Source organism: Triturus cristatus, chromosome 12 (genome assembly GCF_964204655.1).
Source record: "Triturus cristatus chromosome 12, aTriCri1.1, whole genome shotgun sequence".
Lineage (NCBI taxonomy): Eukaryota > Metazoa > Chordata > Amphibia > Caudata > Salamandridae > Triturus > Triturus cristatus.
Genome location: NC_140595.1, coordinates 849,295,909 through 849,872,624, shown reverse-complemented (window position 1 = coordinate 849,872,624; position 576,716 = coordinate 849,295,909). Strand labels below are relative to the sequence as shown.

The window sequence follows — 576,716 nt, the reverse complement described above, 5'->3', positions numbered from 1 at the left end:
CCAGAAGAAACAAACGAATATATTGCTCTAATTCTTGGTTTACTCTTTCAGTCTGTCCATCTGTTTCAGGGTGGTAACTGGTCGAGAGTCGAATTTCTACTCCCAATCCCTGCAGAAATGCATTCCAAAAGCGGGACACAAATTGGGGTCCTCGGTCCGAGATCAAAATCTTAGGAATCCCATGAATCTTTACTATATTCTCACTAAAGAGTCTAGCTACTTCCTGGGCTGAGGGAACCCCTTTTACCGGGACAAAATGGCTCATCTTGGTGAAGGCATCTACTACCACCAGTATAGTATCAAACCCTCGGCTCAGGGGCAGGTCAACAATTAAATCCAATGTGACTGTGTGCCATGGATGTGTAGGAGTGGGCAAGGGTTGCAACAGTCCCCGGGGACCCTGTCTACTGGATTTCCCCCGTGCACAAAGCTCACAAGATTCTACATAGCGTTTAATTTGGGAATTCATACTGGGCCACCAGAAATAGCGTTGAATCAGGTCTTGGGTCTTAAATATGCCTTTATGTCCTGCTAGGGGTAGATCATGGCAGTCTCTCAATGCTCGTTCTTGGATTTCTTTGGTGGGTAAATATAGAACTCCGTTATGATAAGGCAAGGAGTTGATAATGTCCCTACCACTTTCCAATTGTGCCCATTCCTTCATCTCCTCCTCAGACATCAATTTTCTGACTTCTTCTTGATAATTGAGCACAGTCAAGGAACATACAAACTTAGAAGTTGGAATAATAGGTTGGGGGTCCACCGAATGTTCTGTGGTCTCGGTTTGTATCCGTGACAGAGCATCCGCTTTTCCATTCTTGCTCCCTGGGCGGTACTGTGGAAATGTGGATTTTCCTGATCAGTTATGTCCCCTATCTTGGACCCCAACGGTTCTATATGCATGTTACAAGTACATGTATGTTCCCTCCAGTTCCAGTTTCTAAGACGCAAACATATGTGTGTCTACCGTCGACATGTTCTCTGTCAGATCCGCCATCAATGGGCTGGATATTCGATTCCTAAGTATGAAAGGCCACCGACTTTATATGGCTAAGTTACTTCATTTTTACAGTTCAGGCAAGTAGGCCCGATTCTGTCCTCAAAGCCTTTCCCTGCTTTCTGTCTCTGACAGCTTCAGCTTGAGCTCGCATCTGTATCCATGAACTTTGTCCTACTCCCTGTGCAGCTAACGGTGCCTGCCTCGGCCAGTTTTCGCCTGTCTGCCAAGAAGTTGTATTTCACCTTCGAATTATCTATTTTGCTCTTCAGCCGATGCATTCCTGTCCAGTGATTTAGGTAAACATTTCCTTTAGCTCACAAGCAAAGGACTCAGCTTTCCGTCCTCCTGCAAGTGATTCATAGCCCTGTTGCCATGGAAAGTTTTCTGCCCCTCGCATCTCATATAGACACTTAGACGCTTGTACACGTACACAGTCAGTATAGAATAGATTCTGTCCGAGAGTCTCTTCCTTGTGGATAACATAGTTCTTTAAACATAGGATGTTAGATATGATTTGGGATTAGGTTGACTTGACCCCAGACTTCTCGTCTCCACATGTAGAGCTAAATGTCAAGTCCCCTTCACCCCCTAGTTGCACGTCAATTACACGTCATGCTGCCGCGCGCGCATCTATGCCAAGTATTATCTTATAGATCCACCTATGTCTGATAATTCTAACCAATCATGTTTCTTTTATTCCTTATTACGCCTAGTTTCGATTATGTCACTGTTTTGTCACTTTTCTTATCAAATGTTACGCCTTCTACATTCGTTTCATTGTAATGCACTTATTATAAAAATACATGTCTGTTAATAAATTATTGTACTTCACTTCCTGAACCCTCGTGGTGACGGAACCTGAAGGCCGCGACTCGAGTCGGCCATTTTGAATGGAATAAAGCCCACTTAGAAAACCTCTTATACCACGGATTCTGCCTCTTGTTATTTTGAGCTATTTTACTTTATTTTAAGATTCCGTATGAAATTCAGTCCGGTAATATTTATTTTATTTACCACATAATGGCGCCCGAATAGGGACACTTTCTCATCTCACGCGCCGGCGGTGCGTTGCAGGCCCGGTCTCCTGCCACAGCTGGACGGACCATAAACGCGTACCAGCAGGATTTCCTGTAAGCTCCCTCCGGTCAAGCGGGGGCGACTGAGGCTGCGATCAACCCAGACGAGGCGGTGAGAAGTGCGAAGTATCCCGACCAGAGCCTAGCTGAGAGAGCAAGATCCGAGGTATACAGAGGCCCACCAGGTTTTCCGAAATCCCGACGTCCAGAGGGTCCGATGTCCGCAGTTATCGAGTCCTGTCCATTCTCTGAGGCCTTCCGTTTCAAGGAGCTACTCGGTGAGTACCATCGCCGGGGAGGCGTGTTGACGCACACATAGGTTGTGCCGGTCAAGACGGATTTGGGTACACAAATCCGGTCTGCACTGTTTAGCAGTGTATATGTACTGTTTAGCGGTATATCAAGTATTCCGAAGTATTCAGTTATTGTCAAGAATTCATATCAAGTATTCCGAAGTATTCAGTTATTGTCAAGAATTCAGCGTGGTGATTAGTTAGGCAGACTGTCATCATTGTCGATCATTGTTATAATGTTTAATGTTTAATGTTTAAAGTATTCAGAAATGTCTTGCATATTGTGGTATGAATGACTGTTCATTGTTCACTGTTCATTTATGGTGTTTTTCGTATTAAGAAAATTCAAGAGTAAGTATCAGATCAGTTGTCAATATGCCGCTCTTCTCGAAGTTAAGACAGATTACTACCAGAAAAGGGGTGCTTGAAGAAGCAGTTCCTATTCCTCCTAGAGACACTCCAGGGCATTTCATGTACCATAAGCATGGCTTAGATGCCATATTGTTTCTTGATCTATGGGTAGATTATACCAAAGGATTACCGGAAAGTCAAAGGTGGCCCATAGCGGGAACCTGGGATGCAGAGTGCATCATGAAAGTGGAGGAAGAGTTATGGAAAAGAAAGGTCAGACAGTCACAGAAAGACGCTGTTGAGTTATGGCGTAAAGAATCTCATAGACGAACAGAAAAAGCACGTAGACAAGAAGAGAGGAGTAAAGAAAGTTCAAATAAAGTTCAAGAAAATCTATTAATTGAGGAAGGTATCCGAGTGAAATCAGAACAAGTGAATAGACAAAGAAATGCTCTTATGAATGGTATGTATCCCCTTCTAGCCGAAGGACTACCTAAGGCTGCTCCAGAGATACCAAAAGACTTGCCACCCCCATTATTTCCAATTAAGGTACATCCAAAGGGGCATCCCAGAACCGCAGAAGATGTTTTTCTTTCCTCATATCTAGACGATGCAGCTCCCGAGTATGCTAACGCCACACCACATAGACCGTCTGGCGGAGGGGTTCAACGTCAGGATCAGGTATCTGTCCCCGTGCAACAGCAAGTCCCGATACAAGCTTCGGCAAGCACATCTGTTTCCGCATCTGTCTCCGCAGTCGACTCTACAGGGGTATCAACACCCATAGTTGCTGTGTCACGTTCAACGAATCCATTCACACCCGACGCCCCAGATGGGGCCACGGGAAGTGCTAGCAGTACTTTTACACCACCTAGAATAAATAAACTTGTTTTTCAAGAGTCAGCGCATTCACGTACACCTAAATTCGTAAATGAACGTACGCTTAAGGAACTCCTTGTAAATTGTAGATATGACCCAGTGGTTGGTAAAGAGGACGAAATGGTCCTGGCATCATTACGTATCAGGCGAGCCGCAGAGTATTTAGCAAGGTTACCAGGGATGACTACGCATCTAGATAACATATATCATTTTGTTCAAACAGGACGAGATCCAGGATGTATTAACAGAGCTATGGAATTCCAGAAAGTAGAGATACAGGGGGAACTGTTACGTTTCCTCATAAACTGTGTAATCAGAAATCAAGATCGTCCGGGGGTAGACCCGAATGCAATGCTTATTCTTACAAGATGGAGTCAGAATATATCAGAAGGGAGACACGATAAGCAAAATTGTATAATAGCCATGTGCCGAAAAATACGTAAAGAAATAGAGCGTATTCATGAAGAGAGATTGGGAACAGACGAGTTTGAGCAAGATGAAGTGTCCGAATCAGGGAACTCTGCAAGACAGTCAGAGACCATAGCCTATGTAGGCAGAGGAAGATCTTGTGAAAATACTAGATGTTTTTCTGATCCCATACACTCTGTATGTCCAAATAATAGCAGAACGTATCCGACGCCTGTAATGAATCTGAAATCTCCTGAACATTCGTTTCAAGCCGCAGATAAAATACTACGAGAACGAAAAGGTTATCACCTCCTCGATTCCATGGATGAGCAAGAATTAGCCAGATCAGCCGTTCACTGGATTGTTAGTCCTGAAAAATACGGTGATGAGACCGTAGCACACACGTTTTTTAACCTCAGTACAGATGAACAACGTTTAGCTGGAATATATATGATTCAGCAACTCCTCATATTATATAAGAGCCAACATGCTGACCCTGGTCCTTTACCTGATATATTAACGGAACTACTCACGAACAGATGGAGAGGTTCTGGTAACAAGCTAATTAAAGAGATATTAGTGTCACGTAAGCAGTATGTCCTTTTTGTAAGTCCAGATTCTCTCTCCTTGCCCCCCAGAGAAAGAGCACCGTACTACATGGATAGACAAAATCCTCTACGAGAAGTGCACCCAATAAAAGGCGAAGACAATGAGTTTCACCGTGTATTTGTTTACACACCCATATCAAAAATGGAATTATTAGAAATGAAAAAAGTAGTACCTAGTCATGACAAAGACCCAGCGGGTTTCCACCGAGAAATTAAAGACATGTTACTGATGGGAGAGTACACCTTTCCTGATATTATGACGATATTAAAGGTGCTTTTGCCTGCTGGCATTTATGAGAAACTGAAAGAAAAAGAGTGGGAAGTGGGAGACCAAAAGATAGACTGGACAGCATTAGCAGAGGAAGAAAGGGGCCGAGCTGCAGGTTCAGGGCTCGGGGATAAAGTTAAACTATTACCAGGTTTACTAGTACAGGTACTACCACGTTTATTAACTACAAAAAAGGAAGATTGGGGTGCAATCACAGCCTGTAAACAAAAGCAAGATGAAGACACAAGCGATTATTATGCTCGATTTGAAAAATGTTTTGGTATAAATAGTGGTATAAAAGCAAGTAGTGACTCATATCCACATTTATTTGTGACAAAATTAGTGGAAAATGCATTGCCTCCAGTGAAGAATAGAATATTGAAATTCGAGAGTACCTGGCAAAGTAACACTCCGTCGCAAATGCTACAAATGTTACAGTATCATCACAATAGAATTAGGGATGAACAAGAACACGAGCATAGACGCATGAAGGATACAAAAATGAAAATGCTAGTTTCTCAGACAGTACCAGCAGATGGTCACAAAAAGGGTGTGACACATTCTGGTGATTCTGCAGTTCCTGTAAAAGGAACCTGCAATTACTGTAAACAACTAGGCCATTATGTACATGATTGTCAAGTCCTGAAACGTAATATAGCTACAGGTATTGCAAAAGAGAGACCACGATTAGTTAGACAAGATCAGAATGAACAAGGAGCTATGCAGCATGGACAGTCCATGCCAGTTCAGCAACAGTCTATGCCAGCCTCACAGCAACCCATACAGTTTGTGCCAGCTGCACCACCGTTGCCTGCTACTGCCACACAAACCACAACACGACAAATGTATCAGACTGCACAGTATGAATACCCTGAGTATCAGCGTTACGCATGAACCAGCCTAGAGAGGGAAGTTGACTTCCCGCTTATCGAGATTCCGGTAGATCAAGAAGGACCTTATGTACATAGTGAATTATTAGGTCAAGATAGAAAATTCTTACTCGATACAGGGGCAAGTCGAACAACCATAAAACGTAGTGAAGTTCCAGGGGCACCCCTCTCAGGCTCTCAAAATGTTTCCCTTGGTTTTTCAGGAAAACCTATTGTTAATGAAGTATCACAGCCTCTACCACTTACGATAGGACCTTTGACACGAACTACAGATTTATTGCTTACTAAATCATGCCCAGAAAATCTGTTAGGAATTAAGACTCTGAAAGCACTAGGAGCCATAATATGTTGTTCTCCGGAAGGAGTAAGGTTGTTTTTGCGTGATTTTAAAGGTCACTATGTGTCTAGAGACATGGATCCCCGACTACAGACTTTACCAGTACATCTATGGGCACAAGGCCCTACGGATGTTGGCTGCATGAACATTACACCCTATCGAGTTACATTGAAAGCAGGAGTGGTACTACCACGAATGCGACAATACAAGTTACCGCATGATGCTGTAGTGGCTTTGTTGAAAATCATTGATGAGCTAATTGCCCAGGGAGTAGTTGTAGAAACAGACTCCAATGTATGTAATTCACCGATAATTCCGATTCTTAAACGAACTGATCCTACTGCTCCACCAGTGTACCGATTGGTTATTGATTTGCGTGAACTAAACAAGTGTATTGTACCACAATTCCCTGTGGTCCCTGATATATCATCATTGTTGACAGCAATTGATTCCGAAGCAACATTTTTTACTGTAATTGATCTCAAGAATGCCTTTTTCAGCGTCCCAATAGATCCGGAAAGCCAATACTTGTTCGGATTCAGTTTAAATGGGCGCAGCTTTAAATTCTCACGCGCTCCTCAAGGATTTACAGAAAGCCCCAGCATCTACAGCCAAGCATTGAAACGAGAACTTGACAGTATCCACATGCCAGTCAATACTGCACTGCTTCAATATGTCGATGATCTGCTGATCACCGCGAGAAGCGAGCCAGAATGTGAAAAAGCTTCTCTGACAGTTTTACATTTCCTAGCCGACAAGGGGCACAAGGTGTCCCCTTCTAAGCTGCAATTCTGTGTTCAGCGAGTTATTTATCTTGGTCACTCGCTGTCCAAGGAGGGAAGGCAGCTTACACCAGATCGCATCCAGTTAATTGCTAACATGTCAATACCCCAGACACAAAAGGAGGTGCGGGCTTTCATAGGCCTCACTTCATATTGTAGGCAGTGGATCCCTCAGTACGCATTTCTAGCAAAACCACTCATTCAGTTAACCACACAGGAGGCAGCCACATCGACTGTTCTCCCTTGGACTCAGGAACATACACAAGCTTTTGAAAGCCTAAAGGAAGCTTTATGTCAAGCACCTGTTTTAGCAACACCATGTTATAGCAAACCTTTTACACTCTTTGTTACAGAACGCGAAGGTACTGCCTTGTCAGTACTCACTCAGGATCAAGCAGGATCATGCAAGCCATGTGCTTATTTTTCCAGTACATTAGATCCCGTAGCTCAGGCTTTGCCTGCATGTCTGAAATCAGTGGCAGCGACAGCTTTAGCAATCAGACAAAGCGATGCCATAGTATTAGGACACCCATTGACAGTTCAAGTACCACATGCAGTAGAGGTTCTTGTGAACCGAACACAAACACAACACTTGACCATAGCAAGACTTACCGGTTATGAACTGACATTGTTTCAACCACACATAGAGATCCGACGGTGTAATACATTGAATCCTGCTACACTATTACCTGTAATTGGAACAGACCCACTAGCTCATGATTGTGTTGAAATCATTGAAATAAAGACGAAACCTAGACAAGACTTGACAGACGTTCCATTGTTAGATCCAGACCTGACGTTGTATGTAGACGGATCATGCATGAGAGCAAGTACAGGAGATTTAGTGGCCGCGTATGCAGTCACAACAGACACTGAAGTTATTGAGACACATTGTATAGATACTCTGTCAGCCCAAGCAGCAGAACTTATTGCTCTAACGCAAGCCTGTATTCAAGCCACAAATAAGAAAGTTAATGTATACACTGACTCACGTTATGCATTCGGAGTTGTACACGACTTCGGCGTGCTGTGGCGAGAGAGAGGTTATCTAACGTCCCATGGTGCCCACATTCAGCACGGGCCCCTCATTCATGCTTTGTTAGACGCAATACATCTACCCACTGCTATATCGATTATGAAATGTAAAGCACACACGAAGGTTACTGATACCATTTCTCAAGGCAATGATTTAGCTGACAGAACAGCTAAACAGACTGTTCAGAATCGCACATTAGACATGACAAAGCCAATAGTTCAGACACCAACACAGTGTATGACAATTAAGGATCCCGCACTTGACGTAATTGACATACAGACACATGCCACAGCAGAAGAAATAAAGAAGTGGACTGAACTAGGAGGGATCCAGACAGATCAAGGATGGATGACGAAGGAGAAATCTGTATGGTTTCTCCCTGATTCCATGGTTCAAGCCATTATAGCTACAGTTCACAGTCCAGCACATTTAGGAGAGAAGGCTATGCTAGACAGCATTCAGCACATTTGGTTCAACAAACATTTACGAGCAGCAGCTAAACAAAAAGTTCGTACCTGTATGATATGTTGTCAGTTTAATCCAGGAAAGAGTGTTCCCGTAGAGCAGGGTGGATTTCAGCCTCCTGACCATCCTTTTGAAGTCCTCCAGATGGATTATATTCAGATGGAACGTTGTCGAGGATTCAAATATGTTCTTGTAGTTGTCTGCGCTCTCTCCCGTTGGACAGAGGCGTATCCCGTATCAGATTACACTGCCCCGACTACTGCCAAGCAGCTAGTTCGAGAATTCTTCCCACGGTACGGTTTACCACGTGTTGTATATTCAGATAACGGTCAGCCTTTCTCATCCGAATTAATGAAACATGTCTCACTCTTGTTGGGATATCAGTGGAAATTCCACTGTGTCCGACACCCCGAGGCAGCAGGTCTCGTAGAAAGACATAACCAGACACTGAAAATCAGACTGTCCAAAATATGTAGAGAGAAAGGTGTCGACTGGATAGTAGCATTACCAGTTGCACTCTTTTACATGAGAATGGTAGCACACTCTAGAACAGGGCTATCCCCGTATGAGGTGATCTTTGGTAGACCACCGAATATGTGGGGGACGCCTATACCACGTAAAATAACTGACATTGACTGTAACATGCTGACAGATTACTTGGCTTCCTTGATGTCTGCACTACAATCTTCTCGTTCACAGGTAGCTGCAGCCTTTCCCGACAACACTGAGGCGAAACCCCATGACGTTGTTCCGGGTAATCTTGTCTTTGTGAGAAATTTCGACAGGAAAAGTCAACTGGAGCCCAGGTGGAAAGCACCCAAGTTGGTCCTGTTGACCACAAGAACAGCCGTGAAGATCGAGGGACGAAAAGGGTGGATTCATTCAAGTCACGTCAAAAAATTTCATGGACTACCTTCAGATATAGACACTGTGCCCTGCACTCCCTCACAGACTGATTCAAAACTTCCTTTTGTTGAAAGGAATGACTCTCAGTGCTATAAATTAAAGCTTAGGCCCAAACAGTCGAGCAATTTGATTGTTTAAGTCCTCTCCAAGGTGAAGCGGTTGAATTGTCTCCGACATGTATCCCTTGGACCTGAGTAGAGAAAATACCCGAGAAATGTTGAAACGACAGGCGTATTGTAAATCACTGCGTAGCTATTGTATGAGGACATTATTAATTTTGTTTTTATCGAGTATTTTAGTAATTATTACGAGTATGATTTTGCACATATATCATCCTATCTCTAGACATGTTTATAATGTTGCTGCAGAACATTCTTTTAGTGACCTACCGCCACATGAATTATCTTATAGACTTGCGCTGCGCAATAACACCTTCATTAGTATGTTACATCATTCCCATCAGACTAGTAATGCGACCAATTGTTGGGTGTGTGGCCGACTCCCTCCCTATCAGAATAACAAAGGAGTTCTGCCTTTCTTTCCACATCCATTCACACACAATGGCTCCTGTGGAGCATGGTTTAGTTTATTAAATTCCATAGACCCAGACACAGCAGTTTATCAACAACATTGGATATGGGGAAATCTGAATCTAGTTTTATTCAAAGTCTGTCACCCTAATAAGGAGGGTCACCCCAGTAGAACAGGAACTGATTTAGAAAATGAAGTGTATAAATTAGGTAATTTTACGCCTAATCTTATGATTCTGAATGTCAAATCCGAAGTTGAACTAATTCTGCCCACTATGTCAGTATTTCCAGTTAAGGGTGAATTATGTGTAAGAAAAGTTGGTTCCATACATATGGGCCATAGCCAATGCGTTACTACAGTAGAATATAGTGATCAAGGTAAATCTTCATTTAGAGCTTCTCGCCATTCTTACTTTATATGTGGTCAGACGGCATATATGCGTCTGCCTCTAGATTGGGATGGTACCTGTTACATAGCATTCCTTTTGCCACCTGTTTTCCTAGCTCCCCCTGATTATTATCGAAATGTTCATTTAGTACACAATAGAGAGCAAAGAGATCTCCCAGTTGTCGATTATACTGAGACAGCATGGGACAAGTATGTAGATTTCAATAAAGGTATCTTTCCCTATATAGGTACAATATCAAATAGTAAGCTGATACGCAGACTCACCAAGACTCTTGAAGCTGTAGTAAACGAGACTATAGCCGCCCTAGGCAATCTGACAGAGGAACAATCAGTGATGAGAATTGTTGTTCTCCAGAATCGTCTTGTCCTTGACGTCATCCTGGCCGATAGGGGCGGAGCTTGCAGGGTCATCGGATCCAGCTGCTGCATATTCATACCAGAAAATTCGCCATCTGTATATAAAGCTATAACACGCCTTCATAAGATTGTAAGCCAGATACACGAGAATCCAGGCACTTGGACGTGGTCCGGGTGGTTTTGGAGTGTGATATCAGCCTGGGGATGGAGAGTTTTATCCTTCCTAGGTATTGGCCTTCTTATGCTCTTCAGTTGTTGTTTATGCCTGCAAGGTGGACCAGCGATTTGTGGTCTGTGTGCCACATCATGCATTCCACATCACAGGTCCCGTTCAGAATGCCGGAAGAAGAAAGAAGAAGAAATGATGCTCCATGAGCAAATCAATGGAATGATGAAGATTGATGTCTCGTGAAGGGCAAGAAGGGGACAAGGAGGGAATGTGGAAATGTGGATTTTCCTGATCAGTTATGTCCCCTATCTTGGACCCCAACGGTTCTATATGCATGTTACAAGTACATGTATGTTCCCTCCAGTTCCAGTTTCTAAGACGCAAACATATGTGTGTCTACCGTCGACATGTTCTCTGTCAGATCCGCCATCAATGGGCTGGATATTCGATTCCTAAGTATGAAAGGCCACCGACTTTATATGGCTAAGTTACTTCATTTTTACAGTTCAGGCAAGTAGGCCCGATTCTGTCCTCAAAGCCTTTCCCTGCTTTCTGTCTCTGACAGCTTCAGCTTGAGCTCGCATCTGTATCCATGAACTTTGTCCTACTCCCTGTGCAGCTAACGGTGCCTGCCTCGGCCAGTTTTCGCCTGTCTGCCAAGAAGTTGTATTTCACCTTCGAATTATCTATTTTGCTCTTCAGCCGATGCATTCCTGTCCAGTGATTTAGGTAAACATTTCCTTTAGCTCACAAGCAAAGGACTCAGCTTTCCGTCCTCCTGCAAGTGATTCATAGCCCTGTTGCCATGGAAAGTTTTCTGCCCCTCGCATCTCATATAGACACTTAGACGCTTGTACACGTACACAGTCAGTATAGAATAGATTCTGTCCGAGAGTCTCTTCCTTGTGGATAACATAGTTCTTTAAACATAGGATGTTAGATATGATTTGGGATTAGGTTGACTTGACCCCAGACTTCTCGTCTCCACATGTAGAGCTAAATGTCAAGTCCCCTTCACCCCCTAGTTGCACGTCAATTACACGTCATGCTGCCGCGCGCGCATCTATGCCAAGTATTATCTTATAGATCCACCTATGTCTGATAATTCTAACCAATCATGTTTCTTTTATTCCTTATTACGCCTAGTTTCGATTATGTCACTGTTTTGTCACTTTTCTTATCAAATGTTACGCCTTCTACATTCGTTTCATTGTAATGCACTTATTATAAAAATACATGTCTGTTAATAAATTATTGTACTTCACTTCCTGAACCCTCGTGGTGACGGAACCTGAAGGCCGCGACTCGAGTCGGCCATTTTGAATGGAATAAAGCCCACTTAGAAAACCTCTTATACCACGGATTCTGCCTCTTGTTATTTTGAGCTATTTTACTTTATTTTAAGATTCCGTATGAAATTCAGTCCGGTAATATTTATTTTATTTACCACAGTACGTGATCACAAAATCGAAGTCTGCAAAATATAGGGACCAACGTAACTGGCGAGGTGTTAAAGTCTTGGCAGATCTCAAAAATTGAAGATTCTTGTGGTCTGTGAACACCGTTATCGTATGCCTGGCTCCAAGCAGATAGTGTCTCCATTCTTCAAAGGCATCCTTCACCACCAGTAACTCCTTCTCAGCAATCGTATAATTGACTTCTGCAGTATTTAACTTCCTAGACCGGAAGGCCACTGGATGTAATTGCCCCGTAGATTTGTGTCGCTGAGATAAAACTCCTCCAATTGCTTGATCAGATGCGTCAGCTTCCACAAAGAAGGGTTCAGCTGGGTCCGCGTGAAGCAGGATCGGAGCCGAAGTGAAGCTCTTCTTTAAAAAAGCAAAGGCTTGCTCCGCTTCTTCTCCCCACTGAAATTTTACTCCCTTTTTGAGGAGTCTCGTAATGGGGATGATTTTCTGTGAAAATCCCAAGATAAATCGCCTGTAGAAGTTGGCAAACCCAAGGAACCGCTGAATCTCATTAACATCTCTTGGAGAAGGCCAATCAATGACTGACTGAACTTTCTTCATATCCATAGTGATTCCCTCCGGAGACAGGATGAATCCCAAAAATTCCACAGACTGCACACTGAAAGCACATTTCTCCAATTTAACAAAGAGCTGATGCTGACGAAGTCTTTCAAGGACTGATTTGACATGTTCAGTGTGCTCTTGCGGATCTTTGGAAAAGATTAAGATGTCGTCTAAATAAACCACAGCTATTTTGTCAATCAAATCTCCCATGATGTCGTTGATGAAATGCTGAAAGGCGGCTGGGGCATTACACAGGCCAAATGGCATCACCTGGTATTCGAACAGCCCATATTTCGTTTGAAATGCCGTCTTCCACTCATGTCCTTCTTTCATTCGGATAAGGTGATAGGCACCTCGAAGATCAAGTTTGGTAAAAATCTGAGCCTCCTTAATCTGATCCAAAAGAACTGAAATCAAGGGGAGAGGATAGCGATTTTTGATTGTTACTCTGTTTATGGCTCGGTAGTCAATGCACGTTCTCAAGGATCCTTCTTTCTTAGGGATGAAAAATAATGGAGATGAGACCGGGGACTGAGATGGTCGAATAAATCCGTTGGCTAGATAGCGGTCTAAATATTCTTTAAGATAGGCATTTTCCGCTTCAGTCAAGGCATATATTCTACTGCAAGGCAGCACAGCACCTGGTTCCAAATCAATTGCGCAGTCATACGATCGATGCGGTGGCAGTCTTTCAGCTTCTTGCTCATTAAAGACTTCTTGAAATTCTCGGTACTCCCTCGGAATCTCTGTTGCTTCAACCAATCCAATAACTCCAGGACTGAATGACAACAAGGCGGCTTGAGAGGGTTCAATATTCTCTTCAATATTCTCAGGGGTCGCAGGGAAACAATGCTCCAAGCAGAATAAGGAATCCATCTCCACAGTCCGATTCTCCCAATCAATGGTAGGATTATGTATGGTTAACCAGGGGAGCCCCAAGATGATTTGGAATTGAGGGGCATCAATGAGATTGAATTGGATTAGTTCTCGATGTCCATTGGCTTGAATGAGTTCCACAACTTCAGTATGATGAGTGATGGGGCCGGAAGAGAGATTAGTCCCATCCACTGCCCGAACAGATTCTTTTTTGTCTTTTAATACTGCTTGTATTCCGATCCTCTTTGCGTACTTAATGTCACAAAAATTGCCTGTGGCACCTGAGTCAATCATTATCGCCACTCCAGTAATTTCTTGTTCCCCAAACTTCAGGGTCATTTGCAATATTAAATGGGGAGCTTGCGTTTGAAGGGTATTCATAACTTGATGGAAGGTCGGAGTCTCGTGTTCCCCTTTCGCCATCTGAATGACTCCTTCTACAGATGGTTTTGCCCGTTTCCCGAAACTGGAGTCTTAGGTCTCTTCGGGCATTCCTTCACAAAGTGCCCCGAACCACCACAATACATACATAATTTCTTCGCTCTCCTTTGTTCCTTCTCTTCCTTGCTCAGCGGACCACGCACCGAGCCAATCTGCATTGGTTCACTCTCAGCAGTTTTTTCTGAGTTCTTGCCACCCTCAGAACGAACTTTATCAAATCGAGGGTAGTTCCATCGAAAGTCTATAAATTTCTTTTCGCCTTTTCTTTCGGAGCTGCGAAAATCAATTTCCAAAACCAGATCCACTAAGTCTGAAAATTCAGTTGGTCGGTTCGGAATCTGGGCCAAAGTATCTTTAATCTCATCTTTCAAACCACGATAAAACAAGGCTGCTCTCTTCTCCTCCGGCCAATTAGTCTCTACTAACAATTTATTAAATTGTGTCAAATATGCAATTAAATCTTTATTGCCTTGTCGCAGCTCTAGCAGTTCGTTATCAGTTGCTTGAGAGATCTTGCGTCTGTCAAAAATCCGAAGGAATTCAGCCTTGAATTGATCAAAGTCATACAGCAGCGGATAATCTTGAGTAACTAAAGGCATCGCCCAATTAGCTGCATTTCCACTTAGATAAGAGAGAACGAATGCCACTCTAGACTGTGCATCTGGAAATAGGGTGGAGCGACACATGAAGTGTAGGGAGCATTGTGTGAAAAAGATTTGGGCTTTCTGGGGATCCCCACTAAACTTCTCTGGAGGGGCCAATGGGATAATGGGTGAAACAGAATGGAGAACCTGCGTGACAGTGCGTGTATTATGTTCAGGGACGGAACTCGTGGGAACTGTTTGAGAAGAACTAGATGCTCCCCCTGTAATCTCACTAACTCTTTGGGATAATATCAAGGTCTCCTGACGAGAAGCCTGAATTTCTTGCCTCAAATTTTTATTTTCCTCACTGAGGGTTCCTAACTCTCGTTGAATCCCTATCAACATTTCTCCTACAGCCTTTAAGTTAAATCCTTCCGTCATTCTGTCTGGGTGAAAATACTTCGTGGGCACTTCAATCTGTCAAGTTCCCAACTTCTTCACAGAGACAGAACGATGAATGTTCCCAACGCCCACTCCCCAGAACCCACTGCAACTCAGGCAGCTGTTCCAGAAAGGGGGAAAGGGGAATTGGACAGAGAAGAGACACTCCGACTACTCCTGGACTTCCTCCGCCTGCCTGCCAAGTCTTCGTTTGGTTATTCTATTGGCTGGAATTGGAGTTCACCTAATGCACACAGGAGATAACACCTTGGTAACACTTGAACATTAATATATATTTCCGTTCACTGTAGGACTTGTTCTAAACCTTTTCTTTACCCTACCAGGTTCTGATGGAGTCTTGCTTCTCTTCTTTCACTCAGTAGCCTCAGTTTGTATTGGGACTGAAGACTCCTAATACACACAAGGGAAGATTTCTGGGGTTAACACATTGCCTTTCCCTCCCCACGTCAATGACTAATTTTACCTCACAATTCCCACCTGCTATATGCCTGTAGGCTATTGTAGAATATGATTTGGTGAGCAGTTAGTCAGTTGAAGGCAAATTGACTTTATCCCTGCAGACAGCTCAGTTCCTCATAAAGAGTAAAGAAGGAGATGTTCACTGCTACAGGTTCTTTTGATGCGCGCAAAAGGGAACAAGGAAGGAAAAATAGGTAGGAGAGAACAGGAAAAGCGCTAGGACTCTGGGGTTTTACTTTTCATTATAGTCACAGTCAAATGATGAACGGCAATCCTGATACCGGAACAGTCTTACTTGTGAAGCTGGAAATGGTGTCCTCACCGAAGACTTTGCGATACCCTCTCAGTATACTTCTGAGCTGAAGGAACTCCGAAAGGGTCGAGGATGAAGAGCTGAAGTCCACCAACTGGATACAGCCGTATCTTACCACGAAGAAGGTAACTCCGACACCCTTCCTGAAGTGGTAACTATGGAAGCCAAAACGTCCGACTGACTGGACGTAACACTGCAGGATAACTCTAGAAGCCTGACATGGGAGAATTACTTCCCACGGCAGCGAACTTACAAGATTCACTCAGAACAACCACTCGTCTCCTCATACAAATTGAAGTGCGCAGATTCGTGCGCCGACTCGCGGCTCGGCACCTAAAGTCTCGCGATAACTTAGACTCCCATAGACTCAATGCCGCGTAAATGGAAAACCAAGCGGCCATCTTAAAACGTGTAACTCTTCTAGACATTCAACCACAGGTTGCACAAAGAAGGTTTTACAGAGATTCTAGGTCTCTTATAAAGTCTTCTGCATGTCGCAGTGACCTGATTCCTGACAGTACCCCCTCTCAATGACCGATTCATCGGTCTTGGCTTGAAAGGGTGCTGTAAATGAAATCGTTTAATTAACAAGGGAGCATGAACATTCTGTACTGGCTCCCAAGATCTGTCTTCAGGGCCATAGCCCTTCCAGTCAACCAAATAGAATAATTTCTGGTGTACTCTTTTTGAATCCAAAATTTCTTTTACCTCATACTCTGAGTGTCCCTCAATGTCTAAAGGAGGTGGTGGATCACCCAATCGAATGTGAGGGACCGTCTTCTTCAATAGGGATACATGGAAAACTGGATGAATACCTAAACTAGAGGGAAGTTTAAGTTTTACTGTTACTGGTCCTAGTACTTTCTCAACAGGATAGGGACCTACAAAACGGGGTTGAAATTTCCTATTTCCCTTTAGACAAAGGTTCCGGGATGATAGCCAAGCTAAATCCCCTATGTGAAATATCGGTGCCTCTTTTCGATGTTTGTCTGCTTGTTTCTTGTAATTGTCTTTTGCTTTTATCAAGTTAGCTTCTGCTGATTTACGGACTGAGGATAGGTTCTCTAAAAGGTCCCCTACAGCGGGTACCCCTAAATCCCCCTGAAAGCTAAAAGGATTTGGATGCAACCCAAAATTCAAAAAGAAGGGGTAGTACCCTGTAAAGACATTGTAGCATTGTTATGTGTGAATTCTGCCATCCACAAAACATCCGCCCATTCACCACCCCGATCCAGAAGAAACAAACGAATATATTGCTCTAATTCTTGGTTTACTCTTTCAGTCTGTCCATCTGTTTCAGGGTGGTAACTGGTCGAGAGTCGAATTTCTACTCCCAATCCCTGCAGAAATGCATTCCAAAAGCGGGACACAAATTGGGGTCCTTGGTCCGAGATCAAAATCTTAGGAATCCCATGAATCTTTACTATATTCTCACTAAAGAGTCTAGCTACTTCCTGGGCTGAGGGAACCCCTTTTACCGGGACAAAATGGCTCATCTTGGTGAAAGCATCTACTACCACCAGTATAGTATCAAACCCTCGGCTCAGGGGCAGGTCAACAATTAAATCCAATGTGACTGTGTGCCATGGATGTGTAGGAGTGGGCAAGGGTTGCAACAGTCCCCGGGGACCTTGTCTACTGGATTTCCCCCGTGCACAAAGCTCACAAGATTCTACATAGCGTTTAATTTGGGAATTCATACTGGGCCACCAGAAATAGCGTTGAATCAGGTCTTGGGTCTTAAATATGCCTTTATGTCCTGCTAGGGGTAGATCATGGCAGTCTCTCAATGCTCGTTCTTGGATTTCTTTGGTGGGTAAATATAGAACTCCGTTATGATAAGGCAAGGAGTTGATAATGTCCCTACCACTTTCCAATTGTGCCCATTCCTTCATCTCCTCCTCAGACATCAATTTTCTGACTTCTTCTTGATAATTGAGCACAGTCAAGGAACATACAAACTTAGAAGTTGGAATAATAGGTTGGGGGTCCACCGAATGTTCTGTGGTCTCGGTTTGTATCCGTGACAGAGCATCCGCTTTTCCATTCTTGCTCCCTGGGCGGTACGTGATCACAAAATCGAAGTCTGCAAAATATAGGGACCAACGTAACTGGCGAGGTGTTAAAGTCTTGGCAGATCTCAAAAATTGAAGATTCTTGTGGTCTGTGAACACCGTTATCGTATGCCTGGCTCCAAGCAGATAGTGTCTCCATTCTTCAAAGGCATCCTTCACCACCAGTAACTCCTTCTCAGCAATCGTATAATTGACTTCTGCAGTATTTAACTTCCTAGACCGGAAGGCCACTGGATGTAATTGCCCCGTAGATTTGTGTCGCTGAGATAAAACTCCTCCAATTGCTTGATCAGATGCGTCAGCTTCCACAAAGAAGGGTTCAGCTGGGTCCGCGTGAAGCAGGATCGGAGCCGAAGTGAAGCTCTTCTTTAAAAAAGCAAAGGCTTGCTCCGCTTCTTCTCCCCACTGAAATTTTACTCCCTTTTTGAGGAGTCTCGTAATGGGGATGATTTTCTGTGAAAATCCCAAGATAAATCGCCTGTAGAAGTTGGCAAACCCAAGGAACCGCTGAATCTCATTAACATCTCTTGGAGAAGGCCAATCAATGACTGACTGAACTTTCTTCATATCCATAGTGATTCCCTCCGGAGACAGGATGAATCCCAAAAATTCCACAGACTGCACACTGAAAGCACATTTCTCCAATTTAACAAAGAGCTGATGCTGACGAAGTCTTTCAAGGACTGATTTGACATGTTCAGTGTGCTCTTGCGGATCTTTGGAAAAGATTAAGATGTCGTCTAAATAAACCACAGCTATTTTGTCAATCAAATCTCCCATGATGTCGTTGATGAAATGCTGAAAGGCGGCTGGGGCATTACACAGGCCAAATGGCATCACCTGGTATTCGAACAGCCCATATTTCGTTCGAAATGCCGTCTTCCACTCATGTCCTTCTTTCATTCGGATAAGGTGATAGGCACCTCGAAGATCAAGTTTGGTAAAAATCTGAGCCTCCTTAATCTGATCCAAAAGAACTGAAATCAAGGGGAGAGGATAGCGATTTTTGATTGTTACTCTGTTTATGGCTCGGTAGTCAATGCACGTTCTCAAGGATCCTTCTTTCTTAGGGATGAAAAATAATGGAGATGAGACCGGGGACTGAGATGGTCGAATAAATCCGTTGGCTAGATAGCGGTCTAAATATTCTTTAAGATAGGCATTTTCCGCTTCAGTCAAGGCATATATTCTACTGCAAGGCAGCACAGCACCTGGTTCCAAATCAATTGCGCAGTCATACGATCGATGCGGTGGCAGTCTTTCAGCTTCTCGCTCATTAAAGACTTCTTGAAATTCTCGGTACTCACTCGGAATCTCTGTTGCTTCAACCAATCCAATAACTCCAGGACTGAATGACAACAAGGCGGCTTGAGAGGGTTCAATATTCTCTTCAATATTCTCAGGGGTCGCAGGGAAACAATGCTCCAAGCAGAATAAGGAATCCATCTCCACAGTCCGATTCTCCCAATCAATGGTAGGATTATGTATGGTTAACCAGGGGAGCCCCAAGATGATTTGGAATTGAGGGGCATCAATGAGATTGAATTGGATTAGTTCTCGATGTCCATTGGCTTGAATGAGTTCCACAACTTCAGTATGATGAGTGATGGGGCCGGAAGAGAGATTAGTCCCATCCACTGCCCGAACAGATTCTTTTTTGTCTTTTAATACTGCTTGTATTCCGATCCTCTTTGCGTACTTAATGTCACAAAAATTGCCTGTGGCACCTGAGTCAATCATTATCGCCACTCCAGTAATTTCTTGTTCCCCAAACTTCAGGGTCATTTGCAATATTAAATGGGGAGCTTGCGTTTGAAGGGTATTCATAACTTGATGGAAGGTTGGAGTCTCGTGTTCCCCTTTCGCTATCTGAATGACTCCTTCTACAGATGGTTTTGCCCGTTTCCCGAAACTGGAGTCTTAGGTCTCTTCGGGCATTCCTTCACAAAGTGCCCCGAACCACCACAATACATACATAATTTCTTCGCTCTCCTTTGTTCCTTCTCTTCCTTGCTCAGCGGACCACGCACCGAGCCAATCTGCATTGGTTCACTCTCAGCAGTTTTTTCTGAGTTCTTGCCACCCTCAGAACGAACTTTATCAAATCGAGGGTAGTTCCATCGAAAGTCTATAAATTTCTTTTCGCCTTTTCTTTCGGAGCTGCGAAAATCAATTTCCAAAACCAGATCCACTAAGTCTGAAAATTCAGTTGGTCGGTTCGGAATCTGGGCCAAAGTATCTTTAATCTCATCTTTCAAACCACGATAAAACAAGGCTGCTCTCTTCTCCTCCGGCCAATTAGTCTCTACTAACAATTTATTAAATTGTGTCAAATATGCAATTAAATCTTTATTGCCTTGTCGCAGCTCTAGCAGTTCGTTATCAGTTGCTTGAGAGATCTTGCGTCTGTCAAAAATCCGAAGGAATTCAGCCTTGAATTGATCAAAGTCATACAGCAGCGGATCATCTTGAGTAACTAAAGGCATCGCCCAATTAGCTGCATTTCCACTTAGATAAGAGAGAACGAATGCCACTCTAGACTGTGCATCTGGAAATAGGGTGGAGCGACACATGAAGTGTAGGGAGCATTGTGTGAAAAAGATTTGGGCTTTCTGGGGATCCCCACTAAACTTCTCTGGAGGGGCCAATGGGATAATGGGTGAAACAGAATGGAGAACCTGCGTGACAGTGCGTGTATTATGTTCAGGGACGGAACTCGTGGGAACTGTTTGAGAAGAACTAGATGCTCCCCCTGTAATCTCACTAACTCTTTGGGATAATATCAAGGTCTCCTGACGAGAAGCCTGAATTTCTTGCCTCAAATTTTTATTTTCCTCACTGAGGGTTCCTAACTCTCGTTGAATCCCTATCAACATTTCTCCTACAGCCTTTAAGTTAAATCCTTCCGTCATTCTGTCTGGGTGAAAATACTTCGTGGGCACTTCAATCTGTCAAGTTCCCAACTTCTTCACAGAGACAGAACGATGAATGTTCCCAACGCCCACTCCCCAGAACCCACTGCAACTCAGGCAGCTGTTCCAGAAAGGGGGAAAGGGGAATTGGACAGAGAAGAGACACTCCGACAACTCCTGGACTTCCTCCGCCTGCCTGCCAAGTCTTCGTTTGGTTATTCTATTGGCTGGAATTGGAGTTCACCTAATGCACACAGGAGATAACACCTTGGTAACACTTGAACATTAATATATATTTCCGTTCACTGTAGGACTTGTTCTAAACCTTTTCTTTACCCTACCAGGTTCTGATGGAGTCTTGCTTCTCTTCTTTCACTCAGTAGCCTCAGTTTGTATTGGGACTGAAGACTCCTAATACACACAAGGGAAGATTTCTGGGGTTAACACATTGCCTTTCCCTCCCCACGTCAATGACTAATTTTACCTCACAATTCCCACCTGCTATATGCCTGTAGGCTATTGTAGAATATGATTTGGTGAGCAGTTAGTCAGTTGAAGGCAAATTGACTTTATCCCTGCAGACAGCTCAGTTCCTCATAAAGAGTAAAGAAGGAGATGTTCACTGCTACAGGTTCTTTTGATGCGCGCAAAAGGGAACAAGGAAGGAAAAATAGGTAGAAGAGAACAGGAAAAGCGCTAGGACTCTGGGGTTTTACTTTTCATTATAGTCACAGTCAAATGATGAACGGCAATCCTGATACCGGAACAGTCTTACTTGTGAAGCTGGAAATGGTGTCCTCACCGAAGACTTTGCGATACCCTCTCAGTATACTTCTGAGCTGAAGGAACTCCGAAAGGGTCGAGGATGAAGAGCTGAAGTCCACCAACTGGATACAGCCGTATCTTACCACGAAGAAGGTAACTCCGACACCCTTCCTGAAGTGGTAACTATGGAAGCCAAAACGTCCGACTGACTGGACGTAACACTGCAGGATAACTCTAGAAGCCTGACATGGGAGAATTACTTCCCACGGCAGCGAACTTACAAGATTCACTCAGAACAACCACTCGTCTCCTCATACAAATTGAAGTGCGCAGATTCGTGCGCCGACTCGCGGCTCGGCACCTAAAGTCTCGCGATAACTTAGACTCCCATAGACTCAATGCCGCGTAAATGGAAAACCAAGCGGCCATCTTAAAACGTGTAACTCTTCTAGACATTCAACCACAGGTTGCACAAAGAAGGTTTTACAGAGATTCTAGGTCTCTTATAAAGTCTTCTGCATGTCGCAGTGACCTGATTCCTGACAGTACCCCCTCTCAATGACCGATTCATCGGTCTTGGCTTGAAAGGGTGCTGTAAATGAAATCGTTTAATTAACAAGGGAGCATGAACATTCTGTACTGGCTCCCAAGATCTGTCTTCAGGGCCATAGCCCTTCCAGTCAACCAAATAGAATAATTTCTGGTGTACTCTTTTTGAATCCAAAATTTCTTTTACCTCATACTCTGAGTGTCCCTCAATGTCTAAAGGAGGTGGTGGATCACCCAATCGAATGTGAGGGACCGTCTTCTTCAATAGGGATACATGGAAAACTGGATGAATACCTAAACTAGAGGGAAGTTTAAGTTTTACTGTTACTGGTCCTAGTACTTTCTCAACAGGATAGGGACCTACAAAACGGGGTTGAAATTTCCTATTTCCCTTTAGACAAAGGTTCCGGGATGATAGCCAAGCTAAATCCCCTATGTGAAATATCGGTGCCTCTTTTCGATGTTTGTCTGCTTGTTTCTTGTAATTGTCTTTTGCTTTTATCAAGTTAGCTTCTGCTGATTTACGGACTGAGGATAGGTTCTCTAAAAGGTCCCCTACAGCGGGTACCCCTAAATCCCCCTGAAAGCTAAAAGGATTTGGATGCAACCCAAAATTCAAAAAGAAGGGGTAGTACCCTGTAAAGACATTGTAGCATTGTTATGTGTGAATTCTGCCATCCACAAAACATCCGCCCATTCACCACCCCGATCCAGAAGAAACAAACGAATATATTGCTCTAATTCTTGGTTTACTCTTTCAGTCTGTCCATCTGTTTCAGGGTGGTAACTGGTCGAGAGTCGAATTTCTACTCCCAATCCCTGCAGAAATGCATTCCAAAAGCGGGACACAAATTGGGGTCCTCGGTCCGAGATCAAAATCTTAGGAATCCCATGAATCTTTACTATATTCTCACTAAAGAGTCTAGCTACTTCCTGGGCTGAGGGAACCCCTTTTACCGGGACAAAATGGCTCATCTTGGTGAAGGCATCTACTACCACCAGTATAGTATCAAACCCTCGGCTCAGGGGCAGGTCAACAATTAAATCCAATGTGACTGTGTGCCATGGATGTGTAGGAGTGGGCAAGGGTTGCAACAGTCCCCGGGGACCCTGTCTACTGGATTTCCCCCGTGCACAAAGCTCACAAGATTCTACATAGCGTTTAATTTGGGAATTCATACTGGGCCACCAGAAATAGCGTTGAATCAGGTCTTGGGTCTTAAATATGCCTTTATGTCCTGCTAGGGGTAGATCATGGCAGTCTCTCAATGCTCGTTCTTGGATTTCTTTGGTGGGTAAATATAGAACTCCGTTATGATAAGGCAAGGAGTTGATAATGTCCCTACCACTTTCCAATTGTGCCCATTCCTTCATCTCCTCCTCAGACATCAATTTTCTGACTTCTTCTTGATAATTGAGCACAGTCAAGGAACATACAAACTTAGAAGTTGGAATAATAGGTTGGGGGTCCACCGAATGTTCTGTGGTCTCGGTTTGTATCCGTGACAGAGCATCCGCTTTTCCATTCTTGCTCCCTGGGCGGTACGTGATCACAAAATCGAAGTCTGCAAAATATAGGGACCAACGTAACTGGCGAGGTGTTAAAGTCTTGGCAGATCTCAAAAATTGAAGATTCTTGTGGTCTGTGAACACCGTTATCGTATGCCTGGCTCCAAGCAGATAGTGTCTCCATTCTTCAAAGGCATCCTTCACCACCAGTAACTCCTTCTCAGCAATCGTATAATTGACTTCTGCAGTATTTAACTTCCTAGACCGGAAGGCCACTCGATGTAATTGCCCCGTAGATTTGTGTCGCTGAGATAAAACTCCTCCAATTGCTTGATCAGATGCGTCAGCTTCCACAAAGAAGGGTTCAGCTGGGTCCGCGTGAAGCAGGATCGGAGCCGAAGTGAAGCTCTTCTTTAAAAAAGCAAAGGCTTGCTCCGCTTCTTCTCCCCACTGAAATTTTACTCCCTTTTTGAGGAGTCTCGTAATGGGGATGATTTTCTGTGAAAATCCCAAGATAAATCGCCTGTAGAAGTTGGCAAACCCAAGGAACCGCTGAATCTCATTAACATCTCTTGGAGAAGGCCAATCAATGACTGACTGAACTTTCTTCATATCCATAGTGATTCCCTCCGGAGACAGGATGAATCCCAAAAATTCCACAGACTGCACACTGAAAGCACATTTCTCCAATTTAACAAAGAGCTGATGCTGACGAAGTCTTTCAAGGACTGATTTGACATGTTCAGTGTGCTCTTGCGGATCTTTGGAAAAGATTAAGATGTCGTCTAAATAAACCACAGCTATTTTGTCAATCAAATCTCCCATGATGTCGTTGATGAAATGCTGAAAGGCGGCTGGGGCATTACACAGGCCAAATGGCATCACCTGGTATTCGAACAGCCCATATTTCGTTCGAAATGCCGTCTTCCACTCATGTCCTTCTTTCATTCGGATAAGGTGATAGGCACCTCGAAGATCAAGTTTGGTAAAAATCTGAGCCTCCTTAATCTGATCCAAAAGACCTGAAATCAAGGGGAGAGGATAGCGATTTTTGATTGTTACTCTGTTTATGGCTCGGTAGTCAATGCACGTCCTCAAGGATCCTTCTTTCTTAGGGATGAAAAATAATGGAGATGAGACCGGGGACTGAGATGGTCGAATAAATCCGTTGGCTAGATAGCGGTCTAAATATTCTTTAAGATAGGCATTTTCCGCTTCAGTCAAGGCATATATTCTACTGCAAGGCAGCACAGCACCTGGTTCCAAATCAATTGCGCAGTCATACGATCGATGCGGTGGCAGTCTTTCAGCTTCTCGCTCATTAAAGACTTCTTGAAATTCTCGGTACTCCCTCGGAATCTCTGTTGCTTCAACCAATCCAATAACTCCAGGACTGAATGACAACAAGGCGGCTTGAGAGGGTTCAATATTCTCTTCAATATTCTCAGGGGTCGCAGGGAAACAATGCTCCAAGCAGAATAAGGAATCCATCTCCACAGTCCGATTCTCCCAATCAATGGTAGGATTATGTATGGTTAACCAGGGGAGCCCCAAGATGATTTGGAATTGAGGGGCATCAATGAGATTGAATTGGATTAGTTCTCGATGTCCATTGGCTTGAATGAGTTCCACAACTTCAGTATGATGAGTGATGGGGCCGGAAGAGAGATTAGTCCCATCCACTGCCCGAACAGATTCTTTTTTGTCTTTTAATACTGCTTGTATTCCGATCCTCTTTGCGTACTTAATGTCACAAAAATTGCCTGTGGCACCTGAGTCAATCATTATCGCCACTCCAGTAATTTCTTGTTCCCCAAACTTCAGGGTCATTTGCAATATTAAATGGGGAGCTTGCGTTTGAAGGGTATTCATAACTTGATGGAAGGTTGGAGTCTCGTGTTCCCCTTTCGCCATCTGAATGACTCCTTCTACAGATGGTTTTGCCCGTTTCCCGAAACTGGAGTCTTAGGTCTCTTCGGGCATTCCTTCACAAAGTGCCCCGAACCACCACAATACATACATAATTTCTTCGCTCTCCTTTGTTCCTTCTCTTCCTTGCTCAGCGGACCACGCACCGAGCCAATCTGCATTGGTTCACTCTCAGCAGTTTTTTCTGAGTTCTTGCCACCCTCAGAACGAACTTTATCAAATCGAGGGTAGTTCCATCGAAAGTCTATAAATTTCTTTTCGCCTTTTCTTTCGGAGCTGCGAAAATCAATTTCCAAAACCAGATCCACTAAGTCTGAAAATTCAGTTGGTCGGTTCGGAATCTGGGCCAAAGTATCTTTAATCTCATCTTTCAAACCACGATAAAACAAGGCTGCTCTCTTCTCCTCCGGCCAATTAGTCTCTACTAACAATTTATTAAATTGTGTCAAATATGCAATTAAATCTTTATTGCCTTGTCGCAGCTCTAGCAGTTCGTTATCAGTTGCTTGAGAGATCTTGCGTCTGTCAAAAATCCGAAGGAATTCAGCCTTGAATTGATCAAAGTCATACAGCAGCGGATCATCTTGAGTAACTAAAGGCATCGCCCAATTAGCTGCATTTCCACTTAGATAAGAGAGAACGAATGCCACTCTAGACTGTGCATCTGGAAATAGGGTGGAGCGACACATGAAGTGTAGGGAGCATTGTGTGAAAAAGATTTGGGCTTTCTGGGGATCCCCACTAAACTTCTCTGGAGGGGCCAATGGGATAATGGGTGAAACAGAATGGAGAACCTGCGTGACAGTGCGTGTATTATGTTCAGGGACGGAACTCGTGGGAACTGTTTGAGAAGAACTAGATGCTCCCCCTGTAATCTCACTAACTCTTTGGGATAATATCAAGGTCTCCTGACGAGAAGCCTGAATTTCTTGCCTCAAATTTTTATTTTCCTCACTGAGGGTTCCTAACTCTCGTTGAATCCCTATCAACATTTCTCCTACAGCCTTTAAGTTAAATCCTTCCGTCATTCTGTCTGGGTGAAAATACTTCGTGGGCACTTCAATCTGTCAAGTTCCCAACTTCTTCACAGAGACAGAACGATGAATGTTCCCAACGCCCACTCCCCAGAACCCACTGCAACTCAGGCAGCTGTTCCAGAAAGGGGGAAAGGGGAATTGGACAGAGAAGAGACACTCCGACTACTCCTGGACTTCCTCCGCCTGCCTGCCAAGTCTTCGTTTGGTTATTCTATTGGCTGGAATTGGAGTTCACCTAATGCACACAGGAGATAACACCTTGGTAACACTTGAACATTAATATATATTTCCGTTCACTGTAGGACTTGTTCTAAACCTTTTCTTTACCCTACCAGGTTCTGATGGAGTCTTGCTTCTCTTCTTTCACTCAGTAGCCTCAGTTTGTATTGGGACTGAAGACTCCTAATACACACAAGGGAAGATTTCTGGGGTTAACACATTGCCTTTCCCTCCCCACATCAATGACTAATTTTACCTCACAATTCCCACCTGCTATATGCCTGTAGGCTATTGTAGAATATGATTTGGTGACCAGTTAGTCAGTTGAAGGCAAATTGACTTTATCCCTGCAGACAGCTCAGTTCCTCATAAAGAGTAAAGAAGGAGATGTTCACTGCTACAGGTTCTTTTGATGCGCGCAAAAGGGAACAAGGAAGGAAAAATAGGTAGGAGAGAACAGGAAAAGCGCTAGGACTCTGGGGTTTTACTTTTCATTGTAGTCACAGTCAAATGATGAACGGCAATCCTGATACCGGAACAGTCTTACTTGTGAAGCTGGAAATGGTGTCCTCACCGAAGACTTTGCGATACCCTCTCAGTATACTTCTGAGCTGAAGGAACTCCGAAAGGGTCGAGGATGAAGAGCTGAAGTCCACCAACTGGATACAGCCGTATCTTACCACGAAGAAGGTAACTCCGACACCCTTCCTGAAGTGGTAACTATGGAAGCCAAAACGTCCGACTGACTGGACGTAACACTGCAGGATAACTCTAGAAGCCTGACATGGGAGAATTACTTCCCACGGCAGCGAACTTACAAGATTCACTCAGAACAACCACTCGTCTCCTCATACAAATTGAAGTGCGCAGATTCGCGCGCCGTCTCGCGGCTCGGCACCTAAAGTCTCGCGATAACTTAGACTCCCATAGACTCAATGCCGCGTAAATGGAAAACCAAGCGGCCATCTTAAAACGTGCAACTCTTCTAGACATTCAACCACAGGTTGCACAAAGAAGGTTTTACAGAGATTCTAGGTCTCTTATAAAGTCTTCTGCATGTCGCAGTGACCTGATTCCTGACATAGCACACATTTGAAAAAAACAAACTAGGCCACGGAACAATGCCACAGAGGCAGACCTATGCAGAACCCACAGTGAATGTGCACAGTGTTGGATGACACACATGATTAGTAGACCAGGGTGTCTCAGGGGACTGTAGTGGGCACACTGCTCCGTGGTCCTGGAATGAGCTGACTGTACCATGATCAACCGTCATGGCACTATGCATATCTCCCACTCATGCACATCATGTCTGAGGCCACAACATTGGTCATGCATGGTGCAAGGGTGTTCAGTAGAAACCTCACACGCCTATGTTGAGGATCATCATCAGTGCCAACAAATATGGACCCCCAACATAGTGAACAGGTCATGGCACAGGCAAGGTACCAACACAAGTCACAGACCACCCTCCCACATGATGCAGAAAGCAATGTGCACTTAGATTTACTGGCACCCTAGATGACCATGTGCAAATGTGATTACACACAGACCAGGGGACACATGTCAAGGAGGGGAAGGGATGAAAAAGAGCACCAGGTGACATTGGGGAACAGAGAATGCACTGCACATATAAACTCTGGGAGTGTATCCAGGCTACAGAGCACTTCCAAAAGCTGGTGACACATAACACAACAAACAGCCATGTACCTACCCCCTCCTTGCTGCAGTCTCTCCTGTAACTGCCTATCGAGCTCAGGGAATACCACCGCCAGGACACGGCTCATGTGGGGTGTCAGGCGTCGGCAGCTGCCGTAGGGGCGAGGACTGTCGAGCCCCAGCTGGACCAGGGCGATCCGCCGGGTCCAGCACCGGATGTTCTGCCACCTCGTGCGGACCTGTGACAGCTGCCTACGACACTCCCCCACAGATCTCACAGCCCTGACGATGTCCTGCCAGATCTCCCCCTTCTCGTAGGCAGTTACCTGTCAGGATGACAAAGTGACACAACATCAATACACCTGCTCCATGTCCCAGAGACACACATTTGAACATCTTTGAAATGTTGAACAGGGCATAGGATGCAGACAGGAATTGCATCATACACAATAAGAAATTGGCCTGTGTGCAAGCCCCAATGCACTACATGTCATTGAAAGTCAACAGGTGGCATGAGGGGTGCGACACACTCACTGATCATGCCACACACTGTGCAGCACATGCAACAGCAGGCTGATGGCCAGCACATGCCAAGCAGTCACATGTCCCACTCCACTGACGCACCCTCAGCAGACTAGACAGACACACCCAGGCACAGATCACTCACCTGTCATTGACAACAGCGGATACAACCCTCACTCTGCACATGTGCCACTTGCCAGTGGGGTGTCACAGGTGTTGTGCTAGCTCTGCAAGTCAGACACACAGCACGGCTTACTTGTCACATCAGATGGGTAGATCTGTTGCCTCCTCCATGCAGCTGTGGTGCAACACTTCACATAGACACTCACCCACATGACAAGGAACATTCACACACATCAATGTCCATAAGGTCGTACACGTCATTTGGACACTCTCACCACAGGTCCACTCAACTCATACACATGTGTAGGTACAGTCACCTGTCACACCGGGGGGACCACTGAATCACCTCAGGACAATAGTAAAAAAAGCCACCCAGGATTTGCCAGGCTGAATGTGTCATGCACTATGCAGTGAAAGTCACAGTAAGCACAATGCAAGTGAGGGGTGCACACAGGAACTACATTATGCTCTGCATGAGAGACATCAGCATGTCCCCCCTGGGACCCACTCCAAACAACATTGCATGACTGTCACACCTGAACACAATATTGACAGTCACACAACAGGTGCATAGGCAAAGGTAGTGGAGTCAGCACTCACCTGCTCCCCTGGTCTCCCATACAGCTTGGTGTACTGTGGGAGGAGGCAGTCCAGCAAGGCCTCGTTCTCCTCCTGGGTGAATGGCTGGGTCCTCTCCACAGTACGTGACATGGTCCAGAGGAAGCAGAGACAGCAGTAGTGTGGTTGACTCAAAAGTTGTGCAGGCAAGTGCCCTCTCATGGGTTCTGCCTGCCTTATATCTGTGTTGCTGAGGGGCATTCATTTTGAGGAGAACATAGTGATTGGTCAGACTCATTAGCATTGTACGTTTACTCCAATCCCTTTAAACATACACCAGTGACACCATTCTCATCGTTAAAATTTTGAGAATCATGTCAAGTCAACAACCACTTTGCAACATTGTATTTTGTGGCCAACTGACTGTTCCAGGACACCTGATGGCCACATTTCAACTGAAAACTCTGTATCCATGACAACCAGCATGCATCTAGGGCCTAATACTTGTCCCTTATGTGTCCCCTATGTAATTTTGAAATCCACACACAGGTAGGGTGCGTTTCACACGTATCCCTACGGCACCAGTACAATGGTGAAACGAAGCGTACACATGCAATGATTGCGGGTGTATGGTGCGTTTCACATGTACCCCTACGGCACCAGTACAATGGTGAAACGAAACGTACACACGCAATGATTGCGGGTGTATGGTGCGTTTCACACGTACCCCTACGGCACCAGTGCAATGGTGAAATGAAGCGTACACACGCAATGATTGTGGGTGTACGGTGCATTTCACACATACCCCTACGGCACTAGTTGTACGGTGCGTTGCACACGTACAGGTACGCACTAATTGTACAGTGCGTTGCACACGTACCCCTATGGCACTAGTTGTACAGTGCGTTTTACACGTACCCCTACGGCACTAGTTGTACGGTGTGTTGCACACGTACAGGTATGCACCAGTTGTACGGTGCGTTGCATACGTACCCCTACGGCACTCGTTGTACAGTGCGTTTCACACATACCACTATGGCACTAGTTGTACGGTGTGTTGCACACGTACAGGTACGCACTAGCTGTACGGTGCGTTACACACGCTTACAATGGTAATACAGGCGTACACATGCCAGGAATGGAGGGCTACGAGTCACACAAGGATGTCCATCAAGAACTTGTCATTGCATACTTTCATGTGCAGGCCCTAGGTGTGGCAGGCAGTGATATTGCACAGGTCATCTCATCTAGTTGCACAATTGATGTGTGATGACCTGTGGACACATGTCATGTGTGATGGTGCACTATGTGGCACACATCACCTTGACACTTGCCACATGTGTGTCTGTAGTCCAACTGTGTCATGCACAGCATCAGTGGGATGGCACAGTCATCAACACCCGCACCTGTCTCCTGATGCCAGGGACAGGGACACTCTACCAGCTGACATGTCACGATCAGCGTGCCCCTTTGTGACTATGTCAGGTGTGTGTCATGTGTTCCCATGAGCTTGCTGTCAGTGTTCCGTCAACTGCATCTGCTGTTGGTGCATCCAACATGGGTCTGTGTGGAGATGGCTATGGCACACATCTACGCACACCATGCCACATGTGGATTCCCACGGATGTAGGGTCTGTGTGCATCGGACATCATATTTTCCCAGGCATTCATGTCTGCGTTGTCTCAAAGGCTGTGTTTTTCTGTTGTCACGTGTACCCCTTCATCGCAATGTGTTTGATATGTACATTTGACATTCCATGTGACCTGTGCGTGTGCCTTGCCGTCAGCTGTCTGGATGAGACGACATCCTTCAAATGCAGCTATGTGGATGTGTGTCACTCCGGTAATATCGCTGGCTGTTCACTCAGACTGGTCCCCAGCTCATTTCAGGGCATGTCAGGTAGACTTGACAATCAACAGGTGCATCTGGCTTTTCGTAGGAGTGCGAGCAAGCTGGCATCTGTGTCCTGGATGTATTGCACACACCCGACTCCATAGTTACCTGATGTGTAGTAGCAGTTTAGCATGTGCTATGTTCATTGACATTGATGTTGGCCGACTCTCAATCTTCAATCTTCCAAACAATGTCTTGCAGGCACCGCCTCTCCCAAGAACAATGCCAGACTTGGCTGCCATGAGGGAACGTGCCTGCATCCGCCGTTACAGATTCACTCCCCAGTTGATTGAGGACTTGACAAACAAGCTGGCACCACACCTCCAACGGCGACACAGGTATCCTACTGCGCTGACACCCAAGATGAAGGTGATGGCAGCCCTACATTTTTTTGCCACAGGTACGTTTCAATTGACCATAGCTGATGTTGGTGGGATGTCACAGACAATGTTCAGCCGTGTCCTGCGTGATGTTTTGGCAGCCATGTTGGAGCACCTTGATGAATTCATCCAATTTCCTACTCCTGAGGAGTTGACAGATGTCAAGGGTGATTTCTATGCCCTGGGAGGGATGCCCCATGTCATTGGGTCCATTGATGGGACACATGTGGCTTTGGTACCACCACAGGCACAGGAGCAAGCCTATCGCAATAGAAAACATTACCACTCGATAAATGCCCTTGTGGTGTGTCTTGCTAACATGCTGATTTCCCATGTCTGTGCACGTTTTCCAGGATCAGCACACGATGCTTACATCATGAGGCGGTGCAGGGTGCCACAAATGATGCTGCGGCTGCACAACGAACAAGCATGTCTTGTTGGTGGGTATACTCTGTTTGTCCTGTGTGTTGCGGTATCTCATGACCCACTGATTTACATGATGTTTCCATGTAGGGGACTCTGGATATCCCAACATGCCATGGCTGCTGACACTTCTACGCAACCCAAGAACAGCTGCAGATCACCGGTACAACAATGCCCACGGGCAGACCAGGCGAGTGATTGAGAGGACGTTTGGACTCCTGAAGAGCCGATTCCGGTGCCTTGACAAGACAGGCGGGTCCCTCCCATATGCACCGGAGAAGGTCTGCCAAATCTTCCTCGTGTGCTGCACGCTGCACAACATGGCAGTTGAGAAGGCAGTGCCACTCATCGTGAATCCGGATGAGCAGGAACATCCACCCGTGGAGGATCAAGGGCTTGGTCACGAGGCAAGTGATGAGGAGGATGATATCCAGAGTCAGCTCATACGCAACGTCTTCTCATAATGGTGAGTCACTGGGTGTGAGTGTGCAAGCTTGTTGCATTGAGTGGCATGTGTTGCAATGTGTGTGTCCAGCTGACTGAATGCAAAGTGACTTTGATGTGTGTTCTGATGTGTCACTCGAATGATGATGTCATGCCACATAGTTTTGCGGAGAGACTTTTTAAAAAATTTGCATGTGTCCAACATTGTTCATGTTTCGTAAATGACCATGTGTGCGGGGAGAATTGTTTTAGGTGACTTCTTGTGTGTCTGTCATTCCCAGGTTTTTGAGCCTGTTGTCTGCTCGTGTCATTGCTGTCCTCCTGCTATTCCTCATGAGGATTGCAACGTGTGCAGAATCAGCATTCCATGCACGGACATGTGGAAATGTCAGTTTGGGTAAGGATTGCAGCAAGGCTTTTTGGTGGTGGTACGGGTTGGGAATGTGTGGGGACTGCTTCTGTGCATGTTGTGGTACCATACATACATGTCTCCTCACCATGGAGCATATCACATGTAGCATCACTCACATGACATGATAGTTACCCTTCTTGTCAGTCATCTGTAGTGGAGTGTGGAGTCTGATGAAGGCATCAATGTGTGTAAACCTTGCCTCTGGAACATTGCGGATGGTACGGGTGGAGTGGGACATCACAACAACAGGCTCTATGGGAAATTGCAGCCTCTCCGTGTGCAGCAGGATGTGTTTGGTTCATCCCCTTAACTTGTGTGGCAGTTAATTGGGATTTACATCATTTGTGTTGTGAAGGGGGGGTCCAGCGTATGTCCCACATGTTATGTCAACTGACCTGTGAGTCTGTTCATATGGATTTCCCTTTGTGTGAGTTTGTGGAATAAAGGTGTTCAGCACAATCCGAAGTGCCTCATCTCTGTCACTGCAGATCTCTTGCCAGTTTGCATGCGTCATCTATGGCATAATTGTCAAAGATTGAGTATATGGGTGTATGTGTACTTCGGCAGCATGCATGCAGTTCTTCATGGCTAATAATATCTATTCTGCATGAAGTACCTGGTTGTGTATGTATTAGTGCAGGTTGGTCCCCACAACAGGACGTGAAAGCCTGCTGATGGTGTGTCTACTGTGCGCAGCTCCGCATTTTGTTGCCTGATCCTGTGGCCGTCGTTTTTGGTGATTGTTCATACATTTTCTCAGCGTGACCCATGAGTAACCTGACACTCCTTCCTTTTTATACACCTGTTGCACTGTGCCTTTCTGACCTCCTTGTCTTTGTGTGCTACTTTTTGCCTAGTTTCTCACCCCTTCCGCCTGCTGCTGCCTCACCTGCGGCACCGCCCCACAGAGTGCCCTGATTCTGCAACCCACACGCCTCCTAAATGCTCTTCCCTTCCCCCTCCACCCATTCTAAATGCTGGCAGCAGCTTGTCTGTGCCACAGTTGCGCCAACGCCGTGCCAAAGGCAGGACCCTCTGTACCTGCAAAGTGCACAGTGCACGACCCTCAGGTCCTTGCATGACCCACATCACACAACAGGCTCATGCTGCAGACACCCTCCAAGCAATGTCCTCCAGACAATCAACCGCCTGCTATCAGGCAACCCCTGAGCGCACACACGACACCTTCGCATGCTGAGTGTGCAACTCCAACTGCATACACAGTGCTGTCCCGCCTACCAGACCCTGTCAGAACAACCAGGTCTTGTGCCTCCTACTCCACACCCGCTCCGTCCACCAGCACGCCATTGGACTCTGTTACCTCCTCAACACAACAGCTCCACACATCACCTTCATGACAGTAACCTGGACAAAAGCATCCTCAGCACACAACTTCTTCATTGCCATCTCAGACGGATACAAGATCACCCGGAGGGACGGCACCAACAATCACGGAGGATGAATTGCAATTTGTTTCCAAGTACACCCTCAGAGTCACAAATCCGATTTAGAACCAACCCCCTGGAAAACCTCAGAGTAACAGTCATCTACAGATCTCCAGGCCTACATCCACAATTCCGCTAAGCCATCAACACGTATATCTACACGCACGCCCTCACCTCCACAGGCTACATGTGGCTGGGGGCCAGTTACTTCTTGCTGGAGGAGTACCACACCACCATCCATCATTGGTCCATCAACATTTGCATTCACGTCTCCGACAAGCAACACACTGCCCCACACCCCGCTACTGATCCCCCAAAGATGCTTGATGTGAGTCACCACAGACAAGCTGTGTGGGACAGTCAAAACAACACCACCGCCACACACTGGATCAGCAACTGATCCAACAATCTTGCCACATTGACGGACTTTCCTGTGAAGCACAACAACAGTTAGGTCACCTGGGACAAGGCAGACCTACTGGACTCATACAGATCTAGCGGGACTCTTGTGCAAACCTTGCAACACAAAGAACCATCATTTACCTTACAGCCCTGGAAAACGCCACACACAGCTATCACCATATCATCAGCAAGGACAAAGGTGCTGGAAAGACATTTCAACTCTCAGTTAAATCAACTAGTGGAAAGTTTGGAATTTTTACATCCTTCCCAATCTGGCTTCCGAGCACACTATTCTACTGAGACCGCTCTCCTTGGGGTTACGGAGAGGTTGCGGCACGGTATTGATCGAGGGGAAACATCTGCACTCATCCTCTTGGATTTGAGTGCTGCCTTCGATACCGTGTCCCATTCTATCCTCCTAAACTCTCTCCGGTCCCTGGGAGTAGATGGCCCTGCGCTTGCCTGGATTGCCTCATTTCTGAGTGAGCGCACTTTCCAGGTCTTTTCGGCGAAGGCCGCTTCAGCCATCTGTTCATCGGCGCATGGCGTTCCCCAGGGGTCTATACTTAGCCCTTTGCTATTTAATATCTATGTTAGACCCCTGGCCACCATCGTAGAGGACGCAGGGTTGACAATTTTTTCATACGCCGATGACACTCAGATTGTCTTTTCTCTTTCCAGCAGTGAAGGCAACAGTGTATCTGTCTTGAAGAACGGATTATCGCGTGTTGCCGAGTGGATGCAAATGCATCTACTTAAGCTGAATGGCGACAAGACTGAGGTCGTCATTTTGGGAAAGAATAAAGAGTTGTGGGGCCCTCAGCACTGGCCAAGTGATATGGGACCCCTTCCACAACCGGTCTCTGTAGTTCGTAACCTTGGCTTTCTCATAGACGATAAGTTATCTATGAGGCAGCAAGCTATCAAGGTTGCCTCTATTTGTTTTGCCATCTTAAGATGGCTCCAGAAAATTTTGTGGATGCTCCCTCACTCTACTCAGAGAACCGTTGTACAGGCGTTAGTTATGTCCCGCCTTGACTACGGAAACGTTCTCTATCTTGGTGCCGACACCTTTACCTTGAATAAACTTCAGGTGGTGCAAAACTCGGCGGCACGACTTCTTTGTAAGCTACCACGGAGATCCTCAGCTGCACAGGCCCTTCGCGATTTGCATTGGTTGAGAATCCCAAGCCGCATAAAATTTAAAGCCCTTTGTTACCTTTTTAAGATTAAACAAGGCTCGGCCCCAAAATATCTAAAGAGTCTTGTCCAGACCTACAAACCCAATCGCATTTTGCGATCCTCTGCAAATGGCGATTTTGTTGTCCCAAGATTTAAACTTGTAAAAATGGGTGGTCGGTCTTTTTCCCATTTAGGCCCCAAATTTTGGAACACACTGCCTATTGCCCTTAAATTGGAGGCCAATTTATTCGGTTTCCGAAAAAAACTTAAGACTCTGCTTTTTCTATAGCCTTATTTGCTGCTTTAGTTGGTTTTTGACATAGTATTGTGTTCTCTTTTCTTCTTGAGTCTATCCCTGGCGCCGGGAAACCCACTGTGGGTAGCTGTTGCACATTATAAGTTCTAAGAAAATAAATAAATAAATAAGTGGAGATCCGTAGATAAGGCCCAGGCACCAAAACACACGACATCAAGGAGCTCATCAGCATGGTGAGTGAACTGACAGCAGATCTCCATCCAAAAGACACCCCACCCTTACAAGGCAGATCACATCCCTTGCAACTTTCTACCACTACAAGCTCATGGCCAAACATGACACCCTTGGCACACAGCGGCAGACAGCACTATTATCCGCGGGACACACACCCTCAGTTTCTGGACTCCTGTCAGCAGCAAATACACCACCTGGCTCATGTGCACCATCCACTCTAGCTCTCCATCAGGCCCCTTCCCACTCAACATCTCAACCACATCATTCCCCATCCTTGAAGCCCACGTCCAGCACGTCATGAATGTCTCCTTTGAGTCTGCCACATTCCATGGGAGCTTGAGGCATGCAGAGACCCAGGCCCTTCTTAAACAACGGACGACAGTACCGCAGGATCTCCTTGAACATCACCCTGCTTCCCTACCCAGCAAATGTCATCAGGAAGACACTCAACGAGCAACTGACAAACTTCCTCCACGCAAACAGCTCCAGGCAACCGGCACCAGACCATCTTCCACAGTAATCACACCACTGCAACCGTCATCATTGCCACCACCAACGACAACTTTGCCCTGCTCAACAATGTTGAGACCACCCCCCTTGACCTCTCAACGGCATTCTACACCATGTGCTACCACACTGTCAGCTCACACATCTCCAACACTGGTATCCAGAGGATGGCCCAGGATTAAATCAACAAGTAGCTCACCAGCAAGTCCCAGGGAGTCTGCCTCCACCCTGCAGCATGTAGTACACTGGGTCATCTGGCCCATGCCCCAGGGCTCATCTCTCAGCGTGACGATCTTCAATGTCTCCATGACCCCCCTCTCCACCATCGCATGCGCACACGACCTCATCATCATCTCTTATGTCATTGACACCAAGCTGCTCCTCAACCTCACCAAAGACCCAGACATTGCCAGATCCAAACTTCAAGAAGGCATGAGATCCGTTGACGAATAGCTGAATATCAGCCACCCGAGGCTGGACTTGGACAGGACTAAGGTCATCATCTGAGGACTGTCCCCTTACGGCTGGGTCAACTCCTTGTGTCCCACTGGCCTGGGCACCGCACCAGCACCCAGTGGCCACACACGCAAGCTGGTGTTCATCATGGACTCATCGCTCACAATTACCATGCAACTCACCACCATCTGTACCTCATGCTGCAACACCCTTTGCATGCTGCAAATGATCCACAGATAGATCCACTCCGAGGCAAGACAGACCGTCCCCCAGTTCCACGACACCAGCCGGCTCAACTACAGCACCGGCCTCTACGGACAACAACAGCAAAACTTCAGGAGAACTTGTCCACTTCCAGGGTGCATCCGCACACCTCATCTTCAACATCCCCCGCCCCAGCCACATCACCGTCCACCTGAGATAGCTACAATGGCTCACTGTCTGCTGCAGGATCACCTTCAGACTCCTCAACCACACTCAGGAAGCAGTCCACAACCCCAGACCCAAAACTGACCTTGGACGTCTGTCATCCAACACCCCGTTGGCCCAACTCCGTGCCGCCCACCTTGACCTGGCCACCATTCATCACATCCACAGAAAAACTGCATGCAGGATATAGTTCTCCCACCTCGCCAAACAGACCTGGGACTCCCTCCCCGGGAACCTCAACATGACCCATGACCTCTACACCTTCATGATACTCTTCCAAATTGGTCTGTCTGAGCAGTATTGCAAGCCCCCCCCTCAGCAGCTTGAGGCCATCACGGGTGAGTATTGGGCTCCATGTCTGTATTTGGTGATACATTGGACCCATGTGTGTCCTCGACCGGACTCAGATCCAAGTGTATGGATGGCTGGAGTTAGTTCCACACTCAGGCATACTTTGACATATCCCCACACGTATGTTGTGGACTCATGCTAACTGACTACAACATAAAATTTGAATTATATATTTTTTAATTATTGGTCTGGGGCGTGATTTGTGCACAGAAAAAGGTGCAATACAGGGAGCATAGAATCCAAAGTTCACAGAGGGAGATGGGATCCTTGGCATTTGAAGTCATCAGAGTCCAGAACACAGTGTTTGGCATCATTGGTAAGACTGTGACCAGCAAGTCCATGTGGCAGATGATGTCAGTCAATGAGGTGATGCTGTCGCACATAAAGGCCAGGTGCCAGGCCAGGTGACCTGGGAGATGTGGATGGGCCGCTGCCTCTCACGGTCTTTTCCGTGGACGACCCACCTTCCTCGGGGGACCCTCAGATGCAGGCCTTGACGATGCTTGGGACGCTCCGTCGGACGAATCCTCCTCCTCCTCCCTCCCTGTGGCTGGTGGTGGTCTTCGCCTGGTGGCACAGGGAGGGTTGCCCATGTTGTCGGCGATCCGACGGAGTGAATGGCTTATGTGCCTTTGCACCGCCAGGAGCTCAACCAGTCTTGCTCCATCCGTCCTTGCTGTTCTTGTTGACTGGCATGTTGCTCGGCCTGCTGGTTCTTCATCTCTGTGAGGGTCACCACTACCTGGCTGAACTCCCTGGTGTCACACCGGTATGCATCCATGATATGGTGTATGCGTGACATACCAGTCCCTTCAGCTGGCTGGTCAGGTTCTCGCCTCCGCCTGCCTCCACTCCCACCACCCCTGCCCACACGAGCCTGGCCTGCCGTTGTGGGCACATCGGGTCTACGGGACCCCTGAGGATGGCAGTGGCGGTGTTGTCTGCCTCCTCCTGGGTGCCCGCTGCACCTTGTCCCTCCTGGTCAGACTGGCTCAGTTGTTCACTGCAGGCAGGGCTCCTCTGTGTCGCCTGGGATGTGGCAGGAATGGGGGTGGTGGCTGGCACAGATGTTCCTGAGACTGTGTCTCCTTCTCACAATAGTAATTTCTATGATCCTCACAAGTCATTGACCTCTGGCAGGTTTTTGTTTTAAAGAGTTTAAGGGAGTGAAGTGCGATTGATATGTAATTTGGCAGGACTCTATACTTCGGATAGGGTTTTCTTTGGTTTTTGTGTTTTTGTGTTGGTTGAAGAGCCCTTCCCCTTTCTCTCCCCTCTTTCACTATAGAGCGGGGCCTCATCTATACCCGAGGAAGGTTCCAGGGAGGTGAGGTTTGGGCCTTGACCACTCAGGGTAAGCGAATATATTAGAGCCATCTGGGACATAACATTATGCCTGCTGGTCTCTATTTCTTTATAAGCACAAAGTATGATAATTGATTTATCTTCCTGTAGGTGATGATTGCATCCTGCAAACGAAGGCTTCGCACCAAGCGAGGTTGTATGGTTCTTCTTTTTACAGTGTTTAGAAGTTGCTTGGTTAATGTGCAGTAGCTGCGATTTGGTCCTGAAGAAAGCCTGGATCACTTCCGTTTAGGCTGAAACATGTTGACCATGTATAAGGAGTCACAGTGTTTTCTGCTATGAGTCAGTAGCAGGGGCTTGAGTTAACTCCTTTGGTTTTTACTAGGTGTGAGGAAAGAGATATTGTCAAAACATCTTTTCACATAACCTTTTTATATCTCACTGCACTGCATCACATAGTTTTTTTCACAGTTTTTTCTATGTTTTTTCAACACACTGTGGCATTAATTGTTTGCCTTGGTGGGGAATGGCATCCACGATGAGCGTATGAGCCCGCCACGGAGGGAATCCTTATGATCTAAAGGTCACCCTCATGGATGTGGCAGATTACCACGTGATAATAATGACCTACAGGGCTTGACAATTTAGCTCTATCACACGATACAATTTGATGGAAATCATGCTCAGCTCGGTTTGCCAGGGATAAAAGAAGACCTTCTATCAGCATACACATCACTTATTGTGCTTTCTCGTAGACCCCCAGTCCCCTTTTTTGTAGTTGCATTAGTTTGGAACAGGGGATTTGGACTTGGGTAGGTCTGTAAATTATTTTTCCCTTAGACCCTCCTCTCACCTGTTGTTTTGATGTTCTTGAGCAGCTGTTTAGCTGCGGGTCTGTGTTCATAACTACACTATTTGGTAGTTTCATTCCACATTAGGTTAGTGGGATTTTCTATTATTTCTCTCACCACCTTGTCTTCTCTTTAGACCTTCTCCTGTTCAGGTGTTTAAGGACTTGTTTAGATTGACTGACCAAGATGGCAGAATTCAGTGGCTTGGCATACGATGACACAGTATATCAGGCGATCTTGGACAACATGCCAAGTATTTTGGATATAGCTAGTACTTCCTTGCCGGATGCTAGTAATGACTGGGGCAAAGTTTTGTTTTTGAAAAAATCTCATTCACGGGCCTCTATACATGGCGCAATAATGGCCGAATATTTACGGGCCAATTGTGCCCCTCCAGGCTTGATAGTAAACAATGCACCAAGACTTTTTTTAGAAGATAAGACCTTTCGGAAAGATTGGTCTTTAATAGCTTGGCGATGTACCAGAGATTGGTTAATTTTGATAATCAGCACCGCCAAGCGAGTTGCAGACTCTATCCTTGTAGAGATACAAGTATTGGAGGCACAAATAAAAACCACTGTGACAGCAACCCTCTTCAAAAAAAACCTGGAGGAATCCAATAAGAGTAATAAAGAGTTCAAAGACTCAATATTACTGGCCAAAATTGAAAAGTTCAAAAAAGACTTAGCGAAATTCAAACATGAGAGAGTCTATCCTTATACTAGTGAAGATTACTCACCACCAGAATTCAAGAGCAATGGCAAAAGATATGGATCAACTTACTCTGGATCCAGTTCTGATGATATCTCAAGTGATACTGATGAACCCAACAATCAGCGTCCTAGATTTAGAGGTAGGGGGAGGGGGATGCGACCGTTTAACCAACGAGGTCCTTACAATCCACATTTCCAACAATGGTGGCAACCACCACCCCCTTGGGGTTTTCAAACACCTATGTTCCCTACCCCCATGACACCCTATCAAGCAACATACGATGACCAGTCTTTTTTAGGCTATGGCCCACCAAGACCAAGAGGCAGAAGAAGAAACCAACAGGCCCAAGTTCATTGGGACCCGAGTACCGGCCCACATACAGGGACCAGGAGCAACACAAAGAAGAACTCAGCTCAGACAGGCCCATAACAGAACCCAACCTAGTAGTGAATTTGAGTAGGCGGACCTTAGCCGAAGATGAGGAACGAGTGCTAAATAGGGGTCTGGGTTTCGTCATAACATCTGAGGGCGATCCTTTCCAAATACAGTGTGAGCTGGCAAAGTTTTTTAGAAAAATCAGGCTGCACTATTTCTTTAAGGACAAAGACATGACTACAACAGAGGATACTGAATGGAACACAGGTTTGAGAACAAAATCCACGTTCAACCCTCCAAGCCATGTGGTTCCACCACAGGTTTTAGCCTTTGAAAACACAGTCAGGAGTGAGATCAGTGATCTATGCACTCGACGTAACAACAGTTACAAAAACTTACCACGTTCTGAACAGTTGGCTCTTCAAACCTTAGCCAAACATGATGATATTTTCATAAAGCCGGCGGACAAGGGCGGGGCCATAGTCATCCTAAACGCTGATGACTATAGAACTGAATGCCTCCGCCAATTACACAATGTGAATTCCTATAGGCTTCTGCATGATGATCCTACTAACAGATTGAAGACCACTATTCTAGAATGTAGTGAAGAGGCACTTAATGAGGGATGGATCACAGCACAGGAAGCTCAGTTTCTAAGAACTCCATTTCCTGTCACTCCCTATTTTTACATCCTCCCGAAGGTACATAAAGAGCAAAGACCTCCGCCCGGAAGACCTATCATCTCGGGCCAGGGCTCTATTCTAGAGCCTCTGTCCACTTTTGTGGATTTCTTCTTAAGACCGATTGTACAACAGATGCCGACGTACCTTCAGGACACCAAAGATGTATTGAGACTATTACCGACAATTGAATTCGATGAGGAGAGGGACTACCTGGTCTCCTTTGACGTAGAGTCCCTCTATACTTCGATTCCCCAGGATAAAACCTTGGAGACCATCATGTCTATTTTAGAGGCCACTGACTTGCACTCTATAACCCCTGTCCATTTCATCATGACACTGGCACGCCTGGCCATGAAAGAAAACTTTTTCAGATATGAAGACTCCTTATACTTGCAGACTTCCGGTACAAGTATGGGAAGTGTCTTCGCGCCCAGCTTGGCGAATTTATATGTGCATGCATTCGAACAGGAACACGTCCTAGCTCCCACTAATCCGTTTTTGGCATCCATTCGCTTGTGGAAGCGATATATTGACGACGTCCTGGTCGTTTGGCGTGGAGACCTTGATTCCATCTTTGAGTTCCACCAGTGGTTAAATGCACAAAACGAATTCCTCAAATTTACAGTCGAAGCGAGTAAGACCAGGTTGGCATTTCTCGACTTGTCCATTTTTGTAACATCTCTTGGCCTAGAGAGCGAAATCTATAGAAAACCGATGGCGAGGAACTCGCTTCTCAGATATGACAGCCAGCACCCCAAGGCACTCAGAGACAACTTGCCTTACGGACAATTTCTCCGAGTGAGGAGAAACTGTTCCACTACGGAGGGTTTTAAAACACATACCCAGTTGCTGACTACCAATCTTTTGGAAAGACACTACCCTCAGAGTTTGATAAGACGCGCCCGCAGGAGAGCTGCTAACAATCACCGTGAGTCCCTTTTAGAGCCACCGATGCAGAAGCCTCCTGTAGATAGACTCACTTTTGTACATACTTTTAGTACACTCTCAAATCAGGTACAGAAGTGTATTAGACACCATTGGCGTTTACTGAATTCCAGCAAAGAAAAGATCCCTTTTCCCTTGTTTGCATTCAAAAGAGGCAGTAATATCAAGGACAAATTGGTTCATACACGCCCCAAGACACCATTACCGAGACAACTGGGTACGCTCTGGGGTTTACCGGCGGCCACAGGCCACCATCCCTGTGGCGAATGCTCTATTTGTCCACAGACCTCTCATTCAACAACAATTGATATAGGAACCAGCAAACCTTGGGTTCAATATCAATTTACTAACTGCAACAGCAGCAATCTGATCTATTTGATCACTTGCTCGTGCCGGACGAACTATGTCGGGATGACCACTCGAAAAGTTAAGGCACGTATGTTAGAGCACAAAAGTACATTTAGATGTAAGAAGCTCACTACAAAACTCATGAGACATTTCAATGAACATCATGGACCAGAAGATTTCAAATGGACTGTTCTTGAAAAACCCAGTATACCCTTCTCTGTCAGTGACATATCTAGATATCTATTTGTTAAAGAGCAGAAATGGGTGTACAGACTACATAGTGATACGCTGGGTCTGAATGATGACATTCCCTGGGTTAATCTTTAATTTGTTGGCAGGTCCTAATAAATCTCAGAACACTACATACCCGATGGTTTGGTCATTGGGGGTTACGGCTCTGACTGGTGTCACTATGTAACTTATGTAAACATCATGGCTACCATCAGTATATGATGGCCATTAGATGACCATCAAGAGTTCCTAACACGAGATGGAGCACGTAGATATAATGTAACAATATAAATCTCTGTACAACAGAGCCGACTAGTGGCACGCCTCCTATAAGATACATATGGTGACATCACTTGTTTGAGGGCACACACCATGTATGGGATGTTCATTCCATTTCTTTTGTAGCGTTGATTAATTTAATAGGATTAATAGGTATGTTTGAACTATCACCATTGCCCTTCGATTACTATAATTTTTTCTTTACATCTAGTGACACGTGCTGAGGAATACGGCATGTTATTCTGCCTGTTCCCAAAGACAATGTTTGGAGTTCGATTCTTTACATTTGGGGTGATCACTACTTAAAGGGCTATACATAATGTAGGGCATGTTTCCTCCACCACTAGGGATGTACTTTTTCTAGCCTTGCCTAACACAATAAGATTAATAGGGACGCTTGAACATTCATTACTGCCCTATGATTACTAAAAATAAAAAAATAAAAATTTTCCGACTTCTAGTAATACTTAGAAGTGAACACAGCGTGTTATTCTGCCCTTTCCAAAAATAACCTATTGAGATCACATTGGTCTTGACCCCTGAACTAAAATTACTTGCGCCTGACTTGTGTGTGAACGATGCACTGAACTACAGGACAGTGACGCGTGACGTCATTCTGTAGTCTAGCGGCGCCACGACGTTTTATACCAAGCGCGCGCATCTTGAAACTACAGAAGAGAAACGCGTGACGTCATTTTGTAGTCCGGCGTTGTTATGCCGCCGTTAGCAGAAGCGCGCGTTTTCCAAACCGGAATTAGACCAACCACTAGAAAGGGTATTTAAATCCAAGATAGTCACGACTCCGGTGCCTCCTTCCCAGAACTCGGCGGGAGTCCAGAGGTACCGACGGACAGGTTAGTGTGTGCCTGACTGGGAGCGGGTAACGTGATTATGTAGCGCTAAGGAAATCAATCCCCTGGTTAGGGTCCCTTTATATAGCGGTGCAGTAGCCCCAGTCAGGTGAGAACACACATTTGCTCACTGACGCCGGGCTTCTAATTTATAACTTTCTACGCTTGGGCTATTTGCTATTTTCTATTTCTTGATATGAAGACGTTCTTCTTATTTCTGTCCTGACAAAGGGAATTATTTAGACTAGGGCTTAACATATACCACGTTTATTTTGACTGATTGATTTTTTATGTGGGCTATTGAGAACATGGAGCCACTAGACACTAACAGGATAGCCATGAAGATTAGGAGACGTATAGTAAGCACACAGCTAGCTGTCCCTGCGACTGTGTCTCCTTCTCACAATAGTAATTTCTATGATCCTCACAAGTCATTGACCTCTGGCAGGTTTTTGTTTTAAAGAGTTTAAGGGAGTGAAGTGCGATTGATATGTAATTTGGCAGGACTCTATACTTCGGATAGGGTTTTCTTTGGTTTTTGTGTTTTTGTGTTGGTTGAAGAGCCCTTCCCCTTTCTCTCCCCTCTTTCACTATAGAGCGGGGCCTCATCTATACCCGAGGAAGGTTCCAGGGAGGTGAGGTTTGGGCCTTGACCACTCAGGGTAAGCGAATATATTAGAGCCATCTGGGACATAACATTATGCCTGCTGGTCTCTATTTCTTTATAAGCACAAAGTATGATAATTGATTTATCTTCCTGTAGGTGATGATTGCATCCTGCAAACGAAGGCTTCGCACCAAGCGAGGTTGTATGGTTCTTCTTTTTACAGTGTTTAGAAGTTGCTTGGTTAATGTGCAGTAGCTGCGATTTGGTCCTGAAGAAAGCCTGGATCACTTCCGTTTAGGCTGAAACATGTTGACCATGTATAAGGAGTCACAGTGTTTTCTGCTATGAGTCAGTAGCAGGGGCTTGAGTTAACTCCTTTGGTTTTTACTAGGTGTGAGGAAAGAGATATTGTCAAAACATCTTTTCACATAACCTTTTTTATATCTCACTGCACTGCATCACATAGTTTTTTTCACAGTTTTTTCTATGTTTTTTCAACACACTGTGGCATTAATTGTTTGCCTTGGTGGGGAATGGCATCCACGATGAGCGTATGAGCCCGCCACGGAGGGAATCCTTATGATCTAAAGGTCACCCTCATGGATGTGGCAGATTACCACGTGATAATAATGACCTACAGGGCTTGACAATTTAGCTCTATCACACAATACAATTTGATGGAAATCATGCTCAGCTCGGTTTGCCAGGGATAAAAGAAGACCTTCTATCAGCATACACATCACTTATTGTGCTTTCTCGTAGACCCCCAGTCCCCTTTTTTGTAGTTGCAACAGATGTTCCTGAACCAGGTGCTGCAGGGGCTTGGACACCAGAGGGTCCAGGTCGGTCGGGGTCATCCGCGGAGTGTTGAGAGGCGTCGCTGCCGGTGGGATCAGGTTCCTTCCAAGCCTGGGACTGTGATTCTTCCCCCCCATTGTTGGGGGGAGATTTATCACGTTGCCCTGTGTGTGAGAGACAGACAATGTTAATGCTGTTTCATGCAACATGCATGTTTCATACACATTCAAGTTGGCACTGTTCCTCCAGGTAGTTGTATGTGCCTAGCATTCTCCTCAATGTTCACTTGTGGATGGGTATGTTGCGGGGGACAGATTGATATGTTCTCCTGGGTCTTTGACATATAGATTTTTGGCTTGGATGCTTTTTCGGCTATGTATTGGTCTTGTTGTATTACATGTCCATTGTGACAGTGGGTAAATCCATTACCTGTCCCGGGGTGTCTGCTTGTGTAAGGGGTTTGTGTGGCAGGGCCTGCTGGTGTGTGTAGTGTGATTTGGCACTGGGGCTCCCAGGTGATATAGCTGTCCCCCCATGGAGCATGCTGCCATGACAGTGAGTGTGAGTTCCTGTCCTAGATATCTGACCTTGTTGTCTTGGTGTTTGTGTTTGCACTGGTCACAGGAGGGCCTTGTGCTGCCTACACCCGGGGCGAGTGTGAGCTATCTTGTCAGTACTTTCCCAATCTCTGCGCATTGCGCATGGTGCATGGGTATGTACCTGGGCCATATGGGATGAGAGCAATTGTGTCTGATTTGGAGTTCAACAATGCGTTTTGTGCCACCCACCCTCCCAGCATAACAGACATCCATTCTTGAGTTGGTGCTTCGTGTAGCATGGGACATAGCATGGCCTTGCTTTCTCAATGGGGCATACACATGTTATTGGCATTAGCGTTGTTTTTGACCGTGGTTCTGGCGGGTGAGGGCTTGGGGGTAGTTGCGTGCATTTTGTCTAGTTAGGGTGTGGATGCCATTACCCCCATGTTACATAAGTTCTTTGTGTACTCACCAGGCTCTGGAACTCCTTGAAGTCCATGTTCTCCCACCGGCGGAAGCAGGGCCATCACCTTCTCCTCCCAGGGAGGGAAATGTACTGGTCTGCGGGGCCCACCACCTCCTGTGATGTTGCTCTGGGCGTAGTCTTCATTCATTTTTCGCTTGACCACCCTCCGCAGATCGTACCACCTGGCTTGGCATTCAGTCCTGGTCCTTCTGATGGGTGCAACAGCATTCACCCTATCGACGATCCTCTGCCACAGGCGTGATTTTTCGGCTATGCTGCTCTGTCTGACCAATGTTCCAAACAGCTGTGGCTCGACTCTGATGACTTTATTGACAAGGATCTCCAGCTCCTCCCTTGTGAACTTTGGATTCTTGTCTGTGGGCATGGTGCGGGGTGAGGGTGTGGATGGTTGTGGGTGTGTGGGTCTGAATGTGAAGGTGCGGGTCTGAATGTGAAGAGGGGGTATGTGTGAAGGAGGTTGTGTGAAGGTGTATATGTTAAGGTGGATGGGTGCTGTTGTTGGGGTGTGCTCTCTAGCTGCAGTGAGTCTGTTGCAAAGGCTCATGGTTTGTGTGTGTGGGCCCTTTTTATTGGTCCATTTGTGGGTGGGCCTCAATTTGAATTTTTGGTGGGTGTGTTATATGGGGTGGTTGTGAGTTTGCCCCTCTGTTTGCCTGTTTGGATGTGTCCAGGTCTGTCATTTCCATTTATTGTGCACTGTAGACGTGTTTTGTGGTGTTGTGCGAGTCGAATAGACCCTCCTTGTGCTGTTTTACAGGGTCCGTGGTTCAGTAAGGTACAGGGGTACGAGTCGTACTGGCACACACCCCCATGCGTTGTGTATGTACGGTGCGTACACCGACATTGCTTTATGTAGGGTGCGTACACCGACATTGCGTATGTACGGTGCGTACAACAACATTGCGTATGTACAGTGCGTACAACACCATTGGTGCTTACAACAACATTGCGTATGTACGGTGCGTACACCGATTTTGCGTATGTATGGTGCGTACACCTCCATTGCGTATGTACAGTGCGTACACCGACATTGCTATGTACGGTGTGTACAATGTATGGTGCGTACACTGCCATTGCGTTTGTACGGTGCGTACAACTACATTGGTGCGTACAACATTGCGTATGTACGGTACGTACAACAACATTGGTGCGTACAGCAACATTGCGTATGTACGGTGCGTACACCGATTTTGCGTATGTACGGTGCGTTCTCCGCCATTGCGTATGTACAGTGCGTACACCGACATTGCTATGTACGGTGCGTAAACCAACATTGCTATGTACGGTACGTACACCGCCATTGCGTATGTACGGTGCGTACAATGACATTGGTGCGTACACCGACATTGCGTATGTACGGTGCGTACACCGACATTGCGTATGTACAAGTCATTCCCCGTGTACGGGACGTTTTCCGTACAATTCGTAAATCGGAAAGCCGGTCCGGATCGTACTTGTACGGTCGGACTGTCTTTTTAGGCTTCGTACGGAAAAGTCTCCGGGTCCGTCTCATACAACTTTTAAAGCTATTATTGGTACGGATAGGGCAGATCCGTATGTATTTTTCACATACGAATCGTACTTCATGGTTCGGACGGGACTTGTACGATTCGTAGGGAAAAATTTACTGATACAAGTCGTACGGACACAAAAAATACAGGATCGGAATCGGTCCCAAAATGTTTATTTTTCTATTTACTAAACCCATTTTGCAAGTTGGAAAAGCATTTCCAGTTCGCAAAATGAATATTGGAATCCATTTCAAATCACAATTACAGGGCGGTGTGGAAGGGATATCCCCTATAACTCCTAGTTATTATGGATTTATCAATGTTTTTCAACCCCAATTATGGTTGCAAACTATTGTTGGGGCTGACAGCAATGCAGCCGATAGGCTGAGCTTGCTGCTTGTCTTCCACTGACTCGTGCAGCGATGCGCGGTGTTTGATGGTGGATCTCGGTGCCCGGGAGAAACTGCAGCTCTGTGGGCACTCCAATGGATGAGGGAAAAATGAGGCTACATTCTCCAGCAGCGTGATAGAAAGTGACTATTTTTGCCACCCTTACTGCCTCACTGTACCTATTTCTATTGCACCTTCATTGCCTTTACGCCCTCGCTGGTGCTCACATTTGTGGAGAAGGCGAAAGGGGGCAAAAAAAATGAATTTTTATATTTATTTTTTTATTTTTACTTCCAACTTCAAGGACTCCCCACAGGAAAGATCAGGAGAGTCAGTGAGTTCACTAGACCTTTCCTGCAGCGCCCACTAGTGCCCACCAGGTTTCCCATCGGGGGTAAGTGCAGCCATTGGTTTGCAGTAAGGCGCTACCCAGTCAGGGGTCGCTAAGGAGGGACCAGACGTTTGTGCTAGAAGTTGCTTCCATCATCATTCTTGATGCTATTAGCCATCCTTGGAGGGAAAGATTTTCCCAGTTACACAACGCGCAGTACCAAAGGAGAAACCTAATAAATACAGAATCTAAAAAAAAAAGATGTGGGATTGGAGTGTGCAAAGAAGGGTGTAAGGGAGTGGAAGGAGAGAAGAAAGAAAAGAACAATTCAAAGTCACTCTAAACCATCAGGCACTGTAACACACCTGGATGCGTCAATTTTGACTCAGAGAGTGAAAAATCAAATGGGACAAGCAACAGCATATGCAAATTGCACAGCCTCCTATCGGAAAGAATGTATATGTCCAGTTACTGATGGAGACATCTCAACTACAAGGTGCAAGTGCAGGTGCTCAAGGACAGGATCATAGCGATTCTCAAGGGGAAGATTATGAGATGGTAGACACCCTTGTGGGTATCTGCACAGAAACAGTCTCAGCGGGCAAGATCAACAAGCAATTCTGAAAAAATCCTGCAGAGATCCCATAGAGTAGCAGAAGGCCAGCACTGCAAAGTTGTAGGGAATATTGGATTACTCTCTATTCATGATGGGTGAAAATCAGTTCGTAATCTGAAGGGAAATCTGCCACTGGGCTGCCGAGAAATCAGACAAAGGACAGCCAGGGGCATCGCAACCTCCACGGGCAGCTGTCTTGTTCTCTCCGGATCCTGCGCCCATCATCTCGGAACAACCATCGGGGTAGACACCTGAAGCCATATCCATGATAGGAGAAATCGAGTAGAATGTCCAAGGCAGCATGGTGCAGAATGAATCCGGTTAGAACTTTACAGAAGAGGATACACTCTTAGAGGTCCAGCTACTCACGATGCAGTGGGACGTTAAATCAATGCGTAATGTCATCTTGGAGGAAATAAGAGATCTCAAAACCTCACAAAAAGCCACGGAGATCGCGGCTCTACATCTTGGACTTCTCAGAGAGAGGATGAAGTGACCATTATGAATGAGAAAGTCGGGATATTTCAGAAGCAAAAGTCATCAATAGAGTCTAAGCTGGAGGAGTTAGAAAACCACTCATGCAGCTCAAATTTCCGTAGTGTAGGAGTTCCAGGAGGTTTGGAGGAACAGCAATGCTCGAATGGGATGATGCCTTTATTAAAATGCATGTTTTCCCGGAACATTGTGAGCATCTCACACTAACAAGAACTCATCGTGTCCCAGCTCAACATCCTCCAAATCAGAAATTCCCGCAAACGATCCTTGTTAACTTTAGAGATTTTGACGTAAAAGAACAAGTACTTTCTAAAGCAATTAGTCTGTGGCAGTTCCGCTTGCCAAAAGTGCCTCTCAGCCGCATATTTCCCCGATATGTCAGCATCAGCTACCAGACAGAGGAAGGGATTTGTAAAAATGTTCTATCTTTTTAAAGCGCAGCATGACCAGGCAATGATCGTGCAGCAGTCCAAACTGAAAGTGTTAGTTAAAGGGCAATTTCACTTATTCTTTGATGCACCTGAGGCACAGGAACGTTTTCAGCAGATTACTAATAAGTCATAGTTGAACGATATAGCCCTATAATCTGCATTTGCGCTATTTATCTCCTAACCGCTGGGATTAGGGTGAGGTTTTTTTAATGGTTTTGCGCAGTTAGGAGTTGGGTGTCTTTGCTCTCTCCCTCTCTTTTTTGTTATTTTTCCTTTGGTTTCCTCACTTTTTCTCTTTTCACAAGTCCTGACAGGGGCAGGCCTGGATGGCACAAGGTCACTTTGCAAGTTTCAATGGGGAGTAAACACATCAGGTGTGAGTGGGAAGGTGAAGCACTCACCACTGCTTTGGGGGAAGGGAACATGCAGGAAGGGCAGGGTAGGGGCATGTGGGGGAGTCGGTAGACTGTGGAGGCACAGGGGAAAAGGTTTGCTAAAAAGAGATTCAATTATGTAAATGCTTCAAGGGTCCGAAAGAATATTTGGTTTCTACATGTACCAAGGATAATCGCAGAGATGCAAGAATGCTAATTTTTGAATAATGCACATACAAATTTACTGTGCTGAATGCTTTATGACCCGGCAAAGTGTTGGCAACCTGCTCAGTATGTGCACTAGAGGTTTGGAGTCGCTATATGGCTTAATTAATTGGATTCTGTTCTATACTGGGGACCTTTTAATGGCCAAGCGATATACAGTGTTGGTTTTAAATGGAAAATAAATATGATAAGGTGATAATGAATAATATTTTGAAGGAAGTCTTGGTGAATGTTAATGGCCTCAATACCAATAAGAAATTGCGGGCTATTGAAACTTGGATTAAAACGGAAAATCCATCTGTGATCTTTAGTCAGGAGGCTCATATTCCAGCAGGGACGTTATAGTAATTCTCCATGTTTAGATCATGGGCAACATACAGGGGTTTCTCATCTTCCCAAGCAGCTCATTGGGGGACTGCAATTTGAAGGCATTTATAAACAAAATGCACAAGATTTGCTTGTGGGACCACTGCCTGCTCTTAAAAATATTTTCAAGGCCAGTCACAAAGGGAAAGGAGTCCACTGAAGACCCCTTCCTGTTTGCGAGTGGCTTACCACATTTGAAATGGGTGGTAAACTGTGAGTGTGCCCGCAAAACAATCTTACACTGAAGTGCGATTCGCTATTAGGAAGGGACACCAGTGGCACGCACATCCTATTTTGCGAGTCGGTAATAGGTTACCAACTCGCAAAATAGGGTTTGTAATTAGGGCAGGCCCAAGAGGTGTTTAAAAAACAGCAAAAGTTTCCAATTTGCAAATGCGAACATAGCAATAGTGGTTCACTGTTCTATCTGAGCCACATGCCTGCAAGTGTAGTCAAACGCAAAAAGAACAATTGATGGATAGAATGCAGACAATGCTCGAACTGCCAGGCCAGGTCCTCCCTGGACTGGAAACAAGTATCCTAGGACCGGTTTCTGGCTTTCAGCCCTCATCAGCCAGGATAGCTTGACTCCAGTGGCATGCAGAGCACATTCTGACCATTGTGTTCTCACTCACCATCTATCTCAAGCCATGATCCAATATAATATTCATTTAGTAAGAGATCAGGCTGCCCAGGTCCAAAGTGATCAAAGTCCCAAGCAGTTCCATCCGTCCATCTCCCCTTGTCCGGATTGTTGTTATTCTAAAAAGAAAAAGGTCAAACAAGTCACAGAGGCACCAACCTGTAAGCTCCTGTACTACTGTAAATAAGTCACAGAGGCACCGACCTGTTAGGTCCTGTACAACTGTAAACAAGTCACAGAGGCACCAACCCTTGAGCTCCTGTACTACTATAAACATGTCACAGAGGCACCACCCTGTGAGCTCCTGTACTACTGTAAACAAGTCGCAGAGGCACCACCCTGTGAGCTCCTGTACTAATGCAAACACGTCACAGAGGCGCCAGCCTGTGAGCTCCTGTACTACTGTCAACCTGTGAGCTCCCTTACTACTGTTAACCCGTGAGTGCCTGTACTACTGTAAGTCACAGAGTCAAAAATCGGTGAGCTCCTGTACTACTGTCAATCTGTGAGCTCCTGTACTACTCTATGTAAGGGCCAACAACAGGGAATCATGCGAACTATGTGCATCACATTTTGAGTGACAAGTTAGAACACATCAACATTTTCACAGAAATTATCAAGCACACCGTACAACTTGAACACAGAAAATTCTGTAACATCATCCTAAAGGTACTAGGATGTTACTAATGAAGGAAATTCTCACCAAGCCTGATAGAGATCAGCCCGCACCATGGTTAGTGCCACGAAAACCAGGTTTTCAATTCAGCATTGTTCTAGAGGGTCAATGTTCTTGCATAAACATGCCAGGGCCACATCAGCGGCAGTGGCCTCCACTGAACAGCAGGCCAAGGCCTTCCAGTTCTGATCTATCCTGCTTTTCCAAAACTACTCGCTTCAGGAACATCATACCTGGTTCAGAAAATAAATAGCGGATGGAGTACTGTCTCTGGCCTCTTCAACCTAGAGTAACCTACATCATCACCCTCCTCTGTACCCTAAGCCTCCTGTCAACACTCATGGGAAGGTGAGTAATGACTCTAACTCCTCTCCTAATTATCTCTCCTCAATCTTGAGGAAATATGCCCCAACTTGTAAGCTGCTCTCCGATGACCTTAATCTCCGGGTCGCACCTAAACCTTTGGGCGCAGCTTATGGATTCTGGTCCTTCAGCACCCTTGGCTCCCTGTCCAGGGATGCTCTTCCAGCTCAGGTATGTTCTATGGTCCTCCAACATCCTTCAAGAGTCCTACTTCCCAGGATCTCCTGTGTTAGAAGAATCCTTAAGGCTCACCTCACTTCCACACTTCATCTGCGACCTTGCATATATATATACATGAGATATTTGTGAGCTCCATCAGGTCTGTGTCAAGCTTCCGCCACACATTCATTCCAAAAGCGACTCTTTAGGCTCCAATAACTGCTTATCCACCAAGGAACTGTTGTGGTGCTCTGCACCTCTCGATTAAATGTTCTTGCTGCTACCTCAAAAATAAAAATAAAAAAGAAATCAAATTCAATACCTAGATGAGAGGACTTACCAGGATCGCCTTTTCACCCAAGCAGAGGCCCTAAGTTCCTTCTCTTTTACAAAGTTCAAGTGACCCTAGAAGAGGACTGGAAGCCCTATATATTCATTTTGGCTTTGAACCAGACATGGAAAGACTTTTCCTTCCAAGACATTTACTGACTGATCCAGCTCACTTATATCATGATGCCCAAAATTACCCCATGCATGGTTCCACAGCTCAGACAGACATTCACTTGCAGCTATTTACAGGTCATCATTACCTTGATTAGGAAGAAACATCAATGGGGAAATGTTTGTACTAAAGTTCTCCTAACATCAAATTCCAACCCAATGGCTTTGATAGACAACGGTTTTAGGGGTCTGAGGGCATCCCCTTACTGCACCCCTCTTCAATCTCAGCTAGGTTTTGAGTGAAGTGGAGAGATCACACTGTGGTACAGAAGACAAGACCCCTGGAATACCTTTACCTAATGAGCTGTTTTAGAGGAGCCAGTGACAATATAACTTTTTGAAGCTGTTCAGGTGTGCATGATTATTAAAGCACTATTTCCCAAAAATTCAAGTACAAATTCCCCTTGAGAGAGCTTAGTAAGTTACACTTAGGTAGGTCTAGTAGTCAACAATAGAGGTGTAAGACCAATTGTATCTGAACCAGATAGCCATATCATCAGTGAATACCATTAAAAACTAGATTCTGCTGCTGGGCTGGACAAAGGATTGAAAAAAGTATTGAAGAGACACTGAGCAACAGGAGACAAAAAGTTCTGATTTTCTGTTCTTGAAGTGAAGAGATAGATTTTAAAGGCTCAGCAGAACAAAGGATGCGTTTGCAGTTCACAAACCTGTAATGGCAGTGTGCTCCAGAGTTTAGATGCAACAAAATAAACATCAAAATAAAAGGAATGAGACACCAGTTCTCGCGCTTCTGGTGGGGAGAATAGAAGGACTCAAAGAAGAGCATTGGTTGACCTGGTGAAGCAAAGGCAGAAGATCTGTTGTCCATGATAATGAGGTGCCTTGTGGAACAGGCAAAGGTGCTCGCCAGTTATAACTTCGGTGCACTGTGGGTTGTGGAGTTTCTCTCTTGATGTTTAGAGATTGAAGGTGGCTCTTTCATGTCCTCCATGTCATCTTACTAACCTTTTCTGAGTGGACTGAAACTAGTAAGCTCTGGTCGCCCGCTAATAGTCTGATGTTGTTAAATTAGATGACCTATGTGATATACATCTAAATGTCTTTGGTGAAATTCCAACATATCTTTCTGGGAGTCACACAATTGATGCTGGTGAAAGAATATGCCTTTTAAAATTTGCCTAAAGTGACCATAATTATCCAAGAGTGGGCTGGAGGCAGAAACTAGGAGCACATTACTTAGTAGCGCACGTCCCGTCAGATTACAAATATGAAACCCAACCTTGGCTCTTCATATAACAAACAGGAGCTGTTTGAGGGTAAACTGAACCCTGTAACAAGTCCTTTAGGGCGACCACCATCCTGGAGTCCGTGCTCAGTGGTGAATCTTGAGGCGCCCTTTGGAGAGGAGTCACTGATGTGTTCAAAGTAGAGGTTTCAGTCAGTGTCTCTACTGTGGGATTCACAGCATTTATGACTCTTGATACTTCCTGACATTGATCTATCAAGGGCATACTCAGTGTGGCATCACAACTTGTCAACCTGTCAATGACCAGATGTCACACACATTTTGTTTTTTCTGAGGAAGAAAAGTGTGACTGATTCTTTCCACCAGTCTGACTCATAGAATAGACACCAAGGCACATAAAGTGATACAAAAGTGACTTCCTGAGAGTAAACATGGTAAGGAACCCCAAGGAAACTCGGTGCCACCAATCTGAAAGGAGTAGAGATGCAGTAATCCAGTGTCACTCAGACGTGAGGGCAGCCAAACAGAATCCAGGAACAGCATCTGGAGCCGAGAACATCAGAACTGGAAGAGGCACAGTTAAGGCAATCTGAAGCCTAAAAGCTTCATTGCACATGCCAGCTTCCTAAAATGACAGAACACAACGCGGTTTGTGATGTGAGGAGGTTTCCCTATGATGAAGCATGCCACCCTCGGGTGGGTGAGGGGAACCGTCCTGTAAACGGGATATCACAGATTCTTACATCTCTTAACTCTCCATATAGATCCAGATGGCCTTGTTGTGTTCTGTGATATTGTAATGCGGGGATTCGGCCCCTGCAGGTCTTTAAACCTCCTCAGGCTCTCGTTTGTGTGTTATGGCTTCCTAAAATGACCTGGAAGCGAAATAACGCCATATTCGATTGGGATTCAACATTTAGCATGTTTGGCTCACAAAAGTAGTGGAGCAGCACTCTGGGGTGTCGAAATGGATCAATGATAGCCTGCCAAAAATGATGAAACTACAGCCTTGTGATCCCATTCTGACCAAACACGCCAGCCCTTTTTAAAAAAAGGCTATTGTGATTTGTTTAAATTGACTAATTAATCTTCAAAAAAACTCCTTTTTCAGAAATAATGTGTTTTCCGCAATTTTTAACGGCAGGTTGTCTAGGCCACACCAATTTACCCATCCTTTTTTGAAGGCAGAAATACGCTCTAATTGTCATTGCCCTCCTTTCATTCCCTTTTTCATAAATGTATTTTTTGATGCATTGGTGAACTTTTAAATATATTTTATCCTTGCCTTGATACACTGTAAGTGTTGCATTGTCACTATGGATGGGTACTTTTGAAACATAGCATACTATGTCTTTAGAAATGTGAGAAATTGGGGTGCTGGTTGAAGGAGGGGTGACCCCTCCTCAGGCAGAGCCACAATCCCTGTCAGAGTGAGGCGCAAAACTTTCTAAATTAACCTGTGCTTAACCCTCTGGCAGCTTGGCACAAAAGCGATCGGGCTTAACTTAGAGGCAATGTATAACGTTTTTATGCTGCGTTTCAAACGGTAATAAAAGTGAAAAAATTAGAAAAATCCCACACCAACTTAAAGAAAAATAAAGTACAGTTTAATAAAGTATTTTATACCAAAACAACCCAAATCCAATTAGTGGAAAGGGAGTGATACATTTTAACGTTCAAGGTAAAAAAACTAGCATCTAAAAGATTAAAGCACCAATCCCAGACATTGTGTTGCACAAGATTGGCTCAAAGTCAAAAAATATGGCTGGCTGCGATGGAACGTTGTTTGGATACAAGAATGACTGGGCCCGGTTGTCGCTTATCTTTGGCCTTAGAAGAATTCTGAAGAAATTGTTCTGAGAAGGTAAAGTTGAGTGGAGCAAGGCTGCAGGCGGAGTCCCAGGAGGGAGTGTCATCATCAGGGGGATGCTTGGAGAGGTTGCATTGAAGATTTCTACATTTGATCAACAATCTCCAGCAGGCCAGATACCCCTTTGGTGAAGGGCCGCTGAACACGATTTGCTGCTGTAGGGGTAAGAACATAGTAGGAGTTGCCTCACAGTCAGGTTGACCGGCGATGCACCTTGGGTGGATAGAACAGCAGGTGTTACCTGGTCTTCTCTCGGTTCTCAGAGCAGTTTTTAACCAAACATTTTCCAAGTCCAAAGTTTTGGATTTTGGCTACCTGGGCACCTTTGACACCGCCACTTGAGGAGTTAAGACTCACTCTGGCAGGGTCCAGGTGAGGGTTCAAGATGATGGGAGCCTCATCTGCCACTGGAGTCACTCTAGTAGTCCTGAGTGCAGGCCTCTGAGAGTTTTAGGCAGACCTCAGGCAGCAAAGCAGTCTTTCCAGGTGTAGCAAGTTAGTGTTCTCAAGCACCTAGCAGGCCACAGCAGCAGGCAGTCCTCTGAGAGCCCTACTGCATAGGTTAAGGTCTAGGTGTTTTGTGTATTTGTAAAGCGCACTAGCGGCTGCACGGATATCCTGGTACTGAGCCTAGCCCTGCCTATGGCAGATTGGTTACTTTAAAAGCAAGGTCTTCAGCTTCTTGCAGAATTCAAGACGAGAGGAGGAGGCTCTGATGTGGAGCAAGGGGTCCTTCCACGCTCTAGGAGCGATGTAAGAGAACGCCCACCCCAGATGTGATATTTTCCCATTTCCTTAACTGACCCTTATCGAGTCTGCCTCAAGCCCCTATGTGTATATGTCAGGTTCCGCTGTCTTTGTAAGTATAACATGACAAGTATAACCACAGCAGTTCATTGGACTCTGGCCCTAAAATGTCATTCTCACTCCTGCAGAATCTCTCACACTCGCCACTTGGTCTTTCAGATGTGACTGCACAATATACCCAGAGTCGTACCTTATCATTTGCCAGTGCTCCAATCCAGTAGGCCTCATGATTTCTATAGTCATGTAATCTTCCCATCAGCAGATATATGAAGTGATTCTCTTCTTCGCTGTGGACGGATGCAAGATGAGCCCCAAAGGTTTTACAATTTTCCTTGAAGGGGAGAAATAGATCAGTTTGTGGGGCAGAGGATGAATCTACCATTCAGTTGCTATTTCACATCAAGTCTATACACGTATACATTACATGCGTCACTCTTGTGCCATTAGAGTAGTTGAACCCCTAAGCACCCTCTGCCATAGTTCCCTCAGCTCAGAGTGAGCTGCCTTCACCCCCACCTTACCTCTACAGTTCAGAGTAGGAGCTTAATGTTAGTACAACGTACAGCCACCGTGCGCTTCGGGGGCACCACTGCTTTTAGAAGTGTGTTTTGCAAGCTCAGAAGGATGTTTCAAAAGATAAACACTGCAATACGTTACTAAAAACTGAAATACTTGAATCTGTTTTTTTAAATAAGCTGAGCTATTTTAATCTGCATTTGCACTTTAAACCTTGCACTCTACAAAGAAGGAGGCAGTGTTTTGAGGGAAAAACCATGACATTGAGAGACACCTTCCTGGTCGGCGCCCCAGCCGGCAGCATAAAATGAAGCCTGTGGCGTGGCCACACAGCAGACACGCGCAGCGAGCACAATGCTGGCGAACCAAAGACGCGCCAAAGGAAGCCCATCTGCGCCCGTCCACGCCCGAATACGACCAGAGGCCAGGAGCCTTGGCCCAACCCATCTACATAAAATAACTTATTGCTCATCACAACTACTAGCCCTCCGGGATCCATCAAGGGTAACTGTCTCCATTCATTCAGTCAATTTGTTAAAGGGGGAATCTTATTGCAAAAACTGCTTTACGCCGCTCCATTGCACCCACAGTCCTGGGGTCCTCAATACTGCTGTGTCTAGTTGGCACATGTATTTGATCAATTGTAGGTGTCTTCCACACCACAAATTGGAACTCCTCTAATTTCTAGAGAAAGAAAAACCGGATGTAATCTTTCTAACAGAAACCTGTCTCCACGCCTGACCTTACCCAGGCCCTGCCCACTGACTACTATATTTGTCAGAAAGACAGAGAAAACAAGTAGGACGGGTGACTTCCCACAATACTTAAGAAAACCTTTAGATGTCTCCAGGAATGCCTTGCACTCCCAGACTGTGAACGCGTGATCTCCGCTATCTCATTGTACCCCACATATACCCTTTCAGGGGCATTTCTATACTGGCCCCCTGACCTGAGCGGACATTTCATCCAGGCCCTGCCCGATGCAAAATCCAATTTGGCAAACAAAGGCGAACTTCACCGTATTGGGAGATCTCCATAATCACATGGAAGAGTCGGCAGGCCCAAACGTTTCAAGGCTCGTGCAAGACCTCTCCGCCATCCAACTCACCCAAATGATATCTGGTCTCACTCATGAAAAATGCCACTTGCTTCACCCTATCTTTATGAACAACCCTCCCTTAAATGTGCTGGACCTGCTCCGGTGATTTGACCTGACCCTTTCACGACCCCTCTGGTCACAACACTCAAAGCACTCCCCCCACCCCCAATCCAAATAACTGGAGAGCCCGCAGCTATGCCAAATTGCATAATCAAACTTGGATACAGACTCTTGACACTTCGAGCCTCAACTTGGGCACTGACCCCTCAATTGCAAATGCCAGTCTCCCAGTGGATTACTTAAGCACTCGATCAAATCATTCCCATAAAAACCCAAACTTTGGGGCATATTATCAAGGACGGCGTTAAAATTATCGCCGGTTTACCGGCAGAAAACTGACGCTAAAGCGGCGATAATGGGCTTCATAATATGCCCTGGAGAATTCCAATAGAAGCCCATGTTCACATCAGAACATGGACTTCTATTGGAATTCTCTGTGGTATATTATCAAGCCCATTATCGCCACAATAGCAGCAGTTTTCTGCCGTTAAACCGGCGATAATTTTAACTCTGTCCTTGATAATATGTCCCCAAATGCGCCAAAGATAAACCTTCTCCTTTGCATTCTCCCCACTTACAGACACTAAAACAAGAATGCAAAAAAGCTGAGAGAAAATGGAAGAAAGACTATAGCAAAAGAAGCAAATCATATTATCGAGACTTGAAAAAGGAGCTCCCATTGTGGAATCTAAACTGCTCAAGTTGCCTATTATGATGCTACAATCAACCAAGCTTCCAGCTCACCAAGTGAAATATTTCAGGTCATCAAGGCAATACTGGGGCCCGCCTCTAACGGCTCCACCCATTAACAGTCAGTACCCAGGTGTAATCATCTTGCCAGATGTGTTTTCCCAAAAATCACTGACATCTACCTAACTTTCCAAGAAACTGCCAAGGACATAAACCCCACTCCCAAGAGAAACTTCCAAGAGAAACAAGCAGGAAGAAAGGGATACTGGCCTTTCATTAATCCCCAACATGACATTAGAATGTGTTGCAGCTCTTTTTGGCAAAGTGATATCGGGTTCCCCACTAGATCCTGCCCCACCACATATCCTTTCTAAAGCGGCAGAACACTTCTTCTCTAATAATGCCCAATCTCTCATTAGCAAAGGGAATTGTACCGTTGGCATGTAAACATACCATGGTAGAAGCTTTATTAGAACAGCCTCCACTGGCCCCCCTCCATTCACAAAATTACAGACCCATCTCGTTGCTACCTGGTCTGAGCAAAATACTTGAAAAAACATGTTAATCAGTCCCTTTCAGAATTCCTAGAACTTATTGATATTCTACATCCACCCTAAGCAGTCTTTTGACCTCAGCATAGCACGGAAACCACCCTCTCAGAGGCGGTGGAGGAATCAAAGAGGCTGCTGGATCATGGAGGCTCTGCAGCCCTCGCCCTCCTTGACCTAAGCACCCTCTCTGAGGCGGTGGAGGAATCAAAGAGGCTGCTGGATCAGGGAGGCTCTGCAGCCCTCGACCTCCTTGACCTAAGCACCCTCTCAGAGGCGGTGGAGGAATCAAAGAGGCTGCTGGATCAGGGAGGCTCTGCAGCCCTCGACCTCCTTGACCTAAGCACCCTCTCTGAGGCGGTGGAGGAATCAAAGAGGCTGCTGGATCAGGGAGGCTCTGCAGCCCTCGACCTCCTTGACCTAAGCACCCTCTCAGAGGCGGTGGAGGAATCAAAGAGGCTGCTGGATCAGGGAGGCTCTGCAGCCCTCGACCTCCTTGACCTAAGCACCCTCTCAGAGGCGGTGGAGGAATCAAAGAGGCTGCTGGATCAGGGAGGCTCTGCAGCCCTCGCCCTCCTTGACCTAAGCACCCTCTCAGAGGCGGTGGAGGAATCAAAGAGGCTGCTGGATCAGGGAGGCTCTGCAGCCCTCGCCCTCCTTGACCTAAGCACCCTCTCAGAGGCGGTGGAGGAATCAAAGAGGCTGCTGGATCAGGGACGCTCTGCAGCCCTCGCCCTCCTTGACCTAAGCACCCTCTCAGAGGCGGTGGAGGAATCAAAGAGGCTGCTGGATCAGGGAGGCTCTGCAGGCCTCGCCCTCCTTGACCTAAGCACCCTCTCAGAGGCGGTGGAGGAATCAAAGAGGCTGCTGGATCAGGGAGGCTCTGCAGCCCTCGTCCTCCTTGACCTAAGCACCCTCTCAGAGGCGGTGGAGGAATCAAAGAGCCTGCTGGATCAGGGAGGCTCTGCAGCCCTCGCCCTCCTTGACCTAAGCACCCTCTCAGAGGCGGTGGAGGAATCAAAGAGGCTGCTGGATCAGGGAGGCTCTGCAGCCCTCGCCCTCCTTGACCTAAGCACCCTCTCAGAGGCGGTGGAGAACTCAAAGAGGCTGCTGGATCAGGGAGGCTCTGCAGCCCTCGCCCTCCTTGACCTAAGCACCCTCTCAGAGGCGGTGGAGGAATCAAAGAGGCTGCTGGATCAGGGAGGCTCTGCAGCCCTCGCCCTCCTTGACCTAAGCACCCTCTCAGAGGCGGTGGAGGAATCAAAGAGGCTGCTGGATCAGGGAGGCTCTGCAGCCCTCGCCCTCCTTGACCTAAGCACCCTCTCAGAGGCGGTGGAAGAATCAAAGAGGCTGCTGGATCAGGGAGGCTCTGCAGCCCTCGCCCTCCTTGACCTAAGCACCCTCTCAGAGGCGGTGGAGGAATCAAAGAGGCTGCTGGATCAGGGAGGCTCTGCAGCCCTCGCCCTCCTTGACCTAAGCACCCTCTCAGAGGCGGTGGAGGAATCAAAGAGGCTGCTGGATTAGGGAGGCTCTGCAGCCCTCGCCCTCCTTGACCTAAGCACCCTCTCAGAGGCGGTGGAGGAATCAAAGAGGCTGCTGGATCAGGGAGGCTCTGCAGCCCTCGCCCTCCTTGACCTAAGCACAATCTCAGAGGCGGTGGAGGAATCAAAGAGGCTGCTGGATCAGGGAGGCTCTGCAGCCCTCGTCCTCCTTGACCTAAGCACCCTCTCAGAGGCGGTGAAGGAATCAAAGAGGCTGCTGGATCAGGGAGGCTCTGCAGCCCTCGCCCTCCTTGACCTAAGCACCCTCTCAGAGGCGGTGGAGGAATCAAAGAGGCTGCTGGATCAGGGAGGCTCTGCAGCCCTCGCCCTCCTTGACCTAAGCACCCTCTCAGAGGCGGTGGAGGAATCAAAGAGCCTGCTGGATCAGGGAGGCTCTGCAGCCCTCGCCCTCCTTGACCTAAGCACCCTCTCAGAGGCGGTGGAGAAATCAAAGAGGCTGCTGGATCAGGGAGGCTCTGCAGCCCTCGCCCTCCTTGACCTAAGCACCCTCTCTGAGGCGGTGGAGGAATCAAAGAGGCTGCTGGATAAGGGAGGCTCTGCAGCCTTCGCCCTCCTTGACCTAAGCACCCTCTCAGAGGCGGTGGAGGAATCAAAGAGGCTGCTGGATCAGGGAGGCTCTGCTGCCCTCGCCCTCCTTGACCGAAGCACCCTCTCAGAGGCGGTGGAGGAATCAAAGAGGCTGCTGGATCAGGGAGGCTCTGCAGCCTTCATCCTCCTTGACCTAAGCACCCTCTCAGAGGCGGTGGAGGAATCAAAGAGGCTGCTGGATCAGGGAGGCTCTGCAGCCCTTGCCCTTCTTGACCTAAGCCCCCTCTCAGAGGCGGTGGAGGAATCAAAGAGGCTGCTGGATCAGGGAGGCTCTGCAGCCCTCGCCCTCCTTGACCTAAGCACCCTCTCAGAGGCGGTGGAGGAATCAAAGAGGCTGCTGGATCAGGGACGCTCTGCAGCCCTCGCCCTCCTTGACCTAAGCACCCTCTCAGAGGCGGTGGAGGAATCAAAGAGGCTGCTGGATCAGGGAGGCTCTGCAGCCCTCGCCCTCCTTGACCTAAGCACCCTCTCAGAGGCGGTGGAGGAATCAAAGAGGCTGCTGGATCAGGGAGGCTCTGCAGCCCTCGCCCTCCTTGACCTAAGCACCCTCTCAGAGGCGGTGGAGGAATCAAAGAGGCTGCTGGATCAGGGAGGCTCTGCAGCCCTCGCCCTCCTTGACCTAAGCACCCTCTCAGAGGCGGTGGAGGAATCAAAGAGGCTGCTGGATCAGGGACGCTCTGCAGCCCTCGCCCTCCTTGACCTAAGCACCCTCTCAGAGGCGGTGGAGGAATCAAAGAGGCTGCTGGATCAGGGAGGCTCTGCAGCCTTCGCCCTCCTTGACCTAAGCACCCTCTCAGAGGCGGTGGAGGAATCAAAGAGGCTGCTGGATCAGGGAGGCTCTGCTGCCCTCGCCCTCCTTGACCGAAGCACCCTCTCAGAGGCGGTGGAGGAATCAAAGAGGCTGCTGGATCAGGGAGGCTCTGCAGCCTTCATCCTCCTTGACCTAAGCACCCACTCAGAGGCGGTGGAGGAATCAAAGAGGCTGCTGGATCAGGGAGGCTCTGCAGCCCTTGCCCTTCTTGACCTAAGCCCCCTCTTCAATACTGTAAACTACAACAATCTTATCAAAAGAATTTCCACTGCTGGAGTCTGAGGACCAGCCCTGAACTCTCTCAACTCTGTCCTGAGAGACAGAACCTTCCAGGTCTTTGATGGACCATGTACCTCCGACATACACCCTCTGAATTGTGGAGTACCACAGGGCTCCTCATTAAGCCCCACGCTATTCAATCTATATGTGCCCACTGGCATACTTTGTATCTCCATTTGAGATCTCCATAATCTCTTATGCCGATTATCCCCAACTGGTTTTCTCTCTTACTCCCAAACAGGATCCCCAATCTCACACTTTGGGCCCCTGTCTGGAGAGAGTTGCCAGGTGGATGAAAAAATCCTGTCTCACGCTAAACGGGGATAAGACTGAGCTGATGATACTAGGGAACAGTTTCAATCCCCACTTGAGACTGGGCTGGCCAGAATGCCTGGGTTCGCCTCCCGCCCCCAAGACGGCAAAAAAAAGTCTGGGAGTATGGCTAAACACATCTTGGTCCATGGAAGCCCAGGCCATAAAGCTCTCAGCCCGCTATCTTGGAATTAGAATGCTCTGTAAAATCCTGTACTTACCCCCCCTACACTGCAGAAAGCCCGTGGTCCAGGCATGGATTCTTTCCCATCTGGACTATGGAAATTCACTCAACCTAGGAGCTCCAAAACTTGTCACCAGAAAACCCCAAGTAGTACAGAATTCTGCAGCCCAGATTCTGTTTAATATCCCCAGGCACAACTCAGCCCGAAAGGCCTTAGCATCCCTCCGCTGACTCCCATTTGTTCAGAGGATGAAATTCAATGCCCTCCGCATATTCCACAGTGCCCTGTCAGACAACGCCCCCCCCCCACCCCTATTGTATGCCTCTGATCTGCTACTACACTCTTGGTAGAACCCTTCGATCTTCCAACGCCCGACAGGCAGTGGTGTCCCATCATAAAAAAGGCGAGAAGTTGGGGGCGGGTCCTTCAGCTATAAGGTGGCCAAGGTATGGAATGCCCTCCCTCACACTTTGCAAACAACTAACAACGAATTGTCTTTCTGGTAACCTTTAAAAACCTGCCAATTTGAAAACATACCTCTTTAGAGTACGTGGTTTAGCCTACATTGTACTGATACTGCTGGGATGCCCACGAGTAGCTGCAAGCTGAATAGAATAGAATAGAATAGAATAGAATAGAATAGAATGAAACAGAATAGAACGGAATAGAATAGAATAGAATAGAATACAACGGAATAGAATAGAATAGAATAGAATGGAATAGAATAGAATAGAATAGAATAGAACGGAATGGAATAGAATAGAATAGAATAGAATAGAATAGAATAGAATAGAACAGAATAGAACGGAATAGAATAGAATAGAATAGAATAGAATAGAATAGAATACAACGGAATAGAATAGAATAGAATAGAATGGAATAGAATAGAATAGAATAGAATAGAATAGAATAGAATAGAATAGAACGGAATGGAATGGAATAGAATAGAATAGAATAGAATAGAATAGAATAGAATACAATGGAATAGAATAGAATACAACGGAATAGAATAGAATAGAATAGAATAGAATAGAATAGAACAGAATAGAACGGAATAGAATAGAATAGAATAGAATACAACGGAATAGAATAGAATAGAATAGAATGGAATAGAATAGAATAGAATAGAATAGAATAGAATAGAACGGAATGGAATGGAATAGAATAGAATAGAATAGAATAGAATAGAATAGAATACAATGGAATAGAATAGAATACAATGGAATAGAATAGAATAGAATGGAATAGAATAGAATAGAATAGAATAGAATAGAATAGAATAGAATGGAATAGAATAGAATAGAATAGAATAGAACAGAATAGAACGGAATGGAATGGAATAGAATAGAATGGAATGGAAGAGAATAGAATGGAATAGAATAGAATAGAACAGAACAGAATAGAACGGAATGGAATAGAATAGAATAGAATAGAATGGAACAGAATAGAACGGATTAGAATGGAATAGAAAAGAATAGAATAGAACAGAATGGAACCGAATAGAACGGAATGGAATAGAATAGAATAGAATAGAATAACGCTTTGCTCATATGAAAAAAACACTAAGGATTTTTCAGTCAGCGATATACATAGATTGATCAATTGATGGATTCACTGATTGACTGAATAATTGATTGGTCGATTGATTGATTGACTGATTCATTACTTGCATTGACTGCTTGATTGATTTACTGACTGAATGACTGTTTGATTGACTGATTGAATTTATAAAGCACGTACTACATTTCTGTAACTGGCCACTGTGGTGGCAGGTGTCCCATTACCACGGAGGAAGAGTAGAAGTAATGCATGTAATCCCCTCAACTTAATTTGAAGAGGTTGCTCTAACTGTGGAACAAAGCCCTTTTCAGGCTTTCTTCCAGCAGTGCACTTCTGGACCTGTGCTTTTGCAATGTGACCAGTGTAAAACCCATCTTTTGTGTGTCTGCCTCAGGATTTATTTTTATTTTTAAGGATCTACTTTGCTAGTGTGTTTACCACAAGGGAGTGAGGGCTGCTTGTGCCATTCCCAAGCATGCCAATCAATTTCATTAAACTAATTGGGAAGTTTCACTTTTTTGAAAGCCAACCATAGGTGTCCACAAAATGCGATGGCAGCATAAACGCCAAGCACCATGTGTTGACAATTAGACTTTCATCACCCACACGTGCGACATACATCTATCAAAAGGACAGAGCAGAAGCCAAGTGGAACTCCAGGCATTAAGTATGCTAGCTGTCACGACAAGTTGTAAAAGTAAACTCCAGCATATAATGTTAAAAAAAATAGGGGCATATTATCAAGACAGGCGATAAAATTATCGCCGCTTTAGCAGCAGAAAACTGCAGCTAAAATGGCGATAATGGGCTTGATAATATGCTCTATGGAATTCCAATTGAAGCCCATGTTAGATGTGCAGGACATCTAACATGGGCTTCAATTGGAATTTCATAGAGCATATTATCAAGCCCATTATCGCCGTTTTAGCGAAAGTTTTCTGCCGCCAAAGCGGCGATAATTTTATCGTCTGTCTTGATAACATGCCCCATAGGGGCATATCAGCAAGGCGAGGCGATAAAATTATCGCCACTTTAGCGTCTGTTTTTGGACAAAAAGCGGCGATAATTGTATCGCCCTATGAGCATGGATACGCTAAAGCGTGAATCCATGCCTTAGCGCCTGTTTACTGAACGCCCAGCTTTGCATCTCTGATGAGATGCAAAGTGGGCGTTCCTTCCCGAAATAACTGGAAAAATGTCGCTAACCTACATTTCTCCAATTATGAAGGGAATCGCTAACAAGCATAGCGATAAGGAAAATAGCGCTAACCACTGTTATCGCTATATTCCTTACGCCTGCTTGAATTCTGACTTAGCCATGTAATCCAATGGGAGGTAGATTACATGGCTAAGACCACCCTGCCCTATCAGCACGGTATCACCCGTCATAGTGCGATTATCACTGGATTTCCAGCGATAATCACACTGTTTTCCAGATAACGCTTGCATGTCTATCACTTTGGAGATAAGCGTTGCTGATAGCACGCTATCTCCGCGATAGAAAGCAGCGATAGCCGACAATAATTATCCTAGCGCTAAGTGCGCTTAGCGATAATTATCCCCGGCCCTTGCCGATATGCCCCATAGGGGGATATTTCCAAGGAATGCCGATAACTATCACCAGCCTAGGTTAGCAGCAGTCTTCTTATCGCCTACTACCCCTGAAATATATCGCCATGTTACCGACATATTATCAGCACTTCGGCAACAGGCGATAGTTCCTGGGAACGGCGTTGAAAACTCCCATTTACTTGTGTGGGATGGCGATAGCTATTTAGGCGTAACCTAGCGATCGCCGCGTTAGCTTGATAATGTACCCCGTACAGTATTACAGAAGTGGTGTGCCTGCTTTGAATTAAACTTGGCAAACCCAGGACTTGTGGGACTGTCATAGGCAGTCCTGAAGCCTAAGTACACATTGCCATGGCATTAGAATAGCCTGCCTGCTCATGGAGAGCTCTGCTATGGATGGTGCACTGTAGGCAGTCCAGGTGTAGACATCTGTGGTAGTAATGTCCGTGGCATAAGCAGCTCAGCTGTAGATGGCTCAGTTCTGGGCATCCCTCGCATGGGAGGCACCGGTATATGGAGCTAAAGTTTAAAAGGCCACGCTATGGGCAGTCCTTGAATAATCAGCCCTCAAACAGACAGCCCTAGTGACTTGGATAGCTGCCATGGCATGGACAGCCATTCTGTACATGGCTCTGGTATGAGAATGCCCTGCATGGGTGGCATCGGCATAGACTGTGTAAGTACAAATGACAGTGGTATGGACAGCTCAGGAGTAAGTGCTCTCTCCATGAAGGGCCATGGTACATGCTTGAATAATCAGCCCTAGAATGGTGCAGCCCATTGTAGCTGGCTCTGGTGTGAGCATCCCTTGTACATGTGGCGCTGGTGTATAATTTAATAAAATCAGCACACATAGGGAAAGCCAGGTAAAGATGCCAGTGGTGTGGGCAGTCCAGGTGTAGCCAGCTCTGGTTTAGGCCCTGTAATCAACATCCTTCGTCCACGTGCCTCTGTGTGGGTAGCCCACATAAGGATAGCCCTTGATTGGACGCAGTGACACTCTATCATGGATCTCAAAATCAAGTAGGGAGTGCACAATAGTCCCAAAGCAATCCAAAAGGTGCTGTAGATGTCGTCCCTACTCATCTGGATACAGCGATCACTTATAGTCGAGGTCAGCCAAAGACTCCATCGCACCCGTTTGCTCCTAGAGTAGCAATGTTTGAGGACTTAAGACCAAAGTGCCGTCGCGTGCTTTGAAGGTTTGCATCAGATACACTACAACCGATCTCAGCATAAACAACAGATCATCATTTCCAGTCGGTGTTAAGTTAAAAGCAAGTTCACTTTTCACTGTGCAATAATCTTATGGTACTGCTTAAGGAGGTCGCTTAACATAAAACCATAGGGTTCTAAGCCTAACCGTAACAGCGGAAAACCTCGACCTCAATAGGCAGAAGAATGAGCATCTATTACCCTAGAGAGGACAGTCTTGGCGGCACTGTGGGATGCGGTGTCGTTTTAGTACAATGAATAGCAGAGTCCTTTGTCCTTGGGTTGTGGTCTTGTCATGATGGTGCTCTATGAGGGCGACTTGAGGTCGAGCTTCAGGCTGTAGGTATAGTAGTTCCCTTGATTTTTTCCAATAAGGAGAACTCATGATTGGCACAAGAAGGTGGAAAGCTGGTGCTGTGCAGGACTTCATCTTGCAGTGGTGGTGGTGGTCTCCTTTCATCAGGACCTGGGGGTGGTGGCTGTGGTGGTGGCTGGGATCTATGGGGTGATTGCTCTCGTTCCCAAATTGAGGGGCATATTTACAAGGCCTGGCGATAACTATTGCTAACGCCAGTTAGCGAGAGTTTTGTCATTGCGTCTATCCCTGAAAGTTATCGCCTTGGTATCGACGTATTACCAACACGTTGTGAACAGGCGATTGTATCAGGGATCAGCGGCAAAAACTGTTGCTTACATCAGCGGGATTGTGATAGGAAAACCAGCGATAGCGTGTGGAATCTAGCGATAAGTCCTTAGCGATATAAAAACGCACGCTAGGCAGCAAGTGTGGACTTCGAAAAAATAGCCTATCAGTCCACCTCCCATTGAAAAGATCTCCAAAAAATAGTTTACTGCATATTTGAGCAGCCAGGACCATGTATATCACACATCAATAACACCCTCAAGACACCCAACATCCAGGATGACCCGGATGAGAGCCTGGATGCCCAGCTGGACCTGCGTCTGTAGCCTGGATGCCTCGCTGCACCTGCGTCTGTACCCTGGATGCCTTGCTGGACCTGCGTCTGGAGCCTGGATGCCTCGATGGACCTGCGTCTGGAGCCTGGAGTGGGATGTGGAGGAGCTGTGGAGTCGATGAGCCGTGGGGGGAGACATTGATACTCGACGTTCGCCCGTACCTGGTGGTGAAGTCTAGCAGTTCGCATGCAGACACGTTGCAGACCTGTGTGAGAAGCCCGCCTTGCGCACCTTGGAGCAGTCAATGGTAGAAGTGCTCCTGCACACAAATGTAGTGAGGTCTGCATTGCATACTACAATCCACCACTACACCGGGGTGCACGGAGGGGATTACCAATGGTGGGTGCCGTCTCCCTGCATCACAGGCCGGATGATGTTGGGCTGGCCGTACGCTGTGGAGGGTGAGGCCCCTGTGCTACCCCGAACTTGTGTGGTCTGAGCCCAGCAACTACACGCCTAAGGGAGCCCTGCTGCATCAACTGCATCACGAGGTCCACCAGTGAACTATGCGGTGACTGCTGTACCCAGCCCAGTGAAATCAAGCCTGACTCTGGCTCCTGCTGGCTGAGTCACAGATTTGGAGAGAGTGCAGTGGATCGCACCATGGTGTCAATGTCCAGGTAAGGAGAAGGTGGGAAGCATAGCACAGGAGGGCCGGGGGTTGAGTCGCTCATGCCTATCACATGTAGATGACGCACCCCAGTGGCGTCTTTATCCGCTATGGTAGAAGAACGTTGCCCCACAGCCGCAAGCAGTGCAGAAGAGGAACAATCATCACATGATGACAACTCAATCAATCAATCAAGCAAGGGAATTGTAAGTGTGCTACACACCCATGAGGGTCTCAAGGCACTGAGGGGGTGGGGCGCAGATATGTTAGCCAAAGAGCCAGGTCTTGAGGGTCTTCCTTAAGGTGTTCAGGGAGGGGGCACCTCTGATGTCTGCCAGTACCTCGTTCCAGGTCTTGGATGCAATGTGGAAGAAGGAACTTCCGCCTACTCTGGCTCTGTGGATGTACGGGGTTTTGGCCAGTGTGAGTTTTGAAGACCAAATGTTTCTTTTGTGTACATGGAAGTTGATTCTGTTGTTGAGGTATATGGTTACATTGTTGTGTAGGCATTTGTAGGTGTGAGTGAGGATTTTGAATGTGGCTCTTTACTCCACGGGGAGCCAGGGGAGTCTACGTAGGTGTTGGCTGATGTGTTTGTGCCGGGGGATGCCGAGGACGAGTCTTGCCACAATGTTCTGTACTGTCTGGAGTTTGCGGATCAGGGACTTGTAAATGCCTCCTGGTGATGTGTGCATGGGTGACTGTCTTCCTTGACTCTGGGGGACCCATTTGAAGGTTTTGTGGAGGATGAGTAGGGTGTTGAACCAGCTGGAGGTGAGGGAGTAGACCTGTTGGTTCATGGTGAGGGATGAGTTGAGCATGATGTGGAGGTTATTGTCGTGGTCCGAGGGGGCAGGTGGGCTTCCTAGGGCAGCGGCCACCAGGTGTAGTCCCATGCTGAAGGGGTGGTTCCAAGGACATGGACTTCTGTCTTCTCGGCATTGAGCTACAGGTAGCTGTTGGTCATCCAGACTTCTACGTCATGCATTCCTTTCTGGAAGTTGAGTCTGGCGGTGGTGGGGTCTTTGGTGAGGGAGAGGATGAGCTGGATGTAATCAGCGTAGGATACGATGTTGAGGCCGTGTTGTCGGACAATGGTGGCTAGGGGGCCATGTAGATGTTAAAGAGGGTCGGGCTCAGAGATGACCCCTGTGTGACTCCGCAGGTGATTGACGTGGGATCGGAGAGGAAGGGTGGCATTCTGATCCTTTGGCTTCTTGCAGTGAGGAATGTTCGGATCCAGTCTAAGGCTGTTCCTTGGATGCCGGAGTCGTGCAGTTTGGCGATTAGTGTGCGGTGGGAGACGTGTCGAAGGCTGCTGAAAGGTTTCGTAGGATGAGGGCTGCAGAGTGGCCTTGGTCCAGGAGGGTGCGAATGTCATCTGTGGCGGCGAGTAGGGTGATCTCGGTGCTGTGGTAGATGTGAGGAGGGCAGGGGCACATACGTAGTTGAGACGCATGCCATAACATCGCATTCCATTCCAATGCATACTAATACTAGGCACATTGCAACAGTAGAGTAGGTGTTGCCTAGCAGAGACGTTAAGATCACTGTTCCCACTTCAGTGAGTGCAACCCAAAACTGACCTTTGCATCACAAACCCAACTGTGAAGGCTGGAATTCCTTTTTGAGCCACCACAACACACCCACAGATCTCATTTGAGACTAATGCACACCCCATTTTTCATATTTTACCCCAAAACACACCCCGTTTTTCATATCTTACCCCAAAACCCACCCCTTTTTTCATATTTTAACCCGAAACACACCCTATTTTTCATATTTTACTTCCAAAACCCATACCCACCCGAAAACTTTGAATTACCCCATTACTGACCTCACAATGCATTGTATTCCAATGCGATGTTAATGTACCTGCGTTGTCAGAGTTGCGTTGTTCAGGATGTACAGCCTGCATTGTAATGGTTGTCTCCCGTGCCAAAGGCAACCATGGCTACACCGTTTGCGTCCATATGCCCCTGGACCACGCTCAGACCCAAGGATCATTCCTCTTAAACACTCCACTGATACGACGCCAGGAGCCTCCTCGCCATCAACCCTGGACACCACCTCACATGCCAGGACCAACTTCTGCCCTGGACCAGACATCGCCATCGCCGTCACTGACAGCTGCAGTATTACCCGAAAGGAGCACCCCGACCGTCAGAGAGGAGGCATTGCCATCACCTATAGAAGCACACTCCAACTGACCACGCACTCTAATGACCCAAGGGTGGCAATGAACTACGGCAACTCCAAGATCCGGACCAGGCCCAAGAACATCCTCTGCGTTACCCTCATGTGCAGGCTCCCTGGGCCATGGCCCTCCATTCTCTAATACCATTGTAGACCTCATTGCACCCCAGGGTTTCCCATCCACCGACGACATCCTACTCGGGGTACTCAAGTTCCACCTGGACAATCCCAGTGAGCAGGACACCAATCCCTCATGGGGAAGGTCCCCTACATCAGACGCAAGCAGCAAGTCATTGCAACAAGCAACGTGGCTGGACACATGGTCGAGCACGTCACCTCCGCCAGCGTGCACTTCAACTGCAGCCACAACACCGGATTCTCCTGGACCGACCATCATTGGTAACATCACGTCTTCACCTTGCCCACCGGACTCCCCCGCCATCATCGCATCCCCTAGCAGCTGGATCAAGGCCACCGAAGAGCATCTCGGCAACTCCCTCTGCACCAACACTTCACCTATGCTTCCAGACGATGACACCACAGGGCGCAACCACCACCGATGGATCTCTAACAGCGCCAGCATTCCGGCACCCCTCATGAACAGTACTGCCTCAGTACCTTCCGCCTGCCTTATGGCAGGCGTGAGGGTGAGGCAGTGCCACAGGGATAGGTTGGCCCCATGCATTGCTGGAGTTGCGTCATGGTTATGACATGACTGCTGCAATGCATGACTATAGCGCTGGCAGATACGTCAGGATTCCTGACGTTTCTGTCATTACTTGCGTCATGGAGCGCTGTCCAGTGATTACAGCGCATCCATGCTTTTGCAAGCAGGGTGTAGCGAGAAGTGTTGCAACGCTGTCTTGTCGCAGTGCAGCAACACTTTTCCTGACTGGGTCACAGAATGCACATTATCTTATTGATTATGCGCATTCCGGCACTGTAGTTTTGTCGCAGGGCAGCACTGCAACATTGCTTGCAGCGCTATCCTGCACCAAAAGCTGTATTAATGAGGCCCCAAGTGTTATCACCATTTTTAAGACCTGCTTTTTTCTGGTCTTAAGTTCCTGCAGCTAACGGGCGTGAGTTTTTTATCGATTCACGGGTCCGGCCCATCCTTGACAATAGGGCGAAGTGGTGTTAGCGTGAGTTTTTGTGATATTTTGAGGGGGAACACCTACCTTGCATGTAATTTGCGAAAAACATCGCTTGCATGCAAGGCGATGGAAATTCTGGCCACGATCACCAGAAAGCTGTCGCTAACGCCTGTTAGCGACAGATTGCTAATAGGGCGATAAAAATATCGCCACTTTAGCAGCAAAAAAGTGCTGCTAAAGCGGCGATGAGCCCTTGAGAATATGCCCCATAATTGGGTCGCACGTGCATGTTTGAAGGGGAAACAGGAGCTAACTACCACCTTACAGTTTGAAACTTCAACAGCACGGTACAGTGGTAAAGTCTGCAGAATTTTTAATCATATAAATTTTTTTAATTTGGCTTAGAAATGGACAACTATTTAAAATAAAAAGCAATTGTCCACATAGTTTTTTTTGATTGATGCATCACAAAAATGATTATTTTTAATGTTATTAGAGAGTTGTCACCCAGGATCCAATGTACTCCCTGTTGTCTGGCAACTACTGCCCGGCTGACCTTCCACCAGAAAAGCCTCAAGGAGTTACCCTCACACCTTTCCTTCTGCTAGAAGAGATGTAAAACATCTGTGAATGGGTCACAGAGCTTCCCAGGACAATTGGCTTTCTTAGATTTGACAACCTCTGCCAGAAACAGAATGGCACAACATTGATAAAATGACTCTATAGACAAAGAAGTGACCTCTGAGGTGGAACACTCATGTCAGAGGAAGTTTGATTCTACACCCCCGCCAAATCCCACAGAGAGGATCCTGTCCGTTGTGTTTTTATCTAGATGAGGAAGAAAATCTTTTTAACATGGGAGTGCCACACAGACACCCAGGAGATCTGGTTAGCAGTGAAGATAGCAGATGGGAAGTAGGGCTGCACTCAACGTTGATATCGAAGGGGCTGGAAGGAAGGTTGTGGTTGGAGCTGGGAAGCAGTGAGAGAGCATATTGGGCAGGGATCCCATTGGTCATTCTGGAAGAGGTGAGGTGTGGCCTAGTGTGTAGGTTTCCAACCAGAAGTCATAGTAATAATATCACACTTTTGAAAGGCGGCTAAAGATGGTTTTGGAATTCTGCTATAATTTGCTTAGATAATTATTCTAAGCGTAAGTAGGAAACCTTATAAGACAAAAACAACAGTTGATGGACAGAATGCAGAACAATGTCATACATTCACCCCAGTACAGAGATCTGGGCCTAAATCCATCGTTTTTTTGCTCACCATGCCATTCCAGTTTGAACCCAGCCATATGCAAATCAGTCCTGACCCTGTGCCTCATGGGAACAGTCCAGTCCGAACTGCCAGGCCAGGTCCTCCCTGGACTGGAAACAAGCATCCTAGGTCCATCACCACCGCCTTCTGTACCGCTTTGTTCACCATAAGTTGGCAGGGTATGCTCAGACGTGAGTCCCTTGCTCACTTTGCCACTGGAGTCAAGCTATCCTGGCTGAAGACGGCTGATAGCCAGAAACCGGTGCTAAGAAGCTTGTTTCCGGTCCAGGGAAGGTATGGCTTGGCAGTTCGGGCTGGACTGTTCCCATGAGGCACAGGGTCAGACTGATTTGCATATGGCCATGTCTGAACTGGGGTGGCGGAGTGGGCTAAAGAACGGTGATAGATCAAACCCCAGATCTGTTGACTGGGGGTGAGTGTTTGATTGGTTCGGATGCTACGTCCATCACCACCCCCCTTTTGTACTGGAAACCTCAACCACCACTCACAAGTTAGAGAGCTATTTGACTCCAAGAGGACGGAAAAACTCCTGTCTGCCTGGGAGGGACTGAAGACTCTTCCTGATTCCCTGTGAATCTCTGACTCTAAAGGCTTCTGTCAGAGCCAGAGAGCCCACAGGAAGACGAGAGATCCAGGAGCATCTAAGGGGCATATTTACAAGCCCCTTTTGCCACTGGAGCGTTACTTTTTCTGAGGCTCCTGTGGAATAGCGCCATTTCCCCTATTTACCAGGTGGGGCTAAGCCCCTTAATGTTGCTTAACGCCACCTAGTAAATATGCCCTTTTCCACTGCAGTCCTCTGTGGCAAAAGAGCGTGCAATGGGCGCTGCAGGGTACGTTCCACAGCAAAACTAATTGCTTTTTGATGGTGCCTCAGAATTACAAGACTGAGACAGCGCCAAAAATGCCAGAAAATACCTGGTCTTAGTATGGCAATATGAGGACAAATTATTAATTGCTCCTCGTATTTTGCATTCTGCATTCTGCAGCACAAAATAGAAAGAGCAAATGGCCTTTAATGATTGTTTATGTGCAGGAAGATCTACCCTTCTGCACATAAACAATCGCCCCTGCAGCACATGCAGCGTTGCAGCATGGCGGCAGGGTGCCTGCAGCGACGCTAGGAAGATTTTTGAGCACTAGCGGGAATGCAGGGAAGCACTGCATTCTTGTAAATACGGTGCATTCCTGCGTTTTAAAAATGTCAGAGCGTGGCATTGCCAAATTTGGCGTAACACCGCGCTCTTACATTCTTTAGTAAATATGTCCCTAGGTGCGTCTTCGGCTTTTCTAACGTGGTAAGAGGAGATCTGCCAAGGAGCAGAGTCCGCTCCATTTGCCTGGAGAATAATCAGCAAGAATGTGGTCGTGACTGAGCTGGTGCTCAAGGAGAAGCTTCTTGAGATTTGGAGACATCTGAAGCAAATGAAATGCAGGTACTGACCTTTTGCTACAACTTCTGAAGTGCTGAGTATTTGTTTTTCCTCAAACATTTAATAAAAGGAGATTTGTTGCTGGTAGTTAGTGGAAGTGTGTATTTGAAATGAGACATTTCCCAAAAATATTTTTTATTTGTGATTGTTGCTTTGTTTCAGGGTCTAAAAACAAATGCACCGCTGGCCCTTGGTGGGACATCACTGCCAGGGCAGTGAAGAGGTTACTGTTTTAGATCCAAAAAGTGACTTTCGTAAAAAAAAATCCCAAGTTTCATTTTGATTATCACTCAACCCAACATCATATGATATTTTTCTAATTTTTGTGTCAAATTAATCAGTAGTTTTTTTTTAATAATGATGTTTTGAAAATGTTATTGTGTTTATTTCATACCTGTAATCTAGTTTTGATGTCGCTTTGCGTGTGCCATAAGTACTTTTCACTGAGGAAGGCCCCTTGCTGTTTGTGCCTAGATATGAAGAAAGAGTCCAGGGTTCCCCACTGAAACCTGCTTTTACTTTTAGGTACTCATTTATTTATTCTGTATGGCAGCTCAAGCATATCCCACAAGAACCCTACATCCTCCCTCCTGGATAGTATATTACTGTCGGAAAACCACTCCTCCGAATAGCTGTAGGTGACCGCACCCCCTTCAATGGCAATGGCGACGCAGCTAAACGCGGGGGTCTCGGCGGTCTCGGGCACGGCAAAGAAGTTTGCCGCAAAGTGATACTGTGTTGCAGCAATGGAGCTGGAAAGAAGATGCATGTTGACAAGGCGGAAAAGAGCCTTCAATAAACGCCGACTCGCTGCAAATCCAGCGGAATAAACGGCGAAACGGCAAGAAAGCGTTTTGGAGGTTTTCGAGGCTGAATTAAATTTTGGAGATATACACGGAGAAGTATCGTCCTGCTCCGGGTCGGGCGAGGAAAGTCCAATTCAATATTTCAGGCGTAAAATTACAAGGGTCAAATCAACTGCATGGGAGCTAAGTAAGACCCGGCCCGGACTTCTTGACTTTCCTAAGGAGGAGACTAGAGAAGAAGGTGGCTGACAAAAGAAAAGAGAGGTGAGGAGGCGGGGAGGTGAGGAGGCGAGTGGTCAGTGCTGGGAAGTGTTGTTGTAAGCTAAATCCAAGAGAATAAGCAGCCCCTGTAACGCATCCCAGGAAGGGAAGAAGCCCTGCAACAACCAGTGCTAGCATATTAGAATTGACAATGGGGAGACATAATAAACAAAACAACCAAGTCTCTAAAGTAGACTCAGCGACCGGACTTAAAGCAAAAACCCGCCTGGCGCAGGCACAGGCTAAGGCGCTGTCTTCTGGGGTTGAAAGAGCAGGACTTTTGGGAAACTGTAGTGACCATAATTCGAGCTTTGAAAGCTCAAATTGGTCGATGAGCTCACCGCAACAAGCCAGGGAGACCAAATCTCTCGTCCGGTGGAGACCGGCGAGATGTGCTTACAAAAGATGGATAACTTTCCAACTGCCGAAAGCAGTAAGGAGGAGGGAAGGAATGTCAAGGAGTTTCCCCTCTTCATGAAAAAGCTAGCACTACCAGCCCCTCTACAGTCTAACTCAATCCAGATGGTGGTAGTAAATCTTGCCAGCCCATGCCAGATTCCATTAGATCTTAGTGTGTCATCTTCGCCTCCTTCCTCCTCTGCCACTCCAGCCCCTTCACACGTTCAAAACACGCTAGCCTCAACTTCCATGATACAAGATTCGAATGCTAATTCCTGGAATCCTCCCACTTGCCTGCCAATACACCTGTGCTGATTCAGAAGCAGACGCTGAACGATAGCAACACGTCACTCATTCCAGGATCACAGGAACAACGAAAGGTTTCAACGCAGAGGATAAAGATTTCAAAAACTGTACAAGCGGCTCACAGTGAGAAGGTCCAGATTATACCAGACACATCACAGCCTTTAGTTTCAGCTTCCGCCCCAGTCTCAGAGTCAGTAGAAATTCTTTTAGACGATCTAACAGAAACAGCTTCCACCAAACAGTTAGATTTCAAAACGCTGCTCAATCTTATCCTTGATGAAATAAGATACATGAAGAGGTCTCAGGAAAATGAAACTGCTTCTCTTCATCTCCGCCTAGATAAGATTGAAGACGCAATGTCTTGCTTTCCAGTCACAATCCAGGAAGCAGAATCCAGAATCTCTCAACTGGAGGATCAGATGACCGGATTGCTCACCAAAGTACGCGAAGTGACTAAAGACAGGAGTTCCTTAGAAAATAAGCTTGAGGAGCTCGAAAATCATTCTAGTCGATCTAACCTGCTTATAGTGGGAGTTCCCGAGAGAATGGAGGCAGCCCAGACACCGCAATGGGTGGAATCCTTTATTAGGTAAAAGGTTCTCTCAGAATTTAGTGGGGATCTTACCATCGCCAGGGCTCACAGAGTTCCGTTCCATCCTTTGCCGAGGACGAGTGGCCCCCGCTCCATCTTAGTCAACTTCACGGACTATCGTATAAAGGAGAGGGTCCTGTCTAAAGCAATACAACAAAGGCAATTTCCGGTTAATGAAACCTCCAATTGCAGAATTTTCCCTGACATGTCTGCAGCGGCGGCTCGCAGACGCAAAGAATTCATCAAATTGCTGTTTTTACTTACAGCTCAAGGCACACAGGCATCAATTTCTCAACAGTCAAAATTGCGCGTTCTTGTCAAGGGTAAATTCCATATGTTTGCCAATTTAGAAGAAGCACAAGATTTCCTTAAGGAAATTACGAAGTCGCAATGAATTGGTAGACTAATGAATGATTTTTTCACTTATTGAGCGAATCTATGAATGCATCAAACTTGTATTTTTTTTTTTCACGCTGTAGTCAACATCCTTATGCCGGGGTCGGGGGCTGGTCACCGCGGGTGCAGATCCATGGCACCCTTAAAAATAGTAGGGGGAGCGAGAGGTGGGTAGTGTGCTGCTACACCTCTCCAGAGGGCTGGGTTGAGAATGAGAGGGGGGATTTGGGGGGGGGGTGTATAAATGCAGGAAAAAATGAACATGAAAAGAAAAATGTGTACTCGATTTTACAGATTTACTTAATTTTGATGCAGGCCATGGTAATAGAGATTATTCAGATTTATAGATAAAATGTTTAAATGCAGAATGTGGAAATTGTATCTTGTAATGTTAATGGATTACTCAATCCACGTAAAAGAGTTGCTTTTTTAAACTGGGTTACATCACTTTCCCCTGATATTGCGTTTCTACAGGAAACTCATTTTAGATCTGATAACCCAAAGATAGTATTTCCTAAAAGGTATTCACAGGCATTTTTTTCTTCTGACAATGTAGCCATTTGAGGGGTTGGGATTCTACTTACGAATACACTTGATTGGCAAGTCAAAGATGTCCAGCGAGATGAGAAAGGTAGATGGCTGTGGGTAAAGGTTAAACTGCAAGAAACATTGCTGAATTTGGTAAATTATTATGGTCCTATTGAGGATGATACCTCAGCACTTGTCCAAATTTACCAATTCGTAATAAGTATGGAAGGTCTTGCAGTTTTGGGCGGTGATTTTAACTTTATTCAGAATCTAACCTTGAATTCATCAAATAAAGCGAAGCGTCAACTGAAACCTAAAACCACAAAAATAATTAACAGCCTAACAAAAGACTTCTCGTTAGTGGATCCCTGGAGACTAGCTAATCCCACTCTCTCGCAATACACCTGCTATTCTGGCAGATTCAGATCAGCCTCACGTTTGGATTATTTCCTAGCCGATAAAACAGCTATTGGGGGACCAGTAGAAATAGTAACCAACTCATTTTCCGACCACTCTCTAGTCTCTTTTTCTTTATTATTAAATAAGAAAGTGAAAAACAGACCTAGATGGCAATTTGATAAAACTCTTTTACAAGATATGACCTGGCTAACAGAAACTAGACGGTTTATCAAGGAGTTTTTTCAAAACAATCTAAACACGGCTCCTTTATTTGTCGGTATGGGAGGCCTTTAAAGCCACTTTTAGAGGCCAGGTTATCTCTTATAAAGCAAGAATTAATAAGCTACGGAGACATAAGATCACCACACTTCAAACCCCTGAGGAGGAGGCTAGACGAAAGATAACCCTTACAGATTCCGCAGCGCCCATAATAAAAGCACAGCAACTAGGGTTAGCTATAGCAATAGAAAATCTGAAAGATTTTTTCTTAACAGAGAAAATTGCAGGAAGTAAGGCTTACCAACAAAAATTGTATGAGGAGAGTCAGCAGATTGGCAGATTTATGGCCTGGTCCATGAAATCACAAAAAGCTGCACAATTAATCTCTCAAATAAAAAATCAAGTAACTGTTCTCCTAGTAGAGGATAAGCAGGGTATCGGTGAGGTGTTTAGTTCACATTTTATGCATATCTATGGGGAAACGCAGGTGGTGGATGAGGCAGATCTTGAGAGATATTTTGATTCACTGGAGCTACCGTTGTTATCACAGCAATTCTCAGAAGCACTGAGCTCTAAAATTCAAATTTCTGAAGCACAGGAAGTATTAAAAAGTATGGTGAATGCCAAAACTAGTGGAGCAGACGGGATGCCCGTAGAAAGTTATAAGATATTTCAGACTGAATTGCTTCCTTTTTTGGTACATTTGTTTAATGAAATTAAGGATGGCATCGATACCCCTAAAAGTTTTGAGGAATCGGTAGTAATAGTTTTTCTTAAAAAGGATAAGGACCCTTCTGACCCAAGTTCCTACCGGCCTATCAGTCTGTTAAATACAGATTATAAATTTCTAATGAAAATGTGGGCAAAAAGGATAGACCCCTGTGCACAACAGCTGGTCCATAATGATCAAAACGGTTTTATCCCTGGACGTTTAATGGCATCAAATACTTATTTTTTAGTGGTGCAAGCCATCGATTACTTTTCGATCAATCAGACAGATGCAGTGATTATGATGATGGACGCTGAAAAAGCTTTTGATTTGGAAGATTGGAGTGCGTTACTTTTTATTTTATTAAAGTTTGGTTTTCCTCAACAACTTATACAGATGCTAATAAAAATATATAGTGGGGCAGAAGCTACAATAATGATTAATGGCATAGTAAATGGAAAGGTTACTATCCAATGAGGCACCCGTCAGGGATGCCCGTTGTCCCCTCTCCTATTTTCATTATTTATTGAACCCCTAGCCGAGAAGATCCGGAAGAACATAAGTATCGTACCTCCTATAGATGGAATGTCAAAAATTAAGCTAAATGCAGAAGATATTACTTTATATCTGAAGGCAGGGGCAGATAACCTACAGAATGCATTAGATGAAATTCAAAATTTTACACAAGTTGGAGGATATAAAGTCAACCATGCAAAAATTTAAAGTTTAGCATTTAATCCGACTCCTTTGGATTTTCCAGCTGCCATCTATCTAAAACCGATGCACCCAATTAGATATCTGGGAATTTATGTCACTAATGATTTTGGGCAATTATTTTCCGTGAATTATGCTAGATTGCTTTCGAAAGTCAAAAAGTGATTTGATAACTGGTCGTTGCTGCAACTGTCTTTAGTGGGAAGGGTTTCAATGGTTAAAATGACGGTGCTTCCATTATTTTTGTGTTTATTTATTAATCTGCCTATGAAAATCCTGAATTATTATTTCAAGGAACTAGATCAATTAACAAGGAAGTTTGTTTGGAATAATAAATAACCTAGGGTTAAGTTTTCTATATTGCAACTTGAAGTAAATTCAGGAGGAATGGCACTCCCACATTTTTTAACATACTATCAAGCTTCTTAACTTAATTTGTTTTCTCAATTGGGTAAAGAAAATTCTGTTTTCGATAGTTTTTTTTTATACATATGTTGAATGAAGGTGCCATCAGACTTCCAGCTTTCCTACGTCTGGCAAAACTTCCTAAAAAAACACGCTATAAGATTATTTTCACTCTGGTTGACAGAATGCAACATTTGTTAAATCACGGAATATCCCTTTATTTCACGCTTATACCCCAATACAGGATGGGGCAGTAGGAGGTCTTAAACTTTCTAGTAGGCTCTTTCAGGACTGGCAAGAACTAGGCTATCTCCAGCTTGGGGATTTTTAATTTTGATTCCTTAATTACTTGGGAAACGGTTTCTCTTCGGGCCACTACACCAAATACTGCACTGGCCTTGAGCTTTGCACAAATATCTAATTTCCTTAAAAACAATTATGCAATTCTAGATGAGACAACAAGGCCAATTGTAAGGCAGATGGTGAATAAAATGGTAGGGGTTGGCTGCTGGTATCAGCTACTTAATCAAAAAGCCAACTCAGAAGAGGTCCTGATAAAAGAGCTTCAAAAAATTCATTCAGAGACAGGCTGCGAGTTTAATACCAAAGAATGGACTCAGCTTAATGAACTAGCGAATAAAGCTCTTAGAGGTGCCAACTTTAAAAGATTGCTTTTTTTATCTAGATGGTTATTATATTTTACTCCTTTGGAACTGTCTAAAATGTTTTCAACTTGCCCAAATAAATGTTTTCGCTGTAACAGAGAGGGAGAAGGGGGTTTTTGAGGAAATATCAATGACTTTATCTTTGGAAATCTGTCCGTCAGCCATGTTGGTGTTTATATGGTTCTTCAGCAGAAGTGAAATGCTTCACAAAAAACAGCAATATTTTATATTAATTGCCATTGCAGTTACTAGATCACTTGTTCTGCAAAACTGGAGAATCAGCTCACAATCCAGCATTGAACATTGGTTTAATAAAATGATTAGGACGTATAAACTTGAAGAGACCTATGCCAAACGTATCGGAGCGGTAGTAAGATTTAAAGGTATATGGCGCTCTTTTTTTCCCTATGGGCTCATTGCCGAAGCCTGATAATTATGAATTAGTTAATATACAAGTTATATTTGCACATAGCACTTTGTAGAAATTAGGGTATCTCTTAAAAAAAAAAAAAATAGGCACATGGCACTTTCTATTTTGCACTTTGCACTTTATTTTTTTAATTCTATTTAATGTAATTTATTAAATTAAATAGTTTAGGTGGGATGTTTTTAACTTAGGACTGTGGGAGTCTGATCCTTTATCAGTTGCTTTTTGAAAATGTAATGTGAAATGCTCTGTATAAATTGTTTAACATGCTTGCTTAATTTATTGGTCATGCTATATGTTATGCAAATCGATATGTAAAATATTTGCTTTACTTATTTTTTTCCTGTTCTAATAAAAAAAACATTTTTTTTTTAAAGTGTTAGTTTCATACCTGTGATCTAGTTTTGACGTCGCTTTGCGTGCGCCATGAGTACTTTTCACTGAGGAAGGCCCATTGGTGGTTGTGCCTTGATATGAAGAAAGAGTCCAGGATTTCCCACTGAAACCTGCTTTTACCTTTAGGTACTCATTTATTTAATCTATGTGGCAGCTCAAGCATATCTCACAAGAACCCTACATCCTCCCTCCTGGATAGTATGTTACTGTGCGGTGCCCCACACTAGCTCAGTGGGGCAGAGTGGAGGGCCCTCAGGTCCAACGGCTGAAAATATACTTTCACAAGCCGTGAAGAGCATCCTCAGAGGTGATAGGAACAGTACTGTACTTCTCATTGCTGTAAACACTGTTGGGTCAAGTGTAGAAACAGTTCTGTACTTGTCGGTGCTGTAAACCCTTTCGAGTGAAGTGTAAACACAGCACTGCACTTGCCCGTTGGGTCATCATTGCAGTGGTGTAGCTAGACCTAGCGCCGCCTGTGGCGGTCCTTGTTTTTGCCGCGGGTGGGAGCTGTATCTATTAGGTGGGGTGCAGAGGGTGGAGGGGTGCTGGCGATTGCTGCAACGGATGCAGGTGAGAGCGGGGGAGGCCGCCGCCCCCAAAACATGTGCCGCCCGGGGAGGACCATCCACCCACTCCCCCTTGCAACGCCACCGCATCATTGTGAAAAGCTAGGACACAGATCATGGACTGAATTGCCCGCCGGTCCTAAATTTCCATTGGACCCTATATTCCTATAAAAATGCTTTGTTCATTCATGATCCCCTTTCCTTTTGCCTTTGTCGCTCTTCATTTATTACCCTGTTGCTCAGGTTTTCATTGCTTCAATGCCCTCCTTATCCTTCTCTTCTAACTAACATCCAGTGGTAAAAAGACACAGAGGAGTCTAGGAAGGGAAGCTTTGTCATCACATGATGTGCTCTGAAACTGGACTGCCATCCAAACGCATTCAATGCAGGCGGAACAACCAGGAGATGGAAGGTAACGCTGCACCTACATTCCGTCCACTGGTCGTTGTTGGTCATTATTGCTCATTAATGCACTCACCTCTCTTTTTCTAATTATAACTCTTCCAGTTTTCCACTAAATGATTGTGGACTGAATTACCTCGCCGTCTTTCCAGCTGACCGGGCCGATGAAAGGCCTGTAGCACGAGTCCCGATACTGAACCCAGCCGTCGTCGCAGCACCCCTGGTAGCACAAGCAGTGTTCCTGAGGCAGAGCTGAAAATAATGTGATGAAAGGAAGGCTTCAGGTTAAAAATGAACTTCATCACTGATTCATTTGAAGAAAGTAGCATCTATTTACCCGGCCGGGTAAATAGTGAATTTTTAGGTCTCGGCTAGCGATGGCTGCGCTTGCGCAGTCTCGCTCGCGAGAGATAATGACTTGGGAGAAGAGGGGCTTGAACCCGCCCCTCTTCTACCCTGTTCTCCATTGGCTGGCCTAGTAAATGCTGGCCAGCCACTGGAGAAGAGGTCCCGTCACTCCAATCATGCCCCGTCCTTTTCGGATCGGGGGGCGTGTTTTTTGCGAAAAGTCTCAGGGAGGAGACAACATCAAAACACGCAGCCGAATCCGAAAAGGACGCTCCCTTTCTCCGAGGCATTTCTACACTGCCTCGGAGAAAGGCGGTGGTGTGCTTGCCTCTCCCGCTTTCAACAGACGCCGTCACACTTGTTTCTCTTTAAGAGACATCCCTCGTAGAGATTTCCGAGAGACAGCCAACCATATTTTCTCTAACAGCAGCAGCACCTCTCGCTCCCCCCCCCCCCCCGTAGGGTCTGACGTCCCTCTTGTCTCCCAGAGAGACAGTGTCAGCTCCTCTCTCGCTCACGCCATAGGTGAATTCTAGACACCTCAAGTGCTCATAGAAGCCCACGCGACAAGGTTGCGAGTTTTCTCGCTATAAGCTTATCTGAATATTTGTGTGAGCGCAAAGGACATACTAGCTCTATTGTACAGCGCTCGCGGACCGCGCTTTATAAAAATGCACTAAATAAATAAAATAAATTTTAAAAAAACGCCGTGCGAATGGGGAAGAACCGCCCCGTGGCTCCCGCCAAACAATCACTGCCCGGGTCCAACTCCTGCCCACCAACAAGTCCGGCAGAGATTTGCGGGCAGGACAAGCCGTGCGTAGGGCAAGTACCGCCCCTTGGCTCCGGCCAACCAATCACTACCCGGACCGCGAGGTCCAACTTCAGAGTATAAACTAGAACATCATTCTATCCAGACAGTAACAGAAGGGAGGAGCCGCTGACACTGCGAGGCCGGCACCAACCGAGGAGCTCCCAGAGCTGCACTGATACCGCCCCGGCCCAGCTGACATGACCCTCCTGCGCTGCCTCCCGCTTCTCTGCTGCCTTGGGCTCCTGCAGGGAGCAGAGCCCCGGGGGCCCAAGGGTGAGTGTCAGGAGGCCACTGGAGGAGCCCTAAGGTGGGAGGGAGACCACAGGGGAGTGTAAGGGGCCCTGGTGGGGCCCCGGGTGAAGCTGCACAGATGCTGCTCCACCCCGCCGACATGACCCTGAAATAAAAGTGAATTTATTTTAACACAGTTTAATTAAGTAGGATAATTAAAGAGCGTCGTTGACTAATAGTGGAAGGCAAGTATAATCCAGGAATTAACCAATAGTGGAAAAAATCCAAACAGTATTTGCATGATAATTCACTTAACATATTGGTGAAATGTATTCACAATGCTGGGAGGACACGGGAAACAAGTTCAGGATGTGCGGGGTGGGGGGGAGGATGTGCGGGGGGGAGGGGGTTGTCAATACGCAGTTTTGCCACAAAGTCGATACCTCCCGCTTCAGATAGCCGAGACCATGACAGTTGAACCGAGAAGGCACCGACCTGATTTCCCGATACATTTTTATTGCAGCCCGCCTCGACAGAAGCGAGGGTGCGGGTAATAAGGTGAAACCGAAGAATCGAGCTTGCCAACCCTTTGAAGCAGGGCGGGCAGTGGAAATAAAGCCAAGGACAGTTCCTTGCCTCTCGTGCCCTGTTCAATATTTAATTAACTTAGAAGGCAGACAGACAACAACGCTTCTTGCCAGTGTTCCGACTACGCATCTCACAGAAAGTGTTCATAGTGTCACCTTAGCCCACACAATTACATCATCTAGAGTGGGAGACACACGTTCGGGGGTGGTCATTCCTTCGTAAGCGGTAATCGGCAACACATTTAAAATGCGTTTTTATTTTTTTATTTACACTTGTTGTTTGGAATATTTAAAGATGACGGATAAAAAAGCAGCTTCAGGGGATGTTGCTTATTTTGACAGAGAAAATCGGTCAGGTGGGAACCCTGACTGCGCATGCCTGGCAAGTGGCAAGAAAAAAAGAATGAATGCTACTGTAGTGATTACAGCACTATAGTATTTGTGCCTTTTTAATTGCAGCAGGCACTATTAGAACTGTGTTGCTTCTTATTTGAGTGCAAAGTTGAGACGGACTCCTCGAAAGACCGTTGCTTTTGTTAAATGCCAAAAAGAGAGGATGTGCATCTCTTGTCCTGCTTGGGTGTTGGTACCCTGGTCCTTTTGAGGCCAGGAAAATGGGAATTCCTAGACCGAAGCGGTTCATGCCCTGAGCCCCAGCCCTGTGTTTATATGGACATAAACCCACAGAACAACTGTGTTCTAACCTAATTAAAACTGCTGGTAGCTGCCACCCTCCCCCTCTTACGACAAACCCTTGTCGTGACATAATAAACGGGGGCCTCTAACAGAAGGAACGACACATTTAGTACAAACAGTGGGAAAGGAAAGCCTACCCGAGCCATGCCCTTGAGGCACACAAGTCCGCACCCCCCCCCCCCCCCCCCCTATTCCAGTTACTGGTCTCTGTCCCTCAAACTAGAATCCTTACATGAAAACACTTTCTTAAAGGGGCGATGGTATTTTTTGCCATTGTGCTGGTATCAGTGATCTATCTATCTATCTATCTATCTATCTATCTATCTATCTATCTATCTATCTATCTATCTATCTATCTATCTATCTATCTATCTATCTATCTATCTATCTATCTATCTATCTATCTATCTATCTATCTATCTATCTATCTATCTATCCATCCATCCATCCATCCATCCATCCATCCATCCATCCATCCATCCATCCATCCATCCATCCATCCGTCCGTCCATCCACCCATCCATCCATCCTGGGGGTGGGGGAACTCCCCTTACGACATATATGGTCGGTCGCTCGTCACCAGTGGCGCCTCCTTTCAGCAAGAAGACGTCATGGGGGGGAACGAAGAGCAAGACAGATGGCATCCGACGACCCCACCCGTGACATTCCGGCAGACCCCGGGCTCCAAGGGCATTCCCAGCATTCCGCGGCATCCGTTTTGCCTTCCTTCTTCAGTCTGGTGGGCGAGGCTTGTGCTAGGCTCAGCTGACAGGGAGGGGGCAGCCTGCTGCCTTACAGAGCTCCCGTTCAAGGGGAGCCTGACCTTGAGGTTTACAGCCCCAGCCCTCCTGACGCCTTGGGAGGGGAAGGCGGATCTCACAGGTGCAGCATCTCCCTGTGTCCCCAGGCCTGTGTTTCCATCCCTTCGCCCTTCTAGTTGCAGCACAGGGCCCCAGCATGGAAACAAGCTGCTGGCACCTGCAGTGAGGGGGCCCCAGGAGAGGGATGCCCAGCCTCCCTCGCTCTTGTCACCAGGAGGTGAGAGGACCCCAGGGGCCACGCCACCACGGGGCCATGCCCAGCCACAGCAAGGGCGCCGCCAAAGCAGTGCTGTGAGCTGCAGTTTCCAACACAAGGCCTCAGTCACAGGAGACTGAGCTATGATGGAGCAGGGCGGAAGCACCGCAGGCTGCTGCCTCTAGAAGGCAGGGAGGGCTGGCCAGAGTCAGTCAGCATGAGATGACCTGCCTTTACCCTGCAGCAACCTACTCTCTGCTTTGTGTTCATCAGAAGGCGTCCGTGTTTCAGGAAGTGCTTCATTTATGAACTCTTTTTCTGGGTTCAGATCTCCTCACTGAATTGTCATAATACAAAAGGGAGCATTATCGTGTCTTAGTTGTACCGTGTGTAGGAACCGTAAAGCGCCTAGACTTCTGTCTCATGAGGATAAGTAACCTGCAGAGCATTAGAAGGACATTATTTTTGTTTATGTTTTTGTTTTTAAAATATATAAAGAAACGGCATTGTCATGAGCAATGCCAATAGCTCTAACTTTAACAATGCCGAGACCGTTGCATTGTAAATGCTTTTTTCTGCTGTTTTCTCGGCCACTGGCTAAATAGTAGAAATGATTTACTATTTGACCATTGGCCTGGAAAATAGCAAAGAAACAACATCACTATTTATCCGGCCACTGGCTAAGTAGCAGAAATTCTGCATTGTCTAGCTGGCAGCAGTGCAGATAGCAGAAAAACTTAAATATTTAACAGATTACTGACTAAATACTAGATATTTTGTGCTATCTGGTTGGCAGCCTTGCAAATAGCAGAAAAACGTCACTATTTACTCGATTACTGTCTAATAGTAGAGATTATGCACTGTTTGGCCAACAGTTTTTGCAAACTCCCGCCCCCCCACCACCAAGGCTTCCAACATCCTGTCCTAAGGGGTCCCCCCTGCAAATTAGTTGCCATCCCAGCTTGGGGGTTGTTAGCTCTGCGATGGTTTGGGACAGCAATTTCACTCACAAACTATCAATAAACTCATTTCCGAATTGGAAAGGGGAGGGAAGAAACCCCTTTCATGAAACCTGCTATTTGCGTTTCAGAAACAAGTACAAAAGTCCTTTTACTAGTCTAAAGTTATTTCCAACTTATAAAAAGCACATAATCATAAGTACTTTTCTGGTCACAAACCTTGTGATTTTGCGACATGAGTCTCTTATTGCTAAAACTGGCCTCGGTGTCAGCACTAACTTATATGTTTAAAGGTCCCAAATGTTTGAATGTTTCCAAGTCTTTCTGACAGACATGGCACAGAAAGCCACTCGATTGCACCCTGGTCCAAGACCTAGTGTCTTGGGAGGCCCTTTACGAAGCTGTCTCGTGCTTTACAAATGCTCCTATTCCTTTGTATTTACCTGAGGATGTAACTAATGATAAAGATGATTAAGACCTTTGTAGGACTAGTTAAAGCTGTTTACTCTTCTAAAGCTATATACTCACTCTTATTCAAAAAGCCATGGGAGGGTACACCGGCCAGATAAGGGATTACCAAAAGGCTCTATGTTACGAGAACACCTCTTTTTCTGCAGCATTCTGGAATGAATAATTCTGGTTCAGTTCAATTAAAACAATCAGACTAAAATACCTGAAAACAACGATTTGTAAAGCAAAAAACAGAAATGAAAGTGCACCCGAGTAACATAGAGGCATATGATATATAGAATGATTTCATCAAAATGGAAACAATTGCATGGGGCTCCTTCTGAAGTGACCAACACAGTATAGATGAGCGGCTTCATTGCAATTTCATGACAGAAGTAAGAAAAGCTTGGGCCTGATTTTGAGTTTCGAGGACGGAGTTAACTCCATCAGGAAGGCGGGGGGCAATACCTCCGACATCTAGATAGACATCCACCCGCCAAACTAAGAGCCGTCCGCTCGCATTGTGGACATCTCTCTTCATTGGCAGGAACGGCTGTCATGGCGGTTCCTCTCTATGCACAAAACATTTGAATGTCAGAAGAGACATGACACCTGGCCATCAAATTTCTAAAGGAATTTGTGTTTTTCAAAAACAAACTCCAAAGGAGGTGCTTGTTTTTTGAAAAATAGAAAACCTAATGGTCCCACATGCCGGGAGTTTTCTCCCAGGGTGACGGGGCCATTATTGTTTTCCTCTCCCTTACAACCAGGTTTACTCTAAATAGCATAGATGGTAGAAAGTCTTTGTTGGAAAGCGGTCCCCGGGGAGGCTATGGAATGCGTTCCCGACCACCCGGAGGCCCACCTTTCCCTGAGTTGGGCCGAGCAAGAGCGGGGAGGCCCTTCCTGGAAGGGTCTCGTACCTAGGCATCGCACACGCTGCGCTTACTCTCTCTTCGGATAGAGGGACACCACACAGTAATTCGTTGTAAGACAATATGCTTTTATCGGGAGTTGTCAGGGATCTTTATGATCCCGCAGGCAGGTGCAGAATGAATGCCACAAGCGGCAGCGATCTCGTGATGAGGGAAAAGGGGTAGCGGAACAGTCTTTGAATCAGTGTCTCTGCGAGGTATCCGGCGCACAGCTCTCAATCCTCGAGCTGAGGGGATGTTGCTTCTCTCGGCAATCTCTGCCGATTCTCTTGGAGGAGAGATATAGTAACAATGGGGTAACCCAGTATCCCTCAGAACCTGGGCAACAACGTATAATATAAACAATTGGTTCTGTCGGGTACAAATTATCTCTTTAAATTGCTAGTCCAGTCATTTGTTTACTTATATGAGAATATCAAAAGAACAACACACATATAACGACCATCCAGGGTATTCAAAAGTTTTATAAATTACCTCATTTATAAATACCCACATTGATTTGTGTGGCTGTCAGAGACAAAACATACAGGGCATTTGTAATCTGTGACAAGGTGAATATAGTGCTCAGTGACGTAGTGAGGGTGCAATATATACAGAGTGAATTCTCCTAAACTATTATTAAAAGGCCAGAAAAAGAACAATGTTTGAATAGCTCTGTAGGTTGAATGAATAAGTCTTGAAACAGAGACTTTCAACTGGTCCAGGGATTTGTCGACGTTTCAACCCAGGGGGCATTACTAAGTCAGTCAATGCGGGTTTTCATCAGGACAAGTGGCGGACAGCCTATGGAAAATGAGGGTAATGGTCAAGTGTGTTGTGAAGGTGATTAATATAACTAATTTCGGCAGTAGGCGGGAAACTCACCTAGAAAGCCCAATTTCAAACAAAGGGCGTGTGTATCTTCAAGAATTCAAACAGTTTCCAAGTTGTACTGTACTTCCAGGATTAATCCAAAAAGGGGGGGGCCCTATTAATGAAATGAAGCATGTTTAGGGAACCCAAGCGCTAAAATTGATTAATAAAAGGCGCTTTAGTTGGGTGTAAGCAGGAGCAATAGAATTGTGTAATGTGGGCTTACCCTAGGATGGATCAGTCATCCACGGTTACCACTGGTAAACATTAACCGGCGAATGGAGAGGTAGCCTGTCCTTGCATCTCTAATGCAGTCGATTGCGTGTTTCTAAATTAAAGGTTAAAAACGGAAAATCAGTTCCTGCGCAAAAGGCATCTGTGCTCGTGGAGGATCTGCCTCACACGCATGCTTACCTTTTGGTCTAAATTCCTTTCATAGAACCGGGGGGCCAAGCGGAGCGGTACAGGCAAGCGTCCTGTTACGTCCGTAGAAGTCGCGGCAATGCCACTCGACTGTAGTTAAGAACATAGACGCGTGTACGTTGTGTGGCGTCTGTGAGACTGGTTGCTAGGCAACGCAAATTATCTTTAGCGTGCTCTGTCATGGAGAGTCCACGTGCGTTACGTGGCATCTTTGAGGGGGCGCGCGTTCTATATTCTATATATTCTATATATTTCCTGATTTCTATCTTGGAGATCGCCATGAAGAAGAATTATTTTGTCTTCAGGAAACAATTCTATTATCAATGCAAAGGTGTGGCGATGGGGGCTACCTATGCGCCGAGCCTGGCCAATATCTTCATGGATCATTATGAGGAAGAGCATCTGTACAATAATGATAATCCATATCTGAACCAGATTACAGTCTGGAAACGATACATCGATGATGTAATAATGGTTTGGACAGGCGATGTGCAGGAGTTGAATGCGTTCCATGCCTGGCTCAATACCAGATCTGATGACATCCAATTTACAATGACGAATAACAATGAATCGATAGACTTTTTGGATCTCACGTTTCGTGTTGAAGATGGTCTCCTGTATTGCGACCTTTTCCGGAAACCAATGGAACGAAACACATTGTTGATGTACAATTCACACCATCCCCGTAACCTGAGGGATAACCTGCCCTATGGGCAATTCCTCCGGCTCAGAAGGAATTGCACCAGGCGAACTGATTTTTTCAAGGAGGCGGATACCCTCGTGAGTCGCTTGAGAGAAAGAGGCTATCCGAAAGGACTTCTAAAACGTGCGAAGAAACGCGCCTGGTATTGCCCCCGCGACCAACTGTTGGAAGTCAAGACCAAAGATGCCAAATCAGACAACATTGTCTGTGTCACGACATTCAACACCCGGAGCAATGACATTAAAAGAATCATCAAGAAGTATTGGAATCTGGTGTCCAGTGAACTCATGACCAAACAAGACCCGATCTTTGCCTTCAAGAGAGGCAAAAACATCAAGAACACTGTTGTCAGAGCATTTCTTGAACCACCTAAACAACCTGATCTAAGGAACTACTTTGGATTACCGGCACTCAGTGGACATCACAAATGTGGACAGTGTAAAGCCTGTGAGCTATGCCAAGAAGGAATGACTTTCACGTACAACAGTAAAACATACAAGCAAACACACTTTACAAATTGCAATAGCTCCCATGTCATTTATGCTATTCTTTGCCCCTGTGACCTGATATATGTGGGTCAAACCACTCAGAAAGCCAAAGTCAGAATCCTCCAGCATATGAGTAGGATAAGGTGTAAAGTACAGGGCGCACCCATGGTTGATCACTTTCTGACACACGGTCACCCCCCAGACAGCATAAAATGGTGGATTATTGAAAAGATCTGTCCAAATCCAAGGGGAGGCGCAATCTCTGGGATCCTTAACTATAAGGAGTGCAGATGGATTCATTCCCTTAACTCAATACAGAATGGGTTGAACGAGATGGAAGAGACGACAAGACAGATGGGACAACTGTGAATTTCTCACGCCCCTGCACTAGCTAGGAATTTCACACATCTGGGACCCACATCTCTGTGTCCGATGGGGTCTAACCTAACCTAGCCAACTCTGGTCTCCCCACTAGCTTCAATAACCTAGGAGAGTTAGGACTAAATGTCTTGGATATTCTGATATTAGACTACGACCTCTCCGTGTTCTGAATATATGTATGTTATTTTTACCCACTGTAATCCACGAGAATTTGTATGACTCAACCCAATGTTTAGTGTAATCTGTACTTTGATCTCGCTTTTATTATACTGCAATCAATCAGTTTTCGGATGATGTAACATGTATTTCATTGTAATCCACCGCAATCCATCTTGGATATATACTACCAATACCCTATAGAATGTATGTCTCAACCCAATCTTTTGTTTATTCTGCACTTGGGTCTAGCGATAATTTTAAAGTTCAGACTATATGCAATTTGTTTTGATACACATCTGTGAATTTCGTGGGTTCATAAAGAAAACTAATTAACAACTAAGTATGTTTTGAATGGGTAGATCCATGCGAATGTGGTCTCAATTTTTAGAAATGATCCGATACTGTGTCACTCTTGACGTAGCCAGTCACATAGTCTCTTGGCAACCTAAACGCTACGTAACACACATGCGCCTTCTAATGTTACAGAGCGCACGCCCGTTACTTTACGCGTTGCTCTTCAAAGATGCCACGTAGCCCGCCACACAGTCTCTTAGCAACTGAAACGCTACGTAACACACATGCGCCTTCTAATGTTATAGAACGCGCGCCCCCTCAAAGATGCCACGTAACGCACGTGGACTCTCCATGACAGAGCACGCTAAAGATAATTTGCGTTGCCTAGCAACCAGTCTCACAGACGCCACGCAACGTACACGCGTCTATGTTCTTAACTACAGTCGAGTGGCATTGCCGCGACTTCTACGGACGTAACAGGACGCTTGCCTGTACCGCTCCGCTTGGCCCCCCGGTTCTATGAAAGGAATTTAGACCAAAAGGTAAGCATGCGTGTGAGGCAGATCCTCCACGAGCACAGATGCCTTTTGCGCAGGAACTGATTTTCCGTTTTTAACCTTTAATTTAGAAACACGCAATCGACTGCATTAGAGATGCAAGGACAGGCTACCTCTCCATTCGCCGGTTAATGTTTACCAGTGGTAACCGTGGATGACTGATCCATCCTAGGGTAAGCCCACATTACACAATTCTATTGCTCCTGCTTACACCCAACTAAAGCGCCTTTTATTAATCAATTTTAGCGCTTGGGTTCCCTAAACATGCTTCATTTCATTAATAGGGCCCCCCCCTTTTTGGATTAATCCTGGAAGTACAGTACAACTTGGAAACTGTTTGAATTCTTGAAGATACACACGCCCTTTGTTTGAAATTGGGCTTTCTAGGTGAGTTTCCCGCCTACTGCTGAAATTAGTTATATTAATCACCTTCACAACACACTTGACCATTACCCTCATTTTCCATAGGCTGTCCGCCACTTGTCCTGATGAAGACCTGCATTGACTGACTTAGTAATGCCCCCTGGGTTGAAACGTCGACAAATCCCTGGACCAGTTGAAAGTCTCTGTTTCAAGACTTATTCATTCAACCTACAGAGCTATTCAAACATTGTTGTTCTTTTTCCTGCCTTTTAATAATAGTTTAGGAGAATTCACTCTGTATATATTGCACCCTCACTACGTCACTGAGCACTATATTCACCTTGTCACAGATTACAAATGCCCTGTATGTTTTGTCTCTGACAGCCACACAAATCAATGTGGGTATTTATAAATGAGGTAATTTATAAAACTTTTGAATACCCTGGATGGTCGTTATATGTGTGTTGTTCTTTTGATATTCTCATATAAGTAAACAAATGACTGGACTAGCAATTTAAAGAGATAATTTGTACCCGACAGAACCAATTGTTTATATTATAGATTCTCTTGTAGGAGCGGGCCGCGAGTCACTCAGCAGGCACCGGAGGTTCGTAGTTCGGGGAGCCGCGACGGCGTCAGCAGGGCTCAGATGGTTCAGAGTTCGGGTAGCCGCGACAGCGTCAGCAGGGCTCAGATGGTTCGGAGTTCGGGGAGCCGCGACAGCGTCAGCAGGGCTCAGATGGTTCAGAGTTCGGGGAGCCGCGACAGCGTCAGCAGGGCTCAGATGGTTCAGAGTTCGGGTAGCCGCGACAGCGTCAGCAGGGCTCAGATGGTTCAGAGTTCGGGGAGCCGCAACAGCGTCAGCAGGGCTCAGATGGTTCAGAGTTCGGGGAGCCGCGACAGCGTCAGCAGGGCTCAGATGGTTCAGGGTTCGGGTAGCGTTCTTCGGTTCGGGGAGCGATCGAGCCGCGACCAGGTCAGCAGGCTCTCGTCAGTCCAGGTCTTCTCTGCTCTCGTCCCTTCAGCACCCCTTGTTATACTCCCCCTCCTCTTTGAAGTCCGGAGTCCTCGCGGAGAGGGGTCTGGTGCCTGGGGGCGGTGTGCCGGGGTTTCCTTTTGCTCGGCCCTTTGATCTGTTCAGGTGGGTCCGGGAGGGACTCCAGACACCCAGCAGGCGAGGCGCCCGCTCACCGGGGGCCTGGTGGTCGATCGAAACCTCCCTCGGGGGAGAGACCAGAGGTGTGACAGGATCGGCGCCTCTCGGTCTGGTTTGGGGGGGGTTTCGCTCTCCCTCGGCCGGGCATGCGTGTTGGGGATCTGGTTGGCCCTCGGGATGTTGGCCCACGGGAGCCGGAAGGCTGTATCAACGAGGTTCGGCGTGGTTGCAGGGTAACTTGCTTGTCGGGAGGGCCCACGCCACGAGGCCGGTCTCACAGTCTTCCTGTGACGGCCCATACATTGTCAGACAATCACAGGAAGTATTCTTTCGAGAAGCCACGAGCAAAGGAATGGGACTAAAATTAATTGAATGGAATGTCATTGGAATACAAATGAATTTTCCCAGTAAATCAGAGAGAGACATACAGGCATCGAATGGCAGAAGAAAAGAAAGCCACACAGATTTGTATTCATTGACTTTATTACAAATAGTGTAATAAAACAGACACTTAATAAACAGAGACATGTTGTTACCTCTATTTACTATCTACTGATCAATCATCTCACAGTTCCACTTTAATACTCATTTTCCAGACAGGGGATCTGGCTCTACTATGGAGGTTTCAGAACTGAGTTGAGGAGTTTCTCATTCAAATATTATTATCTGGCTGCCGCTCAGACACAGCCTTTGTGCGAGGTGAAGGCTCTCACAGCAGTAGCAATAGTGCTGGGTCCAAGTGTAAGTATCGAAAATAAGGACACAATGAAGCATGAGGTCTCAGCGCCTGGCTGTCATCAGCCTTTCCGAGTAGTCATCAGGCAAAGACAAAAGGGAAGCTCTACTTAGAAATGCTGATGCCTTTAAAACTAAAAACCTATGACAAATTCTTAACTTCTGCCAACTTTCATATGAAGTCACTCAGGAAAGAATTAATCAGCAGCCCTTTGCTAAAAAGGACCTCACAGAATTTTTCGGGGTAGCCTTTTCTCCACTCTCCCTCACTTCAGTTCTGAGCGTTCACCTTCTATCCACAGGGATGCCGTCAAAACACACCCAGTGTGTAGGAAAGCTGTATCTACCCTCATGTCACATCATACAAAATGCATTCCACTGGTCCACGCACTAAGGCTTCCATCACACAAGGAGTCTTACTACTATGCACATAAGGGCAGATTTAATAAGGGCCTGAGTTGCCCTTGCATCATGCAAGGCGGTGCAAGCCAATGCAAGCCCTTGAATGTGATTTACTAAGAGGAAGAGAAAAGAAATGCATCATATCTTAGTAGATATGAAACATTTCTACTCTCTCCCTGTCATGCAACATAGTGCAGCAATTTGTCTTGCCGCCTTGCATCACATAACTTCCTAGCAGAACTGCCCCTTGCAGTATACCCACTTAACATAGACACACACATGGAATGTCAGCAAAGATCTGGGGGTCACAATGAATCTCCTCTTGGGCCATGTGAGATGATCTTTCTGGAGTCTCCACCACCACTTCATCTGCTTCATCAGAGCCTGTGTATGCTCTTGAGCTTCCTTTGATGCTGATTGCAATATCCCTTTGACTCCTTTGTGAGCCAATAGCCATTTTTCCTGACTTCAGCCATCTGAGCTTCTCAAACCTTTTCTTCCATCCTTCTCAGACAACACTCGTTTTCAACCATCCACCTTTTAACTCCTCTGCCAAGTATCAGTCCCCATGCCCTCATATCCACCCTCCAACTACCGTGCCACCATCACACCACGCCTTCTACACTCAGAGGTCAGAGTGTAACAGTCCCAGCTTTGTATCCACTGCACATGCTCTGATTTTTCTGTAAATACTTACCAGTTCCATGTGTGGGCTGAAGAGGGGTGGTTTCTAATGGTCGGTTGTATAAGAAGCATGAATAAGAATAATCTATAAAAGGGATATCCTAATATATTTTCCCTAGACTGGTACTAGTTTCCTGAATCTGGGGGTCCTGGGGGTAACCCTTTCTGATCCTGGTCTTCCTAGCCCTGCTTTTGGCTCATCCTTGTATTAGTCCTTCTTGGGGTTCCTGATCCTGGTGCTACTGATCCCCACCCTGATCCTGCTGGGCCCTTATCCACCTAGTCCTGTTGTACTGGATCTCCTAGGACTGGTGCATCTAGTTTTCCTGGCTTGGGTTTTCTGATTCTTCTTGCTCTGGTCCTTGTGGTCCACCTAGTACTGCCTCCACTGGTCCAGTCCTCCTTAATCGGTCCTTTTTGACAGGGCCTGGTCATTTTGGTCCTGGTCTGGTCACATTGGTCTTCGTGGCTCTGGTTATCCTGGTTCCCCTGGTCCTCACCGACTGATCCAAGTATCCCAGTTCTGAGACCTCCTGCTCCACTTGGAACTTCAGGTCCTAGTCCCTTGGTTCTGACCTTCCTGGTACTCCTAGCCCTTTTCTTGGTCCTGCCTATTCTGATCCTTCTAGTACACCTCCCCTCCCCATCTGGTCCCTGGTCTTAATAGCCCTACTTCACTGACTTCTGACCAGACTAGTTCTCCAGGTCCTCCTCCAACATGTCATGATACCATTGGCCCTGGTTCTCCTACTTGATGTCATCTTGGACTAACTTGTCTTCTTTATCCGTATCCTCCTTCTGCAGATCATCTGCCACCCTGCTGGATCCTCATGCTTCCTGCATCTGTCTTCCTGACTTTCCTTGTCCTTGTCCTCCTTTTCTGCTTAAACCTGGTCCTGCCTGTCCTGGTATGCCAGGTCCTGATAATCTGGGCCTCTGGAATTGAGCTTCTTTTCCCCCTTGAATGTGTTGCCGCTGGTCCTTATTACCCTGGTCCTCTTAGCTCTTGTCCTGTTGGATCTAGTTGCCTAGCCATCTCCTCTTTATACTTCAGGTCTTGTTCTCGTGGTCGTCCTCACTCTTAAGTCTGGTTAGCCTAGCAATGGTCTTTCGATTCCTGTTCCTTACTGTTGGAGGGAGGACCACCGGGGGGGTCAGGGGGACCACTCCGGGGCACCTTCCTACCGCAAAGTTCTAGCCGAGCGCCGCTGAGAAGCCTCCTAGGGGAGGTCTTTCTCCTAAGATCGTACTAGGCCCAGTAACACCACCACACAGGACTCCGTGTCAGTTGCTTTATCTAGGTATTTTATCAACAGTAGCACATTCAAGATATTTACAGGGGGATCGAGGGATCCATAAAGAGTCTCAATGTCTTTGCAGGGACAGGGTAGCGGGAAAGTCTTAGTACCAGCCTGGTACGGGGAATGCTCTGCGCCAGACCTTGCGTTAGGCCGAAGGAGGCTCCGGGGACCGGAGCGGCAGGTGCTGGTCTCAAAGCAGCTCGGACGTGGAGAGCCGCGACGGTGTCTGTAGGGCTCGGGTGGTAGTTCCGCTTGGGTCGAGCCGCGACACAGTCAGCAGGGCTCCGGTGGTAGGTCCGCTTCGGTCGAGCCGCGACGAGGTCAGCTGGGCTCTGATGGCAAGTTCAACAAGGTCGGGCCGCGACAGCGTCAGCAGGGCCCCAAAGGTTCGTGAAGATCTTTAAGCACGGTGGAGCCGCAACGTAGTCAGCAGGGCTCAGAGTGTGGTTCCGGGATGAGTCTTTCTCCGTAGGGTCAGCCGCGATCTGATCAGCAGGGCTCTTGACTCTGGGATACAACTGCCGTCTTGTTGCCGGGTCGCCCCAGATATAGGTCTGGAGCCCTTTGATGTCCGGACCCTTGCGCCCGGGGGGGTCGGAGAGGCCGGGTCGGGAGCGGCCAGACGCCCAGCAGGAGAGGCGCCAGGCCCAAGAGAGCTGTGGGGCGATCGCACCTAGGTGTGGAAGGACGGTTGGGGGGTCCCATTGATACTGCCCTCCGCCGGGAGTGGGGAGGTGTTCACGTGGTATCCCCTGGGCCAGGGGTTGGCGCCCTGATGTCGGGCCTCGCTAGGCCGGGTGGAGCGGGGTCACGTAGGCGGTGACGTAGAGTCACGTACAATCCAAAATGGAGGAGCCCCGAGGTGCATGGGACCTCGTGCGGTTTAGTGAGGGGGAACAGGACCACGCCACGAGGCCGGCTCCAACACGCGCCCCCCCCAGCTGAAGGCAGGGAGAGTCACCCATCTACTTGGGGGTTCTCCTCGCCGAGGCGGAAGAATCTGGACAGGCCATCGGCATTGGCGTGGTCGTTGCCGGGCCGGTGTTCCACGGTGAAGTCCATCCCTTGCAGCGAGATGGACCATCGCAACAACTTGGGGTTCTCGCCCCGCATTTGCATTAGCCACCGCAAGGGCCGGTGGTCAGTTTGGACTCTGAAGTGGGTGCCGAAAAGGTAGGGCCGGAGCTTCTTGAGAGCCCATACCACGGCGAAGGCTTCCCCGTCGATGGTGCACCACCTCTGTTCTCGTGGCAGCAGTCGGCGGCTGATGAAGGCCACCGGTCGGTCGTGGCCCTCGGTGTCCATCTGGGAGAGGACTGCCCCGACCCCGTAATCCGAGGCATCGGTCTGGACCACAAATTCCTTACTGTAGTCAGGGGCCTGTAGCACAGGGGCAGCACACATAGCCGCCTTGAGGGCTTCAAAAGCGGTCTGACAGCGGGGCGTCCAGTGCACCGCCTTGGGCTGTTTCTTGGAAGTGAGCTCTGTGAGGGGCCCCACAATACTGCCATAATCCTTAATAAATCGCCGGTAGTAGCCTGTGAGGCCTAAGAAGGCCCGGACAGCGGTTTGGGTTGCGGGGGGCTCCCACGCCTGGATGGCATCGACCTTTAACTGGAGGGGCGCCACCTGGCCACTCCCCACCTGGTGGCCCGGATAGGTCACAGATCCTTGACCGATCTGGCACTTGCTGGCCTTAATCGTGAGCCCAGCCCTTTGGAGAGCGGCCAGGACTTCTCGGAGGTGGCCTAGGTGCGCGGCCCAGTGGTTGCTGAAGACGGCAATGTCGTCGAGGTAGGCCGCGCTGAAAGCTTCTAGCCCGGCCAGGACCTTGTTCACCAGCCTCTGGAAGGTTGCCGGGGCGTTCTTCATACCGAAGGGCATCACCCGAAAGTGGTAGTGCCCATCGGGGGTGAAAAAGCGGATCGTTCCTGGGCGCCGGGGGTGAGCTTGATCTGCCAGTACCCAGCGGTGAGATCAAAGGTGCTTAGGTAGCGTGCGGCCCCTAAGCGATCGATCAGCTCGTCTGCCCGTGGCAGGGGGTGGGCATCGGTCTTGGTGACTGCGTTCAGGCCCCGGTAGTCTACACAAAATCTGAGTTCCGGGGGGGTGCCGGGGGCGGCGGTCTTCGGAACCAAGACCACAGGGCTGGCCCACGGGCTGTCGGATGGCTCGATGACTCCGAGGGCGAGCATCTTGGAGACCTCGGTCTGTATGCAGGCTCGGACTCGGTCGGGTACTCGGTAGGCGCGGTGTCGCACAGGGGGGCTGTCCCCGGTGTCCACGTCGTGGACGCACCAGGGGGTCACCCCGGGCGTGGGAGAGAAGAGGGCAGCGAAGGGTTGCAGCAGTTTTCGGCAGTCATGGCGCTGTTCGGGTGTCAGGGTGGCGGAGAGGTGGACGCCCTCCAAGGAGCCGTCTTGGCCCGAGGACCCCAGGAGGTCTGGTAGGGGCTCGGAGTCGCTTTCGCCCCCATCGTCGGTAGCCAGCAGCAGGCTTAGTTCAGTTCGGGCAAAGTGGGGCTTGAGCCGGTTGGCGTGTAGGACCCGGAGGGGGTTCCTCGGGGACTCCATGTCGACCAGGTAGGTGACGGGGCTCTTCCTCTCGACCACCTTGAAGGGCCCGGTCCACTTGTCCTGCAGGGCGCAGGGGTCCACGGGCGACATGACCCAGACTTGCTGGCCCGGCTCGAACTCGATGGTCGCGGCATTTTCGTCATACCAGCGTTTCATGTCTTCTTGGCTGGCCTCGAGATTGGCTTCTGCCAGAGCCCGGAACTTCCGAGTCTGGTTCCGCAGGGTCAGGAGGTACCGGTAGACGTCGGGGGGGGCATCTTGGACGTTCGCCTCCCAGCCCTCCTTGACCAGGATGAGGGGCCCTCGGACGGGGTGCCCATACAATAGTTCGAAGGGGCTGAAGCCCAGGGATTTCTGTGGTACCTCTCGATAGGCGAACAGGAGGCAGGGCAGCAGGACGTCCCATCTCCTCCTCAGGGGCTCCTCCAGGCCCTTGATCATCCCTTTCAAGGTTCTGTTGAACCGCTCGACCAGTCCGTTCCCCTGGGGGTGGTAAGGGGTGGTGAATTTGTAGGTGACCCCACATTGTTGCCAGAGGGATCTCATGTACTTTGAAATAAAGTTCGTACCCCTGTCGCTCACCACTTCTCGGGGGAACCCCACCCTGGAGAAGGTGCCCATCAGGGCCCGGCCCACCACTGGAGCTGTCACAGTGCGGAGTGGGATGGCCTCGGGGTATCGGGTGGCGTGGTCGACCAGTACCAGGATGAAGCGGTGTCCCAGGGCGGTTCGGGGGTCGAGGGGCCCCACGATGTCGATCCCTACTCGTTCGAACGGGGTGTGGACGGCTGGAAACGGTTGGAGGGGGGCCTTGACTCGACCCCCAGTCTTTCCGCTAGCTTGGCAGGTCGGGCAGGACCGGCAGTGGTGGTCCACGTCTCTCCGCATTCGGGGCCAATAAAAATGGGTCACTAGGCGGCTGTAAGTTTTGTCTCGCCCGAGGTGTCAGGCGAGGGGCACGTCATGCGCCAGGTTCAGGAGGAACTCTCGGAATCGGAGGGGAACCACCAACACCTGGCCGGCTCCCAGTTCGGCGACTTTCTGCTCGCTATACAACAAGTCATTGTCCCAATAGATCCAGTGGGTTCCCGTGGGGTCCCCCGAGGCCTGGGCGGCCGCTTAGTGTAGGGCCCCCTCGAGGGACGGGCAGACCTTCTGCTCTTCCTGAAATTGTTCGCGGGTGGGGCCCCCGTCATGGCGCCACTGGGCCAGCTCGGGGATCTCGCTGAGGGAGGCGGCCTCGTCGGGGGAAAGTTCGGGGGGTCCTGCCTCATCGTCAGGTTTCTCCGTGCCGGATGAGGGTGGCAGTTCTTGACCCGTAGGCTCGTCGGGGGCCGCGGCAGCGGCTGGTTGGGCGGTCATGGACCGGGTGGTGGCGCAGGCCCACTCGGGCAGCCCTAGCATCCCCAGATGCTCTCGGCGCTCCACCTGGGCCCAGGGGGAGCTCTCTAGGTCGTTCCCCAGGAGGCAGTCCACCGGGGCGTCGTCGCGGACAGTTACTTTTAGAGTGCCTGACACTCCTCCCCACTCGAAGGGGATCCTGGCCATCCGGCACATGCTTTCGGTGTTGTCCGCGGTCCGGACAGGGCATAGGACATGCGGCAGGATTTGTTCGGGGGTCACCAGGTGGCAGCGAACAGCGGTCACACTGGCCCCAGTGTCCCGGAGGGCTTCGGCCCGTTGTCCATTAATGGTGACCCACTGCTGGTACTTCTGGGTGTTGCTTGGGATGGCAGCTCGGGGCACCATTTCTCGGGGTCCCAGGCATACGAGGGACATGGCAGCTGGTTCCCACTCGGGGGTCCCGTCCTCGCGGCTTTCCTCCTCTTCCTCTCCTTCCCCCAGGGCTGCGGCGGCTATTTGTCGGGGAGGGGGCCCAGTGGTCCCGTTCCGTCGGTTCACGGGGCAGGCTGGGTCGCTCGCATAGTGGCCTGTCTGTTGGCAGCCGAAGCAGGTCACTGTTGGTCGGGGTCCAGGCCTGGCGATGGGGGTCCCTCTCCGGACCTTGGTCGGGGACGTGTGGTTGGCGGCTTGGCCTCGTGGCGGGCTTCTGGGCGGCCCGGCCGGGAATTCTCGACTGCGGTGGGACCCCCCTCCCCCGCCCCGCTGGCGAGGAGGTCCCGTGGTACTCCGTTGGTAGTCCCCCACGGGGTTCCGGGGGACCCGGGTGTTGACTCATCGGTCGGCTTCGGCGGCGAGCTTCCGGGGCTCGGTCAGCTTACTGTCCAGGAGGTGTTGCCTTAGTTCCACAAAGCAGTTGTTGGCGAGGTGCTCCCAGACAATGAGGTCGAACAGTTCGTTGTACGAGGTGACCTTGCTCCCTTTTATCCACCCTTCAAAGGCCCGGCTGAAGAAGTCCACGTATTCGACCCATGTGGTACCGGGGAGCTTCTTGCAGTCCCGGAAGCGCTGCCGGTACATCTCGGCTGATAGTCCGTAGCGTGTGAGTAGGGCTTCTTTCATGTGGTCGTATGATGTCATCACCGCGTCGGGGAGTTGCAGCAGGGTATCCCGGCCCTCGCTGAGGAACCTCCCCCATAGGCCGGCACCCCAATCCTTCCGGGGTACCCGATGGGAGGTCATGGCTACCTCGTAGGCTCGGAACCACTGCTGGATGTCGTCGTTTTTGTAGTATTCCTTGACGACATCCTTGGGGATATGAACCTTTGGTTGGGTTGGTGGCAGCGCGTCCCGTGCCCCGGGGTTGCTGGTCTCCCATGTTTTGGATTTTAGTTCGAGTTCCTTGAGGCCCCTCTCGTGCTCGAGTGTTAGCCGTTTCTCTTCTCGTTCTCGATGCCGTTTCTTTTCTTCGATTTCCTCCTGCAGCCGTAGTTGTTCCAAGGCTAGTTTCTTCTCCGCTAGCAGGAGTTCACCGTCCAGCCGGAGTCGTGCGAGGTCCATTTCGTGTGTCCGGACCCTCTCCCGTTCTTGCATTTCTTCGGGGGATAGGCCGGCTTCCGGGATGCTTCGCCCTCCATCTGTCGGGGTCATGGTCGGTGGCAGGTTTCCGTCCCGGGCCGAGGTCCCTTCGGCTCGGGGTGGAGTGGTCTTGGATTCTGCCCAGGCTTTCAGGGCTTTCTGCATTTCTTCCTTGGTGCCCAATCCTGTGGTTGGGATCCCTTTGTCCTTGCAGAATTGTTTCAATTCTTTGTGGGTGTATTCTTCCAACCTTTCTTGCTGGAAGGTTGGGGCCACGGTTGTTTCTTGGCTGCTCATGGTTCTCTTTCTTTTTCCGTCTGGTTAGGCAGCGGGTGCGTTACTCGCCTGTACGATTGCGTCCGGCTCGAATCCCGTCGCTGGCCACCAAATGTTGGAGGGAGGACCACCGGGGGGGTCAGGGGGACCACTCCGGGGCACCTTCCTACCGCAAAGTTCTAGCCGAGCGCCGCTGAGAAGCCTCCTAGGGGAGGTCTTTCTCCTAAGATCGTACTAGGCCCAGTAACACCACCACACAGGACTCCGTGTCAGTTGCTTTATCTAGGTATTTTATCAACAGTAGCACATTCAAGATATTTACAGGGGGATCGAGGGATCCAGAAAGAGTCTCAATGTCTTTGCAGGGACAGGGTAGCGGGAAAGTCTTAGTACCAGCCTGGTACGGGGAATGCTCTGCGCCAGACCTTGCGTTAGGCCGAAGGAGGCTCCGGGGACCGGAGCGGCAGGTGCTGGTCTCAAAGCAGCTCGGACGTGGAGAGCCGCGATGGTGTCCGTAGGGCTCGGGTGGTAGTTCCGCTTGGGTCGAGCCGCGACACAGTCAGCAGGGCTCCGGTGGTAGGTCCGCTTCGGTCGAGCCGCGACGAGGTCAGCTGGGCTCTGATGGCAAGTTCAACAAGGTCGGGCCGCGACAGCGTCAGCAGGGCCCCAAAGGTTCGTGAAGGTCTTTAAGCACGGTGGAGCCGCGACGTAGTCAGCAGGGCTCAGAGCGTGGTTCCGGGATGAGTCTTTCTCCGTAGGGTCAGCCACGATCCGATCAGCAGGGCTCTTGACTCCGGGATACAACTGCCGTCTTGTTGCCGGGTCGCCCCAGATATAGGTCTGGAGCCCTTTGATGTCCGGACCCTTGCGCCCGGGGGGGGGCGGAGAGGCCGGGTCGGGAGCGGCCAGACGCCCAGCAGGAGAGGCGCCAGGCCCAAGAGAGCTGTGGGACGATCGCACCTAGGTGTGGAAGGACGGTTGGGGGGTCCCATTGATACTGCCCTCCGCCCGGAGTGGGGAGGTGTTCCCGTGGTATCCCCCGGGCCAGGGGTTGGCGCCCTGATGTCGGGCCTCGCTGGGACCGAGGCCGGGTGGAGCGGGGTCACGTAGGCGGTGACGTAGAGTCACGTACAATCCAAAATGGAGGAGCCCCGAGGTGCATGGGACCTCGTGCGGTTTAGCGAGGGGGAACAGGACCACGCCACGAGGCCAGCTCCAACACTTACAATCCCTGTTCCCTTCCTGGTTGTGTGTCCACTAGACTTGATCCTCTTATTTGGGTGTTTGTATGCCTAATCCGCTTGGTTCTTGTCCTTCTGGCCATCATGGCCCTTTCAGGCCCCCTTTCGCCTAGCTTTTCTTTTGTTTCCTGATCTTCTTGACCCTCGTCCATTTATCCTGGTTCTTCTGATCCTTTTTACCCTGCTCATCTGATGCCCAGTACGTCAGTTACTGGTCCTGCTAGTCCCCACACTCTAGCCACCACACCAACTCTTCTTTTGCTTCTGTATCTAACTTCACTTTGTCTCCATACCATAGACTTTTGTTCAGAGCTAACTTCTTCACTCTCTGCAAATCTCTGTAATGTATCAGTCAAGTCAAGTATATTTGTTGAGCGCACATATCACCCGGAGGTCTCATGGCGCTTGCGTACAACTCCACTTAGGCAGAAGAACAAAAAAAGGATGCTTATTGCTGATCAAATAACCAAGTTTTTAGATCCTTACGGAATCGATTATGATCTGTAACAGAGAGTAAGTAAGATTGAAGTTTATTCCAGAGAGTGGGTCTTGGATACACTGCTTGAATTGATGAAGACAAAATCCCAATCACTCTCGCTAACTATCGTAAAGTCACCAAATCTTTTTTCATTAAGGACTTCACCTCTCTCTTTATCAAAGAAATCTTTCTCTGCGGCAACTCTAACTTCTTTTCCATTGTGTCCACAACAAATCTTAAAAACTCCATTCTCTTCTCCCCTTTTAATTTCGACTTCTCCAGGTTCACCACAAATCCTAACCTCTCTAAAATGTATTGAACCATCTTCACATTCGCTTCCAACCTCATAATATCCTGATTCATCACCAAAATGTAATCCAAATAGATTATTAAATGAACTCCTCTTTTTCTTATATAACCTACAACTGGTCTCAAAACCTTTAAAAAACACCATGGTGCAGATGACAGACCAAAAGGAAGACATTTGAACAGTAACAATTGGCCTCCCCATCTGAATTGTAGATAATGTTGGCTCTTCTTTGCCATAGCTATTGAAAAATAAGCATCCTTTAAGTCTATCTTTGCCAACCAATTCCCTTCCATCAGAATGTCTTTTAATAGATGGATTCCCTCCATCTTGAAGTGTCTGTAAACCACAAAATAATTCAACTCCCTTAAATTTATTACGGGTCTCGAACCCTTGTCTTACTTTTCCACTTTTTTGTTCCTCGGTGTTGGACCCGGCCTCGTAACATGGCTCTACTGGTCCCCACACCACCTAACCTGGTACCGGCAGCCCCAATCCCCCGGCCTAACCGATCCTTTCCACCAGAACACACGCACCCGACCCGGACCTCCTCGTCCATGGCCTCTCTCCCTTCGGCCACCCCGGGCCCGCGTGCCCACTTCATGCACCAAGATGGCCGCCCGGCCCCAGCGCGACCCGGGCCTAGAGGCGCCACTCCGGCTGGAGGACATCACGCTTCCAGGGGATGAGAGAGGAAGGAGCAGTTTCTATCGCACCTCTGAACCCCCCTGGGGCGATGGGTTTCGATCGGCCCTCCGGCCTCCCCGAGGGCTGGCTCCACGCCTGCTGGGTGTCTGGGACTCCTCCCGACCCGGTCCTGAAAAGATCACAAGACACTGGCAGGAAACCCCGACAAGCGACCCCCAGGTGACAAGACCCCTGCCTGCACAGACTCCGGACATCAAAGAGGGGTCGACCTATAACAAGGGGTGATCTGGGACTGTCCGGAGATTCGACGCTGGAACAACGAGAGCCTGCTGACGCGGTCGCGGCTCCGGGAACTTGGAACCACCTGAGCACTGCTGAGTGACTCGCGGCTCCCTGAAGATCGTAACACCTCCGAACTGTACCTGAGCCCTGCTGAGTGACTCGCGGCTCCCTGAAGATCGTAAGACCTCCGAACTTGTACCTGAGCCCTGCTGAGTGACTCGCGGCTCCACGAAGATCGTAAGACCTCCGAACTGTATCTGAGCCCTGCTGAGTGACTCGCGGCTCCCTGAAGATCGTAAGACCTCCGAACTTGTACCTGAGCCTGCTGAGTGACTCGCGGCTCCCTGAAGATCGTAAGACCTCCGAACTTGTACCTGAGCCCGCTGAGTGACTCGCGGCTTCCACAGACTCCACCGGTCCCGCCGGACCCCACGACAACCAGCCTACCCCCCAGCTCGAGGATTGTGAGCTGTGCGCCGGGTACGCCCTTGCCTTGAACCTTTTACCAGAGACTGTCCCGCTACCCCCTACCCCTTCCGAGACTCATTGAGCCCGTGCTCTCCTTGTACATATTTGCAGTGCTAACCTGTTTGATAAAGATTGGTTCCTAAGAACACACGGTGTGGTGTTTCTGTGTCGTGTGGTGCCAGAAGTACGATCCTCGATACGAGATTTCTCCTCCTGAGGAGTCTCCCGCCAGTGCCCGGCTACGATACTTTGAGGGTGGGTCTCAGGGTAGTCAGGACCCCCTTTCCGGGCTCCTCTGAGGTCGCCGTCTAACATTGGTGGCAAGCGACGGGATTCGGGCCCATCACCGAGAGATCGTACCGTGAACAACGGACGCACTACCGACAAAGATGGCAGAAGGAAACGCCATGATCCCCGCATAAATCAACGCCAACAGGGTGTTCCAGGTGGAACAACTAGAAGAATACACACACAAAGAACTAAAGCAATTCTGCAAAGAACTTAGAATCGCTACCACCGGTCTCAACACCAAGGAAGATTTGCAGAAAGCACTGAAAGCCTGGGTGGATGCCGGGGCCTCCCGCCCGGAAGACACGGGGGAGCGCCCCGACGAGGCCGAACCCCCCCAAGGCGAAAGCAGCAGCAATCAGGTGCGAGGCATCGTACCAGATGGGGGTCTATCCCCGGAAGAACTCGCGGACAGAGAGAGAAGCCGCAATCACGAACTCGAGTTAGCTAAACTCAAAATTGAAGGCGAATTAAAGTTAGCGGAGAAAAAGCTAGCAGTAGAGCAAATGCGCGTGCAAGGCGAGCTAGAAGAGAAGAAGCTCCAACGGGAACACGAAGGAAGAAAGCTCCAACTAGAGCACGAACGCAGCTTGAAAGAAATCGAGCTCAAGGCCAGAAGTGAGGAAGGGAGGCCCCCGGGAAACCGAGAGGCGACCTCCCCAGCGGAGCAGAAGGTCCACATCCCCAAGGACGTGGTCAAGGAATATTATAAAAACGATGACATTCAACAATGGTTCAGGGCCTACGAGGTCGCCATGACCTCCCATCGGGTCCCGCAGAAGGACTGGGGGGCAGGGTTGTGGGGACGGTTTCTGAGCGAAGGAAGAGACACCCTGCTCGACCTACCCCTCCCTCTGCAGACCTCCTACAGCCACATGAAAGAGGCTCTACTCACGAGGTATGGTCTCACCCCCGAGATGTACCGTCAGCGATTCCGGGACAGCAGGAAAATCCCGGGCACCACCTGGGTGGAATATGTAAACTTTTTTAGTCGGGCCTTCGATGGGTGGGTCAAGGGCAGCAAAGTCACCACCCTTGAGGAACTCACCGACCTCCTGTTGTGGGAACACCTGGCTGCGAACTGCTTTGTGGAACTACGCCAGCATCTGCTTGACAGCAAACTCACCGATCCCAGGAAGCTGGCGGTGGAAGCAGACCGCTGGACCAACACCCGGGTCACCCGGGGCATGGTAGGAGAATACCCCCGAGCCAGTCAGGGACCACCCCGCCAGAGAGGAGGGGGGAACCAGGGAGGCCAGAGAGAGTCCCAGCCGAGTCCCCCAAAAACCCAACCTCCACCTTTCCCAGCGCCCCCCCCCACCAGTAACCGGACCCCCCGGGAGACGGGGACACAGGGTAACCGTCACTTGTTTCCGTTGCCAGAAGCCCGGCCACTACGCCAATGACCCAGAATGACCCATGGCCACCCAAAACACCCCTGCAAGACAGATAGCCAACATAGCTCTGGGGGAGGAGGTTGAGGAAACCGGGGAGTGGGAACCCGCAGCCATGGGCCCTAGTATCCTTGGGAGATAGGGAGCTGGTCCCTGGTAGCCTCCTGCCCTCCAACACGAAGAAATACGGGCAGCTCGTCAAGATCAATGGCCACCAAATAGAGGCCCTGCGGGACACCGGGGCCAGCATCACCGGTGTCCTCAGGCACTTAGTCCCCGAGGAGCAGATCCTCCCCAACGTCTTTTGCCCAGTAATTTCCGCCGATAATAGAGAGAGCATGTGTCAGGTAGCTCTGGTGCCGTTTGAGTGGGGTGGGGTGATAGGTAAGCTGAGGGTTGCCGTAAGAACCTCCCAGCCGGTCGACTGCCTCTTAGGGAACGACCTGGAGAGCTCTCCCTGGAAGCACGTCGAGCGCAAGGCCCACCTAGAGATGATGGGGCTCCCCGAGTGGGTGTGCGCCACCACCCGATCCATGTCAGCTCGACTTCCCCCCCTGGGAGAAGTCGAAGACGCCCCGACCGAAGAAGTCAGAGCAGTAACCCCCGAGGGTCCTCCCGTCCCCCCACCGGAAGGGCCCGTCGCCAGCGACGAGCCCTCCCTGTCCGACACCGTCCCGGTCCCCGAGTTAGGCGATCTACCCGAGTTGGCCCAATGGCGCCATGAGGGCGGGCCCACCCGGGAGGAGTTTTGCCGGGAGCAAGCCACTTGTCCTTCCCTGGTCGGACTACGGCGCCAGGGCGAGGGCCAAGCCGCAGGCGACCAAACTGGAACGTGTTGGAAGGCGGACCCCGAGGAGTCGGTGAGACCACCAAGGGGGGGGCCCTCTCACTGCACGAAGTAGCCGAGCGCTGCCGAGAAGTCTCCTGAGAGATCCTTCTCCTATCACGTACTAGCACAGTAACACCACCACACCGGACTCAAGGAGGTTGTCTCAAGACAAGCAATTCTTTATCATCAATAAAAGGTTACGAGTTCAATATTTACACGAAGGGATCGAGGGATCCACCAAAAGTCTCAATGTCTCTTTGGAAGGGTAGGGGTAGCGGGACAGTCTTTGGCAGGAATGTGGTACGAGGGTACCTGGGGCCCAGTTCTTATCCTCAAGCTGGAGGACCTCCGATCTCGGAGGGGTCGAGCCGCGACGGCGTCAGCAGGGCTCTGGTGTACAGTTCGTGGAGAGCCGCGATTCAATCAGCAGGGCTCTCAAGATGGTTTCTGCTCAGCTCGAGCCGCGACGTCGTCAGCAGGGCTCCGAGGAAGGTTTCAGCGGGGTTGGGCCGCGACAGCGTCTGCAGGGCTCCGATGTTCCAGGTGGTTCAGAAAGGGTTCACAAGAGGGAGCCGCGACGCAGTCAGCAGGGCTCGTGATGGTTCCGGCAAGAGTTCTTCTCCGTAGGGTCAGCCGCGATTCGATCAGCAGGGCTCTCGACTCCGGGATACAACTGCCGAGCTGTGGTGGGGTCGCCCCAGATATAGGTCTGGAGCCCTTTGATGTCCGGACCTATGCGCCCGAGGGGGCGGAGTGGCCGGGTGGAGGTGGCCAGACGCCCAGCAGGAGAGGCGCCAGGCCCATGGGAGTTGCAGGGTGATCACACCTCGAGAGGGGAGGACAGTTGGGGGTCCCATCGATACTGTCCTCCGCCGGGGGCGATGAATGGTTCCTGCGGCACCCCCTGGCCAGTTCGTGGTGCCTCGATGTCGGGGCTTCGCTGGGGTCGAGGCCGGGTTGAGCGGGGTCGCGCCGGCTGGGGCACGGTGTGACGTGGATGCCAACAAGATGGCGGAGCCACGAGGAGTATGCGACCACGTGCAGCTCCGGGTGAAGGGCCTTGGTGCAGTCCAGACGGGTGGCCCGTGACGGCCGGGGCGGGGAACGGCCACAATCCAGGGGGTTAAGGACCACGCCACGAGGCCGGGTCCAACAGAACGCATCAAATTTATTGGGAAAATAGCATTTTGTACAGTGAGCAGAAGTCGGTGGAGCTGGGATCCGGACGGGTACTGGTGGTACCCCTCCGCTTCCGAGACTTCCTCCTGGGCTTAGCCCACGACGTCCCCCTCGCCGGCCACCTGGGTCAAGACAAGACCTACAGCCGTCTCGTGACCCATTTTTACTGGCCTAGAATGAGAGCAGCTGTAGAAGCCCACTGCAAGTCCTGTCCCACGTGCCAAGCTAGTGGGAAGAGTGGGGGGAAGCGCAAGGCTCCCCTCCAACCCTTCCCGGTCGTCAGTACCCCCTTTGAACGAGTCGGGATCGACATTGTGGGGCCCCTGGACCCCCCCACCTCCCAAGGTCACCGTTTCATCCTGGTCCTGGTGGATCACGCCACCCGATACCCTGAGGCGATCCCCCTACGCACCGTCATGGCCCCCGTAGTGGGCCGGGCCCTGATGAGGATCTTTTCCCGGGTAGGTTTCCCCCGCGAGGTCGTAAGCGATCGCGGCACTAATTTTATCTCGAAGTACATGACGTCCCTGTGGCAACAATGTGGAGTGTCCTACAAATTCACCACCCCGTACCATCCCCAAGGGAACGGCATAGTAGAGAGGTTTAACAGGACTCTGAAAGGGATGATCACCGGCCTAGAAGAGCCCCTCCGGCGTAAGTGGGACGTCCTGCTCCCCTGCCTCTTATTCGCTTACCGAGAGGTCCCCCAGAAGTCCCTAGGGTTCAGCCCGTTTGAGTTGCTCTATGGACACCCCGTCCGAGGCCCCCTCAGCTTGGTTAAGGAAGGGTGGGAGGCGGCACCCCAGACCACCCCACGAGATGTGTTCCACTATGTTCTGACCCTCCGGAACCAGACCAGGAAGTTCCGAGCACTGGCCGAGGCCGACCTAGAGACAAGCCAAGAAGAGATGAAGCGCTGGTACGACCAGAATGCCACTCTGGTCGAGTTCCAGCCGGGCCAACAAGTATGGGTCATGGCCCCCGTAAAGCCAGGCGCCCTCCAGGACAGGTGGACCGGGCCCTACAAGGTGATTGAGCGGAAGAGTCAAGTCACATACTTGGTGGACGTCCAGTCGCCTCGGGATCCCCTCCGGGTCCTTCACGTGAACCGCCTCAAGCCTCACTTCGTGCGGACAGAACTGAGCCTCCTGCTGGCCACCGATGACGGGGCCGAAGATGAGTCCGATCCCCTCCCGGACCTCCTGTGTGTCAAGGAGCAGGATGGCTCCGTGGAGGGAGTAAACCTCTCCCCAGCTCTCACTGCCCAGCAACAAGAGGACTGCCGCCAGCTACTAGGACAATTTGCCGACCTCTTCTCCCTGATCCCCCGAGTCACCGACTGGTGTGTCCATGACGTGGACACCGGGGACAGCCCGCCGGTGAGACACCGAGCATACCGGGTCCCAGACCGGGTCCGGTCCTGCATTCAAGCTGAAGTCTCAAAGATGTTGACAATGGGGGTGATCGAGCCATCTGACAGCCCCTGGGCCAGCCCGGTGGTCCTGGTCCCGAAGGCAGCGGCCCCCGGTGTCGCCCCCGAGCTCCGGTTCTGTGTGGACTACCGGGGGCTCAATGACGTCACCCGAGCCGATGCCCACCCCATTCCACGAGCCGACGAACTCATTGACCGACTCGGGGCAGCCCGGTTCCTCAGCACCTTCGACCTCACCTGCGGATACTGGCAGATTGCGCTCACCGAGGGGGCCAAGGAGCGGTCCGCCTTCTCCACCCCAGATGGGCATTACCGCTTCCGCGTAATGCCCTTCGGAATGAGAAATGCCCTGGCCACCTTCCAGCGACTGGTGAATAGAGTCCTGGCCGGGCTGGAACAGTTCAGCGCGGCCTATCTAGACGACATCGCCGTGTTCAGTTCCGAATGGAGTGAGCACCTCCAGCACCTCCGGAGGGTGCTAACCGCCCTGCGCCAGGCAGGCCTCACAGTAAAAGCCAGCAAGTGCCAAATTGGGCAAGGATCAGTAGTCTACCTGGGGCACCAGGTCGGGAGTGGCCAGGTCGCCCCTCTACAGCCAAAGATCGACGCCATCGTGGCCTGGGAACCCCCCACCACCCAAACGGAGATCCGAGACTTTCTGGGCCTCACTGGCTACTACCGAAGATTCATAAAGGGGTATGGCAGTCTTGTCAGCCCCCTCACAGAACTCACCTCCAAAAAACAGCCAAAGAAGGTGCACTGGACGACTGCCTGCCAGGAGGCGTTCGAGGCTCTAAAGAAGGCCATGTGTACTGCCCCCGTCCTCCAGGCTCCCGACTACTCCAAGGAGTTTGTAGTCCAAACCGATGCCTCCGAGCATGGCATTGGGGCCGTCCTGTCCCAGGTGAATGACCAAGGCCTAGACCAGCCCATCGCCTTCCTCAGCAGGCGGCTGTTGCCCAGAGAACAGAGATGGAGCACCATTGAGCGCGAAGCCTTTGCCGTGGTCTGGGCGCTCAAGAAACTACGCCCTTACCTGTTCGGCACCCATTTCAAAGTCCAAACCGACCATCGGCCCTTGCGATGGCTTATGCAGATGCGAGGAGAAAACCCCAAGCTACTGCGGTGGTCAATCTCCCTCCAGGGGATGGATTTCACCGTAGAACATCGCCCTGGTACGGACCACGCCAACGCTGACGGCCTCTCCCGGTTCTTCCGCCTCAGCGAAGAGAACCCCCCAAGATGATGGGCAGTTCTCTCCGGCTTTCAGCTGGGGGGGACGCGTGTTGGACCCGGCCTCGTAACATGGCTCTACTGGTCCCCACACCACCTAACCTGGTACCGGCAGCCCGAATCCCCCGGCCTAACCGATCCTTTCCACCAGAACACACGCACCCGACCCGGACCTCCTCGTCCATGGCCTCTCTCCCTTCGGCCACCCCGGGCCCGCGTGCCCACTTCATGCACCAAGATGGCCGCCCGGCCCCAGCGCGACCCGGGCCTAGAGGCGCCACTCCGGCTGGAGGACATCACGCTTCCAGGGGATGAGAGAGGAAGGAGCAGTTTCTATCGCACCTCTGAACCCCCCTGGGGCGATGGGTTTCGATCGGCCCTCCGGCCTCCCCGAGGGCTGGCTCCACGCCTGCTGGGTGTCTGGGACTCCTCCCGACCCGGTCCTGAAAAGATCACAAGACACTGGCAGGAAACCCCGACAAGCGACCCCCAGGTGACAAGACCCCTGCCTGCACAGACTCCGGACATCAAAGAGGGGTCGACCTATAACAAGGGGTGATCTGGGACTGTCCGGAGATTCGACGCTGGAACAATGAGAGCCTGCTGACGCGGTCGCGGCTCCGGGAACTTGGAACCACCTGAGCCCTGCTGAGTGACTCGCGGCTCCCTGAAGATCGTAACACCTCCGAACTGTACCTGAGCCCTGCTGAGTGACTCGCGGCTCCCTGAAGATCGTAAGACCTCCGAACTTGTACCTGAGCCCTGCTGAGTGACTCGCGGCTCCACGAAGATCGTAAGACCTCCGAACTGTATCTGAGCCCTGCTGAGTGACTCGCGGCTCCCTGAAGATCGAAAAGACCTCCGAACTTGTACCTGAGCCTGCTGAGTGACTCGCGGCTCCCTGAAGATCGTAAGACCTCCGAACTTGTACCTGAGCCCGCTGAGTGACTCGCGGCTTCCACAGACTCCACCGGTCCCGCCGGACCCCGCGACAACCAGCCTACCCCCCAGCTCGAGGATTGTGAGCTGTGCGCCGGGTACGCCCTTGCCTTGAACCTTTTACCAGAGACTGTCCCGCTACCCCCTACCCCTTCCGAGACTCATTGAGCCCGTGCTCTCCTTGTACATATTTGCAGTGCTAACCTGTTTGATAAAGATTGGTTCCTAAGAACACACGGTGTGGTGTTTCTGTGTCGTGTGGTGCCAGAAGTACGATCCTCGATACGAGATTTCTCCTCCTGAGGAGTCTCCCGCCAGTGCCCGGCTACGATACTTTGAGGGTGGGTCTCAGGGTAGTCAGGACCCCCTTTCCGGGCTCCTCTGAGGTCGCCGTCTAACACTCGGATACTATAATTATAGCCTCCTTTTCTAACATCTCATTTATTTCCAGTTCTATAACCTTCTTTGTCTCTTCTTTGAATATTATCTCTCTTGGTTCTTTTCTCTGAAAAGGTTCTTTGCCAAACTCTATGACATCCCCTTTTATTGTTTCTAACACCAGCATATCTTCTGTTAAACTCTCCCACTCTTTTATAAACAACCTCAATCTTCCTCGTGTATTTTTCCAGATAGAACCAGTTACACTCTCCATACTCACCTTGATGTCCTGCTTGTGTCCCTGTATGAGACCCAGTCCTTTCTCAAGCACCTCTGCTCCTTGTTGCTCTACCCCGTTGTGGGTAGAAACTTCCAGAGCATGCTGATGTTGAGTGTGTGTGTGGTTGTGTGTGTGGTTGTGTGTGTGTGTGTGTGGTTGTGTGTGTGTGTGGTTGTGTGTGTGTATGTGGTTGTGTGTGTGTGGGTGTGTGTGTGGGTGGGTGTGTGGGTGCAGTTGTGGGTGTGGGTGCGGTTGTGGGTGTTTGTGTGGATGTGTGGTTGGATGTGGTTGTGTGTGTGGTTGTGTGTGTGTGGTTGAGTGTGTGGTTGTGGTTGTGTGTGTGTGGCTATGTGTGTGTGTGGTTATGTGTGTGTGTTAGAAATGAGGGGGCTCTGGTTGACGCAGGTGTGTACCCACAACAAGCAGGGACCCTTTACTTCTTGTCAGGGCGAAGGATGACTCCCCAGAATAACCCCTGCTCACCCTCTAGGTGCGTGGCGCGAGCAGTCTAGGCTAAGTCTCAGGCGTACACGGTTAAGCAAATGCAATTGCACATACAGTAAACCCCTTGCATGCACCACAAACGGACACCAATCAGGAAGTATATAAAAATAAGTTTTTATGTAGATTCAGCAGATTCAAATACAAGGCCCAGTAACGTTGAACTGATGGGGCCACAACTCTTGGAAATACGGTAAAGTCTCTTTGTTACGGAAAGTTCTTTAGGCGGGCACAAGGAAACTGTGGGCCTCAGCGCACTTCGTGCTGAGGCGGCGTCCGGGAAGCACACGGCAGATGACAGGGAAATCAGAACGTTGCGGACCCTGGATCAGATGCGAGCTCGCGGTCGAGTTCGTAAGTACAGTACCTTGTTTCTTGACGCGAAGGCGGGTGCGGGATTTCAGCGGCTCTTCGACAGAAGGGCGAGGCGGCGTCTGGGGCTCCCACACTTCACGATGGGGATCTGATCTTCAGGCTCACGGCAAGAGCGGGGGGTTTGCAGGTGGGGGGTGAACAAAGCGGGGCAGCCGGGCACGCAGGTTACGTCCGGGCCGTCCGAGGCTTGGAGATGCTCACAACGCCGATTCCGGCGGGAGGGTGAAGGTGCGCAGTGAGCCTCCAGCGAGCGAGGTGACAAGGGGCAGCCCAGCACAGCGTAGGGGGAGCGGCTCCGATCGAGCGAGGCTCTTCCCAAGGCGGGGGCGGCTAAGCAGTCCTGGTCACGGCTCAGGGAGGGACTGGGGCACGAGGGTCACAGCTCCGGCGAGGGAAAGGACACCACAGTCCAGCGGCAGGCGAGTGAAGATCAGGTAGAGCCCAATGGTCCTGGGGCTCAGTTCAGGGGGCAAGCTCAGTTCCAAGCTCTTGGAGATCGTTTTGGAAAAGCACAAGTCTTGAAAGTAAAAATAAAGCAAAGTCTTCAGCAACAGTTTCTCTTCTCCCCTTTGGCAGCAAGGTCACCACTGCAAGCCAATCCCCCAGGATAGGGACAGTCTTCCTCCTACAGCTTTCCCGGTGCCTCCTCCTCAGGCAGAGATTCTTCTTGGTCAAAAGCGGATCTAGTTTCTTAGGAGCAGGGCTCCTACATTTATACAGCAAATCTTTTGTTCTCCCAGGCCAGGGGGGCCCTTTGCCTAGTCCAGTCCAGCTTCTGAGCACTTTGTTTACGTGATGCAGGCTTCTTCTTTCAGAGTGCAGGGCAGAGTCCTCAGACGCTCCACAGGGGGCGGAGCCGGCATTGAGGTGGCAGAGCACTGTCGTATTCAGAGCCTAGGAGTACTCCCCTCCCCCATCTACCTGTCGATCATCCTATTCACCACCAGGCTACCTAGCCCTGCCCATCTGGGTTCCCCCAGCCCTGTCACTCACACCAGCCAGACATCAGATACACATCACGCAGAGGCGGGCTGAAATGTTTAGGCAAGCAAAGGCCAGCTTTCTAAAAGCGGCATTTGCAAACGCGGAATATTAAAATAAACCTTGGAACAAGATGTACCTTATTATTCCGAGTTCAGGCATACTAAACTCGATCTTCTACCATGTTCCCTGGGTCGGTTAGGATCATAGGATGTAACAATCCCAGCCGCCCATACTGGCCTATGAGAACAGGGTAGCCTTACAGTAGTGAACAACAAGATGGCGGTCATTCACTACTAGGACATGCCACGCATCCCGGCTTGTCCTACCTTATGCCTGCAACGCACCCTGCCCGTGGGCCTACCAGAGGGGTGACTAACATGAAGTTAAGGGAAGGTTTAGGGACCGGCAAGTGTGGGCACTTGCCAGTCAGCATGTCAGTACCAGACTGCACGCAGGTTCTGCGATGGCAGACCTTAGACATATTTTACCGGCCGCTTCTGTGGGTGGCACAACCAGTGCTGCAAGCCCACCAGCGGTGGTTGCATTCACATGCCCTGGCGCTCCTGGCGCACTTTACTGGGGTCTGACAGTAAACCAAACAATCCAATCATGGAATCCAACCAACATATATAATTTACATAGGGAGCACTCGCACCGCGACACTGGTTGGCAGTGGCACAGTGCGCTGAGCGGCCAACACCATAAAAACACCGGAGGCACAGTGACAAAAAGAGGAAGGGAGACTCACACCAAGGTGCCAGGTCTAACAGTGTGTTTTTGGTTGTGTGTGTGGTGTGTGTGGTTGTGTGGTTGTGTATGTGGTTGTGTGGGTGGTTGTGTGGGTGGTTGTGTGTGTGGTTGTGTGTGTGGTTGTGTGTGCATGTGTGGTTGTGTGTGTGTGGTTGTGTGCATGTGTGGTTGTGTGTGGGGTTGTGTGTGTGTGTGGCTGTGGTTGTGTGTGTGGTTGTGTGTGTGTGGTTGTGTGTGTGGTTGTGTGTGTGTGGTTGTGTGTGGTTGTATGTGTGGTTGTGTGTGTGATTGTGGTTGTGTGTGTGGTTGTGTGTGTGTGGTTGTGTGTGGTTGTGTGTGGTTGTATGTGTGATTGTGGTTGTGTGTGTGGCTGTGTGTGTGGTTGTGTGTGGTTGCGTGTGGTTGTGTGTGTGGTTGTGTGTGTGTGTGGTTGTGTGTGTGTGTGGTTGTGTGTGTGTGGTTGTGTGTGTGTGTGTGTGTGGTTGTGTGTGTGGTTGTGTGTGTGGTTGTGGTTGTGTGTGCGGTTGTGGTTGTGTGTGGGTACGGTTGTGGGTGCGGGTATAGTTGTGGGTGTGGATGTGTGGTTGGGTGTGGTTGGGTATGTTTGTGTGTGTGGTTGTGTGTGTGGTTGTGTGTGTGGTTGTGTGTGTGTATGGGGTTGTGTGTGTGTGTGGTTGTGTGTGTGTATGTGGTTGTGTGTGTGGTTGTGTGTGTGTGTGTGTTTGTGTGTGTGGTTGTGTGTGTGTGGCTGTGTGTGTGTATGTGGTTGTGTGTGTGCGTGGTTGTGTGTGTGTGGTTGTGTGTGTGGTTGTGTGTGTGTGTGTTTGTGTGTGTGGTTGTGTGTGTGTGGCTGTGTGTGTGGTTGTGTGTGTGTGGTTGTGTGTAGTTGTGTGTGGTTGTGGTTGTGTGTGTGGTTGTGTGTGTGGCTGTGTGTGTGTGGTTGTGTGTGTGGTTGTGGTTGTGTGTGTGTGTGTGTGTGGTTGTGCATGTGGTTGTGTAGGTGGTTGTGGGTGGATGTGTGTGTGGATGTGTGTGTGGTTGTGTGTGTGTGTGTGTGTGTGTGGTTGTGTGTGGTTGTGGTTGGGTGTGTGTGTGATTGTGTGTGGTTGTGTGTGTGGTTTTGTGTGTGGTTGTGTGTGTGGTTTTGTGTGTGGTTTTGTGTGTGTGGTTGTGTGTGTGGTTGAGGTTGTGTGTGCTTGTGTGTGTGTGGTTGTGTGTGTTGTGTGTGTGGCTGTGTGTGGTTGTGTGTGTGCTTGTGTGTGCACGGTAAGTGTGGTTGTGTGTGTGTGTGGTTGTGTGTATGGTTGTGGTTATGTGTGGGTGTGTGTGTGTGCTTGTGTGTGTGCTTGTGTGTGTGGTTGTGGTTGTGTGTGTGGTTGTGGTTGTGTGTGGGTGCGGTTGTGGGTGTGGTTGTGGGTGTGGGTGTGGATGTGTGGGTGGGTGTTGTTGGGTGTGGTTGTGTGTGTGGTTGTGTGTGTGGTTGTGTGGGTGTGTGTGTGTTTGTGTGTGTGGTTGTGTGTGGTTGTGTGTGTGGCTTGGTGTGTGTGTGGTTGTGTGTATGGTTGTGTGTGTGTGCTTGTGTGTGTGGTTGTATGTGTGGTTGTGTGTGTGGTTGTGTGTGTGTTTGTGTGTGGTTGTGTGTGTGCTTGTGTGTGTGTGTGTGGTTGTGTGTGGCTGTGGTTGTGTGTGTGGTCGTGGTTGTGTGTGTGTGGTTATGGTCGTGTGTGTGTGTGGTTGTGGTTGTGTGTGTGTGGTTGTGGCTGTGTGTGTGTGGTTGTGGTTGTGTGGTTCAGTGTGGTTGTGTGTGTGTGTGGTTGTGTGTGTGGTTGTGTGTGGTTGTGTGTGTGTGTGTGGTTGTGTGTGTGTGTGGTTGTGTGTGTGGTTGTGGTTGCGGGGGTGTGGTTGAATGTGTGTGTGGTTGTGGTTATGTGTGTGGTTGTGGTTGTGTGTGTGGTTGTGTGGTTGTGTGTGGTTTGGTTGTGTGTGGTTGCGTGTGGTTGTGTGTGTGGTTGTGTGTGTGTGGTTGTGTGTGAGGTTGTGTGTGTGGTTGTGTGTGTGGTTGTGTGTGGTTGTGTGTGTGTGTGGTTGTGTGTGTGGTTGTGTGTGTGTGGTTGTGTGTGGTTGGGTGTGTTGTGTGTGTGGTTGTGTGTGGTTGTGTGTGTGTGTGGTTGTGTGTGTGTGTGGTTGTGTGTGTGTGGTTGTTTGTGTGGTTGTACGTGTGTGGTTGTGTGTGTGGTTGTGGTTGTGTGTGTGTGGTTGTGTGTGCGGTTGTGTGTGTGGTTGTGTGTGTGGTTGTGTGTGGTTGTGTGTGTGTGTGGTTGTGTGTGTGGTTGTGTGTGTGTGGTTGTGTGTGTGGTTGGGTGTGTTGTGTGTGTGGTTGTGTGTGGTTGTGTGTGTGTGTGGTTGTGTGTGTGTGTGGTTGTGTGTGTGTGGTTGTTTGTGTGGTTGTACGTGTGAGGTTGTTTGTGTGGTTGTACACGTGTGGTTGTGGTTGTGTGTGTGGTTGCGTGTGTGGTTGTGTGTGGTTGTGTGTGTTTGTGTGTGTGGTTGGGTGTGGCTGTGTGTGGTTGTGTGTGTGGTTATTTGTGTGTGGTTGTGTTTGTGGTTGTGTGGTTGTGTGTGTGTGGTTGTGTGTGTGTGTGGTTGTGTGTGTGGTGGTGGGTGTGGTTGTGTGGTTGTGCATGTGGTTGTGTGTGTGTGTGTGGTTGTGTGTGGGGTTGTGTGTGGTTGTGTGTGTGGTTGTGTGTGTGTGTGGTTGTGTGTGTTGTTGTGTGGTTGTTATGTGTGTGTGGTTGTGGGTGTGGTTCTGTGTGTGTGTGGTTGTGTGTATGTGTGTGGTTGTGTGTGTGTGTGGTTGTGTGTGTGTGGTTGTATATATGTGTGTGGTTGTATGTGTGGTTGTGTGTGTGGTTGTTGGTGTGTGTGTGTGTGTGGTAGTGGTTGTGTGTGTGTGGTTGTGTGTGTGGTTGTGCGTGTGATTGTGGTTGTGCGTGTGGTTGTGTGTGTGGTTGTGGTTGTGTGTGTGGTTGTGGTTGTGTGTGTGACAGTAATACTAAAAGCATATCAAAATAAAGGAACACAAACATCGAATTTGTGGAAAGAGAAAGCACATTGTAAGTCAAACGGGCGCAGCAAAGCATTAACACAACAACATGTTCTTTGATGTTTGATGTTCTTTGAACGAGAACATCAAAGGAGCGCCGCGAAAGTGATCGCGGGCAAAAGTAAAAGTGATCGAGGGCGCTTAATGAGCATGATGAGGTTTACCATATGGTGCCTCTGCTCCTAAGCGCGCGCCCGCGCACATGCACTGTAGCTCTAGGCTGGCCATGGTAGCATTTTTGAGCCCTCACTTAACTAAAAACAATATAAGTCAATTAACTTACATTTATAATACCTTAAATCACAGTTTTCAACAATATAATACACATATCTCTCTAAACCTTTTCAAACCAACATAAGACAAGTATGTACTTATCTGCTAAGAAGCAGCACACAAAAGAGGATGAGCCTGGAATGTTGATGGGTCATATGGTGTTTGGAGTTCTGGTTATTGTGACTTCATGTTTGTCCTACGAAGATTTTAAGGTGTTGCTCAGAAGTGGTTAATAAAAGGTTATGCATAATGCTAGCCTCCTATCTTGCCATAAAATCATGGCTTACTTACATTCAATGTGAAGTCACGATTCAACCATGGTGATAACGGGACGCTTAGTGGAGAGTTGGTTGAAGAGCAAAGATCTGAGCAGGTTGTGCTACATGTTGGTGGAGTAAAGATGAAGATGTAAACTTCTTGTGGCCTCAGAAGTACTACTTAAGATTCAGTCACTTACCGTTCCATCTATCTGTAAAGTCACATAAGCATGTAATGAAGAAACGTTTCCACTTCTAAGCCAGACCTTTTAACCTTGCCAAAGCTTGTTTGATTTTGTGGTGTAAATTGGGACTGCATTTGCAGAGTCGGCTGCATGAACTCAATGCAAAGTCTTTTGTGCATCAGATCTCAAACCTGTTCATCTCACCGCTTCCTTTGATTGGTCAATCCCTCTGCCCATTCAGCAAATTGCTTCTTTTGATTTCTCAGTCCCTCTGTTTGTTCATCTCTCCATCTCCTTCCTTTGATTGGTCAGTCTCTCTACCTGTTTATCTCTCTGCTTCCTTTGATTGGTCAGTTTCTCTGCCTGTTCATTTCTGTGCGTCCTTTGATTGGTCAGTCCCTGCCATGTTCATCTTTTTTCTTTCTTTGATTGATCAGCCCCTGTGCTGTTCATCTCGCTCCTTCCTTTGGTCAGCCCCTGTGCTGTTCAATTCTTTACTTCCTGCCCAGTCCCTCTGTCTGTTCATCTCTCTGTTCGCTGCGATTGGTCAGCCCCTTACTTGTTCGTGTCTCAACTTCCTTTGATTGGCCAGCCCCTGTCGTATTTACCTCTCCGCTTACTTTGATTGGCCAGCCCCCGTCGTGTTAATGTCCCTGCTTCCTTTGATTGGTCAGCCCCTGTCCTGTTCATTTCTCTGCTTCCTTTGACTGCTCAGTCGCTGCGCCTGTTCATCTCTCTGCTTCCTTTGAATGATCAGTCTTCCTCCTTCTTTATGACCTTTCTCTTTGCGAGATTATCTAGCCCCAAGGAAAAGCTTCCAAGGTTTGGCATTTCCCCAGAAGAAGCCATTTTTTGGATGAAAAGAGCTACTAGTGCGCTGTAAAGAGGGCGAACTGCAGCCTTAACGCAAGTAACCATCAGATGCATGCTTCACACATGTGCACGCACACACACACACACCTATGCTCATACACTGTCACTCACATGTATGTGTCAAGCTTTCCGGGCCTCATTTACAATATTTTGACGCACAGCAGCGCAGCGAGCCTTCCTGCTGCCGTGCATCAAATGAAAAGGGCAGGAATGCGCTGTATCTACAAGAGTGCATGCTGCAAGGGTGTTTGCGTTGCATGCAGAATTGTTTTTGTGCAGGAAGTGACACCTTCCTGCACAAAAACAATCACAAGAGAAGTTTTTCTCTTTCCATGTGTGCTGCAGAATGCAGCACACATAGATAGTATCTGTCTCACAGATAGATGACTGGCAAGGGAGACCTTACCTTTTACGCTACGGGGAATCCCAGCAATTATATATTAATCAAGAACGATTTTTTTCTGATAAGATTCAACTGCATCTATTTATCAATAAAGAATGACTCCACTCTTGGAAATTCTTATCTCATCCGAAGAACCGAGGCTTTAATTTTGGTGATTGATAGCATGCTATGGACGATTCACAACACGAAATATAACGATCCTACATTGGTATTGATACCACATCATATTTTAACCCTGTAGGAATCTTTTTACGGATGACAAGCGTTGGCTGGGCCGATGCATGTATTTAATCTTCTAATTGTGAAAATAAAAGCAACATACCTGGAATCAAGAACTATCAAGACTGCCGTCTACATATGTTTAATTAATTCCATGATTGAAAAGATGATATTGTACTTGACATTTGAATTGCTTTACATATTACTGTGCTCCTTGATACTATCTGTTCTATTAGAAGAGAAATTAGTTTTGTCTGAAATTTGACGGCTCAGTAGTGGGGTCAAGTCGAGTGTGAGCACCATTGTGCTATATCAGATTTTGGGGACTTATTTACTGGTGCAGCACATATAGCCCACACTACTGTTCCGTTACCTTTTGCAGCACACATAGAAAAGGGAAAAAGAGGAGAAATAAAGGTATTTTTCCTCGTTGTCCCTCCCTTGGCTGGAGCTGTTAGAATGTGACCCATTCCCAGGTTTACGATACTGTAAACCTGGAAATGTGTCAGGTTCTAGGGATATTGCGTTAGAACACACACAGCAACACCCATGGAACGCTCCTTTCGCGCAGAGTAATGCAGGGAAGGGGCCATGCTTACAAGGCCATGAAAAGCCACTCAGTGCAGTCTCTGAAATGAAAGGTCCAGGGGCTGATGTGACGTTACCCTTTTACCGTATGTTTGGTGGGTGGAGGCCAGATATGATTGACAATCTAACAAACCAAAGAATGAAAATGGTGCACCAAAGCTCCTGTATGTATGTTATATCATGTGTTATTTTATTTGCAAAACTAATATAAGACAAAACAGCTAGACTGTGTCAGAGGAAAGACTTAAAAAATGAAATGAATGACACTGAAATTTGCAATTCCCTTCTCTCTCCTGCAGCTGCTCAGTGCACTGCTCACCCCAGGGACAATTCTCAGAAAAGACACAAATCTCACCTGGGGTGAAGGCTGTGATGCTCAGAGCCAGGAGGAGGATTCCAAACATGGCGGCTGCTAGGAAGCTGCTGAGAGTGAACGTGTCTGAAAAAGAAACATGGCTTTACCTTCAGCAATTAAAACACTTACAAAGCAACTTCAGTAGTGCAAATGGATGTTTGTGTTCATGCGCAACAGCAGGCAATGCCCTTGTTTGCCTAGGTGAACCCCCAAACTCTTCCCTGCAAAACGCGTGCAGAGATAGTGAGTGATGCACCCTAGGGCAGAGCTCAAAGCAGGGAAGAAATACCATGAAACGCCCATTGCGCCCCTGGGGCACTCTCTGTAATACAGCCCCAGGAATATTATTCTGTTAATGTCCGTGGGTCCATTGCGGTGACCTCAAATGTGACTCTCTTAAAGTAAATGCTGCTGTTCAGCTGCAACTGAACCTCAGTTTCAATCAATTCATCACCAACCAAAGCGATGCTTTGGTCATTCACACTGTGTACCTTTCCCTATGACATCACAAGAGCAGTAAAGCACAACGGGCCTCATTAAGATCGGAAAGCATTCCGACCGACTCGGTGTCGGAATGGTTTCCGACCAAATCGGATTCGGGGAGTCGACCAACCTATTATGATGATTCCAAACACCGTTAAGTCGGACTCCCATTGACTTCAATGGGAGCAAGTGTTCTGACCGACAACACAGGCTCCCATTGAAAAAAGGGATGGTCACGGACATCCTTGCTCCCTGTGGCGGGCACCCCTTGGTGCCTGCCACGCCATGCATGGTTGGAAAGAGGGGACCCATGGGTACCCCCACCGGCCCCAACCGGAGGTCCCCGGGTGAAGGGGACCTGCTAAAGGCCCCCAAAGTCAGATTCCAACAGCCAACGTGGCGCGGTGACAGAATGCCGTCTGTATTTGAAGAAGGGATTTACCCCATTGTAAGAGATGTGATTCTGATAGATTTTTTAAATGGGAAAATACTCCAAAGTTCTACTGTAGGGTCTGATTTCAAATCTGTCTTCTCCAACCAGAATCATTGACAGAAAGGCTGAGAGAGAACTCCAGACCTTTGTGGAGAGGCGAAACGTTCTCCACATCCGAGATCAGATTTAGAGCCTTCAAATAAGAGATGTCAGAGAAGAGATACTGACGTCACTCATCACTGACCTATCAGAAGCACTGACACTGCTCAATGTGCCAGCAATGCGCAGCAATGGAAGTACAAAATTGTCACCAATGTCATGATTGCTGAAGCCAAATGTGAAGCATGCAATCTGCGATGTCAATGGTGACTGCCTCAGTGATGTTGAGGATGACCTTTGGTGTTCACCTTTGTCACTAGGAAGGCTGAAAGTGCGCATGTTGGACCCGGCCTCGTGGCGTGGTCCTTACCCCCGTGGGTTGTGCCCGTTCCCCGCCCGGGCCTTCACGGGTCACCCTCCTGAACTGCACCGAGGCCCTTCATCCTGAGCTGCACGAGGTCGCATACCCCTCGTGGCTCCGCCATCTTGTTGGCATCCACGTGACTCTGTGCGCCAGCCAGCGCGACCCCGCTCAACCCGGCCTCGACCCCAGCGAAGCCCCGACATCAAGGCACCACGAACTGGCCAGGGGGCGCCGCAGGAACCATTCATCGCCCCCGGCGGAGGACAGTATCGATGGGACCCCCCAACTGTCCTCCCCTCTCTAGGTGTGATCGCCCTGCAACCCTCTTGGGCCTGGAGCCTCTCCTGCTGGGCGTCTGGCCACCTCCACCCGGCCTCTCCGCCCCCCCCGGGCGCCTGGGTCCGGACATCAAAGGGCTCCAGACCTATATCTGGGGCGACCCCGCCACAGATCGGCAGTTGTATCCCGGAGTCGAGAGCCCTGCTGATTGAATCGCGGCTGACCCTACGGAGAAGAACTCTTGTCGGAACCATCACGAGCCCTGCTGACTGCATCGCGGCTCCGTCTTGTGAACACTTTGAAGCCACCCGGAACATCGGAGCCCTGCTGACGCTGTCGCGGCCCAACCTCGCTGAAGCCTCCCTCGGAGCCCTGCTGACGACGTCGCGGCTCGGGCTGAGCAGAAACCATCTTGAGAGCCCTGCTGATTGGATCGCGGCTCTCCACGAACTGTACGCCAGAGCCCTGCTGACGCCGTCGCGGCTCGACCCCTCCGAGATCCGGAGGTCCTCCGGCTTGAGGATAAGAACTGGGCCCCAGGTACCTTCGTACCGCGCTCCTGCCAAAGACTGTCCCGCTACCCCTACCCTTCCAAAGAGACACTAAGACTTTTGGTGGATCCCTCGATCCCTTCGTGTAAATATTGACCTCGTAACCTTTTTTGCTGATAAAGAATTGCTTGTCTTGAGACAACCTCCTTGAGTCCTGTGTGGTGGTGTTACTGTGCTAGTACGTGATAGGGGAAGGATCTCTCAGGGGACTTCTCGGCAGCGCTCGGCTACTTCGTGCAGTGTGAGGGCCCCCCCCCCCTTGGTGGTCTCACCGACTCCTCGGGGTCCGCCTTCCAACAGCGCACATCTGCAGATATAATCTTGGGGAGAGGGGTTCTATGATAGGCAGCTATAGGAGCTCACAGGGAGGGGGCCTGTCATCAGTAGGCATGCGTTTCCCAACTGTACATTTAAGAATATCTTTTTTCACCTTTGACACAATGATATGATTTGTGCAAGCATTTCTTTTATACAATACAGCACAGGTAAAATTCTGGATCATGGGTGCGCTTCACAATAAAAAAAACATACACAAGAACTGACATTTGAAGTTTCTAAATCTCAGGCATGGATAGTGTGGAAGTAACATTGAGGTGAATGGTTTTCATGAAAAACCGTATTTAGAATTACAGTGACTGGTACCAGTTTAGGGGAGATGGTTCACATTTCTTGCAAAAATGATGGTTGTTTTTGTTAGACCTGTTAGCCTTAGAGTGGTGTTTGCCCGAATCTTTTGCCAGTTTCCCTCCATTTCTTTGCTGGCATTCGTGTTTGCTGTCTTTTGGACTTCGTGCATATAAGTCACCCCTAAGGTAAGCCATAGGTTGCCCATAGAGGAGGGTGCATTGTAATTAAAAGGTTGGAAATGTACTTTTAAGTTTTTCATGACCTGGTAGTGAAAGACTCTTAAATTCGATTTTCACTATTGTGAGGCCTAACTGTCCGATAGGTTAATATTGGATTACCTTATTACATTTAATAAGTGCTAAGGTTTGATTGGGGACAAATAAGCATTTCATGTTTGGTGTCTAGGAAATTGCAATAAAAAATCCTATTGAATGGTTTCTAAATTACAGTTTTGAAAATGCCAATTTTAGAAATTGGGCATCTTCCTAGAAATTCCAAGCACTTCAAAGAGTAACCTCTAGAAACTTCTCCCAACTTCAAAGAAGGGACCAGATATAAAAATAGGATCCTCAGACCCTGTCCTCAGACCCACTCCTCAGCTCAATTTTTGGACCTGCTGAAAGACTCTCAGTGGACTGTCTGCTTCTGTGACCTGCTGTGTACTCCACAAGACTGTTTTGCTCCGCCTGGGGCCTGCCTTGAACCCTTGAACCCTCACAGGCCTGCCCTGCTGTTTGAGTCCTGCTTCTCCACCTGATCCCAGGAGTCCAGAGTGACTCCAAGGGCTAGTTTGCTGGTCTCGAGTTCAGAGCCACAAAGACAAAACAGGCTCCCACCATGTTGAACCTGCATCTGTTCCCATCTTGACCCAGTCTGAGTGAGTCCTGAACCCTCAAGTGGAGTCCCTAAAATCCCTAAAAGATAATAAGGCAAGTGCCTGGCTTCGACACAAATGTTGTTGCTCATAAATTCCTGCCTGGGCAGCACCTTCTGCACGTCCTGAGGAGGCTAATGTGTGCCTTTGAAATGGTGGAAGCCTCAGCTGAGCTGGTACAAGAGCACCAGAGCAGCATCTCTTGTCTCAAGGACGCAGCAACATATGCATGCTGCTGTGGAAACGATGAGAGGAGGGGTGTGGCTGCAGGGCATTATCTTCATCTCACACTGTGGGCGTAGAAAGGTGACTGTCAAACCTAATGAGCATGGAGTGTGGGACTGTTGAGATTGATAAATGCGATAGCACTGTACACCCTGACATATGCACGCATAGCAGCGGCAGTACCAATAAATGCAACATCAATGTACGCTGTAATTTATGCATACATCAATAGCAGCGAATCCGATGTCGATGTACACTGTAACTTATGCCCGCATAATGACGTCAATATCAGTGAATGCAATGTTGATGTACGATGTAACAACTGTATATATGATAATGCGAATATCGGTACACATGATAAAAACGATCACCATGTTGCTCGTACACGCACTCACGAACTCATATCATTGCTGACGGATTTATCCTCATCAACCCTAAGTCAGAGATATGTGGTCAGCCTGGCCCTGCGACCCAAACCAAGACCTACCGATTGACAGGTCACAGGTGGGTTTCACTTAGCCCAAAGACAAACGCACAACCAGGGAAAATCCTGATCGATCCCACAGATAGGTAGTCACACGACAAACAGGACCAAGGAGATTGGCTCCAATAAAACACATTTGGCCAAAGTCATGCATTCCCCAAATACCACAAAGTCAGATGCCACATGTCGTTAGGAACACTCAACCAATCAGGGCACGAGATGCACACCGCACGAGGCGATCATGCGCGCACCACACCAGACATCTGCACACACAGGCCCACACTAGCTCTCCCCGAGGTCGAGAGTCCTCTGTGTCACCCTTATCAGATTTTTGTTTTGTTATTTATGACTATGTTGCTTTTCAAAGAATGTCGAAGAGTTTTATTGTACCCACAAAATGTATACATGTGCGGCCAAAACGTCTGCACTCTGCGGCTGTCCTCAGAAGCGCCTCTGTTGATACTCTCCCAGCCGCTGCATTTCATTAAACCAGCTTGTTCCTGTTTTGCCAAAGGCTTATGTATTTTCATTTTTTAAGGTAAACTCATATTTGAACAGCAGGACGCATTGTTCAGGACAGTGCAGCTTGCTTGGCATGCCCGCTGTTTTAAAAGCCTGCAAGTCTTCTACCATCAACAATTTCAATTAAAGGCGTTTGCGTGAAAGAGAATCCCTGCCCTCTCCACTAAATTCCTCGATTAACATTAAAGAAAAACAACATCAGATGGGGAACACGGCCTAAAGCAATGGTGACAGGTGGTTCCATGGAAGGTGTGACCCTTTAATGCGGTTTTGGATTTTAGCTGGCAAACCTTTGCATTCTGGGATTTGTAGTTTCTTTTTCTCATCCTATGAGAGAGCTAAAAATAATCACAGCATACAAAGCATGTATTGCAAAAATCAGGGATAGATTGAAAATGTCCCATAGCCTGGTGCCACGTGGGATTGCCAGTCCCCGCTCACAGGCATTGTGGGAGTCCACACACATCCTACAAATGCACAAACATCAACGACGGCCGTTCGTTTGTGTCTTTTTTATGGTGCAGAGTGAATCCTTCAGGGCGCTGCTTCTGGCGCAGGCTCTATGCCCTCATGTGGGCTGTCGGGGGATCCTGCTGTCTGCTGGAGTCTGTTTATAAAGGGGATTAGGAGTAAGACCTGTCCTGGCACAGCATGCCTCCCCCACACTGGGCGCCCTGCTGAGGCTCGAAGTGGAATGTAATGCAGGAATCTGCGCTTAAATCAATGCATCGATAATACAAACAGTCTGCTATTCATTGACTCCTTAGTTTGCCAGGTATTACTCAACGTTTCTTATGGGACTGTAAACTTCTTGGGTGATCTGGAGCAGCCAACCCGCCTCCTATATGACCCAGCTCCAATGACACATCCTGGAAGCCTCTTAAAGGTTTCTGGTGTGAATACGCACATACGAATGCAGCCCCAGATTAGCTGTTGTACCTGCAAACTCTGTGAGAGCCGCCGCTGTCAGCAGGGAGCGTGTAAGGCACAAGCAAAGAGTGTGCGAGCTTGCAAGCATGGGGATGCTGTCAGAATGAAATGTGAAACTGAATGTGTTCAGAGTATGAAGAGTGAGTGTGAAAGGGGGCAAATGTATCTCGACTTTTTGAATGTGTGTGTCAACAGTCCATCTCCAACTTCCCAGAGAAAATGTTGTGATGTTTAGTGATTTTGTGAAATATTGTGATTTTTTAAAGAAAAGGACAAGAGCCAGGAGTTCGCAGGAGGAGGTTGGTGGAGTCACAAAGTGCAAAGTCTGAACATATTTATTTTTAAAACTCTGACAACGAGACCAATGTGATAGTGACTCCATGTTGCTTTCCTGAACGGATCACAGCAGACTCCATTTCAAAAACTCACCGGCACAGAGATCTTTGTTTGTCCAGCACGTTCCTGGGTAGAGTGACACTTTAATAACTCTGGCAGTCAATGCACTTGCTGGAAAGATCTGGGTGCATTCTAATCCAAGGTTCGCTTTAGCATAACAATGCATGGAGGGTCAATGCGCCTGCGGTAAAGCACAGCATGAAACATGGAGATGACTGATCTTTTTATGTAGATAGCTCAGTTGGTAACTGTTTTGTTGCAGAGATTCGTGTGTTACCTGCAGATCACAAACTACAATCCTTGGCATTTGGCTGAGAGGTTCATGACACTGCTTCAAGGAACTCCATGCAGACTGCAGGCATACCTGTGAACCTGCTGTTTATTCCTCAATATGTTGCTGTGCCAAGACTCCAAAAGGGTTAGTAAGCACTTAAAGTAAGTACTATATACATGGGTATTGGTGTAGTAACTCATGGACAGATGCACCAGACACACTGACAGTGCATGCAGACTCCTGGCATTCAACGCTTAGAAAGGGCATAAACTTAGCCCCGCCCTTAGCGCCACCACTACGCCAGCGCAAACTCCACCCCAGTCCACCACCTCTTTTGGTGAGTACCTGCACGTACTCTTTCCATTTAAACCACTGAGCTAGAATGTGTAAAGTCAGACAGCAACGAGCCCTGGAGCGGGAGAGTAGGGCTGGAGTGTGTAGTGTCAGAGAGTAAAGAGCCCCCGGAGCAGGAGAGTAGGGCCGGAGTCTGTAGTGTCAGACAGTAAAGAGCCCCCGGAGCAGGAGAGTAGAGCTGGAGTGTGTACTGTCAGACAGTAAAGAGCCCCTGGAGCAGGATAGTAGGGCTGGAGTGTGTAGTGTCAGACAATAAAGACACCCTGTTACAGAAGAGTAGGGCTGGAGTGTGTAGTGTCAGACAGTAAAGAGCCCCTGCAGCAGGAAAGTAGAGCTGGAGTGTGTAGTGTCAGACAATAAAGACACCCTGTTACAGAAGAGTAGGGCTGGAGTGTGTAGTGTCAGACAGTAAAGAGCCCCTGCAGCAGGAGAGTAGAGCTGGAGTGTGTAGTGTCAGACAGTAAAAAACCCCTGGAGCAGGAGAGTAGCGCTGGAGTGTGTAGTGTCAGACAGTCAAGTACCCCTGGAGCAGGAGAGTGGTGCTGGAGTGTGTAGTGTCAGACAGTAAAGAGCCCCCGGAGCAGGAGAGTAGGGCTGGAGTGTGTAGTGTCAGACAGCACCGAGCCCCTGGAGCAGGAGAGTAGGGCTGGAGTGTGTAGTGTCAGACAGTAAAGAGCCCCTGGAGCAGGAGAGTAGGGCTGGAGTGTGTAGTGTCAGACAGTAAAGAGCCCTCGAGCGGGAGAGGGCTAGAGTGTGTAGTGACAGACAGTAAAGAGCCCCTGGAGCAGGAGAGTAGGGCTGGAGTGTGTAGTGTCAGACATTAAAGAGCCCCTGGGGCAGTAGAGTAGGGCTGGAGTGTGTAGTGTCAGACAGTAAAGAGCCCCTGGAGCAGGAGAGTAGGGCTGGAGTGTGTAGTGTCAGACAGTAAAGAGACCCTGGAGCAGGAGAGTAGGGTTGGAGTGTGTAGTGACAGACAGTAAAGAGCCCCTGGAGCAGGAGAGTAGAGCTGGAGTGTGTAGTGTCAGACAGTAAAGAGCCCCTGGAGCAGGAGAGTAGGGCGGGAGTGTGTAGTGTCAGACAGTAAAGAGCCCTCGAAGCAGGAGAGTAGGGTTGGAGTGTGTAGTGACAGACAGTAAAGAGCCCCTGGAGCAGGAGAGTTGGGATGGAGTGTGCAGTGTCAGACAGTAAAGAGCCCCTGGAGCAGGAGAGTAGAGCTGGAGTGTGTAGTGTCAGACAGTAAAGAGCCCTGGAGCAGGAGAGGGCTGGAGTGTGTAGTGTCAGACAGTAAAGAGCCCCTGGAGCAGGAGAGGGATGGAGTGTGTAGTGTCAGACAGTAAAGAGCCCCTGGAGCAGGAGAGGGATGGAGTGTGTAGTGTCAGACAGTAAAGAGCCCCCGGAGCAGGAGAGTAGGGCTGGAGTGTGTAGTGTCAGACAGTAAAAAACCCCTGGAGCAGGAGAGTAGGGCTGGAGTGTGTAGTGTCAGACAGTCAAGTACCCCTGGAGCAGGAGAGTGGTGCTGGAGTGTGTAGTGTCAGACAGTAAAGAGCCCCCGGAGCAGGAGAGTAGGGCTGGAGTGTGTAGTGTCAGACAGCACCGAGCCCCTGGAGCAGGAGAGTAGGACTGGAGTGTGTAGTGTCAGACAGTAAAGAGCCCCTGGAGCAGGAGAGTAGGGTTGGAGCGTGTAGTGGCAGACAGTAAAGAGCCCCTGGAGCAGGAGAGTAGAGCTGGAGTGTGTAGTGTCAGACAGTAAAGAGCCCCTGGAGCAGGAGAGTAGGGCTGGAGTGTGTAGTGTCAGACAGTAAAGAGCCCCCGGAGCAGGAGAGTAGGGCTGGAGTGTGTAGTGTCAGGCAGTAAAGAGCCCCTGGAGCAGGAGAGTAGGGCTGGAGTGTGTAGTGTCAGGCAGTAAAGAGCCCCTGGAGCAGGAGAGTAGGGCTGGAGTGTGTAGTGTGTAGTGTCAGACAGTAAAGAGCCCCTGGAGCAGGAGAGTAGGGCGGGAGTGTGTAGTGTCAGACAGTAAAGAGCCCCTGGAGCAGGAGAGTAGAACTGGAGTGTGTAGTGTCAGACAGTAAAGAGCCCCTGGAGCAGGAGAGTAGGGTTGGAGTGTGTAGTGTCAGACAGTAAAGAGCCCCTGGAGCAGGAGAGTAGGGATGGAGTGTGTAGTGTCAGACAGTAAAGAGCCCTGGAGCGGGAGAGGGCTGGAGTGTGTAGTGTCAGACAGTAAAGAGCCCCCGGAGCAGGAGAGTAGAGCTGGAGTGTGTAGTGACAGACAGTAAAGAGCCCCTGGAGCAGGAGAGTAGGGATGGAGTGTGTATTGTCAGACAGTAAAGAGCCCCTGGAGCAGGAGAGTTGGGATGGAGTGTGTAGTGTCAGACAGTAAAGAGCCCCTGAAGCAGGAGAGTAGGGCTGGAGTGTGTAGTGTCAGACAGTAAAGAGCCCCCGGAGCAGGAGAGTAGGGCTGCAGTGTGTAGTGTCAGACAGTAAAGAGCCCCTGGAGCAGGAGAGTAGAGCTGGAGTGTGTAGTGTCAGACAGTAAAGAGCCCCTGGAGCAGGAGAGTAGGGCTGGAGTGTGTAGTGTCAGACAGTAAAGAGCCCCTGGAGCAGGAGAGTAGGGCTGGAGTGTGTAGTGTCAGACAGCAACGAGCCCCTTGAGCAGGAGAGTAGGGCTGGAGTGTGTAGTGTCGGACAGTAAAGTACCCCTGGAGCAGGAGAGTAGAGCTGGAGTGTGTAGTGTCAGACAGTAAAGAGCCCCTGGAACAGGAGAGTAGGGCTGGAGTGTGTAGTGTCAGACAGTAAAGAGCCCCTGGAGCAGGAGAGTAGGGCTGGAGTGTGTAGTGTCAGACAGTAAAGAGCCCCTGGAGCAGGAGAGTAGGACTGGAGTGTGTAGTGTCAGACAGTAAAGAGCCCCTGCAGCAGGAGAGTAGAGCTGGAGTGTGTAGTGTCAGACAGTCACGGGCCCCTGGAGCAGGAGAGTAGGGCTGGAGTGTGTAGTGTCAGACAGTAAAGAGCCCTGGAGCGGGAGAGGGCTGGAGTGTGTAGTGTCAGACAGTAAAGAGCCCCTGGAGCAGGAGAGTAGGGCTGGAGTGTGTAGTGTCAGACAGTAAAGAGCCCCCGGAGCAGTAGAGTAGGGCTGCAGTGTGTAGTGTCAGACAGTAAAGAGCCCCTGGAGCAGGAGAGTAGGACTGGAGTGTGTAGTGTCAGACAGTAAAGAGACCCTGGAGCAGAAGAGTAGGGCTGGAGTGTGTAGTGTCAGACAGTCAAGTACCCCTGAAGCAGAAGAGTAGGGCAGGAGTGTGTAGTGTCAGACAGTAAAGAGCCCCTGGAGCAGGAGAGTAGAGCTGGAGTGTGTAGTGTCAGACAGTAAAGAGCCCCTGGAGCAGGAGAGTAGAGCTGGAGTGTGTAGTGTCAGACAGTAAAGAGCCCCTGGAGCGGGAGAGTAGGACTGGAGTGTGTAGTGTCAGACAGTAAAGAGCCCCTGGAGCAGGAGAGTAGAGCTGGAGTGTGTAGTGTCAGACAGTAAAGAGCCCCCGGAGCAGGAGAGTAGGGCTGGAGTGTGTAGTGTCAGGCAGTAAAGAGCCCCTGGAGCAGGAGAGTAGGGCTGGAGTGTGTAGTGTCAGGCAGTAAAGAGCCCCTGGAGCAGGAGAGTAGGGCTGGAGTGTGTAGTGTGTAGTGTCAGACAGTAAAGAGCCCCTGGAGCAGGAGAGTAGGGCGGGAGTGTGTAGTGTCAGACAGTAAAGAGCCCCTGGAGCAGGAGAGTAGAACTGGAGTGTGTAGTGTCAGACAGCAAGGAACCCCTGGAGCAGGAAAGAAGGGCTGGAGTGTGTAGTGTCAGACAGCAACGAGCCCCTGGAGCAGGAGAGTAGGGCTGAAGTGTGTAGTGTCAGGCAGTAAAGAGCCCCTGGAGCAGGAGAGTAGGGCTGGAGTGTGTAGTGTCAGACAGTAAAGAGCCCCTGGAGCAGGAGAGTAGGGCGGGAGTGTGTAGTGTCAGACAGTAAAGAGCCCCTGGAGCAGGAGAGTAGAACTGGAGTGTGTAGTGTCAGACAGTAAAGAGCCCCTGGAGCAGGAGAGTAGGGCTGGAGTGTGTAGTGTCAGGCAGTAAAGAGCCCCTGGAGCAGGAGAGTAGGGCTGGAGTGTGTAGTGTCAGGCAGTAAAGAGCCCCTGGAGCTGGAGAGTAGGGCTGGAGTGTGTAGTGTGTAGTGTCAGACAGTAAAGAGCCCCTGGAGCAGGATAGTAGGGCGGGAGTGTGTAGTGTCAGACAGTAAAGAGCCCCTGGAGCAGGAGAGTAGAACTGGAGTGTGTAGTGTCAGACAGTAAAGAGCCCCTGGAGCAGGAGAGTAGGGTTGGAGTGTGTAGTGTCAGACAGTAAAGAGCCCTGGAGCGGGAGAGGGCTGGAGTGTGTAGTGTCAGACAGTAAAGAGCCCCCGGAGCAGGAGAGTAGAGCTGGAGTGTGTAGTGACAGACAGTAAAGAGCCCCTGGAGCAGGAGAGTAGGGATGGAGTGTGTAGTGTCAGACAGTAAAGAGCCCCTGGAGCAGGAGAGTTGGGATGGAGTGTGTAGTGTCAGACAGTAAAGAGCCCCTGGAGCAGGAGAGTAGGGTTGGAGTGTGTAGTGTCACACAGTAAAGAGCCCCCGGAGCAGTAGAGTAGGGCTGCAGTGTGTAGTGTCAGACAGTAAAGAGCCCTGGAGCGGGAGAGTAGGACTGGAGTGTGTAGTGTCAGACAGTAAAGAGCCCCTGGAGCAGGAGAGTAGAGCTGGAGTGTGTAGTGTCAGACAGTAAAGAGCCCCCGGAGCAGGAGAGTAGGGCTGGAGTGTGTAGTGTCAGGCAGTAAAGAGCCCCTGGAGCAGGAGAGTAGGGCTGGAGTGTGTAGTGTGTAGTGTCAGACAGTAAAGAGCCCCTGGAGCAGGAGAGTAGGGCGGGAGTGTGTAGTGTCAGACAGTAAAGAGCCCCTGGAGCAGGAGAGTAGAACTGGAGTGTGTAGTGTCAGACAGCAAGGAACCCCTGGAGCAGGAAAGAAGGGCTGCAGTGTGTAGTGTCAGACAGCAACGAGCCCCTGGAGCAGGAGAGTAGGGCTGAAGTGTGTAGTGTCAGGCAGTAAAGAGCCCCTGGAGCAGGAGAGTAGGGCTGGAGTGTGTAGTGTCAGACAGTAAAGAGCCCCTGGAGCAGGAGAGTAGGGCGGGAGTGTGTAGTGTCAGACAGTAAAGAGCCCCTGGAGCAGGAGAGTAGAACTGGAGTGTGTAGTGTCAGACAGTAAAGAGCCCCTGGAGCAGGAGAGTAGGGCTGGAGTGTGTAGTGTGTAGTGTCAGACAGTAAAGAGCCCCTGGAGCAGGATAGTAGGGCGGGAGTGTGTAGTGTCAGACAGTAAAGAGCCCCTGGAGCAGGAGAGTAGAACTGGAGTGTGTAGTGTCAGACAGTAAAGAGCCCCTGGAGCAGGAGAGTAGGGTTGGAGTGTGTAGTGTCAGACAGTAAAGAGCCCTGGAACGGGAGAGGGCTGGAGTGTGTAGTGTCAGACAGTAAAGAGCCCCCGGAGCAGGAGAGTAGAGCTGGAGTGTGTAGTGACAGACAGTAAAGAGCCCCTGGAGCAGGAAAGTAGGGATGGAGTGTGTAGTGTCAGACAGTAAAGAGCCCCTGGAGCAGGAGAGTTGGGATGGAGTGTGTAGTGTCAGACAGTAAAGAGCCCCTGGAGCAGGAGAGTAGGGTTGGAGTGTGTAGTGTCACACAGTAAAGAGCCCCCGGAGCAGTAGAGTAGGGCTGCAGTGTGTAGTGTCAGACAGTAAAGAGCCCTGGAGCGGGAGAGTAGGACAGGAGTGTGTAGTGTCAGACAGTAAAGAGCCCCTGGAGCAGGAGAGTAGAGCTGGAGTGTGTAGTGTCAGACAGTAAAGAGCCCCCGGAGCAGGAGAGTAGGGCTGGAGTGTGTAGTGTCAGGCAGTAAAGAGCCCCTGGAGCAGGAGAGTAGGGCTGGAGTGTGTAGTGTCAGGCAGTAAAGAGCCCCTGGAGCAGGAGAGTAGGGCTGGAGTGTGTAGTGTGTAGTGTCAGACAGTAAAGAGCCCCTGGAGCAGGAGAGTAGGGCGGGAGTGTGTAGTGTCAGACAGTAAAGAGCCCCTGGAGCAGGAGAGTAGAACTGGAGTGTGTAGTGTCAGACAGCAAGGAACCCCTGGAGCAGGAAAGAAGGGCTGGAGTGTGTAGTGTCAGACAGCAACGAGCCCCTGGAGCAGGAGAGTAGGGCTGAAGTGTGTAGTGTCAGGCAGTAAAGAGCCCCTGGAGCAGGAGAGTTGGGCTGGAGTGTGTAGTGTCAGACAGTAAAGAGCCCCTGGAGCAGGAGAGTAGGGCGGGAGTGTGTAGTGTCAGACAGTAAAGAGCCCCTGGAGCAGGAGAGTAGAACTGGAGTGTGTAGTGTCAGACAGTAAAGAGCCCCTGGAGCAGGAGAGTAGGGCTGGAGTGTGTAGTGTCAGGCAGTAAAGAGCCCCTGGAGCAGGAGAGTAGGGCTGGAGTGTGTAGTGTCAGGCAGTAAAGAGCCCCTGGAGCAGGAGAGTAGGGCTGGAGTGTGTAGTGTGTAGTGTCAGACAGTAAAGAGCCCCTGGAGCAGGATAGTAGGGCGGGAGTGTGTAGTGTCAGACAGTAAAGAGCCCCTGGAGCAGGAGAGTAGAACTGGAGTGTGTAGTGTCAGACAGTAAAGAGCCCCTGGAGCAGGAGAGTAGGGTTGGAGTGTGTAGTGTCAGACAGTAAAGAGCCCTGGAGCGGGAGAGGGCTGGAGTGTGTAGTGTCAGACAGTAAAGAGCCCCCGGAGCAGGAGAGTAGAGCTGGAGTGTGTAGTGACAGACAGTAAAGAGCCCCTGGAGCAGGAGAGTAGGGATGGAGTGTGTAGTGTCAGACAGTAAAGAGCCCCTGGAGCAGGAGAGTTGGGATGGAGTGTGTAGTGTCAGACAGTAAAGAGCCCCTGAAGCAGGAGAGTAGGGCTGGAGTGTGTAGTGTCAGACAGTAAAGAGCCCCCGGAGCAGGAGAGTAGGGCTGCAGTGTGTAGTGTCAGACAGTAAAGAGCCCCTGGAGCAGGAGAGTAGAGCTGGAGTGTGTAGTGTCAGACAGTAAAGAGCCCCTGGAGCAGGAGAGTAGGGCTGGAGTGTGTAGTGTCAGACAGTAAAGAGCCCCTGGAGCAGGAGAGTAGGGCTGGAGTGTGTAGTGTCAGACAGCAACGAGCCCCTTGAGCAGGAGAGTAGGGCTGGAGTGTGTAGTGTCGGACAGTAAAGTACCCCTGGAGCAGGAGAGTAGAGCTGGAGTGTGTAGTGTCAGACAGTAAAGAGCCCCTGGAACAGGAGAGTAGGGCTGGAGTGTGTAGTGTCAGACAGTAAAGAGCCCCTGGAGCAGGAGAGTAGGGCTGGAGTGTGTAGTGTCAGACAGTAAAGAGCCCCTGGAGCAGGAGAGTAGGACTGGAGTGTGTAGTGTCAGACAGTAAAGAGCCCCTGCAGCAGGAGAGTAGAGCTGGAGTGTGTAGTGTCAGACAGTCACGGGCCCCTGGAGCAGGAGAGTAGGGCTGGAGTGTGTAGTGTCAGACAGTAAAGAGCCCTGGAGCGGGAGAGGGCTGGAGTGTGTAGTGTCAGACAGTAAAGAGCCCCTGGAGCAGGAGAGTAGGGCTGGAGTGTGTAGTGTCAGACAGTAAAGAGCCCCCGGAGCAGTAGAGTAGGGCTGCAGTGTGTAGTGTCAGACAGTAAAGAGCCCCTGCAGCAGGAGAGTAGGACTGGAGTGTGTAGTGTCAGACAGTAAAGAGACCCTGGAGCAGAAGAGTAGGGCTGGAGTGTGTAGTGTCAGACAGTCAAGTACCCCTGAAGCAGAAGAGTAGGGCAGGAGTGTGTAGTGTCAGACAGTAAAGAGCCCCTGGAGCAGGAGAGTAGAGCTGGAGTGTGTAGTGTCAGACAGTAAAGAGCCCCTGGAGCAGGAGAGTAGAGCTGGAGTGTGTAGTGTCAGACAGTAAAGAGCCCCTGGAGCAGGAGAGTAGGGTTGGAGTGTGTAGTGTCACACAGTAAAGAGCCCCCGGAGCAGTAGAGTAGGGCTGCAGTGTGTAGTGTCAGACAGTAAAGAGCCCTGGAGCGGGAGAGTAGGACTGGAGTGTGTAGTGTCAGACAGTAAAGAGCCCCTGGAGCAGGAGAGTAGAGCTGGAGTGTGTAGTGTCAGACAGTAAAGAGCCCCCGGAGCAGGAGAGTCGGGCTGGAGTGTGTAGTGTCAGACAGTAAAGAGACCCTGGAGCAGGAGAGTAGGGCTGGAGTGTGTAGTGTCAGACAGTCACGGGCCCCTGGAGCAGGAGAGTAGGGCTGGAGTGTGTAGTGTCAGACAGTCAAGTACCCCTGAAGCAGAAGAGTAGGGCAGGAGTGTGTAGTGTCAGACAGTAAAGAGCCCCTGGAGCAGGAGAGTAGGGTTGGAGTGTGTAGTGTCAGACAGCAACGAGCCCCTGGAGCAGGAGAGTAGGGCTGGAGTGTGTAGTGTCAGACAGCAACGAGCCCCTGGAGCAGGAGAGTAGGGCTGGAGTGTGTAGTGTCAGACAGTAAAGAGCCCCTGGAGCAGGAGAGTAGGGCGGGAGTGTGTAGTGTCAGACAGTAAAGAGCCCCTGGAGCAGGAGAGTAGAACTGGAGTGTGTAGTGTCAGACATTAAAGAGCCCCTGGAGATGGAGAGTAGAACTGGAGTGTGTAGTGTCAGACAGTAAAGAGCCCCTGGAGCAGGAGAGTAGGGTTGGAGTGTGTAGTGTCAGACAGTAAAGAGCCCCGGAGCAGGAGAGTAGAGCTGGAGTGTGTAGTGTCAGACAGTAAAGAGCCCCTGGAGCAGGAGAGTAGGGTTGGAGCGTGTAGTGTCAGACAGTAAAGAGCCCCCGGAGCAGGAGAGTAGGGCTGGAGTGTGTGTTTGATTATTTTGGGAAAGTGTGGCAGTGCAAGGGCTCCTTATCTTTGTCTTTCAGTGACCGGACACCATTGGTCTTTTATGAAAGCTCTATCGATGAAAGTGTCCCTCCCTTAGCAAGGAAACTTTACCTCCAATTTAGATATGGTGCCTTACCCGTAAAATCATTCACTGGTAAATGGCAGCAGGAAAATGGTCCAGACGATGATGGGTGTGCAGGCTGTGAAGGATGCTCTGAATCGCTCATCCATGTTCTGTTCTTCTGCCCCTTCTATAAGCACATACGTGCAAAATGGATTGTTCCCCTGTGCACAAATCTGGGCTGTAGGGAGCTTCAAGAAACGTCAGACTACTACGGTGTGATACTAGTGAACTTGTAGTTCTTTTGTCTGGCTATGTTTTTAAAGGCACTTTGGATTGAAAATGCAAAACTCCTACAGTTAGTTACTGATCTCTGTTGAGTATCACTTGAGGTTTGTGCGATACCGTGGTGGGACATGTATATTGCTATAATTCTATATGTGTTCTCTGATATTTTACACCTTTTAGACACTGTTTGTGTCATACATTTTTATGGTTTTTACACTGTGCTTTCAAATGGGAAACAACCTTTACAAAGCAGTCATTACATCGCACTACATTTACAACGCAGTCTTACATCACAACATCCTTTACAACGCATGTCACTACAACTCAGTCATTACATCGCATGTCACTACAACGCATGACACTACAACGGAGGCATTACATCGCATGTCATTACAGCGCATACCATTACAATGCATAGTACCCCTACACTATCCAACACTTACCCTACTGTTGCACCCCCTGGAGTTTGAATAGTAATTGTTACCCCTACACTATCCAACACTTACCTTAAATGTGATGTAATGGAATGCATTGTTAAATGTAGTTTAAAAATATTAGTTGTAGTGGCATGTGATGTAAATGTATGCATTGTAAAGGATGTTGCGATGTAAATGTATGCGTTGTAAAGGCATGCATTGTAAATGTATGTGTTGTAACCTCATACATTCCTTTCAAACATGTGGACCTTTTTTATATTTACAATTTTATTTATTGATATTTGTACCTGCATTTTTATGTATATGTCTATTTTTGGCTGTTCTGTCTGTCTCTACTTTTATGATCCATAGAGATTGAAATCAAGTATGTCGATGATGATGGCTATACTCATGTATTCAGCTCTTTTTTTTGTTTGTCCTTCGTGGAGTGCATCGTAGAAGTTTCTACGTATGAGACCTGCACAAGGCCATCTTTTGACATGAAAAGATTTCTCTTCATTGGTCTGATCTGTGTCCCTGCATTTCATGCACTGAGAGTTGTAAATGTATCCTAATTTATTTTGTATGGCAATAAAACATGATCAATATAAAACAAAATGCAATGCCCCTTGAAGGTCAGCCATCCATGATATCACAAGCTTCAAGAATGACAGAAAGAAAAACATATATTGATGGTACCTCACAAAACCATTTCTCTTGGAGTGTTAAATTCAGTTTTGTAATAAAAGATCATTCAAGTAACCTACTTTGTTGCGCTGTTGAATCCATAGATATTCCAGACCCAGAGATGCGAGGTTTTCCTAGTCATTGAATGAGAGTCTTAATGCGAGGGCCGGTGATCCCACTAATTATTCTAGAGATATTCTGATGTTACACAGAATAGTTTCATTGGGACACTTATGTAGACTCCCCAATGAGTCTCCGCTCTACTCACTACAACAACATCAAAAGCCACCAACACGCTGATGACACAATTGTAAGAGAAGGACTCCTCTGCTCCAGACACTGCTTGCTCCTCGCCCAGACATGGATGTCCAGCGCCAGCTGAGGGTTAGTCCCACCTAAAACAGGATTCCTGCTGTTTGTCAAGAACTACAAGCAACAGATAGTACAAAGCGGGCTCAGTGACATGAACTCGAAAGGGTCCGATGCCACATCCCTCACCACAACAAGACGACTACAATAGTCTGGCAACAGCTGTTCCTACATTTGTCTCAGAAACCATCTATTGTAGTGCATTCAAACCCTCAATCTCTCACATCTGAAAGGTGATAATGTCCTGCTTCATCCCAGACTCCACACTGGGCCCCAGGGCATCCTTCATGCAGCATCACACCTGACTGAGGAACCTTAAGAAGTATAACCACATCACCCCCACCTTGATGGAACTCCTATGGCTCCCCACGCCAGCCCGCACCCTCTTCAAAACCAGCTGCATCCTCTACAAAGCCATCATGACTGGCACCGCTGCCTACCTGGCGGACAGATGGAACCTCTCCAGTGGCTAGCTGCAGACCTGCAGGCAAGGTGCTGTCAGCCTGAGGACGAAGAGGCGCAAAAAAGGAATAATGAAGGCAACAAATGTTCTTCTATGCACACAGGGGCATATTTATGAGCCACTCGTGCCACCGTAGTGTCACTGTTTGTGACGGTCTGGTGCGGCAAGCCACAAAATCAAAATTATAAGACCACGCAAAGCCACTTTGCGTGTCTTTGAATGTAGATATGAAGCCAGGGAAAGCAGCAGAAATCACTGTGTTGTCCTTCACTGCACCTGGGAGACATTCCATGAGTGTTGCGGTGGGTGTTCCCATGCACCACCCATGGGTTTTGATGCTTCCCCAGATTTACGAGTCCGTGTTAACCTGGGATACACAAAACCTTATGCCTCCTTTCTGTGTATACTGCATTCTGCGGCACACACAGAAAGAGGGAAAAGCCTCCCAGGACTTTGTTTGCAAGAAGGTGCCCATTCCTGCACAAAAGCAATCCTGCAGGAAGGTGCCCCTTCCTGCACAAAAGCAATCCTGCAGGAAGGTGCCCCTTCCTGCACAAAAGCAATCCTGCAGGAAGGTGCCCCTTCCGGCACAAAAGCAATCCTGCAGGAAGGTGCCCCTTCTTGCACAAAAGCAATCCTGCAGGAAGGTGCCCCTTTCTGCACAAACGCAATCCTGCTTGCAACAGAGGAACCCATGCACCCTGGTGCAAGGGTGCCAGCTTTGGCCCTAAGCTGCTGAAAGGGTGCCAGTGCAAGGACAAAGAACAGTATTAGATAAATATAAATTCCTTCCTGTTTAACGTAGGGCAGCACAGTAAGGTGACTCGCTGTGCTGCCCTACATCAAATCCCCATAAATCTGCCCCCCCCGGAAACATATACTTGTAGCTATCAAGAGGCCTCAGCCCCGCTCCAATTTGGGAAAAAGCTGAAGAGACACATCCCTAAAGAACACTCCATCATGATCAAATAACAGTCCACTGTCACTCCTAGAAACCAGCTACTCCACCAACCACACACAGACTATGCCTTCACCTTGTACAGCAGTCTGCTGATTTTTGGCTAGGTTTGCAATATGTAAATGCAAACAACACACATCACAACTTTGGCCACTATCAACAGGACACAAGATTTCACAAGCATCAGCAGGCGAGCACAAACACTCAAGCCGCTTCCATGTCACTGAACATGAACATGTAACGCTACCGAAAGACACACCTGAAAAGAAATCACTCAGATATGAAACTCGTTTGATCAACTAAGAGAAGGTTCACTGAACCCACAAACACAAAACACGAAACAAGAGATACCTGTGAGCAGATCCCGAGGTGCTCGCACAGCGCTGCTCCTGAAGGAGGATGTCACTGCGTGGACTGTATATGTGTCTATAGCACCCTATGCTTGTTGACCATGTGTGTGTAACAGGAGAAGTGCCAGACGTGCATGAACACTATAGTTACTCCTTAAGTCAATAGTGTTTGTGGAAGGTTCGGATCTGCCAATGCAAAGCCTGTTCAAACAGAGCTGAGGTTAGAGCTTGCGAGCAGAGAAGGCGCTGGATGTGGGATGGACAAAGCCCCCTGGGCAGCTGTGTCCGCAGTAGAATTAATGCCACCTGCTGTGTTCTGAGGTTTCCATCCCTCCTTTGTGAGTGGCCACGCTCTGCACAACAGAAGCCGAGCTCACTGTGTGCGACACGAGAACAAATAACTGGCTGCCGGCTGCCTTCATCCCTGGGCAGAAACAAACATCCTGTGACTTGCTTCATGAAGTGGCGTCCATAATGTTAACTTGATTCCACTTAAGAAGTGAACGGCTTTTATGTTATTAGAACATTGGAATGTTGGTAGCTCCATTGAAGACCATGAAGCGGCTCAGGGCTTCTAATGGCTGGTAAAAGCCTCGTGCTTCAATGTCCCAAGGTTCGTCCTTCTGTTTCTCCCTTTTAAATTCAGAACATTCTACCCTCAGTGGGTGGAGTGCTCTAATAGCCTTACAGCCCTCCACCTCTACTGGTTGGTGAAGGCCTTCTTGCTTGTTATAGGCCTCACATGCGGCTCAGACCTATAGCTCAGAGCCTTTAACAACCCATGTAGCCCTTGGCAACCGTCTATAAGGCTATAGTACAGCACACCGAGACAAGGGTTAATACAAACGTGGCGCATCTTGACTTGAGGGGGCGGGCCTCCAGGATGTGTGGCTCACCCCTTAAGGATGAACTGCCACACTTGACTCCAATAAGCAAGAACACACGTGGGACAAATTTACAAGCCCCTATCACCACGGGAACGTCACTTTTTACGACGTTCCTGTGTCTTGTGTCTATAGGGTCTTCGCCTTATTTACAAGGCAGCCTTAAGCCACTTAACATGGCTTAACGCTGCCTTGTAAATAAGGCCCCCTTTCACGCTATGCTTATGCTATGCCACCGCAACACCCATTGATTCTGACGCTGCCCCCTATTTACAAGAGAGGCCTAAATACGAGGCAGCGCCAGCATTAAGACCAGGGAAAACCTGGTCTTACCCTGGTGCAATGAGGATAAATGTTCCATTTCTCCTCGTTTTTGATGTTTCCATGTGTGCTTTGCTGTGCAGCACACATGGAACCATCAAAAGGCCAATGATTGTTTATATACAGGAAGGTCCCCCTTCCGGCACATAAACTGGCGCATCCCTGCTGATATGCAGGGATGCGCCAGTCGTCATAAATCTGCCCCATAGTACTTAACCAACGTAATTGGCTTATGTATACTTTGAATGCCATATGTTGTATGATTCAATAAGAGAGTAACATAAGGACCAAGCCTGGACGATTGTTACTAGGTCTTCTTATTATCTAGTTAGGGTATTTGTGATTTAAAGCGCGACCTAGTAACAAGATCAACGGGGCGCCCTCCTAAATAACAAGCGAACGCACGTAAAAAGACAATTTGAGATTGAGCATACCACTGTGCAAGGAAAGTTCAAGCAAAAGAGGTGAATATGGCGCAATGAGTGTCGGGGTTGGAGCTGAAAACGTTGACAGCCGGTTTGTGTAGTATAGTAATTTAGAAGGCCGCGGACGATTCGCAACCGAATAGGCCGGTGAAGGTCATTAGTGGCAGATCAGAAGATAACGAGCCACGCACTACACATCACTTGCACCGCCCTGAAATGTCCGGCCCTTCACAAAATGGCAGCGCATAGCTCACCATAATCCGTAGGAAGCACGAGCCTCCAATATAAACAGGGCGGCGTATCAAGGCACTCACCACTTCAGGGAGGCGGCTGAGGTGGACGTTGGGCCTCTTTGGTCATCTATTCTCACATCCACGACCCCTTTAACATCTGGTAAGGTGCAACGAGGCTCGTAGTATGACGTTATAAGTACGAATATAATCATCGGCAGGTGAAAAGATGGGACGCGGGAGGGCGGCGTATCATGGATATTTGAATTGCTTTCAGTTTTGGATTCACTAACACCATTTTATACCTAAAAAAATGTTCCTGCGTCTTGTCAATACGTACGGTCGGAAGAAATGCCTCTCGACGAAACGTGCTACGCACGGCTCTTTAATTTATCACGGAAATGCATTAAGACACTATGGTGCGGCATCGTTAATATAACGCAACTAAAAACAAGACAAAGTGGTCTGGACGCGAGCGAGCGCCCGCCCCGCGAAAGTGAAAGCAAGCGCGCGCGCTTGGTGGGGGCGGGGGAGCGCATTTCAGGCGGGGGAGCGGACCCTTTGAAGTATGATGCCGAGGGCGCCAGTGGGCTGAAGCGCTTTCCCAAACGGATTGCATGGCGGCACGATGCACGTGATTGTGCGCGTGCTTGCCATGCAATCCACTTTTGGGAGCACTTTGAAATGCCCCTTTACAAGAGTCTGACATAGCAATTGCGTAAACGCAATAGCTAGGCGAGACCTAAAAAGGGCATATACAGACCGGGTGGACCTAGCCCTCCTTTACCTCACCGCAGTCTGCATGACTTTGGCCCCTGTATTCCATGATGGTTGGTCTTCCAGCGAGGACCGTGCACCACAATGGGTGGCCATCATTCTCCTCTTGAGGTGCACGGAGTACGTTGTGCTTAGATATGCTGCCGGTTTCAAGATGGTCTAAGATTGCAGCACCATCCAAGCATGCGTGCAGTTGGTTAGTATTTGCATTTCTGCCGCTTTGTTTATTGCTTGGTAAAGGTCTGGATATGGTAGGTCCAGATTCCACAGGTCTTTTGGGTTGGTGATTTCCATTGGTGAGTGCAAGAATTCACTGTGTATGGAGTGAGATCCTTTTCCAATGGCTGCTGTAGAGCACTGTTCAATAGACTCCTTGGGTCTGACCATCATTCATACCATGTTTTGATGGTGAAGTGTTTTCTCCCTAGGTTTTGTTGCATGAGGCCGATTCGAGGCGGAGCTGAGCAGGTGAGGCGTTCACTGGAAGGCCAAACGCGCTTCTACGTGTTGGTTTGTAGTCTGTCCAGAAGTGATGCGTCTGTGCCGTGCATGGTTGCGCTCGCATATGCCACAGAAGGGAGTAGCTAGCCATCAGAAACCAGAGAGCATAGATTGATGCATTTCCTTTCCTAGTGATGTATGGTTTGTGCTCTTGGAAGTTCAATCTCTTGTCTATATACAGACCCAGAACTGTTGACTTCCTCTAGAATCTGGTCTCCAAGCGCAGTTCTGAGTGGTGGGCCAGGTTGGTTCCTGAACCTGATGGACATTATTTTTGATTTTGTTGTGTTGACTTCTCATTTATTGACCTTGACGCACTCTGCTACTTCTGTGAACGGTCTTTGCTGTCCCACTCTTGTTGGCTGAGTAATACTATTGTCTGCATAAGAAAGATGCGTCAAGCTTAAGGTGTCGAGTCGTGGCGGATGAGAGTTCATCTGCTCAAGTCGTAGAGACGGGGCAGCCATAAATGAGTTGAACAAATGTGGCACTAAGACACATTCTTGTGTAAGGTCGACTTCCATGGGAATTCTTGATAGGCTTGTACCATTGGCCAGTTTAACTTAGATCCAAGTGTGTGTGTGTACAACTGCTCGAAGGCGCGTAGTATTTTGTCTGGAAGCCCCCACTGTCTTAATTTTCCCTGCAAGAGGCTCTGGTCCACTCGGTCAAATGCTGCTTTGAAGTCAGTTAAGAATATATGCGACATTTTTAGTGAGCGCTTGCATTTGTCTGCAATTGTTGTAATGGTTGGGATGTTTGTGGTCATTCTGTATCCTCCCAGTAACATTGTCTGGTTCTCGAGGACCAGGTTGTTGATATTTGACCATTCTTTCATCTCCTCCAGGATTAGTGTTTCATGGTATTTAGCCTCGGATTCTGTGAGCGCTATAAGCCTGTAGTTGGCGGAGTTGGACTGGTCTCCACCCTTGAAGACCAGGTTTAATATTGACCCACTCCAGCTACTGGGAATCTTGGCTGTTGTTTCCACCTCGTTTTAGAGTGCCATTAACAGATGTGCCCAGAAATTGAGGTTGAGTTTGAAGATGGCCTGCGGAATGCCGTTTGGCCCTGGTGTGCCACCTCTTCATCCTGCCATTGTCACTTTTGCCACCTTCTCTGTTGATTCACCCACTCAGCCAAACGGTCCGGGAGGCTACATAGGTTAGATGCCCCTGCTTCTTGAAGTGAATGATGTTAATGTTAATGTTGATGTTGAAAACTTGTAAAGCGCACAGCTGCCCCAGCAACGGGGCGTCCCGGCGCTGTAGACCGCTGGGGAACCCGTCCTGGCTATCCCTGTGAGATGGTCCCTTTCTGGGTATCTCCAAGGTGAAACCAGGCATCCCTGGCGTCTGTGGGGGGCCGTTGTAGAGATGAGGCAAGCTTAATGCCCAGAGTTGCCGAGTGTGTTCCTGGTTAGAGTAGGTACCGAGGCGAGAATTATCAAGTCCGTTTTGACCCTGGTCCACGACCCTGCCGCGTCGGGAAGTGAACCCTGGTCCCTGGCCGATTCTCTGCTTACGGGTCTGCCGCCTCTAACCAGTGAGCCACACCTCTCCATGTCTTTTAGTTTATCAATCCGAGCGTCACTCCTACAATCTTTCTCAAAGTTTCGCATTTGCTAAATGTCGTAGATGGATGACCCAGGCTTTTACCGCACACTTGAGGAGGTTTCACTCTTGCGTCTCTTTTAATGCCGTTTACAGTTTCCCAGAAACTTATTACTATACACATGTCTTAATAACATACTAAAATACACACAAATGCCATATGCAAAACACATATATGTGTATATTGTGCACAATCCCCTCATGCACATTGAAGGGAACGTACAACAGCAGTTCCAAATTGACAAGCAAGGCATTCAAGCCGAATTGCTACAAATCTGGGCCCGTAGTAATAACATTTTGCGTTGTGGTTTGTTAGAAATGGGATTTCTGGTTGGCTAAGGCTTGTGCCAAAGCCAGGCAGAGACCACCACTCTAAGTCAGGGCTGGGGAGTTACACGCCAAAGATAACCCCTGCTCACCCCCTTGGTAGCTTGGCACGAGCAGTCAGGCTTATCCCGGAGGCAATGTGTAAAGCGTTTGCGCGCGCACACAGCAACAACACCCTAGGCCCACCACAAAAGAAACTCCACCCAAGGTTATATATAAAAAATAGCCTTTGTATTATAATAAACACATTAGATGATAATCACATAATTTACACTGTGCCAACTGGCACTGGGCATAATTTTACAGGGGACTATTTACACAAGACCGGGCCACATGGACCCCTGTCAGAATTAGCACAAATCACCAATTGTAAATGTAGAACATATACCACTGGAACACAAATTATAACTGTAGAGCACAACCAGTAACTACTGGCGCAATAATGACCTCAGCATTATCACAATGGAATCAGGTATAAAACCTATCCTGTATACATCACAGGGGCATAAACACATTATGCAATCTCTCATTAGTCTAACGCATTAGACCTTACCTCCTAAGTAATAATTACACTAGGGGTGTATATCACACATGGAAGTATAATCTCCCTAACATCAACCTAAACAGGTAAAACAACCTCCTATGCAGAAATCCTATCTAGAGGTATAAAAAACAGAGTGCGCAAAACATACTAATAATAATAATAATATCGAGTTTGTAGAGCGCACAGTAACGCCATCACGGCGTGTCCCCGCGCTAACACTAACCAAGAACTCAGCATACAGACCGACCGGATTAAGATGAGTAAAGATGAGTTTTGAGCAGGGACCTAAACCGCGTTTCGTTGCTCTCCAGTCTCATTGCACAGGGGAGTTTATTCCACTGTTGGGCTGCTTGGAGTGCAAATGAGCGTCCGCCCATTCTAGCCTTCTTAGTTTTAGGTACTTTCAGCAGTCCGGCGCCCTCTGATCGAAGGGACCTGGTAGGTTCATATCTGCTGATTAAGTCTCTGAGATATGTCGGTGATCTGTCCCAGACGATGCGGTGACAGAAGAGGAGACACTTGTAGCGCACCCGTTTCTTTACAGGTAACCAATGAAGCGCATCCAGTGCTTTTTTTGAGTTGGCTCTCCTGGGTCTTCTTAGCACCAGTCTGGCAGCGGAGTTTTGTATGACTTGTAGGCGACCTATGCTGCCTTCGGTGGCCCCTAGGAACAAGACGTTACCATAGTCTAAACGCGAGGTTACTAGTGCCTGCGTTAGCGTTCTTCTGGCCGATAGAGGGAGGAGGTCTAACGTTTTGTTTAGAGTCTTTAGCACTCCAAAACATTTGCCTACAAGACGCCTAATGTGGCCATCATAAGAGAGAGCAGGGTTCATCCAGATCCCTAGATTCTTTGCCTCCTGACAAGGTATGGGGGTAGGACCCAGACAAGTAGGCCACCATTCATCCGACACACGGTACATTTCCTAACACCCTAAGCATTAAACCCAATAGTACTTCAATCACATTTAGGGTCCAGGTTGCGCCAGAACCTAAACGTAGCAGCTGCTCACTACTTGCTGGGCAGCTGGGGACAAGAACAGGGCCTAAACGCTGCAGTTGGCACTAAGTGCTGCGCAGCTGGGGGAAGTCAAACTGTGGCAGAGGGGCTCTCACTAGCCCTCCAGAACAAACTGCGCCAATCCTTGGAGCCCTCTGGGCCCTGTTGGGGGCTCTTTAAAATAACATTGCCCCCGCTGGAGCCATGCACGGGCTCTCAGACAACGTCTGTGGGGCGTGGGAGCCATCTGGCTCTGAGAACGCTGTGCCCCACCGGAGCGCACTGGCTCCTAAAATAAATATGACCCGAGCGTTGGAGCGGCCCACTGCCATATGGGGCCGCTCAGAAACTTCAGCACCGGCCGGGGGCCCATCATGAAGCTCCTCTCTGGGGCTCCTTAAAGGCATATGCATATGCCACACGTTGGGGCGGTCCGCTCTCTCGCAGGATCGCCCAGGACTACTCCGATGCCGCGTGAGCACCAACAACAAAGAAAAGAGGACGGCCTAGGCCCCATTCACCGGGCTCTGGTCGGGGGAGGCTCTCTCTCGGCGTGTGCTCCTCCTCGCCCGGTCCCCCTTCTTGGACCGGGACTTCCCAGCGGAGCCTGGAGGCTCCGTCACTTCCTTGTTCACCCGCGGTGGGGGCAGGCACCGGCACTGTGCCTCGAGCCCCCTCCGCCTTCCATCGGCACTTGGTGGCGCCTGCGGGGCTCCCCTAAACCATGAGAGCCCCGCACAGGCAGGCGCCATCTTCCTTCTTCCGGGCAGCTTCTGTTCGGCGGGCGGGGCTTCCGGACTCCAGTGAGGCCCCGCCCAGGTCACAGGCAATCTCTGCCTGACATCCGGAGCGGCCGCGGTGGTGATTTTCTCAATAATCGCGGGGTGGGCACCCGCAATAAATAAAGTATAAAATAAGCGGCAGCGGGGTGGGCAGCCGCCATTACGATCATACAATAAGCGGCAAAGTCGCGGGGTGGGCACCCGCGCATATAACAAATGCGGCGATGCCGGGTGGTCTCCAGCTTCGTCAAACAGCATCAATGCGGCGGCCACTGCGGGGTGGGCGCCCGCAAGCTCACAAGAATGCGGGGTGTGCACCCGCCATTGAAAATAGCGATATAAGCGGGGTGGGCACCCGCAAAAGCTCACAAGGAGGGGGGAATCTCTACAAGGGGGATTCCCTCAGCCAGGGCTGCAGCGCCGCACTGCTCAGCCCCCAGGCTCTCCCTCTCCTAGAAAAATGCTCCAGACAAAGCGCTCCCAGGGTGCTGGAAGGCTGTATCAAGCCTTGGCAAAGTCCAAGAACAAGCAAAAAGGTCCAAGAAGTCATGGAGGCATCAGGGGGGCAATGTAGGGCCCAGGGGCCAGCACACAGGGCCCCCCAGCAGAGAGGCAGCCCCCATGGCGGTCCCTCCTGGAAGCCACCAGCAGCAAGCCCCCCTCTGTCAGGATCCAAAACAGAACATTTCACATTGGGGCACAGCCCCTGCTTTTATACAGCATTTTCCTTTGTCTACAAAGGTGCAGGGAAGGGGCGAACCAGATGCAACTGGTTCCTGAGCACTTTGTTTTGCTCAGCCCCTCTCCCTATTCACAGGACAGGCCAGGGACATCAGACGCACCACAGGGGGTGGAGCCAGCATTGTGGAGGGAAAGCCCAGCCCTATTTAGGTCCCAGGTGTACTCCTCCCTGCCATCAACATGCAGATATCTCCATTCACCACCGGGGCAGACCCATCCTGACTCCTGGAGCCAGACACACCAGCCAATCACAAGCCAGACAGTCACTGCACATTTATTACACAGACATGCCAGCTTCTAGAAGTGGCACTTCTACACTAGACACCGTAACACCGCACACATCATTGCGCAGCATTCACTCTCACGAGTTCGCACATACCAAACTCGACCCTGCACTCCTCTCACATCAGGACTTAACACAGTCACTCTGATCCCCCATGCATTTCTATGGAAGGGCAGGTCAGTCTCACTAAAACATACACAGAGCGCACGCACTTTCCACTGGGACACAGTGTGAAAGCGCCTAGAGGCCTAAAACCACTAGTACAACATAGGAAAGAGGCTAGGATAAATGCAAAAAGTTCTAGGGGTGAACTTGCCAGAAGGGCCAAGTCCAACACTACCCCCTTCGAGCCAAAACACAGGGCAGACCAATCACCACCGTGATGGTCTTCCCTGCTTGAGGCGATAGAACATGGACGCAGGCGCGCCCTGCAGGGACACCCTCCGGTTCTACGCCATTCTGAATCAACGTGGCTCCATCTGAGAAAGAAAAAAACGAAAAAAAACTCAGGCCCAACTAGGCTACCCCACTGATACTACCTAGTTGTTCACGGCCAGGACCAGGCCCTAGGCCCCCCAGATACCACTGGTCCTTGCCAAACCCAGAGTGGGGGGTAGTAACCCCTGGCATACAAGCCATTCTCCACTCTCCCTCTCAGTGTAGTTCCAAACTACCACTGATCCTTCAACCTAGGGTCCGCACCCTCAGGCTGACCAGAGGTCACGGGCAAGAATGCCCCACCCTACCTCTACTTCTGGGGTTGCGCGCCCTCCCAGGAGAAGCACCCTCCAGAACACAACTCTCCCACCAGTTCAGGACCTCTCTCCATCAACTGGTCTACCACCTGGGATCCACATCCACCGGATGCACCGGGATCAGAGGCGAGGCCGTCCTCCCTCTGCACCCCCTTCCAGAGTTCCGCACCCTCCCAACTGGAGTGGTACCCCTAGAAGGCAAACCGGCCAGGACACTAATTACAGCCCCCTGACGTCCAGATCCGGAAACACCGACTACTGGCTCCCCAACCGAGGGACGTACCCTTTGGTCAGATGCCTGGCGAACCAGGACTTACCGAGGGTGACACATAACTAATGGGTCATGTTACAGTCTGCCTGGCGCTGATCTCACGACCTCCTGTCCATCTGACAGTGCGTGCAGATCCCCAGGACAGAAGTGGCGACACCACGGTCACTCAGTGGCGACTCAGCCCTCCTGGCTGGCCCCTGACCTACTGGTTCCCACTGGGGACTCCCTCCTCCTCTCACCCCTCCCTCTGGACTTCTGCACCCTCCCAACTGGAGCGGTAACGCCAGACACTGGGACTGCTGGAGCTCTGATTACAGGCACTCCACGTCCTTTAGTCACTGGGAGAGCCTACACAAGTTGAAAATTAAGTACACACACAGTTCCTTACTCCTTTCTTGGACAGTCAGGCAACCACTGCAGGCCACTTCCCCCAGTTTCAGGGATAGCCTCTCCTAAGTTTCATCTGGTTCCTCTACCCAACAAAAGCTTCTCCTTGTTTCCTAAAGTGATCACTCCCAAATGCCTTTTCCGATCCTAGAACACGGGAAGATCCTCCTCAAATGGCTTATTAGTACAGCCTAGGCCCCCGACCTGATGTTCCCTAAAGAAACCATCCAGGCCCTGAGACTGGGTTTCGGGCACCTGGAGACACGCAGTCCCACCCACTCCTTCTCCGCTGAGTCAGGACGTGAGCCCCTACACCGAGACCTAGCTGGGCTCCTCTGAACCTCTTCCACCACGCTGGGCTGGAAGACACCTCAGCCACTCCTTTTGGAATCACTCCTCAATGCAAGCTCCTTATTTCAGTTACACCCAAGTATCCAGCGGGCTCCTTATCTCAGAGAACTCACGCTCACCTGTCCAGTGCAACACACCATTTATCCACACACACACCCCCCAGACTGGTAAGACAGTTTCTACCGCCCCTGATTTCTCAACCTGACCCCCACGTGACACAGGTACCATTACTCCGGGAACTGGGAATGGGACGTTCACATTCATCCAGCGCATCACACATTCATACCCAAACCCCTCCCAAGACTGGTAAGACAGTTTCTATCGCCCCTGATTTCTCAACCTGACCACCACGTGACACAGGTACCATTACCCCGGGAAATGGGAATGGGATTGCATGCACTGGACACACATCTGCTGCCACCACTGGATCCCACCCTTACTGGTGAATCCAGAAAACACACTGCACTTAGGGGATGATCTACCCTCCCGAGCTAGTGACTCCAAACCAATGAAGTCCCCACTGTAGGCCAACCCAAGAAATAGCAAACAGCACAGGGGCAGTTACCTCCTCCAGCTTCTACTGCAAGCCAACCCAAGAAATAGCTGTCTGCACAAGGGCAGTTACCCCCTCCAGTTTCTGGTTTCTGTCCTTGGCAGGACACTCAACTCAAAATGCACAAGAAACAAATTTCCACAGAAATGACACTTAAAACAACCTTAGAACAATAATCCCTTTCCATGTGACTATCTAAATGCAGAGTTTTGTAGTGCAGCCAGCTGTCGCTGTGGTACTGCGCAAACGCAAGTCCTAATCCCACTGCTGATCACCAATGTTAGAAATGGGATTTATGGTTGGCTAAGGCTTGCGCCAAAGCCAGGCAGAAACCACCACTCCAAGTCAGGGCTGGGGAGTTACACGCCAAAGATAACCCCTGCTCATCCCCTTGGTAGCTTGGCATGAGCAGTCAGGCTTATCCCGGAGGCAATGTGTAAAGCGTTTGCGCGCACACACAGCAACAACACCCTAGGCCCACCACAAAAGAAACTCCACACAAGTTTTATATAAAAAAATAGCCTTTGTATTATAATAAACACATTAGATGATAATCACATAATTTACACTGTGCCAACTGGCACTGGGCAGAATTTTACAGGGGAATATTTACACAGGACACGGCCACATGGACCACTGTCAGAATTAGCACAAATCACCAATTGTGAATGTAGAACATATACCAACTGTAACACAAATTATCACTGTAGAGCACAACCAGTAACTACTGGCGCAATAATGACCTCAGCATTATCATAATAGAATCGGTTATAAAACCTATCCTGTATACATCACAGGGACATAAACACATTATGCAATTTCTCATAAGTCTAACGCATTAGACCTTACCTCCTAAGTATAATTACACTAGGGGCGTACATCACACAGGGAAGTATCATCTCCCTAACATAAACCTAAACAGGTAAAACAACCTCCTATACAGAAATCATATCTAGAGGTATAAAACACAGGGTGCGCAAAACATACTACACACAGTACATTTCCTAACACCCAACGCATTAGTATATAAATCACAATAACACCTAAATCACATTAGGGTCCAGGTTGCGCCAGAACCTAAACGTAGCAGCGGCCCACTACTTGCTGGGCCGCTGGGGACAAGAACAGGGCCTAAACGCTACAGCTGGCACTAAGTGCTGCGCAGCTCTGGAAGTCAAATGTGTGGCATGGGCTCTCACTGGCCCCTGAAACACTATGCCAAAAACGTTGGAGCCACCTAGGCTCTCAAAACAACATGTCCCCCAGTACTGTGGAGCCACACGGGGCTCGGAAAACAAATATGCCACGCGTTAGAGCCTCACGGGGCTCTGTAAACAACTATGCCCCCTTCGTGGGAGCCACATAGGCTCTCAGGATAATCATGCACCGTCGTTGGAGCAGCCCGCTGCCATCCGGGGCCGCTCTAAACATCACTGGTACTGTGCCTTTTACCAGGCACCACAGTAGTCTCTGCAGAGCCCCCCCCCCAGCCCTTTCACACTCACGGGCTCTTCCTTGCAGCCGGACTCTTCAACCGGTCCCCTCTTCCGGGACCGGGGCTTCTACTCGCGCTGCTTGTTCTTCCCCCGGGGCTCCCGAGGCTCCCAGCCGTTCAAGGGAGCCCCGCGGGGACGCGAGGCAACTTCTGTCGGCTGGCTTCGCCCGGTCCCCGTCTCGAAACCGGGCCTCTCGCTGCAGGGAGGGCTCCTGCCTGCAACACTCCTCTCTTCATCCGGGCCCCCTCCTGGGACCCGGGACTCCTCTCTGCTTTGGTGCTACAGCGGGGCTCCCTCGAGCATCGGAGCCCCGCGTCTCTCTCTCCCGCCGGTCTCTTCCGGCTCGGATGCAGGCCCCGCCCACGTCACGGCGGGCCTGCCTGACTTCCGGGCTTCTCCTCCTCCGGCGGCCATGAGGGGTGGGCTCCCTCGGATACCAATAACTGTAGAAGCGGGGTGGGAACCTGTTTTTAGATAAAGATGGCTGCGGGGTGGGCACCCGATTTAAAAAGGATAAAATTAGCGGACATGCGGAGAAGGCTCCCACTATTAGACACACCAGCGGGGTGGGCACCCGCTCGGTTTTGAGATGAGAACAATAAAAACGGAAAGGAGGGGTAGGCTCCCTCCCAAATAAAAGTATAAAGCGGGGTGGGCACCCGCTTCGGCTGACATCACGGGGGAATCCCTACGATGGGGATTCCCGCTACAGGACCGGGCAGCACCGCGCAGCCCACGCTCCTCTTCCCAGGTTAAAGTACAAGCAAAGCACAGTGTTCTCGAGGCGCCACAAGCAGCACACAGTCCCTCCAGCCCTGGAGTAAAAAGAACAGCAGCAAGTTCCTGTAGAGATTCAATGGCAAAGCAGGGCCCAGGGAGGCAAGCCCTCCAGGGCAAGGACAGTCTCCAACAGTCCAAAAGAAGTCCTCCAGCATCCAGGGCATCCAGGGGCTGGGCAGGGCCCAGGGAGGCAAGCCCTCCAGGGCAAGGACAGTCTTCAAAAGTCCAAAAGAAGTCCTCCAGCATCCAGGGCATCCAGGGGCTGGGCAGGGGCCAGGGAGGCAAGCCTTCCCCTGAGCCCCAGCAGCAGCACGCCCCTGGTAGTTTCTAGTCCAAGAACAAGAACATTTTCATGAGGTCACAGCCCCTCTTTTATACACAGAATCCTTTGTCTCCAAAGGTGCAGGGAAGGGGTGGACCAGATGCAACTGGTTCCTGAGCACTTTGTTTTGCTCAGCCCCTCTCCCTATTCACAGGACAGGCCAGGGACATCAGACGCACCACAGGGGGTGGAGCCAGCATTGTGTAGGGAAAGCCCAGCCCTATTCAGGTCTCAGGTGTACTCCTCCCTGCCATCACATGCAGATCTCTCCATTCACCACCGGGACAGACCCATCCTGACTCCTGGAGCCAGACACACCAGCCAATCACAAGCCAGACAGTCACTGCACATTTATTACACAGACAGGCCAGCTTCTAGAAGTGGCACTTCTACACGAGACACCGTAACGCCGCACACATCATTGCGCAGCATTCACTCTCACGAGTTCGCACATACCAAACTCGACCCTGCACTCCTCTCACATTAGGACTTAACACGGTCACTCAGATCCCCCATGCATTCCTATGGAAGGGCAGGTCAGTCTCACTAAAACATATACAGAGCGCACGCACTTTCCACTGGGACACAGTGTGAAAGCGCCTAGAGGCCTAAAACCACTAGAACAACATAGGCAAAAGGCTAGGATAATGCAAAAAGTTCTAGGGGTGAACTTGCCAGAAGGGCCAAGTCCAACACACAGAGTCAAGACTGATTTTCAAATGGACAGGTCTAAACTGGGGTGGCATGGTGAGCCAGGTATACCCAGACGTGAGTCCTGGGCTCACTGTGCCACAGGAATCAAGCTATCCTGGCTGAAGAGGGGTGAAACCCCGAAACCGGTCCTAGGATGCTTGTTTACGGTCCAGGGAGGACCTGGCTTGGCAGTTCGGGCTGGACTGTTCCCATGAAGCACAGGGTCAAGACTGATTTGCAAATGGCCAGGTCTAAACTGGGGTGGCATGGTGAGCAAAAGAATGATGGATTTAACCCGGATCTCTTGACTGGGGGTGAATTTTTTGATTTGTACTGCATTCCGTCCATCAATTGTGTGTCTTTTGCTTTCTCGCCCTAAGTGCGCCAGGTATGCCCAGACGTGGGTCCTGGGCTCACTGTGCCACTGGAATCAAGCTATCCTGGCTGAAGAGGGGTGAAACCCCGAAACCGGTCCTAGGATGCTTGTTTACGGTCCAGGGAGGACCTGGCTTGGCAGTTCGGGCTGGACTGTTCCCATGAGGCACAGGGTCAAGACTGATTTGCAAATGGTCAGGTCAAAACTGGGGTGGCATGGTGAGCAAAAGAATGATGGATTTAACCAAGATCTCTTGACTGGGGGTGAATGTGTCCATCCATCAATTGTGTGTCTTCTACCAACTTGAGAAGGCAGATTTGGCAATCAGCGCCATCTCAACTCAAATATAAAAAAGGTTTGTCAAACTTTGAATCCTTCTGAAGTGTAGGTAACTTGAGTTCACCTGAGTTGAGTTTACCTAGGACTAATTTTGGCACCTTTCACACTGTTTCCATATTTGATAAATACTCCAAAACATTTTTCTATTTTACCTGTTACAATTGGATAGTCCTGAATATTCTTGACAAAAGTTGCCTGAAACAAATATTGTGTCCTAACTATAGTTAACACAACTATCACTCCATTGGGTGTAGATCTTCTATTATCAACTCCAATGGGGCTGCTTAGGATATTCTGGCATCATACATAGATGGGACATCTAATCATTTGTACAGATTGCTTTTAGGAGCCTGTAATGCATTTCTTCTTTGAACCGACCACGCAGGCACCATTCCAGCAAGAGCAGGCCCAGCGGGGTCCACATAGTATCTACAGCTACAACAGCAGGATGTGCTACAGTAGAGGAACTGAAAAGGACCACATAGACTGCAGTGGCACCCTAGGAAGAAGGTCTCTGCATCTAATTAAATAATCCAGATCTTTTCTAATGGTTGCTCCTCTCTCCTCTGTTCCCTTGTGTAGCAGAACATCCAGTGCTGGATCAGATCTAGTACCACATCCTCGTGTTCATTCACCGCCTAGTGCATATCTTGGCAGTTCTTAGAGAGATATTCTGCCGCGTCCTTATGTTTATACATACAAGTGGGCCACAAATTAAGGGTGGGCGTAGTTCGCGAAGTAGCACTTCGCGAAGCTACGCAAAGTGAAGTTCGCACTACGCGAGCTACGCGTAGCACTTCGCGAACTGCGTAGTAACATGTTCGCACTGTGCAAGATGTTGTTTTCAATGATTGCACAGTGCGGACAAGCAACCGGCACTGTGCAATCATTGAAAGTGGCATCTTGCACAGTGCGAGCTGTAGTTTTCTGCTGCTCGAGTAGATTTTTACTCGAGCGGCAGCTTTCTCAACGCGAACTGGTAGTTTCTCATCGCGAGCGGTCGCGAGCATACGCGACCCCTCGCAATGAGAAACCTGACCTCCTCGCGTTGGGAATCTCGCCGGGAGGTTTATTTTCCATGCTCGCGATCGCGAACAAGGAAAAAGTCTCGCCGGGATGTCATTTTGCATGCTCGCGGTCGCCAACTTGACGTTGAGGACCGCGAGCAAGCAAACAATGACCGCAGCACTAAGCAACACTACGCTACACGTGTTCGCACTGTGCTACGTGCAGTTCGCGTAGTGCGAAGTAGCGCAAACTTCGCAAACTACGCGAGCGTAGCGTAGTGCTTCGCCCAGGCCTACCACAAATCAGGAGTTGTGACCAAATGTGGTCGCAACGTAACAGGATGCTACAGGTGCGGGGCCATCCCTGTATACTCCGGGCCATATTTATCAAAGGATTGCATCGCTTTTGCACCACCCTACAGGGTGCAAGCATGAGGCAGCCCTTAAGTGTGATTTATCAAGCCACACAAGGCCACCTTGCATGGCCTTGAGTGATTTGATCAGTCTGGAGTAACGTAGTGAAAATTGCTGCATTGCGTTACTCTGCCCTAGGGAGGCGTTCCATGGGTGGTTTGTGGGTTCCAACGCAACACCCATGAATTTTGACGGATTCCAAGATTTATCATTACTGGTAGACCTGGGAATGTGCCATTATGCTACGCCTCCCCATGGAAGATGTAACAAGGAGTAATATCTTAATTTCTCCTAGTTTTTTCCTCTTTCTCTGTGTTCTGTATTCTGCAGAACACATAGAAAGAGGAAAATGCAATGCATCATGTTGTTTTTTTATAACTATTTTTATTCCGCTTTTACACATTTTGGGGCAGATTTATGTTGCACTTGCGCCTCATTTACGCCGCCGTTGCGTCACTTTTGTGACGCAGCAGCGGCGCAAATCCTGCGCCATGGTGCGGGGTATTTACAAACGTGACGCATCTCCCAGATGCGTCACGTTGTAAAGCCCTGCGCCACATGTAGGCGTTCCTGCGCAGGGGGGGCGTTCCGGCGCAGGAACGCCTCCTAAAAGTGGCTGAGTGAAATCTACAAGATTTCACTCAGTCACTTTTAGGCCCATGCTGCGTCAAAACCCTGCGCCTGCTTGAAGCAGGCGTAAGGATTGACGCAGCATTGTATAGATAGGGCCCCCCAGATCATTGCTGGAGCTGCGTCGCGCTTGCGACGCAACTCCAGCAATGCGCCACTTTTCGGCACAGATGCGTCACGCATCTGTGCCGTTTTTGCCCCATGGTGTGCCGCATTATAAATGCGGCGCATCCATGGTGGCGCAGCTGTGGCGCATAATAACTGGCGCATCCCTGCTGATATGCAGGGATGCGCCAGTCGTCATAAATCTGCCCCTTTATTGTGGGGGGAAAATGGACTGATATTGCATGAACTGAACCAAGTATTGTTCAGGAGGGTGGGGGAGTTAAACTTCTTTTTTAATTTGCTTTTAAAATTGGTTATTGTGGGTGAAAATGGACTGAAATTATACAAATTGCTCCTAGAATTATGGAGGGGAAGTCAAATTGCACTGAGCACTTTACCTTAGATTTGTGTTGGGATACTAAACTATAGAGCTGCCAGGCAGGTCAGCGCTCTAGTGGTTCTATCAACAACAACGTAAATGACAACAGGGCAGTGGGCACGCTGAAGGTGCACCAAAGGCAAGCCCGCCTGCACCCTTCCGTGCCTGCATGGTCACTTACTCCACACAGCAACTGGTCGATTTAGGAGGGGTCGACAATGACAAATGTCTCCACTACATTGACCTGACCGGGGGAAACCTAAAGTGTAAGTACTGCGAATACACTCCTCCTACTTTACCTACATCCAAGAACACCAGTCCCCCCAACACGGCTGGAAAATGCTCCTGTTAAATTGTAGATCCCTTCCTCACTACAATCTGGAAATCTTCTCACTCCTAGAAGAAGAAAAGCCTGATGTGATCTTCCTGACTGAAACCAGGCTCCAAGAGGAGTCTGGACCAGATATTGTCCAGGATCTACCCCGACTATTATATCACACGTAGAGGTAGAGAAAACAGGAAGGGAGGAGGACTCATAGTCATGCTAAAGGCAACACTCTCATGTATAACCAAACCCCTGCCATCTTCCAATTGCGAAAGTCTGACATTCGCCATTTCCATGTCCCTCACATTCACGTTTTCCGGAGTCCATATTCATAGACCCCCTGCCCCAGCAAGTCAATTCACCCAGATCTTACCGGAAGCCCTTGCCAGCTTTACAATCAGGAATACCCATCTCACAGTTCTGGGAGATCTAAATTCACATCTTGATCAGCCCTCAAACACCCTAGCAGCCAGTCTCCTGCAACACCTCACCAACGTCCAACTCACTTAAAGAGTACAGGGTCCTATTCATGCAGAGGTTTACCTGTTAGACCCAATTTTTACCAACAACCTCCAGTTACAGGTATTGGACCCTTTATACACGATCTGGTCCAACCATTTCCTGATTCGTGTGGTCCCCACTAACCCCTGCCCACCTGCAGTCCACAAACCATTTGCCTGAAAAGACCAACACCGGTTCCAGCTAAACCACAAAGATTGGACACTTTTTCTCAGCAAAATCACCCCCCTCTTGGGTTCCGACCCACATGTCGCCAATGGTAGGATCAGAGAATGGAAAACCACTCTCTAGATCAAACCATTCCCAGGAGAACCTTTACTCTGAGAAACAAAAGTCAATCTACCCCCTGGATTACCCCCCACCTAAGAGCACTCATAAGAAAGTCCAAGACTGCAGAAAGGGAATGGGATGTGGACTAAGGAGAATACAACAAAACAAAATACTGTGAAACTGTAAGGACTTATCACACAGAGATAAAAACTGCCCAGGCTGACTACAATGAAACTAGATAATCAATTTGGCAGCAAACTCCCCTAGAGAGATATTTAAAATCCCCAAAGCATTGCTAGAACCCATGGCCAATGGCCCACCCACCAAAGCCCTCTAACGATAGGTGAAACAATCTGGCCACCGCTTTTCAAAATAAAATATTGGATATCTACCTCTCCTGCCAAGTGGTGGAGAAAGTCTTGGATGCTAATTTCTTTAACAAGAGTAAGAAAAGTAGCTCTACTGCCCTCTATTTTCCCACTAACATATAAAATTTCACTACCCTTTTTAGCAAATTTCAATCCGGATCCCCATTAGATCCCGCACCCCCATCCCCCTGCCTCCTGGATCTTTTTCCTCAGGGCAAAAATGATTTTTCCCATTCTGTTTGACAGGGTTAATCTGTCCCTGGAGAAGGGAATGGTACCCCTGGCGTGGAAACATGCCATGGTCAAAGCAATCCTCAAAAAGCCAAACCTAGACTCCTCATGTCTGGTGAACACCCAACCAATTTCACTCCTTCCGGGCATTAGCAAAGTGTTAGAAAAACAAGTCAATAGCCATCTGTCAGACTTCATTGAGGCCAACAACTTCCTACACCCTACTCAAACGTGTTTTCAGTCCAAACACAGCAGCGAAACTGCCCTCCTAGTGGTAGTGGAGGATGCAAATAGGGAACTAGACAATAAGGCGTGGTAGCCATAATACTTCTTGAACTTAGTGCATTCCTTTGACACCATGAACAACAATATCCTCCTAAAAAGGTTCCATGCGGCTGGAGGTTCAGGGAAAGCCCTGGACCGGCTCTGCTCTGCTCCTTCTTGAAGCACAGTTCCTTCCGGGTACTTGACAAGTCTTGCTTTCTGACATAATCGCTTTTATCTGTGGAGTCCCGCAGGGATCATCCATGAGTCCCACGCTTTTTTATCTCTACATGCAACCTCTAGCGGACCTCGTAATTCCCTTTGGCATTTCCATAGTCTCCTACGCAGATGACACCCAGCCGGTATTCCTGCTTGCCCCAGGCCTGGATCCTGCTGCCACTGCCACCTTGGGACCGTGTCAGGAACTGGTAGCCAGCTGGATGAACAAATCATGTTGTTGGACCTGATGTCCTTGGGGTAGCTTGGCTCAGGCAGAAAGGCTTTCCCTCCAACATTGCATGTCGTGTTTGCATCACACCCAACTCACACCTCAGCGCTACACCGCTCAAAAATGACGCTACACCGAAACAGTGTTCAGATTTAGAAAAGAAGTTTTATCTTTCCTTATTAGGTGCACTCAATTAATTGCTATCCATTACATTTCAGGATCAACATTACATGGTATTCAGAACAGCAGTATAATTCCTTTCTTTACTCCAGTATAGCACATTCCTAACCACTATCACATATGTCAATCCAGCGCCTAGATTCTAGTATACCAAATTAAATCCCCCACATGTAGCACTTCCTGTAACATTTTCTTAACACAATTCTCCAGTTGGTCAGCAGGCCACAGGTGGCCCTTCAGATAGTTGGTTACACTAGACACTTCACTTCCTGAATCCTGGTTTATCACCTTTGGTCAATCTTATACATTAGGCGCTATACTGGTGATTTATCTGGTTGCTAGGAATCACTGTTACATTTGAGCTTGCACCTGCAGCTTTTTCAGTGACTAGTAGTCACACTAATCCAGTTGAACATTTACACATAAACCATCCCTGTTCCGGGAACCAGACTAATACAGTTGCACCTTACTTCTACCTCTATTCGGGGAGTTCCCAGTATGTAACCCACAGTCTCGCAAGGGTATATCTCCTGGCACTGGTAATTTCTTTTAACCCAGTATCTGGTTTTCATTTCACAAGTCCCCGTGCATTTCCTCCCTTTTTGCTTATACCCAGCTTACTGTTAACCTCGTGGTCCTCCTCTCGTGAAGGTCGGCGAAGCTTGAGCCGAGTTCTCACTTCTTTCAGGGAAGACGGGTTCACTGTGCAGACACGGAGAGATCTCTTCAACCCAGGGGGCGGTAATGGGGCACTCCCACCTACCACCTCCCTCAAGGGCTTCCCTGCTCGTGAGTCTCGCTGCGGAAGGCCACCTTGCTCTCTCGTCCCAATATCACTGGCACAGAGTTATTCCCGGTCGGCTACTCGGCTCGGTCCTGGTCCCCCTCCGCAGCTACTGGGAGACGCGCGCCGCCTCCTGAAGCAACGCGGCCTGGAGGCGCGGCCTCCTCCTACTACCAGCGGCAGGGGGCGGCGCTTTGACGTTACTGGGGAGACGGCTTCCAGGCCTCACGACCCTCTCCTCCCAGCGGCGTCTTCGCCGGGCTGCTATGGTCTTTGTGCTCTATCATAGAGCCCTTAATTCACAAGGAACTCCTACCTCATACTAGCTCAACACCCCCTACGTCCCTAACAGAGCACTTAGATCAACCAATGCACACCTGGCCCCTGTCCACCCTACTAGAAGAACCAGAAGAGGAGGACGTCCTTTAGCCCAATGTTGCTAAACTTTGGAACTCTCTCCCTCAACCTTAAGGGCAACAGACAACGAGCTGTCCTTCCAAAAACTCATCAAGACATGGCTATTCAAGAACTAACTCATGCTGAGTAACTAGTGTGATTAGGTCACAGTATGTCTGAACCAGCATTGGGATGCCTAGTGGTTTCCATGCTTTCTACATGTCTCCCTAGAATAGTACAGTATGGTACAAGAGTGAATGCATGGCCACTAGGCAGCATATTGTGTGCCAACTCTGGGAAAAGGCTGGAATATGTCATATCATGTTAAATACAGAGCATTCCTCCCCTTTCCCTGTCATGCAGCAAGGTGTCTTACTGTGCTACCTTACATTTTGATGAATATACCCCTGAATTCCGGAGGACAATAATGTGGGGAAATGTGCAGAGCAGCGTTGCAAATGCCACAACCGATGGTTTCAGATTTTATCTCATTCATACGCAGTCTTACTGTCACTGTTACGGGTGGTAACTCGGTGAAGCCGTGCAGTATTACAGCATAATTCATAATCAATGTAACTGGTGGAAATATGCGGTAATCAGAACAGGACACATTTGTTCCATTTCCTCAGCGCTCTACTGGGAACGAGGAAGTGTTGTTTTCCATTGTAGCAACAGCCCCTGTAAGGCATGGAGAGTGGGATTGCTTGCTGTGAAACTTATGTATCTGTGCACAAGTTTGTACATGGCTTGGAATGACCTCTTGTGAGGTAATTATCACATCCTCACAGCTTTCCCTGATAAATTAAGACAGGTCAAGCTGCTGAAATGTATTGAGTAATAAAGCCCATTAAAAGGCAAAACACATGGAATTCAGTGTGTAAGTCCAGGCTCTGCATGGTAAACCTCATTTTGATGCTGGAAAGTCCGAAAGATGGTATTTACCACATAAGATTAATATCTAACCTTGGGGCAATGGTATTTACCACATGTGGTAAATACTCCGTCCTATTCCTCTGAGTTTATACTGAAGGTCAGAGCATTTAGATGGAAAGAATGAAAGCAGTCACAACTTATTTTTTATTGATTTTCTGCAATAACAATACATGACATTTTCTAGTTCACTATGATATAAAGTAAAAATATGACATATACAATATAAACCAAGTCACATATTGTACACGAAAGACCATTGAAGGAGTTGTGAAATGATAGAAAAGTATTTGTACATTTTGAAGAAACATCTATTACAGAATGAATGCTCCATATTCCATCTAGAAGTCTACATTTCATCAGGAAGTCTACACTCCATCAACAACTCTACATTCCATCAAGAAGTCTACATTCCACCAAGATTTCTAACTTCCACCAAGAAGTCTACATTTCATGAAGAATTCTACACTCCATCAACAACTCAACATTCCATCAAGAAGTCTACATTCCATCAAGAAGCCTACATTCCACCAAGAAGTCTACATTCCACCAAGAGGTCTGCATTCCATCAAGAAGTATACATTCCATCAAGAAGTCTTCATTCCATCAAGAAGTCTACATTCAACCAAGAAGTCTACATTCCATCAAGCAGTCTACATTCCATCAAGAAGTCTACATTCCATCAGGAATTCTACATTCCATCAAGAACTCTACATTCCACCAAGAAGTCTACATTCCACTAAGAAGTGCCTCTTAATTCTTACAGAAGAAACCAAACTTATCATGCACCTAGCTCTGAGTGGTCTTTCGTCCAATCACCGCCCACTAATGATACAAATTACATGGACGGACCTCTTCACAGCTTCCTAGAGAGTCAAGGAGTTCTCTCTGGATTAACTTGAAACACCGTGAAGATTTACTATCTTCTCAGTGGTCTGTGCTTCTTCACATACAATCAAGAGGGCTCTTTCCTGTAGAGTCTTGTGGCAAGTCCACTACACAGGCTTATAACTATTTCTAAGAGACATCACTTAATCTAGTAAGTTTAATGTTCTCATTTTTCTCAGAGTCCTGTGTCCACTGTGAAGAACGTTATATTGGTTGATGTGCAGTAAAGCTTCGGAATGGCGACAACGACTTCCCCCAACAACTGCTTGAACCCTCTGTTCCACTACCCAGCCAGTCTGACATATTGAGAAGACCAACAATATAGGGGTCTCCTAGATTTCCATAAAAAAAGGATGCTGAAGAAGCACCCCTGACCTATTCCCCTAAACCTTGGCCCCTCCGACCCCCCATGTGCCACATTTCAGCAAATGTAATGTATTCTAATCTTTGGGTTGTTCCACACTGAAGACACACCCCCTTTACCCACTAAGCTCCTCCCATGACACTTGCTAACAATGGTCTAGGAAAATCCACTCCACCTGGCCCAACTAGTTAACTTCACAATAAATTAAATTGATATCAGATTACACAATATTCATGAAATATTCCTGCATTGGTGCAGGACAAACAGTGAAAGAAAAACACAGCTGACATTCAACAAAAGAAGCCGTAAAACACAGAGAAACACAGTTAAAAGTGGCTGAGTTTAGCTTCCTTGTGCCTGTTGGTTCAAGACTCCTTCATAGTCCTTCCTTGCAAACATAGTGAAAAGTTGCTGTACTGGGGGAATACTTCCAGCTGCGGCCCCCTGTAAAGAAAGAGAGAGGTGAGAGCTGGTGTAGGGCACAGTCCACTGCACAGACATGCTGTTCCTTAGGGCATGCACATATTTTGTTCAGTACTGTGTATGTGACCGTTTGTGTTCCTAGCACCTGGTATAGGCAGGGGTTGTTTGCAGTGCCACAAAGCATAAACAATGATAGTGGGAGCTGTGTGCGATCTAGTACAATGCTGTCCTAATTTCTCTTTTTGAATGTAGATGAAAATGCATTCACACATGAATATATATATATATAGAGAGAGAGAGAGAGAGAGAGAGAGAGAGAGAGAGAGAAAGAGAGAGAGAGAGAGAGAGAGAGACGGAGAGGAAGAGAGAGCGAGGGAGAGAGAAAGAGAGAGAGTGGGGAGAGAGAGATAAAGGGAGAGAGAGAGAGAGAGAGAGGGAGAGAGAGGGAGAGCGAGAGAGAGAGAGAGAGGGAGAAAGAGAGAGTGGCGGAGAGAGAGATAAAGGGAGAGAGAGAGAGAGAGAAAGAGAGCGTAGGGAAGAGAGAGGGAGGGAGAGAGAGATAGAGGGCGAGAGAGAAAGTGAGAGAGTGGGGGAGAGAGAGATAGAGGGAAAGAGAGAGAGAGAGTGGGAGGGAGAGAGATAGAGGGTGATGGAGATAGAGAGAGAGAGAGAGAGAGAGAGAAACTGGGGGAGAGGGAGAGAGAGATAGAGGGCGAGAGAGAAAGCGAAAGAGTGAGGGAGAGAGAGATAGAGGGAGAGAGGGAAAGAGAGAGTGGGGAGAGAGAGGGAGGGAGAGAGAAAGAGAGAGTGGGGGAGAGAGATAGAGGGAGAGGGAGAGAGAGAGATGTCTAGATAAAAGCGCTCCCAAAAGCCACTGTGTTGCAGACTCCCCCTAACCCCTGAGTGCAAACCTGTCTACAGGACTTGCCCACAACACAGTACAAAGCTATGCCACAAGGGCTAACCCTCCCGCAGAAACTGTGCCACACAAAGTGCACATTCAGAATGTCACCCTGCACCACGGAGTTGAATCACCTGGAGTGCAAAGTTGTGCCACACAAGGTGCCTATGCAAACCCATTCAACAGGTGATTTCCTTGAATGCGAAGCTATGCCACAAAAGGTGCCCACCAGAGAATGTAAACATGTCTTACAAGAGGTGCCCACCAGAGAATGTAAACATGTGCCACAAAAGGTGCCCACTAGAGAATGTAAACACGTGCCACAAAAGGAGCCCACCACAAAATGTAAACATGTGCTATAAGAGGTGCCTACCAGAGAATGTAAACATGTGCTGCAAGAGGTGCCCACCAGAGAATGTAAACTTGTGTCATAAAAGGTGCCCACCAAAGAATGTAAACATGTGCCACAAAAGGTGCCTATGCAAACCCATTCAACAGGTGATTCCCTTGAATGCTAAGCTGTGCCACACAAGGTGCCTATGCAAACCCATTCAACAGGTGACTCCCTTGAATGCTAAGCTGTGCCACAAAAGGTGCCCACCAAAGAATAAAAACATGTCCTACAAGAGGTGCCAACCAGAGAATGTAAACATGTGCTACAAGAGGTGCCTACCAGAGAATGTAAACATGTACCACAAGAGGTGGCAACCAGAGAATGTAAACGTGTGCCACAAAAGGTGCCCACTACAGTATGTAAACATGTGCCACAAAAGGACCCTACCACAGAATGTAAACATGTGCTATAAGAGATGTCTACCAGAGAATGTAAACATGTGTCACAAGAGGTGCCCACCAGAGAATGTAAATTTGTGCCACAAGAAGTGCCCACCAGAGACAGTAAACATGTGCCACAAGAGGTGCCCACCAGAGAATGTAAACATGTGCCACAAGAGGTGCCCACCAGAGAATGTAAACATGTGCCACAAGAGGTGCCCACCAGAAAATGTAAACATGTGCCACAAGAGGCGCCCACCAGAGAATGTAAACATGTGCCACAAGAGGTGCCTATGCAAACCCGTTCAACAGATGACTCCCCTTGAATGCCAAGCTGTGCCACAAAATGCGCCCATCACAGATTGTAAACATGTGCCACAAAAGGTGCCCACCAGAAATGTAAACATGTGCCACAAGAGGTGCCACTTTTAGTGTTAGCATCATTGAAAGACGCAGAGATGGTATTGATATTTCCATTGTGTCTATGATTATTGGTTTGAAAACACATCTCCTCTGGGTGGGGCATGAGGAAATCATTGTTAGTATATTGTCTGAATTAAATATTGTGTCTGAAATATCGTCTACAAAAATATTGCCCCACTGAAGCTAAAAATAGAAAATCTGAACCCAATGAAACAATGCACATGTAATTAATATTTATAACACAATATTTATGACAGATGATATTTCTCTACGTGCTATTCGTACGTACAATCATTTATCAAGACCCTTATTATGAAGTGTCATGGACAGGACATGGAATTTTGGGTAAGGTCTACTGTAAATTGCCAGTTGTCCACCACCTGTGTTGCACCAGATCACTATCCACCTTCCGCCTTATGACCATCAATATGTACCTTCCCTGTGTCACTGTAAACTGCCTTTCACTAGGTCTCTGTCCACTATCTGCCTCCCGCCAGGCCACTGGCCACTGTCTGCCTTCCACCAGGCCACTGTCCACTGTCTTCCCTCCGCCAAGCCACTGGCCACTGTCTGCCTTCCACCAGGCCACTGTTCACTGTCTTCCCTCCACCAGGCCACTGTCCACTGTCTTCCCTCTGCCAGGTCACTGTCCACTGTCTGCCCTCCACCAGGCCACTGTCCACTATCTTGCCTCTGCCAGGTCACTGTCCACTGTCTGCCTTGCATAAGGTCACTGTCCACTGACTGCCTTCTCCAGCTCACTGTCCACTGTCTGCCTTGCACCAGGTCACTGTCCACAGTCTACCTTCCACTGGGTCACTGTCCACTGTCTGCCTTCTCCAGGTCACTGTTCACTCTCTGCCTTCTGCCAGGTCACTGTCGACTCTCTGCCTTCTGCCAGGTCACTGTCCACTCCCTGCCTTCCACCGGGTCACTGTCCACTGTCTGCCTTCCCCAGGTCACTGTCCACTGTCTGCCTTCCACCAGGTCACTGTCCACTGTCTGCCTTCCACCAGGTCACTGTCCAATGTCTGCCTTCCACCGGATCACTGTTCACTGTCTGCCTTCTGACATGTCACTATCCCCTCTCTGCCTTCCACCAGGTCACTGTCTGCCCTCCACCAGGCCACTGTCCACCAGCTGCCTTCCCCAGGTCACTGTCCACTTTCTGCCTTCTCCAGGTCACTGTTCACTCTCTGCCTTCTGCCAGGTCACTGTCGACTCTCTGCCTTCTGCCAGGTCACTGTCCACTCTCTGCCTTCCACCGGGTCACTCTCCACTGTCTGCCTTCCCCAGGTCACTGTCCACTGTCTGCCTTCCACCAGGTCACTGTCCACTGTCTGCCTTCCACCAGGTCACTGTCTACCAGCTGCCTTCTCCAGGTCACTGTCCAATGTCTGCCTTCCACCGGATCACTGTCCACTATATGCCTTCCACTGGGTCACCGGGTCACTGTCCACTGTCTGCCTTCCACCGAGTCACTGTCCACTGTCTGCCTTCTCCAGGTCACCATCCACTCTCTGCCTTCCACCAGGTCACCGACCACTGTCTGCCTCCACCAGGTCACTGTCTACTGTCTGCCTTCTCCAGGTCAATATCTGCCTTCCACCAGGTCACTGTCCACTGTCTGCCTTCCACTGGGTCACTGTCCACTGTCTGCCTTCTCCAGGTCACTGTCCACTCTCTGCCTTCCACCGGGTCACTGTCCACTGTCTGCCTTCCCCAGGTCAATGTTCACTGTCTGCCTTCCACCAGGTCACTGTTCACTGTCTGCCTTCCATCAGGTCACTGTCTACCAGCTGCCTTCTCCAGGTCACTGTCCACTGTCTGCCTTCTCCAGGTCACTGTCCACTGTCTGCCTTCCACCAGGTCACTGCACACTGTCTGCCTTCTCCAGGTCACTGTCAACTGTCTGCTCTCCACCAGGTCACTGTCCACTGTCTGCCTTCTCCAGGTCAATATCTGCCTTCCACCAGGTCACTGTCCACTGTCTGCCTTCCACTGGGTCACTGTCCACTGTCTGCCGTCTCCAGGTCACTGTCCACTCTCTGCCTTCCACCGGGTCACTGTCCACTGTCTGCCTTCCACTGGGTCACTGTCCACTGTCTGCCTTCTCCAGGTCACTGTCCACTCTCTGCCTTCCACCGTGTCACTGTCCACTGTCTGCCTTCCCCAGGTCACTGTTCACTGTCTGCCTTCCACCAGGTCACTGTCCACTGTCTGCCTTCCATCAGGTCACTGTCTACCAGCTGCCTTCTCCAGGTCACTGTCCACGGTCTTCTTTCTCCAGGTCACTGTCCACTGTCTGCCTTCCACCGGGTCACTGTCCACTGTCTGCCTTCCACCGGGTCACTGTCCACTGTCTGCCTTCTGCCACGTCACTGTCCACTGTCTGCCTTCCACCGGGTCACTGTCCACTGTCTGCCCTCCACCAGGTCACTGTCCATTGTCTGCCCTCCACCAGGTCACTGTCCAATGTCTGCCTTCTCCAGGTCAAAGTCCACTCTCTGCCTTCCACCAGGTCACTGTCCACTCTCTGCCTTCCACCAGGTCACTGTCCACTGTCTGCCCTCCACCAGGTAACTGTCCATTGTCTGCCCTCCACCAGGTCACTGCCCACTCTCTGCCTTCCACCAGGTCACTGTCCCCTGTCTGCCTTCTACCGGGTCACTGTCCACTGTCTGCCTTCTCCAGGTCACTGTCCACTCTCTGCCTTCCACCAGGTCACTGTCCACTGTCTGCCTTCTCCAGGTCACTGTCCACTGTCTGCCTTCTCCAGGTCACTGTCCACTGTTTGCCTTCCGCAAGGTCACTGTCCACTGTCTGCCTTCTGCCAGGTCACTGTCAATCAGCTGCCTCCTCCAGGTCACTGTCCACTGTCTGCCTTCTCCAGGTCACTGTCCACTGTCTGCCTTCTCCTTTTCACTGTCCGCTGTCTGCCTTCCACCAGATCACTGTCCACTATCTGCCTTCTGCCATGTGACTGTCCACTGTCTGCCTTCTGCCAGGTCACTGTCCACTGTCTGCCTCCTGCCAGGTCACTGTCCACTGTCTGCCTTCTCCAGGTCACTGTCCCCTCTCTGCCTTCCACCGGGTCACTGTCCACTGTCTGCCTTTTGACAGGCCACTGTCCGCCCTCCACCAGGTCACTGTCAACTTTCTGCCTTCTCCAGGTCACTGTCCACTCTCTTCCTTCCAGTGTGTCACTGTCCACTCTCTGCCTTCCAGCGGGTCATTATCTGCCTTCTGCCAGGTCACTGTCCACTGTCTGCCCTCTGCCAGGTCACTGTCCACTGTCTGCCTTCTCCAGGTCACTGTCCACTCTCTGCCTTCCAGTGGGTCATTGTCTGCCTTCTGCCAGGTCACTGTCCACTGTCTGCCCTCTGCCTGGTCACTGTCCACTCTCTTCCTTCCAGTGGGTCACTGTCCACTCTCTGCCTTCCAGCGGGTCATTGTCTGCCTTCTGCCAGGTCACTGTCCACTGTCTGCCCTCTGCTAGGTCACTGTCCACTGTCTGCCTTCTCCAGGTCACTGTCCACTGTCTGCCTTCTCCACGTCACTGTCCACTATTTGCATTCTACCAGGTCACTGTCCACTGTCTATCCAAACAAAGAAACGGGTCAGAGCTTTTAACTGTCCAGCTCCAAACGTCACCACTTGTGGGAGCCTGTAAAAACTACACTATGCCTCGGTGCATCTGGTCTACGATATGACCCACATGCATCCCCAAAGGTGGTTACAAACCACCACTATCCAAGACAAATGAAACTGACCCTGCACCCGAGATAAGCCAGTGCTCTCTAGTATTGATATCCTAATACACCATATTTAGGCAAAACGAAGCCGTCCACAACACAAAGGGTTAACCCTTCTCATCAGAACAACATATATGTTCTAGTGTAAATGTTCTAGTACATCATATTTAAAGAGGTTTGTTCTATAGCAGTATATTAAATAAGTAGCTTCCCAGATGAAAATGAGACAGATGGTCGTGTTACTTGATTGATGTCAGTTTCTTTTATTGAAAAGCAGTTAATTCTTTAAAAAGCACCACACAATTGCTTGCCTAGCCAAGCAATTGTGTGGTGCTTTTAAAAGAATGGTGTATTAGGATATCAATACTAGAAAGCACTGGCTTATCTCGGGTGCAGGGTCATTTTCGTTTGCACTGTCCACTGTCTGCCTTTCTCCAGGTCACTGTCCACTGCCTGCCTTCTCCAGGTCACTGTCCACTGTCTGCCTTCTCCAGGTCACTGTCCACTGCCTACCTTCTCCAGGTCACTGTCCACTGTCTGCCTTCTCCAGGTCACTGTCCACTGTCTGCCTTCTCCAGGTCACTGTCCACTGCATGCCTTCTCCAGGTCACTGTCCACTGCCTGCCTTCTCCAGGTCACTGTCCACTGTCTGCCTTCTCCAGGTCACTGTCCACTGCCTGCCTTCTCCAGGTCACTGTCCACTGCCTGCCTTCTCCAGGTCACTGTCCACTGTCTGCCTTCTCCAGGTCACTGTCCACTGCCTGCCTTCTCCAGGTCACTGTCCACTGCCTGCCTTCTCCAGGTCACTGTCCACTGTCTGCCTTCTCCAGGTCACTGTCCACTGTCTGCCTTTCACCAGGTCACTGTCCACTGCCTGCCTTTCACCAGGTCACTGTCCACTGCCTGCCTTCTCCAGGTCACTGTCCACTGTCTGCCTTTCACCAGGTCACTGTCCACTGCCTGCCTTTCACCAGGTCACTGTCCACTGCCTGCCTTCTCCAGGTCACTGTCCACTGCCTGCCTTCTCCAGCTCACTGTCCACTGCATGCCTTCTCCAGGTCACTGTCCACTGCATGCCTTCTCCAGGTCACTGTCCACTGTCTACCTTTCACCAGGTCACTGTCCACTGTCTGCCTTCTCCAGGTCACTGTCCACTGTCTGCCTTCTCCAGGTCACTGTCCACTGTCTGCCTTCTCCAGGTCACTGTCCACTGCCTGCCTTCTCCAGGTCACTGTCCACTGTCTACCCTTCTCCAGGTCACTGTCCACTGTCTGCCTTCTCCAGGTCACTGTCCACTGCCTGCCTTCTCCAGATCACTGTCCACTGCATGCCTTCTCCAGGTCACTGTCCACTGTCTGCCTTCTCCAGGTCACTGTCCACTGTCTGCCTTCTTCAGGTCACTGTCCACCAGCTGCCTTCTCCATCTCAACTGCGGCACAAGGAGGGAGGGGGCAGAAAAATGAGGAGAAGCCAAGAAAGCTTACTTTTGAAATTATTCATGTGCAGATTTAGAAACATGTAGGAAGTAATCCAGATAATTGAGTTTACACACCTGCATCTCCCAGCTTCCTACGGTTTGTTGTGTGCTCCTCGACACATTCAGGTGCTTGTGTGTTTTGCTTTGCCTGTGCAGACCATGAAGGCAAAGGAGGGCAGGCCCTGGTGGTGCTGCAGGGTTTATATCACAGTTTTAGGAATCTGTCAATCAATGAATGAGACATCCCCTGACTTCAGGAAATCTTGGACTGCTGTGACTGTCAGGAGACAGCCCTGTGTGAAGACATAGGGTAGCCCTGGCAGGGCACTGCTCAGAGACGCCCTACACTGCGGGAGCCCGACTGCACTATACAGAGCACTGCCCGGAGGAGACCCCAGTGAAGGACAGGAAACAGCCAGGGCACCTCCAGGTAAAGATAATGCTGCAGCCTTATACCCTGAGATGTCAAGGGCGATGGAGTCCACACTGCTGTGGGCACTGCCAGGGCACCTCCAGGTAAAGATAATGCTACTCCCTTATACCCTGAGATGCCACGGGTGAAGGAGACCGCACTGCTGCGGGCACTGCAGCGGGCACCTCCAGGTAAAGATAATGCTGCTCCCTTATACCCTGAGATGCCACGGGTGAAGGAGCCCACACTGCTGCGGGCACTGCCAGGGCACCTCCAGGTAAAGATAATGCTGCTCCCTTATACTCTGAAATGTCAAGGGCGAAGGAGACCACACTGCTGCGGGCACTGCCAGGGCACCTCCAGGTAAAGATAATGCTGCTCCCTTATACCCTGAGATGTCAAGGGCGAAGGAGACCACACTGCTGTGGGCACTGCCAGGGCACCTCCAGGTAAAGATAATGCTGCTCCCTTATACCCTGAGATGCCACGGGTGAAGGAGCCCAAACTGCTGTGGGCACTGCCAGGGCACCTCCAGGTAAAGGTAATGCTGCTCCCTTATACCCTGAGATGCCACGGGTGAAGGAGCCCACACTGCTGTGGGCACTGCCAGGGCACCTAAAATGAAATGAAATGAAAAGAAATGAAAAGGAGATTTGTATAGCGCGGTTGCTGCCCGAGGGCGTCCAAGCGCTGAGTAGAGAGCAGAGCACTCTGAGGAGGGGGTGAGGTGCTTAGTCTCTAAAAAGGAAGGTTTTTAGTTCTTTGCGAAATGAGGAGAGGGTCTGATTGGATCTTAAAGAGGGGGGAAGGGAGTTCCATAGCCTGGACGCATTGAGCTCGAAGGACCTGCCTTCAGGTAAAGGTAATGCTGCTCCCTTATACCCTGAGATGTCACTGGTGAAGGAGCCCTCCCTGCTGCGGCCACTGCCAGGGCACCTCCAGGTAAAGATAATGCTGATCCCTTATACCTTGAGATGCCACGGGTGAAGGAGCCCACACTGCTGCGGGCACTGCCAGGGCACCTCCAGGTAAAGGTAATGCTGCTCCCTTATACCCTGAAATGCCACGGGTGAAGGAGCCCACACTGCTGCGGGCACTGCCAGGGCACCTCCAGGTAAAGATAATGCTGCAGCCTTATACCCTGAGATGCCACGGGTGAAGGAGCCCACACTGCTGCGGGCACTGCCAGGGCACCTCCAGGTAAAGATTATGCTGCTCCCTTATACCCTGAGATGCCACGGGTGAAGGAGCCCACACTGCTGCAGGCACTGCCAGGGCACCTCCAGGTAAAGATAATGCTGCTCCCTTATACCCTGAAATGTCAAGGGCGAAGGAGACCACACTGCTGCGGGCACTGCCAGGGCACCTCCAGGTAAAGATAATGCTGCTCCCTTATACCCTGAGATGTCAAGGGCGAAGGAGACCACACTGCTGTGGGCACTGCCAGGGCACCTCCAGGTAAAGATAATGCTGCTCCCTTATACCCTGAGATGCCACGGGTGAAGGAGCCCACACTGCTGTGGGCACTGCCAGGGCACCTCCAGGTAAAGATAATGCTTCTCCCTTATACCCTGAGATGCCACGGGTGAAGGAGCCCACACTGCTGTGGGCACTGCCAGGGCACCTCCAGGTAAAGATAATGCTGCTCCCTTATACCCTGAGCTGAGATGCCACGGGTGAAGGAGCCCACACTGCTGCGGGCACTGCCATGGCAACTCCAGGTAAAGAGAATGCTGCAGCTTTATCTCCTGACATGTCCCTTGTGTGGGAGGTCACATTGCCAGGGCACTGTAGGGGAAAGATAATGCTACAGCTATATACCCTGACATGTCCCTGGCATGGGAAATCACAGTACCAGGGCACCACCCAGGTAGATAATGCTACAGTTTTATACCCTGACGTGACTCGAGTGCGGGAGCTCACACTGCTGGTGGCACTGCTAGGGCTCTGCTGAGGAAAGATAATGCTGCAACTTTAAAACCTGAGACGTCACTGGTGCTGGAGCTCACACTGCTGCTGGCACTGTCCGGGTAAGATAATGATGCAGCTTTATACTCTGACCTGTCACTGGTGAGAGCGCGCACACTGCTGCTAAGAATATTACCATGCTACAATAAAGCATCACTGCCAGGGCATGCCAGGCTACTTCCAGGGAAGAATAACAACTGCTGAAATAAATAACTCACTACATTTTGTATCTAATAAAGTGTATTGTCCTGTCCATGCCAGCCGCACCCTAAATCTGCAGTGTCTGACACAGACAGGTATAGTGCCATATGTTACATAATGCACTCCCCCTCAATAGATTCTCTCTTGGCGACAAGTATCGCCCTGGACACCCTCTTAGCTATGGTTGTCCCATGGGCTCCCTTTTAGCTACGAGTATCCCCTTACAGACCCTCTTGGCTATGAGTCACTGTGAGGTCACCTTCTTAGCTGTGGGTATCCCTTGGATACCCTTTTGGCTATACGTTTTCACTCCGGACACTCTTTTAGCCATGCGTATACTTCTGGACACTCTCTTAACTATGAGTATCCCCTTGGACACCTTCTTAAGGTATGACTATCCTGTTGACACCTTCTTAGTTATAACTATCCCACAGGGCCCCCGCTTGGCTACGAGTAAGCCCCTGGACACCCTCTTAGCTCAGACTATCCCCATGGGCACCTTCCTAACTATGAGTATGCCCCACTGCTCCTTGCTGCCAGTATCCCCCAGGACACCCTCTAAGCTGTGAGAAACTGTGAAGTTGTCTTAGCTTCCTAGGGATGGAATTTAGAACCATGTTGGTGGGTAGAATGTTGTTCTTTGAAGGTGAAGGGAGGTTGGAGCTCAGGAGCTGGGAGAGCAAGCCTTAGGTAGCTGTGAATGTATCTTGGACCCATAAAGATCATTTTCCTTGCTACACTGCATCAGAGTAGATCTTTACATTGGCAACGAGTTGAACCTGGTCTGCGCAGGGGGCAGACAATTACTACCTCCACCCCTGGATTTTTGATCTACAGGGTAAAGCGGCAAATAATGTCAAAAGGAATTTCTTTTGAGTGCTATCCTTCTGCACTGTGTTACCAAAGGACTGTGAGTACTTTGTGTTTGGGCACCGGAGTGTGAACTGTTTGCTCTCTCTGCATGCACTTTTACTACAATTAACTGTAGCTCCTGCTCGATGTTGATGTGCCGGGGTAGAGCAGTGTGCTACTGTTGACTGTGCGGCTGTGCTCTCCCCAGTTTTGCCATTTGGTCGTACGTGTGCGAAAGCAGGATTGCAGAGCACATTATTTCAATAAATTGCTTACATACAATAGATTATTTTTTAAAAACCTGTTGGCAGCTTACTTTCAAACTCTGTCTCGCATGGCTCCATCTACGCTCCACGCGACTCCACCCTCCTCCATCTTCTGGTATCCAATTCCTCTAGAAACAGCACGTACAACCACGTATGGCGGCGGCCATCTTAGGCGGTTGGGTAAAACTTCCTTGTGGTCTATTGGAGCTGTGACATTCACATAAACATCCCTCCGCTCCAAATAATCTGTTGCCACCTATTTTCTGCACAAAGTTACACGTTGAGCCTCGTACGGCAGCGGAATCTGCCTTATGGTCTATTGAGTGAATGAATGAATGAATGAATGAATGAATGAATGAATGATTGAAATTGGATTTGTATAGCGCTTAGCTACCCTGAGGCCTCCTAGCGCTTTGCAGAGCGGAGAGACTAAAGAGAGAATCCTGCTAGTGTGCTGTGATAAAAGGTGAGTTTTGAGCAGTTTCCGGAAAAGACCAGCAGAATAGGTTCTCCTCGGAGAGTGGGGGGGAGGGCATTCCAAAGGTTGGAGGCATTCAGAGAGAACGAGCGTCCACCCCACCTAGATCTTCAGACTTTCAGGGGAGTGGCAAGAAAAGCAGAACTGGAACGAGGATTCCTAGACAGTTGATAGGGGGTAATCAAAGACTGAATAAGTTTGGGTGTACTGTATTTTATCACCACCTTTCTAATACTGATACTTACCTACGTCTTCATCCTCGATTGACGGATTTGCTCGGATTGTTCTAGCAAGTGCATGCCATCTCCACCAAGCCTACCCATGAAGTATTGGTTTGTTGCTTTGATGTTCTTATTTTAATTTGTTGATTTAGTTTATTGTTTATTTTAACCAACTTCTTTTTCAGGTGTGACTTTTTAATAGACTGTGTTTTAACAATGTTATGTGATATTATATGTGCACTTCAAGAACTATATTGAAACTATTTGCATATATAGTAGGTATTCATTGTCATTATGGCTGACTAGGGTTTGTCTGCGCCACCCACCTTCCTTGACACTCCTGGTGAGCCTCGCATTCCTTGGAAGGAATGGAAAAAGTTATTTCTTACCTATGTCTTAGCGACCGGAGCTGACAGGTATGGTCCTGTATGGAGTCAAGCTATCTTACTCCATCAGTTAGGAGTTGATGGAAGGCGTTTATATGAAGATCTCCCTGACATTTCTTTTGGTATGGAAGCTGGTCAGCCAAATAATGTTTATGAGATGACAAGGAAAATGTTGGATACGCACTTTACTACAAAAGTTAATATTGTTTTGGAGAGACAGAAATATTTCTGTTGTGTGCAAAAGATGGATGAGGATATTGCGACGTATGTTGCTGCATTAAGGGGACTTTCCCTGACTTGCTGATTTGAGGGAGTTGGTAGATTACCTTACACTGGATCAGATTGTAAAGTGCACCAAAAATAATAGAGGGAGGGAAAAATTGCTTATAAAGGACCCTACATTGGAGCAGGTAATTCAGATCGCTAAGGGGTTAGAACACACGGACCTATGGATCAAGGAGATTGACAAATGTACTAGTGCCATATCCTCAAAGGAACTGGTCTTTCAAGTGCCGGAGGAGACAAAAAAGGTAAAGCTCCTTCTAACAAACCTAGTGATACCTGGCTAGCTGCTCCTGTCACCCCAGGATTCAACACAGGGGTAATCAAATGTTACCATTGTGGTGCTCCTGGCCACATCGCTTCCAGTACCAAGTGCATGGCCAGGAATGTAACGTGTCGAGCATGTGGTAGGAAGGGACATCTTGCCATGGTTTGTAGGGCTAAAACTCAATTCGGGTCAAGTACAAGAAATAGATGACACGCGTGAGAGTGTCCATGAATTGATGTTGAATGTGGAAGGTTGCAGTGTTGAGGGAGAATCTTGTGATAGCCCTTGTGTACTAGATACCGAAATTGAAAGAGAGAGTACACACAAATTGGAGAAATCCCACTGTACTGTAGATTTGAATGAGCATGATGTCAAGATGTTAGTCGACACTGGTAGTCTCTACACATTACTATCAAGGGAAATGTATTGCAAGACATGGAGTGATGAGGAGTTTTTGTCAGACAAGTCTGACATTAAGGCTGTTGGATACCGTGGGAACTCTATAGAGATTCTGGAGTTGAGGTGGATGGTGATCAGCTTTAATGGGAAGAAGGCATACGGTTGAGTGTACTTAATGAAACTAGGCTCAAACTTACTAGACTGGCGCCATCAAAAGGACCTTGGCATCATCTTGAATCCTAATGCCACTGAACCAGTCATGACCACTGTTGTGCACATTATTGATACTTACGAGACAACCATAATGCAGAGATATCCTGAAGTAGTCTATGAAAAATTAGGGAAGTTTAAGGGTTTATCGCACAAATTCAATTTGAAGAAAAATGCTGTGCCAGTTGTGCACAAAGTTAGGAACGTGCCACACACAATGAAATAACCCCTTCAAGAGGAGCTCAAGAAGTTATTGGCATAAGGAATAATAGAACCCATTGAGGCCTCAGAATGGCTGTCTCCCATCGTAGTCACACCCAAAGTTGATGGCAAAGTTTGTCTATGTGTGGCCTTGCGTGACCTAAACAGAGATATTTGGGTTGATAGACAACCTCTACCCAATATCTCTGAGATGCTAATGGCCATGGGTGTGGTGAGGTGTTTAGTGTGAATGACATGTCTGCAGTGTACCACCAGATTGATCTCCAAAAGGATTCTAGACACCTCACGTCATTTGTGACACTGCTGGGGGCATTCCGTTACTGTAGGATGCCATTTAGCTTGGCATCTGCCTCAGCGGTGTTCCAGAGGGTCATGCAGCAGATATTAGTGGGTTTGAGGGATGTTCTCTGTTTCCAAGATGACGTGTTGGTTGTTGGAAGAGACAGCGTGCATCATGATGAGGTGATGAATGAGGTGATGAGGCGAATGGAGAGTCATGGTCTAACAATAAAGAAGGAAAAGTGCCAATTGAAAAAGAGTTGTGTGACATATTTGGAGCACAAAATATCTAAGGCTGGAATCAAACCTAAGAAGAGCATTGTTTCTGCTGCGCAGGACGCCCCCACTCCCCTAAACAAGGATCAGTTAAAATCTTTTCTTGGTCTTTCAGAATATTGTTCCAAATGTGTGGGTGGCTTAGGGATTATTAATGAAGAAGGGCCCTGTGTTTGATTGGGATGAGGCCTGCAATGAGTTGTTCAATAATTTGAAGTCCTGTATCCTTCATGCTCCGACGGTAGGTCACTTTGATGTCAGAGCCAAAACTTTAAAACCACTGATGCTAGTGCAGTTGGGATTGGAGCTGTGCTGCACCAGGTATATGAAGGTCACGAGAGGATTATAGGGTTCGCATCCAGGAGACTTCGGGACACAGAAGTTTCCTATTTAGTGATTGAGAAGGAGGCCTTGCCATGTTGTTGGGCATAAAACATTTCAGGTACTTTATTTGGGGTCTATCTTTCAAGGTCCACACTCACCATAAGCCCCTTATTCTTTTGTTTAAGGGAGATGCTATCCGTTCTGGAATACAACTTTGAGATGGAATATGTGAAGGGTCTGAAAAATCCACTTGCTGATTATTTGTCTAGGATGCCAGTGGACTAAAATCATGAGACAACCCCCCCCCCCTCCCCCCTTGCCTGTGTGGTTCTTCCCAAGTGGCCTTGGGAGAAGGTGGCAATTGATTTCTTGGGTCCACTATCCAAACGTGGGTCATGTAGCAAATTTGTGATGGTTCTTGGTGGATTATCACTCCAAGTGGTTTGTCATTGAAACCACTGATTGCATTGACACTGAGAAGGTAGTAGGATTTTTGGAGAGGGTGTTTATGAACGAAGGCATTCCAAAGACCCTAGTATCCGACAATGGTGTACAACTGGTGTCGAGGAAGATGCAAGAAATCCTGTGCAAACTGGGGATCAAGCATGAAAAGGTGGCTTTGTTCAGGCCTCAAGCCAATGGATTGGTTGAGAGAATCAACCGTTTGAATATGGAAAACATACAACTTTCCCTCTCCAATGGGTTATCCTGATTTGAAGAGTTGAAGAAGTTGGTGTGGTCATTGTATTGCTCCACCTTTCAGATAATACAGAGTTCCACAAATACTCCCACACGGTGGCTCAAACACGGCAAAGCAAGAGACATAAAACACAACAACACCTAGAAAAGGGTTTCACTTTACAAAATGCAAAGACTCTCTTTTTAGAATAAGGCGTGGGGTTTCATTCATGCAATGCTCTCTAACAGAAAGGCTTTCCCGGATGTCAAATGAATAACATTCAAATGTATATAGAGATATATACATATTTATATGCAAGCAATAATAACACACTTGGCAAATGCAACAGTTAAATGCATGAATACTAATAATGAATAAACAAGCAGAAAATAATACTGGACGTCCTGCAGAAAGATATATACACTAAATACATCAAATGATTGCTTTGGATGTGCACCTTGACTCACTCACACATCACAAAGAAAACACCTCAAATGATCAAAGCCACTGGCCACACATCACAATGGCAATAATCAAAACTCAACACTTCACCTGGTGCAAACACTGGATCTTAGCCCACTCCAGACTGGGGGATTTAACAGCTGGGATAAGAGCCTCAGCAATGAGGGTTCCGCTGTACCGAAGTAGACACGTCCGTCCCCATTCTGCTCCAAAATCCCGGTTTCTAAGTCAACAATCCTCAGCTTTATAATCTCAAAACACAGTAGAAGGTTCTAGAGTCTCTCCTTCTGCGCCAAGGAAACTTACTGGAACTGGCCAGTTTCCAGGCAAGCATTCCAGGGCAAAAAGAGTTCCCACATTCCCTCTACAGTCTCACATTGTTAGACCGGGCACCATTGGCGTGAGTCTCCCTTCCATTTCTCGCTGTATCTCCTCTGTTTTTGCTGGTTATAGATGCTCTGGGCGCTGTGCCACTGCCTTTCAGTGCCACAGCGCGAATGCTCCCTTTGTAAAGATCTCTAAGCAAATAATGGGGTAACCCAGTATCCCTCAGAACCTGGGCAGTAAGTTTATAAGGTAACAGTGGTTCTGTCGGGTGAAAGTATTGCTTTTCGCATTAGGCCTAGTCACACATTGTTTAAACAATATAAAACAAATATCATTATACTGAAAAAAACACACAGGACAGTTCAAATTCAAAGTAAATTCTTTATATATGAATTGCGTCATTCATATATACATACATTAATATTACCCGAAAGGCCGTCAGGCAATAATGTGGTGACACGAGTGACAAAGTGAATACTAAGTGCTCGGTGACAGTGTGTGTGAAGGGGTGATATGTACAGTAGTTTAAAATCAAAGTTATTCGAAAGTGGCCAGGGAAATGCAAAAGTTCAAGCTGCGCAATGGAAGAGTTCTTTCTTTGGCGCAGATTCTATGCAAAGGTCCACGGAATAGTCGACGTTTCGACCCTAGTACTGCACTCTTGAAAGGTCAGTGCGGGTCTTCATCAGGACTTGAAAATAAGCGAGACGGCCTATGAGTAAAAAGGGGGGACTTAATTAGGTGTGTGTTAACACTGGAAATATGAAACATGGATTAAGGGTGGTAGATGACTCACCTTGAAAAGAGAAATGGATTCTCAGAATGGACTAAATCTAAGGAGTGGGTGAGTATCCGGCATATGTCTCAGGATTCACTCCAGTGGTATATCGTGTGGATGGGACGATCAATGTGTCTGGTGGCGGTATCTAGAAGATAATGAATAACCAGGGTTTCAACGGGAAAACTATTACAAATTATCCGTGTAGTTGGATAAACTAGCGCATAGATGACGCTCACCTATTGGCTTACGAAGCGCTGTCTAAGTTCAAGCCCTTCTGTCTCCTTAATGTGGGTTAAATAGCTTCATCAGACGAAGTTTGTTTCTGAAAGGAAGCAAGGTTCGAGGTTATGCTAGAATACCTTGGGTCCAAAGGGACAAGGTCTGTGAATGAACGAGATTGGATGGGGATTCACAATTACCTTATTTGGAAAAACGAACCGCTGGCCTCTGGGTCCTGGCTCGTATGATTGAATCGGTATCTGGAAGATAATGAAAACCCGGGGTTTCAACGGGAAAACTAATTTCAATTATCCATCAGGCTGGATAAACTAGCGCAAGTATGACGCTCACCTGTTGGCTTGCGAAGCGCTGTCTAAATTCTGTCTCCTTAGTGTAAGTAATCTTGTTTTCTTCAGACGAAATTTATCTGAAAGGAAGCAAGGTTCAGGTTTAGGCTTGATTGCCTTAAATCTGAAAGAACAAGCTCTATGAATGGACGCGATCGTATGGGGATCCCAATTACCTTATTCGGAAGAACGAACCGCCGGCCTCTGGGTCCTGGCTCGTATGATTTAATCAGCAAGGAGGTCTGACGTGCGTCTGCCTAAATGCTCAGTGTGGCGTGCGCGTGGACGCCGAGCGCTGTCGGTTGCTCGGCAACAGATTGTGCTAACGTCAAAAGACGTGAGTTGTCATGGAGACCAAATGCAAATACGTCATCCGGGGGATCCCATGTGTCGAAGAGTGAATCCTGAGTCATGCGCGGCGCGAACGCCCGCAAACGTCACTACGTATGCTACGTTGCCACCTGTGGCAAGGAGTGTCATACGTTACCATCGTAACAATGTTAAAACGGAGTGTTTTGGATTCACATACGTCAATGAATGCAACGCTGATGGTGCGTAGCACAAGCGTATGGAAACTTCAATTGTTGAGTGGCCAAATGAAACAGTGCAGTCACACCATTAGTCGTGCATCGTCTGGGCACAATCATTATGATAAATGAACATTAGATGGGCCAGCATGGGTTGAATGCACAGTGAAATTACTCTTAAAGGAAAGAGAAGGTAGTTTGATGATATTATGCTACATAGTGTGATTCATAGCATGCACATTACATGGGTAAGTTCAGGAACCGGAACACAGTACAACAGTAAGTATACAGACGGAAAGTTACACAAGGTGATTGCACAGCATCATGAAAGAATCAGGCAATGATAGTTATCAGAGTAGACCCATTTGTTTTGCGATCTCCTCCATCTCATTCAACCCATTCTGGACCGAGTTAAGTAAATGGATCCATCTACACTCCTTGTAATTCAATGATCTCGCAATTGACCCACCCCTGGTGCTAGGGATAATCTTTTCAAGTACCCACCATTTGATGTTATTGGGAGAATGATTGTGTGAGGTAAAATGTTCTACCATGGGGGCCCCCTGCACCTTACATCTCAGTCTGCTCATGTGCTGGAGAATTCGTACTTTCACTTTCTGAGTTGTTTGTCCCACATATGTAAGTCCGCAAGGGCATTGAATGGCATAAATAACATTCATGCTGTTACAGTTTGTGAACTGGGAAAGCTTGTATGTTCTACCAGTGTTTGTGAATGTAGATCCTTCTTGGCAAACGTCACACGCCTTGCAATGCCCACACTTGTGATGTCCAGATACTGGTGTTAACCCCAAGAGGTCCCTGAGGTCAGGTTGTTTCGGTGTGTCCAAGTAGGCATTTACCACTGAATCCTTAATGTTTTTTCCTCTCTTGAAGGCGAATGTGGGGTCTTGTGATATTTGTAGTTCACTTGCGACCAGGTTCCAATACTTCTTTACAACCTTCTTTATCTCATTGCTTTTGGAATTAAATGTAGTCACACAGACTATTTTGTCTGTCTCTGGTTGTTTACGGTTAGTCTCCAGCAATTGTTCACGAGGGCAGTACCATGCCCGTTTCTTTGCCCGTTTGAGAAGGCCTCTTGGATAACCTCTCTCTCTGAGTCTTGACACGAGTATTTCAGATTCCCTAAAGTAGTCTGCCCTTCTTGTGCAGTTCCTCCTCAGTCTGAGGAATTGGCCATAAGGGAGGTTGTCTCGCAGGCTGCGTGGGTGATGGGACTGGTATTTGAGTAATGAATTTCTTTCCATCGGTTTTCGGTACAAGTCACAATATAGCAGATTATCTTGTGAACGGAATGTTAAGTCCAGAAAGTCAATTGCTTCGTTGTTGCTTGCCATTGTGAACTGGATATCCGGAGATCTCATATTCAACCAGGTCAAGAAGTTATTCAGCTCGATGTTATCCCCATTCCAAATCATTATCACATCATCTATGTAACGCTTCCATACTACGATGGCATTCAGGTATGGGTTGTCCAGGCTATATAGATGTTCCTCTTCGTAGTGATCCATGTATACATTCGCTAGACTTGGGGCATATGTAGCCCCCATGGCTACGCCCTTGCATTGGTAATAAAATTGTTTTTTGAAGATGAAGTAGTTCTTCCTCATGGCAATATCCAGTAAGGAGATCAAGAAATCGGTGGGGATCCAGTGCGGTCTTGATCTGGAATCTAATGTATTTCTGATGATTTCCAACGCAGTGTCTTGTGGAATTGAAGTATATAAGGAGGACACGTCAAGTGTGACCAAGAGCTGCGTATGGGGATCAAATGACTGACCTTCCAGCATTTGGATGGCATGTGTCGTGTCCCTTATGAAAGATTTTGTTTCTGATACGAAGGGTTGTAAAAAATGGTCTATAAATTGATTGAGTGGCTCAAGGATTGAGCCGCATCCAGAGACAATGGGCCTTCCAGGTGGCTTCTCCAATCGTTTGTGTATTTTAGGTAAGGTGTATATGGTCGGTGTTCGAGGGTCTTTGTTGTTGAGGAAATCGTATTCATGCTGGCTTAGGAATCCATGTGCAAGACCTCCTTTTGTCACCTTCTCTATCATGGATTTTAAAAGAGGCATAGGGTCACGTGGGGTAGGTTGGTAACTATCCTCCATTCCTAGTTGTCGTTCAAGCTCCTCTACGTAATCGTCTGTGTTCTGTAGTACCACTGCACCGCCCTTATCAGCCGACTTGATAATGATGTTTTTATTGTCGCTCAGGGAACGTAAGGCATTCTTTTCCTCTTTGCTGATATTGTGTTTTATGTACTTCCTGGCTGACACAATTTGCATGGTTTCCTCGAGTACAATCTTCTCATATGCAAGTATTTTATCACTCACCATATGTGCCCCTGGGGTGAAAGTTGAGATGGGTCTAAATCCTGTGGCAGTCGGTACCGGGTTGTAGGTATTTTTGCTAAAATAGTACTTCAACCTGATTTTACGAAAGAAGCGTTGTAGCTCAATTTTGATCTGGAAAGAGTCTGGGATGGTTGTGGGGACAAAAGAAAGACCTTTGGCTAGTATATCTTTTTCAGCCTGAGACATGGTATGGTTTGATAGGTTGATGATTGGGTCAGATAGGTTAGTGCTATTCTGATTCATTGAGATCAAGGTGTTGGCTTCAATCGAGTGTGGTATAGGTTGTGAAATAGTCACAGATGGAATCACGGGTGTGTGAAACTCTACCATCTGTAAGTTTGCCTCCGTGTAGATATTTCCCCGTGTGTTTCCGGTTGGTAGAACCGGACTCGTGATGTACCTTGCTGGATGTTCCTCCCCCTGTTCCATCCTCTCGGTCTCTCCCAGTTCTGAGCCCTCCCTCCGCCCCTGTTGTTTTGGCGGTAGCCCTCTCCTAAAAAACGTGGACCCTGGTTGGTTTGTGGGTTTGAGGAAGGTCCGTCAGATTCTGTATCGGACCCACTCCCCGCAGAGGAATTTGAGAAGGTGTAAAATCTTCTGGGTCCCTGTCGACCTTTATTGCTGAAGAAACCCTGGCTATCTTGCTGGTAATAGTCGTCTGATAAATATGGATAAGTGATGTTTTTATCGTAGTTCCTTATATCTTTGGATAACTTATCTAGCTTCCTGTTTAGAGTGATGGTATTGAATTCAGAGAGTGTTTTTTCGGCTCTTTCTAATGCTTCCTTAGCGTTGGTTAGGGAGGTATCGTCTAACAATTCCTTTTTAAGGTTCTCTATTTCCTGTGTTAGACTTTTAACATATTCCAATGCTGTTTCTACCCCGAGAACCATCCAATGCCTAGAGCAATTATTTGCTACGTAACTGAATCCTTCTCTGAATTTCGGAATATCTATGAATATAGCAGGCTCATTACGTACTTGTAAGCCTTTGGGAATTATATTGGACGTGAGATATTTTGTCAATACATGCCCATGTAGGCGTGCTCTAATTAACTTTTTCTCTAATCTCTCAATTTTAGCCAATTTCTCATTCAGACTGGTGTCTGCTGAGGCTCTATCAGAACCTAGTAAAAATCCAGAGGCTCCCTGGTCATGTATCAATTTTGCAATATAGTCTTCACTATATGACAGTGTTTCTCTTTCAGACATACTAAATCAAGACACAAGATAATACACAGAAGAAAAAGTTCACAATACAGCAAATTAAGAAAATTGAAAATCAATCCAAAAACATTAAATGAGAGTAAAAACCCTCGCAGGTAGGAACCTGCACCATTTATCTCTAAGCAAATAATGGGGTAACCCAGTATCCCTCAGAACCTGGGCAGTAAGTTTATAAGGTAACAGTGGTTCTGTCGGGTGAAAGTATTGCTTTTCGCATTAGGCCTAGTCACACATTGTTTAAACAATATAAAACAAATATCATTATACTGAAAAAAACACACAGGACAGTTCAAATTCAAAGTAAATTCTTTATATATGAATTGCGTCATTCATATATACATACATTAATATTACCCGAAAGGCCGTCAGGCAATAATGTGGTGACACGAGTGACAAAGTGAATACTAAGTGCTCGGTGACAGTGTGTGTGAAGGTGTGATATGTACAGTAGTTTAAAATCAAAGTTATTCGAAAGTGGCCAGGGAAATGCAAAAGTTCAAGCTGCGCAATGGAAGAGTTCTTTCTTTGGCGCAGATTCTATGCAAAGGTCCACGGAATAGTCGACGTTTCGACCCTAGTACTGCACTCTTGAAAGGTCAGTGAGGGTCTTCATCAGGACTTGAAAATAAGCGAGACGGCCTATGAGTAAAAAGGGGGGACTTAATTAGGTGTGTGTTAACACTGGAAATATGAAACATGGATTAAGGGTGGTAGATGACTCACCTTGAAAAGAGAAATGGATTCTCAGAATGGACTAAATCTAAGGAGTGGGTGAGTATCCGGCATATGTCTCAGGATTCACTCCAGTGGTATATCGTGTGGATGGGACGATCAATGTGTCTGGTGGCGGTATCTAGAAGATAATGAATAACCAGGGTTTCAACGGGAAAACTATTACAAATTATCCGTGTAGTTGGATAAACTAGCGCATAGATGACGCTCACCTATTGGCTTACGAAGCGCTGTCTAAGTTCAAGCCCTTCTGTCTCCTTAATGTGGGTTAAATAGCTTCATCAGACGAAGTTTGTTTCTGAAAGGAAGCAAGGTTCGAGGTTATGCTAGAATACCTTGGGTCCAAAGGGACAAGGTCTGTGAATGAACGAGATTGGATGGGGATTCACAATTACCTTATTTGGAAAAACGAACCGCTGGCCTCTGGGTCCTGGCTCGTATGATTGAATCGGTATCTGGAAGATAATGAAAACCCGGGGTTTCAACGGGAAAACTAATTTCAATTATCCATCAGGCTGGATAAACTAGCGCAAGTATGACGCTCACCTGTTGGCTTGCGAAGCGCTGTCTAAATTCTGTCTCCTTAGTGTAAGTAATCTTGTTTTCTTCAGACGAAATTTATCTGAAAGGAAGCAAGGTTCAGGTTTAGGCTTGATTGCCTTAAATCTGAAAGAACAAGCTCTATGAATGGACGCGATCGTATGGGGATCCCAATTACCTTATTCGGAAGAACGAACCGCCGGCCTCTGGGTCCTGGCTCGTATGATTTAATCAGCAAGGAGGTCTGACGTGCGTCTGCCTAAATGCTCAGTGTGGCGTGCGCGTGGACGCCGAGCGCTGTCGGTTGCTCGGCAACAGATTGTGCTAACGTCAAAAGACGTGAGTTGTCATGGAGACCAAATGCAAATACGTCATCCGGGGGATCCCATGTGTCGAAGAGTGAATCCTGAGTCATGCGCGGCGCGAACGCCCGCAAACGTCACTACGTATGCTACGTTGCCACCTGTGGCAAGGAGTGTCATACGTTACCATCGAAACAATGTTAAAACGGAGTGTTTTGGATTCACATACGTCAATGAATGCAACGCTGATGGTGCGTAGCACAAGCGTATGGAAACTTCAATTGTTGAGTGGCCAAATGAAACAGTGCAGTCACACCATTAGTCGTGCATCGTCTGGGCACAATCATTATGATAAATGAACATTAGATGGGCCAGCATGGGTTGAATGCACAGTGAAATTACTCTTAAAGGAAAGAGAAGGTAGTTTGATGATATTATGCTACATAGTGTGATTCATAGCATGCACATTACATGGGTAAGTTCAGGAACCGGAACACAGTACAACAGTAAGTATACAGACGGAAAGTTACACAAGGTGATTGCACAGCATCATGAAAGAATCAGGCAATGATAGTTATCAGAGTAGACCCATTTGTTTTGCGATCTCCTCCATCTCATTCAACCCATTCTGGACCGAGTTAAGTAAATGGATCCATCTACACTCCTTGTAATTCAATGATCTCGCAATTGACCCACCCCTGGTGCTAGGGATAATCTTTTCAAGTACCCACCATTTGATGTTATTGGGAGAATGATTGTGTGAGGTAAAATGTTCTACCATGGGGGCCCCCTGCACCTTACATCTCAGTCTGCTCATGTGCTGGAGAATTCGTACTTTCACTTTCTGAGTTGTTTGTCCCACATATGTAAGTCCGCAAGGGCATTGAATGGCATAAATAACATTCATGCTGTTACAGTTTGTGAACTGGGAAAGCTTGTATGTTCTACCAGTGTTTGTGAATGTAGATCCTTCTTGGCAAACGTCACACGCCTTGCAATGCCCACACTTGTGATGTCCAGATACTGGTGTTAACCCCAAGAGGTCCCTGAGGTCAGGTTGTTTCGGTGTGTCCAAGTAGGCATTTACCACTGAATCCTTAATGTTTTTTCCTCTCTTGAAGGCGAATGTGGGGTCTTGTGATATTTGTAGTTCACTTGCGACCAGGTTCCAATACTTCTTTACAACCTTCTTTATCTCATTGCTTTTGGAATTAAATGTAGTCACACAGACTATTTTGTCTGTCTCTGGTTGTTTACGGTTAGTCTCCAGCAATTGTTCACGAGGGCAGTACCATGCCCGTTTCTTTGCCCGTTTGAGAAGGCCTCTTGGATAACCTCTCTCTCTGAGTCTTGACACGAGTATTTCAGATTCCCTAAAGTAGTCTGCCCTTCTTGTGCAGTTCCTCCTCAGTCTGAGGAATTGGCCATAAGGGAGGTTGTCTCGCAGGCTGCGTGGGTGATGGGACTGGTATTTGAGTAATGAATTTCTTTCCATCGGTTTTCGGTACAAGTCACAATATAGCAGATTATCTTGTGAACGGAATGTTAAGTCCAGAAAGTCAATTGCTTCGTTGTTGCTTGCCATTGTGAACTGGATATCCGGAGATCTCATATTCAACCAGGTCAAGAAGTTATTCAGCTCGATGTTATCCCCATTCCAAATCATTATCACATCATCTATGTAACGCTTCCATACTACGATGGCATTCAGGTATGGGTTGTCCAGGCTATATAGATGTTCCTCTTCGTAGTGATCCATGTATACATTCGCTAGACTTGGGGCATATGTAGCCCCCATGGCTACGCCCTTGCATTGGTAATAAAATTGTTTTTTGAAGATGAAGTAGTTCTTCCTCATGGCAATATCCAGTAAGGAGATCAAGAAATCGGTGGGGATCCAGTGCGGTCTTGATCTGGAATCTAATGTATTTCTGATGATTTCCAACGCAGTGTCTTGTGGAATTGAAGTATATAAGGAGGACACGTCAAGTGTGACCAAGAGCTGCGTATGGGGATCAAATGACTGACCTTCCAGCATTTGGATGGCATGTGTCGTGTCCCTTATGAAAGATTTTGTTTCTGATACGAAGGGTTTTAAGATTCAGATTCAGATTTAAGGCAATCAAGCCTAAACCTGAACCTTGCTTCCTTTCAGATAAATTTCGTCTGAAGAAAACAAGATTACTTACACTAAGGAGACAGAATTTAGACAGCGCTTCGCAAGCCAACAGGTGAGCGTCATACTTGCGCTAGTTTATCCAGCCTGATGGATAATTGAAATTAGTTTTCCCGTTGAAACCCCGGGTTTTCATTATCTTCCAGATACCGATTCAATCATACGAGCCAGGACCCAGAGGCCAGCGGTTCGTTTTTCCAAATAAGGTAATTGTGAATCCCCATCCAATCTCGTTCATTCACAGACCTTGTCCCTTTGGACCCAAGGTATTCTAGCATAACCTCGAACCTTGCTTCCTTTCAGAAACAAACTTCGTCTGATGAAGCTATTTAACCCACATTAAGGAGACAGAAGGGCTTGAACTTAGACAGCGCTTCGTAAGCCAATAGGTGAGCGTCATCTATGCGCTAGTTTATCCAACTACACGGATAATTTGTAATAGTTTTCCCGTTGAAACCCTGGTTATTCATTATCTTCTAGATACCGCCACCAGACACATTGATCGTCCCATCCACACGATATACCACTGGAGTGAATCCTGAGACATATGCCGGATACTCACCCACTCCTTAGATTTAGTCCATTCTGAGAATCCATTTCTCTTTTCAAGGTAAGTCATCTACCACCCTTAATCCATGTTTCATATTTCCAGTGTTAACACACACCTAATTAAGTCCCCCCTTTTTACTCATAGGCCGTCTCGCTTATTTTCAAGTCCTGATGAAGACCCGCACTGACCTTTCAAGAGTGCAGTACTAGGGTCGAAACGTCGACTATTCTGTGGACCTTTGCATAGAATCTGCGCCAAAGAAAGAACTCTTCCATTGCGCAGCTTGAACTTTTGCATTTCCCTGGCCACTTTCGAATAACTTTGATTTTAAACTACTGTACATATCACACCTTCACACACACTGTCACCGAGCACTTAGTATTCACTTTGTCACTCGTGTCACCACATTATTGCCTGACGGCCTTTCGGGTAATATTAATGTATGTATATATGAATGACGCAATTCATATATAAAGAATTTACTTTGAATTTGAACTGTCCTGTGTGTTTTTTTCAGTATAATGATATTTGTTTTATATTGTTTAAACAATGTGTGACTAGGCCTAATGCGAAAAGCAATACTTTCACCCGACAGAACCACTGTTACCTTATAAACCCTTTGTAAAGATGACATATGAATTGATGTATCCCTGATTGGCTTATTTGGTTTACCTGTTAGTCCCTAGTAGCGTGGCCTGTGTGTGCCCAGGGCTGGTAAACCGAATGCTGCTGGTGGGCCTGCAGCACTGGTTTGTGCCACCCACAGAAGCAGCTTGTAAAGTGTGTCTCAGACCTGCCACTGCAGCGTCTGTGTGCATTCCAGAACTGCCATCTTGGCTGTGAAGTGCACCCACTTCCCAGCCCCTGAACCTTCCCTTGGCAATCTGTAAGCCACCCTTATGATAGGGTGCATTGTATGTGTAAGGTAGGACATGCTCTGATGTGTGTAGCATGTCCTAGTAGTGAATTACACCCAATTTCGTTTTTCACTACTGTAAGGCTACCTGTTGTCCATTGGCCAGAATGGGAGGTCTGGGCTATTACATCCTATTGTCCTAACTGACCCACAGAACATGGTAGAAAAGCGAATTTAGTATGCCTGAGCTCAGAATATTAAAATACATCTTTTAGTGAAGGTTATTTTTATATTCTGTGTTTGAAACTACCACTTTTAGAGTATAGGTACTTTCTTGCCTAAGCCTTCCAGTGTGCTCTGCTATTATGTGTATTGGCTGTCTGGTTTTGGAGGGACAGGGCAGGCTGAGTCAGACCTGGGTTGAATAGAGAGTTCTGCCTGGGAGTGAGGGGAGGGGTAGCTCCTGCACTTGAATAGGGCTGTGCCTGGCAAGGTGAATGCTGGCTCCACCTCCCACTGTGCGTCTGAAGGCAGACCCCCTCTTTTTAAAGGAAGGATGCAGCCTGGTAAACAAAGTGCTCCAGGGCTGGGCAGAACTGGTTCTGGCTGGGTTCAGAGGCTTGTGACTCCTAAGAACAAAGACTTTGGGGGTATAAATATTTGTGCCCCAACCCTTACAATTTGTATTGCTCCTGGACAACAAGAAGAACCTCTGTCCGTGTTACTACAGGAATCTGCAGGTGAAGGACTGTCCTTGTGCTTGTGTGCTGTTTCTTGGACTGGCCTGCAGTGGTTACTACTGGACTTGGAAGAAGAGGAAAAGGACTTTGAAGGAACTTTTATTTTGTGGTTACAGCAATCATCCAAGGGCTAGAAGAGAGCTAGCCTCCTGCAGGAGTCTCAGGCACACCAGACTGCACCACCAGCCTCCTGTGTCCTCCCAGCGAGGTTTCCTATCTGCAGGTTATGCTCCCGTGAGTTCCAGGGCCTCTAGTTTTACTGCTGAGAAAAGAGTGCTGAAAATCGTTGCTAACCCCCGTTAGCGGGCCGCTGCGGCTGGTTAGCGTGAGAGAAATCGTCACTCTGCTGCGGCCGAGCGCTCGCTAACCCCGAAGATTATCGCATCACCCATCAGCGGGCCTGAAAACGCCCGCTATCCCAAAGATTATCGCATCACCCATCAGTGGGCCTGAAAACACCAGCTATCCTGAAGAATATCGCATCACCCGTCAGCGGGCCTGAAAACGCCTGCTATCCCGAAGATCGTCGCAGAGCCTGTCAGCGGGTCTGAAAACGCTTGCTAACCCAAGTTATTGAATCGCCTGTCAGCGGGTCTGAAAACGCTCGCTAACCCAAGGATTGTCGCATTGCCTGTTAGCGTGCCCCAAAGTGCTCGCTAACCCCAAATCATCGCATCAAGCTCATTGCAGCGCGGACGCCGAGAGCTCGCCATTTTTCCCGCATCGCATCAGGATCGTCGCTCCCTCGCGGAGCGCCATTTTCTTTCATCGCAGCAAGATGAAGTTGAAGTTGAAAGTGCTTATAAAGCGCGCTGTGACCAAGCGGTTTCCTGGCGCTGGAAGATTACATGAGTCGGATGGAGGGGTGAGGGGAATCAATGAGAGAGGAACGCTAGGGTGAACAAGTGAGTCTTGAGTGCCTTCCTAAAGTGTGGGTAGGAGGTAATGGATCTGATGGAGAATGGGAGGTCATTCCAAAAGCGGGGGGCAAGGACAGAGAACCTAGTGCCACCTGCTCTCGACTTGCGAAAACGGGGAATGATGAGGAGAGCCTGGCTGGAGGAGCGGAGAGTACGGCTGGGTATGTAAGGGGTGATCAGCGAGTTGATGAAGAGAGGGGCAGTGTGGGCCCGGGCCATGAAGACTATGCAACCCATTTTAAAAAGGGTACGGTGCATAATGGGGAGCCAGTGAAGGGATTTAAGAAGGGGGAAGGCGTGGTGAAATTTGGGGAGCTGGTGAATGAGGCGAGCCGCCTGATTCTGGATGGTTTGAAGGCGTCGCAGCTCGTAGGCGAGAACACCCGCATAAAGGCAGTTACCATAGTCTAAGCGGGAGAGGACCATGGCTAAAACAATTATTTTGAGAGCATCTATAGAAAAAAAACGGGAAATCTTACGGATAATTCGTAAAGAGAGGAAACATGAAGAGACAACGGAGCTGATCTGAGGGCGCATGGAGAGATCCTTGCTGATTTTGATACCAAGGGTTCTCACTAAGGCCGAGGGGGCCGGGGGGGAGCCAAGGCTGGGGGGCCAGAAGGCGGAGGACCAAGGGTTAGAGGTCCCACCAGTCAAGATCAGCTCCGTTTTGGCCAGGTTGAGTTTAAGATGGTTTAGACTCATCCAGTCAGAAATAAAGACGAGTGTACTTTGAAATTTGGGGAGAGGGTTAGAAGAGGAGGAGAGATCAAATATTAACTGGAGGTCATCCGCGTAGTTATAGACGGAGACCCCCAGTTTGAGCAAAGAGGCAATGAGGGGGTAGATGTAGAGGTTAAAGAGTAGAGGGGAAAGAGAGGAGCCCTGGGGGACCCCGCATGACACCGTACGCGGTGGGGCAAAGAAGCCAGAGAGCTGGACAGCCTGCGACCGGCCCTGGAGGAATGACGCAAGCCAAGAAAGGGCGGTGCCCTGGATGCCCGCCGCCCTGACACGATCAAGAAGGATGGAGTGGTCGACCGTGTCAAAGGCGGCGGAAAGATCGAGAAGCACCAAGGCCTGAGGGCTGTTGGAATCTGCCTTGTTCTTGAGCTCGTCCAGGACTGAGAGGACCACTGTCTCCGTCGAGTGAACTGGGCGGAAACCAGCTTGGTGGGAAGCCAAAAGATGGTTATCTTCAATGTAAGTGGACAGGAAAGAGGCACACGCAACAGGCTCGGTGCATCATCCTCCCTTAGCGGCAAGGATTTTATCGCATCACCGGCTTAGTGTGAAGAAGTTTGTCGCTTTATCCTGCCCGCAACCCAGTGCATCATCCTCCCTTGCAGTAAGGATTCAACGCATCGCTGGTTAGCGTGAGGAAATTTATCGCTACAACTCCTTAGCGACATTTTTGTTGCTTTGCTACAGAATCCAGATACCTTGTGAGTAAAAGGGTCGCAGAGACCACTGCATTAAACTGAACCTCATTATGTGCACCTTGAACTTTTTTTGCAGCATTTATAAAGTAACCCTATTTTTCTAGTATTGTGGATTTTTACTGTTATTGGTCTTGTGATTAAGTCTATATAAATATACCTATTTTTTATAACTACTTGAGTGGTGTCCATTTGTAGTGTTCCTCATTGTATTACTGTCTATGGTCATAAATGCTTCACACAATGCCTCTGAGATAAGCCTAGCTGCTCGTGCTACGTTACCACAGGGTTGAGCAGGGGTTATCAAAGGGTGTAGGTTGCTTACTCTGACTTAGGAAGAAGGGTCCCTACTTGGACAGTGGCCAGCCATTGCCAACTAGAGACCCCATTTCTAACACACATGTTCCAGCCTTTATCTTAACGAAGCTTATGAAAGCCTTCCAGGGTACATTAAACAATCTCCCACAAAACAAAACATGAACGTGATTAACCCAATCAACTTGCAAACACTCTGGGGGCCTGTCTGTGCGCGCAGAAAAGCTCAAGCAAGGAAGAGTCAGAATTCAGGATGACATGAGTCCATGTCAAAGCCAATAGTAAGAACTTCATAATGCTTCCCAATGTACAACACAATGCACATTTGTGCACCACTGCCTATAGAATCACATCCTTGATCTCTCAATGTTCAACATAATGCACATTTGTCCACCACTGCTTATAGCATCACATACTTCACCACTCAATATACAGCTGAGCGCACATTTGTGCACCACTGCACATGCTTCATCTCTCAATATACAACATAGTGCACATTTAAGCTCCATTGCTCATAACACTACACTTCGAGACCAAAAAGTACATTCCGCACCTCCCTCTCTATCATGCTTTCAAATGCACCTCCCACACGTTCTATTCTTGGCAAGGCTGTTGTACTGTGACAGCTACCACTTCAAAACTACGAGAAGAAACCTTCAAGAGAAACAAGGCATATGCAAGACGTCGTACATTCATGCTAGGGTAAAGTAAAACACTGTACTGCTCGATTATCCTGGCCTTTTTGTGTTAAAGGGTGACTAGTGTGACTTCAGTCTCTTACCATCCAAGTCTAAGGGTTAGAGTAGTGAATGGAGCCTATTTACTAGGCACTTCGACATGATCCTGTGTTCTTCCCCATAGATCAGGGCTTGCACACATATCCTAGGGGATAGATTCGTTAGTATTAGGGATAACCTGTCCTGTAGTGAGGGTATTTCATGGAGCCGTGCTGAATTCAGGCCTGGTAGGCCTCAAACGGGAGAGACTCCATCTTTCTTCCTGCTCCGGCAGCTTGAGATGATTCTAGGTTAAGGGTAATGTTTTAGTTATGAGGTGTTATTCGCTTGGAGAGAACCGGTTCAGGCCGGCCCTTATCGAAGGATTGTATTTTTCTTCATGCCGAAGACACTACTTCAGGCCGGCCGGCTGGGAACGTGTCCTTGGTACGGGGAGGTACAAGAATTTGGTGGGCGGCAGGTTACGGGCCGGAATTTTCCATGAGGAAATGCACCTCTATATTAGTGAAAGTCTGAGGCAGTTACATGTTCAGTCCGTAGGCGGCATCTAGCCGTTAGCAGTAGAGCTACTACTTATTCCAGGGAAGACAGGCGCCATCTTGAAGGCGGAGAAGAATCGAGAGACAGATGCTTTCCTAACAGAATAGCCAGAGAGGAGAGAGTAGCCGATAAGGAAGAGGTCCCAGTGACTCGGAGAAGGGTGATTCCAGGCGAGCCGAGGCACAGACGAGAAGGGAGCCTAGATGACCACTGAGTGCAGGCTACATACTACTAAGGTGATGTCGACCCTTTCTTATTAGAGTGTACAACTTAATCTTACACTTTTCCTTGCAGGTTATGTGTTATATCGTAATGTTATGTGATTGTATGTGTAATGAGTAATAAAGTATCCAGTTTGTACTGAATCAACATGTGCTGCGTGTTCTTGTATAAGAGGGTAGCCTATTCTTCTAGTCAGCTGTGACTTGACATGAACAGATGTTAACCCTGATCAGGTAAGTGGTAACTGAATAAGGGAGAGAGGAGCCCCTCGAACCAGAGAACAGGTTGTGCTCAAACTGGCAGTTCTTGTGTAATCTGATAAATAGTTGTATGTTATGGTAATCATAGGATGAACTTGTGCTGAGGCTGCCGTCTGGGTAGGAAGTCCTGGGTCCGTCTGGGACCGCGAGGCTGAGGCTGCCGTCTGGGTAGGAAGTCCTGGGTCCGTCTGGGACCGCGAGGCTGAGGCTGCCGTCTGGGTAGGAAGTCCTGGGTCCGTCTGGGACCGCGAGGCTGAGGCTGCCGTCTGGGTAGGAAGTCCTGGGTCCGTCTGGGACCACGAGGCTGAGGCTGCCGTCTGGGTAGGAAGTCCTGGGTCCGTCTGGGACCGCGAGGCTGAGGCTGCCGTCCGGGTAGGAAGTCCTGGGTCCGTCTGGGACCGCGAGGCTGAGGCTGTCGTCCGGGTAGGAAGTCCTGGGTCCGTCTGGGACCGCGAGGCTGAGGCTGCCGTCTGGGTAGGAAGTCCTGGGTCCGTCTGGGATCGCGAGGCCGCCACTTGTATTATAAGAGGTCTAGATATATGTATATATATATATATATATATATATATATGTGTGTATATATATATATATATATATATATATATATATATATATAGTAGGAATTCCCTGTCCTTAGGTGGTATATATATATATATATCTGTGGTTACTTGTTGTGAATAGGCCCTAGGGAGAGGGTAACGTTCTGGCTGGGTTAGAGGGGCTCTGATGAGCGGGTTCTATCTGATCCGAAAACCCAAGCAGAACATTTGGCGTCACGAACCGTTTTCGAAACCTGTGTGCGTCGTGTTGTATCGTGTTTGCTTTCGGCGTGTGCGTGGTTTTGTTTGTATATTCTTTGTGGTATACTTGTGTGTCTAGCTTTTCTTCTTCTTTCTTTTCTTTTTCTTTCTTTTCTTCTTTCTTTTTCACGATGTTTTCTAGAAAATCTAAATCTACTTTTAAGTTGCCCGTTGATATTCCCGGATGGGATTCAACGCCTTATGAAGCCTTAGCCCGTGAGTGGGCTGATTCTACTGGTTTGAGTGAGAATTGGAATTCTTTTTTGGAGCTGGCGGAGCCGGCTAATGTGATTACTTGCCTACAGAAGGCGCCGGTATCTAAGGGTGATGAGCTTCCCATTTTAGGGCGCAGAGGTTGGATTGTTCTGTCTGCGTACAGGCTTCTCCATGAGAGGTTGTTGAAGTTGCAGAACTTGCATAAGGATTTGGAAGCGAACTTTGTTGAGATTCAGAATGCTCATACTTTGTTACGGTGTCAAAATAAGTTGCTTGTTGACAAACTTGAGACGTACCAGACTATTGCCGAGAGAGCGGCTGTGCGAATTGCTCGTTATAAATACAAGAATCGGCGTGGTCGGGTTTCGACGCGAAAGGTGCGTCTGGTCGTGGCGAAAGCCGGACTGGATTGGAATCCTGATGAATGGGATGGTAATATCTGGAACTCGAGTGATTCTCCTTCCTCGGGTGAGGAGTCTGCCAAGCGCGAGTCCTCTCGCTCCGGCCGTGCTTGTAAATCTGCTTCTTGCGCCTCTGATGGTGCACCCCGTGATTGCGCTCGTCCTTCGAGCGGGGTCGATGCTTCTTCCACTGATTGTTCCTCTACGTGTACTGGTCGAGCTCCTTGTGATGCTCATCCCGCGGTCTCGGCGCATCCAGTTTTTCGTCGGAAGTTGCAGCAGTCTCCCGCTGCTCCGCAGGGTGTTTCTTTAGACTCTTTAGAGGACTTTACTCAACAAGAAATTAGTGATATTTTGCAGCGATTTCGGCAGCGAACTGGTGAGACCTTGCTCACATGGATGGTGCGCCTTTATGAACTGGGCGCTGCTGGCATTATGTTAGATAATGGCGATTGTTTGAAGTTTTGTTCCTTGAGTTCGGATTCTACTGTACAGGATCATTTTCGTAACTATAATGGTGGTGGTCAAATTTCTTTACTTCAATTGGCGACTGAGGGTTGTAATCAAAAGTATCCTACTGAGTCTGATTGGCCTGTGAATGACAAACCGTGGTATACTTTGCGCGACGCTGCACAACGTCTCAAAGAGGAGGTGATGAAAACGGCAATTTTTCTGGGTACTGCTGACAGGTTGCTTGATGGTTTGTTGACATCTTCTGTGCGGAATCGTATCATTCGTTCTTCCCCTGTTGCCTATAAGCAGGTCATGATGACTTTATTGATTAATCAAACTGGTAACGTGTTATCTACGGTACTGGAATCGGTACGCCAACTCGGTGAGTTGGGTGAGTGGTTTAAACCTGAACGTCAGTCCCGGCCTGACACTCGTACTCCTGGTGACAATAAACTTACTAGACGTGATATCTTTTCTGGTCTTCTGGCCGATGGTGTGCGGAGGGAGGACATTGACGGTGAGACTACTGCTCGTTTGTGGGAGTTGTTTCGCAAACGTGGCTTGGATCGGAAGGAGGGTGCCCGCCGTGTTCGGACGACTGAGTGTGATCGTGGTGGTTCTGACGGTAGCGGTGATGACGACCGCCGTGGGCGCTCTGTTCGTCGTGATGATCGACGTTATGTACGTGATATGTCCCCCCGTCGTGAGAGAGACGGAGAGAGAGAGGAGGTAAGAGAAAGGGTGAGAAATGATTATGTTTACAGCAGACGTAGAGATGATAGGGATCAATCCCCTGAGTTGAGGAGGAGAGAGGATCGTCATAGTTTGGCCGATCGAAACCCGCAGTACAATGCAGAAGACACAAATCCATTTCGTACTGGGAATGGATATGAACAGGAGGTACCGATACCTAAGAAACGTGAGAGTCTTTATCCTGATTTATCCTGGTACACAGAATGCAGTAAGCATGACTAGGAAATAGGTCAAGCTCCAGTACACAGATGGGCTCACAGAGATAATAGACCCTATGTAGATATTGAAATTTATTGGAGACATCGTAATATCCAAAGGGCCCGAGCATTGGTAGATACAGGAGCGGAGGCCACTCTTATTCATGGAAAATCAAAGAAGTTTACAGGTCAGCCTTTTACAATTACCGGATTAGGTGGAAAGGAAACTCCTGCAGTTCAAACTTTACTTGAAATGAGAATAGGTAGAATCCCTAGAAAAGAATACTCTGTACTAGTGGTGCCACTCTTAGAATTCATAATTGGAATTGATATTTTGAAAGGAATGACTTTGCATTTAGATGATGGATGTTACCAATTTGGAACTACGCATTATATATCGTCTAGGCCTATACGGGTTGGTCGTTTAAGAATGCCCCCCATAAAAGTTCCTCAGGCGACAAAAGTGGTCTGTCAGAAGCAGTATCGTATTCCAGGTGGTCATGAGGAGATTAGTACCACTATTCAGGAGTTGGTGGATGCAGGTGTTATAACCCCAGTTACTTCTGCTTGGAATAATCCTGTTTGGCCTGTACGTAAGAGTGATAATTCTTGGCGCACGACTGTTGATTATCGAGAATTGAACAAACACACACCCTCTTTGACTGTTGCAGTACCGGATGTCATTACTTTAATTGAAAGAATACAAAAACATCCAGGTACATGGTATGCGTCCATTGATATTGCTAATGCTTTCTTTTCGATTCCGATTGCCCCTGAGTGTCAGGAACAGTTCAGTTTTACGTGGAATGGGCGTCAGATGACGTTTAGAAGTCTTCCTCAGGGCTATGTGCATAGTCCTACGATATGTCACCGGCTGGTGGCAGAGCATTTGGCTGAGGTACCGGTTCATCCACAAATTCAGATGTGTCATTATATTGATGATGTTTTGATCCAAGGCGAAACACAAGAGGAAGTTCAGACCCAATTGGACAGAGTCATTGAGTGCCTGCGTGAGAAAGGTTGGGAAATCAACCCGGATAAATTACAAGGCCCGTCCCAGGCTGTAAAATTTTTGGGTATTAATTGGCATGAGGGACACCGTGAAGTGATCCCTCAGGTTAAACAGAAAATTCTTGATTTTGCAGTTCCGAGGAATAGGAAAGAAGCCCAAAGCTTCATTGGCTTGTTTGGTTTTTGGCGCCAGCATATTCCTCATTTGAGTCAAATATTAGCCCCCTTGTACCGTGTCACTCGTAAAAAGAATGCATTTGAATGGGATAAACCACGGCAAGATGCGTTCAACCTAGCAAAAGAGGCAATTCAGCATGCTTTGGATTTATGGCCCGTACGTGATGGTGATGTGGATTTAAATGTGTCTGTACAGGGCCTTTATGCGAATTGGAGTTTGTGGCAGAAGCAAGGCAGGAGTAGAGTACCGTTAGGTTTCTGGACCAAAAAGTTACCTGATGCTGGTGAGCGTTATACACCTTTTGAAAAACAGTTACTTGCATGTTATTGGGCTCTGGTGGATACCGAGCAATTGACTTTGGGACATGATATAGTTTTGCGACCTGAAATTCCTATCATGCAGTGGGTTATGAGTTCGCCGAAAACTCACCGAATTGGACATGCTCAAGAGGCAAGTGTGATTAAATGGAAATGGTATATACAAGACAGGGCGCGTGTGGGACAAAAAGGAGTTGCATCTTTACATGAGCAGGTGGCGCGAGTGCCATCGACTGAGACTGAGAGTGAATGTTCCGTACCTTTAGTACAGGAGTCTCCTGTCAAGTGGGGTAGACCTTTTAATGATTTGTCCGCAGAGGACAGAAACCATGTCTGGTTTACGGATGGTTCAGCAAGGTTCATAGGGACGAAACGGCACTGGAAGGCGGTGTCCTATAATCCGATTACACAAAAACTGCTGAGCACAACTGGTGAAGGGAAGAGCAGTCAATTTGCTGAACTTTATGCTGTTTATCAAGTTTTGAAACAAGAGTTACCTGGCACATGTCATATTTTTACCGATTCTTGGTCTACTGCCAATGGATTGGCAGTTTGGTTACCGACTTGGCATTCCCATAATTGGAAATTGCATTCAAAAGAATTGTGGGGAAAATAATTATGGCAGGAGATTTGGGAGATGCTCCCACAGAGTACTGTTACAATCTTCCATGTGGATGCTCACACCCCGATAGATTCTCTTGACAAATTTTTTCATAACATTGCAGATGAGAAATCTAAAATTGCTGAGGCAGTGGTGGACAGGCAAGATTCTGATATTGCGGGATTGGCGAAATGGGCCCACCAGAAGGCAGGACATTTTGGAGAGAAAGCCACTAGCAGGTGGGCTGCTGATCGAGGAATTTATATTCCCCTAGATTTAATCAAAAATGTTATTTTACATTGTCCCGTTTGTCAGCATATCAGACAGCGCAAAGTGCCCCAAATTGTTAAAGGTCATTTACATCGCGGGAAACTGCCCGCTCAAATTTGGCAGATTGATTACATCGGTCCACTTCCCATTAGTAGAAATTGTCAATATGTTTGCACTATTGTTGATACATACAGTGGCCTGTTGGTAGCCCTTCCCTGTAAGCAAGCTACCCAATTGAATACCATTAAAACATTGGAATTGATTATGATGTATTATGGTGTGCCATTCCAAATTCAATCTGATAATGCATCCCATTTTCGTGGAAGATTGGTACAGGAATTCTGTGTGGAAAACAATATTGACTGGGTATTTCATATCCCATATTATCCACAGGCCTCGGGTCTTGTGGAGAGATTGAATGGTCTGCTGAAGGAGCAACTGCGCAAATTGACAGATGACAAGTATAAGAATTGGCGAGACTTTTTGTCCCAAGCGCTATTAATTTTGAATAACCGTCCTTTTCTAAATGCTGAATCTCCACTTATGCGTTTGTTTCCTCCGAATGTTAATGCTCAGCCAAATGAAATCAGAGAGACTGTGATGTACTGGGAAATTACTCCTGGAGCTTTGGCTCCATGTAGAGCGACCCCAGGGTCGGCAGGTTTAGACTTGCATGCCATGGATGACACCGTTATAAAAGGTAAAGATCGGGTCATCATCGCGACCGGTGTTGGTGTTCATATACCACCCGGGAATTTCGGATTAATCGCCCCTAGATCGGGGCTGGCTGTAAAAGGCATTCAGGTGCTTGGAGGAATCATTGACAGTGATTATCAGGGAGAGATTAAGGTGCTCCTACTGAACAGCAGTGAGGTTGACTTACTGATACATCAAACTGACCGAGTGGCTCAATTACTCATAATGCCTGTTTTCAGTGGAGAGATCACAAAAGGCACTGCCCCAACTTTGCTAACTGTACGAGGCCAGAAAGGTTTTGGCTCCACAGATAACCCTGGGGCCAGGGTTTGGGTGCAGTCGCCTAAGAATCCCCCTGAACAAGCAGAGGTCATTGCCACCGGTCACGACAATACCATTTTAGTTATGAGACCAGGGAAAGATAGCTGGGAAGCGGTCCCGGCTGACAAATGTTACTTACGAGAATGAATAATGCCTGTATTTGATTCTCTTTCAGATCATTCTTTGGACTGTTGCTGCAGGATGTGTCGGCGTCGGACTATTTTCGGGTTGGTTCGACGAGAGAGGAGGGATCCCATCAACCCGGGATGATTTACGCACCCGAGTGTCGCGCTCCTTCGCTGCGTGGGATTCGTCATCGAACTTTTGGACCTTACTGGCAAAAAGGGTGACTGATGCCCCTCACTTCTGTTTGACACCGATGAGATCTGTACACGACATCTTGGCAACCTGTCTGGTTGCTGTCCCTGCTTCGCTAGAAACTTTGACTCATATTTTCAACATTTCAAAGGCTCGCCCCAATGTTCTTCTGGGCGATTTTGCCACCCATGCGTATTGCCCCTTATGTACTGAACTACCAGACCAGATACCCCCCATCCAGTCCCAAATAATTACCTATAATATAACACAAGGAGATTTGTGTTTTTTCCTTACGTGTAATCCTAGTGCAATTTCTGAATGTCTGCGTCTAAAATTGAAAGGTGCTACTTCCTTTACCCTTCATGAGCGAACTTTGTGCTTTCAAAGGACACCGAAAACATATGCTTCTGTCCAGAACAATATGACTTGCAAGAGCTTGGTAGTTACCCCTAGTCATTATCGCACGATGTTACTACCTGCCGGATGGCTTTTCTCATGTGGTAATACTTCCTGGCCATATGTCCCCGCAAATATTTCTGGAGGCCCTTGTGCCATTACGAGACTCAGTTTACTGATGTTCTCGTCACATCCGAATGCCAATTCTCGTGTGATTCGAGATGCAATGATGTTACAGGAGGATTGTGACTCGTCCTTGCATTTATATTCCAAGTCTGAATACCTTAGCCTGGCTATTTCAATTATTGGTGTTCCTGCTTTGGCGGTTTATAATGCCAAATCTATTGGGAAAATGGCCTGCTGGATGGTAAAATCCATTAATCATACTTCTACAGTCCTGTCTGACATGCTATTAGACGCCCAGGGTGAACGCAGAGCCATCTTGCAAAATCGAGCGGCCATTGATTATCTTTTGCTTAAACATGGACACGATTGTTCCGATTTTGAGGGTCTTTGTTGTTTTAACTTGTCTGATCGCGCTCATATTGACAAGTTACATGACTTGACGGAAGAAGTTAGAAAACACATTGACCAGGGCTGGTTTGACTGGCTCTTTAATTGGTTACCTGATTTATATCTGTTACGTCAAATTTTAGGAGGTATTCTGATTACTATCGCTGTTTTGATTTCTATCTGTTGCTTTATTCAGTGTATTCCTTCACTACTTCAATTCTGCACACTTGGTACTAGACATAGATCAGTTAGTTTTGTTTCATATTATTCTTCCACCGATGTTAGTTCTGTTTAATGAATGTATAATAGACTGAAGTCAAGGGTGAAATGTACTGCTCGATTTTCCCGGCCTTTTTGTGTTAAAGGGTGACTAGTGTGACTTCAGTCTCTTACCATCCAAGTCTAAGGGTTAGAGTAGTGAATGGAGCCTATTTACTAGGCACTTCGACATGATCCTGTGTTCTTCCCCATAGATCAGGGCTTGCACACATATCCTAGGGGATAGATTCGTTAGTATTAGGGATAACCTGTCCTGTAGTGAGGGTATTTCATGGAGCCGTGCTGAATTCAGGCCTGGTAGGCCTCAAACGGGAGAGACTCCATCTTTCTTCCTGCTCCGGCAGCTTGAGATGATTCTAGGTTAAGGGTAATGTTTTAGTTATGAGGTGTTATTCGCTTGGAGAGAACCGGTTCAGGCCGGCCCTTATCGAAGGATTGTATTTTTCTTCATGCCGAAGACACTACATCAGGCCGGCCGGCTGGGAACGTGTCCTTGGTACGGGGAGGTACAAGAATTTGGTGGGCGGCAGGTTACGGGCCGGAATTTTCCATGAGGAAATGCACCTCTATATTAGTGAAAGTCTGAGGCAGTTACATGTTCAGTCCGTAGGCGGCATCTAGCCGTTAGCAGTAGAGCTACTACTTATTCCAGGGAAGACAGACGCCATCTTGAAGGCGGAGAAGAATCGAGAGACAGATGCTTTCCTAACAGAATAGCCAGAGATGAGAGAGTAGCCGATAAGGAAGAGGTCCCAGTGACTCGGAGAAGGGTGATTCCAGGCGAGCCGAGGCACAGACGAGAAGGGAGCCTAGATGACCACTGAGTGCAGGCTACATACTACTAAGGTGATGTCGACCCTTTCTTATTAGAGTGTACAACTTAATCTTACACTTTTCCTTGCAGGTTATGTGTTATATCGTAATGTTATGTGATTGTATGTGTAATGAGTAATAAAGTATCCAGTTTGTAGTGAATCAACATGTGCTGCGTGTTCTTGTATAAGAGGGTAGCCTATTCTTCTAGTCAGCTGTGACTTGACATGAACAGATGTTAACCCTGATCAGGTAAGTGGTAACTGAATAAGGGAGAGAGGAGCCCCTCGAACCAGAGAACAGGTTGTGCTCAAACTGGCAGTTCTTGTGTAATCTGATAAATAGTTGTATGTTATGGTAATCATAGGATGAACTTGTGCTGAGGCTGCCGTCTGGGTAGGAAGTCCTGGGTCCGTCTGGGACCGCGAGGCTGAGGCTGCCGTCTGGGTAGGAAGTCCTGGGTCCGTCTGGGACCGCGAGGCTGAGGCTGCCGTCTGGGTAGGAAGTCCTGGGTCCGTCTGGGACCGCGAGGCTGAGGCTGCCGTCTGGGTAGGAAGTCCTGGGTCCGTCTGGGACCGCGAGGCTGAGGCTGCCGTCTGAGTAGGAAGTCCTGGGTCCGTCTGGGACCGCGAGGCTGAGGCTGCCGTCCGAGTAGGAAGTCCTGGGTCCATCTGGGACCGCGAGGCTGAGGCTGCCGTCTGAGTAGGAAGTCCTGGGTCCGTCTGGGACCGCGAGGCTGAGGCTGCCGTCCGGGTAGGAAGTCCTGGGTCCGTCTGGGACCGCGAGGCTGAGGCTGCCGTCTGGGTAGGAAGTCCTGGGTCCGTCTGGGACCGCGAGGCTGCCGTCTGGGTAGGAAGTCCTGGGTCCGTCTGGGATCGCGAGGCCGCCACTTGTATTATAAGAGGTCTAGATATATGTATATATATATGTATATATATATATATATATATATATATATATATATATATATATATGTGTATATATATATATATATATATATATATATATATATAGTAGGAATTCCCTGTCCTTAGGTGGTATATATATATATATATCTGTGGTTACTTGTTGTGAATAGGCCCTAGGGAGAGGGTAACGTTCTGGCTGGGTTAGAGGGGCTCTGATGAGCGGGTTCTATCTGATCCGAAAACCCAAGCAGAACAAACACCAAAGTCAATTAAAATTTGGTAGTCAAAAGTCATCACGTGGTGTCAGACCACAAGAGCCTCTAGCACTAGAGCTATATAGGGTGACGCCACACTCAGTGACTGGAGTGTCTCCCTTCATCTCTCTCAAAGGTTGAGAGCCTGGTGTGAAAGAGGTTCCAGGGTGGCTAAAGGCCAAAGACTGTGTGTGGGTTGATCTCGCTGATGTAGAGAGTGATGTGTCTCAGAAGCAATTTTTTGCAATGGAGTATTATAATGCCAGGAAAGGTGTCAAGGTGCCTGACATAAAGGATGCTGATTGGGTTGAAGTTAAAAGATGCGGTATTGTCACCAAGGGTGAGAGTAGGTTTTCCGAACCCGTACAAGTAAAAGCTGTGAAAAAGAATATTCTCATTTTAGCTGATGGTTCTGCTTGGTGTGTGGGGAATGTCTCCAAATGTCATGCTCCTCAGCCAATTCCTGATGACTAATGTTTTGTGTCCCAACCTAGTCCTCATTTACCACTTTTAACATGTCAGTCCATGTATTGTTTAGGGATTGACAATTTCGTTTTTTGTGTATGAGGGTGAAGATGTGTAGAGTTATCTTAGCTTCTTATGGATGGAATTTAGAACGATGTTGGTGGGTAGAATGTTGTTCTTTGAAGGTGAAGGGAGGTTGGAGCTCAGGAGCTAGGAGAGCGAGCTGGAAGTAGCTGTGAATGTTATTTGGACCAATAAATATTATTTCTTTTTCTACACTGCATCAGGGAGGATCTTTACAGTAACCCTCTGGACAGCCTCTTAGCTATGAGTATCCCAGTGGACACCTTCTCAGCTATGATTATAATGTGGACACTTTCTTAGCTATGAGTATCCAACAGAACACCCTCTTGGTTACGAGTATCCCTGTTGAAACCTTCTTAGCTATGAGTGTCTCCAAGACTCCCTCTTTGCTATGAGTAGCTCCCTGGACACCCTCTTGGCTATAAGTATCTTCTGTGGCTACCCTATTGGCTATTAGTAGTCTCTGAACACCCTGTATATATGTATCCTCAGTGGACATCCTCCTGCTAGGGGATCTGAAATCTCCTTTAAAAGTGCAGGCAGGTTGCCGCCTGCACAGTAAAACGCAGAGCAGCTGCTTCAAAGCCACTTCGTTTTCAGTCGAATGTGCTGCCCCCAGCATGAGTGAGCAGCTGCCCTGGAGACAGCACCTTCATCCTAATATGGCGCATGTTCCTTGTTTGCGCCGGGGGCACCTTTTAAGGAAACAGCACCGTGTGTATGATATGGCCCAAGGGGGTTTTCCCCACTCAGATGGGGGTAGAACATCTTTACTCCCACCACAGGGTCTGGGGTCTGGGGTCACAAAAGGCTAGTGTGAGGTCATTGGAAATGAAAGTGGGGTTCTATGTTTCCTCTAGGCTCTGCGACTGCTTCTTATAGCACCCAAACACTATGTGCGAGCACGCTGTACCCTTGAGGAACAAAAACCATAACAAAAGGCCCAGTAAATCAATTAAATGAATTAAATGACAGAGGGCTGCTTCTTTTAAGAATGCAGTTTTTCATGAGGCCCATAGCAGGCAGAGTGAAACATGTGAATCTGTTTCCCTCGGCAATGAGAGAGTTTGAAAGTGGCATTATCGGATGGCCAGTGCTGCCGACAGTGGATCTAGGGAAACAGGTCCCAGTCTTGATGCTCAAGTGAAGTGCTCCAATACTTTCCAGTCGAGGTTACTCAAAAAACTGTAAAGAACATGAAACTTTCACCTTAAAGGATAGGCAAAAACTTTTAAACCAATCCTCCTTTTTGTTCATCAGCACAAATTAGGCCCCTTCAATTATCCATGAATTCAGGCGTTGCACTGTACAAAACAACTCCTGTGTTTGATTCAATAGCTTATAAAGCTGCTCCATCTTTTAACGTAGGCCACATCTGGTTACACGTGACCCCTGACGTGTGTTTTAGTTCACTAGTAGCATTGTCTTTTGGGGAGAGGAGGTGGGGGATAGGGGGCAGGAACGATTCTCAGTTCATCTTTAATAAATACTTTGCTTATAATCTAATGAACCAAGATGAGGTGCTTCCGAAGACTTACTATAGTCTAACATAATCTGTGCAGCATGATTGACATGCCACATATTTTCAAATCTTCACTTCTGTACGGCCTCTTAAGAGCCATGGCAGACCCTTGGCTTAGCTGTCCCTGTTGATTTGTTGGCTCACCCACCTTTATCTTCTCCCATAGTGCAGGCCACTGGAATTATGCATTACGAGAGGACCAAATCATGCAGCATGGTTGAATTATGTGGCAAGTAAAGGCAAGTTATGCAGCATAATGCTGCACATTATGTGATAGTAATATTTTATTATTTTGACATTTCACACATGCTAACACGAACTGGGCAAATGTTTCACCTCATTAGTACCAATTTAATACCCAAATACAAAAATAAGCAACAGAAAGTTGACCAGTCAACCTTTGCGAAGGGTCTTCCACTTTGCAGCAATAGAGGTAGACCTGGTTTTAGTAACTTTGTATCCATTCAAGCTAGAAGCAATTTCTGAGGATTTAAATCTGCACATTACACAGCAGATGATGGAATATGTGGTACTTGTAGCAATTCCATACTCATGCAGAAAATGCCACGGCCACAAAACCTTATAATTCCAGTGCCTGACCTTAGTACAGGGATGTGAGTGTTCTGCCAAGCATAGGTTTTGCACTGGAATGAGATCCTCCCAGTACAAAAATATCCATGAAGACATCTCTCATGGTATGTGTGCTGTACACTGCATCACACTTGCAAACTTTGAAAATTATGGAGACTTTTAAATGATACTCCACTGATACACCTGCCTTGAGGGGACATCATATTTTGTCTCAATTCCCGATCTATAAATGTTATAAGATGATGATTTGCCTCAAAACCCATGGGTGGTTGCATGGGAATGCCTACGTACCACCTATGGTATGCCTCCCCAATGCAATATAGATCACATTATTGCATAGTGCTCCTTTGCGTTACTGCAGGCAACTTTCCTACACAAATCATGATTCTGCATTTCTCTTGCTTCTTTCTGTGCCTTTCTTCCCCTTTCTGCACATGTCCTACCTCTGTAGGCATAGTTAGAAATTAGCATTTAAAAAACCTTAGAAATTCAGTGAAAAAAACATAGGTTTAAGGGATGTTATAGTTTGAAATTAGCATTTGAAAAACCTTTGAAATTCACTGAAAAAACCATAGGTTTCAGGGACGTTATAGTTAGTAATTAGCATTTGAAAAACCTTGGAAATTCACTGGAAAAAACATAGGTTTCAGTGACATTATAGTTAGTTGGACACTTCACTCATACAAAACCAGAGAAATTCGGCCGTTATAGTTAGTTCAGATAACTATAACTCGCGCCACCACAATGCACTAGTGATGACGTCACATATTACATCATTCATGACATGGTCAGTGACATCACTGATGACATCACTGATGACATCTCAAATTACATCACTGATGACATCATCCATGTGATAATCAGATGCACCTCCTCAAAACCTAATATAACCTTAGATACACTCTAAACTACAGACTACCATTATTGAAACTATAAACACACCAATACCAGTTACTACATCCCCTTCACTGATTCCTAGGTCTACACACACATCCACTTATTCACCTATACAGTCACTCATACATGCAGTCACTCATCAATACTTATTCATAAATATACTAACACATACATAGGGGCAGATTTACAATAACTGGCGCATCCCTGCATATCAACAGGGATGCGCCAGTTATTTTGCATCACGGCAGACGCCTCTTGCGCCACCATGGATGCGCCACATTTACAATGCGGCGCACCATGGGGCAAGAATAGACGGATGTGTGACGCATCTGCTGCCGTAAAGGTGATGCATTGCTGGAGTCGTGTCGCAAGCGCGACGCAGCTCCAGCAAGGCTTGGGGGGCCCCTATGACTAACATGCTGCGTCAATCCTTACGCCTGCTTCAAACAGGCGCAGGGTTTTGACGCAGCATGGCCGTAAAAGTGACTGAGTGAAATCTTGTGGATTTCACTCAGCCACTTTTAGGAGGCGTTCTTGTGCCAGAACGCCCCCCCCTGCGCCGGAACGCCCACATGTGGCGCAGGGCTTTACAATGTGACATCTCCCTAGATGCGTCACGTTGTAAATACACCGCAGCATGGTGCTTGCTTTGCACCGCCGCTGCATCACAAAAGTGACGCAACGGCAGCGCAAATGTGGCATACAGGGCTTGTAAATCTGCCCCTTACTGTCTTATACAATCACTGATACAAGCACACATTCATCCATACAGCCACTCTCACAATCACTCACTATCACATATAGTCATTTATATACTCTAACACTCACATATACTGCCTTTCACATATGTATATACTCACAGATGTACCACTGAGACATCCATTCACTCACCAACACAGCCATACACACACTCACCCACCCATACAGCCCCTCACAGATGCACTTTTGAACCCATACACCCAGTGAATCACCCACTCACACATCCATGCAAGGAGTCATACAGCCCCCACCCACACACACAGATACTCAGGCACCCATACAGTTACTCAGACAACCAATCAATAACCCATATAGATACTCATGTAGCTACTCACCAACCCATGGAGCGGCTTACACACCAACTGACAGACTGATACAGACATTTACACAGTTTAGTCACTAACCCATGCATTCACTAAGACACGTTTAATCACTCACTTATATAGTCAGTCACACACCTACTAAATCATCCATTCAGACACTCATACACCCACTCATTCTTCAATACACCTTGGCATATATATATATATATATATATATATATATATATATATATATATATATATATATATATATATATATATATATATATAAAACATATTTAAACTTTACAGAAACACACAGTCACTGGATGATGTCATGAGTGATGTCATTTGAGATGTAATCAGTAATGTCATCAGTGATGTCACTGACCATGTCATGAATGATGTAATATGTGACGTCATCAGCAGTGCATTGCGGGGGCGCAAGTTATAGCTAGCTGAACTAACTATAACGGCTAAATTTCTCTGGTTTTGTATGAGTGATATGTCCAACTAACTATAATGTCCCTGAAATGTATGGCTACTTCAGTGAATTTCAAAGGTTTTTTAAATGCTAATTTCTAACTATAACGTGGCTGAAAACTATGGTTTTTATAGTGAATATATATATATATACATATATATATATATATATATGCATTGTAGGTTAAAGGTAGGACAAATACCTTAAGTGTGTGACATGCCCTGGTAGTGACAAACAGCCATTGTGGGTTTCTCACTGCTGTGAGGCTGCCCTCTCATAGGAATACATTGGGGATTCCCTGATAAGTGTTTCAGTGGTAAATCCTGATATGAGAGGAGCAGCGTGGTCAAGTTTGGTATGGTTGGAATAGTAATAATAAATGCTACAGAATGGTGCGTGCAGATTTATTATCACTATTTTAGAAATGCCACTTCTAGAAGTGGGCATTTCTGTGTGCTATGTGTCTGCCTGCGTGATGTGGATTGCATGTCTGGCTTTGGAGGGGCAGGGGCTGGTGAGATGTGTGTGGCTCCAGGAGGGGCAGGGTGAGTCAGCGCTAGGCTGAATGGGACATCGGCATGTGGAGTAGTGGGAGGAGTAGTCCCCTGACCCTGAATAGGTTTGTGCCTGCCTAGGTGATTGCTGGCTCTGCCCCCCTGTGGTGTGTCTGATGACGAGCCCCCACCTGACAAAGGGGAAGAGGAGCCTTGTCAACAAAGTGCTCCAAACCCCCAGAACCAGCTCAGGCTGGTTCCCCCAAGCCCTGTGCCAAGGGCACACAAAGGAGAAATGGAGTATAAGTACTTGGGCTGTGACCCCATGAAAATGTTGTGGTGTTCCTGTGACTTACGAGGACTTCCTGCTGATGGGCCCAAGGAGGCACCGCCGCAAGGGACTGCCTCCCTGCTGGAGGGCCCTGTGCGCTGGCCTGCTTGGGCCCAGCTTTTGCCCCCTGAAACTGTGGGTTTAGCACCTCGCGAGTGCTATGTTTTTATCTGCCAGCCCAAGAGGAGTGCTGGTACCTTGCAGCATGTTGCTGCGAAGATTGCTGGGGGGATCCTGGCATGGGGACTCCCCCATGCGGCTGGTGGCGGAGTGGGAGCCCACCCCGCTTGATTGTGGGCTTTTAATACAGGAGCCTACCCTGCACTGCCTCGGTCAAGCGGGAGTCCACCCCGCACTTTATGCTTCACCAAAGGAATCGCGTTGGATCACTGCTGCAACCCGGAAGTCAGGCTGCTTACCTTGTTGGGGCGTGGCCGGCCAGCATCAAAGAAGTCGCCAGTAGCGTGCCGAAGTAAGGATCAGGAGGCTAAAGTCTGGGGCGAGCCCACCCTGCCTTCATTGTCCTACCTGCAGGAGAAAGTGGGGCCCCTGGAAGGCGGGACCGGCCGAGGAAGCAGAGAGCATCCAGAGCAGCCTGGTGAGTGGGGCTGTAATACGTGCATCATTGGTGCCAATCAAGGGCGCTAGAAAGAGGCCCGGTGAGTGGGGCTTCCCTTTAGCATATTGTCGGTGCCTTCCTCCTGCCAGAGGGGGCACCAGAAGAGCCCCGGTGAGCAGGGCTCCCCGAGGCACATTGCCGGTGCCTGGATCCGTGTTGGTGCTCGCGAAGCACTAGTAGTGCCAGAGTCTGGTCTTTCTCCTCAGCTGCGCCGCCATAGCGGGCAGCTGCAACGTGGGGCAAGTTTTATTTTGCAGAGTTCCAGAGTAGGGCTCATGAGGCACAGTGAGTGCCAGTGCTTGAGAGCGCGGGCAGCTGCAACACGGGGACATGTTGTGTTCATGAGGCGAAGAGGGTGAGATGCACCCCACGCCCCAGGGCATTGCGCACTGTGGTTCTTACTGCATTGGCAGCCAGAGGGCTAATTGGAAAGCCCAGGAGTAAGCCCTGACATTCTGGACAGAGGGCAGTTTTGAGCCCCAGTGAATGGCCAGTTGGCCTGGGGGTCATTTTGATGGTGATACCTAATAGGATTGTGGCATACTGTGTTTTATGCTAATGTGATATAATGCTGAGGTCATTATTGTGCTAGTAGACACTGGTGGTGGTGTACATGTGCTACTGGTGCTGTTTTTGCGTAATGTGTTCAGGCCTAATGTGATGCAGACATAATGTGTTTATGTTGCAGGTCCTAACGCTGAGTACTGTATCTTACCAGTAGTCACTAGTTCTGTTTTATAGGTGCTACTAGTGCTTCCTAAAAGGTTCTGACAGTGGCCCGATTGGCCCTATCATGTGTATATAATCCTCTGTAAATATTGCCTAGTGTCAGTCGGCACAGAGTATATGTCTGATTATGATTCTAATGTGTTTTGGATAATACAAAGGCAATTTTTTTATACATAACCTCGTGTGGAGTTTCTCTTTTGCTGTGCTTAGTGTGTTGCTGCTGTGTGCGCGCGCTAACGCTTTACACATTGCCTCAGGGATAAGCCTGACTGCTCGTGCCAAGCTACCAAGGGGGTGAGCAGGTGTTATTTTCGGAGTATAACTCCCTTGGCCTGACTAGAGTGGTGGTTTCTACCTGGCTTAGGCGCATACCCTAGTCAACCAGAAATCCGATTTCTAACTATATATATATTTAGCTGACACGCTAAAAGACCATGAGGCAGCAGCCTCAGAGATGTTCGACAATGTGCCCCTAATCAGCAATGTGTCTCATCAATCGGGGGCCAATGTCACAAAAACAAATGATGATTTGAAAAGCAAAATGAAAGCGCTGGAAAAGTTGATGCGCGGAGAACATGGAAAATGGTGGGAACATAAATCACTTCAACTGTGGTAAATATTTCATTACCGGTACTATTTTTATGCGGTAACGTCTAGTAAGAATAACTCAGTAAATATAAGAGGCAGAATCCGTGGTATTAGAGGTTCTAAAAGGCTTTATTCCTCTACAAAGGAATTACAGTTCGAACTGCAGGCTTCAAATTCCATCACCATGGAGGTTCAGGAAGGAAGGCCATACATTATTGACAGGTAATCATTTTTATAAGAAATGCATTACAGTGAAACAGATGCAGGAGGCGTAACAGTTGATAAGATAGATAAAATATGCATACGTAACTAAAAAAGGCGGACATATAGGCGTAACTTAGAAAACGTCATTATACATGATGTCACAAGTGGGTGGATCCATAAGAGAATCCTGCAATGTCAGCAGAAATATTTGGCAGAGATGCGCGCGCAGCCGCATGACGTGTGATTGACGTGCAACTAGAGGGTGAAGGGGACTTGACATTTAGCTCTACATGTGGAGACAGAAGTCTGGGGGTCATGTCAACCTAATCCCAAATCATATCTAATATCTTATGTTTAAAGAACTGTATTATCCAAAAGGAAAGGTCTCTCGGACAGAATCTATTCTATATTGACTGTTGGTGCGTGTACAAGCGTCTAAGTGTCTACATGAGATGCGAGGGGGCAGGAATCTTCCATGGTAACAGGGGCTATGAATTACTTGCATGAGGACAGTGAGGCCTGGCCCTTTGCACGGTAGCTGGAAGAATGTTTACCTAAACTACTAGACAGGAATGCATCGGATGAGGAGCGGAGCAGATAATCTTGAAGGTGAAATACAGTTTTTGGCAGGCAACAGGCTAGATCAGGCACCGGTAGCCGCGCAGGGAGTAGGACAAAGTTCATGGATACAGATGCAGGCTCGGACTGGAGCTTTCAGAGGCAGAAAGCAGGAAAAGGCTTGATGGCAGAATTCAGGGCCTACTCGCCTGAATCTGTAAAATGTGGAAAGTGAACCACATAAAGTCGGTGGCCTTTCATACTTAGGAATGGAATATCTGACCCATTCATGGCGGATCTAAAAGAGGACATGTTGACGGTGGACGCATATGTATTTGCGTCTTCATAACTGGAACTGGAGGGAACATACATGTACTTATAGCATGCACATGGAGCCGTTGGGGTCTACGATAGGGGACATAACTGATCACAAAATTCATATTTCCTCACAACGATACTTGGACGTAGGGCGAATTCCGAGAGGGTTGAGCATTTTAACGGCGCCCAGCTATGAGCAGCCTAATCCAGAAATGATGAAGGAATGGGCCCAATGCAACTTAGACTCATCGAGGAGATTAGTTGAAATATTAGTCAAGTATGCGGAAATCGATAGAACTATGCTACAACTCCGCATTGATAAACCTTCTGATGAAATCACTGCCATGGGTCTCTCTGATGAAACTGCCAAATTAAAAAATTAAATGACTATCTGCTTGTGCAAAGAAGAAGATAAAATAAAAGAACGAAAAGCGTTCAAATTCCACCGGGACCGAGTGGATTATGAAAGTGCCCGTATCTTTACATTCTCACGCAAATACGAAGTTATGAAGTCATCTAAATATGCCGCCTCCAATGCCCAAGAATCTGGAATCTCCGTGAACAGACAGGCCACGGCGGATACGTCCAACTCAGATCCTAGCTCGGCACTTGAAAGTGAAGCCGAGGGAAACCCGAGTAGACCTCTGCCCAGCGTGATCCGTGTCACACCATCTCCCGCAAAAGAGCTGAATTTTTTAGTGGAAGAACGGAGAGCAATCCTCCGACCACGGCCTCAGAAACAACAAGCAGGCAGAGGAGAAACTACAGGCGGAGGCAGAGGCAAAAGGCAGGAAAACGAGAGAGCACCGCGCGGCAACAACAAAAAACACAGGAGGGGCTGGTGGAATCGCCGATAAACACACTTGAAGAAAAGAAAAGAACGGTGATTAATCTATCTGAAGCTGTGCTCAATCAAGCGGAAATTCAAATACTGGCCCTCGGCTTGTCTTTTTGCAATGAATCCAATTTCGATTATCCCAACACTCGTATGGATATTTACAAATTTGTGAGAAAATTAAAACTTTAAAAATTCCATGCAATGAAAAAAACAAGAGCAGGAGCTGCCATAACTCTTGAAAAATCTCCAGAAACAGAGGAATTCACACAGACCATGTTCTCACCTGACCAATCATTGCTACAAGTTCTAACTGATTTACATCAGGAAAATCAAAATGTGGAAGAGGAAGTGCTTTCTCCTACCCTGATAATGAACACTTTAGCCACACAAGCCATTTACAGCAGAAATACTCCCTTCAAAAAGAAGTCAAAGTTTACTCCAATATTATTAAGAGATGGTATTGACATTTTTAGTGAAAATGTAACAAGCCAAATCAAATCTTTCAACCATAAAATTTCCAACTCAAGGAAGAAAATCACTAATAAAAACAGACAGTACAATCAGCTTATCAACAAATTACAAACAGACAAAAATGTCATAGTGAGAAACTCTGACAAAGGGGGTAATGTCGTTCTGTGGGCAAGGAAGGACTACATGTTGGAAGCATTGTCTCAGCTTAATGACAGATCATGCTATCGGCTCAGTAACTCAGTGGCCTTAAGGGAAACTGCTAATGATTTTTATACGAAACTGGTGGCTTGGAAGAGCGCGGGATTGTTAACTATTGATGAATACCAGTTTATTAGAAACGATCATCCAACCATCCTTGACATCAACTTCATCCCCAAAATTCACAAAAATGCCTCCAAGCCACCAGGCAGGCCCATGATATCTACAAGATCAAGTTTATTAGAAAATGCTTCCAAATGCATAGACTTTTTCCTCCAAGAATGGGTGCAAAGTCTACCATCCTACATTAGGGATACCAGTGACTTTTTAGCCAAAATAAAGGACTTTCAATGGAACCAACAATTCTACCTTTTAACTTTGGATGTATCCTCCTTGTAGACTTGTATTAATCACAAAGATGGCCTTCGTGCAGTGGAATTTTACTTTAACCAAAACAAGGCAACTTGCCCCCAACACGATGCCATGCTGCTGAATATGATTAATTTTTGTTTACATAAAAATATTTTTTTATTTGACAAAATGTTTTATCAGCAAAAGCGGGGCATTGCCATGAGAGCCAGCTTCTCCCCCAGCTACGCCTGTCTATGCATGGGCTGGTGGGAGGAGCTGGTTCTCAGGGGCACGCACAGAAGGGATTTTGATGATCATGTGAAAATGTACTACAGATACATAGACGATCTATTTATTGGGTGGGATGGATCAAAAGAGCTAGCTATAAACTTTGTCACCAAAATTAACGACAATTATGTCAATCTAAACTTTACTTCCACCATAAGTAATCAAAAAATCAATTTCCTTGATGTTGAGGTCTATATTAACAAAGGGAAATTGGAAACCAGGCTTTATAGAAAGGAAACTGCGGGAAATGCGGTACTACACTTTTCCAGTTTCTATCCTCGACACCTTGTACATAGTATCCCCTATGGGGAAATGTTACGTTTAAAAAGAATCTGCAGTAACCAAAAAGACCTGGCACAAGCCCAGAAGCAAAGTAAAAATAGATTTTTGGCTAGAGGATATCCCCTCAAGACCATACAAGAAGCAATTGATAAAACTCACAATCTGGTCAGAAACAAACTTTTAATTCCCCAGAAATCCAGAAAAGAGATGCAGACTAAAGATCCTAGCCCCGATGACTTAAGACTGATCACTACCTATAGCACCCAAGAAAAATCTATTAAAAAAATTGTATATAAAAACTGGGCTCTAGTCAAAAGTGATCCTGTTATAGGTCATGAACTTCCTGTAAAACCCAGTATCACTTACAAACGGGCTCCCTCAATGCACAATACTTTAGTCTCTAGCAGTCCCGAATCATCCAATTGTACCAACTGGTTGACTGTCCCCAATGGATTCACCAAGTGCAAGGTGTGTAAAGCATGCCAATATGGTATCAAGTTATTGTACCGCTTTTAGTAAGCAAGAGGTAAAAATCAACAAACCTTTGCACTGCAAAACTGAATTTGCGATATATGTTCTTGAATGCACATGCCCACTCAAATATATAGGCAGCACCAAATTACCAGTGAACAAAAGAATCCTGCAACACATCGGGGCCATCAACAATAACGATCCCACTTATCCCGTCGTCAGGCATTTTTCAGAAGTCCACAATAACATTCTAAAGGACTTCTCATACTATGTGATAGATGCCATACCCAAGACCAAACGAGGCGGAGACAGGGAATACCAGCTGAGAAAACTCTAAACTCGCTATATCCTTAAAATGGACAGAAAGTCTCCGGGAGGGCTCAATAATACTGAGGATTTATATACCTGTTTATAAATTGACTGGATCTGTCCCTAGACTCTGCGCGTCCTTTTACCAATTTGAATAATCTGTATTATATTCAAGCCTTCATACATAATCTGTGTAGTTCCATGTACTATAGTTACGCAGTCCCATAACGAATCTATTTGTATTTCCAACTGAAAAGTTTGTTAGTAAAACCAATGGGACATATATTCTTGACGTAAATTGAGGCTTCTAAATCACCTGAACCAATTAACATAATGTTTTTTTTAATGTACTACACTAAGATGCACTTTATATTTTAACACACAAGGGTTTTTATTCATTTTTGTTTAAGATGAATAAGATGATAGGTGAATTTTATTTATTTTATAGGTAATACACAGCACATTATTAAGTATATTTAAAACTGAAGGTTGCATACTTTCAATTACTCTTTTTGAAGTACTGCATTTATGCTAGTATAATTCCGCTCAAGTCTCGGATTAATCCTGACATTGTATGCATTTTATTAATACCTTTATATGTGCCAACGAGAAAACAATGACATTTTTAGATTTGAATATTTATTAATGTTTTTATAACATTTAAAAACGTTTTGAGATGATCTAAAATGACATTTTAAGTATTTAATGTTCAAATATATTTAAGGTTATTTTATTTATTTTTTAACCGTTTACATCAAACTATGACGATTTCCTTTTTGATTTTGATATTTATGTTTGGCATTCAACATTCTAAACTAAGGGTATTTATATATGCTGCTTGGAACAAAACACGGAGTGCCATTTCAAACAAATGAAAGTATGTAAATGTGTCTTCTATGTTTATCACGCATCATCAATCACATGCAAATATGTAGCAATTTAAATGGTCTATCAACACTGATGGCGTTGTCATGTGATCAATGTCCTTTCAGGACCGAAACGCGTAATGGCCGGCATTAAAAAGCTATTTTAAGCACATACATCTGGGTCCGTGTCTGCTTTGCCGAACAAGAAACTGGACGGAAGGTCGAAAGGTAGAGCCAGAACAAAACCATAGAAATTCCTCTGTTATAGTTAGTTCTGCTAACTATAACTCACGCGCCCGCAATGCACTGCTGATGATGTCACATATTGCATCATTCATGACATGGTCAGTGACATCACTGATGACATCACTGATGACATCTCAAATGACATCACTGATGACATCACTGATGACATCATCCACTGAATGTGGTTTAGTTTGAAATTTAAATATCTATTATATAGATACCAATCTGTATTGAAGATTGAGTGGATATATAACTGTCTGGAGGGAGGATTTAGTAGCTGTCTGACTGTCTTTTTAAGTGAGTAATTAAAAGTGTCTCACTTAATACATGGATTAGTAACTAAACTATGTGAATGTGTGCAGCACTGTCTCTGTTGTTGTATAACATGCTGCCTCAGTTGGTCACTAACTACATGAGTGTGTATATTAGTTATTGATTAGTTGGGTGAGTATTTGTATGGGACACTGAGTTTGTGTGTGGTTGGATGGGGTGTGTGTAACTCTATGCATAGGTGTGTGAATGGTTGATTGACTAGGTGTATGGGTTTAAGAGTGCATGTGGAAACAGTTGTTTGGGTGACTGAGTGTATTTATTTGTGTGTTGGTGAGCGAATATATGTTTTAGTTGTACATCTTCAACAAAGTAAAAAAATAAAAGGCATTGTATGTGAGAGTTGGTGTATATAAATAAGTTTGTGTAAGAGTCAGTGATTGTGAGAGTAAATATATGAATGAGTGTATAATTGTAATGGTGCTTTTTTAACATATTAACGATGAGTTACTATGTGTTTGAATAAATGAGGTGTCGTTGGATAATTGTGTAAGTGAGTAAATTTAAGTGCAATACATTTTTTTCATGAGTGAGTAGGATGACTGCATAACCGACTAAGATGACTGCTGATGTGTCAATGTCTATATATGTTTATAAGTGCATTTGATAGTGTTCTATTAATTAATGACTGCATGTATAGATGATTCTGTTGTTGAATGGGTAGTTGTGTGTGTAGACTTAGGAATCAGTGAGTGGGTATGTAGTAACTGGTATTGGTGTGTCAATGGTTTCAAATATGGTACTCTGTATTTTACAGTGAGTGATGAAAGGTTATACTAGTGTATGATGTGGTGTATCGGATTGTCAAGTGGATGATGTCATCAGTGATGTCATTTGAGATGTCATCAGTGATGTCATCAGTGATGTCACTGACCATGTCATGAATGATGTAATATGTGACACCATCAACAGTGGATTGCGGGCACGCGAGTTATAGTTAGCAGAACTAACTATAACGGAGGAATTTCAATGGTTTTGTACGAGTGAAATGTCCAGCTACCTACAACAGCCCTGAAACCTATGGTTTTTTCTGTGAATTTCTAAGGTTTTTTAAATGCTAATTTCTAACTATAACGTCTCTGAAACCTATGTTTTTTTCAGTGAATTTCAAAGGTTTTTTAAATGCTAACTTTTAAGTGTGATAGTAGTTATATCTATTTTTTTGTACTGATTTTCTACAGTTTTTTAACTGTTTATTTATAAATATTTTAATCATTAAATAAAATTATATATTTTTCTGAAAATTGCAAAAACATTTTTTAATTAAAACTGATATATTGATTAATTTTCTTGTTTTCATTTTTTATTTTAATATATTTATATCATTTTCTTTAAAAAAGCAAAATTCCAATTTTTTGCGCAGTCGCGCACTCAAAGTGTACACATCACGGTGGGTGCGGGCATTCTAGCCGCCATTTTAGAAAAGTCATGAAGGATCCGCGTATGGTGTGCGACGGCTGCGTGTTTTTCAGTTACATCATATACATTTAATATCACGTGATATGCGCGATTGGTATGCGACCAGTCTGCGACTCCTGCTCCAGCGCATTCGCGACACATGCGCATTACGGTACGAGATGTTTGCGCGCTTGCGGGTCCCGCATGACATCATATACGTGCTGGGGCGCGCTGGGTGGGCGACTCCCGCAAAAAAAATGTATGTTCCAAAATGATATGTATGTGTCATTAATATACATATTAAGGCAAGAGATTATGTAAGATATTTATCAAAATAATATATTTGTACTTATAAGAAACTTATATTATTTTTAAATATATTTTCGCAAAGTCGGGTGCGTGCGTCGTGAGTGCAGAAAACCAGGTCAGCAGATCTGCTGTAGAGCCAGAGAACCAGGTCAGCAGAGCTGCTCTAGAGCCTAAGAACTAGGTCAGCAGAGCTGCTCTAGAGTCAGAGAACCAGGTCGGCAGAGCTGCTGTAGAGCCAGAGAAACCAGGTCAGCAGAGCTGCTTTAGAGGGAGAGAACCAGGTCAGCAGAGCGGCTTTAGAGCCAGAGAACCAGGCCAGCAGAGCTGCTTTAGAGCCAGAGAACCAGGTTAGCAGAGCTACTCTAGAGCCAGAGAACCAAATCAGCAGAGCTGCTTTAGAGCCATAGAACCAGGTCAGCAGAGCTGCTTTAGAGCCAGAGAACCAGGTCAGTAGAGCTGCTCTAGCGCCTAAGAACCAGGTCAACAGAGCTGCTCTAGAGCCAGAGAACCAGGTCAGCAGAGCTGCTGCAGAGCCAGAGAAACCAGGTCAGTAGAGCTGCTTTAGAGGGAGAGAACCAGGTCAGCAGAGCTTCTATAGAGCCAGAGAACCATGTCAGCAGAACTGCTTCAGAGCCATAGAACTGGGTCAACGGAGCTGCTTAAGAGCCAGAGAACCAGGTCTGCAGAGCTGTTGTAGAGCCAGAGAACTAGATCAGCAGAGCTGCTCTGTAGCATAAGAACTAGGTCAGCAGAGCTGCTCTAGAGCCAGAGAACCAGGCCAGCAGACCTGCTGTAGAGCCAGAGAAACCAGGTCAGCAGAGCTGCTTTAGAGAGAGAGAACCAGGTCAGCAGAGCTGCTTTAGAGCCAGAGAACCAGGTCAGCAGAGCTGCTCTAGCTGACACTGACTGACTGACACTGACTGACTGACACTGACTGACTGACACTGATTGACACTGATTGACTGACACTGACTGACTGACACTGATTGACTGACACTGACTGACTGACACTGATTGACTGACACTGACACTGACAGACTGACTGACACTGACTGACTGACATTGACTGACACTGACTGACTACACTCTACTACTCTACTACTGACTCTCTACTACTCTCTACTACTCTCTCTCTACTACTCCCTCTCTACTACTCACTCTCTACTACTCTCTACTACTCACTCTCTACTACTCTACTACTCACTCGCTACTACTCCCTACTACTCACTCTCTACTACTCACGCTCTACTACTCTCTACTACTCACTCTCTACTACTCTCTACTATTCACTCTCTACTACTCACTCTCTACTACTCACTTTACTACTTTCTACTACTCTCTATCACTCACTCTCTACTACTCTCTACTACTCCCTCGCTACTACTCTCTACTACTCACTCTCTACTACACTCTCTACTACACTCTCTACTACTCTCTCTCTACTACTCTCTACTACTACTCTCTACTATTCACTCTCTACTACTCACTCTCTACTACTCTCTACTACTCACTCTACTACTCTCTGCTGCTCTCTAGCACTCACTCTACTACTATCTCTCTACTACTCACTCTCTACTACTCTCTCTCTACTACTCACTCTCTACTACTCTCTCTCTACTACTCTCTCTCTACTACTCACTCTCTACTACTCACTCTACTACTCTCTACTATTCACTCTCTACTACACTCTCTCTACTACTCACTCTCTACTATTCACTCTCTACTACTCACTCTCTACTATTCGCTCTCTACTACTCGCTCCCTACTACTCACTCTCCACTACTCACTCTCTACTACTTGCTCTCTACTACTCTCTACTACTCACTCTCTAGTACTCACTCTCTACTACTCTCTACTACTCTCTCTGCTACTCACTCTCTACTACTCACTCTCTACTACTCGCTCTACTACTCACTCTCTACTATTCTCTACTACTCACTCTACTACTCTCTTCTACTCTCTACCACTCACTCTCTACTACTCTACTACTCACTCACTACTACTCTCTCTCTCTACTACTCACTCTCTACTACTCACTCTGTACTACTCTCTACTACTCACTCTGTACTACTCACTCTCTACTACTCACTCTCTACTACTCTCTACTGCTCACTCTCCACTACTGATTCTCTACTACTCGCTCTCAACTACTCTCTACTACTCACTCTACTACTCACTCTCTACTACTCTCCTACTCTCTCTACTTCTCACTCTCTACTACTCTCTCTACTACACACTCTCTACTACTCACTCTCTGCTACACACTCTCTACTACTTTCTCTCTGCTACTCGCTCTCTACTACTCTCTAGTACTCACTCTAATACTCACTCTCTACTACTCTCTACTACTCACTCTCTACTACTCCACTACTCTCTACTACTCACTCTCTACTACTCACGCTCTACTACTCTCTACTACTCTCTCTCTACTACTCACTCTCTACTACTCACTCTCTACTACTCTCTACTACTCACTCTCTACTAATCTCTACTACTCACTCTCTACTACTCTCTCTACCACTCTCTACTGCTCACTCTCTACTACTCTCTACTACTCACTCTCTACTACTCTCTCTCTACTACTCTCTACTACTCACTCTGCTACTCACTCTCTACTACTCTCTACTACTCACTCTCTACTACTCACTCTCTACTACTCTCTACTACTCACTCTCTACTACTCTCTACTACTTTCTACTACTCACTCTACTACTCACTCTCTACTACTCTCTACTACTCACTCTCTAATACTCACTCCCTACTACTCACTCTCTACTACTCACTCTACTACTCTCTACTACTCACTCTCTGATACTTTCTCTACTACTCTCTACTACTCTCTACTACTCACTCTCTACTCTCTATTACTCGCTCTCTACTCTCTACCTCTCTACCTCTCTCTCTACTACTCTCTACCTCTCTACCTCTACCTCTCTACCTCTACACCTCTACCTATACACCTCTACCTCTCTACCTCTCTGTACATGCACATATATATATATGCATATATATTCATATGCATTTATATATATGTGTGTGTATATATATATATCACTTAAAAAACCATAGGTTTCACACACGTTATAGTTAGGAATTAGCATTTAAAAAACCTTGCAAATTCACTTAAAAAACCATAGGTTTCACACATGTTATAGTTAGCTGGACATTTCCCTCGTAAAAAAACATTGAAATTCCCCTGTTATAGTTAGTGCAGGCAACTATAACTCACGCGACCGCAATCCTCTGCTGATGATGTCAGATATTACATCACTGTATTTAGACACCTATTTACCCATGTCTTCTTCCATTAATCTTTAGCTATACATATATTACAAATATTTATTTTTCAGAAAGACACATATGTAATCAGTGATGTAATATCTGACGTCATCAGCAGAGGATTGCGGTCGCGTGAGTTATAGTTGCCTGCACTAACTATAACGGGGGAATTTCAATGGTTTTTTACGAGGGAAATGTCCAGCTAACTATAACATGTGTGAAACCTATGGTTTTTTAAGTGAATTTGCAAGGTTTTTTAAATGCTAATTCCTAACTATAACGTGTGTGAAACCTATGGTTTTTTAAGTGAATTTGTACGTTTTTTTAAATGCTAAGTTATGTATTTATTAATATTTTTTTTTTCAGGTTTTTCAACGTGCGCGCACCGTGCTTGGTCTGTGGGCGCTTGGTGATATTGTTTTTTTTACCCTAGGGGGTCCTTCAGTGACCCCCTGACAAAGGCTAGGGGGTCAGGAACTGTCCATCCTGCCCCCTTTTCACGTTCTCCACCTTTGTTTTTCACTGCCTCAGACTGCGAGAGACAAAATGGCGGCCAACACTTCCTGATTTCGACCGATTCGAATGTTTACTAACATCTAACAACCAATCAGAATTACGCTCGCGCACGGTGCGCGCCTATAGATATGTATGTACTTTTAACTGCAATTTTCTCAAAATGTGCCCTAATTTTTCTTTCTGCAGCACTAATCATAATTTCTATGGCACAATGAACCCCCTAATTTTGTTCCTTTGCAAATTAAATGTTTTAAGTGTTACCACTTTATTCCAATCAAGATGGCTTCAGGTGTGCCATACTTTTGTCATAAGTAAGACTGTAAGCGCTCTAGTTGTTCTTTAAAACACTCTGGGATTTCTGTCATTGGGCTATACTTGGGCTACATCTCGGTGATATTTGTGCTACATTTGGGCTCTTTTGTCTCAGGTGGCCATCTTGGGAGACTTGTTATGAAGTTTCCTAATTTCCTCATTTACTACAGTCTCCTCAGTAGGCATACTGTCAGTTTTTTACTTTGATTCAATGAAGAAGGCATTCAGATGTGTCACACATTTGCCATAAATTCAGAATGTTAGCACTCTAGTTGCTCATTAGATCACTGTAGTAAAGCTACTACTCACCAGGGAAGTCTGCTGCTGGTATTGAAAGTGCATGTTTCAGTCTGCGTGTCAGAATTCGGGCTCTTTTGTCTCAGGTGGCCATCTTGGGAGACTTGTTATGAAGTTTCCTAATTTCCTCATTTACTACAGTCTCCTCAGTAGGCATACTGTCAGTTTTTTACTTTGATTCAATGAAGAAGGCATTCAGATGTGTCACACATTTGCCATAAATTCAGAATGTTAGCACTCTAGTTGCTCAGTAGATCACTGTAGTAAAGCTACTGCTCACCAGGGAAGTCTGCTGCTGGTATTGAAAGTGCATGTTTCAGTCTGCGTGTCAGAATTCTTTAATGAAATAGAAGAGGATTTGAGAAGTCACTCAAAATGTGCCCTAATTTTTCTTTGTGCAGCACTAATCATACATTCTATGGCAAAATGAACCCTCTCATTTTGTTCCTTTTTAAATTAAATGTTTTAAGAGTTACCACTTTATTCCAATCAAGATGGCTTCAGGTCTTGTGAACACTCTGGTAAGCTGCAGTAGAACACAAAGGAATCAACTGACAGTCTCTGCCCTTGTTGGATGTACATGTTTTACTGAGAATGTCAGACTTCATTCTCACATGACTGAGAAAGATAATGTGAATTTACAGAAAATATGCTCTCAGTTTAGCTTATAGATCACCTTCCAAACCTCTGTGGGAAAAGCATGTGAAAATAGTTTTCTCTCAAACATGATTCATGATATCCCAGCAGAAGGCTTTTTCACACGGTAAAATCACCTTAGCACATACCACAATTCCTAAAATGAGTATGGTACCATCAACAAATTATTTATAATCTAACTAAAGTCTTAAAACCTTCTATTAACTGCAATGCTTTTTAATGAGGTGCTATCATGTATATTGGTCCCAAGATGGCTGCCAACACTTCTTGGATGAAGTGCTGACAGCCAATCAGATCTCACAATGAGATGTGTGGTTAGGCTCTGCCCAGATATATATGTGATTTTACTTTTGATTTTCTCAGGAACTACTGAACGTATTTACACCATATATGCAAAAGGCACATGCCTGACCTGAGGACTACCCCTTTGCCAAATTTCAAGTAATTCTGTTCAGCCGTTCGGGCTGTACCTTCGACTAAAGGTTCTATGGGAAAATGCATGGGGAAACGTGTTTTGGGACCCCCCTTTTTCTCAGCCCCCACTTGACGAATCACCCCGAGACTTTGAGGGTAGGAGCTGAGCGGAGCGCCCCATTAGTTTTGAAAATTTCATGAAGATAAGTCAACCGGCGCCAAAGTTATTCAAAATAGAATTTTCAGATTTCCTATGGGAACTCAGTCCTAACTATAACTATCTATTGGCGACCACCAGTAGATGATATATATATATATATATATTACCTACTGGCGGTCGCCAGTAGGTAGTTATAGTTAGGACCTATTTTCCATAGGAAATCCACAACATTCTATTCCCAATAAGTCTGGCGCCGGTTGACGAATCTTCGCAAAATTTTCCAAACTTTTGGCCAGCTCCGGTCCGCTCCTATCCTGAAAGTTTCAGGGTGTTTCGACAAGCAGGGGCCAAGTAAAAAGGGGGTCCCAAAACGTGTTTTCCCCATGCATTTTTCCATAGGACCTTTAGCCGCAGCTACAGCCCGAACTGCTGAACGGAATTACACCAAATTTGGCAGAAAGGTAGTCCTCAATTCAGACTCATGCCTTTTGCTTAAATGGTGTAAATCCGTTCAGTAGTTCCAGAGAAAATTAGAGTTAAATGTACATATATATCTATGGCCTCGGAGGATCCGCGCACCCTATGCGCACCCTAAGCGCACCCTCTGCACACCGTGCACGCACCCTCCCGATCATGCGCTGAATGCTAATTGGCTGTCAAGTGTCTGTGAACATTTGAAACCAGGAACTGTTGGCAGCCATTTTGTGCCTCTGTAGAAGCAGTGCTGAAGGAGTAAGGGAAATAAGTGTTGGAAAGATATAAAGGGGGCAGGGTAGAAATACTCTGACCCTCTAGAGTTGCTTAGGGGGTCCCAGAAGGGCTCCCAGGGCCCCCTTTTTTTTTTTAAACGGCAATATGCGCGCAGGGGGCGCGGATCTGGCCATAAAAAAAAAACCGAAGCGCAGACTTCCGTGCTTCCTTAATAATTAGCCCCCGGGGGGGCCAAATACCGGGGCAAAATGTGTACAAAATTAATGGGGGGCCCTCCAGCCCCGGGGACTGCTACCCCCGGGGCTAGAAAATAATTAGGGTGGGGGGATGAACGGCCCCCCCAAGCCCAGGGGACCACCACCCCCTGGAGCTTTATTGATTGAGGGAGGGGGGCTGCGTGGCCCCCCTCCTGGAGCCCTCGAGGGCCCTGGGGACCGCCACCCCCCAGGGCCGGCTCCTACAGTGTCCTGGGGTGCCCACCCCCAAGACACTGTTGTTTGCTATGAGAGAGCGGGAGTCTCCCGCCCTCCCATAGCAAACTTCGTATGGATTTTGAATGAGAGAGCAGGGAAACCTGCTCTCTCTTTCAAAATCCAAACCATATTGCTTTTCCACACGGGGAGCTGCATGTCAGCAGCTCCCCATGTGGAAAAGCAATGCCGGCTCCCGAAGGATGCGGGGAGCCGGCTGGGACCGTGGGGGGGGTTGGGGCTCCCCCCACGGTCCCCAACGGTTTTTTATAAGCCCCAGGGGATGGGGTCCCAGGGGATAATAAAAATTAGTGATAGGGTCTTTTTTTTTTTACAGTAAAATTAGGAGTCGCACATCCTAACTTGTTGGGTGCACGATTTCTCTCGTGTAGGGTGCACGGTTCCTAACACGTTGGGTGCGCGACTCCCAAAAATGTAAGGTTTTTTTGCTTGGAGATAAACATCAAGCTTATGTGTTTCGTTCTTGAGTGGCTCTAAAAAGAGCTGTTGTGTTCATTGAGAGTTTTTGAGTCTAAAGTTGTTGAGGAAGACTCTGTTTTCTTCATCACTAAAGTGTACTCCATCTCTCCTATACATCTCTTGCATATGAAAATGCAGATTGTTATTGTAAATGGACCCCATTCTATAGTCTCGGAGAAAAGCAGAAACAGATTTATTCACATGTTTCCTAGCTTTCTCAATCTGTGGACAAAAATGATTGGACCAGTTTCATTTCTGCCTTTGGCATATGTTAGAATACACAAAGGCAGTTTTGGGAAAAAGTGAAATCAATTCTGCAAAGGTGTCCTTCATAAGCATTTCCAGACCTACCCCAGTCAAAGTGCCTAGGTCATTGCCACCACAGTGCACTATTATGAGGTCAGGGTGTTGGAGATGCATAAAGGATTTGACCAATGGCATCGATTGATGCCACTTTAACCCTCTCTGTCCAATCCATTTAATGTCTACATTTGGCAAACCTAGGTCTTTGTGAATGCCTTTGTTTTCTGCATACCTTTGGCACCATAAAATATAGCTGTGTCCCACAATCCACACTCTAAGCATCTTGAAGGGAGGTCTGGATGCACTCATGTGGTCTCTGTAAATGAAATGGCAGTTTGAAAAGTAAGAGTTTTCTAAAATGGTGGATAAGATGCAGTTTTGAAAAAAGAAAATAAATGATTGTTTGTTTGACAACCTTCTACACTGAAAACTAAGGTGCATGTATCTGTTTTTTAAACGCATGATTCTTATTGGTTAACAAAAACTGATTGAAAGGAACATTATATATGATAAGCTGATATGTTGAAAAGTCAAGCACACTTGCTGTTTTGATTAGCAACATTGTGTGCTGAACTTGTGACCTGTGTGCTCAGTTCAGCGTTCCATGAACTGTATCTATGGTAACAGGCAGAAGGCAGATTGGGGCTAGGGTTCAAATTTATGTCATTTGGAAAGGGTTGAATAGTTTAACCAATAGAAATGCGTGTTAGCTTTTGAATTAATGTGGGAAGGAATGTGATTTGATGTTTACATGTATATGTGTGCAAAATGAGAGGGAAACTTTACCATTCTTTGGTTTTGCTGACAGGTGCACAGTGCAGAGATTCTGTATAAGAAAATCTGGTGTGTGACTGACATACTTCGTAATCTCCAAACAAATTGAATGGTGAGTTATTTATTTGTGAGGGGATGTATGTGGTCTATTTTGATTTTAATCAGACTAATGTATTTCTCCTGCTAAAGTGCATGGAGTACTTTTTTTGTCTACAATCTTATTGTCAGTGTGTGTGCATGTAGAAACCATTCTTTGATAAGCATTTGTGTTTTTCCTGTGTTGGCATACAGATAACTGTGCTGTTTGTATGTTTTGGTAGAATTAGAAACCAGTCATTGTTTATGTATTTGCAAAATGAGTCACGTTTCTACACTAAAATGTAGTACTCCTTCTAGATTAAGAAATGTGTTTTGGTACAGTGTAAGGGATAGTGTTGTTTGTCTAGAATCACACAGTGAGTCTGTGTGCATTTAGGAATCATTTTGAGAGAAACATTTTGGTACTAATGTGTAGTAGAAGATTTTCTGCAATGTGTGCAGTCACCTTAGATCTTGTAGACTAGTAAATGTGTTTTGCACAAGGGATAGTTGGCTGTCTACAATCACACTGTGAGTCTGTGTGCATTTTGGCAATTATTGTGAGAAAAGCATTTGGTAACATCATGTATTTGCTGGCAGATAACTGCTTTAAAACCTGTTTTGTTGTCAAGTTTGAGTAGTATTAGAAGCCAGTCATTGCTTATGCAATTGCAAAATGAGTCAGACTTTCACAGTAGTGTGCAGTATTGAAATGGGTGGGGTCTTTCAATAGTTAGAATAGGAAGTCTAATGAACCAATCAAATCTCTTTTTTTCAGGTCACATGGGATCCGAGCACCGTGCGCATAGGCAGCACACACCGAGCGCGAATCCGCGAAATTGCATTTAAAAGCAATATAGGATTAGAAGTAAAAATATATTATTTTATGAGTAGCTTAGATTATGTCTTCCTTTAATATTTACATGAAATACATATATATATGTTTTTTGACATTTAAAATATTTCGCGGGATTCGCGCACCCACCGCATCAAACACGCACATGACGTTTCGTGGAAGCGCGCGAGCGTCGCGTGACGTACTTCGTAATTGTCGCGTATGGGCTTGGAGTCGCGTAACGGTCGCACGAAAATACGTACCCAACGCATACCGTACGCGGATCCTACACTAAAATCGTAAAATGGTGACTATGTTCCGCGCAGGGATCGAGAAAGGTGCGCATAGGGGGTGCGAATCCAAAAAAACGTGTAAAAAAAAAGTAATAGCAAAGTATTAAAAATATAGTTTAAAAAATATTTTAAAAAATTAAAAAATGTACAAATATTTTTTTTCCAAAATTCATTAAAAACAAATAATATTTTTTAATTTTTAAAAGAAATAAGTGGAAAAAAAACTTTCAAAAATGGTGAAAAACAATATAAAAAAAATAATTAAAGTAATTTATACATTGAAAAATAAAGATTTAGAAATCCTATGAAAATCATTAAAAATCATAGGTTTTATGATACGTTATAGATAGGAATTAACATTAAAAAAACCTTTGAAATTCACTTAAAAAACCATAGGTTCCAGGTATGTTATAGTTAGGAATTAGCATTTAAAAAACCTTTGAAATTCACTGAAAAAACCATAGGTTTCAGGCACGGTATAGTTAGGAATTCAAATTTAAAAAACCTTAGAAATTCACTGAAAAAACCATAGGTTTCAGGGGCGTTATTGTTAGCTGGACATTTCCCTCGTACAAAACGATTGAAATTCCCCCGTTATAGTTAGTTCAGCTAACTATAACTCGCGCCCCCGCATTGCACTGCTGATGACGTTACATATTACATCACTCATGACATGGTCAGTGACATCACTGATGACATCACTGATGACATCTCAAATGACATCACTGATGACATCACTGATGTCGTCATTCATGTGATCATTTGATGCATCTTCTCACAATCTAATATAACCTTTGATACACCCACTCTAAATTACATAGTGCCACTCTCAAGACCATAGACACTCCAACACCAATAAGTACATACCCCATCACAGAGTCTTAGGTCTAAACACCCATCCACTCACTCATCCGTACAGTCACTCATACTTATGGTCAGTCGGTACAGGACTATCATATGCACTCATACACCTATATAGACACTCACACACTGCTACTCATCCATAGAGGTACTCACACACATATTCAGTCATGCAAATAATGAATCACACTGCCATTTACTCACCTATACAGTTATACCCACACAAGCTCAATTACTCATACAAATACTAGCACATTCTTTTGGTCTTATACAATCAATGATACAAGTACACACTCATCCATACAGCCACTCACACTATCACACACTCTCAGTTATAGTCATTTCTGTACTCCAACATACATATATACTGCCGTTCACATATGTAGTAAATTACACATGTACTAATGAAATATATGTTCACACACTAACACAACCATACACATATTCACCCACCCATACAGTCCATTACAGACCTAGGTGCCGATCACGATCCTGTAAAAACCGGGTACGAACCGTCGGACGGAGCATATTCCCCGTCCGACGCGTACCCGGTCGTCAACATATACAAACATGGAATTACGATTCGCACGGAAACACCTTTCCCGTACGAATCGTACAAAACCCCGACCGACGAAAATAAACGTACAAATGCGATCCGGGAAAGCGCCGACGTGACGTCGGGACGCACGCAGCCTGCCATTCACGAACCAGGAATTACGATTCGCACCGACGTCATCCAGCACGGTGAATATTTTCCGGCTGCCAAAAACTGCCGGGAAATCAGGACGACGCGAACAAGGAGGACCCGTACGCGACGGACAGACAGGACGACGCGAACAAGGAGTACCTGTACGCGACGGACAGACATGGACCCGAACCTACGTGTCATCCCGGCCCTCTTAGCAGTCGACCTACTCTACAGGTACGGACGCAGACGCCGCAGAAGGTCAGAACAACAAAGGGAGGGGGGAAAGGGGGGGGTGGCAGGACCAGGGCAGGCCACAAAACCCCCACCAAAGTCACACAGCACACATGCCCTGGACATACCTGACCCTCAGGCCCTGGTCACTACGAGGGGGTGGGGGCGTGTCCAGCCAAGCCAGCGACCGCCACAACGGAAGTTCTTGACGACGCGAACCGGCAACACAACCATACAGGTACATCCCGTACCCACGCCTTAAGAGCGTGGGTACGAGTCGTACCACGCCCACACCTACGTCACCCCAACAATGGCGGGACGGCTCGTACCCACGTGGCAAAGGCCTGGGGACGGCCCGCACAAGCATTCCACAGCGTGGGTACGGCAATGTACGGACCGTACCCCCACCCGCGTATGCATGGAGCGTACCCCCCACCCCAACAGTGTAAGTAAGACACGTACCCCCACCCGCGTACGTATGGAGCGTACCACCCCACCCCAAGAGTGTAAGTACGACACGTACCCCCACCCGCGTACGTATGGAGCGTACCCCCCACCCCAACAGTGTAAGTACGACACGTACCTCCACCCGCGTACGTATGGAGCGTACCCCCCACCCCAACAGTGTAAGTACGACACGCACCCCCACCCGCGTACGCATGGAGCGAACCCCCCCACCCCGACAGTGTAAGTATGACCCGTACCCTCACCCGCGTATGCATGGAGCAAACCCCCCACCCCAACAGTGTAAGTATGACCCGTACCCTCACCCGCGTACGTATGGAGCGTACCCCCACCCCAACAGTGTAAGTACGACACGTACCCCCACCCGCGTACGCATGGAGCGAACCCCCCACCCCAACAGTGTAAGTACGACCCGTACCCTCACCCGCGTATGCATGGAGCGAACCCCCCACCCCAACAGTGTAAGTACGACCCGTACCCTCACCCGCGTATGCATGGAGCAAACCCCCACCCCAACCATGTATGTACGACCCGTACCCTCACCTGCGTATGCATGGAGCGAACCCACACCCGTGTATGTTCGAAGCGTACATATTGTGAATTAGGAGGGGTGTGTGCAGAGTCCTCCCAGCAGTCCCCAGACATGAGAGGTGGGTGCCTAACACTCCCAGCAGTGCCCAGACACAGGAGGGGTGGGTGCAGAGTCCTCCCAGCAGTGCCCAGACACAGGAGGGGTGGGTGCCTAACACTCCCAGCAGTGCCCAGACATGAGAGGGTTGTGTGCAGAGTCCTCCCAGCAGTGCCCAGACACAGGAGGGGTGGGTGCCTAACACTCCCAGCAGTGCCCAGAGACAGGAGGGGTGTGTGCAGAGTCCTCCCAGCAGTGCCCAGACACAGGAGGGGTGTGTGCAGATTCCTCCCAGCAGTGCCCAGACACAGGAGGGGTGGGTGCCTAACACTCCCAGCAGTGCCCAGACATGAGAGGGGTGTGTGCAGAGTCCTCCCAGCAGTGCCCAGACACAGGAGGGGTGGGTGCCTAACACTCCCAGCAGTGCCCAGACATGAGAGGGGTGTGTGCAGAGTCCTCCCAGCAGTGCCCAGAGACAGGAGGGGTGTGTGCAGAGTCCTCCCAGCAGTGCCCAGAATCAGGAGGGGTGTGTGCAGATTCCTCCCAGCAGTGCCCAGACACAGGAGGGGTGGGTGCCTAACACTCCCAGCAGTGCCCAGACATGAGAGGGGTGTGTGCAGAGTCCTCCCAGCAGTGCCCAGACATAGGAGGGGTGTGTGCAGAGTCCTCCCAGCAGTGCCCAGACACAGGAGGGGTGGGTGCCTAACACTCCCAGCAGTGCCCATGGAACGCAAAGGGTGGAGTAGCCACAGATACCATGCCCACAAATGTCAGTCAGGTGCACAAAGACCCTGCAGTACATGTACCACATGTGTGCGAGGCTGGGAGTATACGCATGCATAGCGCCAAAAAGAAAACATGTCCACATGAAGTCATGTCAATAGTCCACATACACAAGTACAATGAATACCAAGGATGCCACGAATGATGCAGGTGGAGACATCGCTCAGCATGCATGTGCAAAGTTGAAGGAGTCCGTCACACACCCAGCTGATGTAGACACAGCTCAGCACCACATATTGGGAACACCCTGCAGGGAGGATGGCAGGGTACACAGAGGAAGGAATACACCTTGGGACAATTTCACCATACAGTAACTGCTTACATGAACAGAGAAACCTAGCTAACACCGTGTGATGGCACACAGATACCAGGGTCCCCCCTATGACCAGCACACTACTACATTTCCCACACACCCCACACATGATTACCACCCAAAATCATGTAGCAGCCCCACCAACAGCAACATCAGAAAAGCAGTAGTGTTCAAAGGAAACAAAAATGGCTTTAATCAGCATGATCTTAAATAGTGTGTCAGTAGAAAGTTCAATACTTACAAAGCCCATCGGGCAGTTCATGAGTCACAGCTGGATGGGGGACACAGTGGGATGCGTGTCCCCTAGCTTGCCTGCACAGTTAGATTCCGTCGTCTTCCACAGGGGTGAGGGCATCATGTGGGGGGGAAGGAACAGGCACCGCAGGGACAGGAGGGTGAAGGGTAGGCGACGTGGGTGCAGGGATGGAGGACTCCACCACAGGGGGTGGGGCAGGGCCAAAGGTGGATTCTAGGAGCTCGCTGCACACCTTAGCAAGGTCCTCCAGGGACTCCCATGCACCCGAAGGAACCACAGGCCCCAAGTAGGAAGGGGTCAGAGGGATGGGTCGCAGCGCCACTGGGGGAGGGTGTGGACAGGGGGGGGACCCAACCACCCTGACCGGGGACTTCCTTGACCGCTTGCGGGGTGGTGTCACTGTGGGGCTCAGGGACAGAGCGGCCATGAAGGAGTCTTTGGGGGAGATGTGGCCAGGAGAGCTGAGGGGAGGGGATTTGGAGGGAGTGGATTTGGTGGAATGCGGACTCCCACTCTGGCTGCGTGTCACACGTTTGCCCCCCGACCCAGTGGGTGTGCCTACTTCACCCTGTGTGTGCGTGTCAGGAGGTGTGCGGGGGACCTTCCCTGCTGGTGTGGTGCCTGTGTCTGTTGTGGTGGGTGCATGCTGACATCTGGGTGTACGTGGGACAGGCATGGGAGTGGGAAGTGTGGAAGGGGCAGGGGTAGGGGGTGGGACGTAGCGCTGCAGGAGACCCACTGCTGCAGTCAGTGTAGAGTTTATGGACCTCAGCAAGTTGCGTTGGTCAGCCTGCGATGAATGAATGCCCTCCAAGTATGCCTCCATGTTGTTGAGGACCTGGCTGTGGCTATGGAGGACATTAAGGATCGCAGCCTGACCAATCTGCAACCGCCGCTGGATGTCCACAGACTCGGCATTGGCGGCAGCAGTGGAGACAGGGGCAGGGGGTGCAGTGCCTGGCAGGAAGGAGACATGCGGTGACTGGGCACGCTGGGAAGGGACACGAGCACGTGGGAGGCGGCTGATGCCAATGGAGGGGGCGGGGCGAGATGTAGTGCTGCTGTCAGATGGTGGTGCAGCTACCGCCCACTCGGAGAGATCATCCTCGGACCCGTCAGCTTCATACTCTGTTGTGCCAGTCGACAGGTCCCCGGGTTCACTCTCCTCCGCCTCAGTCCCACTCGATGTGCCAGCCACGATGTCACCGCTGGCACTGGTGCTCGGTCCCTCTGCTCCGTCTGTGCCCATGTCTCCCTCCGTGTCCCCCGACGATGCTGTGGGCAGGGTGAAGAGACAGAAATTAATCATACACCTGTATACATATGTCACATGAGTCCAACCTACTCAGGTTACAGTGCATAGCCTGAAACAAAAGAAGAGTCACAACTACAAAACAAGGTACATATGTAGGGCATGCAAGACACAGTTGTGTGACCCACCATGCCACTGAAAAACTATGGAGAGCATGACACAATAGCAAATGAGATGACATGGAATTTTGACTGAGGAGCAAGGCCCTGGGGACAATCCAGCACTGCACATACACCACACAGCGTGGCAGGAAATAGGGATGAGCAGGGACCATATCCAGGAACTAGAGGCACATGCAGCATAGGTAATACTGATAACATGCCCACCCTGACTGGCTCACTGCACCCTGAGTGTATGTCCAGACAAACATCACACACTGGCCAGTCCTAGCAAGGAGATCTCAGGTGTAGACATGTAGGCCATGCCCGCACCACCCACCCCCTACATGAGACAATTCTTTGGAGACACAGGAAGCACTTACATCTCTTAGTCTGGGTGAAATACACATGGGATGGACAAATTCAATATTGCACACAAAATACCCAAGGTGCGCCTGTCCAAATAATCATTTACAAATGGGCATCATCAGATGATCGTAACAAGACACACAGGCAATGGCCACCGTGAGTATGAACAAGGAAAATCAGGTCAGGCTGGACAGTGGACACTTGTACTACATTTCACGTCAATATACATGGTGCCAGGGGTCAATGGCACAGAGCACAACCTATGCTGTAGACACAGAGATTGTCGACATTTTCGGATTACACACATGATACCTAGGAAAAGATGCCCCTGGGGACAGTAGTGGCCACACAACTCCATGCTCCTGAATGGGAATGACTGCAACACACGCTACCATCCCTGCACCATGCGTACCGCACAGTCATGCACATCATGTCACAGGCCACCACATAGGACATGCGTGCTGGAAGGCCTTGCACTTGAGAGATTAACTCCCATGTCTGGACTCAGCATTAGTGCCAACTGACATGGAACCCACAAGTCCAGAACTGGACAGGGCACAGGCAAGGTCCCAAAACCTGTTACACACCACCCCCACACATGATGCTGCAGGCATAGTACACTTGGAGAAGGTGCCAGGCTACATAACCTTGTGACGGAGTGACTACACACAGACCAGGGAACACATTGCAAGGAGGGGAAGGGAGGCAGGAGAGCACTGCAATACTGTGGGTAACAGGATCTGCACAGCACCATTAAACCCTGGCAGTGTATCCATGGAACAGTGCACTTACAAATGCTGGTGAAACACAACAAACACACATGTACCTACCCCCTTCCTGCTGCTGCATCTCCTGTAAGCGCCTCTCCAAGTCTGGGAAAACCACCGGCAGCACACGCTTGTGGATGTGGCTCAGTCGGCGGCGCCCGCGGTTCTTATGGCTCTCAGGTGAGTCCCACAGCAGGACCCGTGCGATCCTCCGCGTCCAGCACCGGATATCCTGCATGCGTTTCCTCACCTGGGACAGGCGCCGCCTCCGACCATCCGCACTCCTCACGGCGCTGACGGCGGTCAGCCATATGTGCTCCTTGGAAGAGGCCTCTACCTGTGAGGATGAACAAGTGACACTACATCAATACACCTGGCACATGTCACAGAGACACAGATCAGAACACATTTGCTGTTTACAACAAGGCATAGTATGCATCCAACGCATTGCACCTTTGTCATAGGGACGGTGTTGGATTGGTTTCAATCCTTTCTTGCCGACCGCCGACAGGTGATCTGGGCCCCGCCGTTCTCGGCCGAAATGCTTCCGCTGGAGGTGGGGGTGCCTCAGGGTTCTATCCTGAGCCCCACCATCTTTAACATATATATGGCCCCTCTCGCGGAGGTAGCGGAGGCTTTCGGGGCCCGGGTCATCTCATACGCTGATGACACCCAGCTCTTGTTCACTTGCAGGAAGGGAGAGGCCTTTAGCGGCGGCAGAATCAAGGGCTGCCTGAGTGCAGTCTTTGCGTGGTTTCAGCGGCACAGCCTGAAATGCAACTCAGATAAATCTGAGCTGCTCTTTTTCGGCTGTGCCCCTGATCCAGGCTGGAAGACATGGTGGCCCCAGGACATGTCCCCCCCAGAGAAGCCATCATCCCAGGTAAAAAATCTCGGAGTGGTGTTTGACGATGATCTATCCTTTCGTCCACACATCCTGGGATTAGCGGGGAAATGTTTCAGCATTCTTAAGATGCTTAGGAAATGTATTCCCCTACTCTCACTGCAGTATCGTAGGAAGGTAGTCCAGGCGCTTGTGGGCTCCCGCCTGGACTATGCAAATGCTCTTTTTGCAGGCCTACCTAAGTATCTGGTATCTAGACTGCAGATTGTCCAGAATTCGGCGGCCAGAGCTATCTATGGGTTGCCCAGGAGAGCTAGTGCCTCTGCGCTTTTGGCTAGGCTGCACTGGCTCCCAATCTCGGGGAGAATTAGATTTAAGCTCCTCACTTTGGCATTTAAAGCCCTTCATGCGATTGGCCCTTACTATTTGAGGAAGCGTATTGTCTTCTATGTGCCGCGGAGGCTGCTGAGGTCGGCGGACCAGGCTAAAACGGTGGTGCCTGTGGTCAAACGTGTTCGGATGGGAGGTCGCTCCTTCCAGTACGTGACAGCCTGCTTGTGGAATGAGCTCCCACTCTCCCTTCGGAAAGCGAATAATCTTCTGGCTTTCAGGAAGGAGCTGAAAACTCTGCTTTTTACTAAGTAACCTAGTGTGACGGTAGTAGGTTTTTGTGCCTTTGGTTTCGTGTTTCTTTGGGTCACTTTGCCAAAGCGCCGGGACACCCTTTTGGGGTAGCCGTGCGCTCAAAAAGTGCGGTTTAACATAACATAACATAACATGATCCTCTGGGGAGGGGCAAAAGCAGTACGTGCCATTGAAAGGACACAGGTGGAATGAGGGCAACTACACAATCAATGATCCAGGCTCACACTGTGCATCACACCCACCCCTCCTGTCTCTGGGCACTGCTGGGAGGACTCTGCACCCACCCCTCTCATGTCTGGGCACTGCTGGGAGGACTCTGCACCCACCCCTCCTGTCTCTGGGCACTGCTGGGAGGACTCTGCACCCACCCCTCCTGTCTCTGGGCACTGCTGGGAGGACTCTGCACCCACCCCTCCTGTCTCTGGGCACTGCTGGGAGGACTCTGCACCCACCCCTCTCATGTCTGGGCACTGCTGGAAGTGTTAGGCACCCACCCCTCCTGTCTCTGGGCACTGCTGGGAGGACTCTGCACCCACCCCTCCTGTCTCTGGGCACTACTGGGAGGACTCTGCACCCACCCCTTCTGTCTCTGGGCACTGCTGGGAGGACTCTGCACCCACCCCTCTCATGTTTGGGCACTGCTGGGAGGACTCTGCACCCACCCCTCCTTTCTCTGGGCACTGCTGGGAGGACTCTGCACCCACCCCTCCTGTCTCTGGGCACTGCTGGGAGGACTCTGCACCCACCCCTCCTGTCTCTGGGCACTGCTGGGAGGACTCTGCACCCACCCCTCCTGTCTCTGGGCACTGCTGGGAGGACTCTGCACTCACCTGATAACCTGGTCGCCCATACAGCATGGGGTACTGTGGGAGGATCACATCCAGCAAAGCCATGTTCTCCTCCAGGGTGAATGGCTGTGACCTCTCCACAGCCCTTGACATGGTTCCAGGGAATCAGTAGCAGCAGCTGGGTCGTGGAATACAGAGATGTGCAGGCAAGTGCTCCCTCATGGGACCTGGCTGCCTTATATCTGCCTTGCTGGCCCATTTCATGCACAGGAGTGCAGAGTGATTGGTCACTCACATTTGCATCCTATGTTTCCTCCAATCCCTTCAAACCTAGCAGTCAGTGGGTTCTTATTCTGTTTTTTTCTTCAGCATGATGTCAACCCCACAAACACATTGCAACAAAGTAGATTCATTCCAACTGACTTCTGCTGTGCACCTTCCAGAACAAATTCAAACTTTAAACTTGGTCTCCATGACAACCAGCATGCATGTAGGCCTTAATACTTGTCCCTCATGTGTCCCCTATGTAATTTGGAGCTTCACACACAGGTACGGTGCGTTCCGGGGCCCTAGGGCACCCCAAATGCATAGCAACGGCCCGTACACGCGTGCGTACGTTCACTATCACTATTAGTGTCCTCGCGTATGCGTACTCGTAGTGGTACGGCCCGTACACACGCCTGTATGCTCCCTATCACTATGGGTGTCCTCGCGTATGCGTACTCGTAGTGGTACGGCCCGTACACACGCCTGTACGCTCACTATCACTACGTGTACGCATACGCGAGGACACCCATAGTGATAGGGAGCGTACAGGCGTGTGTACGGGCCGTACCACTACGTGTACGCATACGCGAGGACACCCATAGTGATAGGGAGCGTACAGGCGTGTGTACGGGCCGTACCACTACGTGTACGCATACGCGAGGACACCCATAGTGATAGGGAGCGTACAGGCGTGTGTACGGGCCGTACCACTACTTGTACGCATACGCGAGGACACCCATAGTGATAGGGAGCATACAGGCATGTGTACGGGCCGTACCACTACGAGTACGCATACACGAGGACACCCATGGTGAAAGTGAACGTAGGCACGCGTGTATGGGCCGTACCACTATGGGTGTTCTTGCGTATGCGTACTCGTAGTGGTACGGACCGTACACATGCCTGTACGCTCACCATCACGATGGGTGCACATACGGCAGCACTCCCATAGTGATACGGGAAGGTACACAGGCCCTCTTAGCAGAAGTACGGTGTTTTTCACAAATCACAGTGGTGACAGGCAGCACACAGGAAGGAATAGGGCTGACATACTTGTCCATGGATGGACATCAAGGCATTGTCTGGGCAGTACTACATGTGTGGGGCACAGGTGTGAAAGGCTGTGATGTGGCACAATACTCCTGAGTGGAGAAGGCACCAGATGTATGATGAGATGTGTACATATGTAATGTGTGACGGTGCAATGTGTGCCAGGCATGCCCTTGACTCCTTTGACATGTGTGCATGTCGTACTGCACACTTGGCATGAGCGTCACTGGCATGGCACGGACACCAACACACGGAAGTGTCCCCTGAGGCCCGGTACAGGGGTTACCACACCTGACATGTCACTACCCACGGTGCACAATGTGACTATGTCATGTATGTGTGGGGGATTCCCATTAGGTAGATGTTTGAGCTCCCTCAAAAGCTGCAGCCGTTGCGGCAACCAACATGTGTCTGTGTGTAGATGGCGATGGCACACTGTTCCGCACACCATGCCACATGTGGTATCGGATGTGAGGTGCGTATGTATGCATGGGACACGGAGTAGCGTAAAAAGGACATGTCTGCATCCTCTCTATGAATGTGTGGTGAGTCATGACATGTACACCTTCATGGCAAGGTGTGTGGGCTGTCCTAGTGTAATGTCATGTGACCTGTGTCTCTAGTATTCCGCTACCAGTCTCTGCAATCGACATCCTACTTCTGCTGATGTGTGGATGTATGTCACTCCTGTCTTGCGTCTGGCTGTTCACTAGCACTGGGACACAGCTAATCCCATGCCATGGCATGTGAAGGTTCACAATCTCCGTGTGTAGCTGGGTCTTGGTAGGAGTGTCACCTGGCAGCCATATGTGTCCAGGGCATGTAGCACATACCTGACTCTGTATGTGGCATATGTGTATTGACAGATTAACATGTGCACAGTACAAATCAATTGTTGTTGTGGTGCACTCACTCTTCCTTGTCACTTCCAAATTACTGCAGAGCGCCACCTCTTGCCCGACCAATTCCGGACTTGGCTGCCATGCGGGAGAATGACAGTATCCGGTGCTACCGCTTCCCCCAACCGTTGATTCTGTAGTTGACGGCGAGACTGGCACCACACCTGCAACCGCAGCACAGGTATCCTACGGCACTGACACCCAAGCTGAAGGTAATGGCAGCCCTACATTTTCTAGCCACGGGTACCTTTCAAAATACCATAGCTCATGTTAGTGGCATGTCCCAGAGCATGTTCTGCCGTGTGCTGCATGATTTCTTATAGGCCATGTTGATTCACCTTGATGACTTCATCCATTTTCCTACCCCTGCAATGTTGACTGGGGTCAAGCGTGGATTCTATGCCCTGGGAGGGATGCCCCATGTCATTGGGTCCATAGATGGGACACATGTGGCTTTGGTACCACCACACGCACAGGAGGTAGCGTACCGGAATCGCAAGCACTACCACTCCATCAATGCCCTTGTGGTGTGTCTGTCCAACATGGTGATTTCACATGTCTGTGCTCGTTTTCCAGGATCAGCACACGATGCCTACATCATGAGGCATAGCAGGATGCCTGAAATGATGACGCAGCTGCGCAACGAACGAGCATGTGTTGTTGGTGGGTACAGTCTGTCTGCCCTGTATTTTGCGTAGACTTCCAGCACGACCGTTACTCCTGTCCTACTTATGTCCATGTGCTTTCCATGTAGGGGACGCTGGCTATCCCAACATGCCATGGCTGATCACACCTCTCCGCAACCCCATCACGCCGGCCCAGCTCCGCTACAACACCGCCCATGGCCGGACAAGGCGAGTGATAGAGAGGACGTTTGGCCTCCTGAAGAGCCGATTCAGATGCCTCCACAAGACCGGCGGCGCCCTCCCATATGCCCCGGCGAAGGTCTGCAAAATCTTCATGGTCTGCTGCATGCTGTACAACATGGCAGATGAGAAAGCTGTGCCACTCATCCTGGATCAAGATGACCAGGACCATCCACCCGTGGAGGATGAAGGGCTTGGCAATGGGGCTAGTGATGTGGAGGATGTGGAGCCGCAAGAGGACATCCGGACTCGGCTCATACGTGACTTCTTTGCTTAGTGGTGAGTACCAGTGTCTGAGTGTGCACGCATTGGTCCCCGTGTGGCATGTGTTGTGATGTGTGTCTCCACCTGCATGCATGGCACGTGAGTCAGAGGTGTGTGTGGGTGTGTCACTGGAGTGATGGTGCCAGTGATGGGTGTATTTCCCCAGTCATAATTGTGACCTAGCATGTGGTCATCCTTACATGTGTCGAGTACATGCACATGCAAGTGGCTGTGCTTTTTGTGGCTGACTTCTTGTGTGTCTCTCTTCCCCAGGTACTTGCGCATGCCATCTGCTGGTTGCATTGTTGTGGCACTGCTATTCCTCATGGACACGTCATCGTGTGCTGACTCAGCGTTACAGGCACGGACACGTTTGGAAGTCTCCTTAGGGTAAGGGATGCATCAGGGGTGTATTGGGTGTGGCAGTTGTTCACGATGTATGCACACTGCCCCTGTGGATGTTTGGTTCCTCTGCAGACATGTTGCATCACCATGGTACACATTACATGCAGCTGGGTACACCTGAATAGATGGTCAGACTTGTTGACAGTCATCAGTGATGGGATTGTGGAATGTGATGATGGCATCAATGTGTGTAACACTGCCCTCGGACACATACGGTTTGCATTGGCTTGACATGCTGTGGGACTTCCACATCAGCGGATCAATGGTGTGTGGCAGGCTCTCCAAGAGCAGCAGGGGGTGTTTAGCTGTTAAACGACACTTGTGTGCCAGTTCCATGGCTATCACGCATTTGTGCTGCAGAAGGGGGGTGCCAGTGTTGGACCCACATGTTACTCCACATAAACTGTTCATGTGTGCTCCGAGTTGCTTCTGCAATCCCGAATACATGACTAATAAAGGTGTCCCTATGCCTCCAAAGTGCCTCTTCTCAGTCAATGCTGGTGTGTTGCCACGGTGCATCCGGCATGTCTGGCATGGTTTTCCGTGATAGTGGCTATGTGTCTATGTGTCGAGTAGCAAGATGCAAGCTGTTTGTGTGGGATTAGATTGTGTATTGTGCATGATGTCCATGAGTGTGTGGGTATTGTGACATGTGCCATCCCCATGCATCCAACGTTGGCCATGCCACCATTCTCAGCATCCACCGGACTCAAGCTTGCAGGACATGGTTCTGCCACCTGTCTACACATACCTGGGTGCCCCCTAGGACACTCCACATGATCCCTGCCCTCTGCGCATGACTGTTGCTGTACTCAATATGTCTTTCGGCACGGTTGTGCGGCCACCCCCGCAGCTGGTTGGGCCCATCACGGGTGTGTATGGTGCTCCATGTCTGTCTTGCCTAATACACTGTGACCCATGTGTGTCCTGTGCCAGACTCAGGCCCCAGGGTGTGGATGGTTGAAGTCAAAAGAGAACTCAGGCATGGTTAGACTTTACAAGACACATGTAAGGTAATAATGCAACCAGCAGGCATCTTCTCTTCATGGTGTGACTTTTTATTTTAGTGGGGGGGGGTTTGACATGAGGGGCTTTCCGGGTGTGTGGAATCCAAAGTTCACTGGGGGAGTTGGTGTCCTTGCCATTGTAAATCCTCAGAGTCCATGCCACAGTCTTTGTCAACATTGGTCAGACAGTGACCAGCAAGGCCATGTGGCCGAGAATGTCTTTTGATGCTGTGATGCTGTTGCTCCAGTGGGCCAGGTGCCAGGCCAGGTGTCCTAGGAGATGGTGCTGTTGCGCCGACCCTCACGGTCTTTTCCGTGGACGACCCGCCCTCCTGCGGGGACCCTCAGAAGCAGGCCGTGACGATGTTTGGGATGCTCCGTCGGATGTTTCCTCCTCCTCCTCCTGATCCCTCCCTGTGGGTGGTGATGTTCTAGGCCTTCTGGCACAGGGAGGGTTGCCCATGTTGTCGGCCATCCGACGGAGTGTACTGTGAATTCCCGTGAACACCGTCACGAGCTCAGCCTGTCTGTCCTCCATCCTCCGTTGGTGTTGCAGTAGACAGGCATGTTGCTGGGCCTGCTGGGTCTTGATCCCCTCGAGGACGGACACAACCTGGGCCATGCCCGTGGTGTCCTGCCGGTATGTGTCCAGGATGTTTCAGACATGGGCATATACCGGTTCCCCAGCCAACTGGTCAGGCTGGCGCCTCCGCCGTCCTCCACTCCCACCACCCCTGCCCACTTTCGCCTGGCCTGCCGTTGTGGGCACATCGGGTCTCCGGGACCCCTGAGGGATGGCATTTGCGGTGTTGCCTGCCTCCTCCTGGGTGCCCGGAGAACCTTGTCCCTCTTGGACAGACTGGCTGCTTTGTGGTGGTGGGGCAGGGATCCTGGGTGTCTCCTGGGATGTGGCAGGAGTGGGGGTGGTGGTTGGCCCCGTTGTACCTGACGCAGGTGCTGGAGGTCGTTGGACACCAGAGGGGCCAGGTTGGTCGGGGGCAGGTTCGTCCACAGAGTGGTGAGAGTCGCCGCTGGCGGTGGCTCCATCATCCCGCCGAGCCGGGTCCTGTGAGTCTTCCCCCCCAGTGTTGGGGGGTGATCCACGACGTTGACCTGTGTGTGAGAGAGACAATGTTAATTTTGTTCCATGCAACATCCATGTTTCATTGGTTTCTAAGTTGGCACATTTCCTCTGTGAATTTGGATATGTCTTGCATTCCACTCACAGTGCACTTGTACATGGGTAGGTCCCTTGGCCACAGCATTTGCGACTTTACCTATGTGTGGCAAAGTCTTAGTTGCTGTGTCAATTGTGACTGCAGTCAGCAGTGGAGTGGGCAGGTGTGGCGAGCAATGCATTGGCGCCTTCCGTGTTGCAGTGTACGTGGGCACATGGAGTGGTTCCACACACTTAGATAATGCAGGTAGCTGTCGTTGTGCTAGTGCACAGGTTGTGACATGGCCCTGTGTTTTGCCATGGAGGAGAGGGGGGTTCTGGCACTGGCCACCCTTGTCTACATGCACGCAGTCTACCTGCTGATTAGCAGACATTCCCACACCCCACAAGGCTGATTTGCTCTCCCTGTGTGTCCCTTTCTTGCTCCCTCTCTGTCCCCCTCTCCCTCCCTCTGTGTGTCGGCCTCCTCCCTGTGTCCGTCTCCCTGTGTCTCCCTCCCTCTCTGTCCCCCTCTCCCTCCCTCCCTGTGTCAGCCTCCTCCCTCTGTCCGTCTCCCTGTGTCTCCCTCCCTCTATGTCCCCCTCTCCCTCCCTCCCTGTGTCAGCCTCCTCCCTCTGTCCATCTCCCTTTCTCCCTCCCTCTGTCAGCCTCCTCCCTCTGTCCGTCTCCCTCTGTCAACCTCCTCCCTCTGTCCGTCTCCCTCTGTCTCCCTTTCTCCCTCCCTCTGTCACCCTCCTCCCTCCCTCTGTCTGTCTCCCTGTGTCCACCTCTGTCTCCCTCCCTCTCTGTCCCCCTCTCCCTCCCTCTGTGTGTCACCCTCTGTCACCTGAGCCCAGCTTCCTGGGCACACACTGTTAGCAGATCTTTGAATGGCCCTTGGATTGTTGATGTGAGTTTGTTTGTGATCTCCAGGCACCCATTGGGTGTAGTGTGTGTGACTGCACTGCTGCTGTGGTGGTGTGTGCTGCCACTCTTTCACAGTGTTGGCTGTTCATTGGCTGCTGTCATGTGCAAGAAGGTGCCGTCACCCCCATGTGTTGATGCAAGGCGTCCGCCATTTGCTGGCGAGTCTTTCCTGTGTGGGGACACACTGTTTGTCTGGCTGTGACCTAGGCCATATTGGCAGAGGGCATTGTTGTCTGCTTCTGATTTGCACTATGTGATTTTTTGGGCCCACCCTCCCGCCATGTGGCTTACCGTGTCATGTGTTGTTGTTTTCTGTGGCCTGTGACTTGACATTGTCCAGCTGGGTGCATGGGGCATGGTGGCGCCAGTGGCATGTGCGTGTTCATGGAGTGTGGTTGAGTCATGCGATAGCTTGGGGTGGTTGCGTGCCTGTTTGTGAGTTTGGTTGTGGATGACGTTCCCCCCAAGTGAGGTGAGTTGTTTGTGTACTCACCCGGGTCTCGGAGTCCTTCTAATCCGTCGACTGCCACCACCGGCAGTATGGTCATCACCCTCTCCTCCCAGGGATGGTAGTGTACGGGTCTGCGGGACGGCCCTCCTCCAGTGACGTTGGCCTGGTTGTGGTCGTCAGTCATTTTGGCTCTGACCCTCCTCCGCAGATCGTACCACCTGGCTTTGCATTCATGCCTGGTCCTTCTGGTGTCCGCAACAGCATTCACAGCATCGACGATGGTCTGCCACATGGCTGTTTTTTCTGAATTGCTGGTCTGTCTGACCAATGTTCCAAAGAGGTGTGGCTCAACTCTGAGGATTTCATCGACAAGGACCTCCAACTCTCGGCTAGTGAACTTTGGATTCTTGTTGGTGGGCATGGTGAGGGGTGTGGGTGTGGATGGTGGGGGGGTGGATGGTTGTGGGTGTGTGGGTGTGGTTGTTTGTGTGTGTGTGTGTGAATGTGATGTGGGGGTGTTTGTGAAGGTGTGTGTGTGAAGGTGTGCAAGTGTGAGGTGTGGTCAAGCTTCTAGTATGGTGCTGTAGGTTGTCTGTGGGGTCTGGCAGCAGTGAATCTGTTGCAAAGGCTCATGGTTTGTGTGTGTGGTCCCTTTTTATTGGTCCATTGGTGGGTGTGGCTGTGTTTGAACTTTGGGTGGGTGTGTTATAAGGAGTGGTGGTGTTTTGGGCCTCTGTTTGCTTTTGGCAGTTGCAGGTCAGTGAATGTGGTGTTTTGGTAGTTGTTGGACATGTTTTGTGGCTTTGTGCCATTCGAATGGTGTATTCTTGTGTCGTTTTGGTTTGTCCTGGTTGTGTACGTGCGTTTTTAGCGTGTGTACGGTGTGTACATGGCCCATTTTGTTGTACAGTGCTGTCCTTGTGTGTGGCTTGGTACGACTCGTACATGCGGTTGTGATGTTGGGGCCTGGGGTGCGCTCCGTCCTTAGGATGTTGTGGTGGGGGTACGCTCCATGCATACGCGGGTGGGGGTACGACTCTGACGTACACGGGTGTAGATACACGGGGGTACGACACGTACAGGGGTGTACATACACGGGGGGTACGACACGTACTCGGGTGTACATACACGGGGGGTATGACACGTACAGGGGTGTACATACACGGGTGGGGGTTCGACACGTACACGGGTGTACATACATGAGGGGGTACGACACGTACTGGGATGTAGATACACGGGGGGTACGACACGTACAGGGGTGTACATACACGGGTGGGGCTTCGACACGTACAGGGGTGTACATACACGAGGGGGTACGACACGTACACGGGTGTACATACACGGGGGTACGACATGTACAGGGGTGTACATACACGGGGGTGTACATACACGGGGAGTACGACTCGAACATACGGGGGCTGGGGGGAGTGTTGGGCGCGTATGCGGGCACATGTCTCTATGGTTGCTATGGGAGTTCGGTGCGGACGGTGTTTTTACCATACGGTTGTAACATCGGACGCACGGGATGGATCGTGATTCCTCGGTCGGACTTCACTTTTCACATTTGTACGGTAATTCGTCCGTGGCCGTGTCGGACACGTTTTCCGACCCGAGGACGTGTGGGGAGTTGTTCCCAATGCGATTCGTATGGTCTTTTTCCCATGCGAATCGTAATTGGCAGTTTGTACGGCACTTGTACTATTCGTACGGTAAAAAGACCGGATACGAGTCGGACGGGCCTTTTTTTGACCGGATCGTAATTGGCACCCTAGTGTTGAAACCATGCACCCAGTGAATCACCCACTGACACATCTATGCACAGAGTCAGATACATCCCACCCACACAAACACTCAGGCACCCATATAGATACTCAGACAACCAATCAATAACTTATATAGACATTCATGTACCTATTCACAAAACCATGTATCCGCTTACACACCAACAGACAGACGCATATAGATATTCACACAGTTTAGTCACTAACCCATGCATTCAGTAAGATACGTTTAATCACTCACTTATACAGTCAGTCATGCACCTACTAAATCCTCCATACAGACACTTATACACCCACTCATTCCCCAATACAGCTTGGCATATATATGAAACAAAATTAAACTTTACAGAAACAGACAGACACTGAATGACGTCATCAGTGATGTCATCAGTGATGTCATTTGAGATGTCATCAGTAATGTCATCATTAATGTCACTGACCATGTCATGAGTGATGTAATATGTGACTTCATCAGCAGAGTGCATTGCGGAGGCGCGAGTTATAGTTAGCCGAACTAACTATAACGGGGGAATTTCAAAAGTTTTGTATGAAGGAAATGTCCAGCTGACTATAACGCCCCTGAAACCTATGGTTTTTTCAGTGAATATATATATATATATATTACCTACTGGCGATAGCCAGTAGGTAGTTATAGTTAGGACCACGTTTCCATAGGAAAACCTCAACATTCTATTTTGAATAACTTTGGCGCCGGTCGACGAATCCTCGCAAATTTTTCAAAATAGGTGGGGCGCTACGCTCCGCTCCTACCCTGAAAGTCTCGGGGGGATCCGTCAAGCGGGGGCTGAGATAAAAGGGGGGTCCCAAAACGCGTTTTTCCCATGCATTTTTCCATAGGACCTTTAGAACGAGCTACAGCCCGAACGGCTGAACAGAATTACTCAAAATTTGGCAGAGAGGTAGTCCCTAGGTCAAGGAAGTGCCTTTTGTAGGTTTGGTGTAAATCTGTTCAGTAGATTCTGAGAAAATAGCCTTTAAATCAATATATATATCTGAGCCAGCTTACGGTACGCTTACCGTACGCTTACGGTAAGCGTACGGTGGCGTGCGCGAGCGCGATTCTGATTGGCTCTTAGATCTTAGTAAACATTCGAATCGGCCGAAACCAGGAAGCGGCGGCCGCCATTTTGTCTCTCGCACCGAGAGTGATTTTTAAAATATCAAGCCCAAAAACATGTAAAGGGGCTGTTTTGACAACTCCCTCCCACATAGTCATGTTGAGGGAGTCCCCAAACATCCCCCAAGTGCAAAAACGGTTTTATTTTTTTTTCGGCAATTTCGCGGGGTACGCTTACCGTACGCTTACCGTAAGCGTACGGTAAAAAAATAAAAATAAAAAAAACACTATCCACACTTACCCCACCCCCTGTGCTTTTGGTGGCCGAAGGCCACCAAATGTACAGGGCTTATTATAAGGGAAAAAAACTTAGCATTTAAAAAACCGTACTAATTCACTGAAAAAACCATAGGTTTCACACACGTTATAGTTAGGAATTAGCATTTAAAAAACCTTGCAAATTCACTGAAAAAACCATAGGTTTCACACATGTTATAGTTAGCGGAAATTTTACTGATAAAAAACCAGTGAAATTCCCCCGTTATAGTTAGCGCAGGCAACTATAACTCACGCGACTGCAATCTTCTGCTGATGACATATGTGTCTTTATGAAAAAAAAATATTTGTAATATATGTATAGCTAAAAATGTATGGAAGAAGACATGGGCAAATAAGTGTCTAAATACAGTATTAGCATCAGCAGAGGATTGCGGTCGCGTGAGTTATAGTTGCCTGCGCTAACTATAACGGGGGAATTTCACTGGTTTTTTATCAGTAAAATTTCCGCTAACTATAACATGTGTGAAACCTATGGTTTTTTCAGTGAATTTGCAAGGTTTTTTAAATGCTAATTCCTAACTATAACGTGTGTGAAACCTATGGTTTTTTCAGTGAATATATATATATATATATATATATATATATATATATATATATGGATGAAGATTCCACCGCAATAGGTCAAGGAACACTCGCACTCCAAGGTCCAGTAATTCAATAAAGTTTTATTGGCTACGCGTTTCGAGCAGACGCTCTTCTTCACTGGCCACAAAAAGTAAAACACTCGTCCTCCATTTAAAATAAACAAAGACATAGAAAACGGACAAACTGTTATTTGATGGGACCATGTGTTTAATGGTCACATGACCAATGTTTACAAGAGTGTCTATTTGTATAGAATTGCCTATGAAGAGTATTTTTGGTATTTCTCTCAGTTCAGAGCCACTTGGCTCTTTTTTGTTATTTATTACACTCTATTGTCTACGCACTTGCGTTTGAAAACTTTAATGATTTCGTTTTTCCTCATTTTTGAGGACTTGGAAGTCTTCTGTCTATTTCATTGCTCGGACAGCGAGCCACACTTGGTCCGTTTTCTATGTCTTTGTTTATTTTAAATGGAGGACGAGTGTTTTACTTTTTGTGGCCAGTGAAGAAGAGCGTCTGCTCGAAACGCGTAGCCAATAAAACTTTATTGAATTACTGGACCTTGGAGTGCGAGTGTTCCTTGACCTATTGCGGTGGAATCTTCATCCATTTTTACCGGGACCCGAACCCGGGAACTCGCACCGACCCCGACAGGAGTGGAGCTGACAGTTTCGGGATTCTTTCTTCCACATATATATATATATATATACATATATATATATATATATATGTATATATATATATATATATATATGTATATATATATATATATATATATATATATATATATTCAAGCTCTATTCCACCGTTTGATGCACCTTCAGCACTCTGGAACGGGTGTGGCTGACTGTGGCGGAGGGTCCACAAATTAATTTCAGCTCGTACTTCCTTTGTCAGAAAAGAAGGTGCCGCACTCCCGGGTGGTTTAATATTGATTTATTTAATCAAAAAGCAAAAAGCGGGACGCGTTTCGGCTTGCGCCTTTTTCGACCGCTATACTCATTATGGATTTAGCTCCGCCATTTTATTTTGCAGTCGCATTTGTATGATGACGCCTTTTTCGTAAACATAAAAAACGGACATCTTTTCACTGCCGATAATCAATTTTGGGTGCCATTTATAAATGGTCTACCATGATTCAAAAAGCAACTATATACAATTCTCAACTAATGTATCTTACACACAATTATGCCCTGAATGGGCAGTTGCATCAACTTCGATACAATCTTAAATCACGGAGAGTATTAATTCATCATACTATAATTACAAACATTCATAGTGTTCTCTATGAGTGATTAAGCCCTGGATGGGCATTGACATTTCATGGTTAAGTTGCATGGACATGTCAGAACATAGACGTTTATGTTCTGACATGTCCATGCAACTTAATGTACATAGGAAGTACAATTAACCCAACCAAAAAAAGAATCCTTAAACATGCCAGGGCTATTGAAAAGAAAGATCCAACGTATCCTGTGGCCAGGCACTTTGCCGAATTTCACTCAAGCAATAGAAATCTATTAAAATTCTTTTGTATTGACGATGTTGCACCTAATGAAAGAGGAGGGAATAGAGAGCTCCGTTTACAGAGATTGGAGTCGAGATACATAGTCGATCTCCAGACTAAGACCCCAGGAGGCTTACATGCTGAGGAAGAGCTAGCCGTTCATCTGGGTTGAACAGTTTAAGCAGTACAGAGCCAGTTGCCCACTAGTAACTTATACATAGAAATTATATGGGTTGGGTTATTTTGAAATTTAATTTAATATAACCCTGAAATGTCAATGCCCATCCAGGGCTTAATCACTCATAGAGATCACTATGAATATTTGTAATTATAGTATGATGAATTAATACTCACCTTGATTTAAGATTATATTGAAGTTGATGCAACTGCCCATTCAGGGCATAATTGTGTGTAAGATACATTAGTTGAGAATTGTATATAGTCGCTTTTTGAGTCATGGTAGACCATTTATAAATGGTGCCCAAAATTGATTATCGGCAGTGAATAGATGTCCGTTTTTTATGTTTATGAAAAAGGCGTCATCATACAAACGCGACTGCAAAATAAAATGGCGGAGCTAAATCCATAATGAGTATAGCGGTCGAAAAAGGCGCAAGCCGAAACGCGTCCCACTTTTTGCTTTTTGCTGAAATAAATCAATATTAAACCACCCGGGAGTGCGGCACCTTCTTTGCTGACAAAGGAAGTACGAGCTGAAATATATATATATATATATCACCTCAAATGTCTGTTTTGCTATCAAAGTATTAAAGCATAGGATTAGCAAATTGCCATCCACTCTGAGATAGAAAGGGACAAAGTCTTTTGGCATAGCTACAGAAAAGTCTTTAAGTGTAGGATTAGCACAGTGCCATCCACGCTGAGCTGTAAAATGACAAAATCCTTTTACCACTCCAGCCACAGTATTACAGCTTTGAATTGGTAAAATACCATCCAAGCCAACCTGAAATGAATAAAAGGAACCCCAGACATGTGTTTCACTATTGTTAAAGCTCTTCAGAGAGGTTTAGCTTTGCCCAGACACAAGGGAGAAACCAGTATAAGTCAAAACAATACCCTTTCAGGCATAGAGTACCACATACATTATGCAAAACAGATCAGAGAACTCTGGGTAGCTCCCAAGTTTAGGTGGAGAGCATCTCCTATATAGAGCACCCTGAAACACCAGCGACACTCTGAATTAGCTCAACTCAAATGTCTGCTTTTCTATCATCTATCTATCTATCTATCTATCTCTCTCTCTCTATATATATATATATATATATATATATTCACTGAAAAAACCATAGGTTTCCCACATGTTATAGTTAGCTGGACATTTCACTCGTACAAAACCATTGAAATTCCCCTGTTATAGTTAGTTCAGCTAACTATAACTCGCGCGACCGCAATCCACTGCTGATGACGATATATTAGGAAGCACGACCCACTCGCTGTGGCAAAACCTACGAAGGAGACGCTAATGCAGCAAAATTGCCGACAGCGCTGGAAGGGATTTGTTGGGGCTTCACATCCCTAACAATCGTTCGCAAGTGAAGTTCTCTTTCAAAGTGACGATATTAACATTATGTTATCTATGTTTCAGTGACTGTTCCCAACCGCATATCAAATTGAAAGCACCATGATTCCGAGTGAATTAACGAACTGTTGAACTAATTAAGCACTGTCTTCTTAACATCAGACTCAATTGTGCTTTATGGTGCATTGTGGGATTTGGAGGAACTGAACAGTCACGTGTCTGTGAACTATTTAATTGCCAGCACAGAAGCACTTTGCCTTCGCTTCCTGTCCGTGATCAAGGCTGACAACACGCCGAAACATGTAGGATACAAGGAAGCATGTGTGCAGCATCGATTTTGAATAAAGAACCTTGCTTTCGGAATGGGCCTCTACTTTCTGTTGCCTTCATTGTATGGATATAACGGGCTCCTCCGTGCCCGTCAAGAGGCCACCCTGAAGGGTCAGCGGCTTCCTGCACGGGGACTTTTCTGCTGGTTTAAATTAGGAAGCACGACCCACTCGCTGTGGCAAAACCTACGAAGGAGACGCTAATGCAGCAAAATTGCCGACAGCGCTGGAAGGGATTTGTTGGGGCTTCACATCCCTAACAATCGTTCGCAAGTGAAGTTCTCTTTCAAAGTGACGATATTAACATTATGTTATCTATGTTTCAGTGACTGTTCCCAACCGCATATCAAATTGAAAGCACCATGATTCCGAGTGAATTAACGAACTGTTGAACTAATTAAGCACTGTCTTCTTAACATCAGACTCAATTGTGCTTTATGGTGCATTGTGGGATTTGGAGGAACTGAACAGTCACGTGTCTGTGAACTATTTAATTGCCAGCACAGAAGCACTTTGCCTTCGCTTCCTGTCCGTGATCAAGGCTGACAACACGCCGAAACATGTAGGATACAAGGAAGCATGTGTGCAGCATCGATTTTGAATAAAGAACCTTGCTTTCGGAATGGGCCTCTACTTTCTGTTGCCTTCATTGTATGGATATAACGGGCTCCTCCGTGCCCGTCAAGAGGCCACCCTGAAGGGTCAGCGGCTTCCTGCACGGGGACTTTTCTGCTGATATATATATATATATATATATATATATATATATATATGTGTATATATATATATATATATATATATATATATATATATTCCCCCGTTATAGTTAGTGCAGGCAACTATAACTCACGCGACCGCAATCCTCTGCTGATGACGTCAGATATTACATCACTGTATTTAGACACTTATTTACCCATGTCTTCTTCCATTAATCTTTAGCTATACATATATTACAAATATTTATTTTTCAGATAGACACATATGTCATCAGTGATGTAATATCTGACGTCATCAGCAGAGGATTGCGGTCGCGTGAGTTATAGTTGCCTGCACTAACTATAACGGGGGAATTTCATTGGTTTTTTACGAGTGAAATGTCCAGCTAACTATAACATGTATGAAACCTATGGTTTTTTAAGTGAAATTGCAAGGTTTTTTAAATGCTAATTCGTAACTATAACGTGTGTGAAACCTATGGTTTTTTCAGTGAATATATATATATATATATATATATATATATTACCTACTGGCGGTTGCCAGTAGGTAGTTATAGTTAGGACCACGTTTCCATAGGAAATCCGCAACATTCTATTTGGAATAACTTTGGCGCCGGTCGACGAATCCTCGCGAATTTTTCAAAATAGGTGGTGCGCTACGCTCCGCTCCTACCCTGAAAGTCTCGGGGGGATTCGTCAAGCGGGGGCTGAGATAAAAGGGGGGTCCCAAAACGCGTTTTTCCCATGCATTTTTCCATAGGACCTTTAGACACAGCTACAGCCCGAACGGCTGAACAGAATTACTTGAAATTTGGCAGAGAGGTAGTCCTCAGGTCAAGGAAGTGCCTTTTGTAGGTTTGGTGTAAATCTGTTCAGTAGATTCAGAGAAAATAGCCTTTAAATCAATATATATATCTGAGCCAGCTTACGGTGCGCTTACGGTGCGCTTACGGTGCGCTTACCATACGCGTACGGTGGCGTGCGCGAGCGCGATTCTGATTGGCTGTTAGATCTTAGTAAACATTCGAATCGGTCAAAACCAGGAAGCGGCGGCCGCCATTTCGTGTGTTTCACTCAGAAAAAAAAGGGTGATATCTTGAAAAGGGGGCAAGGGAGAGAGTTACAGACCCCCTAACATTTGTAAAGGGGTCAAAGAAGGACAGAAAAGTACAAAGAAAACATTTATTGATTTAAAAAAAAATCGCGGGGTACGCGTACGGTAAGCTCAACGTACGCGTACGGTAGAAAAAAAAATGTAAAAAAAGAAATGAAATTCAGATTTAAGAGTTTAGATATTAGGGGGCTCTAAAAAGAGCCGTTGTGTTTATGAAGTGATTTGATTTTTTAGTGGTACCTACAAGTAAGTACCGATGCAGAGTCTAAGGTTCAAGAGGAAGACTCTGTTCCCTTCATCATTGAAGTGCACACCATCTCCTCTATAAATGTCTTGCATGTCGTAACGCAAGTTGTTGTGGTAAATGGAACCCATACCATAGTCTCTGAGGAAAGCAGAAACAGATTTGTTGACGTGCTTTCTTGCTTTGTCAATCTGCGGACAAAAATGATTGGACCAGTTCCATTTTTGCCTTTGGCATATGTTAGAAAAGACAAAGGCAGTTTTAGGGAAAAGTGAAAACAGTTGTGCAAAGGTGTCCTTCATAAGCATTTCCAGACCTACCCCAGTCAAAGTGCCTAGGTCATTGCCACCACAGTGCACTATTATGAGGTCAGGGTGTTGGATTTGCATGAAGGATTTCACCAATGGCATCAATTGGTGCCACTTTAACCCTCTCTGACCAATCCATTTAATGTCTACATTTGGCAAAGCAAGGTCTCTCACCATATCTGTTTTCTCTGCATACTTTTCACTCCAGAAGACATAGCTGTGCCCTACAATCCACACTGTGAACATCTTCAAAGGAGAAATGGATGCACTCAGGAGGTGAAATTCAGTAGAATGGTAAAAAGAAATGAAAGACAGTTTGGAAATGGAGGCATACATATTTTTTTTATAAAAAAAAGAACTGATTGGCTGTTTCATACCATTCTACAATAAAAACTAGGCTGTATGTGTAAATTAATAGAAGCATGTTTTGTATTGGTACAGAAAAATGTGTTACCAAAGAACAGTACTATGGATTTGCTGTTAGGTTTGAAAAGTCAAGCACTCTTGCTCTGTGGAATTGAAACATTGTGTGGCGAACTTCTGACCTAACTCCACACAGCAGTGTTCCATGAGCTGTTGCTATGGTAGCAGGCAGAAGTCAAGTTGGGGGAAGGGTACTAGGCAGAAGTCAAGTTGGGGGAAGGGTACTTTTGGAAAAGGGTTGGTTTTCAACCAATAGAAATGTGTGATTACATTTGAAAAAAAGGGGGAAGCACTGAGATTTGAAATTAACATGTATATGTGTGGAAAAAGAGAGGGAAAGTTTGCCATTATCTGGTTCTGCTGAGAGGAGAGAGGTGTAAAGAACAGAGATCCTGGCTCTGATAATCTGCTGTTTGACTGCCACATTTCTTTCACAACTAACTAATTTTGAAGGTGAGTTTAGAGTTTGAGAGGGGATGTATATGGTAAATTAAGAAATGAATAATAGAAATGGAATTCCTTTTGTTGAAGTTGTGTTTATCATTTTCTGTTTTGGGAGAAATTTAAATGTGAGGAACATGTAAAATAATATGGACTATGTTTTCACGATAAATTAAGGTGTGCTGGTAAAAATAAGGAATACTTTAAGGGTTTGAGGTTGCACTCAGTAATGCAAATACATACAGCATCAGTAAGGCTGGTTGCCCTTGCTGGAGTGTAGGCAGTCACCCAGGTTACAAATGGTGCTGGTTTGAAAAAGCAGTGTGGACATGTGCTGTTTTCAGAATCTGAAAAGTGGATTCAAGATGTGTCAGTCTGTAAAAGTGTTTATCACTTGTCAAAAAAAAGAAAAGTAAGTGTGCTTTCAAATTGGCAAAGAAATTTCGTTTTGTGACTAATGTGAAAACATGACTCTGTGTGCAAAGAGGAATTACAGGCAGAGATTTATTGCGTATTGCTCTGGTGATTTCACAGTTGCATTAGATGGAAAGGGGGAGCCATTTTTTTGTGCAGAAGCAGACTCTTAGCACACACCCAGCTGCTTATCCTCTGGAATCATGCACAGTATTCACAACCGAGTGGGGTTTGAGGTTTCAGTCAGTAATGCAAATACATACAGCATCAGTAAGGCTGGTTGCCCTTGCTGGAGTGTAGTCAGTCACCCAGGTTACACATGGTGCTGGTCTGAAAAAGCAGTTTGGACATGTGCTTTTTTATGAATCTGAAAAGTGGATTCAAAATGTGTCAGTCTGTAAAAGTGTTTATCACTTGCCAAAAAAAAGAGTAGTAAATGTGCTTTCAAATTGGCAAAGAAATTTCGTTTTGTGACTAATATGAAAACATGACTCTGTGTGCAAAGAGGAATTACAGGCAGAGATTTATTGCGTATTGCTCTGGTGATTTCACAGTTGCATTAGATGGAAAGGGTGAGCCATTTTTTTGTGTAGAAGCAGACTCTTAGCACACACCCAGCTGCTTATCCTCTGGAATCATGCACAGTATTCACAACCGAGTGGGGTTTGAGGTTTCAGTCAGTAATGCAAATACATACAGCATCAGTAAGGCTGGTTGCCCTTGCTGGAGTGTAGTCAGTCACCCAGGTTACACATGGTGCTGGTCTGAAAAAGCAGTTTGGACATGTGCTTTTTTATGAATCTGAAAAGTGGATTCAAAATGTGTCAGTCTGTAAAAGTGTTTATCACTTGCCAAAAAAAAGAGTAGTAAGTGTGCTTTCAAATTGGCAAAGAAATTTCGTTTTGTGACTAATGTGAAAACATGACTCTGTGTGCAAAGAGGAATTACAGGCAGAGATTTATTGCGTATTGCTCTGGTGATTTCACAGTTGCATTAGATGGAAAGGGTGAGACATTTTGTTTGTGTAGAAGCAGACTCTTAGCACACACCCAGCTGCTTATCCTCTGGTATCATGCACAGTATTCACAACCGAGTGGGGTTTGAGGTTTCAGTAAGTAATGCAAATACATTTAGCATCACTAAGGCTGGTTGCCCTTGCTGGAGTGTAGTCAGTCACCCAGGTTACACATGGTGCTGGTCTGAAAAAGCAGTTTGGACAGGTGCTTTTTTAAGAATCTGAAAAGTGGATTCAAAATGTGTCAGTCTGTAAAAGTGTTTATCACTTGCCAAAAAAAAGACTAGTAAGTGTGCTTTCAAATTGGCAAAGAAATTTCGTTTTGTGACTAATGTGAAAACATGACTCTGTGTGCAAAGAGGAATTACAGGCAGAGATTTATTGCGTATTGCTCTGGTGATTTCACAGTTGCATTAGATGGAAAGGGGGAGCCATTTTTTTGTGCAGAAGCAGACTCTTAGCACACACCCAGCTGCTTATCCTGTGGAATCATGCACAGTATTCACAACCGAGTGGGGTTTGAGGTTTCAGTCAGTAATGCAAATACATTCAGCATCACTAAGGCTGGTTGCCCTTGCTGGAGTGTAGTCAGTCACCCAGGTTACACATGGTGCTGGTCTGAAAAAGCAGTTTGGACATGTGCTTTTTAAGAATCTGAAAAGTGGATTCAAAATGTGTCAGTCTGTAAAAGTGTTTATCACTTGCCAAAAAAAAGAAAAGTAAGTGTGCTTTCAAATTGGCAAAGAAATTTCGTTTTGTGACTAATGTGAAAACATGACTCTGTGTGCAAAGAGGAATTACAGGCAGAGATTTATTGCGTATTGCTCTGGTGATTTCACAGTTGCATTAGATGGAAAGGGTGAGCCATTTTTTTGTGTAGAAGCAGACTCTTAGCACACACCCAGCTGCTTATCCTCTGGAATCATGCATAGTATTCACAACCGAGTGGGGTTTGAGGTTTCAGTCAGTAATGCAAATACATTCAGCATCACTAAGGCTGGTTGCCCTTGCTGGAGTGTAGGCAGTCACCCAGGTTACAAATGGTGCTGGTTTGAAAAAGCAGTGTGGACATGTGCTGTTTTCAGAATCTGAAAAGTGGATTCAAGATGTGTCAGTCTGTAAAAGTATTTATCACTTGTCAAAAAAAAGAAAAGTAAGTGTGCTTTCAAATTGGCAAAGAAATTTCGTTTTGTGACTAATGTGAAAACATGACTCTGTGTGCAAAGAGGAATTACAGGCAGAGATTTATTGCGTATTGCTCTGGTGATTTCACAGTTGCATTAGATGGAAAGGGTGAGCCATTTTTTTTGTGTAGAAGCAGACTCTTAGCACACACCCAGCTGCTTATCCTCTGGAATCATGCATAGTATTCACAACCGAGTGGGGTTTGAGGTTTCAGTCAGTAATGCAAATACATACAGCATCAGTAAGGCTGGTTGCCCTTGCTGGAGTGTAGTCAGTCACCCAGGTTACACATGGTGCTGGTCTGAAAAAGCAGTTTGGACATGTGCTTTTTTAAGAATCTGAAAAGTGGATTCAAAATGTGTCAGTCTGTAAAAGTGTTTATCACTTGCCAAAAAAAAGAGTAGTAAGTGTGCTTTCAAATTGGCAAAGAAATTTCGTTTTGTGACTAATGTGAAAACATGACTCTGTGTGCAAAGAGGAATTACAGGCAGAGATTTATTGCGTATTGCTCTGGTGATTTCACAGTTGCATTAGATGGAAAGGGGGAGCCATTTTTTTGTGCAGAAGCAGACTCTTACCACACACCCAGCTGCTTATCCTCTGGAATCATGCACAGTATTCACAACCGAGTGGTGTTTGAGGTTTCAGTCAGTAATGCAAATACATTCAGCATCACTAAGGCTGGTTGCCCTTGCTGGAGTGTAGTCAGTCACCCAGGTTACACATGGTGCTGGTCTGAAAAAGCAGTTTGGACATGTGCTTTTTTAAGAATCTGAAATCGCGTAATTTTTTCTTTTTTTTCAGATTGAGATAGAAAATTTTCGAAAACTAGAACCATTTTTAAAGCAATTAAAATTAAATTTAAATTAATAAATATTTTTTTGAGTGGGTATGGTAAGTCAAAAATTTCATGGTCCCTTTTTTCCACTTCTCCACAATCACATTTTCAGTTTTTCATTGTAGTCTCTCAAGGACCTTGTAATGTGATAATTGATTTTTAGTGTTTTTTTTAAAAAAAATAAATAATTACGCGTACCGTACGCGTACGGTAAAAAAAAAATCTAAAAAAAGTTTTAAAAACATATATAAAAATATTTGAAAGGTAAGGTTGGCTCTTACAAGAGCCGTTGTGTTCATGCAGGGTCAGAGGAAAGAAAGAATGGGAATATTAGTCGGTACGACAAATGTGCTGATCTCTTTTATTGTTCACTAGGGAAACACTGGTCTCCCTATGACAAATTAGATCATGACAAGTGGCGCACCGTATTTCAACCCTCAGAAATCGATGGTTTGTTTCCAGAGGAGAAGAAAAAGGAGATGCTCCCACCACAGATGAAGGGCTCACCTGACCTGCCGAAGATGGACTCGGCCCTGCAGATGATGGACCAGGCTGAGCTGCTGTGGATGTGCTTGGTTGACTTACTGAAGGGTTACCTTCAGTATGTCGAGCATGTGTCCTTCTGTGTACATCTTTAAGGTGTCTCAACATGGTGTGATTCCCGAAGGAATACTTCTTGTTGGGATTCCCTCTTGAAAGTACACGGCCACACAGCTTACAAGTCACTAAGGGTGCATTTACCTTTTTCTTGCCCTCTGGAAAAGCAAAATACTCCCGTATGAAAGAGGTCTTTTCTTTCCTCCTTCTCTGCCTCAAGGTAGTGCTGCTAGCCTCACTCTCAGAAGAGCTCTGCTGTTCTGCCATCGTATCACAAAGACAACACAGCTCCTTCTCCTAAGGGATCACAAGCAGAAATGAGGGGAATGGGTGTGGTGTAGGAGAGTTCTAGAACTGAAAGTAGTTTCAACCAATCAAAAGTTGTGTTTCTTGATCACATGACCCACCGTGCGCGTACGTTACGCTTACGGTGCGCTTACGGCAAAAGTACGCATGCGCGTAAAAAAGACACGCGCTCGCGCGCATGCGCATAACAGTCACTCCCCAACACTTCCGCGTAACGTGCGCGTGTAGCGTACACGCCTACGCGCCCCACGCGCAGTACGCGCGGCTACGCAAATTGCGTAACTATACGCAAACAGAGTAGATAAATTACGGACATTGCGTAAACCGTACGCTTACCGTACGCTTACCGTACGCGCACTAAAAAAAAAAAAATGACAAAAAAAATATATTTTCAAAGTTATACTAATATATCTTACCTGTTTGGTAAAAAAAAAAAAGAGAAAACTTGAAATATTGCAGATTTTTTAGAAAAAAACATAGTGTTTTAAGAGAATAAAAAGTTTTTAAAAAACTTGTTTTTTTAAAAAAAAAAAACACATTTCATATAAGAATTTATAATAAAAAAATCATAAAAAATCATTAAAAAAAAATATGGGAATCACATATGTTATAGCTAAGAATTAGCATTTAAAAAACCATACAAATTCACTGAAAAAACCATGGGTTTCACACACGTTATAGTTAGAAATTAGCATTTAAAAAACCTTGCAAATTCACTGAAAAAACCATAGGTTTCACACATGTTATAGTTAGGAATTAGCATTTAAAAAACCTTGCAAATTCAGTGAAAAAACCATAGGTTTCACACACGTTATAGTTAGGAATTAGCATTTAAAAAACCTTGCAAACTCAGTGAAAAAACCATAGGTTTCACACACGTTATAGTTAGCTGGACATTTCACTCGTAAAAAACCAATGAAATTTCCCCGTTATAGTTAGTTAAGCTAACTATAACTCGCGTGCCCGCAATGCACTGCTGATGACGTCACATATTACATCACTCATGACATGGTCAGTGACATCACTCATGACATCACTGATGACATCTCAAATGACATCACTGATGACATCACTGATGACATCATCCATGTGATAGAGTGGCAGACCTCCTCTCACCCTAATATAACCTTTGATACACACATTCAAAAATAGAGACTGAAATTTTCAAAAAAATAGACATACCAATACCAATTACAACAACCTCTTCAATAATTCTAAGATCCACATAAACATCCACTTATTCACCAACAGTCCTGTACAGTCACTCATTCGTGTACTCACACATCATATGTACTCATACACCTATACATCCTGTAACACAATGCCACTCATCCATAGAGTTACTCACATACATAGTTACTCATGCTAATAAAGAATCAAACATACATTTATTTGCATATACAGTTATACACACACCACCACACTTACTTCTACGGAAACTTACACATACTTAGTCTTTTAAACAATCACTTATAGAAACACATACTTATTCATACAGGAACTCTTTCAATCTCTCACTCTCACATACACTCACTTATATACACCAATAGTCACATATACTAGTTTAAAACATATGTAGTTACTCATAGAGACACTATTGAGACAGCCATTCACTCACTAACACACCCATACACACACTCTTCCACCCATACAGTCCTGCACATATGCTGTCTTCAACACATACAAACAGTGAGTCACTCATTCATGCACTTATGCACTACGTAATACCCCCCACTGAACCATACAGACACTCAGACACTCATACTGATACTCAAAAAACCAACTAATAACCTTATATAGGTTATTACTTGGCTCACCAACCCATGCAGCCACTTATACACAAAGTGAGAGACTGATACAGGTATTTACACATTTAAACATTACTCACTTAGCCATGTATTCAATAAGATACACTTAATCAGTCAGTAATACAATCAATTTTTCAAAAACAAATCATCCATTTAGACACTTATATACTCATTTATTCTTCCATCGACCTTGAGATATATAAAACATATTTAATTTTCAGAAAAACACACATTCACTGGATGATGTCATCAGTGATGTCATTTGAGATGTCATCAGTGATGTCATGAGTGATGTCACTGACCATGTCATGAGTGATGTAATATGTGACGTCATCAGCAGTGCATTGCGGGCGCGCGAGTTATAGTTAGCTTAACTAACTATAACGGGGAAATTTCATTGGTTTTTTACGAGTGAAATGTCCAGCTAACTATAACGTGTGTGAAACCTATGGTTTTTTCACTGAATTTGCAAGGTTTTTTAAATGCTAATTCCTAACTATAACGTGTGTGAAACCTATGGTTTTTTCACTGAATTTGCAAGGTTTTTTAAATGCTAATTCCTAACTATAACATGTGTGAAACCTATGGTTTTTTCAGTGAATATATATATATATATATATATATATTCTGTACACAAGAAGGTTGCCCTTGTAGAAACGCCAACACTGATGGTAAGTAACTCCGTTGCTTTATTCATGGTTGCAGGCACATAGTACTCTCCCCCAAGGCTGCCATATGCATTTCGGGCTCCATGGCCTTGTTCACTGGCGTTTTCACAGCATTCACAGTGGCCATGTGGACTAAAAACCATACGCCTGCCCATGTGGGACTACGTAATTTGCAATGATTTCTGGGTATGAAAGTCCATTCATATTTCACAGTGATTGCCGCTCAGAGTGCTTGAAAATAAAGTCTGAACTCCCCAAGTGGGTTACGAGGAGAAATGTCCAAAGTACCTGCATATTTAACACAAGAATAGCCAGATTTTACCATCACCTTGCCGGCACCCCAAGTCCGAGTGCCGAAGGTCCGCTAGGATACAGCAGCGGGGCATCTCCGCAACGAGGCGCGCCGATAATTAATTCTGTACACTAGAAGGTTGCCCTTGTAGAGACGCCAACACTGATGGTAAGTAACTCCGTTGCTTTATTCATGGTTGCAGGCACATAGTACTCTCCCCCAAGGCTGCCATATGCTTTTCGGGCTCCATGCCCTTGTTCACTGGCGTTTTCACAGCATTCACAGCGGCCATGTGGACTAAAAACCATACGCCCCGCCCATGTGGGACTACGTAATTTGCAATGATTTCTGGGTATGGAAGTCCATTCATATTTCACAGTGATTGCCGCTCAGAGTGCTTGAAAATAAAGTCTGAACTCCCCAAGTGGGTTACGAGGAGAAATGTCCAAAGTACCTGCATATTTAACACAAGAATAGCCGGATTTACCATCACCTTGCCGGCACCCCAAGTCCGAGTGCCGAAGGTCCGCTAGGATACAGCAGCGGGGCATCTCCGCGACGAGGCGCGCCGCTAATTAATTCTGTACACAAGAAGGTTGCCCTTGTAGAGACGCCAACACTGATGGTAAGTAACTCCGTTGCTTTATTCATGGTTGCAGGCACATAGTACTCTCCCCCAAGGCTGCCATATGCATTTCGGGCTCCATGCCCTTGTTCACTGGCGTTTTCACAGCATTCACAGCGGCCATGTGGACTAAAAACCATACGCCCCGCCCATGTGGGACTACGTAATTTGCAATGATTTCTGGGTATGGAAGTCCATTCATATTTCACAGTGATTGCCGCTCAGAGTGCTTGAAAATAAAGTCTGAACTCCCCAAGTGGGTTACGAGGAGAAATGTCCAAAGTACCTGCATATTTAACACAAGAATAGCCGGATTTACCATCACCTTGCCGGCACCCCAAGTCCGAGTGCCGAAGGTCCGCTAGGAAACAGCAGCGGGGCATCTCCGCGACGAGGCGCGCCGCTAATTAATTCTGTACACGAGAAGGTTGCCCTTGTAGAGACGCCAACACTGATGGTAAGTAACTCCGTTGCTTTATTCATGGTTGCAGGCACATAGTACTCTCCCCCAAGGCTGCCATATGCATTTTGGGCTCCATGCCCTTGTTCACTGGCGTTTTCACAGCATTCACAGCGGCCATGTGGACTAAAAACCATACGCCCCGCCCATGTGGGACTACGTAATTTGCAATGATTTCTGGGTATGGAAGTCCATTCATATTTCACAGTGATTGCCGCTCAGAGTGCTTGAAAATAAAGTCTGAACTCCCCAAGTGGGTTACGAGGAGAAATGTCCAAAGTACCTGCATATTTAACACAAGAATAGCCGGCGTTACCATCACCTTGCCGGCACCCCAAGTCCGAGTGCCGAAGGTCCGCTAGGATACAGCAGCGGGGCATCTCCGCGACGAGGCGCGCCGCTAATTAATTCTGTACACAAGAAGGTTGCCCTTGTAGAGACGCCAACACTGATGGTAAGTAACTCCGTTGCTTTATTCATGGTTGCAGGCACATAGTACTCTCCCCCAAGTCTGCCATATGCATTTCGGGCTCCATGCCCTTGTTCACTGGCGTTTTCACAGCATTCACAGCGGCCATGTGGACTAAAAACCATACGCCCCGCCCATGTGGGACTACGTAATTTGCAATGATTTCTGGGTATGGAAGTCCATTCATATTTCACAGTGATTGCCGCTCAGAGTGCTTGAAAATAAAGTCTGAACTCCCCAAGTGGGTTACGAGGAGAAATGTCCAAAGTACCTGCATATTTAACACAAGAATAGCCGGATTTACCATCACCTTGCCAGCACCCCAAGTCCGAGTGCCGAAGGTCCGCTAGGATACAGCAGCGGGGCATCTCCGCGACGAGGCGCGCCGCTAATTAATTCTGTACACAAGAAGGTTGCCCTTGTAGAGACGCCAGTGTATTGCAGGGGCGCAAGTTATAGTTAGCTCAACTAACTATAACAACTGAATTTCTCTGCTTTTGGATGAGTGAAATGTCTATAACGTCCCTGAAACCTATGTTTTTTCAGTGAATTTCAAAGGTTTTTTAAAAAGTAATTTCTAACTATAACGTCCCTGAAACCTATGGTTTTTTCTGTGAATTTCTAAGGTTTTTTAAATGCTAATTTCGAACTATAACATTTTTAAAACCTATGTTTTTTTCGGTGAATTTCTAAGGTTTTTTAAATGCTAATTTCTAACTATAATGTTTTTAAAACCTATGTTTTTTCTGTGAATTTCGAAGGTGTTATGAATACTAATTTCTAACTACAATGTCCCTGAAACCTATATTGTTTTTAAGTACATTTTAAAAAAAATGTGCATACTTTTTGTAGTGAAAAACTCACTGTAACAGTAGTCTGTTATAAGTTATAACTTAACAATGTTTAAAATGTAATTAGCACTAATTAACATCTAAGTGTGGAAAAAGTGTGACGCAGCAGCTATGATACCTGACTTCGAACAACAACGTTCAAAGTTCGATTCCCGGCTCCGGCGGCACGTTAGCCCACCACTATGTCACAGTGGGCAATACCTTGCTTAATCTTCTTGACGCCCCCGAGCACCGGGACGACTCTCTGAAGGTAGCTGTACGCTTTACAAATACTTGCATTTTTTAATTTAAAACCTTAGTGATGAGAAATATTAGCACGTATTTTTTTTCTTCTATTCTGAACGATATTTTTTTATATCTTCTATTTAGATGTACGGCATTTAATAGATATATTTAGTCACGAGAAAGATAATGACACGGTTTGCTCAATCAATCAATCAATCAATCACATTTATAAAGCGCGCTACTCACCCGTGAGGGTCTCAAGGCGCTGGGGGGAGGGGGGGTCAGTGCTCAAAGAGCCAGGTCTTGAGCTGCCTCCTGAAGGAGAGGTGGTCAGGTATGGCGCGAAGGTTGCGGGGCAGAGAGTTCCAGGTCTTTGCTGCCAGGAAAGAGAAGGATCTTCCTCCGGCGGTGGCTTTGTGGATGCGAGGTGCGGCTGCCAGGGCATGTCCGGTCGAGCGTAGGGTGCGCGGAGGAGTGTAGAAGGAGACGCGGTGGTTGATGAGTTTTGGTCCGAGGTTGTGAAGGGCTTTGTGTGCGTGGGTGAGGAGTCTGAAGGTGATCCTCTTTTTGATTGGGAGCCAGTGAAGTTTCTTCAAGTGTCCGGAGATGTGGTGGTGGCGGGGTACGTTCAGGATGAGTCGTGCGGCAGCGTTCTGGATCTGTTGAAGTTTCCTCTGCAGCTTGATGGTGATGCCGGCGTACAGAGTGTTCCCGTAGTCCAAGCGACTGGTGACGAGGGCGTGGGTGACGGTCTTTCTGGTATCGGTGGGGATCCAGCGGAAGATCTTGCGGAGCATGCGGAGGGTGTTGAAGCATGCCGAGGTCACCGAGTTGACCTGTCTGGACATGGAGAGGGATGAGTCCAGGATGAAGCCGAGGTTGCGTGTGTGGTCGGTGGGTTGGGGAGTGCTGCCTAGGGCGGGAGGCCACCAGGAGTCGTCCCAGGCGGAGGGTGTAGGGCCGAGGATGAGAACCTCCGTCTTCTCTGTGTTCAGTTTCAGCCTGCTGTCTGTCATCCAGTTCGCTACTTCCTTCATGCCTTCGTGTAGTCTGGTCCTTGCTGAGGTGGGGTTGTTGGTGAGGGAGAAGATGAGCTGGGTGTCGTCGGCGTAGGATATGAGGTCGAGTCCGTGTTTTCGTGCGATGTTCGCCAGGGGGGTCATGTAAATGTTGAAGAGGGTGGGGCTGAGGGAGGATCCTTGGGGGACGCCGCAGATGATCTCCGTGGCTGTAGATCTGAAGGGGGGGAGGCGGACTCGCTAAGTTCTTCCGGAGAGGAAGGAGATGATCCATTCCAGGGCCTTGCCTCTGATGCCGGCGTTGCTGAGGCGGTGTATCCGGGTACGGTGGCAGACCGTGTCGAAGGCTGCAGAGAGGTCCAGGAGTATGAGGGCCACGGTTTCTCCCTTGTCGGTCAGGGATCTGATGTCTTCCGTGACTGCGATGAGGGCGGTTTCGGTGCTGTGGTTAGCTCTGAAGCCGAACTGTGTGGGGTCGAGTGAGTCGTTGGTTTCCAAGGCGGTGGTGAGTTGAGCGTTGACGATTTTCTCAATCACTTTGGCGGGGAACGGTAGGAGAGAGATGGGCCGGAAGTTTTTGAGTTCGGTGGGGTCTGCTGTTGGTTTCTTTAAGAGGGCGTTGAGCTCTGCGTGTTTCCAGCTCTCTGGGAAGGTGGCGGAGGTGAGAGATGCGTTGATGACGTCTCGGAGGTGGGGTGCGATGATGTTGTCGGCTTTGTTGTAGATGTGGTGTGGGCAGGGGTCGGATGGAGATCCAGAGTGGAGCGAGTTCATGACGTGGGTGGTTTCCTCGGTGGTGGTTGGGTTCCAAGTGAGGATGGTGGTGATGTCGGTGGCGGGTTCCGGGGGTGGGTTGGTAGTGGTGAAGCTGTTGTATATGTCGGTGATTTTGTGGTGGAAGAAGGCTGCGAGGGAGTCGCAGAGGTCCTGTGAGGGAGGGATGGAGTTGTTTTCTGCGTCGGGGTTGGAGAGCTCTTTGACGATGCCAAAGAGTTCCTTGCTGTTGTGGGCGTTGTTGTCTAGTCTGTTCTGGTAGGCTGATTTTCGTGTGGCGCGGAGGCGTTGGTGGTGTTGGCGGGTGGCGTTCTTGAGGGCTGACATGTTCTCCTCGGTCTGGTTGAGGCGCCAAGTCTTCTCGAGGGTGCGGCATTCTTTTTTGGAGTCCTTGAGGTCGGTGGTCAACCAGGAGTTTTTCTTGTGGTTGTTGGTGTTAGCTTGGGTCTTCAGGGGGGCCAGGAGGTTGGCGCAGTCTGAGATCCAGCTCGTGAGGTTGTTGGCGGCTTCGTTGGGGTTAGTGGTGCTGGTGGGTTGGTTCTGGGAGAGGGTCGATGCGAGCTGTTCTGTGGTGACTCGATTCCAGTGTCTTCTGGGTGGTTGCTGGGTGTGGTGGTGCATGGTGGTCTTCTTGAAACTGAAGTGGACACAGCTGTGGTCCGACCAGGTGAGTTCGGTGGTGTGGCTGAAGGAGATGTGTTGGAGGAGAAGATGGGGTCGAGCGTGTGTCCGGCGTGGTGGGTGGGGGTGTTGACTAGCTGTTTCAGTCCTAGGTTGGCGAGGTTGTCCAGTAAGGCTGTGGTGTTGTTGTCGGTGTGGTTCTCCAGGTGAAAGTTGAGGTCCCCTAGGAGGATGTAGTCGGTGGATGAGAGTGCGTGAGGGTTGATGAAGTCTGCGATGTCTTCGCTGAACTTGGTGCGTGGTCCTGGTGGTCTGTACATGAGGGTGCCTCTGAGGGTGGTCTTGGGGTCGCTGTGGATCGCGAAGTGGAGGTGTTCGGCGTTGGGGAGTGAGTCGTCGATGTGGGTCGAGATACGGATGGAGCTTTTGTGTGCGATGGCGACGCCTCCTCCGATGCGGTTGGTGCGGTCTTTTTGGATGATTTTGTAGCCGTCGGGGATGGCTATGGCGATGTCGGGTGCCGAGGAGGGGTTCATCCAGGTCTCGGTGAGGAAGGCGATGTCCGGGTTCATTGAGTTGATGAGGTTCCATAGTTCGATGGCGTGTCTGTGGACGGATCGGGTGTTGACCAGGATGCAGTGGAGATTGCTTCCGGGGGAGTCGTTCTTGACGGGAGCGGTGTGAGTCCGTAGGCAGGTGAAGCGGCAGCTGCTGCAGGTGAATGGTCCGTGGGTTCGTTTCGGGGTGGCGCGGTGGCAGCCCGGCGTGCGGCCGGGGTTGAGGGTGGTGAGGGTGGTGGGGTCATAGGTCCGGCGTGGGTCGGGGGGGCCAGGGGTTCGGGCACTGGGCGCGGTCCTGGCACGGACGGGCGCAGACGGGCTTGCCTTAGGCACGCCTTCGGCACGCCCGCTGCGCACGGTCGCGCAGCGGCTGCCATTTAAGGCTAGCTGGGAGGAGGGGTCAGCTGGGAGGCGGGTGGCGGAAGGGTAGGGGCCAATGGGATGCGGGCAAAAATGGCAAGAAAAGCGGGAGAGGGAATGGAGCGGCGAGGGCCGCAAAAGGCGGGAAAAAACGAGGAAAAAGCGATCGAGAAAACGAGGCAGAAAAAAGGCGACGGGCACGGCGAGGGGGGTACACACAGGCAAACAGGGGTACAAAAGGCAAAAAAGGAGAACACTCGCTCAACAGCCAGGGGTACAGAAGGCAAAAAGGAAAACACCCGCACAGACAACCAGGGGTACAGAAGGCAAAAAGGAAAGCACTCGCTCAGGCAACAAGGGCACACTCACGCTCAGGGGCAGCAGTAACCAGGGGGGCCGGGGGCAGAGGTGGCGCTCGCTGTCGCGGCGTGGGGAGCGACCTACCCGGAGGTCAAGGGTCGCTTACCTGCGTCGCGCAGCGGCCGCCATTTAAGGCTAGCTGGGAGGAGGGGTCAGCTGGGAGGCGGGTGGCGGGAGGGTAGGGGCCAATGGGATGCGGGCAAAAACGGCGAGAAAAGCGGGAGAGGGAATGGAGCGGCGAGGGTCGCAAAAGGTGGGAAAAAACGAGGAAAAAGCGATCGAGAAAACGAGGCAGAAAAAAGGCGACGGGCACGGCGAGGGGGGTACACACAGGCAAACAGGGGTACAAAAGGCAAAAAAGGAGAACACTCGCTCAACAGCCAGGGGTACAGAAGGCAAAAAGGAAAACACTCGCACAGACAACCAGGGGTACAGAAGGCAAAAAGGAAAGCACTCGCTCACGCAACAAGGGCACACTCATGCTCAGGGGCAGCAGTAACCAGGGGGGCCAGGGGCAGAGGTGGCGCTCGCTGTCGCGGCGTGGGGAGCGACCTACCCGGAGGTTTGCTGGGTAACAGTTTTTAAGCTCTCCAATGTATGTACATATTAAGGAGCTTATATATGTGAGGATCGAAATCGAAACCTTTACCGCCTCACATTTTGTAACTTTTCCCAACACGTGCACAAGTTAAACAGTGAAAACGTGAACACGTGTCAACTGTAAAATATGACATCTAAATGGGAGGAGCCGCATGTTCCTTCCATAGACTACTCAATAACCAAAAAGTATATAAACCACACCCGTTGATCGATTAGTTTTGTTTTTGCTAGTTATTTACGCGTGTCCATTCTGTGATGCAGGTTCTGCTTTCCAGCGTCGGATTCTTCTTTTGCGACAATAAAACATATTACGGAGTTGTAAGTTGTTTGATTATGTCATAGCAGATATTTGTAATACTGAGCTATTTGTGATTATTTAAAGATTTGTATTTAGAAAAAAGTGTTAATGATTGTTTTTGCCATTTATATGTACCGTCAGCAGCTTGTAATCAGAAACAGACAGAATAGAGAAAACTCTGTTCCTTTTCTCGCTCCTTTAAGCTCATATAGTGTGACTTTGTATATTATAATATTGACACTATACTTGCCCTCACAGGTGTTGGTGACCCGTGGACGCAAAGACTAAAGATTTATATGTAACGTCAGCAGCTTCGGGTTCTTATTCTGTTTCTCCCCTGGGATCATATAGTGTGAGAATGTATATTGTAATATTCACATTCATACTGACCTCAGTGGAGTTTATGACCCGTCGACACTAAGACAAAAGATTTCGAAATCCAGGAGAAAAGAAGCTTTGAACATATTCACCGCTGGAAAATATTTCGTTATTCATCTTGTTTTGTGTTCATGACTTTATTTTCCTTTTCCTATTGTCTGGCATCAGTGACACTCGGTATATTGTAGTACAGTGTCAAATTTTTTCAGACAACAAGAGTTGGAGATTTGTTGGCGCCAAGAGTAAACCATCTGAAATACAGCTTACTGACCTTTATAACTTAATTGATCAGATATTTTTACAGTGAGAATATTTTTTGGAATTGCACTTTAAAAAAAGATTGTTTGCATAGATACCTTCTTACTGAATGCCTTTGGTAAACCCTACATTTCTGAATGATATTTTGGTATTTCTCTTTTTCTCTGTTGTGGTTCCTATTCTCCTTCTCCCTATAGAATATATAGGAATAGTAGTGTATATTATTGCAATTGTATTATAATTGCATTTGTATAGCGCTTACTACCCCTGATGAGGCGTTGAAGCGCTTTTTTGGCGAGTTGCACGCTACTCCAGAACCCAAAGAGGATTACTGTTGAATTAGTATAGTGAAACATGCAAGTAAATTTTAAGAGGTGGATAGGTTAGTCACTTATTTGTATTCGGAAGGATAGAAGAGGAAAAAAGGTTTGTATTTATATAGCGCTTGTTAACCCCTGATGGGGTGTTGAAGCATGCTACTCCGGAAACCCATTACGGATTAGAGGTGAATTAGTATGGTGAAATATGAAAGCAATTTTAGTGGTGGATATTAGTCAGTTATTTGGAGTGAGAAGGATAGTGGAGGGATAGAGGGGAAGAAAGGTTTGCATTCATATAGCACCTGTTACCCCTGATGGGTGTTGAAGCGGTTTTCTGGCAAGTAGCACGCTACTCCGGAACCCATAAAGGATTAGTGTTGAAAATTAGTATAGTGAAATATGAAGTAATTTGAGTAGTGGATATGTTATTCAGTTATTTGGATGGAGAAGAGTAGGTGGTGGGATAGAAGAGGGAAAGAAGTTTGTATTTATATAGCGCTTGTTAACCCCTGATGGGGTGTTGAAGCATGCTACTCCGGAAACCCATTACGGATTAGAGGTGAATTAGTATGGTGAAATATGAAAGCAATTTTAGTGGTGGATATTAGTCAGTTATTTGGAGTGAGAAGGATAGTGGAGGGATAGAGGGGAAGAAAGGTTTGCATTCATATAGCACCTGTTACCCCTGATGGGTGTTGAAGCGGTTTTCTGGCAAGTAGCACGCTACTCCGGAACCCATAAAGGATAAGTGTTGAAAATTAGTATAGTGAAATATGAAGTCATTTGAGTGGTGGATATGTTATTCAGTTATTTGGATGGAGAAGAGTAGGTGGCGGGATAGAAGAGGGAAAGAAGTTTGTATTTATATAGCGCTTGCTACCTCTGATGGGGGTTTGAAACACTTTTTTGGCGAGTAGCACGCTACTCTGGAACCCATACGGATTAGTGTTGAATTAGTATGGTGAAACATGAAATTAATTTGAGTGGTGGATATGTTAGTCAGTTATTTGGATTGAGAAGGTTTGGGGAAGGGTAGAAAAGGGAAAAAGGTTTGCATTTATATAGCGCTTCTAACCCTGATGGGGTGTTGAAACGCTTTATTGGCGAGTAGCACGCTACTCTGGAACCCATAAAGGATTAGTGGTGAATTAGTTTAGTGGAATATGGAATTTGAGAAGTGAACATTTTAGTCTGTTATTTTGATTGAAAAGGATAGTGGAGGGATATAAGAGTGAAGGAATTTTTTTTTTATTTCTTTTTTTTAGGTCATAGCAATAGGAGGAGGCTTTTGGAAGAGTAAAAAGGGTTTTTGGAGAGTCAGAGGGAAGAGTTTAGAAAGGTTTGTTTTGGGGGATCGGTATAGTAAAAGAGGTGTCAGATGATTCAAAGAGGGGTAAAGTAGGAGAGAGTCTAGAAAGGGTTATTTTGGGGATCATAGTAGTGGTATGGGGTTTGGGATAAATGAGAGAGTGGATGTAGAGGATATATTGATAGATGTATAGGGTAAGAGATGGTAGTGCATTGGAAAGAGTAGTAGAAAAGAAGTTTGAGATGAGTCAGAAAGTTGGGCTAGAAGATATATTAAGAGAAGCATAGGTTGAGAAATAGGGTAGTGCATTGGAAATGCTAAATTAGAAGAAAGTAATAAATATATAGATCCATAAGTACATTGAGATTATATAGATGCATAAAGGAGGTAAGTATATGTAGATTAAAGATATTGATTGAGGTACAGGATGAGAAATAGGGTAGTGCATTGGATATGCTTTTTCAGGAGAAAACTAACAGACACACAGATCCAAGTACATGGAAGGTACATAGATGCACATTGAAGCAAGTGCATGTAGCCCAAGGATGATTTTTTTACAACATAATTATTCTGCATGTTTATACAAAGCAATACACAAAGATAGGTACATATCTATAGTAAAAATAAATGCTTATATACAGAGGGATATGCTGTAAATTTCTGTTTGCGTATGGTGCTTATGAGGGAAAGATCCAATTCTTGAGTAGTTTTCTGAAGATAAGGTGGTTGTCGGTGGATCTTATGTTGGGGGTAAAGAGTTCCATAGTTTGGCTGCTTGAACAGAGAAGTACGTGCCACCCATGGTTTTTTTCTTTTATCTTGGGATTTTGAGGCAAGATGCCCCTTTAGAGCGGAGGTTCCTTTATTGAATGTGTTTGGTGATTTTATTTCTGATGAAGAGCGGTCCCATTCCATGTATTGCTTTGTGGGTGATACAAAGTAGCTTGAACGTGGATCTCTGGCAACCGGTAACCAATGCAGGGCTTTCAAGGCAGGCGAGATGTGGTCTTGCGGTGGATATGCAAGAGTAGTCTGGCAGCCGAGTTCTGAATCCCTTGTAGTCTTTTCATGGTCGTAAATGGTGATCCATGGTAGAGGCTATTGGCCTAATCGAATTTGGACAGAACAAGAGAGATGGTAGCTTGGACCTTGTGTGAAAATCCCAAATGAGGGAAAATGTATTGCAGAGTTTTTATAGTGACAAAGCTTGATCTTGCTGGTTTGTCCACTTGGGCATTCATCGACAGCTTGGAGTCCATGGTCATTCCGAGGTTTCTTACTTCCTTCGATACTTTAGGCGGTGATCCAAGTTCATTGAGACAGTGCTGCCGCTTCAATAAGAAATAAGTCCCAAAAAGCAGGCTTGTCATGGTTTGGCGTATGGGGCATGAACCACTGATTTAGCAATTAGTCCAAAATGCAGGATGAAAATCAGAAGCAGGACCATTCAATTATTAGAGGTCTGTCTAAATGGAATTGTGTGGTACTCCCAGAATTCATTCAATATGTTTTCTGTCCTTTAATGCACTAAGGATTGTGCAGAAATCTGGATCTCTGAAGGATGACACTTGCAATCAGTTTAGCCTTGAATGCAATGAGCAAACAATAACCATTCAAACTAAACATACAAGTTTTGACAGGGGAGAAGAAAGTCAAACAACTAATAATCCTGGAGTAGGTACCCGCTTAGTCGAACCTGCCTCACAAATGCAGTGATCCTACTTTTCAGAAAGAAAATATCAGATTGTGCATAGGGGTCTTTAAACTTTTTTTTGATAAACACATTTTTATTTTTATTGGATTGACAAAATAAAAGAAATACACCAGCCATACAGTCCGACACCATAACATTCCAGGACTAGGAAAAGAAGTTAGAACCACAAGATTTACAGACATTAATAAAAAATATTAATATAAAGTTGGACATCCCTTTGTGACTAAGCCACATCCCCCAGCCATTTCTCCCAAACCCTACGATACTTCTTAGGACATCCACGAGCCTCATACATAATCTTCTCCTGCGTGGCACACCAATCCACCCCAGTCCTCCATCGTCCTTGAGAATTCCAATAGAAGCCCATGTTCACACCAGAACATGGGCTTCTATTGGAATTCTCAAGGGCATATTATCAAGCCCATTATCGCCGCTTTAGCGCCACTTTTCTGCAGATAAAGCGGCGATAATTTTAACGCTGGACCTTGATAATATGCCCCTAACTTCTTTGAGTCAGGTCCCCTGCCACAAAGGTATACATTGGGCCAGTGTGTGCGTCAATTTGGTATGCCGCAATGCAGCCCACCAGGCCAGCAACACAGAGTGCGTTACCTCTGGTAAGCGGGAGGGAATAGGGGCCCCATACAGCATAGCCTGAATCCTGGTGAAGCCCAACTCCCCGACCTCGAGCCTGTAAGCCGGGTCTGACCAACCCCCGTTGAACCAATCATGTATGGAGAGAAGCCGCATGGCCAAGTAATACAAATAGAGATGGGTCATCCCCAAGCCCCCTTCGAATGAGGGGATCCTACACACGTTGAGTGCCAATTGGGCCCAACCTTTCCCCCATAAAAACTTGCTGGCTATGCTATCGAGTTCACAGAACCAGGCTTTGGGAAAGCCGACGGGGGTATTTTGTAATACATAGAGAAAGCGGGGGAGCACCATCATTTTAAATAGAGCGATCCTCCCCATGGGATTCAGGGGCAATGGCTGCCACTTCTAGAGGTCCGCCTTAACCCGTTTCACCAGTGGGGCAACGTTGAGTGCCCAGCTGAGATCAGGGAGCAGGGTCATCCATATCCCCAAGTATTTGAAGGATTGACGGCGAAGAGGAATGTTAGATTGCCAGCCAAAACATTTGCGGAACAAGTGGAGGGGAACCAGGGCCGACTTATCCGGGTTAAGCCCGAGGCCCGTTCAAAGAGGTGCAGAATGCGGAGGCACTGGGGCCTGACCTTGCGGGATCTGCCAAATAGATGAGGACGTCATCCGCATAGAGTGCAGTTTTGTCTGGGTCGGTGTTAGGCTACTCCCATCCCTGCATACGTTTGCACAACCGCATCATGGATGCCAAAGGCTCCGTCACCAAGGCGAAAAGCAGGGGGGATAGGGGACAACCCTGTCTTGTTCCTCTACAAACCGAGAAGGGCTCCGACAGAACCCCGTTCACCAAGACACGGGCACTGGGGGAGGCGTAAAGAACTTTAGCCATGGCACGAAAACGGGGACCGAGTCCCATCATATCAAGGACATCCTCTAAAAAACCCCAATTCACCGATTCAAAGGCCTTTTCAAACTCTACCAGAAGAATCGCGAGATAGGGAGTGAGAAATTGACGATGTGCCAGGATGACTTGAAGTCTACGGAGACAATGCCTGGTGCCCCGTGAGGGCATTAAACCACATTGGTCGGGTTGGACAGCGTGGCCAAATGGGGTTTGAGTCACAGGGCAAGGATCGTGGCGAACAATTTAATCTCTGTATTGATCAGCGTGATAGGACGGTCAACAGCCTCCCGAAACAGCCCAGCAAAATGCGGAGTAAGAATGTCCCGATAATGCATGTAGTACTCTAGAGGGAGGCCGTCTAGGCCCAGTGTCTTGCCGGAGGAGACAAGGGCAATCGCTCCCTCTATCTCCTCATGCGTGATCGGGCGATCAAGGTCTTTCTGGCTAATGGGATCTAAGCTGGGGAGGAGGGCACCCTCGACCTCCAACATGTCAGCAAGTGAAAGGGTTGGGGATCTGGCCTCGTATAGTTACTGATAGTAGGAGGCAAAGGCACGGGCCATCCCATCTGGGGAACGGCACAACGAGCCATCCTGCGCCAGGACCTTGGGAATTATGCGGTTTGCCCTAGGGTATGTGGCAAGGCGATGGAGGAGCGAACCATTCTTGTCACCCCAACCATACACCCTGGCCACAGATGAACGCCAAAGGAGTCTGGCCGCCTCCAGCGACAACTGCTTGATTTCTGATCAGAGCCGGACAAGGAGTCTGGTTTCAGGGGCGTCTGGAGACTGAGCAGCGGCCCGCTTGAGGCGCAAGGCTTGCGCCTCACGACTGGTAATTTATTCTGCTTGGGCTTGCCGCTGACGTTTGAGCAGGCCCTTGACAATCCGCTTAATCGTGGCCTTGCCCCCCTCTCACAGAACGCCCGGAGAGGAAATGGATTCGTCATTAGAGAGAAAGTATTGTTTAAGTTCCTGACCCACTACCCTCCGAAACTCCCTGTCTTGGAGGAACCAGGCATTAAGTCTCCATGTCTGTCGCATGAAGGCGGGAGGAGGGCCTGCGCGAATCGTTACCGGGGAGTGATCCGAGATACCACGTGGGAGGATGGCAACATCCTGAACCATAAGACAATATGTTGATGGAAGGAAAATGGCATCAATACGTGCTTGTGTGTGATGCGCTGCCGAAGTGTGTGTAAACAGCTTAGAATGAGGGTGCCATATACGCCAAGCATCGCATATACCCAGGGCCTCGGATCAGGTACTCAGCTGCTTCGCCTGTGTAATTCTACTGGGGGAAGGGGGACCGGTCGTATCAAGGTCAGGTGAAGAGAACACATTGAAGTCCCCCCCGAGGTAAATGGGACCCAATGGTAGGGACGGTCAGGAGATCTGCAGATTTAGCTAGTGTCGCCGCTAGCATTGAGGGAGGAGAATAGAGCGATACAAGGTTGATGGGGCTCCGGTGTAATTTACCGCTGAGGGCCACAAATGTACCCTGGGCATCGAGGGTTGTCTGCACAATGACAAGGGGAAGAGAGCACTTTACCAGGATCGCCACCCCTCTCATAACCATAGCGCGCTAGAAAGGGGCAATGGTTACCCAGCAAATGCGTCTCTTGTAATAATAATATATCCACCCCAAGACGGTACGCGTAGCGCAGGACAGCCATCCACTTGAAACGGTCCAAGAGGCCATTAACATTCCAAGACATGATGCATGGAGAAGTGCTTAGTGGAGTTGTATCTGGCATGTTGATATGGTGGAATGACGTGGCACTTGAGTCCCAGAAGGGGGCCCACATCGAGAAGGAGCACCCGAGGGTGTAGTGTAGTGTCCAAAGGGAAGTCTATATACTCCGCCAGATACAAGTCCGGGCACCATATGAGTGTTGATGCAACATAGAGAAGTGCTCTGTGAGAGTGTGTCAGCATACTGGCAGATGTGACAGTGTGATTGTGGGACCCGGGGGGGATATGGCTTCAAAGCTGGACATCAACAGGTCCATCGAGCTGTCTTTAGGGAGGTCTGCATGTCTCACTGGGTGCAAATCAGGGTGCCGTGTGAGTACTGGTGTAGCAAAATTAAGAAATAGGGCCTTTCTTAACACCGGGTCGCTTATCACCTGTTCCCCCGATTTCTCCCTATGTCCCTGAGTGAACTCTTTGCTCCTCTAATGCCCTCCTTGCCAAATGCCAGTCTATCAAAAGATCGAGATGGGAGGACGGTCTGTTTTGTTGCCAAGCTGTAGAACTCCCTCCCCTCCCAGAGATCATTCACGCAGGAACTCTCGTTGCGCAAACACTACTTAACATATGGCTATTTCAGAATAGCCCTTCCTGAGGTATCGGAAGAGATGTTTCGCATTTATGGTGCCCGGAGACCTCCAGGTAGCCATGCGCTATGTAAGTGCAGCAACATAACATATTGAGCTTAGAAATCAACATCTCCTGTAGTTGTCAAGCCACTCACTTGGAAAAGAGTACCTGCTTCCAGAGGCAACTAAGCAGGCTTCTCCTGTGTGCGAGTGAGGGTAGTGAGATTATACTTCTAGTCTGTATTCTCCCCTACGCTGGGTTGCTGGCCTCCTCAATGGCAGGATGACAGACAACAATAGCACAGGCTCACCGCTCCGCTTTCTTTACCAATCCAATGGACAAAGCAGAATGCCAGAGCTAATCTGGGGTTCAACAAAATTCAAACAATTGCATGATCTTCAAATCCTAGTAGAGAATCATGTTCTTGTTGTTGGTCATATTTCAGAGACTTAAACGCAGAGTCCCAAGTCAGCCCAGTTTAGGCTGGTAAAGGTGTTGCACAGGTTGTCTCAAAATGAAAGACAGCGGGCCCGATTCACAGAACTAACTTAAGACAAATTCCTAAACTTACTACTTTTGGTATTCACAGAAGTTAGGATTTAGTCTTAAGTTTGTCTGAAGACAAACTTAAGACAGACTTAAGACAGACTTAAGACTAAATCCTAACTTCTATGAATACCAAAAGTAGTAAGTTTAGGATTTTGTCTTAAGTTAATTCTGTGAATCGGCCCCAGCATCTTTTTCTAGCATACTGTAAATGGAGATGATCACAAATAGGAAATGCGGGATGGGAAGGTTTCAACCAGAGAAGGAGAAACCTATACTGCCAAACTACATCAAATGGATAGCTACAAACCCATTATAGACACAGTTTTTATATTATACTACTATCCAATATGTTGATAAAGGAGTACGTGATCTATTAGCGAGCAGTGAGCGACCTCTAAGCACTACGACAGAAATTTCCCGACAGAATAGAAATTGCAAAAATGTTGATTTTTTTGTTTTGATCCTTATTCTTGTTCTCCTGTGGAATACTATAAACTCATCCTGTATATTTTAATACTGTGACTTTATAGTAGTTCAAAGGGGTTGTAGATCTATCTTTGCGAGAAATTAACAACATATACTACAGTTATTTCCGTTGATAACTTACTACCTCACAGTTTGTAATACTGCTAATGCTTTATTAAATAGTAGTTGCTAAAAAAAAAATTGTATACAAAGACTGCCTGTGGGAGTGTCAGCGCTTTGTACTGTGTGCTGACGCTCGATGGACTTTGTTAAACCGGCACTGATGAAGGCGACTTACCGCTGAAACGCGTATGCCACTGTTTCACGAACTGCCAGCACGTTGATATGCCTGTATCTCATGGACTGCCAGCACTGCGAATTTTGATCTGAATAAAGCCCTCAAAGGATTCCGGAGTGTGTCGTGCTTTTCTTCAGGGAACAAGCGTTGGTTTTTATATATATATATATATATATATATATATATATACACGCACACACACATCAATAATTATGCACAGGTAAGATGAGGGGACAAGGGATGAACTAACAGAAGGAATTCCTACTGAAAGGAGGGTTCATCCAGAATGTGGTTTGACCTCTACATTGTTTACTCTTTTTATCAATGGAGTTATTGAGCAAATACTTAAGTTATGTTATGTTAGGTATTCTTATATAGTGCGCAGCTGCCTCAGCGAAGAGGCGTCCCGGCACTGGAAGCAGTGTCATTAGAAAGCTAGGGACTAAACCAAGGTGAACAGGTAGGTTTTGGTGGCCTTACGGAAGGATAGCAAGCAATCCAGGTGACGAATCTGAATTAACTGCAATAAAATCTCTTCCAAAGTAGTTGGGCAGAAAATCTCTGCTCTTTAATTCGTGGACGCCACCTTACTAATATCAAGAACCCCAGGAGGCCTGCAAAGCTTGCTCGACTAATGTTCATGTTTCTGCGTCTCACATCGATTACTAGGGGTGGGCGGAATTTACGAAAATATCGCGAAACGGCAAAAAATCTCCGCGATCACGCGAAATTTAGCGTGATCGCGGAGATTTTTGTGTGCTGAATTAAAGCGTTACTGAATTCCTGTTGGGGTTTCATTTTTGTGACAGGAGCATCGTGCCAGAATGAATCCTGCCCTGCATATTTACCCAAGAAGATGCCACCGTTTTGAGCAATACCTCTACTCAACTGGAGTACTTTCTACTGGCTAATCAGTAAGTGCTACCTCGTTGGGTAAATGTAAAGTGCTTTTCCCACACTACAGCTGCATAAAGGGCCAGAAGAGTTGTCTACAGTGACCATGTGTGTCTGTAACGTTGCCGACGGGCCCCGGGGTCCCTCGAGTCAGCTGTCCATCATAGTGGGGAAAAGGGAGGTAAGACGTTGCCCACCGCAGTTCACATGCCTCTTGTTTATAAAGGGCCAGAGACCGATCAGAGCAGCAGATGAGGAGACAGAACCTCCTGGCGTCAGCAGCTACATGGGGATTGCGCTCGAGAAAGTCGTGGATGCACAGAGCTCCATCAAGGATCACAGCTAATTTTTGACGGTAGATGTGGGGAGAAAAGCACACCTGCACAGCCTCGACCTAGCTCCCGAATGTTTTGTGCTGATTAATGCGTTACTGAATTTGAGCTCCAACTCGGGCACCTGCTTTATTTATATCTGTAAGTGCTTCCTGTTGAGGTTTAATTTTTGTGACAGGAGCATTGTGCCAGAATGAATCCTACCCTGCATATTTACCCAAGAAGATGCCACCGTTTTGTGCAATACCTCTACTCAACTGGAGTACTTTCTACTGGCTAATCAGTAAGTGCTACCTCGGTGGGTAAATGTTTAGTGCTTTTCCCACACTACAGCTGCGTAAAGGGCCAGAAGAGTTGTCTACGGTGACCATGTGTGTCTATAACGTTGCCACCACGCCGACGGGCCCCGGGGTCCCTCGAGTCGGCTGTCCATCATAGTGGGGGAAAGGGAGGTAAGACGTTGCCCACCGCAGTTCACATGCCTCTTGTTTATAAAGGGCCAGAGACCGATCAGAGCAGCAGATGAGGAGACAGAACCTCCTGGCGTCAGCAGCTACACAGGGATTGCGCTCGAGAAAGTCGTGGATGCACAGAGCTCCATCAAGGATCACAGCTAATTTTTGACGGTAGGTGTGGGGAGAAAACAGCACACCTGCCCAGCCTCGACCTAGCACCCCGAATGTTTTGTGCTGATTAATGCGTTACTGAATTTGAGCTTCAACTAAGTCCCCTGCTTTATTTATATCTGTAAGTGCTTCCTGTTGAGGTTTAATTTTTGTGACAGGAGCATCGTGCCAGAATGAATCCTGTCCTGCACCTGCATATGTCCGTTCCGGCAGCGGATCGCGGAAGTTTTGACATTTTCGCGTTCCGCGCGGAACGCGAAAATGTCGAAATTTCGCAATTTCCACGAGCGGAACATAAATTGTCGCCCACCCCTATCGATTACACATCATTGTGAACTAAATGAAATGCATGCCCATTAACCCACATAGGTCTTTCAGAGGTAAGATGTATATGCAAGGTATCCCCCTTGAGGGAGTGTAGGCGCTCAACTATTTGGGGGTTTGGCTTACAAATACATTGTCTTGGTCAGCGCAGATTAATAAAAGCGAGGTACTTTTACAGCATAGAGCTTGAGCTGTATTGAATGCATTGAAAAACTATTTTTATGGTCAGCCATTGCCAGCTTTGGAGATTTAGTGGGTTAAAGTGGTTAGTGCAGTACTTTACGGCTCTAAGGTCTGGTGTCTTACTAATTTTTCCCAACTGTGAATAATCGAAAATAGCTACATTCAATGTCTTACAAGTCTGCCACGAAATGCTCCTTTGATTCAATTATGATTGGATCTGGCTCAAAAACATATTGTACATATTACAAATCTTCCACAACAAGATCGCAACCATATATAGAAACTTCGAACCCCTACCCAAACCTACGCTCTTCCTCAACAGATATGCCAGCATTTTACCCAACACAAACTCCTACACACTGACCACCTGGAACATCCTCTCCACCCAGGACACCACCTCCACCATGAAATTCATCCTCTCGGAAGCTCCCACAGACCAATGCCCACACCACATCTCTCAGAATCCAAAGGATTGGCGAGGAACTCACCACCCTACCCAACACCTCTATCACCACCGCAACATTTCTAAGCAGATGCGTCACTTCATAAACCCCTGAACTACATTATAATTGCATCAGGTATCATGTATGCAGGGTGGTCATTCCCCCACAAGAAAAGGTCATAGGAGTGGTGCAGTGAAATCTATAAGATTTCACTGCGCCACTTCTAGGACGCCAATGCATCAATAGCTTACACCTCCCTCATGCCAGGCGTAACGGTGACGACGGCCCTTTCACATGGGGCTTCCCCCATGTGAAAGGAACATTGCTGGAGTGTCGTCATGCTTCCGATACAACTCCAGCCATTCACCACTTTTGCGCCAACAGATCCGTCAGTAATACTGACGTATCTGTCATTTCTTCTGACATGATGCATCATATAGTAAATATGATGTATCCATCACTTCGCAAGGAAGTTGCACCGAGAAGTGTTGCATCGCTGCTTTCATGCAGCGATGCAACACTTCTCATATATGAGGCCCGAGGTATTCAGTGAGCAGCTGGCTGATAGCCTTCTCCAGTACTTTAGCAGGGAGAGGGAGTAGCGAGATAGAGCAGTAGTTCTGGAGTTCACGTGGGTCGATGGAGGCTTTCTTGAGGAGGGGTTTGACTTCTGCATGTTTCCATACATCATGAAAGGTGGTTATGGCAATGGATAGGTTGAGGATGGTGGTGATTAGGTGGGTGATCTCAATGCTTTCTTGGTTTAGGAGGGGGTGGAGGCAGAGGTCCATGGGTGGATGGAGTTCATGATGGCTGTGGTGTTTGGTGTGGTGAGCTGTTCCCATGGAGTGAGATGCTTGCCAGGGGTGGCTTCTGTTGGAGTGAGGAGGCTGAGGTGGTCTGTGAGTGGGGGCTTAAATCTCTTGTAGATGGTGGATATCTTGTTTTGGAAGTGGTTCGCTAGAGCGTCGAAGAGTTCCTGTCAAGGAAGGATTGTGTTCTCAGTGGCTCTTTGGCAGGAGATCTCTGATGATGGTGAAGAATTTCATGTGGTTGGTGCTTGCCTCTATGCTGTCTGCAAGGGTGTTCTTTTTTGTATCTTTGAGACATTGGTGGTTTTTGTTCAGTGCTGACTTGAAGGTGGCTTCGTCTGTGCTGTCTCTGCTGGTGCACCACCTTCTCTCCAGTTGTTTGAATCTGTGTTTCATTGTATTAAGTTCTGGTGTATACCAGCTGGCTTGTTTGGTGGATCTGCAGGTTTTGGCTGGTTTGATGGAGGTGACTCGGTCGGCAGTGCTGGTGAATCAAATGTTGAAGTTCTGGACTGCTTGTTCCAGGTTGGTTGTAGCATCCGGCTGGGTGGTGTTGAGGACATCCATCCATTGGGCCTGTCCCACCGTGCTCCAGCTGCTGAAGGAGGTTTTGGGGGTTGGTGGTAGTGCACAATGATCCTGTCATGGTGAAGTAGACAAGGGAGACAAGGGAGTGGTCGGTCCAGGTGAGTTCTGTGGCATGGCTGTATTTGACTCTGTTGCTTGGCATGAAGTTAGGGTCCAGTGTGTGTCTCCTGCTTTGTGTGTGGGGTCTGTAACCAGCTGGGTGAGGCCGATGTTGTACATTCTTTCCAGGAGGTTGGAGGAGTTAGTGTCAGTGGCGTCATCCAGGTGGAAGTTGTGGTCTCAGAGGAAGGTGTAGTACTTGGACTCAATGGCATGTGGGGCAATAAAAGGTGTGATGGTGTCACCGAGGCCGGTTGGTGGTCCTGGGGCTCTGGGGAAGAGGGTGCCTTTGGTGGTTGTTTTGTTGTCTTTGTGCAGTTGGAACCTGCAGTGTTCCATGATTGGAGTTGTGTAGCCTTGAGTGGCGATGCAGCAGATTCTTTCTTTGTGGATGATGTTGAAGCCCCCTCCCAGTGTGCAGTCGTGATGATGTCACAGATCATGTCAGGAGTGATGTAATAGGTGGGGTAATTAGAAGTTATAGTTACTTTGAGGCACAAGTTATTATGGTTCCTTGAGATAACTGTAACTGGTGAATTACAATGGTTTAGTTTTTTTATAAGGGCATGTTTTAACTGACAATTTCATCTAGTGATAACAGCTTTTTAAACTCTGTTTTTATAGTTAGTTTCTTAATTTTTAATTAATGTAAAATAGGATAAAATTGTAATTCTTAACTATAATGTGACTTTAACAATTTTTTTTTACAGTGAAATTCTAGGAATTTTGAATGTAAACGTATATTTTATTACCATGCATAAAGCCAACCCCCACAGGATACGGCCTGCAACCATGCACATTGCGGTGGGTGGCCCTGCGGCCATGCCTTACATCCAACCCCCTGCAGGCAGCCAACCGCATGCAGTGTGGGCTTTGCCCCAAGACCTGGCCTGCAGGTAGGCCTGCGACCAACCCTCCTGAAGCCTGGCAAGCCATGTGTGGCATAGGGTTGGCTTTCAGACCCCGGCGCCTAAATCCCCCGGAGCCAAATTATATTTGTAAAAGTGAGGGGAGGGGGCAAATGGGGTCATAAGGCTTGGGAAGGGAGGGATGCATCCCTCTCCCCAATGATGATGATATTAATGCCCACAATATTTTTTACAATATTTATTTACATCTCCTTTATAAGTATTGGATCAGGATACAGTGGTAAACAATATTTTTGACACAATATTTTTGTCGATAATATTGTTTAGCACAATATTGTGCCATTGATCCGCCTACATGGAGTGCTTGATATTAATATTTGAAAAGACACGTTGCTGCTGCTTGCTTTGTCAGAAGCATCACTTCTCTTGTCCACCCATACTGTCCCTTACTAACCTTGCTCCTGTTTGTAAGCGCTATGACTATCAAATGCTCACTTTCTGTGAGGAGCTGTGTTGCTCCGTGCATGCTTCACTCTGTTTCTGTGAGGAGCTGTGTTGCTCTGGGCATGCTTCACTCTGTTTCTGTGAGGAGCTGTGTTGCTCTGTACATGCTTCACTCTGTTTCTGTGAGGAGCTGTGTTGCTCTGGGCATGCTTCACTCTGTTTCTGTGAGGAGCTGTGTTGCTCTGGGCATGCTTCATTCTGTTTCTGTGAGGAGCTGTGTTGCTCTGGGCATGCTTCCCTCTGTTTCTGTGAGGAGCTGTGTTGCTCTGGGCATGCTTCACTCTGTTTCTGTGAGGAGCTGTGTTGCTCTGGGCATGCTTCACTCTGTTTCTGTGAGGAGCTGTGTTCCTCTGGGCATGCTTCACTCCGTTTCTGAGAGGAGCTGTGTTGCTCTGTGCATGCTTCACTCTGTTTCTGTGAGGAGCTGTGTTGCTCTGGGCATGCTTCACCCTGTTTCTGTGAGGAGCTTAGTGTTGCTCCGTGCATGCTTCACTCTGTTTCTGTGAGGAGCTGTGTTGCTCTGGGCATGCTTCACTCTGTTTCTGTGAGGAGCTGTGTTGCTCTGTACATGCTTCACTCTGTTTCTGTGAGGAGCTGTGTTGCTCTGGGCATGCTTCACTCTGTTTCTGTGAGGAGCTGTGTTGCTCTGGGCATGCTTCAGTCTGTTTCTGTGAGGAGCTGTGTTGCTCTGGGCATGCTTCCCTCTGTTTCTGTGAGGAGCTGTGTTGCTCTGGGCATGCTTCCCTCTGTTTCTGTGAGGAGCTGTGTTGCTCTGGGCATGCTTCACTCTGTTTCTGTGAGGAGCTGTGTTCCTCTGGGCATGCTTCACTCCGTTTCTGAGAGGAGCTGTGTTGCTCTGTGCATGCTTCACTCTGTTTCTGTGAGGAGCTTAGTGTTGCTCTGTGCATGCTTCACTCTGTTTCTGTGAGGAGCTGTGTTGCTCTGGGCATGCTTCACTTTGTTTCTGTGAGGAGCTGTGTTGCTCTGGGCATGCTTCACTCTGTTTCTGTGAGGAGCTTTGTTGCTCTGGGCATGCTTCACTCTGTTTCTGTGAGGAGCTGTGTTGCTCTGTGCATGCTTCACTCTGTTTCTGTGAGGAGCTGTGTTGCTCTGTGCATGCTTCACTCTGTTTCTGTGAGGAGCTTAGTGTTGCTCTGTGCATGCTTCAGTCTGTTTCTGTGAGGAGCTGTGTTGCTCTGTGCATGCTTCACTCTGTTTCTGTGAGGAGCTGTGTTGCTCTGTGCATGCTTCACTCTGTTTCTGTGAGGAGCTGTGTTGCTCTGGGCATGCTTCCCTCTGTTTTTGTGAGGAGCTGTGTTGCTCTGTGCATGCTTCACTCTGTTTCTGTGAGGAGCTGTGTTGCTCTGGGCATGCTTCACTCTGTTTCTGTGAGGAGCTGTGTTGCTCTGGGCATGCTTCACTCTGTTTCTGTGAGGAGCTGTGTTGCTCTGGGCATGCTTCACTTGAGGCTGCCTCAGGCTGGTGCAGTCACCCCATCATCCCCTTCTATGAAATCTCTTACGCGTGAGCTCTTGTATAGGAGTTTGCATCACAGGTACTATGCTAATGTCGCTGCTTTTATACAGAGTTCCATTTCAGAAGGCCCCATGAACATTTCCTGTGCTGTTGAATATCTTGGCTTGACCTGATGGTTAGCGCCTATCCACTCCAGATGGAGGGGCAGATTTACAAGCCCCTTGCACCACTTTTGCTTCATTTTTCCCATGTTAAACGTGATGCAAAAGTGGGGCAACGGGCTTGTAAATCTGCCCCGGAGTTTTTAGCACTGTATAGATCCTCAGCTGAATTCTTAAATACGACGGGGCAGATTTACAAGCCCGTTGCCCCACTTTTGCGTCACGTTTAATATGGGAAAAGTGGCGCAACGGGCTTGTAAATCTGCCCCGACATTGGTGGTCTTCCCCTTTACAACCACAGTGCTTCTAACTGAACTACCTCATTATTGTATTTGAACTTTATTAGACCTCTTAAGAACCTCAATTTGCCATATTCGAGGAAATTTAAATAACAGTTCACAAAAACATACTGCTGCCAAGGCCAGACCTCCCGGCTTTGCTAATTCAGGTCCATATGTTAAAGCACACTCACCGCCTGCGTCAGACGAGGAACTGACGTAATATGTGTCGGAAGTGGACGGAGGGGTGTTTCTTTTAAAGTTTTCATATCTCCACCTAGTGCCATCGACCCACCTCTTTTCCTCTTTGTTGCCCTTGAAATGGAAGAGTAAACATTCAAGTTAAGTCACACACGAGGCAACAGAGAGTTTAATGAATATTGGAAGCAGTGTTGCAAATACAAATGTCTCTCCATAGTCTGGGTCACTTAAAACACAATGCAGAAATGCATAGTTTGCTACTCATTTAATACATTAAGGGCCTTATTTAGGCAACAATGTTAGTGCAAACAAGCGTTGGCAAAGCCAATAGGTCTGACTTTTTGTTATTACTGAGAGTCTCATGCACACACAGACCCACCATAAAACACACAACTAGCTTTATTTACAAACTGCATGTTGGAGTGCGTAAAGTAATTCCTCAGCAGTGCTGATTATGGACAACAAAAGGGGACTCCTGTGAGAGACTGCTTCCCCTCGTGTGTCTTTTGTATGCAGAGTACTCTGCTGCATGTTTGGAGATCTCCAAACACATGGGTATGGGATGTAGAAATAAATGTGACAGGGACAAAGGCAGGTGGCTGAAATTATTAGAAATAGGCAGTCTTTATGGAAATTGAGGAAGGGGGTATGACAAGGACATGTTGATACAAAGCACATACACACACAAGAATAAAATAACTGCTAGTCACAAAATAGACTTCTAATAGTAACAAAGCAAGCTCAGATGCACTCCAGCCAAGCCCTGGAGTAAGCCAAGCACCACACATGGCTATTATGGGCACTGCAACCCTGGGAGGAATTGGGTTGTTGGTTGACTGAGGGTGAGCCTTGGTCAAGCAACATCCACAATCCCCTGCAGGATAACCCCAAATATATCTCAATTAGCCTGTGACTAACCGTGGGTAGCTTGGCAAAAAAGCAGGTAGGTTTAACTTAGATACAATGTGTAAAGTATTTATGCATCACACAAACAGCAATAAAGAGAAAGCTTACCACCAAACCAATGTATAAAATTAGAGTACATTTTAATCAATTATTTGACACCAAAACGAATAAAATAAAATCAATAGAACATGAGTTATGAATCTTCACAGATTAGGGTTATAAAATAGCGCCAACTGCTGGCATATGGTCAAGTGAGGCCAGGTCAAAATCGAAAGGAAAGGCTGACCGTAAAGAAGCACTGTTCTGGATTGGGCCAGGTCAGCCTATCTTCGAACCTAGAAAAACTTTAAAAGAAAATTGTCTAAGAAGGTAGAAGTTCAGTGAGGCAAGGCTGCAGGAGTATCCGTGAAGGTAGCATCCTCATCGGATGGCCATGAAGTAAAGCCCAGTTGAAGATTTTTACCTTCAGACTTAGTCACTGAAATGGAAGTTGAAAATCTCCAGTGGGACGAGGTAGAGGGCTGTAGCCAAAGACAGTTCCACGAGGTCGGATAACTCTTTGGCGAAGGACTGCTGAAATGGATTTACTGCTGCAGAGAAGAACATAGCAGGAGAAGCCACAAAGTCCATCTGACCGGCCATGCACCTCTGGCGGATGGTCCAGCGGGCTGGGCCTGGTCTCCTCCTGGGTTTTAGAGCACCTTTTGGCCAAATTTTGTCAAAGTCCTGGTACTGGAAAATGGCCCTCTGAGCACCACAACCAAAGGTCCAGAAGTAGACGGAGATCTCTTGGGGGTTCAGGACTCACTCAGGCAATACCCAGGTGTGTTTTCAAGGTGGTGGGAGTCTGTTATGTCCCTGTGGCTCTGAAAAGGAGGCCAGCAAACTAGCCCTTGGAGTGTTCAAGGTAGGCTTCAGGCAGCAAAGCAGTCCTTCCAGGTACAGCAGCAGTCTGACAGAGTGCACGGCAGGTCACAGCAGCACGCACTCCTCTACCAGTCTTTCCTCAGATCCAGTAGTGAACCTCAGAGTGGGTCTGAAAGTCCTATCTTTATACCCTGGTGCCCCTCTCCTGGTAGGTGGGAGACTTCTAGGAAGGTTGTTTAAAGTGCAAGTGGAATTTCTTGACTCCCCAGCCTTCGCTCCAAGCTAGCTGCAGTAACAATACGGGTAGTTAAACCTATTGTGAGGAGACGGAACACAGTCTATTCAGGTGCAAGTGGGGTGTGCTCAGCTCCGTGTTCCAATCCTGCCAGATCATGGCACATTGAGGCACACATAATCCCACTATTGTGTGACGGTCTGGGAGGAATTCACAAAGTCGAATTGTCAGCTATTCTCAGTCATGTTGACCAAGACATGCTACAGGCAGAAAGGGCTAAGGGCAGGAAAATGCCAACTTTCTAAAAGGGGTGTTTTCAACATTGCTATGAAAAATCAAATAGGACCATTAAATAGGATTCATCATAACAGTTCCAATGGTACTAAACATCACATATCTAACTCCTCTCAAAAGGGAATTACAGCTTATTAAAAGTAATAAGCAATCCCCGTTATTACTCTATGGGAGGGGTGGGCCTCACAGTAGTGAAAAACGAATTTGGGACTTTTTCATTACCAGAACAGGTAACACTTAAGAGTACATTTCCTACCTTTTAGTTACACAGCAACCGGCCCTATGGCTACCATGGGCCTACATTAGGGGTGACATGTGTAATAAAAGGGGAGTTTGAGGCTTGGCAAGAGGGTTTCAATGCCAAGTCGGCATGGCAGTTTGACGCTGCATTCAGGTTTCAATGGCAAGCCTGGGACAAGTTTTAGAGAGCTACTTAAATGGGTGGCAAAATAAGGGGAGAGGATGTGGCCTTACAGCTATAGCAGTCAACACAAACCTGGGGAACTGGGTTTGAGTCTTGGTAGGGACGCTCAACATCCTGTGATTCTGCGTAAATCACTTAATCTCCCTGTGCCTAACAAAAATGAATGGCTCCGTCTGTATCGTAACTGGTGCTCATTTAAAGCGCTATGATACCTTTGGGTCAAGTTCTCGCTATATAAACCTCTAAACAAAATTAAAAGAAGTGCTGCAGGCCCACTGGTAGCTTTTAATTTACAGGCCCTGGGTATAAAGTATACCACTCTACAAGGGACATTCAAGTACATTAAGTGAGCTCTTTAGGTATATGCGAATCAAACCATGTTTAGGGGAGGGAGAAAAAGCACTTTAGAACTGGTCAGCAGTGGTAAAGTGCAACAGAAGGAATAATCCAGCAATAATTTTTGCAAGTAGGCAAAACGTTTGGGGGAAGACCGCCTAAGGCTGACAAGTCTAACAAGTGTCCCCTGCAGCTGAAAGTGGGGAGATCTACCCAATGTGCTGTGAATTCTCATCACCAAGGCAGAAGGACCTGAAAGATCGTCTGCATCGGTGTGGTCTGACCCAGGTCTATGTTCCGAGGTAAAGGCCAGTCCCATTAGGGAGAAGAACGACCGCAACAATTTTGAATGTTCACCCTTCATTTACAGTAGCCAACTGGTGGGCCTGTGTTCTGTCTGAATCTGGAAGTGAGTCTCAAACAAGTATGGTCTCAGCTTCTTCAGTGCCCAGAGCAGAGGCTCCTCTCTCAATAACACTCTACCTCTGTTCCCTGGGGAGTAACCTCTGAGAGATGAAAAATAAGGGTTCGTCTAGGCCATCATCTTTGAGCTGTGAAGGGATTACTGTCAGGAACCAGGGTCCTCTTGCTCCCCGTTGTGTGATTAGAACCCAGGGGGTTTGTTATGTTGCTCATACTGCCAACCCCCAGAGACATTCGTTCTAAAGACCTTTTGTGCTCCAATAAACCTTCCCTTGGGGGTCTTTTATTCTAAAGACCCTTGATGCTGTCATGTGCTATCCTCGGGACTTTTTTGCCTGGTGCCCCTCTTGGTCGAAGACCTCATTAAGTCCTTATTTATCCCCCGTGGCCTTTTGTCTACTCAACGTCTGAACAGCTCTCCCTAGGAGAAATTGGTGACTCTCTAAATATTGCGGAATTTCGGGTGCTCGCGGCAGCCATCTTGTTTGAGCGTTGTATAAATAACACACCAACCCACAAGTCCTCGCTTGGCTTCATCCTGGTTAGAGAGAGTGGTTCTTGCTCCCTTCCCTCACCAGGAAGCCTGCATCCCTGCTGTGAGATCTCAGCCGGGACCTTGATTTTGTGCTTCAAGTTTCCCCTGAACTCCTTGCCCGCTACTTCGTGTCTTCTCCAGAGCTGAGTCTCTGCACTTGCTGGCATTCTTCTTTCTGAAAGGAATTACGAGACAGAGCAGGGTTAACACTTTTTTAAAAGATCCCGGGCCTCATGTAGGTAAATAAAAATTACCGATTCTTAAATACCGAACCGTACCGAATCGGTATTTAAGAATCGGTAAGTTATATGTAGGTAATAATTCGGTAATATTTACCGAATCGGTAACATTCGGTAATCAAGAATCGGAATTTACCGAATCAGTAAATACCGAGGTGGCATTTACCGAATCGGTAAATACCGAAGTGTAATTTACCGAATCGGTATTTACCGAATCGGGAAAAAAAATCACATGACTGGATGAAACAGCCAATCCTGTGCAACCACACCCCACCCAACCAGGAAGTGGCCACACCCAGGCAGGTGGACACAATTAACAGACTCTGGAGAGGCTTGGAGTGCAGAGGAGAGGCAGGGAGCCAGTGCCTGTTTGTGCAGCAAAAAAACATCATGTCGACGCAGAGGACAGTGAGAGATGGAGGGGAAAGGAGGAGGAAGATGAAATTCAGCCCCAAGGAACTCCAGGTGCTGGTGGAGGAGGTGGTGAAGCAGCACCAGAAGCTGTTTGGGAGGCAGTCCCTGCAAGTGCCTGAGGCAGAAAAGCGCAATATTTGGCTGGCCATCCAGGCGCAGGTCAATGCTGTGGGAGTGACCCACAGGGACATAGAGGTCCTCAAAAAGCGCTGGTATGACCTGAGGATTGTAACCAAGAGGAAGATGGGGGAAATCCAGAAGGAGGCCAGCCAGACTGGAGGTGGAACCAACAGGGCACCTGCCCTCACCGAACTGGAGGAGCTGGTGGGGGCCACAATCGAGCAAGAGAGCGTCGTGGGCCTTGGGGATGCTGACAGCTCTGCCAGAGCCGCCACCCAACAAGGTAAGACGAATGCACAGCAATGTAGCCCCCCCTACCCCTATCCCACATCCCCCATTGTGAAATGAGTATCCCACTCCAGTCCATGTGTTAGTGCAGACAGGCAATGCATTCTGGGAGATGTAGTCAGGGAAACCCCAACCATGAAGTAAATAGCACAGGACAACAAGGCATGTTACACACATTAGCCACAAGGAGGCAGAGGACAAATTGAGAGTGTAACATGATTTTATTGTGATGCTTGCAATGCAGCCCTTCAGGTACACTGAGCCGATGTTGCATTTCTGTCCACAGATGTGACATCGCGCAGGACAGGACATGCTGCAGGAGAGAGGGCACACCGGCCACACAGATCAGCTCTGGCCAGCACAAGTTCAGCCCAGGGAGCAGTGCCACAGGCAGCCGCACCACTAACACAGGCAGCCTCGCCTCAACCAGAGCCAGCCTCACCTCAACCAGAGCCAGCCTCACCTCAACCAGAGCCAGCATCACCTCACCCAGAGCCAGCATCGCCACTCATGTTTGAGTCACCGGCCACATCACCGCCTGCATGTGTGAGAATGAGGAGGCGTGCTGTTGCCAGGCTGCGAGCCTTAGACACCTCGTCTGACGACAGCAGGGGCCCTGAGCAAATTACTATGCCCCAGGATGGGAGCCATGCCACTGTGCCCTACACCTCACAGGCAGAACAGACGGGTGCAAGAGGGCGCCGCAGGTCGCGTGTCCAGAGTCCACCAGCAAACATTGACAGCCATGGTGTCTTCTCGGGGCTCGAGGGCAAAATGTTAAAACAACAGCGCCTGCAAACAAAGGCAGTCATGTCAGTCCAGAGGCATATACGGTGCATGAAATCAACATTTGTCAAAATGGACAAGAACATCAGCACAATGGCAGTGGGGATGGGTGAAATGGCAGCGGGCATTCGGGACATGTCCCAGTCAATCCAGCAGTTGTGCAGCAAATTAGATGCTGACATAGATGCACGGCGCCGGGAACGGCAGAGGAGGGACACTAACACCGGGGAACAACCTTTACAACGCAACTTTTACAACGCACTACACTTACAACGCATTTTTTACAACGCAACATCCACTACAACGCATTCCATTACAACGCAGGACACTACAACGCATTTTTAAAAACTACCTTTACAACGCATTCCATTACAACGCATACTACCTTTACAACGCATACTATTACAACGCATAATATTACATTAAAACCCCTACACTATCCAACACTTGCCCTACTGTTGCACCCCCTGGAGTTAGAATAGTAATTTTTACCCCTATACTATCCAACACTTACCCTACTGTTGCAGCCCCTGGAGTTAGAATAGTAATTTTTACCCCTATACTATCCAACACTTGCCCTACTGTTGCACCCCCTGGAGTTAGAATAGTAATTTTTACCCCTATACTATCCAACACTTGCCCTACTGTTGCACCCCCTGGAGTTAGAATAGTAATTTTTACCCCTATACTATCCAACACTTGCCCTACTGTTGCACCCCCTGGAGTTAGAATAGTAATTTTTACCCCTATACTATCCAACACTTGCCCTACTGTTGCACCCCCTGGAGTTAGAATAGTAATTTTTACCCCTTTACTATCCAACACTTGCCCTACTGTTGCACCCCCTGGAGTTAGAATAGTAATTTTTACCCCTATACTATCCAACACTTACCCTACTGTTGCACCCCCTGGAGTTAGAATAGTAATTTTTACCCCTATACTATCCAACACTTGCCCTACTGTTGCACCCCCTGGAGTTAGAATAGTAATTTTTACCCCTATACTATCCAACACTTGCCCTACTGTTGCACCCCCTGGAGTTAGAATAGTAATTTTTACCCCTATACTATCCAACACTTGCCCTACTGTTGCACCCCCTGGAGTTAGAATAGTAATTTTTACCCCTATACTATCCAACACTTACCCTACTGTTGCACCCCCTGGAGTAAGAATAGTAATTTTTACCCCTATACTATCCAATACTTACCTTAAATGCAATGTAATATTATGCGTTGTAATGGTATGCGTTGTAAAGGTAGTATGCGTTGTAATGGAATGCGTTGTAAAGGTAGTTTTTAAAAATGCGTTGTAGTGTCCTGCGTTGTAATGGAATGCGTTGTAGTGGATGTTGCGTTGTAAAAAATGCATTGTAAGTGCATGCGTTGTAAAAGTGTGCGTTGTAACGACATACATCCCTAACACCAGGGCACTCAACCGTCTGGCAACTGCCACTTCTCTACTCTGCCGGCGCTCTGTGTCGATGCAGGAGGGCCTGACACACTGCTGCAGCGACGTGTCTCGGGGGATGGTGCAGGTCACAAGTGCACTTGAGGTGCTATTAACAAGTCAGGCGGCCACAACTGCTGCAGGGGATGCTGCGGAGAGCATCGACTCCAGCAGCAGGAGCAGCATCACACCCCCCGTCCCAGAAGCACGCAGGAGCAGCAGGCGGCTTGGGGTTGGCAGTAGTGAGGATGCTCAATCCGTGCCATCCCACACTGCAGCGCGTATGCACAAACATTGATGCAGCCCTGCGTAGCCAATTCCCAATGGGTGACGTAACCCTGGACTTACTCCTTGTAAATATGCTATGTTGCCAGATTGGCTTGATCTAGTTGTAATGGCGTAGTGCCGCATTAAAACTACGTCATGACATACCACAACTGGCTGTGTCCCCTTACTTACTCAGAAATAGTTGCATGTGATCTCTGCCCGTCTCTCTCTCCCATCTATTGCAGTTGGCACTCCAGCTGCGTTGCCCTCTGGCTGGCCTGACTCTTCCTCGTTGTCCTCAAAATCTGTTAGTTCCACCTCTGTACCTCTCTTCGTGGCAAGGTTGTGCAGCATTGCACAAGTGGCAATGATCTTGCAGCAGTTGATCGGTGTGTACTGGTGTGCGCCTCCGCTCTTGTGGAGGCAGCGGAACCTGCTTTTCAGTAGTCCAAACGTGCGCTCCACCACATTGCGTGTAGATTTATGTGCCACGTTATATCGTCTCTCACTCTGGGTTGATGGGTGTAGGTAGGGAGTGAGGATGAATGACCGGCAGGCATATGCACTGTCGCCTAGGTGAGTAAAAGGGAACCATCAGTCACATGCCTCTATACACTATGATTTGCGGGTTTCATGGGGCGTCACTGTTACTTACCTAGCAGGTATCCCTCTCCAAATTCTCCGGCAATCAGTCGTGTGTAGATCCCACTGTTCTGGAAGATGTAAGAGTCGTGGGTGCTCCCAGGAAACTTCGCTACAATATCAGTGATGATGTTCCCTGCATCACAGATCACCTGCACATTGATGGAGTGGGTGGACTTTCTGTTCCTGTAGATGTGCTCAGTGTCAGCTGGTGGGCAGATTGGGATGTGTGTGCCATCAATACAGCCAATGACATGGGGGAACTGTGCCATGTGATAAAAGTCAGTTTTAGTTTTCTGCAGTTCAGCCTGTGTGTTTGGGAAGCTGATGTAGTGGTGCATTCTCTGCATCATGGCATCCAGTAACTTCCTGAAGAAACGGGACAGGCAACTCTGGGATACACCGCCCACCGCAGCTATCACCCCTTGGTAACTGGCAGATGCCAGTAGATGTAGGATGCAGAGCACCTGCACATGTGGTGGTATGGCATGCGCCCTTCTTGTTGGCTGGTCCAGGAGTGGGTGCAGGTCCCTTATCAGGTCCATGATGGTTTGGGGGTGTAGCCTGTACCTTTCATGTATCTCTGCATCAGTCAGCTGGAAGAGTGTGATGCGCTGTCTATAGATGCGTTCCTCCCATCTCCATATCCTCAGACCTGCTGCCTGTAGACGTAGGCGCCTTGCAATGACATACAGAGCGGCCATGTTGTCCACGCTGTTGCATTTTGGGATTGCTTATATGGTCTGTTGATGGTTACCACCTGCTTTCACTCAGTGTTAATTACCGACTCTTAATTACCGAATTTCATGGATTTCTTAATTACCGAATTTTCCTACATGTCCTTTTCAGTTTTACCACTTCATATTTACCACTTCATATTTACCGATTCATATTTACCACTTCATATTTACCGATTCGGTAAATATGTATTCGGTAAATATGAATCGGTATTTTAGAATTCGGTAATTATAAATCGGTATTTACCGCTTCATATTTACCGAAAACTGGTTTTTGGCCTCCTACATCTCACTTGTCTAAATACCGGTCGGTAACGGCATATTTACCGAATTTCGGCCGTTACCGACCGGTATTTAGCTACCTACATGAGGCCCCCCGTGCTGACCTTGATTAAAAAATCATGAATAAGGTTAGTGCATTAACTGACTTTTTTATTTCTTCATGTTCAAACTAACATTGGGAACTCCTAAGTATAGAAACTATGGACTAATCCTTGGGAGCCATTTTAAGCTAAAATAAGGAACTAACAAGTTAATCCTCTTCTTCTCAGTGTTGAGAAAATGACTGAGTTATTCAGAGTGGATTGCAAGCAAGGTGGTTCTCTACTCTGGTGTTAAGGATGATCTTGACTGGATATGGACTTAAACTCTAGTTGTGGCTAAAGTTTATACACTGTAAGTACACTGATATTTCTAACTGAATGATTGTTAGTGTGTAAGGAAACTTTATGTACCATAACATGAACACTTTGGGTAAACTAAGGTCTGTCTGTCCCTTGTGAATCACTAACAGGTATACATCCCCAGTCTGAGACAAGCAAAGGTCCTATAGAATACCCAGAAATCAGATTTGGGGAAGGTTGTTTGGAGGTACTCCCACACAAGATCTTGAATTGAAGGATCTTCTCTTTCTTTCTTCCCTAACCCCTTCCCTTCTGGGACTACTGTTGACTTGGGGTTACAGCCCTGGGCAGGAGTCGTCCTAGAGGAGAGTGGAAGTCCAGCATAGTTCCAGTGGACAAGCATTCCAGGTGAGTGGCCTTGACAACTGTCCCTACACCATGCTCTGAGGCATCTGGTCTGTGGCATCTGTGGCATCTGTGGCATCTGTTTGTATTATGAGTCCCTTGGAAAAGTCAGGGGCTTTGAGCACAGGAACTGTGCACATGGTTTGCTTTAGGGAGTCAAAGGCTTTCTGGTAGGCCCCTGTCCAGATCAACATTTTTGGCTACTTTTGGAAAGTCAGCTCAGTCAAGGTGGCAACAAAGGTGCCATATCCCTTGAAACCCTCCTGTAATATCCTAAGAGGCCCAGGAAGGCCCTCACTTCAGTTTGGGTTTTTGGGGTTCCCAGGCCAGAATTGTCTCCATATCGCAATTTGGGGCTGCACCTTACCCCCAACCATAATGTGTCCCAAGTACACCTGAGATCCATGCTCTATCTGGCACTTATTGGCCTTGGTAGTCAGGTCTGTGTTCTGTGGGGCCTTAAGCACTTCTTGCAGGTCTTCCAGATAAACAGCACTGAAAGCTCCATACCAGCCAAAACCCAGTAAGCCAGCCTGTGGGAGGTGGCAGGGGCATGTTTTAATCCAAGTGGCATAACTTTAAACTGAAGGTGACCCTCTGGGGTGGAGGTGGCTGATCCCTCCTTAGCTTCTTCGGTTATGTCAATCTGTCACTATCCTGTAGCTAAATCAAAGGTCCTCAGAAACTTGATAGCCCTTAACCTATCAGCTGTGGGGATGGAGTGAGCATCAGTCTTAGTTGCTGAGTTGAGCCCCCTGTAGTCCACAAATAACCTGCATTTAGGGGTGGTACCCAGTGAGGCAACGTTTGGTACCAGCACCCCTGGGCTGGACCAGGGGCTACTGGAGGGCTCGTCATCTCCAACTCCAGCCTCCTTGATGCTGGCCCTTACATTGTCAGAGGGCCTGATTAATTTGGTTTTTGACAGAGGAGCAGTCTCCAGTGTCAATGTCATATAGCCCAATAGTGAGGGAAAATATAGAGGCAAACTGCCCCAAAAATTAGTGACAGTCTCCGCTGCACTGGTGTCAAGGTAGGGGAGAGGTTGGCACCCTCCACTGACCCATCTTTCTCTTTTGATGTAAGGAGGTCAGGGAGTAGTTCACTCTCCATCTCTTCTCTATCATCTGTCACCAACAGCATGATGACCTCAGACATCTATCTCAAAATGGGGCTTGAGACAGAAGAACCCTAAGTGGGTGCCTGGGAGTTTTGAAATCCACCAAGTAGGTGGTCTCCCCCTTCCTCTCAACTATCTAATAGGTCCCAGTTCAATGGTCTTGGAGGGTCCTGGGGCCCACTTGCTCCATCATAAACACTTTCTGCCCAGGCCAGTATTCTGCATGGGTAGCAGTCTGTTCATACCACTGATTGATCACCTCTTGGCTGGTCTCCAAGTTCTCAGAAACCTTCTTCCAGAACTTGGTTCAGGAGGGCTATAATGCAGCTAACCACATCATGGGTAGGCTTCTTGCGAGCTTGCTCCAACCCTTCCCGAACAAGGCTTAGAGATCCACACACAGGGTGATCATACAGAAGCTCAAAGGGGCTAAATAAACCCCCTTCTGTGGTACATCCCTGTAAGCAAAGATTTGGCATGGTAAAAAGATGTCCCACGTCCTCCTCATAGGCTCAGGTATGCCCATAATCATGCCCTTTAGGGTCTTGCTGAACCTCTCAACAAACCCATTTGTTTGTGGATGGTAGGGTGTTGAAAACCTATATGAAACTCCACACACCTTCCACATTGACTACATATATGCAGACAGAAAGTTGGTGCCCCTGTCAGACACCACTTTCTTGTGGAAACCCACTCTGGTAGAAATCCCCATTAGGGCAGTGCCGCCGCAGGCGCTGTTGCAGTCCTCAAAGATATGGCCTCTTTGTGTCTTGTGGCATGGTCCACCAAGATCAGGATAAAACAGTAGCCAAAGGCTATCTTGGGGTCCTGGTGCCCTGTAATATTAATGCCCACCATTTCAAAGGGGGTGCCGACGGCAGGTAAGGGATTCAAGGGAGCTCTCAGCTTTCTCCCAGTTTCCACACTGACCTGGCAGGTTAAGCAAGTCCTGTAGAGTGTACCTAAGAAAATCTTCCTCTGGGCGTAGTGAAAGTTGGAGAGAAGCCTGGCTAAGGTCTTGCCCTGCCTCAGATGTCCTGCCAGAGAAATCTCATGAGCGAGGCCCAGTAGGATGACCCTGCAGCATTGGGGAACTACCAGTGCCAGTGTTGCCCCATGCACAGGTGCCTGAGGCTCACTATACAGTAGGTCATTCTCCCAATAGATGCGGTGATCTCCAGAGGTTTCACCTGTTTTATTTATGTGAAGGACATCTAACATGGGCTTCAATTGGAATTCCATAGAGCATATTATCAAGCCCATTATCGCCGTTTTAGCGGCAGTTTTCTGCCGCGAAAGCGGCGATAATTTTATCGCCTGGCTTGATAATATGCCCCTTTGTGAGTAATAGTAATACATGCCAGTTTAAGTTGAATTCTGGCTTCATATGGTAGCCAGTTAAGAGCCTTCAGGTAAGAAGAGATGTGGTCATATTTTCTTGAACCGATTATGATTCTAGCGGCCACATTCAGGCAAACATTTAGAGGAGCTGTGGAGATCTTGGGGAAATCTATTAGGGTCGTACAGCCATATTTGATCTTTGAGATGACTAAGGACTGGACTGCCAATTTAAGGTCTGAGTTTGTGATGAATGGTTTCAATTTTCTAAGGTAGCTCAGGTGAAAGCGGGCACTCTTTCCCATAGCGTTAATGTGGGTTTGCATGTTTAGGTTTTGTCAAGGGTAATTCCAAAAGATTTGGTTGAGTCAACTAGGACTGGGGTGCAATTTATAGCAGTGATCAGTTTTGTCCATTCCTTGACATCAGAGGGGCTTTTGAGAGATGATATTTATAGGAATTCTGTTTTTTGAATGTTTAATTAAGATGATCGCTAGTTAACCATTGTAGGGTCACCTTTAATGCATCATTCGTTCTCTTGATCGCCTCCAGAGAAAAAATCTTAATACAGATCTGGGTGTCATCTGCATGCATGTGAAAGGAACTGATAGTGTGCCGTAGCATTTCAGTTAGTCCTTCGACATAAAGGTTAAATAGAGATGGCAATAGTGTTGAGCTAGAGGGCGGCAATGATAGATCCTGGTTACACATAAATCTTTGCGTTCTGTTCTGCAAAAAGGATTTAAACCACTTTAACACAGTCCTGATAGCCCCTTCCTGTTCTCTAGATGTGCTAGCAATTTTTCATGGTTTAACGTGTCAAAAGCAGGAGACAGAGCAAGAAGTACTAATAGACATAATAAATTGTGATCCAGTGCCCGCAGGGTATCATCCACTAGATGGAGTTTCGCTGTTTTCGTGCTGTGATCAGGTCTGAATCCGGAGTGGCAGTCGTCAAGTAGAGTAAATCTAGCCATGTGTTGGCTCCGTTGTTGTTGCACACATTTTTTGAGCAATTTAGCAAATAGAGGAATGTTGGTCACTAGATGATTAGGGTCAGAAGGGTGTCCTGTTGTCTTTTTGATGATTGGGAGGACTTTACCATATGTTAGGCAGTCTGGCATGGAACCTTGCAACGGAGAAGCATTGATTATCGTTGTCCAAATGGCTACGATGATTTGATTGATTATAATCAAGCATTTTGAGGGGAGAGGATCATTGTACTGGTTGTTTAGTTTTACAGTCAAGAGAGTTTTGGCAAGATCACTGTGGTCAAATAGCTTGAAGGTTGACCATTGTGCATTATTTTTGGCCTTTGTCTGTGAGGTGTGTATGGGTTAATGATTTTGAGATGGCAAAGGGCTAGTGGGGTTATCTGTGGTTATCCCAAGCTCATTTTCCAATGAGTTGCCTTTGGTTGGAAAGAAGGTTGAGAAGTCCTCACAGCTCAGTTGGGATTTTATTGATTCTTGTGAGGATTTGGACAGTTTATTAGATTGTTTTGATCATTTTGAATAGTTACAAGGTCTATTTTCAGCATTATCCAGCTCCGTTCTATAAAAAGCTTTTTTGGATCTGAGAACACTTTTGTTGTACCCATTTCTAGTATTTCTAAGGAGTTTTAGCTGTGGGGAGAAAGGGTGCTGTCTCCACTTCCTTTCAGCTAGTCTCAGACTTTGCCTTTTGTTCTTTTAGCGATCCACTAAACCAAGGATTTTTATCTTTATCTGGAATTCTTTCAAGTTCTAAAGGTGTAATTGTATTGAGTATATTTGTCATTGTTGAATTATAGTGTTACATGAGTTTATTAACGTTTACCATGTTATTAGGCGGGAGTGGATCCTTCTCACACTGTGCTACTAGTTGCTCATTGCTTAAGTCAATAATGTCTTGTACCTACTGCTTAAGTTTGACAGATTGCGTGGAGCTTTTATTTTTAATGGCCGATATTTGGAACGTAATGACTTGGTGATCAGACCAATCGCAAGGAACGATTAGGTTTATTTTCACAGCCTTGTCTCTAGAAATAATCGAGTCTAATTTTGAGCCTTTTGAATGTGTCTGCATTGTGCAGGCTTGAGTGAGATTCAGTCCTACTAGGAAACCTTTGAGGATATTGACCTGTTTATCATTTAGACTGTTCCAATGTAGATTGAAGTCACCTAGGAATATTTCATTGGAGTTAGGGGAAGAATTTTCAGTAAATGATCTCCATTAACTGGTCTCTGAAAGGGGCATTGATACCTGGGGGATGGTAGAAAGCATGTAGTTTGCTTTGTTGATTATCCACAGTACTTATAGAAAGACTAAGGTATTCATAGGAGCCTAGAGGGTCAGCCTGTAATTGGGTAACAGAGAGAGAGCTGAACGGTGTATGCAAGCGATACCTCCTCCTGTTTTGTTTAGTCTATCTAGTCTCACAACTTTGTAGTTGGGAGGAACCAGTTTATCCATGCAAGGGGAAGATTATTCAGTGAGCCATGATTCAGTTAGGATTTTCACGTCAGCTTCATGAATAATGATGAGGGCAGCAATGTCTGAGGCATGTTTTCACAGCTGATCGGCAGTTAAGTAGTAGGCATAGTAGCGGTCTTGTTGTTTTCCTAGGCTTTATGTCTTGATTACTGGCAGTTATCAGTACTCTTTTCATATTATTAAGGCTGAGTTTTTTATTGTTGGGCAAGGTGGCTCTAAGTGCATTGATTGTCTCGAGTGATGGTGAGAGTGGATGCAGAGTCATAGGATCGAGGTGAGGCTTGGGTGGCATTCTCCGATAGATATTTCAGATGCTATCACGGTCGGTTTACTCTAATTGTTAGAGGCATGGATATTCACTTTGGCTTGAGTCAGAGATCTTGTACTGCTTCTTGAATAAGCCTGATTTTAGATTGAGTATTTTCTGTGGGGTGTATGAATTTCTTCATTTCTTGTAGTGCATAGTGAATGTCCTGAAAAACACAGTTGGACTGTAATTTAAGTATTTTGATTTCCCTATGTGGAGATGCAGAAAGACTGGATGTGCACTCTTGTCCTGTGTGTGGTTTGGTTGATTAATCAAGTCCCCATTGATTAGGATCAGTGACTTTTCCAGTGTTCGTTCTTTCTCTATTCAGGTAGGTGACTGAGGATCCCTCAGGGGTATTCTGTGCTGAGATCTGGTTGTCATGTGAACTGGTTGTTGTCGTATTTGCAAGATAAGAGCTCTGTATAGGTGCTGGTGAAGATGGTAGTGCTGTATTGAAACATTTTGAAGGAGGGTTGTTCCCTTTACCCCAATTAGCAGCTAGGGGATTACTACCATGAGGCCTGGAAGTGGAAGGGTTGGTATCCGGGTACAAAGGGTCAGACCTATCTATGGGGATTTGAGTTGGGTAGATATTGGTACAGAATGTTGATTAGTCTCCTATATCAGGTGAATTATTCTCTTGGGTGTCGGTGTACCTTGAGGTAGAGTTTGGCTGCTGAGAAACGTCTGACGACCAGAGGTCTGACCTAGATCTGACCAGTTGCCTGGGCTTCAGCCTGTTGCCTCATGCCATCCATGGTTGGGCACTCTCTCTGTGCCTTACAGAACTCCTCCCTGGTGGGTTCCCCTTCTGCTTGCCATCCAGCAAGCTCTGGCAGGTTATCAAGGAAGGCAATGTTCTCTCCAGTAGGCTCATGTGCGGCTTCCTCCGGTGCCCCATTCTCCTCGTTTGTGGGACATTCAGGGGCTGGATTCACACACCCCTTGCCCTTTCCTCTCCTGGCAACTGTCTGGGCCATTTTTCCAGGCTCCAGACCTCTCTTAGTCCCTCTGTAAGACACTCACCTGAGGTTCCCGCAGGAGTGAGCTGGAGTGTGCGTTGTAAGGTCCCAACTCCCACACTGGGCACAAGCCACCAGACTATCTTGCATCAAGGCAACTTTAGCCTTAAGGGGGGAAAAGGAAATATGAAAGAAAAATACACTGCTTCGGTTTCTAGTGAATTTGGGGTCTCGTAATAGCCTGTGGTAAGATCTTTACTTCTAATTCCACTTCCAGCAAAGAAATGTGAGATCTGAGTTATCTTATTTTAATTTTTTTATTTGTTGAAGATTTTTTTAGGGAAAAGGTAACAGACATACATTGACAACATCTTCCTATCTGAAAGAAGATCCACAATGCTACTTGGGTTGCATAGTCGTCTATAAGTCTTAATTGTAGCTCTGCAGCAAGTTGTTGTAGGGAAATCGTACACACACATTGTACAGAACCTCAGTACTCAAAATGGAGGGGAGGGAGAGTTGGGTAGGGAGAGTCATTAAGACCGTTCCCAGAGCTGATCTGCTTGAGTGGCTATACAGTTATGGAATGAGTCGGTGCTGAGTCCATGGGTATCCGATCCTGTGTGAGGGAGTGTGTATGTAATAGTGCTGCGAGACTGTGAAGTCTAGCAACTGGTGTGTATGGAGGGCTTGGGGGTTGGGGTAGTAGCTCTGTCATTCTGAGTGGGAGTATTGGAGAGGCACTGGAGTACCAGGTGCAATGTAAGTAAATAAGCTCAGTATAAGTGCCAAATATCCTTGGGACGAGACATGGGTGGTTGCGATGTTGAGTATTACTCAGTTTGCATGTCCCAATAGGACATGCTCCGGAGCCAGGCCTCCTTTATGGGGTGAAACCGATCTTCCCAATGCACCCTAATTTCCCTCTGGGCTAATAACAGAGCAATAGCTGTAAATCTGGGGTTGCAGACAGGGAGATCGGAAACAATGCCCAACAAGGCCAGCATAGGGGATGGTACAAGAGGTGTAGAGATTATGATTGATAATGGTTGGAACACAGATGTCCAGTAGGTAGAGATCTTAGGACATGTCCATCTCATGTGGGTAAAATCAGCTATGGGTGAGCGGCACTTGGGGCATTCTGAGGATTTGGACGGATCATACTTGGCCAGTTCTGTGAAATGGAGGAGCTTGTGGCGGTGATGAGGCGATACAAGTTTTATTTGTGTGCAGCTATGGGCCCAATCTTTGCCCGAGAGTGGGTGTTCCAGGTTCTTCTCCCAGCAGCAGCAGGCCCCGCTACCATACACTTGTTTCAAATTCATACATAAGCGGTAGAGTTTAGTGATCAGGTGGAATGCTTCTGAGTCACCTATGAGTAGCGTGAGAGGTGGGAATTCTGCAGGTGATAGCAGATAGGAAGTCATTACTGTGCTCAAAGTACAGTGTAGTCTAGCAAGGATAAAACTGTCCATGTTGGAAAGTTACAAGTCTTGGGAGATGTCTATCTTGTCCTGATATGGCCATCCGGGCTAAAGTCCCTGATGGTATTGAGGCGAAGTTTCAGCAAGGTACATAGTGCCAATCTCTCGGATGTGAGAGGGATCCACAAATTATGAGGTAGAGGTAATTTAGGGGAATATAGGGAGTCGAAGCCCAACAGTCTGCTGAGCGTTTACCAGGCCCAGCATGTAGTGGACAGCGTTTGGACATATATAGGGTCTAGCCAAACGCCTTGTGGTAATATGCGTAACGGGGTGTAGGGTCTGATAAGTCCCGCTCAGGCTTATTATACGGTATATGAGCATAAGAGTGGAACTAATACTGTACTTGCGCCACTAGGTAGTGTAGACGGAAGTCGGGACTGCAAATCTGTCTCGTTCGTAGGGGAGCATGAGGGTGTTCCATGTTATACGCAGCCTGCGGCCCACCCATACCATGTTCATCAATAGGCTGTGGAGCTGCAGGAAGAACTCATTCGGCAAAGGGATGGGTATGTTTACAAAAAGGTATAGGTAGGGAGTAGGGACATTCATTTTGATGAGTGCTATGCGCTTAGCCATGGAGAGCAGCAGACGGGTCCAGCGGTCCACCTGGGTGGCAAGTTTATCCATGACAGGGCCGTAATTGAGGCGAATAATCTGGTCACCGCTTCTATGAAGTGTGATTCCCAAATATCTAGTGGTATCAGCTGCCCATCAAAGGGGGGTCGTTGAGTTCATCAAGGGAAAAAGCTATGATTTTTCCCAATTTATACAGTTTACTGACAAAATATAGAGGTAAAAAATACAGGAGTAAAAAGTATCAATGAAAAAATATAGAATGCAAAAATGTCCCTATACTTATACAGTTAAGTACAAAAATATTTTTAAAAAAATATTGATGTAAAAAATAAAGCTGAATCAAGCATCAAATTTTATATATATATATATATATATATATATATATATATATATATATATATATATATATATATATATATTTTTTTTTTTTTTTTTTTTTTTTTTTTGAAAAAGCCAGTTGGCGAAACGCGTCTGTCAGCGTTTCGGGGGTAGCACGGGGGGAACTTGCCAAATAAAGCATTCATGCTTTGAAAAACCTTGTCCCTGGATTCTTGCTGGAGTGCGCTTCATTTTACACGTCTATACGTGTGGGTTGTTTCATATATATATATATATATATATATTATATATTACCTACTGGCGGTCGCCAGTAGGTAGTTATAGTTAGGACCACGTTTCCATAGGAAAACCTCAACATTCTATTTTGAATAACTTTGGCACCGGTCGACGAATCCTCGCGAATTTCTCAAAATAGGTGGGGCGCTACGCTCCGCTCCTACCCTGAAAGTCTCGGGGGGATCCGTCAAGCGGGGGCTGAGATAAAAGGGGGGTCCCAAAACGCGTTTTTCCCATGCATTTTTCCATAGGACCTTTAGAACGACCTACAGCCCGAACGGCTGAACAGAATTACTAGAAATTTGGCAGAGAGGTAGTCCCTAGGTCAAGGAAGTGCCTTTTGTAGGTTTGGTGTAAATCTGTTCAGTAGATTCTGAGAAAATAGCCTTTAAATCAATATATATATCTGAGCCAGCTTACGGTACGCTTACCGTACGCTTACGGTAAGCGTACGGTGGCGTGCGCGAGCGCGATTCTGATTGGCTCTTAGATCTTAGTAAACATTCGAATCGGCCGAAACCAGGAAGCGGCGGCCGCCATTTTGTGTATTTCACTCTGAAAAAAAAGATTGAAAACAAAGAAAGGGGGCAATGAGGAGAGTTACAGACCCCCTAACAATTGTAAGGGGGTCAAAGAAGGACAGAAAAGTACAAAAAAAACATTTATTGATTTTAAAAAAAATCACGGGGTACGCGTACGGTAAGCTCACGGTAAGCGTACGGTAAAAAAAATAAAAATAAATAAATGAAAATCAGATTTAAGAGTTTAGAAATTAGGGAGCTCTAAAAAGAGCTGTTGTGTTTATGGAGTCATTTTTTTAGTGGTACTTACAAGTAAGTACCGATGCAGAGTCTAAGGTTCAAGAGGAAGACTCTGTTCCCTTCATCATTGAAGTGCACACCATCTCCTCTATAAATGTCTTGCATGTCGTAACGCAAGTTGTTGTGGTAAATGGCACCCATACCATAGTCACGGAGGAAAGCAGAAACAGATTTGTTGACGTGCTTTCTTGCTTTGTCAATCTGTGGACAGAAATGATTGGACCAGTTCCATTTTTGCCTTTGGCATATGTTGGAAAACACAAAGGCAGTTTTAGGGAAAAGTGTAAACAGTTGTGCAAAGGTGTCCTTCATAAGCATTTCCAGACCTACCCCAGTCAAAGTGCCTAGGTCATTGCCACCACAGTGCACTATTATGAGGTCAGGGTGTTGGATTTGCATGAAGGATTTCACCAATGGCATCAATTGGTGCCACTTTAACCCTCTCTGACCAATCCATTTAATGTCTACATTTGGCAAAGCAAGGTCTCTCACCATATCTGTTTTCTCTGCAAACTTTTCACTCCAGAAGACATAGCTGTGCCCTACAATCCACACTGTGAACATCTTCAAAGGAGAACTGGATGCACTCAGGAGGTGTCTTTCAGTAGAATGGCAATATGAAAATAAAGACAGTTTGGAAATGGAGGCATACATATTTTTTACAAAACAAAAAGAACTGATTGGCTGTTTCATACCATTCTAGAAAAAAAACTAGGCTGTATGTGAAAATTAATAGAAGCATGTTTTGTATTGGTACAAAAAAATGTGTAACCAAAGAACAGTACTATGGATTTGCAGTTAGGATTGAAAAGTCAAGCACTCTTGCTCTGTGGAATTGAAACATTGTGTGTCGAACTTCTGACCTAACTGCACACAGCAGTGTTCCATGAGCTGTTGCTATGGTAGCAGGCAGAAGTCAAGTTGGGGGAAGGGTACTAGGCAGAAGTCAAGTTGGGGGCAGGGTACTTTTGGAAAAGGGTTGGTTTTCAACCAATAGAAATGTGTCATTACATTTGAAAAAAAGGGGGAAGCACTGAGATTTGAAACTTACATGTATATGTGTGGAAAAATAGAGGGAAAGTTTGCCATTATCTGGTTCTGCTGAGAGGAGAGAGGTGTACAGAACAGAGATCCTGGCTCTGATAATCTGCTGTTTGAGTGACACATTTCTTTCACAACTAACTAAATTTAAAGGTGAGTTTACAGTTTGAGAGGGGATGTATGTGGTAACTTAAGAAATGAATAATAGAAATGGGAATTGTTTTTGTTGTAGTTACACATGGTGGATTCATAATGTGTCAGTCTGTAAAAGAGATTTTCACTTGGCCCGAAAAAAAAAGAGCAGTAAGTGTGCTTTCAAATTGGCAAAGAAATTTCGTTTTGGGACTAATGTGAAAACATGACTCTGTGTCCATAGAAGAATTATAGGCAGAAATTTATTGCGTCTTGCTCTGGTGATTTCACAGTTGCAGTAGATGGAAAAGAGGAGCGAATTTTTGGGGGAAGAAGCAGAGGGTTAGCACACACCCATGTGCTTGCCATGTATAGTCATGCACAGTAATTAGAAGCGAGTGGGGTTTTCAGGTTTAAGTCTGTAATGCAAATACATTCAGCATCACTAAGGCTGGTTGCCCCTGCTGGAGTGTAGGCAGTCACAGAGAATACACACTGTGGTGGTCTGAAAAAAAAACAGCTTGGACATGTGCATTTAAATAAATTTAAAAAAAAGGTTTCAGAATGTGTCAGTCTGTAAAAGTGATTTCAAAGTGTAAAAAGAGATTTTTACTTGGCCCAAAAAAAAAAGAGCAGTAAGTGTGCTTTCAAATTGGCAAAGAAATTTCGTTTTGGCACTAACGTGAAAACATGACTCTGTGTCCATAGAAGAATTATAGGCAGAAATTTATTGCGTCTTGCTCTGGTGATTTCACAGTTGCAGTAGATGGAAAAGAGGAGCGAATTTTTGGGGGAAGAAGCAGAGGCTTAGCACACACCCATGTGCTTGCCATGTATAGTCATGCACAGTAATTAGAAGCGAGTGGGGTTTTCAGGTTTAAGTCTGTAATGCAAATACATTCAGCATCACTAAGGTTGGTTGCTCCTGCTGGAGTGTAGGCAGTCACAGAGAATACACACGGTGGTGGTCTGAAAAAAAAACAGCTTGGACATGTGCATTTAAATAAATTTAAAAAAAAGGTTTCAGAATGTGTCAGTCTGTAAAAGTGATTTCAAAGTGTAAAAAGAGATTTTCACTTGGCCCAAAAAAAAAAGAGCAGTAAGTGTGCTTTCAAATTGGCAAAGAAATTTCGTTTTGGCACTTATGTGAAAACATGACTCTGTGTGCATAGAAGAATTATATGCAGAAATGTATTGCGTCTTGCTCTGGTGATTTCACAGTTGCAGTAGATGGAAAAGAGGAGCGAATTTTTGGGGGAAGAAGCAGAGGCTTAGCACACACCCATGTGCTTGCCATGTATAGTCATGCACAGTAATTAGAAGCGAGTGGGGTTTTCAGGTTTAAGTCTGTAATGCAAATACATTCAGCATCACTAAGGCTGGTTGCCCCTGCTGGAGTGTAGGCAGTCACAGAGAATACACACGGTGGTGGTCTGAAAAAAAAACAGCTTGGACATGTGCATTTAAATAAATTTAAAAAAAAGGTTTCAGAATGTGTCAGTCTGTAAAAGTGATTTCAAAGTGTAAAAAGAGATTTTCACTTGGCCCAAAAAAAAAAGAGCAGTAAGTGTGCTTTCAAATTGGCAAAGAAATTTCGTTTTGGCACTTATGTGAAAACATGACTCTGTGTGCATAGAAGAATTATAGGCAGAAATTTATTGCGTCTTGCTCTGGTGATTTCACAGTTGCAGTAGATGGAAAAGAGGAGCGAATTTTTGGGGGAAGAAGCAGAGGCTTAGCACACACCCATGTGCTTGCCATGTATAGTCATGCACAGTAATTAGAAGCGAGTGGGGTTTTCAGGTTTAAGTCTGTAATGCAAATACATTCAGCATCACTAAGGCTGGTTGCCCCTGCTGGAGTGTAGGCAGTCACAGAGAATACACACGGTGGTGGTCTGAAAAAAAAACAGCTTGGACATGTGCATTTAAATAAATTTAAAAAAAAGGTTTCAGAATGTGTCAGTCTGTAAAAGTGATTTCAAAGTGTAAAAAGAGATTTTTACTTGGCCCAAAAAAAAAAGAGCAGTAAGTGTGCTTTCAAATTGGCAAAGAAATTTCGTTTTGGCACTAATGTGAAAACATGACTCTGTGTCCATAGAAGAATTATAGGCAGAAATTTATTGCGTCTTGCTCTGGTGATTTCACAGTTGCAGTAGATGGAAAAGAGGAGCGAATTTTTGGGGGAAGAAGCAGAGGCTTAGCACACACCCATGTGCTTGCCATGTATAGTCATGCACAGTAATTAGAAGCGAGTGGGGTTTTCAGGTTTAAGTCTGTAATGCAAATACATTCAGCATCACTAAGGTTGGTTGCTCCTGCTGGAGTGTAGGCAGTCACAGAGAATACACACGGTGGTGGTCTGAAAAAAAAACAGCTTGGACATGTGCATTTAAATAAATTTAAAAAAAAGGTTTCAGAATGTGTCAGTCTGTAAAAGTGATTTCAAAGTGTAAAAAGAGATTTTCACTTGGCCCAAAAAAAAAAGAGCAGTAAGTGTGCTTTCAAATTGGCAAAGAAATTTCGTTTTGGCACTTATGTGAAAACATGACTCTGTGTGCATAGAAGAATTATATGCAGAAATTTATTGCGTCTTGCTCTGGTGATTTCACAGTTGCAGTAGATGGAAAAGAGGAGCGAATTTTTGGGGGAAGAAGCAGAGGCTTAGCACACACCCATGTGCTTGCCATGTATAGTCATGCACAGTAATTAGAAGCGAGTGGGGTTTTCAGGTTTAAGTCTGTAATGCAAATACATTCAGCATCACTAAGGCTGGTTGCCCCTGCTGGAGTGTAGGCAGTCACAGAGAATACACACGGTGGTGGTCTGAAAAAAAAACAGCTTGGACATGTGCATTTAAATAAATTTAAAAAAAAGGTTTCAGAATGTGTCAGTCTGTAAAAGTGATTTCAAAGTGTAAAAAGAGATTTTCACTTGGCCCAAAAAAAAAAGAGCAGTAAGTGTGCTTTCAAATTGGCAAAGAAATTTCGTTTTGGCACTTATGTGAAAACATGACTCTGTGTGCATAGAAGAATTATAGGCAGAAATTTATTGCGTCTTGCTCTGGTGATTTCACAGTTGCAGTAGATGGAAAAGAGGAGCGAATTTTTGGGGGAAGAAGCAGAGGCTTAGCACACACCCATGTGCTTGCCATGTATAGTCATGCACAGTAATTAGAAGCGAGTGGGGTTTTCAGGTTTAAGTCTGTAATGCAAATACATTCAGCATCACTAAGGCTGGTTGCCCCTGCTGGAGTGTAGGCAGTCACAGAGAATACACACGGTGGTGGTCTGAAAAAAAAACAGCTTGGACATGTGCATTTAAATAAATTTAAAAAAAAGGTTTCAGAATGTGTCAGTCTGTAAAAGTGATTTCAAAGTGTAAAAAGAGATTTTCACTTGGCCCGAAAAAAAAAGAGCAGTAAGTGTGCTTTCAAATTGGCAAAGAAATTTCGTTTTGGCACTAATGTGAAAACATGACTCTGTGTGCATAGAAGAATTATAGGCAGAAATGTATTGCGTCTTGCTCTGGTGATTTCACAGTTGCAGTAGATGGAAAAGAGGAGCGAATTTTTGGGGGAAGAAGCAGAGGCTTAGCACACACCCATGTGCTTGCCATGTATAGTCATGCACAGTAATTAGAAGCGAGTGGGGTTTTCAGGTTTAAGTCTGTAATGCAAATACATTCAGCATCACTAAGGCTGGTTGCCCCTGCTGGAGTGTAGGCAGTCACAGAGAATACACACGGTGGTGGTCTGAAAAAAAAACAGCTTGGACATGTGCATTTAAATAAATTTAAAAAAAAGGTTTCAGAATGTGTCAGTCTGTAAAAGTGATTTCAAAGTGTAAAAAGAGATTTTCACTTGGCCCAAAAAAAAAAGAGCAGTAAGTGTGCTTTCAAATTGGCAAAGAAATTTCGTTTTGGCAATAAAGTGAAAACATGACTCTGTGTGCATAGAAGAATTATAGGCAGAAATTTATTGCGTCTTGCTCTGGTGATTTCACAGTTGCAGTAGATGGAAAAGAGGAGCGAATTTTTGGGGGAAGAAGCAGAGGCTTAGCACACACCCATGTGCTTGCCATGTATAGTCATGCACAGTAATTAGAAGCGAGTGGGGTTTTCAGGTTTAAGTCTGTAATGCAAATACATTCAGCATCACTAAGGCTGGTTGCCCCTGCTGGAGTGTAGGCAGTCACAGAGAATACACACGGTGGTGGTCTGAAAAAAAAACAGCTTGGACATGTGCATTTAAATAAATTTAAAAAAAGGTTTCAGAATGTGTCAGTCTGTAAAAGTGATTTCAAAGTGTAAAAAGAGATTTTCACTTGGCCCGAAAAAAAAAGAGCAGTAAGTGTGCTTTCAAATTGGCAAAGAAATTTCGTTTTGGCACTAATGTGAAAACATGACTCTGTGTGCATAGAAGAATTATAGGCAGAAATTTATTGCGTCTTGCTCTGGTGATTTCACAGTTGCAGTAGATGGAAAAGAGGAGCGAATTTTTGGGGGAAGAAGCAGAGGCTTAGCACACACCCATGTGCTTGCCATGTATAGTCATGCACAGTAATTAGAAGCGAGTGGGGTTTTCAGGTTTAAGTCTGTAATGCAAATACATTCAGCATCACTAAGGCTGGTTGCCCCTGCTGGAGTGTAGGCAGTCACAGAGAATACACACGGTGGTGGTCTGAAAAAAAAACAGCTTGGACATGTGCATTTAAATAAATTTAAAAAAAAGGTTTCAGAATGTGTCAGTCTGTAAAAGTGATTTCAAAGTGTAAAAAGAGATTTTCACTTGGCCCAAAAAAAAAAGAGCAGTAAGTGTGCTTTCAAATTGGCAAAGAAATTTCGTTTTGGCACTAATGTGAAAACATGACTCTGTGTGCATAGAAGAATTATAGGCAGAAATTTATTGCGTCTTGCTCTGGTGATTTCACAGTTGCAGTAGATGGAAAAGAGGAGCGAATTTTTGGGGGAAGAAGCAGAGGCTTAGCACACACCCATGTGCTTGCCATGTATAGTCATGCACAGTAATTAGAAGCGAGTGGGGTTTTCAGGTTTAAGTCTGTAATGCAAATACATTCAGCATCACTAAGGCTGGTTGCCCCTGCTGGAGTGTAGGCAGTCACAGAGAATACACACGGTGGTGGTCTGAAAAAAAAACAGCTTGGACATGTGCATTTAAATAAATTTAAAAAAAAGGTTTCAGAATGTGTCAGTCTGTAAAAGTGATTTCAAAGTGTAAAAAGAGATTTTCACTTGGCCCGAAAAAAAAAGAGCAGTAAGTGTGCTTTCAAATTGGCAAAGAAATTTCGTTTTGGCACTAATGTGAAAACATGACTCTGTGTGCATAGAAGAATTATAGGCAGAAATTTATTGCGTCTTGCTCTGGTGATTTCACAGTTGCAGTAGATGGAAAAGAGGAGCGAATTTTTGGGGGAAGAAGCAGAGGCTTAGCACACACCCATGTGCTTGCCATGTATAGTCATGCACAGTAATTAGAAGCGAGTGGGGTTTTCAGGTTTAAGTCTGTAATGCAAATATATTCAGCATCACTAAGGCTGGTGGCCCCTGCTGGAGTGTAGGCAGTCACAGAGAATACACACGGTGGTGATCTGAAAAAAAAAAAAAGCTTGGACATGTGCATTTAAATAAATTTTAAAAAAAGAGCAGTTTGTGTGCATTGAAAATGGCAAAGAAATTTCGTTTTGTGACTATTGTGAAAAGAAATGTAGTAATATATTTAAATACAATAAAGGATTTTTTTTTTAGTTTTTTTCAGGTATTGCTGAAGAACAGTGAACAAAATTTAAGATGCCTACAAAATCTCGAGTTCAAAAAACGCTAAAAAAAAAACTATATTTGAGGACAACTGGAGGACCAAAGTTAGTAGAAGATGCTGATGTTGGGAAAAAGAAAAAATCTTCTGGTAAGCAAAAAAGACAATTCCTAAACAAAATATTGAAAACAAACAAAAATGTACAAAATGTCTGTTCTCGGAAAAATGTAACAAAACCTACAGAACAGCAAAAAATTGAGGATTTAGTTAATGCAAATATACCTTCTGCAATTGAAAAGTTTAACATAAACAGAAAAACAGCATTTAAAGAGATACGTAGAAAAATGTTTCAGAGAAGAGTTATGTCCAATTTGATAAAGGATATAAAGAAATATAAGCAAAAGGCTAAATATTATAAGAGAAAAAAAGAAATTGAAGCCATTGCAGCAAAAGCATTAGAATTAAAAAGGAAACTATTCATATTAATTTTGAATAGGATGCGTACATTAGATAAAATGGTTAATGTACTGAAATCACAAAGCAAAAGCAAAAGAGTAGTGAACAGAACAAACTTTTGTAAAGTGTTTTTAGGAAAGTGGATGCATAGTTCAAGTAGTGAACCTTTTTTTAATGAAGAAAGCTATTTTCAAAGTAATAGTTTGCTGCATGCAGTTGACACCAGAGGTCGTTCATACGAAGTAAAAAATGGTTGCATAATGGAGAAGGAGATAATGGTTCCAAGAGATGAGGTACAAGTGATGGCAGATGAGGCAATGGGGAGACGTCCTAAAGCCCCAGTGTACACTTGGAATTGTAGTAGTATTTGCACTGTGCGTCAGGAATCTATTGACAGATTTCGAGAGTTTCTAAGAGAATATAGTAAAAAAAGTGTAAAACAAAAGATTAAGGTGCTTCAAAGTCTGGATCCATGCAGAGTGAGAGAGAATACTGGTTTGCAGGGTCATTCTCTTGCTTGTCTATCTAGAAAAGTGTGCAATAGTGTTTTCCATCATTTTAGGATGCTGGCTGTTCATCATACTGAAATGAGAAAGTTTGTGAGACGGTTGTATTTTGCCAAAAGTCCAGCAATAAAGTTAAATGAATTGAATAGGGCTCTGTTCCGAGGAACGGTATCAGATGTAGAGAAGGTTGTTGATGAAATTCAGTTTTGTTACTTTGGTCCTGAACAAAACAGTGCAGAGAAGGACACAATAAATGAGGCAGAAGTGGAAGAGAATGTAGAACCCTCTGTAAGTAACACATTTAATGATCACATAACAAAATTTGCAATAGTCTCTAATGAAAGACCAAATGTTACTTGTATTTGTTGCCGCAGAACTCATTATAGAAAACAAACTAGGAATGTTGATCTCTACAGAAAGAGTGAAAATGAAGATAATTATAAGTGGATGGATTTTGCCACATATATATTTCTTGAAAATTGTTTTGAATTGGGTGAAGATCAGCGTATTTGCAAATACTGCTACAACAAGTTAGAGGAAAATAGAATGCCGACCAGAGCTGTACATAATAATTTAGAATTGGATGCTATTCCTGCTGAACTTTCTGAATTAAATACATATGAGTCTATACTCATTCAATGTGTTCATCCGTTCCAGACCATAGTACGTATGGAGCCCAAAACTGGTAAATTACCTCCTTCAGATTTACTGAGAGGTTTAAAAGGTAGAGTGGTGTATTTGCCCTTGGACTTGAAAAAAAATATGGAAACTATTGATGCAGATACTTTGGAAACTGAACCATTAATTATTCTGGTTAATGGTGTCCCTACAAAGAATAAGAAGATTTGGCAGGAGCTGGTAGATGTGCGGAAAGTACAAAGAGCAAATTTGTATTTGAAAAAAAATAACAAATGGTATGAATCAATTTATATAGAAGAAGAAGAAGAAGAAGAAGATTTACAAGGAGACACAGAAACACCAACTGGACAAATTGAAAAAGTGGACAAGTCAAAGGAAGAAGAAATTTATGAACATTTTAGCATACATCCTCTCCATTCGAAAGAAGTTATGGGAGACAATATTGATCTCTTTCAGATGAAGAAAGCAAAAGGAAATCCCGTGAGTGTATGGGAGGAGAGCTTGGAAGCTCGATGTTTTCCCCAGCTGTTTCCTAAAGGAAAAGGAGGACGATACGATGAACGTCCGGAACAGATTCCAGCTTCTGAGTATCGGACTACAAGACTATATGCTGAAGATCCCAGATTTCGACAAAGTATCCCTTATTTGTTCCATCTTTTATTTGAAAGCGACTTGTCTGCACTGTCTTATGCAGTAAATCACATTTTAAAAAGTGGAGTACATTTACAAAATGTGTCTGCTAAGGATTTTATGGAGAAAGTGCAGCACCGAGATGATCATTTGGAAACACAACTGATCAATCTGATGGCTTGTCAGCGTGGGACAAATGAATATTGGTACCGACGCCATGGTGAACTAAAATGCATGTTACGCAACTTAGGAACACCAACATGGTTCCTTACCCTAAGCTGCGCCGAGTACGCTTGGGATGATTTACTGGATTTTCTACGAGAGGCCAATTCAAACATTGAAAACATCGAATACAAGACAGCAGGAGAACTGTGCTCATTGGATCCGGTTAATGTTTGCAGATATTTCAATCATAGATTTGAGGCTATGATGTCCTTCATCTGCAATAAAAAAAATCCACCCCTTGGAGAAGTAGTGGATTTCTTTTGGAGAAAAGAGTACCAGGCAAGAGGTGCTCCTCATATTCATATGCTGCTGTGGATCAAGGATGCCCCAAAGTTTGGAACAGATACTGATGAAGCAGTGTTATCTTACATTGAAGAATATGCAACATGTGCTATACCTAAAAACACAGAAGAGAACAAGTTAAAGGAGCAAGTTCTACGTTTCCAAAGTCATCGGTGTGGAAAATACTGTCGACGGAAATACAAGAGCAAAGAAAAATACTACACTAAATGTCGATTTGGATTTCCTAGACCTGTTCTTACAAATGGAAGAGTCAACAGTTTTATGTCAGCTGTGAGACATACTATCACAAGAAAATCACCTAAGAATACCTACAACCTTAAAAGAAAAGAAGAATCAAAAAATATAAATGACTACAACCCAGTCATTTTATCCATGTGGAACGCTAACATGGATATACAGTATGTTGCTGACAATTCCATTGCTGTTGCTCGATATGTAACGTCTTACATTACGAAATCAGAAAAAACAGAATTGAAGGAAATGTGGGAAGAGATTTCTCACGAGAAGACTGTCAGTAAGAAGCTGTACAGTTTTAGTTTGAAGATGTTATCGCATCGAGAAATTGGATCCTACGAATGTTCAGATAGGTTATCTTCTGCAAGTCTCTACTCGAAGTCAAGAAGAATAATTTGGGCAAGTTTAGGCCTTGCAGCAATGAGAAATCGGGTACTGAAATCTGTTGGAGAAATTGAATATTTGGCTGAGAATGACCCAGAAAGTACAGACATATTGAAAACAAACATGTTGGACACATATTATCCCAAGAGAAGTCATCATCTGGAGAACATGTGTCTCTATGAAGTGCTGCAGAACTACATTTATTCACGGAAAGCTGCAGAAGACATCAACAGTGGAAAATATAAAGTTGTTGGTGAAGAAGGATGTTTGGTGAAGCAAACCAAAGGAAGTTTGATAAATCACCGGAAGCTGAGTTGCGACACTACCGACAAGAAAGAATTTTACTACTTGGCTCTTTTACAGTTGTTTAAACCATGGCGTACAGAGGATGAACTACTGGGAGAATTCCAGAGCTATGAAGATTCTTTTAATGCTTGCAAAGACAGCATACAATGCAGTACATTCTCAACTTATCTGCAAATGTTAAATGAAGAAATTGAACAGGAAACTACAATTGCAGCAGAAATAGCTAGAGACAGTTCTCAGGACAGCCAAAGTTCAGGAACATACAGTCAAGATCCCCTAGGACAACCAATCGTTGAAAATGAAGCATCAATAGCCATGAATGAAGTGGAAACGGCTATGAATCAAGCTCAAGAAGAATTTATAGACTTAGAAAATTTGGAAAGACAACTGAATCAAGAGCAGCAACAAATTTATGAAGAGATCAAAAACAAAATTGATCACGGATTTCTACATATCAAAAAAGAGTGCTCATGCACATCATTTCATCCAATCAGGATGTATGTAAGCGGACAAGCTGGCACTGGAAAAAGTTTCCTAATTAAAGTCATCAGAAGCTACCTAAAGCAAAAAACGGATTCTACTTTGTCTTGTGTGGTTACTGCTCCAACTGGGTTAGCAGCATATAACATAAAAGGACTCACCTTACATCGTTTGCTAATGTTACCAGTGGAGCATGAGAACAAAATACAATTCAACAAGCTAACTGGAGAAGCATCCTTAGAAGTGTCAAGAGTATTGAAGAAGATGCAAGTTCTCATTATTGATGAGGTGAGCATGGTATCAAACTTAATGCTTGCCTTTGTGCATTTAAGAATGCAGCAAATTTTGAAGACAGACTATGACGTGTTATTTGGTGGAAAACACGTCATAGTTTTTGGGGATCTTTTGCAACTTACTCCAGTTAAAGGACAACCAGTGTTTAATACTGTGACACATGAAGACACGAAGAAGTCATTGGGAAGCATTGGAAATACAAATATTTGGTCCTTCTTTGAGTACAAGGAACTTACAACTAATATGAGGCAAGCAAACGATGAAGAATATGGAAGTATTCTGAAAGATATCAGAATTGGACTACTCACAGAAGTTGGCAAAAAAGCATTACAGAGTCGGCTGCTACATAACTTATTTCCAAAGGAAGAAATAGTTGCAGAGAAAATATACAAGAATATTGCAGAAAACAAAAGTGTCATCTGCTTAATGCCAACTCTACGTGAATGCTCAATATTTAATGAGGAGCTTTTGAAATTGGAAAATGAAGACATCATGAAATTGGAAGCAGTGGACAAAATTGAGGATGGAAGAATTACTGTCACAGTAACAGGCAAACTGAAAAATAAATTGGACTCACTAGAGAAGAATATCTCCAAAACAGCAGGATTAGAAAAAAATCTATATGTTTGCATGAACTGTAGAGTGTTTTTAAGGAGAAATTTGGATGTTGAAAAAGGCTTAGTGAATGGAGCGATGGGAAGAGTTGTGGGTTTTATTAATTATCAGAAAAAAGATGGAATTGAATGTTTAAAAATAAAATTTGATCAGATAGAGGAAGTTAAAGACATTTGTCGTTGTTCAGTTCGTTTCATGCTTGTGAAAGACTTATATGTACGTAGGAAGCAGTTTCCGTTTTCACTAGCATATGCTGTAACTATCCACAAGTCTCAAGGATTGACTGTAGATTGTGCATTTGTGAACATTGGTTCAACTGTGTTCAAAGAAGGTATGGCATATGTAGCTTTGTCACGAGTCAAAACATTATCAGGTTTATTCATGATAGACTTTGATGACTCAAAAGTTAGTGCTGATACAAACTGTGTAAAGGAGTATAATAGATTAAGAAGAAGCTATGCTCCTCATTTAGGTCAGTATCCTGTGTTGGAGAAACGTGTAGTTTCTCGTAAAAGGAGAAATGAGAATATCTGTAATGAAGATGTAGAGAAGAGGAAAAAAAAGAGGAGTGATGTAATTGCAAGCAAAAAGAATAAGGAAAATGAAGAACAGGTTGTAGGATGTCATTTTGAAAATAGCTCTGGTGTCAACTGCTACGCTAATGTAGTGCTGAATGTTGTATTTTATCTGGAAAGTTTGCAAGAGCAGATAATAGTAAATCAGGGAAAAAGATTCTGTTCAGAGCTCAGTCTCCTTTTTCAAAAGCTGAGTAAAGATAAAACTCAAATAGAAAGTGCTACTGACATTAGAAAACTTTTAGATGTATGTTCAGGACGAACACAGTTTTCTCAAAATGTACAGCAAGACGCACAGGAATTCTTGTTGTTTTTTCTTCAGGTAGTGGAAGAAGAAGGAGTTCCCATTGACATTTTTTTTGGTCTCTCTTATAAATGGGAACATAGTTGTGAAAATTGTTATAATATATGTGGCTCTATTGTTGATAATGAAAGGTTTATTTATTTGACATTGCCAGAGAGTAAAACAGTCACTTTTGCAAAATTAGTTAAAGATGCTAATCATAGCATGAAATGTGGTGAGTGTAATTCTGACATGTTTTCAACATTAATTTTAAGGGAATACGGACAGTATGTAATTTTAATGATGCAACGATGTAGAGCTGATGGTTCAAAATTGGATACTTTAATAAAGAAGTTTACAGGACAGCAATTATCAATTTCAGGAAAAACTTTTGTAACTGTTGCAATAATTTTCCATGATGGACCTACTGTTACTTCTGGACATTACACAGTTTATCTTAAATGTGAAAAAGGCTGGACACTGTGTAATGATTCCCAATTGATTTTCAAACAACGTTTGCCTTTTGATTTAGCAAATTCCTATCTAATCTTTCTGAAACCTAAATTTTAGAGAGACTTGGCAAGATGTGGACAAAATAATTTTACCATTTTACTGGATTACCATTGCAATTTTGTAGAAAAAATATTTTTTTAAATTATCATTTGGCCTAAAGGAAAGATAACCAATTGTAATGTGGACTTTTTAAATTTTTAATGCAATTTTGAAAAACCAATAATTTAGAGATAATCGGTAACTTCTGCACATTTTAAATTTTGGAATGCTATTGGACTGCCATTGGAAATTTTTACAAAAATGATTTAAAAAATTACTATTTGGCCATGTGGAAAAGTAAGCAATTCTATTGTGGACTAAATAAATTATTCAAAAATTTTTTGTGAACCAAAATGTTACAGAGAATCGGTGAGATCTGGACAGATTAAACTTTAGAATTTTAATGGTTTTCCCTTGGAAATTTATTCCAGGGAAAAAAAAAAATACAATTTGGCCTAAAGGAAATAAAATCAGATGTATTTTGGAGTTATTTGAGATATAATATTGTGATTATACTCCTGAAACAAAAATATCAGACGGTATTTTAAAGAAAAAAGTATTGTTTTTAGATGATATTTTTTTAGAATAATATGCATTTCTGTAATGATAAGTTTAAGTGAGAAGAGATTCTGGGCTTTTTTAATACAATCTTTGAGATTGTTATTTTTTTTTGCCCGCTGTAAAATGATGAATGCAATTGCTTTCACAATTTATAGTGAAATGCAATATATTCTGAAAACAGCAAAAATAAGGCAAAAATATTTTTTGGTAAAAAATGTAAATATGTGTACTGTATTATAAAATGGTTTAAAGATATTAATACTTTTTTCTTTTTTTTCAGATCGATATAGAAAATTTTCGTAAACTACAACCATTTTAAAAACTATTTTTTAAAAAAACAAATGAATAAATATTTTTTTCAGTGAGTATGGTAAGTCAATAGTAATAATTGTAGTCTTTCAAGGACCTTGTAATGTGAAAAATGATTTTTAGTGTTTTTTTTAAAAAATAAAAAAAAAGGTACGCTTACCGTACGCGTACGGTAAAAAAAAAAAAAAAAGTTTTTTAAAAAAAATGTAAAAAAAAGATGAAAGATAAGGTTGGCTCTTAAAAGAACCGTTGTGTTCATGCAGGGACAGAGGAAAGGAACCATGGGAAAATCATTCAAAGCTACAAATGTGCTGATCTATTTTGTTATTCACTAGGGAAACACTGGTCTCCCTATAACAAATTAGAGCTTTACAAAATGTGCAATGAATATCAACCTTCCGAAATCGAGGGTTCATTTCCAGAGGGCCAGCAAAAGGAGATTCTCCCCCCACAGATGAAGGGCTCACCTGAGCTGCAGAAGAAGGAGTAAGCTCTGCAGGTGATGGTCCAGGCTGAGCTGCTGTGGATGTACTGGCTCGTCTTTCTGAAGAGTTACCTCCAAAAAGTTGAGCATGTGTCCTTTTGTGTACATCCTTGAGGTGCCTCATCATGGTGTGATTCCCAAAGGAATACTTCCTGTCAGGATTACCTCTAGAAAGTACACGCTGACACAGCTTGCAAGTAACTAAGGGTGCATTCACCTTTTGCTGGCCTTCTGGAAAAGTAAAATAATCCCAAACATAAGAAGGTTTTACTTTCCTCGCTCTCTGCCTCAAGACAGTGCTGCTGGTGCTAGCCTCACTCTCAGAAGAGCTCTGCTGTTCTGCCATCGTATCCCAAAGACAAACCAGCTCCTTCTCCCAAGGGATCACAAGCAGAAATGAGGGGAATGGGTGTGGTGTAGGAGAGTTCTAGAACTGAAAGTAGTTTCAACCAATCAAAAGTTGTGTTTCAAGATCACATGACCTACCGTACGCTTACGGTACGCTTACGGTACGCTTACGGCAAAAAGTACGCGTGCGCGTAAAAAAGACACGCGCTTGCGCGCATGCGCATAACAGTCATTTCCCGGCACTTCCGCGTAACGTGCGCGTGTTGCGTAAGCGCGCACGCGTCCCACGCGCAGTACGCGCGCTACGCAAAGTACGTAACTATACGCAAGCAGCGTAGATAGATTACGGACGGTGCGTAAACCGTACGCTTACCGTGAGCTTACGGTACGCGTACTATAAAAAAAAAAAAAATAAAAAAAAAAATCTGGAAATAAATGTCACTTGTTTATTTTAAAAAATTTATATAAAATAAATATTTAATGTTTTTAAAAAATTAAGCATAGTCTTTATAAAAGGTAAAAAATTAAATTAAAAATATGTTTGAAAAAAATGAAGAAAAAAAACAAAAAATAGCATTTAAAAAACCTTGCAAATTCACTGAAAAAAACATGGGTTTCACACACGTTATAGTTAGGAATTAGCATTTAAAAAACCTTAGAAATTCACTGAAAAAACCATAGGTTTCACACACGTTATAGTTAGGAATTAGCATTTAAAAAACCTTAGAAATTCAGTGAAAAAACCATAGGTTTCACACACGTTATAGTTAGGAATTAGCATTTAAAAAACCTTAGAAATTCAGTGAAAAAACCATAGGTTTCACACATGTTATAGTTAGCTGGACATTTTACTCGTAAAAAACCAATGAAATTGCCCCGTTATAGTTAGTTCAGCTAACTATAACTCGCGCGCCCGCAATGCACTGCTGATGACGTCACATATTACATCACTCATGACATGGTCAGTGACATCACTCATGACATCACTGATGACATCTCAAATGACATCACTGATGACATCACTGATGACATCATCCTTGTGATAGAGTGGCAGACCTCCTCTCACCTTAATATAAGCTTTGATACACACATTCAAAAATAGAGACTAAAAATATCAAAACAATGGACATACCAATACCAGTTACAACAACCTCTTCAGTAATTCTAAGATCCACATACTCATCCACTCATTCACCAACAGTCCTATACAGTCACTCATACATGAACTCACTCATCATATGTACTCATACATCTATACATCCTGTTACACAATGCCACTCATCCATAGAGTTACTCACACACATAGTCACTCATGCTAATAAAGAATCAAACATCCATTTACTTGCATATACAGTTATACACACACCACCACACTTACTTCTACAGAAACTTACACATACTTAGTCTTTTAAACAATCACTTATAGAAACACATACTTATTCATACAGGAACTCTTCCAATCTCTCACTCTCACATATACTCACTTATATACACCAATACTCACATATACTAGTTTAAAACATATGTAGTTACTCCTGAAGACAATATTGAGACAGTCATTCACTCACTAACACACCCATACACACACTCATCCACCCATACAGTCCTGCACACATGCTGTCTTCAACACATACAAACAGTGAGTCACTCATTCATGCATCTATGCACTACGTAATACCCCCCACCGTACCATACAGACACTCAGACTGATACTCAAAAAAACAACTAATAACCTATATAGACACCCATGTAGCTACTCACCAACCCATGCAGCCACTTATACACAAAGTGAGAGATACACTTAATCAGTCAGTTACACAATCAATTTTTCAAAAACAAATCATCCATTTAGACACTTATATACCCATTTATTCTTCCATCGACCTTGAGATATACATATATAAAACATATGTAATTTTCAGAATAACACACATTCACTGGATGATGTCATCAGTGATGTCATCAGTGATGTCATTTGAGATGTCATCAGTGATGTCATGAGTGATGTCACTGACCATGTCATGAGTGATGTAATATGTGACGTCATCAGCAGTGCATTGCGGGCGCGCGAGTTATAGTTAGCTGAACTAACTATAACGGGGCAATTTCATTGGTTTTTTACGAGTAAAATGTCCAGCTAACTATAACATGTGTGAAACCTATGGTTTTTTCACTGAATATATATATAAATATATATAAAATCAAATAAATAAATATTAAATATGGTAATTGGTAAATAATAAAATTAATATAAATAATAAATAATATTTACTATAAATTAAAAAATATATAATAAGCTTAATTTTAAAATGTTAAACACACACACATAATAATTCCTATATATTTATATTAAAACAATTAATGAACTATTAATTGTAATTTATTTTATAATTTTACAATTATATAAAAATGTACAAATATATATCTATATATATTCTTGTCATGTGATCAAGCTCGCATGATGCGAGCGAAACAGGTCATGGCAGGCACTCTGCCTGGTTATTTGCTGGTGATTATTCAAAAATAAACTTCACTGCTACCTTGAGCACCACAACGTTGCTGTGACTATTCTTTGAGCACTACGAGGTCCGTGCCTGGGTTTCCTGGAAATGACAGTCAGGCCAGGGTTTGGAGTTTGAGATATATATATATATATATATACACACACAAATATATGTTCCAATAACATAAAATCTAATTTAAAATGAACATTCTATTAGAAATTAAAACATTACATTATTTAAAAATGTTCAAACTTAAATTTCCCACTCCAGTGAGTGAAACAGTAGGGAACGTCTTGGATAGCGGAAGGGTAAAAATTACTATTGCCACTCCAGTGAGTGCAACAGTAGTGAAAGTGTTGGATAGTGGAGCAGTAAAAATTATTATTCCCACTCCAGTGAGTGCAACAGTAGGGAAAGTGTTGGATAGACGCGGGGTACAAATTACTATTCCCACACCAGTCAGTGCAACAGTAGGGAAATTGTTGGATAGCAGAGGTGTAAAAATTACTACCCCCACTCCAATAATTGTAAAAGTAGGGAAAGTGTTGGATAGCGGAAGGTAAAAATTACTTTTCCCATTCCAGGGAGTGCAACAGTAGGCAAATTGTTGGATAGCCAAGAGGTAAAAATGTATATTCCCACACCAGCGAGTGCAACAGTAGGGAAAGTGTTGGATCAGTTCAAAATTAAAAACAAACAACATTTTAACAAAAATATTTAAAAAACTAAATTAATTGAAAAATATATAAATGTGTTAAAAATAAAATACAAATATATTTCATATTTTAAAAAACATATTATAATGTTAAATGCATATGACAACTACCTACAAATATTATACTAAATAAAATAGAAAATAATTTCCAAAAAAATAAATATATTTAATTAGAAATTATTTAGAAACAAAAACATTAATTATTACATAGGTTTACTTCTTGTATTTCCTACCCTATAACATCACACAATTCACAACCCATATCTAAAGTTTTGATAAATGTACTTCCTTAATTGACATAATTAATTACCAATTAAAGAAATATTATTAATTAAAAAAGACTAATTATTTAACTTCCCACACTTAACCCCTATAATCCCCACCCACAGCTACAATTAAACTGTAAACAAATTAATTACACAATTAAAACCTAATTTTAATTTAAAAACTAATAGTATTTGAGAACTGATTATGAAGTAAGTTAAATTAATTTACACCCCACACTGTACACCTATAACAATAAAAACCCCCACACACAAAAGTATAAATACCCTAATTAAATATAAATTAACTAATTAATATTAATGATCAACTCATTTTTAATTAAACATAAATTACTTCCCACCCTTTACTCCTATAACCCCACATCCCACACCTAAAATTATTTACGCAAATCCCTATTTAATTCTCAATTAATTAATTAATATTAATTAACAACTAATTATTAATTTACTAAACATAAATTACTTCCCACCCTTTACCCCATAAACCCCACAACCCACACGTAAAAGTCACATTATTACCATAAATAATTATCAATTAATTAGTTAATATAAATTAACAACTAATTATGAATTAATTAAATATAAATAACTTCTCACCCTTTACCCCTATAAACCCCACAACCTGCACCTAAAGTTAATTACATAATTTCCATAATACATTTTCAGTCAATTAATTATTAATTCACAACCAATTGATAATAAATGAATATAAATTACTTCCCACGCTTTACCCCATACACCCCACAACCCGCACCTAAAAACATTTACACAATTAGTATAATTAATTATCAATTAATTAATTAATATTAATTAACAACCAATTAATATTTAATTACAAATATATTACTTCCCACAAGTAACACTATAAAATCTAAATTAAATAAATAAAAAATAATCATTCATTTATTATAATTAAATTACTTCCCATCCTATTCCCCTAAAAACCCACAACCCACCGCAGAACAAAAATAAATGCAAAATGTAATTAAAATAAAATTAATAATTATTAAAAATGTAACATATATATTAAAACACATGAACAATACTTATACAAAAACACATACATCACATACATTTCATATATAAACTAAAATACATAACACTAATTTAAAATTCGATATTTTAAACTATATTTTTGCAAACAATATATTTTTTACCTTAAATTCGATATTCTTGACCACGATATTCTTGCTGTCGATATTTCTGAATCTCGATATTTCCAACTCGATATTTGTGTGAAGTCGACATTTTCAACTCGATATTCTGTCTCCACTCCGATTTATATGCAGGCCGACATGTACCCAAAGCCTAGCGATTTCCTCCACTAAAGGGTTCGATTTTTGGCGGGGTGCCTGATGAACAGCAAAATATCGTCTGCATACATGGACATTAAAAGAGGGCCGGGATGGAACTGGAGGCCCCGGTGCAGATGCTTTTCCTGGAGGTGCCTGACCAGGGGATCCATGGCTGTAATGAATAGCAAGGGTGATAGTGGGCAGGTTTGCCTGGTTCCCCTAGAGATGGGGAAAGGATCTGAGCGAGAGCCGTTCACCCGCAGACAAGCCGTGGGCGCTGAGTACAGGAGTGAAATCAACGCCTTAAAACTGTTGGGTATGCCAAGTTTACCAAGCGTTGCATTGAGAAAGGGCCACTCAAGTGACTCAAATGCCTTCTCAGCATCTAAAAGTGCCACTGCCGCAGGAGTCCTAGGTGAAACTCTGTTCAATACCGAAAAAACTTTCCTAAGGTTGAGCGCAGTTGACCTATGAAGCCTGTCTGGATCGGGTACAGATTATCTGGTCTAAAAGCAGTGACAACCTGTTTGCCATCGCTTTGGCCAATATCGTGTTGTTAAAGTTTAGGAGAGGCAGAGGTCTGTATGAAGCACATCTGGTGGGATCTTTTCCAGGCTTCATTAATAGTGTAATTCGACCTCCCACATTATGAGGGGAAGTGTACCGTTATCTAATGATTCTGAGTACACTTCCAATAGGTGAGGCACCAGCGTCTTTTTTAATGCGTTATAAATGGTGCCAGATAGGCTGTTGATACTAGGGGCCTTAGAGCCATCTAGTGAGTATACTGCCTGGGTAAGTTCTTCAACAGTAAAAGGTTCCCTAAGAAATTGTGCTTGTCCAGTAGATAGTCAGACCATCACCACTTCCTCAAGATAGGCTAGATTAGCTTGAAGGCATCCTGGAAGTATGTCGTGATTGATAGTACGAGACTAGCTCGCATATTATGTTGGCATTGTCTGAAACGTTAGTGTTGTCTTCTAAACAAAGGGACATGATGTGTCCTGCTCCGCGGTGGGGACGCAGGAGACGGGCTAATGTCCTACCGGGGCATTCTCCCTCTCAATACCTGTAAGTTGCGTTATATTTACTCAGCAGTTTGGCTTCCCTGTCCGCTAGTTTGATAAATTCTGCTAGGAGGGAACGACTTGTGTATGTAATGTAGTTGCAGTGAGTATTGGGTCATCGGTATTGTCAATGATCGCCAATTCAGCTTCCAGTCAAGCCAGGTTGCTGTGCAGTGCTCACATCACTCCTGACTGCCTGGATATGCAGATGCCACAAATGTACGCCTTAAAGGCATCCCATAATATGGAATGCTGTGTGACAGACCCTGTGTTGAGTGCAAAGTATTTCAGGATGGCTTCATTCAGCTCCATGTGGAACACCCCATCTAATAGCTTCGTCGTGGGGAATGACCATCTCCGCTCCCAACCCTTAGTGTATGGGACCATGAGATGTAGAAGCACTGGCGCATGATCCGAAAGTGTACATGGCAGCGTTCTCCACATTATGTACCCACAGGCAGGCAGCAGCGGAGATGAACCAATAATCGATGTGCGTCCATATCGAGTGTGGGGCGGAATGAAATGTGCAACATGGGCTTCCAGGATGCCTTGTGCGCCTAGAGTCTTGGAGGGTCAGTAAATCCAGAAGGTCTCGGACTATAAGGAGGGATTGAGGTTTGTTACCCTGGCCTGAACTAGATGTGTGCTGGCTGGGGTCCAGCCATAGATTCAGGTCTCCGCCCACAAATAAGGCATCTGGTTTGAAACGGCCAAGAAGAGAGGAGAGCCCATTAAAGGAGGATGAGTCATCTGTGTTTGGAGCATATATATTTAAAAACAGGGTCCCCTGCTGAGGAGTGCTCCCGCTACCATTAGGTAACGTCCCTGGTTGTCCGCGATAGTGGTATGGTGTGTGAACGGAAGACTATGATGTATGAGTATACACACCCCCCTAGAGTAAGTACCATATCCAGCAAAGTATCAATGAGGACCCCAGTAAGAGGAGAATGGAGGGGGGAGACTTGTGGATGGAGGTGCGTTTCCTGGAGAAAGGCTATCTTAATATGATGTTTGTGTAGACAGGATAGGACTAACTTACATTTTCTTGCATTGTTGACTCCCCGAATATTCCAGGACAGTAGCCAGATCTCAACTGCTGAGTTACAGGCTCCCATTTCTTATACAGCGGATTGATGCTGACTCTGCATCTAGTGTAGGATATGAGGTGTGTCAGAGGGGAGAGGAATTTACACAAGGAAAGACCGAAGGGGAAGACAATGTAAGAACAAATCTAGTTAACGCCTAATGAGACCACCCACCACCCACATCAGGCGAGGGAAGCCTGGTGAATTCCCATTGCCCCAAGATCCATAAGAACAAAACCCCAATAAGGTAACTTTTGGAATCATCCGTAGGAGGCGGGCAGCGCCTCGGGCCTAACACCCAAACTGTACGGATTGTTGTAAGCAACTATATTAACTGAAAGTAGCGATTAGGCTACATTTGTGAACAGAAAAGCAAATATCAGTAACAGTAATAGTAATAGCCACATCACCTTCGGGTATGACATATATCTCAGTCCCAGGCATTGTTCTGTTAAGTAGAGGTGGAGACGTTAATCAGTGGGGAACAGTTCCGCACTGGCCATTAATCGTCTGTCCGGAGATGACTGTTCAGGTGAGGAATGGGGTTGACTGTCCTTCAGTTTTTACAGAAGACAAGGACGTCTGCAGGTGAGTCACAGAACCTGGGCTCATCGTCCACTGTTACTCACAGTCTCGGCTCTGGAATAACATGCCTCCAGCCTTGCGTCAGACGCAGGACCTCTTCAGCTTTAGACGCGGTTGAATAACCTGGCTGTTTACACAATAGTCCAGCGGCCTCGGGGCAGCCTGTTTGGTTCTGCCACTGGTTCTCTTTTCTTAGCGCCGGGACACTCTTGGGAGTAGCCGTGCACTCTTTAAGTACCCAGTAACATAGTAACATAGTAACAAATCATGCCATATTTAAGGCCAAGCTTCCTTAACTGTGCCTTTGGCTCTGTATACTTCTGCCTTGCCTCTTAGACTGCGAGCATATAATCAGGGTAGCTGGAGAGCGTGGTGCCCAGATACTGCAGTGGGGAATTCCTGCTGGCTCATCTAAGGATGGTGCCCCTGTCCCTATAATTCAAAAGGCAGGCCACAATGTAACGCGGAGGGGCCCCAGGGGGACGGGAAGGGGCCCAAAGATCTGTATGTCCTCTCTACTATCAAGGTCTTGAGAAATGTTGTGGTCCAATCAGGGTATCTACGAACAGTTCAGGGTGCCCCATACTGGTCGACTCTGCCAAGCCGAGAATCCACACATTTATTCCCTGGGACCTTGCTTCTAAATCTTTGTTTTTAACTGCTACTGCCTTCAGCAGGAGCCGTTCTGTTTTTTCCATCCGATGTGCCAAAGGGTTGGTCTAGTCCTCGTGCATGGACACTCGCTCCTCTACCCCATCCAATCGGGTGCCATTTCTATCCAGTTGCTCCCCCATTCAGTCTAATGGGTTGCTAAAGTTTCCAATCTGGCATAATTAGCATGTAATCCCGATTTAAAATCGGCCATGATAGATGCTGTACCCTCAAGGGGAGAAAGGGGGGCGTCCGTCCCTCAGTTGCCATCCGCGTACGCTGATTGCTCTGAGCAGTCAGCAACACCACGCCTGTCGAAGGTGAGCCGCTGTTGTTTGAAGTCTCCACGGTGCATATTCACGCTGAGGGCGCTCCCGGGGGTATATGCATGTACTTGGGTAGGGTAACCTCAATCGGATCCAGCTGGAAGGATGTAAATTCCGAGTCATTTCCCTACCTGATTCTCTCTTGCCACGCAACCGGAGGAGGTGTTGTCTTCTGCCTGGTGTGCGGCGAGGTCACGCTGTTTAGCGCCGCTTCGCTGCTGCTTGTTGCCTACAACTCCCATCACCCTCTGCGGCAGGCCCGGAAGCCGCCGGTCCCTCATCCACGCCTGGAGGCGCTTAAAGATCAGCTGTGCCGCTGACAGAGCGGGCGAGTCATTTCCCTACCTGATTCTCTCTTGCCACGCAACCGGAGGAGGTGTTGTCTTCTGCCTGGTGTGCGGCGAGGTCACGCTGTTTAGCGCCGCTTCGCTGCTGCTTGTTGCCTACAACTCCCATCACCCTCTGCGGCAGGCCTGGAAGCCGCCGGTCCCTCATCCGCGCCTGGAAGCGCTTAAAGATCAGCTGTGCCGCTGACAGAGCGGGCGAGTCATTTCCCTACCTGATTCTCTCTTGCCACGCAACCGGAGGAGGTGTTGTCTTCTGCCTGGTGTGCGGCGAGGTCACGCTGTTTAGCGCCGCTTCGCTGCTGCTTGTTGTGGTATTAACGGGTGTCCCCGAACTCCCTAATAACAAAAATGAATCCTTTGAGCAACTAAAAAATAAAGTAAGTCATTGGCTTAACATCCATAGACCAATCCCGAATGAACTGAATGGTCGGATTCTTTTCGTTAGAAGGGTCCAATGGATAGGCTCCCAACCTAAAAACACTCAGGGAGATTGCATCATTGTCAATTTCAAAGACCCACGCCTCCCTAGGTTTATTACTGAACACACATCCTATTGTCCTAGATCTGGCATAGAGGCCCACAACTTAAACTTTTTTTATACTCGAGGTTTTTGTCACTGACAATTGCATAGTATGACATCCCCCTTACCTCTTATGACACTGAGGGCAAACAATAGTATACCCACAGATGCCCAGGTGGTCATTCCCCTGGCCCGGATAGGATCACATACAACACGCAGAGCCCTATTGACGTCTCCATCCGGCCTGAGCGAGAGGGCAAATGTACCTAGCCAGACTATTGTGCACCATACCACACGGCCTAGTAACTATTCTGGCACTCTTTTGTCGTGGAACCTGGCTGGTATTAAGACTAAATTTGACTCACCCGAATGGGTTAGCTTTGTTAACAACTATGATGTCTGCCTACAGCAGGAAACATGGTCCCCCGAGGCTCGGTTTATGCTGGGATACTTGAACTTTTATGTTCCAGCAACCAAAGGCCCGAAAGGCCGTCCTTCTGGTGGACTAATCATTTGGGCTCGCCAGGATCTATTTTCACGTGCTGTTGAGATCGACACTGGGTCCCCGGATATCCAATTAGTGAGACTAACTCTTGACCACAAGGGCACTTTGGATATTTACAATATTTATCTTCGGGGCACGAAAGGGAAAAAATCAAGGGAGTTGGACATTTTAACCACACTCATTGAATCTAACTCGTGCCAGAGGGACCTAATTGTAGCCGGGGACTTCAATGTTACTTACGAACCCCTTCTAGATTCTGATTCGGAATGGGGCTTTGACCCCGACGAGGACCGACAATGGGGTATCACAGTACTTTCGTTACCCCCCATTAAAAGGTGGTCCACGGCAGCAGTTCAGGCAAATGCATTTTGCCTAGAAAGTGGCCTACGGGCACTGAACGGCAGAACAAAAGGAGACAAGCTGGGAGCATTCACCTTCGACAATGGCCGTTCAGTCAGCAGGATCGATTACGTCCTTTGTTGTTTGAGGCTGTGGTGCCACCCTATAGACATGGTGGTGGAGAAAAGATTAGAGAGTGACCACAACCCCATTTGTGTTTCCCATTGCTGGTCTGGTACATCCCGCTCACTGATCAAGGAACCAACCTTGGATCCCTTGGCGTGTGTGCCATCAAACGATATGCGGAGGCTAAAATGGACCCTAGTAAAGACCAACGCCTCAGTAATGGCCCATATTGATACTACCCTCTCTGCAATTAATGCGAATCTTGAGGAAATTTTGAAAATTAAAGATCAAAATGCGCAAGCAACTAGAATACATGAGTCATTCTTCGAGGGTCTACGTGCTTTCTTTTTTAAGCAATCAAGAAGGAGCACCATGCCACCGTCTAAGCAACCTAGGTGGTACGACAAACAATGTAAAAGTGCAAGAGGCACCTTGGCCCAAGCCCTTTCTAGTGGGAGTATACCACTCATTCAATCTGCTAGATCTGCTTATAAGAAAAGCCTCGCCCAAGCAAAAAGAAAATGGGACGTTCTGTTCTGGCTTGACTTGAAGGAGGCTTGCTACGCCCGGGACACCAGACTATTCTGGAATGTGTTAAAGTGGGGCAGAGGGGGCTCGCCTGAAAACCCCACAAACCATGTCACTCAAGAAGATTGGTTGGGGTACTTCAAACCCCAATATGCACGAGACCCCCATTATAGAAACGTGGGCTCAATTCCATATGTCTTCTATCCGTCCGGGCCCTTTTGTTCTAATGACGTTTTAGTTGCCTTGTCTTGTGTAGCCGCAGGGCGGGCCCCTGGTTTGGATGGTGTTCCATCTGACCTTTTTCTCGATAACAAAGCTTCCTGGAGCAAGTACATCACCCTAATTGCGAACGCTGTGGCTGAAGGTGCCCCAATACCTAAATCCTGGGGGGGTGCCATTTTAATTCCAATATACAAAAAGGGTGACAAAACCCTCCCAGGGAATTACAGGCCCATCAGCCTAATTGACACAATTCAAAAAGTCATTGGGAGGATGGTACTGAATGAGGTACTCATTTGGATCGAAGCTAATAAGATCCTTTCTAATCTCCAAGCGGGCTTTCGCAAATTCACCAGCACTGTGGACCAGGTGTTTCGCTTTAAGCAATTGCTTTGGAAGGTTGTCGAACTAGGCAAAGGCAGTCTCTACATCACCTTTGTGGATTTAAGAGCAGCCTTTGACCTTGTCCCTCGAGAGCAACTCTGGAGGGTCCTTGAAAAGCTCGGTCTACCCCTGGAGCTCTTGACTCTAATTAGGAGACTGCACGAGCCCAACTTCGCAAAAATACAATGGGGTGGCCCGGGGGAAACAACCCCCGAGTTTCCTGTCGAGCGAGGTGTGCGTCAAGGATGCGCCATGGCCCCTACACTTTTTTCTTTGTACATCAAATGAGTAGTTGATTATATGCTTCAAGCTAACACCGACGCTCCTAAGTTGGCAGGAGCCCCTACACCAATACTAATGTTTGCCGACGACACCCTTATAGTGTCTAAAACACCGTGCGGCATGCAAAGGGCTCTGTCAATTTTTGAACATTTTTGCAAAGATTATGGCTTGGAGGTCAATGTGTCAAAGACTAAGCTTATGACATTCAACCCACACCCAAGCTACAGAGCTGGCAAGCTCATAATGAACGGCCAAATTCTGGAGGAGGTAACAAACTTTCCCTACCTGGGCATTTATGTCTCCCATAATAATCAGTGGAATAGACATTTGGAATTGTCCACGTTGAAATTCACCCAGATCACGGGTGCGCTGGTTAAAGAGCATAAAAAATCTCTTACTAAACCTGTTAAACCAGTGTTACAAGTATATGAGGCAAAGGCCCTAAACTCAGTCCTGTATGGGGCAGAGCTCTGGGGTTTTGACTCATTAACATCCCTAACAGCCGTTGAAAATAAATTTTTTCGTTACATTATTGGCTTACCACAAAGTATGCCAATGGTCCCATTGCGTTACGATCTAGGTAGAAAGGCCATCAAGGACTTGGCCAGTCTCCGTCCGGTTTTATACTGGAGGAGACTATGGACTACACCGGAGCTCCAATCTTACGCATTGGGTATCATGGACGTAATTCAGGTTGACAAGTTCCACAAGATTGGGTGGTTAAGGAATCTTCGTGAATCTTTAAAAGCTCTGGGGTTGGAAGACCTATGGAACGACCCGGTTGGCGCTGAGTTTCCAGCCAAAAAGCTATTGAAAACATTATATTGGGAACAGGTAAATCACAGGGTGTGGGGTACCTTTTCTGCCCCCACGATGACCAGCCGTTTTTTAGAGGCAAAGGTCTTACCTTTCTTAGAACCTTTTTGGCATTTGATCACTTCGCCAAGTGATAGGAAACTCTATTTCCAACTTAGAGCAGGCTCCCTCCCACTTAGGGTTCTAACTTGCGGGTGGTTTGGTGCAACTATATGCACCTGCCCTGTTTGTGGTGCTAAAGAAGAAACTATCGCCCACTTCTTGTTTGTTTGCCCTGCATATGCTACCGCAAGACGTTACTGGCTCTCTCCTTTATGTAAACTACTGGGCACAAGGAGATCTGCCGTAGCCATCAGAATCTTACTTACAAGCACTTTACCATTCCACTCAATAGTCTTAGCCAAATACTTGGGGTGGGCATGGCCTCTCAGACTAAAAGCCCTCCGGTGCAGTGAAAAGGCACATAGGTAGGGTCTCAAATATCACCATTATTTGTCTATTAACTCTATTTTTATCATTGTTTTATTACTGATGCGTAATGTATATCATCTTGTCTGCTTCAATGTTTAATATCTCTCTTACTTAAAACTTTTATCTATTTATTGGAAAGATTTTATATTACCTAGTGACTGCGTCATTTGATAACTGTGTTTTCGTTTGTGTCTTGTATGAATTATTTTAATTCGAATAAAGACTATGATGATAATGATGGATGTAAAGCAATCAGGTGGGTACCTCTCTCACAGCTACCCGGGTGCTTCAATAGTGCCTCACTGTGTTTAGGTCAATGCAAGGGGGGGTCTCCCCAGTGGAAGAGGGGGAGATGTGCAGTCAGGAATGCGTTAATTGGCAGTTGGGACTGTATCGTAAATGAGTAGGCCGTTAGGCCCTATGTGCACTCAGGCCAAGGTTCCCCTGATATGCAGCTCCCATGTGGCGTGTGCTCAAGCAAGGGCATCCAGCCAGTAGTTGGTCATTGGCAGCGGAAGGGGGTAGCCAGACAGATAGCTCTGCCGCCTCTGCTTAGGGTCTCCCCATGGCCTGAGTCTACATAAAGCAACAGGGGCAGATCAGGCTGTTGCCATCTGATATCTGGTATCTGTGCTGGCAGCCAAGCAGCCTGCAGATGGAGCCACGGAGGAAGGGAGAGCTGGCAGGGCAATGCATCTCTGACCTCAGGCTGTACCGCGGCTCCTATCGCCCCGGGGTCTCTGAGGATGGCCAAACCAACTATATCAATCCCAACCCTCTCAAAGGAAACCGCCACCACAGGTAGTGGTATCAGGGGGGCCTTTGTGGTTCCACCTGCCTTCCCACTGGCTTGACAGGTTACACATGAGCCACAAAACTCCTTGGTGTCTTCAGACATGTGGGGCCAATAAAAGTGAGGAACAATTATGTCCCAAGTCTTGTTTAGGCCCAAGTGTCCTGCTAGGGGAATATCATGGGCTAGTGTCAATAGGAAGCCCCTAAACTTCAAAGGTATTACCAACCTCCTGGAAGCACCAGGTTTGGGGTCTCTACTCTCTGAATATAGGAGTCCATCATACCAATACATTTTATGGGTGCCACTAGCATTCCCAGCAGCCTCATCAGCAGCTTGCTTTCTGAGGGGTTCAAGATAGGGGCAGCTTTGCTGTTCCTGGCTCAGATCTGCTCTGGAAAGGCTCCCGGTCCCAAAGAACTCAACCTGGTCAGGCTCAAGCTCCTCTGGAACAGTTCCTTCTTCAGGTCCAAGATCATCTCACTCAGGAGACTGATCTGTATTCTGAGTCAGGGGGGGAGGCACTGCCTTAACCCTACTGCTCCTCCTCTTGGGAGGCATCTGGTCAATTCTTCCAGAATCCAGGGCCCTTTCAGTGTTAGACATTGTGGCCTGTGACCTGGACACAGCAAATACATGTGCAGGGATCTCTAGCATTTCTACATGTGTCCTGAGCTCCACCTCAGCCCAAGCTGAAGTTTCTAGATCTTTGCCAAGCAACTATTCAACAGGGAGGTCTGCTCTTACCGCAACCTTTTTAAGGCCAGTTACCCCTCCCCAGGAGAAACTAACAACTGCCAAGGAATGGTCTGTCCTGACATTGCTAGCATTGGTCACTTGGTACATTTCACCAAGTATAATCTGCCCTGGATCCACAAGATCTTTTGTCACCATTGTGACACTTGCTCCTGTGTCCCTGAATGCCAAAGCCTCTTTTACATTTATCAAAAGCTGCTGTCTGTATTTGCCCACGTTACTGGGACTCACAAAGGAGGACATATCCATGCCTCCATCACAGATCAGGACAGCCTGAGTTGGAACTCTGACTATGCCAGAGTCCATCTCAGAACCCAGGGTTAACCCTACTACACCCTTATTCTGAGTACCACCAATTCTAGCTGCACTAGGGGGGAACAGTTGCCTTAGGGGCAACGGTGGCTGGAGTTGAGTCTTTGGATTTTGTACAGTCACTAGTCCAATGAGTTTTCTGTTTACAGATTTTACACCATGGTTTCTTTTCGCCATTACCATTGTTAGATTGGGAATCCCCGCCCCCAGATGCAGATTTTTGGGGACCTTGAGAAGACTTCTGGTCTTTACCCTTTTCCCCATCTTGTCAGAGTTCTTTGTATCTTGCTTCTTTGGGTTACCACCTTGGTTCTGAACCTGCTGCCTCACCCTGGTTCTGACCCATTTGTGTCTGCCTTCTTTACCAATTCTTGGGGAGAGGTCAGATCAGAGTCCACCAGGTACTGATGCAACAGCTGATTTTGACAATTAATAAGGATTTGCTCCCTCATAATTAAGTTGCACAATCCTTTGAAATCACACACCTTGCTGCCAAGCAACCAGCCTCCAGAGCCTTAGTAGCACAATCTACAAAGTCCACCCAGTATTGATTATGTGCATTTTTGGTATCCCTGAACTTTAACCTTTTTGTTCAGTGGTTAGGGCAAACCCATCAATCAGTGCACTCTTCAAGCTTTGGTAATTATCAGCATCCTCTTCTCCTACAGTGAGGAGCGTATCTCTGCCAATGTCTGCAAAGGAGAGCCACAAGATTGCTGCCCACTGCTCCTGGGGGACCCTCTGTACTTTACAGGCCCTTTCCAGTGCAGTAATCTATTTGTGGATGTCATACCCTCTGTAACGTCCTGGCTTTCTCGGGGTTGGGACAAACAGACGACGGACCAGAGAAATGGAAGTTTAAGGATGATTTAATAAACAGATAAACAACTACAGACAACAAAGAATACCGGTACTGGAATCACCAGTTAAAGTACGATACCCATTCACAGCTCTTCTAACCGTCCTCCGCATGCACACCGGGCCCGGTATGCTCCAACGGAGGGCACAGTGCTAAGCAGTGGCCGACAATGCCACTCGACCGCTGTGAAGGGTAGTTCCAAGGTTGTGGAATCTACGGGGGGCACGTGGGAGTCACCCGGCCGGGCTCTCTACTACCTGGGAGCAGCCGCTCTACCAGTATCCCCCAGAGTACTGCCACAACACAAAGACGCTGGGAACACCTCCTAGTGTGCGTCTCTTGTATCTGGGTTTAAGTGATGATACCCAAGGTGGCGCAGAGAATGGATGGGAGCAGCCGCTCTACCTATCCCAGTTCTCCTACGAGTGTCGATGGCTAAGACGCGGAAACACCTCCTGGATAGCGTCTTAGCTCTAAGCGTGTGTTTACCCAAGGAACGAGGGTTGGGAGCTTCGGCTCGCACCAACCTCGTTTTCTCCAAATTGTCAGGCCGTTGGGAGCTTCGGCTCTACCAACGGGACTTGTGCCCAATGACGTTGAATACGGCTCTCAGAACGGGACAGGACACGGGCAGGAAGCACACGCCAGCACCTCTCCTCCGCTCCTTAGAATGTTCCTTCAGCCGCTCAACTCACCAACGGGTCCGTGTACCTCAACCAGGTACTCCTGCAAAGATCAGAATATCCGACGCCGAGTCCCATTGATCTTCTCCTTAAGTAGTACTCTCGGCGTTGTATAACCATGACTCTTGAGTTGCATAACATGAAAACTAGGCGTTACCCTGGGTGTTATGTAACCAGAACTCTTGAGTTGCATAACATGAAAACTAGGCGTTACCCTTGGTGTTATGCAACCAGAACTCTTGAGTTGCATAACATGAAAACTAGGCGTTACCCTTGGTGTTATGTAACCAGAACTCTTGAGTTGCATAAGGCAATTGTTGCCGGAGGGCATTCTGGGAGTTGTAGTCCGCTCTCCTCCAAGCGCACCAGGTTCACGGAAGTGGCATCGTGGGAGGGAATCCATGTGCGGGAGGGGATTCCTGACACCATCTCTGGTAGGGAGGGGCAATCTTGTTTAGGTTTCTATGGTCATGAGACCTCTCCCTAACAATAGGGAAGTTGCTGCCACCATGGGGCTCTTTCTAGTTTTCTGAAGCTCTAGGGACTCCCTTTCTAGGGCTATCTGCTCTTTTTTGATCCTAAGCTGAGCTTCCTCATACTTGAGCAGTCTCTCTTTTCTCTCATGAGAGTATTCCCTCCTATGAGAGGAAACAGAGGACCCTATGGAGGTGTCAGAATGGTTAGACTCCTGATAAGGAGAGCTGGACCTTCTAGGCACACTCCCAACTCTTCCTGGTGGAGTAAAGAGAGGGCCATCATGGCTATCTTCCTCATCTTCAGGAGGAGTTGCATTGTCCAGGTCAAGATCATCGTCATCTTCCTGGCCAGCTCCAGAGGTCAGGTCAGGGGTGTCTGTACCCCTGGGCCCTTCCTCATCTGCTGCCCCACCCACTCTACCTACCCCTTCAGACCCTGATTCTTTCTGATATCATCCAACAGCAGCACTTCTATGAGACGTTGGGTGTTTGCACTTTTGCCTGTCTTCAACTTCCTAGTACTACACAATGCTCTCAATTCGAAGAATGGGAGTTTGTCATACTTGGAGGCTAGAAGCCCACTGGCTTCTGGCAAGGACCCACTTGTTCCTGGCCTTGAAGACATCACTAATTAGGTGTGGTGTATGCACTACCTACTCTAGTGTGGCCTACTAAACTATCTTGAGTTGTAGAAAGGGTGTGCTAAGCCCTTGACACACAACTCTAAGTTCAGTAGAACTTACTGTAGTTTAAGCTTGTATTATATGTACCTTAGGTACCTTTAGTGGTTTTCAGTTAGTCACTCACTTGAGATTATCTGGTAAAACATTAGCAAGCTCGAATCCCACACGCTGCACACCAATGTGAGAAGTTGGCCTGGTATATGCTGTCCACTAGTTATAGTGGGCACCCTGCACCAGTCCAAATGACCCCTTATTGATGATAGGTTAAAGACAACCTTTATTGAAAGCTATCCTAGTGGTAACTATGGAGAGCAGCCTTCAGGTTAAGTCTTGAAGTAATGTGAAGCAGCTTGTTTTACCAGTCTATAATCTCTTGAGTGGCTAAATGAAAGGAGATCACACCAGGTATATATATAAAATATATGTATTTATTACTAAACACACCCCTCTAGTCTCTTTATGAGGCTAGAGGCAAAAGCACATAACTTACACTTCAAATATTACAGTAAATTAGCACAATACACGTTAGGCCCTAGGGGCGGACCAAACCATATACTAAGAAATTGGTATAAGAACCACAACTTGACTAATCACAAGGCCTAGAGCCTGTAGAATCGCTGGGACCCCAAGGAACCACCCAAGGTAGTGACACAGGGGACCCACGGGGGACGTGTGCAGTGTGAGAACACAGCCGCGAGCTCCCGTTAGCTTCTATGGGGAAAGTCGCGGTTAAAATTTTAAAGTTTAAGGACACTTAGAGGTGGACTAGGAACAAATCCTTTTGGACTTAGATGTTTCTAGGGCCAACACCCACGGGCGCACTGGAGTACTCGTGTTACCTCACCCAGGGAAGCCGGGTGCATAGGTGTCAAATGATGTCGGGTTGCGTCGTCGTTTTCAATGGCAGGAGACTGAAAAGTGCTGATGCCAGGAAGAGGAGAAGTGTCCGAAGAGATCCAAGCCTGGATCAAAGATGTAAAGAACCTGAAAGCAGAGGGGACAGAGTCTGGGTCACTTGCCAGTCACCAGGGTCACGATAGACGAATGCCCACCGATGTCGGGTGCTTCAGGTGAGAAGAGGGGAAGCTTGACTCTTTAGCCACGAGGACTAGGAGGCGTCGAGGACAGCCAGGAGCTGGATTCCAGCTGTCCCACAAAGGATGTCGAGTGCTGCAGCATCGGTGCCCGTATTGGACACAACAAGCCTTGGCAACAGCAACCCATGCAGGAAGAGAAGAAATGCTTTGGTACAGACCAGCAAGGTCTTGGGGACTCCCCAAGCTATGGAGAGTCAGGGCACATCTGGAGCAACCAGGGAAGCCCAATTAAAGTAAGAGTTGCCTTCACAGGGACCCACCAGTCAACAGACCAGGGATCGCAAAGGAGCCTCGAGCAAACACACAAAGGTCAGGCTCATGGAACACTCATGGAGTGTAGGCCAGCAGTCTTCAGTGGAAAAGGTGCTCGGGGTCTGGGCTACAAGTAACCCAATGCACAGTCTCAAAGGACGTTGAGAAGCTGATGCACTTGGAAATGTGCACAGTGTCAAGGGGTTCATGTTCCACGGTACCCACAAGTGCTACGGGTCTCAGCTTTGCTGGGGACTCGGGTCAGCCTCTGGGAAGTCTGTAAACCCACCTCCTGAGTTGCAAAGTCATCGGCGTCCGGCGGGAGCTTTGGAGATGCAGACCGGACAGATGCATCTTTGGTGCCTGCCAAGCAGGGGAGTAACTCCTTTACATCTAGTCGTGTAGATCGTCGAAGTTCCAGGATTTCTGTAGCAGAGTTTCATCCAGGTGTAATCTAAAGTCCTGTAGTCAGGGGGTTACAAGGGTTGTACTAACTCTGGGGACCCTCCTATGGGAGGGTTTGGAAAGAGGGGTGGCTACACCCATTTCCTCTGTCCAGTTTCACGCCAGAGCAGGAGCTGGTAGCCACTGCAACCGGTTTGAGCTGGACTATTCACAGGAACACCAAATGTGCCCCCAGTGCTGACTTCAAAGCACTCTTGGAGTGCTCCCACCCAGCCCTAATCCACTAAGGCCTGTCTGGGAGGTGGTCACACCTCCCTGTAAAAGGAAGCCTATTGTCCAGGCCTCCCCTGCCAGAGTTTTGGTCAGCAGCAGGAGGCCAGACCCATGTCTGTGGCTGGCAGCATCCATTTTGTGATGCCAGGGCTCTGTTAGCTGGTACCGGGTATACTGGTGCTGTCATGTCTCTCCCTCTAGAAGGGTGGGATCATCATCCCACACCAGTTACTGGTGTGGGTGTATGATTCCAAGGTGTTTGACACCAAACACAACATGTTTCCGTGCAGCCAGTCCAAAGTTAGCATTTATCGTTTGGTTATAATGCACTTAAGAGAATATGGTCAGGCTGCATCACAGACAACCCCGGAGAAGAGATTCCGAAGGCTGCAGAGGGGCTTTGCTCATGCATGGGCACCCTCTCACACAAAACCAAGCACCCTGCCTTCAGGATTGATAATGCCTGCCATAGGGGTGACTGATACGTTTATATGTGCAGTGATAGGTGAGATATAGTGAACCTATATCTCTGTAAGGTGTGCATGCACCACCTTACCCAGGCTGAAGTAACAGACCTGTGGTGTCATTTTGGAGGGCATTCCGGGGGTAGCATAATACATGCTGCAGCCCCTGGTAGGCCTCTGGGGTACCTATGCCCTGGGTACATAGTATACCATATACTAGGGACTTATAAGGGCACCTCAGAATCCAATCTGTTGTGTACCTAAGGTACTAGGAATCCATTTAGAGAGGAAACAGCTAGGCTGGGGTCCTGAATAGCAGGGCCCCAGCCAGACTAAAGTCGAAAAACAGTGTTACATCAGCAAAAAGTGGGGGTAACCATAAGAAGCAGATGCTACTCTCCTACACCTACCCTCTCAAAGGAAATCCCGACCACTGGGAGTAGAATTAAGAAGGCCTTTGTAGTGCCACCTGACTTGCCACTGGCTTGGCAAGTGATACAGGAGGGACAAAACTCCTTGGTATCTTCGGACATGTGGGCCCAGTGAAAACATCTGTCCAAGTATGATCTGTTCAGGGGACACAAGTTTCTCTGTCACCATTGTGACACTGGCCCCTGTGTCCCTGAAAGTTATTGCTTCTTTTCCATTGATGAAAGGCTGTCGTCTGTACTTGTCCAAGTTCGTGGGACTTATTAGTAAGGAGGCAAGATCCATGCCACCACCACAGTCAAGGACACCCTGAGTGGAAGTTCTGACTAGACTAGAATCCACCTTAGAGCCCAAGGTTAACCCTACTCATCCCTTGGTTGCTGTACTAGCACTTGCACTGGTGCTAGGGGGCGCAGGTGCCTTAGTGGCAGTGGTAGTAGCTTCCTTGGCTTTAGGACAATCAGCATCTCTTGGCCAATGGGTTTTTACTTTACATAAATAACACCGAGGTTTCATTTTGCCCTTGTTGGAGTTTTGGACTCATCCCCAAAGGCAGGTTTGTGGGGACCTTGAGAATACTCCTTTCTGTCTTTGCCCTTCTCTTCACCCTCCTCTTGGGATTTAGAAGAATCTTGCTTCTTTTGGTCACCTCAACCACCATGGTTTTTCTGCTTAACCCAGGTGTGTACCCATTTGTCTGCCTTCTTTCCCAATTCTTAAGGAGAGGTCAGATCCGAGCCCACAAGATACTGGTGCAGTAGCCAATTCTAACTGTTATTAAGGATGTGCTCCCTCATTAACAAATTGTAAGGTCCCTCACAGTCCTGTACCTTGCTTCCATGAAGCCAGCCTTCCAGAGCCTTAATAGCATCATCAATTAAATCTACCCAGTCCTGGGTGTGTGCCTTCAGGGTGTCTCTGAACTTAATCCTGTATTGCTCGGTGGTCAAGCCAAACCCATCTATGAGGTCAATCTTCAGGACTGAATAATTGTCAGCATCCTCTTCTTTAACAAGGAGGAGCTTGTCTCTACCTTTCTTAGCAAAGGAGAACCACAGGATAGCTGCCTACTGTCCCTGAGGGACCTTCTGAACTCTACAGGCCCTCTCTTAATGCAATGATCCATTTACGGATGTCATACCACTCCTGGTAAGGAGGGACTATCCTGCTCAGGTTCCTAGTATCATATGAGTTTTCCCTGACTCTAGGGACAATAGTGCTGCCACCATGGGACTCTAGTCCCAAATTCTTCCTGGCCTTCTATTCTTCCAGTGTCTCTTTATCACGATACAACTGTTCTTGCCTGAGCGTGAGTCTAACTCTCTGAAGTTTGATCAGGTGGTATTCCCTCTCTAAATAATCCTCCCTCTTGCTAGAGATGGAGGTCCCTATGGAGTTCCCAGAAACATTGGAATTAGCAGAGGAGGACCTAGACCTGACCTGTATGCTTTGCACCCTCCCAGGAGGAACAAAGGGGGACCTACTTCTAAGGACATCCTCTGTCTCATCTGTACCATTCCCTGGGGATCAGAGTTCATCAAGGTGGAGTCATCAGACTCCTACTGGTCATGCTCAGATTTAGGGTTACTGGGGCAAATCCCTTCAGACCCATCTTCTGGAGCATCCGCACCCACTTTGTTTTTCCTCTGACCTATCGGGATTCTGGTGCTCATCTAGGATAAGCAGCTTTAAGAGATGTTTAGTGATGGGGTTACTACCTGTCTGCAACTTTCTAGAGGTACACAGGGCCCTCAGTTTCTGGAACTTAAGACCACTGTATCTAGAGGGCTGGGATGCATTGGGTTCCATAAGTAAAGACATGGTGTCTGGTTGTAGTGTGGCGTTGCACCCCCTTTAGTGGGAACTAAACTTCCTAATATTGGAGAAAGTGTTGTGCAAGACCTTAACAACCAATCTAAAAGTTCAGTAGAACTTACTTGTCTAAAAAGTATTATATGTGCCTAAGGCTAGTGATGGTTTTTCAATTAAGCCACACCTAGATTAGCTGGTAAAACAATGCAGGTTTGAATCTCAACCACCGCACCCCAATGTAGGAGGCTTGTGTAGTATATGGTGCATACTTATTCAAGTGAAGCACCCTGCAATAATCCATACAACCCTTATGGTGATTTTAGTGGTCTTACACAACCAAATAAAGCTCTCTAAGTGGTAGCTGATGAGTGCAGCCTTCAGGCTTAGTCCAGAAGGAGTGTAAAGCAGCTTGTTTTACCAGAACTAATCGTATAGTGTAGGTTAAGTGAAAAAGAACCACAAAGTGTTGTTATAAAAATAACTATGTATTATAAACACTCACTAACACATTGCAATATCTCCTACCCGGAGATATAATCACAATACACACAGTACACTAATAATACAACAGGTAAGTAGCACAAATTCACAGTGGTCTCCAGGGGGAGAACGAACCATATACTAAGAAAATGGAACGCGAACCATGACCGAAGCCGAGACTGGACTCAGAAGACTTAGAAGTGCCGGGGACCCAAGGAACCACCCAAGGTAATTACCCAGGAACCCCACAGACGCCGTGTGCAGAGTGGAAACACGACCACGTGCTCAATACAAGTCAATTGGGAAGTTGCAGTTGCAGTTTTCAAGAAGGACCCTTCACAGAGGACCCCAAAGAACCCCCATGGAAGATGGAAGGTTGGAGAGTCACCCCACCCCTGGATACCCCAGGAACCAGGATGCCTACATCAAGAAAGCCGGGTGCATAGGTGCAAAGTGACGTTGGAAACTGCTGTTGGCCACAATGGAGGACTTCAGTGAAGATGTCGCTTGGTGAAGAAGGTGAAAGAGTCTGTTGGATTCCAAGGATGCATTCTAGAAGAGGAGTACTTGCAAGCAGAGGGGACAAAGTCTATGCCACTCGAAAGTGACGAGGAGGCACGGAAGACCAATGCCCACCGATGACAGAAGATGCAGGAGGGTTGACGGTGACCTTGTCTCTGCAGCTGTGAGGACCAGGCGATGCTGTGGAGGAGTCGTTCATGAGCTGTCCCACATTGGACATTGAGAAACAGGAGGTTGGTGTCTGTCTGGAGCACCAACAAGCCTTGGCAGCAGCAAAAGTTGAGGAAAGGGAAGGAGGTACAGTGTCGGGACCAGCAAGGTGCAAGGGACTCACTAAGTGCAGGAGAGTCGGAGCAAGCAGGGGAGCCCACTTGAGCTAAAGAGAACCCTCAAGAAGACCCACAGGGCAAAGCAAAAGGACCTCAAGCAGCTCACCAAGGATGTAGGCCCACGGTGCAGAGAATGCGGTGAGGATGAATATCTTAGTAGCAGGAGATGCTGGAGGCTGGAGTTTCTTCGAGCCAGAAGATATCTGGAGAAGAGAGTCAACAAGCCTTGGCAACAGCAAGTCAATGTGGTGCACAGGGGTGCTGTACCAATGGTTCTGACAATGGATACTGGCCTCTAACTCAGTGAGAAGACAGTGCAGGGTGAGCCGCAGAACCACCACCTGTGTTGCTGAGCCTTTTGTTCCGTGGGACGTCAGGAGCAGCAGATCGGTCAGCTTAGTTGAAGTGCCTGCAGATGCAGGGCAGTGACTCCTTCACGCCAAGGGAGATTCCTTCAGGTGTCTTGGATGTCCATAGGCCTGGAAAAGATTCTGTATGAAGCACAGGCACAGACGATGCAGAAGACTGGCAGGATGACGAGACCAAGAGCAGTTGGAGTCTTCCAGATGCAGTCTCAGTTCCTTAAGCGAAGTCCAAAGAAGTCCAAAGTGCCCAGATGGTTGAAGAAGAAGTGTTTTTGGATTGGATTTGAATCTTGTCCCATGATGAATCTGAAAAGCCACCCACAGGTAGCCCTTAAGTACCCACAGGAAAGGGTTGGGATAATTCAGGGGTCCCTCCCAGAGGATGGGCTGGAGGTGAGGATCCTCCCATGTCCTTTGTCCAGTTTCGCACCAGAGTGGGAGCCAACAGCTCCCTGAACTATTTCAACTGTAGTATGAAAGAAGGACACAAAATGTGCCCTTCAAAGCAGTCTGGTGGAGCTGGCAAGTCCCCCCACCCCAGCCTAATTCACTTAGTCCCGTCAGGAAGGTAGTCGCATCTCCCTGTGACAGGAAACCTATTGTCCTGCCTTCCCCTGCTCGATCCTGGTTCAACAGCAGGAGGTCAGAATTGTGTGTGTGCCCCTCAGCAGCACTAGCTGGCTGTTAAACCCTGAAAGGCTGGTAGCCAGAATAGAGGGGGGCTCCCTATGGGACCCCCTCAGCACATGGAATCCTATATCCAACACCAGAATCGGTGTTAGGGTAGGATTCTAACATGTTTGATACCAAACATTACCAGTTTCGATGCAGCCAATATATAGTTAGACATCTCATAATTGAGTTGATGCCCACTGTTAGAAATGAGGGTCTCTAGTTGGCAATGGTTTGCACCTTTGTTCAAATAGGCTAAGGGGATACACTTCTAAAATAACCCGTACTCACCCCCTTGGTAGCATGGCTCGAGCAGAAAGGCTTATCTCAGAGGACGCGTGTAAAGCATTTGTGCACACATACAGTAATACAGTGAAAACACTACAAATGGACACCACACCAGTTAAGAAAAATAATTTATCTATATCTAAACCAAAACAAGACCAAATACGACAAAAATCCACAATACAATACTGTAAAAATAGTTACTTTGCAAGATAACCTATAAATTGCAGAAATAGCTGAAAAACACAGTTCCTCTGAGTCAGTAGCTCTGTTCTGGTCTACCTTGATGCTGGAAACAACAGAGTCTAACAAATCCAGCTGACCGCATCGTTGCGAGGTCAGCTACAGTGAAGACAGATTTGAAAACAGTACTTTTACTCGTTGCGGCTAACACAATGGTACGAGCTGGTTAGGGGCAATCGTCACAGTTTCGATGTGAGATGGAAGCATTGCAGCGCGCGGTGTCCTCACAGCACGGTGCAGGCAGATTCTCGTTGACGGAGTCGGTGATACCAAGACCTGTCTTGCAGGGTGAGACGGTGCTCGATGCAGTACTGGTAGGTCACGATGTGGCGACGGAGCCGGTTGATGTACGATTCAGGAAGCGATGGAGTCGGTGACGTCTGTGCAGTGTGTAGCGAAGTGTTCTGGAGTGTGGTGCCCATAGGATGTGGTGCAAAGCGAGGCGATGCTCTCTGAGGTGCCTTCAGGACACAGACTCCTGCAATGGACTTAGTGACAGAGTCGGTTACCCTTGTCTTCTGCGGCGACTGACTAGCGGTTCCAGAGACTGCACCCAGAAGGATGGTGAGGTATTTGCTGTTTCTGAGACCTCTTGAACAGGGGGCAACGACCACTTCAAGCCGTTGAAGATACATTCTCAAGCAGGATGCACACACTGTTCCTCTCCTTGGCAGAAACAGCTACTGCAGGCCAACTCCAGACAGCACACAGCAAAGGGGCAGTACTCCCCCTTCAGTATCTCCAGCTCTTCTCCTTGGCAGAGGTTCCTCTTGAAGTTCAAAAGTGATGTAAAGTGCCTGGCCCCAATATTTATACAGCAAAATCATTTGTTCTCTGGTGGCAGAGAAGCCCTGTCCTCAGTCAAAACCAGTTCTGTCCTCTCTGGTGCAACTTCCTGGCAGGAGGTGGAGACAGCATTGAAGAAGGCAGACCAGGCCCATTCAGGTGAATGGAAATCTCCTCCCCCTACTCTGAATGCAGCCCAAGTCTATTCAGCCCAGCCCTGCCTCATCCAGACTCTCCTGAGCCACTGCACATCCCCAGCCCCTGTGACTCCAAAGCCAGACAGTTGATACACATCCTAGCAGAGGCACACTGGATTGCTAAGCAAGAAAACACCTACTTTCCAAAAGTATTTTCAAACACAGAATGTAAAAATCACCCTCACTCAAAGATGCATTTTAAGATTCTGAGTTAAGGCTTACTGAATGTTATTTTCCTACTTTGTTCCCAGGGGTAGTTATGTTTATAAGATGTTATAAGCAAATCCCCCATTCTATCCCATGGGAACAGGTAGCTTTCCAATAGTGAACGACGAAATTGGACATGCCACATACACCAGGGCATGTCCTACTTTTCATATACACTGCACCCTGCCCACAGGGGTACCTTGGCCCTTCCGTAGGGGTGAATAACATGTAAGAAAAGTGAAGGGTAGGGCTTCGCAAGTGGGTGCTCTTGCCAAGTAGGCATGGCAGTACTAGACTGCACACAGATACTTCAGTGGCAGATCTGAGTCACATTTACAGGCTGCTTATGTGGATGGCACAATCAGTGCTGCAGGCCCACTAGCAGCATTTGATTTACAGGACCTGGGCACACACAGTGCACTGTACTAGGGACTGACTAGTAAATCAAATATGCCAATCATGGAATTACTAATCCATAACAATAATTTACAAAGGGAGCACTTGCATTTTGGCACTGAACAGCAGTGGCAAAGTGTCCAAATCATCTAGACCAGCAAACCGAAATCCAACACACAGCAAAATAACAGGAGGCAAAGGCAAAAATACAGGTGAAACCCATGCCAGTTATGCCAATGATGCCATCCACTATATGTCTAAAATGACTAGACGCCCTTACAAAGCCAGGAGAATTGACTCCTAGGTTTATAGGGGGTGTCCTACTTATGCAGGGCACCCTCACACGTATAACTAAGCACCCTGCGTTCAGGATTTAAAGGCCTACCTTAGGGATGACATATGTTTTAAGTGCCGTGACCTCAGATATAAGGAAACTTATATCTGTTGTGAGTGGTGCTAGCACCAGCTAACACAGGTTGCAAGGGCAGGCCTGTAGTCACAGTTTGAGTGGTCTGTCATGGGTGGCATAATACATGCTGCAGCCCAGGGTTTACCCCTGGTGTACCTATGCCCTGGGTACCTTAGTACCATATACTAGGGTCTTACAAGAGTACACCAGTAACCAATTGGGAAAGTACCATAGTACTTACCATTGTCCAATTTAGAGAGAGAACACAGTAACTGGGGTCCTGATTAGCAGGATCCCAGTCATACTGTCAGAAAAAAGAATGACACCAGCAAAAAGTGGGGATGACCATGAAAGCAGATCCTACTTTTCTACAATGACGCTTATAACTTCAGCATTTAACAGTTTGAATCCACCAGGCACAGTTCAGTTAAGTAGTTTGCTATGCACTCATGCTCTGTTACTGCCATATATAATCTAAATGAAAACCTTTTTATTTTTTTTGTCTCCAGGCTTCCAAGAAATAAAGCCACAGAGCCAGCTGAGCCAGCCAAGCCTACCAATGCCTGGGGGATCAGAGAGCAGAGCAGAGGGCACCAAGGGCCGCTGGAAACAGCCGGAGGCCACAAGGAACAGAAGCTGCACCGCTGAAGATGCAGAAAGAGGGAAACAGGTGAGTAACATGAGAACGCAAGGACTGGAACACTAGAATCCCAAGGGTTGTAATCCAGCCACACACAACATGTCTGTTACAATCTTGTGAGACTAGTAATCATCCGCGATGTACACGGAAGTGCTACAGAGTCTCTCCTTCACCACCAGGGCCCCCAGACACTACCAGTGATACTCTATAGCAACAAAGCCGGCACCTCCAGCACCAGGGGTAAGAAAGGCCTGACACCCTTCTGGGCAGCTAGAAATCACATGATCACAAAGACCAACTCAGGCAAACCCATCTCCAAATGTAACCTGAACTCTACTTCCTTCCAGGCAGTGTGCTCAAGAACATTCCCTAGCAAAGAATCCAAAGGCATGGCATGGCTCACAGCCACTTTCAGAAGACCAGAGACCCCCTCACTCAAAGAAAACTAGAGTAATAGGGTAGCAGCTCTCCCGGTTGTCTACTACAACAACCTGGTACTGGGAAGTGCTTGTTCTTAGGACACCAGATGACACCTTTCCGTAGTTAAACTGGCTCCTGTGTCCCTCAGAGCCTCTACCCTCTGCCCATTGATGGTGAGCCACTGCCTATAATTTGCAGTGTTGGAAGGAATGTCAGTTTTGAGCACTCTCTCCTCATCCCCCAGGGACACTAGGGTAACTCACTGACTCCCCCCCCCCCACTAACTGGGGCTATTTCATCCCCAGGCACTAGACTAACCCCCTCTGGGGGTTTTCCTCCAGTGGAAGGCTGTGCCCTCTTGGGGCACCTGGGATCCCCCTTGTAAGACCCATACTCATAACATTCAAAGCACTTGGGGGAAGACTAGCTGTGATTCTTGTCAGAGAATCCTTTTCTACTGGTGGCCAGTTTGGGATTGGGACCCTTTCTCTTCAGAACTATTTTGGGGGCCTTGCGAGGACTCCTTCTTTTTATGTACCCATCCTTCTTCTGGTGGGGACCCTGATCACCCTTTTGGGAGTCCCCCCCAAATACCTTCTTGGATACTCCGATTCTGCCCCAGAGGTCCGCCTCCTCAGCAAGGTTCCTGAGGTCAGTCAGCTTGTAATCTACCTGGTGTTGGTGCAGCTCGTAATAGACTTCGTTGCCTTTGCCGTTTTGGAGCCCTGAATTACTGCCTGCGCTACAGGAGTAGCAAAACCATCTTTACCCTGCGCTGCTGGATCGACTAGGACGCCGGCAAACACCGCGTGGCCGCAGAGGAGGGTGAGGCGCTGGCCCCGGGACTGCGAGGACCAGCATACAACAGCTCCAGCTGGTCCTCTTCCCGCGAGAGCCGCGCCCCCTCACAGTGCCACGCCTACAGCCAAGCCCTTTAACATCTCGCGGCACCCGCTTCGCGGGTGCCACTCGTAATAGACTTCGTTGCCTTTGCCGTTTTGGAGCCCTGAATTACCGCCTGCGCTACAGGAGTAGCAAAACCATCTTTACCCTGCGCTGCTGGATCGGCTAGGACGCCGGCAAACACCGCGTGGCCGCAGAGGAGGGTGAGGCGCTGGCCCCGGGACTGCGAGGACCAGCATACAACAGCTCCAGCTGGTCCTCTTCCCGCGAGAGCCGCGCCCCCTCACAGTGCCACGCCTACAGCCAAGCCCTTTAACATCTCGCGGCACCCGCTTCGCGGGTGCCACTCGTAATAGACTTCGTTGCCTTTGCCGTTTTGGAGCCCTGAATTACCGCCTGCGCTACAGGAGTAGCAAAACCATCTTTACCCTGCGCTGCTGGATCGGCTAGGACGCCGGCAAACACCGCGTGGCCGCAGAGGAGGGTGAGGCGCTGGCCCCGGGACTGCGAGGACCAGCATACAACAGCTCCAGCTGGTCCTCTTCCCGCGAGAGCCGCGCCCCCTCACAGTGCCTCGCCCCCACAATCCATCACATCTTAAAAGCGATCCCCGGAACGCGCATCGCGGGACGCGCGCGGGTCGCAGCCCGGGGCGAAGACCGGGCAAAGAGCGGGCCGTTTGAGGCCGTTCGAGAACGTGAGAGTCCGGGAGTCTGGTCCGGCCCACCCCCCTAAGCTCTATATTTTGGACATCCAAATACAGGTATCTATCATTTCTCTGACTTCTCTTACAAGCTAACAGTCGCCACACAAAGTTCTCCCTATAAACACTCATTGGAAAATGAATACGAGATCTAGCAAGCAAAAAAAACTTTTAAAAAACGGGATAGGAGAAAAACTGCTAGGCCCAATGGATGATTTTCTCGCCAAAGCAAATACATTCATTGACCAAAGTATAAGTCTAATTGAGGGGAGGGTCTCAACCGAACTTGCAATCGCACGTCGATCCTCAATGGGACTATTAGCAACCGCAAGAACTCCAGAGATACAGTCATCGCCAACCCAAACCTCTGTGGCTGCAAACAGACTTAGCCTCCCAAACAATGTAGACCTTTCAGCCTCCCAACTCTCTGTAACTTTCATAGAAAGTGACCTAGAAAAAACCCCAGACATCTTCCCTGATCCAACCCTCGAAGAAGTAAGGCAAATGAGAGGGAGGCGGGAGGGAGCCATAAAGAAAAGGAACGCTAGGAAAAACCCAAACCACACTGAAAATACTAAAGCAACTGAGCACATAGTTTTGGTTGGTGATACAAACCCAGCAGTATTACCCCATCACTCTGCCCCCCCAAATAACAACGTAGTAGTAATACATCAGCCACCACATGACCTTCAAGATACCTCTATTCCAGATCCCCCAAGCCCACAACAACTAGGCAAAGAAAGAGAAGCAGCGAGATTAATCAAAATTCCTATATTCGCCCTTTAGAAACTAGACTTAGTAACATCGAGATTCAATTAACAAAAATTTCCGGTTCTTTTAAACCTATACCCCCACAAGCCCTTCCAAAACCAGCCTCAAATCCCACGACTACTCTTCCTATACTTAAGAAACTTGTAACCTTACCTCTTCCGCAGACCAAAAAACAACCCACAGTAAAACTCCCTACAGTACCAAACCCTCCCACTGTACAAAAACCGATCCCCAAGCCCCTGACCATTCCCCCACAAACTAATTCCCAACCTACACCAATAGTAAATACCCCAATCATAAACACACCTGCCTCTAAAACCCCTGTCATAACAAACACAAATCCACCAAAAACAAAAGGAGCCCCGAAAGGGACTACTGATCAAAGACCTACTTTAAACATGCCACCTGAGGCATGTCCATACGTGGTAGTCATGACGGGGGTCCCCGAACTCACAGGTGAGGGGACGGAACCCAACTGGTCATTGAAGAACAAAGTCCAGTATTGGCTGAATACAAACCGCCCCGTCCCGCCACCCTGGAAAAGCAGAATAGCATCAGTCTGCAGGACTTCGTGGGTGGGCCATAGGAAAAAAACTATCCGGGGAGACTGCGTTGTAATCACGTTTGAGGACCCCAGTATAGCTGAGTATATCTGCTCCTGGGAATACAATAACACCATAGGGGGGATCGCCACAAGATCTTTGTCATACTTCTACCCAAAAAGATATAATAACAACAATTACATACGTGACACTGATAACATCTGGCGGAAACCTATTCCACAGCCGTGGGAGCTAGATGTCGCTGGACCAAAACTACTGCCGCGACATAGTGACCCTGATAACTCCTGGTGGTCAGTAAATCAGAACCACCAGCAAAGAGAAGTCCCGTGGCAGATTATGGGCCCACAAAACAGACCTAGAAACTGGGAGCAGTGGGAGAGACCACCCCACCAACTATACGGATCCAACTATAGAGATACCATCAATGGGCAAAACTGGCCAGGCATACCGACTATGAATCGGTTCAGCGGCCTGGAAATGGTCGATTGACCAATAATCAAATCCCCGGAGCCCCCACAAACAACCTTGGCCCCATCCATCTCCACTCCAGCCCCTCCACAAATGAAAATCTCAGCCTTAGATAACACATCCTCACAGCTTCCTGTGATCTTTTGGAACGTGGCGGGTCTCCGAAACAAAATAGAGGACGGTTCGGCCGCTGGTTTCTTGAAGGACGCCCAAATCATTTGCTTACAAGAAACCTGGGCAACGACGCCCCTACACCTTGAGGGATACAGGACATTTACATCCCCCGCCCTTCCTAGCATTTCAGGTAGACCTAAAGGGGTACTGGTAATCTACCTAGCAAATACAATTTCTGACATGAAGATCATCAAGGTGGACCTATTATCAAATTTCCAGATCCTCACCTTCATAATTGGGAAAAAACTCTTCATCACAATAATCAACTTATATAACAACTTAGAGAATGACAACTTTTTGAACGTTCTTTCCCTAGTTCAAGAAAAAATAACCGAACATTGGCACCCCAAACAGAAAATCGAAAATGCCCATATAATTTGGGGAGGAGATTTCAATCTACATCCCTGCCCCAACGACGACACCTGCGGAATGGTGGATGAATATGAGAACTCTATAGTCCACTTTATCCATTCAGGAGTGGGGCTAGCCATGAACAAAATACTTTCCGATCTGGATCTGCAAATTATAAACCCCACCCAACAGTCAAATAACAAACTAGAACCCACCTACAGAGGAAGGGGCCACGAGACCACCGTTGACTACGTAATAGTCTCAGAAGGCCTCAAAGATCAAATTAATAATTTTAAAATTCTGGAAAACAATCTGAGTGATCATTCTGCTCCAAGCCTAAACTCTCAAACAAATCAACCAAGAACACTGATGCCAATTATAGCAAAAACTCTAACACAGAACAGGCTAGAACTGGGCAAAAATAATGGATATACCATACAATGGGAAAAAGTGGATCCCAATATTCTCACAAAACGGTTAGTAAAATCTGCCTATAATAACATTTTGATCTGTCTCGACCCTCATGCGGAGCCGAATCAAATCGTGGAAAACTTCAAGACAATAATAGAGCAAGTCAAAAAATAAAACAAGCTCCATAGGTTGGTTTAACCGAGACTGTACCAAGGCACAGACTAACCTGAAGAAAGCTCTCGGAAATCCAAATAGAGACAAAACAAACATCCAAGCTCTTCGACGGGAGTATAACACTGCTAGAAAAGCAAGGAAAAAAGAACTGAAACAATCTTTGTGGAATGCTCTGCACAAGAGCGCACTTCTGAAAGACAGCCAGGCATTCTGGAAAATAGTTAAATCCCCCTTGCTAACGGACCCCAACGGCCCAAAAATAGACGTGGCCATCGACGAGGATTCGTGGGTGAACCACTTTTCAAAAATCTTCAAATTGACATCTACTAGTGAAGAACACCATCCTAACATCTACCCAGTAGTTTACCCAATTTCAATGGATGTTGAGCTGCAGGATTTCGAAATGGCGTTATCTTCAAGTAAGAGTGGGAAAGCTCCCGGCCCTGACGGGGTCCCAGTCGACTTATTTAAACATCTTCCAGACCTCTGGGTACCAATACTCACAAGAGTTTGCATAGCAACATCGAAACTCGGCCTGTTAGAGTCATGGTCATCTTCCATCATGGTCCCAATCTTTAAGAAGGGGGACCGACAAGACACTAAGTGCTACCGACCAATCTCGCTCCTCGACTCCTTGGGCAAAGTAGTTGGCAGAGTCCTTCTTGAAAAGCTACAGCAATGGGTAGAAGACAAAAACATCCTCTCGGACTTACAGTTCGGGTTCAGGGAGGGCTTTGGAACTGTCGAACAGGCCCTAAATCTAAGCTTGTTAACATCAAAATATACCCATGCTAAACCTGGTCCCATCTACATGGTATATGTGGATTTGTCCTCCGCATTCGACTGCGTTTCGCACGCGAAGCTCTGGTCACTGCTGAGCGCAATGGGGGTAGACCCCCCTCTTTTGGACTTTCTGAGGGAGCTATACAGTGAAGCCACGGCGGCGAGAGTGAGGTACGGGACAAAAGGAGAACTGACGTCACCATTTAGAGTAGAGCGGGGAGTGAGGCAAGGCTGCGTCCTGGCCCCCTTCCTCTTCTCTTTGTACACCAATGGCCTAGAAGAGACTATGTTGAGAGGGGGGAGGGACCTCCCTAGAGCAAAAGATCGCTTGATCCCCGCGCTGCTTTACGCGGACGATGCAGTCATTTTAGCACGTACCCCCATCGAACTGCAGAAATCTTTATCTAAATACGCAGACTTCATGGGTGCCTTGGACTTGCACATTAACGTCAAAAAAACTTTTGTCATGGTAGTCGGTGGATCAAGAAAAGTAACTAAGTCCATCTTTCTGAAAGATCAAAAAATTGAAAAGACCTCACAATATCCCTACTTAGGCATTATGATCGATGACGCCCTAAACTGGAAAGCGGCGGTTGAGGCCAGGAGACATCTCTTCAAACGAGCGATCATGGCGTTGATGAAATTCTCCAATAAACTCGGGAAAAGACCACCAGTAGAATTGCTACAGATTTATGCTGCGAAATGCCAAGCCATCGCACTATACGGTGCAGGGATCTGGGGACATACACCCACCGGCTCTATACAAAAAGAGGAGAATATCTTCATGAGATTCCTTTTATCAACTCCAAGAGGCACCTCCACCTATGCCTCACACATGGAACTGGGAATCCCACATATCGAAGATTTAATGAAAATCCAACCTCTTTTACTTTGGAGGCGAGTTTGGTTGTCGGAAAAAAATAGCCTGACTAAAAGCATTCTACACGACACTATGGATTTGGACCACGCTCACAAAATAGCCTGGCTCTCCTATGTAAGACATTTTTTTTTCCGACCTGGGTCTACAAAAATATTACCACACGCCAGAAAATTTGAAAGAAATATCCAAAAAAGAACTGAAACTAGTTGCGCTGAGCCATTTGGAATCCCTGAGACTGACTTCGCTGATTGCGAAAAAATCTGTTACTCAAGCAACTATGACACAGCAGTCCCCGAAAATTCAGTCATATTTGACTCTGGAGATCACAACATATGAAAAGATGCTCCTAACAAGGTTCAGAATGAATCTCTTCTTCAGACTAGTGACATTTCCTGAAAAAAACAACTGGAATACTCAGATGGATCCGTGCCCATGTGATGATCTTTCCCAACAGTCCACCATGCACACAATATTGTTTTGCAAGTTTTTCCATACCCACCGAAAAATCTGGCTAATCCCTTTACTAAAAAAATGGGGCCACAGACAATGCCGTCCAGCTATGCTGGCACTTCAAACTTTGGACTCCGAATGTATTGTTTACCACGTACTGAATTTTCTAAAGTGTATCATGAGGCACAGAAATAACCTGTAACACAGAGGACTAATTCGCATACCATCTAACCGTTTGCATTTTCTCTTTTTAACTGTATATTCAACTATACTTTTTAAACAAACTTTACTGTGAATATTTGTATGCTATGATATCTTTTATGGTTTTGCAATGCTAAAAAAACGAATAAAGATTATTATTATTATTATTATTAGCTCTATAAAACAAGTATTGAGCATGAGCTCCCTCAAAATCAGGTGGTACAGTCCAGTGAAATCATCTACCTTGTTGCTCCTCATCCAGCCCTTTAGTACCTTGCTGGAGTAGTCTAGGAAGTCCACACAGGACTGTTTTCTTTTTGTTGGCTGTCCAGGAACATTTGCCTGTATTTCTCAGTGATTAGTCCAATTTGCGAAGAAGAATGGCCTTCATGGGGACATACTTGGTCTAGTTCTCTACCTCTAATGTTAGGAGTGTGTCCCTCCCCACCGTGGGTATGTACCTCCACAGGCTATCCCCCCCAGTACTCATTTAGGACCTTGTGTACCCCGAGGGATATTTTATGGGCTGAAAACATCTGTCTACAAGATCTCCAATAATATAACTGGGCACTAGGTTCTTAGGTATGCGTACTCTCACCTCTCTATTAAAAACTGAGATATGCTGCCACCATTACTGCTGGACTCCATATGATTGGAGGTCTATTTCTCTGAGACTGAGCCATGGGCCATCCTCTACTCCTCTATGGCCAGTCTCTTTTCCTCCAATGCCCTTTTAGCCTCAGTTTTCATCTTCTCCATTCTCAACTTGGCTTGCTCCAGTTTGTGCTTCCTGTCCTCTTTCCTGTCCATCCACTACTGTGAGTTCAGGCCCCTGGCAGACACACTGTTTCTTGCTCCCTCCTGGGCATCCGGGTCATCCAAGTCATCTGCTTGAGTCTAGTTGGGCTCTCCTTCCTGCTCAGGACCCTGGGCCGGGTCCACCCTCTCTTCCTCCTCTGATGTGCTCCCTTCTCCTCATTTTTATCCACCTGGTCCTCTTCTGAGGTGGCCTGCAATCTCTGCACCTACCTGAAGACCCAGTTTATTAGCCTTCTTGTGCAGTGTTTCATGAGCTCAACCCTGCTGAGGGTGTCGAAATTGCAGGAATTCATTTCCATGGTGCAAAAAGGACGCCAGGGCACTTAAATTTAGGAAAGGTGGAAAAATAGCCAATTGAAAATCTAAGGAAGAATTCAGAAAGGGGTGACTCTGATCTAAAATAATTTATCTAGAATTTTGTGTAACAGAAATCACTGTATAGTACTGCACAAACACAAGTCCTGATCCACACTGCTGAAAACCAATGTGAAAAATCAAGATGTTGGTTGACTAGGGTGGGAGGCCTGGGCAAGAACAGCCAGGGTGAACCCCAAAAGTCCCAAATTTACCAGTGCCTAACCATATGGTAGATTGTCACAAAAGCTGTCAGGCTTAACTTAAAGGCAATTTGTAAAGTATTTATGCAGTAAATAATGAAACAAAAATACAAATATAAAAGCAGGTATAGACTTGAGATGTAGTGTAAGGTGTAGCTTGTACAAAATGCCAGATGTAGTAGTGGTCAGACAAACCACATTATGCGGTGCCTATGGTGAAGAAGATCTTCCTAATTCTGAAGACCCATTGTTTCTATTTTTCAAACAGCTGTGATTCTAGGCTTACTTGCTCGAAGATGACCCAATTTAAATCACTGGCAGTATGTTGATGTGCAATGTAGTGTGCTGACATCTTCGTGGTTGCACGACCGCATCAGAGATTGCTACGATGTTCACAGATCACTTTCCGTACACATATCACACTTTGGAAAAGGTATATAGATGACATTTTGGTCATATGGCAGGGTGATGAGATGACAGCTTAGGACTTTCTGCTCTGGTTAAACAGACAGAATGAATTCCTGAAATTCACACACACTGTATGAAAAACCAAACAGTTTTTTATGGATTTGAACATTTCATTATTTTCTGTATTTTGTCCGCTGCTTTGGTCAATTCTACTTTAATTCTTAATTTTTTCATTACCTATTAACAGGTCTCCTTTCTCTATGCTCCCTACTTGAGTTAGAAGCTAACAAGTCGGTTTCTAGAACATTTTCTTGCCTGCCAAAATCCAAAAGAACCCCGAATGGCGATATCACCAACTGGAGACTCGAACCCAAGGCTTTGCGAACGCATAGCAGTAAGCTATTTCATTGCTGGCTGGCAACCATCTTGCTCCAGTCGGCCTTCAGCCGACACGAGGACATCAATGGCTGCCCGGCTCTAGGTGATTCATCTAGGATGTCTCCGCCCACCAGCACCTTCTGAGCCATGGACGGGCATGTTCCCTAGAGCGAAAGAGCAGCCTTGAGGAAGTAAGTTGATGGGGGCTCGCCCCCGTGCCATTTTGCACTACTGACTCGCATTTACCATCATTTTGACACTATGGGGCCCATTAGGATGGCGGGAGGACTTGAGTCAGCTGGGACAGCGTGCTATATGTGCGGCAGTCCCGCACCGGTGATTAGGATGCAACCGCTACCCTAGCAGTCGCAGTCTCCATATTTGACATTGCGGCGCCAATTTGACATGTTGTGCATTACCATGCACAACGTGGCAGGCACCGCGCCGTGCCTGCCACCTTGTGCATGGGAATGTGGGGGGACCCCCCACCTCCCCACCCCCTATGGGGGCCCGCCAATATAATCACCCCCCAAGTATCTTTCTTTGCAATAAAGTGTGACTACAGGCATGCCTCCTCCCCCGTTTGGACTCATGATGCCTCAATTAGGCATATAACATATATGTAATCTATCCGCCATGAGCAGATATGAGATTTATTGTCTGTGAGTATTTCTACATGTGTCATGTAGTTCTTTGTTTTTGTGGTATCACTAGATGTGCTCACCAAATAATAGCGAGAAAAATATATCACTAATACCCACAATGGTGTAGAATGTGTATAACATAACGCATGCAATATGGCATTAGGGCCACATTTTAATAATTTTTCTTATTATTCTTCTCCTTTATACCCTGTTAGAGTTCAATGAACGGACCAATTAGCTGCTGTATATCTCTTCATTTAACCATAATACAGTGAACTTTATGACTAAGGGAGTGATAACATGGAGTAACCTTCCTAGATCCTGACAAAAAGCCTTGGGGTAGGGCTTGAAACAAGTTGACCAGAGAAACCCAGGGACATGGCCCTATAGAGTTTGTTGTTTTCCCCTTATGTTAGCCATATTGACTAGAGGTGCTAATAAATATAATTTTTCTACTAGCCAGATATTTTTTATGCTTTTTCTAATAACCCCACCACTCCTATTTCTCTCATCTGGATAGGCAATAACAATATCAGTGCTTCCACGTACTTCTTGGTCGTGGCAAGCCCCATTCCACAGTGGGATGGCAATAACCCTATGATGAAGCATGACACCAAGGAGTAACCCTGGTGGGTGAGGGTATTTAAAGAAATGTCTTTCTTTTCTCTCCATAAATATCAGGAGGGTAGGAAGAAAGAGCATAATTCACTTTGAACTATAGTGACTCTCTTTGAATGAGTCCCCGTGCCCTTCTCCTCTATCTCCCTCTTTGTTTTTTATACATCGTAACATTTAGCCAAGAATTTGCATAATGGGATGATGTTACATCACATGTCTATCAGCAGACCTCACCACCCGACCACATAATAGAGCAGTTTCAGATTTGAGCGAGCACACACACTCAGGCAGCATTGCATTTCCAAAATTAATGCACATCTCACCAGTCCACAGAACTAAGTAGGCTTCTTGGAGTCCTCATCATGTTGGTTTCCATGAAGTTGATAACTTCCTTCTTGTGGCTGCTGTTGAGGTAGTCCCGCCCTGAGTCCTTCCATCATCCTCCTGACTCCAAGCAACAAATCTGTCCAACTCCATTCCGCCTCTTGAATCAAAGGAGCAAGATCGACCTTTAGCGCACTTCTATTGACGAACAAGAAGAGAAACGCTGAGCAATTTTTTGTGTGTAGATTTGTGCTTCTTATCTAAATGGACTGGTCTGGTCTTTGAAGAATGTGGACCAGAAAACAAAGAAGTAGGCCTGGGAAGTAAATCATGTCAAGTGTCAAAGGAGGAGGCCCATTCACCTTCAGGAAATATTATCCCCCATCAGGCCACAAACATTGCAAACCATCACAATCACGCTTATAAATTATAGTTGAACATCCTCCCTCACTATCTGCCCCCATAGGAATCATCATTAACAATCACTCAAATATCAATCATTGGTGCAATAGCTGCCTGTTCCAATCCAAGCACGGTGGTACACAATTGTTGAACCTCTTTGATGCACACAACACACATTGGGAAGTCTTTTAAATCAAATGATCTGGAGGAATCATTCTAGGCGATGAAAGAAAGGATAGGCATGGAATAGAGGCAGGCATTGTCTCTCTAATGTCCTTGAAGGGAATGGGGGAGGTTTCTTCACTGCACACTGGTCCAACTCCAATCCAGCCATACATGTGTCTAAAACAGTGGGACTACATAAGTCAATCAGACACAAACAAACACAATGTAAAATGCAGTTTGGCAAAAGAAAGGTCTATAGTGGCCCGGGCATACGCTGTGTGTGAAGTAGAATTTGTCCTCAAACTCAGGGGGTTCACCCAGAAGTTAGTGTGATAAGACACTACTATGACCAATCACCCTCATCCTCCTCCTGTGTTATTTCAGGTATGGTGTAATTCGGTGGAATAAATAGTTGGTTCATTTTAATCATGGTCAATCTCTTCACATTTATGAGGCGAGAGACTGGTCCTTCTCACTGAGACCACTGCACCAGCTGCACTGAACACACACTCAACAGACACTCTGCCTACCAGACATGCCAGATACTTTATTGCTAGCCTGCTAAGCACTAGCCATTGAGCCTCCTCCCATACCAATACACCAATGGGTTTAGATCCAGATAGACCTCTGTTGGGTCATCTAAATAGTCCTAGACCATCCTCTGAATGGTCATTGGGGCTGCAACTTGCTTGACCTCTTTTGCCTTCACCAAGTGCACAGAACATAAGACCTGCCACTTGAAACCAAGCCATTGCAGAGGTTAGGGCTGATGCTCCTGTGGTTGTGGTCATTGCTGGTGTTCTTGTTGCTGGTGTTGGCTGCTGTGAGCCAACAGCACTGCCCTCCATGGGAATTGAAGGCTGCACCCCAGACTTCTGCCCAAGAGTGGGCCTCTAACTCACAGTGGTTCTTCTTTGAGGTTGCTGGCTTGCTCAGCAATCCACGTCGTGTATTGCAAAACATCCTATTCTGAAAAAGGAATTGAATTGGCCAGCTATTGCTTGCATGTGGATCAGGAATTGTGGCACAGATGTACTGCTTGGATGGTAAAATGTTTCTTTGCAGCCTTGTATTATCAGTTAAGTGAAGGATTATGCTCTCAACCAACTCATGTCTACCTTTCTTTCTGTGCACACCAGCGTACATTTCAAACACCTTTTTTAGCTGGTCTTGTAGCAGATGCAACAACGTATAGCTTGGCCCATCGTACTGTCCTCCTTGCTGACTACACATGTGAAATCCTCAAAAGGAAGTAGCATCTGTGTTAGGCCTTTGACTAGGCCCCATTTGTCCATCTCAATGATCATACCGTTCCCAGTTGCATCCTCTCTTTGCATGACATAATCATTGATATGTCGGTACTGCTCAAACAGACGTTGCAACATGTAATAGGTAGAGTTCCAACGTTTTGGCACCTCATGTGTGAGGGTTTTAACTGGCACTCTATTATCATGCTCAGTAATCCTCAACTGCTTACGGGCTTTAAAAATAAAGGGCTGAAATGAGTGCAGATTCTTCTGCAGTTGGACAGTAAATTGCAGCCACCATTTGCCATGGACTTAACTATATGACTGCCATTGTCCGTGGCAACAAATCCAATCTTGAATCTTCATGGTCACAGCCATTCAAAGACCTTGCTGTTTGCAGCTGAAGGAAATGTCTCCATGGTGAACAAGGCTACTGTGAACTGTTGCATGCTTCTCAGCCCAATTAAAATTTCAACACATCCAGATCTAAAGATATAATTTCTCTAACCTCCACAAAAGAGATCCCAGTGTGCAGTGCTACACATGTAATCAGTGGCTTAGCAACTGGACCACATATTTGTCATCAGGCGGATACTGTGAACAGCACTCTGATGCAAAGCTTGTCCAACCAATTGCAGCACATTGTGATGGAGCCCTGGAATACCAACTTTGGCAAAATAGGTCCACTGTGAACCTTCCATTTTGGGCCGAGAGCCACCACGAATTCTAGAAAACCCACTTCTCTAACAAAAGAAAAAGGGAGGAGGTCCAATGTTAACATTTTAGCCAGCTTCCCATTGTACATGGTTGGATGGCTGCTGTCATACTGTCCCTCCTGTCTAAACTTGGAAATAATAGCAACCTGGAATTTCTTCTTTTCTTGTGCTACTGACACAGGTGACTCAGGGTAGTCACTATATGCTGTTGATGTGGTGTCTCCACCTGACTCTGAGTCTTATGCCATTTCTATGTTACTGATATGGGAGTTACTAGTGCAGTGCTGGGGAAAGGGAAGCTTTGTGTAACAATGTCACCCTCTTCTTCCTCATCTCCTTCGCCTTACACCATGAACGGATCAGATTTACAGCTCTCATCACTTTCACCCAAACCACCTGCATTAATTTATTTAAGGAGCGCCTCCCAGCAGATTGAGTGATGTTTTATCATATGGGCCATTTGGCCTCCATTAACATAGTGTGTACCAGGATTATCTCGTCAAACACTCGCATGGCAAATGGAGCATATGGCAATGTTATCCTTCAGCTTGCTAACTGTAAACAAGTCAGAAACTGGGGAGGGCAACATTCTCATGGAGCCACTGGCGTCAATGCCCTAAGAAGTAGAGGTAGGTGGGCATGTCGATGATTGCCTCTCTGTAGTTCATCCTTCTACTGAGCTACTTGTGGATGCAGGGACTTTGCAAATATAGGAGCTGGCGGTGGTGGTGGTATCAGTGCCACATCTGTTTGAGCAGGTTGAGGAAGTGCAATGTCGGTCTTGTCTGAGGCTGGGGTACCATCCACGATGATGGCTGGCTCATCATCCTCCTCTTCTTCATCCAACTCTAAGGCTTTCAGGCACTTTCCTTTTTCCTTGCCTCTCTGGAGTGTTTCGGACTGAGGAGGGTTCCAATCCACGTCCAGGTCATCAGAAGGGGGCTTGAAGAAGATGGTGGTGTACTCTTCATTTTCCTTATTGGAGATCTGGAAGCCAATGGATCTTCTGAAAGAGGGGCATGGCAACAACAAAGCACACTGGCTGGCTACACAAGATGGCCACTGGCAACATGGTTAAACAACAACACCAAACAAGGAGGCATGGCAACAACAAAGAACACATGCAGGCCTATGGCAACGGCTTACTGGCTGGCTACACAAATTGGCCACCGGCCACATTGTCAAACAACAACAACCAGCAAGCAGGCATGGTCACAACGAAAAAGACATGCAGGCCTAGGGCAAAAGCACATTGACTGCCCACAAAAAATGCCATCATCTCATGGTCAAAAAACGACACCAAGCAAGGAGGCATGGCCACAAAAAAGAATGCATGCAGGCCAATGGCAATAAACGCCATCTGGCTACACAAAATGGCCACCGACCACATGGTCAAACAACAACCCCAAGCAGGAAGGCATGGCCACAATAAAGAACACATGCAGGCCGATGGCAAAAGCATACTGGCTGGCTAAAAAAATTGGCTACGGGCCACATGGTCAAACAACAAGCAAGGAGGCATGGAAAACAAAGAATATATGCAGGCCTGCGGACACTAACTATACAAAACAGCACCTGGCCACATGGCATGGGGAACAAAGACAAATGGTGGCCTACAGCAACCACACTCACACACTGGCCAGACAAAGGAGGCATGGTAGCACTGAAGAAAACAGCATTAATTCAGCAATGACAAAAATTCAAATTAACTGAGCTGTAAAATTTTCCAACACACATCCTCCAAAGGCATCAAATATATATTATACCACTTTTGCAGAAAAAAAGTGATATGCCCCCCTCAACCCCAAAACACAGCTTTTTAAAATGTAATCCTATGCCGTCCCTGGCCTACATGATGTTGCAATTCAACAGACAACACAGGAACAGTTGTTTCATGCACCCATGACTAGTACTGGGCCTACTGGCTGGGTGGCTCATTGGCAGACTAGGCCACATAGTAAAATAAATTAATATTGCAAATGTATTAAAGATAATGGAGAAGATGGACTGAACTGTGCAACATTTTCCTTTACAAAAGAAGGACAATGAAAATCAAAAAAATAGGCCCTACTGAAAATTCAGGCCACCCACTACATTACATTTTAGAAATCGAATGATAGCACAAATAAATCCTGGTACATGCCCTCAATCAAACAAACAACACCCTCAGACAACAGTTTTTGAACTTACTTGTGATATCACAAAAACAAACTCCTTAAATTCAATGGTATATATACAGCACAGAAAGAAAGTGATCCTTCCAGCTCCAAATCCAAATGAAAAGTGACAAGGAAATGGACAAAGCAGTGGGAGGAACCTGCTGGACAGGAGCAGGAAGTTGGAGTCTCTGGGGCACTTGCTCCTTGTTGGGAAAAAACTAAATAAAAAAAAGGCTTTAGCTGCTTCTCAAGAAGAGAATCTGTTCGAGGTGCAGCCACGCTCACTCACGCTCCAGCGCAGTCGCTAACGACACACAAAAAACTCTGGAAGTCACTAGTAGCCAACAAATCACACAAGCACACGCGGACAGCCAGCAAATCTAGCTGGCACGTGCGAGTGCCCAGAAAGTCATGTTGTGCTTGCCATTGTGCACAAAAGCAAGACTTAAGCGCACCAACAGAAAAAACATTTCCCAGACAAAACTCTGTGCTTTCCTCGTAGCACAGAGTTCCCGACTTCCGCAAACTCCACAAGCAGAACAGAATTTTACACCCAGGCCTATTTAAAATTACAATCTCTTAGTCACCAAACATGAAATGTTTAACTGTTCCCAATCAAAAGTTAGCTCTTATTAAATGTAACTAGTCAACCCAATGTTATGCCATGGGAGAGGTAGGTTTCACAGTAGTGAACAACAAATTTAGGAGCTTTTCACTACCAGAACATTTCAAACTTATAAGCATATGTCCAACCTTTTAAACATATTGCACCTTGCCATATGGGCTATATAGGGCCTACGCAGGGGCTACTTATGTGCAATAAAAAGAGTAGTTTAAGGCTTGGTAAGGGGGTAATATTGCCAAGTTGAATTGAATTGGCATTCAGGCTACAATGGCAGACCTGGGATACAATTTATGGGGCTCCTTAAGTGGGTGACTGTAGTGCCAGAGGCACTCCCATATATTGGGACCACGTGATGATCTATGACTACCATTGTTTTAATTTATTTATGTGCTTTAATCCACATTACACTTGCATTTCGTGTCTCCTTGTAGCTTCAGAGTGGGAGGGTTTCACAGAGTAGAATATCCTTGCCGGGAACAGAACGTATGGGATGTGTGTTTGAAAGCATGTGAGAGAGAAAGGTGTGGAATGTACTTCTCTGTCTCGGAATGTAGTGTTATAGGCATTGGTGCCCAAATGTGCATTATGTTGTACGTTGGGAAATGAAGTGTGTGGTGCAATAGGCAGTTGTCATTAAATGTGCATTGTGTTGTACATTGAGAAGTTTTATGAAGTTTTTACTATTGGCTTTGACATGCCCTAAACTCCATCTTGAGTTCTGACTCTGTCTAGCGTGTGTTCCGCACACACACGCAGACCCCCAGGTTACTCATGTCATTTAGGTAATTCACGTTCAATATTTTTTCTGTACTTTTGGAGATATTTTCTACTTTAACAAGCTTCACTAAGATAAGGGGCTGGAACATGTGGGAGCACTCAATATTAAATGTTAGAGGCCATTTAAAAGCAGCTCAATAATGAAGGATATGTGACGGTGCACAGACAGAATATCGAGTTTTAAATATCAACATACACAAATATCGAGTTGGAAATATCGTGGTACAGGAATATTGACAGCAAGAATTTCGTGGTCAAGAATATCGACTTTAAGGTAAGAAATATTTTTTTCCAAAATATTGAAATTAGTAATATCATATGTAACCATATAGGGGCTGATTCCGATCCGGGTCGGAAGGACACCGAGCGCGATCCGGCCGGAAAAAGTACGAGCCGTACGCGTGTTTTCCGCCCGACTCGCACAGCTGTACGAGCGAACAAGTACGATGCGAGCTACATGACATGCCAGTAGATAGTTATAGTTAGGACCTATATTTCATAGGAAATTTGCAACATTCTATTCCCAATAACTTTGGTGCCGATTGACGATTCTTCGCGAAATTTTCACAACTCGTGGGGCGCTCCGGCCCGCTCCTATCTTATCATATTTATCTATGGGCGCGCAGGATCCGCGCTCCCTCCCGATCACGAGCTTTATGGTAATTGGCTGTCAACACTCCAAACCAGGAAGTGTTGGCAGCCATCTTGTGCCTCGATTCTACCGAGGCACAAGAAAACAGTGAAAGAAATGCGCAAAACGCGAAAAGGGGGCAGGGGGCAGGGTAGAAACACCCAGACCCCCTAGGCCTGCTGAGGGGGTCCCACAAGGACAAAACCGCGCTGGGTGCGTGGATCCTGCTGAGAAAAAAAAACTAAGCGTGTTAGCCCTCAGGGGGGCCAAGTCCCGGGGGCAATAATATTTATTGGAATGGGGGCCCAAAGGGGCCCTCCAGCCCCGGGGACAGCCACCACATGGGGCTTTTATAAAATATGTGAGGGGGCTCACAGCCCCCCAAGCCCCGGGGACCGCCACCCCCCGGGGCTTCAAAATACATGGGTGGGGGGCTCAAAGCCCCCCCTAGCCCTGGGGACCGCCACCCCCCAGGGCTTTATTGACAATATATGCGGGGGGCTCACGGCCCCCCCACAACCCCGGGGACCGCCACCCACCGGGGCTTGTGTTTTAGAAAAAAAAAGAAATAACCTGTGTGGGGGGCTCGAGCCCCCCCACACGCCCTGGGGACCGCAACCTCCCCGGGGCACTAAGTCTTTAAATTTGGGGGTCCGTTATGGGGACCACCACCACCCGGGGCTTTGAATTAAGTGGGAGGGAGGCCGCTCGGCCCCCCCGGAGCCTATGATGGCCCTGGGGACCGCCACCCCCCAGGGCTGGCTCCTGCAGTGTCCCGGGGTGCCCACCCCCGGAATACTGTAGTTTGCTATGGCATGACGGGAGCCTCGCGGCTCCTGCCCTGCCATAGCAAACTGCTATGGTGTTTTGCTTTTCCACACAAGGAGCTGCATCTTAGCAGTTGCCCATGTGGAAAAGCAATACCGGCTACCGAGGGACGCGGGGAGCCGGTGGGACCGTGGGGGAATTGGGGACACCCCCATGGTCCCCAACGGAGAGGGCCAGCCGGGGATGGGGTCCCCGGGGCTACAAGTGGCCCGGAAGGGGGGCCACGCGGCACCCCTCCTAAAAATGTAAATACGAAAAAAAAAATGCCGGCCCCAGGGGATGGGTTCCCTGGGGCCATAAGTGGCCTAAGGAGGGGGGCAATGCTGGCCCCCTCCAAAAGATTTTTTTTTTTAAAAAGGCCATGCCGGGGGATGGGGTCCCCGGGGCCGATTAAGGCCTCGGGAGGGGGGAACGCGGCCCCCTTCCAAATTGTTCTTAAAAAATAAAAAATTAGGGGGCAGGCCATGGGGGATGGGGTCCCCAGTGCCAATAAATTAGAAAAAGAAGGGGGGCCACAAAGCCCCCCTTCTTAAAAAAAAAAAAGACCGGCATCGCGCCAGAGGCCACGCCCCTTCCCTGCAGCACTCTGCAAAGTGATGTCATTTGAGATGTCATCAGTGATGTCATGAGTGGTGTCACTGACCATGTCATGAGTGATGTAATATGTGAAGTCATAAGCAGTGCATTGCGGGCACGCGAGTTATAGTTAGCTTAACTAACTATTACGTGAAATGTCCAGCTATCTATAACGCCCCTGAAACCTATGTTTTTTTCAGTGAATTTCCAAGGTTTTTTAAATGCTAATTCCTTATTATAACGTGCCTAAAACCTATGGTTTTTTCAGTGAAAATAAAAAAAAATATATATATATATATATATATTTGTAAATTTGTATATATTTATAACATTTTAAAATAAATTAGATTTATTCGTTTATTAATTCTTTTAAAGCAAATATTTATTTATATCTTACATTTTGGGGCCGATTCCGATCCAGGTCGGAAATCACTTAAACCGAGTCGGATCTGGAGTGTCTTCCGAGCGAGCCGGACCCCTACAGTCCGACCGAGCGAGTACGATGCGCACGTATGCTGTCGGACTCGGTTCGGTCAGACTCCCATAGAAGTCAATGGGAGCCGGTCGTACGACGCGTACATGGGCTCCCATTGACTGAAGGGGTACGTCTCGAACAAGTGCGCCCCCTACAGTGGGTACGCATCGGTGCCATCCGCACCGTACATGCCTTTGTTGGGGAGACCCATAGGTCTCCCCCTGTGTCCGAGTTGTAGGGCTGCGAGTGTTAGGGGTTCTGACGCAGACCCCCGAAGTCCGACTCCGGGAGCTTTTGCAAATCGGACACTCTGACTCGCACAGGCTGTCCGACGCGTGCATCGTACTGACTCAGTTGTAAATTGCATCCATTGCACGCCACAGTTAGCTTCCGACCGACACGTACAGAGCGGTTCGGACCCGGAAACGACTCGGTCGGTGGATTTCATGTAGCTCGCATCGTACTTGCTCGCTCGCACAGCTGTACGAGTCGGCCAGAAAACACGGCTCGTAGTTTTTCTGGCCGAACCCGATTCGGTGCCCTTCCAACCGAGATCGGAATCGGCCCCTTTATATATGTATGTTGATTTTTTAAATTAAATATACTTATTATATTTGTTAAAATGTATATTACATCTAAATAAAAAAATTTAAGTACATTTTATTTACCGTTATTTTTTATATATAAAAAAATTATATTTTGTTCATTGATATTTTTTACATCTATATTATTTTTTCGATATTTTTGACATCGATATTTATGTTTTGATATTTGTGTATGGGGATATTTTGGTAATCAATATTATGTCAGTGATCCTATGTGAACAGAGAGAATTAGTAAATAAAACTCATACACTGCACTGCAGCGTCTAGCAGACCATGGAACAAGGATCGTATAGAATATAAAACTCATGTCTCATCTGGTTAAAGGGTCTGCAAACCATTTAACGAGGATCTTATAGATGATGAAACTCACTCTCTTATCCACTGCAAGGACCAGCAACCATGTGTGAGAAACTCGCCTGATATATGATGCCCACTAATGTAAGTGGGCACTTTGCACTAGTCCATACAACCCTTATGGTGATTTAAGAAGTGTTAGACAACCTTAGAAAGCTCTCTAAGTGGTAGCTGTGGAGAGCAGCCTTCAGGCTTAGTCCAGAAGGGGTGTAAAGCAGCTTGTTTTACCAGAATGCAATCTTATAGTATAGATTAAGTGAAAAGAACCACACTAAGGGGGTCATTAGGAAACGGGACCATCCGCAATGCATGTAGCAGTCCCGCACATCCCATTAGGATGCCCCCGCCACACTTGTGGGCGCATCCCGCATTTCTAACATTCAGCACCGCCCGCCGCAATGCCAGAAATGCAAGTTGTGCATTTGACAGTACAACGTGACAGGCACTGTGTGGTGCCTGCCACGTTGTACTGTTAAATGCAAGTACCATAGGTACCCCCCCATGTGCACCCCCCACCCCCCAGAATCCCTGGGGGCATGCTACGGGCCCCCAATGTTGAGAACCGCATGCCTTTCCGTGGCGGAGAAAGGCATGTCCCCGCATGTATTCTAATATGGATGGCGGTGTCTACCAGACACGGCCACCATAATAACAGCTTTTCCGCCCGGTGGACGGTCTTCCATCCACCGGGGTCCCCCCTGCCATGGTGATGTTGCGGGGAAATTTGCATGCGGGTGGGGGAATATGTTGGGCGGATTGCCACCGATCCGCCCGACATACTAATGGGCCCCCAAGTATTTAGAAAATCATGTATTTATTATATAATACTCTCCAGAATGGTTAAGTATCTCCAACACTGAGATAAACACAATGCACACAATACTTTGCAAAGAAATACAGTAAATAGCACAGAATACACAGTGGACCTCAGGGGGAGGACCAAACCATATACTATGAAAGGGTTATAGGAACCACGACTTGGATGTCAAGAGGACGTAGAAGTGCTGGGATCCTAAGGAACCACCCAAGGTGAGTAGATAGGGAACCCATGGAGATCGTGTGCAGTGTGGGAACACGACTGCATGCTCTGTACAACTATACGGGTAAGTCGCGGTTGGATTTTCAAAGATTAAGGACACTTCTTAGTGGACCCTGATGAAACCCCACCCATGGATACCCTAGTAACCACGTTACCTACACCAGGGAAGCCTGGTGCATAGGTGTGATGTGGTGTCGGAAACCGCAGTCGAACCCGATGGAGGACTTCAGGGAAGTGCCGCTGCTGAAGAAGGAATAAGTGTCCGGTGGAATCTGAGGGTGGATGCTAGATGAGAGGTACCTGCAAGCATAGGGGACAGAGTCTATGTCACTTAGGAGTGACCAGGAGACTTAAAAGATGAATGTCCTCCGATGTTGGGTGTTGCAGGAGAGATGACGATGACCTTGAATGTGCAGCTGTGAGGACCAGGAGATGCTGAGGAAGACCAGGAGCCATGCATGAGCTGTCCCACGTTGGATGTCGAGTGCTGAGGGTTCAGTGTCCAGCGGAAGCACTGACAAGCCTTGGCAAATGCAACCAATGCAGAAGTCGAAGAAGGTGCAATGCCGGGACCAGCAAGGTCCTGGGGACTCACCACAAGCAGGGGAGTCAGGGCAGGTCTGAGGAATCAGGAGAGCCCAAACGAATCAAGGGTGACCCTCAAATGGAACCACAGGCAGGAGGCATGGAGATGCGAGAGGACCTCAAACAGCTCACCAAAAAATGCAGGCCACGATGCACACGACTGAAGATTCTGGTCAAAGAGGTGCTTGAGGTTGGGGCTACTTGAAGCCTGAAGATCTTCTTGGAAGGAAGCCAACAAGCCTTTGCAACTGCAAATTGACGCGGAGGACAGGAGAGACGATACAGCAGACTGGACGGGAGATGAAGTTGAGCCCAAACGAAGTCCAGCGAAGTCCAGAATGCCCAAACAGTAGAAGAAGAAGTGGTGTCTGATCTGAATCTTGCCCCTCGATGAATCTAGGGACCCACCCATAGGTAAGCCCTTAAGTACCCTAAGAAAAGGGTTGGGACGATTCAGGGGACCCTCCCAGGGGAGGACCTGGACAGGGGGAGGTTACTCCCATATCCTTTATCCAGTTTCACGCCAGAGCAGGATCCAACAGTTCACAGAGCTGGTTTGAACTGGAATATGCATGGGGACACCAAATGTGCCCCTAATGCAGACTGAGTGACGCTTGCAAGCATACCCACCCTGCCCCTATACACTAAATCCTGTCTGGGAGCTGGCCACACCTCCCTGTGACAGGATACCTATTGTCCTGCCTTCCCCTGCTCGGAGATTGGCACGGCAGCAGGAGGTAAGAATTGTGTCTCTGCTCGGCAGCAACCATTTTCTGCTGCCTGGGTCAAGAAGGCTGGTACCAGGAGCACTCAGAGCCTAACTGTGGGCTCTTCCAGTGCTTGGAATCATACCTCCCACACCGTTTATGGTGTTGGAGTATGATTTCAACATGTTTTGTACCAAACATGAGAGGGTTCGTTGCAGCCAGTTTCGAGATGGTCATCGTGTAATTACGCGGTGCCCCTCTACATAGTATATGGCTGCTTCACTTGGAACCCGGGAGAATGGACTCCGTAGGCTGTAGGGGTGTCATGCAGGGCAACCCTCACACTTTGAACCAAGCACCCTGCCTTCAGGATTGATACGGTCTGCTATAGGGGTGACTTATAGGTTTTAAGTGCAGTGACCCTAGATATAGGAAACCTATATCTTTGGTAAGTGGTGCTAGCACCAGCTTACACAGGCTGCAGGCCTGTAGTTTAGTTTTGAATTGTGTCCCATGGGTGGCATAATGCATACTTCAGCCCATGGGGGACCTGTGAGATACATTAGTACCATATGCTAGGGACTGATAAGGGTACCCCAGTATCAAATCTGGGATGTACCTGCGTACTGACCACAACAATTTAAAGAAGAACGCAGAGAGACTGGGGTACTGATTAGCAGGATCCCAGTCAGACTACTCAAAAACAGCTTAGCACCAGGCAAAAAGTGGGGGTAACCATGCAGAAGGATCCTACCTTCCTACACCATGAAACAAGGATTGTATAGAGTATAAAACTCATGACTTATCTGGTTAAAGGGTCTGCAAACATTCAAAGAAGATCATATATGTGAGAAGTTGGCCTGGTATATGCTGTCTACTAATTAAAGTGGGCACCTTGCACCAGTCCAAACGACCCTTATGATGTATGAAGTCAAAGATAACCTTTAGAAAGCTATCCTAGTGGGAGCAGTGGAGAGCAGCCTTCAGGCTTAATCTTGAAGGAACGTAAAGCAGCTTGGTTCACCAGAATATCACCTCCTATATTGACTAAATGAAAGGAAAACCATAGTATTTATATAAAAATATGTATTTATTAATATAACACGCTCAACTATCCTCTACCTGAGGATAGAACACAAAGCACACAATACGAGATCAATAAAACAGTTGTAAGTAGCACAATACACAGTGGCCTCCAGGGGGAGACCACACCATATACTAAAATAGTGGCATAACAATCAGGACTTGAGTCAAGACAGTCTAGAGAATGTAGAATAGCTGGGACCCCAAGAAACCACCCAAGGTGGGCAGATTGGGATCCCATGGAGGGTGGGTGCAGTGTGCTAACACGACCGCGGGCTCTGTACAATTCTATGGGGAAGTCGCGGTTACAGTTTTAAAGTTTAAGGACCCTTCTAGGAGGACTTCGAGCAAACCCTTTGGAGCATAGGAGGTTGTAGAGCCACCCCACCTGTGGATACCGTAGTACCCAAGTTACCTATCCCAGAAGAGCTGTGTGCATTGGTCTGGTGTGGTGCCGGAAACCGCCGTCGTTCTTAATGGAGGGCCGTGAAGAAGTACTGCTGCCGTGAAGGTAAAAAGAGTCCGGAGGAATCCAAGCATGGATTCTGGAAGGAAGGAACCTGAAAGCAGAGGGGACAGAGTCTGGGTCCCTTAAAAGTGACCTGGGGCTCGGTAGACGAATGCTCACCGATGCTGGGTGCTTCAGGTACGAAGAAGGGATGCTTGACCCTGCAGCCACGAGGACCAGGAGATGTCGAGGATGACCAGGAGCCGGAGGTGAGCTGTCCCATGAAGGATTTCGAGAGATGAGGGGTCGATGTCCGACTGGATCACCAAAAAGCCTTGGCAAAAACAACCCACGCAGGAAGGTCAAGCAGGTTACGTTGTGGACCAGCAAGGTCCAGGAGACTTACCAAGCAATGGGAAGTCAGGGCACATCTGGAGCAATCAGGGAAGCCCAACAGAAATCCAGATGACCCTCAGGGGGACCCACAGGCCAAATTACCATGAGTCGCAGGGGGGCCTCGAGCAAGATTGCAAAGTACCAGCCCACAGAGCACTCGGTGCGAGGAGCCCGAGTCCTTTGGTGCAAATACTGCTCAGGGTCAGAACTACATACAGTCCAATGACAAGCTCAGGAATCACCAACAAGCATATGCAACTGCAAATGGACGCGGTGCACAGGAGTTCGGGTTATGTAGTCCCCACGAGGGATACTGACCTCAGACTTGCTGAGAGGGCAGATCAGCCTCAAGGACCTTTGAAAACCTACCTCCTGTGTCACTGAAATCTCCGGAGTCCACAGGAGCTCAAGAGCAGCAGACCAGTCAGTTGCGTTAAGGTGACTGCAGTTGCAGGGGAGTGACTTCTTCACTCCAAGGGAGATTCTTCAATTGTCCTTAGTGCACCACAGGTCCTGCAAGAGCCTGTATGGTGCATGGCATAGACGAAGCTTTGGATGGAGAGGGAGATGAAGTTGGGCCCGGTCGATGTCCAGCGAAGTCCAGAGTGTCCAGACGGTCGAAGGTCAGTGGTTTCTTCTTGTAGAACCTTGTCCACGTAAAATCTAAAGTCTTACAGCCAGGTAAGTCCTTTTGTATCCACTGGAGGGGTTGGAAAGATTCTGGGGGCCCTCCTAGGGGAGGGGCAGGACAGAGGGGTGGCTACACCCATGTCCTTTGTCCAGTTTCGCACCGGAGCACGAGCCAACGGATCCCAGGACTGGTTTGAGCTGGACTATGCACAGGGACAGCAAATGTGCCCCAAGTGCAGACTTTCAGGCACTCTCAGAGTGCACTCACCCAGCGCCAATACACTAAATCCTGTCTGGGAGGTGGTCACACCTCCCTGTGACAGGATGCCTATTGTGCTTCCTTCCTCTGCTCGAGCTTGGCTCAGCAGCAGAAGGGCAGAAATGTGTCTCTGGTCGGCAGCATCCATTTTGTTCTGTCTGGGTCGAGAAGGCTGGCACCGGATAGACCAGTGACCCACGAAACTTGCTTCTGAAGGGTGGAATCATACCTCCCACACCAGTTACCAGTGTGGAGGTATGTTTCCAAGGTGATACCAAACACGATATGTTTCTATGTAGCCGTTTTCAAAATAGCATTTACCGCAAGGTTATAATGCACCTATACCTATATGTCCGGCTGAGTCACAGACAACCCAGGAGAATGGTCTACGAAGGCTACAGAGGGGCTCTGCTCATGCAGGAAAGCCCTCTTAAAAACCCAGCACCCTGCCTTCAGGGTTGATCAGGCCTGCTATGGGGGTGACTTATAAGTTTTAAGTGTAGTGACCTATAGAAATAGTGAACCTATATCTAACGTAAGTGGTGCAAGCACCATCTTACACAGATTGCAGTAGCAGACCTGTAGTTCCATTTTACATGGCCCCTCATGGGTGGCATTATACATGCTTCAGCCCATGGGAGGCCTCTGGGGTACCTATGCCCTGGGTACATGGGTACCATGTACTAGGGACTTATAAGGGTACCCCAGTAAACAATCTGGACTGTACCAAAGTACATGTGTAACAATTTAAAGGAGAAAGCAGATAGGCTGGTGTCCTGATTAGCAGGATCCCAATCAAACTAGTCAAAAACAGTGAAACATCAAGCAAAAAGTGGGGGTAACCATAAGAAAGACATCCTACTTTCCTACAATATTGATAATGAAAATCATTTTCTTATCCACTGCAAGAACCAGCAAGCCAAGAAACAAGTATCGTACAATGAAACGCATTCTCTTTTCCACTGCAAGGATTAGCAAGCCATGGAACAAGGTAGAGGTGGTAATCACCAGAGATAAGTCTTTCCACTATACAACAATAATTGTAGTACCAAAAGAAATTTGCTAAAATAAAATTATGTAGGATAGAATGGGTGCAAATTTTTTTATTGTTGGGTTGAACACGTTATGTAATGTACCAAGGCCGTCTTGCTGTTCCTCACGGGAAAGAGCTCAGAGAGTACCATACCACGGTACTCGCTTAGGGGGAGGGGGGCTGGGTGGACAAAAGTTTGGGGTGGGGGGAGCCGATGACCAGTAGGGCTCTGAAAGTGGGGAGTTTGGGGGGCACAGGGTGTGGATGGGGTAAAAAAACTGAGAACTTAAAGATAGAAACAACAGGAAGAATCATAGTTTCTGGGGAAAAACTTATGTACATATCATGAGAGTGAGCTTAGGACTACCTGCTTTAAGGGGGGACTGGTCAGCAGGGTTCGAAAGAAGGGCAGCTATAGAGAAGGAGCAATGCACCATGTAATGACACATAACCAATGTGTTCAGATAGTTTCTTTTACTATCAACAGGCCCAATACCTCAACCAAGCTTAAATCCACACTTTAGTGGCTTATGTAAGCCCAAGTACAAATACTTTTCCTTCAGGAAACACACCTCAAAACACACTCCTCTCCCCATAGACTGCCAAGCTTTAGTTCCCAAGCCTTTTTTGCATCTGCCGTAGCAGCAGTTGGGGGGGTTGAGGTTTGGCTTATGCGCCACTGCTAGGGGGAAATTCTGCAGGTCATTAGGGACCCGAGAGCGAGGGGGATAGTAGTAACCTTAAACAAGCATTGGCATAGCCAATAGGTCTCGCCTTTGGGACCTTATAAGTGTTTAGCCATGCAACAGTTGCATAACTAAATACTTATAAGGTCCCAAAAGCGAGACAAGCGGCCGTGTGGCCGCGAAAGTGAAAGTAATCGCGGTAAAGCGTGGCGCGCGCGCCCCGCGCACATGCACTGTAGCTCTAGGCTAGCCTGGTAGCACTTTTTGGAGCCCTCTCAATAAGTCTCGCCAGACCAGCGCATGCGCTGGCTCAGGCTGACCTAAAAATGAAAATCGGTCCTTCAGATAGCTGGTTTCTACGGCCCAATAGAAGATAAAGAGCTCAAGAGCGCACTGCTCTCACTGCCTGGCCATATTGTCATGGGGGGAGGGGATTTAATATTTTACAGAATTTTAATTTAGATTCTTCTCGTAAGAACAAAGTCGGAAGTAAACCCAGAGCAGAGGACAGGTGGGTCATGATTATGTATGCCAATTTCAACACATTTCTTGTGAGGAATACTGGATCAGCTTCAACTTCTTCTGTCTGGAGATCATGTCAGGCCTTCATCAGGGGGAGGCAATATCTTTTGAAGCTAATATATCTAAATGAAGGAAGGACAACAGAATGGCACCACAGCACGATCTGGACCAAGCAACCCCGATGCACCGAGTTCACTATTCTCATGGACGGATTCTGACAAATTGCCAGATACAACTTAAAGAAACATTATGACTCCCGGACAATCAGAATACATGCCTGCAACAACTTTATGAGGACAGCGGACATGTTGGGAGGGTCAAAACAAGAACCACTGAACCAATAAGGGCACCTTTGACTCTATTCACGATGGAGACAGGGACCAAATGGCACATATAGGTGGGATATTTCTCAAACATTGTAAAAAACTATACACTTCTGCATCTCCTGCTTCTTCAGAATCCATCGACAATAGATCTAGCTAGACTTAGTAGCGACCAACGGGCTCTGGCAGTGGCTCCCATCACAATGAAGGAAATTCAGGAGGCGATCAAAAGCTCCCCCAGTGGGAAAGCCTGTGGTTGCCATGGATTGCCAATAGAGTTGTATAAAACGTTCATGCCTCAATTAGAGACTTTACTAGTGGAAATATTTAATGAAATCCTGGAGTGTTGCCAGACACCCAAGTCCTTCTCAGGAGCAGTTATCGTAAGCTTCTTGGAAAAAGACAAGCCAGCCGATAAGTCACCCACTTAGCTTACTTAATAATGATTATAAGTTATTCACTTAAATTAGGGCCTCTAGAATAACCAATGGTATAAAGAAACCTGACCCCCCCTGCAAAGTACATGGAGGGGGCCCCCTCTCCCCAGCCCTCCACCTACCACTTTTGCTGAGGGGCCCCCTGGAGCTCAGGTCTCCCCCCACACCACTAACGAAAGTTGAGGGGGCACCCCTGCCACGTACACGGAGGGGCCCCCACTCCAGATCTAATCCGAGCTCTTGGGCCAGAGTATTGTGCTGTGAGGGGCCCCCTGGAGCTCGGGCCCCCCTGCACCACGGGGCTGCGGGGGCCTGTGTTCCGCCACTGAGGATAACCCTCCTTGCACAAGGAGTGGTGCCCAGAGATCAATGTGGTTTCCTGCTAAGAACAACCATTGCAAACAACCAGTGGCGTAACGAAAGTTGAGGGGGCCCCCCTGCCATGTACACAGAGGGGCCCCCACTCCGGAGCTAATCCGAGCTCGTGGGCCAGAGTATTGTGCTGTGGGGGCCCCCCTGCAGCTCAGGCCCCCCACACCGTGGAGGCTGCGGGGGCCTGTGTTACGCCACTGAGGATAACCCTCCTTGCACAAGGAGTGGTGCACAGAGATCACTGTGGTTTCCTGCCAAGAACAACCATTGCAAACAACCAGTGGCGTAACGAAAGTTGAGGGGGCCCCCCTGCCATGTACACAGAGGGGCCCCCACTCCGGAGCTAATCCGAGCTCGTGGGCCAGAGTATTGTGCTGTGGGGGCCCCCCTGCAGCTCAGGCCCCCCACACCGTGGGGGCTGCGGGGGCCTGTGTTACGCCACTGAGGATAACCCTCCTTGCACAAGGAGTGGTGCCCAGAGATCACTGTGGTTTCCTGCCAAGAAGAACCAGTGCAAACAACCAGTGGCGTAAGTGTGGTGCAGTGCTATAGGTATAGCCCCCCATGCATTGTTGGAGTTGCTTCATGCTTACAACACAACTCCAGCAATGCATGAGTTTTGCGCCGACAGATACGTCAGTATTCCTAACGCATCTGTCAATCCTTGCGACATGGAACGCCGCCCAGTAAAGAGTGCAGTGAAAAGTGTTGCATCGCTGTTTTACCGCAGCGGTGCAACACTTTTCATAAATGAGGCCCAAAACATTACCATAGCCTTTAGTAAGATCAAAAGCTTTTCAGCTCTAGGGGGGACAGAATCAATCATACAAATTCCAAAATATTGTTGTTTAATTGCTTTGGCAAGTTCTTCACTTGGATATGCTGACTCAGGCCTGCAAGACGGGTTCAATCAGATATCTGGGCATTTTCTTTTGTATGAAATTTTACACCTTTTTCAGCTTAATTATGTGTCACCATTTTCCAAGGAAGGGAATCTTTTGAGGCAGTGGCAGCCTCTGCCTGATTCTATTGTTGGACGATTCGCCTTAATACAAAGGATGGTTCTTCCACTTTTTCTTTTCATGTTTTCAAATGTAATAATTAAAGTTACTCAAAGCTTTTTTTAATGCCATAGACTGCATGCTGCATACATTATGTCTGATGAGGAAAGAAACCCCGTACAAAAATAAAAACTCTGCAGTTGTGTATACAAGAGGGTGGTCTTGCGCCCCCCACTTCACAAGATTGCATCAAGCTGCGTTCATGGATTGGTGTGGTCAGCCGGTCGCTCCTCAGGACCTGGAAGGCAATTTCTACCTCAGGCATTTGCTCTTGGAAAACAATTTCCACCTTGTCCCATTTATCAAAATCCCCAAACTTCCAAAGTGAAGTAGACACAAAACCCCCAAATAATTATTTACAGATTCTTCCAATTGAAGGAAGAATGTGAGTCTATCTCCTTTCACCCCGAAATCCTGATAGGGCACCGTAATAGTCTAGGTCTCATCTAGATGACAGGAGTATTAGAACCTGTGAAAAAGGTTGGGATCCACCAGATCTGAGATCTTTTGGTAGAAGGGGTCATTAAGACGTGGGACCAACCAAAAGCCGGGATTCTAGAATCCCCCTTCTTGTTGCTTTTTTCAACTTTGCAATCTTGTGTAGAAAATACAACCTTTAAATGACACACTTGCAAATGTGATGAGCCAGGCTTCGTATGTGAGTGCGACTAGGGGGATCGGCAACTGGTACCTGACATTCCAGCAACAGCTCCTTGTTAAACTCGTCGCCAACTTTGCAAAAGATCCAGAGCTCCAGAGTATTTGTATTTATATTTATATTCCTTAAGCGTGACATTCATTCCAAAGGACATCACGGCGCTTGGAAGGCGTGTCCTGATATGGCAAAGGCGATTGCAAACAGTTAAAGGGTGGGGCTTCAGCCAGCATGGCAGTGGGTAGCTTCGGCTATGTTCTAGGGAACATCAATGTTTTTCATTTCTTCCTAAAGGACAAATATTTGTCAGTTAGGCGAAGATCTGATGGACGTTTGCTCCAATGAACGGTGGCCAGTTTGGAAAAGGAGCGGCCTCCTGCTCTGACCCTCTTGGTCCTTTTGATCCTGGCCAGGGCATGATGGCGGGATCTCAGGATTTGTGAGGGAGTATAGAATTCTATTTTATCTTGCGAGATCCTGGGGCCACTCTTATGTAGCGCTCTGTGTGCGTAACACAGGAGCTTGAACTTAGCCCTTTGGCGTACGGGCAGCCAAGGCAGTTCCCTCAAGCTTTCAGGTGCTGATCTGTATTTGTGTTTTATGCAAACTAGTCTAGCTGCAGCATTTTGGACCACCTGTAGTCGGGAAAAAAATACTCGGGCATGCCCACATATACAGTATTTCCATAGTCAAGTCTACTAGAGAATAAAGTCGGGGTAATGGACTTTCTACAGTTTAAGGGGATCCATAAAAAAGCCTTTGTACTGGTTTCAGCGTGGCAAAGCTTTTACCGCACAACCCTCGAACTTGATCTTGCATTGTCAGTGCATTGTCAATGAGTATGCCCAAACTTTTTGCAACTCGCTTGGGTTCTGGGGCAGCTTCCAGCGTCCGGGGCCACCAGGTGTTACCCTAAACTAATTCCGCTTCACCGAAAGGCAGGATCTCAGATTTTCCAGCATTTAATTTTAAACAATGTTCCATCATCCAGGTTGCTGTTTCTGTGAGACAGTTAATTAAATTATTTTTGGTATCCTCATGCTTTTCTTCAAAGGCAATTAGCAGCTGCGTATCATCTGCATAGGAGCAGATATCAAAGCCTCATTTCCTGCTAATCACTGGAGGAGGAGGGGAGGAGGAGGAGAAATAGACATTGAAAAGGGTGGGGTTCAGGGAGGCCCCCTCCGTGTTTGATAGTTTTTTAACAGGAAGAAAATTGGCCCGATTGGATTTTTTGTGTTCGGTTTAGTAGGAAAGGGGTGAACCACTGAAGAGCTTTCGAGTGCATTCCTTTTTTATGTAAGATACGCAGCAGGTGGTCATGAGAAACGGTGTCAAAAGCCGCCGCTGGGTCCAAAAGGATCAATGCAGCAGCTGTACCCTGGTCCACCAAGGATCTAATGTTGTCTGATACGGCAAGTAAAGTGGCTTCTGTACTGTTGGCAACTCTAAAACCGGTATGAGAGGAATTTAAAAGTTTGTTAGTTTCTAAAAGATTGACCAGCTGTTGATTGACCAGTCTCTCCAGTACTTTAGACAAGTATGGTATTTAAGAGATTGGTCAGTAATCTGCAGGATCATAGATTTCCCAGCCTGCTTTTTTTAATAATGGAAATACAACGGTTTCCTTCCATATACCTGGGAATTATGCTGAATTTAGAGATTTATTGAAGATACGGGTAACATGCGGGCTTAAGACCAATACAGGTTGTGAGAAGATAAAGTGAGGGCAGGGGTCGAATGGGGATCCTGCTTTAACCCCGGTCATGACTTTTGCAACCCATACTTCCGAGAAGGGGTCCAAATTGCTTAAGTAAGCGTGTGCTTTAGGGTGTGGCACTGTTTCCCAATCCGTATTGTTAGCAGTGGGCTGGCTCTTGAAGGAGGAGTAGATTTTGGAAACTTTATTGGTGAAGAACTGTTAATTAGCTCACAATTGTCATTTGTAGGAGTCATATTATGGGACATGCTTGTTGTATTACAGAGTTCTCTCACTGTTTTGTATAGTTATTTAGATGAATTACAGTTATCCTCTATACGTTTTGCATAGTAGTATTTGTTTGCGCTTTGTAGGGCATTGTGGTAGCTTTTCGGCTCCTCTTTATAGCTCTGTCTATCACCGCCATCTTTGGATGGTCTCCACTTATGTTCCAGAGATTTACATCTCCTTTTCAATAGTTTCAGTTCCAATGAATACCATTTCTCTGATTGTTTTTCCTGCTAGATTTGCTTTCCGGTTTAGGGGCGCACTGGTCCAGTGCATTGGTAATCTCATTATGCAGGCGTTTCGCATCTGCCGGGGCATAGAGTGTTCTGGCGATGCTTGGGTCCCATGAGGAAAAGTGTGAAACGAACAAATCAGGGGTGACAAGATTCCATGGTCTTTTTACCATTGCTGGTGTTCTGGTAACGTGGGCTGGCTTGATTGGTAGGATGAAGGACAGAAGCACCTACATGGAAGGCTTAAAACGCGTGGCCGGTAAAGCCATCGGAGGGGCTACCAATAAATGTATATGGCTATTTTCTGTAAGTGGCAACTTTACTATATCCCATCCCACTTTAAAAAAAATAGCCATTTATTTCTGGGGCATGCTTTAGGTGTAGTTATCATACAGGAGATTGGGTACATGTCTATTTTACTTGTCCAGCCCTAATAGAATTCAAGAGTCAGGTCTACCAGTGACTTAGTAGCAAATTGATGGTATCTTTAGTCCCTGATGCGATGACCACTCTGTTCAGAGTTGAAGTCACACTAAACATATCTATTTGCCCAAAACAGCACCTTTTTATTGCATGCTCAGTGGCTAAAGCTCTGATTCTGCACAAATGGAGAATGGTCGAGGCTCCAGTTGTTAGCCACTGGGAGCGTAAGATAACTCAAACAGAGTCTAAGGAAAAACTGTACTCCCAAAGAGTATGGGCCACGGTTACATTTCATAAAATCTGGAACGAGTAGTAGGGAATACTTTTTATAAAAAAATTTTTAAGGAAGAGGTTGTTGTATGCACTGTGCTAGTTTAGCAAAGGTCATAGTGAGGAACAGGGTTGAGAATTAGGCATCTTCGGGGAAGGGTGTTTATACAATTCCTGTGTATTTTCTTTTACCTACAATGATAAAATTGTCTTGATGAATTGAAATTCCTTTTTCTCCTTTCTAGCTGTGATTATAAATATAGGATTAAAAAAAGAAAATATGAAAATCCTTCTCTTGTCCACTGGAAGGACAAACAAACCATGGAACAAGGTTTGTATGGAAGATAAAACCTCATGTCTTATCTGGCTAAAGGGTCTGCAGACCATTTAACAAGGATCTTATAGACAATTAAACTCATTCTCTTACCCCGGTAAGGAAAAGCAAGCCGTGGAACATATTGTGTAGAACGTGTTGAGCACCTGCACTGCCAATAGGATCCACTGTAGTACAAAACATGATAGTAAAATACAATCTGCTTCTGCTTCACTGTCATGACTAAAGAAACTCATATCGCAATAGATTGGTGTTCAGGACATTTTCTAAAGACATAATTTATTCATTAAATTCTGAAAACTTGAAAACGGGCAGTGGTGATCCGCCCGCTATTGTAATAGACCCCTTAGTTCCTTTTTCTTTTTTCAAGTTTTCAGAATTTAATGAATAAATGATGTCTTTAGAAAATGTCCTGAACACCAATCTATTGCAATATGAGTTTCTTTAGTCATGACAGTGAAGCAGAAGCAGATTGTATTTTACTATTGTGTTTTGTACTATAGTGGATCCTATTGGCAGTGCAGGTGCTCAACAAGTTCTACACAATATGTTCCATCACAACAGCTGTGTACCCTCACACACCAGACAAGTGCTATCATCTCCATCAGAGATTCCTGATGCCAAAATCACACATGAAAGTCAACATCTACTAATGGAACTCACAATGTTGTACTTCACAATATCAAGTTCGATAATGTCGATCTGCACATATATCGACTACCAACAAGTAGTGAAGGTGAGCATCCGCAGGCAAGCGTAGATTTACTACGTCAAAGCTCCACGTGGCAGTCAATACTGTGAAGGTGACATAAATGCAGGCCAATATTACAACTTTAATATTGTGACTGCTGCATCACAATGCGGGTATACTGAAGTCATGTTGTCATCAGTCCATATAATCGAATATGATTGTTATCTTTCAAATGAAGCTGCCCACTTTTATAACTTGCCTGTGTGATGCAAGATAGCTCCGCATGTTAACGCATGCTGCTAAAATTCTGTTAGTCCAGCTCAGACTTCTGTCCACCTGAGAATGAGGACTTCTGCACCATTAGCCGAGTGAGCGCCTTAGGGATGGCAGGAGTGCGCATGAAGCGCTATATTAAGAGATTGTCTGTTAATTGTCAGCGACTTACCCTATATGTAACCGTAGCTCCGATCCAATACTGTCCATTGTAGTCGGGGTAACTCTTCATCCCCATGAGAAGATAAATGAAGTGATCCTCCTCCTCACTGAGCACTGAGGCTAAATGAGCACGTTGATTCTTACAGAAGACCTTAAAGACACAAAACACAAATAAAGGCTTCATCTACACGGTCAACCCTGAGGTTACAGATGAGTCATTCCTGCTTAAGGAGCTGCGCTCACCCCTTGCAGATATCCCTTGAGTCTGATCTCTAGGGGATACTGAAAAGGTTAGGGCACCTACACCCTACCTTCCCACTGTAATGCCCCATTAGTTTTTGTTCATGTGTGGTTGCATTCCTATACCCATGGGGTGTGGGAAACCTTACCCCACACACTCTCGAATTATTTTGTGTCATCTTTGAAGGCGCTGGGAGATCTCCTCTCCTTGAATACTCAGAGCCTGATTACGAGCGAGTATATTTCATAATTATCGGATGTGTTAAATAACTCAATCTTCATTACATTTTAGCAGGTCAAACCTGCAAAAATATACCAGGGGAGAATCATATAGTATGTAGAGTAGCATGTGGATTTTGGTGCTTTAAACACCATGAACTCGCAATAGTTTTTATTTATCACTCCTGAGAAATGGCATTCCCCGTGGTATCATTATCTATCTGTGGCGATCAATAAAGCCTTAGCTCACAGTCAGGCCCATAATGTTTACATGGGGTCGTTGCTTACCTTTTGAATCATTCTCTTGCCAGAATAGCACCTTCTTTTAGTGATGTAGAACTGACCCCACTCACCCGTCATACCTGTGATGCAGAAGGTAAGGACCCCAGCGCAGTTACCTCCCCCTTCCCTGCTACATATTGCTAACCCCGGACATCCCAGATCCCAATGATGAACAAAAGGGATACCCCATGCCACAGTGAGTTTCTGGACTCCATAGCGAGCTATTCTTCAGCAGCATAAAATGGTTTCTCATCAAACTCCTGTCTCTGCCTTCCCTTCTTATCCTGGATATCCTCTCACTGCCCGCACACTCAGGGCCTGATTCACAGAACTAACTTAAGACAAAATCCTAAACGTATTACCATTTTGGTATTCACAGAAGGCACTTAATCATTTCGGTATTCACAGAAGTTAGGAGTCCTAACTTTAGGACTCCTAAATGCCTTCTGTGAATACCGAAATCCTTAAAATTAGGATTTTTCTGAGTTTAGTAGTAGTAAAGTTAGGAGTCCTATCTTCAGGACTCCTAAACTGAGAAAAATCCGAATTTTAAGACTTTCGGTATTCACAGAAGGCATTTAGGAGTCCTAAAGTTAGGACTCCTAACTTCTGTGAATACCAAAATGAGTAAGTGCCTTCTGAGAATACCAAAATAAGTAAGTGCCTTCTGTGAATACCAAAATGAGTAAGTGCCTTCTGTGAATACCAAAATGGTAGTAAGTTTAGGATTTTGTCTTAAGTTAGTTCTGTGAATCGGGCCCATACCATTTAGATAGCTACATGCCCCTTCCACTGTCCACCCCTACCTCTAATAACCCCAGTCCACACCCCACCCCCGCCTCACTCCTCCCACGGTGGTACTTGGTCTCACAGATACTATCTGGATACTGATGGCTGTTTGCTGTTCATGCTTCCCTTGTTACAAATGTCTTTGTATGATGAAAATATGTTGATGGTGCTTTGCTTTTTCTACCTACTTAAAGTTTGATACTTAAAAACATTTTTTTTTAAATTAAGTAAGAAATGTCTAGGAAAAGTAACACATCGGGCCCGATTCACAGAACTAACTTAAGACAAAATCCTAAACTTACTACCATTTTGGTATTCACAGAAGGCACTTACTCATTTCGGTATTCACAGAAGTTAGGAGTCCTAACTTTAGGACTCCTAAATGCCTTCTGTGAATACCGAAAGTCTTAAAATTAGGATTTTTCTCAGTTTAGGAGTAGTAAAGTTAGGACTCCTACCTTCTGTGAATCCGAAATGAGTAAGTGCCTTCTGTGAATACCAAAATGGTAGTAAGTTTAGGATTTTGTCTTAAGTTAGTTCTGTGAATCGGGCCCATCCCAACTACATCATGAAGCAAGAAGGATTGAACATTTCCAGGAAGCAGATGTCCACTCTCGCCATAGATCCAGCAGTTCTGCTGTGTTGTTTTAAGCTTGATGACTGTACCAGCCTTTAATATATCAGTGCAAGACATTCTAAACCTGTTTACATTATTTTAAAAAAACAGACAAACTGCACAGCTTCATGGAGTTGCTAATAAATCAGAATTTGCCCAAGGGCGAGATTTTGCACAACAAGTCCTGGCTTTGGGAACTCTTCACAAAAAGTACAGACTCTGGGTTTCTTCATAAACCCTTAGATGAAGGGCCTGGGATGGTGTTCACATAATGGTCCATTCTACTTTACATCCGGATGCCATTAAACATAGCTTTACATATTTGTCTGGTTGTCTACGTAATATTGCCGCGGGGTCTAGAGAGAGGCCAGGACTCACTGACAACCTCCGCTGCACATGGCTAAATGCCTAACATTAATGGCATTGGCCACCCTCAGAGATCGGGGCAGAGGGGATGGCCAGTGGCCAGGCCAAGTGGCCAAGGTCCCGCTGCGCATGGCCAAAGGCTAGCTAGGGAGCAGAACCTAGAGGCCAGGCCCATGTTGCCAACCCCGCCCCCATTCCCCCCCCCCCCCCCCTCAGTGCACTGCCAAATGCCTTGTGCTGAGGACAATGGGCACCCACAGAGAGTTAAGCACAATACCAGCATGGTGTCCAACCCTCACTGCACGACACAGATGGGGGTGGCTGCCCACAGAGGGTCGGGCAGTGAATACTCTTGGCTTTTGTATATGATCAAAAACCCCAAAAGAAACACTAAACAAATACAGAATAAAGTACATTTACAGGTGACCTTAGTTAGAACCTGATTACTCCTGAGGCGGAAGCCGGGAGTCCACCTTTTTAAAATTATTGTATTTTCTGTGTCACCTTTCGCTGAAATAACTGATTTTAAAGCCCCACTCACCTGCCTGGCTTCTCCAGAAACGAGCGACAGAAACCCCTTAAACAGCGCATCTCGCTGCAACAAATACTTGGCAGAATCACTTGCCGGCCGCCATTGACGGCGAGGACACGAGGCCACGCCTACCCTAGGCCACGCCCACCGCCCAATCTAGTATAAAACGCCGCTCGCAGCGCCACGGAAACAGAACCTGATTACTCCTGAGGCGGAAGCCGGGAGTCCACCTTTTTAAAATTATTGTATTTTCTGTGTCACCTTTCGCTGAAATAACTGATTTTAAAGCCCCACTCACCTGCCTGGCTTCTCCAGAAACGAGCGACAGAAACCCCTTAAACAGCGCATCTCGCTGCAACAAATACTTGGCAGAATCACTTGCCGGCCGCCATTGACGGCGAGGACACGAGGCCACGCCTACCCTAGGCCACGCCCACCGCCCAATCTAGTATAAAACGCCGCTCGCAGCGCCACGGAAACAGAACCTGATTACTCCTGAGGCGGAAGCCGGGAGTCCACCTTTTTAAAATTATTGTATTTTCTGTGTCACCTTTCGCTGAAATAACTGATTTTAAAGCCCCACTCACCTGCCTGGCTTCTCCAGAAACGAGCGACAGAAACCCCTTAAACAGCGCATCTCGCTGCAACAAATACTTGGCAGAATCACTTGCCGGCCGCCATTGACGGCGAGGACACGAGGCCACGCCTACCCTAGGCCACGCCCACCGCCCCTTTCCTCCCCCTTAAACAAATGTGCAACCACCGGACGCGCAGCGGACGGGCGCAGCGGGCGCGCCGTCAGCGCGCCGAAGGCGCGCCAAAGGCAAGCCCGTCTGCGCCCGTCATCGCCAAGTCATCGCCTCTCGCCAGACCCCCTGGCCTTTTTCCGTCACCGCCCCTTGCCTACGATAGTGAGACACTTCATAGCTGGAACCCCGGAAGAACTTGCGCTAACATTACAGGTAAGCCCGGCTTCACCTGCCTACAATGCCAAACCTGCAATTTCTCCACTACTAAACCGCACGCCATTCGACAGTTCTTAGGTCCGGACAAAACCACCTCCATCACGATACTTCACCTCAATGTAAGATCACTAGCCAAACATCACCTTGAGGTTAATACCCTAATCCTGGATGAAAATCCAGATATCCTCTTCCTCTGTGAAACATGGCTTCGCGATGGCACCTCCACCATTCCCAACCTTACGCTATCAGACGACTATTTGATGTCGGCCATCAACAGAGATGGAAGAGGAGGCGGTCTCGCTATAATCTACAAAAAAACGCTCTCCTGTTCTTTTGTCAAGGGAGATCTGTCAGACTCCGAAAGCGCCCACTTCAAAATCATCATAAATCCTAACTTCACCGTGTCGGGTCTCTACATCTACCGCCCACCTGGCCCCTCTTCAAAATTCATTGAGGCCCTCCTTGAGTCAACAACCTCTCTAATAACCAAAAGCCCCAATTTTACCATTCTGGGAGACCTTAATCTTCATTTTGGTCTATTTAATGACCCTACGATCAAAACACTCCTTGCAGACCTCTCCGCACTGCAACTCAACCCCCTCATCTCCACTCCAACTCACCTAGCTGGCCACATCCTAGACCCAGTGTTTTCAAACTTAGAAGAACTCACCTCAGAGCCACCCCTTCCTATGGGATGGACAGATCACTCCCTTATTAAACTGGCCATTCCGGTCAATAAAAGCAGGCTCAATACGGCATCGACCAGCCGCCTAAAAAGACCATGGCATAAACTGTCTCAAGAGGACTTTCACAAGACCCTAGGGGATTTCTTCCTTGACAACAACTCTGACATCAACGCTAACTACAGCACGTTTCATGAGTGGATTACGGGCGGACTAGACAGTCTCATCCCAGCAAAATGGACAAAAGGTCGTAACTCTCCATCCAACCCCTGGTACAACGACACACTCAAAAATCTACGGAAAGAGTGTAAAAAGGCAGAACGCTTCTGGCGTAGGGAATATAACAAAGAAGATAAAGCTAAATACCTTCTGTTACAGAAAACTTATCACAAAGCCATCCGTGCTGCACGGACCGCTTTCTACGCCGACAAAATCGAATCTAGTCCCACCCCCGCTAAAGAAATCTTCAAACTTGTACAAGAACTGCAGAGCAACAAAACACCCCTCCCTACTATTTCCTCCGAGCAACAATGCGAAGAACTTGCCAGGTTCTTCGTTGACAAGGTACGGAAAATCTACACCTCCTTCCCCCAGCACGCCCCTAGTACTATCAGCAATCCTTCTGTTTCTCCTAGCTACTCGACCTTGACCTACATCCCAGAAATCTCCAAAGACATCCTCATCAGACTATGCAATAAAGTCAAATCTGGCTCCCCCGCAGACCCCATGCGCCCGGCTCAATTCCTAGAGTCACTCAACTTCTTCCTACCAGCATTAACCGCCATCCTGAACCTCTCCTTCACTTCAGCGTGTGTACCTTCTGCCTGGAAGCAAGCGTGGGTTTCGCCTATCATCAAGAAACCCACCCTAGATCCATCTAAACCGGAGAATTTTCGTCCAATCTCCCTGCTCCCATGGCTATCCAAACTCGCTGAAGCGCATGTCAACAGCACTCTATCCCAGCATATGGTCAAAAACAACATTCTGGACCCATCACAAAATGGGTTCAGACCAGGCCATAGCACTGAGTCTGCTCTCTTAGCCACCACAGAGCACCTCCGCACGATCTTAGATGCCGGTCAAAATGCTGCGCTGATCCTTCTGGATCTCAGCGCGGCATTTGACACGGTATCCCATGTCATCCTTCTTAAACGTCTGGAGACTTTTGGAGTAACTGGTCATGCCTTGGAGTGGTTCAGATCCTTTCTCGAGAACAGGTCTTTTCGAGTCTCTGCCCCCCCCTTTCTATCTAAACCCCACCCTATTGAACAGGGAGTCCCGCAGGGCTCTGCGTTAAGCCCCTCTCTTTTTAATCTTTATGTTCAGCCTCTGGCGGCAGTGGCCAAAGAATGGGGCTTGACATTAGTATCGTATGCTGACGATACACAACTGGCCATCGCTCTCTCAGATGGTCCTTCCAACTTTTCCTCTAATTTCAAAAACGGACTCTCTGCGGTCGCCCAATGGATGACAACGAACTGTTTACAACTTAATGGCGGAAAAACAGAGGTGCTTCTCCTTGGCAAAAACACCAGCCTTTGGAATGAGCACTGGTGGCCGTCCTCCCTTGGTACCATCCCTCCCCCCAAAACCCTAGTGAAAAACTTGGGTGTCTGGATGGACGACTCACTCAACTTTCGAGACCACACCAAAAAAGTTGCCGGCACCTGCATTGGCCTACTGAGAAGCCTCAGCCACATACTAGGCTTCTTCGACGCAAAGACCCGCCAACTCATCATCCAAGCCACCATCCTCTCGCGTCTAGACTATGCCAATGTGCTCCTTCTTGGTGCCAACAAATGTGAGTTAGCACGACTCCAACGCGTGCAGAACTCTGCGGCTAGAACTTTGGTCGGCCTTCCCCGCAGATGCTCAGCCAGAGCGACCATCAGAAAACTGCACTGGCTCCCTGTTGACTCCAGAATCAAGTTCAAGACCCTCATTATGACCTTCAAAATCCTCAAACTCAATACCACCCCTCTGCTTCAACCCCTTCTCACTCCCTATGCGCCGTCACGGAACCTAAGATCTTCCAACCAAAACCTTCTATGCGTCCCACGCATAAAACTCTGCCGCATGGGCGGCCGCTCCTTTAGGTTCCTGGGAGCCAAGATGTGGAATGAACTACCACATCATATTCGCTCGATAGACAACTTATCAGCTTTCCGGAAAGCAGTGAAAACTTTTCTATTCCCTTGCCTGTAACCCTTCCTCTGTCCATGGACTCTCCATGCTTAGGATCTGATCTGGGTTCCAGCGCCGGGACGCCTCATTGCCGGGGCAGCTGTAGCGCTTTACCAAAACAATAAGATAAGATAAGATATAACACTTCAACATGTTTAAAACAAAACTGAGCAATTTGAGAAATTAGCATCTGGTAAAGGGCTCGTGTTGGGCATGAAGAGGTTAGCGCTGAAAAATAGTTAGTTATGTCTGGATACTGGACCCGTGGGATTTCTGCGGTACCGAATAAACTAAAAAAAGTAGCGCCTTCTGTCGAGTTGCTTCATGTCCACAAGCCCTATAGCACATTACCACAATGATTGGATGATGTCATCAGTGATGCCATCAACTATGTATTTTGAGAGATCATCAGTGGTGTTATCAACAATGTCATTTAACAGGTCATCATTGATGTGATATGTGAGTACATAAGCGATGCAGGGCAGGGGGGTCAAGATATATTTAGCTCACTAAACTATAATGTGTGAATTTCAGTGTATTTTTGTTTTTTAAACATTTGTTTTATCTCATTTCAACACCAAACTATAACATTACTTTAGCCTCTGTTTTCCAAGAAATATCTAAGGTTTTTTAAGATAAGCTAATATCTTATTACCATACCTCACTAGAACATCACTTTAATTTTTTTAATTTTTATTTAATAGAGACATTTAGCAGTTGCATCCATCTTGGGACGCGGATGCTCAGAGCAGGAGCAAAGGCCGACAAGTAAATGCTCTCCAGACCCATACTATTAGCCAAAGAACACTCCAGAGGTTTGCCAATACACACCCATGTATTGATGTGGTAGCTCAAGTGTTCCAGTTCACCAGAGAGACTTTCTCAACATAAATGTGCAGCAATCACCCATCGAAATACGTGTACAGACAAGCATGGCTATAGAGAAAATACTGCATTGTCCGTGTGTTATACAACTCCTCATATATAAGCAGTGGTCATTTTGGCCCTGGCTTGGCCTGTCCTGCGATGGCCGAAGGTAAGAGCAGGCGGAGGGATACCACCGCCTCCCAATACTCGTGGGGGAGGCAGAACGCCCCCCCCCCCCTTGCTACACCACTGGCAATTTGTTTTTGGGACAAATGTTTGCCTATGCGGATATTTATCTCCCATAGTGATCTGTCACTCACGCACCCACCCACCATCCATTTCACAGGCCAAGTGATCAAACTAATATAATAGGTGTTGGGTGCACATGATATCACTCTAGCTACCAGTAACTCGTGACTCAGGGACCGATTAATCAGAGGTTTTGTGTGTTCCCTTGTGCCATGCAAGGGGACGAAGGGCGGCACAAAACCTAGCATGAGATTTACCAAGAAAGGCCACCTTGGCAGCCCTGCATGACTTGGTAAAATTGGAGTAACCTTGCGTTACTTTGCCCCTGGAAGGCTTTCCAAGATTTACCATGAGTAGTAGACCTGGGAATGTGTCAAAATGCCATGTCCTCCCAGGGAAGGCATAGCGAGGAGAATATCTATATTTCCCCTTGCTTATTCCTCTTTCTATGTGTGCTGCATCCTGCAGTACATGTAGAAAGAGGGAAAACACTCAAAGGATCGTTTTGTGCAGGAAGGTGTCCACAGAAAGGAATTACATAGACATGTTCCGGAAGAGACAGGTTTTCAGTGATTTGCAGCAAGAAAGTTCCTCATTAATAGAACGAAGAGAGAGGAGGGGGCTATTCCACAATTTCACCGTAATAAAGAAAAAGGATTTACCTCCACACTGGATATTGTGCATTCCTGCCCTTTCCCTTTCATGCAGCACAGCAAGATGTCTTGCTGTAGGTATAAATGATAAAGATGGCCTTCAGTATCTGTGTCGTTCCTCTGATGCAGTGCAGGTCTGCGCCACACACACAATATACCTCTTACATGAGTGCTCATGATCCCGGGAAAACCCAGCACCAGACTCCGTGTGATATACCCTTTAATGCATTGTGGGGAGAAGCTGATGTCCAATGCCCCCTTTCTGAGGAGAGGCTTGTGTTCAACATGCCTTCAATGGGGAGAGGATGATGCTCTGCAGACCCTCCCTGAGGAGAGGCTTGTACCCAACGCACCCACCCTGAGGAGAGGCTTGTACCCAACGCACCCACCCTGAGGAGAGGCTTGTACCCAACGCACCCACCCTGAGGAGAGGCCGATGTCCAACGCACCCACCCTGAGGAGAGGCCGATGTTCAACGAACCCACCCTGAGGAGAGGCCGATGTCCAATGCACCCACCCTGAGGAGAGGCCGATGCCTAATGCACCCACCCTGAGGAGAGGCCGATGTTCAACGCACCCACCCTGAGGAGAGGCCGATGTTCAACGCACCCACCCTGAGGAGAGGCCGATGCCCAATGCACCCTCCCTGAGGAGAGGCTTGTACCCAACGCACCCACCCTGAGGAGAGGCCGATGTCCAACGCACCCACCCTGAGGAGAGGCCGATGTTCAACGCACCCACCCTGAGGAGAGGCCGATGCCCAATGCACCCTCCCTGAGGAGAGGCTTGTACCCAACGCACCCACCCTGAGGAGAGGCGGATGTTCAACGCACCCACCCTGAGGAGAGGCCGATGTTCAACGCAGCCACCCTGAGGAGAGGCCGCTGTTCAACGCACCCACCCTGAGGAGAGGCTGATGCCCAATGCACCCTCCCTAAAGAGAGGCTTGTGTTCAACATGCCTTCAATGGGGAGAGGATGATGCTCTGCAGACCCTCCCTGAGGAGAGGCCGATGCCCAATGCACCCACCCTGAGGAGAGGCCGATGCCCAATGCACCCACCCTGAGGAGAGGCCAATGCCTAATGCACCCACCCTGAGGAGAGGCTGATGCCTAATGCACCCACCCTGAGAAGAGACTGATGTCCAATGCACCCTCCCAGAGGAGAGACTGATGTCCAATGCACCCTCCCAGAGGAGAGACTGATGTCCAATGCACCCTCCCAGAGGAGAGACTGATGTCCAATGCACCCTCCCTGAGGAGAGACTGATGTCCAACACACCCTCCCTGAGGAGAGGCAGATGCCTAACATGCCTTCAATGAGGCAAGGTGGCTGAGGAGACACTAATGCACCCTCCCTTGGGAGAGAGCGGATGCCTAACACACCTTCCCTGAGCAAACGCTAATACCCAAAATACCCACCCTGAGGGTAGGCCGATGCCCAACGCACCCTTCCTGAGGAGAGACCCATGCCCAGCATGCCCTCCCTGAGGGTTCACTCATAGAATAGAGATGCTAAAACATTGATGTAAATAATATCGAAAAAAATATATAGAACGCAAAAATATCGACTCCCTATACTTAAACAGGTAAGTAAAATAATATAGAATGAAAAATATCACAGTTTAAAATAAAGATGTAAAAAATATCAATTTTAAAATATTCATAAAATAAAATAGAATATATTAAATATATACAATATTAATATTATATTTAACAAAATAAATTACATTTAATATACCTTTAAAATAAATATAAAAAATATACTCAATTAAAAAATATAACCACGCAAACATAATAATTTATACATATACATATATTTACTTTAAAATAATTTATTAACTATTATCTTTATTTAATTTTTAAACTTGTTAATTATATAAAAATAAAATATATACATATATCAATATTTTAAAATAAAAAGAAAGTTCCATAATTAATCAAAATATTAAAGTATGAAAAAAAGTTAAAAAGTACATTTCGCAATACAATAATTACAACAATAGGGAAAATATTGTATAGCAAAATAATTAAATTTACTATTCCAACTCCAGTGAGTGCAACAGTAGGGAAAGTGTTGGATTGCGGAGGGGTGGTAATTACTATTCCCACTCCAAAGAGTGCAACAGTAGGGAAACTATTGGATAGCGGAGGGGCAAAATTTACTATTCCCACTCCAGTGAGTGCAAAAGTAGGATAAATGTTGGATAGCGGAAGAATTAAATTTACAATTCCAACTCCAGTGAATGCAACAGTAGGGAAAATGTTGGATAGCGGAGGGGTAAAAATTACTATTACCACTCCAGTGAGTGCAACAGTAGGGAAAGTGTTGGATAGCAGAGGGGCAAAAATTACTATTCTCACTCCAAAGAGTGCAACAGTAGAGAAAGTGCTGGATAGCGGAAGGGTAAAAATAACTTAAAAATAAATAAACAATTTTTAAAAAATATACGATTAAGGGGCCGATTCTGGACGGAAAAGGTACTGACCGACACGGACCGTCGCCGTACGACCCGTGCAGTATGATGCAACGTGTGTGAATTACAACCGACACGAACGGAATACAAGCCGTACGACCGAGCTGTAAGGAAACCAGTGATTCGCCTGGAAACGGGACGCGATTCGCACCGACCGACATGCACCAGGAATGAACTGGACCGACACGTACCTACGATGTCCGACCCGCGCAGCACGATGCAATGCGTGTAAAACCAGATAACTCGCACGGAGCACAAGCCGCATGACCGACACGCACAGAAAACAGGGACCTGAAGCAATAGAGATCTCCGCAACCGACGCGTATCAAACACAGAAGAAAGCCAGAGTGAAAGACCCGGAGAAGCCCGCACAAGCCAACATCAGCATCCATGTCAGTCAGAAGAACGTCTCCTTCATGCCTAGAAAACCCAAAGGAAAAAATACAAAAAAGGACAATACTAGCAATGACAAAGTCAATAAATATCAACAAAAAAAACTTGGAAGAAAGACACCCCCACAACTCCACCTATATAAAGGCCACACATCACTACCATGATCCTTTGCAAATTCAAGAGAACAGCCAGCAGAGAACACCATCAGACAGCAACCACAGACACACTCACAACTTGCCCATCAAACAACTTTCACACCATTAGCACCTCACCAAAAGCACTCACACATACACCTAGCAAAACTGACACTCACCCACCCTCACTTGCACCCTCACACACACACATCACTCACCACCACCACCCATCACCATACCCCCAAAGAAGAATCCAAAGTTCACAGATAGTGAGTTAGAAGTGCTTGTAGATGAAATCATCAGAGTAGAGCCACATTTGTTTGGTACATTGTTCCAAAGGACCCCCATGTCACGTAAAACAATGATGTGGGCGAGGATTGTGGACAAGGTGAATGCACAAGCATCAATGTTTCGCACAAAGGATGATATCCAGAACAGGTGGTATGACGTGCGCAGGAGGGTCAAGAAACTCATCGAGAAGGATCATGCCTTGCGTCAGCGCACTGGTGGTGGCCCTCCTGCCAAACCAGTATACTTCAGGGCCTGGGAGGAGAAGGTGCAGATCATCCTACCACCAGAGAGCATCCATGGTCTAACAGACATACCAGAGCGTGGTGAGTACACAACCAATATACTCAATATTGTGTGGCAATACACACACATCACTGTCAAGGGGACAGTGAAACCATGCACCGTTAGCAAAGCCACAGTAACCAATAGATAATCATCCCAAGATGTGTATGCCAGTCAGACAAATACAATACCTGCCATCGCATAGTGACTGGGAACTGTGTCATGACATGGACAAACCTACCAACAAATAGAGCAAGGCAGTGGCACAAATCCAAATAAACACTGCCAGACATTTTGCCACCACAAAAACACTACCTCACAGTGCAGCTGACTGACAGGAAGGGATAGTGGGTATGCAGGTGAAGTGAGTGTATCCAAAAGCATGATGGGGTTTGTAGTCACAGATAATGCTCCCCCTCCCAATTGGCCCATCAAGACCTCTCTGACCCATGCTCACATCACAGGGAGTGGAAAATAACTGACAAGATGGCTGACACTGGGTCCTGCTATGGGGAGCACAAGGCCCCGGTAGGGGTTGTGTGCAAATCAGAAGCAGGACACCACTGACTGACATCCTGAAAGATAACTTGCACGGCCCACACTGGAAGCACGTTTCATGGTGGGATGTCTGGCCGGGTTCGGAAGGAGGACTGACAGCTCTGACCATACTTACCAGCATGTGTAGACACACACACCCCTCAACACAAACTCCACACAACTCACCTGGGATAATGCATTGACTCACACTGTAGTGAAATATCACCCAAAGATACACCGCACTGGGTTCTGCCGTGTGAAGCACAGGGGCTCTCTTTGGACTTGTAGCCAAACAAACACCAGGACTGCACAGTCAGCCATCTTGCCATTGCTGTCACACTCCCTTACAGGGAAGCAGAGTCAAAAGGAAGGAAGTATGGGCATGCTGGGAATGGGGGTGTAGCCAATAGCATGATGGGAGTTGCAGTCACAGACAATCCCCACCGACCTACATGGCCCAGCAAGCTTGCACTGAACCATGCTCACCTCACAGGGAGTGGAAATGGACTGACAAGATGTCTGACACTGGGCTCTGTTGTGGGGAGCACAAGGCCCTGCTGGGAACTGGGCACCAACAAACACCAGCACGGCACAGTCAGCCATCATGCCATTGCTGTCACACTCCCTCACAGGGAAGCAGAGTCAAAAGGAAGGAAGTATGGGCATGCTGGGAAGGGGGTGTAGCCAAGAGCATGATGGGAGTTGCAGTCACAGACAATCCCCACCGACCTACATGGCCCAGAAAGCTCACACTGAACTATGCTCACCTCACAGGGAGTGGAAATGGACTGACAAGATGTCTGACACTGGGCTCTGTTGTGGGGAGCACAAGGCCGTGCTGGGAACTGGGCACCAACAAACACCAGGACTGCACAGTCAGCCATCATGTCATTGCTGTCACACTCCCTCACAGGGAAGCAGAGTCAAAAGGAAGGAAGTATGGGCATGCTGGGAAGGAGGGTGTAGCCAAGAGCATGATGGGAGTTGCAGTCACAGACAATCCCTACTCACCTACATGGCCCAGCAAGCTCACACTGAACCATGCTCACCTCACAGGGAGTGGAAATGGACTGACAAGATGTCTGACACTGGGCTCTGTTGTGAGGAGCACAAGACCCTGCTGGGAACTGGGCACCAACAAACACAAGGACTGCACAGTCAGCCATCTTGCCATTGCTGTCACACTCCCTCACAGGGAAGCAGAGTCAAAAGGAAGGAAGTATGGGCATGCTAGGAAGGGGGGTAGCCAAGTGCATGATGGGAGTTGCAGTCACAGATAATCCCCACCCACCTGCATGACCCAGCAAGCTCACACTGAACCATGCTCGCCTCACAGGGAGTGGGAATGGACTGACAAGATGTCTGACACTGAGCTCTGTTGAGGAGAGCGCAAGGCCCTGCTGGGAACTGGGCACCAACAAACACCAGGACTGCACAGACTGACATCCTGAAAGTTAACCTGCACCCACTTCAATGGTGGCACGCTTCATGATGGGATAACTGGCCTGGGGGAGAAGGAGGTCATGACTTGAAAACAAATAACACCGATGCGGGCCATACACACACCTTCTATGCTAAAACACATTGCACACGTGGTAACAGTCACTCACAAAGATAATGCCCGGGCAAGATAGCTGACACATGGGCCAGATAAATGATGTGGCTGCAAATCACACATATGCACTGGCCAACCCAAACACGTTCACCTACACAGCCATTGCAACCGTATGTTCAAACTCACTGTCTGGGGATGCAGTGTCCAGGGGTGCCCCCTGGCCAGGCTGTGGAGGTGTGTCTTGCAGATGACAAGTGTGGAGAGCCATATATGGTACACTGCACAGAACTCACAGGAACCCACATATACATCATTGACAGGGGACATCTGACAGTGAATGGAATGGACACATCAATATAGCCGACACCGTAGCATGGTCTCATTCACACTAGGTGCTGTTGTGAGCTGCATTCCACTCCTACATCCTTTCTGCAACATATGCATCCTTCACACAACACACCACTCACTGTCATAGACTCTATAGACACAAGGTCTAACCTGGACTGCATTGGAAGAGACATGCTAATCGTATCAGCCAAACCGCAACACACACAACACTGGCTATCACTGTCATGAGCATTGAAAAGCCTTGCTCAATCCATATCCCCATGGAGAACATTGACAAGACAAATCACATATGCACGTACAAAACTCAGCACCAGACTCATTAACGACGGTGACATCATCACTTGTATGAAATGAGATGGGAACTAGGAACACAGGAAAAAAACACTTTCTCTTAAGAGATCACAGGCATACCGAACTGTGACCATGTCGTACCAACACACCAATGTGACGCACAAAGACTAGCAAAAACTGCTACCACACATGCCCCAATCTTGCAACATATCCTGAGTGGAATTGCACGTATATCCTTGCTAAAGGTCAAATGTGTACAGGGATGACACACCTGTGTCAGCCACGTGATGGCCCTTGAGTAGTAATGGCCATGTACAGTCAAATCTATACATGAGCTGGTCATGCACGCACTTCGCCATGCACATTGAAATGCTTCATGGTGGCTGGACAATGTGCTACAACAATATCAATCACTGTCCGTGACAACTTTGGACAAAGCAGTGTACAGGCACACATCCTGACGTACAGTAGCAAATGTCATGTATGTGAACCATTGATGCCTGTAGAAACATAACTTACATTGTGTGTCTCTTCCAAACACAGGTGGTGCTGGGGACACAGCAGCAAACGAAGAGGAGTCCCTGTCCCAGACTCTGGTGGACCCTCAGCTCTCTGGTGTTGATCAGTCTCTGTCCTCTTCGGATTACGAAGAACAATCTGGCACCTCCGGTGTGAGTCATCATGCAGCACCAGCAGTACAAACATCTGCACACCCTGCACCCACACCTCCAACATCTGGCAACAGACAGGGCTGCCCCGCCAACACGGACAGACCAAGGACACAGAATACCAACAGCACAGGGACACAGGCCCCCCCAGGAAGCTATGGACAACACCACCAGTAACAACACCCAAGGGGGCCCAGTGTCACCTGTGTGTGCCGCTGGGAGGGGTGGTAGGCAGAGGTCGCGGCTTGCAGAGGGGTCTGGACTGCATGATGACCCCCAACTGGCACGCATCATAGATGCGTACCAGGATAGCACTGGAGGATTCGGCCAGGTAGTGGGGATCCTCAAGGACATTCAACAGGAGCAGACTCCCCATCATGCTCGCATGGAGTCCAAGTGGGATGCACTTACTGCAGTGCATAGGGACATGCTCACATGCCTCCGCCAGATAAGCACCAACATGTCCACACCTCCCTGTGTGGCCACAACATCTGTTGCTGCAAGATCTGACAGTGCCACAGGGAGGGAGGGATGACTCTGGTGGAGCTGCATTACCAATGAATAATTAATTAACAATAAAGTAATAATAAATACCAATAAATAATAATTAATAATTATTAATTACCAAATAATAAATATTGAACAATAAAATATTTCTCATAACAAAAAACATATTGTTAAAAAGTAATTACCAATTAAAAAATATAGAACAATTAAATGATTTTTTAGACCAAAAAACAACAATTATTAAACATTAATTACCAATTAATAATTACTTATTAATGTATTAGTTAACAATATCAATAAATAATATTTAATAATATTTAATTACAAATAAATGATTAATCAACAATAAATTACTTTTCATAACCAAAAAATCATAATTTGAAATAATATCCAATTAATAATTATTGTATAATAAATTAATTATCAATACCCAACAATACATTTTATAATTACTCAATTTGATTTCCATTACTTCCAACACTATTCCCCTATAAACACACAGCACACTCCAATAATAAAATAATACACTGAACATAATTATCAATTAATCAATTAATAAAAATTAATTACCAATTAATAAAAAGTAATTACCAATTAATAATTAATTAACAATAATATAATTATCAATACCAATAAATGAAAATCAATTATTACTTAATTACAATTAAATTACTTCCCACCCTATTCCCCTATAATCCCACAACCCGCTACGGAACTAAAACACAAAATTTACTTAAAAAACCTTATTAACATATAAAAATTGTATACATATATTTTAAAATCAGTAGAACACTTAACAAAAAACATATAACACATACATATTAAATACATGATAAAATACATAACAATAATATAAATATCGATATTAGAAACATCGATATTAGTAACATCGATATATATGATATCGAAATTCAGTTGGATGCCTACAACAATGTTGCAATTCCTAGGGTGTCATGAAGGTGAAAATTTGAACGATGCGGAAGACGTGTACGAGTCATACAATTCCATGGATTGGGCAGATTTATAGAATGCAACCGTGTTGGACCTATCACTTGGGACACATGGCACAGAGTCTGCCTCTGCAGCACAGATATAAGGCTGGCTGGCCCCCAGGGAGCTCACTTGCCTGCACTACATGCTACTGGACCACATCCCTGCTACCACTGCTGCTGTCTCTGCATCCTCTGGCTACTGCTATGGCACACACTCTGGAGAGGGCCCCAGCCTTCACTGAGGAGGAGAACCAGGCCCTGCTGGACGGGCTCCTTCCACAGTACAGCAAGCTGCATAGGAAACCAGGGGAGCAGGTGAGTGTGCAGTCCACTGCCTTCCTAATTGTGCATGTTGTCTGACTAGCAGTACTAGCAGTGTGTACACTAGTGGCAAGGGTATTCACTGAGTACTTTTGACCCCCAAATTGTGTAGGTACATGTGATGAACAGGTGTTCTGCAGCAAAAGTGCATTTGTGCAAGCTTTAACTTCCCAGGCAATGTTAACATGTCAGACATTCAGGGCAATTGTCCATTTCCATGGGTGCACTACCTGTGTACCTCATTTACCTTTGTGATGACTACATGTATATCCAACAGTGTGCAGCACAAATATGTGGCATGTGTGGTAAAGGACTTTGTCATCCTCACACTTTGTCATCCTCACAGGTTGATGCCCACCAGAAGCACGAGATCTGGTTGACCATCGCTCGGGCAGTTAGATCAGTGGGGGTCTACAAGCGCCGGATCTGCAACTGCCAGAAGAGGTGGCAGGACCTTTGGGGCTGGACCCGGAGGGTCGCCTCCTCGCAGGAGGGGTGGACACCGGACCCTGACCCCCCACATGCTCAGGATTCTGGCGCTGGTCTTTCCGGACCTGGATGGGCAGCTGAAGGCCAGACAGCAGCAAGGAGGGGGTAAGTCCATGCCTAATCTGTGTACTATGTCTGACATGCTATTTGCAGTCTTTTGGCCTGGTCACACTTCCACATTACGTAGGGCTTGTAGTCCAGGACTCATGTCCCTCAATTGTGTGATGCACCCTCCTCATCTGATCCACAGGTGTGGCCCCTACAGTCTGTGGCTTGTGTCACTAGGGCACTGTGTCCCTGCAGTCAGCTATGCTTCAGGTTCCGGACAGCATCTGTTACCATGACTCTGTTGTGTGTTTCATGGGTGGGTCAATTGTTTACACAATGCCTGAGATCTGACATGTGATCTGTGTGTGCCCTTGATATGTGTTCCAATTGCTGGTCTGCCTCGCCACATGTGCTTGGGGTATTTCAAACACACCCATGCAGCAGGTGACTCCAAATTTTGGGCCTCAGGAGTATGTATATCAAGTGTGTCACGCTTGCTTAGCCACCTGACTACTGTCCAGGGCTATATACTGTTTAACGTAGACCTGGGCAGTCATGCCTACTCCAGGGCATTTAGAAACACTATGTACTCCCACTCCTGTGTATCAACTTATAGATTGTGCTTAGTGACATGTGCCTTCAGGTGTCTGCCTCTGTGTCATTGTGGTGTGGCTTCCTTTTCAGGACAACTGGGGTATTCATGAGTTTGAGGGTCAGCAGGACATCTGAGATGTGACTATAGGAGACGAGACCTGTGTGACATATAGGTGTGTGATCACTTGACAGTGCACAATGGTGTATGCAACTGTGAAGTTCAGGCAGCAGTGTTTCATGCACAGCAGACTGTGAGGTGCTCATGTTCAGGGAGTTGTGTTCGCAGACACTCATATGTCTGATTTGTATGATGTGGGGTCATCTGAGTCCGGGATATGTTGTTTGCAGGGGATGGACTGGTGCACTTGTCAGCTGCAGAGTTTCCTTTACCCATGACCTATGATTGTGAGACAGTGCATACTGTTGTTGTCTGGATGCCCTGCCCCAGTGACAGGAGACAGTGTTGACTGACTTTCGAGGCATGCCTGTGCCATGGCATTTAACTTGCTACGAGTGATCCTGCATTGGAGTCAAATGTGCTCCATGCACCCCATTGTGGCATTGCCCATCAGGACATGAGAACATCATAGTGTGTGTTGCTGGCATGCATCCCAAGCATGTGAAATGAGACTCAGGCCATCACTTCTTCCTGACACCTGTACTGAATCAGTGGCAAGAGAAGTGATGTCTGTATAGTGACAAACTTCTATATGTTCACTTGCATGTCCAACAACTGTGTAGGTGGTGCATGTCTGCACATTGGGGTATGAGCATCCAACATGCAACAGACATATGGGTGCAAGTCCAGGAGGGGTATGAGTGCCATGGTTGATGGTGAGACTGACAATTGGCTTATTCAAAACAGTGTGAGCACCTTGAGCAGTGTTCAGATGATGATGCCAGGGCTTGCTGTACTAACTGTGGTGTGTGCGGTCAGTGCAAGTGACTGATGTTGTTCTGTTTTTCCTAATTCTATCAATATGCATCCACGGCCACAGAGGGGACAGCACCACGGACCAGGAGGAGCCACAGAGCCAGACTGGGACAGAAAGCAAGGAGTTGGAGGGACCCAGTGGCACGGAGGGCGAGTGGAGCCACCCCAAGGAGTCCTCAGCACCATCCAGCCCAGCTGAGGACCACAGCAGCTCGGAGGATGACTCCCTTGTGGAGGCAGGTGCCAGCAGCCAACAAACACCAGCTAGTGAGGCTGTCCCCGCCACTGCCACCACCATCACCACCCTCCCATCGGCTCCCATCCCAGAGGTCCGTGGAGGCTCCTGTGTTCGGGAGCATGTCTCCTTTGCCAGGCACTGCACCCCCTGCCCCTGTGTCCCCTGCTGACCTGAGTGTGGAGTCTGTGGACTTCCTTCGACAGATCCATGTAGGGCAGACATCAATGCTGAGTGTCCTCCATGCACACACCAGTCTGTTGACACAACTGGTGTCGTTCATGGAGGGCATGTCATCGGGCATGTCTGCCCTACATAGGACCAATCAGTCCATGGCCTCCTCCCTGACGGCAGCAGTGTCCCTCCTCCAACAGTCCCTCACCCCTCCTACCCTTGCCCCATCCACGATTCCTACACCCTACCTGTCCCAAGCACACACACACCAGCACATTCACCCAAACCCACAGACACGGGCAGCACACAAACACCCAAACCAAGGTCTAGCAGGCAACCTCAGGGGACTGATACCACACTCACAGGGGATGGTTTGCAAACACACACACAGGCATCCACAACCACTCCGCAGTCCTCCGATACCCCTCCCTCCAAGACCCCTTCCCTTGCCTCACCTGCAACCCCATCTCCCCAGAAGCTCTTCGTCTGTGACCTTGGCCTCTTCCCCACTGATCCAGCAGATCCTGATTACAAGGGGAAGAGGAAGTCCCCACACACAGAAGGGAGTGCCCCTCACACCCAGACACCCTCCCCCAGGTGCAGTCAGACAGAGACCCCCACCCGCAAGTCCCCCCAGACCCGGAAGAGTAAGACCCCGCCCCGCAGCTCCACGACACAGTCTCCGTCCTCCATCCCCCAGGCCACCACTCCACAGGTTCCCCCGCCACACCCTGCCCCAGGTTCCCCCACCAACACATACACCATCCCCAAAATGCTCAGGCCCTCCCCCCCTACCACTTGCTCTTCCATCCCCTCCCCCGGTCAGACTGTTTGTGCCACTGGTGTGGGGACCGTTGCCCTCCTCTGTCCTGCTGACCTCACCTGAACCCCATTCTGCTCCCATGGAGTTGGGCACTGCAGTGGAGTCCACGACCACCCCGTCTGACTTGGGCGCTGCAGTGGGAACCCAGTCCACTCCATCTGACCTGCCCACTGCAGTTGTGCCGGTACCCATCCCATCTGACTTGTGCCCCACAGTTGTGACAGCACCCACCACTTCAGTCAGCTCCACTGCAGTTGCCAGTGACTCTCCTGCACCCACCGCCCCTTCACTGCATCCTTCTGCTGAGCCCTGATCCTGTCCCTGCGGTGCCTGGCCTGCCCCCATGTGTGCCCCTCAGAGTGGATGTCCCCTGTCCTTACCAGTGCAGGCAAGCAACGTGTGACAGTTGTCACTCAAATCACATTGCTGACATTTGCATATGGACTGGCCATTGGCCTTTGTTTTGAAAGGACTTTGCATTTGCATTTCAAATTTGCTGAATAAAGCATTTGTATTTATCATTGTGAATTTGATTTGGCTGTACATTATGTTGATGATGTTTACCATGACCTTGCAGTTATAATGCAGAATTTTCAATGTTGAATACTGAGGTGTTGATGTGATGTACTCCATGTGGTCCATGAGATATGTATCCTATTCTGGTCGGTATCCATGTCATCCTTTGCAGCTACCTGGGTGTGTCATGATTAACAATTTGTGAACATCTCTGTAAACATTTCATTTGCATGGTCACATTTGCGGCTTGCACCCATGCACATATGATGTGCTTCCCATTGTTCAATTTGTCTATTTCCCTGACTTTGGGCGCATCTCCACTGGACCTGCAGGTGAGGGCATCATTGGTGTAGGAGCAACTGGGTCCTCTGTGCAAATTGCTAGACATAAGTATTGAGTATGTGCAGATGACTTAAGGGACACTCCCGTACACAGGCTGTTGTGACCAGAGCCTATATTGTGTGGTAACTGATGGCTGACTGACCAAGTGTTCTGCTGCCATGACTGAGACCTGCTGGGACTATGTTTGGCAAAGCTGAGCTTCCACAGGAGTTGAGTCCCCTCAAGTAAGTGTGTTGTTCCGTGACATTGCCTGGGCCCATGGTGTGTGTTGTGTGAGTATGTGTGTGTGTGTCCACATCCCTTTTTCTACACAGGCTGCGTTCCCTTGATATGTTCCTGTTGTTGATGCTTGCTGAGTTGTCCTGTGTTCATCCCACATCTTTGTCCCGGGCTACCAGATATGTGGGTGCATGCCACACCACTGTTCATTGGTGTTTCATCATTGGGATTTGTCAGTTCTGAGTGATGATGATGTGGTCAGACGCAGATCGAACACAGTCAGGGGTCCCCAAGGCACTTGCTTGTTCGCAGTATCATGTAGTTTTCCCTAGGTGGTACCTTTTGGTAATTGAGACATGTGTATGTGTGCGTGACTGCTCACACTTGTCAGGTTCTGAGGTGCAATGTTGGCAGGTGTCAGCATGTGTGCCTTGTGGTTCTCCTTGGCTTCTGCATTGTGCTGAGACTGTGGCAGGGATTCCGAAGGTTACGGGAGCTTTGATGTCATGGCCATGTACTGCATACTGTGTAGTATGTCTATCATTCACCAGGGTTGTAGACTGTCCTTGTGTGATGAGTCTGTGCACCTTAGTTCATCCCAACATCATTGTGTTTGTCATGGGTGCATGTGCAATGTCACATGTCCATGTGGGCTTCACTGATGCACATTGGTGCAGTTCAGGGTGTGTGGTGTTGAGGGTGGACAGATGTGAATGTTTGCATGGCTCAGCCCCTACCTCACGTTTGTCCCTGGATGACGGGCCATGCTGAGTGATTTGTGTTTGTGTAGGTGTGATGTACATTTGTGGCACAGGACACATGTCTGGGTTTCCCAGTTTGTACGACATCTACCTTTGTCATCACATTTGACGTATCATGCATGCTTGTGTCACCCCAATGTATGGTCCCTGGGGGTAGTGCTGTTGTGTCAGTCTCTTGCTGTTTTAGTTGCTGTTCATTCCAGCTTGTGTCACATGTGTCTGTTGGTATCCCTCTCATCTCACAATGCCTGATTGCCCACTAAGGGGTGCCCAATTGATGGGTTACTTTTGTATGGCACTGTGTCCACATCTGTGTCACTGTGGTTCAGCCCCCCTCATGTGTTGTGTAGTTGCCTGGGGATACTGAGACACACACACACATGTTGTAATTATTTAATTCATCAATAAAAAATTAATTACTTCCCAACCTCCCCACCATTTGCACCTATAAACACCACAACACGTACCTAATATTATTTACACAATTACCATCATTAATTACTAATTAATTGATTTAAATTAATTAACAACTAATTAATAATTCATCAATAGAAATAAATTACTTCCCAACCTTCCCACCATTTACACCTAGAAACACCACTCGGAGAGCTGTCCGACCCGGATCGAAATCGACCCCTAAATATATTAAGCACATAAAAAGAACACATATTATAATGTTGATTACATATAACAAAAAGGTACAAATATTAAATACTATAAACTAATAAATACATTTATAAACAATATTTATTTAAAAGGACCAAATATTAAAAAACAAACACATTATTTAAAACATAAATATATTTATTTTATTTCCTACCCTATAGCACCACACCAATAAAAAAAGACTTCAACATTTTTTTTACATTGATTTCCATAATTAACATAATTAATAATGAATTAAAAAATATTATTAATAAAAAATGATAATAAACATTAATTGAGTACACATTCTTTGACACTATAACATCCAAAACACACACCTAAAATTCATTACACAATTATCACAAATAATTACTAATTAATTAATTTAAATTAATTAACAACAAATTATTTAATTCATCAATAAAAAATTAATTACTTCCCAACCTCCCCACAATTTGCACCTATAAACACCATAACACATACCTAATATTATTTACACAATTATCATAATTAATTACCAATGAATAGATTTAAATTAATTAACAACTAATTAATAATTCATCAATAGAAATAAATTACTTCCCAACCGTCCCACTATTTACACCTAGAAACACCACAACACACATCTAAAATTAATTTCACAATTACCATCATTAATTACTAAATAATCATTTTAAATTAATTAACAACTAATTAAGAATTCATCCATAAAAAATAAATTACCTACCACCCTTCCCACCATTTACACCTATAAACAACACAACACACACCTAATATTAATTACACAATTACCATAATTAATTACTAATTAATTAATTTAAATTAATTAACAACTAAGGCACCGAATCGGGTTAGGCCGTAGCGGATCCGATTCCGATGCTTCTTTTCCGACCGATCCGTACACGGGTCCGGACGACGAAGTATGATGCGAAGATGCAAGAATTCTCCAACCGACTCGTTCCCGGCTCTGACCCGATCCATCCGACTCGGCCGCACGCAAACCGATGCGCGCAATGGAGATGATTCTCGACCAAACGAGTACAATGCTCGAATCGGACAGCTCGGCCGAGTCGGAGCGTCCGGGTCGCAAAAGCTCCCGGAGTCGGACTTTGGGGGTCCGCGTCGGATCCCCCGACACCCGCAGCCGTATGACTCGCACACAGGGGGAGACCCATGGGTCTCCCCCACACAGGCATGTACGGCGCGGATGGCACCAAGGCGTACCCACTGTAGGGGGCGCACTTGTTCGAGACGTACCCATTCAGTCAATGGGAGCGCATGTATGCATCGTACAACTGGCTCCCATTGACTTCTATGGGAGTCCGACCGAACTGAGTCCGCAGCATACATGCACATCGTACTCGCTCGGTCGGACTGTAGGGGTCCGGCTCGGTCGGAAACACTCCGGATCCGACTCGTTTAGAGTGCTTTCCGACCCGGATCGGAATCGGCACCTAAGTATTAAATAATTAATAATAAATTAATTTACACATTTAACACTATATCATCTCAATTAAACAAATAGTAATAAATAAAAAGTATTCACTTAATGTCATATAATTAAATTACTTCCCACCCTATTCCACTATAGCCCCACAACCCGCTACGGAACTAAAAACGCAAACTTCAAATAAAAAACAAATGTAATAACTACAAAAAATAATCGATACGTTATATATAATGAACTTACTTTCCACCCTATTCCCCTATAAACCCACAACCCGCTATGGAACTAAAATGCAAAATTAAAATAAAACAATTGGGGCCCCATTACGATGCCACCGTAACGGAAAACGGGATCGAACGCCAGAGGTGCGGCGGTCCTCCGGAGCCGAATTAGGATGTGACCGCCACCCCGACAGTCACATACTGCATCTTTTACAAAGACTGCATGCCTTTTCATAGTGGCATTGCCGCCATGGAAAGGCCCAAATCCATACACATCATAATATGGCGGGCGGTGCCTGCTATGCACCGCCACCATATTATGGCCCAGGACCGCACAGAAGGCAATTGTAACGATTGCCTGCCTTCGGAAAAGCGATGCACCCCCGCCATTGTAATATGGCGGGGGGTAAATGGTGGGCGGGCGGATCGCCACCGCCCTGCCGGCGGTGGTGATCCGCCCGATATCATAATGACCCCCTTAATAACTACTAAAATTTCAACACATATAATAAAAATACAAACAATTCTTATACATAAAATACATATAAAATATATGCTAAAATTCATAGCCTTAATAAAAAATCGATATTTTTACCAACTATGGGGCCGATTCCAATCCTGTAAAGAGGCTGTACGAATCGTTGTACGGAGCGTTTTCCCCGTACGTCTCGTACCCCGTAAACTTTTCGTACAACCTAGGAAGTACGATTCGTACAGAAAGCCTATTTCCGTACGTTTCATACAAAAGCCCGTATGGGTCAAAAAAACCTACGATTCTGATCCGGAACAGCTTGTACGCGATGTCCGGACGTATTCAGGCAGCGGTTTCCTGCCCAACAAGTACGATTCGTCGCTACGTCACTCCGTACGGCTCTTTTTTACGGGACCCAAACACAGCCGGAAAAGCAGAGTCCTACGTGAACCGCTACGCAACGGAGCCCCGGTACGCGACGCACACGCCATGAACCCCTCGTACATATCATTCCGGTCCTCTTGGCCTACGACCTGGTGCACCGCACCCGACGCGCACGCCGCAGAAGGTGAGGAGAACAACACCCAGGGGCCAGGGTGGGGGTGAGGGGCAGGAAACATACCCCATACTCAAAGCCAGACCTATAATATGAAGGCCATACATTACCCCCATGGTCTGGTCACTTGGGGGGGCGTGTCCAGCAACCCCTGCGTACCGCAAAAACGGAAGTGGACGTGTACGGTACCCCTACAACACCATTAGAACAGTGATACGGACCGTACACACGCAATGAATGCGTGGGTACGGTGCGTGTCACACGTACCCCTACGGCACAGTAGAACTGTGATACGGACCGTACACACGCAATGAATGCGTGGGTACGGGGCGTACCACATGTACCCCTATGGCACAGTAGAACAGTGATACGGACCGTACACACGCAATGAATGCGTGGGTACGGTGCGTGCCACACGTACCCCTGCGGCACAGTAGAACAGTGATACGGACTGTACACACGCAATGAATGCATGGGTACGGTGCGTACCACACGTACCCCTGCGGCACAGTAGAACAGTGATACGGACCGTACACACGCAATGAATGCGTGGGTACGGTGCGTACCACACGTACCCCTGCGGCACAGTAGAACAGTGATACGGACCGTACACACGCAATGAATGCGTGGGTACGGTGCATACCACACGTACCCCTACGGCACAGTAGAACAGTGATACGGACCGTACACATGCAATGAATGTGTCGGTACGGTGCGTACCACACGTACCCCTACGGCACAGTAGAACAGTGATACGGACCGTACACACGCAATGAATACGTTGGTACGGTGCGTACCACACGTACCCCTACGGCACAGTAGAACTGTGATACGGACCGTACACACGCAATGAATGCGTGGGTACAGTGCATACCACACGTACCCCAACGGCACAGTAGAACAGTGATACGGACCGTACACACGCAATGAATTTGGGTGTACGGTGCGTGTCACACGTACCCCGTTACGGCACCAGTACATTTGGGATACGAGGCGTACACACGCCAGGAATGTGGGCTTAGAGGACTGGCCCAGCATGTTACCTTCATATTGGTGTGTGTGTGTAGGTCCAGGCCAGCAGTGTACTGCTCCAAGGGGGTGCGTGGGTGGGTGCATATGACTCCCAGCAGTGTCCAGACATATGAGGGGTGGGTGCATATGACTACCAGCAGTGGCCTGCAATATGAGGAGTGGGTGCATATGACTACCAGCAGTGGCCTGCAATATGAGGGGTGGGTGCATATGACTACCAGCAGTGGCCTGCAATATGAGGGGTGGGCGCATATGACTCCCAGCAGTGTCCAGACATATGAGGGGTGGGTGCCTATGACTACCAGCAGTGTAAAGACATATGAGGGGTGGGTGCATATGACTCCCAGCAGTGGCCTGCAATATGCGGGGTGGGTGCATATGACTACCAGCAGTGGCCTGCAATATGAGGGGTGGGTGCATATGGCTACCAGCAGTGTCCAGACATATGAGGGGTGGGTGCATATGACTACCAGCAGTGGCCTGCAATATGAGGGGTGGGTGCATATGACTACCAGCAGTGGCCTGCAATATGAGGGGTGGGTGCATATGACTCCCAGCAGTGGACTGAGATATGGGGGTGGGTGCAGAGGTGTTGGACTTGGCCCTTTTCCCTTTTCACTTTGATGGTGTTAGAAATGGGATTTCTGGTTGGCTAGGGCTTGCGCCAAAGCCCGGCAGAGACCTCCACTCTAGTCAGGGCAAGGAAGTTACACGCCAAAGATAACCCCTGCTCACCCCCTTGGTAGCTTGGCACGAGCAGTCAGGCTTATCCCGGAGGCAATGTGTAAAGCATTTGCACGCGCACCCAGCAACAACACCCAAGGCCCACCACAAAAGAAACTCCACACAAGGTATTATATAAAAATAGCCTTTGTATTATACCAAAACACATTAGATAATATATACACACTTTACAATGTGCCACTGGCACGGTCAGAATTTACAGGGGGATTATCTACATGGGACAGGGCCTCATGGACCACTGTCAGGAATAAGCACTTTGTAGGAATAACACTCTAGAACATAGCACCTACAATCACTGTAGCACCAATTAGGAAATGTAGCACACAACCAGTAACCACTGGTAACAGGTAAGTACCACCTACGCAACCCTAACCACCTTAGGAAAATATTACGCAGGGAACCATAAACTTACTAGTTGTAACCTATACTAGGAAAAACCCTCTCCTACGCATAGGCACAGTTAGCAATAAACATAGCATAAAGGAAAGGCATATTGCGCAAAAGTACATATATAAAAATCACCAGGTACCCTAGGGGAGGGCACAACACAGGGAAACTGTCCCCAGGCCAACTTGGCCTCTCAGGGGCTCAAACGCTCTTTGTCCAGCAGAGTCAGGGCAAGGCAGCGCAGGCTGCACAAGCCAGCAGCAACTGAGCACAACCTAAACGTTGCAGCTGCCCACTAAGTGCTGGGCAGCTGGGAAAATGCTGGGGCACCACTGTGCCTTTTTGGAGCCTTCTAGGCTCTTTCAATAATGTGCCCCGCTGAAACGTACTAGCGCTCTAAAACAAAGATTGGTCCTTCGTTGGAGCCTCACTCGGGCTCTGACCAACAATGCAGCCCGCGTTAGAGCCTTGCAGACTCTAAACAATAATGCACCTGCGTTGGAGCCTCTCGGGGCTCGAGAACACTGCCCCCTTCGGTGGAGTCCCACTCGGAGGACTCTTTAACAATACTGACAGTCCCCTTATGTTAGAGCCTCTCTGGGCTCTTAACAATTGGCCCCAAACACGTTGGGGCAGCCCGCTGCCTTCCGGGGCCGCCCGATACTTGCAATGCCCCGATGCCTTGCTCAGGCACAACAGAAATGCCCCCGCAGTTGGAGTCCCTCTCAGGGCTCCACAGCCAGGGAGACACTGCGCGAGGCGGAGGAGGATCCCACGGGGACGCCCGCACTCACCGTTGGCTTGAGAGGCGGCGTCTCCTTTCTCGGGTGTCTTCGCTGCGGTGCGGACCTCCCTTCACCCGGGCCCCTTCCTGGGACCCGGGACTTGGATCGGAGCCGGCCGAGCTCCGGACTTCTTGCTTCCTCTTCCTCTTGCGGCTGCAGGAGCGCGGGGTAGGCTCCCGTCCGCTTCCTGCTCACGTCCCGCCCACGTCCTCACCCAGGCGCCTGACTTCCCGGTTCGCCCGCATTCGTGGCTCGGGCCGGCGGCGATGAAGCGGGGACAAATGAGGGGTAGGCTCCCTCTTACTTGAGATGGATAAGCGGGGTGGGCACCCGATAACTAAACAATTAAACAAGCGGGGTAGGCTCCCGCGTAGTGCACAGCATAATCAGCGGGGTGGGCTCCTGCTCGATAGCACAAGTGGGGGAATCCCTACGTCGAGATTCCCTCGACAAGGTCCGCCTGCTCAGCGCTGCAAGCAGCCACGGGACGTGCTTCTTCGGGGGCGGTTATAGAGCAAAGCGCTCTAGTAAAGCATGCAAAAGCGCCCCCAGGGTGCTGGAGGCAAAACGGTCCAGGAAAAGTCTTTCAGCAGGCAGGGGGCAAGGACTGGGCCCAGGGGCCAGCTCACAGGGCCCTCCCGCAGGGAGGCAGTCCCCAGTGGCGGTCTCTCCTGGCGCCCAGCAGCAACAGGCCCCCTCAGGTTTAGGATCAGAAGAAGAACTTTTTACTTGGGGTCACAGCCCCATTTTATACACAGGTTTACCTTTGTTTCAAGGTGCAGGGGAGGGGCGAACCAGATGCAACTGGTTCTTGAGCACTTTGTTTTGCTCAGCCCCTCTCCCTATTCACAGAGCAGGCCAGGGTCATCAGTCGCACCACAGGTGGCGGAGCCAGCATTGTGTGGGGAAAGCCCAGCCCTATTCAGGTCCTAGGTGTACTCCTCCTACCCATCTGGCTGCTGATCTCCCCATTCACCACTGGGTGACTCATCCTTACTCTGGGGATACCTTAGCCCATCACATGACCTCAGCCAGCCAATCACGTGCCAGGCAGTCACTGCACATTTATGCCAGCGTCTAGAAGTGGCACGTCCCTACTAGCTACATTGACGCCGCACACATCATCGCGCAGCATTTCATCACACGAGTCCGTACATACCAAACTCGCACCTGCACTCCCTACGCATCAGGAACTACCAGGGACACATACATTCCCCCATGCATTCCTATGGGAGGGCAGGCCAACCTCACTACACGCACGCACTTTACCCTGGGACTCAGTGGTAAAGTGCGCAGAAGCCACAAATCACTAACACCAGGTCACAATTAAAAGCAAAAAGTTTCAGGGGTGAACCTGCCAGAAGGGCCAAGTCCAACAGATGGGAAACCACATGTTATATGAATGCAAATATTGAATGCTGTGCGATGGTGTACGCAGACTGAGTTTCCCCATTTTAAGCATGTAACTTTTAAAATGGATGCCTTGGCTGTGTGGTTGTGCCGTCTGACTGAGCTGGGTTAACAGTCTAGTGGTTATTTCCCAGCAACCCCAGCTTTTGGAGGGAAGCCTGGCACCCAGGGTGCTCTACCCCTCCCCCTAGGCCAGTTAGAACCAGTTTCCCCAGACGCTTCTAGAAGCTTCTGGCACTGTCTGGTAGGTGGGGTGAGGGGTGTATAAAGGGCGGAGCTGGGCTGCCATGTGCTCAGTCAGCGGGTGGACCTGAGAGAGAGGGGACCTGCTGCCAGGGGTTACCGCCGCATGGGCCTGTGTGCTGGGCCCTGAGCTTACCTGCACCCCTCTGCTGTCCACATGGCAAGGGAGAACCATAGTTGGGGCGACGCTGATCTGGAGGAACTTACGCAGGAGACTTAGGCGGTAGGGCTTAGTTAGGGACCTACACCACTGGGAGTGACAGGGCTTAGGTGCTGCCTTCTAAGCTGGGTGAGGAACACTGGACTAGCCCACTGATCTGGCCCGGCGGAAGGGGAACCCAGGGACGACCTGCAGAGACTGATTAATCTGCCATCAGCCACCAACTCAACCCCCCCCTCAAGAAACCCTCAACCAAGGGCGCAGGAACCAGCAAGCGCCTCGTGGGACCCTGACTGCAGTCCCTGCAGAAAGAAAGCGCTATATTCAAGCTGCCTGCGGAAGGAGTGCGCTATATTCGGTGAGCGCTATATTTGAATTCTGCTGGAGGGCGCTGCCTTTCCACTCCCCTGTGCTGTAGCAATATTGTTGGTAGATCGATGCCAGCGGGAGCCTACCCCTTGGTTCTGGCACCTTGGAGATTATTTAAATCCGAGCGGGAGCCAACCCCGCGTGTGTGCTGTACCGTCGGAGGGAGCCCACCCCTCATTGTGGAGCAGAGGAGCAGCGGGTACTCACCGCCGCCGGCCCGGATCGCTGCGCGCTAGATGCGGGAGGAGAAAAGAAGCGCTGTGCTCAGCGCGCCGCGGCTGCCTCTGAGGCCAAGGGAGGGCCGCCGCGGCTTCAGCGCGGCCCGTCCGAGGCCTGGAATGCGCGAGCAAGCATTACTCAGCAACCGGGGCGCCGACGGCGCCTCCGGGAAGCTGCGCCAGGATTGGCTGCCGGAGAAAGTCGAGAAGGAGGACAGGAGCCTACCCCGCCTCCCCCAGCCGAGGACCAGAAGTCCCGGGTCCCAGGAGGGGGCCCGGGTGAAGCCGGAAGAGACCGGAGTGGGAGCCCACCCCGCCGGTTGGTGCCCCCGCGGTCGAGGAGGACCGCCGCTGGAACCGGAAGACCGGCGCCCGTGCCTGACGGTGGGTGGGGCCGGACGAGTCAGCCGTCTGGAGCCTCGCGGGCTCTTCACTGATGTCCTGGGTCCCAGGAGGGGGCCCAGGTGAACCCAGGAGACGTGCTGCCGTTGGCGGGGCTCCCGATGCCTGGGGAGAGCCCCGCATGTTCCCCCCCTCCCGCCCCCCCGGGAGGCCGAGGGAGCACGAGAGCGTCACGGGAGAGGAGGGAAGCAGGGCCTGCAGGGCACACTGTCAGTGCCTGGGACCGGGGCAGAGGTCACCGGAAGAGTGGATTCCTCGAGAAGAGCCCGGTGAGTGGGGCTCAGCTGATGGATGGTTGGTGGGGGAAGAAGTCGGGGCACACAGTCGGTGCCCACCCCCTGTAGCTGCACAACGGTCCCCGTGGGGCCGCACTTGTTTGGGGACAGTCCGTCTTGGGCCTGACACAGCTGCATCGCCGAAGCGGCAGCTGCAACGAAGGGGCATCCCTGATTCCTAAGCCCCAGGGAGGGGCTTCCCACTGGACTGTGCCCGGCCTGGACTGGCTATACCCCACAGCCCCGTTGGACAGTGGGCAGTCGTAACGTGGGTGGCCCATATACCAGGCACAGCTACACCCCAATGGCTCCACTGCTAAACGTGACATGATGCATCTGGTAATGCCTTATGCCCATAATGTGACCGAATGTTTTCCCCACAGGGTTGCCAGGCTGACCGTGGGCATGTATGCCTAGGGAGGGGCTTCAGGCTTCACGCACATGTGTCCGTGCCCCAGGGGACCTATGCCCATGTTCGTATGCAGAGTGTAATGGGTTTCTGGTCCATACTAGTGCGGTCATAGGTCTATGTTGATGCCTCCATGCCCAGGTGCGTTTACCTAAAGTGTACTGCTAATGTTGTTTTTGCCCACTGGTAATGCTGATTTACGCTCAGTGCATGGCCTCGCCAGCGACTGCTGGCGGTTACACGTTTATTGTTGGTGTCCTGCCTACTCTGATTTCTGCCTCGGGCTCAGGGGTCACTCCTAATGGTGATGCAGATGGTGATGTCATGATGTTTTATTACAGGTGTTCCGGACTATCGCCTAATGTCATGCCCTGATGTATTTTTTTGCAGGATTGAGGCAGAAGTACTGTATCGTTATTCCTCTCGTACATCTATTCTATCTGAATGTTGCAATGGTTCCGGCAGGGGCCCGGTTGGCCCTGCCATATATATAATTCCCCCCTGTAACTTTTGACCGAGCGCCAATTGGCGCAGTATAGAGATTACTAATAATACCTTGTGTTTTGGACAATACAAAAGTTATTCTTACACAAACCTGTGTAGCGTCTCTTTTTGCAGTGTGCCTGGTGTGTCGCCTGTGTGTACTGCATGGATGCTTTACACATTTCCTCCGGAGTTTTGCCCACCCGCTCTGCACCACGCTACCCGTTTCCAACATTGGTGTTCAGCAGTGGGATAGGACTTGTGTTTGCGCAGTACCACAGCGACAACGGGTTGCACTGCAAAATGAGCCTTAAAGTAATCTCAGATTTTGGGGGATTATTGGTTTTCGGATTGTGCTTTCCTCCTGGAAGTGGTGTCTTTGAATTGTGTTCCCCTGTTGTACTGTGGGTGGTGTGTCCCGGGTGCACCTTGCCAGGATGGGGTTGACCTACGAGGAGGTTTGCCTTATGGAGTACACGGAGCAAGAAGTGATGGATTTCTGCAGGGAGAGAGGGATACCCCCAGTAGGCAACACGCGCAGGAAGCTATTTCTCTATGAGGCCCTCAAGAGGGGGGAACCCTTAGAGATCGGTGGGGACCTGTCAGATTACCCCTCCGCATATTTAAAGGGTGGATTTAGTGGAGACCCGGAGGAGGACCTCCAGTGTGGGGAGGACTCCGAGAGTGAGGGGGCCCAGTCCATAACCCAGGAGGGTGGTGACACTGACGAGGAGGAAGAAGATGACCGGGGGGAGACGCCAGAAGCGAGTGAGGACACCAGAGTTAGGGAGTCCCGTGCTGGGTCCAGTCCCGGGGGCACTGCCCCGTCCCTTTCCCTGTCCCCAGAAGAGTGGGTGGATAGGAGGGAAGAAAGGGAGCATCAGCTGGCGCTGGAAAGACTCAGAGTGGAGCTAGCGCGGCTGGGTGTGGAGGAGAAGAGGCTAGAGACCAAAAGGGTCCTAGCGCAGGAAAGGACGGCTGAGGCAGAGAGGGCCTTTGCCAGGGAGAGACTAGCTCGGGAGGGTAGATTGTCCCCTGAGAGTGGTTTCTGTGGTCTGGATTCACCGGTGAGGGTGGGATCCAGTGGTGGCAGCGAAAGTGGATCCAATGTAGGGTGTCCCACTCCCAGAGCCCGGGAGACGGTACCTGATTCCCAGGAGAAGGGGGACAGGTTAGAGTTCAGGGGCAGGGGAAAACTATCCCACCAGTCCTGGGGGGAGTTTGCGGAGGTGTGTTGGACTGCATTGGAGGATTGGGTGGTGAGAAGTGCAGTGAGTGATTGGGAAGGGCTGTGCCAGGTAGTCATCAAGGAGCACATGCTCAGGAATTGTTTCCCAAGGTTGCGTCACCACCTGTTACAGTGCGGGTTCTCCGACCCCAGGGAGCTTGCACGGGAGGCAGACCTCTGGATGAGTGCCAGGGTGTCTGAGGAGGCATTGGGGGGTGACCCTGAAAGGGGTGGTGCAGGGATCTTCCAACCCAGCGAGGTGGGAGAGGTGGCGAATAGCCCAGCTAGGTCCCAGGGAAGTGAGAGGGTTGTAGGGCCTCACGTCCTATCTACAGGAAGGAGTGAGATGGGGAGGTATCCCGAGGTGCCCCGACCACAGTCTCAGGGCCTGGAGAGTTCCATAAGGGAGCCCCAGGTTGGGAGCCTAGGCTGTCCTGATGTGCCGTCCAGTGAAGGGGAGCCCCTAGTGTCAGGAGAACCAGGGGCATCTGTAATCAGAGCTCCTGAGGTTCTGGAGTCGGCCCAGTCGCAGGGTTTAGATCCTGGGCTGGGATGCCAGGTTCAGGGGTTGCCTGACCTGGCGGGTGGGACATCTGTAAGCAGTGTCCCCCCAGAATTGACTTCCAGGGGTACTTCTCCAGGTGGGAGGGTGCGGAACTCTGGAAGGGGGTGCAGAGGGAGGAAGGTCTTGCCTCTGGCACCGGCTCAGCCACAGGGCTTAGATCCTGGGTTGGGAGGCCAGGGACAGGTACTGCCTGACCTGGCGGGTGGGACATCTGTAAGCAGTGTCCCCCCAGAATTGACTTCCAGGGGTACTTCTCCAGGTGGGAGGGTGCGGAACTCTGGAAGGGGGTGCAGAGGGAGGAAGGTCTTGCCTCTGGCACCGGCTCAGCCACAGGGCTTAGATCCTGGGTTGGGAGGCCAGGGACAGGTACTGCCTGACCTGGCGGGTGGGACATCTGTAAGCAGTGTCCCCCCAGAATTGTCTTCCAGGGGTGCTACTCCCGTTGGGAGGGTGCGGAACTCTGGGAGGGGGTGCAGGGGGAGGGAGGACTCGCCCCTGGCACCGGTGCAGCCTAAGGGTTTAGACCCTAGGTTGGGGAACCAGTTGCAGGGTCAAGGCCCTGGACTGGGGAGAGAGTGGTGGTCTGAGGGTGCCTCGCATGGGAGGAGAGTGAGGAACCCCAGAAGGAGAGGTAGGGGGAGGAGAGCCTCGCCCCTGACAGCTGGTCAGCCTGAGGGTGCAGACCCCAGGTGGGAGGACCAGTGGCAGTTTGGGACTGCAAGGAAGAGGAGGAGAGTGGTCAACGGGTACTACGGGCCTGGGGTTACTGCCCCCCACTCTTTGAGACCGCGAGGGCCAGAGACAGCTGGATCGCCTAGGGGCCAGTCCTGGCCACAACCAGCTAGGGAACCCCAGGGGGGTGGCTCAGTTGGTCAAGGGAGGTTTGAGAGAGGGAACCATCGGGTTCCAGAGTGGAGGAGAACCTGCGGGTGCGCCTGCAGTTGCGGGCCTGCGTCCACCTTTTCTCGCCCCAAGCAGGGAAGCCCATCAAGGCATTGATCGGTCTACCCTGGCTTTTGGCTGGAAGGGGGTTGTGTTGGACTTGGCCCTTTTCCCTAATTTTTTTTCGCTTTGATGGGAAACCACATGTTATATGAATGCAAATATTGAATGCTGTGCGATGGTGTACGCAGACTGAGTTTCCCCATTTTAAGCATGTAACTTTTAAAATGGATGCCTTGGCTGTGTGGTTGTGCCATCTGACTGAGCTGGGTTAACAGTCTAGTGGTTATTTCCCAGCAACCCCAGCTTTTGGAGGGAAGCCTGGCACCCAGGGTGCTCTACCCCTCCCCCTAGGCCAGTTAGAACCAGTTTCCCCAGACGCTTCTAGAAGCTTCTGGCACTGTCTGGTAGGTGGGGTGAGGGGCGTATAAAGGGCAGAGCTGGGCTGCCATGTGCTCAGTCAGAGGGTGGACCTGAGAGAGAGGGGACCTGCTGCCAGGGGTTACTGCCGCATGGGTCTGTGTGCTGGGCCCTGAGCTTACCTGCACCCCTCTGCTGTCCACAGGGCAAGGGAAAACCATAGTTGGGGCAATGATGACCTAGAGGAACCTACGCAGGAGACTTAGGCGGTAGGGCTTAGTTAGGGACCTACACCACTGGGAGTGACAGGGCTTAGGTGCTGCCTTTTAAGCTGGGTGAGGAACCCTGGACTAGCCCACTGATCTGGCCCGGCGGGAGGGGAACCCAGGGACGACCTGCAGAGACTGATTAATCTGCCATCAGCCACCAACTCAACCCCCCCTCCAGAAACCCTCAACCAAGGGCGCAGGAACCAGCAAGCGCCTCGTGGGACCCTGACTGCAGTCCCTGCGGACAGAGAGCGCTATATTCAAGCTGCCTGCGGAAGGAGAGCGCTATATTCGGTGAGCGCTATATTTGAATTGCCTGTGTTCTGCTGGAGGGCGCTGCCTTTCCACTTCCCTGTGCCGTAGCAATATAGTTGGTAGATCGACGCCAGCGGGAGCCCACCTCTTGGTTCTGGCACCTTGGAGATTATTTAAATCCGAGCGGGAGCCCACACCGCATGTGTGCTGTACCGTCAGAGGGAGCCCACCCCTCATTGTGGGGCAGAGGAGCAGCGGGTACTCACCGCCGCCGGCCCGGATCGCCGCGCGCTAGACGCGGGAGGAGAAAGGAAGCGCTGTGCCCAGCGTGCCGCCGCAGCCCCTGAGGCCAAGGGAGGGCCGCCGCGGCTTCAGCGCGGGCCGTCCGAGGCCTGGAACGCGCGAGCAAGTGTTACTCAGCAACTGGGGCGCCGGCCGCGTCATTGGCTGTGCCCCCGGGAAGCTGCGCCAGGATTGGCTGCCGGAGCAAGTCGAGAAGGAGGACAGGAGCCTACCCCGCCTCCCCCAGCCCAGGACCAGAAGTCCCGGGTCCCAGGAGGGGGCCCGGGTGAAGCCGGAAGAGACCGGAGCGGGAGCCCACCCTGCCGGTTGGTGCCCCCGCGGTCGAGGAGGACCGTAAGACCGGCGCCCGCACCTGACGGTGAGCGGGGCCGGCCGAGTCAGCCGTCCGGAGCCTCACGGGCTTTTCACTGAAGTCCCGGGTCCCAGGAGGGGGCCCGGGTGAACCCAGGAGATGTGCTGCCGTTGGCGGGGCTCCCGGGTGCCTGGGGAGAGCCCCGCATGTCCCCCCCCCATCGGAGGCCGAGGGAGGACGAGAGCGTCGCGGGAGAAGAGGGAAGCAGGGCCTGCAGGGCACACTGTCAGTGCCTGGGACCGGCGCAGAGGTCACCGGAAGAGTGGATTCCCCGAGAAGAGCCCGGTGAGTGGGGCTCAGCTGATGGATGGTTGGTGGGGGGAGAAGTCGGGGCACACAGTCAGTGCCCACCTCCATGGGGCCGCACTTGTTTGGGGACAGTCCGTCTTGGGCCTGACACAGCTGCATCGCCGAAGCGGCAGCTGCAACGAAGGGGCATCCCTGATTCCTAAACCCCAGAGAGGGGCTCCCCACTGGACCATGCCCGGCCTGGACTGGCTATACCCCACAGCCCCGTTGGACAGTGGGCAGTCGTAACGTGGGTGGCCCATATACCAGGCACAGCTACACCCCAATGGCTCCACTGCTAAACGTGACATGATGCATCTGGTAATGCCTTATGCCCATAATGTGACCGAATGTTTTCCCCACAGGGTTGCCAGGCTGATGGTGGGCATGTATGCCTAGGGAGGGGCTTCAGGCTTCACGCACATGTGTCCGTGCCCCAGGGGACCTATGCCCATGTTCGTATGCAGAGTGTAATGGGTTTCTGGTCCATACTAGTGCGGTTATAGGTCTATGTTGATGCCCCCATGCCCAGGTGCGTTTACCTAAAGTGTACTGCTAATGTTGTTTTTGCCCACTGGTAATGCTGATTTACGCTCAGTGCATGGCCTCGCCAGCGACTGCTGGCGGTTACACATTTATTGTTGGTGTCCTGCCTACTCTGATTTCTGCCTCGGGCTCAGGGGTCACTCCTAATGGTGATGCAGATGGTGATGTCATGATGTTTTATTACAGGTGGTCCGGACTATCACCTAATGTCATGCCCTGATGTATTTTTTTGCAGGATTGAGGCCGAAGGACTGTATCGTTATTCCTCTTGTACATCTATTCTATCTGAATGTTGCAATGGTTCCGGCAGGGACCCGATTGGCCCTGCCATGTATATAATTCCCCCCTGTAACTTTTGACCGAGCGCCAGTTGGCGCAGTATAGAGATTACTAATAATACCTTGTGTTTTGGACAATACAAAAGTTATTCTTACACAAACTTGTGTAGCGTCTCTTTTTGTAGTGTGCCTGGTGTGTCGCCTGTTTGTACTGCGTGGATGTTTTACACATTTCTTCCGGAGTTTGGCCCACCCGCTCTGCACCACGCTACCCGTTTCCAACAAGAGGACTCCCAGCAGTGGACAGAGATATGAGGGGTGGGTGCATATGACTACCAGCAGTGTCCAGACATATGAGGGGTGGGTGCATATGACTCCCAGCAGTGGACTGAGATATGGGGGTGGGTGCATATGACTCCCAGCAGTGTCCAGACATATGAGGGGTGGGTGCATATGACTCCCAGCAGTGTCCAGACATATGAGGAGTGTGTGCATATGACTTCCAGCAGTGTCCAGACATATGAGGGGTGGGTGCATATGACTCCCAGCAGTGTCCATACATATGAGGGGTGGGTGCATATGACTACCAGCAGTGTCCAGACATATGAGGGGTGGGTGCAGAGGACTCCCAGCAGTGGACAATGATATGGGGGGTGTACATAATTATCAGATGACCACACCTGGTGGTATGGACGCATCCCTGAGTTTTGACTATGATGATAGTGCTATTACAACACATCACTGACAGCAGTGCCCCACTCCCAGGAGGATGGATGTCTGTCACATACTGCATGACATACCACATGTGGGTGTGAGGACATATAACACATGCATACCCACCCATGGCGGATGCAGCACAATACAAACCCTGATTTCATGCCAACAGACTGTAAAGTCATGTAACTGCATACAAAACTAAGAGAGCCAAAGGGAACACACACTGTCACGCACATCCCAGGAGTGATAGGAACGTTCAGGTGCTGGTCCAGCCACCAAGATGTTGTCTCTCATGGAAGGAATAGGGTGGAAGTCCCCTAGATACAATGCCCACAATCGTGAGTCAGGTGCCCAAATACCCTGCATAACAAGTACCATTTGTGTGGTAGGCCGTGATTACACACATGCATAGTGCTGAAAAGGGGCAATTTGTCCCTGAAAGCATTCCTACATACCCAAAACACAAGTACAGTGACTAGCAAGGATGGCACAGACGATTCAGCATGAGACATCGGTGAGCAGGCATGGCCATTGTTGAAGGGATCCATCACCAACAAAGGAAATGTGGACACAAGTCAGCACAACAATTGCAGGGAAGATGTCAGGTGCCACAGAGGAAGGAACACTCCTTGGGACAATGTCTCCCAACAAAATGAACACACACTACCAATGATTCTTTGCAGAGACATTGTGATGGCACACAGATACCATGGTCCACCTCATGACCATCATACAAAACATTTCTCAGAACCCTAACACATTACCAGAACACCAACTCCAGGAGCCTCAGCACCAACATCAAGTACCTGAAATGCAATAGTGTTGAAAGTAAAAGAAAAGGCTTTATTCAGCACCAAAAAAAAAACAATTAAAAAGAGACTATGTACAAAGGCCAATGGCCAGTCCATTTCTCAAGTCCAAGGGTGGACGTAGGGGACGGCGTCCACCCCTACCTTGCCTGCACAAAGGAACCTCAAGGTTTGTCGACCGGGGGGGGGCATCATCTGTGGCAGGACCAGGCACCACAGGGACATGAGGGGGATGGGTAGGTGTGGTGGGTGCAGGGGTGGATGTCTCCACCACAGGGGGTGGGGCAGCGCCAAAGGTGGAGGTGAGCTCGGCGCGGCAAACTCCTGCTAGGGCCTCCATCCCAACCCCTGCACCTGAAGATACCCCAGGGCCAACGGAGGGTGTGGTGGGCGAGGGATGGGGTGCAGCGCTCTTGGGGGAGGGGGTGGACATGGTGGGGGGCTCAACTCCCGTGCCCGGGGACTTCCTCGCCTGCTTGTGGGGTGGTGGCTCAGTGGGGGCAAGGCCCAGCTTACCCATATAGGTCTCCTTGGGTGAGAGTTTGGCAGGGGAGCTAAGGGGAGTGGTTTTGGAGGAACAGGGTTGTGAGGACTGCAGACTGCGACTGTGGCTGTGTGTATGTCGTCTGCCCCCAGACCCTGTGGGTGTGCCTACATCCCCCTGAGTGTGCGTGCCAGGAGGTGTGCGCTGTGCCTTACTTGTGGGTGTGCTGGATGTGTCTGGTGGGCTGCGTGCCTGTGACTGTCTGGGTGTGCGTTGGGAAGGCTTAGGAGAGGGCAGTGTGGATGGGTCCGGGGTAGGGGGGGGACAGAGCACTGCAGGAGAGAAACTGCTGCCGTCAGGGAAGAGTCCATGGACCGCAGAAACCTGCGTTGGTCAGACATCGTTGCTGACATGCCCGCCATGTACGACACCATCTGTGTGAGCAGTTTAGTGTGTCCATGGAGGACATTCAGCACCGATGCCTGCCCAACCTGCAACTGCCGCAGTGTGTCCACAGACTCTTCACTGAGGGCAGCAGGGGTGACAGGGGCAGGGGTGCGGTGCCTGGGCCGAAGGAGACATGGTGTGCCTCTGCACGGACAGAAGGGACGGGAGCAACTGGGAGGGCGGAGATGGTAACGGAGGAGGCGGGGACAGATGTGGGGATGCTGCCAGTTGGTGTTGCAGCCTCCGCCTCCTCAGGTAGGTCAGCCTCGGACCCGTCGGCATCGTAGCTGCTCTCGCCTCTAGACAGGTCCTCCGACTGACTCCCCTCGCACTCCCCAGCACTGGTGGCACTGGTGCTGGGTCCCTCATCCAGGTCCGTGTAGGTGTCTTCCTCGGTTGCGGATGATGATGCTGTGGGCAAGGAGAAGAAACTGAAATGCATCAGTCACCTGTATACATCTGACACATGAGCACAAGAACAATTGGTCACAGTGCATATCAAGCAATGCATCATGAGTAACAGCTAGATTACTCCGCACATATGTAAGCCCTGTACTGCCCAGTTGGTAGACCCACTATGCCACTTGGACACCAGGAAAAAAAGAACACAAAAGGCCACAACTTGAATGAGAAATACACTGAGAAGCTAGTGTCTGTGAACCGGTGAGCACAGCAATACAATGAAGTCATGCCACCTCTTGTTTACCCAGAAACAAACAGTAGTGGTGCACCCAAGGTAAACTAACACACCTCAATACTCAAGGTGTCACCACACTCTGAGACCTGCAAGTACTTTGGAACACAAAACGAAAAACGGTTGCTACCTTGGGACTCACAATACTTTACACAATCGACATGTTTTGAATGTGACAATTCGCCATTTCGTGAAAAGAACACTCATGTGCCTGCAAGAAACATGTCGCACAAGGCAGTGCACACAAAAGTACATTTACACTGTCATTGAAGAAGCTGGCACCTTTTCTAAGAAGCCACTGTTAGAAATAAATGGTGTTGCAGAAAGTACATATACATGGGCCCACGGAGCTCTTGTTGTCTTGAGACTCGTTAGTTTGTATCACCAACAACAAAGGAGTCTCACAAAATCAAGACCACTGTGGGAACATGTAAATGGAGAATCTGCAACACCATGTAATTATAACAGTGGCTTCTTTGAAAAGGTGCCAGCGTGTTCCATGAAAGTGGAAATGTCGTTTGGTGTGCACTTCCTTGGGAGACTTTTTTCATGCAGGCTCATCAGTGTTTTTAACAAAAATCATAAAATGTCCACATTTAAAACATGAAGAACTGTTGACAAGTGCTGTGAGTGCCAAGGTACAATTTTTTTTGAGTAACAACTTGAATTATGTCAGTTGTCACATGGCCATCCGTCACCTCATTACACAGTTGGCTACACATATGACCTACTGCCTGTCATCTGGAGTGGCACACATGTCCACACCCAGGACAATGCATAAGCTACTGGGCCTGCAATTGGGTTGAAAAAAAGCCTAGCTGTACTGTGCGGACACCCTCATGGCAAGCCAGAATGTCCACACAGATGTCAGCACACAAAGTCCAAACTGCGTTGCATCTGAACCACACATAGGTGCCAAAAATGTATGAGCAGGATTCATGTTTTAAAAAAACTGACACAGGCTGCAAAGCACGAACATTAAGCACTGGCCAGCATCACAGGGGCAATGCACGGTGATTCTTTGTACAGCCAAGTCTCACACACAAGTCAGACCTGGCAATGAAAATTCAGGGTTGCACATGTATGCCTCTCCCGCACACCCCCCCCATACCTGAGTCAATGTGATTGATACAGAAGTATTTCAGACTTTCATCTTTTTAGCTGTTCCACACGCTGTACATACACTGAGAACATCATCTAGATATTGTTAGTTCTGTCCAACTGATCCTTTTCTGTATATTGCCTTGCAGCATTGAATTGACTCTCTTTTAAAATATACAATTTACAACGACATAAGAGGGACAACGCCCATTACTACCAAATTCTAGTAGCTCCCTTCCTTGCAGAGCGCGCATGATTAGATCTCGGGACTTATCAGCCATGATCTTTTAACAGCATTATAGAATGAATACTATTTCTATCTGCGTTCCCAAATATGAATCCACCAATGACTGATGCAGTAAATGATATTTAATGTCGACTATGTCTTAGGAGTGCCTGCGGGTTCGATCACCCAATGAATTTATCTTTATTTTATTTTGATTGACAGGCTCTCCTTTAAATTCTATAATATATACAAAATGAATTAAAATGATAGGTTTGTACCGTAAGGTATGTGTCTAGTTCTGCATACCATGTCTACGGACCGTTTCTATTAGAGCGTATTTGACTTTTGAAAACACGTGTCCAAGGTATAGCTATAGACATAAGAAATATGGTTAAAATTCCTTTGCACTAGATTCTGTGATATATTGGATTGAACTAAATAAATAGATACTTTATTAATAATTTAGAGATATAATTTCGTTCTCCCGATGCCCTCTGCATTAAATAATAGGGGATTGCAATATAATAATAACACATTTTAAGATGGCGCTCCACATGACGAGCCAAACCTTTCCTAGAATGCCGTAGACACGTGACTGGCCTCGTTAGCCACCTTAAAGATGGCCGCGGACCACAACACGATCATACTCCGGTGGGAAGACTGAGCGCCTGGAATTGTTCAGAGATATTGGCTTTCTGACTCTGAAGTAAGTGACCGCAGAGGCTGGCTGTCCCTCGAACCTTGTTAACGGTTTGTTTTGATTCGAAACGAGACGTAGAGGTTTTGATACAGGGTCCCGTATTGATAACAGGGTCCAATAGAAATTACGTTTAAATCAAAACGGGAATCTAGAGCATAATTTCTATCATTCAGTTACCTTTCTTCTTACCCACAATAATGTAGCATACTCTTTGTAGAGCCCTGTAAATGCCTTGCTAAATGAGATCAGGAAGTTTATAATAACTTCTCCAGCGAATGAACTTTAAGTATGCCAAAGGCCAAATTATAGCCTTTTTAAGCACTCAATACCATGTATATTAAATTGTATGACAAGTACATAACCAGAATATTTTCACAGGCATTCATACTTAATTCTCCCTTTTTACTTTTCTCTCCCCTGCTTTCTCCTCCTATTTTTCTCGGTTATTCTCGTCTTTTTTCCTTTTTTTCTCTTTTTCCTTCTTTTCTTTTCTTTTTCTCTCTCTCCTCTTGAATAATTTTCCCGGTGCAGAGGTCTGATCTAATGTATTGTGCAAATGACCCGGAAAAGTGAAATGTGAAGTTAATGTACCATGCTGCACCTTTGAATACTAAGGTATATATCTGACCTAACATAAGTGTTATATCTTGTTATACTTGCCCTCCTGTAGCATGACTAAAACACCTCAACTATGAGAATGATATATCTTATCCCCTTTCAAAGCATGTAAACATGTACTAACAACACTAGACTTTATAACCATTTCTAACAATACTATATTGTCATTAAGGTTGCCTATCCCTTGAAATTGACAAGGTCTTTGATTGTCAAAATAATACTCTCACCAGTGTCTTCATGATTGCTACACTTGAGATAATATATTCCTTCCCCTTATGTGAATAATGGGAATGTTTCTCCTTGTCTTTATTCCCCCTCACATTGCCTTGAGCACTTTTTCACTATTTTGGTTTTTTCATATATCACGTTTGCGATATCTACACATCACCGGGTGATTTTGGTTTCTCGTTAGGATCTTAATACATCTAATAATTTTTCAAATATATCTTCTTTCAGCCTTGAGAAAGCCCTGGCCCGATACTGAGCCATAAGGGTGAAACACGTGTCGGCTGTTCATTTTTGCTTCAATGTGCTTGTTCGTTTTTTGAAAAACATAATCCTGAATGATTGGATTACCTGAAACAGAAGTCCTTCGCTTGAATGAATAAAAAAATAATTTGGATTTACCAATCTCTATTGATTTTCCTTTTTTTTTATATCTAATTGAGAAGGAGTGAATTGACTCACAACTGAATGCATGACATTTGTTTTAGACCATAGAGGTCCAGTGTCTTGAGTCATCCTCCACAAGGAATAAGTTATATAAAAATTGAGCAATTTTCTCTAGAATTGGGATCCCTGGACCTTGGTATTTCTGCATTAAGATTAACCCTGGGCGCGACACTACGCTTCGCCCACGTAGTGTACGTAGCGCTGCCTGCTTCGCAGTTTTCGAAGTAGGCGAAGCAGGCAGCGCCTACGCACACTACGTGGGCGAAGCGTAGCTGCCTGCCGCCCACCACCCCCCTCCCGCCCGCCGTACTTTTAAAAGGTAAAATAAATTTGTAATAAAGCAAATTAGGCACTTACCTGACGCGCGGCGTCTCCCGGGGCTCCCTCTTCCTGTTTTTCAATTTTCCTGACAAATGCACATGCGCGGACGCCCGCGCATGCGCATTTCTCGCAAGAAATGCGCATGCGCGGGCGTCCGCGCATGCGCATTTGTCAGGAAAATTGAAAAACAGGAAGAGGGAGCCCCGGGAGACGCCGCGCGTCAGGTAAGTGCCTTTAATTTGCTTTATTACAAATTCATTTTATCTTTTAAAAGTAGGGTGGGTGGGTGGCGGGTGGCGCGTAGTGGGGCTACGCGAAGCGCGTAGTTTGCGTAGATTTGGGCACACTACGTGCTGCTTCACGTAGCCCCACTACGCCCACTACGCCCACCCTTAATTAAGATCAAGAAGTGACACCTCTTATTCAGGGTTACAATAACTGTGCAGGAAAAATTGCTTCATTTACACAACATCACCTCGTGGGGCTGGCAACACTTATTTGTGACAAACAACCATCAACAGATTCTTGTGAATAGCCACACAGGCACTGCCCAGTGTGATTATGCACAAGCAAAATGGTGTATCCCTGTCCAGTGGACACATGTAGCACACATTTGCAAAATAAAAAGTAGGCCAGGGAACAATGCCACAGAGGCAGACCTATGCTGAACCCACAGAGAATGTGCACAGTGTTGGATGACACACATGATTAGGAGGCCAGGGTGCCTCAGGGGACTGTAGTGGGCACACTGCTCCGTGGTCCTGGAATGATCTGACTGTATCATGTTCAACCGTCATGGCACTATGCATATCTCCCACTCATGCACATCATGTTTGAGGCCACAACATTGATCATGCATGCTGCAAGGGTGTTCATTTGAAAGCTCACACTCCTATGTTGAGAATCATCATCAGTGACAACAAATATGGACTCCCAACAGAGCGAACAGGACAGGGCACAGGCAAGGTACCAACACATGTCACAGACCACCCTCCCACATGATGCAGAAAGCAATGTGCACTTTGATTTAGATGAACATGTGCAAATGTGATTACACACAGACCAGGGGACACATGTCAAGGAGGGGAAGGGATGAAAAAGAGCACCAGGTGACATTGGGGAACAGAAAAAGCACTGCACATATAAACTCTGGGAGTGTATCCAGGCTACAGAGCACTTCCAAAAGCTGGCGACACATAACACGACAGACAGCCATGTACCTACCCCGTCCTTGCTGCAGTCTCTCCTGTAACTGCCTATCGAGCTCAGGCAAGACCACTGCCAGGACACGTCTCATGTGGGGGTCAGGCGTCGGTGGCCCCCGTGGGGGCGAGGAAGGTTGAGCCCCAGCTGGACCCGGGCGATCCGCCGGGTCCAGCACCGGATGTCCTGTCACCTCTTGCAGACCTGTGGCAGCTGCCGACTACGCTCCCCCTCAGATCTCACGGCCCTGACGATGTCTTTCCAGATCACGCCCTTCTCGTAGGCAGTTACCTGTCAGGATGACAAAATGACACAACATCAATACACCTGCTCCATGTCCCAGAGACACACATTTGAACATCTTTGAAATGTTGAACAGGGCATAGGATGCAGACAGGAATTACATCATACACAATAAGAAATTGGCCTGTGTGCAAGCCCCAATGCACTACATGGCATTGAAAGTCAACAGGTTGGCATGAGGGGTGTGACACGCTTACTGATCATGCCACACACTGTGCAGCACATGCAACAGCAGCCTGATGGCCAGCACGTGCCAAGCAGTCACATGTCCCACTACACTGACACACCATCAGCATACTAGGCAGACACACCCAAGCACAGATCACTCGCCTGTCATTGACAACAGCGGATACAACTCTCACTCTGCACATGTGCCACTTGCCAGTGGGGTGTCACAGGTGTCATGCTAGCTCTGCAAGTCAGACACACAGCACGGCTTACTTGTCACATCAGATGGGATGATCTGTTACCTCCTCCATGCAGCTGTTGTGCAACACTTCACATAGACACTCACCCACATGACAAGGAACATTCACACACATCACTGTCCATGAGGTCGTACACATCATTTGGACACTCTCACCACAGGGCCACTCAACTCATACACATCTGTGGGTACAGTCACCTGTCACACCGGGGGCACCACTGAATCACCTCAGGACAATAGGAAAAAAAGCCACCAAGGATTTGCCAGGCGGAATGTGTCATGCACTATGCAGTGAAAGTCACAGTAAGCACAATGCAAGTGAGGAGTGCACACAGGAACTACATCATGCTCTGCATGAGAGACATCAGGATGTCCCCCACCCTGGGGCCCACTCTAAACAACATTGCATGTCTGTCCCACATGGACACAATATTGACAGTCACACAACAGGTGCATAGGCAAAGGTAGTGGACTTAGCACTCACCTGCTCCCCTGGTCTCCCATACAGCTTGGTGTACTGTGGGAGGAGGTAGTCCAGCAAGGCCTCATTCTCCTCCTGGGTGAATGGCTGGGCCCTCTCCACAGTACGTGACATGGTCCAGAGGAAGCAGAGACAGCAGCAGTGTGGTCGACAGGAAAGTTGTGCAGGCAAGTGCCCTCTCATGGGTTGTGGCTGCCTTATATCTGTCTTGCTGAGGGGCATTTATTTTGAGGAGTACATAGTGATTGGTCAGACTCATTAGCATCGTACGTTTACTCCAATCCCTTTAAACATACACCAATGACAGCATTCGCATCGTTCAAATTTTGAGCATCATGTCAAGTCAACAACCACTTTGCAACATTGTATTTTGTGGCCAACTGACTGTTCCAGGACACCTGATCGACACTTTTCAACTGAAAACTCTGTCTCGATGACAACCAGCATGCATTTAGGGCCTAATACTTGTCCCTTATGTGTCCCCCATGTAATTTTGAAATCCACACACAGGTACGGTGCGTTTCACACGTACGGGTACGCACTAGTAGTAAAGTGCGTTTGACACGTACGGGTATGCACCAGTCCACACGTACGGGTACGCATTAGTAGTAAAGTGCGTTTGACACGTACGTGTACGCACCAGTCCACACGTACGGGTACACACTAGTAGTAAAGTGCGTTTGACATGTACGGGTACGCACCAGTCCACACGTACGGGTACGCACTAGAAGTAAAGTGTGTTTGGCACACACGGGTACGCACCAGTCCACACGTACGGGTACGCACTAGTTCACATGTACGCACTAGTTCACACGTACAGGTACGCACTAGTCCACACGTACGGGTACGCACTAGTTCACACGTACGGGTACGCACTAGTTCACACGTAGAGGTACGCATTTCACACGCTTACAATGGTAATACAGGTGCACACATGCCAGGAATGGAGGGCTACGAGTCGCACAAGGATGTCCATCAAGTAATTGTCATTGCATACTGTCATGTGCAGGCCCGAGGTGTGGCAGCCAGTGATATTGCACAAGTCATCTCATCTAGTTGCACAATTGATGTGTGATGACCTGTGGACACATGTCATGTGTGAGGGAGCACTATGTGGCACACATCACCTTCACACTTGCCACATGTGTGTCTGTAGTCCAACTGTGTCATGCAGAGCAGCAGTGGGATGGCACAGTCATCAACACCCGCACCTGTCTCCTGATGTCAGGGACAGGGACACTCTATCAACTGACATGTCACGATCAGCGTCCCCCTTTGTGACATTTTTTTTATGTCAGGTGTGTGTCATGTGTTACCATGAGCTTGATGTCAGTGTTCCGTCAACTGCATCTGCTGTTGGTGCATCCAACATGGGTCTGTGTGGAGATGGGCATGGCACACATCTACGCACACCATGCCACATGTGGATTTCCACGACTGTAGGGTCTGTGTGCATTGGACATCATATTTTCCCAGGCATACATGTCTGCGTCGTCTGAATGGCTGTGTTTAATTGGTGTCACGTGTACCCCTTCAGCGCAATGTGTGTCATATGTACATTTGACTTTACATGTGACCTGTGCGTGTGCCTTGCAGTCAACTGTCTGGATGAGATGATATCCTTCCAATGCAGCTATGTGGATGTGTGTCACTCCAGTGATATCTCTGGCTGTTCACTCAGACTTGCCCCCAGCTCATTTCAGGGCATGTCATGTAGACTTGACAATCAACAGGTGTATCTGGATTTTCGTAGGAGTGCCAGCAAGCTGGCATATGTGGCATGGATGTATTGCACACACCAGACTCCATAGTTACCTGATGTGTAGTAGCAGTTTAGCATGTGCTATGTTCATTGACATTGATGTTGGCAGACTCTCAATCTTCATTCTTCCAAACAATGTCTTGCAGGGCACCGCCTGTCCCAAGACCAATGCCAGACTTGGCTGACATGAAGGAACGTGCCTGCATCCGACGTTACAGATTCACTCAACAGTTGATTGAGGACTTGACCGACAAGCTGGCACCACACCTCCAACCGCGACACAGGTATCCTACTGCGCTGACCCCCAAGATGAAGGTGATGGCAGCCCTACATTTTTTTGCTACAGGTACGTTTCAATTGACCATAGCTGATGTAGGTGGGATGTCACAGACAATCTTCAGCCATGTCCTGCGTGATGTTTTGGCAGTCATGTTGGAGCACCTTGATGAATTCATCAAATGTCCTACTCCTGAGGAGTTGACAGAGGTCAAGGGTGATTTCTATGCCCTGGGAGGGATGCCCCATGTAATTGGGTCCATTGATGGGACACATATGGCTTTGGTACCACCACAGGCACTGGAGGAAGCCTAACGCAATATAAAACATTACCACTCAATAAATGCCCTTGTGGTGTGTCTTGCTAACATGCTGATTTCCCATGTCTGTGCATGTTTTCCAGGATCAGCACACGATGCCTACATCATCAGGCATAGCAGGGTGCCACAAATGATGCTGCGGCTGCACAACGAACGAGCATGTCTTGTTGGTGGGTATACTCTGTTTGTCCTGTGTGTTGTGGTATCTTTGGCTCTTACGACATCTCCTGACCCACTTATTTACATGATGTTTCCATGTAGGGGACTCTGGATATCCCAACATGCCATGGCTAATGACATCTCTCCGCAACCCAAGAACAGCTGCAGATCACCGGTACAACAATGCACACGGGGAGACCAGGCAAGTGATTGAGAGGACGTTTGGACTCCTGAAGAGCCGATTCCGGTGCCTTGACAAGACAGGCGGGTCCCTCCCATATGCACCGGAGAAGGCCCTCCCATATGCACTGGAGAAGGTCTGCCAAATCTTCATTGTGTGCTGCATGCTGCACAACTTGGCCATTGAGAAGGCAGTGCCACTCATCCTTGATCCTGATGAGCAGGAACATCCACCCGTGGAGGATCCAGGGCTTGGTCACGAGGCTAGTGATGAGGAGGAGGAGGATGATATCCGGAGTCAGCTCATACGCAACTTTTTCTCATAATGGTGAGTCACTGGGTATGAGTGTTCAAGCTTGTAGCATTGAGTGGCATGTGTTGCAATGTGTGTGTCCAGCTGACTGAATGCAAAGTGACTTTGGTGTGTGTTCTGATGTGTCACTCTAGTGATGATGTCATGCCACACAGTTTTGCGGAGAGACTTTCTTTGAAATTTACATGTGTCCAACATTATTCATGTTTTGTAAATGTCCATGTGTGCGGCGAGAATAGTTTTAGGTGACTTCTTGTGTGTCTGTTATTCCCAGGTTTTGGCGCCTGTTGTCTGCTTGTGTCATCGTTGTCCTCCTGCTATGCCTCATGAGGATTGCAACGTGTGCTGAATCAGCGTTACATGCATGGACATGTGGAAATGTCAGTTTGGGTAAGGATTGCAGCAAGGCTTTTTGGTGGTGGTACGGGCAGAGACGTTTTAATGCATGGGCAAAGTGGGCTCTGGCCCAGGGCCCCAGCCTATCAGGGGGCCCCCTCAGAGTCAGCTCCATTCTCCAGAGTTTTGCCCTAATGACCTTGAATATTTCTTAAACAGTTTGTTTTAAATACGGTTTTCCTTTAATTTATTTTTTATGTACCTGATGTGTGAGAGTCTAGTACAGCCAGTTTGCAGAGAAATGTTGTGTTTATGTTTCATGCAATATACATAAAAAACGTTTCTTTTATATCAAAACAAGGCCTAACATATAAGAAATGGGAGGGCGTCACAGAGATTATTTGCAGTAATACTGGTGAGCTGCTGCTGTGTTACGATATTGAAAACCCGCATAACTATCCCTGAATATTAGATGGAAACACATTTAGGGCCTTATTTATGAGAAGTGATGCATCGCTGTGTGAAAACAGGGATGCGTCACTTCTTAGTGCGCCCTGCTTGCGACATGATGGATGTGTCATATTTACTGTATGACGCATCATGTCGCAAGGAGTTACAGATACGTCAGTATTTCTGATGTATCTGTAGGCGCAGAACTGATGCATTGCTGGGGTGTGTCTGAAAATAGATACAACTCCAGCAATGTGTCTTTTCACATGGGGCAAGCCCCATGTGAAAGGGCCTGCATCAGTCTTAAGCCTGCTGTGAGGCAGTTGTTAGATATTGACGCAATGGCGTCCTAGAAGTGGTGCACTGAGTTCTCATAGATTTCAATGCGCCACTTCTACAAGGCTTTTTGCGGGACAACACCCACTCTGCATACATTATGCCTGGCGCAGGTATAATGTGATGCAGGAGTTTACAAAGTAACGCATCTGCCTAGATGCGTCACTTTGTAAATAGGGTGCAACATGGCACATTTTTTACACTGCCGGTACGTCACAAAAAGTGACGCACCAGCGGCATAAAAGTGAAGCAAGGCCTCATAAATAAGGCCTGTAGAATTTGGACGAGTGTTCCTTTGCACTGTCAGGTACCTAATGAAATGAAATAGTGTATTTAATAAAGCGCGCAGCTACCCAGACTAGAGTGTCCTGGCTTGTGACAGCGGGAGGAAAACGTGCGAAAAAGACCCATCAGTTATTAAAAAGCCAGTATTTTAAGTTCTTCCTGAAAGAGAGTGGGTCTGTGGTTAGTCTCAGGGACTCAGAAAGGCTATTCCACAATTTTGCGCCTATAAAGCCGAGGGATATGCCTCCAGTGCGGCACAGCATATTTTAGGCATGACGGCCAGGTTGGCATTGGAAGATCTTCGGGGTCTAGATGTTGTGTAGCTATTAACACGCTTATTTAGGTAGCCAGCTCCTAAGCCATGGAAAGCTTTAAAGAAGATGGTCATCGCTTTGAAGTCAATCCGTTCTTTTATGCTGAGCCAGTGTAGAGACTTAAGAATAGGGGTCATACTAGATCTGGGTTGGGTCTCAGGATGGCTCTGGCCACCGCGTTTTGTACCACTTGTAGGTGCTGGATAAGGGATTTGGTAATACCGAGGTACAAGCTGTTGACATAGTCAAGCTTTGATGTCACCAGAGCCTGCACCACGATCTTTCTGCTCTCAAGCGGTAACAGTGGCAGGAATGTTTTTAGCATCAAGAGTATGCCAAAGCAAGCGCCAGTTAGATTTTGGATTTGAAAGTGCATGGAGAGTGTCTTGTCTACGACAATTCCTAAGTTTTTGACTTTCTCCTTTTCCGCGGGCGGGGGCGGCAGATCTTTTGGCCACCAAGAGCTCCAGTTAGGCGTTTCTGGATTACGAAAGAAAACAACTTCAGTTTTGTCAGGATTGCACTTCAGCTGATTAATCTTAAGCCAGTTAAAAACCTTTGTGAGGCAAGACCTAATCATTGCTCCGTCAAAGTCGGTTCCTTTGTCACGCGTAAAAATCAGCTGAGTGTCATCAGCATATGAAACAACTTTGGCGCCCTCTTCCTCTACCAGAAATGCAAGGGGGGATAGATATATATGAAAAAGGGTAGGACTGAGAATGGAGCCCTGAGGAACACCTACATTCATGGCAGGAATCGAGGATGAGAAAGGGGGAGCCAGATGCCCTGAGATCTTTTCGTCAAGAAGGATGACATCCTTGTTAAGGAGGTGCTCCTAGGCCGATGTTAGCAAGTCTCTCCAGGAGCCTCTCATGTGGGACCATATCGAAGGCCGCCAACAGATCGAGCAGTATCAGAACAGCCTTTCCTCCCTGGTCCAGCTTACCCTTGAGAAATTCAGTCACTTCCAGCAGAGCGGACTCCGTACTGTAGTTAGCCCTAAAACCAGACTGGGACTCATGAAGGAGCTTCCCATCTTCAATGTGTTTTTGAAGGGCCTTGTTTACATGCTTCTCTAATACTTTGGAGAGGGCCGGAAGAAGGGAGATTGCCCTGTAGTTGGCAGGGTCCGTCTGTTTGGCGTTAGCCTTTTTTATCAGTGGAAAAATCTTAGCATTCTTCCATAATTTTGGCGTGTTGCCTGAGGAGAGGAAAGCATTAAAGAGCTGGTTTACCATGGGGTTTATGGTGGGAGCTAATAGACCCAGGATATTTGCTGGATATGAGTCGGTAGGAGAGCCAGACTTAATGCTTTGGAGAAAGCATGACTCGTCAAGCTGAAACTCAGGGAAAGCTAGTAAAGATGGAGGATCCAAGAGGTGAAATTTGCTATTAGAATTACGGTAGAAGGTCAGTTCTTCCTCTGAGATGTTAGTGAGGGCTTGTTGGATAACAGATATCTTTATGTGGAAGAATTGACCTAGTAGCTTAGACCATTCTTCCGTGCATGGCCCTTCCTTTGTGCCGGCTTTCGGGGTGGTAAAGAATTTAACTATGCTAAAGAGTTCCTTACTCTTATTTTGGGCATTTTCTATCTTGGTTTGAAAGACATTTTTCTTGGCTGCCTTCACGAGAATGTAATGAGCTTTTACGGTGTCTTTATACACCTTCCTGTCCTCAGGTGGATAGGATTTAGGCCATTTCCATTCCATTTTTCTACAATTTCTTTTGCTAGATCTGAGGGAATCGTTAAACCATGGAGCTGGTGGGGCCGACCTCTTTGAAGAGCAGGAAACAAACGGTACCGCTCCATCAATGTTGGTTCAGAGCCATGTATCTATTGAGAGGGCGTCCGAGTTGGGACAGCCAGACATCTCCGGTGAGGAACGACCGAGGGCGTCTGCTAACATCAGGATGGATATTTTATGGAGCGTCCTATAATTAGAGACCCTCTGCCCTGCGTTAGCCCGAGGGGCTGCGGCAGAGTTGGGCATGACAAATTTTAATAGGAGGTGGTCAGACCAGGTAATGGGAAGAGGTAGGGTTACTGATATGTCAAAGTTGTGAAAGATTTGGCCTAGGGTATGGCCCTTCTCATGGATGGCCGAAGAAATAGATGTAAACATGTTGCAGGCCTGCAGCGTCTCCAACAAGGAAATTGTTTGAGGGTCTTTTCCATTGTCCATATGTATAGTGAAATCTCCCTGAATAAGGCAGTTGTTTTATTTTAAGGCCAGGGAGGTGGTGGGGGATATGGTACAGCAGAAGCCTAAGGACTCTGCACCCTCGATGTTTTACATCGGGATGAGAGAGCAGTCTAGTTTTTGATTGTAAATTATGGAGACACCGCCCCCCTTCCCACTCGGTCGGTCCCTCCTAAGGATTTTATAACCCGTAGGGATGGCCTAGGTCATAGTAGGGTTGGAGGCTTCAGACAGCTAGGTCTCAGTGAGAAATAAGAGATCAGGCTGTTCGTCTACAAGTAGGCCATAAATGTGTGGTTCATGCTTTTGTATAGAGCATCAATTTAAAAGGGTGGCCTTTCAGTCCTCTGTTTTCTTATAGTTTTTACGCTTGTTGTTGCTTGGGAGGATCTTGGGTGCGAGTTTCCTGGGCTGGAGGAGAGACCAGTTGCACTTATTGCATCGAAAGTCTACCTCCAAACTCAGATCAGCCGCTGTACACTGACCTAATGGTAGCCGCCTAGGGCTAAGCAGTTTTTCCCTATTGTAATATAGTGGAAGAAACTCATCGGAGGGGAGCTGCACACGTCCGCTGTGCGCATCCGTTTGCATTAGGAATATATAGACTAATGCCTATGATGCAAACTGGATCGCTAACGCAGCTGGGGAAGCGGAAACTGCGTGGGCGGAAGTGAGGAGTCCGATAGTAGCCCCAGCCCTCCACACAATCGGTGTATCAGCCGCAGCGGACCAGGACTGGAGGAAAAGCGAGATGCAAATGGGAGCAGCTAAGGAGGTGTAGGCAAGCAGAATCAAGTAAAGTGCAAGTTCTCGTAGGTAGGAGCATATTGTTAAAAAGCACAGAGTAATTCAGCCGTACATATACAATTTCAAAAGTATTAAAAACCTAGTAGCAGGGCAGGAAACACTGAATCCTACCGCTGTCACCTGCGCGCATCCATTTACATCTGGAATATATAGGCTAATGCCTATGATGCAAACTGGATCGCTAACGCAGCTGGGGAAGCAGAAACTGCGTGGGAAACAGAGGCTCAAATTGGATCATAAATCCAAATCTGTTCTGAACAGGGGCCCCCAAAATATGTTTGGCCCAGGGCCCCCACAATCCTTAAGATGTCCCTGGGTACGGGTTGGGAATGTGTGGGCCTGCTTCTGTGCATGTTGTGGTAACATGCATACATGTCTTCTCACCATGGAACATATAACATGTAGCATCACTCCCATGACATGATAGTCACCCTTCTTGACAGTCATCTGTAGTGGAGTGTGGGGTCTGATGAAGGCATCAATGTGTGTAAACCTTGCCTCTGAAGCATTGCGGATGCTACGGGTGGACATAGTGTGGGACATTGTTGGACAGGCCACATGAAGGGCTTGCTCCCTCCCCGCATGACAGGGCCCAAGCCCCGGCCCTCCAGGTGTTACCCACAGAAACAACCCGCACCCCGTCTCCCGACGGAACTCCTGCCCCCGGACATCCATGTATCATGGGGCCGAACCACTACCGGCTCCCCCGGCCGGACCAGCCGCCATCTTGGACACTGCACCACGAGGCCGCGTGGCCTCAGCTCGACCCTAACCCTGGGCCTGGCCAGGCCCCGACATCCCGGCACCACCATCCACCCAGGAGGTGAACGGACCACTTGGCAGGTCAATGGGAGAAAGAAGTGTCGATGGCTCTCCCCCGCCAGGTGCCGATCGCCCTCCAGCTCCCCCGGGCGCTGGCTCCACCCCCCTGCTGGGTGTCTGGACTCCCTCATCCCGGACCTTCCGACCTCCAAGTGCGAGGGTCCGGACATCAAAGGGCGCCAGACCTATAACTAGGGCAGCTCCAGAGCAGGAAGGCAGTTGTATCCTGGAGTCGAGAGACACCGAGAAGAACTCAGCCTTGACGGACTACCGGCGCTGCCGTAGCCCTGCCTTGTGAACTATCGTCCTGCCTGCTGGCGCTGCCGCGGCCTTCTGCATCCTCCATCCTCGTCGGGACCTGCTGGCGCTGCCGCGGACCGTTGTAACGACCACCTTCATCGGGACCTGCTGGCGCTGCCGCGGACTGTGTAACGACCACCTTCGTCGGGACCTGCTGGCGCTGCCGCGGACCGTTGTAACGACCACCTTCATCGGGACCTGCTGGCGCTGCCGCGAACCGTGTAACGACCACCTTCATCGGGACCTGCTGGCGCTGCCGCGGACCGTGTAACGACCACCTTCACCGGGACCTGCTGGCGCTGCCGCGGCCCGTCCAAAGCTAGAACATCGAGCTCAAGGATTGTGAGCTATCCATCATACCATCTCAGCTACCAGATTGGTAACCAGACTGTCCCGCTACCCCCTTTCCCAAACCAAGAGACTAGAATCGAGGGGACCCCTGAGTCCAGACCTCCTTGTACCATTCCATCGTACCTTAAGAAATCGCTTATAAAGAACGTTAAATCCTATCCTTGTGTGGTGTATATCTGTGGGGGGGAAGTTACTCATCTGTACGATCGCTGGAGACGGCCCTCCCCGGAGACCTCTCCCCTTGTCCTCGGCCGACCCTCCCGGTCCGTCTAACATTGGTGGCCAGCGGCGCGATCCGAATCAACGCGTAATCGTACAGAGAGTAGCTCACCCCACGACAAAACCACAATGTCAACCAAAGAGAGCGGATCCACCGAGAAATTCCAGATGGATAAATTGGAAGAGTACAGCCATCGTGAATTGAAACAATTCTGCATGGAACTAGGCATTGCTACCACCGGCCTGAGTACCAAAGACGATTTTAAGCACGCCATTGAGTCGTGGGCAGAAACCGGGGTCGCCAGATCCCCAGACCGAAACGGTGCAGCATCAGAGAGGAACGCCACGGCTCCCGAGGAGCGAGGAACGGGCCTCTCGCAGGAAGAGATCCAAGAAAGAGAAAAAAACAGACTACATGAGTTAGAAATGGCACGGCTCAAAATGGACGGTGAACTAAAATTAGCCGAGCAAAAACTGAACCTAGAACATCTGCGGCTCCGAGAAGAACGGGAAGAAAAACAGAGGCAGACAGAGCTCGAAGAAAAAAGATTAGCATACGAACACGAGCGCAAACTGGCAGAAATAGAACTACGGAAGCAGAACAAAGAACCGGAGGTGCCCGAGCGACCGCGCACCCCGGGAGCGACAGAAAAGAAAGTCCACATCCCCAAGGATGTCGTCCGAGAGTATGTCCGAGAGGACGACATACAACAGTGGTTCAAGGCCTACGAGATCGCCATGACCTCCCACCGGATCGATCGAAGTGACTGGGGAGCCGGCCTATGGGGGAGGTTCGTCAACGAAGGCCGCGATGCCCTGCTACAGCTCCCAGACCATCAGATGTCATCCTATGACCACATGAAGGCTGCCCTCCTCACCCGATATGGGCTCACACCCGAAATGTACCGCCAGAGGTTTCGGGACTGCACCCGGATCCCGGGTACAACTTGGGTGGAATATGTCAACTATTTCAGCCGAGCCTTCGAGGGTTGGATCAAGGGAAGCCACGTAACGACCTACGAGCAACTTATTAATCTCATGGTGTGGGAGCACCTCTCTAACAACTGCTTCGTCGAGCTCATGCAGCACCTCCTCGACAGTAAATTGACTGACCCACGGCAACTCGCCGCCGAAGCTGACCGGTGGGAAAGCACCCGAGTGGGCCGGAGAGGGCCACACGAGCAGAACCGGAACAACCAAGGTCAGCACCGTCCCCGAGGAGGAGGAGGAGGCCAGGGGCGAGGGAGAGACACCGTTCCGGCCGCTCCCGCTGCCAGCACCCCGCCCCCGGCCAGCCGGGGGAACCCCCCGATGCGCCCGGGGTTCCGAGCCAACGTCACGTGTCACCGATGCCAGCGAGTCGGCCACTACGCCAATGACCCGAACTGTCCACAGAACCAAACTCCAAAACCCCGCCAGGTAGCTGCCGCCGCCCTGGGGGGAGAACAAATCTCCGAAGAACAAGAAGAATACGAGCAGGCACAACAAGAGTGGGAACCGGCCGCCATGGTTCTAGCGTGCCTAGGGGGAAAAGACATGGTCCCGCGGGCCCCCCTACCCGCCAACACCAGAAAATATAGCCAGTGGGTGAACATTAATGGGCGCCGGGCCGAAGCCCTACGTGACACAGGGGCCAGTGTGACGGCCGTCCGCTGTCACCTGGTAAAACCAGAGCAGATCCTGCCGAACATTCTCTGCCCCGTCCGCTCAGCCGACAATTCAGAGAGTCTATGTCGGATGGCCTGCGTCCCCTTCGAATGGGGAGGGGTCTCCGGCATGTTGAAGGTGACGGTCCGGGATGATGCCCCCGTGGACTGTCTCCTGGGGAATGATCTTGAGAGTTCCCCGTGGGCCGCCGTCGAAAGAAGAGAGCACCTGGGGATGCTGGGCCTCCCGGACTGGGCGTGCGTAACCACCCGGTCCATGGCCGCCCGTGCCATCCCCCGACCAGAAGAACCAGAATGGCCTGCACCTCCTCCCCCGATCGCTCCAGTAGAGGACACCGACTATACCGACCCCCCAGAGCAAACCCCCGAAGGGGTCGCCCAGCCCCAGGACCTTCCCGACCTGGCTCAGTGGCGTCAAGAAGGGGGGCCCACCCAGGAACAGTTCCGCCAAGAGCAGAAGACCTGTCCCTCCCTCGAGGGACTCCGCCAGCAAGCCATCGCCCAGAGCGCAGGGGACACCACCGGAGCCCATTGGGTCTATTGGGATAACGACCTGTTATACAGTGAACAGAGAATCGCGGAGTTAGGGGCCAGTCGAGTGCTGGTGTTGCCCCTCCGTTTCAGAGACTTCCTGTTAAATTTGGCCCACGATGTCCCTCTGGCTGGACACCTGGGCCAGGACAAAACCTACAGTCGCCTGGTGACCCACTTTTTCTGGCCGAGGATGCGAAATGACGTCCTCAACCACTGCCGGTCCTGCCCCACTTGCCAGGCCAGCGGGAAGAGCGGCCGCAAACTCAAAGCACCTCTGCAACCCTTCCCAGTTGTCACCACCCCGTTCGAGAGGGTGGGAATAGACATTGTGGGGCCCCTGGACCCCCGCACAGCACAAGGACATCGGTTCATCCTGGTACTGGTGGACCACGCCACCCGCTACCCCGAGGCTGTGCCCCTGCGAACTGTAACAGCTCCGGTGGTCGGCCGGGCCTTAATGGGGATCTTCTCCCGGGTGGGCTTCCCCCGAGAAGTCGTCAGCGACCGAGGCACAAACTTTATTTCGAAATATATGAAGTCCCTCTGGCAACAGTGCGGGGTCACCTACCGATTCACGACCCCCTATCATCCTCAAGGAAACGGACTAGTTGAGCGATTCAACCGCACGCTCAAGGGAATGATTGGGGGATTGGAAGAGCCCCTCCGTCGCCAGTGGGATGTACTACTTCCGTGCCTCCTCTTCGCCTATCGAGAAGTTCCCCAGAAGTCCCTCGGTTTTAGCCCTTTCGAACTCTTGTACGGGCACCCTGTGCGAGGGCCCCTCAGCCTAGTCAAAGAAGGTTGGGAGATGGCTCCCCTAAAGAGCCCTCCAGACGTCTTCAAGTACCTCCTGACACTACGCAATCAGACCCGGCGATTCAGGGAAATGGCAAAAGCGAATCTTGAGGCCAGTCAGGAGGACATGAAAAAATGGTACGATCAAAATGCCTCCTCCGTCGAATTCGAACCTGGTCAACAAGTGTGGGTGATGTCCCCCACCGAACCATGTGCCTTGCAGGACAAGTGGACGGGGCCCTTCAAAGTGGTCGAACGCAAGAGCCCAGTCACCTATCTCATCGATATGGAGTCTCCCCGGAACCCCCTCCGGGTCCTCCACACCAACAGACTCAAACCCCAATTTGTGCGCTCGGAACTCAGCCTCCTGATGGCTACAGACAGTGGGGCGGAAGAAGACTCCGAGCCTCTCCCTGATCTCCTGAAGACTCAGGAGAAAGATGGTTCCGTGGACGGGGTCCGGCTCTCCGAGGCCCTCACCCCAGAGCAGCGCCAAGGCTGCCGGGACCTCCTGCTGCAGTTTGCTACTTTGTTTTCCCTCACCCCAGGGGTCACCCCCTGGTGCTTGCACGACGTGGACACTGGGGACAGTCCCCCTATCAGACACCGGGCATACCGCGTACCAGATCGGGTGCGGGCCTGCATCCAAGAGGAAGTATCCAAGATGCTCACGCTCGGGGTCATCGAGCCCTCGGACAGCCCCTGGGCCAGCCCGGTCGTGCTGGTCCCCAAAGCTGCTGCCCCCGGCACCACTCCTGAACTCCGATTCTGCGTCGACTATCGGGGCTTGAATGCTGTCACCAGGACCGACGCTCATCCCATCCCCCGAGCGGATGAATTGATCGACCGCATGGGGGCTGCCCACTACCTCAGCATCTTCGACCTGACAGCGGGCTACTGGCAGATCGGTCTCACACCCCGGGCCCAAGAACGGTCCGCCTTTTCTACCCCCGATGGCCACTACCACTTCAAGGTCATGCCCTTCGGCATGAAGAATGCCCCAGCTACTTTTCAGCGACTAGTGAACCAGGTCTTGGCGGGGCTCGAGGAGTTCAGCGCCGCCTACCTGGACGATATCGCTGTGTACAGCCGCCACTGGTCCGACCACCTCCACCACCTCCGAGAGGTCCTGCAGGCCCTCCAGCGGGCCGGCCTCACAATCAAGGCCGGAAAGTGCCAAATTGGTCAGGGATCCGTGACCTACCTCGGACACCAGGTGGGAAGCGGTCTGGTGGTCCCTCTGCAACTCAAAATCGCTGCCATCCAGTCCTGGCAGCCCCCAGTCACGCAGACCGAGGTCCGAGCCTTCTTGGGGCTCACCGGCTACTACCGGCGGTTCGTGAGGGGCTATGGCAGCATTGTGGGGCCCCTCACGGGTCTCACGTCCAAAAACCACCCGAAGAAGATTAACTGGACCCCCGACTGTCAAGCGGCCTTCGAGAAGCTGAAAGCCGCCCTGTGCACTGCCCCTGTGCTCCAGGCCCCCGATTACAGTCGGGAATTCATTGTGCAAACGGACGCCTCCGACCACGGCATCGGGGCGGTTCTCTCCCAGCTGAACCCCGAGGGTCTTGACCAGCCGGTGGCCTTCATCAGCAGACGCCTCCTGGCCCGAGAACAGCGCTGGAGTACAATCGAGAGGGAGGCCTTCGCAGTGGTGTGGGCCCTCAAAAAGCTCCGGCCCTATCTCTTCGGTACCCACTTCCGGGTGCAAACCGATCATCGACCCCTGCAGTGGCTAATGCAGATGCGGGGGGAAAACCCCAAACTATTGCGCTGGTCCATCTCCCTGCAGGGGATGGACTTCACTGTGGAACATCGACCGGGCCAAGACCACGCCAACGCAGATGGCCTGTCACGCTTTTTCCGCCTCGACGAGGAGAGTCCCCAAGAGGATGGGTGACTCTCCCCGCCTTCAGCTGGGGGGGACGCATGTTGGACAGGCCATATGAAGGGCTTGCTCCCTCCCCGCATGACAGGGCCCAAGCCCCGGCCCTCCAGGTGTTACCCACAAGAACAACCCGCACCCCGTCTCCCGACGGAACTCCTGCCCCCGGACATCCATGTATCATGGGGCCGAACCACTACCGGCTCCCCCGGCCGGACCAGCCGCCATCTTGGACACTGCACCACGAGGCCGCGTGGCCTCAGCCCGACCCTAACCCTGGGCCTGGCCAGGCCCCGACATCCCGGCACCACCATCCACCCAGGAGGTGAACGGACCACTTGGCAGGTCAATGGGAGAAAGAAGTGTCGATGGCTCTCCCCCGCCAGGTGCCGATCGCCCTCCAGCTCCCCCGGGCGCTGGCTCCACCCCCCTGCTGGGTGTCTGGACTCCCTCATCCCGGACCTTCCGACCTCCAAGTGCGAGGGTCCGGACATCAAAGGGCGCCAGACCTATAACTAGGGCAGCTCCAGAGCAGGAAGGCAGTTGTATCCTGGAGTCGAGAGACACCGAGAAGAACTCAGCCTTGACGGACTACCGGCGCTGCCGTAGCCCTGCCTTGTGAACTATCGTCCTGCCTGCTGGCTCTGCCGCGGCCTTCTGCATCCTCCATCCTCGTCGGGACCTGCTGGCGCTGCCGCGGGCCGTTGTAACGACCACCTTCATCGGGACCTGCTGGCGCTGCCGCGGACCGTGTAACGACCACCTTCGTCGGGACCTGCTGGCGCTGCCGCGGACCGTTGTAACGACCACCTTCATCGGGACCTGCTGGCGCTGCCGCGGACCGTGTAACGACCACCTTCATCGGGACCTGCTGGCGCTGCCGCGGCCCGTCCAAAGCTAGAACATCGAGCTCGAGGATTGTGAGCTATCCATCATACCATCACAGCTACCAGATTGGTAACCAGACTGTCCCGCTACCCCCTTTCCCAAACCAAGAGACTAGAATCGAGGGGACCCCTGAGTCCAGACCTCCTTGTACCATTCCATCGTACCTTAAGAAATAGCTTATAAAGAACGTTAAATCCTATCCTTGTGTGGTGTATATCTGTGGGGGGGAAGTTACTCATCTGTACGATCGCTGGAGACAGCCCTCCCCGGAGACCTCTCCCCTTGTCCTCGGCCGACCCTCCCGGTCTGTCTAACAGACATCACAACAATAGGCTCTATGGGGAATTGCAGCCTCTCCGTGTGCAGCAGGATATGTTTGGCTCATCCCCTTTACTTGTGTGCCAGTTCATTGGGATTGACATCATCCGTGTCGTGAAGGGGGGGTCCAACGTATGTCCCACATGTTCTGTCAACTGACCTGTGAGTGTGTTCACATGGATGCATTTCCCTTTGTGTGTGTATGTGGAATAAAGGTGTTCAGCACAACCCAAATGCCTCATCTCTGTCACTGCAGCTCTCTTGCCAGTTTGCATGCGTCATCTATGGCATACTTGTCAAATATTGAGCATATGTGTATGTGTACTTCGGCAACATGCATGCAGTTCTTCATGGCTAATAATTAGGGGTGGGCGGAATTTGCGGAATTAACCTTCGCAAATTATCGCGAGAATGTTTAAAATTATCGCAAACAAGCAGAAATATCGCGAAGATGCGGAAGTTTTTTTCCGGCATGTTCGCGCGATTTTCTGCATGGTTGCGGGTCGCCAACTTACCCATGTGGCTGCTTGCGGGCGCGGCCATCTTGTTTTGAGTTGTTCTCGCGGTGCATGATCGCGAGAAGAAAGACGTGATCGCGCGACGCATGACGTCACTGCGGGCGCGAACTGTCGCGAGACAGCGCAAATGGCTAAAAACAATACAACATCTCATGGAGAACGCGACCGGATCAAGAAAACTTGTCGGCGAACGCAGGGATTCAGGTAAGGCGATCGCGCGCGCGCGAGAATGTATCATTTTACAGCGCGAGCAAGAAACAAATTATCGCCAAGCTGCGGAAACCGGAATTTTTGACATTTTCGCGCTCTCCGCGGAACGCAAAAATGTCAAATTATCGCAATTTCCGCGAACGGAACGAAATTTTTGCCCAGGCCTACTAATAATATCTATTGTGCATGAAGTCCCTGGTTGTGTATGTATTGGTGCAGTTTGCTCCCCACAACGGGACGTGAACGCATGCTGATGGTGTGTCTCCTGTGCGCAGCTCCGCATTTTGTTGCCTGACCCTGTGGCCGTCATTTTTGGTGATTGTTCATACATTTTCTTGCAGTGACCCATGAGAAACCTGACACTCCTTCCTTTACATACACCTGTTGCACTGTGCCTTTCTGACCTCCTTGTCTTTGTGTGCTACTTTTTGACTAATTTCTCACCCCTTATACCTGCTGCTGCCTCACCTGCGGCACCGCCCCACCGAGTGCCCAGATTCTGCAACCCACACGCCTCCAAAATGCTCAGCCCTTCCCCCTCCACCCATTCTAAATGCAGCCAGCAGCTTTTCGTTGCCACTGTTGCGCCAACGCCGTGCCAAAGGCAGGACCGTCTGCGCCTGCAACGTGCACAGTGCATGAGCCTCTGGTCTTTGCATGACCCACGTCATACAACAGGCTCATGCTGCAGCCAACCTCCAAGCAATGTCCTCCAGACAATCATCCGCCTGCTATCAGGCAACCCCTTAGCGCACACACGACACCTTCGCATGCTGAGTGTGCAACTCCAACCGCCTACACAGCGCTGCCCAGCCTAACAGACCCTGTCAGAACAACCAGCTCATGTGCCTCCTACTCCACACCCGCTCCGTCCACCAGCACGCCATTGGACTCTGTTACTTCCTCAACACAACAGCCCCACACATCACCTTCATGACAGTAACCTGGACATAAGCATCCTCGGCACACGAGTTCTTCATTGCCATCTCAGACGGATACAAGATCACCCGCAGGGACGGCACCAACAATCCCGGAGGATGAATTGCAATTTATTCACAAGTACACCCTCAGAGTCACAAATCCGGATTTGCAGCAACGCCCTGGCAACCCTCTGAGTAACACTCATCTACAGATCTCCAGGCCTACATCCACAATTCCGCTAAGCCATCAACACGTACATCTGCACGCACGCCCTCACCTCCACAATCTACATGTGGCTGGGGGCCAGTAACTTCTGGCTGGAGGAGAACAACACCACCATCCATCATTGGTCCATCAACATTTTAATCCACGTCTCCGACAAGCAACACACTGCCCCACACCCCGCTAACGATACCCCAAAGATGCTTGATGTAAGTCACCACAGACAAGCTGTGTGGGACACTCAAAACAACTATATTACAAGAAGAGGGGGGGACCGGGAGCGTAATTGGAAATAGGTCCAGTACCCGTGCTCCCTCAGAATCACGTATATGTATTGAGAGGGTAACTGTTCCTAAAGATGGTCGTGTGTGCTCTCAAGATGTAGACAGGTCGGGTAGAGTGTGGGGAATTTCTCCTTTTGAATATAGTGCCCTCACACACCCTTTCGAGTGTCTTGCTTCATCATGGGGCGTTGCTCCTCGTGGGGGTGGCGCTGCAGTCCCCCACGGGCCCCGCAAGAGGGCTCTTTGTCGGAGATCTTTTGTTTGGAGACGCCGCAGTTGTGCATGGGGGTGTGTGGGCCTATCTAAAGGGTGGTGGATGGTGCGTTTAAAAATTACTGGATAAAGTACAAGACCTTTATTCACAACTCTACCTAGTAAAAGTTTAAAATGGTGATCCTGGAGCTCCTCTTGGAAAAGAAATAAAGAGGGCAGATGTGAAAATAACTGCTGCTCTCAGGATGGTGCGTGTAAGTCCTAATAATAAATGGTCAACATGTTTCGCGCTTCAAGGTGGGTCCTTAAGGGATCCCGATGGGCTTCGTCAGGACCAAACTATAAAGTGGGTGAAACAATAGTGAATGATCGAGAACAGGTTTCAAATAAGGTGCTGTGGACTTACACGCACCATCCTGAGAGCAGCAGTTATTTTCACATCTGCCCTCTTTATTTCTTTTCCAAGAGGAGCTCCAGGATCACCATTTTAAACTTTTACTAGGTAGAGTTGTGAATAAAGGTCTTGTACTTTATCCAGTAATTTTTAAACGCACCATCCACCACCCTTTAGATAGGCCCACACACCCCCATGCACAACTGCGGCGTCTCCAAACAAAAGATCTCCGACAAAGAGCCCTCTTGGGGGCCCATGGGGGACTGCAGCGCCACCCCCACGAGGGGCAACGCCCCATGATGAAGCAAGACATTCGAAAGGGTGTGTGAGGGCACTATATTCAAAAGGAGAAATTCCCCACACTCTACCCGACCTGTCTACATCTTGAGAGCACACACGACCATCTTTAGGAACAGTTACCCTCTCAATACATATACACTCAAAACAACACCACCGCCACACCCTGAAACCTCACGCACTGGATCAGCAACTGATCCAACAATCTTGCCACATTGACGGACTTTCCAGTGAAGCACAACAACAGTTAAGGCACCTGGGACAAGGCAGACCTACTGGACTCCTACAGACCTAGCCGGACTCTTGTGCAAACCTTGCAACACAAAGAGCCATCATTTACCTTACAGGCCTGGAAAAGACCACACACAGACATCACCATATCATCAGCAAGGACAAGTGGAGATCCTTCAGATAGTGCCGAGACACCAAAACACACGACATTAAGGAGCTTATCAGCATTGTGAGTGAAATTACAGCAGATCTCCATCCAAGATACCCCTCCCTTGCAAGGCAGATCACACCCCTTGCAACTTTGTACCACTGCAAGCTCATGGACATACACGACAGCCTTGTCACACAGAGGCAAACAGCACTATTATCCGGAGGACAAACCCCCCTCAGGTTCTGGACTCCCGTCAGCAGCAAGTACACCACCTGGCTCATGTGCACCATCCACTCTGGCTCTCCATCAGGCCCCTTCCCACACAACATCTCAACCACATCATTCCCCATCCTTGAAGCCCACGTCCAGCGCGTCATGAATGTCTCCTTTGAGTTTGCCACATTCCATGGGTGATGGAGGCATGCAGAGACCCAGGCCCTTCCTAAACAACGGACGGCAGTACCGCAGGATCTCCTGGTACATCACCCTGCTTCCCTACCCAGCAAATGTCATCCGGAAGACACTCAACAAGCAACTGACAAATTTCCTCCACGCAACCAGCTCCAGGCAACCGGCACCAGACCATCTTCCACAGTAATCACACCACTGCAACCGTCATCATTGCCACCACCAACGACAACTTTGCCCTGCTCAACAATGGTGAGCCCACCCCCCTTGACCTCTCAACGGCATTGTACACCATGTGCTAACACACTGTCAGCTCACACATCTTCAACACCGGTATCCAGAGGAGGGCCCAGGATTAAATCATAAAGTAGCTCACCAGCAAGTCCCAGGGAGTCTGCCTCCACCCTGCAGCATGTAGTACGCTGGGGTCATGTGGCACATGCCCCAGGGCTCTTCTCTCACCGTGACGATCTTCAATGTCTCCAGGACCCCACTCTCCACCATCACATGCGCACACGACCTCATCATCATCTCGTATGCCATTGACACCCAACTGCTCCTCAAACTCACCAAAGAGCCAGCCATTGCCAGATCCAAACCTCAAGAAGGCATGAGATCCGTTGACGAATGGCTGAACATCAGCCACCTGAGGCTGGACTTGGACAGGACTGAGGTCATCATCTGAGGATTGTCCCCTTATGGCTGGGTCAACTCCTTGTGTCCCACTGGTCTGGGCACCACACCAGCACCCAGTGGCCACGCAGGCAAGCTGGTGTTCATCATGGACCCATCGCTCACAATTACCATGCAACTCACCACCATCTGTACCTCATGCTGCAACACCCACCGCATGCTGCAAATGATCCACAGATAGACCCACTCCAAGGCAAGACAGACCGTCCCCCAGGTCCACGACACCAGCCGGCTCAACTACAGCACCGGCCTCAACGTAGAACAACAGCAAAACTGCAGGAGAACTTGTCCACATCCAGGGTGCATCCGCACACCTCTTCTTCAACATACCCCACCCCAGCCACATCCCCGTCCACCTGAGATAGCTACAATGGCTCACTGTCTGCTGCAGGATCACCTTCAGACTCCTCAACCACACTCAGGAGGCAATCCACAACCCCAGACCCAAAACAAACCTTGGACGTCTGTCATCCAACACCCCAACTCCTTGCAGCCCACCTTGCTCTGGCCACCATTTATCACATCCACATAAAAACTGCATGCAGGAGATAGTTCTCCCACCTCGCCAAACAGACCTGGGACTCCCTCCCCGGGCACATCAGCATGACCCATGACCTCTACACCTTCATGATACTCTTCTAAATTGGTCTGTCTGAGCAGTATTGCAAGCCCCCCCTCAGCAGCTTGAGGCCATCACAAGTGAGTATTGGGCTCCATGTCTGTATTTGGTGATACATTGAGACACATGTGTGTCCTCGACCAGACTCAGATCCAAGTGTATGGATGGCTGGAGTTAGTTCCACACTCAGGCATACTTTGACATATCCCCACACGTATGTTGTAGACTCATGCTAAATGACTGCAACATAAAAATTCACGTATACATTTTTTAATTATAGCTCTGTGGCGTGATTTGTGCACTGAAAAAGGTGCTATGCAGGGAACATAGAATCCAAAGTTCACAGGGGGAGATGGGATCCTTGCCATTTGAAGTCATCAGAGTCCAGACCACAGTGTTTGGCATCATTGGTCAGACTGTGACCAGCAGGTCCATGTGGCAGATGATGTCACTCAATGAGGTGATGCTGTCGCACATAAAGGCCAGGTGCCAGGCCAGGTGACCTGGGAGATGTGGATGTGCCGCTGCCTCTCACGGTCTTTTCCGTGGACGACCCATCTTCCTCGGGGGACCATCAGATGCAGGCCTTGACGATGCTCGGGACGCTCCATCAGACGAATCCTCCTCCTCCTCCCTCCCTGTGGCTGGTGGTGGTCTTCGCCTGGTGGCACAGGGAGGGTTGCCCATGTTGTCGGCGATCCGACGGAGTGAATGGCTTATGTCCCTTTGCACCGCCAGGAGCTCAACCAGTCTTGCCTCCATCCGTCCTTGGTGTTCTTGTTGACTGGCGTGTTGCTCGGCCTGCTGGTTCTTCATCTCTGTGATGGTCCCCTTTATCTCTGTGAGGGTCCCCACTACCTGGCTGAACTCCCTGGTGTCATGCCGGTATGCATCCATGATGTTGTGTATGTGTGGCATACCGGTCCCTTCAGCTGGCTGGTCAGGTTCTCGCCTCCGCCTACCTCCACTCCGACCACCCCTGCCCACATGAGCCTGGCCTGCCGTTGTGGGCACATCGGGTCTACGGGACCCCTGAGGGATGGCAGTGGCGGTGTTGTCTGCCTCCTCCTGGGTGCCCGCCGCACCTTGTCCCTCCTGGTCAGACTGGCTCAGTTGTTCACTGCGGGCAGGGCTCCTCGGTGTCTCCTGGGATGTGGCAGGAATGGGGGTGGTGGTTGGCACAGATGGTCCTGGACCAGGTTCTGCAGGGGCTTGGAAACCAGAGGGTCCAGGTCGGTCGGGGTCATCCACGGAGTTTTGAGAGGCGTCGCTGCTGGTGGGATCAGGTTCCTCCAGGGCCAGGGACTGTGAATCTTCACCCCCATTGTTGGGGGTAGATTCATCACATTGCCCAGTGTGTGAGGGACAGACAATGTTAATGCTGTTTCATGCAACATGCATATTTCATACACATTCAAGTTGGCACTGTTCCTCCAGGTAGTTCTCCTCAATGTTCACTTGTGGATGGGTATGTTGCGGGGGACAGATTGATATGTTCTCCTGAGTCTTTGACATGTAGATTTTTGGCTTGGATTCTTCTTCGGCTATGTATTGGTCTTGTTGTGTTACATGTCCATTGTGACAGTGGGTAAATCCATTGCCTGTCCTGGGGGTGTCTGCTTGTGTAAGGGGTGTGTGTGACAGGGCCTGCTGGTGTGTGTAGTGTGATTTGTCCCTGGGGCTCCCAGGTGATGTAGCTGTCCCCCCATGGAGCATGCTGCCATGACAGCGAGTGTGAGTTCCTGTCCTAGATATCTGACCTTGTTGTCTTGGTGTTTGTGTTTGCACTGGTCACAGGAGGGCCTTGTGCTGCCTACACCCGGGCCGAGTGTGAGCTATCTTGTCAGTACTTTCCCAATCCCTGTGCATTGCGCATGGTGCATGGGTATGTACCTGGCCCATATGGGATGAGGGCAATTGTGTCTGATTTGGAGTTCAACAATGTGTTTTGTGCCACACACCCTCCCAGCATACCGGACATCCATTCTTGGGTTGGTGCTTCGTGTAGCATGTGACATAGCATGGCCTTGCTTTCTCAATGAGGCATACACATGTTAGTGGCATTAACGTTATTTTTGACTGTGGTTCTGGCCAGTGAGGGCTTGGGGGTAGTTGCGTGCATTTGGTGTAGTTGGGGTGTAGATGTCATTACCCCCATGTTAAAAAAGTTGTTTGTGTACTCACCAGGCTCTGGAAGTCCTTGAAGTCCGTGTACTCCCACCGGCGGAAGCAGGGCCATCACCTTCTCCTCCCAGGGATGGAAATGTACTGGTCTTCGGGGCGCACCACCTCCAGTGATGTTGCTCTGGGCGTAGTCATCATTCATTTTGCGCTTTACCGCCCTCTGCAGATCGTACCACCTGGCTTGGCATTCATTCCTGGTCCTTCTGATGGGTGCAACAGCATTCACCCTATCGACAATCCTCTGCCACAGGCGTGATTTTTCTGCTATGCTGGTCTGTTTGACCAATGTTCCAAACAGCTGTGACTCGACTCTGATGACTTCATTGACAAGGATCTCCAGCTCCTCCCTTGTGAACTTTGTATTCTTGTCTGTGGGCGTGGTGTGGGGTGAGGGTGTGGATGGTTGTGGGTGTGTGGGTCAGAATGTGACGGTGTGGGTCTGAATGTGAAGAGGGGGTATGTGTGAAGGAGGTTGTGTGAAGGTGTATATGTTAAGGTGGATGGGTGCAGTTGTTGGTGTGTGCTCTCTAGCTGCAGTGAGTCTGTTGCAAAGGCTCATAGTTTGTGTGTGTGGGCCCTTTTTATTGGTCCATTTGTGGGTGGGCCTCAGTTTGAATTTTTGGTGGGTGTGTGATAAGGGGTGGTTGTGAGTTTGGCCCTCTGTTTGCCTGTTTGGATGTGTCCAGGTCAGTCATTTCCATTTTTTGTGCACTGTAGATGTGTTTTGTGGTGTTGTGCGAGTCGAATAGACCCTCCTTGTGCTATTTTACAGTGTCCGTGGTTCAGTACGGTACAGGGGTACGAGCCGTACAGGCACACACCCCCATGCATTGTGTATGTACGGACATTGCTATGTATGGTGCGTACACGGACATTGCTATGTACGGTGCGAACACCGACATTGCTATGTATGGTGCGTACACCGCCATTTCATATGTACGGTGCATACACAGACATTGCGTATGTACGGTGCGTACACCGCCATTGCGTATGTACGGTGCGTACACCGACATTGCTATGTACGGTGCGTACACCGACATTGCTATGTATGGTGTGTACACAGACATTGCTATGTACGGTGCGTACACCGCCATTGCTATGTACGGTGCATACACCGACATTGCTATGTACGGTGCGTACACAGCCATTGCTATGTACGGTGCGTAATACAACATTGGTGCGTACAACAACATTGCGTATGTACGGTGCGTACACCGACATTGCATATGTACAAGTCATTCCACGTGTACGGGACGTTTTCCGTACGAATCGTAAATCGGAAAGCCAGTCCGGATCGTACTTGTACGGTCGGACTGTATTTTTAGGCTTTGTACGGAAGAGTGTCCGGGTCCGTCTCGTACAACTTTTCCAGATACGATTCGTGCGGATCGGGCCGATCCATATGTATTTTTCCCGTACGAATCGGACTTCACGGGTCGGACGTGAATTGTACGATTCGTATGGAAAAAATTACGAATATGAGTCGTACGGGGCAAAAAAATATAGGATCGGAATCGGCCCCAATATTTTTGCAAACGATATTAAACACTTTGATATTTTTTAAATTGGTATTACTTACATAAAATGGATATTCTTGGCCACAAGAATTTGTCTGTCAATATTCCTGACGCACGACATTTTGCCACAACATTTGTGCAATTTGATATTTTATACTCAATATTCTGTCTGTGCACCCTCCCTGAGGAAGGAGAGCATAATGCACTGATGCGCAATACACCTTCCACAAAGATATGTCTCCTTGTTATTTTGTAAGAACAACAGAGTAGCTGAATGCTATCCACTGATGTATGTGAAAGTTTCCATGGCATCATTTAAATGGAAAAAGTAAAGGGAATTGTTTCATGCGTGCCCTCATGTCAACTGCACTTGAGTGTGTGCGAAAATATTACAATAATAGGTAAGTGGGACTAACTGTTACCATTGGCAGGAGAATGGGGGATTACCCAGGGATTCATCAGAGCGCTGGGATGTTGGGAGCTTCATTGAAAACAGTGGAGCAGCAGCTGCTGATTTGAACTGGTGTAGGCCAGCTGCACTCAACATCACAATGTTCTAATAAACAGCCCCTCCAAAATGCAGGGGGAAGCGAAAGGCAGAGGCTGTGCTGCAGGCACTCCGGACTCTTCCCCCTCCCTCCTCCTTATCTCAGAGTCACTGCAGCATCAGAAGGAGGGGGGGGGGGAGCCTGCTCAGCTTCTGGGTCTCCCTGGCTTAGCTTAACTACAAAAAGCAGTTCAGTCAAGTCAAGGAGAACAAGAGGTGGCTTCAGCCTCTTTTCACAACTCTTGCATGAATGTTCACAAGCTACAGCCATGGCCCTCCACGCTGCTGTTAGCTGTAGAACATTCCCAGCAACAGCGGTGAGCAAAGGCCTCACAGAGCCAAGGGGGATCTCAACCCCCTCGAGCTCCCGAGGCCTTTGTTTTACTAAATAGAACATTCTTCCCTTATGGGTTGGAATGTTCTAATAGCTTTATAGCCTGCAGTAGCTAGGCTATACCAGCCAATAAAGGCCCGCTCCCTGGGTAAAGATGTGAGCCGCATGAATGCTGGAGCAGGCCATTAGTGGCCAGTGTAGCCCGATACAGCAGGCTATAAGGCTATAATATAGTTGTGAATATAAATATTTCAAAGAATGAAAAGAAGTCACAATTGGACATGTACACATGGCAGACATGGGACGTTTAATTGAAAACATATTAATCATTAACAAGCACCCCATCAGGTGAAGAAACCTTGGCAAAGGCGCTTGTGGATGTGCATATTCAGAGTGTGATGTCATTAGCGATTCTCGGAGGATTTATGTACAAGAGTTTGCGAAGTCTGTGTAAATGACATAACAATTAACAGCAAGTGCCCCTTCAGGTGTTAATGGCCTGGTTAAGGTTGTTCTTTCTCTTCCATCGCACCGAAAACATGGAATGACCTCCCACAGCACATCAGAGTCTCCTGCACGCTGCTTGAGTTTAGCAAGAAGGTGAAGACCTGGCTCCTTGAATAATGCAGCGGGTACTACATGTCTACACACATGCTCAAGTGCCTGGATACCCTCATGGGTGATCAGTGCGGTATCCAAATGAACACAGCATAACATAAGAACACCATCATAAAAGTTTACCTCAGCCTGGTTCCACGTAGCAGGGTTGGTGCTCAGCATGTAGCAGGAATCTGCATACTGGTACCACTGTGAACTGCAGCAGCCATGGAAGAACGTAGGTGTCTGACAGAGAGCTGAAGTGAGCAGAGGAAACGAAGAGTGAGGAGGGAAACAGTCATCACGCCCTCCCTCTCCACCTCCCAACTTCACCCTCGCAGACGGACTTCAGGAAGAGACTCAAGACCTGGCTCTTCGACTGAGCCCAGCTACCCAGCACCTGGATACCCTCGCGGGTGATAAGCCGAGCTCTACAAGTACTGATTGATTGATTGATCATCTCAACACATGACATACAGAACCCACTCAAAAAATAACATTCCCTTCACATTGCATGCGGTGAATATTTGCAGTTACAAAGCTGTATCTGTAAAATGTCCCTAGCACAATATACACCTGGGTGGGTACCGTGAACACAGGTGGGAGGGACTGAGGTGGAACATACATGAGAAGGGGCTTGGGGAAGGGGCCAGGAGATGCCTTCGTGATTGACCTTATAATGATATTATCAATGTTCACCATCAACTCTGACAAATCTAATGGTAGCAGTTTTTGGGAAGGTAGAAACACCCCCAGAAGGCGCTCTTGTGCTTCTGTACCACTGGAATTGGAACAAGGGAAAACAGCGCTTTGGGCATCACTCTAGGTGGTGACTAGATCTTTTGGGACCAGGGCAAATGACAGTCCACGTGAAGGGGTTCAGGCACAGAATTCCATGGTGGCTTGGGGCAGACGCTTCACTGTCACCCCTTGGCGGACATTAAAAGGTGTTGGCAGCCAAGATTTTAGTTTGTGCATGTTTGCCCCTTTTAGATTCACCAAATTAGAAGAGCTGACGGTCAGTCCAGGCAAGAGGAGGGTCATCGGAACAGAGGTCTGCTCAATAAAGAGGGATAGAAGGGTACTACTCACTAGATGAAAGACACATTCAAGAGGAGGCGCACCAAGATAACACCAGGGAGCAGCAGGGATGTGTGGAGAGTTGCCACTCACAGCAGAAAGAGTGAGGGTAGCTTAATCCAGAGGATGTTATCTCTCTCACCAAATAGCAATGACTGATGGCACTCAAGAAGATGCCGGTCTCGATGGAACAAGCCTGGAGAGCTCTGGCACCCCCTTCCCATCAGAGCATCTTCAGAAGCAGCAGCAGGAATGATAGGTGGGCAGACAGACAGGGAGCCACTGGAGATTAAACACTCTCAGCATGTTGTCAGCCTGGCCAGCATGAAGGCGATGGAGCTCCCTGCAAAAGGAGCCGGAGCCAAGGCGTGAATGATAGCCTTGATGATTATGACTTTGTGCTTCAAGGAAAGGTCTGCAGGAAAATGGCGATATTGTAAGAAAGATTTGTTTGCCTCTGCAGGTCTGACTGAGCGCCTTCAATGTTCTTCTCAAATTTACGTCCTGCTTTTGTGCTATTTTGTGAAAAAAATGGAAGGCAGAGCGGTTTATAGACTTAGGGCTCCGTTCGAATTCTGCATCCGGAATTTCATTCCATTTCACCCGGCTGTGCTTTGAGGTGCCAGCTTATCTGTTTCCAGGCACCCTCCAGCCACAGGACCTCCAACCCTGGTCCTAAGTGACACTCGATGTCCTCCTCCTTTGGCGGACACTTAATTGTGCTTCCAGGTCGTTTCCTCTGCTGACATTTACCGACACCACAGTGGGTGTCCGGCATATCCTCCCCAGGCACCCTCCTACCACAGGACCTCACACCCGTGGTCCTCTGTGGCACCTGATTTCATTTGCAGTCAGCAGACCCGCATGAGTGCATACTTTCTGCACCTACAGACACCCTTCCTACTGCTACGTGGCACTTAAGTGTAAAGGATAAACACAGTGAAGCCACGATAGAGGAATTGGCGAAATGGCAGGAGAGTACAGCACATTTGAATGAGGAAGGGTGTTGGATTGATAAATCAGGGCAACAGAAATGGATGCTGCCGGATGCATATGTTCTGCCCGTGGTTACTATGGCACTTGGTTCAGCTCATATTAGTGTGAAAGGCATTTGTAAATTGTTAGCCCGTGTGGCACAATGATAACATCTCCAAGACAGCTGCACATTTGGTGAAATACTGCATGGTCTGTATGATGCGTAATCCAGGGAAGGGTGCTCCTACACCACCTGGTTATTTTGCACCATCCATTCTTCCTTTTGAAGTCCTTCAGATGGACTATATCGAATTAGAGAGATGCAATATTCTTAAGTACGTTTTGGTGGTTGTATGTGCGTTCAGTACATGGGTTGAGGCCTATCTCACTAAAGATAATGCGGCCATTACGACTGCGAAGGTACTCCTTAAAGAGTACTTTCCTCGTTTCAGCTTGCCCCCAGCTATCTGGAGTGACAACGGAAGTGATTTTAATAGGAAAGTGATTAAATTGATTTGTGAGGGTTTGCGTGTTAAACTGAAATTTCATGCTTCTAATCATCCACAGTCAGCGGGTTTGGTTGAGAAGTACAATGGTACTCTCAAACTGAAATTGGCAAAAATTCAGGAAAAAACACGGTTGAAATGGCCAGATGCTCTACCGTTAGCTCTTCTATCGACAAGAACCACAGCTCATTCTAGAACACGATTGTCACCTTATGAGGTTGTGTTTGGATGCCCGGCGAATGTCTGGGGTGTCCCACATCCATATCCTGTGTTGCTTGATTATCTTGGATTATCTTGGCCAGTTCACCAACAGGTGCGGGAGTGCGGGAATGCCCACATTCTGTACCAGACATTCTGCCTGGGGATTTTGTACTTATCAGGAATTTCCAGCGGAAAAACAGTTTGGAGCTGCGCTGGAAAGGTCCTGAGCAGGTTCTGTTGGTGACAGGGACGGCTGTAAAGGTTGCTGGTCGAAAGAACTGTGTGCATGCCACCCATTGCCGGAGGATTCCTTTGCCGTTACCATATGACCAGTGGGTCAAGGAGGGCCTGGGCGACACCGAGTTTGAGCAGGTGCCCAGGTTTGTTCCCTTCAGTGACACAAAGTTGGTCTGGACGCAGACAGATAAGGAGAAGGAGAATGTATTGAATGGGGCTGTTTCCACAAAAATACAAGCTATCCAGAAGCCTTTGTTTGTTGATCACAGGGTGCCTGGAGCTACCAGGTACAATTTGCACCCTCGGCTGAGGGATACTGAGTCCAAGGAGAAAAAAGATTAGGGATGGACTGTGCAAGATAGGTAGTACTGATCTATAGTACCAACTGAATTAACTGAAATTAGTGGGGAAATATTTGCTCACTCTGCCTTTGTTGCATGAACAATTAGCTAAGGAAAACAGAAGTATACCTTGAAGGTATACCATTTTTATCGACATTAGGACAGAGAAAGCTCCACCGCCGGTGCTCAAGAGCGCCAACCTAATGATGGGCAATATGAGCCTGTACCAGTGAGGCTCTGACGGACACTGGGAACTTGTATATTTTCTTTGCACTTTCGTCTCTTTACAAGTTATCATGCATCCCTTTGGAAGAAAGGCTGCTGACGAAGAGCAGCCAATGGTTCTTGTTGCACAGCATAATATGATGTGGACACGGAGAAGCAAAATAATATGTGTTGTCCTTTTGATTCTGTTGATAATAATATTGAGTGAGCTGTCATGGGTTTTGGTAAATGATCAAAGTGTACCTGTGTGCAGCACGGGTAAGGCTATTTCCCCGAAAAGACACAAAATACCAGCCTGGAGTAATATATTAATAGAGACGCATGAGAGGCTCTTTGGAGAGGGGACTGCTTGTTACCCTACAGAATCCATCACTAGTTTGTGGACTGCACACCCATTGTCACTTGTAAACTATACTTACACTAGGCCACCCCAATTCACAGAAGTGAAAGGAGTATTTGGATTTGTCTGTCCGGGACCATGTCTATACCATAGAAAGCCACTGGGGGTGGGTTATCCAGGTTGTGATAACAATACTTATTGCAACTATTTCTGTATGGAAAAACAGAGTGTCACATTGGTGGGTTGGCATTACAAGGAATTAATAGTTATGCGGGAGGCTGGTTATTATCCTGCTTGCTGTCCTATTGCGAATAGTACTGACACTTCCCAGTATATAAATTGCTCGGGAATAGTGATATACAAAAATACGATTCCTTTGGTAAATGCTGAGGACCCAAGGAATGAACTCCAGGCATGCAGCCATGGATTATGAGGGACCGACTTATGCACACCCAGGGTTTTTCTGTTTGTCTAATGGGATGTATTCTAATGTCTACAATGGTACAGATGATGTTGTTTCTGGGAATGGTGTTGCCCTTGGGTGTACCTTGTAAATACCCTATGCCGAACAGAAGATAAGTTAAAAGGACTCTGACTAAAGAATTCGGTGAGGAAGTGACCGATATTGAGGTCAATAGTTATAGTAAGGGGATCACTTTTGGGTACATCCTTTCATCAATTTTCACAGTGGGTGGAACATCCATGGCCCGGGGTGAAAAGGTTAGAGAATATGTTGGATGTAAGCTGCAAATTTTATCTAACACCACAGTAGCAGCTTTGTGTTACAACACCACTCAGTTAGAGAGCACGCGTATATATTCTGAACAGACTAGATATGCAGTCGATTTTATTCTGAGTAAGAGTGGTGGTGTATGCGCGGTAGTGGCGGACAGTGTGTATTCAGGATCAAGAATATGTCGAAGAACATTACCAAACATATACTAGATATCCTTGAAAATGTCAAAGGAATGGAAAGTGGAAGTTGCGGTTGGTCTCTTTTTGGCAGCTGGGGCTGGATTCTTGAAAAACGATTTATGTTATTGTAGTATTGGTGCTCTGCTGTGTTCTTATTCCATGCCGTCCCTTTTGTTGTTGTTATTGTACCACTATTCTCACATCCAAACAGAAGATATCGATTCATGACACAAATGATGGTATGATGATTCAAAAAGATATTGAGGAGCTGATGAATATCGATGAAAGAATTTCCGAGAATTCCTCCCTCCTTAAGTTTCACTTTCTGATGCTGAGAATATGGAGTGCTCATAAATATTTATTCATAACAATGTCTTATTATTGTTCGTACTTTTGTTTGCTGTTGGAAAATGTTTTAGCTCATGCTAAAAGGAGGGTCTGTTAGAATTGAAATCAGTCGTGCTTATAAAGAGTTTCATGTAAGTTAGCATTTGCTGCACCATTTTCTATTTGGATGCCATTTTAGGCTGTTCGAAACTGATCTAGTTTAATTCTGAGAAATGTTCCTCTCTGGGTTTCGTTTCTTCACCTGGGTTTTGTATGAACACATAGCACATAGCTTTCTCACTAGATAGAGGCCCTCTCCCCCTCGTCTGGTGGCGGGCTTCGGATGGAACGACCTTGGACTATGTTACTTTGTGTAAAGATATGAGTGCTGAAACTGTTTTTTCTGTATTTTGCTGTTTAGTCGCACCTGCTTGGAAAATTCCGCTGCGGGCGTGTTTTAGCCCGGTTACAAAACGTACATAATGTATCTTAATGCTTGTTGATTACAGTTCCCTCTGCAGCAACTGGGCAGACAGGGCTCCGCTCTGAGTGTGTACGAATAAACAGTTATTGGTTTGTATTCTCTACTGTTTGACCGACTCTTCATTTAGTATGGAAGGCTGAGAGGTGTTCATTAGTGACCTGGGTGGCTCTAAACGGGTTACTTCCTGCCCATGTCACATGCCATGGGAGACAGCCTTGACTCCCCTGACATGTCACATGCCACGTGAGACAGCCTGGAACCCCCTGATATGTCACATGCTATGGGAGACAGCATTGACTCCCCTGACATGTCACATGCCATGGGAGACAGCCTTGACTCCCCTGACATGTCACATGCCATGGGAGACAGCCTTGACACCCCCTGGCATTTCACATGCTATGTGAGACAGCCTTGACTCCCCTGACATTTCACATGCCACGGGAGACAGCCTTGAACCCCCTGACATGTCACATTCCATGGGAGACAGCCTTGACCACCCTGGCATGTCACATGCCATGTGAGACAGCCTTGACTCCCGTGATATGCCAGGTGTCACAGCATGCATCCTTTAACCTCTCGGTTTTCGACACTCCACCAGAGGTAGCTACAACCCCTAGCTCATGCCACAGGCCGTGGGGGCAGCATTGGCACTCAGGGGATTCCCCAAGAAGCCATGGACATGTCCTTGACTCTGGACGTTTCAGACATCATGGTGACCAGAGAAGTCTTGAACCACTACATCTCTCCACGTCCGATACTTCCTAAACAGTATTTGGGAGTACCTCCTGGCCAATCATTCAGGGTTATTTATTCATGAGATTACATAACAATATTTAAAAAATCATCAAAGGAGTTTAGTGAATATTCCATTGAAGAACACAATTAATTAAAAGGCAATTAATTGTTCACATGCATGAAGAAAAAGCCTGCCTGCGGGTCGACCCCATGTCCCCCAAACACTTGACTCCAAGTCGATCTGAGAGTATGGAGGGCAGAACTATGGCTGACTGTGCCTGGCTCTTACATGAGGGTGACATGAGGCTGCCCGCGCCTCACACAGTGGGCACCTCAAGAGGGAGGCCACCTTAGTGCCAAATTAGGCACACTGCCACCCCTCTAGTTGAGGGGACACCGAGGAGAAGTCCCCCAGCTCAGGGCGCCGGCCGCGTCACTTCCAGCGTGCAGAGGGTTGGGGCGAGATATTTATACCTGCCCCCGCCCATCTGGCACCCTCTTTGACTCTGGACACCCTGCCTTGGACTTCGGTCGCGTCGTACTTTGCTGGTCCTAAGTAGTAGTGCGGGGGAAAGTTTGTGGTGAGTGGCATTTGCCCCATGCCCCCACCCCTGTTTTCTTGGTTGTTCCAGTTGGTAGGACGAGCCCCCAGTTCCCTGGCCATCGATGCCGTGGCTGTGCAGTGCTGCCAGTGGGCTGCTCGGTGGCGTGGGTTCAGGGCCGGACCGGGAACCACAACCGGCCCTGGTAAAGTGCTCAGCCGGCCCCCTCCCCCCCCCTGTGTGTGTGTGTGGGGGGTGATATCGCCGAGCTCTTTGCGAGGGCCGGTTTTCGGCCGATTTTGTTACAGGGCCGATTTTGCAGCTATGCAGCAAAAACGGACCTGTAACAAAAACGGCCCACAGGGGCCCAAAACCGGCCCCCACCTGTGCGGCGCACCGGGGGATTGCCCGGTGCCCGCTACGGCCAGTCCGGCCCTGCGTGGGTTCAGGGTGGGTACAGCGGGGGTGGCCACCACCTAGGTTTTTGGGGAGGCTAGATTGTCAAGCAGGAAAGGCTGGGTACGGCGCCAGCAGGTACATTTTCACCCGATCGGTTCTTCTCAGGGGCCCGCGTCAAGGGGTGGCGCTGCCGTTGGCCCCATTACAGGCTCCTGACCACACAGTACAGATCCCCCTGGACACGTTCGGGCCTCGGGAGCAGTCGGGGCTTCCCACCTGGTCCAGATCCTGGCGGCGCATGCCCCAGCTACTCGTGACAATACTGGAGTGCGTGGTTTGACAACCGACTGCAGGTCGAGTGCGAGGGGGCTGAGGGATGGACCGGGGCCCCCTCGTTGTTTGCATTCACTGGACTGCTCACCGCCCCAGCAAATCCGCAAGGTGCTCGGCGTCGGACACGAACACAGGTCCGAGCGCCGCCTCGTTGGAACGGGTGCCCCCAGTGGGATCCTTTTCTCCAAGCACCATTCCAGTCGTGTTGTGGGCAAGGGATCACGGTTACATCCGCTGCTGCGTGTTTGGGCGAGCAGCAGCTGCATGATGGGTGGCAGTATCCTCTTAGCCGCGTAGTATGCGAAACGCTGGACCACGGCTCAACCCTGGCACGAAGTAGGTGTAGAATGCATGGTGTACGGGGTTATGATTATATTTCAGGTTTGCTAGCTGGTCTTGGGGTACAGTGCTTAGTGATGCCATTGAATCGCTTCGGATGACTTTGGGTGACTTCGCGGGAGGTGACGTTGCATGCCTCTATGGAGGATGGTGACGTGGTATTGTAAGGCTGCCCGGGGGGGGGGTTGCGTAGTGGCCCGCCCCTTAGAAGGCGGCTGCCTTAGTGCCACAGGAAGGCACAGGGGTGGGAGGTCGAGTGCCTGGGCTAGTCCAGGGGAGACCCCAGCAGATAGCTGCTTCCGGCGAGGGCGGGGAGGAGACAGGGGTACATATACTGTCTCCGCCCCCTCCTCGTCCTCTTGTCTGCTCGTTCGCCTTTGAGGTCCTGTCGTGTCGCCGTCGCGGGATAGTCGTGGTGTGCGCCCAGCCCCCTGCCACTCTCTGGTGAGTCTTGCCGGTGACCTCCTCTCGCCCCGGCCCTGTCCCTGGGCAGTACCAGGAGACGGGGCCCTGTGGTCGGTGTACCACGGGCGGGGGGGGGGGCCGTGCTCGGGGTTTAATTGTGGCATGGTTGCTTGGGTTTAACTGCGGGCTGCGTGGGGGGGACGCCGCCCGTCTCGAGCCTCAGGCGGCAGCAGGTAGGAAACGCAAGGGCGCCTCGCCTGGAATATCGATTCTACCATGCCCGGCGCTATCTTGTACGGGGCAAGAGAAGGCCGTTTTATCGTCTGTGCTTGGCGCCGCTACTCGAAGGCATTTCTTCTCGACTGGGGTGCCCAATTGTATCTGCATGCTCGAGCTCGCCACCATTACGCCGGCAGTCCCGTGGCCATAGCCAATAAAAAGGGGATGCATGGTCAGTGATCGAGTGCTGGCCTAGCATGCTTGAGGCCCAGGGTCCCCCCCCTCCCCTCTGGTACCTCTAGATTTACATGCGGAGGCCTTGATCCGCTTCCCGCAGGCACCCACCTTGCGGAATGGGGGACATTGGCGCCGCCACGGTTTCAGGCGGCCACCGCTGGCGTGCACGTATCCGGGGCAACCAATACTCGCACAGTTGGGCACGGCTTCAGGGCCATTGCGCCCTGGTGTCGCGCCACGAGCTGCACGCAGCCGCATGCGGGTAGGTGGGGGGGAAGGGCGGCCCCAACATTCTTGGTGTGCCCCCACCCCCTTGGCGTGAGCTAACAGGAGTCCTGCTCAAGGGTAAGTCTTGCGCAGGTTGTTGTCCTGCTCTCACAGGATAAGGTTCCGAGTCCTGCAAACACGGTCAACTGTCATAAGTTGGTAACAATTTCAACTCCTCTTCCACCGCATCGTGGGTGTAAGGGGGTAGTGCCTGCAGGCCACAGAAGCAAAAAAAAAAAGGTATTAACCTCTTCATTCTCCCCCTTAGATCGTGCCTGGTGTCCGGCTGACCGGTGGAACTCGCTCGCTGCTGGACAGGGGTGTAAGTTCGCAAGGGACGGGGAGGGACACGGAGGCTAAGCTCTCGGCCTGCAAGCACAGGAGCAAGGTCGCTGTTGGGCGCGGGATATAATAGTTGTTGTTCTTTATTTTATGCAGGAATATTGAGATATCATAAGTTCGGATCAGACGGCCGCGCGCACGCCACCGTGAGAGTAAGTAGTGGCGGGTTAAGACGGCGCTGAAGGGTCACCGGGTGGCCATGGGCCGGTTCATGCTTTGCTGGCCGTAGCTCACGTTCATTTCTCTTGCAGGTTAGGAGCCAGTCGAGGGATGGATAACGAGGGTACCCCAGCGCTCTTCTCGACGCCGTCCCAGGTTGAAGAGACCCAGCTGGGCACCTCCCAGGACGCACAGATAGCGGCCATTATTGACCTCGCTAAATCTAAAGGCCTGGCCTGGGCAGCAGACCTCCTGAAGGCCAGCAGCCCCGACGACTCTGGGGTCTTTTCTGGTGGTCCTACTTTGGGACAAGAGCCGACTGACGAGGCGGGCCCGATCCGGTCCAAACGTATTCGCAGGGCCACCGTCAGAGATTTCCCCGCGGAAGCACCACCACCCAGGATCCGCTTGGTGCCCACCGCCAAGGGTGCAACTGGGCAACCTTCTCTGCCGTCCCCGGCCGTTCCTGCCCCCTCCAGTAGTTCTGTTGCACCTCCTGCTAACTTTGCTTCCACGGAAGACTTGGCCAGGCTCAATGACACTCTGAAGTCTTTTATGGAAGAAGTCAGGGCTGGTTTCTCGAGGGCAGCTACTGTCGGGGGACTGCCTATTGCTGACAGTGCGGGAGGGAACCCCTCCGCTGCAGCCACCGTCTGGGCACCGCTAGGGACATGTCGGCAAGCCCCTGAGCTGCCTCCGGTGCCGTGCGCCCCACGCAGCACCTTGCCCAGGAGTGCGGAGTCGGCTGCGGCAGGCTCTGAGAAGGCCGTCAGGCAGGAGGCGGCACCCGCTGGGCCCTCCGGGACAGGGCTTCCCACAGCAGGGGGAGAACGTCAACAATTGGTTGGAGGTGAGCCGCCAGCTGGGCAGCCTTCTGCCGTCCTTCCGCCTACCGCCCCATCCCCCGCGCAGGGGGCCAGCACGTCCACACAGCTAGTTAGCACAGCATTGTCAGGGGCAGTACAGCAGACCACAGCTAAGCAGGCGGTCACTCATGCCCCGCTCTTGTCTGGGCATAGCTCTCTGATCTGGGAAGTTCCCTTGGCAGTAAAGGAGTTCATCTGGAGGCGCGAATTCCTGAACATTTTTTCTCTACTACTGCTGGGCCAGTATGGGCCATAGACAACTGGCTGTCCGCTTTCTCCATTTTACATTCTGTCATCCTTGAAAAATGTCCCGAGCAAGGGCAGGCGTTAGTATTGTATCAGCGGCTAATCCACACTGAGGCGCAGAAGTGGGGCGGAGAAGGGTGGCTCAACTATGACCGTGATTTCAGAAAGAAGATGGCCATATGCCCTGAGATGGAATGGGATCAGAAAGAAGTACAGTTGTGGATGGACCACATGGGGTCTCGGGGAGCTCAGAGCACTGTCTCCCATTCCAAGGGCTCAGGAGGAGGGGGCGGTCAGCCAGGGAGCTCCCAGTCCAACCCTAAACCCCTTAGGCAGTCCTTTTGGGGTGCGTGCAGGGGAGGGGGCAGGGGGGAAACAAGCGAGTCTCCCCTGGGACATGCAGTTTATTCAATGCCGGCGCTTGCTCTTGGGGGGCCAAATGCCGCTTTCAACACGCATGCAGTAAGTGCGGGGGCGCCATCCTGCATCCTCTTGCCAAGCCAAACAAGATAAGAAGCCTGACGTCACCTTCAAACCGACCATTTGAGCCGCCACAGCCCCCTCCCGCTGCTGCAACCCCCCCACCCTCTCTCCACGCTCGGGGGTGCCTCTCACACCCAGCACGCTCAGTCATTCAGGTATCCCGGCGGTCTCCTGCGTGCTCGCGCCCCATGCCTGTAAGGGTCCATCCCCAGTCATCCTTGACCGCATGCTTGATCTCCTCAGGCAGTACCCTAACACTTCTGACAGTGCGCTTCTGCTGGAAGGCTTCTCGGTGGGCTTCACCATACCATTTGTAGGTCCCTTGTCCTGCCGCGATGCGAAGTACCTCAGATCGGCCAGGGTCCTCCCACATGTCTTAAAAGAGAAAGTGCAGAAGGAACTGAGGTTGGGACGGGTGGCGGGTCCGTTCAGAGAGCCCCTGCTAGACAACTTTGTAGTCTCCCCCCTTGGCTTGGTCCCTAAAAAAGACCCAGGGTCCTTCAGACTGATTCACCACCTGTCCTACCCGTAGGGGGCCTCGGTAAACCACGGCCTTCAGGAGGGCTCATGCTCAGTGTCATATTGTACACTGGACGTCGCGCTTGACCTGGTCAGGAGGGCTGGCAAAGGAGCATGGTTAGCGAAGGCCGACATTGAGTCGGCGTTTCGTTTACTACCAGTGCACCCGAGCAGTCAACACCTGCTGGGTTTCAAGGTGGACGGCATGTACTACTTTGACAAGTGCATGCCCATGGGGTGCGCGGTCTCCTGTGCCTTCTTCGAGGCCTTCAGCTCCTTCCTACAATGGGCCTTCCAGCACTCTTCCGGTGTATCTGGGGTCTCCCATTATTTAGATGATTTTCTATTCATTGGGAGGGACGGCACCCAGGAATGCAGGACAGCCCTCACGGACTTCCAGGTGCTGATGCGGCAGCTTGGCGTTCCCTTAGCCCCCAAGAAAACGGAGGGTCCAGCTCAGGTCCTCTCTTTCCTAGGTATTGAGTTGGACACAGTGGCAGGGGAGGCCAGGTTGCCAGCGGACAAGGTGCGGGACCTGAGAGAACAGATCAGGCAAGTGGTAGGGAAGGATAAGGTTTCCCTGCAGAGCTTCCTGGGGAAACTAAACTTTGCTGCCAGAGTCATCCCCGCAGGCAGGGCATTTGCAAGAAGGATAGCTAGAGCCATGGCCTCTGTTAGTAAGAAACACCACCTGGTTAAGTTGAACAGGGGGATGCGGGAAGACCTGATGATGTGGGCGGACTTCCTAGTTAACTTCAATGGGGCTGTCATCTGGCGCGACCCCTGGGCTAGCAACCCTGAGCTTGCCCTCTTCTCTGACGCATCTGGCCGGGAAGGGTTCGGAGTGATTTTGGACAGGGAGTGGTGTGCAGAGAGGTGGCCCAATGACGGCGGTTGTGGGTCTGAGCAACCGGGGGCTGCCATGTATGCTCCGCCCACCCCTCACTGCGGGGGGGCGTGTGAAGCAAGTGGACTGGGGGTCCATGGATGGGAGGGGTCGCCCCTCCCAATATTTGGTATACACCATTTGGCATTGCCATGGTGACTCTAGGCTTATCAGACGGGCAGGCGGCATAGGGGCTGGCCTGCCCTGGGATCGCCCGTAAGATAACCCACCATGTTTGCATATTGGTTATGCTAATAAACCTGCAGCAATATTTCTCCACTTACATTACAGTGTCGTGTGTTTTATTTATGTACTTATGTGTTTTGTGATAACTGTTGCCGATATTGGCACTATGTAAGGCTGTTCAGGGGGGGGGGGGGGTGCGTAGCGGCCCGCCCCTTAGAGGGCGGCCGCCTTAGTGCCACAGGAAGGCACAGGGGTGGGAGGTCGAGTCCCTGGGCTAATCCAGGGGAGACCCCAGCAGATAGCTGCTTCCGGCGAGGGCGGGGAGGAGACAGGGGTACATATACTGTCTCCGCCCCCTCCTCGTCCTCTTGTCCGCTCGTACGCCTTGCCCGCCCCTCCGCTTACCCGGCGTCCGGAGGGACAAAGTGGGGGCCAGGTCTTCTAACAATTTTACTTTGTGTTGCAGGAGGAGTTACAGGGCGATCCAGGGTCTGCACATACCAAGGGGTACATCATGCAGCAGCACCGCGGGGTGCTAAGCCAGGATACCCAGGGATGTTTTAGCGTTGTCCCCTGGAAGAACGACAGCGCCCCGTTAGCCGACAGGCGGTTGTGGGTCTGAGCAACCGGGGGATGCCATGTATGCTCCGCCCACCCCTCACTGGGGGGGGCGTGTGAAGCAAGTGGACTGGGGGTCCACGGATGGGAGGGGTGGCCCCTCCCAATATTTGGTATACACCATTTGGCGTTGACATGGTGACTCTAGGCTTATCAGACGGGCAGGCGGCATAGGGGCTGGCCTGCCCTGGGATCGCCCGTAAGATAACCCACCATGTTTGCATATTGGTTATGCTAATAAACCTGCAGCAATATTTCTCCACTTACATTACAGTGTTGTGTGTTTTATTTATGTACTTATGTGTTTTGTGACAACTGTTGCCGATATTGGCACTATGTTGGGTGCTCTCTCCCTTTTGGACAGAAAGTGCCCTGGCCCAGATTCTCACGCAGCACTGCAGCACGTGTGGGCGGTGTGTGGCGATGCTGCTCGGCGATTGGAGGATTGTGGGTGGTGCTCGTCCTCCAGGGGATCTTGACCTCTCAATGTTCTACCAGCAGCGTCCATGTTGGAAGTGGCTGGATGATCCAGGGGAGGCTGTGGGCTGCAGTGCTGCTCCAGCGGGCTCCTCTCTTAATGATGGGAGACAGCCCCATAGCAGTTGAGTGCACAGCTTCTGCTGCGCGACCAAGAACCGAACTCCGCGGGGGGGGGGGGGGTATTCCTGCATGACCCGAGGAGGGTGGGTGTGTGACCCGCCATATCTGCCGCCGACCGCGGCCCCTGCAGGGGGCCACTAAAGCGGCCGGCGCCCTAGTATCGCCTGGGCACCGGTCACCCCTCCCCCCCCCTTCGGGGGGGCGGGGACGCCGGCCGGTGTCTCCCTTCTCTCCCCGGCCCGGAAGTGACGCGACTGGCGTCACTTCCGGGCCTCCTTTGGCGAGGGGGGAGGCTATATAGCCTTCCCCCACCGTGTGGGCAACCTCTTGTTCGCCTCGCATGCCGCATCCCTGCTCACGCGCCGGAGGGTCGCTCGTCGTCATTTCGTTGTTGTCTCCATAAGAACGGTGAGTCCCGCTTGATACCCCGCCCCCGCCCCGGCCCTGTCCCTGGGCAGTACCAGGCGTACGGGGCCCTGTGGCATGGATTGCCATGGGCGGGGGGAGGGCACGAGCCTCGCACGTGGCCCTAGGTGGCTTGATTTGGCTTGGCGGACTGGGACCAGCTCGGGCGGGGTGCGGTGCGGAAGGCTAGGTGCGGGGCGTGAGGCACGCGGTTATATGGGCTCATGTTACGCGTTCCGGTCCGCCTGGATCGGGAACGCGTTGGATAGGAGTGCAGGGTCGTGGGCTGGTTTGTTGCCGCTGCGGGGACCCCCCCTTGGTTCATCAACAAATGAAAGGAGTCTTGCGGGGCGGGTTGCGAGGATCATTCCTTGCGGGGACATCGGTGCTCATGCTGGTGCTCCAGCGCCTCCGGGTCGAGACCGCCCGGTGTGAAATGTGCGGGCATTGGCGGTCGGGCACACCGGGCAGCTGAGCAGCAGCACGGCGAGACTTTCACCCACCGGACGGTCAGGCACGGCAGCCAGTGGATCGCACGGCCCCCGGCGCCCCGAGAAAGGGTCATGCTGCACTCCAGCGCGGTAAATAGGTGGCCGAGCCCAATCACGGCGTCTCTGCTTCGGCACTGCGTGATTCTGGGCGGGTTGGGCTGCACAATGCATGAGTTCGGGGGTGGCTCTGGGGGGCGCCTGCGTGTACAGAGATGCATTCTTTTGGCTTTGGAGACACTTGACCATGTATTGGGTCCGAGCTGAGACGTACAACGAAATAAACACATCCTGCCAGAGTAAACAGGCTAGAACACGTGTATGTGCAGCAGAGCGTCTGCGGCACGACCAAAGGTTTTCAATTTCCGCGTCTCCCCCCACCACCTCACTCCCTTCGTCTCCTCCAAACCCCGCCTCATGAAGTTACTTACCCACACAGCAAATGAAGCCGCGATTCCAAGGCAGCACATGAGGATTAGTTATGCGTAACGAGCAGGTTAAGGAACAGCGGTTTGGTAAGATCATTGTCGGTCTGTCAAGAACTGACCGCGGTACGTAAGAAATATCACCTGCGCGCGCGGCCTGGCCATGTGCACTGTGTCCGCCATCTCGACAGGCCACAACATGGATTTCACCGCCTTGTTAAACGTGAACCCTGTCGACCTTCGCCTCCTGGAGCGCGGGGTATATTTATTAAGTTTCCATCTGCAGGTGTGACAAACGCCTCTTGGCAGCCTTTAAATCCTAACGGCTATCTATTGCTTTAAAACTCGCTGTTACCCGCTATGAAGTAAAGCCACTGGTGCGAACGTGCAGAAAGTCGAGGTGTGGGGAAGGTAAAAAAAAAAAAAAAAAAAAACATTATTGTAAATCTGGAAAGTTGGCTCCTACAGACCAGATTCATAAAGTTTTGTGCACCAAAATGTAAATTAATAGGAGCTTAATCACGGCGTCCCTGCTCCGGCACTGTGCGAGTTTGGGCAAATTACACTGCACAATGCGCGAGTTCGGCAAGCTATGAAATGCGCCCACATGTTATAGAAATGCATTCTTTTAAATGGCTGCGCGGGCACGGTGAGTAATACTAGGGGGGAAGCTCGCGCATGCAGAGGTGGGTATGTGCGCTCGAGGAGTGTCTCGGAGCGGGCAGGTGCTCCGACACAGCGCCCCAACCCGGGGGAACAGTAACTTATCAGGCTGCGACGTAGGCGAACTAAAGTGTGTGATTTCAGACTGGGTTGGTTGTGCCTGACTCTGTAGCGAAGCAGGGTCGGGCCCCGACAGTGTTTGGAGGGGGAGACCATCTTGGTGTGGCAGTCACCAGCAATGCAAGGGTTCGGGTCCCACCCCCGGCTCCAAAAATGTCAGTTTTCAGAAGGCCTTAAGGCAGGTTTTAAAAAAAGAAATAAATAAATAAATAGAGATTAAGAATTGGCGGCAGGGAGGGGTGCACGATAGGATCCTGGGGGGGGGGGGGGGGAATACTGTTCTGGAGCAAATGGTGCTTCCACGCACAACAATCGCAGGTCTTTGGGGGCGAACGGGCAGACTGTACTCCTCCAAGCGTAGGGACCGAAGGCTGACCCCCCCCCCCCCAGCCAGGTTGGGGAGGCGTTTTCGCCCAGGGCACAGATGACCCGCCCGCACGACGACCAAATAGTCAAGGTGGAGGGACATAGATTTATTGTTATAATCTAACTAGGTTAAGGGGAGCTGCGCAGGGTTGTGGACCGGGCGGTAGAAGACCCCTGCGGGGAGAGGGTGCAGCACAGCCCGGCCAACTTATTGAGGACTGCGCCCCAGCTCGACGCGACGGGGTCGCGAGAAGGCTGGGGGCCAAACTCCCTTTCCTCGCCTCACATTTGTTTGTCTTTGCAGCAGCCCAGTGCGGGGAGAGTAGAGATCTGGACAAGGAGCTCAAAGTGACCTTGCCGAGCTGCAGTATCGCTGGCATGCCTGCTGGACAGCACGCCCGTCGCCTGTGTCCCGCAATTTGTTGAGTAAGTACGGCTTTGACATGGGGGGCCAGAGCTGGTTCCCCGGACCAGGGCGTGGGACGAGAGCACCAGGGGGGGGGAACAAGTGCGTGGTTTAAACTTTTTTCCCTTCTCCTTCCAGATTGGGAGGTGCACGCTCGGAATCAGATGGATAGTCAGGGATCCTCACCGCTTTTCACAATGAGGTCCCAAGTCGAGGAGACCTAGACAGGCAGCTCCGAGGATGCACGAATTGCAGCTTTCCTGGAGTTAGCCAAGACCAAGGGATTGGCTTGGGCCACCGAGCTCTTGAGAACCAACAACCCCGCAGACTCTGGAATCGCCAGCGATGTCCCGCCCGTAGAGCAGGAGCACAGTGATGAAGCGGGCCCCTCTAGGTCCAAGAGGATACGTCGCCCCACAGTCAAAGACTTTCCGGCAGAGCAACCGACCGCAAGGGGCAGGGCCGCCACCCCCCCCTCCAGGTGTCCCTGACTCCGGGAGCTGGACTTTGAGGAGCTTCATGTCTGAGATCAGAGCGGGCTTATTGCTGGCCAGGCCTCCCGCAGCAGCATTCACACAAGTCTGGGGGGTGGTGGGCAGCCCATCCAGTGCATCCCTGGCGCAGGGGGGAGGTCTGGCGCCCGCAATCCCCTCGGGAGGACAGCACACAGTTGTGGGTGTTCCCCCGCCGACGACCCAGCCCGCAGCCGACACAGCGTCAGACACGGCGGTGAACACACCCGACCCACCTATGGTGGTCCCACCGGCGGGGCCACCAGCAGTGCCTGCCCTCGTAGTAGTGCAGAAGCCCTTGGTAACCACAGCAAAGCTATTATCTGGCCGCTGCTCCCTGGGGTAGCTAGTCCCCTTGGCAGCCAAAGAGGGTATTTGGCGCAGGGAGTTCATTGATATTTTCACTCTACTCATGCATGGGGCTGAGGGGGTTGACACCAGAAAGATGGGCGCCAAGAAGGACGATAAGAAGGTGCGCATCCAAAACTGGCCAGAAAAGAACATTGTCACTTGGGGCCAAGCCTTCGCCATACTGGCGGCGGTAATAATGGAAAGGTTCCCCGACCAAGGGCCAGGGCTATTTCAGTATGCAAGTGTCATCACGGAGGAGGCCGCAAAGAGTGGGGGTATGGGCTGGTACCGGTACGACTGTGACTTTAGGAAAAAGAGGGCAATCTGTCCGGAATTAGAGTGGGACCAACTGGAGGTCAGGCTCTGGGTCATGCACAAGGGGAAGCACGCAGTGGAAGGGACAGCCAAGCCAAGCACCTCCAATAGTGACAAGATCAAAGAGACAAAGCAGGAAGGGAGGGCACAGACAAGGAAACCCTTTGGGGGGGGGGGGGCGGGGGGCCAAAAGCCGGGCTTCAGATCACAGTCCAACGGCACCTGCAGGCTGTTCAACGCCGGCTCATGTTCTTGGGGCAAGGCGTGCAGGTTCGCCCATAACTGCAGTAAGTGTGGGGCCCCCCACACTGCCGCCTCCTGCTCCAAGCGAGACAGCCCGGGCCAACCTACGGCTAGACAGGACAAGTAAGCACTGCCAGGTCCGAGTCCCTCCCACAACACACGGCACCCCCCTGCCTCCCATTGGTAACGCAGCCCCCCGTGAGCTGGACCTTGCCCCTCCCACCCCGGGCAAAGGCCCCTCCCCCATCAGCATCGCCAACCTCCTCCCCCTGCTCCATGGGTACCACAACAGCAAAGACGGCACCCTCATCACGGAAGGCTTTGTCGAAGGTTTCCGCATCCCATACCTAGGCCCCCTAGTGAGCAGGGATGCGGAGAACCTCAAATCAGCGAGGGACCACCCTGAGATAGTTCTTGCTAAAATAAAGAAGGAAGTGGCACTGAGTAGGGTGGCAGGTCCGTTCAGAACCCCTCCCCTGCCACATTTCGTAATCTCCTCCCTAGGGGTAGTGCCAAAGAAAGAGCCTGGATCTTTCAGGTTGATACAGCACTTGTCGCACCTGGAGGGGGATTCAGTAAATTTCTGGTTGGAGGAAGGGAGGTGTCCGGTGTCCTACTGCTCCTTAGACCTTGCAGTAGACATGATCAGGAGGGCAGGTAAGGGAGCGTGGTTGGCCAAATCAGACATAGAGTCGGCATTTAGACTGCTGCCGGTCCACCCGGAGAGCCAACACCTCCTGGACTTTAAGTGGCAGGGCAAAGATTTCTATGACAGATGCATGCCCATGGGCTGCTCAGTGTCCTGCGCGTACTTCGAGGCGTTCAGCTCTTTCCTTCAAGGGGCCCTAATGAGCAAGTACGGGGTAGCGGGAGTCACCCATTACCTTGACGATTTTTTGTTCATTGGGGGGGCTGACACCCAGGAGTGCGCCTGAGCACTGCAGTGTTTCCAAGACTTGGCAAGGCACTTGGGTGTGCCTCTAGCTCCGGGCAAAACTGAGGGTCCAGCGCAAGTCATGATATTTTTAGGCATTGAGTTGGACACGTTTAAGGGCGAGTCCAGACTCCCTGTAGATAAGGTACAGGCTCTGCATCAGGCGATTCACATTTTGCTGGAGAGGGACAAGGCTACCTTGGGGGACATCCAATGCCTGTTAGGAAAACTCAACTTTGCAGCCAGGGTCATCCCCATGGGGAGGGTTTTCGCCCGTAGATTGGCATGGGCCCCAGCAGGGGTAAAAAAGAAGCACCATTGGGTCAAGTTAGGTACAGGATTGAAGCAGGACCTCGCCGTGTGGGATGACTTCCTCTCCCAGTTTAATGGAACAGTGATATGGCGGGAACCATGGGTGGACAGTCAGGAGCTATGCCTATTCACGGATGCCTCTGGTAGGGAGGGCTTCGGGGCAATCCTGGCTGAAAACTGGTGCGCTCAGGAGTGGCCTAATACATGGCGCAGGCGCGAGATCACAAAGGACATCACGGTACTGGAGCTGTTCCCCATCGTAATTGCTTTACACCTTTGGCCTGAAACCCTGTCGGACAGAAAGGTCCTATTCTGGTCTGACAACATGGCAGTCGTCCAGGCCATCAATGGGCAGACAGCTAGGTGCCGCCTTGTACTATGCCTGTTGAGAGAATTAGTTAGGATCTGCCTGCGCGCCAATGTGGAATGCAGGGCTAGACACATTGAGGGGGTAAATAACGTGGCAGCTGATGCTCTTTCTCGTTTTCAGTGGCTCCGCTTCAGGGAGGCCTGGCCGCGGGCGAGAGCACAGATGACCCCATTCCCGGCGCACCTCTGGAGGATCCTGCAGTGGGACAGCGACTGAGAACCATGGGGGAGCGATCACTGGCCCCAGGCACCGTGAAGCGCTATGGGTCACACATGGTCACCTTCAGGACTGTGTCCCTCTCACTGGGCATTTCGGCCGCACCAATAGAGAGGAGAGTCAGAGCATTTGTGGTGTGGGCAAGGGAGCAGGGCAAAAGCCACTCATGGGTGGGTAGCCACCTGGCGGCAGTGAGCTACGACACCAGACTGTCAGGGGGGACAGACCCAACGAAATCTTTCGCCATAAGGGCCGCTCTCAAGAGGTGGACCAGGGATGAGCTCAGGGTGCCGGACAATAGGGCCCCTATTGATTTTTACATCCTCATGGGTATGCTGGGCGCACTGGAGGGTGTCACCTATTCCAAGTATGAGGCTACCCTCTTCTCTGCGGCTTTCTGCTTGGCCTTTTTTGGCGCTTTCAGAATTAGTGAACTGGTGGCCAGGTCCAAGACCGACAATTCAGGGGATGCCTTAGACATTGCAGACATGTCCATCACAGATTCCCTGACCATCCGACTCCGAAGGTCTAAGACTGATCAGACGGGGCAGGGAATTGACGTGGTCCTCTGGCCCCTGGGGGACCCAGGTTTTGCCCGGTCCGTTGGGTTAAGGAACTCTTGGGGTGTCGCCCCCCTGCCCCGGGCTACCTGTTGGTGCACATGGACCAGGCCCCGGTGACCAGATATCAAATAGAAAGAATGCTCAGGGCCAGCTTGTCCAGGGCAGGTTTGGAGCAGCCGGAGAAGAGATACTCCAGTCACTCATTCAGGATTGGGGCGGCCACAGCTGCTCATGTGGCGGGCTTGGAGCCTTCGGGGGTGAAGAAGGTGGGGCAGTGGGAGTCAGACTGCTATAAACGGTACGTTCGCCCGTGAGGTGTCTTGCTAATTCTTTGGTGTGCAGTGATTTGTAGTGGCGTGTTTATTGCGTGTATATTTTACAGAATTATTAAATGACCAGGAGTTTAACCGTGTCTCTTGTTTTATTAGGGCGACCGGTGTGGGTGATCGGGCATTCTTTTATCTCCAGGGTGGCACATTAGGCGTCGCACTGGAACTGGATGAGGCACTTCCCACAGACACAGTTTGAGTGGATGGGTTTCCCTGGCATGAGATGGTGCGAGCTCCGGAACAAGCTGGAGCAGAGACAGGGTAAACGGGGGTCGCCCCCCCCAAAACCTTAGTGATTCACTTAGGTGGGAATGACCTCATTGCCCTGGGGAGAAGGCTTCTGCTGCTAGCCATGAAAAGGGACCTAGGGGAGATCTGCAAGCGCGTAGGGCAGTGCGAGATCCTCTGGTCAGAGATCATTTCACGCAGAACCTGGCGGGGGCCAAGTCAGCGGGGGCAGTAGAGCATTCCAGGAGGCGCCTTAATGGCGCGATGCGCAAGTTTGCGGACCAGAGGGGCTTAGGTTTTATAAGACATGAGATGATTAAAGAGGATGTGAAGGGTTACTTTGACGAAGATGGGGTGCACTTGTCACCAGTTGGCATGGACCTATTTCTCTTAGACCTGAGCGAGGTGTTAGAGATGAGACGTTGCAGGTAGGCTATAGCTGGGGTGGGGGCCCTGGCGGTGACGGGGGCCACCTCCAGAGCTGTGGCGGAGTTACAGGGCGATCTGGAAGCAGGCCAGTACCAAGGGTACATCTGCGTGGCACCATAGAGGGTGCCAGAACCAAATCCGAGGAGCCTCATGGGAGGATCCTGGAAGCCGTGTCGGCACCCCGCTAGTCCTTCGGGTGGTTGTGGGCCTGAACAACCGGGGGTTTGCTATGCGACGCTCCGCCCCGTGAAGCATCGTGAGTAGAAGTTACCAACGGTCACGTGATCCTGGAAGAGAATCACTTGGACGGCAGCAAAGGCGGGGTTCACCCCAGTGCTGCCCGGCTCATCAGGCGGGCAGGCGGCCCAGTTGGTTGCCTGACCTTGGATCGCCCGTAAGATAACCCACCTATTACATAATGGCGTATGTAATAAACCTGCAGCAATTGTTACCCAACCAAACAGCCTGTGTGTGTGTTATTATTGGGTAAGGATTCGTGTGGAGGGGGGACTGAGGGGTGCCAATGGCGATACTATAGCATCTGGGCTGGAAGAGGCCGGCGCTGAACCTTTGTGTTTCTAGCAAGTGGTTTGCCACCTCTACTGTGACCTTGCGGGTTTCTGCCTGAGGTGCCGATTCTTTTTCCCATTAGCTTGGTACCACGGGAGGAACCTCGACAGGGACCAATGCTCCTTATCCGGAAAGCGGGGGGAATATTGAAAGTCCCGGTCGGGAGCAGTAATTACAGCATATCCCGTAAAAGAGGCCCGGAGGCTTCTGTGCTTCATGCGGTGAAGATCAATACCAGAACAAAGGGCAACAGGAGGGTGTAGAAGCTGCACCCTAGTCCCTGCGTGAAGACAATTGTATGCACCACTATGGTGATCTACATATGCCTAAGTGGGGCATGAGGTACTTATGATATGCGCCCTGCTACAAGTGTTACTAGGGTGCACTGCTGATTAAGTTGATGCATAATGTGTTATGCTAAGTACAGTTCCTACCAGTACTTACTGGGTTGTGCTAACTGATCTGTGGGATGGTGACCCCATTGGCCTGTTGATTTATGTAACCACCGTGAAGTCATGACGAGGTCTGGTAGCACAGTGTAATATACGCAATTGTGAGCTAAGTTTTTTATGGAGGATACAATGGATAATTTTAAATAACCCTGTATGGAGTCTCTTTTGTGGTGTGCCTAGCGTGCCATTGTGGGTGTGCTTGTGACATATACAATTTACACTGCCTCTGGGATAAGCCCGACTGCTCTGCAAAGCCACCAAGGCGGTGAGCAGGGGTTAGCTTCAGTGTGTAACTCCCTTACCCTGACTAGAGTGGTGGGTTCTGCCAGGCTTAGGTGCATACCCCGGCCAACCAGAAACTCTATTTATAACATTGGTAGAGAATGCCTAGGAGTTGTTTGCAGTCCATTTGCAAGTGCCCCCCTTGGCGAAAATTAAGAGGCCACATGGCTTGTGGAGGGCTCTTGTGGGGGAGCTTGGTTAAAGAGCCAGTGTCCGGCAGGTATGTCTTGCACTCTCATCGCACGGATCAATCCTAGTCACGAGCTGACTGTATCAGGGTGAGCTGGCTGTGTGTCAGGCAGATATGTCTTGCACTCTCATCGCACTGATAAGTCCTAGTCACGAGCTGACAGTATCAGGGTGAGCCGGCTGTGTGTCCGGCAGGTATGTCTTGCACTCTCATCGCACGGATCAATCCTAGTCACGAGCTGACAGTATCAGGGTGAGCCGGCTGTGTGTCCGGCAGGTATGTCTTGCACTCTCATCGCACGGATCAATCCTAGTCACGAGCTGACTGTATCAGGGTGAGCTGGCTGTGTGTCCGGCAGGTATGTCTTGCACTCTCATCGCACGGATCAATCCTAGTCACGAGCTGACTGTATCAGGGTGAGCTGGCTGTGTGTCAGGGAGCGCTGATGCATGAGGAGCGCTGAGCGCTTACAGCCAGATGCGGTACAGTTGGTATCCGATGCAAGGGGCATCTGTTAGGCTAGAGCTGGACTCAGAGGCCGCGCCTTCAGTGCTGGGTTCAGCCGTCCCCCTAAGACCACTGTTAAAGCCCCGGGAGTGGTGGCACCATCATTGTCGTTGCGATAAATCTTGTAGCGCACCGGAGGCGCTGAGCGGACTGGTTGGGGTACCTCTGTTGGGGGGCGGTGGCATGGGGCCGTGTTGCCAGTCACTGGCTTGAGATTGAGTGCGTGGGAGCTGTGGATTTAGCGACTGTGGAGCTGGAGACCCGGGTTTGGGTCTAGGCGTCGGCCCTCTACCCTGTGATGCTGGGCAGGTCACTTGGTCTGGTTGTAGGGCTGGAAGCTCTTGTTGATTGATTTTGGGACCCGTGACAGGCTGGAGGGTGTGAGAACTCTACGGCATCGGCCTGATGGTGTGGGGGAAGAGTCATTGGTTTGGTCGGGGTGCAGTGCTTACACAGTTCTAGTGCCGCGGGGGTCACGCATGTACTTCTAATTCTAGTTAATCATATGTGTATAATGTATAAGAAGCGGCTCGCGGTGGGGGTCAATCAGCCTGACTCCCCATCAGTGCATACTCAATAGTGGTTTTAAAGCATGCGCAATGCCATTCTTATTATGCGTCCCGGTTAATGCACGGAGCCCTTTGTAAACTTCCATCTTCCATGGTGCCATAACGTGTTTAGGCCACCAGGTGGAACTGCTGCACTGTGCTTCCTTCCTTCGACCACCAGTACTGCTAGCATGGGCAAACCTTCGTTGGGATGTTTGTCGCATTATTTTCACTTGGATCCACGCCGCGCCTGCACTTGGGCGGCACAGCAACTGGGGTAGGTGGCCTGAGAGATTTTGACATGACATTGTCTGGATTGCGGGCCCTGTGGGACGACACTAGCTGGGTGGGGCTGAGGCATACAGGTGTGTCTTAGAGCCGAGATACATTTAGCCACAGGCAAACTGCAGCTGCCCCTCTGACTGAATCAAAACTGGGGCAAACGAATACCTGGGCACCGACTCTTCATGCTCCATGCCACGTGGGCATACTGCTGGGACAAGGGGAGTGCCGTCCAATTAGATTCTTATGTGCTGGATGGAGGCCCTAACATAGGTGCTTGGTTTCAGAGTCACACATCCTTCGATTCACAAAGACAGGCAGGCCCTTTCACCCACTAAAGGCCCTTTCACCCACTGCAGGCCCTTTCACCCCCTAAAGGCCCTTTCACCCACTAAAGGCCCTTTCACCTACATTAGAGGCCCTCCCTCCACAATAACGAGCAATAGAGGCTGCCCCTTATCTGACGGGTGCTCTGGGTGCAGAAGGAGGGGTTCACTGACGTCTTCGCTGATTCCAAGAAATGGGCTCCACTTCGCAGAAGACGGTCCATCCTAATTACGTCATCTCCATGTCCAACAGTGGCTCCCCACGTCAAGTGGTCAAGCACCTGGGTATAAATACACCTTCCCTCGGTAGATTAGGCAGAGGGGACCGAGACTTCCATGCCGGCACTCTGACCTGAGACGCTGCAACCTGCGTCATGCCACAGCTCCAGCTGGCAGCGGTCCATCCACCCATCCCGGGGTGTCCAGCTCGAGCTCAGGATGAAGTCCCACTAAGGGAATGGGGTTACGCCAAATCCTAGGGGGATTCTTGGCTCTCTAAGACCTACACACATGCTAGGTACACTTAGGTACATCTAGTTAGGCATCATAGGGGCATAGGCTTCATCTTATGCATTCTGTATTTCATGTCTGTGTTCATTACGATCACACAATGGAAAAACTGCACCATGCATTTTTATTTAACTGCACTGCTGGCCTTATTTCTCTGCTCCGGTCCAACAGTTGTCGCAGCACATATAAACAGTACTAGAATAACAACTGTGCAATACAGTTTATTGTAAACACACCGACTGCTTCTTCTATGTACTTCTCTGAGATGAGTGACTGAGTGAAAAGTAGTATATTGTCTCCACGATCCTGAGGGATCAGCGTTTTATAAAGTTATGTGGTTGCCAGAAGCTATTCCCTTCTTGTTGTCAAGAAGTTTCTAGTGGCCTCTGAGCTAGCTGGTACACAGTAATTAAGTTTAATATACGCAATGGGGGCATACCGACCTCAGTCCTATGCCAAGCCTATAGTGTGTGTTATTCCAATGCGCAGAACCTATCAGGGAAATAGGAACTACGCTACAATATTTGACCGGATACCTCGCTGCTTGGCCAACTATTGGTTGTGCCTCAGCGGGTGACCGAACGTAGCGTCATCTACGTTACTGAAGGAAAGCTGCCACTGTACAGATGGAGCAGACCTTTAATCTGCTGTGGCCACGAGGGCCCGTCGAGAAGGGATGAATGTTTCTCGCAGTGGGGGTTATGACTTGAGATCAGGATATGTGGAAGCATTGGTTCCAGACCCTTAATTTAATTTCAAGTAACATCATTGTTGAGCGATATTTAAGAGTGCTGAAGTTAAGAACCACTTTTATCATTCAGGCAAAAGGACTGCGGAGTTCGTACAATGGTAAAAGGAGCGCTGGCCCTATCGGTTCATGAGGCAATTAGGTTAAACCAAAGGGTGTATTACTAAGCGGGCGATACTGGCGCCTAGGAAACCCAGAGAGAGCATGGGTAGATTAGTCGCCAGTAGTTCCACAGCGTTCCTCCAGTCCGCACCCTAGCCATGGTAGTAAGTCAACGCAAAGAACCCTCTGGGTTGCTGCATGCTATGATGGAGGGACAACATTAGAGTTTAATAATTCAAACACAAGAGAAAGGGTATGTATGGCCTCTAAACTCTAAACAGGCAACGCGTGCACACATGGGGGCATCGTGCTCATTTCTGTCCCCACAATAGGAACTTGGCTGGGCAAAGCCAATAGTTTTGGTATCTCACATAGCTGCAGTACCAAGTCATGAGGAGATGTCTCCTGTATGTAGAAGGTACTTCAGAAAAGCTATACAAGGTCCTGGCCATCCAAACGCTGTTGGATGGCCCCATTGAGCCGGGGGCTACGGGTTGTATCCCCTCCTAGCTGCAGTGCGTCAAGTGCTTGCTAGGTGTCTTTCTTGAGTGACAGGCAAGTGCGTTCAGTGAGAAGGATCCAGGTCACTCTCAGTGAGATAGAGGGGTCCTTGCAAGACCCTCAATAAGGGGGGCTGCGTTAGAACATAAACTGGGAATCTTAGATTCTGACATTGAGACCAACTTAATTTTGACCGACAAGTCCAATAGGTTTCACATTACAGTCTTTGAAAAAAATTCAATTGCGGGTGCATCATTTCATTCATATACGCTGTCGCAAATTAATTAACCAATTACTGAATTAACAAGTTCGGCCAGCGGATGCTCACGCACCAAGGCCTCTGCAGCGGTGAGTGTTGTCATGCTGTGGGATAAGGTTAAACAGGACTGCCAGGTCCCGGTGGGGTGTCAGCCAAATGGCCACTTGCCGTTAAATGGGGAAATCCAAAGGGCACATGACGGGTCTTGGCAAAGAAAACCTGGACCGATTTATATGCTGGGTTCGACCTCAGGGTCATAGGATCAAACCCCGGTGGGTTCTTCAACCTTTCAGCCCCATGAGGTTGTCAAAATGAGGATGAGCGAGTGGGGTAACAAACATCCCTTATTCAGCACCAATATGCCTATAGGAGCAAGTGCGCTTCACAAATACACAATTATGTGATCTCCGACAAGCACTATACATAGATAACGGGAAGAGGGGAAAGTAAGGCGGGCTGGATGTAACTCTTACTCCCACCTGCACTGGCACGTCTTGTAAGGAGTTGCTGGGGCAAAGATATTGCCCACTGCCAGGCAACGTTGACAACCCATCCACACTAAGCCGATTGTTTAAGTTCATCCAGGTCTGCATATACACAGCCCTGCAATAGGTCCCCGCAGTTTTCAGTGCCTTGAATTACCAAAAGGACAACCGGATAGGAGCAGATGGGTTAGCCCAGCGAGCAGAGGTGTCACGAGAGGGATTTATGGGCACATGGGTTTTTCAGGCTGCACGGCCCTCGCCGTTGGCAACACAGGCTTTTTACCACAAATTTCCACTGAGGGTGAGCAATTTAGGTACCCCAGCTAGCAGATCTAGTCAGGTACCCAGGCTGTAGAGGTCAAAGGGGAGTACATGACCAGAAAACTACTGCGTCAAATTTCATTTAAATTTAACATTGGGACTAAGGCTGCAAACTCCGTTCAGGGTACAGTTGGAGGAGGAAAAGGAAGTGTGTAGACACTGCGAGTTTTAATACGGTTAAATTAAGGAAAGGACTGACATGGTGACTGCACAAAAGGCAAGTAGCCACGGGTACTGGACTATGATACAACATTGGTTCACTAGAGGTATCAATAATTCGGGGGAGGTGCAAACCTACTGGCCAGTTAACGGGAATGTGCTCTCACCAAAAGCAGGGTACCACAGCACGTTTCACTTAAAGTTTGAGATTGCCTGCCCTTTGGCTGGCCTGGCCAGGTGGGTAGGAGTGGCTGCCCAGTAAAGGGGGCAGGGTTCTCAAAGGTGTGAGACATGAAAAGAAGCAGAATACTGTAAAGATGAGCGTGGGTAGAGGGTTCCTGCAATTAAGCTAAAAAAAAGCCTCCGCTCTGCAGCCAGGTGGGTTGCGTTCGTTTGCCGTCCCAAAAGTGTGCCGTGGCTTCAACAGTGTCGAGAAATGTGGGTTTGGAGCACTAATGCTGACAATCACAAGAACACATTTGCAGTCCTATTTAAGGAGGGGCAGGCAAATTTGTCATATGTTTTAATCCAGGTTTTCAATATACAAAAGCTTTGGCATCTGTTCCACACACTGGTATACCCTTAGCAAAAGTCGGTTTAGGGGCTACTACGCCAAAGCAGCCAGTCAGCCAGGTCGGTTGCGTTAGTTTGTCATTCCGAAAAGTGGGCTGTTACTCCAATAGTGTTGAAATACGGGTTTGGAGCACAAATGCTGACAATCACCAGAACACATTTTGCAGTCAGCTTTAAGAAGGTGCAGGTAAATTTGCTCATATGTTTTACTCCATGTCCTCAAAGCCAAAAGCATTGGAAACCTTTTTGCCACTCCGGTATACCGTTAGCAAAACCTGTCTATGGACTACATATGCTGGGGTGGGTACCCCAGCATGGCGAAACAGGATCTGAAGATCGCAGTCAGACTGATGGGTCTTGCAGGCAACGAGGACATGAAATGTGGCAGAATATTAGGAGTACTCGTAAAGGACCTAAGGCCTCATCTCCTGTGGGTAGATCTGCCTTTGTCTTGGTTTAGGTGAGGAGGTCACCGGGCATCCTAGTAAGGACATGAGACAGCTTAATGCGAGACACGTAACACAACTCTTAAGGATGAGAGGGCTCTGCCTAGGTGCTGGTGCGGCACATGGTTATCAGTTCAAACCCTCAAATTGGCAACCCGCCAAATAGGGGGGTAAACAAGGGCTTGGTTTTATTGCGCTTGGGGTCCTTCTGCTGTTGGCACCGTGCTCCCATACTATTGGAGGTCAGTGGTTAGAGATAGGGATTGATTGGCCGCAAGCAATAACTTTAAGGGTTAATGGCTGTAGTTAAAGAAGGGAACAGGAGTTCCCAACATCTGGGGAGGCCATCGAACAGTTACAGAAGGGTAAACAAAGCCAGGAACAAGCCCACCAAGCAGGAGGTCTTGAGTCAACACAAATGCAAACCAATTAGAAGGGCTAGGTAAAGAGGCGTGGCCTCTTCTGTGCAAACACCACTGGGTACCCCGATAGGGACGGGGCACACCTATCAGAGGTAGATAGGGTAATTGTCCAGCTAGAAGGATTGGTAACTACAGGAGGCAGGAGGCTGGAGCCTGCATTAGTTCGAAGGGTAATATAGCTGAGGTTAAAGAAGTGGACAGTAGAGCTCCCTTCCTGGGAGGCCATCACATTCCTACAGAAAGGAAAATAAAGCCAGGGACAAGCCTACCAAGCTGGAGGGCATGGTTGGTTCAAATCAATTTCAAGTTAAAAGAAGAACTGTTGGTTAAATTAGGTGTGGCCTCTTCATGGAACACTACATGGTATTGATAGGGACGGGGTACACCTGTCAGAAGTAGATGAGGAAATGGTATACCTAGAAGAGCTAATGGCAGGTTGCAGGTGATTAAGGAGCATGCCCTGATGGGGGGGGGGGGACCCGGATATCACGGTGGCCACATCCTGGGCATTGGCAGAGTTACAGGGCGATCCGGAGGTGGAAGGGTACAGAAGGGTACCTCTTCAGGAGCACAATAGGGTTGCCTGTGCCAAACCCCAGGAGTCTTTATGGCAGGTCCCTGGAGGAAAATCATCGGCACCCCGCTAGTCCTTCGAACGGTTGTAAGCCTGAATAACCAGGGGCTTGCCTTGCAATGCTCGGACCTTAAAAGGGCGTAAGTAAAGTTGTGAACTGGTGGTTCATGGTATTCCAGGGGGGAATCCCCACATAACTGGTAGCGCTGATTGGGTTGGCCACGGTGCAATTTGGCTCTTCAGTTGGGCTGGGCATAGTAGGTCAGTCACCGCTGCCTGCCCCTGGATCGTCCGTAAATTAACCCCCCTTGTTGGCATACTTTTGTATGGAATAAACCTGCAGCAAACTTTTCCCAGCAAAATTGTGTTGCGTGATTATTTATTCCAATTGCCTGCTAGGTTCTGCAAAGGTGGGGAGGGTTGCCTATATAGGCACTATGAGGCTGCCCACGGCTCACACAATGGGCCACCTCAAAAGGGCAGCCACCTTAGTGTCAGATTAGGCACACCGCCACCCCTCAAGTTGAGGGGACCCCGGGGAGGAGTCCCCCAGCCCAGCATGCCAGCTATGTCACTTCCTGCATGCAGAGGGTTAGGGCGAGGTATTTATACCTGCCCCCGCCAAACTGGCACCCTCTTTGGCACTGGACACGCCATCTCCCGCCCTACTTCAATCCCGGCGTGGCGGCTGGTGAGCACGGTTAAGTATGACTGTTTAATATTTTCATATGTTGTGTTGCAGGCGGAGTTCCAGGGCGATCCGGAGATGGAACAGATGGGTACCTCTTCAGGAGCACAATAGGGTTGCCTGTACCAAACCCCAGGAGTCTTTATGGCAGGTCCTGGGAGGAAAATCTTCGGCGCCCCGCTAGTCCTTTGGGCGGTTGTAAGCCTGAACAACCGGGGGCTTGTCTTGCAACACTCTGCCCTTAAAAGGGTGTGAGTAAAGTGGTGGACCGGTGGTTCACAGTATTTAAGGGGGAATATCCTAATAACTGGTAGCACCGATTGGGTTGGCCATGGTGCAATTTGGCTTTTCAGGTGGGCAGAACAGCATAGGTCAGTCACCACTTACTGCCCTTGGCTAACCCACCACATTGGCATACTTTTGTATGGAATAAAGCTGCAGCAAACCTTTCCCAACAAAATTGTGTTGCGTGATCATTTATTCCAATTGCATGCTAGGGTCTGCAAAGGTGGGGAGGGTTGCCTATATAGGCACTATGAAGGTGACAGCCAATATGAACGGGCACGGGCCGGACAAGCATCAATGACATATGCGAGTTTCAGTTTCCCTTGGGTGATTACATGTGACAGAAGCCGGGGGTCACAAAATGTCCACTTATAGGTAAAAGCTTTAGGCGGTTATGTGCCTACTCTGAATTGGAAGCAGAATCTTCCATGCAGAGGTCCCAAAACTGTTCACACCCACAGAGTGATTTAAAATCTGTTCAATCACCAGTCGGGGCGTCTGCCACTCTGTGGGGGTCCTCAGACTCTGCTTTCACCCAATAGAGTATTTTTTAGTGCTTCATTTAGGGGATTGGAACTGCAGAAAGGCCTCCCACGGGTCACCCCACCCAATAGAACAAAGTGACCCCTGGATAATATCAAGTCCTGTTATTGTACAGAAGTGTTCAGGTGTCACTGTATCCCGGAGGGCAGCACTCGCCAATCACATCTCGGGCTGCGACACAGGTCACTGTCACCCTCGTCCCGTGCAGCTTGAGTGAGCTGCAGCATCACTCCTCGGGGCACAGGCTCACCCATCACTTCCGGTGACACAGTCAAGGGCACGGGCCAGTCCTGGTTGAACACGTGCCCGAGGTCAATGTCTTGAATTACATGTGACCCGAGGGCTCCTCTGCACATATGGAGCATTCCCTCGTCAGTCTGCACTATCTGGGCTTGATCCAGGGCTCGAGTTGGGGGTACACGCTGGTAGACGGTGTCCACCCACTCTTTTCACAGGGGTGACGCCGTACACCCTGCCAAGAAGTTGAGCCCCACTCTAAAATATGCTGACCTCGTCCCGGTGTAAGGTTGAGACACCGGGATTCATTCAGCAGCGCCTGCTCCCTTATCTGCTTTCCTTCCGAGCAGCAAAGTGCAGACAGGGAGTGGGGTTTTGTCATTTGAGACTCCAGCTGGGCCATAACAAAGGCCGAATTTAGGGGCATATCAGCAACAACCGGCGATAATTATCGCTAAGCGCACTTAGCGCTAGGATAATTATCACCACCTAACGTGGATTTTTATCGCTGAGATAGCGTGCTATTAGCAACGCTTATCTCAAAAGCAATAAAAATCCTAGTGGTAACTGCCAAACGTGAGATTATCGCTGGAAACCCAGCGATAATCTCACGCAATGTTGCGCTAGCTTTATGATAGGGACTCACCAACTTAGCCATGATGTACACCTTCCATAGGATATCATGGCTAAGTCAGTCCTGAAGCAGGCGTAAGGAAAGTAGCGATAACAGGGGTTATCGCTACTTTTCTTGCCGCTATGCTTCATAGCGTGGGGCTTGATGAAAGGAGAAATGTCGCTTAGCGACATTTCTCCAGTCATGTCAGGTCAGGAACGCCCACTTTGCATCTCATTAGAGATGCAAAAATGGGCGTTAGGAATTCAGGCGCTAAGGCAAGGTTTCACATACAGAGCTCTTCAAACCTTCAATAGTTAGATATACTTCCATTTTGACATTCCCAGGCAATAAAAATGACACGCCACAGGACTATCTTAAGAAAAATATCGGAAGATGGAATAGGAGCTTGCTCTTTCGTCTTAGGGATGGGAGTATAAAATACTCACTTTGCTTCCAACTCGGTTTTAATAAAGACCTAGAGAACCTGCTCTGCCCATGTGGAACTGGTCATAAACAAACAATTTTACACTTCCTGTTTTTCTGTAATTTTTATATCAGATACACTAAACAGTATTTGATCTCATATTTTAAATCACATGCTATTATTGATTACAAATTGGCATTTGATGAAATACTGCGGCTAGGAAGTGATGACATGATTTTCAGAGTAAGCTCATTTTTGCAATCGAGAAATACTATGAACATTTCTTAGTTCAATATTTACGCACGGCTATTTGTACATCGATACACCTGGGTTTATTGTCTGTATAATGCATATATTGAACCTGCTAGCACTTTATCGCTATTTTGCACAACTGTCTTGTGATTTACACACATTGCACTTACCTGCACTTTATTGCTATTTTTGCACATTTGTTCATGCTATTAATAATGTTGATTCGATATTCAACTTATTTTAACATGTGTGTTTTATGTTATTGTGTATTGTATCCTATTGGTGGTGATGACTTGTACTTTTATGGATATTTTATATCCGAATAAAGACCATTTGACTTGACTGACTTCAAAGGCACATAAGAGAGGCACGATTTTGTCTTTGTTTGGACCCCCATATATAATAGATATTCATGCACTGTAAAAATGTCAGATGCGTTACTCTGTCCCAGTGCATAATAACAATTTAATTAAAAGTATTTTTTATTTGTTTTACAGCGCTATTCGTCCCAATTTATTATTTATTTTATAGAACTTATAATGCGCAACAGCTACCCGCAGTGGGTTTCCCGGCGCCAGAGATAGACTAAAGAAGAAAAGAGAACACAATACTATGTCAGCACCAGCTAAAACAAAACAAAAAAAAAAAACAAAAAAAAGCAGGGTCTTTAGTTTTTTCCGGAAACCAAACAAATTGGCTTCCAGCTTAAGGGCAGTAGGCAGTGTGTTCCAAAATTTGGGTCCCAAATGGGAGAAGGACCGACCACCCATTCTTACAAGTTTAAATCTTGGGACAACAAAATCGCCATTTGCCGAGGATCGTAACAAGCGGTTAGGTTTGTAGGCTTGAACAAGACTCTTTAAATATTTTGGGGCCACGCCATATTTGATCTTAAAAAGATAGCACAGGGCCTTAAATTTTATGCGGCTAGGGATTCTCAGCCAATGCAGATCGCGAAGGGCCTGTGCAGCCGAGGATCTCCGCGGTAGATTGCAGAGAAGTCGTGCCGCCGAGTTTTGTACCACCTGGAGTTTATTCAAGGTAGAAATGTCGGCACCAAGATAGAGAACATTACCGTAATCAAGGCGAGATATAACTAACGCTTGTACGACAGTTCTCTGTGTGGAGTGAGGAAGCATCCACAAAATTTTCTGAAGCCATCTTAAGATGGCAAAACAAGTAGAGGCAACCTTGGTGGCTTGCTGTCTCATGGATAACTTGTCATCCATTCAGCTTAAGGAGATGCATTTGCATCCACTCGGCGACACGCGATAATCCATTCTTCAAAACAGATTCGCAGTTGCCTTCACTGCTGGAAAGAGAAAAGACAATCTGGGTGTCATCGGCGTATGAAAAGATTGTCAACCCAGCGTCCTCTACGATGGTAGCCAGGGGTCTAACATAGATGTTGAATAGCAGAGGGCTAAGTATAGACCCCTGGGGAACGCCATGTGCCGATGAACAGATGGCCGAGGAGGCTTTCGCCGAAAAAACCTGAAAAGTGCGCTCACTCAAAAATGAGGCAATCCATGCAAGTGCAGGGCCATCTACTCCTAGGGACCGGAGAGAATTTAAAAGAATAGAATGGGACACGGTATCGATTGCCGCACTCAAATCCAATAGGATGAGTGCCGATGTTTCCCCTCGATCAATACCGTGCCGCAGCCTTTCCGTAACCCCAAGGAGAGCGGTCTCAGTAGAGTAGTGTGCTCGGAAGCCGGATTGAGAAGGATGTAGAAATTCCGAGCTTTCCACTAGTTGATTTAACTGAGAATTAATATGTCTTTCCAGCACCTTTGAAAAAAGAGGCAACAAAGATATGGGTCTGAAATTGGACAGGTTCGAGGTGTCCACACCGGCCTTCTTTAAGAGAGGGACAACCATTGCATGCTTCCATTCTGGTAACACATGAGACTCAGACAGGGACGCATTGAGAAGTCTCATTAGGACCCGACGGGGTTCAAGATCCAATGACTTTAGAACTCTTACTGGAATTAGATCCCGGGGAGATCCGGATCTGACACTATTCAAACAAGTGAGGAAGGAGATGTCATCAAACGGTTGCCAGTTAGTAACCTTCACCAGAGGGGAAGGTAATTCAGGTACAGCCAATTGTGCCAGGTGAGGGTCCATTGCTGTCAAGGGGGAACTCATAGAGTCATACATGTGTTCAACCTTGGCAACAAAATACTCAGCAATGGCTATACATTGATCTTCCTCCAAAGCTGGAGGGATCGGGCCAGCGTCTGCTCCTGTTAGCTTTTTACAACAGAAAAAAGAGTACGTGGGCAATTCTGAGCTTGCGTCACTGTACTCGCAGTGTACGTGGCCCTGGCTTTTTTACATTGGGAATGGTACCCCTTCAGGGCTTCTTTGTATTCCGCCTTACAAGAAGCAGAGTAGGAATGCCTCCATTTCCTTTCAAGCACCTTGCACTTGGCTCTTAAGATCTTCAGGTCTTCCGAGAACCAAGGTGCAGGAGGATGATGTAATCTAATGCGTTTAGGTGTTAGAGGCAGTAGAGTAGTTATGGCACTCGTGAACCAGTGAGATATTGCCATATTAAGCTCTGAAACAGAAGCATCCGTGTCAGGACAAGTATTGGAGAGGTACTGATTGAACTCTACAATATCAAGCTTTCCCCACTGATGAATCAGTTCATCCTTACCACGGCTACCCTTGGCTGGACTCTTAAAAAGGGACAGGGAAAAATGAACTGCGAAGTGGTCAGACCACTCCAACGGACGAGCACTCTGAGAACAATCAAAGTGTAAATTCGAAAAAATAGGGTCCAACAAGTGACCGGCAGAATGAGTGGGCCCAGAGTTCCGTAATGATAGATTCAGGGCTTCGAGAACATTTAAGAAGTGCGTACTAAGAGTACAGTGAGGATCTTCAAGGTGTAAGTTGAGATCGCCTAAAATGGTGAAATTTGCCGCTTTAAGAAGCAGAGGAGCTATGGAATCGGCAAAAGACGACGTCCATGTACTCGCATTGCCAGGGGGGCGATAAATCAAAAGACCTGAAAAAGTAAATTGAGGATTGATTGCCAATTTAAATAAGGCAGATTCGCAACCAGGTAAAGGAAAGGCTTCAAGCTTACACACGTAGCTAGATTTACAAATTATAGCGATACCCCCTCCCATTCCGGAAAGTCTATCTTGCCTAACTATGCTATAGTTGCTAGGAACAGCAATTGCTACATCCGGGCCAGAACTGTCCTGAAGCCACGTTTCCGTACAAAATATTGCATCCGGCCTCTCATCAATAATAAAATCATAAATATAGTATTTATGTTTCGAGAGAGACCTACAATTAATATTCCAAAATTGGAGTGGAGGACGAGTAAGTAAAGTTTTGGCAGCTCGTCGGCTCCCACGGGTTCGAGTGTGAGTCGACGCTTTACATTTAGTCATTTTACATGTGTAGAAATTGCAGCCAGAACATTTAAAATTATGAATCGGTAAAGTGCAAGGAATACAGGTGACATGAAGAGGGGGGCGCAAATTTTTTAGTGCCTCACCTGTATATGAGCAGATTCCTGCAGATGAATGGCTAGCTGTCATGTTTAGAGTAAAATGAGTGGCCCCTGGACCCGTACAGACGCGGACGGGCGCAGACGGGCTAAACACTGGCGTGAACTCCGGCTGAAGTCCGGTGTCCCGCTGCGCGTGTCCGCTGCGCGTTGGTGTGGCCGCCTTTTGTAGTGGTCACGTGTCCTTGTGACCGTGGACCGCTACAAACACACAACTAGCACTGAGCGCGCTTCCCTCACCTAAGATGGCCGCCAATCACGAGTCGGGGCAGAAGGACCCGCAAAACGCAGTGGTTAGGCAATTTTACAGTGCGGGTGTACTGAGGTGAGTGCAAGTCTGCGGGCAGCACATTAAAAACAGGGGAAAACAAATCAAATACAAAAATAAATATCTAACGAGGTTATTTAAAAAAATTGTATCAGAAGGTCAAAGCGCTGCTAAAAGGTTTCGCTGGTGGTGGAGCATAGGTGCGTTTTCAGATGGCAAGACGGATTGCACAATTTGTCTGCCTTTTGTAGTGGTCACGTGTCCTTGTGACCGTGGACCGCTACAAACACACAACAAGCACTGAGCGCGCTTCCCTCAACCTAAGATGGCCGCCAATCACGAGTCGGGGCAGAAGGACCCACAAAACGCGGTGGTTAGGCAATTTTACAGTGCGGGTGTACTGAGGTGAGTGCGAGTCTGCGGGCAGCACATTAAAAACAGGGGAGAACAAATCAAATACAAAAATAAATATCTAACGAGGTTATTTTAAAAAATTGTATCAGAAGGTCAAAGCGCTGCTAAAAGGTTTCGCTGGTGGTGGAGCATAGGTGCGTTTTCAGATGGCAATGTGGGGTGCCAGATCACTTTATAGCAAACATACATATTATATTGTCAATAAATCGCACAAGTTTGTGAATCATTGCACAGGATGTGTCACATAAGACAGTGAGGGTTACCGGGTGTAGGAGTCACATGTCATCCTTCATAGCGCACTGTGCTATACTAGAAGAATTACAATGCAACTGCATGTAACAAAAGGATCTGTGTTCAAAGGAGTAACCTACTTACCTATCTACATAAAATAAAATCTGCCATCTGCATGTTACATGATGTGCTTTGCAGGAGGCGCATTAACCCTGTATGCTACTTTAAGTCAAAACAAGGACTAGACAAAAACAGATCTTTCCATCAAATGTGTTAACCACCAGGCAGCTAAAGCAATCACATCTACATGGAAATGTGCTGTACATGGAATATTACGCTTGGTGGGGTAGGATGGCAGCAGAGTTAGTTTGTCAATCCTTGGGTAAAGGAACCTGTCACGCGCCGTGATGTCACTTCTTGCGATACTACCTAACTTGGAGAGTCCCCCACTTCTTTCTTTAGGACTTGTGCCCTGGTTTAATCCCCACAAATATGGAAATACACAGGATAAAGACTCACACTGGCTGACACCGCCCTTACCTGGGGTGATGGCCATGACGACGATGCTGAAGAGTGTCACTCCGCCCATCATCAGCTCTTGATCACTGTAGAGTGACCTCACGAGTCTAGGAAACAAAAAGGGCTCTTTTCAGAAGTTTCACAATAAGCAAACAGTGAACCAGCAACAGTGGAGAGGATGTGGTCTCACGCACATTACACAAGGCCAAATTCATTTTTCATTGGGCACTGGAAGATTAAGTGATTTGTCCAGAATCACATGATTCTGAGCCAACGCTGAGACTCGAACCATGTTCCCCACCTCCAAAGTCAGTAGCTCTGGCCGTAAGGCCACATCCTCTCCCCTGTTGACTCCAGTAACTGATATCTGGCAGACAAAGGAGAAAGCAGAGACTGATATCTCCACCCGTGGCATGAAGGGGAGGGGGACAAAAATAAACTGAGGAGCTCCCTCGCTGACCCTCACCACCCCACCCTGCCACAATCTCCTGTAAAAATGTGAAAAGAAATTGGGGGAATGGATTTTCCCCATCGATTTCTATTGAAGCAGAAGCAAGTTCAGGCGGGGGACAGCTGAAACAAACCCATTTTTTGGATTTAAAAAATGTGTGAGTCATCAGCTTGAAATTGGTCTGTTGGCATGTATGAGGGTGCCAACCCGAGGCCTCCAACCAGGGCACTGGTGAGGGTAGCTTCACCTAAAGGGTATCTAGGGCCACTGCCCAGACGTGGTGGAACGACAGTGGGAGGGGTCTATTTTACCCACTGGTCCCTCTGGATAGGTATCCTGACCCAGATGGGGGGGTGGTCTTCTGTACGTCACAACTTTACTCCCTGGCTCAGAGAAAGCCTCAGCCTGGGTTAGGCCCTGAAGTGAACCCGGAAACCTGGGCTGTTGACAGGGCTTGATTCACGGCACTTTATCAACACATCGCTCCTTGGCCTGCTGTTACCACCTTGTGTTCAATCTTGTGCCACACTCAGGGCATCCTGTGTGCCCACTTAGGAGAGCTGTAAGGAAGGTGAACAAGCACTGGCAAAGTCAAGCTGGTTAAATAAAAAAATTACTTTTGAAAATGTTTTTCTTTCCCTGAAAGCGAGCGTGAGGCAGCAAAACCAGTGGACGGCAGCAACATGTGGGGCTCAGGTGTGAGAAAAAATACTGGGGTGCGGCTGGAGAGAAGCAACACCGAGGGCTCAGGGGTAAGAAACAATTCTGGGGTTGCAGCTGGAAAAAATCAACCCTGTGGGCTCAGGTGTGAGAAACAATACTGCTGGGATTAGGCTGCTGAGAAGCAACATGGAGGGCTCAGGTTTGAGAAACAATTCTGGGGTGCTGGGGAAAAGCAACACGGGGGCTCAGGTGTGAGAAACAATACTGGGGTGCTGGGGAGAAGCAACACAGGAGGGTCAGGGGTGAGAAACAAAACTAGGGTGCGGCTGGGGAGAAGCAACATGGACGGCAAGGTGTGAGAAACAATACTGGGGCGTGACTGGAGAGTAGCAACACAGGGGCCAGGTGTGCGAAACAATACTGGGGTGTGGCTGGGGAGCAGCAACACAGGGGCTCAGGTGTGAGAAACAATACTGGGTTGTGGCTGGGAAGAAGCAACACGGGGGCTCAGGGGTGGGAAACAATACTAAGGTGTGGCTGGGGAGAAGCAACACAGGGGCTCAGGTGTGAGAACCAATACTGGGGTGCGGCTGGAGAGAAGCAACACAGGGGGCTCAGGTGTAAGAAACAATTCTGGGGTGCGGCTGGGGAGAAGCAACACAGGGGGGCTCAGGAGTGAGAAGCAATACTAAGGTGCGGCTGGTGAAATGCAACACAGGGGCTCAGATGTGAGAAACAATACTGGGGTGCTGGGGAGAAGCAACACAGCTGGCTCAGGGGTGAGAAACAATACTGGGGTGCGGCTGGAGAGAAGCAACATGGGGGCTCAGGTGTGAGAAACAATACTGGGGTGCCTGGGAGAAGCAATACAGGGGTATCAGGTGTGAGAAGCAATACTGGGTTGCGGCTGGGGAGAAGCAACACGAGGGGCTCAGTGGTGAGAAACAATACTGGGGTGCGGCTGGGGGAGCACCAACATGGACGGCAAGGTGTGAGAAACAATACTAGGGCGCGACTGGGGAGTGGCAACACGGGGATCAGGGGTGTGAAACAAAACTGGGCTGCGGCTGGGGAGCAGAAACACGGGGGCCCCGGTGTGAAAAACAATACTGGGGTGCGGCTGGGGAGAGGCAACACGGGGGCTCAGGAGTGAGAAACAATACTGGGGTTTGGCTGTAGGGAAGCAACATGGGTGGCTCAGGTGTGAGAAGCAATACTGGGGTGAGGCTGGGGAGAAGCAACACAGAGGTCCGGGTGTAAGAAACCATACTGGGGTGCGGCTGGGTAAAAGCAACACGGAGGGCCAGGTTTGTTAAACAATTCTGGGGTGCAGCTGGGGAGAAGCAACACGGAGGGCCAGGTGTGAGAAACAATACTGGGGTGCAGTTGGGAAGAAGCAACAAGGGGTGCTCAGGTGTGAGAAACAATACTGTGGTGCTGGGGAGAAGCAACACGGGGGGATCAGGTGTGAGAAACAATAATGGGCTGCAGGGGAGAAGCAACACAGGGGCTCAGGTGTGAGAAACAATACTGGGGCAAGGCTGTGGAGAAGCAACATGGGGAGCCCAAGTGTGAGAAACAATGCTGGGGTGCTGGGGAGAAGCAACACGGGTCCCAGGTGTGAGAAGCAATACTGCATTGCGACTGGGAAGAAACAACACGAGGGGCTCAGGTGTGAGAAACTATTCTGGGCTGCGGCTGGGGAGAAGAAACATGGGGCTTGGGTGTGAGAAGCAATACTGGAGTGCGGCTGGGGTGAAGCAACACAGGGGCTCAGGTGTAGGAAACAATACTGGGGTGCGGCTAAGGAGAAGCAACACAGAGGCCTCAGGTGTGAGAAACAATACTGGGGTGCGGCTGGGGAGAAGCAACACAGGGGGGCCCAGGAGTGAGAAACAATACTAGCGTGCGGCTGGGGAGAAGCAACGCGGGGGATCATGTGTGAGAAAATACCAGGGAGCGGCTGGGGAGAAGTAACATGGGGGCTCAGGTGTGAGAAACAATACTGGGGCAAGGCTGGGGAGAAGCAACGCAGGGGTCAGGTGTGAGAAACAATTCTGGGGTGCGGCTGGGGAGAAGCAAATCGGAGGGCCAGGTGTGTGAAACAGCTCTGGGGTGCAGCTGGGAAGAAGCAACACAGAGGGGCCAGGTGTGAGAAACAATACTGGGATGTGGCTGGGAAGAAGCAACAAGGAGGACTCAGGTGTGAGAAACAATACTGGGTTGCAGCTGAGGAGAAACAACACAGAGGGCTCAGGTGTGAGAAACAATACTGGGGTGCTGGGGAGAAGCAAAACGGGGGGCTCAGGGTTGAGAAACAATACTGGGTTGCAGCTGGGGAGAAGCAAAATGGAGGGCCAGGTTTGTGAAACAATTCTGGGGTGTGTCTGGGGAGAAGCAACACAGAGGGCCTGGTGCGAGAAACAATACTGGGGTGTGGCTAAGGAGAAGCAACAGAGGGGGTTCAGGTGTGAGAAACAATACTAGGGTGCGGCTGAGGAGAAGTAACACGGGGGGCTCAGGTGTGAGAAACAATATTGGGGTGCGTCTGGGGAAAAGCAACACGAGGGCTCAGGTGTGAGAAACAACACTGGGGTACAACTGGGGAGAAGCAACACAGAGGGCCAGGCATGAGAAACAATACTGAGGTGCAGCTGGGAAGAAGCAGCACCAGAGGCTCAGGTGTGAGAAACAATACTGGGGTGCGGCTGAGGAGAAGCAACACAGGAGGCTCAGGTGTGAGAAACAATACTGGGGTGCTGGGGAGAAGCAACACAGGGGTTCAGGGGTGAGAAACAATACTGGGGTGTGGCTGGGGGGAAACAACACTGGGGCTCAGGTGTGAGAAACAATACTGGGTTGCGGCTTGGGAGAAGGAACACATAGGGCCAGGTGTGAGAAACAATACTGGGGTGCAGCTGGGGAGAAGCAACACAGGGAGTTCACGTATTAGAAACAATACTGGGTTGAGGCTAGAGAGAAGCAACATGGAGGGCCAGGTGTGAGAAACAATACTGGGTTGTGGATGGGAACAACCAATACAGAGGGACAGGTGTGAGAAACAATACTGGGGTGCATTTAGGGAGAAGCAACACAAAGGCCTCAGGTGTGAGAAACAATACTGGGGTGCGGCTGGGGAGAAGCAACACAGGGGGCCCCAGGAGTGAGAAACAATACTAGCGTGCGGCTGGGGAGAAGCAACGCGGGGGATCATGTGTGAGAAAATACCCGGGAGCGGCTGGGGAGAAGTAACATGGGGACTCAGGTGTGAGAAACAATATTGGGGTAAGGCTGGGGAGAAGCAACGCAGGGGTCAGGTGTCAGAAACAATTCTGGGGTGCAGCTGTGGAGAAGCAAATCGGAGGGCCAGGTGTGTGAAACAACACTGGGGTGCAGCTGGGAAGAAGCAACACAGAGGGGCCAGGTGTGAGAAACAATACTGGGATGTGGCTGGAACGAAGCAACAAGGAGGACTCAGGTGTGAGAAACAATACTGGGTTGCAGCTGAGGAGAAGCAACACAGAGGGCTCAGGTGTGAGAAACAATACTGGGGTGCTGGGGAGAAGCAAAACAGGGGGCTCAGTGTTGAGAAACAATACTGGGTTGCAGCTGGGGAGAAGCAAAATGGAGGGACAGGTTTGTGAAACAATTCTGGGGTGCGTCTGGGGAGAAGCAGCACAGAGGGCCTGGTGCGAGAAACAATACTGGGGTGTGGCTGAGGAGAAGCAACAGAGGGGGTTCAGGTGTGAGAAACAATACTAGGGTGCGGCTGAGGAGAAGTAACACGGGGGGCTCAGGTGTGAGAAACAATATTGGGGTGCGTCTGGGGAAAAGCAACACAAGGGCTCAGGTGTGAGAAACAACACTGGGGTACAACTGGGGAGAAGCAACATGGAGGGCCAGGCATGAGAAACAATACTGAGGCGCAGCTGGGAAGAAGCAGCACCAGAGGCTCAGGTGTGAGAAACAATACTGGGGTGCGGCTGAGGAGAAGCAACACAGGAGGCTCAGGTGTGAGAAACAATACTGGGGTGCTGGGGAGAAGCAACACAGGGGTTCAGGGGTGAGAAACAATAATGGGGAGGCTGGGGGGAAGCAACACGGGGGCTCAGGTGTGAGAAACAATACTGGGTTGCGGCTTGGGAGAAGCAACACATAGGGCCAGGTGTGAGAAACAATACTGGGGTGCAGCTGGGGAGAAGCAACACAGGGAGTTCACGTATTAGAAACAATACTGGGTTGAGGCTAGAGAGAAGCAACATGGAGGGCCAGGTGTGAGAAACAATACTGGGTTGTGGATGGGAACAACCAATACAGAGGGCCAGGTGTGAGAAACAATACTGGGGTACAGCTAGGGAGAAGCAACAAGGGGGGCTCAGGTGTGAGAAACAACACTGGGGTGTGGCTGGGGAGAAGCAACATGGGGGGCTCAGGTGTGAGAAACAACACTGGGGTGCGGCTGGGGAGAAGCAACACAGAGGGCCAGGTGTGAGAAACAATACTGGGGTGCAGCTGGGGAGAAGCAACATGGAGGGCCAGGTTTGTTAAACAATTCTGGGGTGCAGCTGGGGAGAAACAACACAGAGGGCCAGGTGTGAGAAACAATACTGGGGCATGGCTGGGAAGAAGTAACACGGGGCACAGGTGTGAGAAACAATACTGGTGTTCAGCTGAGGAGAAGCAACATGGGGGCTCAGGGGTGAGAAACAAAACTGGGGTTCAGCTGAGGAGGAGCAACACAGAGGGCCAGGTGCGAGAAACAATACTGGGGTGCCGGGGAGAAGCAACACAAGGAACTCAGGTGTGAGAAACAATACTGGAGTGCTGGGGAGAAGCAACACAGGGGGCTCAGGTGTGAGAAACAATACTGGGGTGAGGCTGGGGAGAAGCAACAAGGGGGCTCAGGTGTGAGAAATAGCACTGGGGTGTGGCTGGGGAGAAGCAACACAGAGGGCCTGGTGTGAGAAACCATACTGGGTGTGGCTGGGGAGAAGCAACGCGGAGGGCCAGGTGTGAGAAACAATACGGGGATGCCAGGGAGAAGCAACACGCGGGGCTCAGGGGTGAAAAACAATACTGTGGTGCAGCTGGGGAGAAGCAACACAGGAGCTCAGGTGTGAGAAACAATACTGGGGTGCGACTGGGGAGAAGCAACACAAGAGCTCAGGTGTGAGAAACTATACTGGGGTGCTGCTGGGGAGAAGCAACACAGAGAGCCCGGTGTGCGAAACAATACTGGGGTGCTGCTGGGCAGAAGCAACGCGGAGGGCCAGGTGTGAGAAACAATACGGGGGTGCCAGGGAGAAGAAACACGCGGGGCTCAGGGGTGAAAAACAATACTGTGGTGCAGCTGGGGAGAAGCAACACAGGGGCTCAGGTGTGAGAAACAATACTGGGGTGCGGCTGGGGAGAAGCAACACAGGGGCTCAGGTGTGAGAAACAATACTGGGGTGCTGCTGGGGAGAAGCAACACAGAGGGCCAGGTGTGAGAAACAATACTGGGGTGGTGCTGGGGAGAAGCAACACGGAGGGCCAGGTGTGAGAAACTATACTGAGGTGCAGCTGGGGAGAAGTAACACGGAGGGCCAGGTGTGGGCAAGTAAAAGCAAACAGGCTAGAGAAAGAGCAACACAGTGCTTGAGAGGGAGAAGCACACAGGCAAGAAAACAACATGCAGGGGAGGAAGAGAAGGACACTAGGCAGTAAAGTATTCCCTCTCAAGGAGTACTTAAAACAAAAGGAAAAAACAGTTTCCTAAAACATACTCGCTATTAGACCTGATTCAGGTGGGACACTCTCAATTTTTTAAGTAAAAAAATGCTTTCTTTTAGTTGTCTCCAACTTGAACTTGCCTCTGCTTCAAAAGAAGTCAAGGGGAAAATACATGTCCTCGATTTTATTATCAAAATCTCCCACTTGCCTGGTCTAACATGGCATGTATGCCAAAAGTGTGCAGTGGAAGGACACAGGTAAATTGTAAATGTTTGAAGGGAGGGACAGATGCAAGCTGGACAAGGTAGGACATTGAATAAGAAGCAAGCAAACAAGAGTGACAGGAAGGCCAACCAGTGGTAAGTAGTGGGGGCGTGGCCCTGCAAGCACTGAGTTCCTGGTAAGCCCACACTTTTTGTGTCTTACAGCAAAGCTGTCTGGTAGGCTCAAAGAGTGGCTGCCCCCTTTGTTGGTGCCCCCAGCACTCCTGAAGAATTATAGTTTGGGTTCCTAGTTTTCCATTTTTACTGTTTTACATATAAATACACACTTATATGCGGCTGCTTAGTTTGCTAAAACACTACAGACATCAAAGTATGAGGACATGTTTATCAGTTACATATATGTGGAAATATACCATTTTACAAGTTCATTTATTATGAAAATACAAAATAAATATGGAAAAATACCAATAAGATGGCCAAAAAATAAATGTGGATAAATATAGATATAAATGTTAAAAAAACATAAACACCATAAAGCTAGGAGCCCTAATCAGAGTGAACCTTGTACCCACAACATTGCCGATATGTAGAGCCTGGATGTCCAGACAAGAAGCAGCGCAGCTTTGCACAACTTGGCATTACCCATGGACTGCAGGCAGCAATTGTATGTTAGAGAGGACCATGTCCCCTATGCAGAGTGAGTTCACTGCTAAGCTACTGCACATTTATTAAACTATTAGGCTTAGAAGAAGAATTCTATTTACTAAAGAAATGCAGCCAAACATCAAAAGTGGGCCCCCAGTATTCAACTTCAGTACCCCTTGAAAGTCAAAGCATTAAAGAGAAGTCCTCTGGAGTGGAGCGAGCTCGCGTGGGATCTGGATCCTGAGGCTTCAGGGACAATAAGAAACCCTTCTTGTAAAGGTTACCCTCTAGCCTGTCACCCCACAGATCTCACTCTACAAGCAGGCACGTACAAGTTCAGAAATAGACACACACCTCGTGTATGGCACGATGGATGAATGCATGGGTACAGATGCAGGAATGAATGCACAGGTATTGATACAAGAATGAATGCATGTGTATTAATACAGGAATGAATGCATGGGTATCGATGCAGGAACTAATGTATGTGTATCGATGCAGGAAGGAACGCATATGTATTGATGCAGGAATTAACTCATGTGCATCAATGCAGGAAGGAACACATGGGTATCGATGCAGGAACTAATGTTTGTGTATCGATGCAGGAATGAACACATGGGTATTGATGCAGAAATGAAAACATGGGTATCTATGCAGGAATTAATGCATGGGTATCGATGCATGAATTAATGCATCGATTATCTATGCAGGAATTAATGCATGGGTATCGATGCAGGACTAAACGCATGGATATCGATGCACAAATTAATGCATGGTTATCGATGCAGGACTGAACGCATGGGTATCTATGCAGGAATTAATGCATGTGTATCGATGCAGGAATGAACACATGGGTATCTATGCAGGAATTAACACATAGGTATCGATGCAGCAATGAACGCATGGGTATCTATGCAGGAATTATTGCATGTGTATCGATGCAGGAATGAACACATGGGTATCTATGCAGGAATGAACACATAGGTATCGATGCAGCAATGAACGCATGGGTATCTATGCAGGAATGAATGCATGGGTCTAGATGTAGGATTGAACGCATAGATATCGATGCAGGAATGAATGCATGGGTATTGATATATGTTGGACAGGCCACATGAAGGGCTTGCTCCCTCCCCGCATGACAGGGCCCAAGCCCCGGCCCTCCAGGTGTTACCCACAGAAACAACCCGCACCCCGTCTCCCGACGGAACTCCTGCCCCCGGACATCCATGTATCATGGGGCCGAACCACTACCGGCTCCCCCGGCCGGACCAGCCGCCATCTTGGACACTGCACCACGAGGCCGCGTGGCCTCAGCTCGACCCTAACCCTGGGCCTGGCCAGGCCCCGACATCCCGGCACCACCATCCACCCAGGAGGTGAACGGACCACTTGGCAGGTCAATGGGAGAAAGAAGTGTCGATGGCTCTCCCCCGCCAGGTGCCGATCGCCCTCCAGCTCCCCCGGGCGCTGGCTCCACCCCCCTGCTGGGTGTCTGGACTCCCTCATCCCGGACCTTCCGACCTCCAAGTGCGAGGGTCCGGACATCAAAGGGCGCCAGACCTATAACTAGGGCAGCTCCAGAGCAGGAAGGCAGTTGTATCCTGGAGTCGAGAGACACCGAGAAGAACTCAGCCTTGACGGACTACTGGCGCTGCCGTAGCCCTGCCTTGTGAACTATCGTCCTGCCTGCTGGCGCTGCCGCGGCCTTCTGCATCCTCCATCCTCGTCGGGACCTGCTGGCGCTGCCGCGGACCGTTGTAACGACCACCTTCATCGGGACCTGCTGGCGCTGCCGCGGACCGTGTAACGACCACCTTCATCGGGACCTGCTGGCGCTGCCGCGGACCGTGTAACGACCACCTTCATCGGGACCTGCTGGCGCTGCCGTGGACCGTGTAACGACCACCTTCACCGGGACCTGCTGGCGCTGCCGCGGCCCGTCCAAAGCTAGAACACCGAGCTCGAGGATTGTGAGCTATCCATCATACCATCTCAGCTACCAGATTGGTAACCAGACTGTCCCGCTACCCCCTTCCCCAAACCAAGAGACTAGAATCGAGGGGACCCCTGAGTCCAGACCTCCTTGTACCATTCCATCGTACCTTAAGAAATCGCTTATAAAGAACGTTAAATCCTATCCTTGTGTGGTGTATATCTGTGGGAGGGAAGTTACTCATCTGTACGATCGCTGGAGACGGCTCTCCCCGGAGACCTCTCCCCTTGTCCTCGGCCGACCCTCCCGGTCCGTCTAACAATATAGGACTGAATGCATGGATATCAATGCAGGAATAAACGCATGTGTATCGATGCAGGAATGAACGCATGGGTATCGATGCAGGAATGAATTCATGGGTATCTATGCAGGAATTGATGCATGGGTATCGATGCAGGAATTAATGCATCGATTATCTATGCAGGAATTAATGCATGGGTATCGATGCAGGACTAAACGCATGGATATCGGTGCACGAATTAATGCATGGTTATCGATGCAGAACTGAACGCATGGGTATCTATGCAGGAATTAATGCATGTGTATCGATGCAGGAATGAACACATGGGTATCGATGCAGGACTAAACGCATGGATAGTGATGCACAAATTAATGCATGGTTATCGATGCAGCAATGAACGCATGGATATCTATGCAGGAATTAATGCATGTGTATCGATGCAGGAATGAACACATGGGTATCGATGCAGGACTAAACGCATGGATATTGATGCATGAATTAATGCATGGATATCGATGCAGCAATGAACACATGGGTACCTATGCAGGAATGAACACATAGATATCAATGCAGCAATGAACGCATGGGTATCTATGCAGGAATGATTGAATGGGTCTAGATGTAGGATTGAACGCATAGATATTGATGCAGGAATGAATGCATGGGTATTGATGTAGGACTGAATGCATGGATATCGATGCAGGAATGAACACATGTGTATCGATGCAGGAATGAGCGCATGGGTATCGATGCAGGAATTAATTCATGGGTATCTATGCAGGAATTGATGCATGGGTATCGATGCAGGAATTAATGCATGGGTATGAATACAGGAATGAATGCATGGATGTGGTGAAAGGAGAGTTCAATGTATACCCATGAGTGGCTAAAGGTATGGGAGTGTGTGTGTGGGAGAGATATAATGTGTGAGTATAGGAATAGTTGGATAGATGCACTTCCACTTCCTGCAGTCACTTTGTCCATCAGACATGCTCCGGTCGTGTTCCCCAGTTTTTACATTTCCTAATCAAGGAATGTGTGGGTGGATGAAGGTATGAGTTTGTGTGTGAGAGAGGTGTAATGGGTAGATAAAGAGAGAGATGTATACATATGTTAGAGCATGTGTGCAGATTGGATGATTGAGGGGAAATGGGTGGATGTAGTTGTATTTGTAAAGCGCAACATTCATCCTGGAGGATATCACGGCGCTGTCTAGCGGAACATGAAATAGGTTATGTTGGGGGTCTTCAGCTGCTGTCATTGGATGTAGGTATAGTATGTGTGAGCAGGTCCGGTTCTAGCGGGTGGGCCGGGTGGGCCAGGTCCAACCAAACATGAGCCTGGCCCACCCAAACAGGAGCCTTGGCCCTCGCAGTGAGGGCTTGAAGGCAGGGACGCAAAGCACCCCTGAGACAGCTTCAGGGCACACACTCACAGACAGTTTTTGAGATTATCGCAGCCGCACCCGAGTACTACTCAGGTCTTTAAAAGACCATTTACATGTTAACGAGGCTTTGTTTATTTTGTCACCCCTTCATCTCCACATGGCGAAAGGGACAAATCCTTTCTTTGTCAACAGTAACCGTTGTCTACTGTTCTGCTGTGTGGATATTTCTTTTTCTATGCAGTAAAGGAGAAAATAAGTTTGTTTATTCCTATTCACCTTTCCTGACCCCTGCAGCTGCTTATCACATCAGGTGTGACACAAAGTTTGACTAATGGAGTAGGTAAGAGAATGTGTTACTATTTGTTTTTCTTTTTAAAATCTGCACAGGCCCAGCAGGGCACGTACTTCGTGTGTGCTTCATGTAAACAGTTTTTATCATTATCATGGCCGGTGCAGGACAACAATAAGACAATAAAAGATGCCCCAATAACGCTGGTGATGAATGATCCTGCTGGAGAGCAACCATTTGTCTGCTAGTAGTTTTTAAATGCAAATGAACTGTATTTTATGTAGAAGCTCAGTTACTACCTGTATCACAGAGATCCTTGTGTTACTTGCAGTTCAGATGTTACAATCCTAACATAGGACAGTGACCAATGAACTGTCATCAAAGAGCTGCAAACAAACATGAATGGTATAGTTAGAACTTCGATTTATTTTTTTGTGATATAGTTAGAACTTCCTCAGTCTTTCATTATTCTAATGTTGCTAAAATGAGTATGTTCGGGCAGATATACATTTTTATCAGTAAAGCTGACCCCCATGGAATACTCTTTAAATCCTAAGGTTGTGTTTCCCCAGACCAAACCCTCTCAAAATATACTGCCCACCAGTATGGATGACATGTGATTCATACACCTTGTAATCCTCATTGGCTTATGTGACATTCCCTGTAGGCTGATTTACATACTTGTATGACTCATTGTCTCTGTATAATGTGTGCGTGGTGTAAAGTACTGACACACACTACACTGACATGAGTAGCGCTATACAACAAATTAAATGCATATGAGAGAGGGGCTACGGAGCGATGAGGGGCACTGCTAGAGGGTGGCAGTGAGGGAATCCGAGGAGGAGGTCATGGGGTGGAGGGGGAGCTAGGGAGAGACAAGGGGAACTGGTGGAGGGTGGTAGTGAGGGAATCTGAGGAGAAGGTCATGAGGGGGACAGGCTACAGAGAGATGAGGGGCACTGCTGGAGGGTGGTAGCGAGGGAGTCTGAGGAGGAGGTCATGAGGGGGAGGGGCTACAGAGAGATGAGGGGCAATAGTGGAGGGTGGCAGTGAGGGAATCCGAGGAGAAGGTCACGAGGGGGAGGGGCTATGGGGAGATGAGGGGCACTTGTGGCATGTGGCAGTAAGGGAATCCGAGGAGGAGGTCACTAGGGGGGCCATGGAGGGATGAGGGGCACTGTTGGAAGGTGGTAGTAAAGGTATTTACGGAGAAAGAGGTTATTGGTGTGGCGCCAAAAAGACTTTCGCATCAGCGCTGAAGCCGGCCCTGTCATGGCCTTTCTGTTTTTGTTTATTTAATTAGCAGTCAGGTCATAAGGGCTACTGTGGAACATACTTTAAAGTGTGTGCTAATTATATTTACTGCTATATTCAATGTTTTAAGTTTAAAGGTGATTTTACTAATGTTTTTACCGTGAAAAATGAAAGTGGAGCCCGATGGTACCTGATATGGGGCTGGGGCCCAAGGTCAGCTGAGAGATAAGGTGCACTGGAGAGGAGTAGTGGATAATCAAGCCTGTAAGGGAGTGCGTTGCAGAGTCCGGGGTCAGGTGGAGGTAGTAATGAAGAGGGATTCTCCCTGAAGACTCGCACAGAGGGAGCCTGTAAGGGGGTGCGTTGCAGAGTCCGGGGTCAGGTGGAGGTAGTAATGAAGAGGGATTCTCCCTGAAGACTCGCACAGAGGGAGCCTGTATGGGAGCGCGCTGCAGAGTCAGGGGTCAGGTGGAAGTAGTAATGAAGAGGGATTCTCCCTGAAGGCTCGCACAGAGGGAGCCTGTAAGGGAGTGCGTTGTAGAGTCAGGGGTCAGGTGTAGGTAGTAATGAAGAGGGATTCTCCCTGAAGGCTCGCACAGAGGACGCCTGGAAGGGAGTGCGTTGCGGAGTACGGGGTCAGGTGGAGTTAGTAATGAAGAGGGATTCTCCCTGAAGGCTCGCACAGAGGGAGCCAGTAAGGGAGTGCGTTGCAGAGTCCGGGGTCAGGTGGAGGTAGTAATGAAGAGGGATTCTCCCGAAGGCTCGCACAGAGGGAGCCTGTAAGGGAGTGCGCTGCAGAGTCCGGGGTCAGGTGTAGGTAGTAATGAAGAGGGATTCTCCCTGAAGGCTCGCACAGAGAGAGCCTGTAAAGGAGTGCGTTGTAGAGTCAGGGGTCAGGTGTAGGTAGTAATGAAGAGGGATTCTCCCTCAAGGCTCGCACAGAGGGAGCCTGTAAGGGAGTGCGTTACAGAGTCTGGGGTCAGGTGGAGGTAGTAATGAAGAGGGATTCTCCCTGAAGGCTCGCACAGAGGGAGCCTGTAAGGGAGTGCGTTGCAGAGTCCAGGGTCAGGTGGAGGTAGGTATGAAGAGGGATTCCCCCTGAAGGCTCACACAGAGGGAGCCTGTAAGGGAGTGCGCTGCAGAGTCCGGGGTCAGGTGGAAGTAGTAAGGAAGAGGGATTCTCCCTGAAGGCTCGCACAGAGGGAGCCTGTAAGGGAGTGCGTTGTAGAGTCAGGGGTCAGGTGTAGGTAGTAATGAAGAGGGATTCTCCCTGAAGGCTTGCACAGAGGACGCCGGTAAGGGAGCGCGCTGCAGAGTCCGGGGTCAGGTGGAGGTAGTAATGAAAAGGGATTCTCCCTGAAGGCTCGCACAGAGGGAGCCTGTAAGGGAGCGCGCTGCAGAGTCAGGGGTCAGGTGGAGGTCGTAATGAAGAGGGATTTTCCCTGAAGGCTCGCACAGAGGGAGCCTGTAAGGGAGCGCGCAGCAGAGTCAGGGGTCAGGTGGAGGTAGTAATCAAGAGGGATTCTCCCTGAAGGCTCGCACAGGAGCCTGTAAGGGAGCGCGCTGCAGAGTCCGGGGTCAGGTGGAGGTAGTAATGAAGAGGGACTCTCCCAAGGCTTGCACAGAGGGAGCCTGTAAGGGAGTGCGTTGCAGAGTCAGGGGTCAGGTGGAGGTAGTAATGAAGGGGGATTCTCCCTGAAGGCTCGCACAGAGGGAGCCCGAGAAGGGAGTGCGTTGCAGAGTCAGGGGTCAGGTGGAGGTAGTAATGAAGAGGTATTCTCCCTGAAGGCTCGCACGGAGGGGGCCTGTAAGGGAGCGCACTGCAGAGTCAGGGGTCAGGTGGAGGTAGTAATGACGAGGGATTCTCCCTGAAGGCTCGCACAGAGGGAGCCTGTAAGGGAGTGTGTTGCAGAGTCCGGGGTCAGGTGGAGGTAGTAATGAAGAGGTATTCTCCCTGAAGGCTCGCACAGAGGGAGCCTGTAAGGGAGTGCGCTGCAGAGTCCGGGGTCAGGTGGAGGTAGTAATGAAAAAGGATTCTCCCTGAAGGCTCGCACAGAGGGAGCCTGTAAGGGAGCGCGCTGCAGAGTCAGGGGTCAGGTGGAGGTCGTAATGAAGAGGGATTTTCCCTGAAGGCTCGCACAGAGGGAGCCTGTAAGGGAGCGCGCAGCAGAGTCAGGGGTCAGGTCGAGGTAGTAATCAAGAGGGATTCTCCCTGAAGGCTCGCACAGGAGCCTGTAAGGGAGCGCGCTGCAGAGTCCGGGGTCAGGTGGAGGTAGTAATGAAGAGGGATTCTCCCAAGGCTTGCACAGAGGGAGCCTGTAAGGGAGTGCGTTGCAGAGTCAGGGGTCAGGTGGAGGTAGTAATGAAGGGGGATTCTCCCTGAAGGCTCGCACAGAGGGAGCCTGTAAGGGAGTGTGTTGCAGAGTCCGGGGTCAGGTGGAGGTAGTAATGAAGAGGTATTCTCCCTGAAGGCTCGCACGGAGGGGGCCTGTAAGGGAGCGCACTGCAGAGTCAGGGGTCAGGTGGAGGTAGTAATGACGAGGGATTCTCCCTGAAGGCTCGCACAGTGGGAGCCTGTAAGGGAGTGTGTTGCAGAGTCCGGGGTCAGGTGGAGGTAGTAATGAAGAGGTATTCTCCCTGAAGGCTCGCAAGGAGGGAGCCTGTAAGGGAGCGCACTGCAGAGTCAGGGGTCAGGTGGAGGTAGTAATGAAGAGGGATTATCCCTGAAGGCTCGCACAGAGGGAGCCTGTAAGGGGGCGCGCTGCAGAGTCAGGGGTCAGGTGGAAGTAGTAATGAAGAGGGATTCTCCCTGAAGGCTCACACAGAGGAGGCCTGCAAGGGAGTGCGTTGCAGAGTCAGGGGTCAGGTGGAGGTAGTAATGACGAGGGATTCTCCCTGAAGGCTCGCACAGTGGGAGCCTGTAAGGGAGTGTGTTGCAGAGTCCGGGGTCAGGTGGAGGTAGTAATGAAGAGGTATTCTCCCTGAAGGCTCGCAAGGAGGGAGCCTGTAAGGGAGCGCACTGCAGAGTCAAGGGTCAGGTGGAGGTAGTAATGAAGAGGGATTCTCCCTGAAGGCTCGCACAGAGGGAGCCTGTAAGGGGGCGCGCTGCAGAGTCAGGGGTCAGGTGGAGGTAGTAATGAAGAGGGATTCTCCCTGAAGGCTCGCACAGAGGGAGCCTGTAAGGGGGCGCGCTGCAGAGTCAGGGGTCAGGTGGAGGTAGTAATGAAGAGGGATTCTCCCTGAAGGCTCGCACAGGAGCCTGTAAGGGAGCGCGCTGCAGAGTCCGGGGTCAGGTGGAGGTAGTAATGAAGAGGGATTCTCCCAAGGCTTGCACAGAGGGAGCCTGTAAGGGAGTGCGTTGCAGAGTCAGGGGTCAGGTGGAGGTAGTAATGAAGAGGGATTCTCCCTGAAGGCTCGTACAGAGAGACCCTGTAAGGGAGTGCGTTGCAGAGTCCGGGGTCAGGTGGAGGTAGTAATGAAGAGGGATTCTCCCTGAAGGCTCGCACAGAGGGAGCCTGTAAGGGAGCGCGCTGCAGAGTCAGGGGTCAGGTGGAGGTAGTAATGAAGAGGGATTCTCCCTGAAGACTCGCACAGAGGGAGCCCGAGAAGTGTCACTTGCCTGATACTCCCACCTCAGAAACCTCCTTTTCCCATCAAAGGAACATTACATAGAAAAAAACAGTTTTTGAGAGTGATAATATTTAGAAAGAGATTTGGAAAAGAGTGCGTTTTACTGGGCCTTGTAAGACTAAGAAGAGAGAAAGGAGGGCCCTGAAGCAGACCTGCCCAGACATATATGCGACAAATCGAGCCGCAGTGGCCCACCCGAATGCACCCTTGGCTCACCCAAATAAAAATTCCTAGAGCCGGGCCTGTGTGTGAGAGAGAGATGTGTAGGTGGACAAAGAGGTAGTAGGGTGCATACATAGGTTAGGATATACAGCTGGGCTGAATGGGTGAATGAATGTGTGTAGGTGAATGGATGTGTGTAACTGAATGGATGAATGTATGTGGTGAGAGAGGGATGTAGAGGGTGATTAAAGAGACACTAGTGTGTATACATAGGTTAGGATATACAGCTGGGCTGAATGGGTGAATGGATGTGTGTGGGTGAATGGATGTGTGTAACTGAATGGATGAATGTATGTGGTGAGAGAGGGATGTAGAGGGTGATTAAAGAGACACTAGTGTGCATACATAGGTTAGGACTTACAGCTGGATTGAATGGGTGAATGGTTGTGGGTGAGTGGATCAAGGTGTGTGTGAGTGTGAAAGAGAGAGATGCAGTGGGTGGGTAAATGGAGATGGAATCATAGGTTAGGGCATGGAGCAGGGTTTGATTGGTAGGTGAATGCATGTGTGTGGGTGGATTGTAAGTGTGAGTGTGTGTGAATGTGAATGTGTGTGGGTGTGTATATGTGAGAAAGGGATGAAAAGGTTGGATAAGGAGACAATTGGGTACACACACAGATTAGGACATAGAGCTGGGTGGAATGGGTAAACGGATGTGTGTGGGTGAATGGATGTGTGTGGGTGAATGGATGGATGAATGTGTGTGGTGAGAGAGAGATGCAGAGGGTGGATATAGAGACACTAGTGTGCATACATAGGTTAGGATATACAGCTGCACTGAATGGGTGAATGGATGTGTGTGCGAGCGTGCGTGCGTGCTTGCGTGCGTGCGTGCGTGTGTGTGCGCCCCACCTCTGCTGCACATTACGGGCTCCTGCTCACAGGTAGAAAAGAATGTATCTTCCTACCAAGAAGGATTTAGATTCGGATATAACACACACATTTCTACAAACAACTTCCATCCAGCCTGGGACTCTTGTCTCAGGGACGTGTGCGTCCACTTTAGAAACCTGTGTTTGACCTCAGGGCCGTAGGGTCAGCTGCTAGAGGGTGCACTAAGATGTTCATCCTTCCGAGGTCGGTAAAATGAGCACAGTCCTTTAACTATAAAAATACAGCTATTTTGCGTGAAGGTACGGTTTAAAACTACACGTGTTGCGTTACCTGTGTGTAGACACACACACACATATACAGACTCGCCCACGCGGGGTCTGCAGTACGCCTCTCCGTTGCAATTACTACGAGTGCGCACTTCTGCTTGCTTTTCAGCCCTGGTCCGCGCTGTATTAAGTATAAACACACACACACTCGAGCACACACACACTCGAGCACACACATATGGATACACACGCACACACACTGACACAGAGACACACGCACACAACACACACTGACAGGCACACACACTGTCACAGAGACACACGCACACAACACGCACTGACAGAGGCACACAGACAGGCATACACACTGTCACAGAGACACACGCACACACAATGACAGGCACACACACTGACACACAGACACGTGCACACACGCACCAGTACCTGCTGGGGATCAGCTGCTGGTGTCCACACGCGGGTCCTGCACGTGCCTCACCGGTGCACACCAGGGTTTGCCCATATATACCGTGCATTGTCCATCGTGTGTTGACACAGCCCTTCCTCTGCACATTGTAGTGCACAAATGGGCGTTGTGCTGCGAGTGTGCTTTCTTCCTTCCAACAATGCGCCGGCCCCGGTTCTTTCCGAGTAAACACAGCTTGAGCGCTCCTTTTGTTAGCGCCTCGAGGCCTCGGCCCTGCTCTCCAGGAGCCTGTGTGCTGCAGACAAATGACACACCTGCTTCTTGTGCGCTCCCTCACAAAGAGGGAAGGTTCACCTTACTGTTCACTGAAGCCTCGAGGGATCGCGTTACAGGCCAAGCGCCTGTAGCAGCGAGGAGAGGCGCTTTGTGCAGCGCTACACAACCGGGACACACAGCACACGTCATCACTCCGGCGGCCTCACCGGCTGCTTTGTACTCTCGGCTCATTTCGTCTCATTGATGAGCCATTCCCGTCGGATCTGAACCCAGATATTGTTTCATATTCAGGACGGGGCCCCTCCCAGCACCACGGAGGGAGGGGGGGGGGGGGGGGGTCACATAAGCCAAGTTCAGGCGAGGTTAGGGCAGGGGTGGGCCGGCACCTGCTACAGAGCTCTTTGTCGTCCAGCGTTCAGGCAGCAATAACAGATGTCAAGATAGCCCTCGTGGTTAATGTTCCTGCTAAAGAGAGAGAAGATGTGTGTCTAGAGGTAATTTTGACTCCCCCCAAAGTAGCTCAGAGGGTTAGTGTGCCTGCTGCAAAGAACGGATCTGTTTTTTATACGGATAGCTGAGTGGATTAGTAAAGTTAGCCCTTACCAGAGCTTTAAAACAAATACAATGTATGTGAGGGAGGGGCTGTGGAGAGATGAGGGGCACTATTGAGGGGTGGTAGCCAGGGAATCCGAGGAGGAGGTCATGGTGGGGGGCGGTGTGGGGAGGGGGCAAGAAGATTGTCGTAGGGACGCCATCAACGCTAAAGTCAGCCCTGGTGTAGGTGGGAGGCTGAGGGGGCGGGGGAAGAACACCTTTGGAAAAACTGTGCAGAAAAGATATGACGCCGGAACTCTCTGGCCGGACGAAAGGGGACCCCAACCAAAAATATCAAAAGAAGAGGGAAACCTTGGACCCGTCCTGGACTCTGCAATCTCAATGGATGCCAAAGCGGGCAAACTAACAAGGCCGGCTTTTTAAACGATGGAGACACTGGCGCTGGCTTTATTATGGTCATTTCATGTAACAAAATATATAAGAAATACAGAGATTATGCCATTCCGCCACATCCTGTAAATTTAGGGAGAAATGTTTACACAAGATACACTGGGGCAGATTTACAAGCCCCTTGCGCCTCTTTGCGCCGCCATTGCATCACTTTTTTTTACTCAAAGGTGGCACAAACAATGCGCCATATTTACAACGTGACGCATCTAGGGAGATGCGTCACGTTGTAAAGCCCTGCGTCACATTATACCGACATCAGGTATAATGTATGCAGGGGGGCGTTCCTACACAGGAAAGCCTCGTAAAAGTGACGTCACTTTTACCACGCCACTGCGTCAAAACCTTATGCCGGCTTGAAGCAGGCATAAGGAGTGACGGAGCTTGTGAGGCATAGGGCGCCCCTGAGCATTGCTGGAGTTGCGTCATGCTTGCGACTCCAGCAATGCGTGACTTTTGCCCCAATTCTGACGCATCTGTCAATCCTTCCGCCATGGTGCGCCGTATTGTAAATATGGCGCATCCATGGTGGCACAAGCATTTTTTAGGGTGTCGCAAGGAAAGTGACGCATCTCTGTAGATGCGTCACTTTCTTGTAAATCTGCCCCACTGTTTGGATCATGTTTGAATGAGAGCAACTTTTCAGGTAGAATTATTTTACCCAAGTGGACCGTTCGGGTAATTTTTTAGCATGAAACTAAAAATCTGAATGCTAGCAGCAGAGTTTTGAAAATGAGCGACTGAAAATCAACTCATGACTACATTTTCGCGTAGAATTTTTACCTGAACAGAACATTCAGGTAATTTTTTTAATGCAATATCCATTTGCGTAATTACACGTAATCTTTCTGTAATTTGTAAATGACAGGACTTTCGTACACGTTTTCCCCATCTTGGATGTCCACGAAAGATTCAAGCAGCGACGTCGCTTCTTTGCTCAAGAGTTGAGGACGCGAGTGGTCTTCCTCTCTCAACCATGAGACGACCCTTAGGAGCCCCGAGCTCAGTCGCGAGCCTCGAGTCACACACAGACACGCCCTCACTCACCTGCCTGGAGGGCTGTCCACCAGCTACTGGTCGCACGCAGGACTTCAGTCACACTGTGAACCATCACTCACGAGGCAAGCCCTACATCCCTCCAGGTGAAAATCAACAAAAACTCAAGTCAATCTTTCCACCCTACAAAAGACCCCAGCCGGCTGCATCACTTCCTCTGTGCTGGCCGCTCGATGGTGGAATCCCTTCCCAAGGACAGTAAGAGGCGCAGACAACCTTCGGGAGTTTAGAAGAAGGGCGAAGAAGTGGCCAATCCAAACCAGGGGGCATATTCACACGGAAGTGGCGGAGAGACGCGTTAGCCTACCCGGCTTAACACCTCTCTCCACCACTTCAGAAAAGCAAGGCTGAAGCATATTTACAAGAATATGGTGCAGCCCTGCGTATCCCCCTCCACTGGCGCTACACTTAGCAGCCTAGCGCCAACGCAGGCACCCAGGTGTCTGCATGCAGGGGAAGATTGTTTATGTACAGGAAGGTCCCCCTTCCTGCACAGAAACAATCTTGAAATGCTGTTTTGTAACTTCATCAACCGGACTTTGCTCATAAACATCGTTATGCCTGAATTCCTTTTACATATGAACTACCCATGAGGGTGCGGAGGCTGCAGTTCTATTAAATATAGACAATGTGTACCTTTTATGCGATTTTTGCTGCATGAACTGGCTGCTTGTGGGTGTGTTTCATCGACATGGGGCATTGTTTCCGTTTTTTTTTCTACATTGAATTCGCCACAGACAAGCCAAAAAATGTGGGTAACGCCTTGCTAGTACCAGTGTTGACAACCTACATCAGTTGTTTTTTTTATGCCATCTAAGTGTTTAATAGTGAGTGTTTCGTGAAAAACAGTGCTCCGTTAAAATTTTTCATAACGATGCAATTTTGAAAACGGAGGCGCGTGCTTTGCACAGTCCGCGCGCCCTTACCTGTTCTACGCTCGAGCTGGCATCTTCGGTGACGTCGCAGCTATTCCACCTCCGATGGCACCGGCAATTACACTGCTGATTCACGTTTTCTTTCACAGACGCGCCTGGAGCCACCCGGCGAGCGTCCATCAACGTGCCGCCATCTTGAGCCCTCTAGTACCGAAGCACTGGGCAGCACGGAGTTGGGTGCCAAACAGTTAGAGTTGCGAAGTTGCTATGGTGAGAACTGTAAATGAACAATTTTGTTTGCAATGAGCGCTGACTAATATATAGAACTTCATCTGTGAATTGGACATGATCAGCACCACCTGAGCTTGCTAAATCGTGTGAGGCTAGGATGGCCACTGAACAATTTGTACGGTATCGATCCTTTATAGTTCAGCCTCAATGTTCAATGTGATGGAGCAGGGTTTTCTGTTTAAACCCGAACATCAGCTTATATTTCTATATGTCATAATTAAAATTACTAGGGAATAATTACTAGATATTAATTTTGTCGAGTTGAATGTTCTGACTAATCAACCTTACTGATGAAAGAATTACACGTGGGAATGCAATTGCATGGCTTAATTAATTAGTGAACTAAGTTGGTGAGCAAATTAATTAATTAAGTGTGGCTAAAGTGCTATTTGTTATGTGTTTGCACTTTAAAATAATATGCTTTAATGCTTCTTTATGTCGCAGATGGCTAGATAATTACATACACATAAGGGTATTAGTGGGAATTAACACTGTATAATTATTACGATGTGGTAACGTTGTTTTGTGTTTCTTTTAATTAAGATTGTCCATTTTGGCCTATTGAAAGATGGCCGACATTTACAGCCTGCATTTGAGTAGATGGATTACGCAGAGGGGCCTCGCTGAATATGGTTGAAAACCTGACCTCGGCCTCTGTCTGTGTTAAAAGTTTCCGTGAGGACAGCAGCTCTGGGCTCATCGCCAGCTATCCTTGGAAGTGAACAGTTGCCACAATGAACATTTTGATAAACTTGCAGTGGCTTCACTATAATTCCGGAGAAGAGCATCCATGAATGTTGCGGATTTAACTTGTGCTTCCTTCTTCCGTGTTTTTATTTTTGAGATATTCGAGAGCGGAGATTTTTCTAAATGTTGCGAGTCAACATCCTTTCCTGCTCGTTCTGCTCAACGGACGCTTAGAGCTTGTTTGTAACTTTTAATGTGTAAGTTTTAGTATAAATATAACTAGACTAGAGAGGGTCTAAGACCACTTCTTCCCGAACCTATGCTCGAGAGGATCGATGCTGATTGAGAGGACGGCGACTCGGGAGACTTTACTGAGAGACCTGTCCTGACCTAATCACGACATTTAGCTAGAATAGGTAATTATGAGAATAATGATTTTGCTATTGAATGACTTTTCATTTGAACTAATTTAGATAAAGTAATTTCTTGTTTGAATACAGTGTGGGGTGGTTATTTCTTTGTCAATTTATTGAGATTTCAAATGTGTTCTTATTGTTTAAATCATGACTCGAGACAAATCAATTAGGTTGCATTGACCTCAGATTAGATGCAGATTGATTTAGGAGAGTTCTCTCGTATATTCAATGAGGATAGAGTGATTGAATGAATGTTAGTGTGATGGGCCCTAGCGTATGGTGAGTGTATGTGCATGTGACTGTGGAAATACTCTATCCGTGGAAGTAGGGAGAATTTGTAAGTTCCGATCTGCAGCAAATGCAATGGAAATTGATGCTATTTGTGGCATGTAAAGAGAAACAAGACAAGTTGTTTTTGTTAAGTCGGTTTTACCTAGGAGATCGCAATTCAACTAATTATTCTTCTATTGATGCATTGCCTCGTGTGAAACAGTCATATTATCAAATTTTAGGCAACACTGCCACCTTGTGGTTTTTAATGCATTCTAATGACTTTGGTTTCAACTTGTTTTCTGGTGAGATTTTATTCCAGTAATTTTTTTTAAAGTGATGACAACGGTGACTTCATTTATTATTTTAATTTATTTTGTTGCCATGTCCGATGTCATACAGCATAATCGTCACAACTGTGTCTATTCTATTTATTTTAATCCAGTGTTATTAATTAGTGACGTAGTTTATTGAACCGTTACTGTAAATGAGTTAGTATCTCTGTTTTTGCATGCATTTTATATTGTCATCTACTTATCGCTTTGGGTATTTAAACGTTTTTATCTTTTCACATTTATTATGTGCCATTGAATTCATAGGTTTTATTAAATGTGTTTGCATGCATTCTGAATCTTTAAAGGTAGTGGTTGTTTAGTCTAGGCGTGCGTTCCAGGGTGTCATGTATCCTGGTACACTGGGGAGTCATGTACCCCTTAAAGAGGTTTGCCTAGGTTTGTGTTTCGGGGGTTAAATACCCTTTTAAAGTGTTTTAAGCGTTGTCTAGGTGTGCGTTTCAGGGAGTCAAGTATCCCGTGAGCGCTGGGGAGTCATGTACCCCTTAAAGTAGTTTGGCCTAGGCGTTGGTTTCAAGAGTTAAATAACCTTTAAAGTGTGTCATATGTTTAGTCTAGGCGTGCGTTTCAGGTAGTCATGTATCCGGTGAGCGCTGGGGAGTCATGTACCCCTTAAAGTGTGTGTTGCCTAGGCATTGGTTTCGTGGGTTAAATACCCTTTTAAAGTGTGTAATGTGTTGTCTAGGCGTGCGTTCTAGGAGTCAGTTGTTCTGTGAGCGCTGGGGAGTCATGTACCCCTTAAAGAGTGTGTGGCCTAGGCATTGGTTTTTAGGGTAAATACCTTTTAAAGTGTGTTATGAGTGGTTTAGGTGTGCGTTTGTAGGAGTTAGGTATCCTGTGAGCGCTGGGGAGTCATGTACCCCTTAAAGTGTGTGTTGCCTAGGCGTGCGTTTCAGGGAGTCGTGAACCCTGTGCGCTGGGGGTCTAGTACCTTTTTAAAGTCGTGTTATGCTTTGGCATATGTTTAAAATAGTCATTGAGTGTTTTGAGGAGTCCTATTCCCAATTTTGTGTGTGTTTAGTTCATGAAATGATATATTTCTGTCCTTGTTATTCTGAGGGGCGCCATTTCTCTTAGTTCGGGATTCCTGTTTATCACTTTTTGTGCTGGTCTGGCCAACTGGCATGATTTGTGATATTTAGGGTATTTTTGGTTTGGATGAGGGATGGTGGTTAGGTGATGTTTAGTGGGTCAGTTGAATGGTTGATTTGTATGGTCATATGTGGTTTTACATTGGTTGTTGTCGGATGTGGGTCGTGTGAGGTTTTACATTAAAGTGTTGGATTGTTTTGTCATGTATTGTTTTTGGCATTGGGTTGTGTTAGGTGAAATTGTACCGCTCTTCAGGTTTTGTGTGAGAGGTGTCGTCCTATCTTTCTTTTGAATTTAGTGTGAGTGGTGTTTTGTTGTTGGTGTGATACAATTAATCATACCATTTTAAAAAAATCACCGTGGGTTGAGTTCTTATAATGTGCTGTAATGTTATTTCAAAATTTTATGTAAATTTATTCATACATTCTCGTCATTGCTTATTTGTAATCCTGACCTTGTCATCATCAGGACTTACTGTGTTATTTTCTCTTGTATCTTTTGTTTTTGTGTTTAAAGGAGGGAGATGTGTTGTATTCTGGTCTTCTCCTTCTCCCTGCTGCTCAGCCTGTGTGATGTCATCGGAATGTTCGTGGATGCATGGTTTGAAGTGTGGTCAGTTTGAGTGAGATGGGCTGAGCAGCTGGATGCTGCTCCCGGTGGGGCCTTCTTTACCATCGTACTTACTATGAATAAATCTACTTAACTACACCTATGGCTCCTGGATTACATTACCTGCCAGAGCACTTTCATCAATGTAACACCAGGGGTACCATTTATGAGGCACTTACAAGGGATGCTGAAGTTGTGTCAATAGTGGTGCAGTTTTTACGGAAAGAACACTGGTAGTGGGAACCTGGCACACAGGGGCCCAGTACGCCTTAGTCAAAGTTGAATTAAAACCAGGCAAAAAGTGGGGGGTGCTGCAAAAAGTACCCAGTTTCTTACAACACCCACAGTAAAGGACAGTATTTTGCTAAACATCGACGAGGGGAAATATATTATAATATATCAGCATCTTAGGAGAGGAGTCTGTTGCCTGCTGTGGGCTTGATGATGTATGGAGCATAAACACATTTACTTACCTAAAGGAACATTCAAGGAATTGGCAGATGTTGTTCCAATGAGACCCTGGTGCCTGGATAACAAACAAACATCAATAAATGAACTAGCCATTTAAGGACTGCCTACCTACATTTGGTTGTTATAGCACACACATGCTCACCTCTGTGTCACTTCTTGTCTCTACTTCTTGCCTGCAGTTTTTCCATTTTTTTGCACCTGGGACACAATCCAGGCACTTCTTTTGGAGAATGATTGGTCAAAGCTTGCTTTGAAGTGCATGCAGTGACGTCAGTGATTATTGTAACTTGTTTATGATTGACACCCATGCCCTGGTGTGCATGAGTGAGGGGAAGCTCTCGTTACATAAGTATGTTGTAGAGGTGGTGGGCACTGTGTTTTGCACCAGCTTTTACCAGCTGACGCTCTAGGTATGCCCACAGCCAATGGTCTCACAATAGCCCCCGCAGCCTCTGAGGTGTGGGGGCAGCGAGCTCCTGGGGCCCCCTCCAGCACTGTGCATGGGAGGCGGGCTCCTGGCATAACAGACCCTGACTGGGTCCGGAGCATGGGGTCCCTCCTTGTACTTTGCAGGGGGCCCCCTCAGGTTTGGGTCCCACTGCACACAGATCAATACATCGCCAAAGTAGTGAGTGGCCCTTCCCTGTTCACCGCTGAAACACCGACTCCTGTGGATCCTAAACAGAGGGCTATGGAGAAACAGAAGGCGAGAAAAGGAGCACGTGCGCACAGAGCTGCGTGCACGCGCGCACAGAGCTGCACACAGAGCTGCGTGCACGCGCGCACAGAGCTGCGTGCACGTGCGCACAGAGCTGCGCACAGAGCTGCGTGCACGCCCGCACAGAGCTGCGTGCACGTGCGCACAGAGCTGCGTGCACGCGCGCTCACCACGGAATATTAAGGGGCAGGGACCCTCCCACTGGGTCTACAGGTCAGGAATGTACCAGGGACATTCAGAGAGGACAAGGAGCGCTGGGGGGTTCAGCCATGTTGCCACTTTATGTCCTTGGCACCAGATGCTGCTTGGGGTTGAAACTCCACCAGAGCACTCGAAAGAAGAACTCAAGGAAACTGCTGAACCCCCAAAACATAATTGTGGACAGATGCCCCGAGACAAGCACCAAAAAGCCAGAGACAACATGACTAATGCTATAGTTTACCAACATTGAGGTAAAAAAGCTGACAAAGTGTTCAATGGTATCGGGAACTTCTCAAAAGAAAGAGCAGTTCCTGCCAGACGCTTCTATGCACAGAATCAACCTCACATGTTTGTGGAGAAGAGACAGAAACCAAGAGGAAGGAACATTCTTTGAGTCTTCATCCAGGTGACTCAGGCGCCCAAGAAGGTCCAAGTGGCGTCCCAAGCACTCAAGACAAACCTTTCTAGGAAGACGGCAGAGGGGCAGAGGAAACAAGGAAAGACAATGGAACCAGGAGACTGCCAAACGAGGCGGCAATACCACAGAGTCCAAAGTACTCGAGGTTATGGACCGCAGCTCGGACTAGAAAATACCCTCGAGTTCCAAAGCAATGGTGACCGGGAGCCAGCAGGCTGGGCAAGTGAAGTCCATGTGTAACTTGAGCAACACACTGTGTCCTCAGCAGAAGCCTCCCTCCGGAGGAAAGGACTCTCCTTTGTCATCATTAACTACAAACGGAGCGACAAAGGTTCAAGTTCTAAGATATCTTCTTGCAGGCAATGACACTGCATGAAGTGATTCTGCCACAGCCTACAACCACCATCAATGCTCCACCCTCCCAAAGCAAGTCCAACGCAGAACTCCTCGCATCGAGAAGGTGGCGTTAGAGGCGGTCCCCATTTCAATGACAGGAAGAGGCTCACACCACGCAACATCTCATCTGCTGAATTCTACAATTGTCATAAAGCAAGCGGACAAAGGGGGCAGATTTCGAATACAAGAAGCAGAAGATTGCAAAGTACAAAGTAGATTTAAGGACGCTGTTGAGCAATAAGGGAAGATTATATAAGAGTCTCGCAGAATCCCCGGAAGGAAATACAAGATGGGATATTGGAAGTTATAACATGGGGCAAGGAGAGGGTCTTCTCAGTAAAAAAAAATGATTTCCTGAGTCAAGAAAATCCCGGTGTTCAATTGCTTTATTATTTCCTGAAAGTTCATAAGAGCCCTGATTCTCCCCCCAAGACCCCTCCCATCTCCCCCTGGTGGGGAACAACCTTTACAACGCAACTTTTACAACGCACTACACTTACAACGCATTTTTTACAACGCAAAATCCATTACAACGCATTGCGTTACAACGCATGACACTACAACGCATTTTTAAAAACTACCTTTACAACGCATTCCATTACAACGCATACTACCTTTACAACGCATACCATTACAACGCATAATATTACACTACACTATCCAACACTTACCCTACTGTTGCACCCCCTGGAGTTAGAATAGTAATTTTTACCCCTATACTATACAACACTTACCCTACTGTTGCACCCCCTGGAGTTAGAATAGTAATTTTTACCCCTATACTATCCAACACTTACCCTACTGTTGCACCCCCTGGAGTTAGAATAGTAATTTTTACCCCTACACTATCCAACACTTACCCTACTGTTGCACCCCCTGGAGTTAGAATAGTAATTTTTACCCCTATACTATCCAACACTTACCCTACTGTTGCACCCCCTGGAGTTAGAATAGTAATTTTTACCCCTATACTATCCAACACTTACCCTACTGTTGCACCCCCTGGAGTTAGAATAGTAATTTTTACCCCTATACTATCCAACACTTACCCTACTGTTGCACCCCCTGGAGTTAGAATAGTAATTTTTACCCCTATACTATCCAACACTTACCCTACTGTTGCACCCCCTGGAGTTAGAATAGCAATTTTTACCCCTATACTATCCAACACTTACCCTACTGTTGCACCCCCTGGAGTTAGAATAGTAATTTTTACCCCTATACTATCCAACACTTACCCTACTGTTGCACCCTCTGGAGTTAGAATAGTAATTTTTACCCCTATACTATCCAACACTTATTAAGTCATTTTTACCCCTATACTATCTAATACTTACCTTAAATGCAATTTAATATTATGCGTTGTAATGGTATGCGTTGTAAAGGTAATATGCGTTGTAATGGAATGCGTTGTAAAGGTAGTTTTTAAAAATGCGTTGTAGTGTCATGCGTTGTAATGCAATGCGTTGTAATGGATTTTGCGTTGTAAAAAATGCGTTGTAAGTGCATGCGTTGTAAAAGTTTGCGTTGTAACGACATACATCCCCCCCTGGTAGACCCATCCTCTCTGGTTGGGGTTCTGTTCTGGAACCTCTGGGGGAATGCATTATTGTGCTTATCATAGATTTTGTTCCAGAGCAAGGGACCTACATATGTGAAAGCACCTGCATGGTGAATCTAGTGAAAGGCATGACCTCTGACCCTCAACACCAAATGTTGGCAACATTAGACAGAGTGTTACTGTACACGACCATTCTCCACGAGGAGAGCATTAGAGCGATGGAACAAACTCGGACCACACGTGTACCACCAATACAGGTCCGCACGGCGTCCATTAATGCTCTCCTGACCACTGCCCGACAACTCTTCATTTCAGATACAACCCCGGTTATAAAGAGGGTAGCGGGACAACAAGAGGGGCTTTTTCACCCCTAATCTAACAAATATGTTTGTCGACTCTTTCCAACACCAGTACATACTGATGAACATGAACCCCTATAGGTCAACAGTAAAGCGTTGAAAGAGATCTATAGATGATGTTTTTTCTAACTGGGCGACTTAGAAGCGTGACAGGCTGAGCAGCGTCTGGTGATTGTTTGGCCATGCTGAGATGGATGTGTGCCAGTGGATGACACATGACATAGAGGCATGTGGGTACAATTTTGGAAGCCCAGCGCCTCGAAAGGATAGTTGTAGGTAAGGACTGCAACTCCTAAGACAGGAGATGTGGATTGCTGACATTCCTGAGGGCTGATGAGGGACACACATGCTGAAGGATCAGCTGACCCTGTGAAGAGGAGAAGAGCGTCTGAAGGGAGCAAGGGTCAGTGGTGATCATGTTGAGTGGACCCCAGTCAGCGAAGAGTGAGACGCCCGGTCTAGTGAACTGCTCACATACAAATTCTCCAATAGACAAGCCGTGTATGTGCTCACTAAAATCCATGACAGAACTTCCCCAGTCATGGATTGGGGTCAGCTGGCAGAAGTTCACCGTCCACCTGTGTACTTGATTACAAGAAGTACATGGGCAGAGTGGATAAGAATGACCAGGTTGTTCAACCATACAACACGAGTTGTGAAACTTGCACTTGTATAAGAAGCTGTTTACCCACCTTATCCAGTTGGTAACATACAACATGCAACATTTGGAGAGTTAGGAACTGCACTAGCGGAATATCTATCGATTACTGTCTGGTGAAGTTCATTTTGCAATGGCTAGCTCGTTTAGATTATTTTGTTCTTAAATGCCTGGTAAAACAGTAAATTCAGTAAATTTCAACAATTTGACATACAAAGTGAAGCTTTCTATAATTTGTGTTAAAAAATATACACAAATCTGTGGTGGCTAATGTTAGCTATGTTGATGGAGCAGGGAAAAATACAAAAATGTTTGTACCCCCTTAGAAGTTAATGACCTCATAACCTTAAAAATACTAACTGTTTGAATGTATGTATTAATCAAGCAATGCACCTTTAATTAGACACTACACGCGGGAAAACTAACTGGCAATTACAAAAATCTAATTTATTTACCAATGTGAAATTAACATAGGTTTGTGATCCATGTAGAAAACAGAAGTAAAATTGCATGTATTTCGTTGTAGTAAAAATATTGTGGCCAAAAGAATGCAGATGGTAATTAAAATGACTTTAAATGTCGCTCATGCTAGGTAACACCTAACACGGGTCATTAGAATGGCGGGTGGTAAACAGAAGGGCTTATGTTCTATGTCCAATTTCTGCTATGTTGTTTTCATATTAGTTCCGTTCAGGCCCGCTAGGCCTCGCTGAGAAAATGGCTGCTGCCGAGAGACGTGATAACGTGTAACAAAGATGGCCCCTGCGCATGAGCAGAATGGAAGTAACGAGTGTGTGGCCCATGACCAGAGTGAGAGATGTCAAGGCCGAGATGACCTAGGACAAGAGCTGTGCCAACAATCCCTGTGTAAACGCATGGGAACGGATGAGAGACTCGAACTGCAGAAGATGATCTTATTCATCATTTATGGAAAATTGTTGTAAATACTTTAACAAAGTTAAAAATTGGGATTTGTCAAGTCATGAGAGCGGTGCAAAAACGTATTATTTACAGAACCGGTTTAGGCAAGGAGGACAATGAGGTGACCATCATCACCCCTCCAATGGACCAATCAGACTGAATACAGCCCCTCAAAAGTTTCAATTCTGTGTACAGCAAGTTAGTGAAAGGGTTTAAAGAGTGGTGCTTATGATGACGTTGGAACGCACTTGCTTATTTCTTCTATTCAACACGACACGCTGTCTGGTGAGACGTTTTTTTCTTCCTGATGCTGAACTTCGAACTTTGATGGGGAAAAGGAACGAGACCGTCGCGGGATCGTATCCTGGGAGAAAATACGTCCGAGGAGGTTAGAGGGACAGTCAGTCAGTTTGGGAACCTATCCTGTGATCTGCGGTTCATGCTCCGGTGAACCTTTATCGTCATTTCCCTAAGGCCAAGTGTAATGAGTATTTTCTGTTTCTATTCCAATCTTTACTTGAAATACTTATGAAGTTAATGTTTATAATTTTGTCTAATAAATTTTACTTACTCAATTTATTCAATGAATCTAGATAAAATGTCATGCCAACTCAAACTGAGTCTGTGGTTATTACAAATTAAAGTTATGATCTATAAAAATTAAAGGTTTTAATTGTCATTGAGCTGGACTTAATCACCAATCAACTGATTCCTACTATTTGGTCCATCGACGTTTAGAAACGACAATTACAGAGTTAAATGTATATAATGTATATAGCTATCATCCAGGTAAAGCAAATATTAATAAGGTACCCCGAATGTCTTGCTGCTCGCCAGCTTGTCACTTATCCAGAAAAACTGAGTGAATGTGTGCTTTCGGTGTTATGGGCCCCGCCGATAGTCACAGTTTTCCAATATAGGAGCTGAAACCTAAAAATGTGGTCAGTAGTGGAGATCTTAGCCCTAAAACCAGCTTGTAGGGGTGTGAGTACATTACACTTTTCTATCCAGGACTGGAGTCGCCCCAGAAGTGCACATGCATATATTTTCTGGCTACGTCTAAAAGGCTAATGGGGCGATAGTTGGCAGGACTACGGGGTGAACCCTTTTTAAATATTGGAATGATTTCTGCCCCGGCCCAAGTAGTGGGAATCGCCATACCCTGAAGGATGGCGTTGAACAGGGTCCACAAGCAGGGAGCCCAAACAGAAGGCTCAGAACGAAAAAGGTTGCCAGGAATCTTATCCAACCCTGGTGCCTTTGCTGGTAAAATTGTACCCAATGCTTCTGTGACCTCCTTTAGAGAGAAGAGGGGTGTGTCTTGGTGGGCTATCTCTTGATGGGGGGGGGCATTGACACCAACCCGACTTCGTCCTCTGACATTGCATATAGAGACTTAAAGTGGGCTCTCCAAACTTCCTCCTCTAAATTTGCTGATATTGCCGTTTTACCTTCGGTTGATCCAGTGTTTATCAGGTTCCAGAAAGCCCGCATATCATGATTAACCAGCGTGGTTCTAAGTTTGACCCATTTTTCGCATTCCCAACTGCTTTTTGCCCTAGCTATGGCTGTTTTATAGATAGCCCTGGTTTCCTTAATTTGTAGCTTATTGCTTGTTTTGATAGCGGCTAAGAGGGCTGACTTAGCTGCCCCACAGTGTTCGATGTACCATGGATGTGGTGGTTTTCAGGTCAGCCTAGTCTTTCTACTAGTGTAGAAAAAAGATGCCAAAATGGAAAGCAAGTCTTGATGGTTGTTGGACAATTTGGTTTGGGAGGTTGGAGTATCATTAGTGTTGATATGCTGCAGCAAGAAGGGGAATCATTTGTTGGTATAAGGAAGCAAGCTTGTCCGGTGATTGAGAGAATTGCCCCCATCGTACTCTCCCCCCTCTATTGGCCAATATTAGACTGGAATCAGGTCTCTGTCATATGGTGAAGTTACATCAAGTACGAGGGCATTATGATCACTCTCGTGGTGAGGGGTGATCTTAAAATCAAGATCCCTGTGCCACGATTTGGTGTAAACTAAGATGTAATCTTTAATCGATGCCTGCCCTAGTCTATTGAAGGTTTGCTTCCCGGGGCTATCCGCTGCCAAATGACAATTACATGCCCTTTATGAGAAACTTAGTGTAAGTGCGTACAACTGTAGGGCCAGCGGAGTCCAAGCCAGAATGGGCGGAATGTTAGGCTCTGGAATAGCCCAGACTGAATTCTCCTCGTTTGACATACTTGTAGCCTGCCATTCAGAGGATCAAACTGACAGTTAAAATATCCTCCGATAATTACCAAATAGTTATCCGGGATTGTTGAAAGAAAGGTAGTCAATAGTTCAAGTGTGTGGGAGGTTTGGCCATGACAAAACGTCCGTGAGTAGATGTGGATGAGAGCAATTCTAGCTTTTGTAGTGAAAGATAAAAAAAGATGCAAAGAATGTCTCGTGATGGCGTCTCTATCTGTTTAACCTCACAGCCAAGGTGCACGCCAACCCAAATGCATAGTCCCCCAAAAAAGTCTGCCCCTACCCCCCTGGGCGGCTGGAATACTATGTCACATAGCCCACTCTGTGTGTTACCGCCCTTGCCCAAGTTTCCTGGAACATGCATAACTCATGTTGGTCTATGAATAGCCCCCAATCTGGAATATCCAGTTTGGGGGTGAGTCCTGCTGTGTTTTAGGATAATAACCGCAGGTCTAATGGGCCCATTTCATTGGCTGAGGTGGTTGGGAAAGGGGAACTGGCCATTATACGGGCCTGTTGTAAGTCGTTGGTCCCCACCCGCCCCGTCAGACTTTGATCAATACCCAGTTTGCGATTGCTAGCTGAGGCGGAGGACGCTTTGCAATGAATGGTAACATGGAATTATGTGCCTGTGAGTTCTGTTGAAATTGATGGGGCGATAGGTGACCCATAGGGGTCTTCTCTAGATTTTTACTAGTTACGTCACTCGCTCTTCCCCCAAACACCTTCTCTGAATCTCTTTTCTGCTTCGTAGAGCCTCCCTGGAACACAAAGTCGTCCTAGTGCGATGATTCAACTGTAATCTCTATTTGGCAACTGGGACTTAGATATGGCGGTCCAGTGTGTGGTAGTCAATCAATGGAGTCTAGAGGGCTGTTTCTATTTGTGGCGGGGACGTTATAGAAGAGTGGTCTAGGGAGGTCCTGGTTCAGTTTGAAAAGCGTGCTACTCTGATTCCTCATCCCCCTATCAGTACCTACTCTTCTCATGTTGAGTGGGTTTGTCCCTGGGGGAAAAAAGTATCCCAAAGGGAGGGAAACTATGCCTCCATTCTCCCTCTGGTAGCCACAATCTAAAAGGGTTTGCACAACCTGTGGATCTCTGAAATGTACCACTCTACAATCCCCGGGGACATCTTTTGGTATCCAGCCCACCCCGCTTACCCTACGTGTGAAAATGATTTTGTTTGCGTCTTTGTAGGAGAATTGCCTATGGTTGGCCAGCCAGAAAAGACATTTGTTTTTTAGCTCAAAATGAGATTCCCTACACCCCTTGTTCAATGGCGTATGGAGCTGAGGCCGGGGGGAGATTTATACATGGTAGAACAGTCCCTGCTTCAGGGGGTTCTTCACAGGGTACTGACCTTTCCCTGGCCCGCTGTGTTGAGCCTTGTTGCCAGGTCAACCAATGATGTCAATTAGTCAACCCGGTCCGTTAAGACCTTTACAATGGACCTTAGTTGTACATGGAGGTCCATCACCAGGTTTGTCACCCAGGGTGGTTGCTCGAGGTTGACCTGTAGTACATCCCCTGATTCAACTACCCCGTTGTCACTGTTCTTTACTTTGTTAGCTATTTGCTTTTTCTGTTTAGCACACAAGGTAGTAGCAGCTTTGTGGTTCCCTTTTTTTTTGCCGGCACTCTCCAAGGGCATCTCAGTAATGTGTGCTGTGCAAGCCTTTGCGTATGTCCTTGGGAGTTCTGGTGGTATGTCCAGCGTTGGCGGTAAAGGCGAGGAGGGACTGCCAACATTCTGGGTGACGGTACATGGGGCTATGACCGGGGTTTATGAAAGACGCTGTTATATTGTACCATTTCAATTGATATTCATTCCAAGATATTTCAGTCCTCTGTCTGCGCATCTGACTTTTAAACTGAACATGTGGCAGATCTAATGAATTTTTGCACTTGGTCTTAAAAAGGAATAGTCTATTTGGAGTCGACGTGTGACACCTGTTCAAAAGTCTTGTTAACCTTCATCAATGAACATTGCGGCCATGCTTATGTATTTCATGTTTTGACTGGAGGTTTCATGTTTTCAACATAACTTTAAACCTCAGAATATTGCTGCTTGAGTTTAAAGTATATTGGCATCGGGTTGCGCAAAGAAATTAAGTTTTAGTGTAACCAAGAGCGCTGTAGCGGCAAACATCGGTTTCAACGGTTGATTTCAATTCTGCTCTTGAAGTTATTGAAAATCAACAGGTATATTCACCGGTTGTTGTCTCACGCCACAATTCCACAGCTGACATCCTCCACTCCAGCTGCGTAACCCTAAGAACGCACTTTGCCAGAGTTCGGTCCTTCTGTGTTCCGAACACTCACCGTTCTATTGCGCAGGGTGTACGTGCGTGAGGTTACGCAAGCGCTCTCTTTCAGAATAATTGTTTTGTCTTCACTGTTTCCCTCGACTGTGCTGGGCGTGCGTGCGAGAGGTCGCGCATGCGCTGAGGAGCTCTCGCCTTCAAATTCACCGTGCGAGAAGTCGCGCATGCGCTGAGGAGCTCTCACCTTCAAATTCCCCGTACGAGAAGTCGCGCATGCACAGAGCAACCCTCGCTTTCTGATTTCCTGTGCGAGTGGTCGCGCATACGCACTGTTTCTCTCGCCTTGTAATTTTCAACATCATCACTCGACCGAACTACATGTAATGATTTATTTAACAGTCGTCTTCGAGGATTTAACAGCGTCAAGAACGCTCTTCAAGTAAGACACCTCATCTTGAAGGATTGGAGTTGTTGACATTATTCATTGACCGAAGTATGCCTTTCTTTTTGATTCACTCATGAGAACAGTTAATGAATGTTGTACCACAGCGCCACCTAGTGTCTTTTTGCACTAACTATTTTATATTCTTCTGGTGGTTTGTTTCAGTTCTAAGACTTTTCTCATTTTCAGAATTTTATACACCTTATCTGTAAATTCTTTCTTATTAGCAGAGTGTAGAAGTAACTAATTTTTTTTTTTAGATGAGTGTATTAGTATTTGCTGTCATAGGTCTTGGACACTTGCGTAGTACGCTGTACTTGTGGAGTGGACAGTCAACTGCAGCACAGTTTCAAGTTTTCTTGGGTTGTGTGCTATTTATTGCTAATTGCTCTAAGCCTGGTAAGTTCATAATTGTTAACGTCTACCTTGCAGGAATGCAGAATGTTGCCACACCACCGTTCTTACTTTCTTCACCAGGAGATCCACCCATTAAGTGGCAAAAGTGGAAAAAAGTGTTTGAAAGGTATGCCAAGGTCTGTGGAACCAATTTAAGTGCAGAACGAAGAACTGCACTTTTGTTGCACTGCTTAGGGTCGGAGGGTCAGGAAGTATTTGACCATCTTCCAGACATAAATGACCACACTCCGAATGAATATGAAATATGTATCCTTAAGTTGGATAGACATTACTTACCTAAGGTCAGCACTATCCTTGAGAGATATCATTTTGGGCGTAGAACCCAAAACGATGGTGAAAGTGTAGAAAACGATATTACGTCTCTGAGGAAATTGGGTTCTTCTTGTAAATTTGATGCATTGCTGGAAGAGAGAAGCAGGGGTCAATGTATGCTTGGTTGCAACATACAGAAAGTAAGGGATGATATCTGGCAAAAAGATGGCCCCACTCTAGATGAAGTGGTTAATATAGCTAAGCAGTTAGAACACCCATTAAAGTGCGTGGAAATAATTACCAAACAAGAAAATAAAAGCAATGTCGTTCAGGAGGTTAAGATTCCATCTAATGGTAAAGTTTCCGAGAAGAATATTAAACCGAGCAGTGGTGCCTTGACTATGAGTAGAAAGTCTAGCTTTCAGGGGAAATGCTTCCGTTGTGGAAATTCTGGTCACCTAGCCAATGACAAAAAATGCCCTGCATTAAAGGCCATGTGTAGTAACTGTAAAACAAATTGGGCATTTCACTGTTGTCTGTCATGCTAAGAAGAAAAAGGTGAAGGTGAGTTCTGTGTCACCACAAAACATGCCTGATAGTGATTCGAGTTCAGACGAATACTGCGGACAAATAGTATCCCAAGTTTCTGACAGTGATAAGAAAGGTCCATTTGAAGATATACTTGTAGAGGGGATGTCTACACGTGTGTGGTTTGACTCAGGGGCGAAAATAACTATTGTATCTAGACATTTTTACACTCACTTTCTAGAAGGCAAAGTAAAAATCTTAAAAGCGGATATCAAGCCCTATGCTTATGGTGGAGAACCGATCAAACTCATCGGGTACTTTCAAGGCTTGATTGAATATAAAGGAAGATTAGCTTCTGGGAAGATTTATGTCTCCCACACGGGTGACAGCATCTTAAGCTGGTTCTATCAACGGGATTTAGGGGTCATGCTGGATCCCAACAATAATCCTCCCATCTTACTAAAGGAAAGAGTGAATGTGAATGAAATTAATGGGGAGGGGGGGAATTATATTTCGTACGTGGAGCATCTCAAAAGTTTGTTTCCTAATGTTTTTAAAGATAAACTAGGTTGCTTACGGGATTACACTCACAAAATTAAATTGCTTCCTAACGCTGAACCTGTTACTAGTAAGGTTAGGGGGGTACCCTTCTCAGTGCGGGAGGAGATGAAAAGTCAATTAAATAAGTTGAAAAACGAAGATATCATTGAAGAGGTCGAAGGGACGCAATGGTTGGCCCCAGTGGTCGCAGCCAGGAAATCTGATGGTAGTCTGCGTTTATGCATAGACTTGCGCTCCCTTAACAAACAGGTTGTTGTAGACAGGTATCCCCTCCCGAAAATCTCAGACATGCTCATGTTACTCAAAGATTCCAAGATTTTCTCCACAGTGGATCTAAAGTCAGCCTATCATCAAATAAAGCTTGACGAGAGTTCTAGAGATCTAACTGCATTCATCACACCTTTTGGCACCTTCAGGTTTCTTAGGCTGCCATTCGGTTTAGTCTCTGCAGCGTCGGTTTTTCAGAGGGCTTTAGAAAAGGTATTGCGGGATCTTAGTGGGGTTAAGATATACCAAGATGATGTTCTGATCTTTGCTCGTGACTTAGAGGAACATGATGGAATTTTGAAAGAAGTTTTAAGAAGGTTCGGTGAGAACAATCTTACGGTTAAAGTAGAGAAATGTAAATTTAGAAAATCGGCCATTGATTATTTGGGTCACAACATTTCCGGCAAGGGTGTTGAACCTACGCGTGAATTGATTGAAAACATTCAGAATTTAGCCTCTTCTACTAGTAAAGAAGAAGTCATGAAGATGCTAGGCATGGCAGAGTACTACAGCAAGTTTGTTGAAGGTTTTGCTGAGAGAACAGTTAATATTAAAAAGTTGTTGTGTAAAGGGATTGATTTTCATTGGTCTGATTTGTGTGAGGATGAATTCATTAACTTGAAGAATAGCTTAAAGAAAACACCTATGCTTAGGAGTTTTGATCCAGCTTTGAAATCAGTGCTTATCACGGACGCTAGCATGAAGGGGCTTGGTGCCGTTCTACAACAAGAGGAAGGTGAAGAAGTTAAAGTTATCTTGTTTCTTTCTCGTAGTTTAAAAGGTGCCGAACTGAGGTACACTGTGATTGAAAGGGAGGCTTTGGCTGTTCATTGGGCCATCAAGAAGCTTAAAAATTTACTGTGGGGTACAAAGTTTGTAGTAAGGAGCGACCATAAACCTTTATGTGAGGTGTTCAACAACAAATTATTATTATTATTATTATTATTATTTAAAATCTTATATAGCGCGCAGCTACCCTTGGGCATCCCGGCGCTTCAAGACAAACATCCGATGAGAGGTGAAGGACAGCGTTGACACATTATCCGGGAAACAAAAAGGTTTTAAGACCTTTGCGAAAGCGCAGTGTACAGGGCTCAGCGCGTAGTTTAAGCGGAAGCGAGTTCCAAAGCTTTGCCGAATTAAATGAGAAACAAAGGGTTTGATGCTATATCTTGCAGGATTTCCAAATGGATTGTAGGTCTTTTAGCTTATGATTTCAAAGTTGAATATCTACCTGGGGTGCGGAATTGCATTGCGGATACGCTGTCCAGATTGGTAAGTTCTGAGGAAGGTGAAATGGACTCAAAGGAGGAAGATTTGAGTGAATGGGTATGTAATGTTGAACATGACGGGATGAAAGAAGATAAATGGATAAAGGCGTGTGAATCAGATGCAGAGTTTTATGAGTTACGCTCTTTGATCAAAAAAGGTTGGTCACACAAAACTGGTGGGAGTGTAGATAACTTTTGGAATGTGAGGGATGAAATATCTTTCAGTGGTAGCTTAATATTTAGAGGTCCAAGGTTAGTTCCACCTAAAGTTTTGCCTGAAGACTTGATAAATTTAACCCATGAAGGCCATCAGGGAATGTCCAAAACGAATGAAAGACTCAGGCTAAATTACTGGTGGCCGGGATTGGACATTCAGGTTGAAAGGTCTGTTAGAGATTGCTTGCAATGTATCTTGAGTCAAAAATCATTAAAACTTAGAGTTCAACCTATGATAATAAGAGAACGACCCAAGGGTCGATGGCAGGAGCTTGCTCTTGATATTCTAGGGCCCGTGGTGTCTAATGGTTCTGAAATGTTTGTGTTTGTTCTCATTGATATGTTTTCAAGATGGCCAGAAGTCAAGTTTACAAGGAGTGTTGACTCTAAGCAAGTAATAACATTTCTCAAAGAAGTCTTTACACGAGAAGGTTTACCTGGTTCGCTCTTGACAGAAAATGGTGTCCAATTTGTTTCTCGAAAAATGAATGATTTCTTGCAACGCTGTTCTATTGACCACAAGTTGTGTGCTCTTTACCACCCAGAGTGCAATGGCATGGTGGAACGTTTTATACGTGTACTTAAAGAAACCATAAACATGTCAAAACAAAATGGTTTAGATTAAAAAAATGAGGTGTTTAAAAAGGTGGAAGCCTATAGGTTCACTCCCCATTCCACCACTGGGTACAGTCCATTCATTCTTTTGAAAAATAGAAAACCTAATACTCTTGTGGCTCCATTTTGGGTAATGTCAGGGAGTCAAAAAGAAACAGGGACGTTCCCTTCCAACACTTGCGAGAGAGAAATGAGGAGAAGAAAGTAATTGCTAGGAAGGAGGATTTTGATTCCAGGAAGTCTGTCAAATCAAACATTGTTAATGTAGGAGACATGGTTTTGGTTAGAGCACTCGTAGGCAGGAAAAGTTCTGGGTATTTTTCAAAACCACACAAAGTCATAAAGGTCTTAAGGAATGCTATAAAGACTGAAGACTCTCGCATATAGAATTTAAACAGGGTAGTGGATTTGAAAAATAAAACATTTGCTGATGGGAAAAATGACACAAACAAAAGGGACACACGTGAGGCACTTTCCACACATACTCCTGTCCTAAGGGAAAGTAGGATAAGATCTGTACCCGCTGAATTTAGAGACTTTCAGATGAATTTTTTAAATATGCAACCTCTTTAATGCTTCGTTCAATTATATATTTTTTTTATTTGTAATTTTTCATATATGTTTTAAATGTATGGGAGGAAGGTGTGTTATATTGTACCATTTTAATTGATATTCAATGCTGTTCCTTTAAGAGCCTCAGTTGTTGTGTGAGCAGCACCATAGCAATGGAATGGATGTGTGTGGGCAGCAAGTCGGATGCACCTGACTGAACCAAGCTGATGGATGGGACATTGTCTTCTGCTGAATAAACGTATCTTTCTTCATCAACTTGGAGAATATTCTTAATTTTACAGACGCCTTTCCGTCCGCTTAATTTCCATAGCAACAGCTCCAATTGCCCTTTGTTGCATTTTATCTAATGAGGTTGGTTGTAAAGGAGGTACAGGTTGGAGGGCGGCAGTAATTCTCGGTTTACCCATAGCTGCTAGTGACAATGGCTCAAGATTTATTATTAAAAGAAAAAAAGGGAGATTTGGCATAGATACTGCTTCCCAGTAGTTCGTATTGAGATTTGGCCCAGAGAGTAAATTATTTGTTTGGAACTATAACTATAGATGGAGGGAGGAGTACTGGCCACACAAAGGAGGATTCTCCCTAGAACTTCTGATGGTGGCGAACGCACATCAATTGATGGTAGCACTAACCTTGTGTGGATAGTCCAATATAGTTGATAGCCCCGGTGAATCCGCTATCAGAGCCAAGAGCCAAGGGGGTGGCCCAGCCCAGTCTCTTCCGTGCTCTGACGGCGTGGGACGGGCCTGCCCTTGGCCCGGGTTTTGCCCGGGTACGCTACGCATGTCTCGCACTGCGGGAGCCCGTGGCCGAATTCATAGCGCCTCCTGGCGCTGGCATGATGGCCTGGGCGGCTGTGCGTTGTGCCGCGAAGATTCCTGGCGCTCCCCCCGGGCCTCCAGGTAGGAGGGGTAAGTTAAGGTAGAAAGCGGGTCATTACCAGTTTGTCTGGAAAGAAGATGTGGTAGGGCGATTGCACTGAAAATGACTGCAGTTCGCTCACGTGCTGTGGTGATGTAATCACAATAAGGACGACGGATTTTAGCATCCATAGGATTAATGAGCAGCTGTGAATGGACTCAAAAGGTATGCAAGTGAGAAATGTTAGGACCGAATCCAGGTCCATTGTGGCATTACACTCCATTTAGGGGCAACCATGAAACTTTTACAAAACTCATCACAATCTGTAACTTGTGCAAAAGCAGTAGATGAGGTAAACACAGAAAGACCCCTAAGGCCGACAAATAATCTTTCACTGTGCCCACCGCAGGTCATTCTAATGCAATGAAAGAACAGACAAAAGAGCGCCTGAATGTTTGGCTGCAGAGAGTGGTGTTCCAGACTCCACACAGGACAACACATTTCTCAAAGAGAAGTTGGATTTTGTGGCAGTGTCTGGCCACAAGGATGACATCAACAAACTCGGTCAGCAGTTCCGAAGCATTGAATTTCCACTGCTCAGCATCCACGCCTGGAGGTGCAGGTTGTGCAGACTCCGGTGTAGACCCTGCTCTGCTGTGAGATGTGAGGTCCTCCTGCAGTGGACGCCTGATCGAACGGCGAATGGTTCAGCTCAGGAGCGATCAGAATGACTTTGGCCTGTTGTGTCTGGATAGTCCTCACAATACAAGGCAGAAGAGCTAACAGTGGAAGCATGATCCACCATGTGTTCAGTTTCCCACTCTGGCATCCACAGTCCGCGGTATATAAAGATGTTCTGTTGGTCCGGCCACCCACAGAGGAGTAGAGCCTCCTGACACAGGATCCAGGCCCACGCCCAAGTCTGCTTGTTGCAGTTTCATGGGCGGTTGCCTTGTCGGACCAGCGTTAACCTGATGGACGGCAGGAAGGGTTTTAGTGCCAGGTGGGCCCCACAAATCTCCAGGGCACTGCTACGGAGCTGGCTCTCTGCCAGAGACCAGAGCCTTCTGATCTCCACCTCTCCCAGGTGCCTCCCCCCAACCTATTAGTGACGCATCTGCCACAACCATGACTATGGGCAGAGGTATGGCACAGAGGCCAGGGAGGCTGACTATGGAGCGCAGGGGTCACGGTTCGATCCCCGGCACCCTGTGACTTTGGGCAATAGCTCACTTAATCTCTCTGAAGGCCCGCAGCGCCTTGAGACCCTTAGGGGTGAGAAGTTTGCGCTTTACAAATACCAGACTTAGAAGTGGATTTATACAGTGTCAGCCTCCATTGAAGAATCTGGTCAGTTTCCTTCAAGATAAAAAATTGGCAGGATAGTTCAGGGTTAGATATAAATAACACAATATCATCAGCATAGACAGTGAATTTAATGTTTTGAGCCTTTACAATGAATTCTGAAAAAAGCCTCAGAGTCTCAAATCTGGAGAAGGTCCAAGTGTTAAAATAAAAAGTAAAGGAGATAAGAGGCCGTTATCGGCAGAAAGTCCCAGCGACCCACTGTTCTCAAATACAATTATCAGAGCTGCTTGGGAGCTTCAAAAGCCCGCGGCCATCTTCATTGGTGTCAGCCATGCCCCCTCCTGGCCACCGACTCCTCCTCTTCCAGCTCCTACTGGTCAGGCTTATGGGTCCTTTACACAAAGGCAGGGGGCAAATAGTTAGAAACCCTCCCCTGTAAGATCACACATATGCATACACAGACAGTACTCCAAAAGTCCGTCATGCAACATTTACAAGTGGTGAAATCATGCATGAATACATAATGTGGACAGCGTACTTCCACGCTGCACTTGTTTTTTTCTACAGGAATTATATTTGGTACCAATGGAAAAAATCTTTCCCTACACCCCTTTGAGATAGGAGGTTGTTTTCGTCATAATTACTCCTGCATTTACTGGAATCAATTATCATATTGTGCACAATGTTAGTACGTGTACACAAACAAATCAGTTTGCACACGTTTATTGCAGTGCAGTGCAGTCCAATCAGGAACGGCTCCTCACCGACACCAGATCTATATTTACAGAATATCAGCCGTATTGGTGTATCGGCAACAGTCACAAGTGGAATTTATCGTGAAATTCCACAAATCCTCATTTTGTGAATCAAGAAGCATAATTTACAACAACAATTACTTTTTGTGCACCCAAGTCCTAGAAAGGTGTGACCATTTCTGTGTTCTAACACACCTGAGTTTTTAGGCTGTGAATAACAATAATAGTTATAACTGGACCCTCAGTCTACTGTACACAACTTCTGTGTAGTGTAATATTTGAGGTTGTTGGACTTGGCCCTTTTTGCAGGGTCATCCCTGAACTTTTTGCCTTCCTCCTGTATTGTTTCTGACCTGTTGTTGGTGGTTTTATGACTCTGGGCACTTTACCTCTGCTGATCAGTGCTAAAGTGCATATGCTCTCCCTATTGTAAATCAATGTAATGGATTAGTGATTCCATGATTGGTTATTTGATTTACTTGTCACACCCTAGTACAGTGCACCGTGTGTGCCCAGGGCCTGTAGATCAAATGCTGCTGGTGGGCTTGAATCACTGATTGTGCCACCCACAGAAGCAGCTTGTAAACTTTGGCCCATGCCTGCCATTGCAGAGCCTGTGTGCAGCCTGGGGCTGCCATGTGGACTTGGCAAGTGCACCCACTTTCCAGTACGTAAACCTTCCCTTTTCTACATGTTAGTCACCCCTACGATAGGCCCAAGGTACCCCCATGGGCAGGCTGCATTGTATGTAAAAGGTAGGACATGCCCTGATGTGTGTGGCATGTCCTGATAGTGAATTACAGCCAATTTCGTTTTTCACTAATGCAAGGCTACCTGTTCCCATAGGCCAGAATGGGCAGTTTGATTACAACATCTTATAATCCTAACTGACCTAGGGAACATGGTAGAAAAACGAATTTAGCATGCCTGAACTCAGACTGATAAAATACATCTTTCAGTGGCGTTGGTTTTAACATTCTGTGTTTGAAAATACCACTTTTAGAAAGTAGGTATTTTCTTGCCTAACCATCCAGCCTGTCTCTGCTAGGTTGTGTATTGCATGTCTGGTTTGTGAGGGGCTGGGGTGGCTCCAGCAGACAAGGTGAGTCAGCACTAAGCTGAATAGACGTATCTGCATTAGGAGTGGTGGGAGGAGTAGCACCAGGGCCTGAATAGGGCTGTGCCTGCCTTCCACAATGCTGGCTCCACCGCCTGTGGTGCATCGATGACCCTGGCCCACCCTGACAAAGGAAGAAGTTGTGCACTGGCAGAATGCCCCCAGAACTGGTTTGGACTAGGTACAGACACTCTCTGCCTTCAGAGACAAATTATGTGTGTGAATAAAAGGGGAACCCAGACCCCAGAACTTCAGATCACTTCTGGGAAATTGAGAGTAACCTTTGTCAAGGAGAAGAAACCGGAGAAGCTGAAGGAGAATTACTGCACCTGTGATGTTTGCTGTCTGGGGTTGGCCTGAAGTGGTTACTTGTTGCCAAGGAAAGGAGAAAAGGACTTTGCTGTTTGCTGTGTCATCTTGAGGAAGATCTCCAAGGGCTTGAACTGAGCTTGCCTCCTGTCTGAAGTCTCAGGTACACAAAGACTTCACCACCAGCTCCCCCTGAATTTCCTTGCTGGGAATTCTAACCTACAGAGAGGTGCCTGCAGCTGTTCAGGACCTCTAGAGACTGTTTGTCGCTGGGAGCTGGAAGCGCGACACAACAAGGAGAATCGTGTCGCGGCCGCAGCAGTTGCTGTCGCATCGCCGAAGAAGCGTGCCGCCACCGGAGCTGTTCGCCGTTGCATCACCAGAGAAGCGTGCCGCCGCCTCAGAGGTCGCCGTTGCATCACCGGAGAAGCGTGTCGCAAGGCCTGTCGTGGTTCCAAAGATCATTGATTTCGCCACACCGCCGTCGGGCGTGCATGCATCTCATCCTCGTTGTTGCATCGCATCAAAGACGCCATTCTGTCGCATCGCACCGGATCGTTACATCGCATCGAGGTGCCATCTTGTTGCATCGCACCGGATCACAGTAAGAAACCAACGCATCACCTTCTCTCCGGTAAGGAAACGACGCATCACCTCCCCTGTGCTGCTGTAAGGAACCGATGCATCACCTCCCCCGAAGCAAGGATCAGACGAATCACCTTCCCTGCGACCCTTTTGTTTAATTTGCGTGACGCATCCAAGGCACTTTGAGAGTAAAGTGTTGCATTTACCATCTACATTGAACTAAGCTATTTCTACCATTTTAAAGTCATATTTTTATTACAGTATTGTGGATTTTTGTCGTTGGGTCTTGTGTTAAGTCTAGTAAAGGTTACTTATTTTTCTAAATTGGTGTGGTGTCCATTTGTAGTGTTTTCACTGTATTACTGTATATGTGTTCACAAATGCTTTACACATTGCCTCTGAGATAAGCCTGTCTGCTCGTGCCAAGCTACCAAAGAGGTGAGCAGGGGTTATTCAGGAGTGTATCCCCCTTTCCCCGACTAGCAGCAAGGGTCCCTATTTGGACAAAGGTGTATACCATTGCCAACTAGAGACCCCAGTTCTAACAGAGGTCCAATCCCTCTACCACCGCCTTGAGTAACGCTTGACTGCTCGACATAATTCATCTTGGAGGCAAACCCTCTGCCAGCCCCTGGTGGGAGCCTTGACTGCTGGAAATGGCTACCCTTGGACACATGCCGTTTAAGACCTCGTGGAGGAAGCGGTGACTGCTGTAAATCACTACTCTTTGAAATAAGTCCTCTACCATCTCACCTGGAGCGACATCAATACTCTTCAAGACAAACTCTCTACCACCCTCCTGGAATCAGCCTTGACTACTCAAAAACACTGCCCATGGAGACAAGGCTACCCTCGGAGGAAAGCCTTTTCCCTCTCCTGGATTCAGCTTTATTTATTTTATTTCTTTGGTGTTTTATATAGCTCGAACATGACTCTAATAGGGTATCAGAGCACTCTACATTTACATAACTTACCACTTAGAAGAACACGAACACCTTGAAGTTTCCGTACATCTGATCAGTGTACAGTGAGTTACTGGCAACAGTTATGCTACAAAGGCATAAATTAGTTGTCCATTGAATTGTGAGCGAAACATTTGTGCGTGACATTCAAATTTACAATACCAATATGACGTTAGTGGTCGATGAGTGGTAGCGTGTGTATTAAACAAGAAGGACCTCTGATAATGTCAAGACTGCTGGAGTTATGGCAGGAATGTGCTCACAATAAAGGTTTTGCTGTGTTTTTAAAAGCCGCAAAGGACGAGATGTTTCTAATGTTAGAGGAGAGAGCGTTCCAATTTCTTGGTGCTGCGCCAGAGAAACCTCGGTCATAAGTTCTTTTCTTTCGGAAGAGGGCCGGTTTCAGTAATAGATCTCCATCACTCTGGGAAACCCGGCATCCTCCTGACAGTGTGATTTTCTGAGCTAGGCACCTAGGTGTGTTGTAATGTATTGCTGTGTGAGTGATACAGGCCATTTTTAGCTGTATTCTTGCTTCGTACGGCAGCCAGTTGAGCACTTTCAGATGAGGGGTGAAGTGGTCGAATTTTCTGCACCCAGTTACAAGTCTTGTGGCCGCATTGAGACAGGATTTTAGTGGTGCTGTTGAAATCTTAGGAAGACCGGCTAGTGTTGTGCAACCGTACTCGATCCTTGATATGGCTAGAGCCTGGACTGCAGTTTTAAGGTCTGAGTTATTTATGAACGGTTTCAGTTTTCTGTGGTAGCTTAAGTGGAAGCCGGCGTTTTTTGCCACCGTGTTAATATATGCAAGCATGTTCAGGTTTTTATCTAGCATGATGCCCAGGGATTCGGTTGAATCTACAATCCTCGGGATACAGTTTAGCGCCGTGATTAGTTTGGTCCACTCTGCGATATTCGTGGTGCTATTCTGGGGGGAAATCAAAAGGAATTCAGTCTTTTGTGGGTTAAGCTTGAGGTGATTACTCGTTAGCCAATGGACGATTTTCTTTAATGCCTGGTTCATGATACAGATCTCTTCTATCGATGTGATCTTGATGTAAAACTGTCTATCGTCAGCGTACATGTGGAAGGAGATGTTTGCTTGCTGTAAGATTTCTGTGAGTGGCTCTACGTACACATTGAATAGAGCAGGGGATAGTGTCGAGCCCTGTGGTGCTCCAAAGCATTTTTTTGATGGAGTAGATAAAATTTGGTTCACTATGAATTCTTGCGATCTGTTTTCTAAGAACGTAGCAACTTTGACTGCTGGACTTTGCTACAATTGAAGACATTCCATCTAGCACCTCCTGAAGGAAGCCATGACTGCCTGACATCACTGCGTTAGAGACAACCCCTCTACCACCTCCTGGAGCCATCCTTGACTGTTTGACATTGCTACCCCTGGAGATAAACCCTTGACCACCTACTAGAGTCAGCCTTGATTACTCAAAAACACTGCCCTGGGAGACAAGCCCTCTACCACCTCCTGAAAGAAGCTTTCACTGCTCGACATCACTGTGCTTGAGAGTCACGTTTGCAAAGGAAGCAACTTGGTTACCCCGAGGCGCTGGGAGACCCAAGGTAACCAAGAGTACCCGCTGAGAATACTGCCTGGTAACCCGTGACTGCCTCAGTACCCAGGGAAAAGGCTTCCTCCCTGGGGTATTTGTGAGGGGACAAACCTCGGGGCAAGTGTCGGCCAGGATCATTTTTAATGGCAGATGATGCGTCTGGAAGATACAGGCACATCGCACATTAGAAGGGAGTGAGTTCAAGATAAAATGGTGTATTTGTAACTTACTGAAAGGGTTTCTTTTAATGCGCTGCGGCACTCACTTGGGTCAGTGTGCGGTGTACGTGTTTTAGGAATCGCAGAGCATAAAGTACTAGCATCTAGTAGGCACATTACCCACTTACACACAGGTTACCTATGATTCTGTAAAGTAGGAAGGAGAGGGACCCTTGCTCGTCATACCAGAGTGATGGTAGTGACCTGAGTGAATGGTGCCTTGACGTGCAATGGATATCATGGTGAACACGTCAAGGGTCCAATGTAACAAGGCCAGGACACAATGTAGTCGGTGTGTTTGCACACCCACTCGACTGCCACCTGGCCTTCACACTTCGTTGCAACGAATGCACTAATGGATATCACCTAGGCGGGTTCCCCTGAAAGGGCTGGCTCTACCAAAAGGGGGGGCCACGGAATATCAGTCCTGCCTCCGCGGTCCTTCTATCAGTTACCGCCTTAAGTCGGGGGTTGGTAACAAATCAATGGTTTTTGACTGCAACATGTAACGCCCTGAACGTCTCAGGATCGTTTAACAGACACGACAATGAGGACGCAACCACTAGTGAAGGGTTAGTTGTTTTAATGAAGGCAAATATAATACAAAGAATAAACAAAAGTTATAGTCACTGGAATCCTCCAGGCTAAGTACGTTACCAGCCCACAGCACGGATGGTCCTAACCGTCCTCTGCATATACGCCGGTCCCGGCGTATGCCAACAGAGGGCAGAAATGAAATGGCCGACAATGCCAATCGGTAGGCTGTGAGGGGCACGAAGAGTGTTGGGGAGAATCGAGGAGTCAGGGAAACACCCAGCCGGGGTCTCTACCTGAAGGGAGCAGCCGCTCTATCGATCCTGTGGACTTCCGAGTCTGTAACGCGGCAAACACCTCCTGGTGTGCGTTACAGCTGGCAGTCCCTGTGTCTCTGGTCGGGCTGGGAGTTACGACACCAACCAGCAAAAGCGCCACTGCGCTTGGACTCAGCCGAGTCAAAAAGCGAAGCTCAATGGTTGACCGGTAGAGCTTCCGGGTCCTTCACAGGTGACGATGGGGCAAGACACAGCCCAGGGAGTAACGACTCGACCTACCTCCGTTCTTGCCTTACTGGAGCACCACTCCGGAACACTGCTCTTCACGAAGCAGGTACGTCGGTGTGAACACAATATCCGACAGCGTTGTACCTCCCGGTTCCTCCCTTTATAGGGCGTGTTTTCCTTGAGTTATGTAACAGCTCTCCTGTTTACATAAGGGCGTGTTTCCTTGAGTTATGTAACAGCTCTCCTGTTTACATAAGGGCGTGTTTCCCTTGAGTTATGTAACAGCTCTCCTGTTTACATAAGGGCGTGTTTTCCTTGAGTTATGTAACAGCTCTCCTGTTTACATAAGGGCGTGTTTCCCTTGTATGACAGGAATTCTTGACAGTACATCCTCCCTCTCAGCGGCTCCCCACGGGTCCAGCGCTGGCAGGAAAACGCCGATGGAACAAGGAGACCAAGCGCGGAGCATGAACCCCTTCAGCCGGTTCCCATGAATGCTCCTCCGGGCCATAGCCTTTCCACGCAACCAGGTACCACAGCTTCCCCCTGCGCCATTTGGACGCCCGTATGCCCGACACTTCATACTCCACCTCCGACTCCACGCATACCGGCCGAGGTGTCCCAGACGGCTTGGAGGGTGCTGGTTTGAGCAATGATACATGAAAGACAGGGTGTATCCGCAATGACTGGGGCAAGCACACCTTCACGTTCACGGGACCCATACACTTGGTAATTCGATAGGGGCCCATGTACTTGGGATGGAACACACTGTTCTTTCGAAACCTCATGTTTCTTGTGGATATCCAGACGTAGTCTCCAGTGCGGTACAGTGGCCCGGGCCTTCTCTTCCTATCTGCCGCAGCCTTGTATCTTCTCTTGGCCTCTACTAGGACAGCCCTTGAGCGCATCAATGTGTCTTTTATGTGTGCCACCCTGTCCGCTGTGGCGGGAATCCTGTCCTCTCTGAACGGATTTAGAAATGGCAAGAACCTGGGATGTTGGCCATAGTTGCTATAGAACGGAGATGACTGTGTGGAGCTGTGAGTGGCGTTGTTATAGGCTATCTCTGCAACCCATAGCAAGTCGACCCATTCTTCCCTGCCCTGGTCCACAAAACATCGCAGATACTGTTTGAGCGTTTGGTTCAGGCGCTCGGTTTGGCTGTCCGTTTGAGGGTGGTAGCTGGTGGACAGGGCGGTCTTAACATGCAGCGCAGTGCACCAAGTCTTCCAGAATTGCGCAGTAAACTGCGACCCCCGGTCCGACACGATCACCCCAGGTAATCCATGCAGTCGTACCACATTCTTTAGGAGTAGTGACGCCAATTCCCCGGCCGTAGGGACTCTCTTGCAGGGGATCAGACAAACTCCTTGGACTTCCTCAGTAGCTGTGTGATTGGGGCCACCACTCCTGAAAATCCATCTATGAACCGCCTGTAAAAGTTGGCGAAGCCAATGAAACTTTGGACGTCCTTCACGCTTTGGGGCACCGGCCATTCTTTCACCGCCTTGATCTTTCGTTCTGCCATCTCCTGTCCCTCTGGACTCAGCATCACTCCGAGGAATTCCACGGATGTGACGTGGAAGTCACACTTGCTGAGTTTACAAAACAGCATGTTTTCCCTCATCTTTTGGAGCACAGCTTTGACGTGGTGTACGTGCTCCTCCACACTGGACGAATAGATGAGGATGTCGTCGATATATACGACCACGTAGATATCCAACTCCTCTCTGAATACCTCATTCAAAAAGTACTGAAAGGTTGCCGGGGCGTTGCACAGACCGAACGGCATGACGAGGTACTCAAAAAGGCCGAACCTGGTCTTAAAGGCGGTCTTCCACTCGTCTCCGTCCCTCATGCGCACCAGATGGTATGCCCCTTTCAAATCCAACTTGGTGTAGATACGAGCTTTCTTGACCTGTTCCAGAAGTACACTGATGAGAGGCAAGGGGTACCGATTTTTTATGGTTATCGCATTCAATGCCCTAAAGTCCACACAGGCTCTCAGCTCCCCATTAGCCTTCGGGATGAAGAAGAGTGGCGAGGCGGCCGGAGACTTGGACGGGCGGATGAATCCTAGCTTGAGGAGTTTATCCAGGTACCCCCGGAGATGCACGTTTTCAGGCTCCGTCAGGGCATACAGCCTGCCGCTGGGAACGCTGGCCCCTGGCACCAGGTCGATCTGGCAGTCAAACTGTCTATGTGGTGGTAGCACTTCCGCCTTCACCTCATCAAATACATCCCCAAAACTGTGATAAGCCTGGGGGAGAGCCACATCTTTTTCTGCCGCTGTAGCCACCGTCTGACTCCCGCTCTCATCTGCGTCAAGGGATTCCGTTCTTATTCCACAATGCAGGATGCAATACGGTGACGTCATTTCGATGCGATGTGTTGGCCAATCCACAAAGGGGTTGTGTTTCTGTAGCCACGGCAATCCCAATATGACGCCATATTGGGGCGCTCGGATGATGTTAAAATCGATTTGTTCCAAATGGTTCCACCCATATCTCATCGGAAGGACCCCCGTGTGCTGCCCGATGGGCCCCGTCACCAATCGCCTTCCGTCTACAGCATAGACGTCTTCGGGTACAGCTTTGGGAAGAAGCACTAGCCCTAGCCTGCATGCCTCGTTGTGGTCCATAAACATGCCAGTGGCCCCTGAATCCACCATGGCCACAACGGGTATCCACTGGTCATGCACTCCCACGTGCACCGTGATAAACAGGTGTCGTTGTCCCTTAGTGACCGAGTTGGAAAGTGAAGGGATGGATGAGTGACTCCGAGATGCCCCTTCTCTGGTCTTGGAGTCCTCTAGTTTTCCGCCGGTATGTCCACCACGGCTGTTACCGACCGGTTGGCCCGATAACGTGACGTCTTCGGTTTGGCAGGGCATTCACGTACGTAGTGGCCTTTTTTGCCACAATATAGGCACAATCCTTGTTTACGGCGTGACTCTTTCTCCGTGGCTGTGAGGCTCGCTCGTATTGCGCCGATGTCCACGGGTTCTCCCTTGGATGCGGTGGAAGTTTCAGGACTTCCCACCGTCACATAGGATGGAAGGGATTTTCCTTTTCTCCCATGATCCCCCTTTCTTTCACTTAGCCTATGTTCCAGCCGTAATACCAGGTTGGTAAGGCCCTCACATGTCTTGGGTTGAGGGTCAATATGAGCCACGGCGTCCTTGAGCTCATCGCACAGCCCTTGATGGAAGAGCGCCGTCTGTTTAGCAACAGGCCACTTGGTTTCCGCAACCAGCCTTCGGAACGCGTTGAGATACTGCACCAGGTCGTTGGATCCCTGTCTCAACTCAAGCATTTCACGGTCCGCCGTGTACGAGTCAGCCCTTCTGTCGAATACCTTCAGGAATTCCTCGCGAAAAGCACCCCAATCACATAAGAGGGGGTCGTCCCTGCTCACCAGAGGTACAGCCCATTGTGCCGCGTTTCCAGCCAAATAGGATATAAGGAAAGCCACACGAGCCTGACTCGTGGGGAACGCCTTTGGTTTGCACGATAAATGTAGCGCCACTTGTGTGAGGAATACCTGCACTGTGTTAGGATCCCCACTGTACCTCTCTGGTGTCGCCAAGGGGATGGCTACCGGCATTTCCACTACTACCGCAGGGGTCTGATTCGTGAGGGAGGTGCTGGGCCTGAGCGGGTCCAATTGGATAGCATCCAGTCTGGCTTTTACATCGGCTGTTTCTTGCCTAGAGGCAGCCACTTCAACTTGCATGGCCGCTAAAGCAGCCAGCACATCATCAAGTGTTGCCATGTCTGTTATCGACCGGGAGACAGTTAGTGTTATTAAGGTCGGATATTTTGTAACGCCCTGAACGTCTCAGGATCGTTTAACAGACACGACAATGAGGACGCAACCACTAGTGAAGGGTTAGTTGTTTTAATGAAGGCAAATATAATACAAAGAATAAACAAAAGTTATAGTCACTGGAATCCTCCAGGCTAAGTACGTTACCAGCCCACAGCACGGATGGTCCTAACCGTCCTCTGCATATACGCCGGTCCCGGCGTATGCCAACAGAGGGCAGAAATGAAATGGCCGACAATGCCAATCGGTAGGCTGTGAGGGGCACGAAGAGTGTTGGGGAGAATCGAGGAGTCAGGGAAACACCCAGCCGGGGTCTCTACCTGAAGGGAGCAGCCGCTCTATCGATCCTGTGGACTTCCGAGTCTGTAACGCGGCAAACACCTCCTGGTGTGCGTTACAGCTGGCAGTCCCTGTGTCTCTGGTCGGGCTGGGAGTTACGACTCCAACCAGCAAAAGCGCCACTGCGCTTGGACTCAGCCGAGTCAAAAAGCGAAGCTCAATGGTTGACCGGTAGAGCTTCCGGGTCCTTCACAGGTGACGATGGGGCAAGACACAGCCCAGGGAGTAACGACTCGACCTACCTCCGTTCTTGCCTTACTGGAGCACCACTCCGGAACACTGCTCTTCACGAAGCAGGTACGTCGGTGTGAACACAATATCCGACAGCGTTGTACCTCCCGGTTCCTCCCTTTATAGGGCGTGTTTTCCTTGAGTTATGTAACAGCTCTCCTGTTTACATAAGGGCGTGTTTCCTTGAGTTATGTAACAGCTCTCCTGTTTACATAAGGGCGTGTTTCCCTTGAGTTATGTAACAGCTCTCCTGTTTACATAAGGGCGTGTTTCCCTTGAGTTATGTAACAGCTCTCCTGTTTACATAAAGGCGTGTTTTCCTTGAGTTATGTAACAGCTCTCCTGTTTACATAAGGGCGTGTTTCCCTTGTATGACAGGAATTCTTGACACAACACCACAGCGGGGGAGACACCTCTTTCAAGCCCCCTTCTAATTGGGATTCGGAAGGAGTTGGCAAAAGTTACTTTGGGAGCCGGAGACGCCATTCTGATTCATAGAGTAACTTCTGAATATTTCAAGACGCACTTTTGCAGTTACAAAGCCTTGGATTTTGTGACCCAGAGGCTTTGCAACAATAAAAGAGCATCGCAGATCATGCCACTAAGACTCCCCCACTTCCCACTCCTAGGTTTATCCAGCAGGGAGGGAAGAGGTGAAGACCCCGACCTGCCCATCATTGAGCCTGACCAGATATCTGAACCATGCATGGTCAGTTTGAGCAATCCATACCTGTAATGTAATGTAATAGATATGAAATATGATTAACAAGCTGTGAGTCCCTTACACTAACTCCCTCCTAGAATCATCTTTTTCTGTGGACGACGAGGCGTTCTCATGGGCCGTCTTCAGTGGCCCATCACCTTATAAGGGACTTTCTTAACATGAAGGAGTACAAATTTTCCCGTTGGACAGAAGGGGACGTTTTTCTTCTTAGAAGCCTTTGAACTTGTCCTAACCTCAGGAAAGTGTAGCACAATCAACAGTCCAGCAGGTCACATCACCTGCGGCGGTCACGGAGTAAAGCCCAGTTTTGATACTGCCTTCTCCCTCAGCCATACGTTAGCTGCACATCTTCAATGCTCAAAGAGTTTATTTGTCTGAACTTACAAACACAAGAACTGTTTCTCATATTTCGCCTTCGTTGTCATGAAATATTCGGCCCCCTGTGATCTCACAGGATCAGTCTGGCAGAGAGTCCAGACTGAGGGGTGGTGGCTGGCAGTGTCTGTTGGTGTGAGGAGTCCAGCCCGGTGGCCACAGGACAGGCACAGGGTAAGGAGCGAGGGGGGAGAACCCCTTAAAAAATATGAACTATAAATATGACCCCACTGAATCCGTCATGACTCTGGAAAGGGCAGGTGAAGAGGCATTACCACGGGCCACCAATCGCTCCACCGATCTCTATGCATAGTAGTAACACCAACCCTTCCACATGCCCTACAGCCAACTCAGAAAGAAAATGGAAATATGAAGTCAAAAATTATATGCAGGTTTTGGGGACCCAGTGCTAGCTCGGTCAACCTTAGAGCCGTCTTCTCCCAAATGTGCCCTTTCCCTCCATTTTTGCTGAAATTCGTTTTTGTTGGCTCACTCCCCTAAACATGGTAAACGATGTTTACATCTGATTAGCATATTTAATATACTTATAAGTCCCTTTTAGAGTGGTATACCATATATCCAGGGCCTGTAAATTAAATGCTACTAGTGGGCCTGCAGCACTTATCGTGCCACCCACTTAAGGAGCGTCTTAAAACATGTGCCAGGTCTGTCATTGCTGCCTGAATGAAGTTTTAAGCTGCCAGTTCGACTTTGAAATATAACCCATTTGCCAAGCCTTAAACTTCCTTTTTATTCCATAAAAGTCACCCCGACGGTGGGCATTAGGTAGTCTTAAGGGCACGGTGCATTGTAATTAAAAGGTGGAACATGAATGTCTAAGTTTTGCAAATCTTGGTAGTGAAAAACCCCTAAATTTGTTTTTCACTAATGTGAGGCCCACCCCTCCCATAGGATAACACTGGGTTGCCTTATTGCATGATTGGGTGCAGGTCCCTGTGTCCGCTCCCCCCTACTGCCTGCACAGCAGGTGTCCCACCTCTGCCGTACGTTTGCCCTTCTGCCGTCTTGCTTATTTTCCAGTTTCCTTTAGCCAGCTTTCAGTAGTCTCCACTGCCTCCGTTACCGTTTTGCCTAGCCTCTACGGCCATTGTTTTTGCTTTACACCTAGCCGTCTTGTAAATCCCTACCGCCAATTGCTCTTGTAAGCATTTTCCCATTGTTTTGTTTTAATATCTACTCAGTCGTCTTGTGAATCCCTTCCTGTTTGTTTAATCGTACTAATTGCTTAAGTCTTTTCTTAATAGTCCACCTGTATTGTAAAGTGCCTGTGTTTCATCGTATTTCCTACTGCTTGTACTTGTGTTGCAGCTGTATTAACATGCCGTTGCTGCACCTGCACCAGTTTGCCGCTCGCTTTTCCTGCCTTTTTACCGCTCTTCCTGTGCTTCCCGCCTGACCCGCCCACAGCCAGCCTTGCCCACCACCACCCAGCATCCCTCCTCCCAAGACCCACTAATTGGAGGCCGCACAGCAGCCGCACGAAGCAGGCACACCACTGGCATGTAAAATGCAGGCCCGTCTGCATCTGGGCTGCACCCAGTGCCATGAACCGTGGCTCTCTCGCTACATACCGTTACTTCACCACCAAACTCCTAGCCCTGGACCCCAGACTACGCAACAACAACTGCTGCTGCAACTCTCCTCATTCCATGGTAGAACCTTTCTCCTTCGGGCACCGTCTCTTCTCCTGCAAAACTGGAGCACCTGCACGCATGAAGACCACAACCACGCCGACCACGACTGCTTGGGAACAACTCCACTGCCTGCTGCTCAATGCATGATCTCTCTGCAAGCACGCCACCAAGATCTGGGACACCATCACTTCCCTCACCCCAACGTCATCTTCCTCCCCTAGATCTTGCTCAACCCCGTATTCACTCCAGACATCGCCACAACAACTGCCAACGGCTAAAAGATAGCTTACCAGGTCTGCATCAACAAACACGGAGGCATAATCACCACCATCCACACAGAAACCATTCACTGCATCACTACTGCAGACGACACCACCCTGATCATGGAACAACTAGATTTTGCAAAACCTCCATCAGAGGCACCCTCGCCTACAGACCTATGGGACCGTGCCCCAGTTTCTGCAAAACCATACCCGACTTCATCGCCCCACTCGCCATTGACTCAAAACATGACAACTTCCTTGGAGACTTCAATTTCCATCTCAACAACACCAACAAAGCCAACCTCTTTGAAAGCATGAACACCATCAGCCTCACCCAACAAGCCACCAACCCTAAACACATCACAGGACACACGCTTAACCCATCTTCACGGCCAACAAGAGAATCAAGTACAGTCATGTCACCGGGTTCACCAGGACACACCTAGCCATCATCCACTTCACCATCACAGGATTCCCCGGCACCACCACCAGCACCTCACACCACAGCAGGAACGACGTTTCAGAGAGCCAGTGGACTGATGCCCTCAACACTTCCCACCATGACACCGCAACCAACCTAAAACAGGCTGTCAAGCACTTCTCTGCATGGATCACTGACTGTGTAGACAGAGTCACCCCCGTCAAGAAGAATGAACTCAAGAGATCCACTGAACAAGCTCGTTGGTACATCACGGAACTGAGAACCACGAAACACAACTCCAAGTGGCTACAAAGAAAATGGCGTACCAGCAAGGAGCCTACAGACTGAGCCACCTTCAAGACATCCCTCAAAAAATACCATTAACTCCTAAAAGAGACTAAGAGGAGTGCACTGGAAGCCAGTTGTAACCACAGCAAAGAACTCTTCAACATCGTTAGAAAGTACTCCAAACCCTCAGCCACTGAAAACATCATCACTCCTCAGAAACTTAGCGACACCCTAGCAGACTTCTTCCATGACAAGAACTCCACCATCTACAAAAACGACAAACCCCAACATAGCCCCTCCGACCTCTACAGCCTCCTCGTTCCCACAGATGCAAACCCCGACCACCTAAGTACGCCTGTGACCAGCTCACCACACAGAATACCACTGCCATCATGAACTCCGTCCACTCAGCGGCACCCACGGATCCCTGTCTCCACCACATTTTCAACCTCTGAAGCAAGATCAGCAGCAAACTCACCACCATTTTCTATGCATCCATCACCAATGGCACCTTCCAGGAAAATTGGAAACATGCAGAAGTCAAACCCCTTCTCAAGAAACCGTTTGACGACCCCCAGCGAGATCAAGAACTAAAGTCCCAACTCTCTGCACCTCTTTCTGACCAAAGTCCTCAAAATAGCCATCAATTGCTAAATCACGGTACACCTGGAGAACAACAATCTTCTGGACAACTCCCAATCCGGATCCCACACCAACCACGGCAAAGAAACGAACCAGATCGCTGCCACTGACGACAGCAGAACCTCCCTGGACCGGTGAGAAACGGCGACCCGATCCTCCTGCAGGCACAGCCTGTGCAGATAAGAGAGGTGGGGCATGGGGTAGGGTGGGAAAACAGTCAACAATGAGGGAAATTCAAATTGAAAAAACATAAACCACTTACCTTGCGCTCGCCGCATTGCTGAGTCGGTGAGCACAAGGTAAGCGTTTTTTGTTTATATAAGTTTCCGTCGTTGTTGTCTGTTGACTACCCCGCACAACCGCTCTTACCTGCATGGGCCATGCCTGTCCTGGTGATGCTAAAGGTGCCCAGATAGCTAAAATCCCAAACTTGGGACTTAGCTCATTTTTGGATAAAAACTGCTCTGAGAACCGAGGGAAGTTGGGGACCAACCTGCCCATCTATTCGCCCAAGGTGCATCACCAGTCGACCTGACTTCACGGCTGCTCCCGCTACATTGTTCTTTGCAGCAGCAAATCCTGTTCAGTGTTCCTTTCCCCAGTGGTTAGTCGGCCTCCGTGAACTTTCATCGGCTACAGCCTCTTGCCTTGTCTCACTGGAGATTTTCAACTGCCAAAAAAGTGACTAAAACTGAATGTAGAAATTGTCAGTGAAACTTCATCCAGCGACTTCCCGACGACAATGCTCCCTCCACGTGTGGAAATTTAGCTTGCAAACTGAACATTATCTGCGCCATCTTGCCTCTCCCCAGTGCCACGCACAGCGAATGCACGGCCGCCATTTTAGGCACCCCACTCTCTCTCCCCGCTCATTCTCGATCGCCAGCGCTTTCCCCTGGCGCTGCAAGCATCCCCCCGCGCGCCGGCCGCCCCCGCTCATACACGAGCCATAAACCCTCTCCTTCTGCGCGACCCTGCTACGGAACCACATCCGACCGACATCCCATACATGGTCATGCCGCTCCTTTGATAACCCCCTTCCTCTGCGCCCCATTGTCCGAACTGGTCCCAGGCCATCACCTAGCCCTGCGGATGCAGTTTATTGCCCCTACTGTAAGGGAAACACCCCACATCAAAGGGATTACAGTGGATCAAAGCCCCTACCCCCTGAGACCCGGCCGGTCACACACACCCCCGGAAATTGGCGGAATTCCCTGCTGCGCGATAGCCATCTCCTACTGCGGGTAAGGTGGGAACTTCTACTGTAACTATGTGTGGGATCGGATCTGAGCCGGGGCTTCAGGGGATGTTCTCTCATGCATCAAGGGAATCTCAAGAATGTACTATGTGTAATAAAGCAATAAACCGGTGTATAAGAGACCAGGTCTCAGAGATGCAGTTAGAGCACCTCGTGACGATACCTTGCTGTCTGATCTGATGTGTTCTGCTCCGACGGAATAAAACTTTGTTTCCTGCCTTCCAGTCTCCGGCGCCTGCCTCTTTCATTGGTAAATTATCGAGTGGTATGAGAGGCGATTACCGCCGGGCAAATACTTGAAAGGTTATCGACTGAAACTGCCGCTAACATTTAACAATTGGCGTCCCAAACGTGGGGCCCATCAGCGACACGTGGATCCAGTGGGAGAGGTCCCGACGACAGAGTGAACGACTGCAACGATCGGGAGAGCTCCTGCCCAATAGACCCTCGTCTGGCAGCCGATCATCCGAACTTCACTGGTTCCGAGCAGACCTCTCTCGAGTGATCTACGGTCCTGACTGGGAACCCTCAGGAGTGCCGCGGCAAATACGGAGAGTAGAGGACGATCGGGCGCTGGAGGCGGAAGACGAGAAACTGTCCACGCGGTCCGGGTAAGGTCGTGATACACGACAAATTGCGAAATAATTGATTGATTGTCTGAAGCTTTGGAATACTAGTATTGCTCATTGATTGTGCTCATTGATTGTTCTCTTTGAGATATTCGCTGTCTACAAACGGGGAGGAGTAGAAATACTCTCTCTCTCTCCCTTTGCAGATAGTGAAGGGTAGGTAACGCAGACTTTTGTCCCCGTTGAAACCCGTCGTGCCTATCTTTATCTCCCCACTGATTGATTGTCCGAACATTGATTGTTTTGAAGAATAGTGCTCTTTGAGATATTCTCTGTTTGCAAATAACGTAGAATAGAAATATTCTGTCTAGTCTTTGCAAATAGTGAAGGGTAGGTAATGCTGACTTTTGTCCCCGTTGAAACCCGTCATGCCTATCTTTATCTCCCCATTGATTGATTGATTGATTGTCCGAACACTAGTTGTTCGATATTGGTTCTTTGGAGGTATTCTCTGCTTACAAATAACGAAGAATAGAGATATTCTGTCTAGTCTTTGCAAGCAGTGAAAAGATAGGTAGTGCTGACTTTTGTCCCCGTTGAAACCCGTCATGCCTATCTTCTCCCCACTGATTGGTAGTTGGTTCTGCCCGGACCGCTTATTAGAGGTGAACCATCCGGCTCCACTGGAGGGCACCCCTAATAAGGACATGTTCACTAAATATGGACTAGTCGCCGTAGCTTATACCAAGCTATGGCATAAATATACAAAGAAGGACCCCGAGAGTCAGTGGCCACTGATGGGATCCTTCGACGACCATAAGATAGAAGTGCTAGAAATAGCTCTGCGTAGCAATAAGACAACGCCTACTATGCTTGACAGTATTGGCATGTGGCGCAAAGAAGCAACGCAACGGAAAAAGAGGGAAGAAGTAAAAGCAGAAAAGGAATTACGAAAGGCAGCTCACCTTGCCGCTAGAAAGTTAGAAGAAGAAATAAAGGAGAGAAGGGAAGCTAAACTAAGACAGGAGCCCGAAACATCAGGCCAGTACGCTGTTAGGACCCCTTCTTTGCTCTACCCTGAGTTGTCCTCCAAGCAGCGAACGAATGACGAATTACTGTTAGGTCCCCCGATCATTTACATGCCCCCTCCATATGCACCCTCCCAGTCAGTAGTGCAACACCCACAACCCCCGAACACGAGCGAAAGCAGTACAGGGGCCTCGGTCCTCACGGCCTCCGCGCCGGCCGAGCCTCCTGTACTGAACACAACGTCGGCAATAACGCTAGATGACCATGAGATGGGAAAGAAAGATTCCACCAGAATGAATCGATTAACGAAGGATGAACGAGCAGGAATTGATAAGATAGTAGGGACACTGGTGGAGCGAAAGGAAAGTGAGGAGTATATAACAGACGTGTATAACTCGTATGCCGACAGCCGCAGACGACACTTTGTCGTACGGCTCTGTTATCACGCCCTGAATGCATATGAGGATAGATACCACGATAAAGGTCCCGAAGGCTTAGCGGCCCTATATAGGAAGGTGGACATCGGGGAAGAAAGAGAGGGCGACGTGACGAACCTCTTCACTCGTACACTCGAGGTCTACCGACACCTTAAAGAACATAGACAGACCACCAAAGCAGAAACCCCCATAGCGACTAAGCCCCAGGAAGGAAGGGCTGATGCCATGATGCCCATCAAAGAAGCTGCCCCCTACTGGGTCCCCCCACGAGGTCAGGGAACACATGACGACATCAACCACCAAGATGCGAAGGGAAGGGTTGTATATAACTGGGTCTACCAGCCGTGGGACCGGCAAGATATTTTGACCTTTAGAAAAACTCTACCCGACTTGAGAAAGAACCCGACTGCCTTCTACACTGAACTGGGTACAGCCTTAAGTTCTACGATAATGACTTTAGCAGATATCGACTTGTTCTTTGGGCTATGTCTGCCGGCTGATGTGTGGAAACAAATCCGGAAAGTTGACCACGCTGAGCCGTTCGGATATACCTGGGTACAACTCGATACCATAGATAAGCAGCGAGAACCAGGACAGAAACCCCCGAAAGCCATATTAGAGCTCCCAGACAAGATTGTACTAAAGCTGAAGACTCTAATCCCAGAAAGAAAGGTAGACTGGTCGATAGTGACGGCTTGCCGCCAGAAACCCCAGGAGGATGTGTCTGAATACTTCTCCCGATTCGAGACTGTGTTTTCCGATTACAGTGGCCAAGACATGACCACCGCAACCGGACATCACCTCTTTGTCCAGAATTATGTGAAGGGTCTGTCACAAGAAGTTTCCCAGAAACTACAGACCAGCGAGAGTAGTTGGGCAGCCTCCAAACCCGCAGCAATTCTCCAGATGGCCCAATACTACGAAAACCAGAAAAACGAGAACGATAGGGCGTCAGAGAAGAAGAAAAAGGAACTAAAGGAGAGGGTAATGATAGCACAGTTGCAAGGGGTGACCATAGGAAGGGAACCCCCGTAAGAGAATTACCAACCAACCGCCCCTAGAAAGCTACCCCCTAGAGACCATACACCTGCACCCTACAACGGACGGAGAGACTTAGATGGGAACCAATGTGCGTTCTGTAGAGGGTTCGGACACTGGAAATCCCAGTGCCCGGTCCTTCTGGAACTGAACAAAAATAGGGATCCCAGAGACACAGCATATGACCCCAGAAATAGAGGACAAGGACGAGGGCACACGAACGACGCAATCAACGTCAGGCCAGGCAGGCCAAACACCTTTGATCGCCCCCGACAAAACCAGTGTCAGCAGTCCGACTACGAAAGCACCCATGACTTCGCATAGGACCGCCAGGGGCAAGGGAGGGATCCAGTCGAACTCCGTGTTGACTAGCAAGGTCCTTACGTCACTGCTAAGGTCTTGGGCACAAAATCTCCATTCCTGGTAGACACTGGGGCGACACGTAGTGCGTTATCCAAACGACTGATCCCTAGGGCACCCTTGTCTGGCTCACATGTAACCTCAATAGGCTTCGATGGAACGCTCTCCACTAACCCCTTATCAGCACCAATCTCCTTTGACTTAGAAGATAACACCACTGACACGACCTTTCTGCTCTCCTCCAACTCCCCCGATGCTATTATGGGACTTGATTTGCTAAAACATTTTCGAGCTACCATCAGATGCTCCCCAGACGGAGTTCGAGTCATCCTACACGATAACCCAGATCTGTCCAGACCCTGTCACACACGGCGTATGCTCTCTATAACCGATGCTGACATGTCCCTACTCGACACATTACCTTCACATCTATGGGCTAAAACCGACTCAGATGTAGGGCGCATGGTGATTGACCCAGTACACATAACCGTCCGACCGGACGCAGTGCTCCCAAAGCTTCCACAGTATCGGATATCACCCGAAGGCGAGAAGGCATTGGTGGAAATCATCGAGTCCCTAGTCGAGGCAGGAGTGGTAGAAGAAGTAGTCAGTAATGTTTGCAACAGCCCTATCCTACCCATTGTAAAGAAGCAAGGCGAGGGAGATGAGAAAGCCTACCGTTTCATTGTTGATTTGCGAGAGGTTAACAAAGTAGTCGTACCCCAGTACCCCGTGGTCTCAGACATCACCACCATCCTCACCCTGATTCCATCCACTGCCACCACCTTTACTGTTATTGATCTCAAAAACGCATTCTTCTCCATCCCCATCCACCCAGACAGCCGTTACCTCTTCGGCTTCACCCTAAAAGCCCGTTCATACAGATTCTGTAGGGCACCCCAAGGCTACACTGAGAGTCCCAGCATTTATAGCCAAGCCCTCAAGAGACAGCTAGATGCAGCCCAACTACCCGATGGAGTGGTGTTGATACAGTACGTCGATGACATTCTTTTGGCGGCCGACACCACTCCACTTGCCGTCACAGCCACCATTCACCTCCTCCGCTTCCTTGCGGAGAACGGTCACAAGGTCTCCAGAAAGAAATTGCAATTCTGCCAGCCCCAAGTAACGTATCTAGGCCACCTACTATCCAAAGACGGGAGGAAACTTACCCCTGACCGAATTCAGACCATCCTAGAAACCCCTGTTCCCAAAACTCAGAAGCAAGTGCGGTCCCTAGTAGGCCTCACCTCCTTTTGTCGACAATGGTTGCCAAACTTCAGTCTTATCGTAAAACCTCTGCTTTCCCTGCTGGCTAAAGATGTCCCCTTCCCCCTCCCCTGGACACCCGAATGTCAATCCTCCTTCAAAGAATTACGAGACGCTCTCTGTTCGGCCCCAGTCCTAGGAACCCCAGACTACACTAAACCTTTCTCCCTCTACACCCACGAAAGGGAGGGATGTGCGTTGTCTGTCCTAACCCAGTCCATAGGCCCTAAACAACGCCCTTGTGCCTACTTCTCTGCCACTCTTGACCCTGTAGCCAGAGCTTTGCCCGCATGCCTTCGAGCAGTAGCCGCCGCGGCTATCTCTATCCGGCAAAGCGAGGGGATCGTACTCTCAAACCCCCTCACAGTATTGGTACCCCATGCGGTTGACACCCTCCTGAACCAGACCAAGACTCAACACCTGACTAGCGCACGACTGACCGGTTACGAACTGACTCTGCTTGCACCCCACATCACATTGAAACGATGCACCACTCTGAATCCAGCTACCCTACTACCTCTCCCTGACACTGATCCCAATGCGTCCCCTATACACGACTGTGTGACCCTCACCGACGAACAGACCAAGAGTAGGGTCGACCTCCGAGATACTGCCTTCCCGGACCCTGACGGAGAACTGTGGGTGGATGGCTCATGCATCAAGCTCCCCGATGGCACCACCTCAGCTGCCTATGCAGTCACCACAGCCCGAACAGTTGTTGAGACAGCCCGCATCACACAGCGATCCGCACAGGCGGCGGAACTAATTGCTCTCACACGAGCCTGCATCCTGGCAGCAGGGACAACCGCAAACATCTACACAGACAGTCAGTACGCCTTCGGGGTAGTTCACCACTTTGGGCTCTTATGGAAAGAGAGGGGATTCTTGACTTCTCATGGCACCCCCATCCTGCATGGAGATCTAGTCTCTGCCCTGACCGAAGCGGTCCTCCTCCCCACACGGCTGGCTGTGATCAAATGCCAAGCACACAAGAAAGTGACAGACATTATAGGACAGGGAAATGCACTAGCTGACATTACTGCCCGAACCACAGCCGAGAATAGGTCCACGACCCGTATGTACGTGACCAGGTCACAAGCTGAGAAATGGAAGGATGCTGGGGAAACGATTAGGGACATCCAATTAGCCAGTACACCACACGAGTTAACTGAATGGGCACGGGTGGGATTGAAGGACGATGATGGTTGCTGGCGGACTAAAGACTCGAACAAATGGTTGCTACCAGACTCATACTTGATCCCCATGCTGACCATGGCACACTCCCCCGCACACATAGGGTCTGCCCCCATGATCGAACTCGTCTCCAAAGTCTGGCACAACGACAAGATCCCAGACTCAGCCAAACGTCTGGTCCAACAATGCCTAGTATGCCTCCAACACAACCCTGGGAAAGGAACTGCTGTACCCCGGGGAGGGTTCGGGGTCCCCAATCACCCTTTTGAAGTCCTACAAATGGACTATGTCCAGTTAGAAAGGTGCCAAGGTTTGAAGTACGTACTTGTCGTTGTGTGTGCCTTCAGCAAGTGGGTGGAAGCCTATCCAACCCACGACAACACCGCTATGACTACTGCAAAAGTACTACTGAAGGAATTCTTCCCCCGATACGGCCTTTGTCGAATTTTGTGGAGCAACAACGGCCCTCACTTTGTAGCCGAAGTTATCCAACTCATCTTAAAAGGGTTGGGTGTAAAACAGAAATTCCATGCGGTCTTCCATCCCCAATCTGCAGGCCTGGTTGAGCGACATAATGCCACATTGAAGCTTAAGATAGCAAAAATAGTCGCCACCACAGGACTAAGATGGCCAGACGCTCTCCCCCTAGCATTGCTATCAATGCGTTCCACCCCCACCAAACACCACTTAACCCCCTACGAGGTCGTCTTCGGGCGGCCCATGAACCTTTGGACTGCACCAAAACCAACATCCATCCACGACGTCCCGGACGTCCTCATGTCTGACTATTTGTATAACCTAACTAAAACGTTGTCTGTTATCCATCAGCAGGTGCTGCACGCCATTCCCGATGTTTCCAGGGGCCCCGGACACGACATCCAACCCGGTGACTTCGTCTTAGTGCGTAACTTCCAGCGCACCAAGAGTCTGGAGCCCCGGTGGACGGGCCCCCTGCAAGTCCTGATCACCACCCGAACAGCTCTTCGAGTGGAGGGGAAACGCAATTGGCTGCATGCACACCACTGCAAGAAGGTATCACCGACCCTGACAACCACGGACAACATCACCGCCCAAGAAGAACTTCTGGACAAAGACCGACCATCCCTGAGCCGCTGCCCAGATACAGAGACACTCGAGTTAGTAAGATATCCTGATCCCACCGTGCCATCCAAGGAAGGGTATAACTTGCGACGAAAGGAGAGAACTTCGGCTAAGCAGACCACAGGCTAAGTGGAAATCTCAGAGCGGTAGCCTAGTCACCTCAAAGGCCACCAGGAGAGAAACTAAGCGAAGTCTGTGGTTCTGCCCGCTACCGAGTCTCTTGAAGGTGATGGAAGCGCCCGACATGAAGATGATGGAAGCAACCGGACGTCCGAAGATCCACTACAAAAACCCAAAGACTGACCGAATGCACAGCTTAAAGACTATCGCACTTTTCATTACCCTTCTCTTTTGCCTTCTCCTCGTGGTCACCTTCTGGATCATGGAGGAGGGCACACCCGCTCATAAGATATTGCTGACCACCGTTCAACCTACCACCACGAAAGAACACCATCTGATCTCACTTTCACCCCAACTCCGAGAAAGGCGTAAGGAGTTCTGGAATAACTCTTTTGTGCAGTTGCTCCACCAACACAATCTTGCTGCCAACGCCACTAATTGCTGGATCTGTGGATTGCTACCACATGCCACTGGACACTCTATCCCTTTCATCCCTTCACCTTTTTCTGTCCATGGTTCCTGCCTCGCCTGGCTAATCCTCCTGCAAGAAAGCTACAAGGACAATGCCACTTCCGGCAGAACCATGTCACACTTCTACCATGGGTTCTGGCTGAACAAAACTGGAAAAACTTCTGCCCTCTTCTGCCCTCTGAGATCGAACACTTCCTTTCACATGGACACCCCTGCCAAAGAACGAGTTGAAATGCAAGTGTTCAACAACCCAGCCAGACCCACCTTCTCTTACCTCCGGAAACGGACGGCCGCCACCCTAACAGTGGCCCTGTCCGTCATCAACATCACTGGATTTGTGTGCCTCGAAGGCCTGGGGGCGCAGCTGGTGGGCCACAGCTCCTGCCTCATCACCCGAACATTGGACTCAGTTGACCCACCCTCCTTTGTTGCCTCCCCGAATATGTACTTCGTCTGTGGTACTAAGGCCTACACCTGGCTTCCGAAAGGTTGGGGAGGCACCTGCTACATCGCCTTTGTCCTTCCTCCGACATATGTGGCTCCAGCAAACCATCACCGACAGAAGCGGGCCAAAGACATTGTGCAAGCCGACTCCGCCGGAGCACAGTTCATGGACGCAGTGAAAGGCCTTGTTCCACTCTGGGGTCCAATGGCAAACAGCCGTGCCATCCGCCACTTAACCCAGGCAGTCGAGACGGCGATGAACATTACAGCTGGCGCCCTCGCCAACAACACCGCTGAGCTTCAGGCCGTCCGCCTGGTGGCTCTTCAGAACCGCCTCGTTCTAGATGTGGTTCTGGCTGATCGTGGAGGAGCATGCCGCATCATTGGGTCCAGCTGTTGTACCTACGTACCGGATAACTCACCCTCAGTCTACAAAGCAATTGAACACCTCCACAGACTGTCCACAGAGGTCCATCAAGAGCAAGAAGAATGGTCACTGGGGAGTTGGTTTTGGGACACTATTAAAAGTTGGGGATGGAGGCTGTTTTCATTTATCCTCATACCAATTGTGATACTATGTGGATGTTGCTTGGGGATTCAGTGTCTGCCACCTTTATGTTCGCTTTTTATGAACTGCATCTGCCCTAAGACTTTGGACTTTGAAACAGAGCGAATGAAAGCTCTGTATGAGGTGGAAGTTCAGAGTATTATGGGGATAGATCCGAACTAGGCAAGCTGGCGAGATATGTTAAAAGGGAGGACTGTGGAAATTTAGCTTGCAAACTGAACATTATCTGCGCCATCTTGCCTCTCCCCAGTGCCACGCACAGCGAATGCACGGCCGCCATTTTAGGCACCCCACTCTCTCTCCCCGCTCATTCTCGATCGCCAGCGCTTTCCCCTGGCGCTGCAAGCATCCCCCCACGCGCCGGCCGCCCCCGCTCTCTCATACACGGGCCATAAACCCTCTCCTTCTGCGCGACCCTGCTACGGAACCACATCCGACCGACATCCCATACATGGTCATGCCGCTCCTTTGATAACCCCCTTCCTCTGCGCCCCATTGTCCGAACTGGTCCCAGGCCATCACCTAGCCCTGCGGATGCAGTTTATTGCTCCTACTGTAAGGGAAACACCCCACATCAAAGGGATTACAGTGGATCAAAGCCCCTTCCCCCTGAGACCCGGCCGGTCGCACACACCCCCGGGAATTGGCGGAATTCCCTGCTGCGCGATAGCCATCTCCTACTGCGGGTACGGTGGGAACTTCTACTGTAACTATGTGTGGGATCGGATCTGAGCCGGGGCTTCAGGGGATGTTCTCTCATGCATCAAGGGAATCTCAAGAATGTACTATGTGTAATAAAGCAATAAACCGGTGTATAAGAGACCAGGTCTCAGAGATGCAGTTAGAGCACCTCGTGATGATACCTTGCTGTCTGATCTGATGTGTTCTGCTCCGACGGAATAAAACTTTGTTTCCTGCCTTCCAGTCTCCGGCGCCTGCCTCTTTCATTGGTAAATTATCGAGTGGTATGAGAGGCGATTACCGCCGGGCAAATACTTGAAAGGTTATCGACTGAAACTGCCGCTACCATTTAACACACGGACACCTCCTTCACCCTTGTGCGCTGAACTTTACCTTCTTACAACATTTTTAAAAGAATTTCTTCTAAGTCTGAAGGTATGCGTCCACCGGGCCCATCCACTTTTTGTATCCAACCCAAGCTCCATTGTGGTAAGCCATATTTTTTTACTTTGACCTGGTCTTGTGTGACTAGATGTCGGGGGCTGGCGCTATGATCTTTTAGGCACTAGTTTTTACTAAAATATTTAAAAATTCATAACTCTAGTTTTACTGATTTAATTTTTGTCATTTTGGTGTCAAATCATTCATTCAAATGTACTCTATTTTTCAAAATTAGTCTGAGATTTTTCTTGTGTTGTGTTTTCACTTTCTTACTGCTTGGGGAAATATTGCTTGCATAATGACTTTCCACATTGCCTCTAAGTTCAGCCTGACTGCTTTTTGTGCCTCGCCACCCAGGGTTGCGCACAGGTTAATTGAGTGACTTTTCGTGGTTCGCCCTGCCAGGGCTCACACCTCCCTCAACCAACAAGCAATTCATCACGCTTAGATATCACACTTGTTTGTAGCCTCTGAACCATCCAGGAGATGGTCGGGCGCAGACCACCTGGGATCACGGGGGACTGAGCAAGGGATGCATGTGACCGAACAGAGGTTGCGCACATCTGGGTGTGGAGAAGAGGAGGTTGTGGATCTGAGTGAGGTCACAACAAACACTGTAGCCGAGTTACAAGGTAACGCGAGGACGAATGAACGAGCTCCCTCTGTCTCTTGGATTCCTTCTAGTCCAGCAGTGGGAGGGCCATGAACCTGCTCTCGGTGCATGCTGGGATTGGAAAGCAGGGCAGGCTCTGTGGCCTGTGCTTGCCCTACAAAGCAAAGCTTCACGGCGCAGGGAAGGTTTCAGCGACACGGTACATGACGTCACAACAGAAACGACTTTACTGAACTATTTACAAATGGCCTTGTATTTCAGGAAGCCTCGTACATGTCACAGCGTCTGCACAGTAACTGTGATTGTTTACACAAGATCTTTTTTATTTTATTTACGCAAAAGTGCCGAAACGAACACAAGGATGTTTGTGTTTCTGAAAGAAGCTTCGCCATTGGTGAATAACCTACATTTGATATATTCAGGTGACATTCCAGATGTGACCTTCCGTGATGCCCTGCATCCAGAGCGCAGCGCCCTCAGTTCAGCGCCGGATCTGAAGACAGCGCAGGCCGGGGGCACAGAGACCACTCGAGAGAGGTCAAGTGACAGAGGCCTGCAGGGGTTCCCCTTGGCACAGTGAGCGGTGCAGCGCAGGCTGGGGGCACAGAGACCACTTGAGAGAGGTCAAGTGACAGAGGCCTGCAGGGGTCCCCCTTGGCACAGTGAGCGCTGCAGCGCAGGCTGGGGGCACAGAGACCACTTGAGAGAGGTCAAGTGACAGAGGCCTGCAGGGGTCCCCCTTGGCACAGTGAGCGCTGGAGCGCAGGCCGGGGGCACAGAGACCACTAGAGAGAGGTCAAGTGACAGAGGCCTGCAGGGGTCCCCCCTTGGCACAGTGACCGGTGCAGAGCAGGCCCCGGGGGACATGTGCGTGGGAGAGACATCAAGAGACCTTGAAGATGGGTCCCAGGTGTGCGGAGCCGTAAAATGTACAGAACTGACAACACAAGCCATATCAAGAGCCAGGCTGCGATTGGGAACACTGAAGGCAGCGCAGGCCGGGGGCACAGAGACCACTCGAGAGAGGTCAAGTGACAGAGGCCTGCAGGGGTCCCCCTTGGCACAGTGAGCGGTGCAGAGCAGGCCCTGGGGGAGATGTGCGGGGGAGAGACATCAAGAGACCTTGAAGATGGGGGGTCGCTTGAACGCTCCGCCCCTCGTAGGGGGGGGGGCGTGAGTTATATGGTGGACCAATGTTTCACCGGAAGTGGGAGGGGCTATACCCTCACCACAACCGCTAAGCACCGATTGGCTAAGACCACGATGCAAGTAGGCCCATCAGGTGGTAGGTCGCGAGGGGCGGCTTGCCTTTGGATCGCCTGTAAGATAACCCACCATGTTGGCATATTTGGTATGCTAATAAACCTGCAGCAATTTTCTCCACCAAAAAGTTGTCTTGCCTGCTTATTTATGCTACCTATATGTTGCTGCGGGAGGGCTGGTGAGTGTGGCCGATATTGGCACTAGCTCTGAGTGGAACTACTTTGGGGTTTGAACCGGGACGGTTAATGTCCTTCCTACTCCGCACAGTGAAGAAACCATACTGTGCTCTATTTAAAGAAATATTTACCAAACTCAATGGAGACGCTCACAAGCCTGGAATTTTACTGGAAGTGAAAGGAATGAGTCTCCGTTGCTGCTGATCACTCCTACGCTCACCCCAGCCCGTAGGTTTTCTCTCAGTGTCGGTCCAGACACAGACCCCCAAGTGTGAACCGGCGCCGGTTCTGCTGCACTTGGACCGGTCCAGACCCCACGGTTAGAGGCCCCTTCACAGGGGCCCCGGCCGGATCCAGCCCCCTTAGGCTTGGTTAGGGAGGGGCACCCAGAGTCTCAGGGCACAGTGACCCCCAGGTCTGGGCACCACACTGGCTGCACCCAGGGCATGCTTTGTCGCCAATCCCTTCCTGGCTGGGTGATGGGAGAACCCCTGGGGTTCGAGACACAGGAAGCACAAACAGCACGCGGCTATGGCCAGGGATACAATCCATACATCGAGGTCACCCAGGGGGACGCTTGTTCATCCTTGAAAGTGAAATAAACCGTGGCTGGTCCAGAGAGGGCAGTCTGGACTGACGTGAGGTGGAGGACACAACAGGGTCAAGTCTGGAGCCTGGCACCAAACTAGCAGCGGATGCCAAGAGAACGTGTCTCTGCGTTCAGTGCCAACGCGCTGTGTGTGGCACGGGTGATGGGTGAGCGAATCCAAGGATGAGTCAACCGACTGATGGACTCCTCTTTGGCTGAATCCCAATCGCCAAGTGTCAAACAGCGTGTTAGGGAGACGCTGGGAGCAGAAGATGATTTTAAGAAACACAGATATTACTTCATAAGAGCCCTGGGACGTGATGGAGACAAGAAAAGTGCTTGGGGAGAGTTCAAACACCCGGGCATCCTACAGTAGCCCCTCTCACATGGTTCCAAACACCCACATACCTGACTAGCAGAGTGAAGGAAGTGAAGAGGTGCACACGCCGTTAGACCACTAATATCCCAAAACATGTCTGCTTTGGATGGCTTCAGCTCTTGATGCTACACACTCCCACCAGTTCTTTAACTGCTGCTGTCAGTGCAGAAAGAGACAGAATCTAATCTTATCTCCTCCAATTTTACCTGAGAGCAATAGGGCGAAACAACATTTCTGAAAAGATAGCGGGTGGAAGAGTTTGTGGAAATCTGAAAGAAAGATTTGAAAGCGTGGCACAAGTTCATGTATGGCGGCCTGGGGGTGTTTGTTAAACAGATTACACCGGGTTTTTACATTCAGCGAACTATCACTCTTAAATGGGATGACAACAACTCATCCTTCTTAAAATCCGCCGTTGACACATGCCCTTCATAAAACCAATCGCACAAAACTTAAAATAAGTTTCAGTTTCATAATTCACAGAAAACTGTAAGAGGCCAACAGAAGTAAAGACAGAGGGAGCCATCAGTGTACAAAGACTTGTCCAAGTGAAGAGCAGTGCCTGCTGGGGCAGACACATGGTTTGATGGACGCCACAACCCCGGGTCAGAGTCAGCGTAAGGACTTGGTGCGAGGTACAGAAAGGAGCGGCCTCCGCTGCGGCAGATGTGCAGGGTCTGTGCGAGGGGAGGGTGGCGGAGCGATGGTCTCTGGGTGGTCGGTGGAAGTTCAGGCATTGGTGGCTTGCTACACCAACCAGGTGAGGATGAGTGCCTGCTGGGGACAGACACATGGATTGATGGACACCACAACCCCGGGTCAGAGTCAGCGTAAGGACTTGGTGGCGAGGTAGCAGAAAGAACGGGATATGCTACGGCTTCGGCAGATGCGCGGTGTCTGTGCGAGGGCGAGGCTGGTGGAGCGAAGGCCTCTGGAAGTTCAAGTGTTGGTGGCTTGCTATAGAAACCAGGTTAAGAGCAATGCCTGCTGGGAGCAGACACATGGTTTGATAGACACCACAACCCCTGTTCAAAGTCAGTGTAAGGACTTGGCCTGGTCTAACACACATGTACAAATAAGTTGTAACTCAATTCTGCATTGTTGTACAACTGTTATCCAATCCACACAATTCTTCAGTACATGTTTGTTACATACCAGTTGCAGGACTTACATTCACCAACACATTTTACTCACACACATTTCTAGGGCACACATAATTCTCTTCTCACAAGCTGTGTGGATCCTACAGGAGCATCACTTACACAGAGTTAGGAAATGAAAACAATCTCAAAACAACCCAGGTGCTCACTTTCCACTCCTGCCGGAGGGAAACATTTGGAGATTGAAGGAGACAACAACAACTGCACGCCGTGACCAACTCCCTTACACTCCCGGATGAACAGTAAGAGGCTCTTCTAGGTACCACTGAAGAATGCACGACACCCACCAGCGTAGTGAATCTTCAATGCACGCCTGATAACTTTGCAAGTTTCATCATTTTTCCATGAGCCGGTCTACCTTGTGCAAGGAAAACGAATGGGGAATCCACAGCAGACGGTGTTAATGGCACAAAGGAAGCAACAGGAAGTGCCTTTCCACAGCCCTTACCTGGAAACATTGCCCCGCCTCATCCAGCACTTGGAGCAGGTGAGAGACATGGAGCACGCATGGCGCCGGATCAGACATTGAAGATCACGTGCCACCGCTGTCGCGTCTCCAAAGACCTCACCCTACCAAGGGTGTTCACTTCAAGGCCCTCTGGTACCTGGAGCTGGTCAGTCCGTGCTTGCCCATGGTGTCACCTTGGTGTGCTTTGAGATCTTCTAGGAGATGTTTCTCTACATTTGAAGTGACAGACGGTCAGATATTCCTGTTGACATCTCAGCCATGCTCTAGAACCTTCAGTGGTTGCACCTGAGAAACCCCCAGACCCATCGTAACTTCCGGCACTGCCAGCAGGCAAGCCTTTCCCTCCAAGTCCTGGTTGGTGGACTCTGGGCTCAGTAATGAGCAGCTGTGCTGGGGTATTTCAGTCCTCTATAAAGCTTACAACATGCCCCAAAATCAATACAATCATTCCATGTAAAATGCTCTCTTGGAATAAAAGATGACCAGGTATTTTTAGAAATATTTTAATGAGTCGTTCTGTTCAGCAAAAGCCAAAGAATAAATTAAGTCATTTTATATACACAGTTCTATACAATAACAACAAGACTTCACAGCCCCCGCTCTAAAGAGGGCGGGCTGCTTGCAAAAGGAACCAAGAATGACTTTTAAAAGACCCTCCCAATAGGATGTGCTTCTCCTTAGAACACCAAGAACACACCAGCCCTGCGCAATAAGGAATATTGTGATGGTCGGATACACAGCACTTCACCCTCC

General features: G+C 47.9%; 3 protein-coding genes across 3 annotated transcripts in view; all 3 read right to left on the bottom strand.

The window, feature by feature from the left end:
- Positions 1–98,377, bottom strand: part of LOC146783071 (rheacalcin-1-like) — a 185,895-nt gene extending 87,518 nt beyond the window's left edge. Inside the window, exons 1-4 of the mRNA XM_085637270.1 lie at positions 98,200–98,377; positions 85,507–85,622; positions 58,776–58,916; positions 52,992–53,118 (exon numbers count right to left, since the gene is read on the bottom strand). Of these exons, the coding sequence (XP_085493396.1) occupies positions 52,992–53,118; positions 58,776–58,916; positions 85,507–85,622; positions 98,200–98,377 (562 nt within the window). The remainder of the gene's footprint in view (positions 1–52,991; positions 53,119–58,775; positions 58,917–85,506; positions 85,623–98,199) is intronic.
- Positions 98,378–167,439: 69,062 nt separating this feature from the next.
- On the bottom strand, positions 167,440–520,666 carry LOC146783070 (snaclec coagulation factor IX/factor X-binding protein subunit B-like). Its single transcript, XM_085637420.1, has 6 exons — positions 520,577–520,666; positions 502,337–502,422; positions 464,504–464,616; positions 391,084–391,224; positions 293,204–293,324; positions 167,440–169,001 (listed from the first exon to the last, which is right to left on the bottom strand). The coding sequence occupies exons 1-6, from the start codon at positions 520,663–520,665 to the stop codon at positions 168,934–168,936; spliced, it is 618 nt and encodes a 205-aa protein (XP_085493546.1). The 5' UTR covers position 520,666; the 3' UTR covers positions 167,440–168,933.
- Positions 520,667–576,452: 55,786 nt separating this feature from the next.
- RCAN3 (regulator of calcineurin 3) overlaps positions 576,453–576,716 on the bottom strand; it is a 124,046-nt gene continuing 123,782 nt past the window's right edge. Inside the window, exon 5 of the mRNA XM_085636910.1 lies at positions 576,453–576,716. This exon is cut by the window's right edge and continues 1,992 nt beyond it. The gene's annotated coding sequence lies outside the window, so the exon portion shown is untranslated.

Coding starts and splice junctions, on each gene's coding strand:
- LOC146783070 (XM_085637420.1), bottom strand. CDS start 520,665: ATGCACGGTATATATGGGCAAACCCTGGTGTGCACCGGTGAGGCACGT. Junction 502,423..520,576: donor CAGCAGCTGATCCCCAGCAG/GTACTGGTGCGT, acceptor TTTGTTTCCTAG/ACTCGTGAGGTCACTCTACA. Junction 169,002..293,203: donor TTCCTCGTCTGACGCAGGCG/GTGAGTGTGCTT, acceptor CTTTCTTTACAG/GGGGCCGCAGCTGGAAGTAT.